The sequence below is a fragment of the Zootermopsis nevadensis genome, unplaced genomic scaffold, assembly GCF_977971745.1.
Source record: "Zootermopsis nevadensis isolate Lab colony 2312 unplaced genomic scaffold, Znev_1.0 Znev_ptg000020l, whole genome shotgun sequence".
NCBI lineage: Eukaryota > Metazoa > Arthropoda > Insecta > Blattodea > Termopsidae > Zootermopsis > Zootermopsis nevadensis.
Window position 1 is genome coordinate 12,206,553 of NW_028259152.1, and position 514,466 is coordinate 12,721,018.

At 37.8% G+C, this 514,466-nt stretch overlaps 8 protein-coding genes, 2 long non-coding RNA genes, 2 other non-coding genes and 3 pseudogenes across 32 annotated transcripts; 8 read left to right on the forward strand and 7 right to left on the reverse strand.

Annotated features, from left to right (window-relative positions):
- Positions 1–7,668: 7,668 nt before the first annotated feature.
- On the forward strand, positions 7,669–10,441 carry LOC147873306 (protein CFDP2-like). Its single transcript, XM_087351954.1, has 2 exons — positions 7,669–7,994; positions 8,776–10,441. The coding sequence occupies exon 2, from the start codon at positions 9,086–9,088 to the stop codon at positions 10,439–10,441; it is 1,356 nt and encodes a 451-aa protein (XP_087208080.1). The 5' UTR covers positions 7,669–7,994; positions 8,776–9,085.
- An 8,844-nt stretch (positions 10,442–19,285) lies between these two features.
- On the reverse strand, positions 19,286–19,447 carry LOC147873307 (U1 spliceosomal RNA). Its single transcript, XR_015536027.1, has one exon. It is a non-coding gene; the product is annotated as a U1 spliceosomal RNA (small nuclear RNA).
- A 3,993-nt stretch (positions 19,448–23,440) lies between these two features.
- LOC147873308 (U2 spliceosomal RNA) lies at positions 23,441–23,588 on the forward strand (annotated as a pseudogene).
- Positions 23,589–29,368: 5,780 nt separating this feature from the next.
- LOC110838591 (fizzy-related protein homolog) lies at positions 29,369–36,271 on the reverse strand (annotated as a pseudogene). Its single transcript, XR_015535965.1, has 8 exons — positions 36,235–36,271; positions 33,925–34,098; positions 33,447–33,622; positions 31,981–32,205; positions 31,164–31,288; positions 30,750–30,921; positions 29,688–29,888; positions 29,369–29,562 (listed from the first exon to the last, which is right to left on the reverse strand). The product of XR_015535965.1 is annotated as a fizzy-related protein homolog (transcript).
- Positions 35,970–36,162, reverse strand: LOC147873309 (U2 spliceosomal RNA). Its single transcript, XR_015536028.1, has one exon. It is a non-coding gene; the product is annotated as a U2 spliceosomal RNA (small nuclear RNA).
- Positions 36,272–39,947: 3,676 nt separating the features above from the next.
- On the reverse strand, positions 39,948–46,080 carry LOC110838592 (fizzy-related protein homolog; annotated as a pseudogene). Its single transcript, XR_015535966.1, has 8 exons — positions 45,966–46,080; positions 44,504–44,680; positions 44,026–44,201; positions 42,560–42,784; positions 41,743–41,867; positions 41,329–41,500; positions 40,267–40,467; positions 39,948–40,141 (listed from the first exon to the last, which is right to left on the reverse strand). The product of XR_015535966.1 is annotated as a fizzy-related protein homolog (transcript).
- Positions 46,081–50,904: 4,824 nt separating this feature from the next.
- LOC110838590 (uncharacterized) lies at positions 50,905–82,516 on the forward strand. 2 transcript variants are annotated; one of them, XM_087351781.1, is made up of 14 exons: positions 50,905–51,229; positions 64,363–64,411; positions 65,146–65,257; positions 66,252–66,390; positions 66,605–66,758; positions 68,984–69,171; positions 70,452–70,703; positions 72,033–72,312; positions 73,699–73,926; positions 74,784–74,953; positions 75,243–75,412; positions 76,308–76,466; positions 77,417–77,621; positions 79,122–82,516. In XM_087351781.1, the coding sequence occupies exons 1-14, from the start codon at positions 51,222–51,224 to the stop codon at positions 79,270–79,272; spliced, it is 2,265 nt and encodes a 754-aa protein (XP_087207907.1). In that variant the 5' UTR covers positions 50,905–51,221; the 3' UTR covers positions 79,273–82,516. The 2 variants fall into 2 exon arrangements, with proteins under 2 accessions (XP_087207907.1, XP_087207908.1); XM_087351782.1 differs by lacking the exon at positions 50,905–51,229 and adding an exon at positions 60,303–62,521.
- Positions 75,438–110,553, reverse strand: LOC110840186 (RCC1-like G exchanging factor-like protein). 4 transcript variants are annotated; one of them, XM_087351783.1, is made up of 11 exons: positions 110,416–110,540; positions 104,813–104,935; positions 104,495–104,673; positions 101,516–101,676; positions 98,053–98,155; positions 95,801–96,095; positions 86,952–87,124; positions 85,579–85,737; positions 84,124–84,383; positions 81,880–81,906; positions 75,438–75,805 (listed from the first exon to the last, which is right to left on the reverse strand). In XM_087351783.1, exons 2-11 carry the CDS (start codon positions 104,836–104,838, stop codon positions 75,704–75,706), a joined length of 1,485 nt encoding a protein of 494 aa, XP_087207909.1. In that variant the 5' UTR covers positions 104,839–104,935; positions 110,416–110,540; the 3' UTR covers positions 75,438–75,703. The 4 variants fall into 4 exon arrangements, with proteins under 4 accessions (XP_087207909.1, XP_087207910.1, XP_087207911.1 ...); XM_087351785.1 differs by lacking the exon at positions 75,438–75,805 and adding an exon at positions 79,065–79,205; XM_087351784.1 differs by lacking the exon at positions 104,813–104,935 and having other exon boundaries at positions 75,439–75,805; positions 110,416–110,553.
- Positions 110,554–110,595: 42 nt separating this feature from the next.
- Positions 110,596–124,133, forward strand: LOC110840188 (transcriptional regulator Simba2). Of its 4 annotated transcripts, XM_087351787.1 has the most exons (4): positions 110,686–110,821; positions 111,807–111,957; positions 121,954–122,073; positions 122,619–124,133. In XM_087351787.1, the coding sequence occupies exons 2-3, from the start codon at positions 111,814–111,816 to the stop codon at positions 122,026–122,028; spliced, it is 219 nt and encodes a 72-aa protein (XP_087207913.1). In that variant the 5' UTR covers positions 110,686–110,821; positions 111,807–111,813; the 3' UTR covers positions 122,029–122,073; positions 122,619–124,133. The 4 variants fall into 4 exon arrangements, with proteins under 4 accessions (XP_021940727.1, XP_087207913.1, XP_021940726.1 ...); XM_022085035.2 differs by lacking the exon at positions 121,954–122,073 and having other exon boundaries at positions 110,596–110,742; XM_022085034.2 differs by lacking the exon at positions 121,954–122,073 and having other exon boundaries at positions 110,687–110,821.
- A 4,954-nt stretch (positions 124,134–129,087) lies between these two features.
- On the reverse strand, positions 129,088–356,295 carry LOC110840185 (uncharacterized). 5 transcript variants are annotated; one of them, XM_087351778.1, is made up of 22 exons: positions 355,826–356,295; positions 232,449–232,626; positions 230,083–230,214; positions 223,552–223,654; positions 219,784–219,930; positions 215,783–215,859; positions 207,007–207,093; positions 196,971–201,377; positions 189,933–190,093; positions 187,463–187,683; positions 186,489–186,550; positions 178,971–180,173; positions 177,945–177,998; positions 170,555–170,650; positions 169,718–169,804; positions 165,835–165,941; positions 163,893–164,118; positions 152,456–152,585; positions 148,320–148,482; positions 146,371–146,515; positions 138,606–138,804; positions 129,088–133,396 (listed from the first exon to the last, which is right to left on the reverse strand). In XM_087351778.1, the coding sequence occupies exons 1-22, from the start codon at positions 355,890–355,892 to the stop codon at positions 133,232–133,234; spliced, it is 8,217 nt and encodes a 2,738-aa protein (XP_087207904.1). In that variant the 5' UTR covers positions 355,893–356,295; the 3' UTR covers positions 129,088–133,231. The 5 variants fall into 5 exon arrangements, with proteins under 5 accessions (XP_087207904.1, XP_087207903.1, XP_087207902.1 ...); XM_087351777.1 differs by lacking the exon at positions 163,893–164,118 and adding an exon at positions 160,770–160,995 and having other exon boundaries at positions 196,971–201,380; XM_087351776.1 differs by having other exon boundaries at positions 196,971–201,380.
- On the forward strand, positions 195,803–238,509 carry LOC147873310 (uncharacterized). Of its 7 annotated transcripts, none has more exons than XR_015535922.1 (4): positions 195,803–196,123; positions 207,456–207,685; positions 210,498–212,360; positions 218,880–219,243. XR_015535922.1 is itself a non-coding variant. In XM_087351786.1 (3 exons), the coding sequence occupies exons 1-2, from the start codon at positions 195,980–195,982 to the stop codon at positions 207,682–207,684; spliced, it is 306 nt and encodes a 101-aa protein (XP_087207912.1). In that variant the 5' UTR covers positions 195,804–195,979; the 3' UTR covers position 207,685; positions 218,921–219,243. The 7 variants fall into 7 exon arrangements, 1 of the variants encoding a protein (XP_087207912.1); XR_015535921.1 differs by having other exon boundaries at positions 195,807–196,056; XM_087351786.1 differs by lacking the exon at positions 210,498–212,360 and having other exon boundaries at positions 195,804–196,056; positions 218,921–219,243.
- LOC110838589 (uncharacterized) lies at positions 315,134–385,177 on the forward strand. Of its 2 annotated transcripts, none has more exons than XR_015535928.1 (4): positions 315,134–315,343; positions 321,694–321,958; positions 381,683–382,860; positions 383,591–385,177. It is a non-coding gene; the product is annotated as an uncharacterized LOC110838589 (long non-coding RNA). The 2 variants fall into 2 exon arrangements; XR_015535927.1 differs by lacking the exon at positions 315,134–315,343 and adding an exon at positions 319,992–320,664.
- On the reverse strand, positions 377,157–382,147 carry LOC147873311 (uncharacterized). Its single transcript, XR_015535929.1, has 2 exons — positions 382,081–382,147; positions 377,157–379,014 (listed from the first exon to the last, which is right to left on the reverse strand). It is a non-coding gene; the product is annotated as an uncharacterized LOC147873311 (long non-coding RNA).
- Positions 385,178–396,112: 10,935 nt separating the features above from the next.
- Positions 396,113–400,144, forward strand: LOC147873312 (uncharacterized). Its single transcript, XM_087351789.1, has 2 exons — positions 396,113–398,091; positions 399,439–400,144. The coding sequence occupies exon 1, from the start codon at positions 396,203–396,205 to the stop codon at positions 397,448–397,450; it is 1,248 nt and encodes a 415-aa protein (XP_087207915.1). The 5' UTR covers positions 396,113–396,202; the 3' UTR covers positions 397,451–398,091; positions 399,439–400,144.
- Positions 400,145–407,120: 6,976 nt separating this feature from the next.
- On the forward strand, positions 407,121–502,960 carry CAH1 (carbonic anhydrase 1). The gene is made up of 7 exons (XM_022081908.2): positions 407,121–407,419; positions 484,161–484,358; positions 485,905–486,023; positions 490,071–490,166; positions 492,322–492,436; positions 496,519–496,625; positions 499,843–502,960. The coding sequence occupies exons 1-7, from the start codon at positions 407,383–407,385 to the stop codon at positions 499,981–499,983; spliced, it is 813 nt and encodes a 270-aa protein (XP_021937600.1). The 5' UTR covers positions 407,121–407,382; the 3' UTR covers positions 499,984–502,960.
- Positions 502,961–514,466: the final 11,506 nt, after the last annotated feature.

The window sequence follows — 514,466 nt, forward strand, 5'->3', positions numbered from 1 at the left end:
ATCCCCCCGCTGTCCACCATTTGAGCCTTTACGTTTCCATAACTGTTGTGAAACCACCATCCACACGTCGTATTGTGTTCCAGATTTTAGGTTTCTGTCACACACACTACACAAAACTTGCAAAATGTTTTCAGCCTCCACACCAGGTCCAGGATTCTGCTCCACACCGCTGATTATCAACAGCACAGCTAAAGCCACTGCACACAGAATCGTATTCCCTAAGTAATTTCCACCATGTCCAAATCTGTCTCGTCCTTGTACAGTACTCCATGAAGTCCTCCCTGCCCAGGTACCCACGCCTGCTTGGTAGTCCTCCAGGTAGCAACCCATTATTAACAGCTCTTTCCCAAACACATCTGCTCACAACAACCCAACTGCAAAGTCTTCCTATTATCAGAAGAGTCTGCAGAAGTATTACTGCATACCCAGATTAAAGTAATTATTGTCCCATCATGAGTAAGACTTTCTGCTGTTGTTTTGTACTGGAATAGTATCCAGGATAGGAATAGTAATTGTGCATTTGAGGCAAAGGTCAGTCACGCTCTTATGTAATACAATGATGAGCATCTCTTGATGTATGACGTGAAGTTTCTCTGTGCCTAAATGCAACAAAATCTCGCTTCAAACAAGCAAAACAGTGGCAGTGACATCTTTTGGTATAACAATTTTATTCAGTTTATTACTTCCAAAACATTTTATAACTGTTTCATTGGTATGGAAAATGCTATTTAACTTTTAGATGTGTTAAGCATCTGTCATTGTTATTTTCAGTTGCACATTTTACTGATAGTTCAGATTAATCTTACTAATCATCAGGTTACTTGCAGGTCAAACAAGAGTGTAAGTTGCAATGGCTTTATTATAAATAGCCCACCTTCAGAATGCTGTGCTTGGAAATGTCACAATCAGATCTAAGTGACTGGCGTATGTGCATTCAGATGCAGAATTTTTTTTTTTTTGTCCAAGATATTTCCACATAGTGGCAGGTATATTTTTTGTTCTTCCCGTGTATATTACATTTGATGCTAGTCTAATCACTATTTGTTACCAAAGGATAATATACTAACCTTGTCCAAGAAACTTCAGATGATACATGCTAGGAATTTGTGAAGTATGTAAGTGTGTTTTGTTTCCAACAAGTGTCTTGGTTGAGTTTGAGGGCTTGAACGTAATCACTCACCCCCATGTAGTGCCAATAGTAAGAATGAATGGAACTACAGTTCCATTTAGTCATATTTGATGATAGGGTGATTGGTTAAAGCACACGGATATGTCCTCATACCTCAGTCACCAATAAAGTACATGAATAACTCCACCTTTTTTACCTTTTTCATGCACTGAGCCACGGGTGGGACTTCAAAGATACAGGTTGATTCTCACAGTTAGTAGGAAATGACAAATGCATGTAAGGTAAGTAATAAGTATTACAGTGCAGGCAGTGGCGGCCCATCCATAAGAGTTGCAGCACCCCATATAATTTTTTAAAATACAAAAAAATTGTTTTTTGTGTTTATATAATTTGTAACACTTTATTTCCTCTATATCGTTATTCTAATATTGCCCCTTACGTTGTCATTATCCACTAATCGGCTGAACTGACTTAAGTCCGCGGGCGAGGAGTGCGAAGCAGAACGGGGCTATCATCCGGCTGCAAGGATTTCAGCGCGGCTGCCCGGTCAAAAGTTGAGAGCGCTGTGTGAGGTGGAGTGAGGGGCAGTTCACTGGTACAGCGCATTTCGGGGCTGCAGTCCCCGCAGCCGGCTTATAGTAAACATGAATGCCCGTTACCACGCGTTTTAGCCTGGCTTCTGTATCGCAATCTGTTTCGTGGTTATTGTTAATGAGTGTTCAGTATTTCTGTGTGCTGACTATTTTTTGTTCTGATAATGACAATGAGCAAAGGAAGTGTATCATTTATACATGACATTACTTTTTCCAAATTCTTTGAGTGAAAAAAGTGATGTAAAAAACATGGCCGTCCTCTTCGGGACTTAGAATTATCTAAAACATCATCGTTTTCTCCTGATGTAAATTTACTTTTAATTTATTTATATTGTCATGTGTTGAAAACCTATTCTGAGTTTCCCCCTTGCGCAGAACTACCACTCCTCAGACTCACGAGCCGCCATTGGGTAGGCGAGCCAGGAAACTAACTTTATTTCGCATGGAAACAAAGCACCGGGTGATCCATAAGAACTGCCTACTATTCACGTGGATCTAATACAGGTATACTCTGTACAAAAATAAGTAGAAACACTACAATATGGCTGACATTTATCAAAAGGCCACGCTTCGCCACTGCATCCACGTACAATGGGAATTTAAGCCTGTTGGTGGAATACATTCAAACTGACACAAGGAAATGAAATGTACATCTTTGTAAAAATGTTTTGTGTTTATTTGCTCTCTGCTTAAATTCTAGTTACATACAGAAATTTGTATCATATTGGACTAAAGAAAGAAATCAGTAATGAGATACACTTAGCAAAGAAACTGTATTAATTATTTAGGATTTGAGGTTTTCACAGCAGTGAGTCTGAAGATTGCTGTCTTCTGGGTTGTTGCGCCGTGTAGTCTGGTAGATTTCCACCGACGTTTCAGAGGTCCTTGCTGCCTCCATCATCAGGGCTATGAATGTACACCGCTAGACCTGGCCAAAGCTCTCTTATTGGTCCCCACGCACTCCTGATTTGCTTTCATTGGCTAGGATCAAGCTACTCCGGTTACTGTCCAGTCCCTATAAACCTGGACCTTTCCGCTCGATTGGCACATTCATCGCCCTGATGACGGAGGCAGCAAGGACCTCTGAAACGTTGGTGGAAATCTACCAGACTACACGGCGCAACAACCCAGAGAGACAGCAATCTTCTGTGTTAATCATTTTTGCTAGAGCTTATAATATGTTGAAACGTAGAAGTTAGGCCGTTTGCAAGAGACGCATAGCAATTTATAGAAATTTTCAAAAGGAATTTACTTCCATGATTCACCTGAAGCGGATCTGGCGATAACCGTCCACGCCTACAGCTGATGTCCAAAGGTATGCTAGACAGTTATCATAAAATCTTATTGGTGTCAATCTTAACGGTGAGTGGAGTTCTATGTCAATATTCAGGTCCATGTTAGAGGATTCTGGAACATTAACTACGCCGTCAGGCGTATCAGTTTCGTTATGTGATGTAAAGAAATCCAGATTAAAAAAATCGAAAAGCTGAACGGTTGGAGATCTTTCCTTGTCGAAATTGAAGTCGCCTTTAGACCGTCTCATGCTTCCATAAAATAATAAATAGCCCTAATTCTGGTGAAACGGGTTGTAAAGAGAAGGTACAATGTATTTTAATGTTAACAAATCAGGTCCAGTTCTTTCTCGTGGTGAATATTCTCCAGGAAGAAATGGTTCCTGCCATCGATTAGTTGGCGCATGCACAGATATATCGATCTCGGCTCTTCGCTCCACTGATTAGGTTGAGCATGAGACGAAGGCAGGCAATTGAACCACGTTTAAGGCTTCCTGTAAAAATCATTGTGCCGTGTACAGTGCAGGGAATTGAACTGGGTGCAAGTTTAAAGCGACCTTGGGCTACGTCAAACGAAGGGGTCAAGGGGGACGAAGGAGCCATGTGCTCTTTTATCTTCCCTCCGACACCCGTACTCAGATTTCTGGATTCCAGAGAGATTTCTTTGTTTGTTTGTAACTGCAAAAGTCCCACAACAGTGGACAGTCGTTCATGGAGGTGGCGCTTTTACCGACATTCACGTGACAGTCAGCGAGGAAAATCTCGATCAAGAAAACCGTCTTCGCGTTGAGATTTGATATTTATTCTTGCTTACGCAAATTCACGCTCAACATCGAGCAAGGGGATTGGGAACAAACAGCAAGAATTGCTCGATCCAAGGAAGTGAACAGACGATGACGTGCGGCTGGGATAAACGTAGGTTTTGGTAATGTGCGTTTACGTAATTTGTGATCAAGCCTCCTTGCTAAGTTTCCGGATTACTTCTGACTAAACAAGTCGCCGTGACTGACGGCTTCAGTTTCAAGTTGAACAATAATTTATAGCAGGGCTAGAAAGACGCATTTTTACTGTAAAGCACTCAAGACTTCCTGTTTGTGCTTTCCTTCTGCTTGGAACACGGAAGATGGTATCCAGCATCCAAAAATATCGTAAATATAATTCAGATCTTGTTTAGGGGCTCCAGTTTTGTAGCGGAGCATTTTACAAGCGACTCCGAGTGAGTGGGTTCAGTATTCTGACTTCGCCATTGGACCTAGCACTGAAAATAGGCCTTCTCAAAAATGTTCTGCAAAATAATAACAAAATATAAAGTACAGTAAAACCCCTCTATATTGGACACTTTTAATTGGAACCGGCGAATATCCTATAATTTTACATGTCCACAATATCCTATACCTTGGACACCCCTTTATCCTGGAACTTGGTCACCCCTTTTGTTGTAAGTTGGACAGGTGCAAGCATGCACTTAGCTTCAATGCTTTTATGGGAAACGTTTACAGTTAGTATTTTGTTATTTTGAATTTCTGACTGATGAATGTCTTCTACCTGAGGATTTGCTTATGGCTGAGGGTGTGAGACTTTGAACACATCATTGGAATGCAGTACGTATTGATGGTACAGTCTAAACTTTGTCAGTACAGTACAATCCCACTATAACGCGGGTCGCGGGGGACAGGGGTAAACCCGCGTTATAGAGTAACCGCGTTATAACGGGAGTGCATCAAAAAAATCGGTACAAGTACTGGACGTACTGTACGGCACGTAAAGTATTGATAGACTATCGCCATATAAGAGTATACATACTTATTTGACTATATTACGATTGATTTTTACGGAAAAAGTAATAAATAATTAATTTGGCTTGCATTTTAATATAATTTTGAGTTATGTGTGAAGGGTAATTGATGATTTTTTTCTTCTTTTGTTTCACTATGGGGGACATGAGGTACCCGTGTTATATCTGGAACCGCGTTATAGAGGAGTTGTACTATACTGTGCTTGCAACTGAGTTAAACAGTGTTAACAGAAATTACAGTAGTTAGATTTTGTAAGTAAATAGATTACATTGTCGGTAAACGTAAAGTATTGGTGCCCGTCCCTTTGAGCTTATCCATGCAAGTTTAATTTAGTGAAAACAAAATTTGCAAAAATTTAATTTATTCTTTTGATTTTTCTTATAAATAATTTCCTTTTTGGGAAGGGCTCCATAATACTCAATAATTACCACATTGTCATTACACCACAATTTGAAAGGATGATTTTCCCCTTTCCCTCTATCCTGGACACCTCCGTAAGTTGGACACATTATCGTGGAACCGCAAGTGTCCAAGTTAGAGAGGTTTTACTGTATATGAATACAATCGGCAGCCACAGTGCGTTGGACCTATTTTGCTTTCAGGTCAGCCACACCATCGCTGCGCTCTCTGGAGACGGACAAACTAACTAACTCCCTGGTAGGAGAACCCGCAGGTCCAACGCCGACAACAGAGCCCGCCACCGGCCACGATCCTGCGCCAACTTCGTCCATTTGCCATCCTCACATCCCACCTCTCTTCGATCCATCTTGATATTATCCTCCCATCTCCTACCTGGTCTACTCAGTGGTCTTTTTTCAGAAGGATTCCCTGCCAAAATTCCGTATGCACCCCTTGTTTCCCACCTCCATGCGTGTCTGGAGACCGACAGTGTTGTTAATTCGCAGTAGAACCTGAACATGGCGAGGTGGCGTGTTCTTTATTGATAAAAGAATTTCCCTATCGTGCGGCCCTTCCTTACCTGTAATGAGCCTCGACGTGGCATTCCGTTCCATTGACTGTCACCGCCTGTTCATGTGGGGTCGTCCTGATGCGTCTGGACTTCAAGCGATGGCAAAGGTCAATAAGCTTTGCCCCAGAGATGGAATACTCCCGTTGGAAATTCTCTGTTCTTTTCTTCAAGTGGTTTATGAATTTCGAGCACTGAGCAGACAATTTAAAGACTGCGTTTCCGCTAGTTTTGTCAAGCATGATTAACCCCAAGAGGGTCGGCGAATGGTAGGCCACTCGCAGGGACCTGAGGAACTCGTCCAGCAAAGTGCCTACGTAGAAGCACGCCGGACCGAGCGCGCGATACAAATTCGTTGCGGGAGCAGTGTTTCATTTTCTGCTTCAAAGCAGCATTTACCTGGAAATATTCTGTAATCACTTCTAAAGTTGTAAAGGACATTAAGACCTAATGTAGACGCGCTGAAGTAGGATATACATTTCGCGGCTTTTGTTCAATGGGTTTTCAATTTGTAACGCTTCAGATTTGTGGGTGGATTTCCGAAATACGTCTGTGCGTATAATTGGACAGTCAGTATCACGAAAGAGACGACTGATGCATCCCTCCTCTTTACCGATTCACTGCTCTTCATTTTACTGGTATTACTCGTTCGAGACTACATGCCCTCAGAAGCGGATATTTTTAATGTCCTCCAGTGCATTAAATTTCTTTCATCGTACTTTCTCCAAATCCACTTAAAAGTAGAGATTATCTTTCCATTAAAGAAGTTCGAGCACCCCGCGTATTAATTAAAGTTAACTTTCTGCAGAAGATTCGCTTAATAGAAATGATATCTCCCGTTCAAGTTATTTTGTGCATTTTCTTATTATTATTTAGTTGGTGTTCACGATTTCTGCCGATCTTAACATTTATTTCATGCCAGTCCCTGAGCTTTTCAATGTAGTGGATAACATTATTCCTTTGTATATAGGAGGTTTGGCTTCGGATCCGACTTGGGTCTTACCTGAAATTGGCATAACTACTTCCATCCACGCCATTTTCAATTAATATTTCATCGCAATCTTTTATTTTGCTCTGTATATTGTAAGATGACGTTAGAGTTATGTCAGATGTATAAATATTTACGAAAACCACTGATGGAAAAATATAGACACTCCTTGTACTTGTTTTGTCAGAGTACGTGCAGTTCGTTGCGCATAAAGGACGTATTTTGTTTTTCTGTTGCAATTAGTGTTTGGCTTGCCTCGGTAATGTGTTGGATTTTCATAACAGAGATAATTTGCTCAGTTAAAACGTGTACTCAGCAGGTGAATAAAGCAGGTGACACTGCAGAATATGTTGGTTCCATAAGTATTCCCGTTATGATTAGACATAGCTAATGGCGGGTAATAAAAATGTCAATCTGGTCTGCTCGCATCAGACTGACGTAAGAACTTGTTAGCCGTCTGTCTGCGGCTTTCTGTCTGGTCTCTTAGGGGAAATAGTTCAAAATTAGTTTACAATTACAAATGATAGTTCAGTGCACTGACTGGTCACGGATTCCAGGTAGTCTGTACTGTCATTTGTTGAAGCACTTGTCTCAGAATGATATCAGATACTGGGGTTCAAAGTTTTAATTTCCATCAGAGAGGCCTTCCTTCAAACAAAACTTTTATAAAGAACCTGCAGTGTTATATTCTTTTGAAAGGTCACGAGGAAATTAATGATCAGCTCGCTTTCTCACTAAGGCGTACGTACATCCAACGTATGTAACTGCTACAGTTTACTGTGTGTTGTTTTTGCAATTATTTCGTGGTTAAATGATTTTGCAACGCTCGTGTTATTTCAGTGTTTATCATCTCACTGAAAAACCAAGTGTGCGCTATGTATTTTTCATTTCTATGCTGTGTTGGAGAGTGGTGTATATTATAACAAAGGAATCCATGTTAGACAAGAGGTTTTAGATATGTGGAAATGTATTTTGCTGAAACCCACAACCGCCATATTTACATGTGGTTCTCGTTTCCAGGACAAGGCTTATCCTCAAGTTGCGGATGTAGGAGAAGGCCGCCTCCAGACATCAGGGCAGCTCCGACTGTGTTTGCTCTAATTTATTAAGCTTTTTCACCGGCTGATATTTGTGCAGCGACCACAGACAACTGCCTAGCATAATACTGAAATTTACACAGGGCCATGCACTTGAGTGGCTAGCTCATGAAGTTACCTAAAAAACTTAAGGTAGGTGATGTGATTTCTTTTAGAGAGTGCGTTCTGTTGTGTATTAATGCTAATAAAAATGAATAAATGTTTACACATCTTTTATTCTACTATCTAATATATGTATCGACCTAAACAGGTCACTTTTAGGTGTAGATATTTGAATGTGAATGACCTGATGCATAGGTGTGTGTATATATACATATATATTTAAATGCGCTAATCGAAGCTAAGATAAATCCGTGAGTTTTGCAGGAAGTCTCGTTAGATCGGAGTTTAAATTGTGTAGAGAGTTTCGTAATAGTATATTTGAAAGTTGAGCATTAAAATGTAAAAATGTTAATGTAAGCTAGAGGTTTTATGTGTTTGAACAATGGCTAATTTTAAACTAAAGTTATTTATTGAAATTAAACATGATTATTAAAATTAAAATTAGGTATTATAGAGGTACCAATTGGACCTGTACTAATTGAATGCTACAACAAAGATCAAATATCCAACAGTGTCGTGTGGTACGTATTCTTGTACTGTACATGCTCTTGTAATTATCCCTTGAGCTAAACACGTGTCTGATTATTCCGAAGTCATAATTACTACTATTATATTACTTAGCTTTTTCTTGAAAAGAAAGTGCAGGACCAAAGCCATATTACCTCATGTATGTCAGTGCATGCAGCTGTTCAGCTTTGATACTATTTTCACAGTCCACCTAATTCCATACACATTGAAGGTGGCATCAAGACTTCTGATGAACATCTTATTACAAACTATAAATTGTTGTTTTTATTTATGTACTTTCTAGATATGGACTACATTTTATCTCAGATGAAGCATATGCACTGTCAATTTATGAATCCCAAACAACATTCCAAAGTGTGCTGAGCCAAACATGTCTTCCAGACCCACAGAATACTCATGTTATCAATCAAGATACGTAATTGCAGATCTTGATCACAGGGATTAAAATATTTACAATGTCTCATGACAGTGGAAGAAGTATGAACAAACTTACGGCACGTGGATGGCAGTTGCCGAAGTATTCCTGACACTAGTCAACCAAGCCTCGGATCAGGACGGACTCTTTGGCACGACCACGGCAATTGAAAAAGGACATGAGATTTGGTACTTGGAACATTAGGAGCCTCTATAGGGCTGGGGCACTGAAATCAGTGTGTAGGGAATTAGGGAATTATAAGTTAGACTTAGTGGCAGTGCAGGAAGTGCGATGGGAGGGGGAGGGCACGATCCCAGTGGACAATTTTACATTTTTCTATGGAAAGGGGAATGACAATCATCAGCTAGGGACGGGTTTTTTTGTTCATAGCAGAATTAGGGCAGCAGTTAAGAGAGTAGAATTTGTTAGTGACAGGTTGTCTTACGTAATTTTGGAAGGACGTTGGTGCGACATCATTGTCCTTAATGTTCATGCCCCAACGGAAGACAAAAGCGATGATATCAAGGATAGCTTTTATGAAGAATTGGAATCAGTATTTGATACATTTGGCAAGTATCACATGAAAATTCTGCTAGGAGAGTTCAATGCAAAAATTGGGAGGGAGGATATCTTCAAACCCACAATAGGCAGCGAGAGTCTCCATGCACTTAGTAATGATAACGGTGTTAGAACAGTAACCTTTGCTACGTCAAAAGATTTAATTGTAAAAAGTACAAAATTTCCACACCGTGATGTTCATAAATACACTTGGACTTCTCCAGATGGTAGCAAATTCAATCAGATATATCATGTTTTAGTAGATAAGAGAAGGCAGACAAATGTAATTGATGTGAGGTCATTCAGAGGAGCAGATTGCGACACTGATCATTATCTGGTGGTAGCAAAAGTGAGGGAGCGGCTTTCAGTAAGTAGACGAACTAAACAAAATTTTGACACAGAAAGATTTGATTTAAAAAAATTAAGTGAGGGAGAGGCAAAGGAACAATATCAAGTTGAAATTTCGAATAGGTCTCAAATTTTAGAGACAAATGAGGATAATGAAAGTGTGGACATCAACAGGGAGTGGGAAAATGTCAGCAACTGCATCAAAATTTCAGCAAAAGAGAAACTAGGATACTACAGGAGAAAGCAAAATAAACCGTGGTTTGATGAAGAATGTTCAAAATTAATAGATCGAAGGAAGCAAACAAAATTTCAATGGTTGCAGAACCCAAACAAAACAAATGCGGATAATCTATGTAACGTGAGACGTGAGGCTAGTAGAACCTTTAGGACTAAGAAAAGGGAATACCTGAAGGGCAAAATTGCTGAACTTGAGACAAATAATAAGGAAAAAAACATCAGAGACCTGTACAGAGGCATTAATAACTTTAAGAAAGGATATCAACCCCAGACCAATTTGGTAAAGGATGATAGTGGCAATTTGCTTGCAGATCCAATAGAAATTGTGAATAGGTGGAAAAATTTCTTTAGCGAGCTCTTAAATGTTCATGAGACTGGTGATATTAGATAGATTGAAATACATACAGCTGAACGTTTAGTTCCAGAACCTAGTTTAGATGAAGTGGAACTAGCCATTGGGAAGTTGAAAAGTTATAAATCTCCAGGAATTGATCAGATTCCGGCCGAATTAATTAAAGCAGATGGCAAAGGGTTGCATATGAGGATCCATAAGCTTATTCAGTTAATTTGGGATAAGGAAGAGATGCCACAACAATGGAAGGAATCCATAATTATTCCTATTCATAAGAAGGGGGACAAGACTGAGTGTGGTAATTACCGAGGAATATCGCTGCTATCAACCTCATACAAAATTCTATCCAACATTCTTTTGGCAAGATTAACCCCATATGCGAATGAAATTATTGGGGATCATCAGTGTGGGTTCAGACGAAACAGATCAACGATTGATCAGATCTTTTGCATTCGTCAGATACTAGAGAAAAAATGGGAGTTCGGTGGGACCGTACATCAGTTATTTATAGATTTCAAAAAAGCCTATGACTCTGTGAAGAGAGAAGTGCTATATAATATTCTTATTGAATTTGGTATACCAAAGAAGCTAGTGGGTCTAATAAAAATGTGCTTAAATGAAACCTGTAGCAAAATTGGAGTAGGTAAATATGTATCTGAGACATTCCTCATCAAGAACGGTCTAAAACAAGGAGATGCTCTGTCTCCCTTGCTCTTTAACTTTGCGCTAGAATACGCCATCAGGAAGGTCCAAGGTAGGCAGGAGGGTTTGCAATTGAATGGGACACATCAGCTATTGGCATATGCTGATGATGTTAATTTATTGGGAGACGATATAAATACAATAAAGAGTAACGCAGAAGTTTTACTAGAGGCTGGTAGACAGGTGGGGCTGGAAGTAAATTCAGAAAAAACTAAGTACATGTTAGTATCTCGTCATCAGAAGACAGGCGGGCAAAATTATCTTAGGGTGGCTAATAAATTCTTTGAAAGGGTTACAAAGTTCAAATATTTGGGAACAACAATAACAAATCAAAATGATACTTGTGAGGAAGTTAGGAGGAGACTAAATTCCGGAAATGCTTGCTACTTCTCAGTCCAAAATATTTTGTCTTCCCGTCTGATTTCTAAGAACCTGAAAATTAAAGTATACAAAACAATAATCTTGCCTGTTGTTTTGTATGGGTGCGAAACATGGTCTCTCACTCAGAGGGAGGAACACAGATTGCAGGTGTTTGAGAATCGGGTGTTGAGGAGGATATTTGGGCCTAAGAGGGAAGACGATGGGGCGTGGAGAAAACTGCACAATGACGAGCTTAAAAATCTGTACTGCTCCCCCAGTATTGTGAGGGTGATTAAGTCGAGAAGAGTGAGATGGGCGGGACATGTAGCGCGCATGGATGGGACAAGAGGTGTGCACCGGTTACTGTTTGGGAAACCTGAAGGGAAGAGACCGCTGTGGAGACCTAGACGTAGGTGGGAGGATAATCTCAGGCGGGATCTATGGGAGATAGGAGTTGAAGGAAACTGGATTTTGTTGGCCCAGGACAGGGTCCGGTGGAGGGCTTTGGTTAATTCGGTGATGAACCTTCGGGTTCGGTAAGCCATCTAGTTAGTTAGTTAGTTAGTTAGTCAGTCAGATGTACTTCGCAGCTGCCAAAGAGGAAAGTCGTAAACAACAGTGTTTTGGCATCCCTCGTGACCGTGTCGGTGTTTGTGCAGGTAAGTGACACGTAGGCTTAGGTTTCTGTGTTCATGAAAAGTTACATTGCATACATACCCATTCTGTTCCTGCAGTGCATCGCTTAATACAATTGGGGCTGACACTTTTGGTCTTGAAAGGAATGCCACGATCTGAAAGCCAGTTGCTATATCGCCGTTTCGAGATGAAGGAAATAACCGAATTGGTTCGTACATTATGGCAAGTTGTTCATAGTTCATAGTTATTAAAATAAATTGCGTGCCAATAATCTCCAGATATTGTCACCGATTTAAACATTAACAGAGCATTTGGAATGAAGCCATTTTCACTCCCAGCATGTACAAAAACGACTCGCTGTCTTTGGAGGCGGGTGCAAGTACACGCGTTCTTACCATGACTCCAGGCAAGATTTACTGTGTGTGTGTGTGTGGACTGAATGTAGATGATAGGTTGATCCTTGTTTCTGTAATGAAGGACCCGTATTTCTCAAATTTGCCATGCGAATACCATCCTTTTTGAATAGCGCTTTTCTATCATTTTCTTATTTCATCAACCTGAAGACTCTCTCACTAATTATTTTCCAAAGAGCCCACTTTCCCCACTGAATTTGAACTTCTTCTTGAGTGTAAGTAGCAACGATTGTAAATTAGGACACTCATCTCTTGCAGTTTAAAATCCTTAATTCCTTACATTCACCGTGTTCACAAGATCCTGTCCCGAGTAAGACGAAGCCATTCCTCAAATTGGCTCTTCCCTTCACGTGTTCTATGAAAATGTTACGTGTATGTACCTTTATATCTCCAATGGCTACTACATACTCCACTAATTCCCTTCATTTCTTAATTCTGACATAATACTGTGTAACAAGTACTAATTAGGCAGTGGTCTGTTTCCTTCTGGTCTGCCAACCAAAACCATGTATGCATTTCTCTTCTTTCCCATGCGGGCTACATGCCCTGCCCATCTCATCCTCTTTGCCTTGATCTGTCTAATTATATTTGTTGATGAGTACAATTTATGAAGCCCCTCATTATGCAACTTTCGCCAGCCTCTTAACAGTTCATCTCTCCTAGGTGCAGATATTCTCCTCAGCACCCTGTTAGTCGCCCGAGAAGAGATTATTTTATTAAACAGTCATCGATACTTAAGATACTCAAAATAAAAATGTAGTAGGTCTAATTTACATCCCTGTCTGACACACAGTGCTGGTAGACTAAAAATATTCAAATATGTGCTGACCTGTTGTTTCCAGTGCTTTAATCAAACACTAAACCTCATACTGTATGTAGCCTTTCTCTTTTTAGTGATTTATGCCCTTTATATATACTAAAAAAATACCATTGTGTAAATGTTCTTAATATGCTAGTTCTTTTATGGTGAGGAGTTATTAGCATCCCTCCTGATATCCAGCTTCTGCCCCATTCTGCATGCCTTCTCCTGGTACCCCAGGAAGTGCCATTGATAAAACATGACTTAATAAATTGGTATTGGTAATGTAAATTACATTGACCTAACACAGGATCATCTTCACTGACGGACTTTAATTTTCATGGACCTAGTCTACATTCTAAAACAAAGATACACTTTAATCATCATGACTTAATAAGACATACTTTCTTATCTTATACACAACATATTAGATAAGTTCAAGTACTTGCTAATTTGTGACTTTTGTTATTGGTATTGAAGGCTTGCTCTTACATAGCTCCAGTCCTGTTGCCTAATGTATCATACCGAATAAGAAATTCTCAGCAGTGCTGAAGTTTGGGATGTGATGAGTGATATTTTGGCTCCTTCAATGTATCAGATGTCATGCCTTTGGAATGCAACTGATAAGATTAACAGTTATTTCCATCTCATTCAATAAACGATATTTACTAATGAAACATACAAATGAATATAAACTGCTTCATATTTCACCATTTTTATAATTTTTAAGTTCTTCCAAAATATATTCTTATGGAATATGTTTTTATATCTGTCGCAGTATTATGCAGAAATGAAGACAATTATGTGACATTACTAGATACATGTAGGAAAACTAACGCAGTTAGAACTCCATTCTTCACAGGCTGCATCCATCGGACTAAGACACACAACATTCAGAAACAGATTCTTTACTATTTTCAGTCCACTCCAACTGTCGGCAAATAACTGTAGTTGAGGTAACATGCTTTATTTTCTATGGCACTGTGTTTTAACCTCAGGAATAGAACGAGAAAGGGTGGAAAAATTGAAACAAAACGAAAATGTTAAGGGGATCATTCTTTAGCAGGAAATGTTCCTGAAATATCATGGTATGAAGAATTGTCAAATGGGGAATAGTTGATCGATCATAAATAGCAAAGTGATGATGCTCAGAGGCAGACAAATGGTGAGTTGAATAACTGCAAAGAAACTGCATCTAACACACATAAGATGAATGCACAGTGAACACTTGTCGTAATGACGCTAGTGGAAGCAAATAGTGCTTGCTGACACAATACACACCATATACTTAATTAAGAGGGCAAAATTTCTAGTAATTTCTGTTCCTGACCACTCACTTGCTGGTCAGAATTACCATTCCGTCAGCAGATGACCTTGTATGTTACTTTTAAAAAGCTTTAAGTGAACAGGTAATTTTTATATTAATATTGATGTATAGTAAATATCTCTATGTATTCATTTTAAATTTACTTAAGTGTTACAATTTGATGTTTCTTAGAAGTTCTGGATGCAAGAACTTTATATGATGATGATGTGTTACACTTTGTTTCCTCTAGAAAGATCTGGACACTTGCTGGTCATTAGATACTAAAATGCAGTGGAATCTATGACTGATTTGCTGATGGTAATAATGAATGGACATTGCAAATGGCATCATAATGCTGCAATGTGTCTGCTGTTATAGCATAATTAAACGAAAAAAGTCTGCAGTCTCTTACAGCTAAGAGTTCTAACTCTGTGTTGCTGCTTTTTCAACGTGAACATGGCCTTTGCAGTTGTTCCCTCCTTGAGAGCCTTAAGTGCATCTTCGTACTGGCAACAAAGAGTTTGTCTTGATGCCAAGTTCTGCGTAGTCCAGATGCCTTCATACGTCAGGCGATGAAATTAATTAAGTGTCATGACACAATAATATGAAGAATAAATGCAGATTAATTACCTGACACCCCCTGCAATAGATAATATATAGGCTGCTGATTCTTAATTGCATGCATTTCGTTTAAAAATTGTAATCTACTCTTAAAATCAATCCAAGATGAATCTCCTATAAACAAATGGTCACAGGTGCCTTGTGAGAGGCTGCAGCAATGAAGCATCAGTTGAAAAGTAATATTTGGACAGAAATAACAGGTGATGTCTTCATATCACCTTATGAGTTAGTGTTTCAACTCTTAGAGCATCTTATTTACAACATAAAGGAGCTTCTGGACTCTCATCACACATGCTGATGGATGAGATGAACCAAATTGACTTTGCATCCTTTGTGGCCTGATTTTACATCTACCAACTCCTAACTGTGGGGACACCTGAAGGGCATAATTTACTTGGAAAGAGTCAACATGAAGGACTAGCTTTAGCATTTGTATCAGGGGCTGTGACAAATGTAAATTTTCAGTGTACAAGTGTCACAACTCAGTTACGCATTCAAAATAACAGACGACGTTTTCAGAAACTTTTGCCAATACTTTAAAAACATTAAAATCCTGTTAAGGTATCTTTAGGAACAAAGCTGAATGTGCTTCTAATAAGGTGTTTTACGTGTCTCATTTGATTTACTGATTCTTCCAGTTCTCACTAATGAAGAGGTTGCAACTGTATGTTTGTAGGAACTTTCTGGCTTTGTTTTAGGAATAGAACACAATCATGTTTGATGCATACAATTAAGAAGTCCCTACTATGTGTCTATTTGTAAATATCTGCATATATTATACAAAACGCTGATCTTGAAAACATCCTATTGTTATATTTCAGAAGAATTACGTAATTGCTTTCTGTTACAATTACGAATTAATTCATGTTATATATGCATTCACTTTTTCCTCCATTTGTATATTTTTACAGTACCTTTTTATGTACAAACTATCACATAAAGTACCCTCTATCACTTCCAAGTAGTAGGGTTATCTTGCATGAGGCATCTTTGCAGATTACACACTTTTAAAATAATACCTGTTAATATAGCCACTCAGCCAAGAAGTAGAGGAAATATGCTTTAAAACTGAAATCAATATCCTTCTTCTCCATTTGTGCAAACAATTAAAAAGCAAATTTCCCACATGCCTGTTTCCATCACATTTACATTGGGAGAATAATAGGGACATGACTGGAACCTGCAGCAAACATTCTAGGTGCAGCTTTTGTTCTTTTCCTAATCATATTGAAAAAGATGTTTACAGTAGGAAGAAACAATCAGCATTCTAATACACAGAATTTAAAACTGAGACTTTATGTCTCTCTATAACCTTAAAATAACATTTTGTACTGTGATGTTGCCTTTAGTACAATGAGAGCTCTAAAAACAAATTTGTAGAATCAAAACTCTATCCAAGAAGACATTCTAAAATGTTTTGTCTAAAACTTAAATACATGATGGGAGGAAGGAATGTAAATTTCTCCTTGCATAAGTATCATGGTTTGAGGTTGTCTGGAAGAAGGAATGTAACACTCCATCCACTCTGTCTCAGCAGTAGACGGAAGTGAGTGATCAGCTTCATGCTCCAGGTGATTTATCCTTTGAAGAGGAACTCCAGGACTGAGTAGGAGATTGGGTGGACTGCACAGCCGACCTGGATGTTGTTTTAAAAATTCCTGTTCTCTTCATGAATGGAATCCCAGTTATCCATCATGCCCATTCCATCCAGGCTCGTACATTGAGAAACGGGGGTTCATGCATGTAGTTGCATTACTGTCTTATTCAGCAGCTAAAATTGCAAGGAGCTTTATCACAACACCTTCAAAATGTGTTATATTGGTACACATATGTCTTTGTCATGCCCTCATCTTTTGTTCTGCTTCACACCTCATCATGCTTTCTTCTAATAAAAAATACAGGAGTAATTTATAATTTTATGTGTTTGTGATATGTTCAGTAAAGTGAATTAAAGATGACAGCCTTACTTCCTCATCAGTCGATTTGTTGTCCTGATTTTCCTTTCTCCTGGAAGTGCTGAAAAGTTTTGAACAGAGATGAGACTAATGTTCATGTTTGTTTCTTATTAGTAAGAGTTAAAATGTTAAGCAATTCTTGAGTTACCGTCAGGGTGAGAAATTGTTATACCAGAAGACTACACCATCCTTTTTAATTTGCATCTGTCAGTGCCTTGCTTGATGCTTCAGGAATGAAATTGCGGAGCGCGCGAGTAAATGATGAAATGAAGTCTGATAATGCAGTGAGTGTGAAGGTGGCTATCTTCTGGGTTGTAGCACCAATAGTTTTTTTTAGAAATTTACCGACTTAGTAGTTGCCAGATGTCTTGTGAGCTTGCACTCCATAGTACCTAGGCTGTACTGGATTTGGCACAGCCAGGAAAAGATTCAGAGCGGCTTGGAGCTGCGGTACTCATCTCTAAAACACTGACATGGATGGCCTGCTGTAATTATGTCTTTATCCCTACTATGAATACTACTATACTCTGTTGTATCCTCCTCGGTACACTTTACCTTCCAGTATTACTGCTACTCTTGAAGTTAAATCTTGGTACCATATGTAACTATAAGTGTGGAGGTAATGGAATTTCTTTCCACTTCCACGTTGATGTTTCCCTCTTAGCTGATCGCCCCATACTGACAGCTCACAAGATGTTGGCACCAAGTACCCATGAAATATTGGAAAACTTTTACCAGACTACATGGAGCTACAAACCAGAAGACAGCCATCTTCATATTTGTATCTGTCTGTATTAATTTATTGTATAAACCTAAGACATTGCATTTTAGAAACATTCAAAGAAATATGACATGGGAACAGTGAAGGATTCACTCTTAGGGGAATGATTATATTACAGAAATAAACTAAATGACTAATACACATAAGAAGAGTAATGTAATTGGAACTAGGCATGTGGTTTTTGATTGTGAAGCATGCCTGTCTTATGCAATGCATTTCCTCTCAAATGTAATACTCATACTGGTGTAAGAACAGGTATTTTCATGTGTGAGTTCCTACTTTCATATGTTCAGATCTGTGCATTATGGCTGAGACATTGTGATTCCATCTACTTTCACCCATAACTTTTACAAGTAAATTCTGTCAAAATGTTATTTATTGGTTTTTTAATTTGTACCTTATGCGTATGCTGACATTTTTAACTAAGTAACTTACTAGATGGCTTAGGGAACACGAAGGTTCATCAGCGAATTAACCATAGCCCTCTACTGGTCCCTGTCCTGGGCCAACAAAATCCAATCACCTTCAACTCCTATGTCCCACATTATCCTCCCATCTACGTCTAGGTCTCCCCACCGGTCTCTTCCCTTCAAGCTTCCCGACTAATACCCAGTGCACACCTCTTGCCCCATCCATGGGCACTACATGTCCCACAGATCTCATTCTTCTTGCCTTAATCACCATGATAATATTGGGGGAGGAGTACAAATTTTTAAGCTCATCATTATGGAGTTTTCTCCATGCCCCATCATGTTCTCTCCTAGGCCCAAATATCCTCCTCAACCCTGTTCTCAAACACCTGCATTCTATGTTTTGTACCAATACAATATAACAGGTAAACTTATTGTTTAGGTTCTTAGAAATCAGATGGGAAGACAGAATATTTTGAACTGAGAAATAGCAAGCATTTCCAGAATTGTCCTAATTTCCTTGTGAATATTATTTTGATTTGTTTTTGTTGTTCCCAAATATTTTAACTTTGTCACATTTTCAAGGAATTTATTAGCCACCCTAATATGATTTTGCCATCTATCTGCTGATGAGGTACTAACATGAACTTAGTTTTTTTTCAGCATTTATTTCTAGACCAACGTTTCTACTAGCAACTAGTAAAACTATTTATATCTTCACCCAATAAGTTATCGTAAGCACATGCTAATGGCTGTGTCCTCCATTCAACTGCAAACCCTCCTGCCTTGGACTTTCCTGATGCCCTATTACATAGCACAAGTAACGACCAAATGGAGCCAAGCATTCTTGTTGCTTGAATCTTAGAAATAATAAATAAAACAACATGAAAATAGAAATTAACGGGACGGCGCGAACGCAGTCCCGACTACCAAAAATTACGCGCCCGAGTTACCCACATTTGGGGCAATCGCAGGGGTCAACCCAACCGATGTGCAATGGAAGGGTCTCACCCTGGGGGAACCGCCTTCTGGATCACGGTAATCCCTACGCCAGGTAAGTATGCACTAACCGTGTTTCAGGCGCTATTTAAAACATCGCTACTACATTTGAGTCGCAGGACGTCTTATGAAATATCGTCCTAAAGAATTAATATAACCTATAATGAACCACATTTTATAAATTTCCAGTTGATATTATTTTTATCCACCGAAATAAAGCATAATGTTTGTTGAAAAAGCATAATATGATGACATTTCGTTAAATAAACGACTTGAAGCATATTGATAGAACTTACAAGAGAGAGAGAGAGAGAGAGAGATAATTCCTGAGAAGCACCAACATGGTGTACAGATGGTTAGGCGAAGAAAATATGCCTACTGAAATGATCAGAAACTTTTTCTGTGTATTTACTTCTTCATTATTTATAAGAACAGAGGACATCTGTTTGATCAGATGTAGTTTCCCTGTCTCCGTTCTTGCTGTGTTCCATTTTTATTTCATCAGATTTTGCTATTAGTTTACAATGTAGAATTCTTTTATCATTGGATTACTGTTCCTGGCCCCTGCCTCTGTGCATGTGTGTACATGCAGGATATTATTCCTTGTGCAATCTAGTTACCCTTTGCTGAAAGACTCTCGGGTTACAAGCCGTGTCAGGTTGCTGAATGGTTAATAAACCATATCTTCTGCCAACGTTTCGAGAGGAATCTCTGCTGTCATCCTCAGGGCTGCTGTGTAACAAACCTGGTCCTTTGTAGCATGCTACAATTAAAATGTTGTATTAGGTGGTGTATGAAGTTTAATTGTGAATTTTATCACTGTTTTTCTCTTTGTAACTAGATTTTGTACAATGTGGCATTGCTGAACTACAAATTCCTGTCTTACACAAGGAGCAACAGTATCTCGTATAGCGTAGCTGCATCCTAAGATGAGGTTCTGTAACTGTAATGGCGCTACAGATATTCAGTGAGTGTTATCGTAGTGAATAAATAAGCACTGCTTTGTTGTATGCAATTGCAGTATTTTACAGGAATAGCAGATGTGAATGGGATAGACAGAAAAGTGCTCCCACTATGCAGAAGCACTAAACTTAGTCCTGGGGAAAGTATGAATAGACGTCATTTGTCCAGTTTGTGTTTTAGACCCAACTCTGTCATAAATTCACTGAAAAATATTGAATCATGACACATAAAGGAAAATTTTTCCAGGTGTGTGTGATGCCTAGAAGCATAAGCTTCGTAGGTAATTTTTTGTAGAATATTCCATTCTTGCAGTCTAACCTGGAACCTCAAAGCTCAACCTGCTTTTTAAAATAAATCTCAGCTTTCTAAGGAGATAATTTTGTTATGTTTGTGAAATTAAGCAAGACATCATTGATGGAAAAGACTGAAAACCTAGATCCATAAACTTAAATTCTGCAGTTGGTTTGTTGTCAAAATCATCACTTGATATATGTAAATATATTTTTCTTGTTTTCTCTCCTTTCTAAATGTATCCTTTAGGGAGCTGAGGTATAGGTTAAATGGTAGGTAGCAGTTTTGAGTGTTGTGTAGAATGTTTGAGCTCTGAAGAAGAACGCACATAAGAACAGTAGAAATTGTCCTGCTCTCTCCGAACCACCACATCAGCAAGAAGCACTCATGAATATAATCCCTTTAGCCATCCCGTCAGTGGCTGGTCATATGAACTACAGTGTAGGTCTTCTGAATTTCTGTGTTTGTATGTAAATAAGAATGGTTTTCCTGTGGGTGAACGATAATATTAGGAGTAATTTGTGTTGTCAGTGTATAGAAATTATTTGCATATTAATAATGATTTAATATTTAATACAAGTTTTGCAGCATAGTGGAGAACTGTTCTCTGAAAGTGGGATAGGAGTCAATTGGCGTGAGACACTTAAAGAAGAGTGTGCAGGTGATTTACAGATACGCTGTATATTGTTCTTGAGTGTAGAACCTTTTGTGAGGAGACATTCAAAAATAGCTCTTACACAGTTTCAGTGACATGTTACATATTTGAAATGAAGTACATGTATTTTGTGGTTTATTCACTTTGATTCCAGAATTTCCTTTTGTATCTCGACTTCAGATGCTGTTGGTGAAAGCTGGAGGAGAGAATATTAGCATTACAAAGTCTCCTACTGTGGAAATCTATAGTGAGAACCGGAAAGAAAGTGCTGATGCTAGTTAAGAAATAAAGAATTACAGTTTCCACGTGTACATTTTCACTTGTAAAAATTAACTTCTGTAAGGAATAATACCATTACACTGAAAAATTTGTTTAATTTTTGTAACTACACAGTGTCTCATCAAGCACAGCGAAGGGCCTGTCAGTAGATGGAAAAACATACTGTCTCCATCTTCAGGGCTGAAGGTGGAGATTATGATTCTGGACCATGTGATGTACCATTATGAACCAGAAGACCAGCGACAATATCTCCACTGTCGAGGGAATCTCAGAGATTCTTTTTCCTCCTTACCTGCACAAATTATATTTGTGAGAGTTATAGGAAACCTAGGAGACTTTATCAAGGAGCACAAGATCTCATCAAACCAAATTAAACTACAGGTCAGATATTTTGCTTCTGTGTAAAACAATGTGAACATGCAGGTGTAGATGAAAAGAATGTATATGAAGTATGGTGCTGTAGATTACTTGATGTAGGGGTGGAAACATGAGCCTGATGAGGGGCCAAGCAATATAAACTTTTTAGGTTATGTTCATGTGATCTTGTGTGTTTCAATTGTTGCCTTCAGTAGAAGACAGCATGGAACTTATTTACGCCCACGAGACTTGAATAAATTTTACAGAAGCTCTTTATTCTGATGTTTAACATCTATATAATTAATGTAAGTGTGTGTTGGGTGCTACTTGGTTACATGGAATCATTTAACATTGGCCACATCAGTGTGTGTCACCAATATATATGAGATTGCTCATACAGTAAGTCTTCATTTTAAGTGTGTGTTACTGTTTTCCTATTGCAACTGTAATTGCAAATTGTAGGTAACTTTTGTTGAATCTTTCTATGCCATACTCCATCAAACTCCACATAACAGTTATGGTGCAGTGTATGAGGAGACACAGGCAAGCTGTTAGGCATATTGCTTTAACTGCGGGTAACAATTGATTCTGTAAATGTGGTCCAACAGCATGCATGCATGTATGTAAGTAAGACATGTTGGAGCAGTAATTTAACTAACAACAGATGGCAAACATACTACTGTTCTGTAAGATTTGAGGTTTTCACAGCGGTGAATATGAAGATTTCTGTCTTCTGTTTAGTCTGGTCGATGTTTACCAGCATTTCAGAGGTCATACTGCCTCCATCATCAGGGTATTGAATGTGCCACTTGGGTGGGTGGAGCTAGGTTTATAGGAGCCGGACCATGAATAGAGTAGCCTGCCCCCAGTAAATGATCACCCTGATGACGGAGGCAGTGTGACCTCTGAAACGTGGTTAACATCGACCAGACTACACAGCGTCCTGAACCACTGTAAGCCGGACTTCGCCGCCATCACCCGCCGTCACAACGCGGTCCTTGGTCGGCTTGTCAAGGCGCTCAAGCCACGGTCCTCGTCAACCAGACCGTGCCAGGCTTCAACGACGGTCTTCGGCCCGACCGCGGAGAAGACCGCCGCGATTATCGATGTGGCTACGCAGTTTGAGAATCGGTATGCCGCATTTGAAGCTGCACGGAATGATAAGAGGGTATAATATGACCACATTGCGAGCTACCTGCGTCAGCAGGGCTACGATGTGGTCGTAGATGCATTTCTCGTTGGGACGCTGGGTGGATGGGACCCGGCGAACGAGCGCCTCATTAGTCAGCTGCGCCTTGGGCGCCGCTACTGCAATCTGATGCTGCGCCTAATGTGCACGGACGCTATCCGCTGGAGTAGGGACATCTACGTCGAGCACATAACAGGGGTCAGACAGTAAACCGAAGGCCGAGTCGACCCTGACGGTGCGCACGATGTGGATGTGCACTTCTCTGTGTTTTGCCATGCTCCAACTATCAGTGCCAATGTAATGTGTGAAAATATGAGTCTTCAAAACTGTGTAGAGGGTTGAGAGGTGGTGATGTGCAGGACCAGAATATTAAACTGATTTTTGGAAAATGACGGAGTGCTAGGAGCTTGCTCCACCTTTGTCACGGGTTGGCCCGGTATTGCAGTACCTCCGGGATCGGCCCACCTTAAACTACTCATTAATAGCTTTATGCTTATCTGTCATTATCGTTTATCAACGGTTTGTGATCATTCTCGAAGTACTGTTACTGTACTTTTAGGGGAATCGTTTTTTCGCTAATTCCAGGTGTGCAGTATGGTAATCAAAAGAGCAAGTAATAGAGCCCTGTAACTCGTAATTAAACTCATTATCAGGATATTACAATTAGATATTACAACAGTTTTAACGTTTCGTGGTGTTCGTTTAAATATTTTCGGTCGCAGCGGTTACTTCTTCCCGATAAGCGGCGGAAGTTCCGGTACAATCAAGTGCACGCGTAATAGAGCCCTGCAACTCGTAATTAACCGCTGTAAGTGCTAGTGTGAGGTAGTTAATAACCAGAAAATATAACAGAGTAGTTTGTACGCTGGGTCCACTAATAGCAAGTAACAGAGAACGAAGCTTTGATGCCAGAGCTAGTCAATGCCAAAGACGACAAACAACATTTCTGTGCTATTTGAAAATAGGTGAGATGCACTCGCTGAAGAATATGAAAAGGTAATTTATTGTTTCCGGGATAGACTACAGTTGCCAGTTCGATTCCAGATCACAGGCAGAAGACACATCACAGTGGTAAGCAGGGTTAAGAAAGCAGCTGAAGGTAAGTTCTCGACTGTGACTGTACGAGGTGCGATCAGAAAGTTTCAAAACTGTGTCAATAGAGGGCGAACCGGATGTAGTACGAGCTTCTGCCGCTAAGGGGTTGGGCCTACATTCATAGTGAATCAGTGTGCCAGCCGGCATCATCGAATTAGCATTTGTTTCTTAGTTACTGGCGTTTTGGTAGTGCATTACACCGACCCTCCTGCGATTTCGGAATGGCGTGTGCATCAAATTTTGCCAAAGACTCGCCAAAACGGCTACGGAAACGTATGAAATGCTAAAGCAAGCATTTGGGGAGTCCGCAATGGGTCGTGCACAAACTTTTGTGTGCCATTCACGTTTTAAAAATGGCCGAACCTCTGTCGATGATGACGAGCGTTCTGGACGACCATCTTCGAGCACAACGCCCGAAAATGTTACAAAGATTCGGCAGGCCATTCACGAAGATCGACGTCGTACTATCAACGACTTGTGCGACATAGTTGGGATAGGCTATGGGACCTGTCAGCTGATTCTAAAGGAAGAACACCACATGCGACGCATCGCAGCCAAGTTTGTGCCAAGGCTCCTGTCTGAGGACCAGAAGCAGAATCGACTTCTCGTTTGTCAGGAGCTCAAAGATCTTGCAAGAACCGACCCCAACTTCCTTTCTAAGCTCCGTGTGACTTCTTCCTCTTCCCAAAGATGAAAATTCAGCTAAAGGGAAGGAGATTTGAGACGATAGAAAAGATTCAGGCAGAATCGCAGATGGTGCTTGACAGGCTGACAAAAAATAATTTCCAGGGATGCTACCAGGCTTGGCAGCGGCGCTGGGATCGTTGTGTTCACTCCCAGGGGAACTACTTCGAGGGTGATGGATGAATTTAATACCTGAGATAAGTGTACGGGGTTTTATAGGCGCAGTCTTGAAACTTTCTGATCGCACCTCGTACAGGGACATTGCGAAGCGTAATAAAGCAATGATCATCGACGTCACAGTGCCATTGGAGAATAGATAATACGCCGTAAAAGAATTTAAACAGAGGAACATAGAGCAATGTCAGGATCTAGCGAGGGCCCTGTGTGGGCGATTTCAAGAAGCTAAACCTGACGCATTCCTTCTCGGTTCGTCGGGATCCTGGGACCTCGAGAACGATAAGGTTATGAAGACTATGTGCTCGCGTATATACTTTAAATTATTTAAGAAACTGTGTGACATCCTGTTTTCAGTTCAATTCCGGAAAGGCTACCTGAGACGGTCACGAACTGGACTTTAAGTTGTAAATCCGGTTTTATGCTATGCGGACTGGTGTCTGCTTTTGACAATAGGAACGGCAGTGGCGGATGTGTAATCCTTACCCCAAGCCAGAGGTGCGTTGAGGTGGTACCTGGAACAGCAATGGTTAGAAAGGAAAGTAGCGGGTGTTTTTATGGAGGTGCGTCACAATAGCATCAACATGTAGCAAGGGATTTGGGCTTTCGGAAAGGTCCGGACCAGTCGTGTAGCTCGCGTTTTATTGAAATTTTAAAAGTTAGATGCTATAAGGTGGTTGTACTGTACCAAGTACCTCAGCAATTACAGACTTAGAACATTCTTGATCACTCACACCACGCAATTACACACACAAAAACAACAATCAGGTTGAAGTAATAAATACAATATCCTAATCAGCCTCTCTCGTGAACTTGTCAAGTCGCACTCATTCGGTTTTGCCTAACTTTGTCAGGAATTTCCTAAATAAGCCTGGCATCGGCTTATCGTGCATGAGCGCTTGTGGGACTGTACCCAGTGGAGTCTGATACCGAGCCGTTTAACCAATCTCCAATTTTACTCGGAAGCTCCGGCCATCTTTCGTGGTTTTGTTGGCAGTAGATGCGACAGAATTTACCGATCTCCTTCATACAACGCTCGCTGTGGTTTGCCTGCGGGTGTCGTACAGGTGAAAATCTGACATTCATACCTTTTTCGCCAAGTCGGTCTTCCAAAGTGAGTCCCATTGTCACTCAATACGCACTTAGGTTTTATGCCCTGTCAGTTTATTAAGGCGGGCACTCGTGGTTGCTGAGCGCAAAGGGTATAACTTTACTAATTTCGAAAACTCATCCAAAAGCACCAAAATTTATAGGACACCACTTTCAGCGGACCATACAAATCAGTAGCGCAGAGGTCACCGGGCAAGTGGCTCTGACACTCGGTCGCGTAGCTGCAGTTGGGGTGTTTGACCCTCTGACAGACATCAGAGCGGGATATCAGCTTCCGGACCTTCCATCCTAAACTTCGTGCATGAAAATTGTTGGCAATTTTTCTGTTCCTAAATGCTCCAAACTCATATGCATCACGACCCAGAAGAACAGCATCAACGTCTTCACCATAGTTAGAACTTTACATAAAATTTTGCTATTATAGTTAAGAGCTGAAAAATATGTTTTAAAATTATTGTCATCAATCTCAATTACTATAAGTATCTTTTGTTCAAAGGTTTGCGGCTTGAAGTGGTATCCAGACAAGCAGAGCCTGGCCTCCAGTGGCAATGACAATCGCCTCAATGTTTGGAATCTGCATTTGCTCTCACCTGTGCAGACTTACACTCAGTGAAAGGTATGAATCATTGTGTTTATCATATATAACTGATACAAGTTCATGGTTTCTCCAATATGGTGCTCATATTCTTTGGATGTCATTGATTTCACTGTTCTGCACAGCATTTGCAAAGTAAATTTCTTCACATTTCTCATCTCTGCCTCCTCCATTCTCTTTCTTTATTTTAATATTCTCTGCAGCATGATGTATCAAACTGATCATTTGGACACAATTCTTAATATACACAAATACATTTTATTTTACAGCTATTGCATGGTTCCCGCACCTTCATGGACTCTTGGCTAGTGGTGGAGGCGGAGCTGATCGGTGTATTCGTTTCTAGAACACGCTCACAGGACAACCAAAGCAGTTTGTGGACACTGGATTTCAAGTCCGTAATCTTGCTTGGCTTAAACATTCCTCTGAACTGGTAAGTTTCTTGCATGTCGATGTGCTCTGCAGTTTGTACTTGGAACGATCTCATTGATAGGGGAAGGAATTGTATTTTTAATTTGGTACAGGTAGTGAAGTGTTTGTAACCTATAAGATTAAATTGAAATTTATGTTGTGAATATTTTAACACCCCCAAACCTAATTTTGAAATTTCATTTGCTGCAGATATAATTTATAAAATTTCTACATTTGTACTTGGATGAAAAATGCAGTTAATGAAACCATAAAATTGTAACTGTGAAGCCGTCTCCACTCAGGGCAGTTCCTTACTTTACTCAATTTTGGCAGTATAAAATATGTTTTCTTTAGGTCAATACTTGTTGTTTATGGAGAAATAACAGAATTTTCATTCATCCACATTTCTCAGATTCTTCTCAGTAACTGAAGTCTTCACATTTTCCAAAAATAAAACCTTGGGAAAATGAAGTATACCAGGCCCCTTATTGTGGTTCAGAGCACACATTAAATTGTAGGGCCCCTCTTAATAAGCACACTTTTGGTTGGGGTAATGGAATCTGCTCTGCAGTTGCCCCCACCTGAATAGGAGAGTTTAGACTTACCCAAAGTTGCCATGCGCCTTGAAAGATCATCCCTGGAGACATTAATATGCTACGAGTTGTGAGGTAGCTGGATTAAGATCTACAGTGATGTCAATATCCCTAATTCTCTGCAGTAACTGATGATGTCATTACTTGTTGCGCTGTCATTGGCTGTGTCATCGTTTGCATAATTACCTGTTAAACGTGATTGGCTGACAAATTTTCATGGAATTTGGTGTGGATGTTATTCCAGATTGTTACTTTTCATTACATTTCCTATGGAAACACTTCATCTTCTTTCCTTGTTTCAGATCGTTGGTTAGCTGCATCAGTCTTCTTCCCAGTCCTCGCTTTCCTAGTCTCCTATATAACTATATATTTGAAAACACAACACAATTAAATATAAGTAACTAAACTAGCTACAATCCACAGATCAGGAGAAAATCCCTGCTAGGAATTTGATATACGCGCATGCACAAGATTTCGCGGACGACCCATCCTAAAAGCATTCGTTCCACAACCACTGAACGAACAACAGACGACAGGGCTTCATGTGTTCTAATGGGTACAGCTTTAAGATTACCTCACAGACGCACAGTCATTTAATCTAGAATATTATCATCATACCCACAGAACACATTAAAAGTGCACTCACTACACGCTACTCTTAACGGCTTGATGTTTTCAGTCTGTGTGTAGTAGCGTAAAACTCTGACGTATCACACTTCCCACCAATAGCAGCCCTCTAGTCCAGCTGATAAGTAACATTCCCCCCCCCCCCCCCCGCACCGCAACAGAAACGACTTCCCCCAGCAGGGTTTTACTCGTGATCTGTGGACAGTACATGGCTTAGGGAACCCGAAGGTTCATCACCGAATTAACCAAAGCCCTTCACCGGACCCTGTCCTGGACCGGCAAAATCCAGTCTCCTTCAACTCTTATCTCCCATAGATCCCGCCTGACACTATCCTCCCATCTACGTCTAGGTCTCCCCAGCGGTCTCTTTCCCTCAGGCCTCCCCACCAATACCAGGTGCACACATCTTGTCCCATCCATGCGCGCTACATGCCCAGCCCATCTCATTCTTCTCGACTTAATCACCCTGACAATACTGGGTGAGCAGTACAGATTTTTAAGCTCATCATTGTGCAGTTTTCTCCACACCCCATCGTCTTCCCTCTTAGGCCGAAATATCCTCCTCAACACCCTGTTCTCAAACACCTGCAATCTGTGTTCCTCCCTCTGAGTGAGAGACCATGTTTCGCACCCATACAAAACAACAGGCAAGATTATTGTTTTGTATACTTTAATTTTCAGGTTCTTAGAAATCAGACGGGAAGACAAAATATTTTGAACTGAGAAGTAGCAAGCATTTCAAGAATTTAATCTCCTCCTAACTTCCTCTTCAGTGTCATTTTGATTTGTTATTGTTGTTCCCAGATATTTGAACTTTGTGACACTTTCAAAGGATTTATTAGCTACCCTAAGATAATTCTGCCCTCCTGTCTGCTGACGATGAGATACTAACATGTTCTTAGTTTTTTCTGAATTTACTTCTAGCCCCACCTGTCTACTAGCCTCTAGTAAAACCTCTGCGTTCCTCTTATTGTATTTATATCGTCATCCAATATATTAACATCAAAAACAATTAATTACAATAATACAATTATATATAACAAAATAATTAGAACAAAAAAAATAAAATACAATAAAAACTGAACAATGCATCAAACAGCATCTGCAGATTCTTCACCGGATGCCAGCGAAAAGACTAAGGACTGATCTCTTCTCCTGAAACAAGAGATGAAAATTACATCAAACACTTGTTTTATAAATTTCTACAAATGTAACCTTAAAATTGTTAATATTACAAGATACATGTTTCCCTCCCACAATGAATGAGTTGAAAAACTTACTTTCTGTGAATGAGCTTTGCAGAAGACTTTCCAAAAGCAAAGAGTCTCATCCCCAGCGGCGGTTATGATGGTTTCTCCATCAGAAGACATCAACAGATACGGCACTCTGTTTGAATAATGGCCAGTGCGATTTGAAACGTGTGACAGGTTTGGATATTTCCAAATGCGTATCTGGTTTTGGGAGTTACCGTGGGTGCTACCCTACAACAAACAAATTTCCATAAGAAATGTAATGAAAAGTAACAATCTGGAATAACATCCACACCAAATTCCATGAAAATTTGTCAGCCAATCACGTTTAACAGGTAATTATGCAAACGATGTCACAGCCAATGACAGCGCAACAAGTAATGACATCATCAGTTACTGCAGAGAATTAGGGATATTGACATCACTGTAGATCTTAATCCAGCTACCTCACAACTCGTAGCATATTAATGTCTCCAGGGATGATCTTTCAAGGCGCATGGCAACTTTGGGTAAGTCTAAACTCTCCTATTCAGGTGGGGGCAACTGCAGAGCAGATTCCATTACCCCAACCAAAAGTGTGCTTATTAAGAGGGGCCCTACAATTTAATGTGTGCTCTGAACCACAATAAGGGGCCTGGTATACTTCATTTTCCCAAGGTTTTATTTTTGGAAAATGTGAAGACTTCAGTTACTGAGAAGAATCTGAGAAATGTGGATGAATGAAAATTCTGTTATTTCTCCATAAACAACAAGTATTGACCTAAAGAAAACATATTTTATACTGCCAAAATTGAGTAAAGTAAGGAACTGCCCTGAGTGGAGACGGCTTCACAGTTACAATTTTATGGTTTCATTAACTGCATTTTTCATCCAAGTACAAATGTAGAAATTTTATAAATTATATCTGCAGCAAATGAAATTTCAAAATTAGGTTTGGGGGTGTTAAAATATTCACAACATAAATTTCAATTTAATCTTATAGGTTACAAACACTTCACTACCTGTACCAAATTAAAAATACAATTCCTTCCCCTATCAATGAGATCGTTCCAAGTACAAACTGCAGAGCACATCGACATGCAAGAAACTTACCAGTTCAGAGGAATGTTTAAGCCAAGCAAGATTACGGATTTGAAATCCAGTGTCCACAAACTGCTTTGGTTGTCCTGTGAGCGTGTTCTAGAAACGAATACACCGATCAGCTCCGCCTCCACCACTAGCCAAGAGTCCATGAAGGTGCGGGAACCATGCAATAGCTGTAAAATAAAATGTATTTGTGTATATTAAGAATTGTGTCCAAATGATCAGTTTGATACATCATGCTGCAGAGAATATTAAAATAAAGAAAGAGAATGGAGGAGGCAGAGATGAGAAATGTGAAGAAATTTACTTTGCAAATTATAAATGCTGTGCAGAACAGTGAAATCAATGACATCCAAAGAATATGAGCACCATATTGGAGAAACCATGAACTTGTATCAGTTATATATGATAAACACAATGATTCATACCTTTCACTGAGTGTAAGTCTGCACAGGTGAGAGCAAATGCAGATTCCAAACATTGAGGCGATTGTCATTGCCACTGGAGGCCAGGCTCTGCTTGTCTGGATACCACTTCAAGCCGCAAACCTTTGAACAAAAGATACTTATAGTAATTGAGATTGATGACAATAACTTTAAAACACATTTTTCAGCTCTTAACTATAATAGCAAAATTTTATGTAAAGTTCTAACTATGGTGAAGACGTTGATGCTGTTCTTCAGGGTCGTGATGCAATGTGGAGATGAACTGTCTTTATCTTCAGAGCTGAAGATGGAGACTGCATGTACAGGTTTACACAAAAGAATAGTGCAACTGTGACTGGCGACTCATTTTTGGACATGTTGGAAAGCAGGTTGTTAACCCAACTGAATACCAATTATGATGATTACATTCTACAACTGGATGAAGCTCCCCCCCATTTTCACAGGAATGTATGAGTGCTTCTCAATCGTGTTTTTCCACAGCGCTGGATCGGATGAGTTTGATTAGCGTGTGGATGTGTGTCGTGTGACCCAGGTTGCAGACATTGAAGGATTGTAATTAACGCATGAGAAACTTGGACAATTGCCGCCGCTGACGGTGTATGTTGTGCCCGTGTAAGGTGAGAAATAAATTTTTTATTAACCTTTGAAACCGCACCATTCTTTTGTGTATGATCCTGTATTTCCAAAACTCTAGTATCTATGTGAGTCCACATGGTGTCACAATCCAGAAAAACAATGATAACTGTTTTGCAGTAATAACAAAATTATTAACACTTAAATGATTTTCTATTAACCTCTTGTTGATGGCCAACCAATCTTCTCTCTGTCACAAGACTAGGAGTTCTCACATCACATTGTAAGGTCAGTCCATCCTGACTGCCAGATGAAACAACATCACCATTCCAAGCAAGCGATTCAACTCTGTCTGGATGGGTCAGCAGCTCATTAACTTGGGAATTTACAGCAACATCCCAGATTTGCACGTAGCCATGATGTGTGCCAATTGCTACCAAATTTCCCTACAAATACAAAACACCAGGTCATAAATGTGTCCAATAATAAGAGTCAGTCCTAAATTATGTCAGAGGTGACTTGATGTGTTATCTGTTTGGTAACATTTCCTGGTCAGAATATGCAAATTCTTACCTATTATCTACAGCTGTTGCAGAATATGGCCATAATATTTCATTTATATAAAATTATGACATCATGGTACATCAGAATACATACAAATACATTTTTCTTTGCAAGTCTTCATGGATGGAGTAGCCTATATAAATAACTCCTTCGGAACAGGCCCCATCTCATACCCACCTTGAAAGTGTGTTACTGTAATGTTTGCAAACACTAAACACCCACAAGCCAAAGTTACACAGACAAATGCATGTATCCTGAAATAAATATGGCTAAATCTCTAAAATCTCTAAAAGACATACTACTAAAATTTTGGGCTTGGTCTCCCTCACTTGGCAGGCGGAGGACACAATTCTTCTCCACCTTCCTCCAGAAGGTTTGTAACAAGAAATCCAAATTCTCCAAACTTCTATTAATGCACAGAATGGATATAAAACATAAAATGAAAAGCAGAGAGAACCCACAGAAATGGGGGTAGCAGTTGACACTGATTCAAGATGGGTACAAGGAAGATTACTAGATGCAGAATTGCAGGAAAAACAAGAGGCCAAAATTGGGAAAAGTCAAAATGGGGACTTTAGCAACTTTCAGAATTCAGAACAGAAGTCCACAGACTTACTGGGCACAAAACAGGCCTGAGGAAAGTGAGATAATAAAGAGTCAAGTCTGACAAATAATATAGCCCTTTGCATTCCTGTGTTGCTCTATATGAAAGGGACCTTATTTTGCTTTAACTTCACATGCAAATTCTCAAGTCATATGTTAACTACAGTTCAATGAAACCTCCAATAATATGGTATAAAAAAGCACAGTATAGTACGGTGTTAAAGGGGAGGAGGCTATGAAAAGGCCATGAAATATTGACCACATTATAACAAAACCTGTTCGCCATTAAAAAAGTGTGTCATTTGTAAACCAACAATATGTCACATTGTAATGCAGTGACACATCAACAAAGGCTGAATCTACTTTATGCACTGCATGATAATTTTCCTATACAATTAATAATGCATTGATGCATAACTCATACTTTAAAGATTAACTATAAAAACAGCATTAATCAAATTCAAATTTAACAGAAATGCTTTTCAATTACCTAGGTAAAAATAATCTGTCCAATACTTACGTGCTCATTCCATGCAATTGAAGTTACAGAGGTGCCACCTCCAGATAAATCACACAAACTCCCAGCCGATTTGTGCTTGCAGACCAAGTTCCTAATCACACACTTAATACATTCACTGAAGACCAGTCAATAAGATTGAGGTAGAAGTCATCTCGGAGATAAGAGGCATCCAACATCTTCAACAGAAAAGACATAAAATTCAATAAATCGGGACAAATAATGAAGTACAGCACATGAAACTCCCAATGCTTCATATAAAGAAGAAGAATGTTATAACTATTTCATAATCAACACTCTCATTGTCTCATGGCTTGTGTTGGCAGAACAGCTGATCAGGAAATCAAAACAGCCTCATCAGCCAACTCAGATATTATCAGAGACCAGAAGAGAATCAGACACTGAGATGGGATGTGGAGTGAGCATAGGCATTTCATTTGTGGATTTTAAAACATTAAAACCAATACAAACTATGACTAACCTTGAAGGGTATTTGTTATATTTTCACTGTAACTCAGAATCTTGTGGCTCTTTGTCCCAAGTGGTGACAAAGAATAGGTCACAGAAGTGTCACCACTAAGCCCACTAACTCCACTGCAGTAGGAAGTATAGGAAACTAAGTTGTTCAGCTTTCTCGCGTCAAAGGGTTTTGATTCTTAAAATGTAGTGACCAACAGCTTTCCCATACAGGTTTACCAAGTGATATCACAGGTTCTCATGGCAGCGAGTATGAAGATGGCTGTCTTCAGGGTTGTTGCACTATGTAGTCTAGCATTTCCTATTCCATTTAACATCACAAAACACCCTTTACTCCCCTAATATTTGAATCAGCTTGGTTGTTTGACTGACTGGTTTAGAGTTGGTTCAATGCCAGATATTGTTTGGTACTATTAACACATCAAATTATATTTAAAAACAAAACTCAAAAAATGTAAACCTAACCTAAACTCTGTAACATAATGGTACATTTCCTATTAGAAAGTAATAGTTATATCACCAGAGTATTGCAGTGGACAAAGAGATGTGTCCTTCCCTTTATACCTTATTAATGAGATTTACAGTGAAAGAGCTTTGCCATGAATATCAAAGATGCCTCTTGTGTAGGTAATAGCCAACTCTTTCCTTCCTTCGCTTTCTGTCACTCACAGCTTGCGACCAATTCACCGGTTGGTAAGCAAGAGTATGAATGAAATATTAACAAATGTAACAGAGAGCATGAATGAGAATGTGAGTGAGAGGTTAACATCACACATGTCGGAGGTAGAAAGTAACACTAGGGACATAGTGGTTAGAGAACTTTCAAATTTTAAAGAAAGAGTTACTGAGGAGAACCTAAATTTCATGCAAGGGAGAGCAGACATACTTACTAGAAACAACGATGCAAAATTAGGTGAAATGTCGTCCCGACTTCAGAAGCTTCAAGAAAGAATAGATACAGCTAGTTGTAATCGAAATATTGGTCAGTCAGCTGTTAGAGAACCTATGGAACAAGGTGATTCGAGCAGGAGTTCAGTTCAGGTTTTCCTCAGTCTCGCAAGGCTAATGCCGGGATAATAGCTCAAGGCCACGGCGTATCTGCAAGCTACAAGACAAGGAAGCTACAAACTTCCATTGGACAATTGTGTTGAATGCTGAGTTCTTGCATGAAGTTTGTTCTCGCATGATACATTATGCATGTAAATTGTTAATATTTGATAAATAAAAGATCTGTTCTTATCAGCTTAATTTCTGATACGTCCTGCATCGCAGCACCAGAATATTAAACTTTATTTAATTTATTAATTGTTTTTATATACTTATTGTTTTTTATTGTTTTTCTATTACAAGTGAATCAATGTTATTCTTTGAGTTCCAGGTCCATGGCGGAAGAGCGACCGCTAAGACCACCGGTGGAGAGGCAGGGAGAGACGCTGATAGTTCGATTTCCGGTAGCTGACCGTTTTGAATGTACGGAGCAGGGCTACAGTTCGACCTTCAGAGCTGCATCCTGGACAGCAACAAGGAGATTGCTAGAGCGCCACCTAGAGAAGGACCATCTCACCTTTTTTCAAATAGCACAGAAATGTTGTTTGTCGTCTTTGGCATTGACTAGTTCTGGCATCAAAGCTTCGTTCTCTGTTACACGCTCTGTGCTATTGGTGGACCCAGCGTACAAACCACTGTTATATTTTCTGGTTGTGAACTACCTCACACTAGGCACTTACAGCGGTTAATTACGAGTTGCAGGGCTCTATTACGCTTGCACTTGATTGTACCGGAACTTCCGCCGCTTATCGGAAGAAGTAACCGCTGATACCGAAAATATTTAAACGAACACCACGAAACGTTAAAACTGTTGTAATATCCTGATAATGAGTTTAATTAGAGTTAAGGGCTCTATTACTTGCTCATTTGATTACCATACTGCCCACCTGGAATTAGCGAAAAAACGATTTCCAGGAAAATACAGTAACAGCAACTGGAGAATTATCACAAACCGTTGATAAACGATAATGACAGATAAGCATAAAGCTAATAATGAGTAGTTTAAGGTGGGCCGATCCCGGAGGTACTGCAATACCGGGCCAACCCGTGACAGAGGTGGAGCAAGCTCCTAGCACTCCGTCATTTTCCAAAAATCAGTTTAATATTCTGGTCCTGCGATGCAGGACGTATCAGATATTAAGCTGATAAGAACAGATACTACACTTTGATCTTAGCCAAAAGGCCGAGAAGCGATGCCCTTATCAGGCGTCGCGACGCTGAAATACATTATCTGACGCATGGCGTCCGCGGGTACTGCAATATATACTTGTAACTTCAAAAACATTTTTGCTGTCATCCGGCATTTTGACGCTACGGAACGCAAGGCAAGGGCCTACTGTACCGTTTGTCAGAGGGATACGACTCAATAATTTCTTATTTCTATAAATTATGTCAAGGTTCTTAATCCTAGTATACACTTTCACTCGATCTGCCATCTAGTAGGGATTCATGTACTTCTGTCTCTCTCTGTCGCACACCAGCTCCGCCGCGTGACAACAGAACTCCAAGGTTCAATAACAGATGGTACAACTAAAGCTGAAAGAAAGAGAAAACCTCATCCACACACTTATTACGCCAATACACGTACTTAACATCATTCTGCCATCGTCACCACAGTCATTTAGCAGGTCAGTACAGTGGTAATGGTCGGCACTTAGCCGATTCCAACCATCAGGCTATCATCACTCAGCTTTTCAGCGGTTTTCCTCAGTAACTACAAAGTGCCTCTCTACCTCGTCACCTGCTTCATCACCGAGCGTCTTTAATAATCTTATAACTAGTTTCGTATTTTCGAAGTTCCAGAAGGCTGCACATTTTTCTTGGTGCCCTTGTCGGAGGTGAATACCCATTCCATACTGCCTTGTTTTTTGTATATTGAGGGAGTTGTAAAAATGGCGAAATTCCCCGTTTCGTAATGCCCAACACTCTGTTGTCAATTTAATCTAATCATCTCATCTGTCTACAATAAATACCTAATCACGCAGCGGTAGATTGGGTAACATCATAGAAGGCATTGTTAAAAATAGTCACATTTAAGAAGTGTAGTGTAACAGTCCAAATTACATCTTCCGCTGATGTTGACTTAATCATACTGTTTAATTTATTATTATTCATTAACCTGAATTTATTTTAGTTTCCTTTTCAAAATTGTAACTTTGTGTGGTGTTTGGAGTGTTGTACTGGGATAGATACTACCATTTCATGGCATCTACCCAAGTGGTTAAGACACAGATGTGCGAGGAACTTCGAGGCTTGGAAGTTTTAGTTTTGACATTAATGGGTAATAATTTGCTGTGAATTGGGTGTAGCGCCATGTGTCACACTCTGACATTTATGGCTTCAGTATGCTGAAAGTCAGTCATTGATGGAACGTACTGTTGCACACATAATGGGATGTGACGTCCCACCATTGGCTAACGAAGGCAATCAAGGTCATTGTTCGAACACACTGCTGTACGATAATTATCTCCTATGTAGGATTTGAGCTTTTTGCAGCATTGAGTATGAAGATTTCTGTTTTCTGGGTTGTTGCGCTGTGTAGTCTGGTCGATGTTAACCAACGTTTCAGAGGGCATGCTGCCTCCGTCATCAGGGCGATGATGACAGAGGCGTATGACCTCTGAAACGACGGTGGAAATCTACCATACTACACAGCGCAACAACCCAGAAGACATCCACTTTCAATTATCTAGTAACTTACAAGTTCCAAGCAATTTTGAAATTTTGCATAAAAAGTTAAGATTTGTTTTGCAGTAATTAATGAACTGTTGGATCTAAAAAAGTGAACTTCACTATAGCAAGAAAATATAACAATAATGTTGACTTTCAGCATAAGAACACACACAAGGAAAACTCTCGTGTTGCCCAGACCACGGCCTTGCCCAACACAAGTTATAAATTCGGGCACCGCCGGGAATCGAACCCGGGACCCCCAGGATTACAAGGCCAGCGTTCTAACCGCTAGACCTCTAGCCTCTGCGTCCTGACCGGCTCTGGGGCCCACCCAGCCTCCTCTACAATGGGTACCGGGGTCCTTTCCCGGGGGTAAAGCCGGCCGGGGCGTGATGCTGATCACTCACCCCCACCTGGTGCCGAGGTCAAGAAAGAGTAGGAGCTATACCTCCTCTCCCCCCAAGCGCCTTTACAGCACGTAGCGGGACAAACTTTACTTTTTATTACTTTAAGTATGATTTTCAACATAATAGACAATATTACCCATTTTAATTTAATTTTTTCTAAGATCCAACACCTTATGTTTGTATTTAAATGTTCCATATCCCATGTCAAAATCCATCAGTATGTCGTCCTGGTTCCACTGGAGCCCTATTAAAAATATTCTACTGTACAGTAATCGTGATAGCAATCAGATATTTAATAGCACCCCTTCCTAGTTTATGCATCTGTGAAACAGATTCTTATTTCTTTTTCCTTCTTCAAACATAAATATACTAATAATTTTTTTTTTTTGGGGGGGGGGGGGAGGGGGATATAAAAGCTCAGTACCTGATACTTATCAAGAGATTTATGAACCATGTACTTCTGGGTACATGGCATTAAAAAGTAAACATGAGTCTCCTATTATTATTATTCAGTGTTCTGTCTTAACATTGCTCTGCCCAAAAAGAGCTCTCCAGTTTTCCCTATTCTCAGCTTCTCGTTTTAATTCATGGAACTTCATCTTCTTTCCTTGTTTCAGATCGTTGGTTAGCTGTATCAGTCTTCTTCCCAGTCCTCGCTTTCCTAGTCTCCCATATAACTATATATTTGAAAACACAACACAATTAAATATAAGTAACTAAACTAACTACAATCCACAGATCAGGAGAAAATCCCTGCTAGGAATTTGATATACGCGCATGCACAAGATTTCGCGGACGACCCATCCTAAAAGCATTCGTTCCACAACCACTGAACGAACAACAGACGACAGGGCTTCATGTGTTCTAATGGGTACAGCTTTAAGATTACCTCACAGACGCACAGTCATTTAATCTAGAATATTATCATCATACCCACAGAACACATTAAAAGTGCACTCACTACACGCTACTCTTAATGGCTTGATGTTTTCAGTCTGTGTGTAGTAGCGTAAAACTCTGACGTATCACACTTCCCACCAATAGCAGCCCTCTAGTCCAGCTGATAAGTAACATTCCCCCCCCCCCCCGCACCGCACCAGAAACGACTTCCCCCAGCAGGGTTTTACTCGTGATCTGTGGACAGTACATGGCTTAGGGAACCCGAAGGTTCATCACCGAATTAACCAAAGCCCTTCACCGGACCCTGTCCTGGACCGGCAAAATCCAGTCTCCTTCAACTCTTATCTCCCATAGATCCCGCCTGACACTATCCTCCCATCTACGTCTAGGTCTCCCCAGCGGTCTCTTTCCCTCAGGCCTCCCCACCAATACCAGGTGCACACATCTTGTCCCATCCATGCGCGCTACATGCCCAGCCCATCTCATTCTTCTCGACTTAATCACCCTGACAATACTGGGTGAGCAGTACAGATTTTTAAGCTCATCATTGTGCAGTTTTCTCCACACCCCATCGTCTTCCCTCTTAGGCCGAAATATCCTCCTCAACACCCTGTTCTCAAACACCTGCAATCTGTGTTCCTCCCTCTGAGTGAGAGACCATGTTTCGCACCCATACAAAACAACAGGCAAGATTATTGTTTTGTATACTTTAATTTTCAGGTTCTTAGAAATCAGACGGGAAGACAAAATATTTTGAACTGAGAAGTAGCAAGCATTTCAAGAATTTAATCTCCTCCTAACTTCCTCTTCAGTGTCATTTTGATTTGTTATTGTTGTTCCCAGATATTTGAACTTTGTGACACTTTCAAAGGATTTATTAGCTACCCTAAGATAATTCTGCCCTCCTGTCTGCTGACGATGAGATACTAACATGTTCTTAGTTTTTTCTGAATTTACTTCTAGCCCCACCTGTCTACTAGCCTCTAGTAAAACCTCTGCGTTCCTCTTATTGTATTTATATCGTCATCCAATATATTAACATCAAAAACAATTAATTACAATAATACAATTATATATAACAAAATAATTAGAACAAAAAAAATAAAATACAATAAAAACTGAACAATGCATCAAACAGCATCTGCAGATTCTTCACCGGATGCCAGCGAAAAGACTAAGGACTGATCTCTTCTCCTGAAACAAGAGATGAAAATTACATCAAACACTTGTTTTATAAATTTCTACAAATGTAACCTTAAAATTGTTAATATTACAAGATACATGTTTCCCTCCCACAATGAATGAGTTGAAAAACTTACTTTCTGTGAATGAGCTTTGCAGAAGACTTTCCAAAAGCAAAGAGTCTCATCCCCAGCGGCGGTTATGATGGTTTCTCCATCAGAAGACATCAACAGATACGGCACTCTGTTTGAATAATGGCCAGTGCGATTTGAAACGTGTGACAGGTTTGGATATTTCCAAATGCGTATCTGGTTTTGGGAGTTACCGTGGGTGCTACCCTACAACAAACAAATTTCCATAAGAAATGTAATGAAAAGTAACAATCTGGAATAACATCCACACCAAATTCCATGAAAATTTGTCAGCCAATCACGTTTAACAGGTAATTATGCAAACGATGTCACAGCCAATGACAGCGCAACAAGTAATGACATCATCAGTTACTGCAGAGAATTAGGGATATTGACATCACTGTAGATCTTAATCCAGCTACCTCACAACTCGTAGCATATTAATGTCTCCAGGGATGATCTTTCAAGGCGCATGGCAACTTTGGGTAAGTCTAAACTCTCCTATTCAGGTGGGGGCAACTGCAGAGCAGATTCCATTACCCCAACCAAAAGTGTGCTTATTAAGAGGGGCCCTACAATTTAATGTGTGCTCTGAACCACAATAAGGGGCCTGGTATACTTCATTTTCCCAAGGTTTTATTTTTGGAAAATGTGAAGACTTCAGTTACTGAGAAGAATCTGAGAAATGTGGATGAATGAAAATTCTGTTATTTCTCCATAAACAACAAGTATTGACCTAAAGAAAACATATTTTATACTGCCAAAATTGAGTAAAGTAAGGAACTGCCCTGAGTGGAGACGGCTTCACAGTTACAATTTTATGGTTTCATTAACTGCATTTTTCATCCAAGTACAAATGTAGAAATTTTATAAATTATATCTGCAGCAAATGAAATTTCAAAATTAGGTTTGGGGGTGTTAAAATATTCACAACATAAATTTCAATTTAATCTTATAGGTTACAAACACTTCACTACCTGTACCAAATTAAAAATACAATTCCTTCCCCTATCAATGAGATCGTTCCAAGTACAAACTGCAGAGCACATCGACATGCAAGAAACTTACCAGTTCAGAGGAATGTTTAAGCCAAGCAAGATTACGGATTTGAAATCCAGTGTCCACAAACTGCTTTGGTTGTCCTGTGAGCGTGTTCTAGAAACGAATACACCGATCAGCTCCGCCTCCACCACTAGCCAAGAGTCCATGAAGGTGTGGGAACCATGCAATAGCTGTAAAATAAAATGTATTTGTGTATATTAAGAATTGTGTCCAAATGATCAGTTTGATACATCATGCTGCAGAGAATATTAAAATAAAGAAAGAGAATGGAGGAGGCAGAGATGAGAAATGTGAAGAAATTTACTTTGCAAATTATAAATGCTGTGCAGAACAGTGAAATCAATGACATCCAAAGAATATGAGCACCATATTGGAGAAACCATGAACTTGTATCAGTTATATATGATAAACACAATGATTCATACCTTTCACTGAGTGTAAGTCTGCACAGGTGAGAGCAAATGCAGATTCCAAACATTGAGGCGATTGTCATTGCCACTGGAGGCCAGGCTCTGCTTGTCTGGATACCACTTCAAGCCGCAAACCTTTGAACAAAAGATACTTATAGTAATTGAGATTGATGACAATAACTTTAAAACACATTTTTCAGCTCTTAACTATAATAGCAAAATTTTATGTAAAGTTCTAACTATGGTGAAGACGTTGATGCTGTTCTTCAGGGTCGTGATGCAATGTGGAGATGAACTGTCTTTATCTTCAGAGCTGAAGATGGAGACTGCATGTACAGGTTTACACAAAAGAATAGTGCAACTGTGACTGGCGACTCATTTTTGGACATGTTGGAAAGCAGGTTGTTAACCCAACTGAATACCAATTATGATGATTACATTCTACAACTGGATGAAGCTCCCCCCCATTTTCACAGGAATGTATGAGTGCTTCTCAATCGTGTTTTTCCACAGCGCTGGATCGGATGAGTTTGATTAGCGTGTGGATGTGTGTCGTGTGACCCAGGTTGCAGACATTGAAGGATTGTAATTAACGCATGAGAAACTTGGACAATTGCCGCCGCTGACGGTGTATGTTGTGCCCGTGTAAGGTGAGAAATAAATTTTTTATTAACCTTTGAAACCGCACCATTCTTTTGTGTATGATCCTGTATTTCCAAAACTCTAGTATCTATGTGAGTCCACATGGTGTCACAATCCAGAAAAACAATGATAACTGTTTTGCAGTAATAACAAAATTATTAACACTTAAATGATTTTCTATTAACCTCTTGTTGATGGCCAACCAATCTTCTCTCTGTCACAAGACTAGGAGTTCTCACATCACATTGTAAGGTCAGTCCATCCTGACTGCCAGATGAAACAACATCACCATTCCAAGCAAGCGATTCAACTCTGTCTGGATGGGTCAGCAGCTCATTAACTTGGGAATTTACAGCAACATCCCAGATTTGCACGTAGCCATGATGTGTGCCAATTGCTACCAAATTTCCCTACAAATACAAAACACCAGGTCATAAATGTGTCCAATAATAAGAGTCAGTCCTAAATTATGTCAGAGGTGACTTGATGTGTTATCTGTTTGGTAACATTTCCTGGTCAGAATATGCAAATTCTTACCTATTATCTACAGCTGTTGCAGAATATGGCCATAATATTTCATTTATATAAAATTATGACATCATGGTACATCAGAATACATACAAATACATTTTTCTTTGCAAGTCTTCATGGATGGAGTAGCCTATATAAATAACTCCTTCGGAACAGGCCCCATCTCATACCCACCTTGAAAGTGTGTTACTGTAATGTTTGCAAACACTAAACACCCACAAGCCAAAGTTACACAGACAAATGCATGTATCCTGAAATAAATATGGCTAAATCTCTAAAATCTCTAAAAGACATACTACTAAAATTTTGGGCTTGGTCTCCCTCACTTGGCAGGCGGAGGACACAATTCTTCTCCACCTTCCTCCAGAAGGTTTGTAACAAGAAATCCAAATTCTCCAAACTTCTATTAATGCACAGAATGGATATAAAACATAAAATGAAAAGCAGAGAGAACCCACAGAAATGGGGGTAGCAGTTGACACTGATTCAAGATGGGTACAAGGAAGATTACTAGATGCAGAATTGCAGGAAAAACAAGAGGCCAAAATTGGGAAAAGTCAAAATGGGGACTTTAGCAACTTTCAGAATTCAGAACAGAAGTCCACAGACTTACTGGGCACAAAACAGGCCTGAGGAAAGTGAGATAATAAAGAGTCAAGTCTGACAAATAATATAGCCCTTTGCATTCCTGTGTTGCTCTATATGAAAGGGACCTTATTTTGCTTTAACTTCACATGCAAATTCTCAAGTCATATGTTAACTACAGTTCAATGAAACCTCCAATAATATGGTATAAAAAAGCACAGTATAGTACGGTGTTAAAGGGGAGGAGGCTATGAAAAGGCCATGAAATATTGACCACATTATAACAAAACCTGTTCGCCATTAAAAAAGTGTGTCATTTGTAAACCAACAATATGTCACATTGTAATGCAGTGACACATCAACAAAGGCTGAATCTACTTTATGCACTGCATGATAATTTTCCTATACAATTAATAATGCATTGATGCATAACTCATACTTTAAAGATTAACTATAAAAACAGCATTAATCAAATTCAAATTTAACAGAAATGCTTTTCAATTACCTAGGTAAAAATAATCTGTCCAATACTTACGTGCTCATTCCATGCAATTGAAGTTACAGAGGTGCCACCTCCAGATAAATCACACAAACTCCCAGCCGATTTGTGCTTGCAGACCAAGTTCCTAATCACACACTTAATACATTCACTGAAGACCAGTCAATAAGATTGAGGTAGAAGTCATCTCGGAGATAAGAGGCATCCAACATCTTCAACAGAAAAGACATAAAATTCAATAAATCGGGACAAATAATGAAGTACAGCACATGAAACTCCCAATGCTTCATATAAAGAAGAAGAATGTTATAACTATTTCATAATCAACACTCTCATTGTCTCATGGCTTGTGTTGGCAGAACAGCTGATCAGGAAATCAAAACAGCCTCATCAGCCAACTCAGATATTATCAGAGACCAGAAGAGAATCAGACACTGAGATGGGATGTGGAGTGAGCATAGGCATTTCATTTGTGGATTTTAAAACATTAAAACCAATACAAACTATGACTAACCTTGAAGGGTATTTGTTATATTTTCACTGTAACTCAGAATCTTGTGGCTCTTTGTCCCAAGTGGTGACAAAGAATAGGTCACAGAAGTGTCACCACTAAGCCCACTAACTCCACTGCAGTAGGAAGTATAGGAAACTAAGTTGTTCAGCTTTCTCGCGTCAAAGGGTTTTGATTCTTAAAATGTAATGACCAACAGCTTTCCCATACAGGTTTACCAAGTGATATCACAGGTTCTCATGGCAGCGAGTATGAAGATGGCTGTCTTCAGGGTTGTTGCACTATGTAGTCTAGCATTTCCTATTCCATTTAACATCACAAAACACCCTTTACTCCCCTAATATTTGAATCAGCTTGGTTGTTTGACTGACTGGTTTAGAGTTGGTTCAATGCCAGATATTGTTTGGTACTATTAACACATCAAATTATATTTAAAAACAAAACTCAAAAAATGTAAACCTAACCTAAACTCTGTAACATAATGGTACATTTCCTATTAGAAAGTAATAGTTATATCACCAGAGTATTGCAGTGGACAAAGAGATGTGTCCTTCCCTTTATACCTTATTAATGAGATTTACAGTGAAAGAGCTTTGCCATGAATATCAAAGATGCCTCTTGTGTAGGTAATAGCCAACTCTTTCCTTCCTTCGCTTTCTGTCACTCACAGCTTGCGACCAATTCACCGGTTGGTTTAATTTTCTACCCATGATTGCTATTGAATTTCTGACCCAAGGCAACCTGTAAATATCAAAAGATATGAAAGAAATATCATAAATAATTTTGCAATAAGTGACCACTTTTACCTGTTGGATGAATTTGAGGTTTAATTACATTTGCTAATTCCAAACTGGGTAACTCACCTAACCTGCACCGAACTTCGGATTCCACATACATTTTCTTATTATTAAAATAAACCATTATAACTTACCTCACGCAATTTGTCACCAGATTCTAAAGATGTATCCAGAATCGTTTCAAGCAATGGGAAGAACATGAGAGACTTTATAAAAATTAGGATGTTTTGAGTTTAACACTCCGCAACGCGTAACCTTGCTTATTTAAAAATACATCACATTTTGGTCAACAGGAGCGCTAATAAGGAAGGCAATATAACAGGGATACCAACTTAATGGGCAAATTATATTGAAACAATAAAATTTTGATATTAAAATATGATCATCATTCAGTATCACATAAATGTATATTTTATTGGAAGACTCAGCATGTTGAGATGTTAAGCACAAGTGAAGAGGAGGGCATGACAGACATAAATTTGTACCAATGCAACACGTTTAAAAGTTGCTGTGATGAAGCATCCCATAATCTGAGCTACTGAACAAGACAGTAGGGCAGCTTCATGCGCTGACCACGATATCTCCCTTGAACTGTGCCACAAGGTACCAGCCAGGATAGAATTGTGTTGTGCTTCAAGTACAACTGGAGCATAAAGCTGATTACTCACCTCCATCCAATGCTGAGAAAGGGTGGATGCCAGACACCTTCAAACCATGATTCTTATGCAAAGAGACAATTTTACATTCACCTTTACCTGAATGGAATGGGTCACCAATGTCCATTTAGGTAAAAAGAAAAATGTCATTTTCCCATCATGTATTGAAGTTTTGGACAACACAGATTAGAATATGTTCTTGTATAGGGTTTTGAGCTTACAAATTTATTTCCAGAGCTCGCATTGTACAGAAGAAAATATGACAGTAGAAATGTTATATTAAGGTTATTGAGGGACAGAAGAGTCTCAGAGTTTTAACTCTGTGTATTAGAATGCTGATTGTTTCTTCCTATTATAAACATCTTTTAGCAAAAATCAACATAATACAAAAACAACAAAAGGTTCACTGTTCATCACCTGGAATGTTTGCTGCAGGTTCCACTCATTTCCCTCTGTACATGTGACCATCCAGACCTAAGAAACATAAAACTGTAACACCTCAGTAAATTTAAAATTATATACTAATATTAATATTCAAAATACCTGGTGCATTACTTAGAAACAAAATGCTGTAAATTCAACTTAACACCTTGCAGGTTACTTTCTCTTGATTTCAGAATATCAGTTCATTTATCTGTTCAATGAGATCATTCAAGGTTCTGAACTCATCCTCATCCTTATTCAGGTATTGTACAATGCATCCACCGTGATCCCCTGAAAACTGAAGAGATGATCAATGTTACAATTGACAAGTGGAGTTAAAGCTATCTAAAGATGGCTGACATCAGCCAAAATATGCTGTAAACAATCATTATACTTGTAATATAAACAATGTATTATTAACAACAATGAATAATGTGTTGAGAACATCACACAGTGTTTGTAAGTTGCATGATGTTGATGGACCAAAATATTAGTGTTTAATAATAAACTACAACAGGATGATTCTTTACAATTTATATCTATGTGTTTATTCTTAAAAACTTTTATTTTCTACGCCAGACTTAAGCCTGTCAGCCATTAGTCTATTTACAAGGCGACAGGTGTCAGTCGTTTTTAGCGAACAGGGGGCACCACGAGTAGGTGACTGACTTCACCCCCTTTTTACAAACATCCATGCCTTGAGTGGGACTCAAACCCATGGTCATAGCAGCCAGGTGCACGAGGATCATGCCTCAGACTGCGTGGCTACTGCGGCCAGCATTCTTAAAAACTACCTAGCACCTAATTAGTTTTTAATTCCCACACACAAACCTAACTATAGAGGAAGTTGCTTATCCAACATGTGACAAAGGAACTGAACATCAGGAAGAAAAATACTCCAAATGCATCAACAAGAGACAGGACAGTTAGAATAATTGTACGTGATCAGCAAGAAGGGCACACATTCGATTTGCATATATTACTTCTAATTTTCTTAAAATAAATTGTCCTAGAATTTTATAATCAACACAACCAGGCAAAACCTCATAAAGCCACAATGCAACATACAATTTTATAAACTAGTGCACACATTATTCAAAATCCTTTTAGCTGAAGGTCATTTTTACAATAATGATTTCAAACAGAAATCACAAGGGCACCGTTTACTAATAATTTATTTAACAATGCCATATCAGAGTTATACAAAATCAAATGTGAACTCAGAACAATGGGGGAGGAGATCCATTTTACAGTTTCTGGATATGGAAATGCCAATTCAGAATTATTAAAGTGTTTTTAACATCAATTGCGTCAAAAGTTGAAATTTACTGTCATTATTGAAAAGAACTTATTGTTACACATACAGTCACAAATACGTTACAGCATATAATATTTTTCACCACAGAATTCACATTGATGTACTACAACCCAAATCAGTTATTAAGACCAGAAAACAATGTGCTTCATGAAAAGTTATGGACTATCATGCACTGTAATCAGGATATGGCACCTTTGCATCATGCATCTTATAAATCTCACTTCCCATGTGAATACAGAAATTATATGGGTTTAGAAAAGGAGTCAGGCAGAACAATGTCCATTTATGGTCTGCAATGGATATTGGAATATTCTATTGATTAAAAGAAAAATAACATCTGGCCTTCCAATGTAAAATTGTGTAATAATTTCAATTCCATGCAAGATAAACAAACCAACAACTATTAACACTATAAAAAAGACACTATTGCCATACGCGTTTCAACCTCAATTGGTCATTATCAGTGGCATCAGGGAAATTAATAGTTCAATTGTTTTCAGTTTAATGGTTTTTGTGTATTATATAGTTAAGAATATGACATAAAAATGTGTTCGTTAAATTGTTTTTAGTTACATAGTTAAAGTATTGGTTACATAGTTAAAGATTTCTTAGTTACATAGTTTTTAGTTAAACAGTCATATTATTTTTTGTTAAATAGTTAATTATGTATTTAATAAAGTAAAATAAAAAAATGTTCATAAACTTTCCTTTTGCTGTTTTGGCAAAGTAATATTTGAACTTGTCCCATTCAGTGGACTAGTGGTTAATGTGCTCAACACTTTTAAGGGGTGATAAAAATCTACAACACAACTTCCTTCAGAGAGGCACATAAAAGAACGAAACGAGCATAAACAACATTTTTGTAAGCAAAATTCGGCAGCCATTTCTCACCCGTGTATCTCCTGATTCTCTACTAGATGGCTTTAGCAGTCAAAGATCAGGACTGATTAGAAATTGTGCGGAGGCAGTGGGCTGGTCACTCACTACTGGCAAATGCACATGTCAAAAAGACCAGGAAAAGAGAATATTTTAACTTGGTATCGCAATACATGAGTACGTGTACTGAAACATTTGGCAATAATATTCTGGTGTGGGGGAACATATTTTATTTCAACATTATCAAGATAACAAATCATCGCTGATACTTATGCTACATGACTGAAACTTCGGCCTCTGAATACATGTTCTTGTAGGAGATCCAAAACAACCCAAAAGGCAAAGAATTTTAATCACTTTGTTATTAAGAGCAGCAGCACTGGCATCAGATCGTTCACGCTGCATCGATGGAATCATTTCCCATTGGTTGGACAATGGACTGTATCTTACAGCAGAACTCATTCTGCTTCTTCCATTGAAACCTCCCAGGAAACAGATTTTATCACCCAAAACATGAAGAATAAAATGTCACAGTCTTATCAACAGCAGTAATTTTATTTACGGTTTACTTAACGAGTCCTTTGATATTCCATACTTTTTAGTGCTGGATGTGACCTAATTTAAGGTACTGAGCAGCCTGAGTAAGATCATGACTTCAGGCAGACATTCAGTGATTTTAACTTACAACATCCCACTCTTTACAATAGGATTTGTGTAGGGAACAATTGCTGACAATTCATTGGAAGTCAATTGGAAACTAAGAAAGATATCTGTCACACCTACAAAGAGACATTTATGCAAAACAGATTCTTTGCTCTGTTAGGAAAAGTCATTATGTGGGTCACACTATAATCATAACATTGGGTCAAATTAAGCACTGTTGTATATTAGACCTATCAATTATTCTTTGCTTTTTATATATCATAGACTTTGTAATGTTAAATTATATCTTGTTGGAAGCCAAGATTTAGCTGTAGAACTCACAATAACAAATAGATCCAGAGAGAGAGAGAGATTTGTGTGTGTGTGTGTGTGTGTGTGTGTATGCATGTTTCAAAAGTAGCTTTACAACTTGAGGGCAAGATATTGGTGAACTGATAGGAGAAACATAAAATTTCAGAACATAGAAATGTAGTCAAACACTTCAAGTTTTATGTCCATCACATTTTTATGGTTCAATGTTACTTCCATTTGTTATGCGGCAGATGTCCCATCTGTAGTCAATATCTTGCCACAAGCGGTGTTGCATCTCTGGTGTCACTTCAGCAACTGCAGCGGTAATTCGAGTTCAGAGTTCGGCCACATTTGCAGGTAAGGGTGGCACGTACACTCGATCTTTAACAAATCCCCACAAGAAAGAAAAAATCTAAAGGTGTTAGATCCGGGGAACGAGGTGGCCAAGCTATTGGTGCGGCCCGACCAATCCACCGACCTGGGAAACGGTTGTTGAGGTACTCCTGCACTTCTCTGAGGTAATGAGGGGGTGAACCATCTTGCTGGAAGTGAATGCATCCTTCTTGGTCATCTTCATCAAGTTGAGCAAAGAGGAACTGCTGGAGCATGTCAAGGTACACAATGCCAGTAATGGTCTTCTCCATGAAAAAGAAGGGGCCGTACACTTTATCTTTGCTGAGGGCGCAAAACACATTAACTTTTGGACTGTCACGAACATGTTCCAGGAAGGCAAGTGGTTTTTCACTACACCAAATCCTGCAGTTGTGGGTGTTGACCTTACCAGTGACATGGAACATGCTTTCGTCACTGAAAATTACTGAGTCCAGAAATCCTTCGTCGTCTTCAACCCGCCGCAACATTTCCATACAAAATTCCTTACGAGCCAGTTTATCATCATCTGAAATGGCTTGCACCATGGATAATCTGTACGCTCTTAAGTGTAAACGTCATCATAACACTCGCCACACAGTCAATGTGGAATCCCACTTTCCTGAGATGCACGTCTCGCTGACTTACGTAGACTTCGAGCGAAGCTCTCCCTAATCTGTTCCACGGCATCTTCAGAAACACATGGCCTACCGGCTTTCTTGGTATGGCACATGAAACTTGATGTGTTTGGCTAAATTTGTGAATTTAAAAATATTGTGCATGTCTTTTAAATAAATTTATATTCTCCTGCGAATTTGTACAGCTACTTTTGAAACACGGTGTACATGTACGTACGAGGGTGAGTCAAATGAAAACCGTAAAACTGAGATCAAAATTCGAAATATCGCGCCATTGTCCTGTAAGTTGGCAGACATGTTACCAATGCTATAAAGAGTATCCTATAGGTGGTTGTATAATGCAGACAAACATAACGCCATCACAGTGCCAGTTTGAAGATGGCTGCTCCACTAGTTATACGGACGAAAGAAGAACAACGTTCTGTAATTCGTTTTTTGATCAGTGAAGAATCTTGAAGAATCATCTTCAACCTGCAGTCAGATCAAAGCGACGTGGACTTTTGACTAGAGGTGTCCTTTTGCAACATGACAATGCTCGGCCCCATACTGCCCGTGCAACAGTTGCAACAATCCAAGACTTGCAATTTGAGTGTCTTCCACATCCGCCATACTCATCAGACCTAGCCCCAAGTGACTACCACATGTTTGGGCCACTCAAAGAGGCGATGGGAGGAAAGAAGTTCAGTTCTGATGAAGAGGTAAGGCAGACGGTGCATGAGTGGTTGCGCAGACAACCACAAGAATTTTTGCTAGAGTAATATATACACTTCCCAAATTCTGGAGGGCCTGTATTGAACGAAATGGAGACTATGTAGAAAAATGATATGGTTGTGTACCGCTTTCACTCAATAAATTAAATTTAAATTTTTTTTACGGTTTTCATTTGACTCACCCTCGTAAACTACATCGTATATCAGATGTACACCAAATGCAATCAATTTATAATAGATCCTGGTCATATTTATTAAATGTTTTACAAACTAACGTTTAGGAAATTCTTAGTTCACACCATAAAAGCTGAATTTTCTAAGTTAGAGAAGTCTGTCATGAATATAAATGTTATATCCCATTCCTAGTCATCTTCTATGTTCATGAATATTACATAAGTTCAAACTGACTTGCCAAGACTGCAAACACCGACATTACCTTGGGGATGGTGCATGCAGGCATGCTCCTTCCATTCCCAAGTTACTGGGTTGTAGCGATGTACCGCTTTAAAATATTCCTTCCCATCGAAACTTCCAATCACGTATATGAGATTATCCAAGGCACTCAGGCCATGATAAGCTCGGGGTGCGGCATAAATATCATCAGAGAAGAACCATCATCTGTTTGCCCTAAAAACAAAGGTCAAATGACTAACATTAATAACAAAGTGTTTCTTATGGCCAAATTCACAATATGTGATATCAGTCTACAAAATATATAAAATCAGAGTTATCACACAGCACGAAAGCATTTGTTAGAGAGACAGCATTGGTCAGTCAGTACAGTGTCTGAATATGGACTCACAATCAGGGTTTGATACCTGGCAGAAGCAAATGACCTCTTCTAGCCTTGTGTGCAGATTGGTTCTTTGACTCACCCAACCTCCTATCCAGGGGTACACCCTGGTGACCACTGACCTCCATCTAGAGCAGAGGTCAAGAATGAGTTGCAGTTATACCTCTTCCCCCTGCCCCCAGCACCAACATGGTACATAGAATCACAGCTTTACTTTACCCACCTTGTGTCGAAAGTCTCCATTACATTCATGGACCGACCAAGACTGCAGCCACCAACAACAAAGAGGATTTCACAGGGCACATGAGGGCGAGTAAGAGGATTATTCAGATCCAGATCAAATTCTTCTCCAGGCTCCAGCTCAGTTAGGTAATTTTCTGAAGATTTCTGTCTTCTGGGTTGTTGCGCTGTGTAGTCTGGTCGATGTTAACCAACGTTTCAGACGTCATACTGCCTCCATCATCAGGGCAGAGGCAGTAAGACCTCTGAAACGTTGGTTAACATCGACCAGACTACACAGCGCAACAACCCAGAAGACAGAAATGTTCATACTCACCGCCCTGATGATGGAGGCAGTATGACCTCTGAAACGTTGGTAAACATTGACCAGACTACACAGCGCAACAACCCAGAAGACAGAAATGTACTTACTCACCGCTGTGAAAACTTCAAATCTTACATAATAATTTTCTACTTCAGTTGTCTAGAAATGGCATCATATGATTTCTGGTCATTACCAAACTACCTCTTCTGTGTACTGATGGCAGTGACATTGCAGTCTGTGGCATGGGTCTTGACCACATGGACACTGCGTTCAATGATTTTAATCCTACTGGAGGCATGGGTGTTTGTCCTGTAAACTGCTGGCCAACCACTCATCCAAGAAGTCCCGTCAAATTATGAGAAACGATTCTGAAACCTAACATAAGGTGGTGGCAAAGGTTCCTCAAGAAACAAGTACTATAGAAGTAATAAAAGATTGAAGATTCCTGTCTTCTGGGTTGTTGCGCTGTGTAGTCTGGTTGATGTTAGCCAACGTTTCAGAGGTCACACTGCCTCCATCATCAGGGCGATGAATGTGCCAGTGGGGTGTGTGGTTGGTGTAAAGACTTACAGATCTCTGGGTTTGCCCTCCTCTTTGCCCAGTTGTTACCATGGCACATAGCAGAACCCCTTGACTTAGTAATCTTTATTGGGTCAATACTGGTAATACATAAAACTGGAAATCATAATGGAATATTGTAGATACCAGTGAATAAAACTGCACCAACATAACTGCTATAAAATGGCTCTGATTAATCAGAGTTCAATTGGAGAGGGTATAATCACAAGTGACGACCCAAAAGTAGGGCACTTCATCCACATACACCAAAGAAATGTATCAATCAGCAACAAACAAACTTCGCCAAATTATCTTTATCAGATGAACAAGAAATTGCAGTAAGAATTAAAATTAACTTATAACCTATAATAATCTTACTTGCAGAAATTAATTTATAGCAAATATGAACTAAAACAAGGAAGGTTAAAAGAATCAGGCCAGTGACACACAAACAGTTAATTTAGGAGGGCATTTAAACACAAATTACTTACCTTATGCACATTTATGCAGCTGCTCTCATCTAAAACTTCTTAGCACATTACAGCAAACACCGGTCAATGACTGACAATAGAAGATGGATTACCAAACCACAGATCGTATATCAATTGTGAAGCGCTAATCTTTCCATCTATGAACAATGTAAAAATAACATAATGATGTATATATACCGGTAGATGGACGAGGTCTATGACAGACTCATCAAACCTAAAACTAAGGCATGCTGTTCGTGTTTCGTTCATATGGTTGTGCATAAAAAGCATTTCTTAGCTGTCTGTTAGTGACTATATTGTTTAATTGTTCACATGATTATGTGGGGGGGGGGGGGGGGCAATATTTTTTGGTTTTCATTACTGCTTGAAACATTACCATAAGATGTGAACTGCCAAGGAGAAAATGTTAGATAGACATGGTCCCACAAGTAAAAGAATAGGACTTCTTTCAAAAATGACTTTCACTATATTAGTTCCATAATTACACATGTTCATAATATTTAAATTGTGAACGCATGTGTAAAATGTAAGTCAACATTAGAATGGAAGACCAAATACAAAATTTCTCAGACTCCTGCAATCTATATTACTCCCTCAGAATGAGAGACCACATTTTGCACCCATACAGAGCAACGGGCAAAATTATTGTTTTGTATATATTAATCTTTAGTTTCTTAGAAACCAGAAGACAAAATATTTTGGACTAAAAAGTGTCATTCATTTCCAGAATATAGTCACCTCCTGATTTCCTCATAAGTATCATTTCGATTTATTATTGTTGCTCCCAAATATTTAAACTTTGTCACGCTTTTAAAGGAATGGAATCAAAGAGCAGAATAAAACCACTTCTTATATCTTTTTCTTTTACACTGACTGTGAAAATGCTCCTGTACTGTCTATAACATAATCTTGTGTCATTTGTTACATTTTGCCTCTCATTTATCTTTCCGGCATCAAAAGAAAACAATAAAATATGCAGGTCTGTTATTTCTTCTACCTCATTTAGGGATTTCCTTTTTGTTCCACTCTGTTCGTTTCTTTGTGCCACGAAAATGACAGGGATTTCTAAATTTACTTCCACTGATGGAACAATCTGAATGACACTAATATGTGAGAAGTATATATAAAACAAATCACAAAACAATTTCATACATACACGTCATGTAACAAGATATTAATAACCAGTAAAACTATTTTACATCTCACCTCAGCACTGGTTTTTGTCTACTAGAACGTCTAAGAATATAAGTTAATTTCAAGTCATGATGCTTTTCCATGTTCTTTGAGGTCTGGTCATTGAGAAACACTGAACAATAACACTTTCATAATTTACTACACATAACCAATAAAGAACCGGGTTCACTAGGAAGGCAGTCTAGCTAAGTATTAGTACTGAAATGGCAGCATGAATCACTGAACTTTCAGTACAAGAAGAACTGTAATGAGCGCTGTTCTATATTATCACTCAAGTACCCGTGCCAAAATCAAATGATGGAAGAAATTAACTCATAATGTCCTATAGTGAGCCTGACTTGTAAGCACATTGAAGTGAGGCAGCACTGACTTGGCCTCTTTCAAAAGTTTATGGTGATCACCGAAATTTGGTAGCCAGGAATTGCAAACATTAGTACACATGTGGTTAATGGTGTTATGATGGTGTATTTAGAATTGGACCTTCTGTGCTGAAAATTAATGACTGAGAATCTTCTTTAAAAGACTTGGCATTAAATTTTCTATATCAATTTGTTTAAAGTAACATCTACAGTGATGAAAACTCACACTTTTTTGTTGTACACAAAATTTAATAAAATTAATTTCTAAAATAATTTTTATTAATTCAGCATCTTCCTTGACAGTAGCATTTACAAGGATGGATTGACTTTAAAACATATCTACATTTAGACTCACTTTTAGAAAAAATACCTCTATAAACAAATAACAAAAAGAGCAGACAATATAAATGAAAAAATTTACAACATTTCAGTACTCTTCTCATTTTGACTCTACTTTAACAAATTTAATATTAGAAAAACAATATAAAGAGCCAAAATACTACAATCGCAATTGCAACAAATGGACAAATATAAAGCACAACAAATAAAGTGGGGGCTTTATTACACTTCACCCCACATGGATTAAATTTAACAAGTCAATAAAATAAACTAATTCAATTTTTTTCAAAATTGGTGCCACTGTCAAATGATATTTATCCATAAGGAATGAAAGACCGTTTTTCATAACTATTTTCAACAAAATATCTTCAACTTCATTTTCAAGCACGACAGTTTTATGGGCTTCTGTCATTGCATTTTTCAAGCCACCTTCCTTGATTCCAGTAAATTTAACCTTTTGAAAACCTCAAACATAAAACCATTGTATTAAAAATTCTGAAACGCAGTGCTACAAAATACACACTTCTATAGCATGCTGACCAGTCTTCAAGGACTCAAATGACTGTAAACTGAAGGCACTTATTAAAGTCCTACAACAGTAGATTGTAGCAAAATACAACATCCCTTGCTGCTGCATGTAACATACTAAAACATAATGCCAAGAAGAGAATTTTATTAATGCCAGGGTACAGTGGATTTATATAGAACAGCAAAGGGTTAATGTTTCAGAATTAGGCTTCATAAGACAATTCAACTTGCCTTATTAAAATGATGAACTGCATCTCAAAAAACAAGTTATTTTGTGCCAGAAGACATCGTCATCCACTGATATCTGACAGTGAAGTGAAATCATATTTTTCTCCTGCTTCCCACATTTAAATATTATGGAATGTGTATATTTTGCAATGTATCAATAACAAAGAAAGCAATATATGACATATTGTGATTAAAATGAGTACACCGCTGGGAATACCGTAGCAGTATGAATGCCACTGTTACAAACCAAGTTGGCAGCCCTTCAAAAGAGATGGCATAATCATGAACTTTTTCTACAGCAGTAAAATGAACTTCACACCAATAAAAATACTGCGTATTATTTTAGTCCACTGAACTCCACTGTTTTTGTAAAATAAAGAGATAGTGAATTCCCTGCAGTCTGCATTTTGTGTAAGCATGATTCGTAGGGACCCAAATTCTTAACTGGCATTCTAAGCGTTCGCAAAATAGAAGCTAACAGGGAAATGCGAAAGATAATAAAAATATATAGTCACTTCAATAATAATCTGTCACAGTTGCAAAGCTTTATTATAATGGAAACCATCGACACCTTAAAAATCTGTATTCTATTACAACATAAATCACTCTCAACAACACACTTCCAAACACGACCGCCATTCACAGTAAACCACAGAATATACTAACTTATCTCTGGAATCAACTGCAAAAGCTACCAACCCTTGCGAATTCAAGTTTCCCTTCATTATGACAGAGTGCTGCCACCATGCTGATTTTAGCCGTATCATGTCAAGCTCCTGTCACCCAAAGTGGGAAAATCTGGTAAAATGAATCCTCAGTGTCTGTAGCCAGTCCGATCTCTGTTGGGATATCAGCAAATGTAATGACTGATCACAAATCCTGCAGAATCTTTAAGCTGACTTCTGTAACATGTATATTGCATGAGTCTGGTGTCAAAGAACATGTCGGTACTCCTTATCCTCCACTTTTCAAGTGTGATACCACCTGGCCTTGGTTTCATGAACACCAGGTGAAGCTAATTCTTAATCATCTCCCTCTTTTCATTCACACATGGCTAAATCAGATCCAGGATGTTACAGTGTATGCAATAAAAGAAGTTGACAAATCAAATATCCATTTTAATAAATCTTTTAGATGCACCAAGGGCCCTTCTATACTCTTTACATGTAAACAAACAATATATTGTAACGTGGGACGGTATACGACCTTGATTGTCAACGCCTGTGCTGATGCGGTGGAGCACTCAGTCCGTTCGCCCATAACCATTGTTTTCTGTCACAAAGACATCCTGAAAGTCGAGGACCAATGCCTTCAACTCCCTGGCTTCCATTGTCGTCAGGTTCAGGATAGCATCGGCGACCATGCCCTGCAGTGGCTTGCACAGCTCTATTCTGCGACGGAGGTTCTGTATTGCCAGCCGGGCCCGCCCACGTGACCGGTTCACACAGGCCCAGGGTTGTGCCTTCCGCCAGCACTTGGTCGCCCTCCCCGACATTCACAATTCTCACAGGCACGCTGCGCCGGGTGCGGACTAGCGCCCTGGCTACGTATAGTCCTTCTCGTGGTAAAGGGTCCACACCAGGTTATATTATTCCGCTCGCCGTTCCCACGGGGTCGTTCATCCGTGCCATCACCACCCTCTCGCACCGCGCCGGTATTATTTCCTCGAATTCCACCTGACTGCACCTCAGGGAGCTTATTTCTTTCGAAAACTGTGCGCCTAGATTATCTTGTAGCTGTTTCTGGCTGGCATCCATCTTGTCTTCAAGATTGTCCTGAAGCTGTTGCTGGATGCACGTAAACTGGTCTCGTAGCTGTTTCTGGCTGGCATCCATCTTGTCTTCAAGATTGTCCTGCAGATGTTGCTGGTCGTTGCTCAGCCTCTGCAATCTTCCCAGTATTTCTTGCAGTGCACACTCCATTGTTGACCATCCCACTTCTGACACCAGTGTAACGTGGGACGGTATACGACCTTGATTGTCAACCCTTGATTTCTTCTGGGGTCTGCTACCTCAAATCCGATCCGATTGTAAACTTGGTTGGATTGTAAGAGACCACGATGTCCTCCAGCAATAATGAATTTAATCAAACTAAAACGTCTCTTACAGCACAAAATAATCTCGTCTACAACACACTTCACCTAAGAGCGATTCACACTTCAGCTCTCTTCGCACTCTCCTTCCACACTCTCACCTCCTACACTGCTCTCAAAGCCGATTGTCAATCGGCTTTTAAACAGACGCAACAATGTAAACACAACAATGCTAAACGCAACAATGTCTATAAACAAACAACAATGCCAATAAAGAGACACAACAATGCCTATAAACGAGTATAACAATGCCAACTGCAACACGTCACACTATTGCTAAAATTTCAGGAGCAATTTACTCAAGTAAAAACTATAACAGCACTAATTTTTTACATGAAAATGATAATGCTGTATATACTACAGAATGAAGAATTTGATCCTGATTAATCCATCACTCCTAATTGAGCTTAGTTATTAATGCATATCTGTCACTACACATATGCAACACACAGATAAATATGCTTTTGTTCTCTCTCATATATTACTGGACAGAGGACCCCCCCCTCCCCTCAGGATAATTCCAGACAATTAACTTAAAAAACAATCAGTGTACTATACGATATGAACAACATGAATGTAACATTGTGGACAGTTTTCGATCACCAGTAAAATAACAAACAAAATACTGGGCCATTATTGCAGTGTGCCAACTGAATAATGCCAATACTGTATGTGACTTTAAATGGGGCAGCAGTTTTTCACAAAACTTTACAGAATGAAAGTTGTAATTTAGCAAACAGAAAGTCCCTTGGAACATATCTGCAACTATTTTACAAAATAAATAAAGCATTCACTATTTTTAATAAGATCAAGATTTTGAACATCACAGAATTATGTTCAACAGAATATAATGCTGAGCAAAAGATGCAGAAAACCCCAAAAACGGAAAATATTTTGCAGCTGTGATATATACCATAACCTTTCTTTTGCATGTGATACTGCATTGGCCACTGACAGTAACTCCAAATAAGCAATCATAAAAAGAAAGAGTGCTATTATATTCCTTTGCAATATTCATGCTTGACTCACTGATGGATACAGATAAGCTCAAAGAATAAATACAACGTGTCACAGAAAAATCATAAGAACAGTCCTTGGTGTTCATGTTCCCCACAGAAACAGTTCTTAATCAAGAACTGACATTAGAGCAACAAAATGTCAGTATCAAGTATTAACTGAAGAAAAGAATGGCATTACCATTCACCTTGTAAAGCTCATATGGGTCTTGCAGAATAAAACAGGTGTATCAAAAAGGACCATGAAACCTGCTACAAGATCACTGAAACTACTTAGGGTTTGAGGTTTTCATGGCAGTGAGTCTGAAGATGGCTGTCTTCTGGGTTGTGATAAACCTCTATAAATTCCAAAATGAACTTTCGTTCGTCATCTTTCACTTTAGACGACATCATGTTCAGCGCGCACCGAAGTTCGCGCCACTACGTCTGGGACAGAACTGAACGATATTGCGCAATACTGCCTACAGATGATGCAACCTTTTCCACATTGTGCAATAAATATCAAACCATTTTTGATTGACACAATATATTGCACAACCTTTCAATTCGTAACATAGACGATCAATATTATTGTACAAAACTGAATATTGCACAATAATATTGACAGTGTAGGGGTCGCTTAATTCCTTATTTTTACAGTTCACGTGTAAACAAGAGACACACATTATTCTAACACTTGTTGAAAGTTATTTTACGCCTAGAATCACTGGTCCTATGATCTGGTAGGTTTCATTATAAATATAAGTAAAATAAACTTTCGACAGAACTTTTCTTAAAAAAAGTATCACAACAATAACACAAGTCAAATAACGTAGATGGTCATGTAAACTGCTACCGTGCATTAAAGTAGTTCTGTGTATATTTTAAACATTTGTTTACCATGTTAACACGTCTGAATACAAACCACTTAACCTTGATGATTGATTTCATTTCTATTTCTATTCTTTTTAATTTTGGATAAATTTAATATATATAAAATGTTTGTGTGCTACTGATGGTTGATTAAATTTTTAAAACATCCAGTATAAATTTTATTTGACATTAACATTTATTAGTCTCCTGATATCAGTTTTGAATTTTGGACATGATTCTCTGGTAGTATGTTCACTTCTAAATATGTTTGAACATCTCAACATTCTCCACATTCCTTTAAATTATATTACTACCCCCCCATCTTTCCCAACCCCTAGTTTATGTTTTATTTGCCCTCACATTTTATTACTGACCTTCCTGATTTCTCTTTAGACATCCTTAAATATTACCCGATCTTTTCAGTTTGTCAAATTCGTGATTTACTGCTATCCTCCCAATTCCTATTTAGGGCCCACATTGCAGTATGAGGCTCTAGCCTTTACTTTGTTACACATAGGATACATCCTGTGTTCCATATTCCCCTCGGCATCCTCAAATTTCCAGAAGATCACTTTCGATCATTTGCATGTCTTCTAGCCCCCTGAGTACATGCTTGTATGTATACTTTCTTTTCCCAACTACTCTGCAATTCATTGCAAAATACCAGTGACCTGTTCTCTTTCTTACTAGCTCCCACTTTCTGTCTCTCAATAAGCACATACTTTTTGTTTACACAAAACGTTACTTAAAATGTAATGTGGCCAGGCCATGGATTTACAAGATGAAATTCTTATATCCAATCCATGAAGATACAGCACTACAAATCTAAGCCAACACACAGATAAACTATTGACCTTATTATTTGGGAATAAGGGATTTGACCCCCCCCCCCAATACGACATGACTGTGGGCCAAGAATTGACTCTGGTGTTTAATAATTTAGTGGCACGCTACTCTGACACATGGATGGTTGGATCAAATATATTCCATAACACACGGCTGATGAAGGTTAATAATTCTTAATTAAGACACATACAGTGCTACTCCCCATCTTTGATTTATAGGATAGTTTGTTAGTTAGCATACAAGTTTGATATTCAAAGGTATTTTGGTATTCAAAGGGTTCGTGGTACAATCCTAATTGCTGCCACCAGTATCTAAAATGAGAACAATTCCCAGTCAACACAAGAAATGAGGAGGGAGCGGCGGCACTCTATCTCTCACTCACTCGCACGCACACACACACACACACACACACACAAATGCTTCTTCCCAGCGCCACCAAACCATCTGCATATGCGAGTATCTGACAGGTGTCCTCCAGGGTTTGTTTTGATTGCTCTAATGACCTTTTCTAGACAAATGTTAAATAGCTGTGTAGACAGAGAGTCGCCCTGTCATAAGCCCGCCACTGTTTTAAAGCTGTCAGAAACCCTACCTTGTATTTTCACCTTATTGCAAGTATCTGTCAGTGTCATTTTCACCAATCTTACTAACTTTGTAGGAAATCCAAATTCTCTCATTATTTCTATTAGTTGGTTTCTATCTATGCTATCGTAGGCCTGTTTGAAGTCAATATATAGTTGATGCACTTCGATGTTTCGTTCGCATGTCTTCTCCAGTGTAGTTCTAAGGCAGTGAATCTGATCAACTGTTGATCGGTTTTTCCTAAAACCACACTGGTAGTCTCCTAAACAATCTTCAACTTGAAGCTCCTGATAGAGAAATCATTTAATATTCATCATTCACTCTTTACATTTATGATTGAATGTAACCAAATTATAAGATCTTATCTTTGTATTTTTTCCAACTACCAACAATGTGTAAATATGGACCAACAATGGTCAGCTTTCATATGAACACCTGCGTGTATTACAATGCAAGAAAAAGCATTGGAATTTCCAACCCACGCCTGCAACAATCTTGGTTGAGCTTGCCATAAGGCTCTTTTATCGTTTATTATACACGCAGTATAATAGCCTGAATGAACCGTATTGCACTCCATTCCCCCTACCTAAGAAGCTAATTGTTACGTCATGTGTTCACTCCGCATTGTTGTATTGGTATATATTGCCGTCAACAATCCGCTTTCGTCATTGTGGAAAGAGCTCTGCTGTGAATCGGTTGTAGAAAAAGTGCCTCGTAGACTAGATAATTTTGTGCTGTTAAAAACGTTTTAGAATATCACAAGTACTTATCGTATATAAGAATTATTAAGCCTTCTACTCTCTCCATTGATAAGTGCTGGTGGACATCGTGGTCTCTTATTACTGAACAAAGTTTGAGGTAAGGGATTCCTATTTATTATTATTATTATTATTGCTGTTCATTACATTTACGTGTTTTCATCTGCATTTGTGAACTCGCGTAAGAGAATTAGGCTTGTCGTCTTTCTAACACAATTTCAAGTAATATTAGATTGACTTCTGTTTGTTCACGGCATCATTGCTAGTAAAAGAATATTCTAGTAGGCAATTATCATTTTAAAGGAATAATAAATGTTTCGTAGCCTAGAATCTTAATAAAAATATATGGATGTTATGAAGTGGGGTATATATTCTGAATAATAATTCCAACACTTTTCATTTCTTGATACATCGACATTATTAAAGCGTTTTAGGGAACTGTGAAGAATTTTATTTCAGTTTTACAAGCCTAATTATTGACGAATCTCCCTCTTATTATCTCTCTACAAAAGCATATTAAATCCGGGGAATGTTTGTTATTATTGAGTGCAAAGTATTTATGGGTGCAAAACGTGGTCTTTCACTTGATGGAGGAACATGGACTGAGGGTCTCTGAGAACAGAGTCTTGAGGAAGATATTTGGATCCAAAACGGGAGTGAGACAGATAATAGAGAAAATGTATGACGAGCACCGATGTTGTTAGGGTGAGGTGGGCAGGGGAGGGCTGTTTGCAAGTTATTGGTTGGGAGGCCTGAAGGAAGGAGACCTCTGGGAAGACCTCGGCGTAGGTGGGAGGATAACATTAAGATGGACCAAGAATCTGAAAATTAAAGTATACAAAACAATAATTTTGCCTGTTGTTTTGTATGGGTGCGAAACATGGCCTCTCACTTAGAGGGAGGAACACAGATTGCAGGTGTTTGAGAACAGGGTGTTGAGGGGGATATTTGGAACTAGGAGAGAAGACGACCGGGCATGGAGAAAACTGCATAATAATTTGTACTCATCCTCCCCCAGTATTGTCAGGGTGATTAAGTCGAGAAGAATGAGATGGGCTGGGCATGTAGCGCGCATGGATGGGACAAGAGGTGTGCACCGGGTATTGGTCAGGAAGCCTGAGGGGAAGAGTCCTCCGGGGAGACCTAGACGTAGATGGGAGGATAATCTCAGGCGGGATCTATGGGAGATAGGAGTTGAAGGCGATTGGATTTTGTTGGCCCAGGACAGGGTCCGGTGGAGGGCTTTGGTTAATTCGGTGATGAACCTTCGGGTTCGGTAACCCATTTAGTTAGTTAGTTAGTTAGATTGGCCCATAAGCCTGTGTCAGATTCCTCCATGAGGAATGCCTTTTTTATAATTATTATGTTTTGTGCCTTCCCACATTTCCAAGTTACTTACTTTCTATAAGGTGGTCCCAGATAAGTTCCATTCTGTATGTCAGCATTGGAGTAAGGCGTTATCTTTACCTTGTGCAGTCATGGCCGTTGCTTGTGATTGATGACACTCGTGGTTCTAATGGTAATACTGCTCTTGTTCACATGGATATTGAAAAATGTTTCCAGTGTCTGAGGATAAACACGAGTTCACTGTGTGGAGTTTTTCATTTTAACATGCCGCGTGGTCGTTTTTCATGAACCTGTCGTTCTTCTGATGGGGTTCTCCAGAAGACTTCAGAATTGTGTCCTGGGGTAAAGAGTGCTGGGAAGTGACATGAAATATGAAACTGACCAATTGTCTTCATGTAGTGTTTGGGGTTTAGAATTTATGCGCTATACATCAGTCATGGTTTTCCATCTCAAGAGTCAATCTTAATATGTCTTTTAATTTCGTGTTGCTGTCCTGCCATGTTTGATAACTACCAAGGTTTATTTTAGTAAGAAATACAACAGGCAATTTTACATGCTAATATAAATTAATTTTTGCTTTCTTTATATTTTTAGAACTTTCTCGCTTACTTGTGTTGGAATGGCAGAAGGAACTTCAACGCAGGTAACTTTTTTTTTTGATTATTAGGTAAAGGTTAAATAAAATTCAATATACACGTTTATGAATGGAGTGACTGTACTTCGAAATGACTTTCATTTAACATTAATGTGGAACCGGTTCATTCTGTAGTGCAGGGGTTTTCATGAGGAACTGGTGGCTACTTAGCTTAAAACATTCCCTATGCTTTGTGGAAATCGAAGGATTGGACCTTAGCTGAAGCCATTTTTGAGGCACTTGATGACCACTTTGTTATGAGCTTATTCCCAGCTGTCCTCACAACTTTATTTACAGTGCTACATGTAGCATGGAAAGGGTTAAATTAATTTTGTAGTGGAAGTACATTTAGCTAGTTCATCTGACCTTTCTTCTTTGTTTAGCTCCTAGATGACAAAATGATAATTGGATCAGAACTGTCTTTAAAAAGTTAATTATGCATAAGAGGATGTATTTGATTAATTGCTGACAAAAGGTATACTACCATTTTAACTACAAACCAACTTGGTTGGGTGTGGCTGTGTTGTAATTTTAATAGTGAAAGAACAAGAGTTTCAGCCATGTACTATTTTAACTGAACTACCAAGCCACATGTATATCTGATATGTTGATCTAACGCTGTAACAAAAGGGCATCATATGTATAACTCTTGTTTACCTAAAAAGATTGTCTCTCTTGTATGTTAATTCCTGTGAGTTTGGAAAATGTTTACCAGAGATTCTTTCTCTTTCTTTTTTCTGCAGAAAGCACGTAGGTGTGTAAGGGAGGCAAACCAGGAAGCCAAACAGAAAAACCATAAGGAGACAGTAAAACTGTATGAAGATGCTGCAGAAAGCTATGACCTTGAAGAGAAATGTATGTTGAGACAAATTTGCAATTTATTAATATAAAGTTTTGAGACAGTCTTAAAATGTACAAGTATTTTTAAGACCCAAAAGAAGTTTATGGGACCCAATGTAGATCAGAATTCTGAGATTGATCAGCAGTCAGATGTGAGAGTAGAAAAGTGTCTTGTACTTCCTGCACATTACGAGACTTCATATTGAGTCCACTGGATGGGATTAATGGTAGCGAACTGTAGGAATAGCATAAATAGAATAAATTCTGCACGTATCAAAGTCCTCCTCCCCTATACTTTTATGTTCTGCATATTTTATAGCCAGCTGAACTGGTTACTCATACTTTTTGGCCATAGTGATAGGTATAAAAAAATGTCGTGATTAATGGATGTTTTAACTTCGGCTGTTCACTATGGTTCTTCCGAATTCCATAATGTAATTTTTTGTGAATCTTGTAATCACAGTTCTTACATTCAGTTTTCATTATGCTAGATTCAGTTTGATTTTGTTATAATAGTATTATTGATGGATATGGTTTGTAAAAGCATCATTGTCTCTTCCTCTCACTTCTACTCAATGGTTCTTTTTATTTTCCTTTTCAGCACAGTTGGTTTATGTTTGAACTTTGGGTCACTTCATGTTACATTGTAAATACTTAATAATTTTTAATAAGACTATTGTGCAGGTTGATAACATTGCAGGCAGAGAATTGGCAGGGGCTGGAACTTTTTTCTCTCTCTCTCTAAATCTGCCCAAGTACCTGTCCATTGGATCCTGGAAGTAAAGTGGCTGCACCATAAAGCTGACTACTCACCACTGTTTACTGTTCAGGTCTAGAATATATGGAGCTCGACCTCCAAGGCCCTGTATGCTTGCACGACATGATCTTTATGCACAGAGGCAACTTTAACTGTACTGTGGCGTAGCGATAAGGGCTTAGGAGGACTTTAAGGCAAAACTCACAACTGATGCACACAATAATATAAAGGGGTCCTATGTAAATGTTGCAGATGAAGCTCAAAGGGCGAGACCAAACCAGGGCATCAGGACCAAGTTTAATGTTTATTGGGATAGAGCAAAGAAATGGAAGGCATACATAACAAAGGGTAAAGGGAAGAAACCACCGAAGACTGGAGAAAGTGGTTCAAAGTAGGTGAAAACTTTTGTTTTAATTATCAGTTTATTGATATTTCTGCATGCAAGACTGTAATATTTATGAATAAGATTTGTACTTGTGCGGGTATTTTGATTCTGGAACAGCCAGTCTAACCTGGTCAGCAGAACACAAGATCCTCTGTACAAGTGTTTGTCATAGAAAAAAAATGTTCTTTCTCTCTTACAACTTTATTGATTTTTTCTACAGGAATAATTACGAAAAGAAGTTAGAGACCGAGCTGGAGAAAGCCATAATGGTAGCAGATGTGGCTGGGCTGGAAGGAGCTAAGAAAGTTCCCATAAAGTTTCCACATGTGTTCACTGGAAAACAAAAACCTTGGAAAGGAATATTACTTTTTGGGGTAAGACTTTAAATACGCCGTCATGGCATAAGGACTTTGTTGTCACTTTTTTCACAACAAACCTCCCCCTGAATGAATACACAGAATCGTATGCAGGAGGTACATTTATGTAATTCTATCGTTGGGTTGATTTGCTATAATCCTATAACGTGATGGAGAGCATTGAACATACTCAAACAGTTGAACATCTCATCATGAAGAATTCATTACATACTCCACTCTTCACGAAGGACACTTTCTACAAACAGCAGTAGAGGGTTGTCCCTTAATGTCATGTTAGCAGTGTTTCCATGGCATGACATAATGTGTACACTTTATTAGGTAACACATTTAATGAAATGTGACCATCTACTACAAATTTTGATACAAACATGAGTCTACAATAAATGAACTTCACAGCCAGTTTTATATGAAAAATAGCAAAGAGAGCAATTGGAACATAAATGTTCTCCAGTATGGTAAACAGTATTTTTGGAATTATAGTTTGTTGGCTTTGCTACACATTCTGGCATATTTACATTGCAAAGTACCTGGTGGCGTTCTTTGTATAGTTTACAAATACTAGAAAGTTTGTGCAATCTGTCATGGCAAACTTTTATCACACTAATCTTTTTTCAGCCCCCAGGAACAGGAAAGTCTTAATTAAGATTAGCATGAACCAAAGCGTAATTTTGCCAGTTGTGACGTATGGGTGCAAAACTTGGTCTTTCACTTTCACGGAGGAACATAGAATGAGGGTCTCTGAGATTAGAGTGTTGAGGAAGATATTTGGACCCAAAACGGGAGTGAGACAGATAATAGAGAAAAGTGCATGATGAGCACCGATGTTGTTAGGGTGAGGTGAGCAGGGGAGGGCTGTTTGCAAGCTATTGGTTGGGAGGCCTGAAGGAAGGAGACCTCTGGGAAGACCTCGGCGTAGGTGGGAGGATAACATTAAGATGGACCTTAGGGAGATGGGACTCGATGGGGCGAACTGGATGCAACTTTCTCAGGATAGACCCCGGTGGCTGGCATTCTGAACACGATGATGAAGCTTCTGGTTCAGTAAAGAAAGTGGGCTATTTAAATTACATTTTGTGCTTGTAGTGTATATAAATGTGTAATTTAGGCAGGAAAGTCCTTAATCATGTAAGCTCTTAAGCACTTTTAGTTCTACAGAGAGAGAGAAGAACTCGAAATGTTTATGCGTATGAAAAGATGTAGCCTTCTTTTTACAAAAGTTATTTGTTAACTGTCTGGTTCTGCATCAAAGGTCACATAATTTCTATGGCATATTTTGTCGTATTTTTTTAAGATCGGTTCACCAGAGTAGAGGCATCTAAGTCTTTAGAGATTACATTGATATTTTATAAGTAATGTCTACGTAGTTTACATATAAGAAGATTTAACTTGATGCGAATAATGACAAACACGCGGCATCACTTAATATTGCCTTTATCAGTCACATCTTCAGGGTTATTAAGCCAAGAAGAGTGAGATGGGCGGGGCATGTGGCATGCATGGATGGGGCGAGAGGTGTGCACCGGGTATTTTTGGAAAGCCTGAGGAGAAGAGGCCGCTGAAAAACCTAGACGTAGATGGGAGGATAAACTCAGGCGGGATCTATCGGAGTTAGGAGTTGAAGGAGACTGGATTTTGTTGGCCCAGGGCAGGGTCTGGTGGAGGGCTTTTGTTAGTTCGGTGTTGGAACTTCGTGTTCCGTAAGCCGTCTAGGTAGTTAGTTGGTTAGATAGTTATATGTCACACTTACAGCTTTGTCATTTTGTGTTGAATCCCAACAGGTATTTCTCAAATGTCTCGCCTTTTATGAAACATGAAATTTCATGTTCATGTTTACAAGACCCCGCCTCTGTCCACATCCACAAGCAGATGCAGTCAATCTACACCTTCATTTCCCACCTTCCTAAGATCCATTTTAATATTATCCGAGCAACGCATAGGACTCTCAAGTGACCTTTTCTTTTCAGGTCTTCCGATTAAAAAGTCGCACTTCTTGTCTCTGCCATGTGAACTACATGCCCCGCCCATCTCATCACCCTTGATCTGACAGCCTACAATTTATTAATTAGTGAAGAGATCTATAAAGCTTCATATTACGCAAATTTCTCCATTCCCTTGTCAGTAACTCTCTCGCAGGACCAGATATTCTTCTCAGTCACTCTCAGTTGATGTGCACACGCGTCAGTATGAAGAAAATCCTGTAACAGCGATGGACTGTTTTTCAGGACAAGGAGTCAAACCAAAGTTGCAGCCGTTCTCAAGATGACGACAGGTACACGTGCACCGAAGCATCAGTCCCCCTGAAAGAGCTGAGAGAGGAGAACCTCTTGTGTGACGCGGTGTTGAGGTTGGAGGACGGCGGCGTCTTTCCAGTCCACAGAGTGATTCTGTCGATGCGCAGCGAATATTTCAGGTTTGCTTATTTGCTGACATGGTTGATTAACATGTGAATTAAGGACATAATGGACTTCAATTCATATGTAAAATGTTATACCCCTTCTGTTGCAGAAACCTGAATTTTATATGGCAATTTTCTTTTATTATTTTCTCATTTTCATGAAATATCACGGCGGTGAGGAAGAAGACTAATTAATGTCTTCTGGTCGTTGCGCCGTAGAAACTGAGTGACATTTCAGACGTACTTACTGCCTTCTTTCCTTGATGATGGAGGCAGTAAGAACCTCTGAAACGTCCGATAATTTCTACGAGACAACACGACGCAATTTCCCAGAAGACGTAGGTGGTATTTTGTTTTAATTTTTAAGTACGGTTGTACCAAGGTGACAGTCAATCAATCTGGAGGGAGAATTAGAATCCATTTCCAAAAGTCTTGGTTTTAATACATAAAGACGACCGACTAAGTCCAGAAGCAAGTTGGTAATGCAACTTTGTCACTCCATTGCCCGTAACATTGAAAGCTGCTCTGTCTGAAATATAATAAACTGTAACAAAGAACTTCGTGAGAAATGTTTCATTGGTAGGAGAGAATCGTTCGAGAATTTGTGCATACGTTAATCTGCTTGTGTATTAAATAAAGATGCTGTGCGTTCTTGAAATGAGAAATGAATTATAACCGTGAACCATTGTTTCTGTTTTCCAACAGACGTTTCTCATGTCTTGTTACAAGCTGTGCCCCTCTTTCAATTTTCCGACAATCAAATGTTGCACTGCAAAACACTTAATTTGTCATATAAAATTGTTTCCTGGTTGGTAATCGCTTTTTAAAGGCCATGTAGAAACATCGTCTTTTCTCTTAAGTTGTTTATTGTCGGGAGAATGTGTTAGCAGAACAAATAGATTTCATATTACGATTCAGTGGAATGTACAGCTCGTGATGTATGTTGAAATATTTGTCTTAATTTGCTGGTTGGCTTTAAAATTTCTGTAGTAGTTATTATAACCTCAGATATCTCTTGAAGGAGTCAAGGTTATATAAGAAACGAGGTGCTTGCTGTCCGATTTGTAAGTTATATTCTGTTAAGCCTACGCAAGCTCTTCACACCCTCGGAGTTAATCTGGTCCCATTAGTACACATTCTGGGAGTTTTTGAAGTATTCAAATTCATCCACAACATTGACGAAAGGATACTGTTATTTGGCTACGTGAGTTATAAAATCATAAAGTTTATCCGCATGACTTGTAATTTTCTGCTCGCCGTTTCTCCAAATCGACGACTGCTTCGTTACGTTTCAGGAACCTTTTCACGACAACGCTGCACGCCAGTGAGGAGACTGATACTATCCTCCACGGGGTCAGCTCAGACGTGATGACCCAAATACTGAATTACGTTTATTTTCGGGCGGTGGACATCCACTCCGATAACGCGTGTCAGCTGCTCGTGACGGCTGACTACTTGTGTATACCAGGCGTTAAAGAACTCTGCTGCGACTTCCTGAAGGACGCGATGGACGTCGGCAACTGTATCGACATCATGCACTTCGCAAGGTAATTAATGTTCATTTGTCATTTGCTGTGACGCCAGCCTTCGTCGCTGCGGCGAAGCAGCTTTGCACTAGAGAGCAGCCGACTGCCGGGTCGGAGATTAAACCCTCTGACTGAGGACTGGGCAAATTATAAAGCGTTGTAGGTCAGGGCTGTTATTAATGTCCTTGTAATTTAAATGTTCTGATTTACCTGTACATGTTTTGATCGTCGTTATGACCAGCAGATGACTAATTTCACCATGTAGAACGTTAATCACGACCTATTGCAGGGTCATAATTAAATCTGTCTTCCTCTCCAATTCCTTTTTTTCTTTCTTTCTTTATTTCTCTGCGGAATTCCTTGCTTCTTTCATAATCCTCACAATATGAAAGTGAACATTCAGCCCCATATTTTCTGCATACAGCAAAACCTCTTTTAACCGAGCCTCGATTATCCGATTCCCGCATTAAGCGACCGAATTTCAACCAGATCGGTTGTGATCGGTTTCTACCGACGAGAGTGTTTAAAGCGATGTCCACGCGATACAGTTCATTGATCTAACCTCACACCCAGATTTTGCTGATTATTATGAACTCTTGTGGACATTTAAAGAATTGGTTATTATCGGGCAAAGACGTAAAAGCTGAACCCCTAATTCTTCTTCACGACAACATAGCAAGAGAATCAACTTACATCGAGAGAAGCACAACGGAACCTCCACTTCATGCGATGGACAGAATTACAGATAAATTAACTGTTTTAATACAGGGACTCCCTCGAACAGCGCTCACGAGTGACTCTTTTGACGTCAACTTGTGCGTGCGAAATGCCCGCATCATCCGCCGCCAAGGAAAGTCTGTATTGAGTCTCTACTTATTTATTCCATATCCATGACCACGTTCCCCTTCCCCTCACTCATCCGACTTATCGGCTTATCCGATTCCCCCATATAGGTCGGTTACACTGGATTAACACACTCAGTTAACACAATGTCGTTTCGCCAGAATTCAAAATTCTACACTTCTCATCTCATTGCCTTCTTCACTTGCGTACGCCATGCCCTTGTTTCAACCTATAACTTTATCACGAGGACGAGCGAGCTTTGCCTGGGAACCTCCAGAGCCGAAAATTTTCTATTTTGCGCCGGTAAAATGGAACGTCCCTCATCGTTGCCTATCCACGTGTCTGCTCTCAGTGTCACTTATTCGGGATTCACACGGCTAAGGTAAAACCTTGGGGCGAAATACTGTGGTGTGCAAATGCTTGAGAATCCAGTTCTTGCTGCAGTTTCAATGTGTCAGAGTTCGAAGGAGATCGATTCTGAGTCGGCTCTTACCCTCGCTGTCGTAGGTCTCACTTCTGCGTCGACCTCGAGACTCGCGCTTTCCGCTTCGTTCTGCGCCACTTCGTGGAAGTGTCTCAGCAGAACGAAGAACTGATGGAACTGTCTGCAGAGGATCTGCATGCGATAATCGGGTCCAGGGAGCTGAACGTGAAGGACGAGAGAGTTGTGTGGGAGTGCGTTCTCCAGTGGATCAACCACGACCCCAACAACAGGAAAGGTCACATCGCGGGATTTTTGAAGGGTGTCAGATTGGGACTACTTGACGCAAAGTTTTTCAAGGAGAAGGTCAGTATGCCCCCAAAATCGAGGATATTTTTGGAAAGTGAAGCCCGCATTTTAAATTACATATTCACACATGTTCGTAACTAATTAATGCAAATCGTGAGTCTTTTTCTTCGTCACGCGTAAGCCCGTCTGTCTGTCCGCAGTTCCAGCTCGAGAACGTCTAACCAGATGTTCATTAGATTTAATACTGATGAGCTTTAACAGAATCTGTTGGCGTATTCCAATTCTGGTTAAAATCTTACATTTACAATTTGAAAAGTATAGAATGATTTTAATGTCTTATACCGTGCAAAATTTGCTGCGTAAGAAATCCCCAGATTCCCTTAGTTACCATGGTTACAATAACTACCTTAGGGATGCCGCTGGTAACACGCTCGCAAATGTTTGCGTATTTTCAAAACGAATATTCGATTCGTCCTTTATGCAGATATGTGGTTGGAGTTAACAATCGTCTTTTATTCATTGTCTGTAAGTTTTACAGTCCGTCTGCGCTATAATCTTTTATTACAGTCTCAGCCTTTATTAAGATCCATTACGTGTTTCAGTTCAACTACAGCATCCCACCGTTAACTACATTCAAACATCCACTCAGCTTGAAAAGGAAAATCCTCCAAAATAAGAAGCTTGTCTTAGCTGCTATAATAATTTCACGCATCACTTAGCATGATAATCTTCAGCTGATTGACCAGATAGGGACAACAGATATCCGAAATGTGCAGCAAGATAGCTCTCGTTCTACATCAAAGAGTAAATTACCTGAGGGACTTCAAAATCATACACAGCGTGAACATTCTAATATTTTAACCGTCATCTCACGAAGCAGCCATACAACTTATGATATTTCTTGGTCCATTTCATCACGCGCTTTAACTCCAGAGAAAATATGTTTCTACTCTAGGTCAAATGCCCTGTGCTTTCAGCCACTCACCTCTTACGAATACGTGTGAAACAATCAAACGGATTCATGAAAATGTTATCAGCTTCAAATGTCTTTACAATTTAGAATTCCTATCTACTAGTTTCGAACAATTAAGGAGAACCACCTGATGATGACCAATTAAGGTCGAAACATGCAATGGCTCTTAATAGACATCGAGCCCATAATCACACGCTCTTGTGTTGCCGGGCCTTCAACACAATCATCAACATGCAGCAGTTTGCTACATTTCTCTATGATCGATTCATCCTTGATTTCGCTTCTCTCCACAACCTGTGCATTTGTTAAGAGCGTCGTTACACAAACCAAAAAACATATTTACCTGTATATACCATAGTCTATTTCGGTGAGTTCCCAACCAAATTATGTGTGAATTTCTTATCTCCTCTGCAATGGAACATGGCATCCCTTCCTAATGTTTATAAGGTCCACATTGAACTGTTCAACAGGTATCAAATAACCCGTACGTGACGGAAAATATGGCGTGCTTACCCATCATCTCGGAGGCGCTCTCGTTTCTGCACTTCTCAGAAATGATGACGAAGGAATTTGTGACACCAAAGTTCGCCTACCCGCGAATCCCACAGGACATTTTGTTTGCTGTTGGTGGGTATGCTGACGATGACCCGACAGATGTGATCGAAGCGTACGACGCACGAGCAGACCGGTGGAGTGTGGTGAGTTGCACGCATTTCTACTCTTACCGTGCCTCGTTAAATGACGCCTCCGAGAAAAACTACTTTTCCTCCTTTTTGCTTAATTTTACTAAGTAATTGTTTATTTAAGTTTAATCACGAGCACCTCGTTGCCTCTTTATTTCGTGTTCGTTTATTTCCATTGCAGTGAACCCTTTTTTGAAAGAACCTCCAAAGACTGAATTAAAAAGAATAAATACATAAATTACACACATGCTGAGTCTCATGTACAATGTGAGTTCTAATAGGAATCGACGAAGGATGTGAAGTTTGCCTTATATACCATTTACAATAAGCGTCCTGAATCAACTGTCATGGAAACCTGTCTGCTGATTTTAGGCATGAAATGAAGTCATCGTTAATCGTCAACGTAATAAATGAAGTAGCGAATAATATCGATGTTGGCCATCTGCGTGGTAACACCCCGTGAATTAGAAAGCTGACACACTGTTTGGGGTGCGGTGGGGGACGTACTGCCTCCAGCTTTGCGTCGATGAAACCCAAAACACCAACATCTGTCTTTAATATCGTACGAACATGAAATGTCAGCTGTTGTTCAGAAATCTTACATTTGTCTGTCGTACTTGACGAGAGCACTGGTAATCTTTGAGCTTCTCTTCGCGTCTTCCTGATTCCCCCGTCTCTCATAATTCCACCATTGCTCCAAGTTAATTTCTCACGGTCTTTGTCGAGTGCCACCCGCCACGGTGTAGCAATTTCGGTCCACTGTTGGAGGTTGCACCTCTGCTCCGGTGGTCGGTCGCTTGGACTCTAACGTAAGGACTTCACTTTAATAGGCCAAATGACCCAAATAAACATAAAGCCTCTCGTTCCTGCAGGTGGAGGGGGTTGACTCGATCGGCCCGAGATCATACCATGGCACGGCAGTAGTCGGTTTCGACATTTACGTCGTCGGTGGTGCCGACGGCGTGGAAGAGTTAAGCTCATGTAGCTGCTTCGACGCAGTCACGAAGACATGCCGCGAGGTGGCGCCTATGCATGACCGCAGGTAAGATGCAGCTTGGTAACTAAGGAACTCCTTGGAACAAAGTCCTTCTTAAAAAGCTGATAGTCGCTCCGTTAGTCAAGATATAAATGTGGGCAGGGGATGAAAAATTGTACCACTCACATACAGGAGGACTTTTGCGACAATGTTGGTTTTAAGAATACTATTTGCTTGTTAATTCATTTGGATTGTGATTTAACAATGACGAGCGAACAACTGCGTTCTGCGAGAGGAAATGCATCTCCATCAGCAATAAGTGAGCATAGCGGAGCGTGTACTTTTTTCGTTTCAGAGGCAGTTTAGTGGTGGCTGTTCTGCGAGGTGCAGTGTACGCCATGGGCGGCTTCGACGGTCGTCGGTGTCTCAGAAAGGCGGAAAGATACGACTGCAAAACGAACCAGTGGTCAAGGATCGCTCCCATGAAAAAAAGACGACTCGGTGCAAGTGCGGCTGTGCTGAATGGTTCGTAAAAGCTGTGAAACAGAAATGTGTGAATTAGTGCAGAAGTCGAGGCGTCTGTCTGTCTGTCTTTACGCGTGTAAGAACGCAAGAGCGGTTGAAGGAATCGCAAGATTTGAGTCCTCGCGGTGCCGAGTACGAAGATGGCTGTCGTTTGATTTCTGCCGACGTTTCAGGCGAACTTTATGCCTTCGTCATTGAGGCATTCCTCTTCGTTCTTGATGTTAGATTCCCTCACTCCATTGTCCCATATCCTTCTATTATCTCTTTCTTTTATCCGTGCTACATACTACGTTATTTCACAGACTGCAACTGCTTGAAGTTCTGAGTGCGTGATGGTTTCTTCTGCCCTTGTAAGCTGCCCCTGGGCATCGTCTTCTGTCTTTGTAGTGTACACTAGGAGTGAATGCAAACAACAATCAAACTATCAAACTGGCTCTCATTTAATACAGATGTAATATGATTTTGAGACAGTTAATAATCTCATGTTAATAGCACATTATATTATAAATGTAGAGCACCGCTTGGCAGCTCATGCCTTACATCTGTGACACCAAATTTAATAAAATTCGTTAGGCAGAAGATGTAACTTACCATCATTTCCGTTATGCATTAATTATGCACTTTATACTGTTTATATTAAATTTTATCAGTTAAACTCGTTTCCTTTGACACGCTGATTGTCTGCATTCGAAAAAAAGAAACAGGTGAGCAGAGGCAGCCGTGTCTGTGTTGTTTCTGTGACACGAAGGGGGACATTTAATACAATATCATTAATAGATTTACAAATTTAAGTACGGATTGTCCCAGGTTTGTGCCTTGCATGGACCACTTTAGTGCCTCTGCGTACACCAAATATGTGTACAGTTTGTGTCATATAGCTAATTTGTTTTTACAGATAAAATATACGTCGCTGGTGGATATAATGAAAACAATAATCTAAAATCGGTGGAAGTTTACGACCCGGACACCGACCAGTGGACGTTCGTTGCACCAATGCATTCTGGGCGTTCCGATTTTTCTTGCGTCGCGTTCAACGGCTGTCTGTACGCCCTAGGTGAGAACTCTGGACATTCTGAGTGATGCTCCTCTATCTTTCTTACAGAACTTGCTATTGTGAAATGTTTTCCTGGTTTGCTTTGAGTGACTTAGATTTTATGAACAGCATTTTTCTCCTATCATTACAGTATTATCAGTAATTTTAACCCCGATTCGTGGTTTCGATTACATTCTTCAAAAAGAACACTTAACTAACTAACTAACAACAGATAATCTCTTGTGGTATCTCAAGTAACGTACTCCCCATTTGTCACACAGTCCCAGTTTCAAAGGCAAATATTTTGTTCTTGTAGCAAGGAAATATCACTTTGCCGTGCAGTTATCCCCAAAAAGCCGATGGTTTAAAGCAGTCCCTTCGCAGACTTTTTTTTCGTCACTTGTTTGTGTAACGCCGTTTTGAACAGTGCATCTTCTGTCAATTCTTGGACGCTATTTTTGCACACAGTTTCATGAAGCAGAAAACAGATGTCAGGCGCAAATAATATTGTAGCTATTTCATCCTTAATTTCGTTCCTCCTACTAATATTAACACTGCAAAAGGGAATGAATTTTCTTCCTTGCATGTAATTCATTCCTTCCGTTTACGAAAAATTTTAAGAGCGTAAAGTCCGTTGGATAAGACGGATGGAGTGTGAAGCATTGAAATTACGAGAAATACAAACATCTAGAAAGTTATAATTGGTAATGTTGAAGATAAGATACCACTTGTGATACATAGCCTTAAAAGGAAGGATAATATTAAAATGTTTTAAGGATCTAGAGTATGTGAGAAGGGTTCAACTACCGTCTTTTGTGAATAAGGTAATGAATCTTGTGGCTGCATGAAGTTCAAACATTTTGTGGCCAGGTGACAGAGTAATAAATATCAAGAAGGGCCCCGCTGAATGGGGTTAGAATAAGTTCCTGTGACCTGTTACGGAATGTATGATTGTGTGTGTGTGTGTGCAGGAGGAGACGACGAGACATCAGACGAGCTCAGTGCCGAAAAGTATGACCCTGCAAAAGACACGTGGACCATGATCGCTGGCATGAACTTCTATGCAGATTACTGCAACGCAGAAGTGATCGACGACACGATCTTTGTCATCGGTGGAGGTTGCAAGGGGGAAGCCGACTTCTGTGTCAAATGTTACAATGACAAGGAAGATAAATGGTTTGTTTGTTTCTTTGTTTGATTGTTCAGGACTGTATAATCACAAACTGTTACTTTCGAAAAGCACTAGGAAGTGAATCATTTCGGGTCGAGGTATCCGCGATTTTGCGGATGCTACACCGTGTAGTGTCGTAGAAACTGACCGAGGTCATTACTGCTTACTCAGGGCCTTGAATACAACGAGCGAAAAATGGGTGAGAGGAAGGGGGTAGAATGAAAGCAGGCAGGGCGATGTTACGGTCAAGCTGTGTCGTTAAAGCAGAGGGCGAATGACTAGGCAATGCTAATCAGACGTAAAGTGTAACTGCATTAATAAGAAGCTCTTTGACTAAGTTTCTTTGATCAGTGGCACTCTCTTGGGCAGGAAGTTTCTGGAGTGCAGCACATCAGCATCGCCATAACCTTCGGCTTTCATGTAAATGTTAGGCCAGTTTCAGGTTTAACGACGCCTGCCGTCTCATGTTCCCATTCTTGATGGAAGTTTATTTTAAAATGACTGTCTCTTGGCGTGTTTGACCATGCAGTCTCCTGCCATCTGTCGATGGAGTTGGTAAGGAGCTCCAAAAACATCCCAGAAGACAGATTTCTTCATACTCGACTGTTCAAGAGCCAGAAATCCCAAAGAAATTCATTTGATTTTGGTTTGTCTGTTTTACGTCAAGCAGAACCTCTCCAGAACTATTTTTGGTGGGACAAAAACTTTCCTGAAAATGTATTGCTAAAAGAGGGAAATATTGTCATGGGCGCATGTCTCAAACAAGACACGCTTATCTCTCCAAAGAAAGTGTGTGATTAAATTTATTATTTAGACCGAAGGTAATGGCTTAATGTAGGGTAGCAAACGTAGCTATCGCAGAACAGTCATTTGACAGCGTTTTAAAATAGTCATAACTTCTCCCTCCACTTTGATGTATTACGTTATAAGAGGGCGTTGGCCGGGGTTCTACGTGCATGAGTGAAAGAAAGATCACGTGGGAACTGTTCTGAAATATGATGTGGCAATCGTGCATTGAATTCCGATTGGGTGAATTTTTGTTAAGTTTGTCTGGAAACAAATTATAAGCAACGACATTTCGGTGCAAACCTGGGCCCTTAGCTTCAAGCAGTTTTCCATTCTACCCAAAGACAGAGCCAGCCCATCAGACGGATATTTTTAGGTCAACACATTTTACGACTCACAGAGATAATTCTTTTATACTTATTCTACACCTAAAAGTATACATACATACATACATATATATATATATATATATATTAAAAAAATGGTTAATTTCTTTACATAAATGCACCGACATTCAAATTACATTTCTATTAAATTTATATTAAATAAATTATTTATGGTAGAAGAGGCATTCCTTCGTGAGTTACATCATCTCATGCAGAGCTACATATTTTCTGTAACTGTGTCAGTGAAATGTGATAAAAATTGTCTTGAGTGTAGATAATACTGATGGATGATGAAAGAGGGTTTGTTTTCACTTTTAATATTTAAAATTGCAGGTACCTGGCAGCAGACATGAATTTTTATAGATTCCGAATGTCGACTTGTGTCATCAAGAACCTGCCAAATGCAAGCGATTACGCCTACAAACAAAAAGACAAATTAATGGAGGAGAGACGTAAAAAAACGTTGAATTGGGAAAATCAGTAGTTTGCAGTTGATTACAACCATGACAAACACATTAATTTTAATTACTTTCCTTACTAAAATAATGTAGAAATCTGGGAATTGATGTTGGAGCTACAGAAAAAAATAAAGGAGAATATTGTTTGCAGCAAAGAAGGACAAATGATTTCTCCTCGTTATTTCCTGCTCAAGAAGTCCTATTGAAATTAATTATTTTACAGACGTTTAATTTTATCTAAAATATTACCATCCATCAACACACAGCAGTTTCTCTTTGCGTCTTGTGTTAAATAAATCCACTTGTGACGACATGTTTCGAGTTATGAAACCGTCTTCATGGTATTAGGGGAAGATTAAATGTTTTGCTTCATGAACTTCATTTACAAAAACGTCATTATGAAGGCAGCACACTGAGAATTTTATATTGATTTCTGATCTGTATCATCGATTACTTCAGTAAAGTACCTGTTCAAATATGCTTTTAAAGGTGGTGATTTGACAAACTATACAATCATCGAAGGAGACGAGCTTTACTACGACAAGATCACCAACTACCAAGACAGTCGCATGATCACTGCTCCAGAAGCAGAACATCGCATTCTTGAAAATGAAATGCACAGACGCAGTCATGCAATCATACGTCTGCCTGTGCATTTGCCGAACGAACAAACCGTCGAAGCAACATACGAAGTCATTCGAAAAGCAATTGACGGTTCAACAATGCTCCTTGAATATTTCGAATTGAACAAACGCGATCCAAACGCACGAAAGTATTATTATTTCGAAATTCCAAAGCACTATACGTGGAGAGCAGAAATGATGATGAAGAAAAAGGAACGTCCACTGTTGAATACGAACAAAAGACGAACTTCAAGAAACAGAAGTCATGGTTTCCACGAAGAGATGGTAAACACACAATCAGACGCCAAACAATGACGTCATCAAACAAATGACGCTTCACAACGACGAGATTACCAACTACCAAGACAGTCGCATAATCACTGCTCCAGAAGCAGCACATCGCCTCCGAACAGAACTATTTAAGAAATGAAGAAAAGTGAAGGAAGACGTTACCAACACCAACAAGGTAATCTGATACTAATAATAATACTCATTCAAGTCATAATACTCATTCGATATATTATGATTCCAAAAACTGACTTTATGATCGATTTTAAGACGAAGATTTGTAAGGGTTTAGTTGGACGTAGAAAGTTGACTGACCAAGAACAGTTGGCCTCTGAACAGCGACGTAAAGAACTACTACAAAGAAATTGGGCTATTCTTTGACAAGCCAAAAGTATAAAATCGACTTTTCAAAGAATTTCCTTCCCATGGAGTGAGTATTCAAAACTATAGAAATGCATTTTATCAAATAAGCACTATAATTTTATTGAAATTAATTCGATTATGCCCCATTGAAGAATCACCTTAAACATCTGAACAATTTATTTTGAGCAGGTACTTTACGGCATTACAGCAGCTGCATTACACTGAAATTCAGCTGTAGTGAAATATTTTTCCACAAAAGAATGAGGTACTTTGATACAGAATGAACAATATTTCCACTACTCAGAAAATAACGAAGAACATTTCATGTATATTAGAAAGTCTGTGTATTTAGTGTGTTTCTGGCCATTTATTCATGCACTGCAATGTATCTTCCATTATTTTTTGCAAGGGATATACTCTAATTAAGTTTTTAAATATTCTGAAGCCTGCCCTTTTTTTTCCCTGCTTAAGAAGTTTGTATTTCATAATCCCTTGCAAACCTACTTGTGAGGAATCCATTGTATCTAAAACATAATCTACTCACACCTATGCCTGAATGGCATGGTGCTTACTTAAGCAGAGGGAAAACTTTAACTTGCAGGTGCTCTTATACTGATATAGCATCATTGATTTATGTAATTAATTAATTCTTTCATGAAATTGGAATTGTGATGTCAACACGAATGTTTACACAACTGGATACTGGTGAAGAGTGCTTCATATTTTGGAGGTCCTGGTTTGTTTCTCAGTATGGCAGCCAGCTACACTGACTTGAGAGGTTTGGTAGGTAAATACTGGGACAGTATCTTAAAATACTCCATGATCAGTTCGTTTCAAAGAATGTTTCTCCAAAACATTTGTGTCCACCTACAAGTCCAAGGGACATTCCAGCCCAGAAGACCAACATCATTGTAGTTGAAAAAGCATCCTTAAATAACCAATGAATCAGTCATGAACTTTCAGAAAGACTTTGGGCTTGCAATACAGAACATGTTTTATTTGTCTATTTAAAGGAGATTTATCACAATATGAAGCAACCTACAACAAAATTTCTGCTCTATATTCAATATGTGCATCAGCAATCATAACTTTGTAACATCACATTTATCTATGCATCCATTTGCTGTACGATGGAAACAACTCTTGAAACTAAAGTAGGGATATTTAGCATTGCTATGATCACCATCAATAGCTACCCTAACAGGATTTTCTGTGTTCTGATAGAGATTAATAATTATTAATTATAATTGGATATTTTTGAAGTGTTCACTGTGATAACTGTTTACATAAAATTCATTCTAGTAAACTTTAGATAAATGGCAGACAAAGTGCTACAGAGTGATCCACACCACAACTTACTTTCTTCACCATAGCTCCAACTGCAACCTGAAAACAATACAGAACTTATTTTCAGTTTTTAAATTATTTCAAAACAGAGTTTCATATAAGCATTAACATACACATTTTAAGAGAGCACAGCAGATAAACCCTTTTCAATTAGAGTGTTAAAAAATTAAAATACAGCTAATGGACAGGTTCAAAACTTAATATTGTATAAGAGAGAGAGAAGGCCTACTACCCTCACCAGTCTGTCTGTCTGCATGTAACAACTTGAGAAGTGTTGGATTGGAAATGTTACAAAAATTTGTTCACATCCTAATTTTGGCAGAAATAAGACAGCAACAACAGGCACTACATAAAGACCTATATGTGCTTTTGCACGTGAATATTAATGGATGTGCAATTCCCAGCCATGCAATGTAGGGGAACCTTTGCAATGTCATCACTGCATCATCCAACCTGCCGACACACATGTAATTGACCCAGCCAACTGTGATGTCACTGACACCAATTTCAAACATCAACAGTCAAATTCTGCCAAACATATCAAAATCAAGTACCCATATACAGTGAAACCTCGATGCATCGTTTTCGGCGGGGGTGGGAAATAAAAACGATGAATGCGGGAAAACGATAGATGCGGGAAAGCATTAAATTTTTTTAAAAAAACAATGTTTCTCTTTCAAAGTTACTTCTTTTTACCAAAAAAGTCTTTAATGGACAACTGGTTTGTCGAAACTTTACGTTTTAGACCAAACAGAGCACTTTCCACGTTCAAAATGTTTTCCTCGTCACGTTCACTAATATTAAGCGCATAAAAGAACGACTTCACTTTCGCCAATGCAGTGTGTGCTTAGGCAAAACTCGGCAAAGCTTCGGGCTCGCATTCGTCGTCTTCGTCTTCCTCACCACTCCAACCCCCTTTGCGGACAATAACAGGAAGAATGGAAATACTATTACTGCCGAACTCAACGAAACATAGCTGTAGAAGACCCTGAACCGCTGGAAACAAGATGAACCAGAAGAATGAAAAGTGCCGCCAGCCTTTCCTTTGTACTTGTAATAAAAGCATTTGTGAAGAAATTCACACTGCACATGCCATCTGGCATCGCTGGAACGAAATATGAGTGCACCCTAATTAAAATCGTAAAATTTCTGACAATGAGCACCGCCATTCACTCCAACTATCACCCCTGCACCGCTGACCCTCATTCCAAAAGAATGTGCTGGTTGGGCGACATAACAGGTTACCACTACTGTGTATTCCAAAAACATTGTGCGTCTTTCGGTATTAATTTATCTCAAAACCCAGCATTTTAAATTCTCAGAAACGATCATTGCGGGAAAATTGTGGGCCGGGACTAAGATTTTTGAACGATCGATGCGATAAAACGATAGTTCGAGGAACGATAGAAGCGGGAAAATGTAACATTATTTTATATGGGATGTATTCGGGACCGAACAAAACGGACGATGCATCCGGGAAAACGATAGTTCCGGGAACGATGGATAGAGGTTTCACTGTATTTTATAACTTATAACATGTTCATTTATCACCAAAACAAATAGTGAGAAGAATTCACTGACAGGCCTGTGTGTTGGATGATTGGTCGTACAACATGCCAGAAAGAAAATTTCGGCATTTCTGGAACTTACCCATAGTAACATTGTGGGCACTCTGCTAAGTGAGTGTGAGTGCATGTGTGCATGCTTGCACCTCTTAAGAGATAGACCAATTTTCCCCACAGTAAGCACGAGGGTGACTTCTCTCATAATTAAGCATGACAGAGAACAAACTATGCTTTATACTAGAAGTCATTGAGATACACTAACCACTGGCCTAGCTGATGATGTAGATTTGTGGTAAAAACACAAATACCATAAACAAGAACAGAGAAACTCTACTACATGTTAGTAAGGTGGTTGTTGCTAAAATAAATACAGAAAAAAAAGTATTGTTCATATCTGATTATCAGAACACAAAAGAAAGTTGTATAAATACAAAATTTTAGTCTGAAAATCTGAAGGGAAGAGATCGCTTTAGACATAGTATCCTCCCACCCATGTGTACATAGGTGGGAGGATATTATGAATATCAGCATATCTTAAAATAGGATGCAGCAGTGGGCTTTTATGAAGACGGTAAAGAATCTTCTTGTTACATTAAGCCTGAGTGACTATCAGCTTCTAAACGACTATGCTCCATGAGTTAATTTTCTAAAAGTCTTGGTTGGAAATTAAATACAATTAAATCACCTTTACCTTCAAAGGGAAGAATTGGTCTTTTACATTTCCAAGTCCCAAACACCCTCTTCTGTTGTGACCCCACATGTAGAGGTCACCATTATTGCTGACAGCAGCAAAATGGCCAATGCCTGCACTCACAGCAATAATCTGCAAGTCAGGTTGGAATTCATTCCGACCAAACAGCGTAGTTGGTATCTGTGTAGGTTCTTTGGCATGATTAACTATGGGGCCTTTTCCCAGGATCCCATATCCCCATACAAACACATCTCCATTATCTGACAGGAACAGAAAGAACACTGATCAATGTGTAGCTCATTTTAACTTGAGTTGTGTTATTCATCTGGCTTAACCACTATAAGGTAGGTTGTTGAATTCACTACCTTGCATGAGAGCATAGGTAATACTAATAAGAGTTGAAAGTGTTTTTGTGATACCCTACTGGCCTTAATAATAATTTCTTGCAGATACAGGGTGGTGCAAGAAATGGTACCCGACTGAAAGTTTAAATAAAGGATTTAATATTCATATAATGGTACATATATATCAATGAACACAAAGAATAATTCATGGAGATTTATCCTTTATGGATTGCATGCTCAATATGACCACAATTCTGTCGTGCAACTTCCAAAACACTCTATGACTGCAAAGCCTACAACAATTATCACACTGCACAAAGCCAGAATTTATTTACTCATACTTCATAAAATATTCACCATATCAAAAATCATTACAAATAACAGTTTTAATGAAGTGTTTAACCTATGTCATGTACTGATTTTTGGATGATGAGCCATTTCTGAGATTGCTGTAATTATCTCTCTCCCCACTACTCCTAACTTGCATTAATTATAAGAGAGGTAGCATGCTGAACCAAGACAATGAGGAATAAAAATGGATACAAAATCACCTGAAGATGGTACTCAACACTGCTACATTAAGCACTGTGTAATAGTTGTAATCAAAGTTTAAAGTAATTAACACCACTGCAAAGTACATGACTGCCTGGTAACCCATCTACACAGACAAAACCTACCCATCGTTACATTGTGTCCTCTGTAAGATATTAATTAATCATCTCTTAATAATACATATGTAGCAGTAGAAAGCATTAGTTCAGGTAGCATTTATTTGCAACAAGAATCAGGTACGGATGACGCAACTACAGCTCGCCGCAAACCAGCTACGGCCACCGGACCACCAGATAAATAGCAAAGTGCAGAGTCTATTCCTATGAATAACAACATCTGGTGCAGTGTCGCTTAAAATACTTTTCGTCAAATGTCCTATTCATTATTTATTTTCTAAATCAAGTTTGAGCCATTTAATTAAATGAATTTATTTCCCTGATGCCACTGATGATGACCTCTTGAGGTTGAACTGCATATAGCAATAGTGTCTTTTTTATAGTGTTAATAGTTGTTTGTTTGCTTATTTATAATCAGATTTGAGTTTATAAATCAAACCTACCATTCACTGCAATGCAGAAAGATCCTCCTGCTGCTACATCAATAATTTTGCCAAGACCCTGGCATTTTTTCAAGTATCTGGCTGTATTTATCTGCTGTATTTCCTCATGAAGTAGCTGGCTGTATTCTGAGTTGCCCCAACCAAACACTTCACCCTTATCTGAAATTGTTATATGTTATGATTATGCATCATTATTTAAGACTTCAGCAAATGTAATGTATTAAAATGAATTGTGCTAAAATTAAAATGGTGAAAATAGGCACAAAATTTTGCAAATCAGAATCCATGTTAAACTGTAGGTCTCCTCTACCAACCATATTCTCATGATCACTCTACCACTGCAACTAAGAGAATTTACCCTATGGGTGCCTCTACATGAGACAAGACTTCTATGCCCCAGCCTAGGTGGCCAGAAACCAAGGTCATCACAAACAATAAATTGGGACTTGAGACACAAAGAAACATTTACCCATAATACCTGTATTTGATTATGAGCCGGGATAGCTCAGTCAGTATAGTGACTAGCTACGGGCTGGACGACCGGGGTTCAATCCCCGACGGGGGCAGAGGATTTTTCCTCTAGCCTCTGCGTCCAGACCGGCTCTGGGGCCCACCCAGCCTCCTCTACAATGGGTACCGGGGTCCTTTCCCGGGGGTAAAGCCGGCCGGGGCGTGATGCTGACCACTCACCCCCATCTAGTGCCGAGGTCAAGGAAGAGAGGAGCTATACCTCCTCTCACCCCAAACGCCTACATGGCGTATAGTGGGACAAACTTTACTTTACTTTTACCTGTATTTGATTATAATACATTCCATCAGTTTTTACTTCTAACAAGGCTGAAACACCATTTAGTACATTCTAAACACACTCTTTGCAATATTCTCATTAGTATTAATGTTTCTTTCCTACAAAGCTAATTATACTATACATATGCACATGCAGTCAGAAAATATTTTTCATTGTATTTCACTTAATATTTGACATGTGGAAAAATGTTTCAAATCATAGCTGTAGATGTTAATGAGATCTTTATTTTATATCACGTATCAATTTTTTGTATAACCTCTTTTTGAGAAAAATCATAAAAGATTTACTGCAGATTCATACAAAGTGGAAGTTGTATTTAACAAATATAGTCCAAAATTAAATTCACTCTGCTTTTAGTGCAGACCCTCCCCTCCTCCTATACCAAATGCCATTAAGATCAATTCAGAAATATGGAAGATGCATACACACTAAGCATTGTAACTCAGTTGCTACCTTACAGCACCTGATGTTTCACACAGCTTCTTCTATTCATGTGCACACAGCTTACATTCACCTGAAGTATCTATAAATGCTTTTGTGAAAATTACAATAAAGGAATACTCACCATTGATAGCAAGAACACAGTCGGCAGTGCTAGAAACCTTGACAATGTTCTCTCCCTCAATATCACCCAACACTCTGCATGGCTGCCACTCAGAAATGAAGTGACCCAGACCAGTCTGTCCATCAGCTCCACACCCACATGCATACACCTCTCCATTCTCGTTGACAAACAAACTGAACCAACAAAAGATAGAGAATATTTTTTTAGGTGATCATGCTTGTGCTTCTCAAACATCTCCCAAGTGAAGCAGCCAGTTTTCACAATACCTGATACAAAACCTAATTTAGCCTATTTTATTTTATGAGAAATGATGTGTTACCCCAGTAACATGTAAACCAAATGATACATTTTCAATAACCCTTAAAGTCTTGGCCAATTAAAAACCCCACTCTGCCTGTATGATAACCATTGGGCATTTAAATGTCTCTTGAACTTTTAAAAGTGTATGATTTCTGAAAAATAATTGTACTACCATCACTTTTTAAACTTCTGTGAGTAAACAAGAAGTGCGTGGAAGAGGATACATCATCCCACATATTCCCAAAAGTCCAAGCTTTTATTTAAATATGTTATGTATAAAACCAGTTAAACTTTAATTTTTTCCAGCAGGTTTTGGATGTCATCATCATCATCCATTGCTGTTTCCAGCCTGGGGCTGGGTCCACTTGGTAAAATCCCTCCATCTCTTCCTGTCCCTCCTGAGTCAACACAAGGAATAAAAATCAGCTTCATAGACCAATTTCCAACCTCTCATGTTTTCAGAAGAGTGCATATTATGCAGGGATCAAAATTTTCAACAGTCTACCATCAAATCTCTCAAGTCTTGTAAATAAAAAGTCACAATTTAAACCAGCATTAAAAAGATACTTAATTACACACTCCTTTTACTCTGTTGATGAATTTCTTATGTTTACAAGTAAGTCATAATTTATCTATTGTATATAATGGGTGGATTTATTTGTAACTTATCTCTACTTTATGTGAACCCTTTGTTTGTATTTTTGTGAAATTTATATAATAATATGACTTGTATTTGTATAACATCTATTGTATTATTAAGACTTATTCTACATCCTATTGTCATCTGACTAACTTACGGATCCATGGAATGTAATAAAGATGTATGTATGTATGTATGTATGTTTTATTGGTATTATTTGTGATAAAAATACTTCTGGTTTTTGAAAACAATGGCAATTATTGCAGAGTGGAAAGACAATAAAAGAAAGGTTTCACATGCTAAAAGCCAAGAGTAAAAGAATATAAAGGGCAAGGTTGTACATGAGAAGGTTAATATTGAAAATGAAGTGTTGCTTGTCAGAGTGGTACAAAAATACTAGAGCATGGATGGCTATATAAGCCAGACAGCTTACTTATTTGGACTAATTCAGGTTAGATAAAGACACATCTAGGCATACAATGAACCTACAGTACTATTTCAGGCATCCTACTGGTGGATCCGAAATAAGAATGTGCAAGACTGTATTCTGTAATATTTTTTGTACTTCTGCTAAATGTGTGAGACACAAGGTTAATGTAATCTGAAGACTTACAGACTTCTGGCTCTAATTATTCTGATGGGAATAATTCATAAACCCAGCACTGAAATGTACTGGTCAACATATTAAATACCACATCATTTTTCAGAAAACGTTTGACAAAATAAACAAGGTCCATCCAGTATACAATCACCTGATTACAAAATTTAGGGAAATGTTTCATCCTGGCAGCAGAGTAATTGTGGGTGAGTCTTATTCTTTCAAAAGGCTGGCTGGATTGAAAGCAATTCATCAGGACATAACAGGCCAGATTTGGCAACTACAATAGCAGTGTATATACAGGACAGGTAATGCACAATACTGGAAACACTGAACTAGGGCTTTCTGGATTCACACTGGTACATTTTATTATCAGATGAGAACAGAACTGTGTATCTGGACAGTTTGTACAGGTCCCCCAGACTGTACACTAAACTCCACAAGAAGAGCACAAATGTGTGTGGTACTGCCTGAGAAAATCACATAGTTCAACCAAAGGATATAGATAAAAAGGCCCAAAAAAGAGGAGAAATGGAAGTGTGGCAACTACCATCATTAACCTATGTCATATGGAATGACAAATGCCATGCCAAGGTGGACACAACTGACAGAGGGAAACAAGACACAAAGATAAAGCTGCAGATATTCAAAATGAACATTATTCATGAATACAAACAGTGCATGGTGGTGTTGATTCAGGTGACCAGGTTACACAAACACATCAATCTATGTGCAAAACCATGAAATAGTACAAAAACCTGTCCTTGCACATGCTAGACATTACCATATGTAGGACTTGCTAGGGTCCAGCCATGAGCACTGGAAAGGCAGGTATATACAACCATATCAGCCAGCCACATCAGAACCCTGATGATGGGGACAGAGGGTTCCTGAAACGTTGGATTTGTCTTTTAACCATCTGACATGGCTGATTGCCCGAGACGATTTTATTGAGTTACGTCGCCACGAAAGCTTCAAATCACATATGTAAAAGCCTTGTAATCTGGATAACCATGAATCCAGGTAAAAAAAGTACCCACCTGGACTTCAGACTTAAAATTAAGCACAGTTTAATCGAGAAGCATCATGGGCCATGTCCTTTATAATTTGGTGGTAAGAAAAAAACATCACCATCAACCGTCTGTTTGAAAGACTTTTGCGACCCACATCTGGCCAGCCCAGAAAAAAAGTATTCCTTCCATCAATGTATTGTGTGCAAGACCAATGGCATCTGAAAGGTAGTATATCAAATGTGTGCACCATGCAGAGATGTTCCAATGTGTTATGAGCCCTATTTCCAGATTAATTGCACACACCACAACTTCTAGAGGTTCAACAATATACAGTGAAACCTCTATCCATCGTTCCCGGAACTATCGTTTTCCCGGATGCATCGTCCGTTTTGTTCGGTCCCGAATACATCCCATATAAAATAATGTTACATTTTCCCGCTTCTATCGTTCCTCGAACTATCGTTTTATCGCATCGATCGTTCAAAAATCTTAGTCCCGGCCCACAATTTTCCCGCAATGATCGTTTCTGAGAATTTAAAATGTTGGGTTTAGAGATAAATTAATACCGAAAGACGCATAATGTTTTTGGAATACACAGTAGCGGTAACCTGTTATGTCGCCCAACCAGCACATTCTTTTGGAATGAGGGTCAGCAGTGCAGGGGTGATAGTTGGAGTGAATGGCGGTGCTCATTGTCAGAAATTTTACGATTTTAATTAGGGTGCACTCATATTTCGTTCCAGCGATGCCAGATGGCATGTGCAGTGTGAATTTCTTCACAAATGCTTTTATTACAAGTACAAAGGAAAGGCTGGCGGCACTTTTCATTCTTCTGGTTTATCTCGGTTCCAGCGGTTCAGGGTCTTCTACAGCTACGTTTCGTTGAGTTCGGCAGTAATAGTATTTCCATTCTTCCTGTTATTGTCCGCGAAGAGGGTGGGAGTGGTGAGGTAGAGGAAGACGACGAATGCGAGCCCGAAGCTTTGCCGAGTTTTGCCGAAGCACACCCTGCATTGGCAAAAGTGAAGTCGTTCTTTTATGCGCTTAATATTAGTGAACGTGACGAGGAAAACATTTTGAACGTGGAAAGTGCTCTGTTTGGTCTAAAACGTAAAGTTTCGACAAACCAGTTGTCCATTAAAGACGTTTTTGGTAAAAAGAAGTAACTTTGAAAGAGAAACATTGTTTTTTTTTAAATTTTTAATGCTTTCCCGCATCCATCGTTTTTATTTCCCACCCCCGCCGAAAACGATGCATCGAGGTTTCACTGTAGTCTAACATGTTACTAACAACTTCATAACAACAAAATTGCATTTAACCATTGGTAAATAAAATTATGTCGAGTACTGATCACAGAAATTCTCCACTCATAACCTACAGTGAAGACTTTCACATGGTGGAAATTCTCCATCCATAACCATGAAAGGGTTAAATTTCATAAAAACACCATGTCACTCCAACTTTGAACTTCTTAATTTCCTACCATCATACGTACTAACATTGTGGCCATTCAAATTTGTGAGGTGGGAACAATATTAATACCTTTAAAAAATATGAAACTTTTGTAAAAGCTATTTAATGCAGAATGTAAGTCAAAACTGTAGTGTGAAATCTAATTTATGTTTGGTCTGATAGTGATAAGGATTTTTCCTCTAGCCTCTGCATCCAGACCAACTCTGGGGCCCACCCAGCCTCCCATCCAATGGGTACCAGGGTCCTTCCCCAGGGGTAAAGCATGGCCAGGGCATGATGCTGACCATTCACCCTCATCTAGTGCTGAGGTCAAGAATGAGTAGGAAGCATACCTTCTCTCCCCCCAAGTTACCTATAGTACGCAACTGTAATCTTGAGACTTGCAAGGAATGCAGGAAGTCTGAAGCGTTAAAGGCTGACGCTATCTTTCCTCCTTCCTCCTTCACCCCACTTCCTCACCCCGCAAGTCTCAAGATTAGTCTTACACTGTAAATGGTGCATAATGGAATTGTTTCAATTTTTAATAATTACAAATGACTAATGGAGACCATGTAAGGAGACAGAGCATAAATGTACATACAAATCTACTTTGAGAAAAGTAGTGTGTTAACAATTGTAAAAATGGTGAAAGTGCAACACTTTTCAAATTCCTTCAACTAAATTTGATAATACTATTAAATATTATATACATTATATAAATGTATCACTAAATTGTAAGATCATTAATTTATAGTTCCTTCCAGCCCAACCATATATAGTGAAGCATGTCAAGGAGAGAAGTCATCATATGTCCATATGCTTAAGTCCTTACATTTGGTTTGGACAAGCAGCAATGCAAACCCTTTCTGCACAATACTAGGTCATTAATAGCACAGCTTTCAAACACATGAATTGTACAAAATGCACTGAATAATTTTTGAATATATAAACAGCTATCAGTGCACTAAATATAAAACAGAAATTTACTACTATTAATTTGGAGTGTTTACACATTGTTTCTCTTGACTAACATAGTCATGTATACAATTTCTTCACTGTTGCATACACATTTTTGGGAAGGAAATGAATTTCAATCAGACGTTCTAACCATAATTTTATCTGACACTGTCACAACATAAAATGAAACAAACCAATTTCAGTAATGATATCTGAAGTTATACCTTCCAGTAAAACTAAATGTGAACAATGCATTTTGATAAATACAGCATGCATAGCAAACTGAAAGTTTCAAACCAGAGATCATTCTCTTTTCCAATTACATTAATATGATGGTGGATCAAGGATTACCCAGACTTTTTTTATTTACATAAAACACATACACCAAACTATTAATCCATCACACTGTCCCTCTATACTGACATGTTTTTGCTATCACTGTGGCAAGGCAGCATAGAAGGAAGTACGCTGACTGTGTAATGAATTCAAGACACTGCACTTTAGTTTATAACCTGTCTTCAATTTCTGCTCTCCCAGATGCTCCTTCAATAGCCCAAACTACTGATAACAGGGTACAAATCTTTACTGTGAAGAGGGTAGTTCAAGACATCCCAGTCCAAGATTGCCAACGGTACCTTCGTCAAATTCGCCATACGTACATACGTAAATGATATTTGGAGGAACATTGAATCGACTATTAGACTTTTTGCAGATGACTGTATAATATATAGAAAAATTATAAATAGTAAAGATATAGAAAAGATGCAGATGGATCTAAACAGTCTGGGGGAGTGGCGGTTGAAAATGCTATGAAAATTAAACTAAGTAAAAGTAAAGCAGTTAGTTTCACGAGAAGTCGGGTGAAGGAACCACTAAACTATTCGTTACGAGACCAAGTAATTCCGGAAGTGAGCAGTTGTAAATACTTGGGAATACTCTTAAGCAGCGATTTAAGCTGGGCTGATCAAGTAAATTATACGGTGAAGAAAGCCTGGAAGGCACTTCATTTTACAATGCGTGTTCTCAAAAAGGTGAATAGTAACACTAAAAGTCTAGCCTACACTTCACTAGTGCGTCCGATTCTGGAATATGGGGCGGCGTGCTGGGATCCTTACAGGGAGGGACAGATAAATGCGTTAGAACGGGTGCAAAAGAAAGCATGTAAATTTGGATATCATAGGAGCGATTCGAACTGGGAAACCATGGCACAGCGTAGAAAGATAGCACGTATATGTGCTCTCTTCAAAGCGTACACGCGAGAACGGGCATGGAAGGCTATAGGTGACAGATTGCAAAGGCCATATTATCAGAGCAGTGTCGATCATATTCGGAAAATTAGGAGCCGAAAGCAAAGAACAGATATCGGGAAATATTCCTTTGTAAATAGGACCATCCAACTCTGGAACCAGCTACCTGCTGATGTTTTAGTTACTCTCTCCTGTAAACCAAGTACTTTTAGGAAGAAGGTTAGAAAAGTGATAAATGAGGTGAAGTGAAGGGAATAATGGGTGGGTGCAGTGAAGGGGGGTAAAGTGGGATGAGGATGGGAAGGCTTCAGAAGTGTAGTGAAGTGTAGAGAAGGTCCTGATGAAATGTGAGTGCATCAGTTCATGACGTATGTAATTTATTACTGTTACTGTCTTATGTCTAGTTGGTATTAATTTTTAAGTTATGTACTTTAGGTTATATGGTTTTCTAATCTTATGAGTTGTTTTATTTTGAGTGTGGTGTGTTGTTTTGTTGTGTCTCATTGTTTTGTTGTGTCTTATTGTTTTTGTTGTGTCTTATGATTTTTTGTGTCTTATTGTTTTGTTCTGGCTCATTGTTTCATTGTGTCTCATTGTTTTCTTGTGTCTTATGTTTTTTTGTGTCTTATTGTTTTGTTCTGGCTCATTGTTTTGTTTTATCTCATTGTTCTGTTGTGTCTTATTGTTTTTGTTGTGTCTTATGTTTTATTTGTGTCTTATTGTAGGACCACTGCCACCGGGTAAAAACCCATTTGCAGTCAAAATAAATAATAATAATAAATATCTGGATGTGTGTTGTCATGCAGTACGATAACTCCCCCTAACAGTTCCCCATGCCTTTTCCTGCAAGTGGCTGTGTACACATCAATGAGAAAAATACTGAGCATTAATTATTGTATGAGGTGGCAGAAAATCAATATGAATTACCCCTTCTAAATCCCAAAAGACATTTGTCATTACCATGCCAGCTGAAGGCTGTCTTCAATTTTTTTGGTGGTGGATATCCTTTGTGGCACCATCCCAAACTGGACTTCTTTGATTCTGGAGTAAAGCAGTGTACCCATGTCTCATCACAAGTCGCTATTCAGGATTTGAGGTTTTTACAGCGGTGAGTGAAGATGGCTGTTGTCTGGGTTGTTGCACCATGTAGTCTGGTAGAAGGGGGATGATGGAGGCTGCAAGGACCTCTGAAATGTCAGTAAACTTCTACCAGACTACATGGCACAACAACCCATAAGACAGCCATCTTAAGTCACTATTTGCTTCAGAAATGCATTTCCCTCCAGTTCAATCTGATTCAGATGGTCAGCAGACACACAAACACATTGTGCCTTCTGGTTGGCCATCAGCATCTTTGGAAACCATCGTGCATACACTATAAATGTCTCTATTCTCCCAACACTTATGCATACTTTTTTTCAGAATTACCTCCTTAATGCAACAAATGTTCACATTTGTGACAGCTGTCAGCTGCACATGACCATGCAGTAAGCTACATGTTCATGACCTTAGAAAATATGATGCACACTTACACAGGATAAGGTCTCTTCCCCATACTGTGCATTTAACCTGCAAAGAATTTCAGTTGGTTTCACTTTCTTATTCACCAGAAATTTGATGATACAGCACTGTTCTACACCAGGAGTTACAGAATCCGACACCATTTTGTACTGCTTTTAATGTGAAGGGTATGAGAGTGATAGCAGTGTCGCCACAATCTGTCACGAAGGGTATTTCGTCATTCTGGTGCAGACTTAGTTTTGTAAAAGCAAAAATTCCACATCAACCTTGAAACACCTTCAAAGCCCAGTTTCAATAAACAAATTTCCATTAGTTACATGATGTGAAACATGAGTGTAACACATTCATAATATTCAGAATATTGACTCTGTTAAAATAATTCCAAATCAAATAATGTCCACTCATGAAAATGAACTCTTCATTAAATGGATTCCATAATAAATTGTACTACAATAAAATGTTGAATGGGAAACGAAAAATACATTTTTCAGTTGAATATTGCATTAATTTCATTCTTAGAAGGATTAGAGGTTCTTCTTCGGTATTTAATTTCACACAAAATATATTTTAGGCCTTGTTTATCAATTACAAATGATACTTGTGAAAACTATTTCCCACATGGCAGAAAGGGTGCCATCCCCAGCCACATTTCATTGCACAGTTCATGCATACAGTTTACAAAAATCAACATTATCAGAACATCAGTTCTTGTATCATGATTTATGAAAACTGTCCATGGCAGTAAATTTCAATGTCTACATGATGTACTTGTAGGCCCTACACAAGGTTAACAGGTAACAAAATACAGGTTCTTTCCATGTATATGTTAACTCAGTACCACCTTCATCTGTATTTTGTGGGCAGCACTAGGTCATCACATTCATATGGTTACAAAGCCACAATGACTGATATCAATGGCAGAACAAATCATGCAGAACTATACCAAATACAATGTCTGCTTCCTTTAGGCAATGGGCATGGGATTATTTTAATTTCATAATTAAGGATAAGGATGCATGAATCACATGGTGTGAATTACTCACTTATATGTGACAACTTTCATTCTACTTGTCTTGTTTCAAATAAAAATACGAAATGATCAGAACATCAAAATGTATTACCTGTGGTCCTGACCGCATTCAATGCTCTTGATTTTGGTTCCATTTAAGTGTGGGATGTTATAAATAATGGGGCTTCCAGAATACTTTTCTTCCTCCACAATCTGCCTGCCACACTGGCCATATGCATTGTTGCCTAATGTGAAAACACCTTCTTTGTCAGTAAGCACAAGAAGGTGAGCTCGTCCTGCAGCTACATTTATTACTCTTGTGTTAGGTATGTCTGCCAGGGGTAGTTCAATTGGAGCTGGTGTCAGTATAAGCTGTAGTGGATGATTTTTTCGTGGTGCATGATAACCTGTTAATTTGTACATAAAATATCTTTGTTAAGATAGCTTTCTTTTGTGATGAAAAATACTATTTAGCCTGTTGGTATTTTACTTTATAAGGACAGATATGCTCATGGCATAAACTGTTTCCCTTTAATATGTGAATCAATAAAGAGATTTTCATGAACCTCAATTATGATCATGCCACTTGAAGTCGTTCCACCTTTGTAATTGTTAATTTCTACCCAGTGTCTTGGTGTCAAGCCTCTATTGAAAATCATAACCAGATTTGAAGTCTTGGGTCTGACTGTTACAGTATGTCATTTTTGCAGGTCTTGTCATTTATTATCTGTGTTTGTCCCATTTATATATATATTACACTGGAAATATACAGCCATTTTACTGTGTAAGTGATCATGCCACCAACAAACAAAAAACTCTAAGGGCAAAGTCATGCACAAGCAAAAGCACAAGATATCATCCCTTGGTAGGTTACACCATTCCTGCATACAAATTGCATTGTCAGAAATGGTAAACAGTGCCTTAAACCTACAATGAGAATATGCTTATGCTAACAGGATGTTTGTTGTGGCAGAAAACCTTGCCTATTAAAACTAGTGGCTATTGCTACCAATGGGTGATTATCCAATCAGGCAACTTGTCCTTTGTAAGAAGGATTTTGGTTATATGGCTCTCCGGGATTTGAAACCACAAATATTGGGATTACTTTGGCTGATGGCCTCTGTGACTTAGGAGGGTAGGCCATGCCCCTTTTGAATTACAGCCTGGCATTTGCATTACAACTGAGGAAAAACATGGCAGACCTCCATCAGGGTAGCCAAGCAGTTAGAAAACTCACTGCACTGATTTAATCATCTTTTCAGGGACAGCCTTAGCTGGCCTGTTGAGCATCAGCCATCTCAGTTGCCCATGAGTGACCTCAGTCAGCCCTTGGAGTGATGATGTTGGGAATGAAGAGGGATTCTATAGGGTGGAAGGAAGGAATGTCTGGAGGAATAGGCCAATCAAGAGGGAAGGACTGAGCCAAGCAGGTGTCAGAGAAGGTGGGGGTGATAGAAGGGGAGGGTAGGAGAGAAGAAGTCAGCCCTTTCTACGATCATAGGATGGTGGTGATTCCTTGGTGAGAGACTTTACATTCTTTCAGGTCATGAATGAGAGGCTTCCATATTTTATATAATATTATTTAATTACAGATACGGCATCAGTGTGAAAATTTGAGGATTTATCTGAAAAACTGAATGTAGAACATATGCACAAGAATTTATCAATAAATTGTATAATTTATAATTTCTCCTGTTCTCAATTTATATAATGAAGTACTTGAAGGGAATAAGGCTTTGTAATTTCTTCGATTATCAGTGCACTATTTTCTCTTACTATTGAGCTGGTAAGAGGCAAAACTATCCATGCTAAAATATGACACAATAACATGACATGACCATGAAAAATATGCAGGCAAGGCAATACAGCTCCACGCAATCTCAACCTTTGTTCTAGGTAGATGTAAATGGTTGGCTTCATGCTCCAGCTGCTTTACTCCCAGAGAAATAATTCCTAGTATATAACGAATAGGAGGATGGGTCGTTAGTTAACAAAAATGTATGAATGAAATATTTTGTGTAGCATGAAGTGAGATGTGACATGATTCACATTAATGTGAAGTCTATAATATAAAATGCATTTCTCCATCTCCTTCCAACCTTTCTGTCTGGTAATAACTGGAGGACCACATATGGTGAAGACAATTTCATATTTATCAAAAAAATACTCCTGGTTATGACATTTCTTTTTCTTAAATACTTAATATCATACCAGCACGGGGACATTATTTCAAGCATGTTTCTGGCTAGATCCAGAGATCAGCCAATACTTTCATAATCCATGTAACTCACTCACAGATCATTACAGGACATTTAAACAGTGTTCTGTCTTAGGATAAATAAGCCTTTTATCTACTGAACTCACCTATTTGAGAATCTGTATTGATGCCAAATCCAAAAACTTTAGCATTCTCTCTGGTATCAGCAGCAAGTGCTGTAAACCCATATCCACAGGCAATATCAACTATCTGAGGGGCAGAGAACATTATACTGATCAGCTACATTGAAATATTGACATAAAATTAATCATTTATGGCAATGCTATTACAAGATTCAAAGCTTCTGACATATCAGGTGTGGTCACTTCAAGTGGAGAAACCAATCACAGTGCTGCTGCATTGCCTAGTTACAAAATTCAAACTGTTAACTGTGAGAGGTATAATGTAAATGTCATTTGCACTCAAAGTTTCCATGAGTCAGACAAAATATTACATTCGATAAGAAGCCAAAGATTTCTAAATGTGTTGCAGCAAACTCCATGTTTATAGCCCTGTTATTGGTGGTATTGATGCTGGATAAAAAAGTATTGAATCTGCATGCTGTTTCTTCAGGAAGACATTTGTTCAAGGACCATGTTTATAGTATAACGTTTTTGTGTTCTGTGGTGTTTTGTGTGCCACACATTATCCATTTATATAATAAATTAGACATGAAACAAATAACCAAACAAATGTAAGGTTTGTTGTGTGTAGATTACAATAAAGAATCTAACTGGGATCCACAACATGATCCTAAAATAAAATTTGAAATACAACTTTTACCAATCTTTTGTTCAAACAATGCACAGAGTTGCATAGAAGAGGTTCCGAGCACTATATCTCTCACTGGCATGAGAGTTACTGTCTTCTGTAGTCTACATAACCGACTTACATTTTCAGTGATCAGTCCACAATCAGTACAATGAAGTTCTGCATGCATGTTAGGAGTGGCATGGTAGAAAATTTTAGTTTACAGTTTGGTATTCTTTTGTTGCAAAGGACTTGTGAACATGAATTTGCATTAGTTCAAAGAAAACTTTTACAGATACTTTATGTTGTGCACTCATCACTGTTTGCACACACTTCCTAAGTGTCTAAATAATAATACAGTAGGTCCATTCACACAAAGATATGAAATGGAAATATTTAAATGTAATTAAAAGATTCCAACTATCTGTGGATTAATAAAATTAAATAAGTAACATTTCTCCATGCATCCAACAGTAAACTGGTGCAACACTCCAGTATACAAAGAAGCAGAACTGATAGTTAACATAATCAAACCACAAAACTACTTTTCACATTTAACATAAAAAATTAAATTACTTTAATGGAAGAACCACACAATATAACTTTCCAGAAATAATATAAACAAACAAGTGGGTTCAGAATGGTGGTCCCACTTGAGCATCTGAATCTACACTGCAATGCTGCACTGCATAATTTTTACAGCTTCACACCATGTTAGTACATGGACATGTCCTAAAATAGACGCAGTACAAGTGGTATTGATGGTAATGGTGGCCACAGTTATGAAATACAGTGCAGTCAGGCTTGGAAAACAGTTTTTACAGTATGCAGTTTCTTGGAAAAGTATGCGTCAGAAGGTGAATAAAAGGGATTTAATTTCTCAGTGTTAAAACCTAACAGCCAAAGCATGTAGCATTCATAAATTAAGTGTTCATAGGGATAATGTTGTTCCCTTTGATTAAAACAAAAGAGAACATTATGTTTATAAGCTTATAAGCCATATTATATACATGGAGTTGTACTATGTATATTATACACATACCCTAAATGTTCTGCAAGATTTACATAGATTTCTGACTGCATTCCCCTCACATATATATAAATGTGAAGCATAAGCCAGCAATATCGCAGACATTACTCACTGGCTGCCATCTAACATAAGGAGCCATAAATCCAACCAAAGCTGACACTGATCAATGACACAGCTTGCCAGATAGTCTAGGTTAAGCAACATGGACTATGTGATGACTGACAGCCTGACTTTGCCCACTGTTCCTTACTAGTGTGCTCTCATACAAAGAAACCAGGCTCAAAGAGCAGGTAGTTGTGTCACTCATCACATTAACCCTGATACTGAAAGTAAAGACAGTCTGATACTCATGGCTGATCACATGAGAAAATTTCACTTCATTTAGTCACTGTGAATGCTTCATACCTTACATAACCAACTCTCTGGTAGCAGAACCTGCAGGTCTAACACTGACAACACCAAAGCCTGCCACCAGCCACAATCCTGAGTCAACGCCATCCATTTGCCATTCTCACAGCCCACTTCCCTAAGATCGATCTTGATGTTATCCTCCTATCTCCTTCTTGGTTTGCCAAGTGGTCATTTTCCAGAAGGATTCTGTACCAAAATTTTGTATGCAACCCTTTCCACCGGCCCCCACCATGCGTGCTACATGGCCAGCCCATCAGAGCCTCCTATATTTCACTATCCTCACTATACTAGGTGACCTGTACAATTCATGCAGCTCCTCATTATGCAATATTCTAATTTCCCCACTTATCTCATCTTTCCTAGGTCCAAACATCTTCATGAGCACCTTGTTTTCAAAACACTTGTAATTTACGTTCTTCCTTCAAGGTAAGAGACCACATTTCACAGTCAAAGACAACAGACAAAATTATTATTTTATATATCCTGATCTATAGTGTTTTGAATAGCAAGTGAAATGATAAAGAGTTTTTGAAGTAAATAAAAACAAGCATTTCCTGAATTGATTCTACTCTTAATTTCATCATGGACATTAGTTCAATTTGTTATTATTGTTCCCAGATACTTAAATTTTGAAACATTTTCATATAAAGTGTTATTTATAATTATGTTCCACCACTGTTGCTGACGTTGATCCTTTATTATGCCCATGTATTTAGTTTTGTCTACATTTATTTCTACACCTATTTCCTTGCTATCCTATAGGAGAGTTTCTGCATTCTTGGTTATGGTACCCACACCAACTAACTAAATAGATGGCTTACCAAATCCGAAGGTTCATCACCGAATTAACCAAAGCCCTCCACCGGGATAAATCTGTCAACAATGTAACTGGGTGACCAGGGTCCAATTCCCACTGACAAGTAGTTTTTTCCTTGTATGTTCAGAGTGACACTGAGATTCACCTAGTCTTATCCAATGTGTACAGCATCTGGGACTTGATGCTAATAACTTACCTTCATTTAGAGCTGAAATCTTGATGGCATGGTATAATGCTATAAGCAAAACTTTATTTATTTATTCAATGCTTCATGAGTATTCAGCAATTTAATTTTATACCATCTGATGACTGATTTTTAGATTATTTAATGATGCTGTTTGAACTGCAGTGGTGAGATGTGATGAAGGGCATAAATGGTGAGTAAGTAAGGATTTGGAGTGAAGTGATAAGGCCTATTCCAGGGCATTTACCTGGACAGAATGAGGAGTAAATATATAATATATTCTGGTAACCTGGCTGTGGCTCAAACCAAGTACCTCCTAAACACAAACTTTACTAATACCCCTCTGCTAACAGAATACTCGTGACATGAGATCATTACCTTATGTTGTTCTGCAAAATGTGTTCTGACAGGCTTTTGAAGATAGCTAATTGGCTCTCTGCTTTTCTTCAACTGAAGGTTAACGCCAAGAGCTCCATGTTCTGCCACGCCCCAAACATAGACCCGCCACTTTGGTTGGGTGCTGCTTGCATACTGGAAGACTATGTTAAAAAATAATATAACTGCATTATTGTCTGAACTGTGTCATTGAAACACTACCAGTTAAAATTTAACACCAGACATGAAGTATATTTCAGTGTAACTGCTCCACCATTAGAATGTTTCTAAAATTCTAGTTAACTATATACCATATGTATCACACCAGAGCCAGGAAAAATATATAATTTTACAACTAATGCCTTTTTCATCAATCTTTATTTCTTTACAGTAACTAAATAGCTACTACTTTTCCCACCTTTCCCTTCTAACTCATTTACTCATGTGACCAGCTAACTGGTGGACATGAGGACACATTTTGGAGTCAATTGCTGCATCTCTCAAAAATTGGGAGGTAGAGGTGTTAGAAATCCAAGATACTCGAAAATTAAAATTAATTTAAATTATTTCATATGCTCTACTGTACATTACCATATGTGAATGAACAGTCTGGGGAATTATGATCTTAAATTTTAATACCATGTAAATACACTGTTCTTTCATTTTACATATAATTATACATGCTAGCAATAATTAGAATTCTAAACTAGCATTGGTACTCGACGATGTAACATGATTAGTCAATGGACATTTAGGATTTTAGGTTCTCACGGTGTATGAAGATGGCTGTTGTCTGGGATGTACACTGTGAAGTCTGGTAGAAGTTTACCTTCTATGAAAGACATCTCTGGAAAACCTAACAGTGGGACAATCTGTGTTTTGCAAATTTGTACATTTATTTCACAAAACATATTCCATGAACTTTGAGTAAAAAACTGAAACTATTTGCACAAAATCTAATCCCAGCTTTGTTTATGATTGCAGCTATCACACTCAAATTATCTGAACATGCCATTTGTGAGCAGCTGGTTTTAAAACAAGTTAAGAAATGTGCCCACACCATAACAATTTTGGTGAGTATACTAGAATAATACCTCTGTAAATGCACAGATAATTCACTACCTTGTGATTCCCTATGCAGGAGTTCAACAACATTTGGTCTCTGTGAATGTTCAGCAAAATTCCCAACTGGAATTCTCCAAACTATAATTCCTTGGGTAGGGATTTCCCACCATGACTTCCACAGCCAAACAAAAACACACATAGGTCATCATGAAGTCAATTATTGATGTTCAATTTTAAACAAAACTGACAGCTTAACAATTTTTCATAAAAATCCCCAATTTCAAATTTTATAAAAATCCTTTTAATAATTTTCTAGCTGAGATTTCAGGAAATCATGCCATTGTGTATGAAGATAGCTGTTATCTAGGGTGTTGCTCATGTAGTCTGGTAGAAGTTCATTGATGTTTCAGAAGAACCTGCTGCCTCCATCATGAGGACAATAAGTAGACTTGGTAATGAAGGCAGTAAGCACCTCTAAAATGGCAGTAAACTGAGCATCTCTCATTCTTGAATGTGAATACAGGAAGAAAGATAACAAATGCAAAGACTTCAATGAAATATATGCCATTTTACAGCCTCCAAAGCCATTACAGATACGGTGAAATAGAAAGAACATACATGTAAACCTCAATTTGCGCCGGTTCAGAATAACGCCGCTTTTGAAACCAGCAAGTCAAAAAGTGAAAAAAATATATTTTACTATTATTTATAACGTTTTACAGTGTTTCTTGTATTGATTCTTATACTAAATCATAATTCTTACATCGCTGATTCTGAATAAAAATTATAAATACAGTCACCTCTGCACTTATTGCTAAGTAGTTGCGAGATAATCTCTAAAAATGTGCCAACATTGCGCAACAGTCAAGTGAGCATTGGTCACTCTTCACGGTGAGTCAATTGCGTTCAGCCTCATAAGGGAGTAAGGAAAAATGCGCTCAGTTCGCTTCTTGTTGACACATTGAATGTGCTGAAAACTGTGTGCTAAACGTGTTTGTGTTGTTGTTGTTCGACCACTATTCTGCAGTAGCAACTGTTTTATATTTATAAATTGTAGAAAAGCCACCATGTCTGGTAAGAGAAGTGAATGTGTTGTTAAAAAGTTGCGTAGGTCTATTGCGTTAAAAGATATGATAGACCTAATTCGTAGAATAGAAGGTGGTGATACCTGTAGTAATGTGTGCAAAAGTATGAAGTTGCCTCCTTCCACTGTGTCTACCATAATGAAATATTCCTATAAAATAAAACAGTCAATGCAACAGGCTACGAGAGTAAGTGCAACGCAAGTGAGTTATAGCAGAAGTAAACTTTTAGAAAGAATGGAGAAATTACTGTTGCTGTGGGTGGCTGACATGAATCAAAAAAACATTCCCTTGACTGAAACTGCTATCATGGATAAGGCAAAGTCAATTTTTGAAGAACTTAAGTCGTCAATATTTGGGTGCCGGGAATGCATGTCATTGACTTCCCATTGATTTACATTATAAAAAGAGTTTCAATTTACGCCGCATAAATTGAGGTTTTACCAGTACTTGGAAACCAAACTCAGGTCACCAGCACTATAGGCAAGCAGGCTAACAACTGAGTCATCATGGGAAGCTGATGTAGGTTCCTTTTAAAAGATTTACAAAATAACACGTAAAGAAAGTGGAAAATAAAACTGCAAATTACAAAGAAACATTTGAGCGTTCACAGCCAATATTTTGGCTAGGGAGTCAGAGAAAAGTGAACTGCCATAATGCAGACCTGGAGCAAAATTAAAGAGTGAAAATCTACAGAGACCCCTTTTCAGTAAATTCTGTGGATCAAGAGCTAGAGAAAGTTGTGCTACTGCTGCTTATCAAGTAATATAAGCAAAAAGATTACAACCACGATTCTCAAATATTACTTAGATTGTTCTGAACACACAAATATTACCGGGTAATTTCTCTGCTTCCTCTGGGTTTATGGGATATTTTCTTCTTACATAAAGCCGTACAGAGTTTTGAAGGCATGCCCATTGCTTGTTTGTGGCTTTGTTGAAACTATGCTTTCTGAACAACCATTTACTTTCACACCACGACAGGTTTAACTTCTTTATGGCATTCATCAGTGCTCTGGAAAGAAAACAATAACATAACGCAGCATTATTATCAGGGGAAAAAATTTGCAAGAATTCATCCTCAAGGCATTTATGTGTGATCATCTCAACTTTCAAAGGATTCACAAAATTTTGGATAACTGTCATTTGTTTACCTCCAGTGATGTATGGTATGTAGCATTGAGAATACTCATTGTACTTAAATCCAAGATACTTATTCACATTCCTTGATGGTGAAGACTGATTGAGTCATAAGTTATTCAATTACACTGATTCAACTGCAGATATTGTTATGGCATCAAGAGAGATAGGAACAGTAATAACAGGGTTATACAGTATCAAGTGAGAGATGAAGATGATCAAGCATGATAACTATAAATAATGTAAAGTTGTTCTTGGGTTTAATTAAGGACCACAGTATTAATACATATGTGAGAGTGGACATTAACCTTGGTACTTGATGGTGGTGAGTGGCTGGTTTTATATTTCGGCTACTTTATGCAACATATTATGCCAGCCTCCTAAAATGAGAACACCTTTGACAGGCTCCTTCTTACACTTCCTACAGATAGTACCAACTATTTTTATGGAATATGGTTCCATCTCCCTCTTTGACCTGACCACCTTCTGAAGGTACAGACAAAGTCAGAAATTTGAATTTGTTGGTCAGCACTTCTTGATTGAACTGATCTAGTGTAAATTAAGTTCATTTCAGACAAAATAGTTAATAAAATTAAATATTTCTCAAAGCAGATATGGAGAAGGTTACACACAAATCCCCCCCCCACAAAAAAAAAACATCAAAGGAAAGTAATCCACTTCATGACCAACCAGCAATAACATCCTCCCAAACACAGAAATCAGCAAAATGAATTAAACATAAGAAGGTACTCCTACATAAAGTGAAACAAAGATAATGGTAGCATCCTGTTCAAAAGTGGACATCTTATCACAAATACTGATACAAAATTATTTGTGAGATTCTAAGTCCAATTGAGGTAAGTATTCCTGCAAAATTTAATTCCTTTATGGCTACTAGATTTTGAAAGCAGACATCCAAAGCATCAAAAAATATGGGCACAAGTTACTGAAAAAAAGATCCATAACTTCTGCCATAATTGAGATATAAAGCTCATTTTATGTTCGTTTCAAACCTAATAAAACACCCTTTTTAATGACCTATTACACAATATAGTCAGCACAGTTATGTTTTAAAGTCTTCAAATCTGATCTTTGACCTTGAATTTCTCAAAATGAAGTACTTTTATTCTCAAAAGAAAAATACTGTGTGCATGTAGTTTTTGTTTAAACATCTGCAGATATCAAGTTGGAACTGCAGTGGCATTGGATGTTGTGAAGCAGTTTACTGTGAAGTCACTTCACTTGTATGAATGAGGCAACTTCAAGCAGCATTCGATGCTATACAGCTTGAGCTACTGAAAAAGCATCATTAAATAAACAAATAAATTCAAGCAACATGTTTCTTCTAAATTCTTTAGATTTATTAATTTAGGTCAATGTAATTTTTTTTACAATCACATGTCATGTCATTAAGATTACTAACTAACTAGATGGCTTACCAGACCCTGTCCCTGGCCAACAAAATCCAGTCTCCTTCAACTTCCATCTCCCATAGATCCCACCTGACATTATCCTCCCATCTACATCTAGGTCTCCCCAGCGGTCTCTTCTCCTCAGGCTTCCCAACCAATACCCGGTGAACACCTCTTGTCCCAACCATGCGCGCTACATGCCCAGCCCATCTCATTCTTCTCGACTTAATCACCCTGACAATACTGAGGGAGGAGTACAGATTTTTAAGCTCATCATTATGCAGTTTCCTTCATGTCCCATCGTCTTCTCTCCTAGCCCCAAATATCCTCCTCAACACCCTGTTCTCAAACACCTGCAATCTGTGTTCCTCCCTCTGAGTGAGTGACCATGTTTCGCAACCATACAAAACAACAAGTAAGATTATTGTTTTGTATACATTAATTTTCAGGTTCTTAGAAATCACTTGGGAAAACAAAATATTTTGAACTGAGAAGTAGCAAGAATTTCCAGAATTTAGTCTCCTCCTAACTTCCTCATGAGTATCATTTTGATTTGTTATTGTTGTTCCCAAATATTTGAACTTTGTAACCATTTCAAAGGACTTATTAGCCACCCTAAGATAATTCTGCCCGAATGTCTGCTGATGACGTACTCAGTTTTATTTCTGAATTTACTTCTAGCCCCACCTGTCTACTAGCCTCTAGTAAAACTTCTGCATTCCTCTTTATTGTATTTATACCGTCCCCCAATAAATTAATACATCAGCATATGCAATAGCTGATGTGTCCCATTCAATTGCAAACCCCCCTGCCTATCTTGAACATTCCTGATGGCATATTCTAGTGCAAAGTTAAAGAGCAAGGGAGACAAAGCATCTCCTTGTTTTAGACCGTTCTTGAAGAAGAATGACTCAGATACACATTTACCTACTCAAATTTTGCTAAAGATTTCATTTAAGCACATTTTTATTAGACTCACTAGCTTCTTTGGTATACCAAATTCAATGAGAATATTGTATAACATTTCTTGCTTTTTTAAATCTATAAACAATTGATGTAAAGTCCCACTGCAAAAGATCTGATCAATCGTTGATCTGTTTCGTCTGAACCCACACTGATGATCCCCAATAACTTCATTCGCATATGGGGTTAATCTTGTGGCATCTCTTCCTTATCCCAAATTAACTGAATAAGCTTATGGATCCTCATATGCAACCTTTTGCCACCCACTTTAATTAATTCTGCTGGAATCTGATCAATACCTGAAGATTTATAACTTTTCAACTTCCCAATGGCTAGTTCCACTTTATCTAAGCTAGGTTCTGGCACCAACAGTTCAGCTGTATGTATTTTAATCTGTCTAATATCACCAGTTTCATGAACATTTAAGAGCTGGCTAATAATATTTTTCCACCTATTCACAATTTTTATTGGATCTGCAAGCAAATTCCCATTATCATCCTTTACCAAATTAGTCTGAGGTTGATATCCTTTCTTAAAGTTATTAATGCTTCTGTACAGGTGTATGATATTTTTTCCTTATTATTTGTCTGAAGTTCAGTAATTTTGCCCTTCAATTATTCCCTTTTTTTATTCCTAAAGGTTCTACTAGCTTCACGTCTCATGTTACATAGATTATCCACATTTGTTTTGTTTGGGTCCTGCAACTATTAAAATTTTGTTTGATTCCTTTGATCTATTAATTTTGAACATTCTTCATCAAACCACGGTTTATTTTGCTTTTGCCTGTAGTATCCTAGTTTCTCTTTCGCTGAAATTTTGATGCAGTTTCTGACATTCTCCCAATCCCTGACGATGTCCACACTTTCATTATCTTCATTTGTCTCTAAAATTTGAAACCTATTCGAAATTTCAACTTGACATTGTTCCTTTGCCTCTCCCTCACTTAATTTTTTCCAATCAAATCTTTCTGTGTCAAAATTTTGCTTAGTTCGTCTACTTACTGCAAGCCGCTCCCTCTCTTTTGCTACCACCAGCTAATGATCAGTGTCACAATCTGCTCCTCTGAATGACCTCACATCAATTATATTTGTCTGCCTTCTATTATCTACTAAAACATGATCTACTTGATTGTGTATGCTACCACCTGGAGAATTCCGAGTGTATTTATGAATATGATGTGGAAATTTTGTACTGTTTACAATTAAATCTTTTGATGTAGGGAAGTTTATTGTTCTACCATTATCATTACTAAGTGCATGCAGACTCTTGCTGCCTATTGTGGGTTTGAAGATATCCTCCCTCCCAATTTTTGCATTGAAATCTCCCAACAGAATTTTCATGTGATACTTGCCAAATGTATCAAATACTGATTCTAATTCTTCATAAAAGCTATCCTTCATATTATGGCTTTTGTTCTCAGTTGGGGCATGAACATTAAGGACAATAATGTTGCATCAACGTCCTTCTACAATTATGTAAGACAATCTGTCACTACGAAATTCTGCTATAAAACAAAAACCCCTCTCCCTAACTACTGATCGTCATTGTCCTATCCATAGAAAAACGTGAAATTTTGCACATCTCCTCCCATTGCACCTCCTCCACTGACACCAAATCTAACTTGGTTACACAAGATTAATATTTAATTGCTCATCCACTATTATGTCATAAGTATCAAACCCAGCACTGCAATATTTCATATCCTAACAAAGGTAGACATGATTTATAATTAGAAATCTCAGAAGCTCCATTGTGCATAGCATATGCATGTACACACTGTGCGCCAGTGTTTATATTTCTTTAACAAAAAGGATGGTTTTGTTGTTATTTTGTTTTTAAACACTCTTCATGCGGTACCTCTTCTTTTGCAGTTTCAATAAGTCTTGTCATGGCGATAAGGACATGTCTAACAAATTATCAGGCAAATGAGGCTCTTGCCGAGAAAAGTCAATGAAGGCATATTATGTGATAATTGTAATTTGTGCTTCCATTGGAAATGTGACATCATCACTATTAGTGATGTAGATGTAACTGAGCCATAGTTTTGTTTGATGTCAATAGTTCATTTCCCCACAAGAATTCAAAATTATTCCAGTACTGCCATTGACAATATTTTTGCAGACAGTTCCAGGAATCTGATCATGATGCAGAACTTCTTACTTACTTAATTGCTCCATGGAGATAAATTCTTTCTGAGAAGCCAACAGTCGCTCACCCACTCAAGAAATTCCTAACATTTTACAGAACCCAAAGGTTCATTACCATGTTCACAACAGTTTGCGACTGGTCCCTAATCTGAGCTAGATGAATCCAGTTCATACCACCCCATCCTATTTCTCAAATATCCATTTTAATATTATCCTCCCACATACATCTAGGTATTCCTAGTGGTCTCTTTCCTTCTGGTTTGTCCACCAAAACTTCTAGTTACAAAATTCAATACATTATACCTAAAATGCTTTGCTATGAGAACTGTCACATCACTCATAAAAACAGACTTCTAAATTAGTCTACTTTGATTACCTCCATTTGATCATGCCATATGGAATTCTGGGAAAACTAAACAGACAGTAAAAACGTAATTTACACACAAAATAAAATCACTACAATAATGACAGGCACTACTAAATGGAGAGACAAATATTGGGAACTGTTCAAGAAATTTAATATTCTTCTACAAGGAAGTGAATTCTTGCTCTTGTTATCATTTGTTGTGGGAAACATAGAAAAAATTCAAACAAACTCAGATAACCACAACATAAGTACAGAATATGATATAACCTTCACATGCCAATTCTAAACTCAGTAAATATAAAAAAGGGGTTAAATACATCAGAATTAAGATATTCAACAATCTTCCCCACTATAAAGCGTCTCAATCACGATATAAAGAAGTTTAAGCCTGCACTAAAAGTATACCTCCTTTCCCTCCATAAAATTTGGTTCAATCAAAAATTCTCAGCTACTACAAATACATGCAAACAACTGTGGGTATGCTTTCTTGTGTAATTATTTTTTGCGGTAATACTGTAATTGACTGCAAATAACTGTCATAACTATGTAATTTATATTTGTATTAAAAACTAGTATTGTATTTGTGTGATATGACAAGGTGTACATCCTTGACTTGGGCCTATGAAGGATGTATGGAATGTAAATAAATTCTATTCTATTCTACTATTTGAAACGTGTAGAATTTAAAACTTGGTGAATTTTTTGATCCTGAGGATAGTATAACTCACATGAAGTTCCATCAAATTGCATGTGAAATAATTATGTATCGCAAAACACAAAAAGAATACAATCGACAATTGAAATCTAAACCAATATTGCTGAAGTCAAATGATAGACAAATCCACAGTATGCGACATACTTTGCTACCAACTATTGCATATGTTTTTATTTTTAAGAAATCTGAGTACTGCAATTTTATGAGAATATGTATAAAAATTATGTATACTGAACGTCCCACGGTGGCTTAAAATTTTTTCCACTGAATGAAAGTGACTTCCGAAAACGTCATATCCGAGACGGTTATTGCCTGTGCCTGGCAGTTGGCAGTACCTACGGTAAGGAGTGTTATAATGGTTGTTGTGCTCATAGTGAAGTGAAAAATTAAGGTTAATATAGAGTTAAGAAGTCTGAAAGGTGTGTAATTCTAATTCTTGAAGTTTAAAAATGTTCATTGTTTACGCACGGCTACATACAATATTTATTTGGTAGGATTCAGGGCATTGACATCAAACGAAATCAAGATGTTTGTGTTCTGCCTGCTAAACTGTCTTTAATGTAACGTACAGGAATATTTGCATATTTCTAATGGAGTTACAATAATAAACGTGTTAAATGCATTTATTTTTATATGAAATATATTACTGATTTATATAATGTTAATATTGTTTGGTTATGCTTGCTATCATTCAGTCCAAAATCTTTTGTCCTCCCGTCTCGTATAAAAAATAGGTTAAAATATACAGAAGTGTAATTTTGTCATTTGTGCTGTATGGGTGCGAAACTTGGTCTTTCACTTTCAGGCAAGAACATAGACTGAGGATTTTTTAGAACAGAGTATGGAAGATATTTGGACCTAAAAGGGAAGAAGATGGATAATGAGGAGCTTCACAGCCTGTACTCCAGACCTGATATTGTTAGGGTGATTAAATCGAGGAGGATGAGGTGGGAAGGACATGGTATACATGGGTGAGGGGAGGGGTGTTTACAGGGTACTGGTTGGGAGGCCTGAAGGGAGGAGATTGTTGGTTAGGAGGATAATGTTAAGGTGGACCTTCAGGAGATAGGAATCAATGGAGTAAGCAGGATGCAGCTAGCTCAGAACACAGTCAGGTGGTGGACTTTTGTGAACATGGTGATAAAACTTATGGTTCCATAAAGAAAATTGGTTATTCTTTGAGTAACAGTCGACTTTTCAAAGAATATCCTGCGCCATAGAGTGAGTGAGTGAAGATTTCCGTCTTCTGGGTTGTTGCGCTGTGTAGTCTGGTCACAGCGCAACAACCCAGAAGACGGAAATCTTCATACTCACCGCTGTGAGAACCTCAAGTCTTACATGAGTGAGTGAATGTTTGGCATGGATGCAAATGCTGTATATGATAAACTCATATCCATTATATAGGTAGAAAATGGCCAGAGGACAGCAGAAGCTTCAGTCACAAGCCAAAGCTGCAGAGAAACTGGCAAAACAGAAAAAGCAACAGGGCCATAATGCCAATCTCCAGAAAAAGGCAGCACAAGCAGCTCTTGTCCATGTCTGTTCAGTATGTAAGGTATGAGATACTACCAGAGAGTACGCCTACCTGTAGTAATGTTTATTATGCAATTGAGGAAATTGTGTACTGTTGAGGTGATTAATAAGAAGATCTTACAATTTTTTTAGTCTTTTTGGTTTGTTTTTATGAGACAAACTATCAGAAAGAGGGTATGGGCCAATGGATTGATATTAAAAATTTTATTACTTTGTTGTATGAACAGAAATGTGATAATTTCATAATATTCAGTATCCTATGAAAATGTGTTGAAATTTTAGGCCTGTTTGTATATAGAGTAACATCAGCAATCATTGTTCTTGTTCAACAGTGTAATTTAACATATGTCTTTTCTTACGCCTCAGCAAATGTGGACCAGTGGTCCTGGAGAAACTTCCATTTTTAGGCAGTGAAAAGGATTGTAATATGTAGGAGTTTATCTTTTTATACAAAATTTGAATGTTGATGTAGCTATAAAAGTAGATTACTTTGTAATTCCTAGCTGACATTGACATGGATCACAAAAAGTATGAAGCCCATATAATGCAAAAGGAATGTTGAGATGTGAATTAATTTTCAGTTAATGAAGATTGGTACAATGAAGTTGTGGTTTCATGTGTGAATTGTGGTTTGTGACATTTTCCTTCAAAACATTAGTAATTGCTACAGCATTATGCTGCATCATAATCCATATTTTCAACACCTTGGAAACATTAAATTTCATTACTTTTTGTGGTTGACTGTGAAATGATGATGGGCTTAGTTAAATCTGCCCTGTTGGAATAGTGGTAAGTACTGTAATGCCAGCTGGTACTGCAGGAAATATCCTGTCTCTATCCACCACTTGCACTGTTTCAAATAAGGGGGTGCAAAAGCCACCCCTAACCATCATGTATGATGTAGCACATTGCTGTGTTAGGTGTTGGACCCTTCTGCTGCTACAAATATTGTTGTAATATTGGAATAGTGTTGTGTTCTGTGTAGTTACCTCTTGGAACACTGCAGTAGCATTGCCACCACTGTCCAAGAATCCTGCCACTATAGTGCCCCACTGATAGGACCCTTAGGAGGAAAAAAATAATTTGGCTCAGCATGCTTTTCAGTAGTATGGGAAGGCTTCACCTACCTCCTCTAACCCCTTCAGGATGAGTATTGATTTGATGAACAAGATTAAGCATCTCTTCACTTTACAGTTTGAGTGTATAATTAAGTTGAAACTTATTCCATTCGTGTCTTCATAGCCTGCTCTGTATTGTCTGTACCCTTCACTATTCTCAGATTTAGGGTCATTATCCTCCTTATGTTGATTTCCTTAATCCAAGCACCATATTTCCTATCATAATGAATAATCAGACCTGGAAACATTCCCTAAACATGTCCTAAATTCTCACTGAATGCAGGCACAACTGGAGTACAACAGTTAGTGACCACTTGATACCAAGATGAAGATCTGCAAGATGCCACACTTCAACAGTAACCTCATCCTGTTGGTCTGTGTTGACAAGGGTAGGTAGGACAGACTCCATACAAGCAAAGCAGCTTTAGCATTGTATGCTGACAGCCCATAAATCAAATCAGATCTAGTCCTGGTTCTCTAATTTCAGGGTCCCAGCTGCTAATATTTTATGTCAAGTCAAATCTGACTTGGTGACATGTCATCAAATTCATTAAGTGTGGTGTTCTTACCAAGATATACCTTGCCTTCACAACAAACTTCTGCACTCTATCTACTCTATGAAGGTAGCTGACACTGTTCAGTCAGTGACTTAGTTTATTATGTCATTTAAATTCTTTTTTTCAGCATGCTTTCAGTACTCATGTGCCAGTTCTAAATTCAAACACACTAGGTTTATACTTCTTGCCCGATTGCGTAGGGGATTCATGAATGATGACATAAAAAACAAATAATATGTTTAATAAAAATTGCCTAATATGGTTTGTGATACTTTCTTAATCTGTTTGAACTGAATGTACAGTATATATATGCACAAATTATACCATAATGAATTTAAACCGTGTATGGGATCTTACAACCCTTCTATTTTTTACTTTTTAGACAGGCTTATGCCTAGTCCTGTTTGTTTGTTTTGAAACAAGTTTTAATACCTGCAGAATGTTTAACAAACAACAAACAATGTGTTACCTCTTGATGTTCTTACATTTATTAATATAATCTGCATGGCTTGTCTAGCTTGTCCATCATTTCCTCTTCAAAGTCCTCTTGACCAGACCTAATGGCACTGATGTTGGTGCTTATTTTATATTGAATGCCACTGATGCCACTTTGTTTTCTCTTTACTGGAACTTATACTGTTTACTATTTATCCTGGCCAGTGTTTGTTTCCCCCTCATTGTCATGTTTCATTGTCTCCTGGTTAGCACATACATAATACAGAGTATACACAAAAGAATGGTGCGGTTTCAAAAGTTAATAAAAAATTTATTTCTCACCTTACACGGGCACAACATACACCATCAGCAGCGTCAACTGTCCAAGTTTCTCATGCGTTAATTACAATCCTTCAATGTATGCACCCTGGGTTACACGACACACATCCACACGGTAATCAAACTCATACCAATCCAGCGCTGTGGAAAAACACGATTGAGAAGCACTCATACATTCCTGTGAAAATGGGGGGAGCTCCGTCCAGTTGTAGAATGTAATCGTCATAATTGGTATTCAGTTGGGGTAACAACCAGCTTTCAAACATGTCCAAAAATGAGTCGCCAGTCACAGTTGCACCATTCTTTTGTGTATACCCTGTATTTCATGAGGTCTTGGCTGGCACTTATTGTTTTACATTACCTCTTGGCTGGACTTTAGCTTATTTGATGGGCCCATAATGAAATATAGTCCTGGGTCTATTCTTACTTCTTTTGACACTAGTTATAATTTAACCAGTATTTATACAGTGGGCTCTTTATTTGAAAACACAAGATGGGTTTATTTCACACCATTACATTTTATTATTTCCTGAATTAATATCTTGATGAATCACAGAACAGTCTTGATTCTCTGAATACAAATGTTTTTTTCTACACTGTAGTACATTTCTTCCTGTCTCCTATAATTTCCTCCCTCCTGCTGTATTGTATTCATGGTAAGGTCTGCGCCAACATCACTTCCACTTGACAATTAACGTAAGACCTACCCTGCTCCCTCCTTTTTTGCAGTTTACATGTGCAAGATATGGTACTGGGACTCATTTCCAGAGTGATTAATTCTCGCTGAGATTTTTGTTGTATGGCATTGACAGATCATGCTCTTCCTTCACATTTGTAGACCAGCTGAGGAGCTTCCAGAAGCCAGCATCACAGCTGGGGGGGAGGGGAGATCTGGCATGTGATCTTAGCATGACATTCATAATGCAGACACTAAATAAGAAATTGGCTTCTAAACCTAATTCTTAAAAAGACAGACAACTCCTGACTCAAAAATCAGGGATTATGGAAGATATAAGAGACAACAGAATGGAGAACCAACTATTAGTTGTAGCCAAACATTCTGCAAGACATTAACTTTGACAAAACAGAAGTCATAGCCAATGCCAGAACCTACTTTTCCTGCATTATCAGAGTGGCAATTGGAATATCAAAACATCCATTTAGCTTTAACCATGTAGATGGCTACAGGCTAAGCAAAACCTGTTTTGACTTGTTTTCCTCCAAACCACTGACCCTACTGTGTGCCCTCAAAAGGGCTGGTCCATCATCATGTCTCCAAACCTCATCAGTGAACAGCTGCCACTCACTCCCTTCCACATAATTTTGCTGTAAATCCTTTCCCATCCAACATGGTCACAAGAACCTTCATAATCTCCTCTCAAAATTCCTCCTTTCTTCAGCCACATGTTACTGTCCCATTGGATAGCAATCTACTCCACTAATCTGCATCAAGTTATCTGATCACTCACTGCTTGCTCTATATAAGGCCTGCAAAACTGACCCCATCTCATACCCACCTTGAAAATGGCAATTGCAATGTTTGCCGAAACGTTGGTTGACACTAAATATTTGTCATGGCCCTCACCCAAAAGCCCAAGTTATACATTGAACTACAGCTGTAAAAACCTACAGACTAAAAAAGTCTGACATGCACTTCATAAATACAAGAAGGCATAAACATGATCTCCATCAGCCAAGTGCTAACATTACTAGTTATCAGAAAGATGCTTGTTATGTAGAGATAAAATTATTCAGTACTTTTCCAGATAGCATTAAAAGTTTAAATCATTGTGTAAAAGTGTTTAAGCCAGCATAGAAAGATTATCTTTTATCTCAGTCCTACTCTCAATTGAATTTTTTAAATACTGTAAATATTTCTGTAATTGCTGTAGTAAGTATGCAATTATAATTTTATTTTGGTATTTTGTTGTATTGAGTTTTCATATTCGTACTGTGACGTGTTCCACATTATTGGCGTATACTATGAAGGCACTATGGACAAATGAATGGTCAAGGTCAAATATACCAGTACAGCAGCATTTATTGTATAATTTTACAGCTTTCATGAGTCTGATAACAAAACTTTTTTCTTCTTCCAGCATCAAAGCAACATTAGCTTAAAACTTTTTTCCTCTTCCAGCATCAAAGCAACATTAGCTTTTGACTGAATGGTCATACTGCGCTGCTCATTCACAATTTTAATTTCAACCTCATCTCTCAGAATTGCAATTCACTTACAGAATACTGTATAATAAACAAACATTTTCCTGTAATTTATTTTAAGTTGTTCCTGTGTGACATTTTTTCAGTAATATACACTGTGTCCATAAAAAACCTTTACAACTTCAACACTAAATAAAAAATAATGATACAAGATAACTGGATGATATTTTTTGCATGTTAAACATCTCTCAAAGTTTTTAAGGGAATTTTGTTTAGTGTTAATAACATAACTTTTGTTAATTGAAGGTGTGCACGTCGACTGACATTTAACATTACAGGAAATGGCTACTCCACAGGAGAAGGCACAATGTGTATCCTGATTTATCGAGACAAGATCAGATACACAGGTGCAGCGCAAGTTCAGGACCTAATATGGAAGGGAACCGCCATCAAGACCCACAATTCGTGAGTGGCAGAGGAAATTTATGGAGACTGGCAGTGTTCTGCAGCAAAACGGCAGTGGCCGACCAAGCACAAGCGTAGCGGACATTGAACGTGTGCACGGTGCATTTGTCCGTAGCCCTGGAAAGCCCATTCGCACTGTCGCCAGACAATTGGAGTTGCCATGTTCGACCATCCACAAAGTGCTGCACAAGAATCTGAGACTGTACGCATACATAGTTTAGGTGGTGCAAGCTCTTGAGCCAGATGATGGGCCACGCTGCACAGCATTTGCTGTCGACATGTTGGCTCGAATTGACATCGAGGAAGGCTTCCTTGAGCGTGTTCTCTTTAGTGACGAGGCAACGTTCCATGTGTAGGGGTTACTGAACAGGCACAACGTAAGGATATGGGGATCTGAAAACCCCCATGCAGCCAGAGAATTTGTACGCGATAGCCTGAAATTTAACGTGTGGTGCGGACTCGTGTGACCGAATAATTGGGCCATTCTTCTTCGCCAAAAAAACAATCACAGCCAATGTGTATCTGGACATGCTGACAGAATTTGCTGTCCCACAATTGGAGGACATTCAACAACATGTCATCTTCCAGCAGGATAGAGCACCATGCCACTGGGGGTTGGCGGTTCGTGGCTACCTTAACGAACAGTTTCCTTATAGGTGGATAGGGAGAGATGGTCCAATACCGTGACCACCTCGTTCGCCCGACATAACCCCGCTGGATTTTTTCTTTGGGGTTATGTTAAGGATCTTGTGTACCGAACACAGGTTCCCAACATCGACGAAATGAAGTGAAGGATTGTGGAAGTCATTGCAACCATTAATGCAGAGATTCTTCAGCGAACGTGGAGGGAAATCGAGTATCGGCTTGATGTGCTATGTGCAACTAAGGGTTCACATGTAGAGGTTTACTGACCTATGTGCATAAAACTTTGAGAGACGCTGTTTAACAAGCAACAAACCCCATCCAGTTATCTTGACTCATTAATTTTTTATCAAGTCTTGAAATTGTAAAGGTTCTTTATGGACACCCTGTATGTTAAAAGTAAGGGTCCCCAGAAGTTCCTTAGCAATTTTACACTGTAAACTGCACAAGTACCTGCTGAAGGATACTAATAACATATTATGAAAGTCGGCAGTGAAGGTCTCATCACTTCCTCTTTTTACACAGAACTTCAAGACTTCACACCAAAGATGTGTCAATAAGCAGTCTGTGTGTGAAGCATGTATTGTATTTTATTGTGTACTAAATAGCAGAGAGAAGATAAGAATGTTAGGAATATAGATCATTCCCACCAGAGTTGGAGGTGTTCACATAGGTAAACCTGAACGATGCTAGATTGTTAATGACATAATGGAATATTTTTCCCGAATTGTGAACAATTTATTTTTTCTGATTACCAAGGCATAACAAAAAGCATTGCATGTGAGACTTTTTAGTAGCATATAATGTTTTATATTTTGTACAGGCATTATTGCACTGAAGTTGTTCTTTGCTAGTACAGGCATACCCCATGATACGACAGGGTTATGTTCATTGTGGATGGTTGTATCATGGAGTAAGTTTTCCCATAGACTTGTATGTTATAAATTCAGATACATTGCAGAGCTCATAGAAAATTAGTTTGGGATTGTTATAAATGCTATGTAATGATAAACATGTCTAAATAATCATTACATTTTAACAATGTTTAAATTTATTACAAATAATTTATTAATAAGAACCCTAGATATATAATAATCAAATCACTCAGAAAAATAAATAAACGAATTTATAATAAAATATGAACCCAGAGATACAAATTGTCTTTGTAAGAGGTTGCAGAAGTGTAAGCTTTTTTTTAAATCCCACTGTAGTGATGGTTTCCCAAGATTAGAGAAAAACGTTTCTAACTTTTGTTGTACAGCAGCCTTCATTCATGCAGCACCTCTGCGCACCTTTGAACTCTTTTCTGCATTATGGTCTTCTTGCTCAGTCATATTTATAAGCTCATTCTCCTACAAAACTGAAGCACAACTTTTCATTCTCATGACCTTTGCTGGTGGCTCAGAAACCATAACGTCTTCATCTGATTCGGCGTCTTGCAGTTGCACATTGGATTGCTGAAGTTGGTTGGGATATTCGTTGGACAATGATTCCTCAGAATGAGATCCAATTAATTCAACTTCTTTTGCGTCCATTTCTGAATTAAGTTGCCACTCAAGGTCAGTAACTGCGTTTGTGATTTGTTCAGCGTCTTGAATGTCTGTTACAAATTGTGGGCCAAGTTTCCTCCATTATCTCCGATGTTATAGACTAAATTCCATATGTTGTAGCCCTTTCAGAATTATTTAAGGGTTGTACCAGCTTCATTGTCCGTTGCAGCAGTTGTTTGGTTCATTCGTCACGCAGACCAAATAAAACATTGGTTATATAATGTCGGGGCCAGTCAGGCGTATTCATAGGGTACGGTATTAGGGTCATATCTGCAGGTTGGTCATATTATGGGATGGTCGAAACCCGGGGTACCCCTGTATAGTGTCTTACCTATAAATACAAAAAATGTTTCAAATAAAATGTATGCAATACACAGTATCCAATGGGGTAAACATTAAGCAGTAAAATATGAATTATGGAATTATTATTAATTTATCAATGTAACCTTTTTTAATGGAACTTGTTTATTTTTAAACTTGAATTATAGCCAGATTTGAGATTAGTTCACACATCACACTCGTTTTTTGTTAAACGTTACAGAGATTACACCGCCCAGAGTATGAGAAACAAATGCATCAGTATGCATTTACACTGAATATTGTAATGTTCGTGTAAAAGTTACTAATAACTGTACAAAATGGTGACCATTGGCATCAACACACTTACAAAAGCATTGAATTAAGAAACAATTCACAGACAATAATTTTTGAAGTGATACAACAGCACATACTGCAGTAATGCATTGTTGCATTTCTTCTGCTGTGGTTGGTGGTTCTTGATAAACTTTATCCTTTATTGTTCCCCAAAGAAAAAATAACAACAGAGTTAAGTCTGGTAAATGTGGTGGCCACCCCACACGTCTACATTGTCCGATACAGCAGTCAGGAAATTGTCCATGATGTATTTGTCTTGCTATGTGTGCATAATGTCAAATGTTTGTCTAGTTCTGAAACCCAAAATATCCTTGCCTCTTTTCATATATGTTTCCATAAATTTGATTCAAATTCAGCTGCTTAAAATTGTTTAATTTCCTTTAAATATTAACTTATACTGAGTGTTAGTAACTGAATATTTAATAATTTTTGTTGTGTAATGTAATTGCACAAGTCTTCAAGTCATATAAAAAGTGATCATTTCATGCTTGATATTTTTTATATCTTTTATTTATAGTATTTTTCACATGCTGTTAGTTACCAGCTATGTTATTAATTTTGTGCTTATAAATATTGAATTTTACAAGAATTCATAAATAATGCCTACTGTCCATGTCTTGGAAGAATTAGCCACATTATTGAAATAGATTTGTGATCTGTCCATGTAATATGAATCTACTTTCATTTCTGTGTACTTAAATCTGTTTGGTGTGGTGGCTCCAATAACGATTGTTAATTATATCATGTTGATTGAAAAGGTATAAAACTGAATAAAAGTTACAGTGCAAGATGGGGTATAAGGTGCTTACAATTCAGTGTACAGTAGACTCCTGGTTATCTGAGTTGGCTAGGAAATATATTTTCCTGGATAATTAAAATCCCAGATATATAAAAAAATGCAAATGTAACAAATATGTAAGTTTTAAAAAAGGATTCCAATTTATTCATATTAATGCACTTTAAAAAGTCTTTGTTCTATTTATTCCTTTCTTTTTAAACATTCTAACTTTTACAATAGATTTTCTAAATTACTTTGTAATTTTCATTTAAACCATATAGACCCCAGTTAATCCATCCCTGAATAATCTATTGTATCTTTGCATAACTGCCATATTTGTAACCTGGGTATCTCACAGGTGGTTTCAGCATTGGACCAAGATAAGGAAATATGAAGTATTCTTATGTGATTTCATTTTAACCTTTAATATCTTGTATTTACAATTCAAGCCACGGTGGTCTAGCGGTTAGAACGCTGGCCTTGCAATCCTGGGGTCTCGGGTTTGATTCCCGGCGGTGCCCGAATTTATAACTTGTGTTGGGCAAGGCCGTGGTCTAGGCAACACGGAGTTTTCCTCTGTGGCATCCCAACAATTACTCCATTCACACAGAAGAAGGCAATGGCAAACCACTTCTGGATCATCTGCCAAGAACGTATATGAACAGGTCCCAGTCCGAGAAAAGGATGGAAGGATCCTGTTCATATGGACCTGTCGTCAGACAGAACACTAAATAATAATAATAATAATAATTTACAATTCACTTGCAGGAAATCGTTGTCCTGCATAGCAGTTCAGTATTATTTTATGTGATGGAATGCTGTTTCCTCTCAATCTTCATAATAAGCAGACCTCTCAGAAAATATTTAAGTCATGTCTTCACTTCTGACATGAAAACTCCATTCATACGCCTGTGGCAAGTGAAAGAATTTCGATTAATTGTGATGCACATAAGTAGGTACTAAATCTGTCATTCAGTAAAAGGTCAGGGACATAAGAAATACTTCGTGCTTTTCTTCCTGTCTTCATGAATTAGGCAACTTAATGCCTGTACCAGCCTAAGTGTGAACCTAACATTTTTAGAATTTAGTTGGTTTCACATTCTCTTAGCCAACAATTTGATGTGCACACCATTTCACGTAGTTGCTGACTGTTATGAAAATCAGTCCACATTAACTTTGCGTGACCATTGTAACATAAATATTTTAACAAGTAATAATTGTAATATGTTAAGTATTTCAAACATTTGTAGCATACCTTTGTTCATATTTCAGTTCAACAGTTAAAGAAACTGTTTTATGGTGCTATATTAATTACAGTTTCCAGGACTAAACTACGTTTCGCCATGTCACCAGCGTATGGGTAGAAGGAAAACAAACACATATACTATGTAAACCAAAGATACTACCACTGTAGGAAATGAGACAGTAAGCTACAAGGTACTGCTACTGGGAAATATGTATTTTTTATTATATGGACAGTGTATGCTACCCTACTTGGTACCCCTACAAACCCCCAAAACCCCTCACCTTTTAATTCTGACAGACATGGAACGCACACTGTCATCAAAGCTACTGTATGTAAGTTATGCCATATTGTTGATCTTTATTATAAGAGGAATAATAGTGAAATGATCTAAAAGATGAGCGAAAGTCCACCAAACAATACACCACTATCTGTCATTATCATACATTGACATTTCTTTCAGGATCCTATGTCAAAGCCTTCTCCTTTCATATATATATATCCTCTGTTAAGTTCCACTCTTACTTGGCCTGTTTTGTATATCTTCCCTCACTAGACTAGTCTCCACAATGACTATTTGTTCAACAACTTCATCTGTTTATACTTTTGAAGGAATCCAATTTTGTCTCTTACATAATATTGCTATGCTTTTTCAAACCACAGATCCCATGTAAGATAGTACAATAATTGTATGGTAGTCATGCTGTGTGTATAATGCTTTGTCCATTTCTTTTTCCAGGCCCAAATGCCAGATCCAAAAACATACAAGCAACATTTTGAGAATAAACACCCAAAGAATGAGATGCCTGATGATCTGAAGGAAATAGCTCTATGATATCATTACATGTGGTACAACCATCTCAGACTTTTAAAACTTTTTGTGGGGAACATTACATTGTGGGGCACTTCGGACATGTACAACAATACTCATTTGTCTTGATAACATCTGCAAGTTACTGTGGTGAACATTTCTCAGTAAGGGGGATGAATTATGGTATTTCATTAACACTTCTTCCATTTAATTGAAATATAATTAGTTTGCTCTGAATGAAGTTGTTTTACACTGGTAACTTTTGTTTGTTAAGATGTTAGGAGAAAGATTTTGTTGTAAGCATAATAAATACATTTTTATTTTGACAAAATTTGAACTTTAAACATATTTTAATGCCTTAAAAATTCATAAAAAATTGGCTTGTGTAATCTGAAGCTATTGTATCTTTTTAAGTTGCCATTAAAAATGAAGAAATGTTGATGGGTGCTCTATATTTTTGTTTCCTGGATTCTTCAGGATATAGGAAGGGTCCATTACCCTTTGAAACTGAAGGATTTTATTTATTATGTGGTATGGTAGACTGTGTATACTTGTTTTCAGGTTGGATGAAAATGCCTTCTAAAACTTGGTTTTACTTTTGAACCCCAGTAACTGCTATAGTAGTAATAATTCAAGCAGTGTTTTGTTTGATGGTTTTGGATTTACAATTAGGTATGATTTGGATATATACATATATATACACACATGAAATTGTACATGTGAGACAATTGTTGCATTTGATGTGTGGTTTGCCAAGGTATCATGAGCTACCATTATACAAGAAAGCACAAATATAATGTTTAATAACCTTAGAAATGAAGTACAGTTGTTTCTTGATTTACATAGTGATTGTGTTTTTGAAAAATGCTACGTAAATGAAGTGGAAAAATAACATTTTAGTTAACCTTGGTGGTCTAGTGGTAGCATGCTTGCCGGTTGAAACCTGGCTGAGGTTGATGGATTTTTAAGGGGGTGATAAAAATCCATAGCATGACTTCCTTTAGAGGCGAAGTAAAGCCAGTGGTTCCATGTCGTAGATTTACGGCATGTAAAAGAACCTTATGGGCATGAACAAGATGTTCTGTAAGCAAAATTCAGCAGCCATTTCTCACCCATGTCTTTGGTAGAGGCTTTGTGATGGGCTGATCACTCTTCCAAGGAATCCTTATCAAATGTCTCAAATATATCAGAAACCTCCTAAAGGTGGCCCCGATGCTCCAAGTAGGAGGAGACAAGTGTATAAGAAGAAGAAAGCAACATTGTGTTCATCAGCATTGTTTGCCATGTTGCTCATTACTAATCATATTAAAATTAGAAATAAAATTATGTGAATTAAAAAGTGGTACGTGTTCTTTACTTTACATTAAGTGGAGAAATTACTATATGTAAATGTTTTGCTTATATTATTACTGTAGTAATTCCAATAAAGTTGATGATAATGAAGTGTCTGAAGCCCATGCCATATGTTTGTGAGAAGCAAGATGTTCCAGCACAAGTCAGCTGTGGGGATTTCCCATTTTTTACAGATATTCTTTCCATTTTCTCTGAGAGAATAATATTTAATGTCATCCTGAGTGTTACAACCTTGATAGGAGAGGAACCTTAAATGTTCATAATATGGCCATGGTTGTAATTTATAACACTTTTTTACAAAGTTTGTTGGTTTTATAAGACCATATCCATTGTAAGCAAGTTTGCTTGAGTGGTAATGTATTTGGGAGATGACCAAGTTGAATATCAGCCTCAATATACAGCTATCCTCCAGGCAGATGGGAGATAATACTTTAAAAAAGAACTGTGAACATTTACTAATCCTTTCAAGATTGCCACATGTGATCATCTAATGTCATTTGCCACTCAGTAACATATGATCCATACCTAGATGCAGTCACTCAACATGAAATTAAACATTAGATATGAAGTTTTTATGAGTACCATTATATGTTACAGTCTACATGAAAGTAATCTTAAAGATTCACGTAATAATGAAAATTCTCTTAACTGTGGCTTTACAGTGTGTTAATGTTGCACCCATCACAGGTGTTTGCACAGTTGCCATGTTTGTATTAATGGTACTATTGTACAGTGTGTCCACAGAGTCCCTTCGGGGTTTTGAAAAATTGTGGCGCACAAAGAAATTGAGCTAGCCACGTGCGGTTTGTGGAAAATTACAGTGAAACTCTGGAAGATTTTTACTGACCTCAGTAGACCTCAATGTGGGCTCCCTTGGTAGCATGGAGAACGTCCAGACAATATTCGAGGTCTTGCCATGTTCTGTGGAGCATGTCCGCTGGAATAGCCGAGATCGCATTCCTGATACAGGTCTTCAGGTCATCAAGTCCATTAACTGGTGTTCTGAACACATTGCTCTTGACATAACCCCACAGGAAAAGATCCAGTGGTGTTATGTCTGGTGAACGTGGAGGCCAATCTGCCGATCCATCTTCCTGGAAATGTCCTGTCTAGGTACGCGCGTACCTGCAGACCCCAATGAAGTGGAGCACTATCTTGTTGCAGAATGATGTGTGGCTCTAAGTCTCAATTTGTGGTACTGTGTACAGTTCCAGCATGTTTCCAGGAAGATGGTTTTGCAGAGACGGTCCATTTTTCCTGTGGTTATGTCAAGAGCAATGTGTTCCGAACACCAGTTAATGGACTTGATGACCGGAAGACCCATATCAGGAATGCGATCTCGACTATTCCAGTGGACATGCTCCACAGAACATGGCAAGAGCTCGAATATCGTCTGGACGTTCTCCGTGCTAGCAAGGGAGCCCACATCGAGGTCTACTGAGGTCAGCAAAAACCTTCCAGAGTTTCACTGTAATCTGCCGCAAACCGCACGTGGGTAGCTCAATTTGCGCTCCCCAATTTTTCAAAACTGTGAAGGGACTTTGTGGGGACACTGTATATGTAAATAAGGTTTGGTGCCACTCGGTGTCTGATGAATCTTAATGATAGTCATTTATCTCTGGGAGTATAGCTACAGGCAATGACATCATTATTTTTCCTCATAAATAAGAATGTAGTCTAATGAAACTTAATGAACAGGAAGAAATATACACAATTCAACTGAAACAGATTCAACATTATGATGTTAAATTTGAGGCTGGTTACAAACACATATACATTGATACTTTGATACTGCAGTAAATGTATAACCAAAGGTCATGTTTAATGGTTAGCATATGTGCTTTATATTTTGGAGGACCTAGCTAGCTTTCCTGACTTTTTTTCAAACAAATGTTGGGATTGTGCCTTTCTTTAAATAGCCCACAACAGATTCTTTCTCCATCTGTGTCAGTCCAGTATTCAATATCTGTTTATTTGATATGCCAAAGAAAAAGCATCACTAAATAAACTTAGAAGCAGGACTTAGTTGTTATCATTTTAATATGTACTTTTGTTGAATTGAATTTTGGAAATACTAGTAACAGTTATGGAAATTATGTTACAAAATAATTTTCAGTACAGAGTGCAAATGTTTTCTGTGTTGTAAGCAGGGCTGTGGAGTCGGTACTAAAATCTTCGGCTCCGACTCCTACCCCTTCATGAAAGCTCAATATGTATTAATATTGGTAATTGGTAAAATGGTAATTGGTACCACAAGCCATTTCATCACCACCACATTAATCATCAGGCTACTTTTTAGACTTATAACCTATATTTAAATATACGGGATCTGCAGTGGCCGTGCGATCTGAGGTGTGGGCCTTGTGCCGCTTGGTTGCTGGGACCATGAGTTTGAATCCCACTCAAGCCATGGATGTTTGTTTGCGTCTTTTTGTATTGTGCTGTCCTGTGTACAGGTAGAGGCCTTGCGACGGGCCGATCCCTCGTCCAATGAGTCCTACCGAATGTCTACTGATCAAGCCAACGAAAAGTTGGGACCCGCAGTGCTCAGGCACTTGAACAGGTCATTCTCAGTATCCCAGTATTTAAATATATGTCTAATGGTTATTGCAGAAATCTGTTGATTTGTAGACAGTTTGTATTCTTAAGGTACTGGAGCCAAAGTTACAAGGCATCCCACGCCATGTGGCTCAACGCGTTGTTGAATCTCCCTAAGCGTGAGGCCGCCAGTAGCCCACATGGTAGTGAAAGTGTTTTTAAGATTTTATGTCGGAGTCGGTACATTTTAACGACTCCGACTCCACCTAAAATTGCTTCTGACTCTGACTCCACAGCCCTGGTTGTAAGTCACTTTTAACATCCAGTTTACAGACTAAAGTATTTTCTTACACGTGTCTGTACTGTTTCATAATTAGAAATACAAGTGCGATGTCATAGTTAACTACTATACTAACATACTAGTTATTTCTGAACCTTTGAAGTACCTTTTTAAATCGCCGGTGTACAGTTCAGCATGGCCGAGTTTAATTTACTGGTATTTAATTGTTTACGCAAGCTTTTACAATAGAATTGATATCTCAGGAACTGTTGCACCAAAATCAACAGGATAAATACATTTCAAACCTTGTGGGGGGAATTAGTATTTTGTACACAAAATCTAAAATTGAATTGATTTATTATAACAGAAATATAAAATTGATGTTTTTACTCTCATCTGTTTAGAATATCACATTTATATCTTCATTGCTTCTGTTCTTCTATTATTCACAAATCAAGTTTTGTGTGGTAGTCTTGAAGCAGCAGTGCACACAGTCACACTCCACTCTTGACACAATTGTAATTTGATCTGTTCTCTCCATGTGCCAAACAAATACAGTATGTTGCCTTTCCCTGGCCAGGCTCTGGACCTCTTCCTGCATCAGTTCAAGGTGATCTAGTTTGTAGGTATGAGGCTGCCTCTACCTTGGGGCAATGAAGGCAACCCAGTTTTACTAACTCACTCACTCCCTGGTAGCAGAACCCGCAGGTTCAACACCGACAACACCAAAGCCTGCCACTGGTCTTGACCCTGAGGCAACTTTATCCATTTGCCATCCTCGCAGCCCACCTCCCTAAGATCCATCTTGATGGTATCCTCCCATCTCCTTGGTCTGCCCATTGGTCGTTTTCCAGGAGGATTCCCTATTCTGTATGCACCCCTTGCCTTCCACCCAATGCGAGCTACATGTCCAGCCCATCGGATCCACCTCGATTTCAGTATCCTCGCTATGCTAGGTGACCTGTACAATTCATGCAGTTCCTCGTTATACAATATTCTTAATTCCCCCCTTATTTTATCCCTCCTAGGTCCAAATATCTTCCTGAGCACCTTGTTTTCAAGCACTTGTAATTTAAGTTCTTCCTTCGAGGTAAGAGACAATGTTTCACAGCCATATAAAGTAACAGGCAAAATTATTGTTTTTTATATTCTGATCTTCATTTTTGTTATTCTTTGTATCTGACATTAGCTTTGCATATTACATTTATGACTTTATTAGCACTGAAGACCATGATTTTCTGATTCTTGTAGATGGTTACCAACATTTCAGAGGGGCATATCACCTCCATCTTTGGGGCAAATGTTCCTCTGAAACAGTGGTATCCACCTTCAGGTTATATGATGTCATAACTCAAAATACCATAATCCTAGTCTTCACAGCCCTGAGACATTCTACCCTCTATTAGCAGTGTTTATAAATAATTGTGTTCATTTTCCTTTGATTTTCCACTGCAGAGTAAAATCTGTCTGTAACTTATATGCTTATAACTCTGTAGAGCTCAAAAATCAGACACACATTTATATAACACTGTTGACTCAAAACTAGCTAATTTAAATGGAAGTTTGCTGTCTTCTGGGTTGGAGGCAGCAAGGACCTCTGAAATGTTGGTAAATGTCTACCAGACTATAAGAGCTACAACCCAGAAGACAGCCATCTTCATACTCACCCCCATGAAAACCTCAAATCCTACTTACCTAATCAATGATTTCCCACCACATTTCATGGAACTGTGTGTGTGTATGTGTACACACACACAATAAACATATCAGTTTCCATTTGATGATGATAAGTAAGAAACCACTGGATCTAAGTAGTGTCTGAAATTTCTTATGCAGGTAGATCATCATCATAAGTGTAGCTCCTATTAATTAATTCTTTTATGTGTTAGCAGTTACAAACATGGCAGTGTTTGCAGGAACTCAGGACATGGTGCAAGTTTAATGTAATCAGTTTATACTACGTGAAGTTATGCACAGAAATGGATCACTACATTTTTTAATCCTTGTTATCCTCTTCATATACACTAAAACATTTGAAGGAGAGAGGGCTTGAAGGGAAAGGAATGATGTAAATTCATTGAGGATCAACATATAGGTGGGGTGGGGTCTTAAGGTTGAAGACATGGTATATGGGGTGGCTTGATCTAGCTGAGAGTAGTTGTAAACAAGTTTTTGAGTTTGATGGTATTCAACTTGGGTTCCATAAGAACATAGGATTTGGATATATTAATTTCTCAGTAACTAGTAGTCTTTATTGTAACTGGGATTCCTCATTCTGGTAGGAAAATTAAATATGTCTGCTTCTTAAGTTACAGAAACTTTTAATTTTAATATTTGATTTGCATGGGTATCACAATACAAAAAAAATTAACCATGCAAAGATATCGCTGATTCTCAGTGAGATTTATATGCTTACTATAATTGCAATTGTTTATATGTGTGTATATATATTATAGTAGTGTTGTTTTTTGTATCAATCACATAACAATGCCATTAGACTTTCCAAGAAACTGTTGCTCCTTTCCCTCATATATAGTTTAATTTTAAGAAACTGATTGCTAGGGGATTTGATTAACAAATATAATTACTGCACTGCAGCCAAATTTTTACCATTCTGCATGTTAATCGAACTCATTATGTGGTTTGTTAAAGTCAGATATTCTTTGAAGGAAATGTTACTATTTTTCGCAGAAGAAAGAATTTCTTTTCATCAATTTCAGTACAGGGAGCCTGTAAACATTGTTTCGTGCATTCAAAATAGATCTTCATACTTTGTTAGGTAGGAAGCTCAGTGGGCCACAGTGATAAAGAGAAAAGTAATACCCTTTCCATTAATTAAACCTTAGTCCAATGAATAAGGTCATATATATTGGTATTTTAGTGCTAAAGTTAGATTTTGTCACATTGAAAGCCTTCCCCACCTTGAACAGGGCAGAGTGCACCTTGGTGATTTCTTCAGCACCAGAGCACTGGAGATATCAGTCATAGGCAGTGTAATGGAAGGGCAAGGTGTGTGTGAGCCCTCACAAATATAAGATGAAGTATGCTCTCGTAGAAGTTATTTGCTGTAGAATTAAAATTTCCTTAATTGTGCTATCCATTTTTCAGCTATTGTTCAATTCAACATTTGAAAGCATGAACTGTCATGAAGTAATAGTGGAAACAGCTCATTTCTTTCAAACTGGAACTGTGCCATACCACTCAGGTACTTTCAATTTAAGACTATGTATCAATCCAAAATGTTATTTTATTTATAAAAGAATTTAAAAAGAGACAAAAATCCATCTGTGTCCTTTAGGGGCTCTAATTAGGGAGTATGGATTAAATGGACTTTGCCTAAACTTCTATTCAAATAGTGAATATTGTCAAAATTCTGAGTGTTCTTGTAGTTGAAACCTATGGATAGATTGGCAAATGAGAACAATCTCACTATAGGTCAATTGTAACTTTATGTATTGTTTGTGCCTATAAACAAAAGGTAATTTTAAAGCTGGCTATCAGATATGCTATAGTGAATATGAGGGGTTTTACAAAAATTGAACACACTGACTAAGGAATGACCAATACATTTGTAAAAATTTGAAGCAGCACTGTTAGGGGAAGAAAAAACAGATCTGTAAACTGAATTATTAAAACTGGGTTCTTAGCCAACAAAAAATGTTCTTGTCTGAATTCCATTCAAACATATCAGTTGAAAACTTTGTAAGTGGTTTGGCAAGCAGATCATACTTTTTAAACATACTTTGTGTCTCCCTTTAGAAAGTGCATCACTTAAAATGTTCATCTTTTCTATAAGCAAATAATGTTTATGTACTTGTCATATTTTTATCAGCCATAGCAAATTTGAAGGGTCTTATGAGTTGGAGCAACAGATATGTCTTAAAAATACATATTTTTGAAATAAATTAAACATACAGCATTGTATTGTCTTACTTTTTTGCGGAAGTACTCAAGTGAAGCCAGTTTGTATTTTGTATTGTAATTTTTAATACCATTTTCATGTATGTTTGATTGTATGAAGTCTAGAGCCACTATAGTTTTTCAAGAATTATATAACCATTACTTGACTGTTCTTGTGCTTGTTCAAAATATGTTATAACAACCAACAGTTAATCATCATAATGGAAACTTTGATGTTCCTAAGTCAAGAAAGAATACTTCCTTACTAAAAGAAAAGAGAATTTTGAATACAACTGCTTGATTGTAGTAGCATTACAGTGCTTCTGTGTGTTAACCCAGTAGTTTAAATATTTATTGTAGAACTCATTCAGAACAAGGAATGGCAAAATATTGCTAAACACATGACAATGTAAATAGTATACTCTAGTGCACCAGTCTGAATTGGGTGTTTGCATCTCAAACACTGCTTGTTGCTTTTTCATTTTATACATTAATTTCTTCACAGTATCCAACAGTATGCATGATGACTATATCTTGGTGTGCTTTCAATTACATAGTCTAATGGCTCTGAGGAATTATTTTTATTTAATAAAACTTGTCAAGATGTGATTCCCTTGTTTCTAAGATTTTGATTTCAGGGTTAGTGTGTGCAAATGGCAGCAGAAGTTTAGTCCTGTTTCCATGGCTAATATACCTGATAAGCCACACATGCATAGTGCACTTGATGATTGCCTCCATTTTCAACATTTACATTTAAGTTAAACTACATGAGTATAATTAATGGCAAACAGGGTCAATAAATAATAATTATAATAAGCAACATCAATACTGTTATCAATCTGTCATTGGTATCAGGGCACACAACACATACATACACACAATCATACGCATACAGTAGAGACAACTAGGTACTGGAAGATTTAGCGTGAAAGCTTTGTTTCTGGGGCATACTGTATTAAGTTCATGAAGTCTGATTTGAAACAGTTGCAACATGCCTGCATATTTCCCTTAGCTAAGAAATAGTTGTTTACCCCAAAATCTATTTACTATATACATTAAATGTTTGGTGATATTTTAGTTGTCACATGTTTGGATTTAATTAAATCTACCAAATGATCTCTATTATAATTGAAATATTTAATAAGTTATATTTTTTAAAAGTTAATTGTTAACTTGAATATGTGTAGCTTGACTTTTGTGTACAAAATAAAACTAAACAATTTCACTGAACTTTAAAAGAAGTGGAATGTGCATCTTTCTTATGTATATAATTATTGATCGATAAATTCCAATGAGGGATCCCAGAACCTTTCACATTACTGTAGTGCTGTGTAAGTTATATTTTATCTTTTATAATGGTAATATAATCAGTTAAGCAGTATTCAGGGCACATATTTTCATTGTGTTCAAGAAGTCAGTTTTGTTCTGCAATGACCAAAAGGGCATCTTAGCTGTGCTTCAGATATGTTATAATTTATATTTCATATGTATTCTACTTTGTAAATGTATTTAGTATATCACATATAAATAATTCTTTTTCAGTTTATGTATGAAATGTGTATGGCATAATAAAAGACAGAAGCGCAGCTGTCATGCGTATATGCCCCATCAACAAAGGATTTTTGCAAGAAACATTATTAACCCAACCACCAATTCTTGATACCCCGAATTTCACTCCTTGTTCAAAGGTAGCTTTTTATCCTGTGGTTAAGGGCTTTAGTGAAGCATTTTTCTTGCTAATAACCAATGCAAAGAATATAAAAATGCTTCAATGGAGTCCTTATTATCAGAGTCTAAGCACCTTCAAATGGCATATATGTGTATGTACATAAAAGAATGTGCTGACTTGTTGAGCCATCTGATAATGTGCTTCACAGTAAAGAATAAAATTCTCATTAAAGTTTGTTCAGATTTCAAGTAACTACATTTCTGTAGTCACATCACTTTTTAATTTATATGTAGTTTACTGTCAAAAACTGCTTTTGAATATGGTGTGTTTCTCTTGTGTCTGTTCAGTTTAAACTCTTGCATAATCTTGTGTATTCCAATTGGAAATAATTTATGTGAGGCCAGTTTATCTTAACTACATTATTTCTTTAACATGAAACCCTTAGATGGATTATTTATAAACAATAAGTTTACATAGTGAGATTTGAGGTTCTCACAGCAGCAGGTATGAAGATGACCATCTTCTGGGTTGTGCCATTAGTTTAGTAGAATTTTATGGATGTTTTAGAAGTGCTTATGATGGAGGCAGCAAGCACTTCTGAAACATCAGTAAATTTCTACCAGATTACATGGTGCAACAACCCTGAAGACACTCATCTTCAAGAAATTTACAAAAGTCAGTTTTAAATAAATTCATGATTTTCTAAAATTTGGTTTGTGCATGTAATTAGGATTTCATTTCTTAAACAAGAATCAGTTGTTTACAAATGTCTGAATTCTGATGTGTTGTTTTCCTGTTGGTTTATGACTCTTCAGTAATTTCATTGTCAACTCTGCTGTTTCTGACGCCCGTCTTGCCAGTCCATGGGTAGACATCTGGGCAAGGCTGACAGGTCCGCATATATCGTACACCTGACTTGTGCCACAGGTTACATACTTTGGGGCTGTTACATCTCCTGGGTCGCTCCTGTTTATTAAGCAGGCAATTATCAGTGCACATTGTTCACTTCTTTATGAAACAAGGTCTATAAAATATAACAATTTTTCCTCTGTTATACAGCTTCAAGTATCCCGTCGCTGAAACTGCTATCATTGTATAGGCTATGGGAAGTACCCTGGTCCTCCAGGCTAACAACCTTTCACCCCCCAAAAAAAGCATTGTTATGAACACATGAACCAAGCCTCTGATCAGGATGGACTCTTTGGCACGACCATGGCAATTGAAAAAGGATATGAGATTTGGAACGTGGAACATTAGGAGTCTCTATAAGGCTGGGGCACTGAAATCAGTGAGTAGGGAATTAGAGAATTATAAGTTAGACTTAGTGGCAGTGCAGGAAGTGCGATGGGAGGGGGAGGGCACGATCCCTGTGGACAATTTCACATTTTTCTATGGAAAAGGGAATGAAAATCATCAGTTAGGGACGGGTTATTTTGTTCATATCAGAATTAGGGCAGCAGTTAAGAGAGTAGAATTTGTTACGTAATTTTGGAAGGATGTTGGTGCGAAATCATTGTCCTTGATGTTCATGCCCCAACTCAGGACAAAAGCGATGATATCAAGGACAGCTTTTATGAAGAATTGGAATCAGTATTTGATACATTTGGCAAGTATCACATGAAAATTCTGCTAGGAGATTTCAATGCAAAAATTGGGAGGGAGGATATCTTCAAACCCACAACAGGCAGCGAGTCTCCATGCACTTAGTAATGATAACAGTGTTAGAGCAGTAACCTTCGCTACGTCAAAAGATTTAATTGTAAAAAGTACAAAATTTCTACACCGTGATATTCATAAATACACTTGGACTTCTCCAGATGGTAGCAAATTCAATCAGATATATCATGTTTTAGTAGATAATAGAAGGCAGACAAATTTAATTGATGTGAGGTCTTTCAGAGGAGCAGATTGTGACACTGATCATTATCTGGTGGTAGCAAAAGTGAGGTAGTGGCTTTCTGTAAGTAGACGAACTAGGCAAAATTTCGACACAGAAAGATTTGATTTGAAAAAATTAAGTGAGGGAGAGGTGAAGGAGCAATATCAAGTTGAAATTTCGAATAGGTTTCAAATTTTAGAGACAGATGAAGATAATGAAAGTGTGGATATCAACAGGGAGTGGGAAAATGTCAGAAACTGCATCAAGATCTCAGCCACAGAGAAACTAGGATACTATAGGAGAAAGCAAAATAAACCATGGTTTGATGAAGAATGTTCAAAATTAATAAATCGAAGGAAGCAAACAAAATTTCAATGGTTGCAGGACCCAAACAAAACAAATGCGGATAATCTATGTAACGTGAGACGTGAAGCTAGTAGAACCTTTAGGAATAAGAAAGGGAATACCTGAAGGGCAAAATTGTTGAACTTGAGACAAATAATAAGGAGAAAAATATCAGACCTGTACAGAGGCATTAATAACTTTAAGAAAGGATATGAACCCCAGACCAATTTGGTAAAGGATGATAATGGGAATTTGCTTGCAGATCCAATAAAAATTGTGAATAGGTGGAAAAATATCATTAGCCAGCTCTTAAATGTTCATGAAACTGGTGATATTAGACAGATTAAAATACATAAAGCTGAACTGTTGGTGCCAGAACCTAGCTTAGATGAAGTGGAACTAGTCATTGGGAAGTTGAAAAGTTATAAATCTCCAGGTATTGATCAGATTCCAGCAGAATTAATTAAAGTGGGTGGCAAAGGGTTGCATATGAGGATCCATAAGCTTATTCGGTTAATTTGGGATAAGGAAGAGATGCTATCAACCTCATACAGAATTCTATCCAACATTCTTTTGGCAAGATTAACCCCATATGCGAACGAAATTATAGGGGATCATCAGTGTGTGTTCAGACGAAGCAGATCAACGATTGATCAGATCTTTTACATTCGTCAGATACTAGAGAAAAAATGGGAGTTCAGTGGGACGGTACATCAATTATTTATAGATTTCAAAAAAGCCTATGACTCTGTGAAGAGAAAAGTGCTATATAATATTCTTACTGAATTTGGTATACCAAAGAAGCTAGTGAGTCTAATAAAAATGTGCTTAAATGAAAGCTGTAGCAAAATTTGTGTAGGTAAATATGTATCTGAGACATTCCTCATCAAGAACGGTCTAAAACAAGGAGATGCTTTGTCTCCCTTGCTCTTTAACTTTGCGCTAGAATATGCTATCAGGAAGGTCCAAGATAGGCAGGAGGGTTTGCAATTGAATGGGACACATCAGCTATTGCATATGCTGATGATGTTAATTTATTGGGAGACGACATAAAAACAATAATGAGGAACACAGAAGTTTTACTAGAGGCTAGTAGACAGGTGGGGCTACAAGTTAATTCAGCAAAAACTAAGTACATGTTAGTATCTCGTCGTCAGTAGACAGGCGGGAAAAATTATCTTAGGGTGGCTAATAAATCTTTTTAAAGTGTTACAAAGTTAAAATATTTGGGAACAACAATAACAAATAAAAATGATACTCATGAGAAAGTTAGGAGGAGACTATATTCCGGAAATGCTTGCTACTTCTCAGTTCAAAATATTTTGTCTTCCCATCTGATTTCTAAGAGCCTGAAAATTAAAGTATACAAAACAATACTTTTGCCTGTTGTTTTGTATGGGTACGAAACATGGTCTCTCACATAGGAACATAGATTGCAGGTGTTTGAAAATAGGGTGTTGAGGAGGATATTTGGGCCTAGGAGAGAAGACGATGGGACATGGAGAAAACTGCATAATGACGAACTTAAAAATCTGTACTCCTCCTCCAGTATTTTCAGGGTGATTAAGTTAAGAAGAATGAGATGGGCTGGGCATGTAGCGCGCATGAATGGGGCAATAGGTTTGCACTGGGTATTGGTTGGGAAGCCTGATGGGAAGAGACCGCTGGGGAGACCTAGACATAAATGGGAGGATAATATCAGACGGGATCTATGGGAGATAGGAGTTGAAGGTGACTGGATTTTGTTGGCCCAGGACAGGGTCTGGTGGAGGGCTTTGGTTAATTCGGTGATGAACCTTCGGGTTCGGTAAGCCATCTAGTTAGTTAGTAATGGGAAGTATTATTTTATTTACAGTGCATTCTTCTCTCAGGTAGTATCAACTGTAACCACATCAAAATTTTGATCCTTAACAATTTCCATTCACCTCTTATCCTCGCTGCCCATATCCTTGCTCTTCAAAACTGATTTTTCAAAAGTATGCATCATCAAAATTCTGTATGCATTATTTGTGTTTCCAGCCTAGTTACACACCTTACAGTGGATGCAACACAATTCTGAGCCTGGATGACTGTTACATGTGGGAGGAAGAGGAAGATGGTGAAGCAATAGCTTATATGGAAAGATAAACCACTTCTTCCCTGTGTTCTATAAGGTGTGAAATAATTATGTTTAAGCTTAGAAGTAGCACATGAGGGAAAAAGTGTGTACCTACATTGCTTGTGTTCTGTAGTCATTTTGGTTCACAGAATTCAGTGTAGTGTTCAAGTCAGTGTATGAAAATGCTACCAATTATTAATAGGAGAAAAATATTTACATTATACATGCTCAGACAGACTCTTTGCCATCTTGCTCTCCCTGCCCTTTCCATCTCCCCTTCTCTCTTTCAATGACAGCTGAAGCTCAGAGTTATTCTGTGTCCACTGTACCCATCATAGCCATTTAATTTCACTACTGAGTGACTTGAATAATGGAATTCCTCATTTTATAGTGTTATAATAGTCCACTTCATCATTATTAGGTTGAAATGCTTTCCTGAGTGCTTCATTTTTAAACTCTTGTACTCATAATTTATGTTCTTTCTTTAGACATCCGACCGCATTTTGCATGCATAGAAAACAATTGGCACAGTTACTATTCTTTATATAAGCAGTTGTATACTTCAGTTTTTTAGATAGTATAATTATAAAGTTAGATAATGTGATGATAAAGTTTCTGAATTGAATACTAAGCCCCATTTAATATTTTAATGTTTCTTAAGTTAAAGTTTTTCTCATTTAGTTCCCTCTAAGGTCTAGACCTACTATCTGAACTTCAGTTCATTCAATTTAAGATTTTCTTTGATTTAGTATTAAAATTACTTATATTCCAGATAAAATAAACATTCCTTTGCCTAACACCATGCCATGAAGATAAAGATCCATTTATTCTACATGGAGGTCTTCCTGGTGTAGCTGCTTTATCTCATGAGGTGAGAGCACCCATTAACCGTTTTACAAGAGTCTGGGAGGGCCTTGTAGTTGTTATGGATGTGGTGGCAAATAAGAAATACCTGTCACAGCCATCCAGCCTGACTGAGTTTTCCAAGTACATTTTTCCCCTAGGGAGATGTTAAATGCAGAGTTTACTGTAACTGTAATTAATAGAGAATTAAATCTCTTTTTAATTTACTTGTAATAAATATAGTTTTTTGGCCAAACGTTTTCACCTTGAAGAAATTAGAGGAGTGAGACCTGAGTATATTCAGCACAACAAGCTGGTAATTCCACACATTGCTACACTATAAAATTATTTTTCATAATATGTACTCATCCACTATAAATATTTAAAAGTATACGCAACTACAAGATTACCTGTTTTGTAATAGCAGAAGATGAACATATTCAAAAACAAACTTCTGAGAAAAGTATTTGGATCTAAGAAAGCTGAAGTAACAAGGGAATGGAGAAAATCACATAATGAGGTTTTGTAACAGTTCTAGGTGAGAGTGATTAATCAAGGAAGCTGACATGGAGGAAACAAGAGCAAGCAATAGTCTGGATATAAAACTTTTTGGGGAGTGGCCAAGGTGTAAGTAGGGGGATAATATTAAAATGGATGTTACAGATACATATTATGAGTAGTGAAGTTGGATTAAACTGATTCAGATTATGCATCTTGGGCTGTATAGTAATAAATATTTTTTGTACTGATATGCTGAGCAAGAGTCTGTACTTGGAGTTCATCTAGAATATTAAATGTTCCATAGAGTGATTAGTACTTTGATGACAATGTACCTTGGCCTGGAGACCAGCTGTTATAATGTTTTTTTTTCTTCTTCAGACATTGTAGATAGTGTCCCAGGCCACAATGAACCAAATCCTGTTCCTCCCTATTCATGATTCACATATTGCACTATATAACCTGAGTAGTTAAAAGAATGTAATTAAATAATCCAAAAATTCTGATCTTACTGGGTAATTGCACTGAAATGGTGGGAAGTTGTTGATGCGAGACAGAGGTGTTGGGTCACGCACCCACTGAAGAGCCTGCCAGTTGGTTACCAGCCAGACATCCTGCATGTTGACAATGGTGTCAAGGAATGCAATGAAGCCTTCTTTATGATGTGGTTGGGTGAACCATGCAGCATGGTAGAACAAACCAAATGGTGCCCTGTGGAATACAACAGTTTCAATAATTTGCTTTATTTATCCACGCTAAAAACCAAAATATTTTATGAAGAGGCAAGAAAAACAATTTGCTTTCCCTATGTAAGTGAAGTGAGCAACTGAGTATTCTAAGGTGAATCTTGATTAAGAAAGTCATAAAAGAGCATGAGACTAGTTCAAGGGTCTGGAGAAATTCTTGTAACTGTATATCACCAGCCAAACCATTTAGACAAATATTAATTCATTTCAATATTACATTTAAGTTAGATTTTTGTGTTTGTTATATTAAAGCTTACTTGGACTTCATATTATTTTTAAAAGCAGGGTATTTCTTTTTCAGTTTCAAGGAAACTGAGAAATACAATGCTTGTTAAGCATTCTTTGCAAAAAGTGCATGAGGAAAATGCATTATGGGCTTGTCATATCTGTCTGTCCATTTTATTTAACTTGTAAACCACTGGATGAATTGGGATGAAATTTTGGTATGGTAATTGTACCATTCTGCGTGACCTCAAACCCATACTTCCGAATATGCTAGGAGTGTAGGGATAATTATATTACTGATGAAGAAAGTCATGAGGTGGACATTTGGACATAGAAGTGGTATGAGTTGGTGGCCAAAATGGGAACTGGTTTCTTTGTTAATGACTGTTGCCATATTTTTGCGTTCATTAAATGTTTACCATGGTCATTCTGGTGCCTAGATATATAAGTGGGAATCTGTGTATGTGTATCTGTGTGTGGTTTGTTTTTGTTTGAATATGATAAGTTAGAACATGTTAGGTTATGTTAAGTCAGGTCCATTTAGGTTAAGTTAGGATAAATGTTTAAATAAGATATTTGAATGTTGGAATTCCGATATAGAAATTATCCTTTTCTTATTTCTATTTTGAAATTTTGAAAACAATTTAAAATTGTAAGTGTGTACAAATTTTTAAAATTTAGACGATTTTGAACTTTAGAGATATTAAAATTATTTCAAATTTGGAATTTTGAGAGATTTGTTCAGTTTTATAAATGTTGAACTCATGAAAGTATAAAAATTATGGAAGTCCGACACTGTGGTAGGTTTATTTTAGGTTAGATTTTGAGGTTAAGTTAAGTGAGGTTAGAGGAGTTTAAGTTACATCCACCTACCACATACAATAAATAAATTCTATTGCCAATTTATATTAGATGAAGACAAGAAAATTTGAATTTGATGACTTATTTGTAAACATTAGAAATTCGTCAACAGGTAAGAGGAGTGTAATTAAGTATATTTTTATGCTACTTTAGATTGTTTTTTTTATTGTTTTTTGTGTGTGTGTGTTTTCAAGACTCATGAGACTTGATGGTAAAATCTTGAAAATGTTGATGCCTGCATACTTTTAAAACCATATGAGGTTGGCACTTAGTCTGTGAAGCTTATTCTTATTGTGTGTGTTGATAATGTTTAGTATGAAAGTGTTCTTAATTTTTGCAAGTAAGTGCATTAATGAAAATATGAATTCACATTGAAAACCTAAGATCTCTAATCTCTAATATAGACATCTACATGAACTTTTAGGTTTGACAACAGCCATTAGTCCAACAGCTTTCTTTGAAAAGTAAATATATTTTTGCTGTTAGATGAACTGCCCACACTTCATTATGGAGTGAAAATGTTTCTCATCAGTTTTAACTAAAACTGGATTGTGCTGACAAATTTTATGAAAATCCATTCAGTGGTTCGTGGTTTGTTACATATGGACAGACAAACATATAGACATGGTGAAAGTAATAAGCATACTTTTGCTACCTTTTATTGTAAAAGTATTAAAAATACAGCACTAGCAGCAGAGTAATATTGGCATGCACAATAAAGATTGTTCATATGAAAACTCAAGCTTTAACTGCAATTTCTTCAATGCAGTCTTCTTGGACATAACCTATATAAGAATGGAGTTGATTGCCAATGTTTTGGAGACTATCTCTACCATCATCATCAGTGAGATGAGAGATGAGATGGTGAGAGACACAAATGCCCATTGTATTCATGCAGTGTGTAGCCTGGGACTGCATCTTGTGTATATGTTGGAAAGCAAGAACCACTGAGATGAGTTTTAAGGAGCGTGGATGGCACATACGCCTATACTGAATGGACAAGTTGGTGGTGGCCAAATATAGCACTGAGGATGGGCATCATATAAATTTCAAGGTCACCATGGTATTGACTGGAATGGCAGCCTACATGGATTTCTTAATGGAAGAGGCCACTGAGATCTGGGTACATTCTGACAGTTTCAACAGACAATGGATTAACTTTAGCGAATGATGGTTCTTCCTACCAACATATTCCAACAAAGTAGGGCAATCAAAAAAACAATGGAAAGTAGGATCAATGACAGCTATTATCCCAGATTTCCCAGGTCAATCTTTAAAGGCCCAACATATATTTTAATACATGGTAGTGATATCCCAAGTTGGCTCACCGTAGACTATAGGGCACACTGTGAATCACATCATGTAACATGGCTTTGTGATAGTCATGTTGGGTTCTAATCAATGAAAACAATGTCAGTATACTCTAGAAAGATAACCATATAACCTTCATAAATATTCTTATCAAAAGGGCCTCTTTCCTTTCTTTTATATATATATTTTCACAGCCTCCCTTAACAACAAACAACTAACATTTTTAAGCAGGAATTACCCTCTTATTCTTGGTTATACTCTGCAACTTTCAAAAAAACACTGAACACAAGGCTGCAAAGATCAATAACTTTATGTGAACAGGCACAATTAAACTCCTGATTTCATACTGATAACTGGCCTAGAAACATTTATATATTTATTTTTATTTATGTGTAGGTTAATTATAACATTATTTTTACAGTGTAGTTCCAGGGACACAAAATGTGTCACTGGGACTACTTGTGCCCCATTTAGGGATTCTACACAACTAATATTTTTGGCCTTTGCCAAAGCAACAAATACTAGAATTCATGTCATTCGATGGTATGCTAATATGTGCCTGCTTTGATTTAGTGGATCATTTCACCATACTTTAATTATTGCCATGGTCTAGTGGTTTGTTGTTCACTGTGTATTTGCATTAGTTTTCTAATTTACATAACAAAATGGATTATCAGTAAATAAATGTTAGGTCCCTTGAAAGATATCTGTTGGAGTGAAGAAAATATGACATGAGGACAATATATAGATAATGATTCAGGAGAGAAATTTGTAGATAAGGAGCCATCTGTTTTGAATGTACATTTTTTATGATTCAAAAGATAAATGATCACAAGAGCTTGTAGATGATGGTATTTGGAGAGTAGAAGCAGTATTAGACAGAAGACTTTATTCAAAATGATTCCCTTGAACAACATGCTTCTAGTGTTCAAAGATGCACCAAGAATGGGGAATTATTAGAGACAGATGAAAGGAACTAATTTCAAGAAACAGGTCTACATTTTCAAAGTTGATGGGATACTGTGTTCATGTCTAGAAACTCCAGCTGCAGGACCGGGAGAAAGATATGATTGTTATTTCTTTTGGAGATCAAAGTGATAGGTGTTTTTCTAAGAGTAACATGTTAAGAGAAGAGAGACTAACCCTTTTCAATATTGTACTTGAATTTGGTGTACCTAAGAAGGTAGACTAATTAAAATGTGTTTAAGTAAAACCTCTAGCAAAATTCGTGAAGATAAGCATCTGTCTGATACATTTCCTATTCAGAATGGCCTGAAACAGGGAGAAGCTCTATCTAACTAACTAACCAGATGGCTTATGGAACCTGAAGGTTCATCACTGAACTGACCAAAGTCCTCCACAGGACCCTGTCCTGGGCCAACAAAATGCAGTGTCTATCACCACTGCTTTTCAATTTTTCCTTAGAATGTGCCATCAGAAAAATCCAAGAAAATCAGGGTGCTTTGTAATTGAATGGGATACATCAGCTTTTGGTCTATGCTGATTTTATTAATCTGTTGGACAATAATATAAATACTATAAAGGCAAACACAGAAACACTCTTAAGGGATTGCAGGGATGTTGGTCTAGAAATAACTGCGAAAAAGATAAAGTATATGATCATGTCTCAAAATCAGAATTCAGGACAGAACCATAATATAAGTATAGCTAATGAATCATTCAAAAATGTGACAAAATTCAAGTACTTGGGGATGACACTAACAAGTCAGAATGACATTCATGATGAAATCAAGTAAAAATTAAAGTTTGTCCCACTATACGCCATGTAGGCGTTTGGGGTGAGTGGAGGTATAGCTCCTCTCTTTCTTGACCTCGGCACTAGATGGGGGTGAGTGGTCAGCATCACGCCCCGGCCGGCTTTACCCCCGGGAAAGGACCCCGGTACCCATTGTAGAGGAGGCTGGGTGGGCCCCAGAGCCGGTCTGGACGCAGAGGCTAGAGGAAAAATCCTCTGCCCCCGTCGGGGATCGAACCCCGGTCGTCCAGCCCGTAGCTAGTCACTATACTGACTGAGCTATCCCGGCTCATATGATGAAATCAAGAGCAAATGAAATTCAGAGAATGCTTGCTATCATTCAGTCCAAAATCTTATGTCCTCCCATCTAATATATATAAAAAAACTGAAGATTAAAATATGCAAAAGTGTAATTTTTCCAGTTGTGCTGTATGGGTGTGATACTCGGTCTCGTACTTTGAGGGGAAAACAGATTAAGCGTCTTTCAGAACAGAGTGTTGAGGAAGATATTTGGACCTAAAAGGGAGGGAGATGGATCATGGAGAAAATTGCATAATGATGAGCTTTATGCTCTGTACTCCTCATCTGATATTGTTGGGTGATTAAATCAGGGAGGATGAGAGGGGTGGGACATGCAGCATGCGTGGGGAAGGGATGGTTGTTTACAGGGTATTGGTTTGGAGGTGTGAAGGGCAGAGACTGCTGCCAAGATCTAGGCACAGGTGAGATGATAACATTAAAATGGACCTTAAAGAGTATGGAATCAATGGAGTGAACTGGGTTTAACTAGCTAAGGATAGAGTCTAGTGACAGGTTTGTGGGAACATGGTGATGGACCTTTGCATTCCATAAAGAAAGTGGGTTATTCATTGACAAGCTGAGTATACAATTGACTTTTCCAAGAATATCCTGCACCATAAAGTAAGTCAGAGACAGATGTGAAGGTAGATCTAAGTCTGATGATGGCAAAAATAGAGAACTGGCTCAAATGCTGCCAATTGTGCCACCTGGCATCAGTTTTTCCATGTCAAACTGTTTATTTTTTTACACAAGTAGCTTCACTGTCATCAAACAAAGATGTCCACAGGGTTCAGGTCTCACAATCTTGCAGGTCATGATGCAGAACCATGACATTCAATCCATGTGCCAGGAAAATGTGTTTGAATGCTGTATGGTCCATACTCAAAATGGGTAGATGACCCACTGTGCCAAAACCACATTTCATGGTGAGCAGCCAGTGCCACATTGTCAGGTAGTACTGGTACAACTTCTCTCAGAAACACGCACTGCATGGAGGCATTAAGATTGTGGGGAAGTAGATATTGTTAATAATACTGGCACATACATAATGCCCAGAAAATTTGGTAGCTCCTCTCCTGTGTTACATGGGCACTGTCCTGTACCCACCAGTGGCTGTTGTGACTGTTAGAAACACTTTCATATGTGAATGCTGCTTTGTCCATCCAAAAAATCAGGATCACATTTTGTTCCCATACAAGCCTTTAACAGTATTGGTGAGGAGGAAACTGTCATGTGGCATGAGGCCTTAGAGCTGTATGTAATGCTATGACTACAAGTTATGGTCCTGGAGAGTTAAGTGGACAGTAAAATGGTCCAAACACAACTGTCAGGAAGTTCAACATGTACTATTGTATGCAACCTGTGCTCTTTTATTCAGAACAATCTCTTCTAGTGCTGGTGTCCAGAGAGTGAGTCACCGACCTCTAGCCATCAGTGGCACTGGTAGTATATTACCCCTCATCCTCATTCTCTGGTCCAGCTGATGAAACAAGGAAGGCAGCATGCCATGCAGTTCTCTGCATTTAGTCCCCAGCTGCAATGTTAACCCTGTTACAACTCACACCAAGCATTAGGTATATTTTGTAATATTTATTCAGGGTGTAGTCTGTTTGATTTCTCCTTTGTTGTTGGTGGAATACTGTCACGTACAATCGTACAGCTAACACTGCACATTGCTATGGTTAGTGTGTGACATTCACCTTTAATGTTGGAATCTTGGTTCTGACACAGCATGACTACATGCTTATCCATTTTATAGTATTTTATGGCTCAGTATCTCAGTGACAACTTACAGGGGACTTTTTCCGCAGCTTTTTCTTTTGTATCTTGGTACTCTACACATCCCTGTTTTTCGTATTCACCATTTTTCCCAAATTCTGTATATTATATCAATTTCGGATCTTTCATTATGAGTTACGTTTCTATTTGGTAACACCTGATATAAGCTAAAGGAAAATAGTATGTCAACTCTGCAAACACAGCAAATACAGTAGAGAGCAACAGCAAAAGTAACATATAGCCACAATAACAGATATAACAAGTAACGGTTATAACAATCACTTTTCCTCAGTCCCTTGGATCTCGTTATAACTGAGTTTGACTGTACTTTCTATCTGTATATTATACAAATTTCTTTATATTTTTTGAAGGTGTTCCAACACAACCTACCCTACAATTTCCGCATTCTTTGAGCAGTTTTAGACCTAGGACATGATTAGTAACTGTGGCCATTCCTTTCTTGATCTTTTCTGTATATTTTCCCTTATTTGATCCCTTTTCCTATTACTTTATCTCCTTAATGTAAGATTATTTGATATCTTCTTTTTTGATGCCCATATTAAGGCAGCAAGCACCTCTGGAAAGCCATGAAACATTAGTAAACTTCTACTATACTGAACAATGCAACACCCCAGAAGAGAGTCATCTTCTTATCATCCTTGTATAATACATGTCAGTACCACTGTATCCTTAATTTCTACTCTCAGATTTAGCCTGGTTTTCTGATACTGAATTTTATCCATGCTTGTTCATTCTTAATAAAAGCAGTGAAGCTATCCCGCTATGTGCCATGTAGGTACTCTGGGGTACAGGAGGTATAACTCCTTCTCATTCTCAACCTCAGCACTATATGGTGTGAAAGGGCAGCATCACACCCTGACCATGCTTTACTCTGAGGAAAGATCCCATGGTACCCATTGGATATGAGGTTGGGTGGGCCCTGGAACTGGTCAGGACACAGAGGGATCAAACTTCAATTGTCCAGCCCATAGTGAGTCATTATGTTAACTGAGTTACCCAGCTCTTTATTCATTCTTAATAATCAATAAAACCTTCATCCCTACAGTTTTAAGCTGTTATTATGCCTTTCTAGTCCATCTTGTTGTACCACATGTCAAGATAAGCAAAGTTAGTTGTGTAATGTAAAATAATGTTAACCTTTCATGGAACATTTTCAATTCCAAATTATATACCTCTACAGTCTGGTTAACTTCAGCTGCACAATATGCAGCCAAGTAGCTGTGCCTATATAAATGATTCAATTCTTATGTGTGAAGATTACAATAAATTTATTTTTACCTGTTGGTTGTGTAATGGCGTTCAAAATTCTTTATGAGCACCTTATATACTCCATCAGCTGTAGGTGGATTGCTACATGCATCACCCATGGAGCATCGCCCACCATTCAGGTCCTGCCACATCACCATAGGAACCTCCCATACACCTGTTCAGGTAGGAATAAAGTTCAGTGAAAAGCAATATAAAAATAAATAATCAGCTCTCATGCTTTATTTAAGCCTTTAAACTCTTTAAATGACAGAAAGTCATGAAATAAATTAAAGCCCATTCACAGATTTTTAATGAAATGTAGGCCATGAGGGATGAATCAATTTTACCCACATCAGAAATTTAAAATAATCAGTCAGGGATCAAACTCTGATTGCCCAGCCTGTAGCCAGTCATTATACTGACTGATCTACCTAGCTCACACAAACAGCCCTCTAAATAGTATGAAAGTTCTGTGATAAGACAGACTTTTCTATCAACCCAAACATAATGGTGGTGATATCCTTTACAAAAAGAGAAATATTATAGGACTCAAGGAACCAACTCCTTCCAGTAAAACAGTGCAGCTATCCACAGCAGTAAAACACCATGGATTAACACTGAATAAGAGATTTACATGGAAGGCACAGGTGGACAAATTTATGATTAGAACCTACAGGGCATTCTGGACCTGCAGAGGCACTTTGAAAAAAAAACATGGGTACTGCAACTGAAGGTGCTATATTGGATATATACTGTAGTAATAAGACCCATAATCACCTATGCCGCCATAGTACGTTGTCTTAGAATTAAACATAAAACCAGTATGGTGAAACTTGACAAACTACAAATGCTGGCCTGTCTGAGGATAAATAGAGCTGTGAGGACAGCTCATGCAGACAGGACCATATACTCACTCAATGAACACCAAGAATACTAGCAGTTCACACCTTAACATAAACATGCAAAGCATTTCCTTCAAGAATCATCTGTGAAATGAACTAGGGAACTGTTAAAATTAAATAGGAACCAGTTGAAACAAGTGACAAGATTATTAACAGGACTCTGTCACTGAACAGGATATTTGTTCAAATTGGGACTGGTATGTATAAGATATAATAAAGAAGAAACAGCCTCACATATTCTATGAGACTGTGAGGTCTTGAATGAATTAAGATTTTGTCACCTACAATTACACTTTATGAAACCAAGTAACTACTACAATGCCCTGCTGTGCAAAGTTTTGCACTTTATATACGCTACAAGATTTCTAGAGAGCCAGAAACAGAGGGGAATGCACAATAGACTGCAGACAGTTGCAGTGAAAGTGCAGTTAACTGCCCATTCCCATTTATTCATTCAACATGGAGGGACAATCACAGGACCTTTGACAACACCTCTGATGATCACTGAATAAGTTACAGATTATCTTGAAATCAGTGAGAACTGGATAAACATTTTATAAGATATAACACATATTTAAAGAGACCAAAAACTCTGACTCATTACATTTTTTCTAAGATGAAAGTTCAGCAAGTATGGGTGAACATATGCAGAGGTCCATTAGAAAACTTGGCCTGAAAATGAATTAAAGTAAATGAACTCATACATGATAATATTCAATAATAAAAGTGCTGCATTTCCAATTCCATCAAAAGCTGTGAAGTGTCTCAAAAGACATTCGCAAAAATTAATTTAGGTCATTAAGTAAGGTAATTCTTCCACTGAACCAAAATCAAGAGACATCACAAAATTTAGGTAAACTGACCATACTACATTTAAGAAAATTGGTCCAGTAGTTTTGGTACTTTTACACACAGACAGGCACAACAAACCAATAGCTGCTCTATGAAGTGTTTATAAAATGACTATGCTCTTCTTTCTTCACCAATGCTATGCTGCTGCTCTAAGAATTGTTTTTCATTGTAGCTGAAGAATGCTTTTGTAAAAATATATTTATGTTTATGTAATGTAGATCTCACCTGGATAGGAACGTGTAGGACAAGGTGGAATCATGCAGTCATGGAAGATTTTGTAGTCCAATGTGTAAGGCCAACTTGGAGGTCGGTTCTCATAAACAGGCATTGATGAGTCATAGGTGAAGTTTGAATCATACAGCATCTTGAACATTTTGTTGCCTCCGATCTATGATGAAACAGCATTGCATAAATGTTTCAACTTCATATATCTTAACAGTTTATCCATGGTTGTATAGTTGGTGTTACCTTTACTAACTTTTTAGAGGAAACCATCACCTCCATTTTCTACCTAAAAAGTGTTTATGTCCTCCAAAACATTGGTAATCACCTTCAAGGCATTATAATCCAGATCACAATCCATATTTTATACATCATGGAAGCCTCACTTTCATACAAATGTGGTTTTGGTATCATTCCAACATGATAAATACTTTATAAGAGACTGATATTGACTTAATTAATCTTCCAAAGAAAAAATTGTCACATAAAGAATAGAAATTTCTAAAATCTGCAGTTTTTACTTCAATCATTTATAGCCTACTTTCCTTTCTTAAGGAATGATGTATACTTTTAAGACCAGCAAGCTGTCTGTGTGTCTGCCTCCTTTTAAGGTTTGTGCCAATCCAGATAACTGATTTTCAAAAACTTTGTCTAAACATTATGCCAATGGAGGCCATCATAATTTCTGATTTATTCAGTGACAACAACATGGTTGAAGATTTCTGTCTTCTGGGTTATTGCGCTGTGTAGTCTGGTCGATGTTAACCAACGTTTCAGAGGTCATACTGCCTCCGTCATCAGGGCAGGTCATCGCCCTGATGACGGAGGCAGTATGACCTCTGAAACGTTGGTTAACATCGACCAGACTACACAGCGCAATAACCCAGAAGACAGAAATCTTCATATTCACCGCTGTGAGAACCTCAAGTCTTACAACAACATGGTTGATTCACAAACATGTATGATGGGAGCAGCACTAGCACCACTTAGTATGAGGCTGATAAATGATATATAATATATCTCTGAGAAGATCATTTGTATGTAGAATGTAAAATGGCATCAAATGTCCTTATGTAGTAATTAAAAATGTTTTGACATACAACAGGCTAAATCTATATAATAATGCATTCAATATAAATAACTTGCTAAACCTTACCCATGAAATTGAAAACTTAAATATACAATATTTCATATATATTGTTAATTTTATATTATGTATATGTATACAAATATCCCAAAGCAAGATACTATATATAATGAAAGATATCTTACAAAACAAATATCATCTCCCTAATCTATATATGCAAGAAATAATAGGAATATTAACCATAATACTAGATCAAGATTTCTTTCAGTTTAATAAGACAGATCAATAAAAAGATGGACTAACCATTGGAACCCTCTTTTCACCATTACTTACTGGAACATATATACAAAACATAAAAAATGGTATTATTGCTAATATATTACAAAATCATAAAGTTCTTGGGTGCTACAGATATGTGGACAATTTACTATTAGTTTATAATAAGAAAATTACTGAAATTAACAATACCCTCAAATAATTCAATGAAAGAAATCTGAAATTACAGTTCACAATTGAAAAATAAATATAAGACTTGAAGCTTTTGCGACAACTAAATGCACTAAAATCTTCTGGGGCACTTGGCCATGTCATAATTAGTTAAAGAAAATGTTGGTTGCTTCGTGGAACTAATTGCAGTGACTGACTGCATGAGAACATTTTTTTTTTAAAAAAATAAGTAGGCTGTGTTTTAGACTTCACAATCATTAGGAAATCCAACAACATACAACATACCTACAACTACAGACAACATTATTCACATCACTTCATGTCATCAATAGAATGAATACATATCCCATACAGAAAAAAACTGGCAAAGAAAATATAGTAAATCACACCATGACCAAAAATCAATACTCTGAACAAACTCTTAATAACATGAATAACAAAAACCATAAGATAAGGAACTATAACGTGCAAAATAATGGCAAAATCACCACAGAAAATGGGTCACCTTTACTTTTATATATGAAAAGAGACTAGCAGTATAACCAAAGTATTTAAAACTGCTAATCTAAAAACAGCCATTTAAACCACCAATACCCCACAAAATCACTTCACATTTAAAGTTGCATTCAATAAAAATATAAACATTATAAAACCTAATAAATTAATTTCCACATGCATCCAACACACTTTAGATAATAAATATTCTTATGGGACTATACACAATACCATGGATATTATGCACAACTAAGAATGGGCAATACAAGATTATGATAGAAAGATATAGAAAAACCTACGGTAACATGCTAAATGATAAATATACTGAAACCAAAAACACTTGCAAAATGATTCACAACTATACAAAGTAAAAGATGGCAGCACTTACACACATATACACCCACTCTTCCTGCACACTTTCCATAAACAGTTTACCTCAAGATTTCCACACATAAACACCATACTTAAGTAAGTAATTTCCATTCCAACCTACTTAAGTACAAGCATACAAAAAACACACACTTATTTAAATTATAATTCCACATTCCCCATTCTGGCTCACCTTAATTTCATCTCTGAGATTCAATCATCAAACATTCCACAGGAAGCATAACATAAAATAACATAACAAACCTACATTGCCTATGCAACCTACAGCATATTCCAGATAATTTTCCTTATGTAAGAGATTGGCCTATTTCACAATTTTATTTTATTTTAATTCTTGTTACTTTTAACTTTATTACAAATTTGTGTTAATTTTTAACTATAATTTTAAGCACTTTTTAGCATCCATTACAATTCTAACCTTGGTTCAATTTTAATTCTGTTTTGACCTGTATTTGGTATAACATACAAAGATTGGACTGACGATGATATAATTGTACCAAAACATGTTACAATAATAAAAGAACATAAACTTTAGAATATCAAACATGTTAAAGGTTTTCAATTACTACATAACATCCAGTATCACACTGAAATGCTTACATATAAGACCAAATGTGATTAGCTTTCCTGCTTCTTATTCTGTCCCAGTTTTAAGTTCTGGACCAAAGACCAGGTATTATAACCGAAGTTCTTTTTATGGATTTCCTTAGTCCCTTCAGGCAAAATTACATAATTTAACAATGTTTTGGCTATGCAGATATTTTCTTCATCCTTCAGTTTGACACTGATAACTTAATGAATTATCAGAGTTAGACATATTGACATACCTAAAATTATGTATGAAATATTGTTTATAAATCAATATGACAAATGGTGTGAATCTTTGAGATTATATCCAATGAATTTAATGCAGATAAAATTTGTATTTGTGTAATAAATTCTTCCCAAAAGCAGAATAAAATAGTATTAATATGCATTACTTAAATATAACATTAACAACACATCATTTTCAGGACTATTTATTTGGCCAATATGAAAGCAGGCTTCTGAGTTTTACCTAGAAATCCTAGTTTTTGTAGTGAATATTTAACAGTATATAAGGAAATTTAATTTTGGACTCTCTGCAGAATATGTCAAGAACACGTGAGTAACATGTTTTACTTCTTACTCATTTCATTTTACCCTAAAAACTGAAGGGTCTCTCCACTTTACACATTATTTTCTCATCCCTAGAATTTTGTGGTCATACAATCATTTAAATACAATATTTAGAATTCCATATTTGTAAAACTTAAATCTATAATCAAACTTCAAGTTTGTAGTAATGTGGTTCAGTGAGTTCACTTTGTAGGACTGCACTAGATTTTTTTTTGGTTATCAATCCTAGGATTGGTTTGCAACCCCATTTCGGGGTTGTTTCTTGTGAAAGTACCACGGTGGTTTCGCCTTGCCTTCCGTGGCCAGTCTTTATCCATCAGACTGGAAGAGAAAGGACGCAGACAAACATCTATGCCTTGAGTGGGACTCGAACCTATGGTTCCAGCGGCCAGGCGCACAAGGTCCATGCCTCAGACTGCATGGCAACTGTGGCCGGCTGCACTAGATTATGACAAAAGTAATTCAAAGTGCCAGTATTTATCCATGATATTCCAAGTTCTGCAGTATAGGAGCCCCAGTATACTTACTTAGAGATTATAAATTAATCTAAACAGCTACTTACAGCCAAGAATGGAGCTCTCATGCCCCTGATGTCTTCTAAATGCACACCACCATAAGCAGCAAGGATTTCTCGTTGACCAGCTATCTCTTTAGTCCATTTCTTCTGAGAAAACTGTTCCCCAAAACTGTGCCTATCAAAAGAATCAGAACATGACAGATCTTAATAAAGTAATCAGTTCAGTCATATCTGGTGGTTCAAATATATTAATATGGCCAAAAATACTTGCAAGTTTTTCAAATTATGATTTGAATGTCTATGCTGAAATATGTTGTATGTCCAAATTATTCTACCTTAACTTCTATGTATCATAAAATCTAAGTAAATGGTTATAATACATTAACACATTTAATGCCAGCCCAAGAAATGTTTAGTCTAGATTAACAATATGCATGAGTAAGTACTTGATTACATAAGATTTATTGTGTCTGGGACAAAATGCAGAGAAGAATTTGTGTAGTAAAAGTTGAAAATGGCTTGTACTATCGAACTGAATATGTACCACATGTCAATGCATAATTTATATACATGTTTTCCAAACTTTTCTGGTAGAAAACATGGGTTCATAATTTAAATGTGGATTTATGAAAGTTATTCATCCAGTCCATAAAAGTAAAACATTTTCTCTTGCTGCTCAGTTTCCTGGTATCATCTTAATCAAAGTATATTTAATTGCAATCGGATGTAAGAAATAAAACGTTAATATGCATAAGATAATAATTTGATAATAATATGAAAATGACTGCAGGAAGCAATATGGTATCCACAGAAACACTAGCAGAATGCACAGACCATATTTAAATTTCTCTCTATTTTCTAAACTAAGATAATGATAGTAATTATAACACACAGAAAGCAATCATGTAATAATAACAACAATTAAAAGTTATATTTCAAGAAACTGACAATACCAAAGAAAGGTGGTGTTTTAGAATAATTTTACCTTTAATGGCCGAAAAGAATATACAATAACTAGCCACAAAAGCAGAGCCCTTGATAAGAAGGCAAATCTCTAAGCTAGACAAGAAATTCTTGACAACTTATGGAACCTCAAGAATCCTTTGCGTTCATAAAAGCTAACCCGTAGTCCCTATTCTGAGCAAATTGATTACATTCCACATCCTCATATCTTAATCCCAATAAATCCACTTTAGTGTTATCCTCTTATCTACATCTAGGTCTTCTGAATGGTATCTTCCTTCAAGCTTTCCAATAGAATTTTGCACACATTTTTCATCTCCCTATGCATTCTACATGCACTGCCCATTTCACCCTCCATAATTTGATCATCCTGATACATGGTGAAGAGTGTAAAGCATAAAGTGTCAAATCATGTAATTTTCTCCAGTATGTTGTTACTTCCTTCCACTTAGGCCCAAGTATTATCCTCAGCACTTTGTTTTCAATTGCCCTTTACATGTTTTCTTTGCATATGGCTAAAAACAAAGATCCACACTCATATAAAGCCAACATGTAAAATGATGGTTTTGCACACTTTAACCTCTATGCTTAGCAGAAATGCAGACAAAAGATTCTGAACCAGATAGTAGCAAACATTACCCATATCTTATCTCTTAATTTATTTATAAATACAAATTTATTTGTTACTGTTGTCTCCAAATATTTTAACTTTGCCACTCCTGTTAAATAGGAATTATCCTAAGTTATTACATGTTATTTAGTACATTATGATTTTATCCTGTATTTTGGTAAGTAGACATGAACATACACCTAATTTCATCTGCATTTACTTCTGTTTTTAATGTATGGTAATTATGTTTTCACCCAATAAACAAATATAATCAGTATAAAGTGAAGCTTTCATGGCAACTGAAGTTGATGAAAGACTCTCCGCCAACAAGCCGCATCAGGTGGCTTAATGGTGAATGAAACATTTCTTCTGCGAACAACTTCAATAGGGATGATGGTTTAGTCCTGAGCCGGGCCTGGTATCCTGTGACAAAACTGTTGTTTGCCTGGAAGGCCGAGCCAGCAAGAGTGAGCACTTGACCTCATCTGCCAGTTCCTATTGGTCAGTGTGAAACAAAGCAACAGACGGGCCACCGGCAACACAATGATACTACCTGCTGATCACCGCCAGTTCCCATCGGCGAGCATGCTACATAGGACCAGCTTCGTTTCACAGTTGCCCTGAGGATGAGAGCAGAGATGGCTCTTGAAATGTTGGCGAAAGAAATGGTTCATTCACCATTCTTCCACCTGACGTGGCTTGTTGCCTGAGAGTCTTTCATCAAACGTAATCAGTATAGACTCAAAGCTGATGCAAGCAGTTCCAGTTCCATTCCAACCCCCCTCCCCCCCTGGTTTCCTTAGACCTTTGTAATGGTGTACTCTAAAGCAAAGTTGAAAAGCAACAGTAATAAAGCATCTCCTTGTTTCAGGCCATTTTATTCAAGAAATGCATCACACAAATATTTACTGATACAGATGTTACTATACACTATACTGTACCATGTAGGTTTAATTTAAATACTGTATACTTCATTTAAATACTATAGGCCCATACTCGAATAAATAGGTAAAGATATGTCAGTGTAAAGCCATCAGAACTTTGAGGAATAAGATGAGGGAGTATCTCAAATATCAGATAGGGGAGCTGGAAACTAACAGCAAAAATAAAAATTTCAGAGAGTTGTATAGAAGCATAAGTGAATTCAAGAAGGGGAACAAATCTAGAACAAATTTGATCAAGGACGAGAACAGGGATATGCTCACAGACTCACATGGCATTGTAGACAGATCAAAAGATTACTTTAGTAAGTTACTAAACGTTTGCGTAGCTGATCAATTGAGCCTGAAGTACATACAGCAGAGCCCTCATCCTGATACTGAGCCTTAATGAAGTTGGAATTGCTCTTGGGAAATTAAAATGTTATAAATCTCCAGGCATCGACTCAATTCTAGCGGAACTAATCCATGCAGGTGGTAGGACACTGCACTCATAGATACATGAGCTTATAGTCCCGTTTTGGAACCAAAAGGTACTACCACAACAGTTGAAAGAATAAATTGTTGTTCTTATCCATAAAACAGGAACAAAACTGAGTGCAGTAACTTCCAAGGTATGTCTCTATTGTCAACGTCATACAAAATTTTATTGAATATTCTTCTGGCATGGTCAACGCCATTTATGAATGAAACTATTGCGGATGATAAATGTGGATTCTGCCATAATAGGTCAACTATTGATCGATATTTTGCATTTGACAAATAGTAGAGAAAAAGTGAGAGTATAATGGGTCAGTTCACAAACTATTTGTGAACTTTAGGAAGGCATGTGACAGTTAGAAGAGAGGTACTGTATGGTATTTTGATTGAGTTTGGAATACCAAAGAAACTTGAGGTTAATTAAGACGTGTATGGAAGGGGTATCCAGTAGAGTTCATATAGGTAGCCTTCTGTCGGATCCTTCTCCAGTGCACAATGGCCTCTAACAGGGGAATGCTTTGTTCCCAATGACTTTTAATTTTGCTGTAGAACATTTCATCAGGAAGGGCTCAAATTGAATTGTGTGTACCAGGTACTTGCCTGAATGTATGGGTCACTTAGCATAGTGAGGATAGTGATATCTAGGAGGCTCCGATGAGCTGGACATGTAGCATGGATGAGAGAGGCAAGGGATTCACACAGAATTTTGGCAGGGAATCCTTCTGGAAAATGACCACTGGGAAGACCAAAAAGGATATGTGAGGATAACATCAAGATGGCTCTTAGGGTGGTGAGCAGTGAGTATGGCAAATGGATGTAGTTGGTTCAGGATCATGGCCGGTGGCAGGCTTTGGTGTTGTTGGTATTGCACCTGCGGGTTCTGCTACCAGTGAGTTAGTTAGGTTTAATTTAAATATCCCAACTACATTTATACAGAATTCAGTAAAAATGTGGAATACTTCTTTTGTAACTGAATCATATGTATTTCTTAAATCTACAAATAGCTGATTTATTGTCCTATTGTTCTCCATTTTCCTCCAATATCTGATGAATGTGGAATATCTTATTTCTTATTTGGAAATTTATGCTCATGATCTCTAATAATTTCATCTGTGTATGGAATTTACACTGGGTGAAGCGTGTTAATAAGATTCGGTATATAGTTGATAACAGAAATATTCTCTGAAAATCACTAGTGAGTTTGATTGTTCTGAAAATGCAGATAGTATGTTTTTTGAAATTTTATCTATGATGGATGTTCAATAAAGATTGAGAATGTTTTTCTTCCTAACATATCTCATTTATTCTGAATAATTACAAGTAAATTCCTTTTCAAAATAGGCTCCCCTGAACTCAATAAACGTATCCAACCATTTTTTCCATTCATTAAAGATATATTTGAAGCTATTTTTGGACATTTTCGTTAAAACTGCATCTGCAGTGTTGACTGCAGAATCTGTGGTCTGGAAGTGCTGTACCCAAAGCTGCCTTTTTAGTGTAGGAAACAAAAAGAAAGTCAAACAGCACTAGATCTCTGCTGCAGGAATGGTGGGGGATATACTGAACAAATTTATTTGTCACAATTTCAAGGAAATGTTTGCAACATGATGCCATGATGAAACATCCAGTGCCCAGAAAGGTCCTGTCATATTTTTCTGGTGTGGTCCATGATAGTTTTTGGAACTGAACAGTAGGATTTGAGGTTTTCATGGCAGTAAGTATGAAGATGGCTGTCTTCTGGGTTGTTGCGCCATGTATTCTGGTCAAAGTTTACCAACGTTTCAGAGGTCTTTTCTGCCTCCATCATCACTCTGGTGATGGAGACAGCAAGGACCTCTGAAACATTGGTAAAATTCGAGCTGAATACATGGTACAACAACCCAGAAGACAGCCATCTTCAACTGAACTGTAGTAAGCAACAATGACAGTTGTTTAGGTGGTACTATATGCATGCAAATCCTTCCAGAACAATCAAATCACACTGTTGCCATAACTTTAACTCCTGATTAAGAGATTTTTTGGTCTTAGTGAGCTTGAAGAGACCCACTGGGTGCTTCGGTGCTTACTCTCTGGACTATATAGCCTACTCCATATTTTATCAGCTGTTACAAGTCAGCTTTTATAATCATTCATATCCCTGTTCTGCAACGTGGTGAACTGTTCTGCTTTGACATCCATTATGATGGCTGCGTGACTTTGAAAATAAGATAGGCATAGTTTGTAATCAAGGACACAGTACAAGCACAACTACAAACACAACAACCTATAACTGCAGATGCTGACTCACACCTGTCAGTACTACTGACAACTATAAACACAGGTTCCTTCAAGACTTCCAAACATTTTGCAAAAAATCGTTCTCAATGTTTATTGAACAGCCCTTATTCCTATGAGTTTAGATGATGTCACAAACCCAGAATAACATCATCATCTTTACCATGGTAAGAACCTGAAATCTCATATATGTACTTCTACTACTATAGCAGTTCATACTTAATACAAATAGAATTAATAAGTTTGGATCTCATAATGCAATCATTTACTGCCTATTTCAATCAGTTATGCCAGAATTTGATCTAAACTTGGTAATTCATACCATTTAAACTTTTCAGTAGAAATCTTGGCATTAAGAGGACTATGCTAAGCTGTATGTATTTCAGTCTAACATCATTAACCACATGTACACCCAGTAGCTGATAGCTTTTCAGCCCTTCAAAATATTATAGGAATTTGGTAGTAAGCACCATTCTCATTTTTTATCAAGCTACCAGTATTTCAAGGCAGATTGTTAAATCCATTCAGTGATATTTAACCTGCTTCCTTTGATCTAATAATTTTTAACATTCTTTGACATATTATTGTTTATGCTGATTTAACTCATAATAATGTAAACTCTGGATGAAGTTTTGATAGCATACTCTGTGGGAGGTGTGTTTTGTTCCCCAGTTTTTATGGAGAGTGAGAAATAAAAGATAAATGGTGGAAGCCATATAAAGGAGTTCTATGAAAAAGATTCTACATCTGAAAGCTGATTCTTCTCAGCAGGAAGCCAGCAGATCTGGTATACCACCTAGGGGAGCTGACAGTATAAGCCAACCTGGGGAAGCTGAGTAGACAACTGGGGGCAGGGCTCACTTATTGTGATAAACCTGGTTGCTATTTATAGAGATTCTCTGGTAGCCAGTAGCTCTTGTATACCATCACAAGGAGCTAGCAGTTATAGCAAACCTGTAGGTCGGAGTGGGAATTAGTAGCTGTGACATGCAACAACAGGAGGCTGGCTAGTGGTTCCAGCAAACCTGTAGACTTCAAGGTAGGGAAAAGCCATATAAAGGGGTTCTCTAATATGAAATTGTTGTTCAACATAATCATGCCATAATGCTTTTGAGCTTGTCCTTGATGTTAGAATCTCAGATATGGAACAGTCTGGACTGAAAATAGCAAAATTATATAGATACAATGTCATGCTGTGCAGAATGTAATACATAAGTTTTAAGCAAAGCAATGACAGAAGTGCAAGCAAAGAGTTCATTATTGTGCAAAGAAATCGGTTATGTAGTGGCATGATTCATGAAATGGTGGATGACATGTGAATCACTTGCAATGTAGCTGAAACTATTAATTCTTTGTGTTTGATATTTTAAATGTTTAGTCATATTATAAAAGAGTAATTTTTGTATAAGTTTTCTAGAAATTTGTAAGATAAGTGACAAATACAGATTAATGAAATAAAAAGATAAAATGTTTAACAAAAGAATGTTTAATAGACGTATAAGTTCTCAGTTTAACTAACTGCTTTGAAAAAACAGAAGGTTGGCAGTTTTTGTGTGAGAGCAAAGATATTCACAGAATTTAAAATTACCATTTCAGTTTTGTCAGTTTGTGTGCATAAAAGTGTCTAGAATATTATATTACTGTGTTGTGAATTAACTGTGGCGTCATGAACCATAATCTCTTCAGTTACCCTGTGAAGCAATCCCTGTAACTGATGGCAGTAGAAAAAATCAAAATGTGTACTGTAGTGGAGTAAGACCACATGCTCTCTTAGTTACTCTGCATGCCTCATTGACTTTGATGTTCATTAACTGCAGATAAAAATCTAATGGTGCGAAGTTAATCCTACTGCAGATACCACATTGAACAGGCACAAATTATATTTCCTTTATTTTGTTAAGCATTTGCCATATAAAAAACTGAAACAAAGGCTGTAGATCTCTTGAAAAGATCATGAGTCAGTTTTTGAGAAAATTAAGGATTATATTGGACCAATATGAATCAAAATTAAAGTTATATAATAAAATTTAATATACATTTCCAATAAAAAGCTGTCCTACTCTATGCCATATAGGCACTTGGGGGGAGAGGTGGTATAGCTCCTACTCATTCTTAACCTCGGCACTAGATGTGGGTGAGTGTTTAGCATCACACCCTGGCCATGCTTTACCCCTGGGAAAAGACCACAGTACCCATTGGAAAGGAGGCTGGGTGGGCCTCAGAACCAGTCTTGACGCAGAGACTAGAGATAAAATCCTCTTCCCCAATCAGGGATTGAACACCGGTCATCCAGTCTGTAAGCCAGTCACTATACTAACTGAGCTACCCTGGCTCCTTACACTTCCAATACTGAATTCAATAAAAATTCATTCACAATTTTCAGAGATGAATCTAGCATAGACAGACAAGATTTAGTTTTTAATGGAATAATTAATGAATCAATGGAACTAAACATATGAAATCTGATACAGAGACAGCTAATAAATATGACAAAAAATTCACTATGAAAGTCAACAAATACAAACATAGTGATGATGTAAATCTTTGACATTATGTATATCTGTAAAAAAGTAACAAGTTTTGCCCGAAAATATTAAAATGGTACTGGACCCTAACAGTAGTAAAAATATAGCCTAGTGATAGTAATAACATTTGGTAACATATTTACACTTGCAAGAAATTATAACAAAATGTGACCTGAGTGGAATTAAAGTGCATGGCCAATTGCACACGAAACCAGAGCATTAATGTGTGATCCATTCTACTTTATAAACTTACATTATTTAAATATAACATTAAAAATGCAAGATATGTATAACTATAAACCAGTCTAATGAGTGACCAGAATTTTAATGATCACCTTGGTTTTCTTTACTTTGACTCTAAAAGTGAGAAGAACAATTTTTTCAAATGAAATTAGATCATGTATTTGAAAAATATCTATCTGCCTGTATGTGTGAAATTTCAAATTCAACATTGATTGTGCAAAGGTGATATGCATATGTTCAAAGTGGTATGTCTCTAATAGTGTTAACACTGACTTTTGTGTAATCTTTTCCTCTAATCACAACTTTGTAATGCAACTGAAACTTACGAGATGGAATGTGATGCAATTTCATGACCAGATGCATACAGGTTCTGGACATGACTATAATCTGTCCACTCATGAGATACGTAGAAAGTAGCTGCTATAGGACAGCCATTAGGGTTTGTGCGGCCATTTTCAAACAGGTCTGTATACAGCCCCTTGTTGAGATCATTTGCTGAGTCATCAAATGTTAGCAGAACAAGCTGTGGAATCTCCTCTGCTGCAAAACCACCTGTCATTGGCCAGGAAGAAGGAGTGAGCAGATATGTGAAAATGGGAGTGTGGAGGTTATTGATGTAATATTATTGTAATTGTTGAATTTAAATAGGTAATGTATTAATGCAATAATTTTCTCAGGTATGAAGGAAAATAATTTTTATGTGACATTATGATTTCGATAATTTATTTTTATTGGATGATGGATTAATCCAAGTTGCAGTTGAATATTGGCACATGTCAAAAAAAAACAATCACAGATTGTGAAGTGTTGATGGTTTAGTAACAGTGTTAATGGTGAAATTTTTGTTGTTCAGACCAATCAATAAATATATTTAAATTATAATTTTGGCAGGAGCAAGACATAGTCAATAGTGCAGAAAACATTTGTAATGAGAATGCATGAGAAATTAAGAAAGTATGAAAAATTACTTGAAGTATGTTTGAATATGAAATATGCAACCATTTTAACATTGCGTATAGTGAACGTGACATAGACACACAGAAAGTTTGATAGTGTGACAGCATATTGAAGTTTAAATAATTTGGATACAAAGCATTATAGTCATCATTATGATAAATCACAGATTTAAGTTGTGAAAATTAGTGATTGGTAATATACACAATAACATTATGAAAAATGGCATAGGATTATGATGTGTTTGATGGAATGGTTTCAGGAAAAGAGAAAAGATGTAAAGCATGTTACTAGCATGATCATGAAGCACTGTTTAGTCAGCAAAAAGCAATGAAGGTGTGCAATCTTCCTGGCAGCATCCATTGAAGTTCCAGCACCTGTTTACAGTCAGTATAGCTCTGTCTCTCGCTGGGCAGGGCAGTTAAATTAACTGATATTCCAATGTTGTTAAGCTGTGTAAATAAATGATATAGGCAGGGCTACAAATTATCTGTATGCAACATAAACAATTAAGAAAATCTGATACATACTTGATGTCTCTACTAAGTATTTCACCATATGTTCGATTTGTCAGAATCTTATGGAAGACTTACTGGTGACCTAAACTCTAACTTCTCATTTTACAAAATGAATGTGGTCACTGAAAGTTATGAAGAGAGATACAGTGACCCGAGACAATACATGTGGTTGGATTGTAAGCAAAACTGACTAAAATATACAGATTGGCATGTTTTCTTCTTCTTCTTCTTCAAGTGCCTATTCATTCTGGATGATGGCGATCAGCATAGCAATTTGAGCTTTACTGGCTGCTACTTGAAACAGCCCTCCAGTGGACATCGAGAACCAAGTTTTTAGGTTCTGAAACCAGGAGATTCTTGGCCTGCCAAGTCCCCTCCTTCTGAATACTTTTCCCTGGATTATCAGCTGAAGCAGCCCGTATCTATCACTATTTCTCATGATATGACCGAAATATTCCAACGTTCTCTTTTTTTATGGTGTTAACAAGGCATGTTTTCATTGCAGCAAAATTTTATTGTGCATTTAAATGCACTATATTAAAAATTTGTTCATAAAATGTTTATAATTTGTTAAAGTCATGTTCATAAATTTTTAGTTTAATGGCCAATTAGGATGGAATTTCACTTACCTGAAATTAACTTCATATTTTTAATATATGCTAATTTTTTAAAAAAATAGACATTAATAAAGAAAGCATTTTATGCCACTTTTCTTCTCTGTAAATTGGGCCTTTTTTATAGACTTAACAAGCTTTTATTTTAGGGTGTCAAATGCCTTTTTATGTTTATTTCCAACTAATGCCCATTTCTAACTTCTCTAGGAATGAGGACAAAGATAGGTGCAAGATTCCTCTTGCAGGACAGTGGTCGGCAGTGATGCCATAGACTGCCTCCTGCATCAAGCAAACTAGGCTAGTTCTCTGTCAGGCACCACGTTAACTGCATTATTTACACTTCAATAAATCTGTGATTAACCTATAAATATACATAACCCAATATGCTGTGCGAGAGAGAGCTATACTTTGTGTTTAAATTAGATAAATACTGAATATAAAAATCACCCATTTAAAGGAATGACAATTAAATGATTGGACTGACATGTTTGTGTAACAGCTAATAACACTGTTGAGCTGGTGCATGTCAAATCACATGAGTACATGATTCAGCAGTTTTGTGTCACATAAACACTAGAATTGAATTTGTTTTTTGGTTGTAATGTCTTATTGGTGCAGTAATTTGTTTGTCCAATAGTAAGAAGAAAAGAAATTTGCTCATTCCATTCACAAAGATTCTTGCAAAAACCTGAATTCTTGGAAAAATGTAGTAATGGGTAAGGAGACTTGGGTCCCCTATATAAATTTGGAACAAAGAGCAAAAGTCTCCAATGGAAAAGTCCAGAATCTGTTAGTCCTAATAAAGTGTGAATTTTAAGATCAAAGCAATGATCTGCTTTTTTTCTACTTCTCCATATTGAATAGTTAGAGAATCATTTAATGTTCAAGTATCAGATTGTATATGGCAGCACGTTTGCCATGAATTGACCAAATCTTTGACCACATATGTGGAGTTTGCAACATCACATTTCACATTCCCTCACATAAATTTTGGTAAGTGATTTCTGAAGCAAGGAACATATACAGTTCAGGAACATCCACCATACTTGTGACAGTTCTCTGACTAAGACTAAAAATGCCCTTGAAAGGGTCTGCTTTTAAATTCTCTTTTAGACATTCAGGGCCGTATAATAACAACAATGAGAGGACATCTTTAAATGATTTCAAGGGATGTTTCATGACACTGAAGAAATTAAGAAATGTATAAAGTAAGATGATAAAAAATTTTCATTCTCATTAATGTTGGTGATATATATCCCACACAAACAGTCCAGTTATTTAATTCTCAGACCTTGTATATTTCTAAAATGTAGAAAAGAAAACAATTCTTGGTGGCAGCAGTTGGGCAAGTACACAGACTTACGAGACGGAGTGTGATGCCATCTCATGACCATCTGCATAGAGGTTCTGTGCCTGGCTGTAGTCAGTCCATTCATGTGACACATAGAATGTGGCCGTAATGGGACATCCATTTGGATTAGTGCGACCCTTCTCAAATATATCTTGATACAGCCCTTTGTTGAGATCATTGATAGCATCATCAAAAGTAAGCAGCACTATCTGAGGAACTTCTTCAGCTGGCAGGTCGCCTGAATCATGATGCACATATTATGCATGCATATTTATTGGTAAATTGCAGTAAATCTGATGTACTGCTGTGTATTGGGAGAGCTAAATAAAACTTTGTGTCACATGTGAAGGTCACCTGGAAAACTGGAATGTTTTATAGTTGCTAAACAAGAATAACATGGTAATGCACTTGATTAGTATAATAAAAATCATGAAAGGCATAAATAAATAAGGCTGTATATCCCTGAACCACTATCTTAGATTTTAACAAATAAATTAATGAAGTCCACAGAACAAAATCCATCTTAAGAATTAGACAGTTGCTCACCTAGTCAAGAAATTCCTGCCCTTTATGGAACCCAAAGTTTCATTGCCATGTTTTCAAAAGACCACCAATGGACCCTTTTCTGAGCCATTTCATTCCTGTTTACACCTTCATACATCAGTTTTTAAGTTCATCTATGCTTATGTCTTTAAAGTTGTCTTTACCAATCAGGTTTTCCAACTACAATTTTGTATGCATTTCTCATCACTTCACATCACATCACATGGAATGAGAATGGATAATTTTACAGGAATATGGTAAACCCTCCTGCAATGCAGATTCATGAAAATAAATTAAATGTGAACAATTATTTGCAGAATGCAGAAATTTCAATCATACACAGGTTGCTGAACATGATACAGTAGCATATAAAAAATACCTCTGCTATTTAAAATGCTAAAGATGGTTTAGGTTCTGTGTAAGTATTTAAAAACAAGCTTGGTCCATTTTATTTAGCATATGTAAGAGTGTAAACATTCAGCTCAATTGTCATCCCATGATTTAAACCTTCTGTGTCTTTCATCCCCTCTTCATCTGACAAATTACATGTAACCTGTAGTCTCAGTCTTGCTTTTGCTGTCATCATGTTAACCTGTGTTGCATTCTTATCCTATGCTTCAAAGTTTATGGTATTGCTCTTGAACAGCATTATGGAATCACAGCATAAATGTAGAAGTGGTAATGAAGCAAAGAAAATTGATAAGGTTATGACACTAAATAAGAAAACAGATTCTAGATAAGTTGTGTGATAGTATGAGTGCAGCAGCCGTTAGCCTTACATTTTTTTATTTTATTCTAAAATTTAACTTTCTGTTGATATTTTATTTAAATGCTTAACTTTCTGATGATACTTCAAATATATTAAAGTTTTTTTCAGAAATAAATATCATTGCAATATATTTATGACTTTGCTTTGAATTTCTATGGCCATGTTCCCGTATGCCCATTAATCCCATATCCCACATGCTGGATTAGGGTATACTGTAATTTAGAACATTAATATTCATAATTATGACGTCTGGTAGTGGATTCTGAATTGCTTGAAAGTTAAAGAGCAGCAAATATTAAGTTTTGTGTTCAGAGTTATGTCATCCTTACATTACATTTAGTTTATCATAAATTTCACTTGATGTGCTGTTTTCAAAGTGTAACAGAGCATTTCAAAGAATGTATCCTTCAATATTAAATCAAAGAGTCAGTCACTCTTTGTAAATAAAGTGTGAAAAGCAATATATCTGAACTGCACTGGAAGGAGAGTTTCACCCATCAAAGTTTCCATATAGGAAAGTTTATTTGCCAGGGCTCCATTTGCCTTGTATGTTCGGAGTCCAAAAAAGAGTTTTTCAGTAAAGGCATTATTGTTGCCAAAGTACTGTTCTTATTTCAAACTTAAAAGACGTCAGCACTGTACCTGGTATATCTTTGCCTCCACAGTAACAGTCAGGGAGAAGACACACATCTTTACGACACTTGGCAGCTGTCTTGTCCACCTGTGGTGTTGGGTAGACAGGATCAGGCCTGCCAAAACAAATTCATTATAGGCATTTCTAAACCATTCCTCCATTTCTGACAGATTTCCAACTCAATTACAGTTTGATTCATAATCAGTAAATTTTATTAATTTGTTATTGACATTCCCAATTAAATCTGGAATTTTAAACAGTGCAATAAACTTTCCCTTTTCACAAATACACAAAATGATCCCAGTTTCAATACACATATTCCCATGGCTCTTCTCTTCAAAACAGTTTTTCCTCACCAGCTACTGTTTTTTTTTTCATGTAAGACCCAAGCATTTCTATCTATACAAACTAATCATTAAGCCATATAAATCTGTTTTCTGTTTTAAAAGTTAATAATACAAAGCAAGCCATCAGCATGGTAGTTCATACCATACACTGGGTTTGCTTACATTTGAAGAATTTTGAATGATATATGGTATGACATGGTGGACCTAGCTGTTGATTTCCTCACAGTTTTCTGTTCATACACTGCATGGATTTTTATAGCGTAAACACTAGAGATGGAATTCACTCCTTCATGTATCCTGCCCCCTAAAGACAGCTGCAACTCTACCATACCACAAAAGTGGAGTTTGCTGCACATTCCACTGTTTTTATGCAAAGTTCATGTTATTTTCTGAAGTGTTAAACCTAAGATGACTTTGAAAACAATGTTTTAAAAACAAAATACATACAATAGAAACCACTGACAAATAATGGTAATATACTCTGAATATTATGAAAAGTCAAATAACATCGAAAAAATATCTGTTCTTCTCAATAGACTTGTGATAAGCATTTGCTGGGAAAAATTATTATTAGGCAGATGTTCCAATGGGGACTCAGATTTTCTTTCAGTGAATGATTTTATTATTATTTATTTGACTGCAAATGGGTTTTTACCCGGTGGCAGTGGTCCTACAATAAGACACAACAAAACATAAGACAACAAAAACAATAAGAAACAGAACAATGAGACAGAACAAAACAATAAGACACAAAAAAACATAAGACAACAAAAACAATAACAACAGAACAATGAAACAGAACAAAACAATAACACAAAAAACATAAGACAACACAAACAATAACAATAAGAAACAACAGAACAATGAGACACAACAAAACAGTAAGACAAAAAGACATAAGACACAACAAAAACAATAAGACAACAAAACAATGAGACACAAAAAACATAAGGCACAACAAGAACAATAAGACACAACAAAGCAATGAGACACAACAATACAGTAAGACAAAAAGACATGACACAACAAAAACAATGAGACACAAAAAAACATAAGGCACAACAAGAACAATAAGACACAACAAAACAACACACCACACTCAAAATAAAACAACTCATAATATTACAAAACCGTATAACCTAAAGTACATAACTTAAAAATTAATACCAACTAGACATAAGTCAGTAACAGTAATGAATCACACGTTTCATCAGGACCTTCTCTTCACTTCACTACACTTATGAAGCCTTCCCATCCTCACCCCAATTTACCCCCCTTCACTGCACCCACCCATCTATTCCCTTTACTTCACCTCATTTATCACTTTCCTAACCTTCTTCCTAAACGTACTTGGTTTACAGGAGATAGTCCCTAAAACCTCAGCAGGTAGCTGGTTCCAGAGTTGGATGGTCCTATTTACAAAGGAATACTTTCCGATATCTGTTCTTTGTTTTCTGCTCCTAACTTTCCGAATATGATCGACTCTGCTCAGGTAGTATGGCCTTTGCAATCTGTCACCTATAGCTTTCCATGCTCGATCTCCCGTGTACGCCTTGAAGAGAGCACATATTCGTGCTATCTTTCTACGCTGTGCCAGGGTTTCCCAGTTCGAATCGCTCCTGTGATATGCAAATTTACATGCTTTCCTTTGCACCCGTTCTAACGCATTTATCTGCCCCTCCCTGTAAGGATCCCAGCACGCCGCCCCATATTCCAGAATCGGACGCACTAGTGATGTGTAGGCTAGACTTTTAGTGTTACTATTCCCCTTTTTGAGAACACGCATTGTAAAATGAAGTGCCTTCCAGGCTTTTTTCACCGTATAATTTACTTGCTCAGCCCAGCTTAAATCGCTGCTTAAGATAATTCCCAAGTATTTACAACTGCTCACTTCCGGAATTATTTGGTCCCGTAACGAATAGTTTAGTGGTTCCTTCACCCGACTTCTCGTGAAACTAACTGCTTTACTTTTACTTGGGTTAATTTTCATATCATTTTCAACCGCCCACTCCCCCAGACTGTTTAGATCCATCTGCATCTTTTCTATATCTTTACTATTTATAATTTTCCTATATATTATACAGTCATCTGCAAAAAGTCTAATAGTCGATTCAATGTTCCTCCAAATATCATTTACGTACGCGAGGAATAGAAGTGGACCCAATACACTCCCTTGCGGTACTCCTGATGTTACTCTGACTTCCTCTGATAATTGCCCTCCTACTCTAACTCTCTGCGTTCGGCCTAAAAGAAATTCTCTTATCCATACGACTATCCTCGAGTCCACGCCCGATGCCGCGATTTTCATAAGCAGCCGATCGTGAGGAACTAAATCGAAGGCCTTCGAAAAATCGATTATAATCGCGTCTAACCTTCCTCCGTTATCCAGTGTGTCTGCAATGTCCTGACAAACCGTGATTACTTGACTTTCACATGAATATCCCGGCCTGAACCCATGTTGACCCTCGAATAACCAATTCTTTTCCTCCCAGTTTTTCCTCAGGTACGATGCTATAACGTGTTCCATTTGTTTGCAGACCACCGATGTTAAACTGACCGGTCTGTAATTTGTGACCAATGATCGATCACCTCCTTTGTAAATAGGAACCACTATGGCTTTTTTCCAGTCCCTTGGTATAGTGGCATTATTAATTGTTACGTCCAATAATCGCGCCAGGTATGGAATCATGGCTTCCCCACCCAGTTTTAGAATTTCCCCAGAAATGCTGTCAGGCCCTACTGATTTGCTTTTTCCCATCCCTGCTAGCCTTTTTCTAATGATTTTAGTACTAATGGCGAAGGGTTCGCCTGAGTTAGCGCATTGTATCTGCGGGATGCTACGCTCGCAGCTAAATACCGAAGAATAATAGAAATTAAGGGAGTTGGCCTTTTCTATCGAGTCAGTAATGAGCCGTCCATTACCATCCTTGATCGCCGGAATATTTTCCCTGTTTCCTTTACGTCGTTTTACATACTTGTAGAAATCGGTCCAGCATTTACCTTCATTTCTTAATATTGTCCGTAAAAATGTTTCCTGCGCATTTTGTTTAGCTAATAGCAACTGCTTTGATAGACGTTTCAGTTCCTCTTGGTGCTGTTGTCCTAATTTTCTGCTGTTATATGCTTTTCTCACCCTTGACTTTAATCGTTTCACCTCCTTATTGTAGTATTCAGGGTCCGAATTTTTTCTCAGTATTTTATGTGGCACAAAACGTTGGATACTCTGGAATATTATATTCTTGAAATTATCCCATATCTCTTCCACGCTACTACCATTTTAACTGGTATGAGGTAAATAATATGATTTATCTCTAATAGAATCCAGTTATTTGTTATAATAAAACTTCCAATAATAGTAGCATTAATACACAATACAGTATTTTCACACAGTCAAAATATATAAACAAAATAATATCAAAAATGAGAATATTGTAATTTATGCAAATATGTTTCTTCAAAACAGTCAGAGACTGTCGAGTACTGCTAGTAACATAAATGTTTGAAGACTAGCCACTCCTGGTTTAATCATTCAGACTTCACCTACCTTCTTGCTGGATATTGGTATATATCCACAAATTCCTGAGCTTTGGACACAATAGCAGTAGACGGTTTTAGAGTGGGGCGGGAACGACTGAAATAAAATGAATTTATTAATTCCATTGTATGTTATTATACAATAATTTTTATTTAATTAAAGTAATGATTAATTTTATAAAATTATATGCAACATAATCAAATAAAACTTTTTCATCCGGCATTGCATATTAACACAGGTTATAGCGTTAGTTTTAGATAAAATAATATACATGTTAGAATTCAATGCAGATCCTAAATAATCAACACTGATTAACTAGAATGTGGAAATTATGATTACATATATTTTTTTTTAGATTTAAGGTCTGTATCAATTATGAAGCAATTCCATCTAATTGTTATATAGTACAAGATATTTTTAAATCTTTCTTATATTGTAATGTTTATTTATTTTTATTCCTCTTCAGCTGATATATATTAGGCATTTTGGCCTGCTCCATTTCAAAAAGTACTCCTGAAAATATGAATCCATTTAGACTATCTGTGAGAATCCTTGAATGGGTGATCACTCTGACACAAGGTCTCTTCCTACCTACATAGGACAACCCAACAGATAAATGTGCACAAACATTCACACTTTAAATGTAATTCTAATTCATGATTCCTGCATTCAAGCTATCAGTATATATTTGTCTTAATCACGTTTATATTCTACTGATTTCAGAAACATTTTTGGGTTTTTTAAGTTATTTATTCCATTCATAAGTTTGTAAGGTTTGTATTCAGATTATTTCACTTATACAGCTTGTAGCTGTAACATAATAAATTATTTAAATAATCATTTCACCTGACAGTGGCTGGTGTACCACGGTTGACAGTTGGTTCAGCCCCACTACCTGTAGTATATGAACCATCTCCACGAGGCCTTCCAGCATTGTTGCCTCTGCAGATAATCCAGTAATACACAAAATAATAAGATAAGAGGTAATAAATATCCAGGATCTTAATTATATATATTCTGACACCGTACATGTTCGCTCTTCTGAACTTTTTTATTGCATCAAAATTTATTTGCAATGCAATATTTAATTTTCCACAGTTCTTATTGATAAAAAATGTAGTTTCATCCCACAAATACAAACTGTTATATCCATAAATTTTAGATCTGAAATATCCAAAGACATCACATATCGGACATTTTTCACCTTTCATTTATTGTTTAAGAGGTTAAAAATATGTCTTGTTTAGTATAAATTTATGTGAAAAGCTGTGATTTTTTACCTAATTTTCCAAAGAGAATTTACATCCTCTTTCAACTTTTCAGGGTTGTCAATTATATTACATGATTTGGTAATATGATCTTTTATGTGCAAGAATGCAATAAAAGGACATTTATTGCGACAATAAATAAATCAAAATCCATGTATTACAGAACAACAGTGAACATTGTTTATTGAACACAAAAAAATGTCTAATATCTTTCTTCTGCTTCAATATGTTCATGGATAAGCTCTCTTTTCTCGTATATTCACAAAAATTTTATTTAGAGAATCTTTCATTTTAATAAGTTGATAGTATGTAAGGTTATATTTACTTGTAACTTGCACAGAATTTTCTACTATACCCTTTACTGTTTTCTTATTACCATTAACATTACTTCAACTTACACCACTTTCATTCCAAATATCAATCCATGTTACTGCATCAGATTTTGTTAATGATTTACATGAAACAAATTTATTTTATTTTTGGTCTGAGTTTATAATTGAAAATATAATAACTACACAAGTACACAAAAAATATGTTAATAAATGAAAATGTATGGAGGAATTTATCATAGAAAAGAATACTGATTTGCTAGAATCAATTTGCATGCAAATAACATGTCTTTGAAGTAACAACAGAAATCTGTTTATTCTAATTTCACCTTTTTTATTAATCCTGTTGTAAAAATATCTAAATTTCTAAAAATAAATCACAATAATGAAGATAAGGGGCATGATGTGGTTTCCATGAATGCTCTATTATAATGCAGTAAAAATAAAAAGCATTTACAAATATTACCATGCAGCATAATTTTATACAAAAATTATATGTGCTTATAATACCTATATTCCTACCACCAAGCTTGGCAAATATTAAACATGCAAAATTGTGCAGAAGATTACATATTTGTATATTTGCATATTTCAAATGCCAACACATTCTTCACTGTTGATGTTCACTGATGTCACAGTAATTAAATTATAAAAATTGAAGTAAGTAATGACTTTGCACTAGAAGTTTAAGGAGTGCTAAGAAACTCAGGATGAATGTTTCTGCAATTTTCTAATAATTACTCTGTGAGAAAGAGTTACTGAAAAGATCAATTGCATAAAATGATTCTTGGAAGACAAATTAGTATAAGCATAATACTGCCTTTCAAAGATTAACTTCTTGTTTGAATGATTCTTGATTTAATTTTTAATTCAATATTAATTACATTAGTGAAGCAGCAGTTTTATCACAATTTTTGTACATTGAGATCTGATGACAGAAAATTTCAGGAACCTAGTTTATCATTATTTCAACAGGAAACTACTTAATACTTCTGTATTCCAGATTTATTTACATAGGCATTGTGTATGCATATACATGAAGCAAGGATTAAATAATGCCAGTTGCCAGAACTCATTATCAGATTCTAGTGACAGAGAAATCCTTATCAAAAATTACAAATTTAACCAGATATTTATCGTATTACAGATATTCAGAAACTGTCTAAAAAATTAATTAATTATAGATACTTAAGGAAAACTGGCAAACTCTTTTTGGGCAGAACAATGGACCTGTCGTCAGACAGAACACTAAATAATAATAATAACTTAAGTGAAATAAATTTCATATTATGTTTACATAAATGTTGAGGTAGCTCAGTCAATATAGTGACTGGCTACGGACTCGACGACTGGGGTTCGATCCCAGACTGAGACAAAGGATTTTTTTTAGCCTTTGCATCCAGACTGGCTGCGGGTCTCACCCAGCCTCTTGTCCAATGGGTACTGCGGTCCATTGGAGAAAAACAGTGGCCGGGGCGTGACACTGACCACTCACCCCATCTAGTACTGAAGTTAAGAATGAATAGGAGCTATACCACCTCTCCCGCTAAGCGTCTATATGGCATATACAGGGACAGCTTACTTTACTCTTTTATTCACACTTAATGAAATTTGTATCTGTTATTGCTTGAAGATATGTTTGAAACCCCAAACAATTTCAGCAGATGCAGTAGCCTAGGAAACAGAAAATAGAATGCTTCAAGATGAAATCACACACAGAACTGCTTATCATCACAAGCTCAACCACTTATACAGAAGGCCTGTTGGCTACACTATGACTTACTCTTCAATATCAGACTCTAAATAGCTGAGAAAAAAATCAATCCTCAGATAGAATTCCGTGTATTAGAATAACAGTAATTAATTTTAAAAATAATGTAGAATATATCTAAAATTTGTCATTTTAAAGATTTGTTTGACATAGGAATTGCAGCATATAGACATAAATTTTGATTTGCTATATTTTTCATCCCCTAGATTTAAATTTATGATATTTTACAAGTATCAAATAAATAGAGAATTTAGAACAGTATACGTTTCAACGTCGGTAAACATCTACCAGACTACATGGCCCAACAATCCAGAAGACAGAAATCTTCAGACTCACCACCATGAAAACCTCAAATCCTACATTATACTTGGGAATGACAGTAGAACAGTAATATGAAAATGGTGAAATATAAAGTTATGCATAATCATTGAAACATGTATAAACTTCTGCATATATCTGCAAGGTTATTGTGTTGTAAATGCTAAGCATTCATTCAGTAGTGACATCTTCATACTATAAAGCTTCATGCTTTATATATGAAGTGCTGATTCTGAAACCTGTTTAGCAGATTCGTGTGACAGCAGGTAGCAGTATCTGATAACTGTGGAGTATCACATGCTTTGAGGGAGTAATTCTCATGCATACCTACATAAACTCTCAGAGTTCAATGTATTGTATATTCTACATTACACCTTATTCTGTTTCAAGATAGCCCAATGTTCTGGAGTTCACAGGTACGGACGACGAAACTACAGCTTGCCGCAGGCCAGCTACGGCCACCAGACCACCAGATAAATAGCTAAGTGCAGAGTCTATTCCTATGAATAACAACATTTGGTGCAGTGTCGCTTAAAATACTTTTCGTCAAATGTATCATTCATTATTTATTTTCTAAATCAAGTTTGAGCCATTTAATTAAATGAATTGATTTCCCTGATGCCACTGATGACCTTTTAAGGTTGAAAAGCGTATGGCAATAGTGTCTTCTTTATAGTGTTAATAGTTGTTTGTGTGCTTATTTATATTCTCATAAGAGAGGCTTAGATCAATAAAACTGCATTTGATTTAACCCATTATTAATGAGCATCAAAGATAATTCTCCATTTCTTATCTGTATTGCAGTATCTTTCACCATTTATGTTTCAATTGAAAATAATCTTTATATAAGATGTGAAGTTTCACATCAATTACATTATTCACTTTTTAACACTTCAAGCATTTTCAGAAATTTTCCTTAAATTTCCATCTGCATCACATCACATTGCTTGAACACTAATGGCAGAAACAGAATGATTCTCTAAAGGATTGTAGGTCTAACAATAATTGACTCATTACATCACAATCATGTTGGTCATTAGCCATTATCTGATGTATATTTGATATACAAAGCATTTCATATGTTGGCTCTACTCCTGACTTATGGTGATAGGTTATCATTGTGCTGCTTACTGAGACCTCATATTATTCTTGACACATACTATTTTCCTTATATCGGCATAAAAATTGTTGTCGTGGTCAGTGTTACAGTACTGGATTTCTTGTCCAGAAAGCCTGGCAACTAAAGATTTTCAGATTTTAGGATTTCCTGGACTTTGTATTTCTATGCAGAGGAATTTTATTACAGACAAAATAAGTACTAAAAATACATGTTGAGGTATGCTTTATCTGCAATTGACAATTTGTTTATCATGATAAATAGAAAAACCTCTAAAGTCTGGGATGGTGTGATTTTCATCAACATGCATAAAAGCCCACAACTTCTGCCATCCACTGACTAGACAAGTTGGCTTCTCCATTTCAAATTGTAAAGCTTTATTACTAGCCTCCATACATGTATAAACCTCAGTTTCATCACATAGAGTCAGCTTCTACACTATTTAAATGGGTGCCATCACTGAAGGGTAAAAGTACACAACCCTATACAGATTTTAGTATTTCGGTTATTATATCATTAGGCCACTAACCTGATGCATAACCCTTGAAAATGGAGGGCTGAGCCATTGTCTCATTTGCCAGTGTTTAAGGTTCCTGATTGGCAAATACTGCAGCCCAAAGTTTCTAACTTGTGAGAGGTTTCAGTTCAGCTGATAAGATATGAAATTATTATACTGGAACTCAACTAAAAGTTAAACACTTAAATAAAATGTTTGGAAAACACAGAGAGAAATGGTGTCCACAAGAGAAAGAATGGAGTACATTAGTAACTGAATATGAGACTTGCAGCAGAGGAAGATTGGGGTGACCAAGGAAGTGATGGAGAAATTAATTGGAGGTGTAACAGGCTCTTTAGCACAATACATGAAGAATAAGACATACGCTCAACCTCTAATGATACAAGTGAACACATTATTTTGAAGTTTAATCTATGTATATGTAGAAATTTTAACTGCAGATCATGAAACAGACTGAGAAGAATATCAGCACTGCACAGTATTTATCACTCACTAGCACATGCATATATATGTTATTGTTAATGTTATAACTTTATGATACTGTACCAGGAAGGTGTGACTTAATTGCTTCAGTATTCTGAGAGGAAGGGGACTATCATCAGACATGTGACCATTATGTTTGGAACTGCTTCAAAGGATTATTTCTGCTTATAATTGCCACTTTGCAGTTGATTGTTGTCACTTTATTTATAATAGTGTATTCATTAAGAAAACATTGGGTTATCAACAATGGAATATAAAATTTGAAAGGAACAATGCTAAATTATATTCTTCGTTTCTGATTGGAAATATAATAAATATTCAGAGTGATGGCAAAAGATTCTGTTGCTTTTAAATTAAATCTGTGCTGTTGCATTTGGTATTAGCTCATAATGTACAGAAGTGGTCAGTCTTATGAACTTAGACACATGAAGGGCTATAATACTGTCCACAGAATAGAAGTATGAAAATTTCTGGAACTGAAGCCAGTATACTGCCAGTAGAGGCACAAAGATAGTTAATAATGTGCCCTTGGGCTGCTGAAAATTTACAGTATATCAAAACATATATTAACTTTTAATGTTGTCCTTGTTACATTACTTGCCTGCCTGCTTGTGTTTCGTAAATTTAAATAACTGAATTTGACTGAACCATTTATATTAAGAGTTAATTTCTATATGAAGAACATGTTTTCAGTTTAAATAAGTTATCATTGTCCATTCACATTACCACCAGAGTGGCCTTCTCCACCCTTCTCTGTCTTTCCAAAACCACTCCTCTTGCATCTGTGTCCACAATTTCCCTGCTCTCTTAACTTCCCTCACCACCTTTCCACCTTGTCCATGGTCTCCCCAATGGTTCTTATTCAACACACCACATTTACTTTCTGCTCTCAACAGAACTATATACCTGTAAATGACGACCAACTTTTCTTGCAAAAGTTCTGCTTCTGGGCATTCTTAATTTCCTGGTTATGCATTTTATTCCTTCTTATTCATTTGTAATTTAAGCAACTTGTCAGGCATATCATGGTTCACATTTGAATGTATATTCTGAATCATACTGGGAACTTGGTATCAGCTTTGGTATGGATAAAAGCTGTATACATAGATTGGGCAGGTCACCCTCAGTGGACTAGTGGTTAGTGTGCTTGCCACTGAACCCAAGGTTCATGGGGTTCAAACCTGGCCAAGGTCAATGGATTTTTAGGGGTGATAAAAATCCGTAGCACTACTTCCTTTGGAGAGGAAGTAAAGTTGGCGACCCCATATCATAGATTTACAGCATGTAAAAGAAACTTTCAAGCATGAAACGAGATGTTTCACATGCAAAATTCAATGGCCATTTCTCACCCAACTTTCTCTTGATTCACTACTAGATGGCTCTAGTAGACAAATTAGGATTGAGAAGAAATTGTGCAGAGGCAGTGGGCTTGTCACTCACTACTCATAAATGCACACTTCAAAGACAAAGAAACCTCCCACATGGGAGGAGGCCAAGGCTCGACTTTGGGCTGTTGCACCATAGACGGGAAGAAAAGATTTGGCAGGGGTTGGAATTATACAGCTCTCAAAACAAGAGTGTTGTGTCATATCCTGAAACCAATAGGCTCCCTTGTTCTTCCTCTTCCTAAGATAATTTAACTTTAAAAGTGTCATCTGACAAGCAAGTCTCTTCATCATTGTTTTCCCACAACACTTCCTTAGGCTCTTCCCACGGTATTCCTCCCCTGTATATAATATCTTCCCTAACCTGTTGTTCCCATTTTCATTAATTCCTAAAACATGCCCATATCATCTAATTCTGTTATTTGCTAGTTTATCTTCTGAAGTATTTAACTTTAGATTCTCTTTAATCTTTGAATTGATAAATATACTTCACAATATCACATTTACTTAGGTATGGTGGTATCGGCTACCCACACTGCAGAAGATTATGATGCTACAGGACACAAAAAAGAATAAATGCAACACGACTGGCTTGAGTAAGACACTTTTTCCTGATAAAGTTTAGAGCAAAATGTATATTTAGTGATATATTGATATGAACAAGAACATTAGAAGAGGTGATTGAATTAATTATTATAGTTATGATTGTTGCCTGTTTGCTACAATGAGAGAAGTTTTAAAGGGACATGCGTTTGAAGTTATGAGATGGTAGTGTCTAAACATATTTTGTACATACATGAGAACTACATACTAGGTCATGCAAATAGCAACATTTGTGAACATGACTACTGTTACCAGTTATTATTTGTATTCAATGCAATGTATAAATACTGCCATGCACTGAAATTTGTGCTTACTTTTTTAACATTCAACAGGCAAACAAGCAAAGACAAGCAACATTAAGTGAGAATATGTCCCTACCCTTCCTGACCCAAGGGCCATTCAAAAAGCATTGTTGAAGCATACCGACTTTGCAACAATGTCATACCTGGCAGGAGCAGGGGTCGACTGATTGTCAAGGGAAGCTGTTGTAGGTCTTAATCTGCCAGGAGAAAGAAGTACAGAAGCACAGAATAACTCACATGTAAACTAAAAGAGTACTACATTGGTTCACATCATTTACAAACTTTTTAGAAAGTTGAATACTATTTTTAATAGAATGTATAATTCTACATTTCAGACTGATGTTTGAAGAATTTTGGCTGTAGTGAGAAGAAAGATTATTTATGTGTGGAAAAAACATTATTTTTATTCTTTTTCACATAATTTATAACCATTGGTTTCAACCTGGTTGCATAAATAAACATTTCACATTGTGCTGGTATAAATTTTTAGTGTGTTTTTAAGTATCTGAATAACAACAGTGCACTTATGTAGAAAACTAATTTCTTTTAATTTTGGTTGAACCTTCCCTAATGAGACTGGGATTGTGGCAAAATTGTTGTCTATACAATTTAAGTACAAAAAATGGCAATAAGATGTAACTGATTAATTGTTTTAATTAATTCTGCTTCAAGCTTCAACATTCAGTCAATGACAATGCTATTCTGACACTTAGAGTCCTTACAGTTAGCCAACTTTTAGATAAAAGCAGCAACTCAAAGTTTGAATCATTTTGAAGATTCTGTTACTTATATTGAAACTATTTTGGAACTTTCAAGTAACCATTAGGATGAGTTTATCACAAATAATTTTTCTGAAGAAAATAAATTTAAAAGCTATTAAGAATCACTTATGAATTTATTGAACAAATCTGGCTATGTGAAAGTCAGTGTATCTACTAAAGAGGGACCTGGCAGGCTCACTTTTATGACACAGGTTGAAGTATGAGGTAACAATAAAGTAGGGAATTGCTTGAATATTAATTATTACTTTATAGATTATGAGTTTTTCCATAGTAATTAGAAATTAAGATATTTAAAATAAATGTCTCACAGTCACCAAAATCACTTTAATTCTGTCCTGAATCTTTATGAAGTTACTTTGTCTGTTAGAAGTATTACAGAATTTGTACCTAATTTGTGGTTTTTTGCTGCAGCCTGCATTTGAGTTGGCATCTACAGCATCGGCACAAGAAGTAGTTTTCCTTTGGCCACTGCCTCTTGACCTTGCTCTATTGTTGGTTGAAACATCTGATTGTTGGACAACTGAATTACGTGATAGCCCATAGTGCATATCATCTGAATCAACTAGGCTAGAATGATAAGAGGACCTCAAGGCAGAAGGTGAGGGTGTTGGTGGACTGGGTTCATTTTGAGTCTCATTTCGTTTTGAGAATGTAGATCTTTGGGTAAAAGAAGATGAAACAGTTTCAGTGCCAGAAGTTTTTGATACGGAGCGTGAAGTGACAGTTTCAGTTGTGGAATGAAATGCCAAAGATTCAAGTTGTCTGGACTGAGGAGTACTAAACGAGACTGCGGAATTTTGAGATTCATGTGACTCACTAGATGGAGGCATTGTAGACCCTGGCACAAGCCTTATTCTTTGTGCTACCTCTGTGACACCTATTTTGTTCTGATTTTGGTATTTTGTTGATGTTATTGTATCAGTTCTGGAAGAACCAGAACCACGTTCTTTACCACGTCTGTGACCATCATTGTTCTGTGTGAAATAATTTTCAACAGGACTAATTTCAGCATCTTGTGAGAAAGTTTCTGAAATGGAATTGATGTTGTCTATAACTGTAAAGGATTTGGTAGAAATATGTCGAGCATTACTATCCTGACTCCTTGATGAAGCAGCACTCAGACTACCTGATGTAGAAGTACCTGACAATGGAGTACTGAGTGTGACTACCTCTGAAATTTGTCTCCCAACTGCTGGTTCTGTAGAAGACTCTAGAGAAATTCGACGGAAAGTACCTCTTGACCTGGATGATTGAGTTGGTTTGGGTGCTGCAGTATAGAAAGATTCAGTGAGAGAGGAAACTGAAGTCGGTGTTATTCTGTGAGAATTAAGCATTTGAGAATTGCTTTTCCAAGAGTTTATATCAGTTACAGAATAATTTGCTTGCCTCGATTTTGATTCAGCTTTGGAATCCTGTGGTGTGATTAGATGAGGTGTGTTAGTATCTGGAATATTTGGGAAGTGGGTGATGGTTGTCCGTATTGGTGTTGCCTGATCTTCAGGTGACGAAGTGGCTATAGCAGCTAACACAGCTTTGTGCTTGTTGTTGCTCAAGGTGGCTGTAGTATTCACCCTGAGCCTCGTCTGTTGTCTGCAGAGGGATACATGAGAAAATAGATTCTATAGCCATGACCCAGAATTATACTGCTATGTAATGCCTCATCACTCAGTAACCAATGAGTGTCAAGCTAACCTTTCCTCATCATAGATTTAATAAGCTCTAAGCTGAATTTCAACTTTTAAATAATAAATTGTTGAGGATTCTTTATGTGAAGATAAAAAAGTCTTGAATAGAGATCCTTCTCATGTGTCAGTTCCTGAATGTGGATCAATTGTGCTCTTGATAAATAGATAGATTTTAATGAAAATTTATGTTGTGAATTCTCATTATAAAATAAGGATAAATGAATGCCTTTGATAAGGTATCCCATTTCACTTGAAAACTTAAATAACTTTTAAGTTTGTTTTTTATAATTAGTTAACACCAAAAACTGTTTTAGATACAAAGTACAGGCTTTGATACAATAATTTTCTTTTTTAATCCAAACAGTATGTGAGAAATTCAATATAATACCTTTATAGTTGCAAGGCTACATGTTAAACCTAGCTGTTATTTTAAAATTTCAGCTTTCAAGGATGAGCCCCCATCTCTAAGTTTATAGATTTACAAATATTTTAGCAAACATTTGCACTTTCCTTCTTCAGGGTAAATGTGTATTGCATGTTTTAGGAAGCTTTGTACAGAGCGGGCACTTGGTGAGTGGTCTCTGAATGACCTGACTGACAGAGCAGACTAGTAGGCTGCTATCAAATCGGTAACAAGTATGTGACCGAAGAAAATAGGTGATGAAAAAAGTTGTTCTGTGTCACATGGTATGGAGATAAGGTGATGAAAGAAGTTCTGTTGATCAGTTCTGTTGACCATGTAGCTGAGAGACGTGAGAGAAAAAGTTCTAGAAACTTCATTATTAGGAAAAAAGGTGATAAAGAGATGAAAGAAATGTTGATGACCATTTGATTGGGAAAGGAGTGATGACATGTATTGCCAAGTGGTTTGGAGAAGAAGTTACAGAAAAATGTTTTAGTGATCACATGGTTATGAGAATATGTTAAGAAAAAAAGTTTTTGTTGAGTATATGGGTAGATCAGGTGGAAGGACTCAGTTGTTGTTTAGTGAGAGAGGTGGTTATGTAGATGTTTTGGGGGGAAATGGTAAAGCCAGACTGTGCTTAATCTGTACACACCTCCATAGTTAAGTTGGTTATATAAATTTCTTCTCTGGTCATGCAGGGAAGATAGGTCCTGACTTCTGTTCTCTCTTTCACATCCCACTTGCCACCTAATGCCTGCTCTGTATAAGACTACTGAAAACCCTGAATACACACTTACCCTAAAGATTACAACTGCATTATTTTCCAAAACATTTGAAAATTACAATATTTGACACAGCTCATTCCTGGAAGCCATAGTTATACACTGAACTGCAGCTGACAAAACCTAAGGACAAGAACTGGATTTTAGTATAGGCCACAAAACAGAGAAACAGAAGGAAAGAATAATACTATTTCCAAATATTTAATGCAGTATTAAATATGGAATAGACAGCAGCAGGATATAAACTGCAGTGATGAGAACCATGTGAACCTAGAATTTAGTTCTAAAGTGAACTATGCCTGTTACTAAACTGTTTGTAGTTATATACAGTATTTGCTGTAATCATTTTTGATGTGTTATTAGCCAAGAATGGTAACTTATTCATGGAACAAATTACATTTTAAGCCACGTACATTGCTTTGTTCATCTAATAATGGCCGTCAGACTTTATTTGGGTGTGATGTCTTTTATTGAGTGATGGAGCATTAATAGCTGTTTTAAAAGTACATTTATATAACATTTTTACAACTAAAAGTGAAATCTAAAAAAATCATAAATCCCCTATGTATGTATATATAATGCTCACTAGCTATAATCTATAAATACCAATACAGCATGCAATCATGTCCACAGTTGACCTATAGGCCTTGTCACTACTGATGAAGCCAGAGACAGTCTCTGAAACACTGTATATGAACTCAATGCTCACACAGCTGATTGTCTGAGGAGACTTCATTGTAACACTTATATATTATATATTTCATAGTACATGCCTTTACAAGATTTGATTAGAGCAGATTGAGAGAAAATTAAGCAAGCAAGCAAGAAAACAAAGAACCTAACCTTACTTTTCTCATAATCCTTAAACCTTACATTATACCTATTTGTTATTCATTGGCATCTTCATGAAGAGAACTCTTCAACTGGCTTGAGCTGGCCATACATGCATTGGACTTCTGCATGGATGTACTAAACTATAATAAATGCAGGTTGCCTTGTTGCCTTCCTGAAGGTATAAGAATTAATAGCAACCATGTTTTTACAGTGCTGATGGTTGAAAGCACTGTAGATATAAAGCAGCTACAATCTCATGTATCATATTTGTAATTTATGGAGACAGAACAATACTAAAGCAACCTTTCTCAGCAGAGGGACTGTTTTAAATTTAAACAAAAATGTTGCCAAATCTGTCATTTCATGCTATGATAAGTAAAAATATTAAATGAGAAGAAGTCCATAAATAGTAAGATAACAGAAGTTTCTGCTGATTCTTATGGAACTTAACACCACTGTTCTCACAAAGGATATAACTAATTGTTTGATGTTTGGAATATCCTTAATTTGCTGAACTTTAAATAAATTTTTACTTGCTCATATTTCTGAGCAATACCTTTCAGGAGCTACTGTGGTAGTAGTGATGATGTTGGAGGTGGTGGTGGTGATATCAGTACCTGATTGTGCTGTGGTACTTCGTGCTATTATGGTGGTGGTGGTAGGAGGAATGATTGTTGAAGTTGTAATTGGTTATTGTGGAGAAAAATTCAACACTTTCCTGTTATTGCTGTATATGAGAAAATCGTTCCCAGATGATAATCCAATTTGATCACATTAATGTTAATAAACAATGTAATATTCATCTTTAAGGGCTCTTGTAGGAATGAGAATCACTGAGGGAAGATAAAAGAGAGTACACTTGATTTAGATATACAGAATTTCAATCAAAAGCTTCCGGTTTTCCAAATGTTCCCATTTATTTTTACAGCAGAAATTAATTTTTACTTTCATAACATGTCCCAAATCAGACTTTCCAGCCTTCTTACCTGATCTCACGGAAGACCAGTAGCAAACTTTGATTTTATGTCTTTAATAAAAGAAAAACATAGATGATTCTTTCATGACCCACTCAGTAGACTCACTGCACAGAAATGCATGATGTAACAAATTCTTTGGTTATGACGGTTGTCTTCTGGGTTGTGACATCATTTTAGAAAAACACTTGTATTCACCACCATGAAAACCTTAAATTTCAAATTATTTTATTACTTACGTGGTTTTCTGAATACAGTTCAGAATAATGCAGTATCTTAAAACATCTCTTTAGATAAATGGAATAAAGTAAATTACACATATTTGCAGGAGAATAATGCAGCACACATTACAGAAAATTCTGTGAGACTAGGTGGCATATATCTGATAAGCAGATGACCAACAGACTCCTTATAATTGAATGCACATAATTTCATCTGTGGATGTCCTTTGTAGTTCTTATGAAACAAAACATGATGTATCCTTCTGGACTTCTATTGCTGGAATGCATCTTGTACTTTATGGAATGATAGTTCTAAGCATGAAGTAAGACCAATTTAAGATATATTAACTAGCTACCAATATGATATTTGCAGATGTATTTCCTACTAATTTTAAGAAATTAATATGTTGCATAATATTATATTTTATTAGATTGAAAATATGACATATACTAAAGAGGATTCAAAATTCTCATGGTAGTGAATATAAAGATGGCTGCCTTCTGGGTTGTAGCACCGTGTAGTCTGGTAGAAGTTTATCATTGTTTCAGAGGTCCTTGCTGCCTCCAGGGTGACTGGTTCCATGACCCATCGCCCTGATGATGGAGGCAGAAAATACCTCTGAAATGCTGATAAACTACTACCAGACTACATGGCACTACAACTTAGAAGTCAGCCATTTTCATGCTATATACTATGTAAAAATACATAAATAAGTAAACAAACAAAAACAAATAATTAAAAAGGAAGCTTTAAAATAATGTCATCCAATTCTTACAGTATACAGAACCCTTAAAGTTACACAAATTTAACATTTTCACGACCATGGAGGACTCTGCTGTCTACTGGAGACTCCTTGGTTTGCTGCAATGAAGGATCTCATTTTGTTGTCTGATATCATTTTTTTAATCCAATGTGACATACTCCTTCAGTAGATGAACTAACTAACTAACTAAATAACTAGATGTCTTACTGAACCCGAATGTTCATCAACGAATTAACCAAAACCCTCCACCAGTCCCTTTCCTGGGCCAACAAAATCCAGTCTCCCTCAACTCCTATCTCCCATAGATCCCGCCTGAGATTATCCTCCCATCTACGTCTAGGTCTCCCCAGCGGTCTCTTCCCCTCAGGATTCTCAACCAATACCTGGTGCACACCTCTTATCCCATCCATGCATGCTATATGACCTACCCTTCTCATTCTTCTTGACTTAATCACCCTGACAATACTGGGAGAGGTGTACAAATTTTTAAGTTCATTATGTAGTTTTCTCCAGACCCCATCCTAGGTCCAAATATTCTCCTCAACACTCTATTCTCAAACACCTGCAATTCAATAGATGAGCACTATTGCTTTATAAATCCAACCAGACATGTGATGATGGAGGAGAGGGATGCAAAATAAATCATAGCATCTACCATGATTATGAGCTTGTAAAGTAATGACTGAGTAAGAGGACACAATACTGTAACTTCCAAATTTCTCATTACAGTATCCCAGTGTCATATTTTCTCATAAGCAACCAAACATTACAGATATTAAAAAATTTAGCATACAAATGACTTGTTACATGATGGAAGATGTATAATTAATCTTTTTAATTCATTACAGTAGTTCCAACTGTTTCAAAATGGTTTGTGTTTTGACACACATCCAATCAGTAAAAAGTTCCTTTAACAATTTAATTAGGGTATCACCTTCTATTTTCTATACAGTATCTATGAATTTTTGTTCTAATTTTCATACTGTAGCTGGAAATGAGGATTGAATGACATACATGATCTGTTATGAAAAAACACAGACAAATGTTCACTGATTTAAAAATTTCACAATTATTGTGGTTATGCAACCAGATCCCCATGTCCCATCCCACTTCCTAATTGTTGTTCATACAGTGACACATATAATTCAGGTAATGGTGCAAAGCTCCACCATGTTGTTAGAATTCTATTCAGAACTGTAGAAATTGCCGTTATTGGAACGTTTCCAAGTAAACAGTTTCTATCACACTTCTTTGACCTCTTTCTCTGATAATGCACAAAAATCCTTAGATATACTTGAGACAGTTTTTAGAGAGGTACATGGATTTGCAATTCTTTATATCTATAATCACACTCTGCAAATTCACACAGCCACAGAGGTGAATGTAGCCTCATTCCTGAATGATCTACAATTGAATTCTCTATCCGTTAATTATTCACCATCTCCTGCAGCATGTGGCAACATAATTGATAATGTTGTTTTTTGTCATCCATTGCAGACACCTGGAATAACTGTTGTCTTAGAGGATCCATCTTTAATCACCCATTATAAATAATATAGACTATTCTTTGCAACACTTTCAGCTTTGAACTGGCATGTCTGGCTGTCTCATTGATTTCCTTTTAATGAAAATAAATGTTTGCCTCACATATTCCACAACAGTTTTTCCTGAACTTGGATGACCTCTGCCTTTGACTTAACATAAGCAACTTCTCTCAGTAAACTTTCATACTTTTGTTCATCTATGGTCCATACCACTGATAAATGTACTAAGGAATTGCTTTCCACAAGCTGTGTGAAACGTTCTTTGCACAACTGACAGAATGATATTACACATTTTGCTTTTACTACCACTGATGTAACTTTGTTACTATATTTATGTGAGCACATCATAAATAAACTCTATGAGTTTCATGTCATGTCAAAACTGTACTATTAATATTAAATAATTTTTTATGTAGGGTGCTTCTGAAATTCTTTATATTATTATCACTTTGTGTATATTTGTGTAGATGGAATTTTTAAATTGATATTATGTATTCTAATAAACTAGACTTAATCTCAACCTAATTTTGGTCTCTACATATTATTTAGTGTTAAAAGTTTTTAACAGCAGTGGTAATTTTATCTGAATATTTGTAATCATAAATATTCATGCTGTTACAATATGAAAACAAAAATGAACATTATATATGGATTCTCCTTGGACATGCAGATAATACAGAGCTTAGAACACTCACCGGGATGGTGACTTGTTAGGTTGATGGGCTCCAGACTGCTGGTTGTATTGTCCTTCATCAGTCTTTAGTATGCAGAAAAATAAAAATAAACCATAAGCTATAGTAAAAGTATTATAATTTCAGTCTAAAAGAAACATAATATTAAAACGCTCAATAACCATTATATATGACATCATTTAATGCTACAATGCTATCTTCAGGCAATTTTCAACTGTTCAATATTATTGCTACACATCAATATTTGGTTAAAGAGCACCTGGTAGGTTGAAAAGTCATTACATTTTTAATTGTTAGGTTCTATGTGGCATTAATGTCTAGAATTCTAACTTTAAATGAAGCAACATTTATGCATTTATCATGCTTCAAAATATAAAGAATGAGTAAAGTATCAGAAGATGAGAAATGAGTTTGAAACATGTTGTCCAGCAGTAAAATAGAATGGGTGTATGAACTTGTATAAGGTGTACAACTTCTTCTTTTCTGAAGGCAGACAACATAATATTTTATTCTTATATAAAATCATTTATGCAGTTCTCATGGTGGTGAAGATTTAAGCCCTCAAGATGGAGAGAGTATGTTTCTCTGAAAAGTTGGTATCTACCTTCAGGTCCACATGTCACCAATCAGAAGACCAACAATGACATATCAAAGCGTTTTTTAAAAGGTTCTGTATAGCATAGTTTTACCCCACATCACTTTCTTGGATATTATTATTTTTAACAAACTGTATAAATGTGGGATTTACACTGTGTGAAGAAAATTTTGATGTGTGGCAAATCTGCACAAACAATAATCTGGTTCGTTTATCTGTAGTGTGGATGAAGATGTGTTTGTGAAGTTACACATATGTGGGAAATATAATAAGCTTCCAAAATATTTGTATCTGCCTACAAATCAACATGGTATTATAACCCAAATGATTAACACTGGCATCCAGCATGAGAACCTGAAATCAGACATTATTTTCCACTCACCGCTGTATTGTAGTTTTCATTATATTCTTGTGGATTGGTATTCTGCACATACACATCCTGCTGACTGTTATAGTTGGGCTGTGCATAGGCTACATTCCTCTGAGTATCTTGTGGTGGTGCTTGAGGTGGTTGTTTGTAGGGGCTCTGACCTCGATATGGTGGCTGCTGGTTGTTTGTGTTAGTTTGCTTGCCTCCCTGGTTGCTGGGAAATTGGCTGTAGTCTGTTGCAAACGACATATAACCAATTTTCTGCAAATTATTTTAATCCATTTGGCAAGAAATAGGATTATTGTAATTTCATATAGGCTAGTTGAACTATAAGGCCTGGAGACCACCTAGGGTCTAATACATGTAGATGCCACACATGTGTGAATTTCTTATATATTTTTTAAAATTTATTTATCTGTCTATGCATTAGGCAATTAGCTGTTTTTGTCTGCTCCTTTCATAAAAATATATGCGTATGTTTCTGTGCCCCTTAATAACTTTTAAATCAAGTGACTAATTTATGGGGAGTTGGTATGGATATTATTCCATTCAAAGCAAACCCTTTTATATAACTTTAATTTCCTACCAGCAGCAAGTCCAACATGGTAGCCATAAAATACTCTGACGTGAGGAAGAAACTAATGCTGCTTCAATGGATTTCTGAAATTGTATGCAGAAGCATGCCTATTTGCTGAAGTAATATTTCGTAGAATGTGAACCAACACAGTAGCTATAAGATGTCTATATTAGCTCACTTTCTGATAGTAGTAAATAGTTAACAATTGCTGCTAGGTATGCAAAATTTGTTGTGGAGACAGATCATAAAGTGACCTATAGATTTTGTATAAAATATGTTTATTTTACAGAGTTTTAAAGTTATATGTGATTAATTTTGTGGATATCGTATAATGACTTCAGCATTTGAATAAAAGAAGAATAACATGTTCTTCCCAGAACTTCTTTGCATAAGTGTATTGTTGTTTACCATTGTACTTTCTCAGCAAAATAAAATAATTTTACTGCTGGCTTCTTCATTCAACAGTTAGGATTCTTTTCTCTTACTATAGTTGCATATATATTTTAAGATTATAATAATAATAATAATAATGCCATAAAATAAAATTATATAGTACATGTGGCACTTGCTAAAAACAATATGGATCCCGGAAATGGCTCAGCCAATGTGCTCATTAATTCAGAATTGTTATAACAAAATAACAAGGGCCACACACACACACTCTATACGGATATCTGAAATGTCAAGTTCATTGTGGCCATTAATCCATGTTTCAAGACTTTACTATAAGGTTTTGGGAACTATTATTCATTCCACTTCAATATTTTCTTTTATGTAGGCTTACTGTCAAGAAACTGGAATCCAAAATCTTTAATTAATGCAACCAGATTTGGGTCATAATTATGTGTGAAAAACAGTAAAATGTTAAATGGGTGGGAGTGGAATTCCAAATTTTTACTGCCATTGTAGATTTGTGAAGAAGATACAGTTTTAACAATTTGTTGACATTCACCATATTATACTATGGCAATATGATTTTCTAGTTTATATTTGAATTAATATTGTGATTTTAGTCTTCATTCTGAAAACATAACTTTATTAAATAATTTGGCCTTGCATTTTGAGACCAAGAAACATACATTACTGTAAAAAAACACTCACTCTGATACTGGCTACAGTTTATGTTGTAATACTGAAATCATCTTTTCTAGAAGATCTTTAACCTTTAAAAACCTCTGGAGAAGACAGAAATATTTATGCCTTTGGTGGAATTAAAGTGTGTCATCTACTGCAGTGTTCCACAACTGGTATGCCATGGCACACTGATGTGCTACCACAAGGTTACAGGTGTGCCACAAATTTTTAAAAGAAATTGTATATTAACTTGTTATAGTTAGAAAAAGGCAATGTCTTAACTTCTATAATTATAATACATAATGCACACACACATCAATGGTTTTATTCAGCATGTGTTAATGTTTTGTTTCATTATATAAATCATTATAAAGCGAGGGTTTATATGAATAGTTTTATATCTTTCCATCATGAGGTAAAATTTTGTAGTGTACCACAGTGGAAAAAGCGTTTATGGAACACAGACCTAGTGCACAGACAACATGCTGTAACAAAGATGGCCGTCTTCTGGGTTGTTGTGCTGTATAGTCTGGCAGACGTTTACAGATGTTTCAGAGATCCTTGCTGCGTCCATCATTAGACTACATGGCACAACAACCATGATGACAGCCATCTTCAGATTCACCACCATGAAAACTTCAAATTCTACAACATGCTGTATTCCTTTCCATTTTAACAACTTATAGTTTCTGAACAATAAAAATAATGTGCTCATGAAAATCTGCTGCTTTTTTTTTGAAACAGGGATGAAAATTGTTCATGTCATAACTTGATGTCATTACAAGGTTTGAAATTCCAAATATCACATTTCATAAGTATCTGTCCACTTACCAACATCTCTGTAGATCTCCACATCTTCATCATAAACATTGTAGTATGGCTCATACTGAATAGGGTTGTATTGCTGAGAGTTGTTGTACACATTTGGACTCACAGATGCTTGCACTGCTGGCTGATGAATGTATGTTACTGGAGTAACACTGGGTTCCACTCTGCAGGAAAATAATTCTATATTAATTAAGCTTCTTCTGTACAAACAATTTTCATTTTTTTTTTCAGTTTCTGCACACATGAAATATGCCTAAACTTGCTTTGTGATTTATTTATTTCACTTCTGTTCTAAACTCAAGAATTTTTCTTTCATGTCTACAAAATAAGAAAGTGGTAGAAACTTTTTATTTCTTAAGCACATAATGCCCAGTGACACATTTTGTATCTACCAGTGTACATGTATTAAATATTGATATTTTAATGGCAGTTGCGAATGCAGAGTATAACACAAATATTTATATTTTTTACATGTATTTCCATAAGGTCTAATTTAGTTTCTTATGGTTATTATCCTTAAATCCATTGTAATATGAAATGTTCACTGCAGTAATAAGTTAGAAACAAATGCATTCTACTAGTTCAGTTTTATTAACTGTTTTTTTAACACATAATCTTGTATAAAGACACAACATACACAAATTCTTTTCCACTCAGATTAGTACACGTCTGATACTTTTTTCAGACTGTCTAACACACTGCCATGCTCTGAATAGCTCTGCCTTTCGTCCCACAAACTGGGCCATTGGTAATGCATTACAAAAGAACAAAATAAACTCTGAGATAAACTTACTAGTTCAGACAAGTTGTTGAAAATGTTCCCCTTGTGATCATAAACATGCATTGCAGCATGAGAACATGTTTTGATGGACATATTGCAGCTCTGATCAGAAAATCCAGGATATTTCTTCCCAAATATTTTGTAAAGTTCACACAATGTTTGAGGATTACTTTTATACATTTTATCTTTCAAACTACCCCACATATAAAAATTAAATGGCAGGAGGTCTGAAGAATGAGCTGCCACAAGCCTTTGCTTACAACTCTAGCACCAAGCACATCATTTATTGCAGCTATGAAGTTATTGGCTGTGTACACTATTGTTGAATCCTCTCTTCCTCTGTTAATTCTGGGAAAACCTGTTCAATGTCAATTAATATAATATGCCTTTCTTGGTTAAGTGTATTAATAAGAAAACAGTGCCAATTATTCAGCTTTCACTAATTCCACATAAACACCAACTTTCAGAAAATGAAGTGGCACTTCACAAAGAATTCTAGGGTTTTTCAAGGATCAGTATTGGTTATTATGCATGTTCATACATCAATTTAAATGAAATCAGATTTCATCAAAAAAAGAATAATTGTGAGTCAAGTGTACCTTCATTCACTGATCGGATAAACCAGTTACAAAAATATATCCTTGTAGATTAGTCTCTTGGCAGTGAATGCACATGTTATTTTTTACAGAAAAAGTTTCAGTAATTTTGTAATTTCTTGCTGATAAGACTGAAATGTTGGCTCGCTGAGCTAGTTCTTCCAGTGATTTTATTAGTTAATGCTCCAATCTTACACCAGCATCATCAATATAAGATTTGAGGTTTTCACAGTGGTGAGTATGAAGATTTCTGTCTTCTGGGTTGTTGCGCTTTGTAGACTAGTCGATGTTAACCAACGTTTCAGAGGTCATACTCTCTGATGACGGAGGCAGTATGACCTCTAAAACGTTGGTTAACATCGACCAGTCTACACAGCGCAACAACCCAGAAGACAGAAATCTTCAGTATCATCAAGTTTTTCTTCAGTCAATATATGATGCACTCTTTTCATTTTCTTAACAAGTACTGAACCCAGAGTTTTAAATTTATTAATAAAACAATGAATGGCAGATCTTGCAGAAATATCAACACCAGGGATTTTTTTAATTATCTGTTACTGTGTACCATCTTGAGCACTAACCTACACTCAGCCTAGACATTTGAGTCACTGATAAAAGAGTAGCCACTGGCCCACATCCTAAAAGGTATGTTGTCGTCAGCAGCATTGCATTATGTGGTCCAAATACAAAATGAGAACCATGTATTAAGCAAGATTTGATTAGTAGTAAAGTTGTATTCTGTACTGTCCACTGAGGACTATACAACCACATTCTTAATTGAATTTTAGTCTGGGCTAAAATACAAATTTATTACTGGAGTAGGACTATTTTACATGCATAACTGAATACAGAGGTTAATAGCATGTAAGGTTTGATGTTGTCACAGCAGTGAAGATATTGATTTTAGCATCATGTGTAGACTTGTATGTAATTACCAACATTTCATAGAAACATAGTGCCTCCATCTTCAGGGTATAATCATCTACAAGAATACATAATGCCACAAAATAAAAGACCAAAATCAATAGCTTAAAAATAGTTCTGTTATCTCTGAAATGCAATGAATTCATAAACAGCTGCGTTAAGCACTTTTTTGTCTAAATATATAATTCCACTAAACAAAATCCAATTCTGGCTTTAATGGACAATAAAGATTTCACTGTAGCTGATAACTTAAAAGCATTACAAAATACCCACTAGTTCAAAGGAGTGTTTTAATGAAAGTTATAAACACTAATAAAATCTTGTATCATATATATCTTTATAATGCTATTTTTAGGAACTTCTGAACTAAGCTAATAAAATTTAACTATCAAAATAAACATAAATTATGAAAATCAGTCACTATGCAATTCCAAAATTTGTTTATAACAAATCAAACAGACTATAACATTAAATAAATAACACAGCACCAGTTCTTTTCAGAATGACTTGGAACATATTTGGTAGCCTCTGATACCTGATTGTGAATGTATGTAAAATACTAAGTGTGAAATAAATCATTCAATTCTGGAAGCAACATACTTGTGGATTTAAAACATAAATCTCATTTAAGGATAATAAAAGGTAGTTACATTCGGCTCTGAAACCAAAACTAAGGCCCTCAATGTATGTATAAATTTCAAGGAATTATATTTAGTGTTTTTAAAGCTATGAATTTGTTTATCTATCACCATCAAACACAAAGTTATGCACTCTTTGCACAGAGTACACAAAATGAATGCATATAGGACTGATCATGACTGACTATCTTTCGTTTGCATGTTACAGTTTGAGAACTACTGGATAGATTTTGATGAAATATGTAACAAATATTATAACAACGGAGGCCACTATAAACTTTCACCTATTCATTTTCTGTGGCAGGGAATAACTCATAAATACATAAACTTGTCGAGTGAAAGTGACACTAACTAACTAGCTGGCACCAAATTGACCAAAGCCCTGTCCCTGTCCTGGGCCAACAAAATCGAATCACCTTCAAATCCTATCTTCTATAGATCCAGCTTGATGTTACCCTCCCATCTATGTCTACATCTCCCCAGCAGTCTCTTCCCTTCTATCTTCCTGACCAATGCCCTGTGCACACTTCTCACCCCATCCACACACGCCGCATGCCCCGCCATCTCCTTCTTCATGACTTAATCACCCTGAAAATATTGGGGGAGGAGTACAGATTTTTAAGCTCATCATTATGCAGTTTTCTCCATGCCCCATCCTCTTCTGTTCTGGGACCAAATATCCTCATCAACACCCCAATCTCAAACACCTGCAATCTGTGTTCCTCCCTCTGAGTGACAGACCATGTTTCGCACCCATACAAAACAACAGGCAAAATTTTAATCTTTAGGTTCTTTGTAATCAGATGAAAAGACAAAATATTTTAAACTGAAAAGTAGCAAGCATTTCCGGAATTTATTCTCCTCCTAATTTCCTGCTGAATATAATTTTGATTTTTTATTGCTGAAAGGCAAAATTATTGAGCTTGAAACAAATAGTGAGCATAAAAATATCAGACATCTGTACAGAAGCATTGATTTTAAGAAAGGATATTAACCTCAGACTAATTTGGTAAAGGATAATAATGGCAATTTACTTGCAGATCCAATCAAAACTCTTAAATGTTCATGGTACTGATGATGTTTGAGAGATTAAAATACATACGGCTGAACTGTTAGTGCCAGAACCTAGTTTAGATGAAGTAGAACTAGCCATTGGGAAGTTGAAAAGTTACAAATCTCCGGGTATTGATCATATTCCAGCAGAATTATTTAAAGCAGGTGGAAAAAAGTTGCATAAGCTTATTCAGTTAATTTGGGATAAGGAAGAGATGCCACAACAATGGATGGAATCCATAATTATTACTATTCATAAGAAGGCGGGATAAGACTATCAAACATTATTCTGGTGAGATTAACTTCATATGTGATTGAAATTATTAGGGATCATCAGTGTGGGTTCAGACATAACAGATCAACAACTGATCAGATCTTCTGCATTTGTCAAATACTAGAGAAGCGTTTATCAACCTATGGTATGCGTACCACTGGTGGTACACGAGGCAGTGTTGAATGGTACATGAATTAAGTAAGAAAATCAAAAGGTAATATTAACATAAATAAATTTTCCTGAATGCATTTAGTGGTTAGTGGTACATTTAATGTGTTAAATTAGAATTAGTGGTACGCCAGAGAAAAAGGGTGAGAACCCCTGTACTAGAGAAAAAATTGGTGTATAGTAGGACCGTACATCAAGTGTTTATAGATTTCAAAAAAGTGAGAAATGTTATACAACATTCTCATTGAATTTGGTATACCAAAGAAGCTAATAAAAATGTGCTTAAATGAAACCTGTAGCAAAATTCGTATAGGTAAATATTTATCTGATTCATTTTCCATCAAGAACAGTCTGAAACAAGGAGATGCTTTGTCTCCATTGCTCTTTAACTTTTTGTTAGAATACACCATTTGCAAAGTCCGAGATAGGCAGGAGGATTTGCAATTAAATGGGACACATCAGCTATTGCCATATGTTAATTTATTGAGTGACGATACAAAAACAGTATAGCCCATTCCATCATAAATAGCTGTGATCCCCTCTTAACATTCATATGCTCACGCGAGTCTGAGGGTGTACGGTATTTATATAATATTTCAGGCAGCAAAGAGAGCAGCAAATGACCTCGAACTTGACTTTGACATCAGTTCAGTTAGACGGCGAAGACAGTTGTCCTTCTTAACGCTAACGTCAGATCAATTCAATGGCACTATTAAGAAGGCTGAGCAAACTTTGTTGCTCAAACAACATACAGATAAAAACATGCATGGAACCTTCTTTGATAACGCCAAAAAAAAAGGCTTGTCCAAAGATGTGACGTTCGCCTTTCTAAGGTCGGCTGGACTGAAGTCTGAAACCGAGGGTTTCATCTTAGCATGTCAAGATAGTGTTGTAAACACACTTGTGTACCACCGAATGGTGAAGGGTGTGTGTGGGGGGGGGGGGGGGGGGGGTTTGCGGATACTGTCTGCATGGCATGTCGAATGCAACCAGACGCTGATGCATCTTTTGTCGGCATGTAAACACTATGCCTGCATTCATCGACATAACGCTGCTTTACGTGTACTCTATTATTACCCGAGACACTTTTATGGCATTAGTAAGACTCCCGTTTTGCCGTACGCCCCTGGGGACATTGAGTCCGTTGTTGAGAATGATAAATTTAAAATTCATTGAACTATTCGTTATCCACTACCTGGCAGTCAACAGCTACCAAGCCTGATATCGTTCTAATCGATGTCTCTGAACGCACTATGCATACCATTGAGTTTTCGGCCCCGGCTGAAACAAACATAGTTGTGAAGGAGACTGAAAAACGGACCAAGTATCAAGAACTTGTGTGTTTGAACTAAGACAGCTGTATCTTGGATTTACTGTCAAATTAGTAGTAGTCGTAATCGGAGTTCTTGGAGAAGTCGAGCCGTCACTGCTGTCTAACATTAAGTTTTTCCCGGCATGCTTGTGTAGCGCTGAAGCATTACTCAGCCGCATGCAAAAGGCCGTGCTTCTTGGGTCGCTCCGACTACTGCGTGCGCACGATCTCAACACACTGTAGCCGCCCATCTCGTGGTTCGAGCCTTTGCTACAGTTTCACCTGTTCTGCAAGCAGTCGAGTTATGATGGCCAGCAGGCCGAAGTTTTTGGCTGTTTGTGGACCAACCAAACAATTGATTCACAACAACACAAAAAAACTGTGAGCAATAAAAGAATTCCCACTCAACCAGGATTGGATTATACTATCTTCTGCAGCATGCGAGCCCGTGAGCTGAACTGCATTTCATTATACCCACTATGATGTCACCAACACATTTGTAATGATACATTTGAAAGTGGTTCATCTAATTAAGATAAGAAATATTCCGATTTATAAATATCGTTCTCTAAAGTTACAATGTTAAGAAATATCTTACCATATTGGTATATTTTATAATTTCTATGTGTTGAACAGTTTATAATCTACAATCATAAAGTCAAGACCCTATTTGAAACCATGTTTTTCTCTCAACTCTCTTCACATCATGATTATGTGGTTGGGAAGCCTGCCTCATATTTTGGAGGACCTGAGTTCAAATCTTGGACCAGAGACCAGCTATTCTATCTGATTTTTTCTGTAGTTTTCCTCAGCCCTTCCAGACAAATGTCAGGATAGTACTTTAGATTATGTCATGCTTTTTTTAACACCCTTTCCAATTTATTATTCACCAATCATCCTCTCAGCTCTCTCTGAGTTGCTGACAACATTGTAAAAACAAATTCTCAGCAGTCAGTTTCTGATAGAGCAGACACACTAAAATTAACAAGTAAAATTATGTATAGGTTTCTTTATTGACAGCAACAGAAGAAATTATGTAAACTGAATTGAAATGCACTCCACTGTTTTGTAAATAATCCAAATAATCTACACTATAGTGAGCAACTATGGGCATTCACAACACCAAGGTGCAAAGAATGCATGTGGTAACAGTAGGGATTGTACCTTTCCAATCCTGTAACATATATCAATTATGTATTTTGTGCCATAATGAATGAGACATCTTCATGTCTATGTCTTTATAAAACAAATCTCTACCCTGTAACTGCTTTATAACTCACTACTTGCTACTGTACCTTTGTGATGGAGCAGTCATGGTGCTTCCCTGTGGTTTCTTGTTCAGTCTGTTGACATCTTGTAGTGGTCTTTCAAATGATTCACTCTTGTCACTGTCTGCGTACACTTTAGTTGAAGTCATGTCGACTCTGGTCTTGGTTGGACGTCTAAGCCGTCGTGGTGTTACTGGTGATTGGCTGCGTGTGCGTGAGGGAGACTTTATCCCAGTACTTAATGTGGTGTCTGTGTCATTGGAAGGCAATGCAGTGGTAATGACATTTGCAATAGTACTCTGAAGGGACATTGTCTGGGGTCTATGGATTCTGTGCCTTACAGGTAAACTAGGATGGTCGTTGGAAGGTCTGTGCCTTATGGTGTACGTTTCAGGTATTGTATGATAAGTGCTGGATGTAGTATACTTAGTAACATTATTTATGATGGTAGGAGGTCTAGAAATTTTCTTTACTGGGCGCCAGTACCTTGATTTTAGACTAGTGGTACTGGGGACTGTGGTTGTAGCAATGTTTGGATGTGGAAGGACTAACTCTGTAAATGAATCCTGATTAGCACTCAGAGAACTGGGCTCAAAGTCTACATTTTCATTTACAGTATCATACTGTGGCTTAAACATCGTGTTTGCTATGTCATATATTGACTCTAAGAGCTCATTTGTTGGTCTTGTGCTCATCTGAATGCCAGAGTATGTTACAGGTGTACTTGTGCTGTGTGGGTCTGGTATGTTAGTGAGTTTAACAGTTGTGTACTCTGCAAGAGTGGGAGTGGTATAGTCCAATTCTGAATTTAACCTGCTTCCAGAAATTTTATCTGTTACTTTATGTTTTGGCTGTGTGGGAACTGTAAGTTCAAAATAGGAAACTTCTTTCTGATATGGAGTTGTGCCTTGCCAGCTGTTATAAGTTTCCCAACCATTGTTCTGTGTTGTGCTGCTTGTGGAAAGGTACTCAGTTGTTTCTGTTGTTGAAGTGTAGAAATCAGTGATGACTGGTTTATGTCTTTGTTTTATCCTTCCATTCTTTACATCTCTCAGTGGCTTAGTGGTGTCATCTTCTACTGCTACCTGAGTGTGTGAATGGTCCATTTGCTTTTGTTTAGTATCACGTTGTGTTAAGCTGGAAACTTGTCTGACTGGTGTAAATTCTGTGGATGACATGTCAGCTTCTTGATACTGGTATTTGTTTCCCCTGGAAGCAGTTGCAGTGAAGGGATGTGACAGAGTGTCACTATAATAGGTGTGAGTTCCAGTGTTGTCCTTAGATTTATGAGTCCCCATGGTTTGATCCACATAGACACGCAAAGAATCACGTTGCCTGTTTCTTACAGCCCCTCGTCGTGGAGGCTTTGAACCTGGTGAAGGATTTGTAACAACCTGTAAAACTGAATGCAATGGATTTGCATTGTCTTCCGCCATTGGGAATGGAGTTGTTTCACTCGAATCATATGGCCCATGATTTCTGGCATTACCCTTGGAATTTATGTAGCCACTGTGAGGCTGAATATATGACTCTGAAGTGCTGATTATGTGGGGGACATTTTCTGTTGCCTGAGTTACATCAGAGACGTCATCCTGTACAGAGTATCTGTAATATGCACCTGTTGGTGACTGGATATCTCCTGATCCTTCAGCATCATTTGCCTGTTGCTGTTGAGTCTGAATGTGGCCAGGACTGGCATAAAAGTTGCCATCTTCTCCAGGATAAAATGGTACTGTCAGTGGATTAGGGTTCGTGTGATGATTGAGTGTTGCCATTCCAGGGTGTTCGGTATGTGTTATGTTTACATAATCCTTTTGGTAAATACTGTCCTGCACTATTTTTATGCCAGGATTTGTTGGTCTCTGTTTGTGAGTATGGCTTTGATTCTTAGCTTCTTCACTATGGGCCCCTATGTCATCATTATTAACATGTTTGACACTGTGTGGTGGGTAGTATTCTTTTATGTATTCAGTTTTGTGCTCCTGACTTGGTCTGTTGCTGGAAGACTTGATATGTGCAGTTTCTATAGGTCTTGGATGTTGTTCTATTATTGGCTTTCCTGTGGTTGTGGCTGAAACCACATTTTGTTGTGTGATGTATGTATTATTGTCACCATCAGTTTCATAATAAGTTACTTCTGTAGGTTCTTTATTTTTTATCTCCTGCTGCTGACTAGCTTGGCTTGGATTTCCTCGTAGTGTATCCAGATATGCATCAAAATCAAAGTCAAAGCTTGCAAATGGATTCTCAATGTCTTTGTACTTATTGAACTCCTCATAGAACTCTGGTGGTGGATATGGAAATCTGTCTTCAGTCGTTGTTTCTGCATCAGGGGTAGTTATTGTTTGGTCACTGTCACTTTCAAATGTTTCTGTGTTATACGACTCAGATTGATTTGATAATGGAAACTCTTCTCTCTGAGGCAGTTTTTGGCTATCATGGCTACCATCATAGGTTTTTTCTGATTGCTGTTGTCTGTCAGGCTGTCTAATTTGATTCTGAGGCAATTTTTTATTAATGTGCTCTGTCCTGTAACGTGGCTGTTTTCTACCATCCTTGGACTTTGCTTCAACTTGAGTATGTGCTCTGATATGATGAGAAGAATCAGAACTTGTATCTGATTCCACTGCTGGATCTGTTTTTTCCAGTCTAGGGTGTTCATTTTTTGGAACCACTTCATCATCATAATATGACTTTTCATCATAATCCATTGGTTTCCTGTCATTGTAGACATCATCCTTGTAGTCATTAGCCTCTGATTTATCATTGCTGGCTTGCACTGGGAACCTCATACTCTCATATTCATCATATGGGGTGGAAGTTGTATCACTGTAGAGTACCACATCATGAGTCCCAACAGCATGCAACTGATTTCCATTACTTTTTGCAGGAAAATGATTTTGAGTGTTGGGTGGTGGATAGAGAGCAGGTGCACTGTTGTTAGGTCTCTGTGTATGTCTTTGTAGTTTTTCTGTGAGGTTCTTGTTAGGGAAACTTGGCTGCTGCCTTGACCTGTGGCTTGTGGGAGGAGTAGTTGGGGGTCTCAAGTAGTCATCACTTGCATACTGACTGTTAAAGCTTGGGACATCTGTAGAAGGCAGACTTGTATATAAATTGGAGACTTCACTGCCATTATCATTATAAACAACATCCACAGACCTTCCACTATCACCATATGGACTTGTGTTTGGCCTGAAAGGACCATCTGTCTGTGACTGCTGCTGTCTTGAACCTTGATTTCCAAAGTTGTATGATTGTGCATAGTCTGAAAATGGATCTTGTTTGTGCTTGTTATAGGCTGGGGAAAGTGTTTCTATGGGTTGAGGCACTGGTGACCAATCATCTTGCTGCTGCTGTTCTCTAAGAAGCTTCTGCCATGTTTCTTGTATTTGTTGCTGCTTTCTGTCATACTGTGGTGCTTTTGTCTGCTGTAGTGGTGGAGGAAGTGGTACACGATGCTGCCTAGTTTCACGCTGTTCATGTTTATGTCCTTTATCAGATGATAATGTATTATGTGGAAGTCCTAACAAGTTCTGTCCAGCTGGAAGGGTTCGGATTGTTGTAACATAATTTTGAAATGAAGGTTGCTGGATTGAATTTGAAGTCTCTGTGGTAGATGGTGCATATTGGACTGCAGGCACAGCTGTGTTAGGATGCTCAGTAAAAAAATGTGGGTAATTGTGTGGTGTTTTCTGATAGTGGTAATTAATTCCAGAGATAGAAGGGTCCCTGGGTACTACCTGGTTTTGACTATGTATGTCCTGATGATATGTGGAGCCCAGAAATGTAGCAGGATTTGATGGGTTAGGAAAAATATCTGAGTTCTGCTGGAAATTAATAAATGAGGTAGGGCCAGACTGTTGTACAGAATATGTGGGATTTAGGTACTGAACATTCTGGTTGAGGTTTGGAAGAAGAGAACTGGCATTGTTTTGCTGCTGAACTTTTATGTTAGGTGCAGCTAGAGGTTGAGTTTGCTCTTGTAAGTCTCTGCTGAGAGGAAATATTGATGCCTGATTTGGCTGTAGTTTTATAGTTGGTGGATTTGAATATTGCCTCAGATTATGGACAGAAGCAGCAGAGTTGGTTGTCTGAGGTGGCCTTGGTTTAAAATTATTATTAAGCTGCATGAATTGTATGTTAGGTGGTGGTCTTTGTCCTGAAGTGAGATAATTCTCTGGACTTCGGAAGTGTCTGTTGTCGGGGTTTGGGATGTTGTTATTAGGGATCAGCCTGTGACTATTATCGGATTGTGGAGGAAGAACAGGATTGGATAGCCTGGGAGCTGAAGGCAGGACTGGAACTGTAGCTTGAGGCCCAAAAGTTTCATAACTATTGTAGCTGGCTCCATTGCTGAGCACTGGCACAGTTAGCGATAATATATTCAGCTCTGGTTGGGCTAATTGCAACACAGGACCACCTTGGCCTGGGAACCTACTGGCAATTAACCAGAAATGAGAGAAAATAAAACTCTATCAGTTCCCTCTTCTTAATAATTTAATGTTATTTCATATGATAATTTGATTTAAAAGCAATTATAGAAGTATAATTTTATAGTCAAATATTATGAATGTTGGACAGTCAGATGTCTTCAGAAATCATAACAGACTATAAATAATTAAAAGTGTCCATAGCTGAGGTCTGTATGGCAAAAGAATATTTAGTAAACTGTATTAAACTAGAATTGATATTTTTATGACTGTCAAAGCTCTGTTACTGATTAACATTTCATCTTATTCATGAAACTACTACAAAAAAACATATATAGCTTAATTTTAATACTATCAATTAATAACAAAAAGAATTAACAAAGATGTATGTAATGAGATGAGGTATTATTGCCGTGGGGAGAGAAACAAGTTTGTGTCAATTATAGATGCAGTGAAGAATGAATTATTTAGATTAATGCTATGAGTTTAATAGAGCATATGGTTACTAAATAACCTCCATTACTGAATTTGAAATTTATTATAGGCTCTTTCACTTTTAATCAGTTGCTATATTTATTCAGATCCATTCTCATACTGAGAGTAATGATTTTATGCGTGATATTTTATTTTACAGCTGTGGGTTCAGCTAATACTGTAATTAAATAAAAGTGTGGTAGCACACTTCCAATGGCCAACACCTTGTTTTCTTTGGTTGTTAAAAGTTTGTAGTTTTTCCTTATTGGTATTAAGTAGGATTTAATATTTACAATTGTGCTAGTTTACTTTTATATTAGAATGAATTCATTAGACACGATGGATGTGAGTGTTGTTATTTATATAAATGTGTGTGTATCTTTTATAAGATATGAGACAGTACTTTATATGTTACACTTACATTTTGGTAGTACTTTATTTCTTGAATATTGTTTTCAAAAATATTTCATTGAATTACTCAATAATTTTGCTTATAATTAGTTCTGTGTGATGTGTGATGCACTGATTTCATGTCCTTAAGGCTGACTTTCAATGAAACAGTAACAAAATGTATGTAATTAATAACTGTGATGTACTAGTAAATGTGGAGCAAATATATAGTGAGTGTTTGCCAGACTGTGTACTCCAACAGGAAATTAAGTATATGCCTGACAATGTAAATTGTTATTTTATATAAAATTATAATTATGGCTGTGTAAGACTAAACATTGTGGCAGAGCAATGAAAAGATTGTTACCAGGGGGCTGAGTGGTTCTATTTTTAAGTAAGTATGAACTGGACAATTTTGTGAGAGAAAGTCAGTAATTGAAAGAGACATAAAAGTAGCCATAAATTACTCTTAATACATTTTCAATTTAAAAGAAATTTCATTAGATTTTATCATACTTTGTTGTACGTATGGTAATGTAAGCAGTAAATTTGTGTGTTGAGAAATCAAAGCTTGAATTTCTGCCAAAATCTAGAATATTATCTGTTTTATTTTATTTATTTTCTTTTTGGATTTACATTACTTTCTACAAACTATGCATGAAATGGCTGCCATAATGTATTAATATCATCATAGGCCAGACTGGATTTGTTATGGGTTGCTTCTGGATTGAGAGAATCATGCAAAATAGACTGCACTACATAGGTTAAAAAGTAGTGTCATACAATTATTAATTGAAATACATTTAATTTTTAGTTACCAAATGACTGTTGCAAACTAAAAAAGGAAACTGTTTCCTGCATAATGTTAAATAATTAAATAACATGTTGATCATTTTAAAATATTGAATACTGTGACATAAACTGAGAAATGTTTAAAACCTATCCTTCATTGATTTATGCATATTAAAAGCTTAAAATGTCTTTTTTGTGGTTTAATGGTACTCCATACCCTGAAATACAGAACAGATCAGAAGAATGCTGTTAGTCAGCTGCAGTTGTCATCTAATTGCTGCCTAGAGCTTGCTAATGATGCATTTTATCTGATCAGTTTTGCTGTGTTCCAATATATGGAGTACCACTGCATCATGACAGCAAGACTTTTAACATTTTGTTTTTTTAAAATATTAGCTGAGCATAAATAACTAACATAGCTAATGTGAACACTCTGCCCCTGAATGTAGGTATTGTGTTTTGAATAACATACCCAATAATATTTCACACAAATTATTCTCCAAAACTCTGTGAAACATTTACTGCATTAAAGCTGTTTATCATGATTAAGTGTTAATATATAATGTACTTATTCTACTATCCAATGTGAAAATTAAAGAAACGAAAAGCAGATCAACTTTAATGTTGTGTACAAATCAGTTGGTGAATTAAATTTTACTTTTTTAAAAAACTATTTATAATATAAACACATGCAGAGTTTTTAAATAGTTCATAAATAATATATGTATTCATTAACAGTCTCTTGTAAAAGGTTATTTAGCAATCCATTGTAGGAATTTCACAATAGTTGTGGCTAACATGTCTATAGAATAGAGTTTACTAAATTTCTGGATATTTGTTAGGATGCAGCCAGTCAATTTTCAGGCCAGGCAATACACTGTTAGATTTCCATGTTATTAATTTATGGTGATCTGAGTTAGTTTTTCAAGCATACATGTGAGATGGGTGTAATTAGTAAAGGGGGTTGTTTTGTGCAAGATCCCAAAACATCTTCAACTATTAATATGCAGTTCACTACAGAATATGTTGCAAACTTTGACAGTCAAGAGAAATGTTTCTACAGATATAAACAAGAAGTTCAAATATATGTTTTTAACAGAGTAAGTGAGTAAAGTAAACACAGAGGAAGAAAGTATTTACAATAGCCAAAGCTTCTAAATAAACAAATAAAAGTAATCAGTTATCTCATCTCATTGAGAGCACAAAGTACAGCTATACTTGTGTGTAAGCATTATGGAATGAATGCAATGTATAGGGTCATGGATAGATGCTCCATGCATTCTCAGCTTTGGTACTAGGTGGAGACAAATGATCAGTGATTCTATACAGGTTTTGTAACAATGATTAATTACACCAGAATTAGGTTGGACATTGTCCACTGTCCCAGGTATACTTCATATACATGCCATTTAAGGTACTGGTTGTTCCGTCCTTATGTGACTGATTGTCATTATGTTTACGTATGATTTCACATGAGCCGTCACAGGGATCGTGGGTTCGAATCCCACTCAAGGTGTAGATGTTTGTCCACGTCTTTCTGTGTTGTATTGTCCTGTGTACAGGTAGAGGCCTTGAGATGGGCCGATCACTCATCCAAGGAGTCCTACCAATTGTCTGTAGATCAAAGCCAACGAAAAGTTGGGACCCGCAGATGCTCAGGCACTGAAGAATGGGTCATATAAAATAAGTGATAAATAATAATGATTTCACATTTTACAATACTGGCAGTTGTGAGGATGAAACCCAGAACTCTTTAAATGCCAACCACTATAAAACAAGGGGAACTTGTTCATAATGTCACCAGGGGTCGGCTCTGACCCAATGGTACTGAAAAAAAGTATTAAAAGGATTATAGGTTTGATACTGACCACTGCCATTTTTAAAATAAAAATCAATACAATATTTATCATTATTATGACAGCCAAAACACTTGAAAATAGGAGCAGAGTCAATTCCTGAAGTGTCATGTATATCAAATATACTTCGAATAATGGAAATATCCAACATATGTGTTGAAACTGTCAGTACCTTAGTACAGCCACCTTCAGGTCATAATGGAAATTGAATTAGAATCAGGATGCACTCTGGAGTCAGTCTGTGCATGGTGGCAATAAAAAATAAAATCCTTCAATTTGTTACCACTTTCTTCACTAACTGTGTTATTTCAGAGTCATACTGGAAACATCACATCATTTCAATTATCTTGCTTTTTGCCTACTGTGAATATTTTTTGTTTATCTACATATTTATTTCACTCCTCACCTTCCTAGTATTTCATCATAAAGGTATAGATATGATTTGAAAATAAATAAATAGATATGCTTAGTCCAGCATCATATACATAGGGTAAGGGACAGTTCTTGATGAAGAACATAAAAATATTCTGGTATCATCATGATGAAACTTTCTACTTAATTGCTGACTTACTTATTTTCAACTCGACATACACATCAAGCGGGTGACAAAGAAACCTCCAGCTATCACCGCCAAATGACCAAAAAAAGGGAAGATGTATGCTTTCAAAGGGGAAAGTATTTTCCATGCATTATAAATAAGATCTATCACTTAGCACTTTACACAATACAGAAATGATCACAATTAATAATATTGTGAAGAAGCCAAAATCTGTTCTGGACTGCAATAAAATAACAAAAGGAATTTATAGAACTTGATATACTACACAATTACAGAATTATTCTGAAAATAAAAGAAGGGGCAAAAGAACATTTATTTTTTAAATGAAAAATGTATTGATGATACAATAGTCAAGTCAGATTGTAAATAAAGAGGGCTTCATTTGGGCTGAAATAAAAGAAAGATGGTCTTGGGTATATGTAACATAGAAGATAAACTTCAAGCTCATCTGGCAGGGCTTGGCAGAATTCTAAAATATTGCTCTTGCAAGCCTCTACCAGAACTTGATTCATGGACTGTCAGCCATTAATCTATAAAATAATCAATTGCCCTCATAATAGAGTGAAATAAATTCATCTTGTGTTTTTAAACAAAGAACCCACTGCATACTCACTAATTACACTACAATATTACTAGTACCTAGTAAGGTACTGAAGCTCCTGCAAACAAATGCACTTGTCTTCATGCACTGCAGGAAGTCAGCTAACAGACATATCAGAAAATCCAAAGGCCTTCTGTGAATTCCTTGGGAATTTTTGAAGCCTAAGTCCTTACAATTGCTGATACATTGATAAAGAATACCCTGCTGCACAGTACTGACATGTTAGAGAGTATAGTATAAGAAATTCAAGAATAAATATTTTAATAAACATGACTCTTACGCTGGACATTATCCCTCATTTTGGATTTTCCCAAACATGATTTGGGAACTGATCTGTTTCCACCCTCAGATTCCTAGTCAGTTGGGCCCCTTTGAACAAGCTAGTCTTGATCACTGGACCTGAAGACAAAAACAGATCCAATGTCCAAAATAACAGTCATGTTTACTGTAAGTCATCATTGTAAAAAACCTTTAGATTGATCATAAATCTGTTTCCATTACCAAAGCAGAGTTTGTTGGGAGAATGAGGTTAAAATATTATTATAATATTTCTCCTTTAATACATAAAGAATACTTTCTAAGATTCATTTGTCAATAAAATCTGGACCATAGTATGCTTCATGAATGTGAACTCCTAATCATAGGCCTCTCCAATATTGTGGGGTTCTGGGGCCTATCAGTATGTCAATTGGTCAGCTTTCAAAGCTTGGCCATTTTACCTCCATTAAAAGAACCCTCAGTACCCACTAAATTGGAGGTTAGGTGGGCCCCAGAGCCAGTCAGGAAATACAGAAATATGTGGGATATCCAAATGTTTATATTTTAATAAGTAGAGTTTCTCTAGCTTTGGGATTCAGGAAAGTTAGGTTTGAAGATAGAATACAACAGGCTGACTATGAGAATATCTAGGAAAGTTGAAAATGAAGAGTCATGAATGTCTGGGCTATGAACAGTGGTTTACCTGTATCTTACTTGCCGCTTCTCTCTTCTGCCATGATGTGTCTCATTGGTCAGGAGGAAGTTGTTGTCCAGAGTCACCTCGTCAAAACTAAGCAGCAGTTGGTTCAGAAAATTACCAATAAACCATAAGAATCAAGGTTAAAGGAAGTGACCTTTGAATACACTGGGTATTTTCCCATTACATATTTACATATTTTGACATGGGCACACATCAGCATAGCAAGGAGAGTAGTATTCAGACTTTCATACAAAACCTTCATGTTCTTCACAATTTGTATGAAAAAGAAATTAGTTTCATTTGTAAGGAACTGTCCATGTATTTGAATTGATTTACCTTTACAACCTGCATGAAAGGATCTACAGCATATAATTAGTGTAATTTCACATCTTTTGTAACATTTCATGTAAATAAGTAAAAAAAATAAAGCTATCCTGTTATGTGTCATTTAGGCACTCAGGAGGTAAGAAGGTACAGCACCTGCTGATTCTCAACTTCGGCACTAGATTAGGTGAGTGGTCAACATCACTACCCAGCCCTGCTTTACCCCAGTACCCATTGGACAGGAGGCTGGAGGGCTCCAGAGCTGGTCTGGTTGCAGAGACAAGAAGAAAATCTTCTGCCCCTGTCAGGGATCAAACCATGACCATCCAGCCCACAGTCAGCCACTATACTGATTGAGGTACCCAGCTATTAACCTTTCATGTTCTCAGTAAAATTATGCTTGTATGTCAATGAATCTTCCATCTAGAATTAATTTTAATGCTGTTACAAAAGGGATTTGTAAAAGTTAGTGGGTAATACAATAAAACCAATTCTGTTAATAATAATAATTTTCCTGCACACTTCCAAGTTTCCACATTCTAATTGATTTATAAGACTGCATTTTAAACATAACTTTCTAATACTTAAATATATATTTCAGTTCAGCCATGGCTCTGAATAACTGTTTACTCAACTATTAATAATTATAATTCAGTTATTTGTATATAATCTGCACTGAACACTGATACAATACTGTGTTAATCTTGTTAATCTACTTAATACCTTAAAAGTAAGCATTAATTGAATTCTGAAGTTCTCAGAATTTATAGTTACTTACTGAACGGAGGTTCTGTCAGTGCATTTGTATAGTTAAGGAAGTTACTGTTTCAGTTCTTTGTATGCAAATTGAAATTATCCTAGTTATATCAAACTGTTCAAAAGAAAAGTGTGGCAGATATTGATATTTCCACACTTCTTAGATGAATACACATTTTTGTGTGCATACTCATATGTACTGATTTTACAGCTTATTCGGAGAGAAATACAACAATATTAAGCATTATATCTACCTGTACTTGGGTTTCTTGAAATGCAAAAAATTAAATTTAAAATTAAAATTTGTATATGACAGGCTGTAGATATTATGCTACTAATTAAAATATATTCACCAGCCACACTGATTTGTATCTGCTTTAAATAAAATTTTAATAATATTTTAATTCTCATAAGGTCTTTGTCAAAAAACTGAACCAGTACTTTGTGGGAATTTTTTTAATTGTGGAGCTTTATTTATTTTTAGTTTATTTAAAAATCCTTTTTAGTAGCTCAGAGTATAAAGCATAAAATGAGTGGATTAAGTGAATAATAAATTAGAAGGGACATAGAAGGAAGCAGTCATGGTCTAATTTAAGGTACTATCCTGGTATTCTCCAGGAGAGACTGAGGAAAAAAATAAAAAAAACCTAGTCATGATAGCTGGTCTCTGGACTGAAACTTGAGCCCAGGACATTCCAAATATGAAGCAGGCGTCATAATCAGTTTAAAATGACATTTGATCACTGTAGAGATGTACTGGAACTGTTTACTCATTCACCTGCCATAGGACTGTGATTTCCAGTTCCATTTCTTAACTCTCACCAATATGAACACAGAATTTCTAATTCAAGCAAATGCTCTCTGTGGGTTATAGAGAAGAGGGTTTTAAACATACCACACATTTACGAGTGACAATCAACTTTAACCTTAATCATCAATGATAGACTACACAACTATCATTGACAGTGAAACACATCAACCTTATGAGAAATTGACACAAAAGCTACAATACAATTTCTGAACAGCATTTTCCCATTATATCCCTAGTATAGAACACAACTTTTCATAAATGTATCAAATCACAAATTTTTGTGCAATTAAAGTTAAAAACCACTAGTATAAGCAATCATTAATGTATAACAAACCTCTGTTTGCCTTCCCTCTAAATGATAATACTAGATTAATATTGTTGGAACTATTAATATGTTTCAAGAAACACCATGTTGCTGATGTATACAACACAATATGAACATAAATTCTTTAATCTCAAGCACATATGGCTCTTAGAGTAAAATCTTGAACTTTGTTACTAAATACTACACTGTAGTGATGCTTTTCTTCAGTCTATTTCAGGCATAAATATCATAATATCTTAAAATAGACAGACAACCCACATAAAGTGGAAATGTCTTAGGAAGATGAAGGCCTTAAAATAGACCATGGCTGCTTCCTTGCACTATACATTTAGAACAGTAATATTTATTATAACTGAACACAAAAAATAAATTAAAGGTAAATGACCCTGAGAACAAGACAGGACAGTACAAAAATAATTATATTGCATTTCTTGGTGAACCAAGATGGATATAAAATTAATTGTTTTTTGGTTGTATGGAAGAAGCTATAGTTGTGAATGGTAATGTGAGAAAATTTGGAATAAAAGTAACAGGATTTTATAGGATAATTATATTTAGAGTATCATTATCTGTTGTGAGAATTCTTTGCAAAATATATGTACAACATTGTCCCAACACCAATACAGAGACAATACAAAAAGATGCCCAATGAACTTTTAACTATATACACTACTCTTGTTGATGTTCACCTTCATATTATGCTTTGCTATTATTAATAAAATAATTTTACTTATAGCAGTCTAACTGTAGCCAAAATAGTCAAAAACTTTGTAACATCTCTCAAGTCTCCCTTGTGCTGAATGTTATTAATAGATTGAAGTAGCACACATACAGTGGATGGGTGAACTATAGCATGGGCGCATATGGAAAATGATATGTTCAGAGTGGAGCAGCATTTATTCATTTTGATTTTCATAGTACTTTGGCAGACCTGGGAGAAGGATAAACTAAGTGCAATGTAGTATTTAGATGCCATTTTAGTAAACGTGGATCATTAGTCAGCTGTGCACTATGCATTTGCTGTAGAGATGTTTTTAAAAAAATAATGACTCTGTGATAGAAACACAATGCATATTCAGATACAATTTTAACACTGAGAGAAATGGAAACGTTTATGATCACAACACCATCAGAAAGTGGGTTGAAAAGCTTTGAACCACAGCTTCTGTGACAAACAATAAACCTGAAGGCAGTGTCAGAACTGTGTGGACACTGAAACATATTGAAAGGGTACTAGCTGCTATTGGTTGCATATGGTGAAAGAGTTCTTGTTTTCAGAGTTATGACATCGTGACATGAATTTTGCTACTGTTTGGTTCAACAAGATGAAGAAGTAGCACATACTGCTAGGCAGTTGATGAACACTTGAAGGGCTGTGTTTGACAACTGAATAATCTCCCGCTATGGCAACATTTCTTGGCCAGCTCATTTACCTGATCTGTCAGCTTGTGATTTATTTTTATAGGGCTACTTTAAAAGCAAAGTGCTTCATACACATCTGGCAGTCTAAAGTAATCTCAAACAGAGAATTTCTGAAGAAAGTAATGCCATACCATTGGCCATGTTACTGCACATAATGGAAAGTGTTGTGAATCAGTGCATCAATCTTGATGGCATCTGATAGCTGTTATTTTTTTGAAGTAACTTTGTTATAATGTTCCTCAATAATGGCAAACACTTTTCTTTCAATTCACATTACTCTGAATAAACTGTAGTTGATTAGTGTATCTTTGAAAATGGTGAATGGTCACTGTCCCATTCTGTATAAGTTATTGGTTCAGAAGAGAAAGAACACTTTACACATTCTTATAAATGGTGATAATAAAAGAACCCCAAACAAGAGTGGAAAGATGTTCTTCAATAAAGCACATATAAATTTGTGCATTGCTGTTTTGTATATTTTATATGTTGCTCTAAAGCTAATCACTATCACAATCAAAGCAGTGAGACATTATTTTCCTTGTACTTTGATAAACAACAATTTTCCATAAAAGTTGCAGCCGTAAATGAGATCTATGTCACATTCCAACTTCTTTTCGACAATTTTTTAGAGTAATTCATGTTGTTTTATATCAGTTCAATATGAACTAGGAACTACAGAGATCAATATGAATAAAAAAATTCCGTTTCTAACCAATTTATCTCTACAGTTCACTATACCAAATTTAATCAAAATCCATTTAGAGAGGGACTGGTGGACAACTTCTAGGTATATACTTATAGCTCATGCACTTTGTGCAAAGACTGCATAAAATTGTGCAAGCTATAATTATTCATATTCATAATATGAGCTTTTCTTATAAGCTGAGCTTTATATAACATTGATTGTTTCTACTACACTAAATTATAGAAATGTTTTTTGATATGCTAAATCACTCTCGTTATCTTTTACAATAAACAAGTGGTTACTGTTTTTATGGATGGTTCATTTATGTATTCTAATTTAAAACAAATATCCTGAGATGAATGCAGTACCACTTGCTATGATTTTTATTGTCAGTAATAGTGACATTCTTAATAGGGTATCCAATATCTAGCCAATTTCTTTGGGAAATATCTGAAAACAATACAGAAATATTACATAATCTAGTGGTGCTATTTATATAAGAGCTTGGAAAATTTAGTTTCTAGTAGGTATGGAAGATATTCTGGGTAAGAAATATATTCATTCAGTTTGATTTTAAAAACTTTCTTTCATTGAGTCTGTAGCAACACTATGTTGTGTAGCATTTCAGCTCATTTTGGTTATGTTCTATTACAATGCTTTTGCACAAAGTATATGTGTAATCGACGAAGTAAAATGCACATGGCTAGCAGGCAGTTATCATGAATTACCCGATACTTTATTTACAGTTAGAATAAAGTTACTTTCTGCAAGGGAAGGAAAATAGTAGCTTGTAGGTTATGTCTACCTGACCAGGCACGTTTCGTTTTACGTTCCATAGATGCTAGGTTTCATAAGAAATGCAACTTCGCATTTTCCATAGATAGAACACGGCCGCTTAAAATGTTTCAAATAGTCTTCATTTGACATAAGTAAGAGGGCAAGTCAGTCCATTCTCGACATCCATACTGGTGGATGTAGGACACCACTACTGTGTTCGTGATGACTGAGCATAATTTGTTGGATGTTGTTACAAGGTAAGCCTTGAAACATCGGCATATACCTAGAAATTACTAAAACGGGATTTCCGAAAGTGATTTAGGTTATTCGTAGAATCTAAAAAATGTTCGCCTCCTTTCATGGGGAGAAGGCACTTTGAAAACCTTTACAATTAAGAAAGTCGGCACAGTTATAGGCCAGAGCACTGTATGCCCATACATAATCTTTATAGGGCGTAAACCTCCAGACATATTAAACAACTTTTTATGTATCTTCTTTTGTAAATATTAAAGCACAGTTTGATAGTTAATAAATGTGTGTTTGATGCAACTGTGCCCTATACTATCAGCGATAAGGACCGAAAAAGTGAGCGTAGGATTTGGACAACAAACTACGGCGATCCCGTAAAGCAATTATGCTTAAGGAAATGATTCCTTGCAATGACTTAGGGTACAGTTTCACTGCCCTTCCAATTACCTAGACTCTACCCCAGATCATTACAGTTTTAAGTTCATATCAGAGTATATTTTGTTATGCAGAACAATAGATCTATACATGCAATAAATAAACATAAAGGGCAAATTTGATTTGTGGGTGATATTTATAAATTTACCATCAGCAGAGTTGCTATGTTCTGCAGATTTAACATATTTTTAATCACCATCGTGCATCATGCTTTATAGTGACATGAACACACTGAACAGTTTTGGTGTAGAGATACAACACCTGATTTTGTCCTAAAGGTATGGGCTTTAAATCTTGGTTGTGCAAAACATCTTAACAGATTTTTAGTTTCCTTTAATGTGTCCATATATGTCATTTCCTTACTGGCTGAACACTCTTCATATCTTCCTGCTTACTGTTGTGTTTGCTAAATATGGATTACAGAGGGCACACATACAACTGTGTCCTGATTTTGGCTCTAGTATCATAGGATAAATGGAAAGATAGACAGCCTTATTCTCTATCATAGATTTGTCTGCGCCTACCAAGCACTCTATTCCCTTGTGGTTTAAACATTATTGTATGCAAAAAGGGGATCTAAACCTCTGGGCTAAGAGGGTGCAGGCTGAATTTTAGCTGTGGGACTTAAAAGGTTTAGCAGCATGCTACTGCAACACCTGGCCAAGCATGGCCCATCTGTATTGTGTGTAAGCAGCGACACAGTCAATAAAAGTTAAGGTAATGGTAAAGTTCTCCCTGATGCTTAATTAAAAACCATGCAATAAAAACATAAGGAAAAGTAGAAGTATATCTTCATATGTTCTTATCCTTGGCACTAGATGTTGGTGAGCAGTTCGCTTAACACACCAGGCACTTTACCTCCATGAAAAGAGTCCACAGTCCCCACTGGAGATAAGGCTGAGTGGGCACTAGAGCTGGTACAGATATTATGGCAAGTGGAGAAACATATGGTCTTGCCAGGAATGAAATCAAATACTATCCCTAGTACATTCATTATAGGGTCTTTCCATGTCAAGTCAGTATATGGATGTGACATCACTGTGACAGAATTTAATTGCACTTGTCAATCTTAATGTGTGACACCTTATGAAGTAGTGCACAAACCTGATATCAGCATTTCACAGATAATTAAAATTTTTAGGAAGAATACACAAAAAAGTCACAATGCTGTTTTCAAAATGGAAACATTGATTAGATTCACACCATTTTACACTAAAAACATAGACCTACAAAAGTAATTATAGGAGCCTGGTCAGCTCAGTCAATATAGTAACTGACTACAAACTGAGCGATTAGGGTTCAATCCCTGACAGAGAATTTTTCATCTAGCCTTGCATCCAGATTGGCTCTCTAGCCCACCTAGCCTCCTGTCCATTGTGTATCGAGTTCCTTTCCCAGGGATAAAGTGCAGCCAGGATGTTTGGAATTAGATAGAAGATAATATCCAGTATGTTTTAGTTTCCTGTAAACTTTGGTTATTATGGATGTTCCATATCTGTACACCAGAACATCAAGAACAGGAAGTGAGTTTCCTATTTCTGTTCCTATAGTGAACTATATGATAGATCTGAGGCTGTTTCTCTGTGCCATTCACATATCTGAGCCACATGGCAGGTCTGTGGGGCATTGAATTCAGGGCTATTTGTTCAAAATATTTAATAAAGATGTTCCTGATAATTGGAGAAAGAGAACTTCCCATTGCCATTCTGCTCTTGTGTTGATAGGGTCATCTTCCATCTAGAAATACCATGTAGTTCTTACTCAAAACTCTAACAACTCCATATCCTATGTAAGACTTGAGGTTCTCACAGCGGTGAGTATGAAGATATCCGTCTTCTGGGTTATTGCGCTGTGTAGTCTGGTCGATGTTAACCAACGTTTCAGAGGTCATACTGCCTCCGTCATCGCCCTGATGACGGAGGCAGTATGACCTCTGAAACGTTGGTTAACATCGACCAGACTACACAGCGCAATAACCCAGAAGACGGATATCTCCATATCCTAAGTTTGCAGGGATGACCAGTTAGGAAGAAAATCATGAAGACTAAGTTTATTTCCATTGACTTGTAATGCTTTATTTACGGGGATACTGGTAAACTGGCTAACTACATCAAAACTAACTACAATATCTGTTCTTTGCACCTTAAATTTATTCAGTATTTTAGTAAAATATTTTGGATTCCTGACAAAGAATGCTGTGTGATCAGCCAGAGTATTCAAAATCTTGTGGCGGAAGCTGTCTAGTGCATATCAAGGGGAGTCAATGGAGCTCACTATTGGTCTCAGTAAATGGGTTATTAAAATGGAAATTTTTTGCAAGACAAATCTTATTTAATCTTAGTTATCTGAAGAATGCCTGTAGCTGCAACTTCATATTAAGACTCTTCAGATTCCTCCTTTAGGTGGTAATGTGTACAGAGTTTCATTCTTGCATCTGTTAAGATATGTGACATAAATCTCAATTTATGGCTAGCTTAAAAAAACCATGAAATTATTTGGTAAGTTTTGACATGAGATATGCCATCAAATTGGCTCCCAAGAGCAATAAGGTAAATGTGCCATAAAGGTAACCTTATTGACCTACAATCTGAGAGAAATCCATGTAAATATAGCTTCTAGAGTCATTGTTGTCTCAACCTTGGAAAAAATTACATACTTGCTGTTTCTGTACAACACACTGTTATAAGGAAATTAGTATAACTTCAAAGATAATTTACAGAACACTCTAAAAATGCACACACTAATTTTATTTAAATTTGTTGAATTGATATAGAATGACCTTATACTGACTGAAGTATCCTTTCTCCTTCCCTTAATGTTTCTGAATGCTACATGTCTTATATCTTTCTTAATTTAGTCATCCTGTTCAGAATGTAGTAATGTTAAAACATATACATATAAAATGAATCATTAACTTTGTTTTTGTTTGGGGAGAGGCATTTGAGTAATGTGCCCAAGAAGCAGAAGAAGCATAGCAATTTGATTGTAGACAGACCTGTATTGTTGCTGTTGCTGAGATCCAAATGAAATTACACCAATCTTCTCTCCACTTGCAACCCTGCCAGAAGGAACCTGCAAACATACCATACCACATTCATTATCTTGTTCAACTACACATCATTTGTTCATTTCATTTTAACATTTGTGAGTAACATATGACATTTCACATCCACCAGATAATTGCAAAAATACTGAGCAAATAATTAATTAAAGGTGATGATTAATTGATTATTCATAACAGCTCTTCTTATTTTCTAATTGTAATTTCACTCATCAGACCAAAACACAAAATGTACCTATCTGCGATTTGTGACATGTAGCCTTGTACATGACATTCAAACACATATTTTTTGTATAAGAATAAAATATTATGCTGGCCATACTCAAACAGAAAAAAAGTTTACAACCTTTATAAATTCATACACTTACTTCATTTTGCACTGCTGGATGACATGTTTCAAAATTATTGGTTTATCTTCTTTATTACACAAACTACACTCTGTGGTGCAGGAAATTCTTTGAAAAGTCAATCATATACTTGGCTTGTCAAAGAAAAGCCCACTTTCTTTATGATACCAAAAGGTTCATCACAAAAACTCACTATTGGACTCTATCTTGAGCAAACTGCATCCAGTTTGCTCCATCGATTCCTATCTCCCTAAAGTCCATCTCAATGTTTTCCTATTACATATACCTAGGTCTTCCCAGCAGTCTCCTCCCTTCTGGTCTCCCAACCAATAACTTGTAAACACCCTTTCCCTCTCCACAAACTATATTATTACAGCAATCAATGTAGTTAATTATATGATTTTATTAAACTTACTTAGTAAAATTATTGAAGTATTAAAATATGAGAAAATATTACCTGCATTTATCTTATATATTCTTGGATTGTAGTCATATGTTGCATGTACTCCAATGTACATATTTTAAAGTATAAACAGCAAAAGTTTCATCACACTTAACAGTTCTTTATACTTCATTATGAAATGAGTGTGTTTCTAGAGCAACATAAAATTGTAAGCAGATTTTACACAAAACACAATATGGTTAAAATTATCTATTTATGTAATCAAATTATCTTAAAAATATTCTTATCATACAGATTAAAATAAGTGTAAAATATAGATACATAAAATGAGATAACATTATATTCCTTCCTTTACAGTTTTTGATTTTTATATCATGCATGCTGCTTAGGGTAGTTATAGAAAGGGGTAGGGCTGCGTCAAGTGAATAAGTTATGGTATTGTCATTCCTTTGCTTAGAGTATCAATCAGCTGCAATTTTATATGCTCTTATGGTGATCAACACACGCAGGACAACAGATATACATTATTGTGGATGACACTGGGGGCCATGAGAGACTAGACATCTTGTGGATACATTCTAGAATAAAAACTCTGCATATGTAGGCTGTTTATCATATATCAAATTCATATAATATTTACATTTGTTTCAAACATCAAAAATAGGTTTATGGAAATCTGTTTGTTAGTTGTTTAACTGGAGATCTTGTTTTTCAGTCTTCTGTATGTGGTACTTCTCTAGACTATTATATATTGCCTTTTCAGCAGTTTTTATTATTGTCTTCATGACATCAGTATTGCCACAGATGTGACCTGTACGGAGGTTGTGCTGTGAGAATCCAGTATTACTTCTATACTACGTATATCTTTTTTTTAAGTATATCTAGTGAAAAAAGTTCTTCCTCTCTGTCCTATGTGTTTTACAGAGCGTCTGACATTGTAGTTGATCAATTTCAATACTGTAGTATATGATGGGTTTGGGTTGTGTGTTTAATATTACTTGTTCTGAATACTATGTTTACAATGGAATATTTCAGAAGTTTTATTATCTTAACCTTTGTATGGGAATACAGGAGTATGAGTATACTGTACTTCATTGTTCCATGAAGGGAGGTATTTGTTCGGAGGTTGTAGGTAGACTGTTCACCTATAACCTACCGGTCAACAAAAGACACAAAACATTCTGACAAATCCACCAAGTTCCCAAGCAAAATATTCTTCTTGAACAAACTATCCAAAATCTACCCTCAACAGAGCAGTGAAGAGCAGCATATCTATGTTGTAATACACAACACAACTATGACATAGAATTACAATCCAATAATATACAAGACCAGGGTGACCAGATGTCCCATTTTTGAGGGAATTTCCCAATAAGGATAAAACAGGATGCCAAATAGTCCCATTTTTCAACAGTGCTGTTTCGTTTATAATTGATACAGATTTTGGAGCTTAGATGCTTACATTAAAAATCACTTTCCTAACAAACAAATTGCATGTATTGTGGTCGACTTTACTTTGATTTATGAAATTAAATCTGAGCAATAACAGAGTGTTTTGTTTGTCAACTGTCAAAGAACGCCTGCAACTAGATGTAATTACATTATTCAATTTGAATGTATCAGAGTTGAGTAACAAATAAGGTTAAAAAGTGAGATCATTTCAGCAGAAGCATCAAAATTAAAGTGTCAACACAAAAACTGCATAAATAAAGCGAAATATGATCTAAACTTGTGTTTTACACCATATTATATTATTATGGTATATGGTATCTTTGTTCAAATTATGATTTGAATTCCATATTTTGGATATTACGGACAATGCTATTCACGAATCAGGTTACTGACATCTTTCACTTTTTGGGAGTAAACTTGCACTTGTACTTGATACAAAATTTGTATTTTAGTATGTGATGTGCTATTGGGTGGTTCAGTTGTGATGTGTGAGAACAAGAATGTTTAAATGCATATGTATTGTTAGGAGTCCCTATTTTTAGTTTTTAAAATCTGGTCTACAAGACCACACTCTGAGAATATTTTACTCATACTTTGTGTGTAATCAAAACATGTAACTGACTATAGAAATATTAAATGTAGTTCATGTAACAATGCAGGGCAGAGTATGAATAAATAATTTAGAAACAAGTTATCCAGCAATGTGAAAGGAAATGAGTTGTAAACTTGTAAAGATACAACTTCCTCTTGTGTGGAGGTATTTTTTTCTTAGTGTTCTGTCTGACGACAGGTCCATATATTATGAACAGAATCCTTCCATCCTCTTCAGGTTGTCAGGGCCCAGCTCATACATATATACGTTCTTGGCAGATGATCAGAAGTGGTTTGCCATTGCCTTCTTCTGTGTGTGAATGGAGTAATTGTTGGGATGCCACGGAGAAACCGGGGAAGCCCCGGAGGAAAACTCCGTGTTGCCTAGACCACGGCCTTGCCCATCACAAATTATAAATCTGAGCACCACCGGGAATTGAACCCGGGATCCCAGGATTACAAGGCTAGTGTTCTGATTCTCAAATATTAAATTCTTGCATGTTCTTTCTACGATGTGAATAAAATTACTGATAATGAAGAGGTTGTGTCTCTATCTGAATGTATCATCCCCAAAACTACTGAATAAAAAAGATGAAATTTTCTATTGGGTGTCTTTACTACACGTTATTGAGCAAATTTAATTTTAGTTTGAATGGGCCCTATGAAATCCTATTTCGTGACGTATATGTACACATTATTTTCATTATGATTGCATTAATATTACAAAACCTACAACGATTATTTAATGCCTACTTACTTCCCACCCACTCTGTATAATTTGTACACAGCTCAAATCATAGTAATGGAATTTCGCCACAAAACATTGTACAAAATTGTATAGATCTCATGAAGATTTTCATCTTTTATTTGAAACATTGTTCAGTAGGTGAAAATTTAATTCACTTCAAGGAAAACTAGTGTACTATCTGTTTTACAACAATATATTTATATGTGCAATAGATGAAAGCAAAGACATGTCACAAATAACATATCTCCACCCATCTTAACAACTGGCCAAGATGCAACACTGATAAGGATGCTTCATAAATTACTGCTGATTTTGAGATTTTCCTCTTACGCATTTCTGACATCCACCATGTTTTTGAGTATGATTCTGTCAGTACTGTTTTCTCTGTACTTACCGGAATTGCGTTGGTGACCTGGTGCCGGAGTCCATCCCTGTCTCGTGCAACTTGCCCAACAGTTGATGGCTGACCTCTGTACACTCTCTGTTGCCGGTCACTCTCCACTTCCTCAGCAGGACCCAAGTCATCAGCATATAACTGGTGCTGTAATAAAAGATTGATTTTATTCAAGAAATGAATATTCTACAAGAATATCACTTACACACTCATAACAGAGACCTCCATACATTAGTTTATTTTCTGTGGCTTTACAACCCCCGTGGACCTTGACCTCTTCCCATGTGGGAGGCTACTTCATCTATTTAGACATTTTGTAGGACTCCTTGGACAAGTGATCAGCTCATCGCAAGGCCTCTATCTGTACACAGGACAGCACAACACAGAAACACGTGGATAAACATCCACTGTTTCATTTTTGCAATGAATTAATGTCTTAAAATGTTTTGTTATTACATACATATTTAATAGAAGTATAGTAAAAATATTTAAAAATTTTCAGTTTCTTATGTTTCAAAAGTGTATTTATTGCAACCAAGTGATGCTGCTACAAGGATGCATCTTTGCAACTAGTTTGTCCAACCAGTGAATAAATGTACACTTGACTCATAATTATTGTTTTTACTGACAAAGCATGGTTTCATTTAAATGTACATGTAAACATAACTGAGACTGGTCCTCAGAAAACCCTAGAATGAAGTGCCACTTCATAATCCAAAAGTTGGTGTTTGGTGAGGAATCGGTGTAAAGTAAATAATTGACACTACTTGTTATTACACAGAGTGGCTCACAAAATGTTTACCCATTTGTTTTTAATTTCAAAATTATGAGGTATGAAAACAAATTTCAAACTCTGGAGGCAAATGCAGTCGTTCTTGAGAAATGCTGTAGTTGGAAGCAGAACACTCTATGACCAGCGATACAGCTGCAGCATTCTGTAAGATAGCAGACAACGGTAGGATGACTGCCGAACAGAAAGCAAAAGTTATGTTGTTTTTGCGGAAACGAAGAGTGTTACTGTAACACAGAGACGTTTTCGTTCGCATTTCGGCACCAGGTGGGTTCCTGCTAAACAACCGATACACAGACTCAAGACGCAGTTAGAGTGGCGATGCAGCGAAGCCCGAGTAAATCTACGAGAACAGCATCAGCGGAACTACGGATTTCACAGCGTTCAGTTCAGCGAAATCTGCTCTCAGATCTGCACATTTCCATGCTAGATTACTGTGATACATTAGCTTGCTGACCGTGACAAAGAACAGAGACTGCATTTTGCCACTTGGGAAACACGAAGAGGGTATTCTCCACAACATTTGGTTCTCCGGTGAGGCTCATTTTCATTTGGATGGATCTGTTAACAAGCAAAATGTTCGATTCTGGGCTAAGGAACATCTTCACGAGTGAGACAATTATGGCGACAAAATTACTGTGTGGGTTGCCATATCAAGCCACGGAATAATCGGGCCATTCTTTTTCGATTACACGTTGAACCTTGATCATTACCTGGCCAAGTTGCGTAACAAATTTCTGCCGTAACTTATTGCAACAGGATGCCGATCAAAACCCAGTGGATTATGTAAGATGGAGCCAGGCCACACGACTAATGTGATATAAAAATCAGCATACAAACAAACTGTTTACACTACAAATGACACTAGTGCCAAACTCGTTTCGACCTCAAGAGGTCATCATCAGGGTAATTAATTCATATGATCTCGAAATATGATGGTGAGTTCTTTACAAAACCATATTATTTTGAGATTATATGAATTAATTACCCTTTTGCCACTGATGATGACCTCTTGAGGTCGAAACGCTTTTGACATTAGTGTCATTTATAGTGTAAACAGTTTGTATGCTTATTTTTATATTCTAATAAACCACACGGTATGCAAAGTTTTAAGGCTAATGTTATCCTTGATTTTCTGTATGAAAGCTTTGATCCCAGAGTGATTTATTATTGTTTTCCTGGGTGCCATGATTTTTGACAGGTTTGCCACCCTACAGCCATGTGATTTCTTTCGGTGTTACTTCATGAAGGACAAATTGTACTCAAGGAAACCTGATTCATTCATGGAACTCAGAGCCATGATCATCCACCTGTGTTACACACTTTCAGAATACTTTTGCCGTAAGGTGATCAAAAACGTACAAGTTCATCTAGAAGAGGTGATGAGGCAGAATGGGGGTCATATTGAACATGTTCTGCGCTAAAAACAACTTTCCATGCTTGTGTACTTTAGTGTGTGATATGCAACACTTTTTTAAGAAATATAGATTTTGTGCAGGGTAAACATTTCACGCACCAGTCTGTAGATATACTTAACTTAGAAAGGCATATAAATTTGTTTTTGAACAGGTTCTTCCCAGGGTTAACAGAGGAAGAAGGACTGTACAGTTAATTTTCACAGGATCTGGCAATGATGCACACAGCTGATAACTCCAGGGCTGCAATAAGGGATATACTGATGACAGAGTTATTACTGATGTCTTACGACTAACTCATTCCCCAGACCTCATGCTTAGTAACCATTCTGTGGATTAGCTTGAAAGACAAAGCATGCAAAAGAAATATCCACATGTTGCATGTAGTTGAAGAAAATATTCAAGAAGTAATATCTATATCTAGGATTTTCCCAGCAGAGCTGCGGCATGTAGACCAGAGCATGTTCCCACACTGTAATGCATGTTTGAAAGCTCATATGGAACAATTTCAACACCTCTTCTGAAGTTATTTTATTTTCTTGTACCACGTTTGGAATGGCCCAGTCTGTATAAAGAGAGCCAGAGCTGCTCAGGACATGGTAATATGCTAGATAGTAGAACCCAGTACCATCTAATGTATTATATCTTGAACCTCTGAAAAAATATGTTGGCTTCTGAGTTCACTCATCACAGTAAATATGTTAATTAGAGAAAGTAGGTTAGAAAATCACCAAAATTTTTTGGATGTTCTGCATGACTTCCTACACAAAACAGCATAAGTTAGAGTATATAAATATGTTGAAAATATTGATTTATTTACTGTTTATTTAATGACACTTTCAGTATGTAGACTATATAGTGTTGGATGTTGATAGATATGTGGAAGTATGAGGTATATCAAATTAAATGGCATGCTATTCTAAATAATATTTCTCATTCACATAATTTTTTCAGTATTTTTAAGAAAATGAAATTAGAGATTTGCTTTCAAAGATTCTGTTGTATGTAAATAAATGAAGTATATAGTTTTCCTAGGAAAGCTTCAAGGCGATTTCACTGTACAGTGTGTTTCCACTTATCTGACAAATTATTTTCCTTGGACCCAGTGAAAGGCAAACAGTGGCAGAATGTCCACAGAAATTACCCACAGATGGCAGTGTCATAAGTGACACAGGCTTTCTAATGTATCATGTAAAACAATGTTTTCATAAGAGCTATATTAACACTATCATGTTTCCTTTTGCCTAAGAAGGGCTAAAACCATTTAAACTGCTTCAAAATCACTGCCAAGTTTCTTTTATTTCAAATTGACTGCTACTGATTTGAACATGTGTGTTATCAAAGGTGGATATGTGAGGGGGGGGGGATATGGTAAAATAATGGTTTAAATGATAGACCAGTCATGTCAGCAGAGCAATGAAAAGCAGGAATGGGACAACCTATACTTGAAATGTTATAAGTCACACACCATAATTAAAGAATAAACAAAAAAATTCTGTCTTTCAGTACATATAAATCTGATCATCATCTACATCTGCAGTTGTATTAAGAAGACCTCCTCACCTTTGCAATCTCTTCTTGCTGCTGGCGTTGTTGTTGTTGTTCTCGTCGTTGTTGCTGTTGTTGTTCTTGTTGCTGTTGCTGTCCTCTGGAGACTGGCAAAGTCCTATAAACAAAGGAACAGATTTGTCATAATATATCGCTACTAAATGTAAGGCAGACATGCTACAATTCTCCTTGAATTTAATTTGATGGTTTTTGTAAATCTAGTTTTAAGTGAGAAGACTGTCTAGTTTCAACATGATTCATGAAACTGGGTACCTAAAAACTGTCCTGTTTTGTTTCTTTCTTCATATGAAGTGCACAAAATGAATGCATATAGAGCTTATCTTTCCATCTGCATTTTTCCACTCATGAACCACTAGACAGAGTTTTATTGTGAACACTATGGCATTGAAGGCCTCCCAAAATTTGTACTTTTTAAGTTGCATGGCAGATGCATAATCTTGTGACTTGAGAGTGACACTATCAACAAGTTTTACTGGGTCCTGTTATGATATATGGTGACAGATCTTCAAAAAATACAAAACAGTTTGTTTAGGTAACCCTTCTGTAGAATACAAAACAACATGATTGCTACATGAAATCTGTATTTATCTTTTTGTTGCAGTTTTAAACATGGGAAAAGTGTGAATTTTTAAAATTATGCCCAACAAATTTAACATAAAAAAATCCATACTTCACAAATGAGTTCTTCCCAGGAAGAAAGTAAGTAGGCCCATTATAAACACACAGTCAAGTCCTTCTGTTTGAAACTAAACTCTCCTCTCAACATTTAATTTATGGTAAGCAAATGAGAAAGTAGAGCAGAGCAACACATTATCATTTAAAATTTATGTTGCTGTTCTTTGTAATGGCAGTTATAACAGAAATTAAGTAAAGTCAATGGCAATGTTGTCCAGGCTCTTCCTTCCCTCCTGTTTACAAGATGTTAACATCGTCATTAAAAAAATATGGAATGTCTGTAAGCATTCAGAACACCAAGAAGGCCTGTGGAAACTTTAATGTACTCAAGTACCAATTACACCTCTCAGATATTGTTTATTATGATGATATAATTTATTTAGAAAAGAAATGGTACCTTTTCACAGAAGTTTGCAAATATTTTATATGTGATGTCTATTTATGAACTTTGCTGATGCAGCATTCAGATTTGCAGAGGAAATACTCTAGTTTGCTGTCATAATATTTATTTATTATTACTGTAATTGGCAGTAACTGTTAAAGGGTCATAATGGAATGGGCACACACTTAACATTGTGTTAGAATTGTGTTCCTGACTCACTAACTACCGATTAATTTTTTGTTTGCTGATTTTCATGTAACAGAACCTGATGGCAAACAAAGACTGACAGTACACAAGAATCTGAGGCATGTGAATCCTTACAGCCGATCTTTGCAAGATCCATAGTAACTTTCCCTCTCATTCTTGATATCCCAAATGGCAGGTTTCCATGAGATAACAAAATTCTGTATGCATTTCTTGTATGTTATGTCTGAATGATGTGTTCGTTTACTTCAACAACCTAACAATGCAAGCTAATCTCTACAAATCACAAAATTCCTTATTCTCTAATACTGTCTATTAGAAAATGACATAACCTTTACATTCACATATTTATCTTCTTCCCAAATACTTGTAGTTCAGTGCATGAAAATTAAAAAGGCACATGGTCCATGAACTTATTTGGAAACAGCACATACCATGTTTATATCTGGCCTGTTAATATCAGTCATTGTCTCAGAAGGTTACATGTGCCATTTTCATAACTGCAGTTGTATTCTAGTAGTAGAATCCTCAACAACTAATATAAGCTAGAAACCACAAAATCTGCTGCTCCCACAAATACCTGTGCAAGACATGTTTTGATTAATTAACCTACAAACAATAACATTTTTTATATTTTTCATGAAAGGCAAGCTAAAAGAGGACCCAAAGTAATACATAACTTATTATTGGATTACATCACTATTTGAAACTATCGACAACTGCAATTTTTTTCTAGTACCTGCCCGGGCCAAAACAGAAACCATACTGCTGTCAAATTTCTTGCAATTTTAGCTACTAATAGAAGATTTAACAAAATCTTAACAATATTCCACTCTCAGAGGGCCCTGTGACTGGGACATTGGACTTATTAAAAACGTTTTGTGCAGAACAAATAGAGTATATATGCCACAAGAGTATCATTGATGAATTGAGCAGAAAAGGGAAATTTTCAGTAACCATGTGCAACAACAATTTCAGCACACAGTATAAACAGCTGCGGCCAAAATAAAAACAAATCAATTAACTAACTAGTTGGCTTAGGGAACCCGAAGGTTCATCACCAAATTAACCAAGGCCCTCCATCAGACCCTGTCCTGGGCCAACAAAATCCAATCGCCTTCGACTTCTATCGCCCACAGATCCAGCTTGATATTATCCTCCCATCTACGTCTAGGTCTCCCCAGCGGTCTTCTCCCCTGAAGTTTCCCAACCAGTACCCGGTGCACACATCTTGTCCCATCCATGCGTGCTACATGCCCAGCCCATCTCATTCTTCTCGACTTAATCACCCTGACAATATTGGGGGAGATGTACAAATTTTTAAGCTGATCATTATGCAGTTTTCTCCATGTCCCATCGTCTTCTCTCCTAGGCCCAAATATCCTCCTCAATACCCTATTCTTAAACAACTGTAATCTATGCTCCTCCCTGAGAGTGAGAGACCATGTTTCGCACCCACACAAAACAACAGGAAAGATTATTGTTCTGTATATTTTAATCTTTAGGTTCTTAGAAATCAAATGGGTAGACAAAATATTTTGAACTGAGAAGTAGCAAGCATTTCCAGAATTTAGTCTCCTCCTAATTTTGTCATGAATATAATTTTGATTTGTTATTGCTGTTCCCAGATATTTGAATGTTTTCACACTTTCAAAATATTTATTAACCACCCTAATATGATTTTACCCACCTGTCTTCTGACAGGATACTAACATGTACTTAGTTCTTTCTAAATGTACTTCTACTAGGTTCCAGTAAAACTTTTATGTTCCTCTTTACTGTATTTATATCATCACCCAATAAGTTAACATTATCACCATTTGCCAATAGCTGATGTGTCCCATTAAATTGCAAACCCTCCTGCCTAACTTGGACTTTCATGATGGCGTATTCTAGCGCAAAGTTAAAGAGAAATGGAGACAAAGCATCTCCTTGTTTCAGATCGTTCCATGATGGAAAATGAGTCAGATAAATATTTACCTATACAAATTTTTCTACCAGTTTCATTTAAGCACTCTAGCTTCTTTGTGGATGGCATTGGTGAATTCTGTGATGAAACTTCGGGTTCTGTAAGTGATTTAGTTAGTTAGTTTCTTTCTTTGGTATACCAAATTCAATGAGAAAATTGTATAACACTTAACTCTTAACAAAATTATAGGCTTTTTTAAATCTATAAACAATTGATGTACCGTCCCACTGTACTCCCATTTTTTCTCTAGTATCTGATGAATGCAGATCTTATCAATTGCTGATCTGTTATGTCTGAATCCACACTGATAATCCCCAATAATTTCATTCACATATGAAGTTAATCTTTCCAGAAGAATGTTTGATAGAATTTTGAATGAGGATAACAGTAGAGAAATTCCTTGATAATTACCACACTCAGTCTTGTCCCCCTTCTTATGAATAGGAATAATTATGGATTCCTTCCTTATTCCAAATTAACTGAATAAGCCTATGGATTTTCATATGCAACCTTTTGCCACCTGCTTTAATTAATTCTGTTGGAATTTTGTCAATACCTGGAGATTTATAACTTTTCAACTTTCCAATGACTAGTTCAACTTCATCTAAACTAGGTTCTGGCACAAACAGTTAAGCTGTGTGTATTTTTAACATCATCATCAAAAAATTTTACTAACATAAAATGTTACAGGTAGTTTTTGGATGGGGAGTGTTGACTAAACACAGGTTCTTGTGTAAGCTAATAAATTCAGGAATAGAGGTTGTTCCAAAGGAAGAACTCCATGTCAATTCAGTCCTACAGTACAGTTTTTCCTAGGGCCCAGAAAATAAATATTTCCATTTCAGTGAATACATCTCTCAGGGACAAGGGGATGTCATCACAACAGATTTCAATGATGGTTTCATTACAAAAAACTTCATGCTTCTTTCTGTCCCAAATAAAACAGCAATCCTTCCAAATAGATAAACCTTTTGTAATGGCATGTGCCCAACAGATGTCAAAAAGATGGACAATATTAATCATATCATGAAGTATACTGTTCACAATCACCAAGATTTTAGGTCATCTATTTTAGAATGGGAGGCAACCAGCAAAGAGGATCAGTATTAATAAAATATTGGGATAAACACAAAAATTTTGTGTAAAATGTAAATTTAAAAATTAACAGTAATTTTGGTAAATAATATAAAATATTATTAAATAATCATGGTCTATTCTTCCATCTAAATGACTATGTCACTAGAAAGTCAGAGTTACTGAATTTTTTCATCTCTGAAACACTGTAAATCATTTTTGTGATATAGGCCATTTTCATTCCCACGCATTCAATTTTATATATGTCCTTCCTTCAGAGTCAGACACCACAAGTTATATCTTCATAAAATCATTTTTTAATATATATTCTGGGAATGGACAGAATGATAACAGTTCTGAGTTTTTCATTCCAACTTTATTCTTGTTCACTCATATCACACCAAACATCAAGCCAAGTGGTTAGCACTCTAGGTTCACATTCACCAGGTCCTGGTTTTGAATTTCAGCCCAAAGACCAGCTATTCGAGTTTTACATTGTTTTACTCTGTCCCTGTAGAGCAAACACTGGGATAGTACTTTAAATTATGCCACAACCGCGTTCTTCCATAAACCTTCAAATTTATGATTTATTAATAATTCTGTTACTTCATGCTATGGAGTCTGATCTACTGCCAGCATTGTTAAATAAATTTAATAACTCATATGATTTTTATATTATATAATGTGATAACTGCAAAGTATATGCATACATAAAGATTAGGCATAATTTGATTTTATTAAATGACACTTTTAACTACATAACTAACTCACTCCATTAAACAAATGTCATTCTTGCAAAGGTGATTGTCACTCAAGAAATTCCCTATCTTTTATAGTAGTATTCCTCAGCTAGGGTCCAGACCTTTGGGGTCAGCAAATTATACCTAAGGGTTTTGCAAACTAAGTAGATTATTTCCTTTCTTTTGATACTGCCTTGCTGTAACTTTCAAGCCTTTCTTCGTCACATTTTTTCTTCCTTTTCTAAAAACCCCATTTGTCTGTATTCTACTTAAAGAGCTGGGGTAGCTCAGTCAGTTTAGTAACTGACCATGGAATGGACAACCAGGGTTTAATCCCTGACAGGGGTAAAGGATTTTTCATCTATTCTGTGCATCCAGACTGGCTCTAGGACCCTCCAAGCCACCTGTCCAATGGGTACCAGGGTCCTTTCCCAGGGGTAAAGCATGCCTGGGGCATGATGCTGATCACTCATCCCAATCTAGTGCCTATGTTAAGAATGAGTAGGAGCTATACCACCTCTCCCCACAAGCACCTAGTGTGGTGTGTATCGGGACAGCTTTACTTTTGTGTGTTCTATTTAATTAAACTGCATGAAATAATTTTGGGATGGGATCTGCAATGCCATAAAGGTTGAGAGGGGACTGGGCCATGGCACTAGAAAAGCTGTGAAACTTTGTTTTATAGAACCTAAATGTTCATATATAACAGGCCATGCCATAACACAAGTAGTTGGCCAGAAGCCTCAATGTTCACCTGAGTTGGCTCCCAGGACAATTCATGTGGGATTTGTGGTTGATAGAGTGGCACTGGGAGAGGTTCTTCTCTGAGTTACACATTTTATCCCTGTCAATATAATTTCACTAATGCTACATAACCTCTTATATATCATCTGAGAGATGGATAACTGGCCCATTAGCCATTGCAGTCCCATAGAGCCCCACTTAATGGTACCTGCACCGTGTCGTGGTGGTGGGGTTTGAGTACCTCAGTGACCCCAAGAGCGATGCTGGCGGTAGCATAGCTACTGGTAGGGCCTCCCTAGCCAGATTGGTTGAGGGGGGAGAGGTCAGACTAAGACAGGTACCCTGGTCCTCCAGGTTGGGGGTTGGTCGCAAGGCTAACAACCTTGCACCGTAAAAAGAAAGATGTTTTGAAACCTCAATCAAAGCCTCAGACAGGCGGACCTAACAGAAGACAGGATAGGACCGAATGGAAGAGGAGAATTGAGGAGGCCATGGACCAAATACAGACCGGAGTGCCATAGAAGAAGAAGTCCCATAGAGAAAAAGATTCACCCCATCATACTGATAAAAATGTTTTTAAAAATATTCATGTGAGACTGCTATTAGTCCTTATCTTTAACGAGATAAATCTAATCCGCATCCTCAACTCCATTTTAGTTTTAATTAAATATAAATATAATTAGACAAAGGAAAAACATCCCTAACTAAGACAACATAGCACCAAGGCAAATTCTTACCTCGATGATGACCCTGTGGGAGTGGTGTGTCTGGTCCTGGGATCAGTTACCCTAACTGTGCTGATTGTTGCACTTTCTCCCTCAGCTCCACATCCAACATTGCGTGGCCAGTCACATGTCTGAAGCTCATGGCTGCAAAAAGAAAATTATAATATATAAAATTTTGGTTACATGACCAACCTTCTAAATATAAAGTACTTCATTCTCCAACTCTTTATTTCATTCTGTATGCCTGGTGGATGCTAGGACACCATACAAGCTTAATAAAAACCCTTCTAAAAATATGACACTATAGTTGTAAATAACAGAAAATGTGTGCTTTTAAATTATAGAATTTGAATGTAATTATAAGTAATTCAGTGGATTTCTTTCTTTTTTGTACTTTCAAGTGTCAGTTGTGTTGGTTGAGGTTAGTGCCCTGTTATTTTAAATGTTGTATATGAAGTTTGTTACAGATGCACAAAGAAGATTAATCAACATACTTGTAGTTACAAGCATCAATTATAAAGATTTGTGATAAAACGTCCTTTATTTCAGTACACGTTTTACCAGATAAATGTCAAAGAACAGACACTTTAGCTGCCTCAGTTATTATTATAACACTCAGTTGCATAAAACATGGCATGTGGGGCTTTGCTTACCCATTTGAATAGGTGTCATCAATAGAACACAGTATGAAAATTGCTGCTGATTCATCTAATATAGTAATAGTAAGTGTGGAAACTGGAGTATACAATACAATTTTTTTTTATGCATTGTGGAATTTCAGATTGTGGACTACTTTGTTATGTCACAGTTCACCTTGCAGATGGTTACCAGTGTTTTGTAGGAATGTACTGCCTGCATATTCACTATAGATGGAAGGTAGCATGTCCCTCTGAAATGTTGATAACTGCCTACAAGGCATAAACTGTCATAATTCAGAAGACCATATACTGGAGATTTTTTTTGTGTGATTTTGCCTGCCTTACTGGTCTTCATGTGTAATAAAGAGATAACAACTTCAATACAAATCAAATTGCACTGCAGTTGCACTATGTTCCCTTGTACGTCACTGCATGTAAAAATATTTATGATAAATGTAGTGTGAGGTATGTATTTTATGTACTGTGCTGAACCACATTTTAAAAATGGATGAGATTTATTTTGAGCTTCATATAAAGCAGGGGTTACATTGGACTGATTAAAACCATTTTGTGAATGATAGGACAGAATGGAAAAAAAAACTCGTCGAACAAGCTAAGACCCACATAGGGTTATAACGCTACAAGAAAAGGAAGAAGATTAAAACCATTACATATTTAGTTCAAATTCCCAGTATTGCAAATTAATTGAAGTACATCAAGTGTTTTCAGAGTTAAAAGACGTCAATGGACATAATATCACCCATGTACGAGGTGCGATCGGAAAGTTTCAAGACTGTGTCAATAGCGGGCGAACCGGATGTAGTACGAGCTTCTGCCTTTAGGGAGTGCGGCCTACATTCATAGTGAATCAGTGTGCCAGCCGGCATCATCGAATTAGCATTTGTTTCTTAGTTACGGGCGTTTTGGTAGTGCATTACACCGACCCTCCTGCGATTTCGGAATGGCGTGTGCATCAAATTTTGCCAAAGACTCGCCAAAACGGCTACGGAAACCTATGAAATGCTAAAGCAAGCATTTGGGGAGTCCGCAAATGGGCCGTGCACAAACTTTTGTGTGGCATTCACGTTTTAAAAATGGCCGAACCTCTGTCGATGATGACGAGCGTTCTGGACGACCATCTTCGAGCACAACGCCCGAAAATGTTACGAAGATTCGGCAGGCTATTCACGAAGATCGACGTCGTACCATCAACGACTTGTGCGACATTGTTGGGATAGGCTATGGGACCTGTCAGCTGATTCTAAAGGAAGAACTCTACATGCTACGCATCATGACAACGCGCCAGCGCACACCGCCCTCAAAGTTCGGCAGTTTTTGGCCTCAAACACCATGGCCGTCATCCCGCACCCTCCTTATTCGCCGGATTTAGCTCCGTGTGACTTATTCCTCTTCCCAAAGATGAAAATTCAGCTTAAGGGAAGGAGATTTGAGACGATAGAAGAGATTCAGGCAGAATCGCAGATGGTGCTTGACAGGCTGACAAAGAAAGATTTCCAGGGATGCTTCCAGGCTTGGCAGCGGCGCTGGGATCGTTGTGTTCACTCCCAGGGGAACTACTTCGAGGGTGATGGATGAATTTAATACCTGAGATAAGTGTACGGGTTTTTATAGGCGCAGTCTAGAAACTTTCCGATCGCACCTCGTACATTGACATATTGCTCAAAGAACACCTAATAACTCATCTATTCAGTAGATAGAAAATTATAGATAAAACCTCACCTGTACATAAGTCCCCCAGTACAAGATTCGAGCAGTGGACCACCAAACACACAGACATAATACTGCGTGCAGTCACTAGGGTGTGGGTAATAGCCAAATTCTTCCGGGCAGTCAAAGTCCACAGCTGGATGGCCACTTACACTAACACGGGCTCTTTTCTGCTGGCCCTCACATGGTTCTGCAACAGAAATAAATGTTAATGATGATGTTGACAACAGCAAACTATTAATAATATAAGCCCTACAATAATAAGATTAACAATAATTAAACAGTAACTGCAACATTCATAATTAATTTAAATTACTTGTGTGCTTGACAACAGCAAACAAAGACAATTCCTGGCAAACACGGAGAATAAAACAACAATAAAACAAATGAAAATAATTTCGTAAAATGAAATTTTGATTGTTCTCACATCAAGTTACACTTTTTGCTCAAAATATCTTAAAAGAAACATACACACTTTGCAGCAATAGACACGGATCATGTTGAAGATGAAAAGTATTTAATCTTTCTTTTTAGGGACCTGAATACCAGCACTCGCCATAAAGGAATGGTAATTTAGTTTGTCTTTGAAAATAACGATAAGAAACACAACTTATAAAGAAAACTTGATATATGCTTCAGTAACAATTATTATTAAACCAGCAAAACAAAGAAAAATTAAAGGAATAAAGATTCCTGGAACATTAGTATGCAGTGGTTATATGAGGGTCAACATGGGTTTAGACCAGGGTACTCATGCGAAAGTCAAGTAGTCACGGTTTGTCAAGATGTTGCTGATTCATTGGACGAGGGAATCAGGACTGATGCGGTTATAATAGATTTCTCAAAGGCATTCGATTTAGTCCCACACGATAGGCTGATTACAAAAATTGCTGCAACCGGTGTGGACTTGAGGGTAGTGTTATGGGTAAAGGAATTTCTCTTAGGACGTTCGCAAAGAGTAAGAGTGGAAGGACAGCTATCTCATGAAGTCAGGGTAACGTCAGGAGTGCCGCAAGGGAGCGTATTAGGTCCCTTGCTATTCCTAGCTTATGTTAATGATATTTGGAAAAACATTGATTCAAATATACGGCTTTTCGCTGATGATTGTATAGTATACAGGAAAATAATGGATAGTAGTGACATTGATAAGTTACAGACAGATATGAATAGATTATGGGAATGGGCGGTAGAAAATGAAATGAAGATAAATCCAGGTAAAAGTAAAGCAGTCAGCTTCAATAGAGCTAGGGTGAAGGATAAGCTGAGTTACTTTTTTGGGGATCAATTAATTCCAGAGGCAAATAGCTTTAAGTACTTAGGAATACTTATTCGCAGTGATCTGAGCTGGGCAGATCATGTGAATTATACACTAATTAAAGCATGGAAGGCTCTCCATTTCGTAATGCGTATACTAAAAAAGGGAAATAACAATACGAAACGTTTAGCTTATACGTCGCTAGTGAGACCGATACTTGAATATGGAGCTGTATGTTGGGACCCTTACAGGGAAGGACAGGTAAGAGCCCTAAATCGGGTGCAGAAGAGAGCGGCTAAATTTGCAAATTTCACGAACGAATCTGGTTGGGAAACATTGGCACAGCGTAGATTGATAGCCCGAATGTGCGCCCTTTTCAAAGCATACACGGGGGGCCGGGCTTGGAAAATGATAGAGGATAGATTATTAAAGCCATGCTACCTGGGCAGGGACGATCATACTCGGAAAATTAGGACTAGGAAACAAAGAACGGATGTAGGCAAATATTCCTTTGTAAATAGGACCATAAGAAGCTGGAACCAATTACCTCCAGGCGTGCTAGAGTCTTTCCCCTGTAAATTAGGCACCTTTAGAAAAAGGGTCGGAAAAGTAGTTACAAGCTAAGGGTTATTAAGTTGGGAATAAATGGTGATAAGTGAAGTGAAGTGTCTTAGTCTCCAAGTGATGAAGGGCTGTAGTTCTTTGGGATAAAATTTTCATGTACTGAGAGCGGACTTTATATTCTACTCTTAAGTATTGTGATTAATTAGTGGATGTGTGTTTTTTATTGTGTGTCAGATGTTTTATTTTGAGTGTGGTATGTTGTATTGTTGTGTGAGTGCATCAGTTCATGACGTTTGTAATGCATTACAGTTATTGTCTTATGTCTAGGTGGTATTAAGTTCTTTTTTTTAAGTTAAGTACTTGAGGTTGGATGGTTTTGTAATTTATGAGTTGGTTGATTTTGAGTGGGATGTGTTGTTTTTGTTGTGTCCTTTTTTATTGTTTTGTTCTGTCTCTGTGTTGATGTATCTCATTGTTTGTTGTGTCTTATTGTTTTTGTTGTGTCCTTTGTTTATTGTTTTGTTGTGTCTCATTGTGTTGATGTATCTCATTGTTTGTGTGTCATATTGTTTTTGTTGTGTCTTTTTTTTTTATTGTTTTGTTCTGTCTCTGTGTTGATGTATCTCATTGTTTATTGTGTCTTATTGTTTTTGTTGTGTCCTTTTGTTTATTGTTTTGTTCTGTCTCATTGTGTTGATGTATCGCATTGTTTGTGTGCCATATTGTTTTTGTTGTGTCCTTTTTTATTGTTTTGTTCTGTCTCTGTGTTGATGTATCTCATTGTTTATTGTGTCTTATTGTTTTTGTTGTGTCCTTTTGTTTATTGTTTTGTTCTGTCTCATTGTGTTGATGTATCTCATTGTTCTGTTCTGTCTCATTGTCTTGTATGTTATTGTAGGACACTGCCACCGGGTATAAACCCATTTGCAGTCAATAATAAATAATAATAATAATAATAATAAAAAGATAAGTAACTGGAGAATAGATCTGCATTTAAAAACTATAGAAACCACTTCATTCTTTTTAAAAACTCATAACTGGTAGTGTCCCAGAAGTGGTCAAATACAAACTTACCAGCATAATAAAGGAAGATCGTAAGCAAATGCCTGACTGTTTGACCACGGTAATAACAGATCTACTTCCTTAATCAGACAATACTAAGGAACCAAAAACTTATCAACCTATTACCTGTTTATCAACTATGTATGAAACGTTTACAGGAATAATTGCTAGAAAAATCTCTGTGCATTTGAAAGAACATAACCAAAAAAGTATGTCATTCAGGAATCAGCTGTTGATATCAAAAGCGATATTGAAGTACTGTAAAAGAAGAAGAAAGAATCTAAACATAACATGGGTTGTTATCAAAAGGCATTTGATAGAAAAGTCAATAGAGCTGATAGGAGTAAACAGTAAAATTGTTAAACTCTGCAGTTATCTATAGAGAAATGAAGATCAAAACTACAGCTGAAAACAAACCAGAAATTGACACAATCAAGACCCATGAATAGAGAAATATTTCAGGGCGACTCATTGTTGTCACTCCTTTTCTGCATAGTGATTATTCCCTTAACTCATGAATTAAAATAGATCTAAACGCGGATGTCAATTATATGAAACTGTAATGAAGATAAACCATTTGCTTTACATGGATGACCGGAAGCTGATAGACAAAAATGAGAAACCAAAATTGTAAAGCCGTTTAGCAAACACATGAGAATGAAATTTAGTTTAGAAAAATGTGCCAAAGTCTATTCAAAAATAGCACAGTTTATAGAAAACGGCACAAAGATAAAACAATGGAAAATGAAATTAACGAATTGAAACAAGTTAAAGCATATAAATATTTGGATGTAGAAGAGAGCCATAATATAGAACATAAAAAGAGTAAGAAAATTATAGATTCAATACAATAATATATACCATATACCTTTCATCCGTCGCGAGTGTCTTCATTAATGGGGTTTAAGCAGCTTCTTTTCTAAAATCGCTCACTAAAAAGACTACACCAATTCCTCATTTTAGAAAAGTAATGCTTTCCTTGAAAATTCGTTAAACAAAATTCAATTTCCCTTAAATATAACAGTAAAAATTGTAAGACGCATCCTTGATTTAGTAACAGGTTTTCCGAAAAAATGGCGATATATCGATTCTCAGATTTCATCACATATAAGATGCAAACCGATTTCAGAAATTCTGAAATGTGAAAAAATGTTTCTAAAATAGAAGAAATGCTGCAAAAGCTTACATACACGTGTGTCTATAAGTGATTGTAATTGCGGCAATTTGTTTCTGTTCTCAACTGAGAACCTCTGCATGAATAAGTGTGGTGGAGTGGAGGTATTGCTCCCTTCATTCCCAACCTCGGCAACGGATGGAAGTGCGCGAACAGCCTCCCTTCAGGACAGCTTTAGCCCTGGATACAGAGTTTATGGTAATCAACGGACAGGAGGCTGGGTAAGCCGCAGAGCCGGTCTGGATGCGGTGGCGATAAGAAAAATCTCTGGGCCTGCCTTCACAATCGACCCCCGACATTCCAGCTAGAAGCTGGTATCGATAAGCCTACTGACTGATCTACTCCGGTCCCATAAATAAACCAAAAAGTAAAGTAATGTAAATTTCCAGCGCACTTATCTAACGCAGATGGCAAGACTGATATTATACTAGATCATTTAAAAGATCCCACTTCATGGAACCCAAAAGTTCATTACCATGTTCACAAAAGCGTGCCACTTGAGCCTATCCATGGCCAAGGAAAGGGTCAAAGAACGAGAGTTAGGAAATCAAGACAGATTCGATAATATTAAAAGTGGAAAATGCTGATAGAATAATATACCATAAACAGCACGGTACAAAGGTGGCAGTGGATACGCTAGGGAAGGAGAGCTTTTGGTATGCACTCTGGCGGTAGCGAAAAGTGTTACAACAATTCTTAACTGAGGGTTCTTTAAAAAATATTCACCATCTTATTGTAACAGTGGCAAGTCCTGGTCTAGAAGTCAGGTCGTGCGGAAATCTATTATTATTAGACCCTCCCTACAAATGCACCACAGTGCTGAGGCGTCTTAATAATCCAACTCAGTTACTTAAGCAAACAGTTAGCAGATTTAAGAAATCCTTTCAAGGTGAAGCAAAGCAAATGAAAATAGTTCAGAACATAAGAGGAAAATGGGAAGAAGGAAGGAAGCATTGTCAGTTTGCACGTATCTTCGATGAAAAATTGTGGATACAGGACGGTCGTACCGATGGCTGAAGTTCGGAGACATTAAGGGACAAACAGAAAGTACAATTACAGCTGCCCAGGATCAGGCAGTGAGCACAACTACTTTAAGGGAAACAATTTTAAATAAGAAATTGAAAGCTTCTGTCGACCACGTACGAATACGAAGAAATTACTGACCATCTAACAACGGGGTGTCCCGTTCTGACAAAGAATAGATACACAATAAGACATGATAAAGTGTTCACATATCTAAACTACTTAACATGCAAATCATTAGGCGCTAAAACAACTGAAAACTGCTACTAACACACATGTAAGTAAGCCTGTATGTGCACATGGAGACGCTACGTAAACAAGAAACAATGAGAGTTCTGGAAAATAGAATGACATAGTAATTAAAAATAAGGAAGATATAATTTTCTTACTGGCAGACGTAGCAATACCATCGGACAGGATTGTAATGTCGGAAAAGAGATTAATATACAAAAATTAAATATATAAATTCAGCGAATTTGGAACATTACATTTTTAACAAAGCGGTAAAGATTGGAGCCACAGAGATTTCAATTAAAGAACTAAAGAAATGCTTGGAAACAATGATAGGGAAGCATGGAATAGATTCTATGAAAACAGCCATATTAGGAACATCACACTTTACAAGGAATACATCTGATAACTGTGAGTGTCAGGACTGTTCTGTTATTTCCTTTCACTATTTTTACCTTCCGTAATTAAAGCCTTAGTCTTAGGTTTCACTGCTGAATTTGCAAGACTCAAATTCCTTTTCAGGGCTGGCCTTAAGGAAGCAAATTCAGGGTGCAACACCTCTTCTTCCACAGCGTCAATAACTCGTATGTTCAGTGATGGCTTTTGATGTGCAGAATAGCACAACTCCACATAAAACTTCATCCGAATCCGTCCACTGGTTCGCGAGGTGAATCGATTGGTCAGAGGGACAGACGGACACGTGCAACAATTAAATTATAATACTGCCTAACCTTAAGACATTTGAACTGTATAAATACTGTTTTTAAAGAAAATTTTAAAAGTACGTAAGCATAAAGTCAATTTCATCAACTGGCAGTTTAGTTTTTGAACATTCCCATAATTTTATGCTCACTACTTCGGTACGCGTTACATACTTTTGGAAACATTGTTTTAGAGCATGGCATTTAACATTTTCAGAGTGACTGGACAGATTTATTTAAATCACCACCTATTCGATTATTAGTGGTAAACACTTGTCTTTGGGATATCCCAACATAAAATAGGTTTAAATCTGGTGACAACGGTGGCTTGTCGTGGCTACAAAGTACCTGATAGTTACAACTGAATTTTAAGAACCGCAGTAACACGTTTGGCTTTACTCCACTTTTACGTGAACATATTCCACCTTGACGACCTTGCTGAGAATTGGAACAGACTGATACAGGTTTGTCCAAAACTGACGATATGACTGTTCATGTATGTTGGTTCATGCCCAAGTAAACTTTGTGCGTTTAAAGAAGGAGTGAGGGTAGAACATGAGAAAAGCACTGGCGAGTATCCAAACACAGGACTTTTTTTCCACATCATATGCAAGCACAAGCTGCAATGAAAGATAAGTTGTTGTTTTTTAATTTGTAAACCTCCAACGCATTTCGACTTTAATAGGCATCATGGCGCAAGGGGTGACAATGTCCCTCTTTTCTGCCTCGTTGACGTCACCGCACTCAGATCTGCATCTTCATAATTCACCCTTCTTCAGAAGTTAAACGTCCTGATTTTTATGGAACCCGAAAATTCATTACCGAGTTCACAAGAGATCTGTCCCTTATTGTTATTCGACTAAAATGGTGTGTGAATTTCTCGTCACAGGCATGTTCCGATCACGAGGATGCAGGTTAAGAACCTGCGCTTTTGGCAACGGTAAACACAGTTTTGGCAGCCCTGTTTCTGGCAGCAGGGCTGAGCTAAATCCCGTTACGGGCGTGTTCTGCCTGTGTCTGTCCTTGACTAGTCATCTGATGCTATTGCTCTGGTAACAGGCCAACCATGTCTCCGACCTTGCCTTATTATTTTTTTTATCTTGTTGCAAGTTATAATCCTGTTTTGCATACAGCCCAGCACTAACGCTCGTAATTTGAAGCAGAATTTTCATTTCACAGTACTGTGTTAATACAGCTGTAAGAAACAAGAAGTCATAAAATCTGATTTAATTAAAGACTTCATTACAAACAACATGAGGCTTCTTTCTGTTCCAAATAAAATGCCCAATCTATCGAACAGAAAAGCCTCCCGTAAAATAAATATCAAAAATGAGCAATTTTAAACACGAAGATTATATCTCCCATGCTGGAAGTCCGATAATTATAATTATTGGACTTCCAGCTTGGGAGGTAACCAACAACGAGGATCAGTACGAATAAAATGTTGGGATAAACACAAAAATAGTAGTGTGAAATAAAGTTGAAAACTTATTTGCAATAATCGTAATAAATAGTATAAAATATTCTAATGGTATATCAGTCACGAAATATTTAACTCCATTTTTTAAGTCTCTGTGACATTATAAACAGTTGTTTATACTTTGCCAGAAATTTGGTTTTTGCGACATAAACATTATTCGTTGCCCTTTTTCATTGAAAAACATATTTGTCGATAAGTTCTATTATGAATATAACGAAAGAAAGAACAAAACGTAGCAGAGTTTTTAAATTTTTGAAACAGTTTACTTTAAATCACCTCGTATCAAAGTAATTTCCAAACGGCCGTAATCAAACTACTTTGCCATTTTAATTATTCTGGTCCTTGCTGTTGCTATCTGTGACTGGTTATTGCCCATGAGGAACCAGGACACGAATAAAACAAAGGATGAAACACACGAAAGAGTGCCAGCCAGTTTGATGAACATCCGGACAGCTACAGTTTTCATGAGTAACGAAGTCGTTGCTAGTGTTACAATTTGATTTGTCTTAAAAATAGGGACGTGTGTGTCTGGTAGTTGTAAGCACGATAATGAAACGTTTTTCTGTCATTTATATACCTGGTTTCATGTTGATTTACTTCTGTAAATACTTAACAACACCTTCAGAAATTTTCCACACAGCAGATACAGTTCTAAACTAGAAGCAAAGCAACTGGTGCTTACAATTCTTCCAGTTTTTTTCAGATTAAAAAAGTTTAACTGGCTGATTAATGTTCGAAATTTTTCTTCTATACATGTTACGGTGCGAAGAGGATGTTGAAAGTAAAACGTAAGTCACTCAACTACTTTGTGTGTGTTTTAGTAGTTTTCTGTAGTCAGTATCTATAGTTAATAGGATCACGCAATTTTTTAAGGTTTCACACCGACTGACTGCAGTGTATCTTCTCGTGCGATCAGCCGCGTGAGAATGACGCTGCAATCAGCGTTTTTGACGTTGCATCTGCCTTTGTCTCTGGAAGGAAGAAACAAACTCCGACAGGCTGATGTGCAGCGCCATTTACACAAGGTTGATCACCAGAAAAGACTTTGTTGTGTAGGAACTATGTTAAATTCAAGATAATTGTAGGATGATACGGGTTGTACCACGAATCCTCCAAACGTTGGTACGTTACTGAGGATACGATGGCATAATGCACCATTTGGTTCTAAATTTCCGGCAGCATATATCGATATAAAGGCTCGATCCAGAGATGTGGAAATGGTATACGTACACATAAAAGTTTTATTCCTTTGTCTGTGCGTGGTGGAGTAGGGACGTATACGATGGCTGCTTGACTCAAGAAGCTTTACAGTTACATTTCGATGCAAGACAAATCATTGTTTAAATTAATACGTTTTATCTGTGCCACATACAACTCGATAGAGGCAATAAGCAAACAATATTGCGTTCGTTGCTTATGTCGGTAAAGGCTTAGAATAGAGCCCAGTGATGGGCCCTGTTGAATGATTCATATCAAATATTTGTTTGCTAACAGAGCGCGTAACTATCGTAATTTAATAGTTTTAATTTGGATTTATATTCGAATTATGACAATCGAGTGATAGTATCGATTGATGGTAATTGAATTAATGACGAATGACTGACGGAATCAAGTATTCGAACGAAGGAAAATAGTTAATGAACACCTCATATGAAATCTGTTTTCAATGTATTATATACTACATTCATCAGTTCTGCTGATAAAAACACGTGTTTTTGCATAAACTGATAGAGACCTATATAAGTAAGTACACATTACACACAAATAAAACGTGTAAACTCGGAATATTAAATTTTTTAACATAATAAAATGGCATTCCACAGGAAAACGTTGCCCACACCTAGTATAGTCGATACTTGCATTAATGGCAGGCAATAAAGTTATACTTTCAGTACTCGAACGCTACCTCTGCACTTGTCTCAGACTCAGCGAAGCTTACCCAGTGCGGTGCCAGATGTTGATGTCGATTACTTACCCAGATAAAGGCTTCGGATATCGGCAGTTTGGTTTCTGGGTAGCTGGGATATACGCCATGTCGTACTTTGAATAAGAGACACCACATCGCTAACGACCAGCACAATTAACGATGGTTTATTTGATGAATTGAAGCTGGGAATAAGGATCATGGGATACACCTATACTTATTATTACTGGTGTGGACTTGTTCGCTGATCTTTAATACCAGGTGATTCAAAAAGGACTTTACAACTTTGAAAGTGTATAGAAATTTATTCAGAAGGCCTATAGAATCGGTTGAGGTGTCATTTTGTAGCAAAACAAATCAAGTTTGACTCACGTTTTGCTGTAGTACCGAATTCCGTCACCGCGAGCGCAAGCGGCAGTGCATTTAAAAATGGCTCGAAAATTTTCTCATACCACAGTTAGACGAAGATGACCAAAAAGGACTCATTCACTTCCAGCAAGACGGCGCACCACCTCACCACCTCACAGAAGTCCGGGATTTCCTCAATAACCGTTTCCCAGGTCGGTGGATTGGTCGAACAGGGTCGATAGCATGGCCACCTCGTTCTCCAGATTTGACACCTCTCAATTTTTTCTTATGGGGTTTCATTAATATCGTGTGTTTGTTCCACCCTTACCTGCCAATCTCAAAGCTCGAATCACCGCCGCAGTTGCAGAAGTGACACCGGATATGCTGGATCGTATTTGGCAAGAAATTGATTTCAGGTGGGATGTCTGCCGTATCACCAATGGCAATCACATCGAACCAAAATGACTGTTTGAGGTAAAACGTGATTTGGTTTGCTACAAAATAACACCTCAACCGATTCTGTAAGCCTTCTGAATAAATTTCTATACACTTTCAAAGTTGTAAAATCCTTTTTGAATCACTCTGTATATCGTTTACGTTTTGAGGGTTGAAGTTAAAATCCAAAATGGGAGTATGCTCATTCAGGTGCCGCGCTAAACCCACGGTCCCTTAATCTTTCAGCTAGAGAAATTGCCACCACGATTTCTTGGCAATGATTGACTAGAAGAATTATAAGAAATTTTGCCATTAGCCGAACTGTGGAATGGAGATTACAGTTTAATCTCGATTCATAACACTTACTGACACGGTCAGTGATGTGACATTAATTTGTTCAGAAATTCTCTGTTGAGATCATTTAAGTGTGCCGGACGTGTGCTTTTCAAGTAGCCCAACAAAAAGAAATTATGAGCTACCGACATTTCGGCCGGGAGAGCAAGAAACACTCTGAAGAATTTATTTCCATATCACTGGCCTTGTTACTGTGCGAAATGGAATTGAGTGGAAGGCACGTGACAGGTGTTATTTTTAAAATGTAACATTGTTATGATGTTCCTCAATAATGGAAAATGTCTTTCAGTTCACGTTATTTTGAAGAAATGTAAACGAACTATGGTCGACTAGCTTATCATTAACAATTATTAATGAACGCTGTCCCATCCTGCATTCCTTCCAAAGGTATTAATTAACAAGTTTATTTTTGTAATTGTAACGCGGTGCGGAAGTGAGTGAATGTTTTGGGTGCCATTACAATGTTAGTTCGTCTGCGAGTAGGAGAGTAGGAGAGAAACAGGGGCATAAGTCCTAGAGGTATCAAGTAATTGATGTTTTTAATGGTGACGCGTTGTCTTGATAATTATAATTAATGGGTACACAGTTATAAAGATTATTATGGGGACAATTATTGTGATGATGGTTATGATATTATAGCATTGTAAATACATCTGTAAATGTCTTTCTGAACTAAATCACATGTGAAAACATCTTCACGTTGGCTGCAGCCAGGTTTCTGATAAACACGCCAATACAAAAACGACCGCCTCATTCCAGATTCTGCACTCCCGACACACACAGATACAGCTAGAAAGCATCACAGGCACTCCCATGGTCTCATTTGCATTTCTTGCTACAAGAGACTTCACCGTCAGAATTTAATTTCAGTTTCACACACAAGCAAAATACTCGGGGAAATTATAGGAATTGGCGTCGTAGTATTATGAAAAAGTGAACCTCTCTATTAAATCAATATTAACGAGATTTGTGGGTAACTGACATTTGTTTAAGAAATAGCAGAGTTTCAGCAATGCTACTGCTGAAAAATTCGACAAATTCTCACCTTATCAAACTACAGGGTGTGGGAAGAATGGCGCATGATAACAACGGGAACGGATAGAAAACCTCTCAACAAAACGAAAATGCAGAAAGAAGAATTCTTTAAAATTGGTTGTTCCCGAGATACAATGGTTAGAAGGAATCGTTATCTGCCGTAAGAGTTGCGTCGAACAAAGAAATTAGTGTTGAATACGTAAAAGTACAGGTGTGAGGCACGCAAAGTCACTTCAGGCGCGAGGTCCTGGGCCGTCGCCCACTGTCTTCGTGGACACTGTTTAAATTCAAATAGAGTCTGCATGTGTGTGTGTGGCTGAAACAGTGTACTTACTTCTGAGTCACGCTGTAACTGAAACTAAACAGCTTCTGAAGCGCAGAAATATCGTCAAATATGTTTGAGTATCGAGAGAATGCTAATTTTAAGGTGGTTTGTTGTGAAATCACTTGCTGTATCTTACCTAGAAAAGCATAAAGATCATGACTCTTCTATTCACTGTAAAATAAATTACTAAATCCGGTGGTTATTTGGATAAAGGTACTCTATGCGGATTATCACTTTTAACTCGAATGTATTCGGTACGAAGCGGTTGTGGCCTATTTAAGGCCTGCATCGAATGAGAAAATCAACGAAGATCCTCCAACAAGAAAGTCGCTGTTCCGGCCGAGATTTCAATCGGACAACTCCCTGACACAAATCGAAAGCGGCACTACTTAAGTTGACGTCCTCGGTTTGTGTAGATGGTGGTCTTTTGTATAGCTGCACCATGCAGACTTTTGAATGTGTACGAATGTTTTGGAATAACGTACTAAACAAGGAGATGCTTTGTCTCCCTTGCTCTTTAACTTTGCGTTAGAATATGCTATCAGGAAAGTCCAAGATATGCAGGAGTGTTTGCAATAGAATGGGACACATCAGCTATTGGCATATGCTGATGATGTTAATTTATTGGGGGACGATATGAATACAATAAGGAGGAACGCAGAAGTTTTACTAGAGGCTAGTAGACAAGTGGGTCTAGAAGTAAATTCAGAAAAAACTAAGTACATGTTAGTATCTCGTCATCAGAAGACAGGCGGGCAAAATTATCTTAGGGTGGCTAATAAATCCTTTGAAAGGGTTACAAAGTTCAAATATCTGGGAACAACAATAACAAATCAAAATGATACTCATGAGGAAGTTAGGAGGAGACTAAATTCCGGAAATGCTTGCTACTTCTCAGTCCAAAATATTTTGTCTTCCCGTCTGATTTCTAAGAACCTGAAAATTAAAGTATACAAAACAATAATCTTGCCTGTTGTTTTGTATGGGTGCGAAACATGGACTCTCACTCAGAGGGAGGAACATAGATTGCAGGTGTTTGAGAACAGGGTGTTGAGGAGGATATTTGGGCCTAAGACAGAAGACGATGGGGTCTGGAGAAAACTGCATAATGATGAGCTTAAAAATCTGTACTCCTCCCCCAATATTGTCAGGGTGATTAAGTCGAGAAGAATGAGATGGGCTGGGCATGTAGCACGCATGGATGGGACAAGATGTGTGCACCGGGTACTGGTTGGGAAACTTCAGGGGAGAAGACCGCTGGGGAGACCTAGACGTAGATGGGAGGATAGTGTCAGGCGGGATCTATGGGAGATAAGAGTTGAAGGAGACTGGATTTTGCTGGTCCAGGATAGGGTCCGGTGGAGGGCTTTGGTTAATTCGGTGATGAACCTTCGGGTTTGGTAAGCCATCTAGTTAGTTAGTTAGTACTGCCTGTATCATCAGGGCGCGGACCGTAGAGTTATACCGCACGTTTGTATGTTTGTAGCACAGCACAAGTACCGCGCAGTACTGTGGATTGTTGGAAATTCTTTACTGAGTACTTTTGAATGTAATGCGTTAATTTTCTTCATTTGTAGCTGGTGAAGTTTAGTGAAAAGTACACAAGACCGGTCCTGTAGGAATAATGACAAACTGATTCACATTATTATCGTAATTAGTATTTCCTTTGGAGTGAAGGGTTGAGGGGAGGGATAAAGAAAGCTAAGGGGAAAAGCAAATCCTTGCTTTCAACTACTTTCAAGGCCTGCCACTATCTGGAAACCACAAAGTTCAAGGCTTTAGTATCGCTCCGGTTTTCCTACGGACCCGCCCATGCAGTTGTTTATTGTTCGCTGTGGTGTGAGTCCTGAACACTGAGATCTCAGACGGAACTATTGTTTCGTCAATGAGAAAGTGACGGGAGTTAGGTCTGGCGTCAGTTTTGCAGAGGCGGAACTACTAAGGAAAGAATATGGCAGCTGCTAGGAGCGCATTCAACAGTCAGGACATTAAAGTCACTGTGAAAAGGACTACGAATTACAAACGAAGCGACCTGTGTGCTTGTTACTTGACTAGAAATTTCCCATACCATTCCGTGACACAAGTTTTCAAAAATATTTCACAACGTATGGCTGTCGTTTGTGTGGTTTATTTAGGGACCTTTACTAGCAGCTTAAGAGTTTCGTTTCTTTGTTCTTAAATGGAGAAGGGGAGAATGTATGTCTGAACTTCTCTGGATAACCCTGTTTGAACAAAGCTAAGTATAACATTGAAACATTCTATGTAGTGCTTGCCCATTTTAGACAATGTATAAAATATACATACGAGGGTCACTCCAAAAGTAATGCACCATACTTTATTAAAAATTCAGTTTTTATTTCACAACTTTACTATTCACACAGTGGATATGAACAGACATTAGGATCAGCGCTTTGGGCCATTTTTTCACAGATGCCACAAGGAACTCATCGTCCTCAAACTTTGTCCCACGAATGATCTTTCAGTTTACTGAACAGGTGATAGTCTGACGGTGCCGGATCAGGACTGTATGGTGGGTGTGGCAACACTGTCCACCTAAATTTTGTGATCGCTTCCGTGGTTCTCAGACTGACGTGCGGCCGGGCCGCGAGACCAACCTCGCACAGACCTTCGAAAATGCCGACTGTTCCAATATTCTGCACACACTGGCTTCTACAAAGTCCAGTCGGAGTGAAAATTGTTTCACAGTAATGCGTCTGTCCGCCATGATCATGTTGTTCACCCTCTCAACATCGGCGTCCGTCCGCGCTGACTGTGGCCTGCCGCTGAGCGGCAAATCGCGAATGTTCGCCATGTCCACCTTTGCCTGATGTTCTTTGTGGTGCGATAGACAGAATCCTCCCCGTACACCTTCTGCAATCGCTTATGGATGTTTCCCATCGTCTCGTCCTCACACACCAGGAACTCGATAACAGCATGTTCTTTCTAACGAACATCGACAGGAGCAATGTTTAACGAATAATACACATGTGCCACTTGCGGGAGAAGGATGAACTAAGTTTTAATAGAAGTGTCCTGTGTGAATAGCAACACTGTAGAATAAAAGGGGATTTTTTAAAATATGGTGCATTGCTTTTGGATTACTAAAAATTAAACTATCATCACCAGAACTGAGTTCCAGAATAAACACAGTTTGTAACTTTTATTGCTATTATTAATAGCTAAATTGAAATTAATTAATTAATGAAAGTACTTATTAATGTGATAATTGATTAAGTAAGTTTTCAAAATAACCTTGCCGGAATCATGCTCGGCATTGTGTCCATAAGCAATGCAGTCCTGAGGCAACAAACCTTCAGTACTTCCCATGTGTTCCGAGGCATTCACACATAACAACCGGATTTAACCGCCTAGAAACGAGCAGTTTTTGTGTTTGTGAAAATAACAAATTTTACCTCGACGCCTATCTGTTGTCATACTTAGTTTCCGAGCTACAGAAACTATTTTCGTCAGGACTCGAAACCAGGACAGTTTTCCGGAATTGTGACCTTTATTCCTGTAATCTTCTCTTCGAAAGAAACAGTTTCGGTCTTGGTGTTCTTCTATCGTGCTTAAGTTTCCGAGCTATTGGAACCGCCCTCGCCGGGAATCGAACTCAGTACACTTTTCCGGACTTTTGATCCTATGTTCCTTTCCTGGTCCTAAGCAATAAACATGCCAAGTTTGGTGTAAGTCGGTTCATTTTTTGTCGAGCTACAAGCTAACATACAAGCATACAAAAACACTGCCCCTAACAACTTACGAACCAATTTACAGAATCTTGAATTACCAACACTGAACGCCACTCCAGTTTCTTACAGTCCGTAATACCAAGCTGGAAATCACTCGAATTTCTGAGATGGGAGCGACGCTGGCGCCAGTTGATGTATGCTCCTAGATCTTTGGGTCCATGGTCTCTTTCAAGGTATTGTCCCACCATTTGACATAAGGGACAGTGGAAAATCGCGAAAGAGTCTGTCGGGATAGCCGCTTACCGGACCAAAAATCGAACTCTGGATTCCAGAATATAAATCAGACGAAGTAAATACTAGACCCTGACGCATCTCCAATGAATACAAGGGATTCAGTTTTTTTAATTGAATGAGCTGGACCCATATATATATATATGCTATACAGCATGGGTCGACAAACTTAATTACCGCGGAGTGCACTAACTATTCATGTATTTTTCGAGGGCCATGTAAAAATGGATGTTGAAAAATAATCGAAAGTGTAGGCTAGTTCTGAAACACAAAGATTATAGCTGCTATTCACTTGGAAACAATACTTGCATTTCTCCATACGACTAAGTTTATTGTAAGGACGTTGTTTGTTAGCTTCCAAACTCTTCTGAATTCAAATCACTGTTAATTTTACGAAACTTAATTATTACTACCAGAGTAATTTGCATATTGTTTTGTTAAATTTCATATTGTTTTTGTATCTTATATGCGTCATGTTTGTGTTTGATTAAATATATTTATTTTGTACAGTCTATACACAAACGTTTGTGTATAGACTGTACAAAATAAATATATTCATATTGTTTGTACAACGAAATAATAATCATTTGCGCAATAACGTGATTTTAACGTTAGAGGCCGTACGAAATGTTTATTTGTTCCACTAAAAATATTTTTTACTATTGTTTGCCCTTACGTTTAGATTATATATATATACCGTATAAAAAGGTTGGAATGGTCACTGTCCATGGCCCACGGATCGCACATTACTACTTCTGATATAGAGCATTCCTTGAACCGTTGATTCGTTTACAGCTGACCACGTACGCACCCCTGGTTGAAAACCCGTACAGGAATGTCATAACAATACATACACTTGGTTTAGACGAGAAATAAGAAAAGTTATTTACCGTGTTCAATCTTTATAAAAGCACTACGCCATGACGACGTATGGGGAAATGCAGGTCTATCTCCACGCATTCTAAATCTTGGTTCTAGATATTGAGTGGTAAATTCTACGCTCACAGAGGCGTTGGATGTGATGCATTCTAGGAGTTATCGTTCGACTGAGTTATCCCAGCTTCACCCAACCTGTTCTGTATCTTACCTTACTATGATATATGAACGTGGTCAAAGCGTTTCGCAATACCGGTTCTTACTGTGCATTATAAATTAGATCATACAGTTTCTGACAACCCAAATGAGACTGCATTTATCACATGTAATAATAACGTATTTTTATGCAATACACGTATAGATTACAAAATAACCTTACAACATTTCGTGCACCCCAACAGCTTAACTTTGAGTTAATAGTACCTGCGAAATTTAGGAGAGGAAAAACGTAAAATTGCTAATTGTAAGGGGTTGTCCGAAAGAACTGGCCGTACGTCATATATTGTACCATTTAGTTTTTGGTTGCAGTGAATATGAATTTTGGTTCACACTATGTGACAGGACACGCTTAAGTCATTTTACACCAAATATAAAAATTGTTCTTTCAGTAGAAATCCTGTGAGGAGAGCAGAGAGTATTCACACTGCGAGGAAAGGTCCCAGGCAGATGTAGGGCAGACATCTTGTGTCTCTCACGGTGGCAACTTTGTCCCATGTCCCAAGCCTCTAGGTCGTGATCGACATTCCCAATTACAGCCGAAGTCACATCGGCGGCACGGAAACCGAAGACAACTTGACTTTGTGACTGAATCTTTTCTTTCATAATTAGGATTTGTAATATTCATGCACACGCACAGACAACTTCATCGTCGGTAGTTTTATTCAACAAGTGTTATGTTTTGTTTTCATATGCCTGCATTTACCACGGTGGTCTAGCGGTTAGAACGCTGGCCTTGTAATCCTGGGGTTTCGGGTTCGATTCCCGACGGTGCCCGAATTTATAACTTGTGTTGGGCAATGCCGTGGTCTAGGCAACACGGAGTTTTCCTCCGGGGGCTTCCCCGGTTTCTCCGTGGCATCCCAACAATTACTCCATTCACACACAGAAGAAGGCAAAGGCAATGGCAAACTACTTCTGGATCATCTGCTAAGAACGTATATGAACAGGTCCCAGTCCGAGAAAAGGATGGAAGGATCCTGTTCATATGGACCTGTCGCCATACAGAACACTAAATAAATAAAATAATAAATGCCTGCATTCATACGGGGCAGGGATTCATACGTAGATACATTTCTGGCCATATATAGTTTCGTTCCCCCCTTTTGTCATGCAACATTTTGTGGTGTGCTGCCACGTGTCTCTGTCAAATTAAGGTGTGCCATGATTGGAAAGGGTGGCGGAACACTGAAATAGTGTATGTAATTCACTCTCGATGCACCTTAATGCAATTATTTAGCCCATCGACATTCTCTCCTTTTTATTCATTATCTTCTTCTCAAATTCTTTACAAACTGCTGCCAAAACAAACACTTCCACATCTGAACTGCCGGACATCCTTGTGCCGCTCAAACTACATCGTATTAGTGTTTGTGTCCTGCCCCATAGCGTGAGGCAGCCTTAATCTGGTCATGGTAACGGCTCAGTGCAGTTCGCCAGTTGTGAGTGGGCGTATTACAATGTAAAGTATTACGTAGCATAAATTCCTTACAGGGCCGAACAGTAGAAACAGTTTCGTGACAGTCAGCCTTAAAGCCAAGGACAGACCAAGACCCGTTGACCAGTCGTTCAATTACGCAATTAATTATTACATAATAATACCGACTTGCGCGCAAATTGGCTGTCACGTGATGAAATGTTTCATATTTTATGCATTCAACCTCTGCGCACTGAGTTTATGAAGGAAGATATATATATATATATATATATATATATATATATATATATATATATATATATGTGGTTCGATGATTCCTATAAAATATTTGAGTACTATGTTTACATACATTTTAATAAAATGCTTTCTTTTTCATAAATAACTAAATAAACAACAAACACAGTGCAGTAGATTGCTTCCTGATAAGATGATAGTCGCTCAGCCGAACAAGAAATTTCCCGTCTTTATTAGACCGGAAGGTTCGTACGAACCTTACAGGGACTCCTATTCATTTTAGAGACTGTTGAATCCAGCTCTAGGCTCAGAAGCCATCTCTGTTTTAAAGATTTATTTTGATACTGTGTTACCGTTGGTATCTACGTCCTTCTCTTTTAAAAAAGTTATTATGTTCAAAGCTTTCGAAAGTAAGGAAAAAGTCGTGTAGAGGAAAACGAAAGGCAATGAGCCAAAGGTTTAAACTACAGCAAAACAGAAGTAAGGCGGAGTCAGCTTGTGTAGTTACGAGGATGTGATTTGAGCTAGATTATCTCATCTTCGTGGTGTAGGCTTAGTGGCCTGCTTCGACTTCAAGTTTATCTAATTCGAATCGGTCCTTCCATCTTTTGATCGGTAGGCCCGCATTTTTTCTACCTGCGTGGCAGTAATGCATAGTATGTAGGGGATGCTCTTCATTCTTTACTTGTATCAGGGTTACACAACTTTTCTACAGATATAAAGCTACATTCGCCCTTTCTTATAGACTCGTTGGCCGCTGGCTTACAGATGAGGGCAATTTCTTGAAACCTATTTAACAGTTTATTAAAAATTCTACTAACATATTATTGCAAACAGGTTCATGCAAGAGTTTTTATAATTTTCTTTAACAAAACTAGTCATTACTGAGACATTTTGACACGTGATTAATCTTTCAACATCCAGTTCATTTCTGTCGCTGTGATTCACATGTACTCTGCAAGTGTTCATCAATTAACACGCGTCACGCGTCATACTTTTTGATTTAACGTTCTTCGCTGAGGTCAATGACGGTTTCCGTGATTTTTCTTGGTCCCACAAGGCATATTCTATTATTTTAAGCCCAGCTTAAAGTGATCCACGATCCCTCTTCTGCATTATTCTCAAGGTCATTAATCATGGTCATCATCCAATTTGACGCCTTGCAGTATCTGTTGTAGATAAAGCGTCATCGAATAAACTAACAAACGAATAAACACAATCAAATGCTGTTAATACGATCCGTGTTTTCGTATGTTTTATTCATGATCAAAGATTAACTAATTTTAACTTTTATTAACGCTTAGAACCATGACCGGTCGCCGTTTTTTAGAATACCACGCCTTGTAGGTTAAGGTAAAGCTCCGCGGATTATACACCTCGGGGAATGGCTGGGGGTCGGCAGAGAGTGTCAGGCTCCCGTCGGTACCCACCGGCTGCTGTATCTGGTACGTAACATTGTGTAGAAATCGCAAGTCTAGCACAAATCAGGTCAGTCGTGAGCCACTGCAGTTCTTTGTTTTGTTGCGTTGTACGTGATCGGTGTTCGTGTAGGCAGCAGAACTTGGGCGTGTCACTTTTCCTGTTTGCTTTTATATCAAAGCATCCTTTTAGATTGCTGCTGTAACTGTTGAAAGGAACAGTGCACAAAGATTGATTTTAGATAACAATATCTAAACATGTCCATACCATAGTATTGTCAAGACTTGAATTCTACCATCAAATGCAATTTATGTTCTGAAATTATATTTTATTTACTTCACACCTATGTTTGGTCTGTCCGTTACAGACATCTTCAGGGGTTCATATGACAATTTTCATAACTGGACAACCGTCTTTATCACTCTAAACCATGTCTTCAGTTGGTTGGTTTGTACGTAAACTAAAAGTTTTAATCAAAACATTTTAAATTTTTAAAATAGTCCACGTGATTGCACGTTCACTTCTCTTTCTCTTTCGATATTAGCAATGTTTTTATTAGGTTTGGTGATAGAATGGATTAAATGCCAATGATTAATCCCATAAATAAAAAAGTCATATTTATCGAAGGTCGAAGATGGGTCATGACGATACAACTATCGATTCTGTTCTGGAAAAAAAAATATTTTCAGGTAACAAAGTCACTGCTGTGTAAAGATTGCATGTTGTGTGAAGAAAAAACACTTCCAGATTAGAGACTCTCACTTTGAAGATAAAGCTCATTTTAACAATATTTAAAAATTCAGAACATATCTCAATGAAAATACCATAAGGGATGAACTGGATAATGCAGTTTGGGGAAATTATCATCGTTTGTTCTGAAAACAATCTAAATCCATAAGTTCATTCCGTGGTTAAAATGCAGAACTGCTAATGGTGATACAGTACCTACGACTATGAACGCAAAATGAATTCCTAGCTGCACAGTGGTCGATAAACCCGTTGTCATCAAATGTTCTTAAATAAAGACCCGTCCTAGAATGAAGATGCTCCCTTCTGGATTGTTGCATCGTGTAGTCTGGCAGACGTTTACCGACATTTCGGCGGTACTTGGTGCCTCCATCATCAGAGTGCTTGTTCTTATGAGGGAGGTAGAAAGAATCATCGATAAACATCTGCCATATTACACGACGCAACAACACAGGAGACAGATATCTTTATACTCCGCCATGAGAACCTGGAATCTCGTTCCTGTTGTAGCACTTCGTTAAGACATAGGAAATGGCAGGAATAGAGTTCATGGAAGGATTTGTGGGAAAGTGAAGTGAGACTCGTGTGGCACCGGCAAACTGTGTCCTTGGGGCACGCCCATAGTCGCAGGGTCACTTACTGGCCTTCAGTAACTTAGTGTCAGTTCCGTTTATTCTTCCATTGTGATACAAAATCTGAGGTGAACGTCAATTTGTGTGTGCTTCATACTTTGTCAGGCTACTTTCCCACGTCACCTTCACTCTGTATGTGCGACTCTGGATTAAAAACTACAACAGTGTATCTCATTTCATATGGGTCTCCGAGAAAAACACGGATTCAAGGTGACTTAGATCCGAGTGTTAAGGAGAATATTTGCACCTAAAAGAGTGAAAGTAACAGAACGGAAACAAAAACGGGCTCCATAATTTGGAGGCTAATCTTTACAAAAAATCATTAACGTGAAATAATCAATAAGATAGTCTTTATAACCAAAGTAGTGCGGGTGGGAGATGAGAAATGCACGAAGAATAGTGGTCGGAAATGCCGAACGGGAAAGACCACTTGGGAGACAGGCGTAGATAGGAAAATATTAAAATTAATCCTACAGGAGTAGAATGTGAAAGGTGTAAACTGTATTCAGCTGGCTCAGGATAGGGCCCAGTGGTGGAATCTTGTGAAAACAGTAATGAAACTTTGACTTCCATAAAAGGTGATCATTGAAATTGATTTGACTTGTGATCTAAATTTTCGAAAGATAAGAAACTGGCTATTACTTGCATCTAAAGCACTGACATTGTTTTCTTTGGTCTTACGAATCAAACAGTCGGCTAAGGTTTAGGATTTCACCGTGGACGTCATTGTGTATATTTGCTTTTAGCTCACGGTTTCCAGGCCATCTACAGGTGTCGCTGTCCTATCCTCAAATGTCAACATCTTCACACTCAAGAATAACTCTGTGTGGTACTTAGAATTGCACATGAGTAATTGGAAAAGGTTTATTTCATTTTGGCTTAAATTATTGTTACTTACGAGCGTGATTGTTTAATTTGTGTTTTTATACAATTGTTAATTAATTAAAATTCACATTAAGGTTTTTTATATTTCTGATCTGGAGTGGCCTATGTGCTGCGGTATAAGAAGTCAGTATATACCAGACAATACCTCAGAACCATCCATCTTCTTTTTTTCGTCGTCGTGATAACCCGAAATCAGTCTCCCTTGAAAAGTTGACTCACTCGGTCAGTCAAGAAATTCCACTCCTTTTATGGAATCCAAAGATTTATCACCATTTTTACAAAAGATTATCATCTGTCCATATCCTAAGCCAGATTAATTAGGTCCTTAAATGAACTAAGGGACAATCTGAAAGTTACATATGGAGAGTAAATCCAGGCTCTGGACTACCCGTTTCCGCAATTAGTCTGGCGTGAAGGAGGACGACATTCTACCACTCGGTTCTTGCCAGGACATGTGCTACTATATGTGGTTTATTTAATGTGATTCTTTCGTGTCAGATCAGTCCTTTTTAAGCGTTTCGTAAACGATGTCCTTAAATTGAATCCTTAGGGGTTGTGGTTCTCAGTCTGGTTAATCCCGAAACTCCTGAACAAATTTCGATAAAATTTCGTATTAGAAATCTTCCAGATTCACTTAATATTGATTGGTGTCTGTTTTTACTCAACATTAAGCTCAAGGCGTAGGCTTCTTTGTCGATCCTCTTACAAAAGAACAGTCGCACACGAAACTGATGCTATGTAGAAATTTTATTTCAACATTATCCGACATGACATAGGCCAGCGTGATCCAACTGGCGGCCCGCGGGCCGGATTCGGCCAGAGAAAGTATTTGTTATTTTTTACTAGTTAGTACAACCAATTTATTAAAAATAAATGTTGCAGAACACATTTAAAATAATATATAACTCTGTAGTAGTTTGTGCACATTTAAATTAAACGTATATTTCAGCATATGCAATGGTAATTTGTCGTTTCTGAATAAGTATTATTAAAGATAAAGCCAATGCAAAAATATTGACATTAGGTGTTTCTTAGCTCTTGGGTTCAACAGGAAAACTATTCTGGCTCGAGAGAAAAAAAAATTGGACCACCCTGACATAGGCTATGCTTAATCAAGCACGACATAAATAGTTCTTGGTCACGCCTAGCTGTAATTGTAGTTAGAATAAATTAGTATTTGCAGTAAACGAATGTTAAGTTGTCACTTCTTATCGGTTTCCCTCAGTAGGTCCTTTTTCGTCTGTGACAGTGATCGCTTATTTGTTCGTGATTATTGCAAACCGCATACAAGCTTTATGTTAATCTGCTAACTGACCTCTACATGATATGGAAATTTGAGATTCGATTTATTTCCTGTTATATTTTGCATATTTAGAGAACCACCGAATTTCATCGCCATCTGGATATTGGGGAAATTGATTGTTTTTCATCGCAACAGAAACATGCTAATTCTCAGTGATAGCTCAGAGACTCACTTGTTTCGTAACAGAGGGGTAAGATTTATTGTAGAGTTAGCGTAATTTACTGTTCGCGGCCCGTATGAAGTTCTGTTACCAGTACCAGATAAACATTTGTTTTATTCCCAAACTAGCCTAATTTAACATAAACCTTTTTGGATTCCTCTAGTATTTTAACACTAATGGAGCCTTTTGACATTCTAGTCATGTGTGAGTTGTAGTACAGTCCTAACTGTGTAATCATTTTCTCGGCATTTTTATACATCGTATTCCAATATAATCTTGGTGGTCCGATTTAGTAAAAACAGCAATGGTATTTAAATATTTAATCTGTGCTACTTCCAAACGTTTGAATGTTTCTCTTATCCAAAACTCTGCTGGGTCCTGAGTTTAGGCTTCACAAAACGACAAACTGTTAAAGAAGTAGGTATGTTAATCGTTACTTCAATAAAATAAAATTTTCAATTTGTCCCACGCCATGAAAAACCAAGAGGGAGTGGAGGCACAGTTCTGTGCATTCTTAACCTTGACAAGAAATGGTGGCTAGTAGTTACATTCACGCTCCGACTGCTTTATCCTCCAGAAATACCCTCCGGTAAACCAGTGAATAGGAACGTGGGCGGATCGAAGAGCCCGAATGGACGCGGCGTGGTGGCGAAGAGGAAACTCCAGCCCCAGACTGTCACGTTACCCAGTAACTGCTCGCGGTAAATTTTGTTTTATTTGTGTGAAATTATTGCAAACCTATGTAGGCGTAAATGGAAGAGGGGAAGATAAAGTTTAAATAATTAGGCTGTGTGGGTGTGCAATGGGCAAGATACTTTTGCACATTGCTGGTAAAGTCGAAAATGTATAGCTGGTGGTAATCAGATTTAAATCATGGCGTCGTCAATAAACTTGCTACAGAAAGACGAATCTAAAATGAAATGAAATGTTAGAAAAAAATATGTTTTTGTATACTGATGAAAAGCGTGACTAACAGGCCAGTTACTTTTAAAAAATTGTGTGGCTTATATACTGATCTACAAAAGAATTTATTACAACAGTAATTTTAGATTTTATTTTTATGAAAATATAATTTACCCACAAGAAGGAACACCGAGTAGCTTGATGTTTGCATGTACATAGTTTCCTAATTTGACACACACTTGTGAGGTCGTTTCCCTCTTTTCGCATGTTTCATGTTGAAAAGAACTGCCGCGATATAGATCAAGTTTGGAATTGATTAATCTGCAGTAAACGTTTTCTGACGAGTCTAATTTCGATTTGTGCCGGTGCAGTACAGACCATAAAAAAGAGAAAGTTGGAATATTTCGGTCATATCATGAGAAATAGTGATAGATATTGGGTGCTTCAGCTGATAATCCAGGGAAAAGTATTCGGAAGGAGGGGACCTGGCAGGCAAAGAATCTCCTGGCTTCAGAACCTAAAAACTTGGTTCTCGATGTCCACTCGAGGGCTGTTTCAAGTATCAGCCAGTAAAGCTCAAATTGCTATGCTGATCGCCAACATCCGGAACTGATAGGCACTTTAAGAAGTACAACCGAGCTTTCTCAGTCTCCTGCAAAAGACTCATAACACAAAATATTAATAGCCTGATTACTATGTGGTGTTATTAGGTTTATAACACTAGATTTATATCTGAAATAAATCAATATAAACGCGAATGAGATATTAAAATTTGCAAAGTAAGACATCGAGTATAGGTTTCCATATTTGTGTCAAGTCTGCGAGTTAGGCTGTTTCCACAATAATAAATTGCATCCAACTTGTATGAAATTGTACCTCTGTTACTAGCAAATCGTGTTTTGGCATTCTACTGCTTAACCGAGCTAAGAATTCAGCTCAGTAAGCAGCTTTGTTCCTCAGATCACCATAATTTTGTTGTCAACACCAAAGTATTAGCGTACCCCATTTTTCGCTTGCATTTTGTAAAGCGAAATGAATGAAAGCTTAACTAATTCTGAGAATTTATAGCACGCTTTGTCGATTCTCGTGGAGTCAAATAGGCGCGGGTTACACTTAACTTTTACCTTTTGCGTCTGGAATATTCCAATTGACGCCGATCGTAGTGGCAACGCGATCCAAGAAGTTAGTGGATTATGTGTCGAGTGGAAGACCAATTGTTTCTGTATCTCTCTCTCTCTCTCTAGATATAAGTTGACTACATCTAGGGAAATGTGCATTTAGTGATTTCCACAACGAGAAAATCTGGTCTGTATTATGACGGCTTTAGAATTCTACAAAAGTCTTCCAAGTGTATGACGAAGATTTATTTTATTAACGAGCTTTTTTCTGGGCACACAAACAGGATTTGATGCGGTGTACATTCTGTTATATCCAGAAACTGTTGTTTATTACCAAACGTTTACATAATTGGAATACAATTTCCAAAATTTCTCCTTGCACACGTTATTTTGCCGTCACTCGTCAGCCCTCGAACTTATTCTGTAAAGTTTGGACATTGTCTTTGCTGCGCGATGTACAGTAAAAAATTCAGAACTTATCTGCATTCAAACTTCTTTCTCCAGTAAATCTGTATTTGATGTACGAGACCCTCTGCAACTAGGAGAAACCTCCAACACTTACCTTGTTAACAACCACTGCTTGTCCGAATTCGGTCGACTCTAATTTTCCAAGCGAGAGTTTATGATGACATTTTACAAATCTCTGCGCCCAATCCCGATATGCAACAAATTTAGTTTTAGTGAATTGACTAATAACAAAGTATTGCTCTCTTGTAGTACTCATAGAAAAACGGAAAAGTATGTGCCTCATTTCCTTGCATTGCTGTACCAACTAAAGGCCTTATTTATATTTATCCACAAGCGAAAAACGCTGTGAAAAATTTAAAAATTTCTCGGTGTTTTGGTACATAACTTTGTTTGGCCGTATGTTTCTCTTCTTTTATGGCGAAGTGCTACTTGTTCAAAGTGTTAACCAAATCTCGAGACAGCGGGCAGTGAAAATTGGCAACTGAATACGCCTATGTACATCGTAATTCATCTTCCACGTCATAACACGGCACAAAGGTTACGCAAATAAAGTCGCCAGAAATCGGTTTTCGGTGTGTTAGCAGATCTAACACGTTTAACGTTGCGGTCCTGTTAACATGTTAATATTCTGTAAGTATTGCGCGGATTGATTCCCAGGTTTGTTAGTGTAAAGGTACGAGATTGTACATGTTCCGTCATTCCGTATGTTATATCCTCGCACTCACCAGACTAAACATATAAGTTAGTGAGTGTTTTTCACGATTGGCCAGACTAGTTAAGCTTGTTACCACAAGCTAACAAGCTTGAAAAGGCGCTCAGCTCTATATTATTGCAAGTGTAAAGCTAATCCTAAAATGTTATGCATCTCTTTCACCGCGTTTTCAGAGCTCTAGTGGCATAAAGAGAAACTAATTTCACGGAACAAGGATCACAAAGAGTTTCAGTTCCACACAGACATCTCATCTCATTGCAGCAGTAACTTAACTCCATGGAGCAGAGTCCTCGGGAAGCTGACATTGCGCTCAGCTAATTAACAAATTCCTAGCCTTTTCTGGAAACCTAGGTTCATTTCCGTGCTAACAAGACACCACCAGCGGTTTATGCCATAAGCCAATCCTATTTCTCTAAGATTCATTTTAATATTATTCTTCCCTTAGGCCTTTAAAATGGTCTCATGCGTTCAGGCTCTGTAACCAAAATTTTGTATAAATTTCTCGTCTCCCTTATTTACACTAATGCCCCATCCATCTCAGCCTCCTTAATTTGATTATCCTAATAATATTTATCGAACAGTACAAATTATGGAGCATAACATTAAACAGTTTTCACCAATATCCTGTCAATCTATCCCTGTTGGGTCCAAATATTCTCTTAAGCACATTGTTCTCAATCATCCTCAATCTGTGTTCTTAACTTAATATGGGAGGCCAAGTTTAACACCCATACAACACGACGGAAAAAATAATATTTAATCCTTATATGTTTTGATAACAGACGGACAAATAAAAGATTCTGAATTGAATTATAGCAAGCATTATCCGAATTTAGTCTGCTCTTAATTTCCTTGTGAATGCAACTTTGATTTGTTACCATCGTTTCCAAATATTTTAACTCTTCCACACTGTTAAAGGATTCGTCAAGTACTTTTATGTAATAATTCTTTCTTGTAGCCTGGCGATGAGAGATGACCATATTAGTTTTCTCTACGCTTGTGTCTGTACAAATTGTCAGAATATTCTACGAGTGACCTATTTGTTTGCAGAAAAAGGCGAAGCAGCATAAACGTCCTCCAAAATATAATTTTTTGCAATGTAAGTACAGACAACAGAACTCAGTGTTTGAGAAATTAAATTTAAAATGAGAATGATGATTATGAAAGTAGTATTACGACGATAAAAAAATACTGCATGTGGATAAGTGAACGGCGTTTACTAGAAGAGAGATCTTTGTTAAATTCATTTTTATTACGATTTTCTACGTAACTGTGCAATTCGTAAATATCGCGTGTAACAGCTAAGTTTACTAAGTTTAAAATTCTGAGGTAGGGGAGAGCAGATTCCGAGAGCGTCTTGAATATTCGTCTGCGCACTGTTTACCGCTTAGTGTAAAGTAAAGTAAAGCTGTCCCACTATGCGCCATGTAGGCGCCTGGGGGGAGAGAAGTTATAGCTCCTACTCCTTCTTGACCTCGGCACCAGATGGGGGTGAGTGGGGTCAGTATCACGCCCAGGCCGTGCTTTACCCCCGGGAAACGACCCCGGTACCCACTGTATAGGAGGCTGGATGGCAGAGTCTAGAGGAAAAATCCTCTGCCCCCGTCGGGGATCGAACCCCGATCGTCCAGTCCGTAGCCAGTCACTATACTGACTGAGCTACGCCGGCTAACCTCTTAGTGTGCGTAGGGAAACCTTGAGATTTTGCCCGAGTTTTTATCTACCGGACAAGTAAGAGACGATTTTCCAAACAATATCTAAGAATTTATTGTTGATGTAATGCAATTATAGCCTACGATGCTGCCGAATGTCTATGGAAAGTATAGTATCAAGACAGAACAGAAAAAGATTTTGTCAAGTCATGTGCAATGAATGTCATGGTGCTTAAAACTGCGAAATCCCGGCGTTTGCAATTAAAATTTGGTAAATTAGCGTGTGTAGACCCTTTAACAACAACAAATATTTGTGGAGTACATGAATATGAGACCATAAAAAATTCCTATATGATATCAAACCTAAAACCATGTTCGGTGTTTACGTCGGATCCAATGATTTACGACCACTGGTAATGTTGACTGACTGCGTTACAAAAATGTAATTGTAAGTTTCTTTATAACGATTGTAAAGCAGTATCTGGAAGGTTATGGAGAAGTAAAGCGTGAAACGAGATTTCTTTGATAGGGAACCATTACAACCTCGTGCCGATCTCCTTGGCCGGCCACTTCCTTTCACTCCCTCATTCATGGCTGCGTCAAACTCCGACCATTACGACATGATCGCTGCATCAATTCACTGCGTCACTGGAATTTCACCAAGCATTCTATAACTTTCGTCGAATACGCTTTTAGATTGTCCGATAGATACGTCACGAATAATTATGTTTGACCAAAGCAGCCTCGAAGCATAAGCTTTCGCCGGGAAATTTTAATTGAAACCAATCTTATAATATACTTCAGAGTGTCTATCCACTGATCTCTTTTGTGCCGAAATGTCGTAGGCGAGAAACAAAAAAGTTATCTCGTGTCCCAGGGGATTTCGAACATGCACACTCACCACTCCCTCTAAACCCGTATCATCGTTTTTATTCTATTCTCATGTCCTCACCTGGCGTTTGAATCCTTTAATTAACAAACGAGCTGGTATTTGGTGTACTTCAACATTAATTTCTACCATAAACGGAAGTGGGGAAGGATGACGAAGAGAAGAAAACATAAGAAGGAGGGAAACAGGAGAAGTTCACGTTTTCCTGATTCTTGAACCCACCAAATCGCTGTGCCTTGCGAAACTCCAAGAACCGTCAGCTGCTGGTGTGCAGAAATGAGGTTATCAGCCAGTTCTTGCGAGATACTCCAGCTAGCCTGCCTCACCGAGTTGCGACAGTGGGTGGAGCATTGCGCAATCACTTCACGGCACAAAGGGTTCCAGATTATCACTGCACTGCTGGTTGAGGGAGGAAAGGGAGGTGTGCTAACCATGCTGAACGGATCTCCGAACTAGGGATTGCGAAGACGTGTTCACTGATCGAAAGCAGCGCACGAGTCGTTTTCAACTGACACTTGTAGTGCCAGAACTGAAAATGTCGACTGTAAAAAAAAATTAAGAAAATGACTGAAACTCAGTACGCAACATGTCAGCCATCTTGTAGTGCCACACACAACTGCCCCGTAGTGGTAGAGATGTGAAATATTGATTATGATTTACTCATTACACACATTTAACAATGTATAGTGTCGGTGGCGGAAATGTAACGTTTTGTATTCGGACAATTACAGTTCATTGAGTTATACACATACAAAATTGTAAACAAGTCAGTAGCAAGTTCTCCACACATCTGGTTTTTCAGGCTGGCACTGAAAGGTAAATTAAAATATGAAACCGATCATTGAGACAGAAGCAACGAAAAATCTTTCATTTCTATTGTCTGTTACGCAGGAGACAGCTTTGACCTTGGCAGTGTGGACCCACGCGGAAATCCGACAGCAATATATCCATGTAGCAATCGATGTATTCCGGTTGAGAAACGATTATGCGTAGTTAAACCTACAATTTTCATGAGATCCATGTGGTTCTCCCACAACATTCATCCGCATTGTCAAAGTTAACGCTTTTCTCCTGAGTAACGCAGTAAGTTGGCGTGATACCAAGCGAATAAGTGATGTGTAGTCACATTTTCCTAACATTGAATCATGTTTCCACGAACGTGTCACCAAACATCACGGCCGAGTGCGTAAGCTCTCCTGCTTCGTGTTCGAGAGGTCTCTGGTTCAAGTATCGGTTCGAAGACCGGACATACTTAACTATGCTTGTCGTGGACTTCGTTAGTGTAGCCAGGCAAATTTTGGGAGCACTTTAAATTAGGCCACGATCACTTCTTTCTACATCCTTATCATCGACTCTGTAGGCTGTAGTATGAGCTACTGACAGCGCTGTTAAATAAACTGAATATAGAAAAAACACAAAGCGACAGAACATATCATTAGCGAAAGAGTTTTGTCGGTCTGGTGCGTAGAAAAAACAGCGTACGAGGCCTCTTCAGTGCATCGTTTTAAGCTGTTAACCAAGATTCCCTCTGATTTTGTTTTGTGTCTCGAAGAACCGAATTATTTCAGTATTTAGCAGAAGACTGCTGTAATCTAATAAGTTACCTCTAACGCTATGGGCTGCCGAGGAAGTTGAAAATGGACAGTCGGGCGTTAAGAGTACACTGTTACAACATCAGTGGTTTCATGCGCTTGTCATGTAAATGCTTTGATCTATGAAATCATACTTTGTTTCATAAAGATATAATGTGGACTGACCACGTGTGTCGAGAGAGAAAACGTGGCAACATGGGAGAAGCTGTACGTTTAACACTACAATATTATGCACTAAATATAAGTACTACAAATAGCCCATTGTGCAAAAACAGAAAACAATTTGTACATCCACCACAATTAATGAAAAATACGTACTGCTCAAGGCGAATTTACGTCATTTTACCTAATACAGGGTGATTCATATGTAACCGTGTTTATTTTGCAGAAGCCTGCATAAATATCACCCGGAAGATGTTACTGGAAGATAAACAGATTGTCAACGACGTTCAGCAGTTATGTGAGGATTTGCATCTGACCATTTGTTGATATTATAAACTTAATCGTGGATACACTGAATCTCATTGGCAAATAAATTCACCGGTGTACATAAAATCTGACCTTCTGATCAAAGTCCTCAGGTTCAGTACTCGAATGTTAAATTGGGTGTGATACGAATACAGACCCATCACTAGACTGAAATACGAAGGCGCCTGGAAATTCATCCGGTACTTCCATTTGACTTCTATTATGTCATTTGAATAACATTTTCCTTCGCAATAACTTTTCGTCTCCGAAGGAAGATGTGCCACAAATTTTTACCACCCTTAAAAATTCATCGACCTCGGCCGAGTTTGAACCCGCGAACCCTGAGCACACTAACCACTAGTCTACCGAGGGCGACACGGAATATTAACACTTATCAATCTCCGTGTGTTAAGTTTACGAAGGGAACCCAGTGTGGTCTGCACTTAGCAGATGGTAATGCAGTATTTTTTCCTATGAATCAGCTATGCAAAATGGCGAAGGATCGATTGAGTTTCGAACAAAGCAAAATAATTTTGAAGTGGCATTGTAAATTCGAGTATGTGCTTGAAGAACAAAAACGGTGGACCCATGAATTTGAAACCACTCCAACAACACAACTATCAATTACAAGACCGAGATAAATTTGAGACACAGAGTACTATGAAGGATATGTATAAGAAACTATCTGGCAGGGAGACTGTGCAGATCAATGAGTAAGGACACTTCTGCTATGGTGTTACAGCAGTTCATACGATCGTCCAAGAATTCTTTACTGCGATGTACCAGTGAGATAGGGATTTCTGTGTCATTTGTACACTGAATTCTCAAAACAGCTGTGCTTTGTGTCAAGGTTACTACTCGTACATGCAACGACTGAAGACGATCTTCACCGTAGACGAGTTTTATTAATGGATTCAGATGAAGTTGGGTGCGGAAGCACAGTTTCTGGACATGATTGTTTGGACTGACAAGGCGACATTTACGCTAAACGGCACAGTGAACCGGCATAAATGTACACTGATCTTCTGAATGTCCGAACAACCATGTCAATAAAGCAGTGAATTTACTAGGACTTTCAGTCTGGTGTGGTGTGTCATCTAGGGATGTTGTTGGATGGGTGGTGACTGATGCTACGTACCTCAACATGCTTCAAGTATTCATTGTTCGTGACATATATGGAGACGAGGACACGTGGTATCAACAAGACGGGGCACTTCCATGTTACTATTGTAATGTCAGTATCTATCTTGACAGCACTTTTCTCGACTGATGGTTAGGACGTACATGATCTGTTGAGTTCCCACTCCCCGGTCCCATACTATTGCCATATTTAAACCCACCTGACTTTATTCTTGTGGGGTTACTTAAAGGACGCGTATACAGCCAACAACACTTCAAGAGACCCGGCAAGAAACTGAACTGTCTTATACCACCGTCCTAATAGCACCCTTGATGGCGGCCGCTAATCAGTCAGCTGTTCACCGCTGTCAAATGTGCCACGAAGCTCATGGTGGTCAATTTTAACACCTACACTAGATTCACTAATTCACTAAGTGCCAATGCTTACTTATGTAATGGTCAGTTTATAACAATTCCTTTATTTCATAAAATGAATTGGGTGTTTACATAAATGTTTGGATCTGTATTTCAGATAAGAGCTTCTTACGGCAATGAAAATATGTTGTGGTTTTCGGCGTTGCGACGTCACGTAGTCTTACCACCGTTTCAGAGGAGAGTATCGGCTCCTTCTACGCTGAAGAAGTACATATTCGCATATTCTTTGTTTAAAAAATGTATAAAGCATGTTCACATGATCTTTAATTTAAATTTCAAGTAATTTTGATACAAGACATAAGCACAAAATATGAACCGTTGCATTGTACAAATTTTCTTTATGCTTGGATAGTTGACAGTGTAGTAAAGATTATCTTGTGCCTATGTGAAGTTAGGTTACGAGCCACATTAAATATAGTCCGTGCATAATTTTGTTATGCAAAGTTACAGTTCGAGTGTGCATCTTACTTTCGGAAACCGAAATGTCAGTGACACTTCTATTATTTTAACTGCTTCCTGAAACAATTCTTCAAATTTCTTTGTATCTAATATGATTTAAGTTTACTTTGCAATCATGTTCGACGCTGGTTGCGGTTGAAACTTTTTCGACGTTTCGCAAGTCGACTCTATTCTCGTCTTCTGAAGTCTGACAGTGTATAAGGTCACTTGTGAATGGCATGCAATTTTAGTTTTCAAATGGTTCCATGTTTGAGTCCCAACGTTGTTACTAGTATGGGACACAAGTAACCATAACATATAGCTGCCAGAATGTCAACTGATTACATGTAGAAGAGGGTATAGCCAATTTCCGAAACGTTGGGTATTACAAATGCTTCACATGAATTACCAAGGTCCAACTTAATTTCGATGTAAATTAGCAATTACTACCAAAAGACTTCTGATAATAATTCTGTAAAATGTTCAAATCATACTACAAAATCTGTTCACAATGTTTGGTAGTAACAAATTTATAACTACATGTGTAAAATTCATCTTGAAATAATGATAGTCGCTCAGGTCGTCAAGAAATTTGTCGCCTTTTCACGAAATCTATGGCTTGTGAGTGTTCACAAGAGCCCGTCATCGGTCTGTGTCTTGAGTCACTGAATTTTGTCTACACCTTCTCATCCTTCTTATTCGACATTCATATTAAAATACCCCCCCCCCCCCCCCCACCATCTACGCTTGGCTCTTCATACGTCCAGGTTTTCGCTTCCCATTGACAATTTTGTAAGAATTTCTTATATCGTCGTCCTTGATCTGACGACCCTAAGTAATAGGCGTAAGAGCCTATTGGTCAGTAATAGGCCTACAGGTTATGGAGCACTTTATTAAACAACTTTCTGGTACCTCCTCTCATTTCTAGTCTCTTAGGTCAAAATATGGTTCTCAACATCCTGTTCTCAAACACCCTCAACCAACGTGCTTTCCTTAATGTATCAATCAGTTGTTCTTTCCTTAATGTAAGAAGCCAAATTTCTCTTGTATGCAAAACAATAGCTATAATTGTAGTTCTGTATATTTTAATCTTTACGTTTATAAATAGTATAAGAAAGACAAAAGGCTATAGTTACAGGGTAGCAGGCATTCCACAAATTTAATATGGTCTTCGGGGTAGAAAACATTCCCTAATTTAATATGCTCTTAATTTCTTCAAGAATGAAATTTTGATTAATTCCCAGATATTTGAACACGTATATAGGCTACGCAAGGAGATACAAATGAAAGGGTAGGCGTTGCTCCCAGAATACTGTTTCGTGTTAAGAAAACTCGTATAGCTTAGTCACAAAAGTTGCTGGATGCCGAGATTAGATTTCATACGGGGGCAGGGATTTGACACCACTGTGTCCATACCCGTTCTGGGTCCACCCAGTCTCATACCCAGTGCTTGCAGCAGGAGCTTTTCCTTCATTGCCAAATACTTTTTATGAAGAAGGACTTAATGAAGCCCGCGGAGAACCTACTTTTGAACGAGAAAGAAGATTCTTTTGCCAGAACATGTGGTTTAAATTCTACTATAAATGGGATAGAGTTGTGAATTCAGTTTGATCTCCGAGAAAGGAAGATGACTTCTCTTCTAGCCTCTGCGTCCAGACCGGATCTGGGGCCCACCCAGCCTCTTGTCCAATGAGTATCGTAGTCCTTTCGCCGTGGGTAAAACACGGCCGGGTCGTGACTCTGACCACTCACTCCTAGCTAATGCCGAAATTACCAATGAATCCTAAGCGCCTACGTGGCGTTTTATGGGACATAGTTATAATTTAATTAATTTCTTTCGTTGTTGCTGTCTGAATTCCTAAAGCCATTACAGAATTATTGCAGAACTTAGAAGGCAGATAGTGAAGTTTCTCTCTGTTTGTTAATGGGATAATAACACTTTCGCTTGTTTCTTTACACGGCGAACAAGCACTGCATCGTGCCTCGCTGCGGCTTGCCCCAGAAAATTGGATGCGGCATGTTGCAAGACTAACCAAGTCAAGTGAGAAACTAATGGATTTTGGAAACAAACTATAACAATAAACAAACTAGAGATCTGTTGACTCGGTTCTAATAATTTGCACAGAACGACGTAGAAGAATTGGAATCGATCCATTATTCATACATTTCAGAACAGAATGAGTAAAAAATAACATCGGTGAAACACTGGTTGAAGGAACACGTAATATACAGTAGAATAGGAAGGAAACTACATCATGGGTGGATTGTTCCACTTATGGCGAACACGTACGAAGTGAAATCAGAATTTTAAACCCACACTTTAAACCATTGGTCAACAATCATGTTTGGTGCAGCAATGGAACAAGTACCTCCTTGCAATTCAGAGCACTACAAAGGAACTTCCTTGTTGTCGGTATGTTTATAAAGAAAAATGATCCTAATCAGTTAAATGATACAAATCTGTGTTACCATTAATATTCTTAATCGAAAATTTTACCCCTGGCATCTGTGATAAGAGCAGAATTGCGTCAGACGTGTAAGAGACTTGAAGGTTCAGCTAATCTCTACGCAGTCATTTCTCCCTTCCCCCTAACGATTTAGAGTAAACATCATAATTTGTATCCTTTTGTCACCATCCATTGTAAAACGAACAATTATTTTCTTTACTTTCTGTAATATTTGAATTTTTCAATTAATGTTCTGCAAACATCATGAACAATCAAAGACATTTTTTGACTGGATGCTTTTAAATAATATGGTCCTTGGCGCGTCCTCAGGTTGTGAATGGAGGACAGTGCCTTCAAATATGGAGGGTAGCTGCGAGTAGACTATATTGAATAAACAGCCAACAAGGGGTTGTCGAGCTTGGGATTTGAACTGGGGGCTAATAACGTTCCACCATAAAAACAGCTTGTTACGAAATAGTAGGATTTGAAGTTTTCTCGGCGGTGAGTCTAAATATGGCTATCTTCTGGACTGTTCGCCTTGTAGTCTGGTAGAAGTTTAACTCCACCATCAGAGCGATGATCGCCCTAATGACGGAGGCAGCAAATACCTCTAAAACGTCGGAAAATTTCTATCAGACTACACTACAACCTAGAACACAGCCATCTTGTTACGAAAAGTTACACAGGATAGGGATCGGTGTGGAACTTGCGAACACCGTATCTAATCTGATGGTTGCTTAAAAGACGGGAGTTTTTTATTAGCTGAGCTTACTGTTAGTTTTTGGAGAAAGACTCTTATTTTAATTGGTTATGTAAATTAATTAATTGTATGAATTTCTGGTGGCTATGAACCGTGCCGTAGCCAGTCTAGTGGTTGCTAGAAAATTTTCGTTACAGTTTCTAAGCTGTTTTTTACGTAATCGGCGACAGAAATTGCAGCATACAAATTAATTAGATTCTCACATCCTGGTGAAGCAACCAGCATATCAAGTTCATTCTATAAAAATACATTCCTGTGTTTGTTCCCAAAGCGAGAAATTTGCCTTATGCGCCACCTCGTGTCCATTTCAGGCGCGTCGCAGCTTCACGGCTGCTATAATAGTTTAATCATTGCTTTCATAGTTTTAGCATACCAGAGAGTGTTGCGGTCCTCCTGGACCCCGTATGCATTTGTGTATGTGAAGTTCATTTCAATTTTTTATTATTATGTTTATTTTGACTGTGCAATGTTGCTGAGTGTTGTGTGGTGTTTTTCCGATGCAATTAATCGTGGCTGTTCAACTGAACAGTCCTTTATTTGAATGTAATAATATCTAATATATGGATTTAAACGTTACCTTTGTACCATCATGTACTTCCGTGCCTTTCCTTTGTATCACCCTGTTCTAACCTTTCCTTTTACCTTCAGAGTGCGCCCTGGTCGTCATCTTTTTCGCTACGTTTTCCGGGACGAGTGCGAGCCAGTCTCTGCCCGGTGACTAGTCTGTATCTTTATATATACATATGTTTGGTTTGGATTTTGTGAATAAATAATAGTCTTATAAACAGGGTGAGCCTGTGTGCGTTTTAGGATAGTACCACGGTTATTATAGAATACGATTAAGGGAAACAAATAAATCAAAGTACCTGCAGATATCGTAGTAGCTGATGCGCATCTAGGACAGTTTTAAACTGAAGGGCTAAAATTGAAAATAGAAAAGTCTCTCAGATACCGAGTAGGAATTCGAATACCAACAGCTTCCAGAAGGGAAGGGCAGTATTTCAAAGTACGATGAACTTGAATAAGGAACAGTGCACAAATTCAATATCTCCTTTTACGTATGATTTGGAGTTTTACGTGTTGTGATGCGTTAGCATAGCTGCAATAGACGTATGGGAGGAAACGATTATAGCAAAGGGCAGAAAACTTCTGCTGGATATATTCCAGTTTAGTTTGTTGGCATCAGTATTCGTAACAGAACTCCAAACGACTTAGGCGTACTCAATCTTAAAGGTTAAAGTGCGAACAAGACGCGTGAAAACACGTAGTGAACAAGGTTGTGGAATTGAAGTTTGGATAGAGTCAGTAAATAGTACCAGGTTTTTAATTCGACGAGGAGAATTTTTCCCGGAGATTTAAATGAAACGTGTTTTATGTTACCTAAAAGTTGTAGTGGTTTTACGTGCGCTACCTAGAAGAGAAAGGAGTATGTTGCCAAGGTAACGTAACGGCCTCGCTGGCTGCATTCTGTTAACAACTGTTGCACCTCAACGAAAGGAATCCTGGGAGTAGGTGAAGGTTGTGTGGGTCATGTTGTCTGGAAGTTCACTCTTTAGGTACGCACAAATTTCATGAAGTTGGCGAAAAATGAAATTGTGTCCTTTCGTCTGTCCACATTCTTTATGACAAACACTACTAAACGAGTAGATTGTTTCTTGGTTTATTTAAAGACACTTTTTAAATACCTAAGTCAGCGCTTTTCAAAACGTTTACTGCCGCGAAAATCCTTTGTCGACGTTCCACAGAATATTCACATCACTTGTGGGGCAGAGTTCGATAATCTACGACTCTAAAAATAATACACTCGACTATTTATCAATAATTCTTACAGCAACTACGTATATTAAAATTCATTTAAACTCTTTATATTTCCATATGAAATGAAAATAATTAGCATGTTTTATATATCAGTGAGATCATAATGGAAAAGTTAGTTTACTTACACAAGACTTATTGTCTTATTGTATGTTATTAACTCGCAAAAATTAAATAAAACAAAAATAAATAAGTACAGACGAGGCTGGTTAAAATATGTTTCTGGTACAAACTATACAAACATAATTGTCATTCTCCTGAAAGTATTACCTGAAAATATTGCAAAAGATATAAACCTCTTCCTTGAAACTGTGCCAACAGCTGGTGTATGGCACGTATCAGGAGATGCATGTATACGACAACAGATTTAGCGAAGAACAAAGTATATTATTGATATCTCTCTCAAAAGCATATTTATTGTCGTTTATCTTGTTTCCCCATTGTTTTCATTTGATCACTTAGTCACCGTACGATTAGACGCTTGTAATCTGTTCCGCTCAAAAATCGTCTTTAAATAAAGTAAGAATCAATTAAACATCGCGGCTGAGGTTGGGCCTGGTTCTTACTTGATTTATTTTATTTATTTCTGAGCGTCAAGATGACAACGTGGTTACGAAGGCATTGCTTGGTGGTTCAGCACAGGAGAATTTTTTGAAACTGAATATACAGTGTTCCACGCTGCTCTTACCCTTTCACTGTAGACCTAAATGGCCTCCCGCGCATTGAAAATGCTTTTCTGTGGTTTGATTGTAGCCCATAACAAATACTTACTCTCACTCAAGTCAGACATTCTGTAGCGTAGTTCTTTTAAAGTAAAACAATTTAAATTACCGGAAAGCATTCACTCACGACAGGCGGTAACTTGCTTTCGTGTGTGACGCAACAAGCGTCTCTCGACAGCCGGGGACAGGGGAATAATTTAATAGGCCATTTTAAAAACCACAGAATTCCATAAACTCACTTTCAAGAAAACTAACTCAAGCATACCAGCAAACACACTACTTATTTCCCGCATGATTTATTCTACCCAAGAATAATTAGAAATGTCTAATTTCATGGCCGTCGCCAAATTGCATTCTTCAAGGTCATATCTTAATCGTCAGCCGTTGTAAGAAGAACAAACGAACTCAGGCGAATGAAGACAGCTCAGAACCCACTGCGTAGCAAAGCAAACAACGCTGTACTGTTGAATTCGAGGCGTGCGGTAAGGGAGGAAGAAATCCTTCCGTGGGCTTTAAGTAAGCAATTTGGTGACAGCTGTTTTAATATGTTTTGCGTCTAGAGGTATAAGATAAATTTATTTCTGGACTCGTGCTGTTTTTACAAGTACCCACATTATATAGAAGGAAGAATGCATGCATCAAGTAGTTATGTGTCTTTTTCACTGCGGGAGTGAGTCGTTAAAGTCGCTGTGTCTTTCAGTGGTTTCTATTATGATCGAGTTAGCAGAGTTCATTCAGGAAAAAAACCTGGTTCCAGGACTCTTGTTATTTTAACGGAAGACAGACGATACATTAGGCTACCCACGCACAGTAAAAGCTTGGACTTATGTGATTCAAACGGAATAAGATAAATTTACTCCTTGTGACTGCCATAGTAGCAATAGGTCAGTTTTCTAAAAGAACAGGCTCAAGTAATTTATGCAGATACAATTATAAATTCTCTGTTAATTCTTTTTCTTAATACTCTTACGAATAAAACCCATGTAGCCTGTTCGAATTGAGAATTATTTCTAAAATCGTGAATTAATATTGACATTTGGCAGTACTCCTTGGACGAGTGATCAACCTGTTACGGTCTCTATAAGTAGAAGAATTACGACGGGATGATTCTACACAGGACAACATAACACATCCATGCCTTTCGTGGGATGCGAACCCACGGTCACAGTGTCCAATTGAACAAGGCCCAAGCTTTACGCTGCCACTGTGACCGGTTACTACGGGAATTATGTAACACAAAATCCAGCATAAATAGGGATGACTAAATATATATATTTATTTGTAGCTTATTTAACGACACTTTTCAGTAGTTCAGACTATACACAGTCGAATAAGAGGATGATAGTGCATTGGAGAGAATGTGGAAGGAAACGGTAGTGGCCTAATTTAAGGTGCATCCCGCCATTTGCCTGGAAGTCTGAGGAAAACTACGAAAACCCCACTCAGGATAGCCGGTCTCCGGACCGAGATCTGAACCCAGACCTCCCGAACGGGAGTGTTAACCACTCGACTATAACGTTCGGCAAGCGGAATACAATTCAGACAGGTCACAGCTCTTTGAAATGACACCAACTCATGATGGAAATAGAAAAAGGTAGCTGAGGAAAAGAATGTTACACTTCAGTTCGAATTCAGCTACACTGTCCTATCCTTAAAAGAAAAGGAATTACCAATTTATAACAGCTAAATATGCCCATTCTTTCTTTATGAACGCGAAACTTGATCTCTTGTTCTGAGAAAATATTCAGGCACACGAAACTCATATTGTTCGTATCCAAAATTATTATATCCATGAAGCAGAGTAATACTTAACAAGCTGTTATTCACTCAGCCGGCCCGGGTTTATTACGAAACCCGAAAAATCCATTACCTTATTTGAAGATCTCGCTACTCAACGCTATCCTAATCCAGATGAATCCAAGCGAAACCTTCATGTCCTAGACCCATTTTGATATTACCTTCCCACCTACGCCAAGGTGGTATCGTCTCTTCAGAATTTCCGACTAGAACCCTGTATTTCTTTCTAGTCTGTCATTCTCCTTTATTTCATCAGCCTAGAAGTATTTGGCCATGTTAAGTGGGTCCCTCGTCATCACAGCATGGCGCGTCCTCAGGTTGTGGATGGAGAAAGCTACGAACCGTGATGTAGCCAGTCCAGTGAATTCTAGAAAACTGTCGTTACAGTTTCTAATCTGTTTTTTACGTAATCAGCGCCATAAGTTGCAGCATTCAAATGAATTAGATCTCTCACAACCTGGTGAGAAATATTTGGAGAAGAATTCAAGTTATGAACCTCCTCGTTGTGCATTTTTCTTCAGGCTCTCCTCATACTTCCTCCGAGATTAAAAAATATCCTCGGGTGGGGATTGTGTAACGGAACTCCAGCTATATCTAGTCAGCCCGGTGTCCGTTACTTGACTACAGGTTAGAACGCAGCTTTGAATGACCTTGCTATCTCAGGCGTGACTCAAGGTTGCAGCGAACACGGGCGCTAAGTTTGCTAGCGATATGGTTGGAATCTGATCTTAAGCAGATACCTAGAAAATGTGAGTCTTTTACCTATTCAAGAAGTTCTCCACCTTTTATGGAACCCGAAATTTAATTACTGTGTTCACCGAAGTCCTCCACTGGATATTATCCAGAGCCGCATGTGTCCCGTCTATATCCACACACACAGTGTCTAAAATTATTTTCAAACGAGTTACTCACCTTAATTTTTACATTTGGTTAACAGTTCAGAATTACGAAAATCTTTATGCAAGTTTCTCCAACCTCCTGTGACTACCTATAGTCTGAGGGTTGGGCGGGTGGCGGACTCATTGTAAAATAGACATAAAAAGGAACAGCAGGTAGCAAATGTTGCACGGGGCTTCGAAATTGGACGGGATCGTCTGACCCGACGGAAGACTGGAATCTTCAACCATAAACAGCGAATGATAATACCATGAATATAGCATACATATAATGTTGCCCGTTTGTTTTCATATTAGTAAGAAACGTGGTCTCCCACTCCAAAGCAGAAAAATATGATATTTGTTCTTAAAGATCAGATTAGACTATTTCGAATTCACCTCAAGCCAGGAAGCTTCACGAGAAAAATTTTGTTTGTAGCCTTTTTATTATAAACACGGCTTGAACATATTTTCAATTCTAATAATTTATTACAAATGTTACATCAATAACCAGTGGTTAATAATTGACTCGGACAAGATGGTCTAAACTCTAAATCGTGTTGTCAACGTGTTAAGACAAGCGTTAAACCGAATCTGGAGTCGGACCAATTTGATTTATCGGAACGTAACTGTAGATAATGCGGGTTCTTGTGGACACTGTAATGAAACAAAGTATATTTCTTGATTCGGTTATCAGTTTATGAATGTTGAATGGTGGACAGAATACAAATTTAACTTTCAAAGCTTTGACCTCCACCACGGTCGACAATCAATATGTAAGAACGAGAATACGTCCAAATCCTGGAACATCGTCTTTATGTTATACCTTACTATTCACAACGTCCAAAAAGCAAGACTGATACAGTTGTACTGTTAAATAAGATATGTAACAGTAAAACTGATTATAACAGCAACTTATACTTTGTTCACGATGAGTGTGGAGTGGACGTGAAGTAGCGACAGACGCGGTCTCTTTGTCTACCACAAGCGCGGTTAACGCGAGACATTCAGGACATTACTAAAGTAACAAGTGTCCAGTGATCCTTTCGCGTTGTTCGAGGTCGCTTCTTGCGGGTGAGGCTATCCGAGTCACACATCCGGTCCCGAACGCCATTCAGTCTAAAACGATAGTTTTCGTACTGGTATACTTTAATAAATCACTGACATTATGAAACCAAGTAGTGCTCGGGACCCCACCCAAACCCACAACTTAGACTTCTGCTAATACAATTGCATGTAATGACCAGCAGATAAGGAAACGCGCTCGACCTTGGATTGCAGATATTAATCTTTCTCTTCTAGTCACATTGGGTACACCACCTACAGTTTCAACACTTTATGTTGAGTTGTAAAACTGATGTATGCAACAACGCCAAGATGGCGTCACAGTGGCCATGATACCATTTGCTCACTCAAGAAATGGCTCAGTTCGACGTAAAGGCCTTCAAAGGCTGGCAAGGAAACCAGGCCAAAAACTGATACCGGAAAAGGCAAATGATTTATTTTGGAGTATTTAACGACATTTTAAAAATGAATATATATTGCATATGGTAGCGTAGTTGTGAGTGCAAATCCTGCGCGATATGTGGAATAGTACCGACGCCGCTTTCGGGGGTTCGTACTAGAGGAAGGTCGTATAGTACCGGGCACCTAAGGATTTCGGGGCGAGGGGAGGAATGTGTAATGTGAAATTAAACAATCTTAATTTTCACAAATTTGAACTTTTTCCTTCATGAAACGTATTTTAAATAAAACATATTGTCAAAAAAGTAAAGAAAATGTGTTTAAAAATTATTTACATTTTCAACATTACAAAAATTGGCGTCTAGTATCGGACACTACTGTACATATAATCTGTTTCTCAGTTTTGATGAATCTTAACGTCTTTTTCAAGAATCGCATTTGTAATACTACATATTTCCCTCAGTATCGGCGCACTTCTCATGCGCCCAACCACCACAAGGAAGACATTGTATCCAGTCCTCGTCGAAAATTTCTGAACATATGGTGCGTGCTGTTTCACCTGATTCTGCTGAAAACTTTCCCACCTGCTTCTTTACTTTGACCGATAAAACCTTCAGCACATTTTCATGAACTGCAGAGCCCCCAGTTTCGTCCGCATTGAATATTCCACCAAGGAGAAATGAATGCTTCTTTTGAAGTTCGTCCAGCTTATCAAAAAATTGGTCCACTTGTGATATATTAAAGCCAGCAACCCTTTTCAAACTAGTTGACTCATTAGTTCTCAATGATAGTTCTGAGTTTCTTCCCATAAATTCGTAATAGAACTGTTTACCAGCACACTTTTTTCTATATTGAAACGGCGAGGAATTTTTAAAATTTCAACTAATTTGTATGTCAAAATGCAGAATTCATTTTTAGTTAGGGGCATAAATCGTCTGTCTAGGTGTTTTATATGGCTGACTAGTTCTTCCTCTAACTCATCGGTGAAAGTTCTCCGAAACCAACCAATGTTGGGTGTTATTTGCAATGTTGTTAGTCTATCTCCAAGAGAACTTTTGGGGACTGCAAAAGTGTCTGCTGCTTCCATTACCAACATCTCCTTATTACTAACCTTATCTATAGCAAGTTTTGTCCCCGTTTCGTTTTTGCATTGGGCTTTCTGTTGTTCATTCTAATAGCAAATCTAATTGTAATGCCTGAAACAAAATAAAGAAACACCAAAACCAGTTACCTCTCAATAGTAAAGAGAACAGAGTATATATTCATCAGCGGTAAAAAAAAAGCCAACTAAATTGTATTTGCTCTTAAATTATATTTTAGAGAATCGTTTGTCCGGTACTACCAGAAACCACGATGTCCGATATGAGACGACAGACATGTAAAGAGAAAATGGCTGCTGTATACTCAGTGTTTACTGTTGGAACAAAATAATTCCACACATATAGTCTGTAGTTGATACGAGGTGCGATCGGAAAGTTTCAAGACTGTGTCAATAGAGGGCGAACTGGGTGTAGTACGAGCTTCTGCCGCTAGGGGGTGCGGCCTACATTCATAGTGAATCAGTGTGCCAGCCGGCATCATCGAATTAGCATTTGTTTCTTAGTTACGGGCGTTTTGGTAGTGCATTACACCGACCCTCCTGCGATTTCGGAATGGCGTGTGCATCAAATTTTGCCAAAGACTCGCCAAAACGGCTACGGAAACCTATGAAATGCTAAAGCAAGCATTTGGGGAGTCCGCAATGGGTCGTGCACAAACTTTTGTGTGGCATTCTCGTTTTAAAAATGGCCGAACCTCTGTCGATGATGACGAGCGTTCTGGACGACCATCTTCGAGCACAACGCCCGAAAATGTTACGAATATTCGGCAGGCCATTGACGAAGATCGACGTCGTACCATCAACGACTTGTGCGACATTGTTGGGATAGGCTATGGGACCTGTCAGCTGATTCTAAAGGAAGAACTCCACATGCGACGCATCCTGTCTGAGGACCAGAAGCAGAATCGACTTCTCGTTTGTCAGGAGCTCAAAGATCTTGCAAGAACCGACCCCAACTTCCTTTCTAAGGTTTCCTCTTCCCAAAGATGAAAATTCAGCTAAAGGGAAGGAGATTTGAGACGATAGAAGAGATTCAGGCAGAATCGCAGATGGTGCTTGACAGGCTGACAAAGAAAGATTTCCAGGGATGCTTCCAGGCTTGGCAGCGGCGCTGGGATCGTTGTGTTCACTCCCAGGGGAACTACTTCGAGGGTGATGGATGAATTTAATACCTGAGATAAGTGTACGGGTTTTTATACGCGCAGTATTGAAACTTTCCGATCGCACCTCGTACATCAGTCAAATAAATTGAATAATTATTTCACTTACCAGAATTAGTTGATGAAGTCTTCCAAAAATAAACAACGTAGCTCAAAATTGGTAAAAACTGAAAGATTCACTCACAGCGGTTGCCCGGCTCAACGGATTTACTCCAACTAAAGACTGTCGTCTGTGACGAACGGAGGCAAGATTCCGATACTTGACAAGTGGCACTAAATAGCGACGTTTCGGAAAACTAAGCACTGTTCGATAATGGACGCTGTCAGGTACTATACAACCTTCCCCTAAATGTCTAAAAAGGTTCATACTTTCAGGAGTTGGAAAAGATCAGAGAGCATAATCCATAAAAGATAAACAATAAAGCATATGGAATGTAGTGAATGTGGTCTCCTCAAAGGAACTACTATGCAGAAGATGATTGTATTTTTGAGGTAATCTGGTAAAAGTTTATCGACGTTTCAGAGGTACTTGCAGTTTATGCGAATTTAAATTTTTAAGCAGAGCAAGTTGCAATATCGAAATTAATTACTGAAAAATAACTTTTGCTTTCGGGATCACTTGCAAATGTATTTCTAAATAGGAATTTTTGGTTCTACAGTTATCTGAGGTTATGGTTTCTGACCTATTTCATTTCAGAGTAATTTTGAATTATAAATTATGCAACAGACTTTTGTAGAACTCTACAGATGGTCCATCACAAGGCCTGTACCACCCTACAAATACAACACAGAGAAACAGGGTCATGTTAGTTCCCTAAGTGGGAGTTGAATCTGCGTCAAAGATTCATCCCAGAGAATACTTCCCCGCAATTTAGAATTTCAAAGCCATTTGGGGCAGTGACGGTCTTGCACGTACCGAGTGTTTCATGTTGTTAAGGACATTCTCGTAATCTTATTGTTTGCCTCGCTTTGGCTTCGTTAAGCTTTGACTGGAAACGATTCTTTTCGGAATGAGAATTTCACATTAGCAATAATTTACAGTTATCAGCGATTCGTTTTTCACTTACCACAAGAGAAACACAAAGTCTCTGAACACAAAAGTGACACTCAGATGTAATTTTGCTATCTTACACGATATTGTATTACATAAGAATCTTAAGCATACATTTGATACAGCGTATTTTAATAAACGCAAGTCACTACAGTAGACCTATACCTGACCATTTGCTTTCCCCACGTCAGAAGCTTGTTCTACCGGCTAACAGATTAGGAACCTGCAGTTTCATACAAGTCTGACAGACTGCATGTACGCGAAATCTTAAACTGCATGTTTTGGGACGACTAAAAATTGAAAGCTGACTCATTTTAAAGATGCCTTCGTCCCAAGACAATAACGTACGGTTTAGTGCATAAAAGATGCATGATGTCGTATCATTTAATTTTAGGAACCTGAATGTAATGAATAGGAATAATTCAGCATTCACTTTCATTGCACTAAAATTATTAAATATAAACGTAGAAGATTAATTTGACATATATTTTCCTACATTAAATCAGGGTCTGTTACAGATTTGTGATACAAGAAACAAGACTGGAAAGTGTGACCCGTACCGGAATATACACACGCATTCTCTGTAAATTCTGAATTATTTATAAAATATTAAGCCAGTTATTAAGTGATACAAATTAATATCGCAACGTCATAAGGCGCGTGTTGGCTTTATGTAGCATACTGTGCTCGTGCAAATGGAGATAATAGGATTGAATCCTGATCAAGTTAAGAACTTCTTTCATTTTCATGCAGCCGCCATGTTGCTATCTTTCATCATACAAAGAACTGCTTTCACGAAGTTGTATATTTTCAGAAACTCTATAACCATGCATCATTATTTGGCCCCAGTGCTACAGGTGCTAGAGTCGGTCTCACCTCACTAGTTTCCTTGTCCGCCATGTAAGAATTTGTAAAGTACGCTTTTACGTTAGCCCCAATGGCATGACGTCCATACCAAATTCATCCATAACTTTCCAGTGGTTCTCGAGTTGAACCGTGTGAACAGGCAGACATAAGAAGCCCTATATGCGTTTATTTTGTGCACACGGTACAAAGAACGTATAATAAGCAATATTTCAGCTGACTGAAAATAATGGGTAAAAGATGGATCTTGGTCTTAGCAAATTCATAAACTACGCTGAAGACAAAAAACACTAAAAATGTTGATTAAATTGGAACTTTGCTTTAAGATCTATCTTTATAGCCTATATATCGGGCTCCATACACACTGATACCAGATTACGATACAAATAATGCAACATGATATTTGTAATTTACTGCTTAGTGTTCTGTCTGACGACAGGTCCATATGAACAGGATCATTCCATCCTTTTCTCGGACTGGGACCTGTTCATATACGTTCTTGGCAGATGATCCAGAAGTGGTTTGCCATTGCCTTCTTCTGTGTGTGAATGGAGTAATTGTTGGGATGCCACGGAGAAACCGGGGAAGCCCCCGGAGGAAAACTCCGTGTTGCCTAGACCACGGCCTTGCCTTGCCCAACACAAGTTATAAATTCGGGCACCGCCGGGAATCGAAACCGAGACCCCAGGATTACAAGGCCAGCGTTCTGACCGCTAGACCACCGTGGCACGTTGATACCAGCTGATGATACAAATAGTGCATCCTGTTAATTTCAATTTGGCTTGAACCAATAGTAAGAAAGTATACTTGTAAGAAGGGTATCGGTACCCAATTAACGTGCAAGTTTTTGTATCACTTTGATTTACTTTAAGTAAATGTTTAAAAATAAAAATAAAATTAAAAAAGGAAAAATTCGGCTGACCGAGAGAAGTATACCGTTTCTGAATTATTAAAACAGTCTGAAACCAGTGGACCACAAGATTTACGCAACTGTTTACATATGAATAACGAGTTATTTCAAAATCTGCTCACTTTAATACGACCATGTATCGAGAAAAATTCGTGAGAGATGCTGTTCCAATATACCGGTACTCCACCCGGGCGTGATACCGCAATCTGATAGCACACCTACTGCGACTGCAACTTAATCCGTAATGCCTGACACTTCCCCACGCACATTTCAATTTGCATCACGATACTCGATTGCGCTACTTGTATGGCAACTTCTAGCAACGTATGGGGTCTTTCACACATACACATGAAGAAAACATTATGGAACCGAATTAGACACACTTCGAACACCCATCTACGCCGTTAGATGTTGCCACGTAACATAAGTTCTTTGGGATCATTTAAGCAAATGCAAAACTGTTGTAAATTTATCTGAATTTCCGTAGCTAATGTATTTAAAGTGGCACGAAAGACCGTGGGAAAAGCAACTTTTTCACCCACAATTCGGTTTGTGAAAGTGACAATATGACGAAGTGGTTTCACAACATTGTGATGAACCATGGCGTGTCCGGACTTTACCAGAGGACAATATTTCCAGGTACTGGGAAAATGTCGCACTTGTTTCAGATAGCCTGGCTAACTCAAAAGAATGAAAAGGTGCAATTGTGGTAGGGGCCCGGAACAAAGTTATACGATGACAGCTATTATTATTACAGACGAACTGACTTCATAGAAGTTATAAACTTTTTGTTCAACCCTGATGTTCACTGTCGTGCTCATAAAAGATTGGCACTGGACACCTGCCTGGGGTAACTGGATCCAATCAGTGTTCTCAGATCTTATTTAATACACATTTTAATATTGCTGTCTCGTCTACGCCCAGGTGAGCCACATATTTTTTTCCCTTAGGAATTTTGACAAAAATTTTGTACGCGTTTCTCACCTCTTTCATGTCCGACCTTCGCATCATCCTTAATATTTGTCACTATACAAATATTTAGTGAAGATAAAAGTTGCAGACTACTACTCTTCATTAGTTACTTTGCAGTTTCCTTAGTTCGCGATTTCATTGGTTGCTTTAGTTCGTGTCTGTCTGGTGTATGAAGCCCATTTATTTCTTAGGAGTTTCGCAAAACTTACGAAATAAAATATTCTGCTTATCTTCTAAGGTTTTTCTTCTTTGACGTATTGCGAGAAAATGATAATTTTAGTAGCAGATCTTGTATGAATTTTACTTTATTTTTAAATACGAAGAAACGTAAAAATATAAGAGTAATTTTATTACAAGTTTTGACAAAATGATCACGCAGTAATCAGACATGAACTAGCTTATTTTTTTATGTGAATGCCCGAGTTTTAATTCATCTTTTTTACAAAAGCCCACAAGTTTCTGAATCCAATTGAATAAGATATATTTGGTTCGGTCTTAAGTTCGTCTCTCCATGACAAGTGCTCATTTCAGGTGCAGTTTTATCAAATATGATTTTTACTAATCTCAACAGACGCTTTAATTAATGGTTGCCCAGAGCATGCATAACACAGAACCGTCCGCCTTTGAATCTTTTCACCCATCCTCAGTCACACAGACCTAGAGTTGTATGATTTGAGGTTTTCACAGCGGTGAGTATGAAGATTTTTGTCTTCTGAGTTGTTGCGCTGTGTAGTCTGGTCGATGTTTAACAACGTTTCAGAGGTCATACTGCCTCCGTCATCAGGGCGATGAGTATGAAGATTTATGTCTTCTGGGTTGTTGCGCTGTGTAGTCAGGTAGATGTTTACCAACGTTTCAGAGGTCATACTGCCTCCATCATCAGGGCGATGAGTATGAAGATTTCTGTCTTCTGGGTTGTTGCGCTGTGTAGTCTGGTCGATGTTTACCAACATTTCAGAGGTCATACTGCCTCTGTCATCAGGGCGGTGAGTATGAAGATTTTTGTCTTCTGGGTTGTTGCGCTGTTTAGTCTGGTAGATGTTTACCAACGTTTCAGAGGTCATACTGCCTCCATCATCAGGGCGATGAGTATGAAGATTTCTGTCTTGTGGGTTGTTGCGCTGTGTAGTCTGGTCGATGTTTGCCAACGTTTCAGAGGTCATATTGCCTCCGTCATCAGAGTATGAAGATTTCTGTCTTCTGGGTTGTTGCGCTGTGTAGTCTGGTCGATTTTTACCAACGTTTCAGATGAATCGCCCTGACGACGGAGGCAGTATGACCTCTGAAACGTTGGGAAACATCGACCATACTACACAGCGCAACAACCCAGAAGACAGAAATCTTCAGGCCTAGAGTTTTCAGAATACAGAACTATCGTCATTACATAAAATGAATCAGGTTTCGCAATCTCCGATGATCACAAAAGTGATAAACAGTGTTATTATATTTAGCCATTTGACAGCCATTCGACGTCGATACGATGTGTTGTTCAGACATCTCTCAGTTACATGGAGCGCCATGAAAACCAAATGGCTCAATCAAGATTCGACTCGTCCCCGCACAAAATTTCATTGGTGTAACTACATACACCCGTGCTTTATCGTATTGATCAAGTTTCTTTTCATTCAATATGGACCTGATAGGTCTAATTACGTAATAGTAAGTCCCTTTAATTGACTGTAAGCGCGACCCGTGCCGAATGAATTGCCGACACAGTGAAAGTTTCTGGCTTTGCACGTTTAACGCATTCAGTTAAGGTCGGCTGACTGAAAGGTTGGTAAGGGGTGCTTCTACTGAAAATTAATTAGGGGGCTCTTAGATTCTAGTGAGCGTTATATTATACACCTACATATTTTATACTATGAGCCGGGATAGCTGTCAGTATAGTGACTGGCTACGGGCTGGACGACCGGGGTTCGATCCCCGACGGGGGCAGAGGATTTTTCCTCTAGCATCTGCGTCCAGACCGGCTCTGGGGCCCACCCAGCCTCCTCTACAATGGGTACCGGGGACCTTTCCCGGGGGTAAAGCCGGCCGGGGCGTGATGCCGACCACTCACCCCCATCTAGTGTCGAGGTCAAGGAAGAGAGGAGCTATACCTCCACTCCCCCCAAGCGCCTACACGGCGTATAGCGGGACAAACTTTACTTTACTTTTTACATATTTTATACTATAGGTAAAAATTATTTTACAACTAGCAACTTCCTTCGTTTCTCATTTGTTTTTAACAACCGTATGGTTTATGTTCGAAATTACTGTTCTTTCGTAGACGTCTCATTAAGCAAGTCGACTCTGACTATATATCTATCCGTTTTACAGAACATAAATTTATGATAAATTATGTAATATGGTTTGTTTGTTGTAAATAAACACGTATAGACGTGGTATTTCTAGTGCAACTACAGAGCAATCCAAGAAAATGGTATATATGTTACTCTGAGTTGAGAAAAGTGGAAAGGTGTCATACCACAAATATCGCTATTTGACACACCGCAATGGTCTTAATGCTATTTCAGATAATAACCACGTCTTTGCGAATGTAATCACAATGCACAATCACAAGTCATTGATCCTTGTGTTTCGTTATTATACAGCATATGAAGAAAATATTCCAATCAAAATTTTTAATTTTTTATTAAAATTCGCCGTCTGTGGTGTGAAAATGTTTTGTATGACGGGCCGTTTCTGATAAAAGCTATCAATTTAAAATTAGTTTCATGCAAAATATGTCACAGACAACGAAAAAATAAATAAATTTACGTAATAGGCCCAACATTTTGCGTGGAATTTTCATATAATATTTAGTCTAAATCCTTCAAATACTGTCGGAGATTAAGCATCTGGATGGACAGACAGACGCGCTTGCCCCATTATTTACTATATTCGTGTACTGTTTATAAACGCATGGCAACTGTAAGCGTCAAGTATTGCCTCCATTCTAAATGATTATCATCTTTTTGTTGCATATGTTATGAAAACCTATACTTCCTCTTACCTATTAAAACAATTAATGTATTTTACTTCACAGTACAGTTCTGATAGGCAATTGAAAAACAGAGAACCAGACGTCGAAGCCCAGTGGTTGGCACTCTTGCTTCGTATTCGGGAAATCGTGAAGGAAACTCAGAAATATTTTATCTTTTAAATCGCTATATTGTGGTAGTAATGGAAAATAACAAAATGTTCAGACGATATTTGCTGTTATATTGTTCAGGAAACTACTGAATTCATGAACGCATTTTTGAAAAGTGCGCAATGGAGCAGCACTCCGGCTCTTCCTATCTGAGCGTCTCACCCCTTTCCGTAACAAGTTCCGAAAGTTTATTCCGTACCGCAATACAAATAACATCCTCATCGTTCAGTCGATTAAACTCGAGAATCACTGAACAAATTTGGACTAAATATTATGAGAAGATTGTGTTGTTTTGCACGACCTAAAAATCCTACGAATATTCTACGATCGGTGATGACGGGTGAGGAAGTTTGTCAGATGGACATTGAGATGCTGCAATCTGGTGGCCAAAGTGGGAACTATTGAGCAAGACGAATTTAATACCACAAAATGCACACTGAAAAGAACGCGTGAGTATATTATGTGTATTGTGATATTGAATAATGGTTCCGATCTCTTTGATGCTTTAGTGAAACAACCACAATCCATAATGAACACAGTTCAGTTCAAACACGGCAATACTTCTAGACAGATGTAACTCCTCTACAACTTTCATTTCTGGTATGTTTCAAAATTATGTTTCATTATTTCAATATATTGTTTTATTTTCTATTTTATTAATATTCATTTAGTCTTTATATTATTTACATTACAGGCTGATACAAAAACAACAAAAACGTTCACCCACACTAAAGTCATATTGAGCGTGATGTACATATACAGAACAACATCGTATATGTTATTAAAATGGAATAAAATCTGGAAAAGAACATCGTTTGATATCTGATAAAAATGTACGCTAAAATAATATATAGAAATTGTATTTAAGTTATTGATTTGAATCTTTATATAATTATATACACCTGAAGATAGTTCTTTTAGGAACTGAAACATGTCGTGAAAAATGATGGTCTAATGTAAATCGAATATTCCGATAAAGAACATCATTTAATATTTTAAATATTTTAAATGTTAATTATTGTAATATTTTAATATTAAATAAGAATTTATTGTGATTAGACGGACAAGATTTAAATAATATAGCTTTAGTGAAAATTTGTATTCCAATAATAAAATGCATTTCATTAGCTCGTTGGTAGATTGTACGATCGGAATCCGCTCCGATTAGAATTCTGAAAGAACTGTATAATATTATTGTTATTATTATTTTTATGAATAACTTATTAAGTAGGCTGTATATTACGCCTATGTTAAATTTGTCGGATATAATCTCAAAGTTTCGCACCGTCGCCATGTTTGCTATCGTTGGCTTGTAAACAACATTCCATACGTACGTTTACGTGAAGGAATGATACTTCTAGCTCCAATGGTTCATTCATTAGTCATTCCTACCAAACCGAAAACTAAATAGAATTTTTCACATTCCGCCATAGTGTTTTAAATTCTTGTTTAATAATAATAACAAGAAGACGCAGTAGTTTCCTGTGGCTTTTCAAAGCAGGTGGAAGGCGTTCTTTAGTCCAACAAACCAGTTCCAATGGGGACATGGTACAGGTGCGCAGTTTGCACTGAATGAATAGTTGGCACTATTCCGTGTCGCCTCGCACCACCCAGATCAAGATAAGTTTAAAGCAAATACCGCTTCTTGTCCATCTGCGATCACTTACTCCTGTCATTGGTATGTAAGAGCTGTCTCGCTTGTGTTTGGGTTTATTAGGTGTTTGAACAGCTCTTTCCGCCGTCAGAGCAGCAAACTGTTTTCGGATGACTGGGATGTTTTTCTTCATTTACCGAGCAATGGTAGACTTTGATATGTAATGAAAATTAGTGGCAACAATGAAACTTTTAGTGATCATTATCGAGTATTAATCGATTGCAATACTGGTGTCAAATATTGTATTGTATTGTGTTTGTAGTTACAGAATACATGCTTGTCTACGCCTTTATTGTGGAATGTGTTCATAAGACGAATATTAAACGACGATGTATCAACTACAGGCGCAACTTAATGGAATCGAATGGCGTACATCGCGAATACAAATTAGTCTCCTTACAACATGAACTAACGTAAGATGGTGAAGAGTCAATTGAATAAAAATTTCCTTGGATATTATCCATCGTCTAGTGGGTCCGGAGATAGGGATTAGCTCTATCTAGTGGGCCCAACTGTGTAGGAACCTGAAGACGGAGATAGAGTCCCATCTCCGAAACGTCGTTTCTACGTTTTATATTTACTAGACGATGGATAATATCCAAGAAAATTTATATTCAATTAACGTAAGATGACTGTGTTCTGGGTTGTGGCGCCGTGTATTCTGGTAGATGTTAACCAACGTTTCAGAGGTCCTTGCTGCCTCCATCATCATTGCACTGAAATGCAGTCAGCAACGTTCGACCAGACTACACGACCCCACAACCCAGAAGACAGCCATCCTCGGACTCACATCCATGAGTAACTCAAATCTTACGTAACCCAACATGGTTGGCATAGTATGTTCCAGTAGAATGTATTATTCGGTGTAGTGTCATTTCACAGCGTATCCATATTGACTCATGTATCATCCAGGTCCTACATTCTATTGTATGGAAAATTGGTCCATTAGTGTTATAATTCCACAGAGGCATTGTCTCACAGCATCGTAACAAGACTGGAAATGTGTATTTCTTACCTGAACACTTAATATGCGTTCTCTGAAAATTCTAAATTACTAATAAATTATTACGCCAGTTATCTACCATAGACAACTTCAGTTTCAAAATGCACAAATTACTTGGTATTAAAGTCTTTTAAGTACCGTAAATTAATAAAATTAAGAACAAACAGTTTGCCTCCTTGGAGGAAACAGCCGAAGGCTGAATGTGCCGTGACGCTTTAATAAAATAAAATTATATAATACATGTGGCACTTGCTAAACACAATATGTATCCCGGAAATAGCTGCTGCCCTATGTACCTCAGGGACAAGGTCTGTCTCGGGTAAAAAGTAAAGTAAAGTTTGTCCCGCTATACGCCATATAGGCGTTTGGGGTGAGTGGAGGTATAGCTCCTCTCTTCCTTGACCCCGGCACTAGATGGGGGTGAGTGGTCAGCATCACGCCCCGGCCGGCTTTACCCCCGGGAAAGGGCCCCGGTACCCATTGTAGAGGAGGCTGGGTGGGCCCCAGAGCCGGTCTGGACGCAGAGGCTAGAGGAAAAATCCTCTGCCCCCGTCGGGGATCGAACCCCGGTCGTCCAGCCCGTAGCTAGTCACTATACTGACTGAGCTATCCCAGCAATATGGATCCCGGAAATAGCTGTTGCCCTATGTACCTTAGGGACAAGGTCTGTCTCGGGTACATGGACGTACATACCCCATTAAGTGGTGAATAGGTGGGATGATAATAATAATAATAAGAACAACATCATCATTCGAAAGACGCTATTAAACCGTGATTTTTAATTCTACCAAGCCAAGAAGGTTCGTTTGGCGAGTGTAAGTTTTTTTATAAAAATAAGTGTAACTGGGCCGTGTCCAAAGGCATATCCAAACTGGAAGACGCAGCACCGCGCAGAGAAAATGAAAGTAGGTACTTTGCGGTGCCAAAATCTCCGAGCGTACCGCGCTCCGGGTTACCGTCACAGCTGCTGGACTACTTTCACGATACGGTGTCACTTTCACTTTCTTCCTCATATCCAAAAACCTGACAGGTAATATCAATTTCTCCGCCCACTTGTGTGTAAATAAAACCAAATGTGATTAAAAGATAAACATGACATCGTAACCGCAAACAAAACGGAAATGTATGAATTCTCATATTTTATTTGTTATACACGTGGTAATCGGATAATAAGTTTTTAAAAACGAAGTTGTGACGCCGCGTGGCCTTGTGACACGCTGTCAGTGCTTTACAGGAATTAATCGTCTCCACCTTCACCTTGATGACCACAATCAACACCTTCATCGCCGTCCGAAAACCAAATCTGTGATACTAGAAATCTGCCCGTCAAGAAAGAGAGGGAATCTAAAGTAGCACTTAAACACATTTTATCCCAACACAGCGGCATATAAAAATGAAAATTTTCCTTATTTTTACTTAATAACCAACTTACTAATTCCGTGGTAGCAGAACCGACAACACGAAAGCACGCCACCGGAACCTACCTACTACATCCATTTACCATACTCACAGCCCACCTTCCAATGATCCATCTCGATTTTATACTCTGCATTCTTGGTTATGGTACCTACACCATCACCCAGTAAACTGACATCATCAGCATAAGCAAGTACATGGTGCAGACCACTCAATTCGATCCCTTCCTGATTCCCTCTGACCTTCTTTGTGACACGTTTAAGAGAAAATTTAAAAAGCATTGGGAATAAAGCCTCCCCGTTTTAGGTCACTGTGCACTCGGAACGGATCCGACAGCAGATTACCTATACGAACTCTATTAGATACCCCATCGATACATATCAACCTAACAAGTCTTTGGTATTCCAAACTCAAAATGCTATACAGTACCTCTCTTGTAACTGAGTCATATGCCTTCATAAAGTCCACAAATAGTTGGTGTACCGACCCATTTTGCTCACAGTTTTTCTCCATTATTTGTCGAATGCAAAAGATGTGACCAATAGTTGACCTACTACGGCGGAATCCACATTTATCATCCCCAAGAGTTTCATACATAAATGACGTTAACCGTACCAGAAGAATATTCGATAAAATTTTGTATGACGTTGACAAAAGATAGATACCTCGCAAGTTATTGCACTCAGTTTATCCCATGTTTTATGGATAGGGATGACTGATTCTTTCCACTGCTGTGGTAGTAATTCCTGATATTTGCTTAATTAAAGGGTATAATGTGATTTTAATATTTGGAAAATAGAGATCTTAGAAATGATCATCAGCCAACCAACACATATATTTCAACATTTATCCTTTTTGCTCTTTGTAATAGAGTTAAGACCTTATAAATCAATGCTGCCCTGTCAACAATTAGCTTCGGCAAACAATTGACTCAGTAGGGAAACAAAACCAGCTTCAAAACGTATGTTCATGTATTTCGGTGAAACTTATGAAAAACATACAATTATATTATCTTGCAGTCTGCTCGTTTATTTTGTTAGTAATAATATTAAGAAGAAAATAAGTAGGTGTGATGTTATGTTAAAGAAATACGCATATGTTTTTATACAGCATGCAGTCTAATAGTGATTTTAAAAAATTAGAACCAACCAAAACGTGTCTATTATATAGATATAATACAATTGAAGTAATTCACCTAATCTGTTATAAGGAGAAACAGTACCATTGTAATTATCATCGTGAAACTCAAAGTAGGTCGCTCAGCTGCTCAAGAAATGCCTTGCCTTTTATATAACCCGAAATTAATTACCTCTTCCAAGTGGTCGCTACCATTCAGGTTTACATATATCTGCAGGTCTTTTTTTAATTCCCCGTTTGCGCTCCATGTCCTGAACCTCTAACCTGTTTCTGCCCTGTTTACCTAAAAATATACGCTGAGGAGTACAAATTATGCGCCTTATATTACGAGGTGCGATCGGAAAGTTTCAAGATTGTGTCAATAGAGGGCGAACCGGATGTAGTACGAGCTTCTGCCGCTAGGGGGTGCGGCCTACATTCATAGTGAATCAGTGTGCCAGCCGGCATCATCGAATTAGCATTTGTTTCTTAGTTACGGGCGTTTTGGTAGAACATTACACCGACCCTCCTGCGATTTCGGAATGGCGTGTGCATCAAATTTTGCCAAAGACTCGCCAAAACGGCTACGGAAACCTATGAAATGCTAAAGCAAGCATTTGGGGAGTCCGCAATGGGTCGTGCACAAACTTTTGTGTGGCATTCACGTTTTAAAAATGGCCGAACCTCTGTCGATGATGACGAGCGTTCTGGACGACCATCTTCGAGCACAACGCCCGAAAATGTTACGAAGATTCGGCAGGCCATTCACGAAGATCGACGTCGTACCATCAACGACTTGTGCGACATTGTTGGGATAGGCTATGGGACCTGTCAGCTGATTCTAAAGGAAGATGTGAGACGGAAGCGGCACCTCGTATGTTACGTATATCCCTTGTGTAGGTATTTTGTCGATTTACAAGTAATGAAGCTCTTCATTATGAAGAAGTTTTTATTCTTCTTCCGCTTAGATGTAAATATTTTCCACAACGCCCTCTTCTTAAGCATCATTATCTATAAAGCTGACTGTTCTCTGGAATGTTCGGCTGTGTCGTCAGATAGAAGTTTACCGACGGTTTATAGGCGCTTGATGCCTTCATCATCAGGGCGATTGTGGCCCTGATGATGGAGGCAGCAAGCGCATCTGAAACATCAGCAGACTTACACAAGACTACACGGCGCAACATCCAGAAGACAGCCATCTTCACACTTTCCCCCGTGAGACACTTCTTCAAACAGGATGAAAGGTAAAGTACAAATACCTGGAAACGTAAAAGTTTCTTCAAGATTGCAGATGGCAGTATAAAAGATTTTGAACTGCATGGTGACAGTATATTCCCGAATTTAATCTGCTCCTAACTTTGTGAATGTGATTTTAATTTGTCACCGTTGTTTTAAAACATTTTAACTTTACAACATTTTCAAAGGGCTTAGTTGCTTCATATTTATTACGATTTTGTCCTGCAGTCTGGTGATGACACACGAAACATCACCATTGTACGACTCAAAAGTTATTTTCATGCACAGTCCTCATGAAATCACAGACACTGACCGTGCTTAGTCGTTACATCCCCTGACCACAGAAGCCACGAATAAGATCCGGGGTCTTCCCGGTGTGCACAAACAGTGTGGACTGCTGATGAGAAGACCATTTTCTGCGTTTTCTCTTACCTGAAACAAGGGAAAATTTAATACAATATAGTACCACACTTTCATAAAATCATTTAATAGGTACAAAGTAAGATGGTTCTGTATTGATAGAAATTTAGTGGATATATTGGCCTTTATTTCGGGATACCAAAATTTAGGGAAAGACTCTTGGTCCGATAACAGGCGAGGCAGATATACAGGATTAAGAAATTCAACGTCAAAAGACTGAGCGATGTATAAACTAAGCAAGAGTATCAGGTAAAAATTTTCAAATAGGTTTGCAATCCTAGAGACGTTGAACAGAATACACAGCATGGGAATTAGACGTCAATAAGACCTGGGAAAATATACGTGAAAACATGAAAATTTCAGCTGAGGAGAGTGGAGGACGGAGGAAGCACGTAAGATTTCACTGACTGCAGGCCAGCACGCGAATAAATAGGAACAGGTAGCCAGTGTAAGGCGCGAAACTTTGAGGAATAAGATCGGACAGGGGAGCTGGAAACTAACAGCAACAATAAAAATTTCAGAGAGTTGTATAGAAGCATAAGTGAATTCAAGAAGGGGTACAAACCTAGGACACATTTAACCGAGGACTGGAATGGGATCTGCACGTGGACTCACATGGCATTATAGACAGATGGAAAGATTACTTTAGTAAGTTATTAAACGTTCATGTAGCTGATCAATTTAAGGAGCCTGAAGTATATAAATTGGAGCCCTTCATCCCAGAACTGAGCCTTAATGAAGATGAAATTTTCACTGGAAAATTAAAACGTTATAAATCTCCAGGCATCGACTCAATTCCAGCGGAACTAATCTATGCAGGTGGCAGGACACTGCACTCATAGATACATGAGCTTGTAGTCTCGATCTAGTACCAGGAAGTACTACCACAACAGTTGAAAGAATAAATTGTTGTCCCTATCCATAAAACAGGGGACAAAACTGAGTGTATTAACTTCCGAGGTATCTCTCTTTTATCAACGTCATACAAAATTTTATCGAATATTTTTCTGGCACAGTTAACGCCATTTATGAATGAAACTATTGGGGCCAATCAATGTGGATTTTGCCATAATAGGTCAACTATTGATCAGATCTTTTGCATTCGACAATTATTAGAGAAAAAGTGGGATTATAACGGGTCAGTACACCAACTATTTTTGGACTTTAGGGAGCATGACTCGGTTAGAAGACAGGTATTTTGATTGAGTGTGGAATACCAAAGAGACATATTAGGGATATCTAGAAGACTTCGTGTAGGTAATCTTCTGTCGGATCCGTTCCCAGTGCACAACGGCCTAAAAGGATTTTTTTTAAAATTTTGCTCTAGAACATGTCATCAGGAAGGTCAGAGGTTATCAGGAAGGGCTCGAATTGAATGGTCTGCACCGGGTACATGCCTATGCTGATGATGAAAATTTAATGGGGGAGGGTGTGAGTGCCATGTCCAAAAATGCAGAAAGTTTCCTACAGGCTAGCAGAGAAATGGGCCTAGAAATAAATGCAGACAAAACTAATTAATACACGGGTGTAATACGAGATCAAAAAGATTATAATACATTTAGGAAACGCTTGTTTTCATTGAATTCAAAAACTGTTATCTCGTTTGCTATCCAAAACCATAAAGATCAGGATATATAAAATAATAATTTTGTCTGTTACCTTATATGGCTGTGAAACTTTGTCTCTTACCTCGAAGGAAGAACTTAGATTACAAGTGCTTGAAAACAATTTGCATACGAAGATATTTGAATGAAATGCTTTTGCAATTTATATTATTACATAACGAGGAGCTGTGTGACTCGCACAAGTTGCCTTGCATAGTGAGGATGGCTAGGAGGCTCTGATTGGCTCGACATGTAGTACGCATGGAGGAGTCAAGGGATGCATACAGAAGTTTGGTGGGAAATCCTTCTGGAAAACGCCACTGGACAGACCAAGAAGAAGATGGGAGGTTAATATCAAAATGGAACTTAGGGAGGCGGGATATTATGATGAAATGGAGTTGGCTCAGGATCGTAGCCGGTGGCGGGCTTTGGTGTTGTCGGTGTTGCACCTGTGAGTTCTGCTTCCAGGGAGTTAGTTACGTTGAGAGTTATTATTTTCCCTTTAGCCTCTGCGTCCAGATCAGTTCTGTGGCCCGCACAGCCTCCAATAAAGTTTGTTTCGGGGGACCTTTCCCAGGGGTAAAGCGGGGCTGAGCGTGACGCTGACCACTTACACCGACCTAGTGCAGAGGTTACAAACGAGTAGGTTCTATACAAGCTCTCCCCCAAGCGCCACCGTGGCGTATAGCGGGACAGCTTTACGTATTTTATTTTTTAGCGAATAGAGTTAACATCACAGGATTCCTCAAATTCTCAGCTACAGTATGGAAATTTTAGAAACTGTCGAAATTGAGTTTAGTTATTTTCCTGAGTTTCCTTATTGTAATGAATTTTACCTCTTTATTTCTACTGACACTGGAGTGAGTGTAGCTGAGCGAACTGCGCATGCGTGGGGACATAACGTTCCAAGAAGGGAAAACCACGTAAGGGAATAATCAGAGTGCGCTTAACTGCAGGCTATGTGATGTGTATCTGCGGGCAACTGACGCCAATGATAAAATTAAGACAAGCAGAGAAGAAAAAGAAAGTGTGTGAACAAGGCTGAATCTAACCTTTACATCACGCGCACAGTTACGTAGACCGAGAAATGAATAGGTCAGACAAACGAAACCTGCGTTTCATCAGTTACTATATACCACTATATTAATTTCACAGAGGAAGAACTTTTGGTCTTTTGAACTTCTTCACACATGTTTTGTGCCTTGTAGAGGAAGATACCGCCACACTTTCCACTTGTTAATGACTGTGATGCAAACCTATTCTTCTGACACGATTCTGCAAGTCTGTTGCATGCCAGAGGTTATTTAATCTTCGTGAAACTCGCAGGCTTCCGACCTCAGCGTCCGCGCATTATAACAAGCAACCTGTGGTCGAATTCTGCGATACGTGCGATGGGACAGATTCCGCGGAAGTCATGATGGCTGTCCACGCTGTCGCAACCTAGATTTCCCAGGTGGCGTTTTTAAACTACAATGTTTGTATAACTTATGATTTCAAATATTTATATTTTCCTTGTCCATTTAAAAGAAAGTGTTTACGTGGAGCTTAAATCTACTTCACTCCCTAATCCTATTGTTAGTACAGTAATGGCGGAACTGGCACTCGCACATTCGATTATGTTACACCGTGGCAGTGGAAATTCGGTTCTATATTTTAATTTATAGCAACTTCACATTTGGGAGGGATAGGCATAGGACTACGTGGATAGAATGACCGAGACTTCAGGTTTTAATGGCGGAGCGTACAAAGAGAGCTGTCTTCTGGGGTTTTTAGTCGTGAAGTCTGGTAGACGTTTGCCGACTTTTCAGAGGTACCTGATGCCTCCATCATCAGGACGATGATACTCATAAGACAGCAATCTTATGTCTGTGTGTCTGTCTGGATGTCGATTGAATATAAGTTGCTCAGAGCAGTGTCTTGTCGTGGGCTATTGTCAATAAGATAATTAACCTTTTTTCGTAAAAGTTTGGGATTAGAATGAAAAGCTTACCAACTACCAGATTCTAAGGTAGGCCGCACACCGGCATGCGTCAAGACATGTAACAGTCAAGACACGATGTCTGCGACATGACGCAAAGAAAGGAGCACAGTTGAAACGAATGAGATTATGAAAACCGCCGCACACCGGCCTGAGTCATGATGCTGACGTCAGCTTCATACTGCAGACACGTGCAGCGAGACTCGGCATGTTCCTTTTCTGTGCGTCAAGACTGAGACATCAGTACTCAAGGAACAGCACCAGTGTACGTTATCGACATGAGTGAAGAGTAAACAAATATTAAGATAGTGAAATTCCCGGTAATATACGATTATTCGACCCCGGGCCACTCAAACAAGGAGGAGGTTGATAAAGCTTGGCATGCAGTTTCAAAAGAAGTAAACATAGATGGTAAGTTAATGTTATAAGTAGCCGTTCATCAGCACTAATAGCTTTCCTATAGTTTGTATCCTGCTTCCTCAACAGTGGCGAAACTCTCTGAAGAAGTTCCTTATAGGATTCTGGGGACATTCGATAATAAGACTGGAATTTCACCGGTTCGTTTAACAAGTCGCGCGCTAAAACGTACGCACCATGTTGAGCACACGACTCATTAAAGTCATGAATCCACTTCCTTTTCCTTCTTTTACGTAATTTAAGCCACATGTACATTAAAATATCTTCCTCACTAGACGACGTCATGTCATCAACTAGAGAAGATGTGATAAGACGCAGACACGTCCTGCTTCGGTGTGCGGACTCGAGTCTGAATCAAGAATGAAGCAAGAATGCGTCTTTTGTCTCATGTCTTGATGCTTGTCTTGACGCAGTTGGTGTGCGGCCGCCCTTAAGGTTGTGTTCTTGTAACCAGTTATTTTAACAAGTACGAAAACATTTATTTTGTATTAAATTGTTCTCTTAGGCTTTATACATTGTCTGGATGTCGTTAAAAACTACGACGTTTAGGAAGTTGGTTATACTTCCATCATCAGCTGAAAGAAGGAGAAAATACTCAATCCGCCGGATTCCCTAGTCGAGCTAGTTTCAAGGCTCCAAAAGAATGAATTAACACACTGAATCACACCGTTGTCAGAAAGTTTCAAGCGTCGAATATTTATTTTGCTTTATTGCCAGGGGATGAAGAGAAAATGTTAACGTTACGATTGTGATTACGCTATCTGTTTATTTTATTTATTTAGTGTTCTGTCTGACGACAGGTCCATATGAACAGGATCCTTCCATCCTTTTCTCGGACTGGGACCTGTTCATATACGTTCTTGGCAGATGATCCAGAAGTGGTTTGCCATTGCCTTCTTCTGTGTGTGAATGGAGTAATTGTTGGGATGCCACGGAGAAACCGGGGAAGCCCCCGGAGGAAAACTCCGTGTTGCCTAGACCACGGCCTTGCCCAACACAAGTAATAAATTCGGGCACCGCCGGGAATCGAACCCGAGACCCCAGGATTACAAGGCCAGCGTTCTAACCGCTAGACCACCGTGGCTATCCTATCTGTTTATACAACAGAAAAGTTTTAGTTGATTTGTAACAATTTTTTTAATCATTATTAGATACATGCAGTACTGTATGGCATTTTGATTGAGCTTGGAATATCAAAGAAACTTGTTTCGTTCGTTGCGATGTGTGTGACTTCTTCGTGCATAAGGTAACCATATCAGCAGTTAAAAGTGTGAAGTTTGTTAGTGACAGGATGTCGTTGCTGTGATATTAATTGTTCTGAATGTGCGTGTTCCATCTTAGGTTAAAATTCATGGTGTCCATGAGAAACAATACAGCAGGTATTACATCAATTCGTAAGTACCCCGTGCAACTTTGTAAGGAGATATCAATGAAAGACGAGAGATACGGACGATAATTTAAAGCCAATAATCGGGAACCAAGGTTTTTTGTGTGGAATTACTACTAATAAAGGCGTTAGAGAAGTAAATTTTGTATGTCATAAAAATCTGTTTGTCAGTAGTACAACACAGAAACCTGAAAGGAAGATACCGCTGGGGAATACTTTTGTAAATGGATGATAATATTAAAATTAATCTTCGAAATAATTATGATGTAGATAGGGTATATAACGTTGAAGTATTCTCGTATACATATGAAGTGTGTTCAGTCAGATTAAATAATTTACAGATAATTAAATAGTTTTCTCGCGAGGTTCCCCAATGTTCTACACAAATGATCTAGAGGCGTGTAGCTCGTTTGTCAGAGTGGCAGTGATAATTTCAACATGAGGTGTCTTCTGTACACTCTTCTTCAGCGGATTCATGGGACGTGGCGTGTGGGAGCGTTCACATCCCTGCTTTCACTTTTTATACAGTTACAAGATTCACGTCTCTGAAAAAATCTGGTTCTGTTGTTGACTAAAACTTTGTAAATCATCGACTACGTTGATACAGCGGCAGGGCAGCTGGCTTTAATCTGGGATACAGACTACCTGGTTCGGATTCCAGAGTAGTGCATCGATGTGTAAGGTTACACCTATGGCATATGCAGCCCGTGCGACTAAACAGTAGCGCATGTTGTCAGTTTAATGTTCAGGGGCCGTGGTGGCCCGCTTTGTAATTGCATTCTGTTACAACACAGCGAGCAATTCTCTGATATCGCTAGTAATGAGCCTCCACAAACTAGGCAATGTCCTACGTGAGCGATAAGAAGCGAGCTGTGCGAGCTGCATAAGCAGAATGGGGTGTCATAAGGGAATCGCTTGTTGTGTCCTTCGTGAGAGACCGTAATAGAAGCACACGGTCTTTCTGCGCATGCGCCTTACTGGCCAGCGCAGCGACCTGCGCGAAAATATCAAAATATTTGATCTCGACTTTGGCCGCTGACCGCTTCGCTGTAACACAGGACACATGGTCCTAAAAAGATCTTGCATCTCTTCCTTCCCTAGTTACGTGGTTCCTACAAATTTTAGCGCACCATCCTCCTTTACTAGAAAAATCATGTCAGTAATTTTGTACTGAACTTCCACTGCCAGATATTCCCCGAAAGTCTAAACTGTTTTTTATAAACTTTCATTAGCGAACCGTCCTTTTAAATACACTCGATCACAAGAAATTCTATCCCTGAGCAATCTACTGTTGAAATAACATGACAAAGTTGAAAGAATTAACTGTATGAACAGGATTCTCCTCAAGGAGCTGAGAGCCGCTAAAATAAACATTAGGCTGTATTTTCCAGGTACTATAGAACCCGAAAGCTTACTACTGTATTTATGTAAGAATTCATCGCCCTGATGATGGAGGCAGTATGACCTCTGAAACGTTGGTTAACATCGACCAGACTACACAGCGCAACAACCCAGAAGACAGTAATCTTCATATTCGTCGCCCTGATGACGGAGGCAGTATGACCTCCGAAACGTTGGTAAACATCGACCAGACTACACAGCGCAACAACCCAGAAGACAGTAATCTTCATACTCATCGCCCTGATGACGGAGGCAGTATGACCTCTGAAACGTCGGTAAACATCGACCAGACTACACAGCGCAACAACCCAGAAGACAGAAATCTTCTTGCTACTGTATTATCAAGAGTCCGCCACTCTACCCTGTCACAAGTCAGTTGAACTCAGTCCGTAACCTCACACCTTGTTTCTGTAAGGTTTATTTTAATGTTATTCTCCCATCTATTCTAACTTCTGATTGTCCTTCGTGATTTATTATCTTCTTGGTTTCTGCGTAAAAGTTCATATAATTACTAATCTCTCTTATGCGGGCTGCATGTCCGCCCACTCCAGCTACCTTTACTTTAAAGAGAAAAAATGTTGTACTCAGTTTTTCTAGACGTTTATAAACACTTTGATGAGGCGGCATGTGAATGATGGAAGTCGTTACACATTTTTCACGTTACCTTTGACTGAAAAAGAAAATATTTGCCTCTTATGTAAACACAGTTTTATTTGATTGTTACATGTTATTTCTTGGCCGCTAACCTAGTGACAAATAGAAATTAATCTTCAGCATCATGTTTTTATATCTTAGTGAAAACATGAGGATAGGAGAAACCAATTAATCGAGTATTGGCTTCAATAGACCTAGCGGTTTTTGTATTCTCTGTTAATAATACAGTCGTAAAGTGATCCCCGCGTAGGCAGACAATTAGTGCAAGTAAAATGTGTAATTGGGGGAAAGGGAGTTTGCAAAGAAAATAAGAAATCTGGTACGGATTACACTCTTCCCGGGATACCGGGATACTGGGATACTGGGAACGACCCGTTCTTCAAGTGCCTGAGCACTGCGGGTCCCAACTTTTCTTTGGCTCGATCTATAGACATTCGGTAGGACTCCTGGGACGAGGGATCGGCCCGTCGCAAGGCCTCTACCTGTACACAGGACAGAACAACACAGAAAGACGCGGACAAACATCCATGGCTTGAGTGGGATTCGAACCCACGGTCCAAGTGTCCGAACGGCACAAGGCCCACGCCTCAGACCGCGCGGCCGCTGTGACCCCTACACTCTTCCAGTCTTATTAATAAATAGCAGTAACAGAAACAACGATATTTGGCCTGGTAGAGATAAATTATGCAAGATTTGCTACTCGGAAGCTAGGACGGTACATGAGAAGAAATGAATGTTTCATGATGTCGATGCGCGGGGCTTCCAGGGGCCGCTCCTCTAGGGACGATTCTGGTAACAGCGAGGTGTTAACACCCAGCCCCACCTCGGAGTACGCCACTGAGGCGGAAAGACACAGAAGTGGACAGACAGACATACACAGATTGTTAGGAAGGTAGGCAGACAGAAATACAGGCAGGTGTGACTTGTTCTTACGCCTTTGGAGACATTGTTTCAAACGCAGTATTCTTTTTCTCACGATACTATTTAACATTATTCACATGTGGACTGTGTAAAACAAACAGAGTAGATGGTCAGAGATTTGAGGTTCTCACGGCGGTGAACATGTCTCCTGTGTTCTGGGTTATGACACAGTGTGGTCTTGTAAGTGGTTAACACCTTTTTGAGGAATGTATCACCTTTATACTTACACTGGCCACACAGCTTCACAACGCAAAAGACTGCAATCGACAGAGAGAAACATATCTGCATAATTTGCTATTCTGAACAGGAAAGGATCTGGAAAGAACAGACCGTAGCTTATGTATATCTCAGTATTTTCGTGCAGGGACTGAGGGAAACCAAAGGAGCGTGGGAATAACCGGTTTGCAGACTACAATTCGAATCCGGAACCGCTCGAATACGAAGCAGGAATGGCTACTACACAATAACTTAGAATGCTGACTGGATAATTTCATAAGTGACAGCATGGATGGGAAAACGGGAAGCCTATGAATTATCTGAAGACACCAAAGTTTTGAAGGAGCTTGTATATTTATGGCAGTTCAGTTGATAATGTCAAGGAAAGAATATAATAAATGTTGATGCCAAATTAAAGATGAGCTAATGTATGAAATGAAACTCATGAGCGGGAGGGGATGGGTGAGGACATTCGAAAGTTATGGGATGACACAAATCATGTTCTATCTTCTTGAAGGTGAAGGCATTACGTCAGAGCCCGACTCTGTGTCAAAGGTTGAGAGGCTTGTTCAGTTATGTGATTTCATAATCACACTCTCAAGTAGCATGTGCGATTCTGTCTCTCGGAAGGGAACCGTGAGAAATGCAGTTTATTCTATCTCGAATCGAACGTAGCTCAGTCGTGGGTCGTAAGAATTGCAAACAACGTGCCTCTTTCGGTCGATAAGTCTGTCGGGGAAATTATGAGTATCCAGAAATTTAGTAACATCCTGTTTATTATGGAGTCTGTCGTGTTCAATAATTTCAATGGAAAAGGTTACACGGCTTTCCTAATGAACGCCATGTCTATCTACTGGTTCTCTGAACAGCTGAACCTTACTTCTTTGTGAAACTGTAAATGACCGATATATGCATTAGAAAATCGGACAGTCGTTGAGCTAGTTAAATCTCCCCCACTGTGGGCCTAAATTTTATTAACGTGTTCACAAGAACCCACCAATAGACCCTGTTCTAAGAAAGATTATTCCATTCCACATCTTCACATCCTATTCAGTTTTCTTTATTCTCAATGGCTCGTTCTGCCTTAAATTGAATTAAACTTTCCATCTGAACTTCAGTTTCATGTCACAGTCCCCTACCGGCCTGGGAATATGTTTTCGCCCACTCGTAAAATGTGTTCATACTAATTTCTCTTTTAGTTTTCTGTTTTCTTGTTTGGATTGTGTTCATTTCAGTGGTTGTGCATTTTTCGCAGCCTTGTAATCCTGGGGTCTCGGGTTCGATTCCCGGCGGTGCCCGAATTTATAACTTGTGTTGGGCAAGGCCGTGGTCTAGGCAACACGGAGTTTTCCTCCGGGGGCTTCCCCGGTTTCTCCGTGGCATCCCAACAATTACTCCATTCACACACAGAAGAAGGCAATGGCAAACCACTTCTGGATCATCTGCCAAGAACGTATATGAACAGGTCCCAGTCCGAGAAAAGGATGGAAGGATCCTGTTCATATGGACCTGTCGTCAGACAGAACACTAAATAAAAAAAACTCTAAATGAACTTGGCCATCACATATAAAACGTTGTGTTCTTTTTTATATTCTTCTTGTTTTAGCATTTTCCTCTCTGTTTCACACACATCTATCTTCATTATTACAATAAGGTGTTTTGTAGCCTAAATAATTAAAATTAGAAATGTTTTTAATTATTTTATTATTCACCATCATTCTTCATATAGCGTTGATTCTTCCTCCAAAATGCTCATTGTTCTGGTAATAATATTAACATTTTTAAATGAATTTCTTTCGTTACATCTTCAAGGTGGTAATTTGTAGGATGTTCTCAGGTTTATCATCTGCCTTAATCGTTACTGAATAAAACTGTTATTGCATTTTATGTTAATTTATAATTCGATTATATTATTTTGCTACTGAGTAATTACAGTTTAAATGTAACCTATATAGTAACCAGTGTATCAGGCAAGGGGTATTTTTATTTTATACTTTATATGTTATCATTGCCATTTTTATAATCTTTTCACATAATAATTTTTGTATTTTGTAGATACTTTGAAATATTTTTACCAAGTGATCAGGAAATATTTTTTTTCCAAACGGAAAAATACCTAACCATTCACCAGAGTCGGTGGTCGGGGAATTCCCAGCCGAGAAATACTCCGTCCATTCACAGAGATTCAAGGTCTAATTCTGGCGAAATCACCCGACTTGTTACACCATGCATGCTTCTTATTGTTTAAAATTATTTTGAAACTCGTGTTATCAGAACTTCGTCTGGAATATCACCATACTAACATCATAATTTACAATCGCTTAGTCACAATATAGGAAGTAAACATAAAATGCAGATCATTTTACTGAAATATTTCTTAAGGACTATAAGGCAAAATAATTAAAACTAAACGCATTTTAGCAGGTTATATGGTCAAGTTTTTGTGACCTATCTTTTACAGATGTTAAATGTGGGTACCGTGAGTAGCCCAGCAGATATCATGCCTGTATTAAATTTCAGTCCACCTGTTAAACAAGTCGAGGGTAACTGTAGCCACTGAATCTCTTATCCCCCCAACTTGTTCCGGCAAAGTGGTAGACAAACGTGGCACGTACCCCCCCCCCCCCCCCACAAGAAAAAAAATAGGGGAGTAAGGTCAGGAGAACGAGGTGACAGATTAATAAGCTTGCCCCTGCCAGTCCATTTCTGTGGAAACTTTTTATTTACGAGGACCGTCATTTTCTTGTCTTGTTGGAACACCATGTCATCGGGATCTTCTTCTTCTTCTTCCAAAATACACGTGAGGAATTCATTTCCTTGAGATGCCATTTCAGGCGGAAAGATTTGAAAACTCAAGTTGTACGAGTTATAAACATGATTACACGACCTACTCAAATACATTCTTTCGGTTCGTGAGTAGTATTGCACTATATGTAAGCACACATTTCTGAATTACACTGTATCACCTAAAATATTTACATATTTAAAAAGTATTTTCACCACATATTTCTTGGGAAGTTCACAGGTCCATCAATATTACTGCATGTTCCTGACTTTATGATTACTATAGGCTGTTCTTAAAATATTAATTTACGTTTTTTGCCATCAGTACGTGCAAAAGTGAATTCCTGATAGTGATGGAAAAATCATAACAGACTAACGGATTTCTTAGCGGAGTGGTGGGCAGTTGAAACAGATTTCACTTTTAGTTATTTTTCTTACTGGTTACTTATTTTCAAACTGACATAACCGAACACTGTAAAATATGGATCACATTAGCAATATATATTTTAGGTACATTGCCTGGATTAGTTCTAAATCTGCTGCTGATGGTAAAACAACTCTGCTTGATGAACAGGAAGAAGCCTGCCCACCACCACAAAATAAACGGAGACCCCCTACATGTAAATCCTTACAGTCCCTATTCATATTTACATTTCACATCTGCAGTCGTTTAAGAACCTCCCTACTGTTCATTAATTCCGAACTTTTTCATAATAGCGTCCATAAAATTCTGTCAATATATCCTAACCTGAGTGAAGTCAATCCATTTTCTAAGATCTATATTAATGTAATTCTTCCATCTTCGCCCGCGTCTCCAAAGTGGCTTCTTCTCTCGTGACTTGCCAGAATGTATTAATTTCGTTTCCCCAAAAATTCGCAACATTTTTCCTCTCATATCGACGTTGCTGGGCATGTAAGAAACACGAATTGTGATATTATCAATTTACACAAAGCAGTCAAAATTACCTCAGGGAAGGGAAAGCTTGGGTTACCTAGTGTAATATTAAAACGTATGACAGAAATAAGATTTCATGGCATAGACTGGGTTCACCTGGATCGTGATAAGGCCCAGTGGCAGGATTTAGTTAACGCTGTAATGGAAATTCTAGTTGCATAGCGTATTTCTTCCAAATATTAATCAAAGTGTACGAATTATGAACTTCCACACTGTACAGAATGTGAGACGGTTACCCCAGTCAGTATAGTGACTGGCTACAGGCTGGTCGATCGTAGTTCGGTCCCCGAAAAAGGAAGAGGATTTTCTTGTAGCCTCTGTGTCCAGGTCGGCTCTGGGGTCCACCTAGCCTCCCGTCCACTGGGTAGTGGAGTCCTTTTCCGGGGGTAAAGAGCGGCCGGGGCTTGACGCTGACCACTCACCCTTTTTCCAGTGCTGAGGTTAAGAAAGAGCAGGAAATTTACCTACTCTCCCCGAAGTGCCAACATTGGCATGTAAGGAGATTGCTTTACTTTTACATTGTACCGGATGCCCCGGTAGTGAGTGTATAAACTGAAGGAGGTTATAAACCAACTTATTGTTAATATTAACACGTGTCCAATTCGGAACGATTACAAAGTTGTGGGTGCTCAAAGTGTGTAAAAGTTAATGAAGCAAAATATGCTCGGGGTTATTCATGTAAGAAATTTTTTGTTGTCTTCATATTATATCATAACGTACTTTTAGAAGAAATGTGTACAGAAAATTATGTGCCCGATGTAAGCCTATTACAACTGCCCTCCGCCATCCAATGCAGCGCTAGTATCAGCACTGCAATATGTTGCGCGCGCAGGCACTATACATTACAGTTGCTTTGCGTGTGTCGTGTGAAAGGTAAAAGTGGTAACGTTTTTTCTTATATATCCCGCATCTAAAACTAGTGTACGTAGCTTGCAAAATGTAGCTGTACTGTACGGATTGTGAATAATGACATTTGTACTGTGAACAGACGAGGAATATGGTACACGTGTCACAAAATTATTTCTGCAATTGGAACGCAGCAAGTGGAGTTGTAGGATATCGAAGGTGGTTCCCAGGTCGGAGGGTTCCTACTAAACAAACTTTCATGGCATTTGGTACATGCGGAAAACTGGAACATTTATATCCACATTTCCATTGGAACATGACTTTCAAGACGGGTAGAATATTGTTGGAATGGTTAAACGTATTTCGCACCAGAAAACTGGAAGGATTCCATCACAGGTTGGAGTTCCTCTCATGTCAGTCTCTGGTGGGCGTTAAAATTTGGTTTTCTTCAGGTGGTACAGCAACGTAAGACACAAACCAAACAAATCTAATGAAACTCCAGCTCATTCTCTAAACCCGGAGCAGCAGTGGTAAAAAATTACCGCAGTAGTCAAGGGAACTGCACTCTCACTTCCACCTGAGTGGCCATATGTTACATCACCGTCACTACGATTCGGTAGAAAAGGGTACATCCTCCTGATTGCTTCTTCTTCTTTGTGGGTCAAGATGTATACCTTAACTTGCAGACCGTTTTGAGTACCCCGTGTTGTTTGCGTACAATGAAGCTCTGTTTGAAGTTATAGTTGAGAGAAGCTAATTTTGCAATTCAGACCTAAGCACGTTTCACTCATCAGTTGTTTGTGCGAATGTAATTATTTACACAGATTACTGTATGTGGAGGTCGTGCATGTCCCCATGTTTCATCTCCGATGCTATAAGTTACTAACATAATTTACAGAATGAAACTTACAAACCGTGGCGTTTACCGCAATTCTTAATGGTCTTGCTGCAATGATTAAACTGGCGTCACATAAAACAGTCAAAATATGACGAACATGACAAGTGACATGTTTTATACTTGCATTTAAGTCTCCAAACTATGTGCAAAACTTTCGTACCCCGCAGAGTATTTCTTCCTATAAAGTAATTCTTTTCCAAAGTGAAGACTCGAATTTACATCATGGTACCAGCACTTTAAGAAGCTGACGTACCTTAGTCAGTGTATTGACTGGCTACTGACTGGACGACCGGGGTTCGATCCCCGTCAGGGGCAGGATTTTTCCTCTAGCCTCTGCGTCCAGAGCGCGGCCGAGGCGTGATGCTAACCATTCACCCCCATCTAGTGCCGAGGTCAAGAATGAGCAGGAGCTTTATACCTCTTCCCCCAAGCGCCTACATGGCGTATAGTGGGACAGCTTTACTTTAATTTAACCGGTACTTTAAAGATAACAGTTTTTATAAGATATCCAGATATAGGAATTTCCATACGTCTTTCTCTTATACTTTTCATTCGAGTAACACTAAACACTTACACTACTGTATAAAATATTTCTTCTTCTTACTTTATTTAGCGACTCCTAATAGTGCTGGCTGGTAGAATTGAAAAATGATGAAACTAGGAAGATATGATGTATTTGTACTTGTCATTCAAGAATTTTGGCCTAATTAACTAAAGGGCAAAAAATAAGTTAAGTTTCCAAGGGCTGTTGGCCTCCGGGCAAAGAATCTAATCTGGAACGTAAGCAAGTTTCTAACGACTCACGCGTTACGTTCGATTTTTTATTTTGAAAAGAAAGTATTACAAAGTAATATAAGCTTATTTTTCATGCAAATTTGCATTCGTGAATATTGTGTGAATCTGTTATAGATCTTAAACTAGTATAACTGCAAGCAATATCGAGAGCTCTGACTTTGCTCTTTACTGAACATGTCTATTGACTTCTTTAAAACATGAGCGTATGGGAACAATTTCCTAGGAGTATTCAACAAAAAATATAACACGACGTTTATAAATTCCGCCTTCAGTACTGCAGAAAAAACGAATGTTCCAATTTAGAATAAATTATGTTACTTACGAACAAATTACGATACTGTAACCAACTAACATATACATGAATTTACATCTCTCTACGTTATATAAAGCTTCTGCTATTCTTGGGTATATTTATTTCCGTTTTCTGTAGACTGAATTTACAAAAAAAAATGTTTGTTTCAGAACTGCTGAAAATTACAATAGATTACCGATTATCAGGGAGTAAATTATTCGAATTTCGGATTAACCGGGGTTTAAAAAGAAATTAAAAATCAATTTATATAATCTGTTGTAAACGTTTGGAAGTTTAAAAAGAAAGGAATAAATGTAATGACATTATTCAACTTATTAACATAAATCGTTGCTAAAACTGAAGTTGATGACAATAGAAAATTATTGCTATCCGTTGGAATACTTTTGGAGAAATATATTTTGTATGGGCTATATTAAATTTTGTGTAAAATTCTTTCTTTTATTAGTAAATCTTTAAGAATTAAAATGGCCTACGTCTGTAAATAAACTTACGCATTTCTTACATTTGCGTGTTTTTCTTTCAATTTTTTGTGGATTATTCGGGGTTTCGGTTATCCGCAGAAATATATTTTCCAACCAACTCGAATAATCCGGACTCTACTGTTTTGCTAATATACCATGTGTCGTGTCGTAAGAGATCTGGCGTAACAGAGAGCATTCGATATGCGAAATAAGTTTGTACTACTTGAACTATATTATTAACACAATATATGCATGCAGTTATGAAGCCTATTGTTAAAGTATAGACATGTGAATACGTATCATGGCCATGGTGAGCTTGGGCGCGTTTAGCATAGTACGAGCAACTATAAAATTCAGGTTTTTACAGTTGCCCGGTTTCGATAAGCGACGAGTATCCGAACACCTAAAGGCTTCCTTTTATCGCGTTACCTTGAACAATTCTTTTTAAAAGATTTCAATCAAACGTCGAGAGTTGCTGTGGAGTTTCAATTACCTTTACTTTCCCATGCTAGTTGTATGAAGAAAGTTTCATCATCGCATTCTCGAGGTACCCTGCTAAAAAGTTGGTTAAGAAAATACGTTGGTCTCAACTCATAATTCACCTGAATGAGTTAGCAGATTATCTGTACATTATAAACTTGAGTATCCATGTCATGTACAGGCGTTTCACGAATATGATATTTAGCAACGTTAAATTAAAATGTATATAATTTAACCAGAAGAACAAAATAAAAAAAAATTATTTGGCTTAGTTCGTATATGAAGAACATTTTTCAAAATATTATATTTATAGAAAGTACAAAGGATTTGTGTAATTTAGTTCGCTACTTCTATCTCATTGTACATTAGTATCTCATTCTCACTCTGAACACATCATGGAAAGCTACTATCCACACAAGACGCACTCTTAACAGACGTTAATGAAGTTTGAATGAGAAAATAAATTCCTAAAATTTAATACAATTATAATATATTAGATCGTGTCATAGTGTCATTCTGTCAGGATACAAATTATCTGCGGAATAGTTTGGGCCAAACTATTTGTGACGATTATATATTTGCTTCATTGAACCAGATTTTACAAAGACAGGAATTTACTGACAAAGTTTTACACTAGTATACTTTTTCCCCAAAACACAGTTTCTTCTTGAAGCATTATGACCCCGTCAGAAAGGCACTGGAGTCTCTCTGATAGAAAAGTCATGACTCTTGAGTTGTCCTCAATTCCTGAAGCTACTTTACATGTGGAGAGGTTCTGACTGAAAGGGCTGGATGATGTAAATTAATGTTACAGATAAATATCATTATGCTATAAACAACGTACTGCTTGAATGAATTTGACTTTGGTGGACTCAAAAAGTAATTCCCAGGAAGAAGAAACTCAGGTCTCAAAATGCGATGTCATGTAGGAGCCTCCGCTGTCTGATGCATTAAGAGGAACCCAGTGGAGAAGTTTCAGAAGAAAGTAAATGGAGATAGGAAGATGGGAAAAAGGAGAGGTGGCTGAGAAGTTTACGAAGGAGAAGGCGGTATTTATAGAGAATGAGGATGAGAATTGAGGGTACGAGGACTAAAGATTAGGAAGCGTGGAAGATGCAGTAAAAGAAGATGGGAATAAAACAACAAGACACAGTCACCAAAGCATCCTGCCATGGCTCCAGGAAGCGACCAGAAACCCGCTGGTTCACAGTGACCTTTATACAACCTCACTGCATAGTTCTGCTAGGTCATCTGCCTTCTGGGTGTGCGGGTGTTGTGCAACAGTTACGTAATCGAAAGATGACACATCGTAACAACAGCAACTGAGATGTACGAGACGTTTTCCAATATTTATAATACACGCGGTGTTAAAATTCATAACATTGTGTTTTTGTAATCTTGTAGGCATGGGATAGCTGTACCATATAACACTTCAGATTCATGGAATGCCAGGGAAATGGATTTTAACATTTCGAATCATGTGTTTGTCCATGTGACAACTCGTCTGACTTATATCCGGGAGGTAGAAGTCAAAGCTTTTGGCCAGACAACTGGCTTTACTAACATAAATCTTTCGTGCGATTACTGAGTTTCTCCTTCCAAATTTTAGGACAATACGCTTCAGTTACTTCCTGCCATATCCTTCCCAACCGATACCCATGTGACTGTTAATAATAGATAATATATTACGTAATATATGACCAGTTTCTATGACTTCTGCAGTGTCTGCAGGAGAAACACATTAACTCCGATGAATTTTCTAGTTCAGTTTAGCTATACTATCTTATCCCACACTAGCCACACGACGTCCTTTTACAGCAACTGAATAATTACAATCATAGGCCTATTATAAACCATTTAAGAAGATCTAATATTCTGATTATGAAACTTAATACCTTTACAAGACTCACAGTTCGCGTGTAGACTTGCAATTAAATGTTACTTTCGGCGTCTGCCGTCAGATATTCTGCCTGCATGTTCTTTAAACGTATTGCGAATTAGTACTATAAAATATGCCACGACAATCTCATTCCAGATATTTACTTACTCACAGTTACTGCCATAATAATCTATTTGGAACGTTCAGAGCCGAATCTCGAATCGGTTCATCATGCCACTTACCCCCAATGTTGAGGTGCACAATCGCCACATATTACTTACTTGTATTAATCTTTCATTAAGAACGCTCGTTTTGTCAAATAGGAGATGTTTTTTTACTTGCATAAAAATATGTTTATAGATGTTAAGTCAAGAATGAGATGACTGAACTTGTAGTATGCATTAAAACATGAGCGAACCGTACAAAATTTCGTAAGAAAAACTGAAAAGAAAGACTCCTTAAGAAGTATGCTCTGATGGTGTGGACCAGCTCAGGCTAGAATCTAGTGACGGTCTCTTGGAAACACGGTAATTAACAGTGTTTTTTTTAAATGTTGGGAAATATCATTCCTTCCAGTGTGACTATCAGCTTATCAATAAGAACTCCGATGCATGGAGTTAGTTATGGAGGGGTAATATGATTCATTTTTATGGTACCGTGGTCAGAATATTTTTTCTAGATTTTAATTCCACGTAATGTCTTTTCATTGTTTCGAGGCGTCAAACTTAACACCTTAGAAATATTACACTAATTTGTTTTCGCTCCTGGCTAATTAATAAACTGGGTGAACTGAAAAGTAGCAATTAGCAATGCATTCCTTAAAGGCAATAGCAATTTCACTTCCCGTGCTCAGAAGCTGCTGAGACGGTACCGCGAAGTTGCGCGGTCCATGTGTTAGTCTGTCCTGCGGAATAAGTCGGAAATTTGAATTAAACAACTCTACTCTTTTTATATTATGCGTTCTTTGTTCTAAATTAATTAATAAACTCATAATGTGGCGGTCTGTTCCCATATTTCATCTCCGAAACTACGGAACAGATTTATTTTAAATTTAGTATTGGAGAATGAACAACAAAAGTTGCAGGGTACATTAAATTCTTTTCGTGTTGGTCAGAATAATCCTGCTCCACGTGAAGCCTAAATCGAACTTACCAAAACCTGTTCATGACATAAAATATAGATTCTATTAGATAATTACATAAAATAATTTTCGGTTTTTTTTATTAATCCTGGATCATCGGATTTGTACGTACCGAGAATGAACATCGAGACCAGTGTTGTAGCTATACAAATTCGCAAAGGGCGCACTTGAGAAATGTATATTCTTCATAGCGTACCCCTCGGTTTTTGTTTTCAGGCAGAGTGCCAGATGCAATGACATCCAGCCTCTGTAGCTGAATGAAGAAAATAAGTTTTAAGTACCTTTATCAACACTTCACAGTGAGTACATAATCGTCAAACATGGTAATAAAGAACAGTAAAAAATGGTTATTAGATCCAGTAAGTGCCAATTAATGGGTTGTCTCATCATTCGGATGAAAAACCTGTTGGCTGTAAATCCCTGGATTAAGAGAAACTCAGGAGAAATCTTCTGAAGAGGAGAAAGACTTAAACAACGGATAGAAAAAAAGAGGGGAAGGATAAAGTTTAAAGGAAGGAGAGACAGAAAGAACAAACGATATTTGTAATGTTTCCGTTCACTTTCTGTCTGATTTCTTAAATGTTTTGACTAGTACAATCATGCAAATTAAGTGACAGGAAGCCAATTAAAATGTTTCAACCAGTCGTAAACCTAATAATAACACTACTGTTGCTCATTGCAGTGGATGCGTTAGAAACAGCACTACGGTCGTCCATAATCGTAGTTCTTCATTTTCATTACAGTATTTGTAACTGCCAACTCTGGCTACTGTCGCTTTCTAATGTAAACTGCAGCAACACACTTTTGAAGTAAAACAGCACAGGTACTGTAATTTCTTCATAATAACACGGGTAAAATCTCAGTAATCCAGGTCGTTCTCGAGATAAAATCCCCGAAACTGTGTGCTCTTTTGAATCAGTTGGGTCGAATCTACACCCTGATACTTTATTAAAATTACAAATACGAAACTTTTATATTATGCAACCAATTTCATGAAACTCGTTATGAACATCATCCCATTGGATCCCTCCACTTCCTGACATAATCTAAATTTCTGTGATATGCCAATATGGGCAGCATACGAACGCTTATTGTTTGAGTAATAATAGAAAATATTGGATCCAGCGTCTGTAGACTGCCAGTTTGTCTACAGATCGCGCGTGAGCTATTTGTCACTTCTAGGATGACAGATGAATCGCTGTATTGTTCGTGACAATAACTGTATGGTCATATTGTAATGTGTAGCCATCTAAGTCTTAAACCCAGACCCCAAATGCAAATTGACAACAGCGGCCGAGATTAATACTTAATTGCGTAATTTTAATAATATTCTCCCATTTCCTCCTCGTTATTTGAGTGTCGGTTTTTCAAGACGTTGCCCCACTAATATTATGTATGCATGCCTTCAGTTCCCATCCTAGCCACGTGTGCAGCTCATCGTAAACTCCTCGATTTCACTTTCTTAACAATACTGGCTGGTGTGTATAAATCACAAAGCTCGTCTTATGCAATGTGCTATATTGATCACGAACAACGTCCTTCTTTGACCCAATCTGAAGTCCAGTAATATCTACTGTTCAGGGAGTCTGTCAGGTCCAATCATTTGCACTTAGCAAAGACAAGGATATAGACTCGACTTGTAGAGGCAGTGAAATACTATTTGTCCCTATACTTTACATAGGCTATTGTTGGATTTCAATACCCGATCTCACTCATTTACGTGTAAAAATAATAATATGGTAACCAGTTAACATATTTTTAATTTAGAAGAATTTCATGAAAAATGCCTTATTTGAGCATAGCTATTAGTCTGGGAATACATAGATAATAACTACTCATTAAGCAGTTTTTGGTTTCTGGTGTCAGTTTGATAGCTGAGTTATTTGCTGTTCAGATGCCCACAAAGAACACTTACTGGACAGTTTATACACCCTTCTAGCATTTTAATGTCCGTCTTATTTCACTAAGAAGCAAACTTATTCCGCATAGGGCAAGTGCTGATAATATTAAAAAGCATCAACTGAAGCAGGTAATATGTAATGCACACAACAGATATATAACGTTAGTTCTCGATAGGGAGGGCGTCATCAAAAATCAATTTGCATTGGCTTAAGTCTTTCTTACTGAGCACCAAAGATATATAATTAAACTTTAGTCATCTAGGCATATATCTCGGTTAGAATAATAATAACTGCATGCAGAATTTAGTGGTGAAATCTCTTTGAAGGTCATGCATTAATAATACGGAAACTAATTATGGGAAATAATACGAAAAATTTACTTAAGGTATGATTTAGTTGCAATAAATTGTCTGAGAACAGGCCGATGACGACTGTTTGGGGGGGGGGGGGGGGTTGATATTTTGCATACCAGAGAGTCGGATAATTGCAAACAGGCCTATGATCTTTGATTTCTACAAATTTTGCTGCGACATGTCTTTCTGAATCACAGCAAATCTTAAGATATTTTCATAATACAGTTCTGACGAATGCTTAAACTGTAATCTCGTGAATACTATCATTATATTATCACGAGGAAAAATTAAATTACCCAGTCAAATTTTAATGTAGACTCCCAGTTCCAGATGTAATCTAAATATGTCTATTAATTTATAAAATACTGGTTGAATAAAAAAATTCATACGCTCGAATCGTGTTTTACCCAGTGTAACATATGACGATCAATACCTCCCCATAACACATTCAGCTGTGCAAAGGAGCATAATGATTTAACAGAAATAGAATATTGTAAATATTATTTTGCAACTCTTGTCATGCGTCCTTTCACCAACTTGTACCAGTCTGCCTTCACATTAATTTACCTTACTGCAATTCTCTATAGAAAATGAACAATTCGAAGGCTATCTATCCTTCGTAATTGTTTTGGTTCTTGCTTGCACATTATCGTGCTTCGGTGATATTAAATGTCAACGTTGCCAGCGACCTTCTAGGCACACCAGCCGAATGCGGATATTACGAACAAATAGTCTGTTACTTTCCCACAGCAGCTATTACATACATGGTTAATATTTACTTTAATAATTTCACTATTCAAATGTGAAAGTGGTAATTTTCTAATGAAATTTATTCATTTTGAGTGATATTTGACTCACTAATTGAAACGAGAATTAAAAGAGAAATGTTTCAATTCAATCTGTATTATCTTACATATATTTACGTAAATAAACAACGTGACTGTTCACTAAATTCCTTGTACTAAGTTAAATAAATGTGTAATAGGGAGGTATTCTTGTCTACTTGTATGGTCGACCATTCTGCTGCATGTTTTGCCTCTGTAACTATTCAGTACGTCCCTCTTATGTGAGATATGAGGATCTCAAGGCGGTGAAAATATCGATGTCGTTATTCTGTGTTATGATACCGTGTGGACTCAAAGGTAAAAACCAACTTTTCGATAAACATACCGTCTCCATCTTCAGCCCTGAGAGATGAAGGTACCAAACTCTTCTGAAACGTCGGTCGATTTATACCAGACTACAAGCCGCGGCATTCCAGAAGACAGCTTTATGCTTGTCGCCTTGAGAACCTAAACTCTATCATTCTTTAAAACGACAACAAAGTTTTTGACAGGCCAATAACTGAATAGGAGAAAAGGCCGGCACAAGATACAGTGACAAAAACTAAAGAGAAACTGTGGACAGAAGTCTGCAAAGCTCTACTGCCGAACTCGGGCCAACTTTACAAAAAAATAAAGTTTCTGAATAATTTCTTTGGATACATACGCATGTCTTCATATATCTTGTAAAACTGGGCTTTCAACAATCTTTGACTTACAAGTCGAGGGAACCAAAATTTATTTCTACTCTTTGCCCTTGCTTTTAGCAACAGTCTTAACAAAATCCAGTCTAGAGCATACATCAACCTTCGCCACAAAATCAAGCTCGCAACTGAGAAGAAAACGCAAACATTGGTGTTTATTTCGCCGTCAGTGCGCAAAGCAACTGCATCGATTGGTTTCTCCGTAACTGGAAGTCACCCACAAGAATTTACTGCACCATTAACTAAAAGATCACAATGCAGATAAATTGTCTGGGACCAAAACTCTGCAAATTTTAGGTTTTACGACGGTGAAAATGTCGATGTTGGGCTTCTAGGTTGTACCGCCGTGTGGACTTGTTTGCAGATACCAACGTTTCTTAGACGAAGATGGAGTATGTTTTTCCGAAAGGTGATGTCTGCCACGACACGACAGCACAGCCCAGAAGCCCACCTTCAAAACTATGTGGAGAATATTTAATCACATTAAAGGTGAGGTAACTTTGTAGTGCATCACATTACGTAATAATATATCGCAGGTTATACACTGTGACCTCTTGTCATATCAGTAAATCAGATAGGTTTCAGCGGAAAACATGAGTGGAACAAAATATGAACGTATCGAAATGGTTAGGCGGAATAACTCAGTTTCACATAACACACGTACATTTCGCACCAGAACAAAATTAGGTAAAAGTTCATCTCATTCTGGTAGCAGTCATTTGACAAGATCCAGAAACAGTTTCCAACCTTCTGTCGGCATTGTTTTTCCTCGGTCAATCTGTTTAAATATTTAGATTTTGGTGTCCTAAAGATAGCAGATAACCTGCAGTAATCAAGAAGTCTTTAGTTCGATATGTGATAAATTGCGTACTGTGCCTATTTTATCCTCCATATTTTAAATAATTTTCTATAATTTATCATAACGTGTAGCTACAGCTACCAACTATCTTGTATTATACTTCGTCAGCAATATTCACACATAAATTGCTTGACTAGACAGCATGGTAACTGATGATCTGTTAAGGACTAAAACAAGTTACGTTTCCTTGACAAGTTATAATAAAAGCAAATTGGTTAACTCGTGACTGTATTATGAATATGTCAGTTACTTTTGTATCTTCTGGTGTGTATTGTTTTGGAATATTTGTCATTTACGTCTCTGTTACGAAAAAAATTACGAACTCAAAATTATATTTCCTTATATAGGATTTTCATTTGATAGTTTTGGGAAGTGGGACTTTATCAAAATAGCGTTCACATTTGGGGTTTCTGTGTATAAAAGTAGATTTTGTGTCCACGGTAAATATTTAACGTGCGATTCTAATGTACTCTGAAGTTATTCACTGACGCGGTGACGTAACGGATGCTGGACGAAGCATGTAAAGAGAATATTCCACCGGCTGTCTACCTGGCTGTTACTTCCTCCTTCACACGTACAACAATGTTCTCACATAAGACAAGTCAGAGTTATGTAACATCATACAAATAGTGTGCAAGTGAAAGGAGGCTTGTTTCTCACTTACAGCTAATTTTGTGCCTTCCAAGCGCAGCCCAATTACTCCACGAAGCAGAGTCGCTGACAGTCGCACACCTGATTAATAAGTTCTTTTTTCTTTATATAATCCAAACGTTTATTAAATTTTTCACCAGAGCCCGCTACTGGCCAAAATTCAATCAGTCCTTAACTTACTTCATACAGTTTCTATTTCTTTAAGATTCGTTTTAATATTATTCTCCAAACTATGCCTAAGTATCTTAAGTGCTCTCTTCCCATATATTAAATGGACTTGATCTTCCTGAAGTTTGCAGTGAAATAAATCCTCCTCTAAAGTTTTTCAACAGTCTTTTTCGTGGGAAGAAGATATTCCTGTTCATTACGACAATGAAATCGACTTTAGAAGAAATGTAGCAATACCTCGTTGACCAAGAGGGTTAACTTCCCGAAAAATACAATGGTTGAAAAGACCACGACCTTTTGGAAAATACGAGCCAGGCGTGTGACGTGATAGAAAATAAATATGCCTACATATTCTATATGAAAACTTTTAGGCAACAACAACGAACACGGTGACATAACACTGTGTAAAAATTAAATATATTTATCACATTTACAACTGAAAGTTTTCTTGGCTACCGTTCGATGCGCACTAAGTATATTCAGGTATTGTAGATGTGTGAACAAATAATAAATACAATTCAACTAATGGGTTGTCTATGAGCTAAATTGCATTTTATTATTATATTATAAATTTACAGTACTTGAATAAGCCATTAACCACACAAGTCAGTCAAGTTAGTCATAACCATGATCAGCTTCTTTCATAGTGGCCTGTTGTGGTCTCACGTCACAAGACTTCTTGAAGTAGAAATCTGTGCTGTAGGAAAATGGGCTTTATGAGTTATGACCGGAAGTCATTGTTTTCGTTACTTCTATTTAGGTGCTGTCATACAGTTCTTTCATATTGATATTTGTTTTAAACAATTGGTTAACAACAATCTAGGTCTGTATAGCTTTTTTAGAAGCTGGCAAATTTAAAGCCTTAAAAAAGTATGCTAATTCCTGGTATTTAAAAATCTCAGCGCTACTGGAACAACGATCCGTTCTAAGTTCTAAAATAGCTCCACTGCGCTGTTACATCTGAATTGTCTTCACTCGCCTGCACTCCGCTGTTGGTGTTGCAATCCTGTAAGATTCTGCTGTGACACTAAAGCATGTAATTTGGTTACGGCTATTATAATCATTCAGACAATTTCAGGGTTTCACTGCTGTTCAGTCTTGAATCTAATCTCGTCGATTGTGGCCTTCTTTATGTTGTCTTGTAGACGGCTACCAAAGTTTCGTGGAACACATATTTCCCACAGCTTCAGGGTTCTGCGTCCGTTCCTTCCAAATATTAGTGACGTTTACCTTTGTAAAATAACGCGTGAATTTGTGTGCACAGAAGTTGAGAATGCGTTCTGCTAGTATGTCGGACATTGTAGCTGAGTACGCTATTTTAGTAATAGTAATCCAGAATCACAAAACGAATAAATCTCATACGCTAATCATTATAAAATCAATCAATAAATAATTACCATAATTATTCTCCAGTTATGGATTAAATTAATATGAAATTAACTAAAAATATGTCGATCTGTCATATTTGACCGGCTATAGACGGATTGATACTGAAAGTGATAATGGCAGTGATGGTGGTAGCGTATGTAATTATGACGATACTGATTAAAATAATGAAATTCAATTCATTTATTAAAGTGTATGCTAACAGCGAGAAGCCAATGACAGACAAAAACTGACATAAAATAATAATAATAATAATAAAATTAAAAATATTACAAATACAAAAAACAAACAAAATAAACTAAATATATAAATGAACCATATTAAGTATAACAGCCAATTACAGGGAAACAGAAATAAAAAAACAAAATATGATACAAAAAAGAAAAACAAATTAGACGACATAGTACAAGTAAAATGGCTAGATAATATGAATAAGCGAAATACACTCCTTGTTAAAGATATCGATGCTCTGACAGACTGCATTGGCAGCAGAAACACATGTGGCAGAGGGACTGACCTTGAAACTACGATGAACTGAAAACGTGCAGTAGTCTCTAATGGATATAGAGGGAACACGCAAGCAAACTGAATCCAAAACGGATGGGCAGCACATTTTGCCTTTGAACGTATTAATGAGAAAGAGAGCATCAAGATGCCTCCTCCTCAGGTGGAGTCTTCATATTTATAGTTAGTACATAGGCCATTAAAGAATCTGGCGTAACATAAAGGTACAAATTTCCTTTGAATTCTTTCAAGTTTAGTAGAATCAGTGGAAGTAATGGAATTCCAGGCAACAGATCCATATTCAAGTTTGGACCGAACAAGATTATTGTACAGAACCAAAAGGCTACCCAGAGTGGAAAAGGAAGAGGTGATATACCGGATCGAACCTACCACTCTTAGGGCCTGTGAACATAAGTAATCAACATGCTGGTGTAAATACAGCTTGCAGTACAATAGTACACGCTGAGAACGTGATATCAAATAGTTAGAGTTTCTAATTAAAATATTTACTGTTTGTTTTACGAGTAAAAGATATAATCGTACTTTTACCTAAATTAAGTTTCACACCATTGTCAAGGCACCAATTTTGCACTGAATGAATATCATGTTGCAAGATTTTACAATGAACAAGGTTTCTAATATTACGATATATCTTTAAATCGTCAGAAAACAAAAGGTACTTGGAATTGTGAAGACTGTCGCAAATATCATTAATAAATATATTAAAAATAAGGGGCCTAAGGTGGAACCTTGAGGCACTCCAGACTTGACAAGATAAGAAAACGAAAGCGTTCCAGAAATGCGTACGAAGGAAAGTCTGTTGCTAAGATAGCTGTGAATCCAATCAACAAAACTGGAAGAGAGTCCAAAATTACTTAGCTTGTGAAGAAGAATATGAGGGAGGGACAATCTTAAGAGCATTACTTAAGTCAAAGTGTACAGAATCAATTTGACCTTGTGTGCTAACAATTGGCATAATGGAGTTCAAATAAGTAACCGGATTACTTGATATGGAATTTAATTTTCGAATCCCATTTTGGGCAGGATTAAGTCTGTGTTTAAAAGAAATAAGATAAGTGGTCGTAAATAACAAATTCAAACATTTTGGAAGAATTGTTAAGAATAGAAATGGGTCTATAATTACTAACATTTGTAATGTTCCCTTTATTTAAATACAGGAACAACAGTATAGTGTTTCCACAAGGATGGAAATGTAGCAGAAGATACACGTAGATTAAAAATATGTGTTAATAAAGGAATATGTTTCTTTTTTAAAATAATAAAAAAACGCGGTGTCGTAAGTTTAATAGTGTCGAATGCGAAGTATAGAACAGACGGTGGAAACTCAGTAAATGCTGAAATCGGACGTCCTTCCTTGAAGTTCCTTTCCTCACATTTGTCGGACTCCAATGCTTGATAATATTGGTATTACCTGTGACACTCACAGTCACTGCATGCCAAGCAGCCCTAACGAAACTCTGGTACTATTCGGGTAGTTTAATTCCTCCCAATTTCGTTAACAGAAAAATATGTATTTAATCACACGGTTCTCTTTTAAAATGTATATTTTATTTTAGTCATACTGGTTTCAGGATGTATTACAAAGTAATTTAAACTATCAAATCTGTTATTATTTGTGCTCTTTTATATTTTTATGTGAATTCGTAATTTCTATAAAATTTTGCACATGAGCAAATTTAAAAATTTTCTCAATTGGCAGTCCTGATATTTTCGGCGCACTGAACTCACTCTTCCTTAGTGTTAAGATTTCATCCTCATCCATTTAGCATTTCTTAAAAGTATTTTTAAGCGTGTTAGAATCCTTACACTTTCCCTTTCTTCTAGACATGATGTCACCACTTGTATAATAAATTATCTTTTTTCCTTCAGACCTAACTATTTCGATGATCATAGTAATATAATTAATATTGTTACTGGATTTGGAACATCGGTATAGTAACAAAATTTGTGATAAAACTGGAAGCCACCAACTGGGTAACCGAAGTTCGAGTCCTGACACGGACGTGAAATCCTTTCTTCCAGACTGGCTTTTGGACCAGCCGAAAGCAACTGGAGTCTGAAGCCATCAGTCATCTACATCGAGCAATTTCACGTACAGCTTTGCTCTACCTTCATTTCCATACGTTGTCTTGGCGTGGTGGTTAGGAAGAAGAAAATTTCTAGCTTTGCCTTCTTAAGACTTGGAGTTTAAACATCAGTGTGCGCGCGCCCGCGCTCGTGTGTGAGTTCCATAATTTATGGTCTTCTGGGTTGAGACATCATATAGTCTTGTAGGTGGCTACCAACGTTTCGGGAAAACATGTTGCCTCTATCCATATATCAAAGCTGAATGTGGAGGCACCACGTTCTTCTAAAACGTTCGTAACATACATGACTGCCGTACAAATTTGTAAGATTGCAGCAGTGTACCAACCATGTACGTAAAATTTTGTGACCCCGTTTCGTCAGGTGACATTTTTGTGCTGTGTCATGCTTCTTTGAAATATTAGACTACGGAGGATTAGAATATGCTGTCAATGCTTGCACAGAATGAACGTAATGGTCGGTTACTTGAGTTCTAAGTTTGAAAGTAGATCGAATCATCGCTTAGAACAAGTGAATGCTTTCTGCTATCTGGTTATTTTGTGTTGTACTGTGCAGTGGTCTGTCATACCAACTCCGAAGTAATAAAACTAATAACTAATGTGAAAGGAAACGGTCATGTCCTGTTTATAGACATTGTGACAGCTTTCAAATATAAAGGAAATTATGAATACCACGAAAATCCTTGGTGATATATCCCAGTCCCGAAATATTAATCATAATATACTATGGAATCAGAGAATACATTGCTTTGCATTTCGTTATACGTATATTCACTATACAAAATGTATTGAGTGATGATATACATCTTAAAATGAGATATGTAGATTATTTCATATTCTCATTCGTGTAGGATTTGAGGTTTTCACGGCGGTGAGTCTGAAGATGACTGTCTTCTGGGTTTTTGCGCCGTGTAGTCTGGTAGGAATTTACTGATGTTTCAGAGGTCCTTGCTGCCTTCATGGTCAGGGTGATGATGGAGGCAGCAAGGACCTCTGAAACTTTGGTAAACTTCTACCAGACTACTCAGCGCAACAACTCAGAAGACAACCATCTTCACCTAATCTAGTTTAGTTTCGTGAGCAGATGGAGTCAGTCAGTAGGTAAGTTCCTACTTACTGCTACTTTTCTTATTGTGGTTACTACAGGAATCTTTCCTTCCTCACAGGCATGACTATCGGATTGTACCGTAACTCAGGCGGTTAGTCGCCGACTACTCGCTGTGGAGGACCGGGTTCGCACCAGTTCAGTTGATGTGGGATTCTTTGTGGACAAAGTACCAGCGACACAGTTTTCTCTTCGAGTCCTTTGGTTTACCTGTCAATATAATTCTGATGCTGCGCTGCATTCATCCATGTACCATGTGGGAGATGACCGAACTCTACAGAGACGTAATCTCATCCCATTGCAACAATAAAATTGGATATTGTAAAGTAAGTGCCTATGCTTACCAATTCATGTGATATAATTATCTTCGTACTCATTATCTTATCATCCCATTGTTCTCATTATTGTTTTGCATAAAGTAATCTCGTCTTAATAATACATTATAACTTGCGTCTCCAACCATCATCATATGACAGGTCAATGTTGTAGTATCATGTGAAGACTGGCACAGATCTGAAAATTGGTTTCAAATGCGGGCTTTTATTATTACGATTTTCAATATTTGTGTTCCGTCGGCAGGGAGTATTTTGATGACGTCAGTTAGTATATAAACTATGAATTAGGACATGTAATGTTGAATGGAACTGTATGATTAGGTTTCTTAATGATTTTCTTCATGACATTATAACTGTCCTAAAGCTAAACGACTTAAACAGACACAAGGATCTGAACAACATTGTAAATCTGTATCAGACCCCATCTAGACCAGCTTTATACTGGGGAGTTTTCAAATCAAATGCGCCACACCAGATGTTTGGGAGAAGGTTGTTTGTACAGCTGAATTATTAATTCTTCCTTAATGTGAAGTGGAGACCTAGAATAAATTTACACAACTTAACTTTACGCCTGTGTCACAACTTGTTTCTTCCCATTTATTACGTTGCAACATTAAGGCCTACAAAGCTCTTTTCTTGTTTCGGAAATCATTTTTCTCGAACAGCACCATTTTCTCTTCTGCATCGAATTCAGTTGGCACCATAAGTATGATGGGTTAGCCAAGTAGCTGAAATTTTGGAAAAAAAACAGCCACAGTGTCCGTGTAATCTGCCAATGAAATGTTAAGGAGAGAACGCAGTAGATTCAAAATTAAGGTTATTAAAGTAGATTGATGGATTGAATTATACAATATATCAGACTTTTATCGTCTGTGTAAAACACGTGGTTCTGTTAACTCAGCAGGCAGTAAATTTTGTGTAGTACTGTGATACCACCGAATAAATAAAAAATAATTAAAATGTAGAAATTGGCATCGAGCTGATCCCGGTAAGTGGGCAATGAAACTGGTGGTGCTGAGAGACGCTTTCGTTTGTAGACAGAAAATTTAGAAAGGAAGAGGTCAGAACGTACAAGGGACATTCTGTAGCGCCAGGTATAAGATGAAGAAACAAAAGAAACGGAAGGAAAGAATGAAATGGGTGGGGAGGGTGTACATGTTCCGGATAAAGCGGTCAGATTATCGATGTTCCGTTGAAAGTAGAACTTGTCCTGCATGAAGAAACATTAGTTTCCCACTTGCAGCTTTAACTTTTCCTTTCATTATACTCCGTGAAACTTTCATAACCTAAATGTTTTATAAATCCAAGAATTAAATATTTTATTTTCACTGTCGGTTTATTTCCACGTGTTAAGCTGGAACACGTTCCTCGTCAGACAACATGAAAAGGAATTTGACAAATGAACTACCTCCATGCTGGGTTAACTTAGACCTATCATTCGAATGCCATATTATGTTACTGCATTACACTAACTCCCTGGTAGTATAACCCGCATGTTCGACACTGACAATACCAAAGCCCGCCACCGGATACGATTCTGCGCTAACTCCATCCATTTTCCATCCTCACAGCCTACCTTCCTAAGATTCATCTTGATATTATCTTCCCATCTCCTTCTTGGTCTGCCCAGTGGTCGTTTTCTACGGTAGCTTTTAATTTCTGTTGTTAAAAACTGTTCATTATTGGTTTTCTTGTCTGGACATGGCAGGACACTTTGCATTCACTTATCTTAGCTACCCACTCCAGTTGGTCAGAGAAGAATCAACGGTCCTGCTTCACTAAATGTCTCGGTTTGAGGATGGAAAGACCCGAGTCTTGGGTGTCCGTGCGTCCTCGATAACTTTAGGAGGTGGAAAATTTGCATCAAACGCACAATTAATTCTTTCCTGCGTTATGTTATGTTACTTCCAATCATGTCATGTTTTGCGTTTGTTTCCAAACACTACGCTGTATTGAAAATATATTTCTTCAGAAAGAAGGATACGAAAACAGCTCACAGTTAGAACGAAATTTAAATGTTATTTGTTGCTTGTCTTGGCTGGACTTTTGCGGTTATGGTCTTGCGTCGTGCTACATTTGTCTTGGTAGAGCAGCGTTACAGCTGATCTCTCCGTCACTGAAGTAGATTTTCTTAATGTTACGCTTTTCTTCATCGTTTTATAACCAACTAAATTATTTCATAAAAGTCTGATGGAAACGTTCTCCAAAAGTTCTTGAAATGTTAGTTGTGCAATCTTAGAACAGTGAAGAAATCATTCGACTGTATTTATTTAAACGTTTGAACTACCAGTGACGGTTCCTTATATCTTTCTTCATTTACAACAAACTGCCCACTCATATTTCAGCACAAACAGGGCGATAAAGAACAACCCCACAGGCTTACTGATGGGTAATTAATTTTGGAATCTTTCCAAAGGACGACGTTAATAATGCGTGTATCTTTACTTCCACAGTCGTTATACCTCTTCACGGTGCCTTTCAAATTTTCAGGGGTAACTTTATTGTTCCGCATATCTATGACTGTGAATTAATTGTAGAGCTTGATCCTATCCCAGCAATTGGTTGAATATCTGGACACTCAGCGCGCCTGCGCGTTTCAGGGCTGTGGCTGGTTGCAAGGTCCACATGTGGCCTGTCGTATTATTTGGGAATTAACCAATGCGATAAGGGCAAACATTTTATGCTTCTGGAGAGAAAAATAATATATATATTTGTACATTATCTAAGCTAAGACTAAACTTTCGCAAATATTAAAAGTATGAATTTTTTTAAAATTAACAATGACTTGAAATCAAAACTCTTTGAAGGCTAATAACCACTAATTTACAATAAACTCGCTGTTATGCTGTTAACCGTTTTCAAATGAATACTAGTTTTATTAGATAAAGAAACTCAGTTTCCCTTATTGTCTATGACATTAATTCTTTTCTGAGGCCCTCGATAAAGATATAAATAGCCAAAACTGTCAGAGGTAATGAAACGGTTGACAAGTCTAAGGTAACGCGATCTTCACAGCTCGAACCCTAGGATTGTGGGTTTGAATCTTACTCGAAATTTATATTCTGCCCAAGTTTTTGTATTGTATTGTGCTGTGTAGATAGAGGCCTTGCGTGGGGCTGATTACTGGCCCAAAGGGTCTGCAAAGGATTCACGCTTTCAGAAGTTACTTCTGAGCTGGAATAGGTCAGAAGGCATAACACGTATATATATATATATATATATATATATATATATATATATAAAACATAGAAATGCTTGCATCTTATGACTTCAGATTCCTCACTTCGTTCAGGGACACCGGCTCTCATAGGGCTTGAAGCGGTCAAGGCTCGAAGTGAGTGTCTGTCTTCAGGCCACGTGCGCAGCAGATAACAGTTTCCAACGAAAGTGATCAAGTTAGCTGAGGACGAGGGCCAAGAACTCTCAGTGTTCATTTTCGGTCGGACATAGGAAAACAAATATTATTGTGGTGCCGGGTTTTACTATAATTTACTTGAGCAATAAAATTAAACCCGTGAAACATTTATGTGATTAAAGCAGAGACGTCAGTGCCAAAATCGAGCTCGTGAAACTTCTCCGGTTCTGTCTTCTGAGTTGATGCGCCGAGTAGTCTGGTAGAAGTCTGCCGACATTCAGAGGTCATTAGGGCGCCTGGCAGAAGTTTAAGTTCACCGACGCTAGTAAACTATCAAACTACACAGCCCAGAAAGTAACTATCTTCATACTCGACGCCATAAGAACCCGAAATCTCACTTTCCATTATCATGTTTTGCTCTGTCCTGCGCAGTGAACCAAAACTTACACGAGTAAGTTTTAACGTAAACTGCGCAGATAAATTTTTAGTTCCTAACATATTTCTTTCCCCCTCCCTTCTTGCAGACAAGATGCGTGTGTCGTTACGTCACCAAACTTACATATTTCACATAGTTGCAATGTCGTAATTTCTCTTTGCTTAAAAAAATTAGTACTAATGAATGCTTAAAATGTTAACATGTTACATGGTGAATGGCGTTATTGTCACTTCCAATTCTAACCCTGGCACCGTTAAAAAGATTTACTGATGTTGTCACTTAGTTGTTTACCATACATGTGCTTCCGAAACACAAAGTTGGAAAGAACTTTGAACATTCAGATATTATATTTATATATATACTTTTTTGATGTAAATACGTCTATAAGGAAGGGTCATTCGGCAAAAATGTGTAACGAAAAAGGGAAACGAAAAAGGGAACGAAAAAGGGAAACGAAAAAGGGAACGAAAAAGGGAAACGAAAAAGTTACAGGAAAATCTGTAAGATCCGATAACAATGGTTACCTAGGGAACGTAGTGTTTACTCGGCATTGTTGTTACCTATAAAACATTTCATTACATTACATTACATTCAGCTACCACAGACCCATTTTAAGCGTAACTAATTCAAGTTAAATAAGCAATGTCTTAATCAAACTTTACGCAATTGTAAAACATGTATAAAGGAAATATTTAGAATAAAGCCAATATATAAACTTCCTTTCCGTATAGACGTATTTACGTCAAATTCTCCGGAACCGTGGTTCCACTGACAACTTTTTACTCTTGCGTTTGCTAAGGCATGGATGAGTACGTTTTACTATGTAGGCCTGAAGAGAAACCTTGAGTCAGCGAACCATTTATGGATGGGAGATATTATTAAAACGTATACAACTAAATAGGGTGTGAAAGTGTGGTCTGGATTAATGTGGCTCAGTATATGGTCCAATAGAGGAATGTTATGAACCTTTGGGTTCCACAAACGACCTAGAACTTCTCGACCAACAGACCGACTATCGGCTTCTCAAGACTGACTCTGCCCTATCGATCTGCACATGTAACTCGAGTGCAGAAGACAAATAATCCAGGCTTAATTTTGGTGCAGAAACGTCTTGGAAAGCGGATCTTTACAAAACGGGGCCGACATAGGCGGAGAATTCTTGACTAACTTCACAAGAAGGACGCAAGTCCATTGAATTAATTATCTTAATTAAAGAGGTCCTGTTGAGTGCTGAACTTGGTGTTAGTATGTTGTACTTTCGGTAAGATATGCTACAAAGTTCGTATCCTCAATATAGATAGATAGATAGATAGATAGATAGATAGGGAGAGAGAGAGAGAGGGAGAGGGGGGAATGTTTAAACTCATTTTTCGATTTAGTGAATATATATCAGGATGGTTTCGATTCCCGAATTGATCACTGGCCTTTTATCTTTTCTTGAGCACCAAAACCATAACAGCCTCCTATCCGAGAACGCAGTGCAAAGTGAGAAGCCGACCACCCAGTTCAGTGGGGATTTACTTTCATTATACAAAAAGTAAATTTATTTCTAATACAACCTTAATACGTTCAAAAGTAGGTAACGAGGAAAATATTTTTTTATGAGACGAAACGATAAACAAAGTTTACATCTACGTTTTTCTGTAATGATAGGCCTTTCTTGTTGTTCAAAAAGTGCTGGAGACAAATTTGCAGGAATTGAATTCAGCATGTTACATAATCCGATCCTATCTAGTGTCGATCCCTTACATGTTATGTCCTACGACTTTTTTGGACACGTTCTTGTTCATTTCTTTGTTCGTCCCTTCTTTATCGTCTTCACGGTTTAAGTTCTGTTCAGTTTTCACAACTTTTTAGTTCTTATTTCAATGAAATTTTATTAACATCTTCAACGCTGTGAACGACATAAATCGCTTAGAGAATTAATCTCTTCTGATACAAGCGCTTTGAGATATTCATGGCGTCGGTAGAAACTAATTTATTTTAACAATTCATCCTGTTAGGTATAGTTTTCTTCACACCAAGAAAACGTTAAAAAAGACTAATAGTAATTCAGCATGGAAAGAGTTAATGAATTCTTCACTTCCTCCTGCATTCTGGTTTTAACCTGTAGTCCAATTATACAGGTGATCAAAAAGTCATGCAACACATATTAAGATTTTTGTTGGTGGTTGCAATTAAATACAATTCCAGTGAATTAGTAAACACAGCGTTGTTGTGATCACACAAGAACCCACGGAGAGAAAGTGATGTTGAAACCCGCTCGCACCAGTCCGTCAGCTGTCTTCAAACAGTCAAATTGCAGCCGAAGCGGCCCCATCCTCTCTGGGTTCAATCCCCAGAGAACCAACTAACCAAATCCTTTTGGACAGGTTGCCTGACGGGATAACCTTCCATCAGCAGCAACAGACCGTAGTTTGAATGGTCGAGGCTCCCGCCAATACAGAACCCCGTTAGCGTAAGCAAATTCCCGTTTTAGTTAAAAGGCTCTGGTTACCATTTCCAGCAATGCGTCTGGTGCGCAGGAATGGTGTGTTACCTAGAGTGGGACGATGTCTTGCGCTTGCGTAGAACTCCGCCCTTAGTTAGCTTTTTGGTTGAATGGTTAGTAGTTGGATGTACGATGTACGTATGTTTCACAAGTGCAACGATGTTCAATGTCGAACACTACCTGGCATCTCGTTCTTTCTTAAGGTACAATTTGGCTGCACGCGACAGAGACAAGCGACCGAGACAGGCGACAGAGACGGGAGACGGACACATCGCAGCTTGTCGCAACACACTTTTGAGGTGACGACCGAGACATGCGGCAAAGTGTTTGTTTTCTTTGTTTTGTTGAGACATACGTGCACATATTCTGTGAAAAATGAGTACAAAAATGCTTCTAAAAAGGTTAATCGAAGAAGAAGAAGAAGATGATGTGTTGTTGTGTTATTTGTTGCGAAAGAAACAAAGAAAACCTATGAGTTCAATATTCAAAACCAGACGCGAAGAAGGATCTTTCTGTCGGTGGTCAGTGGTCGGTTTTCTGCTACTAATTCTACCAATTGCTCATCTTGGTCACCAGTAAATTTAATTTCTGCCATTATTTTACTCAACAACACACGTGCTGCCTGAGCCCGTCGCGAGACACTACTGGTCCGAGAGCGGTCTCCTGTGCTTTGTCTCTGTCGCCTGTCTTTGTCTCGCGCTAGTAATTGTACTTCATACGATTGTACAGAGAGCAGACAGGAAGCGACCAGTCTCGGTCTCGTAACTCTGTCGCCTGCCTCGGTCGCTTGTCTCTGTCGCGTGCAGCCAAATTGTACCTTTACCTTTCCAGAATGAGTTTATTGATACATTTGTCGATTCTCCTGTCTCAAATAAATCTACAATACCTCGTCTGGTGAACCGCGACACAGGAAGCATTCAGGACAGAAACAATTCCGGTCGACCGTCGATGTTAATAGAAGATAGTTTGAACGATATCCGTCAAGTTTGTTACGCTCTCCACGAAAGTCACTAAGAAAACTTTCTCTTTAGAGTAAATTATCCTACGGAAGTGTACTATAAGGCTGCAAAGACTTAAAACTTCGTCCAGTCGTGTAACTGTCATGCACGAACAAAAAGGAAGAACTGGTTCAGTACTGCAGGTGGTTTACACATTTCATTCGAGGTGGTAGAGAAATTTTATATGAAGTTTTCTATGGCGACGAATCATGGTTCCACCTGAGTGGACACGTTAATAGCCAAAAGATCCGAATACGTATTGCTGAAAATCAGCACACCTTCCATGAAAGACGGTTACACTCTCTTAATTTCGGGATATGGTGTGCTGTCTTTCGGCGGAGGAAAAATAGTCCCATTTTCTTCGATCAAACGATCACAGCAGTCGTTGTCAGAAACTGATTACGAATTTAATTTTCCTCTTGAAATACGACTACGACTACGACTCATAAAGCAAATTCAGCAATGTTGAGCGAATTCTTTGGAGGTCACAATATTTCTCTAAAAGTGTGCCCCCCCCCCCCCCGATCACCGAATCTATCCATCTTCGGTGGTTTCTAAATGAGAACATGTACATAAACAATCCGCACACATCGGACGAATTGAAACAAAATTCTAAGCTGTGGATTATTTCTTTGCTGACGGGCAGGAAGGGCTCAAGTCAATTTGTATTGGCATACGCCCTCTTACCGATCTCAAGAGATTTATTCCTTAGCACTTAAGTGTTAGAAGAATAACACAATAAGGAAAACATTTCTTAAGATTTTCATATACCGAATACGAGTCTTAAAGATACACGTAACACAGCACGTTGCCACGGTCACTGCAAAAGCCACGACTCACTTCGCTGTTTGACCAACTTTCTATCAGGTCAGAGCGTTCTTAGTGGCGGTGCAAACAGTTTTGGGCTTGTTTGATACTCGAATCACGAGTTTGTATCCCGCCTGGGGCCTGGATGTGTGTCCCAGTTGTAGTCTGTAGATAGGTAGAGGCCTAGTAGACCCAGGGAATGTCTGATTTAATGTAAGCCGGAGGTCATAATCCGGGTCGCCGAAGAAGCAGTTTTATTCGTGGGCTGTCTTAAAAAATTTTGATACTGGCCTCTTCTTTGCGTATTATTATAAGATAGAGTAAACACGAGAATGTAGAAAATTACGTAACGAAGAGATTCCTTTACAGACCAAAAAACCTTAAATTTGCAGGAGATGTAGGACGCATAGTGAAGTTTAATTATTTCAAAATTTTTGACGGAAAATCCTGAAAAGAGCACTCGAGAGGCCAATGAATAGTTGAGAGAATAATATTAATGTTTCTTAGTAGGGAAGTAGACGTAACTGGCCTGTTTATAACTAGTTCCAGTGATATCTTGTGAGCACAGTGACTGACCTTCGGTTTTCGTGAAACAGAGTTTGGTGACAAGATTAATAACTGTAAATTTAAAGGCAAATCTTACAACTTGGCTTTATTCGGTCAGTGAGTCACTAAGTTAGAAAGTTATTTTTATTGTTACGATGGGTTACGACTGTATCTATGGAATTGGGCCGCCAACTGAACAATTATCCATATCCCTCATGAAACAGGAGTGAATATGTTGCTTCGGTGGATTTATATGGACAGAGAGAAACCGAAGGACTCGGAAGAAACCTGTCCCAGTGCTTCCTTGTCCACCACATGGACTGCCCTGGGCGTGAACCCAGGCCTCCTCTGTGAGAAACCAGCGACTCACCAGCCCAGTCATTTTACTTCCCCAAGTTACTTAGTTATAGATATATAATTTGTGCGTTTCAATAAATTATAGGTTACAGCATGCTGTACGTTCCTCTCTGTGTACGCCTGTGTTTATGTATTTATTTTTCTAGGCTATGCGTTTTCGTATCTTAGTGAGACACCATTTTATTACGAGCAGCTGTGTGATTGAATTAGTCTCAAATTATTGTCGCGACCTACATACAACTATCAGTTTTATATCTGGTGCTACATTTAAGCCTTGCTTCAATTTTTTTTTCTATATTTTACAGTATAAATTATCCTTTCACATCCGAGTAAAAATTCGTCATGTTTTTGCGTGGACATGGGAGTGATCTCATTTCGGTGGTTTCCTTTACGGAGAACTGCTACCCCGAAAACTGGTATGGACAAAAACGTACTTTGGCATACCAGTTCAATATCACTACAGTGAAACTTGTCTACAGCCGAACCTTGATTAAGCGGAAACCTGTCATCGGGAAACGTCTTCAGTCCTGGGAACGGAGAAATGTTCAGATCGCTTGGAGACGTATTACAGACGGGGTTTAGTGCAAATTCATATCAAAGTATCAAATTATGCTCACACGGTTAGAACGTTGGCCTTGTAATCCTGGGGTCTCGGGTTCGATTCCCGGCGGTGCCCGAATTTATAACTTGTGTTGGGCAAGGCCGTGGTCTAGGCAACACGGAGTTTTCCTCCGGGGGCTTCCCCGGTTTCTCCGTGGCATCCCAACAATTACTCCATTCACACACAGAAGAAGGCAATGGCAAACCACTTCTGGATCATCTGCCAAGAACGTATATGAACAGGTCCCAGTCCGAGAAAAGGATGGAAGGATCCTGTTCATATTGACCTGTCGTCAGACAGAACACTAAATAAAAATAAAATAAATATATACAACAGTCAAATGAGCATTACCTAAGGACGTAAAAACAGTTTGCAGCTTCGAAGCACATTTATAAACATCTAACAAGTACAAGATGTTTGTTTATTTGGATCTTCAACGATCCTTTTTTTAAATGTACATGTTATGCAATGTGACTGATGAACTTGGAAGCATGTAACACTTAAAGAATTTAATGAAGAAACTGTAAAATCACAAAGCCAGAGACAGAAGACCTGACATTTGTGTTGAAAATCGAATCCCAGACCTATAGAATGCGACGTAGGAGTGTTAGCAACTAGGCTTCGACATTCTAATTCTGCATATTTCTTATATTGCACTTTCTGATCAATAAATTTCGAAATGATTCCTGTTAGGTCTCATGAGGCCTGAGTTCCTCTTCTAGGGTGAACTTCTGTACAGCCTACGGTAATGTGTTACGTTCGGTTTCCGGGGATTAGTCACGTAAAATGTTGAGAATTATCCAACGTTTCTGCAAACACTATATTTTACATCTTCAGGGTGACTATGCAGTGGTATGTGGAGTTCTTAAAAGCTTTATTATACAATTTGTAGTTTAGATGCGTCATGTTTGTATTGAAATAAATATATATTAGTTTTAAAAATGAAAATAACAATAAAAAACCTGAGGATGATGCAATAGCATCGAAACATGTCGTAAAATAAGCGCTGAAATGTAACATCGTAATAACGATGAAAAGCGCTAAATTTTAATTTTAACTTTAATTTTAACAACAACATTTAAAAAATTAAAATTAAGTTTGTGTATAGACTGAAATAATAAATAAATATATACTTTATTATACAGAATACGCAGTAGGTAACAGTGGCCTCCTATTTATCTGTTTGATGGAATTATAACATGACTGATTTGTACCAAGCCAAGTTTGTGATTTCAGTTCTTAGCATCCTACGTATATCAGATATGCTGATCTCAGTGGTCACTGCGTTGTGTGTTGTACTACGAACGGGGATGCTGAGAATTCTGGACAATATTTTGAACATGAATATATGAACAGGGAGTTTCAGGGAACTCATTCAGTGGCTGAATTTATTAGCGATTTCGAAATTTATAGTAAGTTAGTTTGTTGAATCACCAATATTAGACGAATTCTACGCCAAAAGTGGACTTCAATGAAAGCAAAGTGTAACACGAACAAACAAGAGAATTTAAGAAAGGAGAGATAAGTTCGTATTTGTTCATTTCTATGTCAACAACATACGACAAGTTTTCTTTCAGGCAGAGATTTGTTTCCATAGCAATGGGACCTGCTCAACTGCAAACAGAAGAATTGTAGGCTACTGTAAGCATACTGTGTAGTAGTTTCTCTGTGAAAGCTGGACATTCAAGTCCTGTTGATTCGCTCGTCCTTCATCAATCACGTGTGGATCTGCTGATTCTTTTGAGACCTACTTCCTGCAGCATCGGGGTTAAACAGAGAGACCACTTTTTATGAATGCCCTTCATGTAAAAAACTAGAGTAATCTCACATTAGAACGTCACTTTTTAGAGCTAAAATCTTTATTTTTGACCAGGAACTGAACAGAATTTTCATACTGTTTCATTTTTTGCATGAAGCAAACACGTGCTGTCTGTCTGCGTGCTTCCTCGAATTAATGTATTACTCTAAGTTGTTCAGTCCCTTGAATGCATAAGCGGTCTTCAGTTTTCCCTGCTCTTGAGGAACGTCTAATACACGCTAACACAATCCACATATAACTGTGTTATAATTTCTACAAATAGTGCAGAATTAGATTTTATTATTCTCCCGTAGTTCTCATATACAAAGAGTATCCCAAAAAATGCATGCACATATCAATAAATTAAATAAATACATTCTAATAAACTAAACCAATACAAAATGAGCCGGGATAGCTCAGTCAGTATAGTGACTAGCTACGGGCTGGACGACCGGGGTTCGATCCCCGACGGGGGCAGAGGATTTTTCCTCTAGACTCTGCGTCCAGACCGGCTCTGGGGCCCACCCAGCCTCCTCTACAATGGGTACCGGGGGTCCTTTCCAAGGGGTAAAGCCGGCCGGGGCGTGATGTTGACCACTCACCCCCCTCTAGTGCCGAGGTCAAGGAAGAGAGGAGCTATACCTCCACTCTCCCAAACGCCTACATGGCGTATAGTGGGACAAACTTTACTTTACTTTAAACCAATACAAACGCCAGTATTGGCACTTAGTGAATTAAAAGATCTAGATTACGTGTTCAAAATGACCACCGTTAACTTGTTGGTACACATGACAGCAGTGAACAAGTAACTGACTAATGATCACCAAAGTTCGAGGTGTGTAAACACCTTTTGAGACATTCTGTATATTCTTACGTAGTACTGATTTATGGTATTGTTCGTGTTTAATTGCTGTTCTCTGTTTGTGACTACGTTATTGTCTGGAACTCTAAATTAGAATGTTTGTGTGGCAGGCCTTTTCTAAGTTCCGGTTTTGTATAGGTGGACACCCAGTGCTGAATGCTGGTTCATTAGTAAATGATTTTGATTACGCAGTGTATATGCACAATACATTAATTAATATTTCCTTTATGGAGCCGGGGGAGAGGGCATCAGAATATTCTCTGATGTGAACATCCACTTAATATATCCTAAAAAATGTTCCTGGTGTGTGATTATAGAGGCCTACCATTTTAATGTTAACGTATATAGTTATTATTAATATTATTGGCTCTGGCCTATATACCTTTTCTATAAAGTATGTATTTTAACGGAAAATATAACACTGTTTCATACAAAGATGCAGGTATAGGATTAACACGCATTGTATTACAGAATAAAATCTCATGTTTTGCAAAACAATACGATTGACACAGTGATTATAAAATTGCTTAAGACATCAAAAATTAATACTGTATTATTCCAGTGTATTTAGAACATCCATCACAGAACGTATTATAGTGCAGATTTCATAAGTGGAGAGTCTAATAAGAGGTGGTTTTATTGAACGATGGTTCATGATCTGTAACTAACTCTAAAGCATAAAGTACAGTAAAACGTATCCTTTTTCATGAAAAGTTTAATGCTGAGTAATGCTCATATTCTGTTAGTCGAAAGTTCTATTTGCCTTCGGCGTATCGCAGTGATGATGAAGGATCTGTTCGTGTGGTTGGGATCCACAAATTCTCTGAATGAATCTATGCAGTTTTGCGTACTACATGGCTTTGATGTATGTTTCTTACAGATAAATAAGTTGGCATTACTGATTTCGTATTTCTTTCACTTCTTTTGATAGGCATCATATGGAAATTAGTGACAAACAATAATTGTGGATTGTAAAGAGATCTATATCGTGTACCATTTAACCTAATTAAATTAATTTAAAAACAGGCTTGTGGAACTTTCACATTTTTGTGTCCGTCTGTATATTTGTCCCGCTAATACGTTCAGAACCGGCTGATGGCCGAAAAATGTGCTTATTTACGGAGTTCTATTACAGACCGTAAAATAACACTTAAGCCGTAATTCGTGAACATCTAAAACAATGCAAGTAAAAAACTGGCATAAAGAGAAATCATAAGCGCACATACAAATTATGTGTAAAGCATTCTTTCACATGATGTTAATTAGGCTACAAACACTGCAAAGTTTCGGTGCGAAATTCTAAGGTTGTATTTAACAGATATTAAGTTTGTAACGTAGTCGGAATCTGCACTAAGAAACGTTATTGAAATAAATAAATAACTATGTAAAATATAGATGCCAGTGGTATCAGTCATCGAAGTCTAAAGAACAAAGTGTCCTAACAAATTGAATTTATTTACTTAAAAACATATTTATAAAAATCCGATTACATAATTTCGACAAGAACATAAGGCTTAGGTGCTAGTTTTAATAAATTATAATAAATGTAAAATATAGATCTTAAAGAATGAACCATATCGAGTCTTAATTTTTGAATTTGTACTCCTTTACCCTGGTACCGGATAATCCTAATTTATCGCTTCTGTCCAAATACAATTAAGCCCTTGAAGGAAAATATGTGTCGTAAATGCTCATAATTTCTTGTTTCTGCACGAGTTGTTTATAAAGAAGTATAAACACTGCACTGCTCATAGGTCTGATACCATCCGTCTCCTGTGTTAAACAGCGTTCCATTGGATGTGAATTCATGTGACTGCTGGTCCCGCGAATTCGTACAGTTTTCGATACACGCATTCGTGTGACCGGATTGTTCAAATTGAATTCTACCGAATGCATAAAGTTTCACGGAAACAGTGAACTGTAACAATCATGAATGACTTGGATTTCTACCTCATGGAAAAGAGTGTTATTAAATTCTTTCTTACTCAAGATGGCAAAGAATTCTCTTTCATGAATCGTTTTTCGAATACTTCCGAATGAAATATGGGACATTAAAATATATATTAAGAAACATTACTCTATTTTTTACAAAAGCACAGAATGTATTTGTTAAACAGCAACTTTTCTTCGTAACTTCTGGTTAGATATCACGGTTGTAATGTACTTTTCATATATTTCTTATGCGGTCTTTGAACGAAGTGAATGGGGAGAACACATTATGGGCTAGTCGTGTCTGTCTGTCCGGTTAATTTAGCTCGAGAACCACTAAACGGATTGGGATAAAATTTGATATGGAGTTTGTGCCATTCGGCGCTACTTTAATATCAAAATTCTGAATATCTTCCAACCTGTGATAACAAAATTACTGGCGAGGAAATTCATGAGGTGAACATAGAGTAGGTCAGTAAAGTGGTGCGATTTGGTAGTTAAAGTGTGAACTATTGAAATCCAAACGGTTCTTTATAATGATTACCACTGTTGTTTTCTTTGAATGTGTACAGTGGTTACCATCGTATTTCGTGTTGATGTACGTGGAGAATCAGCCGAAATTTTCCTCTATGTTAAGATTGTTTGATTTCGTTGGGTCAGGTTAGGTTGGAGCAGCTTGTTAGTTTAGGTCAAGTGAGGTTCGGTTAAGTTAGGTTTGTTTAGGTTAGTCCAGGTTAGGACATGTTAGGTTAGATTCGGTTTGTTTAGTTTCTGTCAAGGAAGTTCAGGTTAAGACAATATTTAAATATGAATTTTGAGTGTTGGAATTACGAATACAGGAATTGTGATTGTTTTAATTTTAAATTTTGAAATTTGAGTAGTTGTGAAATGTTTAAAATTGTGGTATTTTAAACAATTAGGTTAGTACAGGTTAATCTAACTTATTTTAATTTAGGTTAGGCTAAGTTCGTTTTGTTTAGGTTTGGAAAGTTAAGTTCGATTAAGTGAAATATGTTTAGGTAATTTTTAGGCTGCTTGGGCAGATTAGATTTACTTGAGGTTAGACGTTAGGTTAGATAAAGTTTCGTTAGTCTAGATGAAGTTACAATTGCTTCGTATAGGAAGATTAGGTTATCAGGTTAGGACAGGTTAGTTTTTTATTTTACGTTATGTTTATTAGGTTAGGTGTGGTGTGGTTTGGTTATTTTAGTTTCGGTTAAGAAATCCTTGTTATTGTTTTTTTGTGTTACGTTGCGTTAGGTTAGATGTGGTTAGGTTTCGTTGGTTTAATATTAGTTAAGAAATGTCATGTTATGATAAATGTTGAAATTTGAAGTTGAATATTGGCATTTCGAATAATAAATTGTGATTCTTGGATTTTGGGATTTTGAACATTAGACAATTTTAAAATCCGCGATATATCTATTTCAAGGGACAAGGTGGATTTAATACTTCTAAATGCGCGCTGCAAAAACACATTAGGATATTCTGAATGTTTTGAAAGACATTTTTGGTCATACGGATTCGTGCGGGATCGTTAGAAGTCGCCGTAAGCAATGATATAATTATCATTACATTCATATTAGCATGAAACCGCACGTAACATACAAGTCATTATAAAACACACGTCTTATATTTATGGTTTCCATAACGACGCTATCAGTATCTCAGACTATAGATGTATATCTGGCAGTCTGTTTAGACTTTGGAAGTGAGTTCTGCACAGTAATAAAGTTCATCTGAGCATGGGTTTGCAAAAGTTTCATTTTTTACTTACAGCACCGAAAGGGTTATAAAAGCTTTCAGTTCTCTGATACATTTACAAGTGATGCCAGACACAGAAATTCAAGGACTCAAGTCAGGTGAGCGTGGGGGACACTGTGTATAAAATGCTGTCCCTTATATGTAGCCAAGCAACCGATTACAACAGACCAGTACCAATGGAGAGGTGAGTTACTATTATCATCAGCTCCTATCAACTTGTACGTGTCGAAAGAGTTGAAAGTAAATAGCGACGGATCATTCACAAAATGAACAAAAATAACCGGCAAATTGTACGTACTTCGCTCTAATTTTATTTTCTAAATCTGGACGTTTAAACTCGCCAATGTTGCATTAACGAAGCTCCTCAAACCTACGCTAGTTATAAATTTACAGTTCGAAATCTGAAAAATGGGAGACAAATCAAAAAAAAATTTTACTCCTTGACCTTGATCCGTTTCTTGTCAGTGATGTGCAGCGTGTTTTATGATTCCTGAATACAAACACTATGTTGTGAAGCCTATGCGAGGACCTATATATTGTATTGCAACAGTCATGTTTGGTATAAATTGTGGTCAGTGCTCATTTCCATTTGCCCAGTGTGAGCTGCATGTATATCAGCCTTTATCTCTTCTACCCAGTCACAGGGGAAAATATAAACCACGAAATTTCTTATAACATAATTTTCTGCATTCGTCCCTTTTAACAATATTGGATTAAAATATTTTCTACGTAGCAGATTTCTGTAATGGTAATATTCTAGATGCATCCGATTTGAATTTTGCTGAATAATTGGCTTCATGAAGCTTTTCCATGGGTTTCCTCCATCCCTTCACGTGAATCCTTGAAACAAGCCACAGCGGCCCCCTTAAAATTCTTGACAACTCACATTTTGTTTTAATTTTCGTACCGAATACGAAATTACATAATCTCTCGATCGATACAGCTTTGTTAAATATTCTAAGAGACTATTAAAAATTACTAATACGTCCCTTAGTACTCTGTCTGCGACTGCTTTCAACGTCTCTTTTAGAGCAGGGACAAACTGTAAACTGTCGAACTGCCCTTCTGTCTCTACGCAAAGAAAACTACATAAAGACATACAAACATTCATGCCTCGTGCAGAAACGTTAACTGATGTGTTGCGTCATTGGTAATTAACAAAGTTTAGCCTTCAAAGGGCGCATCTTCCCTCCGGCCATATTGCCGCATAGTATCTCAGCTTGAGACGTTTTTACGTTGCATGCCGGATATGAAGATTTGTGTGCTGACAACAGAAATAACTTCTAATCCACGTACTGAGCAACAGGTAGCTGAGTTTGTCATACGAGATCAAGATATAAAAAATAAGAGTGTTTATAGTTGTTCTGTATTAGGCTGCCTCTTGTTAACGGTAATGAGTAATCAGGTTTCATAAAAGTTGGGGAATTTGATGGTCTGTACATCTCATGAAAACTTTGCCCTGTGGAGTTAGTTTTGTACTAGTGTTAAACGGTGTTTACTGTTCCGAGAGAGAAATACAATTTAAAGGGCTTTGAAAACGAACATATTTAAACCAGAGAAGCAAAAAGTTTAAGATCATTAGGTAACGAACACATCCCTCTTAACAATTTCCTGTATGAATAGTGAAATTCAAAAAGTTAAGATGGACTGAGCATAATGGTTGATCGGTGGGCCTTGTTGCTAGGTGTTTGAATTTTGGGGTTTACTGTAAGGGAAGCAGAGTCATATAAGGTGAAACTGCATTCTATTCATTACTGGAATAATCGACCTGATAATTAATCACTTCTAAATTTATATTTGGCTCGTGTTAACTACACACGATGACGTTAAATAATCTTATGCATGAGGTGCTTTCGTGGACCACTTTCTTGTATCATCACAGATTAAGTTACCACCGTGTCACATTTTTCTCACTAAGAGTCCAGAATACAAGCTTTGATGTTGTTGTTGTTGTAATGGGTGAGATTATGTTTCCTCATATATCTAATAAGTTTATGGATATCGTAATGCAATGTTTCGATCAGTTCTTGCTGGAATTTGATCAGCATCTAACGGATTAATCTTTTAAATCTTTAATGGCAATTTTAACACCAAAATAACTGCCATATTCTAATGGTTCATATGTATTATATATTTCGATATTTCTGCTGAATCTCATAATATGTCATTCCAACTGAATTTATGAAGATAACAATGCGGGAAGGTAATGACTAATAGTTGTGTTGTTGGCGTAGGAAAGTTAACTATTTTAATTTCATTATCATTAGACATACTAATTTCATGTGAACTCAGTTTTAAGATAACATTTGAGGTCCTCACGGCGATGAGTACGAAAATGGCTTCTGGGTTGTAGCGTCGTGTAGTCTGGTAGAAGTTTACCAGTCGCCCTGATGATGAAACCAGCAAGCACCTCCGAAACGTATGTAGACTTCTGCCAGACTACAAGGTGTTGCAACCCCGGAGACAGCCATCTCAATTTGAATATACCACATCTCTTTCCTTTCGCACCATAATGGCGTAACACAATTTTCATGTGAAATGTGACTTACATTTAGTGTTACGTGCATTCATTTTCTTCCATGGGCTCTGAGCTCCATGTAAGTAACAGCTGTATTGAAACGATCAAGGCCTAAACCAGGATTAAATTCGCGTGATAAATTTTGATTTAGATTTTGAACTTTTTGAAAATCCCTCTTCGGCAACAACATTTAATAGCATTATTTATATTCTTGTCATGGTCTGGATTGAAATCGTAGTCATCGTTCCAACACGCGCAACCCCTTTACCCAAGTAAGACGCTGTAACAAGTACCGTTGCTGACTTCCCGGTATGCGTATGTCGGTCACCATGCACTTTCCTCTGCCAGCAACATTCGGCCACACTTCGATAGGAACCAGGAACATACTCATACACTATCTGTATTCGAACTCTGAAGCTTCCGAACACGATGCAAGTGTTTTCCAGTTCACTGCGATATTCGGTCTTTTGTCCTGAATTTTGTAGCCCGTGTACGCACAAGCTTTGAAATCTGACACTATTTCACTTGCGAGGTTGCATACCTAGCTGTAAGTAAGGAGTCAGCCGTGGTCTATTTCAAAGATAATATAGTGGCGATACCAGGTAACCCTACGAGATTCGAAATGTGTACCATCCACTAAGAAGTCGAGTAAATGTTGTATAGATTTAGATTTAAGTACAGTTTTGTGATGGATCTTATAGATTGAATTATTATGAATATTTCTTAAGATATTTAATTACAGTCCTTCACACGAAGAGGTTCTGTAGCATCGACTGAGTTGCGGAGTTGATTTTTAATTGTAACAAGATAATTTAAAGGAGAACGCCGTGTCCTGTTTCCAGGTAGATTGCTATCGAGAAGATGAGGAGGACCACTACAAACCTTAAGGAGGATAGCAGGTGCTGAGCCTTGCCGGGTTACCGTTACCAAACCACAATTTTAAGTCAGTATTCTTAACTGTAATCGAACTGGGAAGGAAGGAGGGAAGGAAGGATGACAATATTCGATACTTTTTCGTGATTGTTATAATTAATATATATGCAAAAAGTATTAATCCAACGCCGTTGTACGCACACTCATTGACAAGCTAACGCAGTAATATTTTAAAAATACGAAAAAAATCATTATTAATCTGCGAAATTAGGCTATTAATTTACCCTTGGATTCATGTAACTTAGAACCAAGAAACATATGTATATACTTGTATGAGATCGGCGTATTCACATCCGTCAAAACTTCAAATCTCACACAAGAGAAATCGCACTCTCTAGAGCCTATCACACTTAACAAGCAGAATTTTTGACAGTTGTAGTACAATAAATTAGCAGAATTCTAACAGCAATAGTACACAAAACATGAAGAATTCTGGACAACCATATTAGGATTTGCATAAAACAAGTAACATTTTGGACAACCGTAGTACACAAGTGACATTCTTGGCATCTGGTGACTGATAATATACATTCCTGTAACTGCAGACATTTTAAAAGGGCAATAAACGTAATGTTTTGCATCTAAAAGGCATTAAAAATCATATTGATTATAAATTTTAAATTGCTGTTCTCTCGTTTTAAGATTTTTGTCAGATCGCAAAGAAAACGTCTTTCGGAACATGTACTCTGAACGAAGGTTCTGCACGCGCCACAGTTAGAAGCTCGTTTTTATTTTGTTTTCTGAGTACAGTAGTGAAGCTGGAGTGTGGGTTTGCAGTAGAAACAACAACCGACCTGAATGCTTAAATGTACATTAATAAATCTGTTGCAACTTTCAAAATCACAAGAACTCCTGATTTCAACATAGAGGCCACATACATCACGCTCGACCCACAATATTATGACACAGTTGGTTTAGAAACCACTTTAATTATTAAACTCATAGGCCTATACTGACCGACAGCAAAGTAAAATATGAGCAAACACATTCTTTGTTTTCGTAATTTGAAAGAAAATTTTTCTTCGTTCTGCGAACTAAAACTTATAAAATAAATGTTGAATGGGGAGGTTTTATCCGTCCTTCCGTTGGTCCACATGTTTCACTCCGGATCGGATTTCGACGAATCTTGTATATGCCTTCTTTTTGCTCTAAAAATGATGATCGAATTTAATTTTGGTTCGTATCGGCCAATTGTGACACTCACTTTGATGAAACTTATATTGATTTCATTAGAAGCATGTCTTCCTAAAAATACTATATATAACACAAAACATGGGTTTTACAGCTTTATTGTTTCGATACGGTGGATATTTAAATAAATAGCTTAAAAGAAAATAATATTTCCGACTACATTGCATGAATATTTGTATCTGAAAAATGGCGGAAGTCACTCTGGTACTGCTGTTCCCTTGATTCTGTTGTTAAAGACTGTCCCCCTACAATATTTGCATCAGAAATAAGTGAACGTTGGTTCAACAAGTTATGCATGTAGATACAAATGAAAGGAAACCATATGGAATATATAATGCTCCTGCTTTGTATTCGAGAGGTCACAGACCGGCTGTCCTGGCTGAGGATTTTCGAGGATGGCGTTAGTCTCTAAAGTAAAGCCTTGGGATACCTTAAAATAGGTCACGATCCCTTCCTTATATATCCCCTTTATTCCATCAACTATTAATCATCTTATCAACCGAAGTGATTATATTGTGATCTACTTATAGCCTCGTTAAATAAATAAATATACTCCAAACTGGGATAAAAATTTACATTCAGTCCAATAGTAGGTCCCGTTGGTAAGGAGTGGTTATGATCAAGGAAACGTTCACGACAAATATGAATAGGAACAAGCATGCGCAGAATACACGACATTAGATCATGAACAAAAATGTATTGTAATTGTAGACATTATTAATATCTTTGAGAAAATTTCTATCTGATTGCTACAACCGTGATGTATGTTTTCAGTGGTAGTAAACAACATCGTTCTTTACTTAGTTCAGGAGAAACTTTGTTAAGGATAATAATCTGAGAGTGAAGAACGTTTATTTTACCAACCAGCCGTCCATGTCAAGTAATGCTAATGGCCTTTCTGTCTGATAGAACTTTTCTGTTCAGGATGTCGAAAGCTATCTATTTGAACGAGTTACGGTTTCACAATTACGTATGTATGAAATGAATGGCTGGAGGAGAAACGTATTTCTATTAAAACTGGGATTGCGTAAGACACGATTTATTTCTTGCGAGCTAGTACTCAGAAGTTATGGTTCCGAATCCCACCCAGATAATAATTTACTACTAGAATTGCTGTGTTGAGCTAAATACGAATAGCTCTTACGCTATAGGCCGAGTCCAATTATGTCTGTATTAGACGTTTCTCAAAAGTTTGTAATTATTTGTCATTGTGGATTGGTATAATACCTAATTTGTACCATTGTGTAGTAAACCAAGTTTCTATGTGGATTTAGCGGTATGAACGGTAGAAAAACACATTTTTCCAGTAGCCATACGATGTTGTGTTTACGTTAATGAGTTAACACGTTTTGTCTGCATATTGATGAGAATACTTCATGTAGGCCCAAGAACAACATAATGACCGTACATTTCAATGCACATGCGAGAGATAAGCGAGATGTCAAAAGGACTATAGAGGCCCCTCACGGAGGGAAGAAGACATCGATAATAATTCTAAATGGGAAAGTCCTTGGAAAACTGCCTCTTTGAATACATGGACGGAAAAGAGCCCATATATCGAATTTCCTTTAAGTGAAATGGTCTTCATTGGACAAAACTCGCTATAGAGTGCTTAAAATTATCCCCCGATCTTCTGCGAATTTTCCTATACTCTCTCTTTCCTTCAGGTTTTCAGACTACAATTTTGTTTCAGTTCTGTACCTGTCACCTGCGTTCCATGTGTCTTGGCCATCACATTCTCCTTGAATTTGTTAACCCGACAACAGATTATGATTACAATGAAGATTTTCATTATAAAGTCCGTCCTCCTTTTAATTCCCCTTTATTATACCAAATATTATTACATAACGTGAAATGTAGATGCAAAATCTAAACATTTCACTGGGTAGGCGTTTAATGTGTTAAGTTTCATAGCAAGCATCCAGAACGCATATATTTTTATTACCGTGTTCCTTCATACTCTCGCGAAGTGTTAAATCAGTAGAAGACTCCATTCAAAACCTTACTTAACCACAATTCTCATCGTATAATATCTGCAGTTAAAATTGAATTCAGTAACTTGAGAGTTAATTTACATAAGAGTGGGAATGAAATTGTGCGTAGACATCGACGGACACCTCTCCCTGCGAGGAGAAACTGTAACCCCTCACCTAATAAATTGCAGAACGAGATGAAGGGTTTTGCGACCTGGTCGTCAGGATTATCTGCAAATCATACATATATATTGAAATCAGTAGCAAGGGAATTTGGAAAATGTAGCCAGACTCGCATTTTATGCTTACTTAGGATACTTTGAGGACCCGTTTTTCAAGTGCCTGAGCACTACGGGTCCCAACTTTTCATTGGCTTGCTCTATAGACATTCGGTAGGACTCCTTGGACGAGGGATCGGCCCGTCGCAAGGCCTCTACCTGTACACAGGACAGAACAACACAGAAAAACGCGGACAGACATCCATGGCTTGAGTGGGATTCGAACCCACGGTCCCAGAGACCAAGCGGCACAAGGCCCACGTCTCAGACCGCGCGGCCACTGTGACGGCTCGCATTTATATAAAAACATAAATAGAAAATTTGTTGGTCAGCCCACTGTTGCTGCCAGGTCTTCAATTATAGATATTTATGCAACGAAGTATAGAAAATTATAATGCTGCCTGTTCCCTTACATGACTGTGAAATTGGTCTTTTGCCCTAAAGGAAGAACGTACACTAAGGACGATTCAGAACGGTGTTGAGAATTGCTGGACTTAAAAGGGATGGAGCGACAGGAGGCTGAGGAAAGTTGGATAATGAGGAGTTTCATGATTTGTATTGTTCACGAATTGTTATTAGGATAGTTACAACAAGGATAAGTTGGTCTTGTCATTTAGAAAATACACAAAAGATAAATATGTACAATATTTTGGTTGAAAATTATGAAGAGATGATATTACTTGTGAAATGCAGGCATAGGTAGAAGAGTAATACTGTGTTACAATCGACCTTAAGGCCATAAGGAATTCTGAACGATTTGACTGGCTGAGAATCCGGCCCAGTACTAAAGCATCGAGTTCTTTAAAAGATAGAGTAATTCTTTACTATGTGAGTGTCGTTCGGCTTCTCAAGGACTGCTCAGATGAAAATTATGCATGAAATAATGTTGTAAGACAATAATTACAGAAAGGGCAACAGTTAGAAACTTAAGGTTATTCGGAAACAAATTTAACGTATGTATGATTTGAAGTTTTCACAGCGGTGAGTATGAAGATTTATGTCTCTTGGGTTGTTGCGCCGTGTAGTGTGGTCGATGTCAACCAACGTTTCAGAGGTCATACTGCCTCCGTCATCAGGGCGATGAGTATGAAGATTTCTGTCTTCTGGGTTGTTGCACTGTGTAGTCTGGTCGACGTTTACCAACAGAAATCTTCAAATTTAACGTAGATAAAATCCGGTCCCAAGTAATAACGTCTTTCAAAAAACAAAGTAGTACATTCCGTAAAACATTTAAGTTTATTGTAAAAAATAAAATAAATGTGACTGAAGCAGAATAAGGACCGTATGTATGGCCGTCTGCACACGAGCCCTGCACGGCCACTTTCTCAAGAAAATGACCTTGTGACGTGTCTATAAAATTACAACCGACAGGAAGGAAGAATGGAGGTTAGCATTACCATACAATAGGACCCGCTGCCCTAACGTTTAGTGAGAGTGATCCTTCCGATGACATACTGAACTCTAGCACTTATCATCTAGGATTTTGATCAAATCTGATAAGGCGTATAGGCTATTTGTTCGGTATGTTGAGTTCAATTATTATCTACTTTTATGATTAAACCAAACTGACACATTTTGTCTTCCGTTTACATTTTGTTAAAACCATTTTTGTAGGCTTAAGAATATTCCTTTAACATTGTGGACCATAATTAAAACCGTTTTGTGGGAAAGATTTGCTTAAATTCATTCAAAATGTTCATAAAACATAGTCTAAAATTCTCTGTGTATTATTATGAATCTACAATTCCTTTCACTCGTATTTTGATCTTGGATCGTAACTTCTGCTTCTGTTCTCTGAAAGTTGTTACTACTAATCACCCACAAGCCACAGACTCCTCAATGACAGGCCGGTTACCTATCTTTCTTGCCAAGGAAATAGCGATTTTAATTTCCTATATTTAATAGCCTGCATTTCACTAATATTTCTTTAGGGTACACCCACTGCCGTGTTTAATTAGCCCACGGCCATTTTCCATTCCTAACAGTTATAACTTGTCTTACAAGAAATAAAAGCAAAATAGCAATGAGATATTGCATTAGAAAGCTAATGCGAATGTGAATGTGCTTACGTAATGATAATAACAGACAGCAGTTTAAGTCAAATATTAGTTCTGGAATTTAATGATAGGGTTTTCTTTTCTCTGAAGTTTTAAAACGTTAAGAATTTTTTTATTTATAAGACCAATATCTTTGTTAAATTATTAAAACCATTTTATTTTCATGTAATTTCTGTGTACAGCACAGAAAATATTTGTCTGATATCGGAGTATTTGGAAACATGGAGAATCTGAATCACCTTGCTTTCCATACTCGAAGGAAACTACATTAGGAAGACCCAATAATGTCAGCAGGGAAAAGAACCCAGCTAGGCGTTGGCTTGTGCTGTATACTGGCGATGTTTAGTTACTAGAATAAATTAGAAATAATATTAAAACGCATAAACGTACTAGATAATAGGAAGTGTGGCCTAAAATAAAAGCAACGAAAGCCAAATACAGGTTACAACCTATTCACGTCTCGTCACCAGATTCATAATGCGAAGGTAGCCAATAAATCTTTAAAACATGTGGCAAACTTCAAATGTTCTGGGACAATAGTAAGAAATCGAAATTATATTAATGAATACGTTAAGAGCAGAATTAAATTAGGGAAATACTTGTTACCATTCAGTCTTCCGTTTTTTATCCATAAATCCATATATTACATTTTACCTGTTATTTTGTTTAGTATCATAAATAGCAGGATTTTGTAGTTGTCTTCTGAACTCACTTATTATCACAGTCAAGGCCTCCCTATTGACATTTAGGAACTTGGCTAATGCCATTTGTCCCTGGTACCATATTCCCCTGGTGCTGCCTTGGCTCTCCCTGATTTTAAGCTTCCGTCTGGCATTTCTAGACACTTGGTCTAAGCTAGATGAAGCCTGCCAACATCGAAGACTACCATCGTCCTCAGTTTAGTTGGAACCGCCACCTCTTGTTGGTTGTGAAACCAGAAGTGGTAGCTCCTTGTTGTGATATGACAGAGCCAGTGGATCCCAGAGTTGACGACCTCTTACTTTGTGCACAATAGCTGACCATTTTATGATTATTTTCTAGAAGTTTTTGGTTTATAAGAATGTCTTGTAGTTTAGCTTACTTTGCTATCTTCGCGTTTTCACAGCGACATACACGTAGCTGTCAAATGTATTGCAGTGAATTTGACATAATTAGGCATTTTTTTTAATTCTATCCGTCAGACGTGTTTTGTTTCCAGTAATACTTGGAACCCTGTCTGTAATCACCCCCTAAACTTAATTTTGTCCGGGGCAGCTCAAGTTCCTTCACACACTGGTTTTACACACACAAAAGCAAATAATCCCATGCTATTATGACGTGCAAACCTTTAAGAGAAGTTCGTTCTTAAACCACTTCAGAAGATTTGATCATTATGCCTGGAATGACTATTATAACTGAACAGTATCGCTTATACAATTATTAATGCAGTCTCAATAAAAGATTTTAAATACTTTTGTTGCGTTTCTGAGTTGATTATGTAAGTAACTGATAAAATCTTACCGGGCTATAAGTCGTTGGTTAATATCATCGAAGTTTCAGGGACCATCCCTGTCCCCATAATCAGTGCTCTGATCACAGCGAACTAACTGACACGGCATATAGCCCGAGAAAGATTTACACCATATATCAACTCATGGGATTCTTGCACGAGACAAACTTACAGCATGAAAAGAGTTTCTAGGTCCGGACGAATCTTTTGGACTATACTTCAAAAATGTTCTTGCTAATTCCCCATCGGATTACTTTCTTTAGCCAATAAGTGATCAACACGATAATTTTTCCACAATGCCGAGGAACTACCGTTGGATTGCTTTCTAAGTACATCCTGTTGTGACTCAAGGCACCTTTTTAAATCTTCTCAGAGCACCGACATATTTTTTGTATTTTCCTTTGTGCTTCAAATTGTAATTTCTAGCAAAGTTACATTCTTTCAAAACAAAATAACTTTCACTAAAGATTCAACAAAATCTTCCCGATTCATAGAAACACACTTGATCGTTTGAAAATTCTATATTCAGAGTCCATTTTAAGTTTCTTTACATAAAGACATAATAAGGTGTTTTTTGTCTAATTTTGCCAAATTTCCTTCAATTATGGATAACCCAGAGAAACTAATATTAGAAAAAGACACTCGCTACTTGCACCAAAGAGCAGAACTCGTACAGGCTTTTCTGGAATATTTCTGACAAGAAGCTGTCGTTATTCTTCCCAAAAGAAAACTAAAGTAAATCCATAAAATCTTCTCGGACGATCAGCCGGGTCAACTGGTTAAAAACAGAAACCGACGTTTCATGGGCCAGTCAAGAAATCCCCCGAAATTTATGGGACTCGTAGGTTTGCAACTCTTTTCACAAGAATCCGCCATTGGACCCTATTGAGACGCAGTCTAATCCAGCCTATACCTTACTTATTTAAGAACCTATTATCCTCCATCTTGGCCGACACCAGGTCCACCAACTGGTATTTCCCCTTCAAGATTTTTATATCCATCTTATTTATCCTGTGCTTGCTACATAACCCAGCTATCTTATAATCCATATTTATCTGAAAGCCGGTATCGCGGATTCTAACCCCACATTAATCATTCACTATTCTGTGCTTCCGTGTATAAGTGGAGATAGAGGGTAAATCCTGCCACTGCCTGAATGCAGCCCGCCGAACACACACTGCTGCTTCCCTTTCTTACAGGAAATGGGCGAAAGACAGCATCGTTAAAGGCAATACTTTTCATATATGGGACTATAATATTAAAATGAACCTTAAAGAAATAACGCTAGAAGAAATGAAATATATTTTCGAATGATGGGATCGAATGTTGGATTCTGTTCTCGTCTACATTCTTTAAAGGAGATATTTTCTGTCATAGTCGGGCGACTTTCAGTTTATACCTGACCCTGCACTATGGGGTTAGTGTAATGTGATCTTCTGTTACCTTCGTGACACAAGCTTCATATTTAGACTTTGTGGATAGAATTAGTGGCTTAATACACACTACCAGAGACAATGGTGCTAACTGTTTCGAATGTCTGAGTTCATATTTACTTCTAAAACAATACGAGCCAGATTCACAATGTGATGGTTGCTGAAACAAGGCCGCATGACTGATCTACTTGATTTTGTAATATATGCTTCCTATTTGTGATTACAAAAATTGATGGATTAGGTTATTTATAAACGCCGTTCCACTTATAAAGGTTATATCAACAAATGACTTGGAAAGATTATCGTGAGACCAGCAGAGAAATATTTGAAAGGAAGCGATATTTTGCCTATTGAGGCTAATTTGCCATTAATGAGTGATGAAACACGATAAGTTTTAGGCGTACTAATATAACTACACCAGCATCCTATCAGTATCCACAGAGAGCTATTGAAAGGAATTGAAACAAACATTACAGCAATACAGTAATGAAATTACTAATACAAGACACACCTATATTTGCAACGATGCTGTTTCAGCTGCATCAGTTGCAGTCAAATAGGGTGATTGTAAATTATATAGGGAGAAGGGGTTGTGATTTATTTTCGGTAACATTCCAGTATTTATGTTTGGGCTGAGGAAGGACATGAAATAACATCTTAGTACAACTAGTCTCCATGCCATACTCCAGTAGTCCAGTCGTGTACTCTCCTTGTGCCACCTACACACACTGAAGCTATTAGCATTCAGCGTCTGTTTCTTCAATAACGAACTCATGTGGTAGAGTCCTTGAGAAGCTCAACTAGCCAAGAAATTCTTTGCCTTTCATGGAATTAGAAGGTTCATTACCGTATTCCCAAGAACTCGCTTGCTTATTCAATAACAGATGTTAAATTTATAAACCAAATTGATGTGATATCATGTAGTTTTAAAAATCCCCGCAACAAAATTTTTAACTTTCTGTAACAGGAGTTCTGGTCGTGCGGACGGTGGAATCAATAGTTGTGATGCTCTATGTATGGTCTTTATACGGTGACAATCTGTTTTTAAATCATTTATCGATACCTTTTGAACCTCCCAGGCCATACAGCGAAGAATAAAGTGTAAATGTATATGTGAAATTTATATTCTGAAAATATGGCGAAATAATAATTATGCCTTAATTTTTTAGGAGCCCTTGTTTAAAACAATTTAATATCACTGCGTTATTTGTATAGAATTATTTTGTATTTTAATTGTATTCTCTTTTAAAATCAGTAACAACGTGATTTAATTTTTAAAGCACAAATAAATAAAGGAAATATTTTCAAGTATGTTGTTTTTTCCTTGTAATATATCTTACATAACTTTTTAACTTTCTTTCATCAAGTCATGTACATTCCTTTACTTTTTAAAGACAAGCAGTTTTACGCCAGAAGCTCATTGAGGTTATTATTATTAACTGGTTATATGGATAAATAAAGCTATTGTCCTTTTCGAGTGTATAACAGTTACAATGTTAAATCATCCAACTTACCACTATTGTTTGCGTTTGTGCCAGCATCTCAGTAGAAAATGTATTCTGTTTATTTTTATGTTATTAGATGTTTTTATGCTCTACCGTGGGCACAGAACACTATATGAGTCCGTCCATGTCAGTCTGTCTGTCTGTACGTCGCAATATTCGCCAGGGTACTCAACCTGCATCATCGGGAGGGTATTTTTCGTACGGTGTACTCAACCTACATGACAGTTTGTCATTTTTCGTACTGGAATACACATCCTCCGTGACTGGGTGTCATTATTCCTAGGATGTACTCAACCTGCAATACCAGAGTCCTCTGTTTCTACGGGGGTTCATATTCTGCATGAGTCAGGATGACAGATCAATAATTACGTAAGAAGTAACAGATTAATTAAGTGAAACAACGACTTAGGTATATGGCTTGAAAGCATTTTTATTCGGAACAATACATCTTTCCGATATTATTATTAGTGTTATTAGTGTTGCGTTTTATATTTCACCGTTCATAGTGTGGCCACTATGAAGGAGATTACGGCCGGGCGCAAACGGAGCCACTAGCCACAGCCACTTGTGGCCGCCACAAGCTGCGGACTGTATTTTGTATGGAGTTTTAATAAACTCAGCGCAGACACGGCGTTCGTAGTGGCCCGACCGGGCCACTCGCTGGGGTAGTGGCCGTGTCTCGCTACATGTGGCTGCCTCCGACCACTGTTTACCCTGCGCAAACGTAGCCACTAGCGTCCGCCATAAAAACCCTAGCTCCCCACCCACTACCCTCAACACAGCTGGCAGGGCAGTCAGGTCAGTTGCTGTTCTGTAAGTCTTTCTGCAGGAGGTATGCTTTCTCTCATGATGGTATCTTGGCGTTTTAAACGATCTTGTAACAAGGACAATAATTCATTGAATGTTGTCAAACTCATTCGAAAATACTTAAAAAATTTATCTTCGTGCCTCGTTAGCTCCTCAAAAAGCGTAGCAAAATGGCCGTATTCCCTGCGAGTTCGCAATATTGGATGTATCCAAAAACGGCGCTGTCTTTGTCGTCGTTTACGTCGGCGTTGTCGTATTATTAGTATTGCGACCAATGCTTCCATATCGGAGTCCATTGTGCTACTGACGCGCGGTTGGGGAAAATGTCTGCATAAAGTGGCGACCACTAGTGGTCGTATTTAGCCACAAGTGGCGGCCACCGGTGGCGGTCACTAGTGGTCGTGTTTAGCCACTAGTGGCTCCGTTTGCGCCCGGCCAACTTCCGGACAGACAGCGGCTGTGCCTCAATGTCATTCGCATTTTACAGTACTGACCTTCAAGCGTGTGTCTATTGAAGATTTTACCTTCTTAAAACTGTAATGGGATTTCTGAGAAATTTATGCTAATTTCAACACATCTGTCACCCAAACAAGACAATAACCGTCAGTAAATAAAATAGGTATTTTCCGTAGTGGTTTCTTTTCGCTGATGGAAGGAACTTCCTGTGGAGACATGCTTGAGCTCTTGTACTGAGAAACCGCCTTCTCTTTTAGATTCATTTCGAGAACCTTGCATATTTACTGATGTGCTAGAAACTGGTTAGCTTGTTTAATGAGATCAGTATAAGTTTTTATACGTAGTTCTCAAGCCAGATTTTCTAACTACCTTTAAAAGTAATTATCATTAAAGGACATCGACCGAAATTATCTTCATTAAACGTTCTTCATAAATACCTGAGTGTGACTACATCCACTGTACCTGTTTGTTAGTTGATGAAACATGTTATTAATATATTTCTTTGATATTTTTACTCTGTTGCGAACCGGTTTATATACTGCACCGGGTTCTTTTGAAACATATCCCCGCCACTTGAAATTCGTTTACAAGAAAGTTACAAAAACATCATTATCCTTTAAAGAGAAGCACATTCTTTCGGAATAATCAAGCAACCTGAGTTTAGGATAACTTTGGTTATGCTAGTTAATGATAATAGTCTATACACTTAACTAGCATTAAGATAATATATTTTTAACTAGCATAACGGAAGGTATCCTAACCCTAGGGAGTGGGGCTTTCGTTCCATCTTTCCACCTTACTGGAGTAAATAAATATAAAGGAGATATAACACAATGCCAATTAAGAACATTTTCTTTGGCGGAACGAACACCAATGCATAAGTACTGTGTATTCTTATCCCTTGTCCTAGTAACTGCATAGATTCACAAAACATTTCTGTTTCACGTTCAGCCATGTTACCGCAAAATAGTCGTATTCTAAATGTCACTGAAACTTCAAACAATCAGTAATGTTCCGTGCCTACTTCTGCATTCACCAAAACCTCTGGCGCGTACGCAACGGAAAGTTGCAAGCAGTTGTACTGTTAGCTTCGCCATGTCTGTTTGTCAGCATTCCATAACATTTTACATCAGGTACGTTTAACCTACTGAAACTTGGCGATAATTTAAAATCTTGATTAAAATAGAACTTGTCGTGAAGACCTAATGTGTTATGTTCGCTTGTCAAGTGTTACTGGCTAAACATTAATCGAAATACATTTCGTACAAAAGTTGTAGAAATTAATTAAACACTTTTTATGTCCATTACATTTTTTAACAAATCTTCCGGTTTTCAAGAGAACTACATAAAACTGGCATGTTATATAACTCGAGATTGTTGGACTGATATTGATCAACATTTGTATTGAAGTCTATCGTCCGCTCCATTTGTTTTACGCTAGGCGTAATAGAGCGTTAGAGCTGAAATTCATGAATTAAAATTGTAAAGGCAACACGAGAACGCAGGTGCCAGAATTGTTGCCCTTTATTTCATTTCTGAACTTGCTAATTATGTCTTCAATTTAAAGACCTTCATATTTTATGCAAAGTGTTAGTTGCGTGCGTGTATCTATTTTGATAAACTTTCACAAACAAGTTACTGTAGTTTTCTATTAACTGAGTGTAGATCATACTGTTATACGTTGTACATGTGTTACGTCTAACTGTTTCATACGACTGTCATGGATTAGGCTTTAAAATTCAGAAATATCTCCTCTAACAACAAATTCTTTAAGAAATTTTGTCGGTTTATTTCGAATGCTGAGCGGACCATTGAAGTCTTAAGCTTATGGAAAATAACCGATAATAAAATAAATATAAATTAATGCCCCTAATGGGATTCGAAATGGTGTCCCCAGTGTTTGGGTGTGACAAGTCAGTCTCGCCTAAGAACGTGGTCATTGTGATCGGATCTTCTTGAGATGTAGACTACTGGAGTCTCTAACACGTTTCTTGATTGGAAGCCAGTTGTGAATCGTACATTCTTAGAACTGCTTTGTAGAGATTTTGTAAAACGTGCTGATGTAATTAATCCTCTTCCTTTCGCGAATCAAACTCGAACCTGTTCCGACCTTACAGTCGTCTACTGGCTGTCCACTCGACACCTTGTCGAATTGTAACGTGGTGCAGGTTATGTGATCTGAAGCTGTAGTGCAGGTTGTCCATTGCACCCAACTGGTGCGACTAGTTTTGCCTGTATACCTGTCCTTTTCCATGGATAATTATGTTCGTGTTAATGGTTCTAATCCAGCAACCCTACGTCACTTGGCAATTTAATTTTCTCTGGCTAAATGAAACCAAAATTTTTTATTCCTTCTTAACTTAAGCTTGTGTCATGGCAATATAGATAAATCCCATTACCACGTCCTCTGTGGTAGCGTTTGTCGTGAGACCGAAGTTTATACGACTTCGTTTGTTAGATTCAGTGTTTTATTAACTTGCCTGCGTTACAACGTGACTGAATGGCTTCTATGGAAAACCTCCAACACCAAAAAGTGTAATGGCGAAAACACATTTTCGCGTTACTTATAAGCAGTAATAACAGTAAAACTTTCTGAGTCGGTTGCAGAACGGATACCTTCAGAACAAATGTAAGATTTTAAAGTCCTATTCCAGTTTAGACAAAACATGGCTAAAGTAATTTGAAATACTGCATAACGAAGGACGTCGTGTGTGCACAGCTAATCTATTATCTTCAGTTGGAGAGGTTACGAAGAATTCAACTTGAAGCTCTATCATGGGGCAGACTACAGTCTTGGCGGAGCTAACGTCTTTGAAACCCGAGAAGTAGACGCAAGGCCAGAAATGAGATGAAATTAGGTTGTGAGGACGGTTATGTGTTTACCGTGTAAAATGGTGGACTTCCGTACTTGACTTTCTGGAACATTCCGGTTGTTTTCACAGTCATTTATTTTTCTAATGAAAATCCGACATGCCCAAGTGGTAAAGGAACTGTCAATGTGCCCAAGCCCCACGCCATAAAACCCTATGGAGGAGAGGAATTAAAGACTAACACAGCTCTTATTTCGGTACTAGAACACAAATATAAATCCATCAGTTAATTCTTTTTACCTCTCATTCAGAACAATAGAATAGCGAGTTGATTAAGAGAAGGTGAGGTAGGGAGTGAGCCCTTCAGAGTTTTAACATACTCATATACTCTCATGGCGTCCGTGAAATTGTAACGGGCTTTGCGACTTGCAAAAGGAAATAATTGGAATGAAATTATTACTCACCGTAATGCAGGACTAGAAGTGCGGCGGCTGCTACCAACACAAACGTTTGCAAGTTTCTGGATCCCATTTCATAGACGTTTTGAAAGTGAGATATCAGCCCATAAAAAAATCAGCGACCCCTTAAATAACGTCCCCTTAAAATGTCACCACTCAGCCAGAAGATATCAATTCACAAAACACCGACAGCCGATTCCGTCGTAATTTGTTCCCACTGAAATAACACTTTAATCCGATTTAAGCGATTTTGCAAAATGTTTAAATACTTGTTATATCATGATTTGTAACACTGACGTCGAATTATATACGTCTTTTTAACAACGACAACAATAACAGAAATGGTAATAATACGGAATTGCTGGCGTGTGTAAGTAGAAGAGAAAGTCTTCACGGCCGCTAGCCTCGCCAGATCCAGCAGCTGTCAACCGACCCGGTCACCTGCAGCACTGGTCACAGACTGAAAGGAAATGGGAACAGCTTTCTTTACAGTTTCTCCTCCTACTTTCAGTCGTTAGTGGGGAGATACATGTCTTGCACAAGCCTCGACCTATTATTACCTTACTTCGACAGCTGATCGCGCTCTGCATTCTCGTAATCCAGGCACGAACACACTTCCAGTTCTGAGCCGCTTGGGAGACTCACATGCATGTAATGGAGTCAACCCTGATGATGGAGGAGAGACAGTATCCGAAACGTTGTATTTCAACGCCATTCTCACACAGCTGATGGCCCGAGAAAACTTCATTGACTGGCGTTTTGTTTGCCCGAAAAACATGCCAAAGCTACACAACCAAATAAAATAAGTAAATTATTTGGTTTATTGAAGCAGCTAAAGTATGCAGTTGAAAGTAGAACAATTTTTGTCATTTTTGATCGGATCTAAAACGCGGTTTCCCGCTTTGAGAGATGAGCCTAAATTGCTTGTATTTGAAGACGAAATCTGCAGTTCAACATATTACGTAACGGAGAACTTCGTGATTATACACGTCACCTAATGTTGTTAGGATAGTGAAATCTATGACATTACGATGTTTTCTCGGATTGAAGAGGAGAGCTCACGAAACTTACAGGAACTTGGACAACTTAGAAGTCAGAAAAGGAAATTGAAGAAAAAAAGGTGTTCGTAGGTAGATCGATGGTTGATGAAACTAGCTGGCTCATGATCGTGTCCAATGGCACGGTTTTCATAAGAGTAATTGCGGCCTCGGGTTATTCTGTCTCAGTTTGTAGGCAATCAGATTGAAACCCTGACGGGGGCATCATATTCCTCTGAAACGTTGGCACACAGCCAGAATACTACACTGCGCAAAAATCCAGAAGATGTCGATCTTGGTCTTCTGGATTTGTAGGCAGTTATCAAATTTAGTGAAGAATATACTGCCTCGATCTTCAGGATCCCTGAATATCGAGGCTGTATGTTCCTGCGAAACGTAAGAATATCTATTTACAGGCCCACACGGCTTTACAACCCCGGAAGGCCAAAATCGACATCTTCATCACCTTGACAACCTTAAATATTAATCAGAAAATTATCTTTGAATATTTCAAATTTACGTAACCGGAGTTTCGTTTATGAATGTCTTCAGATAAAATTGCACAGTAAGATTTGAGGTTTTCACAGCGGTGAGTACGACGATTTCTGTCTTCTGGGTTGTTGCACTGTGTAGTCTGGTCGATGAATATCATCGCCCTGATGACGGAGGTAGTATGACCTCTGAAACGTTGGTAAATATCTGCCAGACTACACAGCGCAACAACCCAGAAGACAGAAATCTTCATACTCATCGCCCTGATGATGGAGGCTGTATGACCTCAGAAACGTTGTTAAACATCGACCAGACTACACGGCGCAACAACCCAGAAGACAGAAATCTTCATACTCATCGCCCTGATGATGGAGGCTGTATGACCTCAGAAACGTTGGTAAACATCGACCAGACTACACGGCGCAACAACCCAGAAGACAGAAATCTTCATACTCATCGCCCTGATGACGGAGGCAGTATGACCTCAGAAACGTTGGCAAACATCGACCAGACTACACAGCGCAACAACCCAGATGACAGAAATCTTCAAAATCACACAGCACAGCGAGCAGTCTACCAAGTATTTTTCAGTAAATTTTGTACGCTGTCTGTGTCTTGTTAGACATAAACGCTGAAAGTTGTTACATTGAATATCAGGAATATTCAAAATTGTGACTATCACGTTCATGTTCCGGGGACTCAGGCCTCTCTCAGCCCATGCCAAATATTCACTTGGTCACAGAAGTTATAACCACTTTCCTTTTCTCGTGTTCTTTTGTGCGTTAAAAGAATAATGTAGATAACATGAACTCATAAGCGAGAGGTCATGGATAACTCTCCATCCGAATATGTCGTCTCTGCATGGAACACTTAACCGCAGAAGGAATATTTTTTATTATTATTATTAGTGTTCTCTCTGACGACAGGTCCATATGAACAGGATCCTTCCAGCCTTTTCTCGGACTGGGACCTGTTCATATACGTTCTTGGCAGATGATCCAGAAGTGGTTTGCCATTGCCTTCTTCTGTGTGTGTGTGTGTGTGAGTGGAGTAATTGTTGGGATGCCACGGAGAAACCGGGGAAGCCCCCGAAGGAAAACTCCGTGATGCCTAGACCACGACTTTGTCCAACACAAATTATAAATCTGAGCACCACAGGGAATTGAACCCGGGACCCCAGGATTACAAGGCTAGTGTTCTGACCGCTAGACCACCGTGGCGGCCAGATGGAATATTATAAAAATATTTTGTTCATAAATAAATTGTTAGAGAATTTCGTTTCAGTTACTGTAATTCTGGGCTTGTCCTCTGATTTCATTGTATAGTTTTCATTTCCACAAAAACTACTATTTTCAAAGTGTTGATTAAACTGGGGTTTAACCTAAAAACATTTCCAATAGTGTATTGTTATGAACGTAGCTTTTATAAATTTATAAATTAGGTTATATATATTTATTCTTTATCAGATGATATCAGGTAGATCACTGTAATAAAGCATATCTTAGGCAAGCCTGACTCATTGCTGAAATCACATTAGCAGCTCAGACAACTGCTACTTCTTTCCCAAGATGGGAAGGAATTCGGCTACGGGACAGAAAATACAAATAAACAACAGGAAAGTTGAAGTGGGAGATTCGTGATCTCGTACAAGGATTGCTCAATGAAGAGTCTGACTATTGAGAGGGGTTTTGTTATTGTTAGATACCTTGAACATCTGATTCGATTCTTGCTGGTGGCACGAATGTTTGCGCTTTTGTTAGTTCGTTGCCCAAGAGCTGTTCAGCCACATGTTTTATCACGATGGGATTCGATTTTGCAATGGCTGGTGTAAGTGGATGTATTGCGAACGTTTGATCCGTCATCAGAGTGATCCTACCGCTTGTCTTAACGGATATTTAGAACAGTCTGAAACAGCTACTCTACAAAAGGCTAAATCAGACCTCGGTATCATAGGAGGGTCAGTATCTTCATTACTGTTTAGTAATATGTTTCCGATAAAACTTTTGGAAACTATATTCTGTTCTTTTGAATAAAAATTTTCTTGGATATTATCCATCGTCTAATAAATAAAACATAAAACGTAAAACGACGTTTCGGAGATGGGGCTCTATCTCAGTACTGAGTAGGAACCTGAAGACGGAGATAGAGCCCCGTCTCCGAAACGTCGTTTTACGTTTTATATTTTATTTACTAGACGATGGATAATATAAAAGAAAATTTTTATTCAAATAACTCATCACCATCGTCAAGAACTTTTTGATTTGATATATTCTGTTCGCTCCCTTTTGTCTGTTGAAATGGACCAGTTTCGTCTGCTCGTTACACTTTTATCTCGTGACCTGATCGTATAATTTTATAACAACGGGCGTTTCCTTGCACTATGCGGGACATGTTTTCTAGGGTCGTTACGTTCTCCATATGTTGTATGGCTGAGATACATTACGTCACAGTCCTTGTAAAATTAATTAAGACAGTGTTAAAGTTCCCTCGGTTTTGCTTCCCCTACGCCACTTACCAACTCCTGTTGGCACTTATTGTAGCGAATGTGCTGCAATATTCAAGTAATGCCGACTCGTGTTTCAAGGCACTAGCTGACATACTGATTTATCATTATTTCCGGTTCTTTTCCTTTCATTTTCGTTTAAAAATACATGTCGCTTAACGGTTTAAGTCGGCTTTCTATATCCGACATATCTCAAGGTGTTTTGTTGCCAATGCCTGTGGCAGAATTTATTGTTGTTGCTGTGTGTCTGAGATGAAAGGCAGCTTTTTTTTGTGCTCTCGTTAAGAAAGGCGAGCAGTTCGCTTACATAAAGCTAGCGACGTCAGTTTTTACCGGTCGAGTGACGTCATGATATAATTCACATCCTACATAGCGGTGTAGCAGAGATTTAAACGATTTTATGGGACGAAATAGTAATGCAGTAATAAGGTTGTTAGCAGTTAAACTAAATTAGTTTGTTTAAGAGCTTGATAATTGCAGAAGTAAACTACAGGCAAGGACTTAAGAGAAGATTAGATATAGACCTAAGTTACGAAATACAAATAGTACATTTCAATGTAAGAATTACAAATAACAGAAACCAGATGCAAAACATTACGTAAAACTAAAGAGTCTGGATAGAAACGACTTCAGCCATTGTTTATTAATTAATGAGATACTTTATATTATTTCGTGTTCTGTCTGACGACAGGTCCATATGAACAGGATCCTTCCATCCTTTTTTCGGACTGGGACCTGTTCATATACGTTCTTGGCAGATGATCCAGAAGTGGTTTGCCATTGCCTTCTTCTGTGTGTGAATGGAGTAATTGTTGGGATGCCACGGAGGAAAACTCCGTGTTGCCTAGACCACGGCCTTGCCCAACACAAGTTATAAATTCGGGCACCGCCGGGAATCGAAACCGAGACCCCTGGATTACAAGGCCAGCGTTCTAACCGCTAGACCACCGTGGCTCTCTAATGAGATACTTAAAGATTAAAAATTTCAGGAAGTAATTTATAATGCATGTTGATGATGTAATTGTCCCTTCACATTACATTAGCAACAGAATCAGAACTGGCTTCTCCGATAAGTTATATGTACGTTAAAAGTAGAGATAAACTAAAATTATTCTTGTAGGTATTCGTAAATCAACAGAATCAGAGAATCATTTGAATGCAGTGTCGGAAGATTCAGCCCAGCTAATAAGTATGCCAATTAAATTTTTGCCACATAAATCAATATCAAGTCTGATATAGTATTAGCATAGTCTTACATTTCTTGAACTCTTTCAAGCTTGCATAGATATTAAGCTGTAATGGTAATACAGGCAATAGATTCATAGTCTATGTAAAACATAAATGCTGCCAGTATTGGAAAAAGAGACGTAATAAGAGATTTGAGGTTCTCATGGTCACATGAAGGAAGATGGCTGACTTATGGGATGCAACACTGTAGTCTGGTAGATATTAACCAACGTCTCAGCAAGGATCTCTGGAATGCTGGTCGGTGTCTACCAGACTACAGCTATCTTAAAGATGTGTTGCGTATAACCATACGAGGTGCGATCGGAAAGTTTCAAGACTGCGCGTATAAAAACCCGTACACTCATCTCAGGTATTAAATTCATCCATCACCCTCGAAGTAGATCACCTGGGAGTGAACACAACGATCCCAGCGCCGCCGCCAAGCCTGGAAGCATCCCTGGAAATCTTTCTTTGTCAGCCTGTAGTATTTGATGGAGAGCCACGGTGGTCTAGCCGTTAGAACGCTGGCCTTGTAATCCTGGGGGTCTCGGGTTCGATTCCCGGCGGCGCCCGAATTTATAACGTGTGTTGGGCAAGGCCGTTGTCTAGGCAACACGGAGTTTCCCCAGTTTCTCCGTGGCATCCCAACAATTACTCCATTCACACACAGAAGAAGGCAATGGCAAACCACTTCTGGATCATCTGCCAAGAACGTATATGAACAGGTCCCAGTCCGAGAAAAGGATGGAAGGATCCTGTTCATATGGACCTGTCGTCAGACAGAACACGAAATAATATAAAGTATTTCATTAATTAATAAACAATGGCTGAAGTCGTTTCAATCCAGACTCTTTAGTTTTACGTAATGTTTTGCATCTGGTTTCTGTTATTTGTAATTCTTACATTGAAATGTACTATTTGTATTTCGTAACTTAGGTCTATATCTAATCTCATCTTAAGTCCTTGCCTGTAGTTTACTTCTGTAATTATCAAGCTCTTAAACAAACGGCAGGCCATTCACGAAGATCGACGTCGTACCATCAACGACTTGTGCGACATTGTTGAGATAGGCTATGGGACCTGTCAGCTGATTCTAAAGGAAGAACTCCACATGCGACGCATCCTGTCTGAGGACCAGAAGCAGAATCGACTTCTTGTTTGTCAGGAGCTCAAAGATCTTGCAAGAACCGACCCCAACATCCTTTCTAAGCTCCGTGTGACTTCTTCCTCTTCCCAAAGATGAAAATTCAGCTAAAGGGAAGGAGATTTGAGACGATAGAAGAGATTCAGGCAGAATCGCAGATGGTGCTTGACAGGCTGACAAAGAAAGATTTCCAGGGATGCTTCCAGGCTTGGCAGCGGCGCTGGGATCGTTGTGTTCACTCCCAGGGGAACTACTTCGAGGGTGATGGATGAATTTAATACCTGAGATAAGTGTACGGGTTTTTATACGCGCAGTCTTGAAACTTTCCGATCGCAAGTCGTATAACCAAATATTTTTAAACTCTGAGAAAATTGGTCAAGGTGATGATAAAAACGAGCTTACAGCATAAAACATAATTAAAATCAGAGGTGCTTAAGTAAATTGCTGTGAAGCGTCAAACTTAACAAATGAAAGGGTTTTATAAATACAAACCTGTCTGTATTGGTCAATCGCACATAAAATTAATTTTATTGTTATAATAAGAAGAAATTCAAAGTTAGAAAGCTTACTAATAAGCAGATTATAGGGAGCTGTGTGAGAAGCGTGACTTAAGTCAATTTAAACAGAATCAGTTTGTCCTCGTGTAACCACCGAAGATGTGACATTATTGAGTTTGGTGACCAAACTGGCTAAGATAAGAAGAATTAAATCTGTACCAAAAATTAATAGGCTATAGTATAAATAGTCACAGCTAATAAAGTATTTATTTTTAATATTGCAGCAATAGTCTTTGTTCACAATGATATGGTGTTATTACATGTTGCTGTTAATTTAAAAGCTTTTGTTAAAAGTGGGTTTCAAATGTAAGAATGCATCTTAATATTATGAATTATAGAATATCATCTAAGTAAATAACACACTTGGATTGTTTAACACGGTTTATAAGCCACCTGACATTCGTAGTGTCGTAGGTAAAAAGTTTGATGTGACACTGAAGAAGACAAACAATCCGACAAAGTGTGTTAAAATGGAAATGATTCGCAGACGTGTCATCGATAATTTTACGCTTTGTTATAAACTGTAAAATACTTTAATTTATACCATCTTTCTCTTTAAAATTAGAAACACATTTCCAAATCTGCTTAGATTAAGTTTTGAGACTGTAACCACTGCGTATCCGATTAATTAGTCATGTTTACAAGTTTAATAAAATAAAAAGCACAGTATGTAGCCTGTCAGGTTTATTTTTTAACAAAGAAAGTATTGAAAGTTTTTTTAATGTGATATTTAAAATGCTGCTAAACCGGCATTCAAACTGGAGAACGTGTAACAAAGAGCTGATTTAAAGAATCAGTTTATTAATAGCAGAGTCTGCACAGAACTGCTTGTGCAAAAAGACCAATCATTTGAAAGTAGAATGTCTTAGAGTACAGAACAACCTCCACCAACAGAGTGTCGGAACAAAGAACAAGGACATTTTAAAGGTCGCTTCAAATAGGATATATTGAAATCGATAAAAAACAATTAAATTCAGTTCCATATTTTATTTCGGCGTAGTAACTACATTTATATAAGCCACTTAGAGTCAGTATGAGAAAACTGAATACAATGTAAATAAACAAAGGAGTGAAATGATAAAGTTACGTCATATTGTGATAAATATATATTTGTTTAAATCTTGTCAGTCTAATCACAATAAAATTCCTATTAAATATTAAAATATTACTATAATTAACATTTAAATATTTAATATTTAAATGTTCGAACATTTCGATAGAGAACATCAGTTAATATATTTTAAATATTTAAATGTTAATTGTAGTAATATTTTAATATTTAATAGGAATTTTATTGTGATTAGACTGACAAGATTTAAACAAATATTAAACAAAGGAGTGAAGTTAACACAGTAATACATTCTAGTGCACAGTGCATAATAACACTAAAGGTAGAAAAATGTTAATTACCGATTAATCGATTTTAAAAAAGGATTCGTGTCAAACGTTTATTGTTAAACTTGTTAACATTGAGCCTATTACGAATCGTATTGGCATCTAAGACGCAACCGAAGGAAATTGTTGCATGAAAACGAAGTGTGGAAAGTATCAAAGTCTCCTAAGTTTTTATTTAGGTAATAATAATAATAATAACAAAAATCTACGACAACCTATATCACTGCGACGACCCAGTTTTGCGTTAACATTCTTTGAGGTCTCATTTGCTGAACGTATGGCAACTTATACGGAGTTTGAACTCTTTCTTACAGGTTAAAACTTCTCAGTTCACTTCACATTCAATTGTTATGTAAACTGTTATAGTGGCTCTGTCGAAAAATAATGTCATGTATTTCATTTTGACTGCTTAGATTTTTCTTTGTTAACTCCAGTTTGTTTTATATCCACGTACTAATACGAGAAATGTTGAACTGTGCGTTCCTATTGCTTTCTTTATTGGTATACTTTAATCCTAACGTTGAATATGGAAACCTTAGAGGTTGCCTGCCCTGCAGTCTGATAGAAGTTTACCAACGTTTCAGAGGAGCCTACTGCCTCTATCATCAGGGCATCGACGCCGTGAGAACTTAAAATCAATCCTAACTTTGACCGCCACTCTCTTATTCCAGCACGTATATGAAATTCATGTAATGTATTAAGAGGATTCTAATCTTAGCCGTTATCACACATCAAAACCAAATAAGCCTGCCACCTTTTCCGTGTTAATGTTATTTTTCATTTACATGTTACTTTAGTATTGGCTAACAGACAATTACTGTCAATTTTATATGTGAATTTATTAATTATATACATGTACTTAAAATAAATAATTTGTAGACCGATGTGTACTTATAATGTCATTTGCAAATTAAATAGCAAGTGTATTTGTAAATTAATGATTTCGTGTGCTGTCATCCCGTGACATTTATAAGATCAGTGTAATAATTACGAGCAACCTTAACAGATATTTGTAAATTATCTTCCACGTGTGCCAGTAGGATTGCGCTCATTTGCAAATTAATTAACAACAACTTAATAATAATGAGATGATAATAATGACAAATATAAAAGTAATATTTAAGGTTATAAAGCTATCCGTATTCATAAAACTCGGGGCCATGAAAGTGTGTACTGGGTCTGGAGGGCGAAAGACTCACAGAACCAATCGCTAAAGGAAAGTAGGACAGCAGAACTTGTCAGCACAATAGCTACCATGTCTGTTAGTATCCGAGACGGACTCAGTCGGGGTTCGAATCGGAGGACTGCCTATCTTAAAAGAATTTCCTCACTCCTTTCAGAACGTACTACCATGCTTTTCCAAATTTACCATCGCTCTCACCACAATTTATTTCTTACCTTACCTAGTACTAAGTCCATGAAGCAGAGTCCTTATTAAGAAGCTGATAGTCGCTAGAGTTGTGAAGCGGTTTCCCATACTTTACGGAACCCAATGATTCCTTACTACGATGGGGCATGGAGAAAACTGCACAATGACGAGCTTAAAAATCTGTACTGCTCCCCCAGTATTGTCAGGGTGATTAAGTCGAGAAGATTGAGATGGGCTGGGCATGTCGCGCGCATGGATGGGACAAGAGGTGTGCACCGGGTACTGGTTGGGAAATCTGAAGGGAAGAGACCGCTGGGGAGACCTAGACGTAGATGGGAGGATAATCTCAGGCGGGATCTATGGGAGATAGGAGTTGAAGGAAACTGGATTTTGTTGGCCCAGGACAGGGTCCGGTGGAGGGCTTTGGTTAATTCGGTGATGAACCTTCGGGTTCGGTAAGCCATCTAGTTAGTTAGTTAATGATTCCTTACTTTTTTCATAACAGTTTACTAATTTAATCCAGTCACATCCTCCGGTCTTAATTATTTAAGATTCTCCTTTTAATATCTCCCCTCAACTCGGCTCTTCTATGCGTAGAACCCGAAAAGATCTCTTCTATTTAGGTTTCTTCGACTAAAATTGTGCATACATTTCTCGTTTGCCCATTCGTTACACATATCTGTCTGTTTTTCCTTTCATTTTATTGTCCTAATAATATGTCTCTTACTGAAATGTGAAAATTATTTAAAACCATCAGAAATTGGGAAATAATTTCCTCCGCCGTACTGATCGTCCTCCAAGTCCATGTCACAATCAGAAACTTGAATAACAACCCCTTGTTACCTGTCTCCGTCTGTTTGGTGAGCGTATTCGAGGTTGACCTTCTTGTAGCTGCAGCTGGTACAATGCCAATGCAATGCTCACAGATTGTAATCGAATATTGTATGAACGTTTCGGGAACTGTGATCTATTTCCCTCACCTCTGAAGTTCGTACTTAACACTCTTCGTTGTTGTATCCTACAGTAGTCTATTTTTTTCTGTGCCAAGACTCCATTTTATGCATATCAATTGAATAAATTTGATGCGTTTTGAGCAGTAGATTTCTAGTTGAAAAATACGTTGTTTTTTTAAATTTAATCTTGATTTCACGCCTACATATTAATTTTAACTTTGCCTAAACCGCATGAAACAGAAGTCTCGATTCACTGTTTACAATAGGGGTTCAGTTACTGAGCTGATCGTAAACATGTTTATCGTGATCATTTTGAATGTTACACATCTTAATAATACGAATAGTGCATTTTAAGGTAATGTAAGAAGTCCTTATGCCCAAGCATTTTGACAAGAAAATACAGACAGAGACGAGCGATCAGTTTCTTTCTCTGGTCTCTGTGCCCACGCCGTAAGAACACCTGTATCCATCCAGGTCCTAAAGCAGGCTTTACACTCTAAAATAGAAACAAGTTCTTATTTATAATTCTGGTATCTAGACATGCTCGGGACGACACTAATTGAATAATTTGGCGTCATGTGGAAGTTTACTGGTAAAGGCTGTAACCCCTTAATTTTATGAGGTTCAAATGAATTGAACTACTTATTCAAATCTATCACCTTTCTCCTTTTGGGAGTGAATATTTTAAGAGACGAATAAACCGCGTTTATTTGGGTACGCTGCGCGCATATAGAATATTAAACTGAAGACTGACAGATCGGAATATACCTCGACTTTGTCAGTGTCTCTGGCCGACTTTGTGGTGCCAGTGACTGCAGTAATTTCCTCATTTTTCATTGGATCCAGAAAGAATATTTGGCGCATCCTTGATCTGCATCATTTCTGATACGCCTGTGCTGGTTTTCTTGCCTAAACATAATTCAAACCGTTTCTTTGAATTACGTCTAAATTTTGCACCAGGTACCATAGACCGACGGCAGACTTTATGTCTCGGAAACAGCGATCCTTTGTAGTGGTTGTGAGTATATTTACCGGATCAAAAGTCCTTGTTATTCGGGAACAAATGAGTTCGAACCTCGACCCGGAGACCGGCTATACTGACTGACATTTTTCGTCTTTTTCCAGTAAGCCCTACACACACAAATGCTAGGATAGTTAAATAAAATCCTCCTCCTAGACAACACTATGCAACATATGGAGTTCAGAAGGCGTCGTCAAATGAAGGATTAATTAAAATTGGCTCTTTCTATATAGCTTCAAAGAAATAATACTGTCGTGTAATGCTGTATTAAGGTTAAGCAAGAAATGTCTTATTATCTCGCAGTTTCCTTTTCTTTACGTAAAACTGACGGACGTCCACTCTGTAGGCTATTTAGAAGATACCCCAGCCTTCGCAATGTCTTGTGTCTTGCGAATTGCAGAAGGTTCATTACCTGTTTACAACATCCCGCTACTGGCCTCCATCCTTAGTCAGCTGAATGCAGTCTGTACTCACACACTTTATTTATTTTCTTGCTGTCTACTCCTTCAGTGCTCAATGTAAGATTTTCTGCCAGAAGGTAAAGAAAACTTCTAGTTTTAATCTGTGAAAGCAAGTCGACTGGTGCAGAACGTAGGAAGCAGTAACTGCAGCTAGAAAGGATAATATGTTAATATTAAATCGACTTGGCGCCTTATACGTAGTTGCAGCTGTAATGCAGTCAACCCATTGATACAATCCTTATATTGCTGACAATCCTGCAAAATACACTAGCCTGTCTGGCGGGCGTCAGATATACATAATTGTTATATCAAGTACCTTTTCATTTTGAGCGTATTTGACGAAATGTGTCAGGATTCTCTACAGGTAAGGTTCATTAAATATGTAGCAAGACATTGAGCCAATGTAAGTTTGATTTAACCCTCTGATTACGAAGCTCATCTAAACAAGTGAAGAAATGTGTAATCCATACCGGAATACGTTCATGCGCTCATTGTTGACTGATTGTAAATAAAACATTACGTCAGTTACTTTCCAACTAACGATTTATGTGGTGTTAATGTCATCTTAATGTAATATAAATTATAGTATTGTGTTAGCATATGGGTCTTGTACGCATGACGTCGCAGGATCGAGTTTTGGTTAAGTCTAATTTTATTTTCTCATACACCCACCATGTTTAGTTTCGTATTTTCGAAAACCTTTATACATTCATCATTGTATGTTCCTATTGTAATTAGCGCTACTGGCAAATCAACCTCACATGTCTGTTTTCCCTCCATGTTGGTATTACCGATTGCAGGAAATTATTAAATATGATTTTAGGGTAATATCCAATTACATAACGTCCATACCAAATTACATTCAAATCCGCCCAGCGGTTCTAGAGGTGGATCATGCGAATATGTACAGACATATGACCAGTCCTATGTGCATTAATTTCATGCCCGAATTTATAACTTGTGTTGGGCAAGGCCGAGGTCTAGGCAACACGGAGTTTTCCTCCGGGGCTTCCCCGGTTTCTCCGTGGCATCCCAACAATTACTCCATTCACACACAGAAGAAGGCAATGGCAAACCACTTCTGGATCATCTGCCAAGAACGTATATGAACAGGTCCCAGTCCGAGAAAAGGATGGAATGATCCTGTTCATATGGACCTGTCGTCAGACAGGAAAAAAAAAGTTTCGTTTCGTATTTTCGAAAACCTTTATACATTCATCATTGTATGTTCCTATTGCAATTAGAGCTACTGTCAAACCAACCTCACATGTCTGTTTTCCCTCCATGTTGGTATTACCGATTGCAGGAAATTATGAAATATGATTTTAGGGTAATATCCAATTACATAACGTCCATACCAAATTTCATCCAAATCCGCCCAGCGGTTCTCGAGTTGGATCATGCGAATATGTACAGACATATGACCAGTCGTATGTGCGTTAATTTCATGCACATAGTGCGAAGAACGCATAATAATACATACGAGGTGCGATCGGAAAGTTTCAAGACTGTGTCAATAGAGGGCGAACCGGATGTAGTACGAGCTTCTGCCGCTAGGGGGTGCGGCCTACATTCATAGTGAATCAGTGTGCCAGCCAGCATCATCGAATTAGCATTTGTTTCTTAGTTACGGGCGTTTTGGTAGTGCATTACACCGACCCTCCTGCGATTTCGGAATGGCGTGTGCATCAAATTTTGCCAAAGACTCGCCAAAACGGCTACGGAAACCTATGAAATGCTAAAGCAAGCATTTGGGGAGTCCGCAATGGGTCGTGCACAAACTTTTGTGTGGCATTCACGTTTTAAAAATGGCCGAACCTCTGTCGATGATGACGAGCGTTCTGGACGACCATCTTCGAGCACAACGCCCGAAAATGTTACGAAGATTCGGCAGGCCATTCAAGAAGATCGACGTAGTACCATCAACAACTTGTGCGACATTGTTGGGATAGGCTATGGGACCTGTCAGCTGATTCTAAAGGAAGAACTCCACGTGCGACGCATCATGACAACGCGCCAGCGCACACCGCCCTCAAAGTTTGGCAGTTTTTGGCATCAAACACCATGGCCGTCATCCCGCACCCTCCTTATTCGCCGGATTTAGCTCTGTGTGACTTCTTCCTCTTCCCAAAGATGAAAATTCAGCTAAAGGGAAGGAGATTTGAGACGATAGAAGAGATTCAGGCAGAATCGCAGATGGTGCTTGACAGGCTGACAAAGAAAGATTTCCAGGGATGCTTCCAGGCTTGGCAGCGGCGCTGGGATCGTTGTGTTCACTCCCAGGGGAACTACTTCGAGGGTGATGGATGAATTTAATACCTGAGATAAGTGTACGGGTTTTTATAGGCGCAGTCTATAAACTTTCCGATCGCACCTCGTACGAATTCAATCCGTCCCTCAAAGAAAATACAACTCATCTCAATTACAACGATCAGTTAGTTAATGCTGTTGAATTAAATGACAAAGCACAGTTTATTCTGGGAATCGTACGAAATTTATGAATAAACTGTAGGAATAAAATGCAAAAACACTGATTTACGTACAGGTACCACTCAGTTTTAAAGGTTTAGGTGTAGTGTAGCAGGTCAGATGGGACTAGTGTGACAGTAGACTGGCAGACATCTATATATTTTTCTGTGAAAATGAGAATGCTGATCATCACTTAGGGTTAAACCTTCTGTATACGAGAGATTCATATTGCCTGTTAAGAGGGTAAAATTTGTTACCAACAAGATTAAGTACTTTTCCTGGAGGAAAAAGAACAGATCATATTGATCAAATCTTGATAGGCAGACAACGTCAATCAAGTATGTAAGTGATGTCCGATCTTCTGAAGGAACTGGCTACTATTCGGTAGTTGCAATACTTACGTAGACGCTGCTGGTAAGTATTAATAGAATAAACGATTTGGATGTTATGAAACAGCATTAGGCCAAAATTTTACGTTTGCAGCTTTGCAAAACTTGCATGATAATGAGATATCAATATTGCTTGGTTAAGTATTAGGGAGATTATAAAACGTTTGGTCAAGAGAATCTAGATCATTAAGTGCTATAGTAGAATAAAGATTTTTTTAGACAAAATAAAGCAGGCTGAACGACAGTCTTTGCACAATTGAAGAGAAATTAATGAAGATAATTTGATCAATGAAAGATGTCAAGATAGTGGATATTTGAGGAACATAAATATTAGGAACTGTACTCATGTAACAATTGTGGCGCGTTCTCCGAAAATTGTCCCTTTACAACGGCTGAGGATATTCTCGGCTTGGGATTCCGCAATCGGTAATTACTCACTCTTTTACCTTGGAGCGTAGAAACGCACAGCCTATTGGTTTTCATGTAAAATTCCCATTTTTTTTTTTCGATTGTGAGGAAAACTGGAATGTATCGATAAATTTTAACAAAATTCTGCAATAATAATTAAAATATTTTTAGCCATTCTCGAATTCTTCCACATCTTTTCCACGGACGTATGGACTCTAAGAAGGATTTTAATGGGCGAGTACGTCTAAAATATGGAATATCTGAAAGAAAATTAATCAACTTAAATGTAAGAACAGGAATTTAAGAGTCTGTACAGAAGCATAAATAATATTAAGGAAGATTTACACAACCTAGAAATAACTTGATAAAAGACGAGATTCCAACAATATTTTGATTAGTTGGAGGATTTACTTTTATCAGGAATATAATATATATGATAACCTTGTTGGGCAGACTGAAATACGCTCAGATCACTATTACTAACTTATTCCTAGTTTAGTTTTGAGCTTGAGACTGATATTGACAAGTTCAACAGACATAAATGACGAGATATTGATCAAATTCTAGCAGAATTGATCCAAGCAGGAAGCAAAGTATTGTGTTCTGAAATTCATAAACTTGTTAATTCAGTTTTTGATAAGAAAGAATTGTCACAGGAGTGGAAGCTGTCTAATATTGTTCATCTGTATATGAAAGGCGATAAAACTTATAATAATAATTATCAACTGCATTAATTTACTTACTCCATGGAGCCGAGTCCTTCCTGAGAATCCAAAAGTCGCTCAGCCTCTCAAGAAATTCCAAACATTTTATGGGTCCCGAAAGTTCATTGCCGTGTTCACAAGAGCCCACCACTGGTCGCTCTCCTGAGCTAGTTGAATCCAGTTAATACCACCTATCCCATTTCTCTAAGATCTTTGTTATCAACTATATATAAAATTTTATCCAGAATATCTCTGCCATTGTTAGCTCCATATATAGAAGAAATTATTGAGATCATCTGTGTGGATTTAGGCATAATCGATTATCTATAAATCACGTGTTCAGCATTCGTCCGAAAATTCGAATAAAATGAGAGTGTACATCAGGTATTTACAGATTTCAAGAGAGTATATGTTTCATTTAGAAGTGACGTATTATACAACACACTCTTGGCACACGCTAATGGCCTATGAAACGTTGGTAAACTTCTACACGAATTTACTTTGCTACAACCCAGAAGACAGCCATCTTCTTAACATTCTCATGCAATTAGTTAGGCTAATTAAAATATGCTGAAATGACACTTACAGTGGGGGCAGTGTGGGTAAATATTTGTCGGATGCTTTTTCTGTTGTAATGGTCTGAATAAAGGAAATTCTTTCTTGAAGTTATTTTTAAACGTTATTCTGAAACACGCCACTAGGGAGGTTTGAGGAAACAGGGAGGGATTGAAAGTGAGTGGGAAACATCAGCTTCTTATTTGCTCTGATGATGATGAGCGAAAAAATAAATTCAGTACCACAATTAAGTAAATCTTTATATACCCCAGCATTAATTTGGGTCGCATCAGTAGATTCAGAAAATATAATTAATCCTTTATGTTCAAGTACGGAATGAAATATTTAGGAACGACTTTGTCAAATAAAAGTTGCTCTCCAGAATAAATTTACAGTGGATTAAATTCTATGATTTTTGCTCCTATGCAGTTCATAATGTTTCGTCTTTCCACCTTCCTCGTAGAAATATGTACATTAAATTTTATAAAACCAAAAATTTCCTTAGTGTTTTGTACAAGTCTGAATTTTTATCCATTCAATGCAGTGATGGACATTGTTATTATCTGAAACTGGGGTACTAAGGTGAATATTTGGGCCTAAGAGTGGTTAAGTGAGAGAGAGTTACACAATTAGAAGCTTCAAACTGTGTAGCCTACTCTGAACTAAATATTGTTAAGATGGTAAAATCAAAACCAATGTGATGGACGAAGTCTGTAGCTCGCTTGCGGAAGACAAGAAGTACATACAAAAGTATGGTCTTAAGTCTTGCGGAAAATAAGCTGCTTAGAAGATCTAAGCTTAAATGAGAGGAGTTAATAGGGATGCTGATGAATTAATATGAGGATGTGGACTAGATCCGTTTGGTTCATTATAAGGACAGCCGGTGGGCTCTTGTGAACATGACAATGAAATTCGAGTTTCACAAAGGTTAGAGATTTGAGTAGCTGAACTTTTGGCCTATCGAGAAGGCTGCCCTCCTCGAAATCAGTTGCTTTTTTTAAAGAGACATAAAGAACAGTTTTACATTTTCATAGGAAAGCATATAGTTTTTACAAGAATAGTATAAAACACTGAACAAGGTTCACAGGTCTTAGGGTAAGCGAAATCTGTATTTTCTAAAATCTATTGATATCTCGTCTGATTTTGGAAACAAAACAGTGTCACTGCATTTCCACAGAGTAATGATTATATGCACTTTGTTTAAAATACTTAACAGTTCTTCTCTTTGCTTCCGGTATTGACCTGAAAAAACTGGTACTGTACTACTTAAATTTTAACTTTCGTTCTTGTTTGTTTGTTCGCGCGTGTCAGTACGGTCGGCTCTCTCTCATTGCGGAAGGTGAAATAAGTCTTTGTGGTTTGTATAACAACAATGGAAAGCCAGCTGAGTCAATCCGTAAATATTACTCAGCGCTGTGTAATGAAAGGCCTGAAATTTAAGTAACATGACTGATTATATAAGAGAGCTGTACTGACACTAATCATTAGCGCCTTCTCAATTTACGCCTATAGTCCATACTATCTACCATGCCTGAAAAAATATGGAAACGATTTCTCCAAAATCCCTTTTAGTATATTAATCATATTCCTATGTATTCAAGTGATTCAAAATGAGACAATTGCAAGGAGGTAGTTCGTTTTGGGAACTCGGAAAAGTCACACGGAACCAAATTAGGTGAACACAGTGAATGATCCAAGACTAATATAGGCTATATTTTTTATTGCATAAAACGCATTATCGAAATTGTTGTGTGGGAAAGCGTATTATGATGTTGCAATATTAGCTCGTTCGGCTAAAGATATTGTCCTTAAAGTGAACGAGCTATAGTAAACATTTCGATGTTTCAAGTTATATCTGGTTGACTGTTCTGGAGGAACAATTTCCTAATAGACAATTTCTTAAAAATAACAACAGCAGATCATCACCGTTTTACTCGGATACGCTTAAAGCTCCAGTTTGAGATTTACGCGTTTTATTTTAGTGTATGCTGAATTAGTCAAGTCTTGTCGCTCTATTTCTTTCGCGTTAACTTATTCTTGTTTAAATTTAAGAATAAATGTCTGTCCTCCTTATTATTACACAAAATATTGCGCCAGTAAGACACTTACTGGAAGCACAGGATAAACCGAACACCGGCGAAGTTTTAAGTTCTCACGGCAGCGAGTATGAAGGTGGCTGTCTTCTGAGATGTTGCGTCGTATAACCTGGTAGAAGTTTACCGACGTTTCAGAGGTACTTGTTGTTTCTGTCAGTGAGTATGCCGTACGATCAACCAACCAAACTCTACAGGCAATAACCACCCTTCAAAAGTCGCTAAAAGTCTACCAGACTACACGGCGCAACATCCCAGAAGACCCTCTTCAAACTGAATTACAGATACCATTAGATGCTTAGCTGGTTGTTAAATCATGTAGTCCCGTGCTCCTATATGCCTTAACCCTTCCCAGTGGCTGGAAAGAAGTAACAGTCCGGTTATTTAATTATCACTCTTTGGGAAACTTTTTACAAGAGAAGTGTAGGGTTTTCTCAGCCTTTAATGATCTTTCAGACAGATACCATAACACGGAGCAGGCAAGATTATGTAACGGTAACACGGGAGTCTGTCTTAGCCATTCTTAGTTTTCTCCTTCAAACACGCCAGGACCCAATCCTTCCAAATATTTTCCAACCCACAGTTCATGATTGTTTTCTCATTTAGAAGATGGCTGTCTTCTGGATTATTGCGCCGTGTAGTCTGGTGGAAGTTTACCGACGTTTCTGAAGTCCTTTCTGCCTCCATCATCAGGAGCAACAATACAGAAGACAGCCATCTTCAGATTCACCGCCGTATAAAACCTCAAATCCTACTGAAATTTAAATAACTCGATAGTTTTTAGTTTTTGCTTTTTAACTCACTTGAAAATTCGTTCCATTCAGCCGTTCGCGATTTGTCACTTCCGTACAGATGGAATGAGCGATTTAATTAGGAGGTCCGAAGGTTAACGAAAGCGCCTAAAAATATGAAGGACTGGGATTCAATTTCATGGCCATCTGCACATGAACCCACAATGCTAACACATGAGTAACATTACGGTTCGTTACACGATTATTAATGTTAAATTACCTAAATACTCAATAAAATCTCGCGCGATCAGCTGCGTCAACTGGTTAAAAGAAGAGACCGGCGTTTTAGGGGACCATCTCTGTCCCCATCATCAGGGTTCTGATATCAGATGGGGTAGAGATGGTCCCTGAAACGTCGGTTTCTTCTTTGGCGGGTTAACGCTGCTGTCGCCCGAGAAGATTTTATTGAGTTATATCGCCACGAAAGCTTCAAATCATATACCTAAATACTGTATGACCTACCATTATCACAAGATATAAACGACTAGAAATCTGCGAAAGAGGAAAGTGTACTTGCGAGTTATAAACTAAAGTCTGTTCCTTATGCGCTCTTTGCTGTTTTAAATACTTCACAAGCTTTGATTTTCATTTATAGTATAGGTCTATACAGATCTACTCTTACAGAATTGCATTACACAGAATCAGACTTATGTCTTATTTCGCTAAATATTCGCCATATTGCAGTTCGTTTAAAATATGAAAACCATAGATCTTAATTAGATGTGGGCCTAGTTCTGCGTACGATATTACAATAGTTTAAATCATATGGCCTGTGGAGTGTCACAACCTACTTTTTCCAGTTCTGCCAACCATTGACTATCAAAAAATAATTTCCACACATATTTCCTTTCATCCTTACATACAACCATTGAATTATCCATCATACCATCCGCCCGATTATTCTTCTACCTGTAATTCCATCGAACCATCGTTCGATTTATCCATCCATCTTTTCTTCAAACCTCCTGACCATCCATCTGTAACTTCAATGGTGCAACCATCGAGTTATTTGTCTGTTCACCCATTATTCTAATAATAAGCTATTAGATGGAAAAAATGGGGTTCTTGATCTATTAGGTCTGTGATCAGACCGATAGTGTTTGCTTCGATAGAGGCTCAAATCTGGCTGTCTGAAATATCTCTACTACTCTAGCAAAATTCCGGAATATTGTTTGAAAATAGGCCACGATGACGTCTTCAGAAACATAGTAAAAATTTTAGTTTATCTTACTATCTCCTGCCTTTAAACAAGACTTTTCTATTGCCAGCTGAACAAAGAACAATGAAATGATAGAAGTTTTATGTTTTTGATTTATGATAAACCGGATGTTTTGTCCAAGGTTGACCACGCACTTAAGGTCAAACAATCCGACCAAATAATAGAACACCGCTTCCTTTCGACACGGATTCGCTTAAGGGACCACATAAATTTATTTAAATTTCTGCATCTTAATGTCAACAGATATTTCAAAGACAGACACTTGTTACAAGATGAAGAGTTCTCGACCCGAATCCCATTGTTTGATAACTTGTCTTGCACAAAGCGTGCAACGGTTGCTTCGAACGTCTTACGCAAAGCCGAAAGTTGAAGAGCTAATGGAACGTTGCGTAGTCAGTGTTTTCATATTTAAGTATCGTGTTATTTTGTTACTCCTCGTAACTTTTGGTTAGGATTAGTAAGGAAGTTACTTTTCTTATGAGAAGAGAATTTTTATTTGGAAATTGTTACAGCATTCAAGGCATTAATTTGGATATATATAAAATACGCATCTTAGGAAAGTATTTTATTACACATAAATTAAAAGGTCGTATTACATTAAATGAGTTCAAATAAATACTGCGCTACAAATGCAATATACGCACGCACAAGCACACACACACACACACACAGAAACACAATTCGATGGTGCAAATGTAAATATTACAGGCAAGCCCTATTTACCTGGCAGAGAAATTTATTGTTTTTAAGGAACCCTAAAAATCATAATCGCCCACTAGCCTGAGCTAGTTGAAACCTTGAAATCTGATATGTCTCAGATCAGTTTTAATATAATATTTTCAAGGGTACTTGACGCCCTGGGCGAATCATTCAGTCTTTGGCCGAACAATTAACTTCCTAAAATTAATATTCTTCATTGGTATAAATAAAATGTATACATTTATAGTTTCCGGTCTGGTCTGCATGACACAAAAGAATAATATGATACTGGATGTACATTGTCATTAGTCTACACTTTGCTTAAAATGTGTAGTGTTACAACCTAAGGGTGGGTATCAAGGTGTATCCCGGTAGGGACAAAGATTTCCGGTAGGGACTTATTGCCTCCACACTCCTACTCCTGTAATTAAGTCACAAAATCTAACTACTTTAATAATATAGTGAACAAAAATAAAAGTTACATTGAAGCTGCAATTCCCATTTATACAATATGGTTTCAAAATGTAGGTTATGAACTATAATATTAATGTCAAGTAATATACAATATAATGAAATATCAAATACATAAACAAATTAAATAGGTATACTCTGAGGTCACAACACTCTCCTCACCTTTAATGAAAATTTGGATCATAAACACATTTTCTTAATTAATTAAGTTACAGATTAGGAAACACATTCGTTTCCTTTGGTTTCTTTCTCGTTCCTGCTTTTATGTATATCAACATTATTTGTTTTAATTTTATTATTGCTTTTAGTTTGTTTCCTTGTATGTTTCAGTATTTTTTAGTGTTTTACATTTATATTAGTGTATACATTGGTAGTTTATTTGTTTTTGTATTTAATTTGTATTTTTTCTTGTACCTTTGTCTTAGTGTTTGCCTGTCATAGGCTCTTTGCTGTTGACAAACACTCTAATAAAGAAATTGAATTATGAGTTACTGATAAATAAGGTTGATCATTTAATTCGCGGAAAGAACTAAAAAATTTAATCTTCATCTGACAAATCATCTGACATTTTTTCCTTTTCAAAATGCTCTCGTTTGAAATGTATGCACTTTTTCCATCGTCTTATCCATGTCTCGTAAGCTTCATGGAACCCGTTGTTTGCTATGCAGTGCTGCCGATGTGGCTGTTTGGAGTTCTTCATCGAATTCAAAACGGTTCCCTTTAAGAACTTTTTTGAGTCGCGGAAACAAGAAAAATTCACAAGATACGGAGGATGTGGCAAGACCTCTGCTCCAATTTTTTTCAATCACAGACTGCACAAGGTGGACTGTGTGGGGCCTTGCATTATCGTGATGAAGAAGCCACGTTCCTTCCCGAAGTCCACTCACTCGATTGTTGTTTCGTCTCGGGATCATTATGATACACCCACGTCTCATCCCCACTGACTATGCGGTTCAAAAAGGCTTGACCCTCCCTCTCATATTATTGTAGATTCTTCTTTGACAGATCAACACGTTTCTGTTTCTGTCCCGGGGTCAGATTGTGTGGAATCCAGCGGGCACAGATACGTGACATTCCCAGATACTATGTGACAAGCTTGTATGCACTTCCGTAGGAAATGTTCATTCTCGCGGCCAGCTGTCTAAGTGTAATTCGTCTGTCGTGATCAAAGATTTCATGTGGTCGTAAAAATTTTCTCAGGTGTTGTGGAAGATGTTGGCTGTACGGTCTTGGATCATCTGCAACAGATTCTCATCCTTCTTTGAATCATTTATGCCACTTACATATTGCAGTTTTCTTTAAACACTTATCACCATAAGCTTCACTCATTTCCTTAAGTGTTTCTGAAGCACTTAAACCACGCCTAATTCAGTAACGAATGACTTAAACCTCTACCTCAAATACTACTAATAATCCGTTTAAACTTTCGTACTTATATATCTTATACGATGGAGCCTGAAATCCTATAGGAAGACCCAAAAATCCTATTTCTAATCGCGAGTCTGTTTCCAGAGGCTCTACTAATGCAGGGTTAATATGCGTATACTTTTGAAAGAACCTTTCTACAAGCTGTCTACCAAACACACTAGAACCTTCTAAAGCTAAGGGGTGAGAGACATTTAAAACTTGTCCAAACAACACTGTAAACTCATGACTCTTTTTGGATAACAACAACAAGCCATCTAGCACTTACCTCCGTGTTACTTCCGAATAAAAAATGTATTAAAGATTTCAAGACAAAATTGCAATAGCACTAGTAATTATTATCAAAATGGCAAAAATAATAATAGAATATAACACAAATTCATACCAATAACATTTCTGACAATATTCCATTGTTTTGTTCTCTAACTTCAATCATTGTTCACTTCGAAAGCTTGAATTCTTTAGAATCCTACTGAATTCTAATCGGGACACAGCCACCAAATCTGTTATGACCTAAGTGTTAGGGTATCAAGGTTTATCCCGGTAGGGACCTATTACCTCCACACTCCTAATCCTATAATTAAGTCACAAAATCTATCTTAACTATTTTAAGAATATATATTGAACAAAAATAAAAGTTACGCTGAAGTTATAATTTCCACCTACAAATATGGGTTGAAATTGGTCGGTTATTACATAAACTTAAAAAGTGTTACAAAGTAAATTGACTATTGACTCATAACAATCTATAACAACTAATGGCCCAAAGGATTAGTAAGTTCTCTACTCACAGAAGAACCAGAACCATGATAGTTCTATTCTCCTGATGCCAACAGTTGTGCATTCAAGTGCGAGACTAGCGCAGGCCTCCCCTACGAAGATCACGGAGTTGTCTCCAGTAGTTACTGAGGATCAGAGAACTATCTCATCACTTGGTACGTTTATAAAGGATTCCTTAGCCCATGACTCGGAATTTCGTATAATGCAATATTTAATACAAATATTTCTATTGAATGATCACACCCTTAAACCGAAAGACTCATTTGTAACGTGACAGAGGACTGGTGTCCTACTCATCTTCTCATGACTTGTTATATCCTAGGAACGTCCTATCTGGCATTCAGAAGACGTCAGTCCTTGTGGCTGTTTTGAGGTTATTAGCTTTCTTGAGGAAGAATATTGTGGTTGTCTTACAGTTGAAGTTTGTTTGTGGTCAGCCATTCTTTCCTATGTGACCAATTAGTACAAACACATCTTGTGTTTGTTATCTACTTAAAATCAATCAATGAACTATAATATTAATCTAAAGTAATATAGAATATAATCAAATATCAAATACATAAACAAGTTAAACAGGTATACGATGAGGTCACAACAAACGCTCATCAAGGAGAAGCAAGGACTATAGAGTTAATTGAAAGTAAACAGTGGTTTGAAACTCTTAGGAAGGATGTAATAGAATACATTCGATCATTTGATGCCTGTGCCAAAAGAAAGTCAGATCAAAAACAGTTTGCAACATTAGAAGATGCATTAGAAACTAGAGAATTTCTAGGCGTTGTTTCGTTAGATGTCGTAGGACCATTGCCTGTTACAGAAAACGGGAACAGCTATTTGTTGACTTTTATAGATCACTTCACTAGATTTTGTGAAGCCGGACCCATTCCAAATCAGGAAACAGAGACGATTGCTAAGGAATTTGTTATACGGATCATTACACAAATTGGAGTACCAAAAGTATTACTCACTGATAAAGAAACATCTTTTACTTCCGCTTTGATGCGAGAAACATGTTAAGTTGTTGAAAATACATAAGATACAGACTAGTAGTTCCAATGCTCAGGTGAACGGAATTTGTGGGACATTGCATAAACTTCGCATTTTGTAAACAAAGTTGCTAGAAATTTGGATATATACGTTCCATATGCACGGGAATTAATAAGTTTATAATGATTAATGAACCATGATCTTATTTAGCTGTGGCCGAGGATAGACAGTTCTTTACAAAGTTAAGCCCTTAAGCCTTGTCACGATGTACAAAGAATTATTATACAGTCTGCCCTTCAGATTTTGTGTTAAGAAAGCCCGGACACCACGATTGTCTAATTACTTTATTTTTCGGGAAGACTGAAACTGCTATTAATGAATGCAAAAGGATAGTAATTCAAAATGATTTTTAGCCGATTTGGATAAGATCGCCAGATTCGAAATTTTGGGTTTACAGTCTTAGCCCACCAACACGTGTCACTTTGAAGTGCCGAACAACAGAACCTCCCCAGGATTAAGAAGCAATTCAAGAAAGAGTTTTAGTAGGAACTGGAATCTTACCAGATTCGTCAGACTGTTATATATATATACTCCGAAATCTTTAAACTATTACCTCACTCGTTGGGAAAGACCACGATTAGGCTGAATAAAGAACGTATTGTATTACCAAGTGTTGAAAACATACTAAACGAGGATGAACGAACCTTGTTCCAGAATCACTCCGCTGAGTTGGGAGAATTGAAAGCAGTGGAAGCCATCATTCAGCACTCCGAAACAATGAGTTCCAGGCCGGGAATAAATGTGGCCAGCATTTCACATAACTTACGTCGAAGGTTGCAAGTAGAAGGGACATCCATAATTGAATGGATTGTTGGAATATTGATTCCATTTTCAATTTGTTTATTAATATACATAAAGTTCACTCATAGAAATAATGAGGGATGTTGGACAACTTGGAAACGTTCACCCTCAGGAACTCAGTTATTTAGGTCGAATCAATTACATTCAAATTGTAATACACCGACTACCTTACTTCTGCAGACATTGAATAGCACCTGTATAGCAGGAACAGACGAAGCAGAAGCCAACCAGAAAAGCGATCGGATACCTACACCGTACGCACGGCGGGGATGGCTTCCGGTGGAATAGTGATGCGTCACAGCCCACGGCGACGACGGTACTGATCCAGATTGCATCGAGGCACAAGAATTGTCCCAACATGCTCCCTCGTCAGAACTATGCTTGCTTTCCGCCATTTAGAATGCTACTAATTAATTTTAGTTGTGCTTATATTATTTATCATTAACTCATAATGTTGATATACATAAAGGAAGAAAAGAGAAAGAAACTAAATGAAACGGATGTGTTTCCTAATCTGTAACTTAATTAATTAAAAAAGTGATTGTAAGTAGCTGACAAGGAGTTAGTTGAAAACACAGGATATGTATGTACTAATTGGACACAGGAAAGAATGGTTGACCACAAATAAACCTCAAATGTAAAGCAACCACAATATTCTTCCTAAAGAAAGCTAGTAACCTCAAAACAGCCACAAGGACTGACGTCTTCTGAATGCCAGATAGGACGTTCCTAGGATGTAACAAGTCATAAGAAGATGAGTTGGACACCAATCCTCTGTCATTTTACAAATGAGTCTTTCGGTTTAAGGGTGTGATCATTCAATAGAAATCTTTGTATTAAATATTGCATTATACGAAATTCCGAGTACGTACCAAGTGATGGGATAGTTCTCTGATCCTCAGTAACTACTGGAGACAATTCCGTGATCTTCGTAGGGGAGGCCTGCGCTAGTCTCGCACTTGAGTGCTCAACTGTTGCGATGAAGCTTGAAGTCTGCGGGAGAATGGAACTATGATGGCTCTGGTACTTATGTGAGTACAGAACTTACTAATCCTTTGGGCCATAAGTTGTTATAGATTGTTATAAGTTAGTAGTCAATATACGTTGAAATAGTTTTTAGGATTATGTAATAACCTACCAATTTGAACCCATATTCAGTAGATGTGAATTGTAACTTCAATGTAACTTTTATTTTTGTTCAGTATATATTCTTAAAATAGTTAAGATAGATTTTGTGACTTAATTATAGGATTAGGAGTGTGGAGGTAATAGGTCCCTACCGGGATAAACCTTGATACCCTAACCCTTAGGTCATAATAGTAGGTTCACTGAAAGCAAAACAAATTACAATTTAGAATTTTATTATCCACACCGTCAGTTTAGCAATTGTAGAAACAAATTCAATTCACTTCAGTGTAATTTCATGTTCTGTTTTCAACGTTGATAGACCCACGATGTGCTTCCAATTCTTTGCAACAGAAACCTTTCATTTTAATAATCCATTTTAAAGTCACTCCTCTAAAGAATACAAGTACAAACAGAACAAAATCCCTAACAAAAGCGAAACAGAACATCTATTGTGCAACCGATGTTGACAACTGAACGTGTCCATCAAAAAATTCTGTCAGGAAATGTTCCACCAGGTCACGTGGTCATCTGTTTGTATAAGACACCAACTATTGTTGACGTCATATTACAAAGCCGCGAGACCCAACATACGCTTATTGTTTAATACGTTTTTTTATATTTATATATTTGTAGCCGCTGTGGAAACCTAGACGTAGATGGGAGGACAATATGAAGTGGAATCTATGGGAGATAGGAGTTGAAGGCGACTGGATTTTGTTAGCCCAGGAGTGGAACCGGTCGAGGGCGTTTGTTAACTCGGTGATAAACCTTCGGGTTCCGCAAATCATCTAGTTAGTTAATAGGTTATATTTATTATTCTCTTTTGAGTAATTTCTTTCTTTTATTGTTCATTCTTCTGTCCCCCCACCCTTCACTACCCTAGGAGGCCACAAGTTTTGCCTAGTGTTTAAACAGGCAGTGTACAGGCATACCTCGGAAACATTGCGGGTTCGGTTCCAGGCCACCGCAATAAAGCGAGTCACACGAATCTTTTGGTTTCCCAGTGCATATAAAAGTTATGTTTAATCTGTACTGTAGTCTATTAAGTGTGCAATAGCATTATGTCTAGAAAAAACATTGCGAGAATTATCAAAATGTGACACAGAGCACATGCTGTTGGTAAAATGGCGCCGATGGACTTGCTCGACGCAGGGTTGCCACAAAGCTTCAATTTGTAAAAATCTGCGAAGCACAATAAAGCGAAGCGCAATAAAACGAGGTATGCCTTATATGGTGGGTGTGTGTATATATGTATGTATTTCTGAGATGATAATGTTGCGTCATATTGTGATGATTATAATTGTTTAATTTTAACCGTCTAATCACAATAAAATATTTTATTAAATATTAAAATATTATTATTACAATTAACATTTAATATTTAAAATATTTAAAATATATTAAAATATATTAAAATGATGCTCTTTCTATCGAAATGTTCGATTTACAATTAGAGCATCATCTTTTTCACGACATGTTTCGGTTTTCAATGAACCATCTTCAGGTGTATAATCAATATAAATTTAAATGTAATATTCTAAATGCAATCCTTCGTCAGATGTCCATTAAATATCGAAAAGTTATCCTCTTCTAGATCAATTGTACTTTGTTATCACATTCAATGTTGTTTCGTAAATGTATGTCGCGTATAGTGTGATCTTGCGTGGGTGAAATGTTTGTAGTGGTTTTTTATAATCGGCCTGTAAATTAAATGTTAATTGTAATAATAATATTTTAATATTTAATAAAATATTTTATTGTGATTAGACGGTTAAAATTAAACAACAATGTATGTATTTGTATGTACATATAACCCTTCCATCGCATGAGTTTGTTTTCTCCGCTAATGAACTTCTATCTGGTCTATAATCTGTGAAATGTAGCATGCCAGTATTTCTTGTAAAGAATTCATGAGTAATGAAATAAACTCTCACTACGCTGCGTCATAGCGGTAAATAAAGCAAAAGATACGTTACGTTACATCGTTCCGTTTTAGAACATGAATTTAATCACTAGCTGGTGTGACTGATAGAAAAGATGCACCTATCATATGACGCTACGTAGTCTGTGCTACTAAAAATAGTAAATAAATGAGAAATAATAATATGAATGATATTACACAGTTTCATTTTAAATATTTTAATTAAATGGAAATTAAATATAACTTATTGCTTCTTTCTTGTATTGCTCTAATTAAATGAATGCTACGAGAGACTGAAAGAGTTTCATAATTTTAATAGAGTACAAGCCTATATAATAAAATATATTCGGCGAAGAATTGGTACTTCCGCTATTATGTAGATGTGTAAATTTATGTGTAAAGTACCAAGTACGCAAACATATTTCTGTTGTACGTGAGAATGTATTTTATAGTAATTCTCAACGAAATTAATTTATACTAACACATAATGTCGACTCAGATTCTCATACATGGGAAGCAATGAAGCTTTGACTTTTTTACATGGCCTCAACCAAATCATTACATTTCAGTGAAACACTACTGGAAAGCTTAAACTGTTCCGGAATACACACAGTTTCCACACGCGTTCTATGCTAATTTTTACTCCTAAATTCGTGTAGCCGTAAGAAATATCTTTGTCGAAAGCGTCAACTGTTTTCAAGTATGCCCTCAACGTTACATAATTACCCTATCTTAATTACCCTTATCTCATCCAACCTAATCAGACACAACCAAACCCACAGAGGGTTCATCACACCCGTTAGCCTCCGCTCCACAAAGCAAACACCATCGCTGTTTAGGGCCACGCCTTAGAAACCGGACACTACCCCATCCATTGCAGCATTCCATATGGGGGTCTCAACGGTGCACCCTATCACCAGAACCCGAAACCCACCACACCGGATCCCCAATGGGTGCACACTCCAGAGGCCACACAACGGCACGGCGTCCCACCGGGGTAAATAAAGCAATTTAAAATTATCTAACCTACTGTAACCTAACCTAACCTAACCTAACCTAACCTAACCTAACTTACTAGAACTCAATCAAAACAAATTACAATGTTACCTACGTCAAGGAAACTAAACTCACCATAACCTGACAACACAGCCTCTCCTAATTAAAATAAATCTAGCCCAGTCCAGTGTAATTTATCTAAAACAACCAAAGTAACCTAATATAGAAGGGGTGGCACCCCCTCGACCGGGTGGCTGCGTCCCAGAAGTCGTCTGCGCCATTACAAACATGATAGTAACGGTAAAGAAAGCAATCATGCTAACGGATAAACGGATAATAACCGGCATATCTCGGAGATATTGCGGATTCGGTTCCAGACCACCGCAATAAAGCGAGTCACGCTAATTTTTTGGTTTCCCAGTGCACATAAAAGTTATGTTTACACTATACTGTAGTCTATTAAGTGTCTAAAATACATTGCGAGAATTACCAAAATGTGATACAGAGATACGAAGTGAGCACATGCTGTTGGAAAAATGGCGCCGATAGACTTGCTCGAAGCAGGTTTGCCACAAAGCTTCAATTTGTAAAAAAAACGCAATATCTGCGAAGCGCAATAAAACGAGGTATGCCTGTATACACTTTAATGAGGACAGACACTTCCAGCAATAACATTTCAGAGACTGTTCACTTGTATTTGTGTGTCATGTACTGAGGCCGACTGCACCACTTAAGGTAATTTCCAGTAATGTAGGAAGTCACTTTGTATCCTTTCAATTCTTTTAGGAAAGCGATATCCATTTTACTTTTGAAGGTGACTGTCTTCTGGGTTGTTGTGCCGTGTAGTCTGGTACTAGTTTACAGACGTTTCAGAGGTGATTGCTGTTTTCTTCATTAGGGCGATGTGTAAGCCGCTCGCTGCAAGCGCCTTCGAAAGGTCGGAAAACCAGACTATACGTCATAATAGCCCAGAAGACAGATAACTTCATACTCACCGCCTTGAGAACCCCCATCCCTTTTTCTTAATACTGGGATTCACCGTAATGTGCTTCACTTTGGTTTAATAAACTTCGACATTTTCCTTAAGTTATCGTTCTTTCAGCCTGACCTCCGCACGCATCTTATATTTCATGATTTGTTTGAGCGCACATGGTAAAGGAAGCTGGATGCTAGAGTCGTTCCAGTGCAGCAGGGAAATACTTGAGACACTGATAATTGCTCACGTACTTCAAAAGGATCATTGCCGTTTATGGCTTCGAAGTTTTGTTGTCATATTCACAAAAATGTACCCTATACTTACGCTGAGTCAACTGACTTTATTTCATAAAATTACAAATGATAGTTTTAAAAACAATTTTAATATTATTATCCCATTTCCATCTAAGTTTGCCTCGTCCATTCAGGTTCTTCGAATAGAATTGCCCCTTTTGAAATCAGACCAAGTTTTTACGCCCATGTAATTATAAAAGCACGTGCAGCGAACTTATATCTTAGATATTTAGACAAAAGCAAAAGATTCTGTCCTGAATGTTGGCAACCATTTTCTGCGTTAAGTTGACGAGTCACAAACGTACTACCACTAAGCGTACCATCTCTCCTCTGTGTCTGTTCCGACTGACTTCGTGAGTAAAGTCCAGTAGAATCTTGTGTTTTTTGACAATTATTTTCGCCAGTAGATTAACTTCATGAGCACAGATGATATGTGGTGTGTTCTGTTCCATTCTGATTTTAATAGACCTCGTAATGGCATATGGAAAACTTCAAAACTTAATTCGTTTATTATGTCTATTATTTGTGGTTTATCTATGGTTGCTGCCACTATCTTAGATTATATAGCGTCGAATGAGCAGATGACTAAAAAATAAATTTAAAAGGATAAGAAAGGAAACGGTCGTGGCCTGATTTCAGGTGTCACCCAGGCATTTTCCTGGACAGACTAAGGAGAATCACAAACATTCCAGACATGACAGCATGTCTCCGGGCCTAGATTCGAACCCGGGATTTTCCGAATACGAAATAGGAGTGTTAAATACCTGGCCCAAACTTTGGGTACAATTATTTTTGTGTTCAGTTTACTGGTGTTTCCCTTTATTTTATGAATTATGAACTGCATTTTAGATTCGTATTGCACTTTATTTTATTTTGATAGTAGCTAAAACGCTGTTATTCTTCACACCTACTCGCGTGTGTGTGTGTATGTATATATATATATATATTTATTTATTTAGTGTTTTGTCTGACGACAGGTCCATATGAACAGGATCCTTCCATCCTTTTCTCGGACTGGGACCTGTTCATACACGTTCTTGGCAGATGATCCAGAAGTGGTTTGCCATTGCCTTCTTCTGTGTGTGAGTGGAGTAATTGTTGGGATGCCACGGAGAAACCGGGGAAGCCCCCGGAGGAAAACTTCGTGCTGCCTAGACCACGGCCTTGCCCATCACAAGTTATAAATTCGGGCACCGCCGGGAATCGAACCCGAGACCCCAGGATTACAAGGCCAACGTTCTAACCGCTAGACCACCGTGGCTGTTATTTATTTATATATATATATATATATATATATATATATATATATACACATACAGGGCGATTCAAAAGGTTAGGGCCAAACTGAAGGAGAGTATAGAGGGACTCAGAGAGAACACCTTTCGAATAGGAATCCATGTCCTCCGAAGTTACCCTGATTCAGGCGAGGCCATTGAAGGTAGGGAAGTCTGATAACATACAGCTCAAATAATCGTACTTTGCTATTCTCTTAGTAGCTTAATTTTGTTTTTTTTATTAATGTAAAGGATTACATTAGCAATCTTACAAACGAAATTTACAACAGGTTTTCAAAGTGGCGTCCTCCACATTCAATGCAGGCATTGCATCGGCCAACGAAACTCTGGCGCACCCTTTCAAATATCCCAGGAGTCTCACGGACCACGTCAGATGCAGCAAGTATTTTGGCCAAAAGTTGTTCTGGGTCGTACACCGGTGTCTCGTAAACGAGGCTCTTGCAAAGTACAATTATTTCAGCGGTATGTTATCAGACTTCCCTACCTTCAATGGCCTCGACTGACTCAGGATAACTTCGGAGGACATGGATTCCTATTCGAAAGTTGTCCTCTCTGAGTCCCTCTATACGCTCCTTCAGTTTGGACCTAACGTTTTGAAACACCTTGTATAATTGAAACTGCAAACACGAAAATCGTGCGGATTCGTTAAGTCCCCTATATTTCACCTCTTATAGATTATAATTAAGAATATGAGGCTTCCTCATTATACGTGCACTTACTGAGAAATAATAGTCAGTAACTGGCAGTAAAATTTTCAAACAATTTTTAAAACCGTTGAAATAACTCTACAAATTAGCTACAAATTATATTTGCCTTGAAGTGTTCCACTGGGTTTCTAGTCGTTTAAGAGGAAAGCAGAAATCGTGTCCGTCGAAATTTTAGAGTTCGAGAATGATCTCGCGATTTCTCGGAAACTGTTGCATGCGACACTACACGTTCTACAGGGGTACACGACTTACACTCCACTGTCCACACACTTTGGTATGCTGCATGTTATCTTATTACAAACTTGAAAGCACTACAGAAAATGCATGGTAACCAATATTTTTTCCGTATTCGTTCATGTATGAGCATATTGCAAACGATTTCAAATAGCATAGGAAGTATGAGAAACATAATGGATCACATTGAGATCCCATGTACTTTCTTTGTGCCTTGGCAATTTGAACTCACTCAGTTATTACAACCTCGTGTACTTACGAACAAACTTAGAGCGCAGTGCAATCATATTTAGGTAGAAAGTTTATACGTTAATTTTCTACCTCGTCTCTTGTTTTTCATTTGTTGACATGATAGCATAGTTTAAAGCAGAGGACCCTGACTTGTCTTTCCATATTATAGGGTATTCAATAAATGTAATATTTATGATGAGATTTTAATTATATGAAACTTATACATAAAACATTTATTATCATAATTCGATAAATAACTTTAAATTTAACTGTATAAATCGTGTGCTGTTAATGCCATATTTAAGTAACGTAAATATATAACCCTTGAAATTGGACTTATGCGCCGAAGGTCATACAGTCAAATCCTGGTCGAGTCGGAATTCTTTCCAGGGTTTTGTCCCAATCCATCGGGTTTATCCTGTTCATATTATTCCATCATTGTTCCATACTTTCTTATGTATCATCTGGAGGATGAACACAGGGACAGTTAGAGGTCCGGTACCACAGAGACGTAGTCTCACCCCATCGCAACAACAAAACAAAATGTAATTCGACTATTTGGGTTACTTTTGGTACAGCCCTCGTACTTCTCTCTCTCTCTTCTATTCCTGTTTTATCTTTCCTTTTTTCTTATTGTCCCTTATTTTTGTATCTCGTAGGTTGTTGTGAATTGCTGGCTTTGATTTACAGAGAAAATGATGAAAATTAACAATTTATGGTTGAAGATATCCGTCTTCTGGGTTATTGCGCTGTGTAGTCTGGTCGATGTTAACCAAAGTTTCAGAGGTCATACTGCCTCCGTCATCAGGGCGATCATCGCCCTGATGACGGAGGCAGTATGACCTCTGAAACGTTGGTTAACATCGACCAGACTACACAGCGCAATAACCCAGAAGACGGATATCTTCATACTCACCGCTGTGAGAACCTCAAGTCTTATAATTTATGGTTGCTTTTTTATAGTATAATTTGAAGCACCGGCCTAAAGGCTTGTTCACACACAGCCAGTAATTTAGTCGAGTAGCGAGTAGTTTAGTTACTTACCATGTGCGGACATTAAAATGTAGTCGAGTAGATTCATTTCATTATATTTTCTTGGTCGAGTAGGCTTCCCCTCACCCCTGTACAACTGAGCTCGGGACATGTCTGAACACGTTTGTTTAGTCAAGTTCATTAGTAGCCAAAATGACGCGCTGGAATGAAGACATGACAATTCACTTTATTACTGAATATTTAAATCATGAATCGCTGTGGAATGTGAAAAGTGAACTGTATAAAAACAGACAAACAAAACAAGCTGCGTACTTGAGTTTGGAGAAAACTATGAATATACCTGGATTTACAGAAAAGGAGATAAAGTTGAAAATCAAGAACGTCAGGTCAACCTATTCGCAGGAATTAAAGAAAATTAAAGATTCCAAGAAATCTGGAGCTGGGGTTGATGCAGTTTATGTTCCAACAGTAAAATGGTTCCACTTATTGGATGAGTCATTAAGAAATGAAATTTCTTCTTCAATTTCCTCTAATAAATAATTTGCAAGGTTTCTGATACCATTATTTATAACTGCACGGTGTCGTCTGTCCATCTTGCGTGAATTCGAACGCTCAACTGTACTAGTCCGGACACATTAAAAGCGACTACTCGCTACTCGACTAAATTACTGGCTGTGTGTGAACAAGCCTTAAGGGAGTAAAGCCAAGTCAAACGTCCTTGCCTGTCCATTTTAAAACGTTTCTCCGTCACACTGGACAATGCATTTTTCATAAAAGTGGAACTGACATGAGAAAGCACGTTCGTCAATTGAAACGTGGTTTGTGCGAAGCGTGTTTTAACCTGTGTGAAGTCAGTGCTTACTAATTTCAAAATAAGACCTGTGTATGCAGAAAAAGTGTAACAATTTCTTTGGTAAAACTCTAGCAATTATCGTTGTGCAAAAAAGAACAGACAGTGAATTTGATCTGCTTTTGCGTTTCTGTTTTTATTTCGAATTCTGAGAAATTCGACCAGTTGCTTTGAAACGAGAACAAAACGTTTCTTACTCAGTGGAAGGATGTTCCATTGGCTCCTTGCTGTCTTTACAACCTAGTTGTGTCTGTTGGAGACGCCATTGCTTGTTCTCATTCTTATAAATGTCTAATAAACTAACGCCCTAGTAGCATAAGCCGCAGGTCCAATACCGACAACACCATAGACCGCCACCGGACACGATCCTGAACCAATTCCATCCATTTACCATTAAATTAAACTGAAAAATCCATAATGAACTGCATCCTTTCCAGATGTTAAATTGTATACTTCTGCCCTTAACAGTTTTGACAGTGTGCTTATTTCCTTGAAAATAGTGAGCTTGCATGTTGAGTTGCCAGGTAACTTGAAAATGAATACGTCTTGTCAAACGTCAAAACGTTACAAAAACGTATCAGTGTGAGATCTGCTGCTTCTTTCTGTCAGAAGTCTCGTCAACATTTTTAAGTGAGCTACGCGTAAATCAAGGTCATCTCTCAGTTTGTGCCTCGCTGTGATTTCATCATAAATAAGCAGATACAAAGGGAACTGCAATCTTCCCCTTTACCATTACTTTTAGGAGATAATTCTTATATGTGTTTTGGCTAAAGTTATAAATGTTATTATTTTTCTCTGAACACAATGGCACGGTCCAAAAAATTGTATCCGGATACAAATCCGTGAATGTGTTCTTATGATCGTCAAAAGATGGCAGTATGCCACAGTGCTAACATGCTGCCATCTGCAGTTGGTTGTCTCAAACTTTTGTAACTTCTAATAGACTGAGAATAGGGAAAACTGGAGAGCTCTTTTTGGGCAGAGCAATGGACCTGTCGTAAGACAGAACACTGAATAATAATAATAATAATAATAATAATAATAATAATAACGATCCTGCTCTATACTTTTGGAGCAATGAAGTGGACAGTTAACGAGTTGAAAAACCTGGACAGGGCCACCAGAAAAATGATGACCATGCACCGAAGTCTTCACCCTAAATCTTCTGTCCAACGCATATACCTCCCGCGTCATCTTGGAGGTAGAGGTCTCTTGGGTCTGGAGAATCTTCACAACAGGATAGTTCTGGGTACAGCTCATTCCATCATTAATAGCTCTGACCCCCTTTTGACATTCGTATGTTCGCATGAGTCTGCGGGTGTAGGGGCGTTTATATTTCAGGCGGCAAAGAGAGCAGCAAATGACCTCGGACTTGACTTCGACACCAGCTCAGTTGTACAGCGAAGACAGTTGCCCCTCTTGACACTGACGTCAGATCAATTCAAGGGCATTGTTAAGAAGGCTGAGCAAACTTTGTTGCTCAAACAACATGCAGATAAACCCATGCATGGGGCCTTCTTCAAAAATGTAGAAAAAATTGGCTTGTCAAAAGACCTGACGTTCGCCTTTCTACGGTCGGCTGGACTAAAGTCTGAAACCGAGGGTTTCATCTTAGCGTGCCAAGATGGTGTTGTAAACACACTTGTGTACCGCCGAATGGTGATGGGTGTGGGGGTAGTGGATACTGTCTGCAGGGCATGCCGAATGCAACCAGAGACGTTGATGCATCTTTTGTCGGCATGTAAACATTATGCCAGCTGCGCCTACATTCATCGACATAACGCTGCTTTACGTATATTCTACTACCACCTGAGACACTTTTACGGCATAGATAAGACACCCGTTTTGCCGTACGCTCCTGGGGACATTGAGTCCGTCGTTGAGAACGACAAATGTAAGATTTATTGGAACTATTCGTTCCCCACTACCAGGCAGTTAACAGCCACTAAACCTGACATCGTTCTCATCGATACCTCTGGATGCACCATGTATGTCATCGAGTTTTCGGCCCCGGCTGAAACCAACATAGTTGTGAAGGAGGCTGAAAAACGGACCAAGTATCAAGACCTTGTGTTTGAGCTAAGACAGCTGTACCCAGGATTCACTGTCAAATTAATCGTCCTCATAATCGGAGTTCTTGGAGGAGTCAAGTCGTCACTGCTGGCTAACATCAAGCTCATTCCGGCATGCCAGCGTAACGCTGAAGCATTACTCAGCCGGATGCAAAAGGCCGTGCTTCTTGGGTCGCTCCGACTACTACGTGCGCACGACCCCAACTCACTGTAGCCGCCCATCTCGTGGTTCGAGCCGTGACTACAGTTTCATCTGGGCTGCAAGCATCGGAGTTATGACGGCAACACGCCTGAAGTTTTTGGCTGCTTGTGGACCAATTAAACAATTCATAATAATAATAATAATAATAATAATAACAATAATAATAATAATAATAAGGGGCACAAATCGGATCAGCAGCCTCCTCGTGGCGTGCCCTGGACAGTCTTTGTACTGACAGATGCTGCCGTCTGTGTGTCGGGCCAACCACCCGGCACGCAGTCTAAACTGGTTCCCAAAAAGAATCATAGTAAAGCCACTTCCAGCCGGCCTGTTTCGGATGTGGGCCCTAGAGGCGCTGGGAGTAGCACAAACCGTGGGGCCGTTCGCATGGTGTGGACGGACGATCTACGGCGTGGCCTTCTTGCGTGTCACGCCACCAGTGATCCTTCGCGGAGAGGATACATGGCACGGATGCATTCCCTTTGGTGCGAGATGCATCCTGAGCACTCCAGTCTCTCGCAACAAAACCTGCGAGACTATGTGTACCATCTGCGAAGGAAAGGCTTTGACTTCAAGCCGCAAGATCCAGTTGCAGCTACGCCGCATAAAGCGGAAGAAATTAAAAATATCGCACCATGTCCCCCAGCTGCGACTGTTGATATCGACATTAAAACGCGGTTCTACCAATTGTTGAACTCCTGTGAATATCTGAAGGACAGGCAGCGAACAGTTCACCACAAGATATCGCTGCGGGCCAAACATCTGGCCGAAATGAACGAAATCTTAGATGAATTCCTAAAAGATGATTCTGATCTTCTTACTATCAATCGCGCCGTTTACGCTGCAGCCAGGTTATTAGTAACCCCAGCCCCGTTTAGGGTGGCAGAAAAATCTGAGCAGCAAACAAAACGTCTGGACGCGAAGTTAAAGTTGGAAAGGCAACTGGTATCCAGAATTCACTGCGTGATTGAGTATGTAAACTCTGGTCGGAGATTTACCACCAAGCTGAGGCTTATCGCCCGCTCTCTCAAGGCCAAGTATCACACACTGAACAAGAATACGCTGCTGACCATCAAGCAGCACTCTCTGGACAAAATACGGGCACTAACCGCGGACAGGAAGAAGTCAGTGAAACGTTATAGGGCCGTAAAGGAGAACACCATCTTTCGTGTATGCCCTTCCCGTCTCTTCAGCAAGAACACTCCAGTCGTTCATACCCCACCAACAGCAACGCAGGTCGAGTCATTCTGGAAGAGACTCTATGAAACTAGATTTCCGTTGAACATAGATTCTCCGGCCATTGGCCTCTTTAGGCAGTTCTGCGATCGCCATTTAGAGGATGATGATGTGCCCCTAGTGATCACCGAACAAGATGTGAAACGTGCCTTTACTGGCAAAAAGAATTTTTCTGCTCCTGGAATAGATGCCATCAATAATTTTTGGTGGAAAACTTTCACGAGCACACACAAACATTTATCTCGTATCTTTACATCTTTTTTGTGTGGTACAGAGCCCATTCCACCTTGGTTAACAGAAGGGCGCACCGTTCTTATTCCGAAGAAAGGAGATTTGTCTAATCCGGAAAACTACCGACCTATTACCTGTCTTAATACTGTATACAAGGCGTTCACCTCCATCTTGAACGAACGCATACTGCACCATATTGATCCTATCTGGAAAGAGGTATATGAGCAGCGGGGTTCGAAACGTGGCATTGCAGGTTGCAAGGACAATCTGTTGATTGACAGATGCATCTGTCAAGATGCGGTCCATTATAAGCGCAACCTGTCAATGGCCTGGGTGGACTACAAAAAAGCTTTTGACACAACTTCTCATGAGCTAATTGTCATCTTGCTCAAAGTGCTGAAAGTCCAACCTGACATAGTGAAATGCATTGAAAATCTACTACCGCTCTGGAAAACGCGCTTCATTCTAACATCTGGGAAACGTGTAGTGTCAACCGAGTTGGTATGCTACCACCGTGGAGTGTTTCAAGGTGACAGCTTGAGCCCTCTTCTTTTCTGCATCACGCTACTTCCTCTTTCCGTTGTGCTAAGACGTGAACGTGGCTACATGTGCGGTGCACCGTCCATTCGTAGCCACAAAGTCACACACCTTTTTTATATGGATGACTTAAAACTTTATGCTGCCAGTGATAGTGGCATTCAAAGTGCACTGAACACCGTGCAAGTATACACTCAGGATATCGGCATGGAATTTGGATTGGACAAGTGTGCAGTTCTGCATTTGAAAAGGGGAAGAAATAGGGATTTCGGCGAAGACGTGCAACTCGTGGACGGAAGCATCATACACCATCTTGATGCCGAACAGTCCTATACATATCTTGGTGTGAGTGAGAGTCACGTCCAGGATGTCTCCAAGGTTAAAGAGGCTCTGTGCAGCAAGTATAGACACACCCTACGACAGATTTGGAGTTCCGAACTCTCTGGTAGAAACAAAGTCACTGCCACCAACATGCTTGCTGTTCCGATCCTGCTCTATACTTTTGGAGCAATGAAGTGGACAGTTAACGAGTTGAAAAACCTGGACAGGGCCACCAGAAAAATGATGACCATGCACCGAAGTCTTCACCCTAAATCTTCTGTCCAACGCATATACCTCCCGCGTCATCTTGGAGGTAGAGGTCTCTTGGGTCTGGAGAATCTTCACAACAGGATAGTTCTGGGCACAGCTCATTCCATCATTAATAGCTCTGACCCCCTTTTGACATTCGTATGTTCGCATGAGTCTGCGGGTGTAGGGGCGTTTATATTTCAGGCGGCAAAGAGAGCAGCAAATGACCTCGGACTTGACTTCGACACCAGCTCAGTTGTACAGCGAAGACAGTTGCCCCTCTTGACACTGACGTCAGATCAATTCAAGGGCACTGTTAAGAAGGCTGAGCAAACTTTGTTGCTCAAACAACATGCAGATAAACCCATGCATGGGGCCTTCTTCAAAAATGTAGAAAAAATGGGCTTGTCAAAAGACCTGACGTTCGCCTTTCTACGGTCGGCTGGACTAAAGTCTGAAACCGAGGGTTTCATCTTAGCGTGCCAAGATGGTGTGGTAAACACACTTGTGTACCGCCGAATGGTGATGGGTGTGGGGGTAGTGGATACTGTCTGCAGGGCATGCCGAATGCAACCAGAGACGTTGATGCATCTTTTGTCGGCATGTAAACATTATGCCAGCTGCGCCTACATTCATCGACATAACGCTGCTTTACGTATACTCTACTACCACCTGAGACACTTTTACGGCATAGATAAGACACCCGTTTTGCCGTACGCTCCTGGGGACATTGAGTCCGTCGTTGAGAACGACAAATGTAAAATTTATTGGAACTATTCGTTCCCCACTACCAGGCAGTTAACAGCCACTAAACCTGACATCGTTCTCATCGATACCTCTGGATGCACCATGTATGTCATCGAGTTTTCGGCCCCGGCTGAAACCAACATAGTTGTGAAGGAGGCTGAAAAACGGACCAAGTATCAAGACCTTGTGTTTGAGCTAAGACAGCTGTACCCAGGATTCACTGTCAAATTAATCGTCCTCATAATCGGAGTTCTTGGAGGAGTCAAGTCGTCACTGTTGGCTAACATCAAGCTCATTCCGGCATGCCAGCGTAACGCTGAAGCACTACTCAGCCGGATGCAAAAGGCCGTGCTTCTTGTGTCGCTCCGACTACTACGGGCGCACGACCCCAACTCACTGTAGCCGCCCATCTCGTGGTTCGAGCCGTGACTACAGTTTCATCTGGGCTGCAAGCATCGGAGTTATGACGGCAACACGCCTGAAGTTTTTGGCTGCTTGTGGACCAATTAAACAATTCATAATAATAATAATAATAATAATAGACACATGAAACGACAAAAAAGCAGGCAGCCATCTTCAGAATCACCGCCGTCAAAGCCATAATCCTACTCATGCTGCCATCTATTGACGACGCATAACACCAGGAGGGAGATTCTAGCATTCACATCTATAAGGGCCAGCGCACACGTAAGACTTAACCGTCGACTGACTGTTCTGTCGTTGTCTGCTGAAGCATACGATCGATAAACGACACGACAGTTCAGTCCACGAGCAAGCGCACACGTACGTCTAAACAGTCGTTCTCTTGTTCTCTTTTGTTCCACGTTCTTCGCTCTATCCTCGCCGAGTACAGAAGTCAGGAATGTTGCAAGAAGATAATATCGAACACTTAATTGAAGAGGTCGAAAGACGCCCTGCTCTTTATGACAAAAAATTGAAAGATTATGCAAACATCAATGTTAAAAGAGAACTTTGGCAAGAGATTTGTTCAGTTGTGGTACCAGGTTGGAGCGAATTGTCACCCGAAAAAAAGACTGAAACAGGTTAGTTTATTTGTTTTTTATTTAATTTCAACAATTACATTTTAACAATTTAAATTTTTACTTATAGTGTAGACCGATTTGCTTGATAATTTTTATTTTATTCCAAATTAAATGTTGTTTCATCTTATATGGCACCAAATCTGTCATTCTTGGTAAAATGTTTATTGTCTTCACACGACCTGCCTATTACATTTTTTCGTATTGCTTTGGTATTGATCCTTGAAGTGAAATGAAAAACTTCGACAAGAAACTCCTAACATCGGTTCCGCAATTTCGTATGTTATCAACAACAGTACTTTCGAGAGGACACTCATATACAGGGTATACACAAAAGAATCGCGCGGTTTCAAAAGTTAATAAAAAATTTATTTCTCACCTTACACGGGCACAACATACACCGTCAGGTGAGAAATAATTTTTTTTATTTACTTTTGAAACCGCACCATTATTTGTGTATATCCTGTACAGTATCAACAAAACGTGTGCCGTCCTTACAGCGAACAAAATTATGAAGTACACAACATGCCTTAATTATGCCGTCGCAGAAGCCGATGCTGACATCTAATGGTCTGTGCAAAACCCTCCATTTGTTAGCTAAAATGCCAAATGTGCACTCCACCATTCGGCGAGCCTTTGTATGTCGATAATTATATATTCTTTTGAGCATTGTCAACTTTTTCTTTCCATATGGCCTCAGGACGTGTTTTGATAACCCAAAAGCTTCGTCCGCCACAACAGAGAACGGCAACGATCGGTCGTCTTCATAAGCAGGCAAAGGCATTCAGTTCCAACATTCTCCCCATTTTCGAATTCTTAAAAATGGTTGAGTCACTTGAAGATCCGTATGATCCGACATCTATAAATATAAATTTGTAATCTGCATCATCCATGCCAGTAACACCTGTGAAAAATACTTTTTATAATTGTAAAAAGTTGATCCACTTGCAGGAGGTTTGATAATGCGAATATGCTTTCCATCAATGACACCTATTACATTGGGAAACTTGGTTCTTTGGTAGAATTGATCAGCTATTTTGATCCAATCTTCTTCTTTTATGTTTCCTGGTATATAGATCGGTTGTAAAATACTCCAAATGTTGGCGCAGGTGCATTTTATTATCAACCTTAACGTTGAAGGTGCAATTAAGAACTCAAAGGACAGCGAATTGAAGCTTGCGCCGGTCGTCAAATATCTGAAAAAAATGGGACACGTCTAGAATATGGTCATAATACAATACAAATACTATCACATCACAGAACATAATAGACCTACACGTACAACATAGCATATAATAGTAGGGTCGTATTATAAACTTGTATTATATAAAATATTGTCACTATTTCTAGGTCGAGACATACAAAAGAAGTGGCAGAATTTAAGATCATGTTTTAGCAGAGAGCTTCGCGCCCAGAAACAGACCAAGTCCGGCCAATCAGCATCGAAGAGGAGGAAATATATATATTTTGAAAAATTGTTATTTTTACTTCCCACAACGGAAACAAATGTAATATCAGATGACGATGACGATAAAGAAGAGGGAATCGACCACGTAAACGAGGCTGAAAACAGAGCACAATCTTCCAGGGAAGAAAAAAGAAACAAGCAGCAGCCTTTCGAGGAATCTTTACTCAACAATTTGAGTTCAAGAAATACCGACGACGAAGATGTCCACTTCGCACTTTCCTTAGTTCCTTCGCTCAAAAAGCTAGGCGAAGAGAAAAAATTAGAGGCGAAGATAAGAATTTTGAGCGTGATTAAAAACTTAAGAGCAGAATAATCCCCCCTTTCACGTGGAATGCAGCCGGGCCATCTGGGTTAAAGGAATGCCTTTATTTGGACGCAAGCTGCTGCAACAACCTCAGTCAACTACGAATAAATACAACGACGTTGCTCATCTACTCCAGTGCATCCTGATTTCAGTTCTCCAAATTCAAATGACACAGTCCAAACATATTATTCCAATTTCTCTTGTAATTCTTACATATTAGACCTTTAGATACTAGGCTGTCTGGCTAGGTTATTTGTCTACAGCAAGGCATAACTTCACATTGTATCTAAGTTTCTTTCTTTAACAATAAGGAAAATAAGAATAATAAAAATAATTAATGTAAAGTTGATTTTATTTATTCACTTACCTTAGTGTCACTGCCAGTCTTTCTTCAGGTGAAATAGCGAGACGCATATCCGTAACTTGATAGGTTATACTCGGTCTCAGCAATAATAGAAGTTCATCAAAACTTTGTGTACTCATGCGAAAATATGAAAAGAATTTTGCATGATAATTCCGTAATGTTTCATACATAGTATGGAATTTTCCTTTCAACAGTCTCTCACTGTATAATGGATGCACCCAGTAATTCCTTTTCCTCCTTTCCTTGAGGCGAATCACAAGTGCACATACTATAGCAGTTTCAACAACATCCATGTTTGACAATCGTCTACTGTCTGCAAATGCTCCCACGAAATGAAAGGCAGAACGACTGAAAGGTCGTTCGTCTGCGCGCTTTCATATAATTCGAAGGGCCAACGACAGTTGGTAGACAGAAAAGTCCGGGGTTGTCGGTAGAGGTAACCGACTGCCAGTCGTGTCGCTGTCGTGTCGTAACAGTGTGCGCATCTCTATATGTTCTTAAGGGCTTTGTGCGAACGACGAAACAGTCGTCTGACAAACAGGAGGAAAAGGAATTACTGGGTGCATCCATTATACAGTGAGAGACTGTTGAAAGGAAAATTCCATACTATGTATGAAACATTACGGAATTATCATGCAAAATTCTTTTCATATTTTCGCATGAGTACACAAAGTTTTGATGAACTTCTATTATTGCTGAGACCGAGTATAACCTATCAAGATACGGATATGCGTCTCGCTATTTCACCTAAAGAAAGACTGGCACAACTGTACAAATCTCTTGCCACTCTTTTAACATTGATGTTTGCATAACCTTTTATTTTTTTTTCAATTAATTGTTCCATATTCTCTTCTTGTAACATTCCTGACTTCTGTACTAAGTACATAGCATAGAGCATAGAGCGAAGAATGTGGAACAAAAGAGAGCAAAAGAACGACTGTTTAGTCATACGTGTGCGCATGCTCATGAACTGAACTGTCGTGTCGTTTATGGGTCGTACGCTTCAGCCGACAACGACAGAACAGTCAGTCGACGGTTAAGTCTTACGTGTGCGCTGGCCCAAAGTCTTGCAATACGTCCTAAGCTCAATTTTGCAAATGCGAAAAATGTGTTATCTCAGGTCTACCTCAACACCCAAAGGCTAGATCTATCATTTTAGCTGTATGAGTTTTGAGATTTTCACAGCGGTAAAAATTTCGATTCTGGTTGTTACTTGAGTAGAAGGCTACGTGGCATCTCAACCCAGCAGACCAGAATCGACATGTAATGTTTGTTTACCTTTTGTTTTATATGGATACAAAATTTGATCCATTTCGCTTCGGGAAAAACAAAAACCAAATAGCAGGATACTATAGAAAATAAAAATAGAGTAAGTGAAGGTAATATGACGTGTTAAATGTCTCTTAAATTTTATCATACCGTGAAAAGAAACTTATTATTTGCGTACATACGTTATGAAATGTGTTTTTACGATATGCGCCATAAGGAACAGAGTACATTCCTGAAAGGTCTGATTTGGAACGAGAGTTTTCACGAAATCAGTAATGATAATGGAGTTAGAGTAGTAAACTTTGCCAAATGCAAAAACCTAATTTTCAAGAGTAAAATGTTTCTACGTCATAGCATTTATAAATTCACATTGACGTTTCCTGATGGAAAGACAAAATAAGATTGGCCACATTTTGATATATAAGAGACGTCATTCATGTGTACTAATCTATGATACCGATGATGATACTTGGTGGTTGCAAAATTATGGGAGAGACTAGCAGTAAGTAAACGAGCATATTAAAAGTCTGAGATGGAGAGATTCAATCTCAAGGAAATAAACGAGGTAGAGAGTGAAAAATAGTACCACGTCAAAATCTCAAACAAAATTGAAGCTGTGTGAAACTTAGATGATGATGCGAGTATCAATGGATCTTGGGAAATCATTAGAGAGAGTATAAAAATATCAGCCAAGGAGAGTCTAGGTTATTACGTATTGAAGCAGCATAAGCCATGGTTTGACGAAGAATGTTTAAAACTATTAGATCAAAAGAAATAAGCCAAATTGCAATGGTTACAGGATCCGAGCCAAATAAATGGAGATAATCTGAGCAATTTACGAACAATAATACAGAATATCTGAAACACAAAATTAAGGAGCTTGCAACACACAGTGAGAACAATAAATCTAGAGACTCACACAGAACTATAAATAAATTTAAGACCGGTTATCAACCTAGAAGTAACTTGGAAAAAGATGAGAATGGCGTTGCAGATTCCCACAACATTGTGGACAGGTGGAACAATTACTTCTGTCAGCTACTGAATGTATATAGGGTTAGTGATGTCGATCAGACGTAAATATATACACCTGAGCCATTAGTACGTGAGGTTGAATTTTTTCTATTGCAAAGTTTGAAAAGGTATAAATCGCCATGTAGTGATTAAAATTCCGGCAGAACTGATTCAACTGAGGTAAAACATTACGTTCTGAGATCCATAAACTCTTAATTCTATTTGGAATATGGAAGAATTGCCTTAACAGTGGAAGGAGTGCAGTAGTAGCGTTATTGAAAGCAGGAACATTAAATATTCCAATCTTCAAAAGGTTTGTGTGCGCTTGGTCATATTTGCTGTCTAATATCTGTACTGCTTGGAGGACGAGCTGAACATTTCTGGAGAGAATGATACGTGGATATTAGAAGGCGAGAAGGAAGAAATTACAGTTTTCGTCTATATCAAGGTGTAAAGACGCAATGCCGCTTTAATCACTAGGCAAACCAAACGGTCGCTCAGGGTTGCAAAGAACTGAATACACAAAAAGTATAGAAAGTAGCTTAAAATAGATCTCAAAATTTAGATAAAATACAAAGAAAGACAATTGAATAAAAATTTTCTTGGATATTATCCATCGTCTAGTAAATATAAAACGTAAAACGACGTTTCGGAGATGGGGATTAGCTCTATCTAGTGGGCCCAACTGTGTAGGAACCTGAAGACGGAGATAGGGTCCCATCTCCGAAACGTCGTTTTACGTTTTATATTTACTAGACGATGGATAATATCCAAGAAAATTTTTATTCAATTGACTCTTCACCATCGTCAAGAAGTTTTAGATTTGATACAAAGAAAGAATAAATGTGTGTCTTGGTCGCGTTCTTGTAATATAATGCCAGCTGTCACAAAATGTTAATGTGTCTGTAGTGATGTCGAGTTTGTGACTAGTCGACATATTTCCTGATAGACTGCCTTGACAATTGCCTCACATTTAGTCGTCACATGATAAAAGTAAAAAGTAAGAAAAACTGTCCCGCTACACGCCATATAGGCGCTTGGGAGGGATTTTTAGCTCCTACTCATTCTTAACCTCGGCACTAGATAGAGGTGAGTCATCACAGTCACGCCTCGGCCGCCCCGGTATCTGTGGGGCTGGAGGCTGGTATGTACGTCCTTGCTGCTCGAACTTCGGTCATACAGTCATGTCTCAGCTACTCCGGGTCCCTGATAGATGTACTAACATGTCCTGTATCGTTTCTGTTGAGTTCTTTTTAACTTTTTTTTTTGGAGGTCACAGCTACAAACAGTAATTGTTTAGAAACTTTTTGTTTAATATATTATTAAGTTTTCTGTTACAAAGAATAGGAAGTGTGTGCATTACTTTATACATTGATCTGTGGACACAGTGTGACCAAGTTTTAAAAAAAAACTGCATTGTAACATTCTGAAAATGTACAAAATTAATTTTCGAAAGTTAATTAGCGGTGGGAGGGGTGTGGGGCACAAGCCTGAATGTTACTTTGTGGTTCCAAATACCTTTGCGTCATTCCTGCATAGTCGCACACGCAGAGTTAGTGTAGCCTTTCCTTTCACTGAGACGATACTGTAATAATCATTAAAAGTTGTGATCATGGAAAACTTACCATCTTTGACTGAGAATATTGTTATCTGTGTAGACAGGCAGTGATCAACAATGCAGATAACCATGACGGAATGCACCGAAACCTACTGGTTTCGTCGGTAGATGGCAGTGTACCGTCGCTAAGCTGTGCCATCTATGAACAATTCTAACAACACCGAAAGAATGACGGACATGGATGTCGCTACACGGATTAAGGATAATGCAAGAAATAAAATAATATTATAAATATTCTTCCATATTGACTATGTTTGCTGTAAATGAAGTGGCCCTACCGTTTACAGAGATCCTGAATGTTTCGTCCAAAACCTGCAGTATATTGAGAAAAGTGAATAACAAAACTTTATATGTTAGAAACATAAAGAAGAACTTTTTAAGTTTAATTCTTTTTACGAAAATAAACATGCCGGCATGACTTATCTTTGCACACAACCATAGAAAGTCCTTGTAGATGTGTGTGTATATTTAGAACATGAACGATGTTGTCCATACTTTATTGATTGTTTTATAGGCTATTAAACGGCGCTTTTAAGTGCAGAGGTTTAGACCTGCAGAGGCATATTTTATAGCAGATAAACGGTGAGCTGGAAATGATTTGGTAGGTTTCGGTATAGCCTATAATAGAGTACTTTCACGGTATTTGCCTGCAGAGAGTGAGGATACCAAACAGCACAGTCAAGACAGTCAGAAATCGATGCGCGTACAAATTTATAGCATTACCACTGCTGCCACCTACTGATTCGTTAGTCAGTTGTTTTGATCTTAGGTTTAGCGACTGTTTCTTCCATTGTTATTTATTCAGCTGTAATGGTGGTCTAGCGGTTAGAACGCTGGCCTTGTAATCCTGGGGTCTCGGGTTCGATTCCCGGCGGTGCCCGAATTTATAACTTGTGTTGGGCAAGGCCGTGGTCTAGGCAACACGGAGTTTTCCTCCGGGGGCTTCCCCGGTTTCTCCTTGGCATCCCAACAATTACTCCATTCACACACAGAAGAAGGCAATGGCAAACCACTTCTGGATCATCTGCCAAGAACGTATATGAACAGGTCCCAGTCCGAGAAAAGGATGGAAGGATCCTGTTCATATGGACCTGTCGTCAGACAGAACACTAATAATAATAATGTGTAAAAATATGTTGTTGTTTTGTTTGTTGTAACCTTACACATTGCACCTTGAACACAAAAAAATATGCATTTCCAAACCGACCTCACAGAATTGAATGACTTTTTGTGAGATTGTAGTTCCAATGTAGATATGTATTCTTTCCACATTTTGTAGCTTTATGTATTTTACTTTTTTTGAGCGCAGACATCCAAATTTGTTAAAGGACCCAATCCAATTTTAAATAATATTTCCATGCCCCCATATATATTTTTAAAAATACTGCATTTTGAGAAATATGAAGTCAGAGCTCAAATTTTAAGACCTTGAAAAAGTAACTGTGCTGAATATGTTGGTGTCATTGGAAATTACATTTAAATAGCTTTAAAATGAGCTTAGAATAAGATTTGTCTCAATTAGTGCAGACGTTATGCTAATTGTTCTAAGACAACTTTGTCTGTCTTCTGTCAAAAATTTAAATCTGTGTTTATTTGACATGGAATGACAATTTCTCATAACCGGCATCTGCCTGAAGGGATTGTGGACAGTTGGCTCCTGACCGGGATTCGAATAGTGTACGTCTGGAACGGAAGTCAGTCGCGTTGCCTCAGTGCACTGGCTGAGCACGCGACTGATTAATTGCAGTGTAGCCGCCAGAGTAGGAAATTTGAAACGAACTGACTTAATGGTTCGCTGTAGTATTCTGTGTCGTAACATCCAGCTGAGATCGAGGTAAGTTAGGGAAGATGGAATTCTCTCTAAGTTTTGCGGATGGTTACCTAATCATCAACAGCATCCAGTGTCATCGAGTTACAAATTTCTTCTGTGTTTCTGAACACCTTAACATCTGTAGGAAAGTCTTCTACAATTCCCGGACCGTTGCATGGGAAAATATCACCTGAGGCCCTTTTTTGGTCGCAGAATGAACATTCTAAGAAATTTATTTCTGGAAGACGAATATTATACACATATTAAGCACCTTTTGTTCGTAGCTTATTCAACGACACTGCCTCAGATTCATAGAAAAGAGCATTGGCGGAAGGATGATTCTGAGTGATGAAGTGAACAGATCGTAGGTTATTTAACTACCCTTTATCAGCTGTAGATTTTATTTTGTGTCGAATGATTACGCAAGTTGGACTTCTAAGGATTGGATCCTAATCGGCCGTAGTTTTTTTTAGACTACTAGAACTGAGGAGAACCATGAAACATGTTAGGATAGTCATTTATATCGAAAGCTCTCAAATATGGATGTTAAATAACAAGAAGAACATGATTGGACGAAAGTAAGTATGATTGATTTGTGTTTATGGATGACTGAAAACTCGCCCGTACAGTTTAGTTGTAACAGTCACGAAATTAGCGAACTATCAATCAGTCTGTCGAAAGAGAGAGAAACAGACAGAAGTACAGATCAAAATATGCAGTGCGCGTTGTAAGGAAAGTGCGTAAAATTGTAGATGAAAACCCGGAATCGTGAGACCAGTTCGATGAAGTGGAAGGAGAGTATCTTTCATTGTGTATGAAGGTCCAACTGCAGTGTATTTTGTACACAACCTTTGGGTTTCGTAAAAGACTTGATAGACTATTAGTTTCTTAAGGAGTGGTACATTGGTACGCAGCTCTGTGGAGTTTGTTCTGCCATCAAAATCTTCTGTTATTTGGGGGACGACGGACAATATACCAACATGTATTTGTACTGTCGTATAACTGAACGGACAATTCTTTTTCTCTGCATAGTAGCGGCTCCTGGTGGTAAAGTAGTGAATACAGTTCTTTGGCCCATACCAAGGAACGCTAGTGCGCGCGCATGCGCAATTCAATTATTTCTCGTTTCATCCGGCTATTGTCAGGAATACTACAGCAGTAACGTGATGAGTCTGTGTGTGCATGTGGTCGAGGCGCACATGTCTTGTTCATCCACAGGTGGTTTCTTCATGAATTGGGGAGGGGCGAATTTTCTTGCTTTGAATTTGGGGAAATTAGGGGGATAGCACTTGACAGTTTGTGACGTCTCAGGTCACGTGTGAGTACCACCTATCTATTATACATGACAGATGTATATAAAAGGGACGGACTGACGGCACTACTACAACTTGCCTGTTCGGCGTAGCACGTGGTTGTGACTGTTGTGCGCGCGCATCCGTCCGAAAGTATGAGCGCTGTGGAGTGGGGCTACAACGAGAGCAATGGTGAGTGAGAATGTTGCCTGGGCTCCTTAACCACCCTTCACTTGTCACTGAATTTTGGCTTTCAGTGACCCGTAATAAAAAGTTTTTTATTGACACGTTGCTTATTAAAAAGCGCTGTTTCAACTGCTGAGACTTTTTACCGTCAAATGAAATCACGAGTCAGAAAACCACGGAATACATTCAGCATTAGCTGAGACTGGAACCGGTTTGCATTCGTCTGAAACGTTACTGGTACATCTTCAATTCCAACTTCTTGCATCTGACACTAATAATTCCAACCTATATAAACGAATTTCTCTCACTTCACATAACACAGAACAATCTGTCCCATATAATAATTGTCCTATGGCTCTACACGTAACGCAGTTCTACGCCACCTGATCTTAAATCTGTCACTACAACCAACAGATACCATTCCAGTTTTTATAAACTTCATCCCGTCACTATACCAAACATAAATACCTGTATCGTTTTGACCAGATTGGTCGCTGTATTTATGGTATATTAGAGGGTCCGGTGTATTGTGAGTTGGAATACATTTAGAATCTTTAAAATTTAAAATATTGGTACTCTTCTGCTGGATGCTCATCACTTTATTTTCTTAATAATTTGCTGTAATTTATCTTTAGTAGAATTAGCTGTGCTATGAATTAAAATATGGTGGATGTTAGTACCTTATAGCTACCAGTGTCCATAGGACGAAGGATATTTTAATGGTTGGTCTTCTAAATTTATTTTCTGAATGACTTAACGTCGAAATTTAGAATTTAATTTGCTTTGCTGAATTGTTTTTAAATATAATTTTTAACCCTTTAAAGCCCAATGGTAACTTCATGTGCCACCTGGCGAACTCTTAATTTTGTATTTACGAGTTTCATATGATTCTCGCTATAAACAACGATAATTTCCTTAACATGAACCAGACTATCTTTGCAATGGTGGAGTATGTTTTCTTTGCGGTACAGACTGAATTCTTAAATATTATTTAGACGAGCTTTGACTTCAAAGGATTAATACCCCCAAAACAACACTTTGCGTTTCAAATAGAAATTGTGTGCTACTGTCTATTGCCAAGAAATTAGGTTTTTGATTTCTATTCAAGTCCGGTTGTAACGCGTTCCATGAAAAAGACACATTGGTCTCTCATTGAGATTCTGCTTTGATTAATTAAACTGAATCATTATATATTGCACTTTTAATAAGAATATAGCAGTTTTATATTATTTTCAGTAAATTACGTTTTGTTCCTCATACTTGTATAATATAACAAAGCATTGATATCTAGATATTAACCGTCCTCCGGTCACTAAATTGGGACGGAAAACTCATATGTTTTATTTGTTTAAATCTTGTCAGTCTAATCACAATAAAATTCCTATTAAATATTAAAATATTACTATAATTAACATTTAAATATTTAAAATATATTAAATGATGTTCTCTATCGAAATGTTCGATTAACATTATATCATCACTTTTTTTACACGACATGTTTCAGTTCTAAAAGAACCATCTTCAGGTGTATAAAATTATATAAACTTAAATATAATTTCTTAAATGCAACTTTTAGTCAGATGTTTATCGGATTTCAAATGATGTTTTCTTCCAGATTTTATTGTATTTTTAATATCGTATTCGAAGTTGTTCTGTATATGTACGTCGTGCTTAACATGATTTTGTGTGAGTGAACGTTTTGTTGTATCATCCTGTAAAGTAAATAATATAAAGACTAAATGAATATTAATAAATTAGAAATAGAAAATAATATTTTAATATTTAATAGGAATTTTATTGTGATTAGACTAACAAGATTTAAGCAAATATATATTTATCACAATATGACGCAACTTTATCATCTCATAAGTTTTAATTTACACTGCGAGGTAGAAGTTAAACCCCGTCGATCCTCCCACAGATCCGTCAGCCGTCATAGTTCAAGTTTCTTTTCGTCGGCGCTAGTAGTCGCGGTTTTCTGATGTTTTCGGTGAAGTCTGACTTGCAGAAGTAGACGCCGAGGAGTATCCAACTCAACGGAGCATATTTCTTCTCAGGCGCTAAGCTTTCAAGAAATTTCCCGCCTTTTACGGAACCAAAATGTTCATTACAATGCCTAAAGAGCCTGCCACTGGACGCTGTGACAAACCAAAGTAATCTGTTACGCATTCACTAACCAGTCGAGATCATTGGAATGAATGAGTATTTTCTGTGGTTTAGTTGTTTCAGTAAGTTCCATTTTCAATCCATATTTTTAATATTATTGTGGCCTTGCAGTTTGCGCTTGGGATTTATAAGATCTCCCGAATTCCTACCTAATTAATATTTGGAATCTGTCAGTATAATAGCAACCAGGCACTTGAAGACGAAAGCACACACAACTAACGAGATATAAAGTAGGCCTAGGCTCTAAATCAAATATAAAATAGGCAGTATCGAAGGTAAGAGTGGAATAATAAATAAACAGTAGTCACACGCCTTTATAGAATGATCTGTTTCAAAGCTTGTCTGTCCACAAGATAAGGAGTTTAACGTTCTTTACGTTTGCAATAAAGTAAACTTGATACGGAAAGTGAACATGGCAAATATTTTGTAGAGGATATTATTTTTGACGTAAATACGTCTATAAGGAAGGGTCATTCGGCAAAAAAGTGTAATAAAAAAGGGAAACGAAAAAGTGTAACAAGTGTACCTAGGGAACGTCGTGTTTACTCGGAATTGTTGTTACCTAGGAAACGTTACATTACATTTCATTACATTACATTCATCTACCACAGACCCATCTTAAGCGTAACTAATTCAAGTTAAGCATTCAAGCATTTTTGTTACTCAGGAAACGTCATGTCTTTACTCGGCATTGTTGTTACCTATAAAATATTACATTATATTACCTTACCTTACCTTACCTTACATTACATTTCATTACATTCAGCTACCACAGACCCATCTTAAGCGTAACTAATTCAAGTTAAATAAGCAAAGTCTTAATCAAACTTCACTCAATTGTAAAGCATGTATAAAGGAAATAATTAGAATAAAGCCAATATATAAACTTCCTTTCCATATAGACGTATTTACGTCAAATTCTCCGGAACCGTGGTTCCACTGACAAATTTTTCCTTATATAACACTTTGTTGATAACCAATGGATTTTATACATATATATATATATATATATATATATATATATATATATATATATGTTTGTAGAGTGTTAATATTCTTATTGGTGTAATATAACAATGCTTTATAATTACACAGAATTGTTAATGCATAATACGAACGACCTGTGAACTTGTTTCATCTTCGAAACTCTTAAATTGATATCTTTAAAATTTAGTAATGGTATTTCTACACTAAACTTTCTGAGGTAATTTGATTTTGGTTCTATCTTATATAACCTGCATTTTACAAGTCGGCATTATAAGAAGCATATATAGGTCTTTGTTGTTAATAAGAACAGGCTTTAAACTCTGAGGCGCGAAATACTTTTAGCTCCATTACAATTTGAACTATGAAGTTGTATGTGTATCGTCCATGCGTTTTAAATAATGTTTATATTTACGAAAATAGTTATATAGCTACACTGAAAGATACAAGATCCCATGAATAATTGTAATTCGTATGGTGGCATGCCTCAATACCAAAGAGACAGATGCTTTTAACACTGTGCGATACTTTAGTTTCGGGGAGGGTTATTCTAAAAATCAACAAAGTCCAGGTACGTGCTGTTTAAATGACAAGTTTTTATCCAAGTGAATACAGATTTGTAATCCTAGATTATTTTAAGTGTTTTTGACGTAAATACGTCTATATTTTAGGGTCAGTGTCATTCGGCAAAAATGTAACGAAAAAGTGTAACTTCATTGTTATGTTACCTTGGAAACGTCAATTGTTTACTCGGCATTATTGTTACCTAGGACACTTCATCTGTTTACTCGGCATTGTTGTTACCTATAAAACATTTCATTACCTTACATTACATTCAGCTACCACAGACCCATAAATAAGCAAAGTCTTAATCAAACTTATCTCAATTGTAAAGCATGTATAAAGGAAATATTTAGAATAAAGCCAATATATAAACTTCCTTTCCGTATAAACGTATTTACGTCAAATTCTCCGGAACCGTGGTTCCACTGACAACTTTTTTACCATAACCATGTTTATAATTGTTGACATACATAAAGGATCGTGTTAAAAGATTTGTGAAACCGTTTGATAATTCCCCATACTAAATTCCGTATCCTTGTAAGACTTGAGGTTCTTTGATAGCTGTCACTGTAAAATTTCCTAGAATTCGCGCTGTTGGCATCTTACACAGAAACTTCACCTTCTTCAAAGTTTTGTCATTTCATACGACCCTCGTGTTGCTCTTTGTGGATGGTATGGAATTAAAAATTAAGGCCGAGCACGGGGAAGGATGCCGGCAGTCATTGTGCAACGCCCCCGAACAGCTGTGACCTTGTATAATCCTCGCTGGGTTTGGATCTGCGGACTAATTGAGAGCAATCAGACAATAGGAAGGATTCACACCACAGCAAGTATCAACAAGTAAGAGGCAACAAGTTATAGGCGGCGCGCGATGTTTGGCTCAACGTTCACACCTGGGATATCAGGTTCAGTAATCGGGAATAGAATAGTCATTATTTTCCTACAATTTGCTCGAAATTGATATTTCACTGTTCGTCCAGTGTCATGTGCGTGAATAGCCTCTAACCACACTACTATATGATGCGCTGTTTGATATGCACGGTGTCAGTTAGCCCCTACAGACAAATCTCCTATACCAGAGTTTCCCAAAGTGTGGGGCGAGCCCCCCTTGGGGGGCCTGTTGTTTGTATAAAAAACTTTTCTTAACGAAATATGGAGAGAAACATGATTGAGGCAGTTCAGCAGTGGCAGCCATCAAAACAAAGTATCGTTCTACGATGAACCTGGAAAACGACCTTAGAGCGGTCATTTCAAAACTCCACCCTCGGTATGATAAGTTATTTTCACAAAAGCAACCACATCGATCCCACTAATCCAGGAATGAAGCGTATATTTTATTACAGTTTTTAAAATTAAATGCATTGAATAATATATATTAAATTATAAAAAATGTATACTCATAGCTAAATTTTATGTCAAATCTGTTTGCTTGCCCGTATTCTGGAAGGGGGGCGCAAGGTATAAAAGTTTGGGAATCTCTGTCATATACCAAATCATTCACATTCCAGGCAACGATAAGCGATTTACAACAAGCTGATAAGGTCGCTTTCGACATGTGTCGTATCATCATGCGATAATTTTAAATGAGACATCATTCCAATGTAAAATGTTCGCATTGGAAATGAATGTCTGATAAATTCCGCCATTACCGTGCATCTGCTCCAGAGTTTGTGTTTTTTTTACATGTCGCCATTTATCGGTGTTCAGATGACAGACTTATCAAATTCTAGTTTCAAGTCAAGGTTATGTAACCCTTGTGTTAGAAGTTTTCAAGTACATTCATTAATCGATGTTAGTGATTGGAGTATGCCAATTATATTTCCTTAACAGGCTACGATGGAAAATTACAAAACTTCAAGGTTCAGGAATAATTTGTAGCCTTTGCGTTCTTTGCACTCTTAGCATAATGTGACCTCATGATGGTTAGGTAATGCCAGTCTGACCGTTCTTCTGAATCTTCAGTATGCAGAATATCTTAAAGTACAAGGTTCCACAATTTTTTTAATTTCCCGAAAGAGTTACGTGTGTGCTACTATTTAAAAAGCTATTAATTTTCTCTCTTGACAGAAGTAACATTCGGACAGATAATTTTTTCCATTGATTTGAAATCACTCTCGTAAACGGTATTAAGAAATATGGAATGAAGTTAAAATTTGTTTAGCTGCTCCAATTTTTTTCGTGTAGGGTCCAGCACCTCACATTGAAATGGAACATTTCACAGAAATGAATCCAAGTTTGTGTTCCCATATATGATTATATATGTACTGACGTTTTATTTGACAAGGTAGATAACTTCCAGTGTTAGTGCCATAGTTGGCTATTTCAGGTACTGTGATACCGATATGTATTATTTATATTTTGCTTTTGGGACACCACGCGTTGGAACGTGTTTGGTTCTTAGGTTGTCATCGACTGTGTATTAGTTACTAACTGTATGAAGTAGGCAAAATGATTGTGGAAAACTGTAATATGTTGTAAAGTAATATAATAATTTCACGGGGATTCGCTGTCTGAGGCTCGTACAGTCTTAGACGGATCGAACACGGGGCTCTCGGGTGGAAATCCCGTTCTAATCTTGAGTGCAGGCTATATTCATGTTTTCCTCTGTCGTGTTGTCCTGTGTAACTACTGTGCTGGCGATGGACCGGGGTCCTGCCAAATGTTAAAAATGTTCGTACTTTAAAAATGAATTCTGAATCGGAACAAGCCACAATGTTCACTTTTTGATGTCTGGCGACGAACGGTTTAGTAAATAAAATAAAGGTTTACTAAACAATTCACTAAACGGTAGAAGCATTTCCAATCATACTTTTCGAGAAAATGATTGATGAATTCTTAATGACCTTCATTTTAAATTGCTGTGTAAATGCCGCAGAATGGAAACTATTTTAAGATCATGTTAAATGTAGCATGAATCACGTTTTAAATTCCAATGTTTATTTTCAGAGGGATCATTTCGAAAATTAGCCACGACTTCAATAACGCCCCTTTGCAGTGTGCCCCAAATAAGTAAATACATATTTTCCTCAGTAAGTGGATTTTCCTTTGTGAATCCCCTCGAAAGATATGAATATGTAAAGAATTCTTAAAAATTCTCTGTTTGTAGCAATTCAAGGGCTATTTATGAAAACAAAGAACAATAAGAGAATAGCAAATCAGATCATATTAGGAATTATCGCTTAATTTTCCTAATACGAGGTTTCGATTTTGAAATATAGATAAGTCTTGTCCATCGACACTATTATTTTCATTCAAATAGCCCTGCCCTTCATCACGTATGCACACTTTGTTCACAGATAAAAACAGTTCGTTTAGAAAGATTGATAAACTGTATGGCTTGTTCCACTTTTAATGGATTCTTTGCACATAAGGACAGGAGTTTTACTCAGCCACCATTTTCTTTCTCCCTCGGGAAATAAGAATTAAGTCTTTCGGTGGCTCACATAATCATTTGCTACTAACCGTCATTCGATACACTACTTTAAATTTAATTAATTTATATTTATTCAGATATGCTTCTTTAAATAGTATGCGTTTTTTTCCGTCATCAAACCCTTTAGGTATTAAAAATAATGGTCGTACGGATGCAGTGTCTTATACTTTTCTGCGTTTATTACACGCAGTTCTTAATATTAACACATTATAGGGCAGGTGTATCTGTCCGTTGACACATCTCTCTTTTAAACTTTTATTTCAGTTCGTATAGGTCCGGTAGGAAACTTAATCAATTTGTCAATTTGCCCATCGTGTCTACAAAGAACGACACTCGACAATCATAGAGGTATTAAATATGTAACCTTTATCTAAAACATTTTCCGATGTTATGTATGTTTTATGAAATATAAAAAGTGGGGTTTAAGGTTCTCATGGCGGCGAGTTTGAAGATGTCTGTCTTCTGGGTTGAGCCATCACCATGCTGATGGAGGCAGCAAGTACCCCTGAAATACTGGTAAACTTTTACCGGAGTACACCACACTACAAACCATAAGACAGCCAACTTCATACAAAAAAAAAATTGGTTTGTGATTCAGTATTGTGCTGATTTGCGTCTTCTGGGTTGTTGCGCTGTGTAATCTGGTCGATGTTAACCAACGTTTCAGAGGTCATACTGCCTCCGTCATCAGGGCGATGAATAGAGACGTTTGGCTTTCTTGATCCGAAGAGCCTCGAATCTCCGGATGAAGCGATGAGTATCCTCCCCATAGAGGTTTACTATGTAAGACTTGAGGTTCTCACAGCGGTGAGTATGAAGATTTCCGTCTTCTGGGTTGTTGCGCTGTGTTGTGCTGTTGGTTAGTTTTCCAGAAATTGTAGGTGCAACAGATGAATCTTCAAGGCCAATATTGCGAAGAACGTGTTAGGAAAATAGCCTTTTCACGTTTATATTCTCAACAGTTTCATTTTATTGCAAGAAAATCTATATTCTAGGAGTTTCCTTTTGATTATTACTTAGTGTTAACTACTATATAACAAGCAGAAATATGAAGTACAGTTTAAAACGCTGTGTTCTTAAAATAAGTCTGCGAGGAACTTAAATGTTTTCCCCCCCAAAATAGGACATGATTCCTACAATTTCGTATCAGTACATCTAGATGTTATACGTAGCCCATCAGCATACTAGAGTAATCAGAATAATTTGTAAACATAAAATGAATGTATCGGAATTATCACACAACTTTTGTGTTTGTATGTTACATCTCTGGCCCGGAAAGGTTAAAAGTGTGTAATTCCCGGAAATTTTTAATAGTTGAAAAGAACAGGAACTGAACGAAGAAATGGGGAAAAACAAATATCTGATTTCCAGAAATAAAGAAAGTTGATATTACCTACTTGAATAACTCAAGGACGTAAGACTTTGAAATTGTAATAGTATTATTATATTATTTCTAAATTTGAGTAATTTTCATGGCATACACAGTCTAGGTCTTGTTTAGATTTCATATAACGGATGGACATGCCACAGCCTTCAAAGTACATATGTGGATCCAGGCGTATAAACAGTTCTAATGAAGTTACTAGAATGTTCTTATCTTCTTTCTCTAATCCAGGATTAAGTTAAGTACTGTAATAAAATTAATCTAAAAACTTTTCGCATGTTTATCTGAAATAGTAGACCAACCCACAATGCTCCTACATCCATTTTGAAACGAGGAAAAACAAAAACAGGTGATTTTATGGAGATTTGACCTACTCTTGGCGGTGGCTATGCAGATGTGTGTCTTCTGGCTTGTTGCGATGGACAATGACTCTTCACCATGGTGATGAGAGGCTGCAAGGATCTCTGAAACTTCTGTCAGACCACATGTCGCAACAATCCAGAAGATAGCCATCTTCAAGGCAATTTTAGCTTCCCTTAAAACGACGTGAGACTGGAAAAGTTGGAGTCTGCAAGAATGAAAGTTTACTTGGTTTTAGTTGTATTTTGAGTAGTGATATTGCTGTGACACATTTACCATGGCTGCTGCTTCGATAAAGTGAACCGAAGATATTTGTCGTCAGATGATGTGAAATTAGTGTCTATACGGAAGAATGGAGACTGTATGAAATATTGTGTATGGAAGTTCGAGGACGGTGGAAGGATTCGGACAAGAGCTGACAAGTCTGCATGATGATACACGTTTTGAGCGACTGTTGACATGTTGAGGTTTAAGAGCAGATCGATCGATCAGCATATCTGGGACAACCGAATAATTAGCCTTGCTCAAATTGCATCTGAAATGGACATCAGTCTTGGAAATAAGCTGTACTACACATGGCTTGAAGCCAAGCTGGAATCACCATTCTGACGGAATTAGGGAATCTGTGGACCGTTTAATAAAATGCATTAAAACGAAGGAAAACAAGATATATAACCTACAAGTACCGCGTGATTAGTTTGTCGGAAATTTTGAGTATCCTTGTCATTCACCGACGTAAGAAATTTGGTGCCTTGCTTCATTAAATAGAAGATTACGATTATGGACTGCATGTCTCAGGAAGAAAATTGAAACACGTAGCGGATTTCTTATGAGGCATAAAAAGACCCCCATTGTCACTTTCTGATGTGGAGGAAAAGTCACTTGTCAAATATTTTATCTATTTGTCCGTCTCCAAATGTGTTTGTGTAGGCCGCTTTAATCTTGACAAGGTTTCATAGATATATTATTCACTTTGAAGTCTCGTGACTTGTAAATCTGCGTCTTGAATATAGTCAGGAAACATTTTACAGAGACTCTTTCTTCATTTTAAATGTTTACCGGTATTTTCCTAACTCAGATAAAAGGAGGAAATATAATAATGCAAGTTCACTGTTTTATGACGCTACAAATGTACCAGACTTATAATCCAGGTATACATACTTTGGTCTTGTGGACAAGTAGATGTGATGTTTGACACGAGGTTGCGGAATTTTTGTAATATTCCTGAAAACCAGAATGGTATTCAGATATTATCAATGGCTTCCATGTGCTAGTAGGCACTCTATAGCACTTTTCTCTGCATTAACGATGTTGTTTTGTTGGTGAAACTGTATTGCATACTGTTCTTTTTATGTTCCGATGCCATTTATTATATTTTTCTTCTTTTGTAATTCGGGTATAATATATTTAATATAAAAATGAAAATAAGTGAAGAAACCCATAACGGTTACTAATGCTTTATTAATAATATAGTTTAAAAATACGTTTTCTGAGGCAGGAAGTTTGCGTGGAGAATTAGATGAGCAGATGTGGACTCAAACCGTCTGTTCAGCAGTGCTGCTCTAAAGAAAACAGTTTTCCTTGCATGTTCTATTTTTGTAGTTATATAAAATCTAGCATACATTTTAAAAATGTATTCTAACGTATTCACACATATCCTATGAATTATTCACTGTGAATATGATGGGAAAGAGGAAAGCATTTTTTCGCAATCTTTCGATACTTCTTAGAATTATTCTTAGAAGTATTATTTTGATGACGCTGCCCCTATGTGTCTCTGTTGAAATTATTTGAACATTACTGAGAAAAATGTCGTTGTGTGTTGAAACCTATGCTTAGTACTCCACTTGAATAAAATATAAGGTTCGGATATCGTCCAGTGGCAGAGTATTATTTAAATAGGATCATTAGTTTAATTGGTGAATATTTCTCCTTAGTTCTTTGCGCGATTTCGATTCGCTATCGATTGTCTACACCAAATTTTTTTAGGCAATTTAAAAATTTTCCTAATCGGTCCAGTATAACTCCAAATTAGTTCAATCAAGTTTCTTATAATGTATAATAAAACAATCTCATGTAGGCTTTTCAAACATTTTAAATGTGATAAATATTTAATTAATGACGCTAGTAGCAATATTACCTGTAAAGCGATTAGCATAACAACAAATGCACTTCGATGGACCTGAAATTAAAATAAAACACTCCACTTTTGATGTACACGCTTTACTCGGGGGAGTAGAAGAAATCGTTATTTTAAGGCTCCTGTGGTGGCTGAGAGAAACTTCGAATTTTCTTTTGGTCAAAATACGGAGCATAATTGCTAATGCCACAAACAGAATGAGGAATTATTGTAGCTTGACAGTAGCATTTTGCCTCTTACGTGTGGTGTATACAATACAATTAAAAATGTCCCTCCGACTACCATATTGAGTGACAGCTGTTGAGCATTTAGGTTGAGAGTTATGGCTAAAACCACGAGCCTTATAAAATGCATTTATTTAAATACCATCTTTTGTTTTTAATATAAATTAAGAAAATGATTGCAAGAATTTATTACGTTTGAGGTTTTACACGGTGAACGCTCACTTTTCTTAATACCAAGGGACTGCATTGAGCAGAATCATTTTTAAGAATCCGATAGTCATTCAGCTAGCGAAGAAATTCCCCATTCTTTATTGAGACTTTAGGCTCATTACTGAGACCCTCCTGCCACCGTTCGCTACCACGAGCCTCACTCCCTCCCACACTGTTTTCTCATGTTGCATCCGAATTGAAAACGGTATTTTATCCCATTCAATTTCATTCGGTTTTTATCGTAAGATACAGTTAGTAACAGTAAATTATTAAAATCGTCCGTTTAGACATTTGGTAAGATTCATTGGACGAGTGATGATCCCGTTGCGAAATCTCTACGTACACAGGACTGAATAAAACAGAATAAATCTGAGAAAAATTAATGTTTGGATTGTGAGTTGAACTCAGTATCCCGCAATTGAAGCTGCCAAACCGCAGACCTTGGATCTCTTGGCCCTTGTGATTGGTGCATGTGATAAGACCATTTAGAAGGCCTAACAATGGACACCGTGGCCAATCAGCAGTGTTATCGAGCGATACCTAAGTATACCTATATTTTTGGTAGACCCAATTCTTTACAGGTTTTAAGATTTCCAGGCCATTGTAACCTTTGGTTCTTCCCACGTTTCTCATCTTCTTCCGACTATAGCACAGACCATAATCGACAAAGTAATTGGAACTAAACTAAGTGAGCCTTTATTATTTCAATAAGTCTGTTATCAAATAAAAAATGAGCTCTAAACAAGGGCATTTTGATTAAACGCCACAAAATATGTCAGCCGTACAAAAGTTACGACGTTCAGACAGACGTAGCACATATCTTAACATCGTTCAGTTTGTATATACGCCATTTCTGTGTTTGTTTCAACAGGAACTGTTTTGCGTTTTCCCCCTTGTCTTTTAAAGCTTGTCGAGATGAAGAAACACTTTAGTTTCTATGACGTAAGCAATGCATAGCTTAAATGGAATATATTATTTATTCATGTCATTCATAAAAGGATAGCAAATGCACGCGACTGTTTCATGTCTTTAAAGCTGCTGTCATTCAGTGAATGCATCTGGATTTCGAATGATGCTTTTGTTTGGTACAGAAATCAGAATGACGTCATGATATATGTATTTAGTACATCTATCTTTAAATTACGCTGTTCCCTTCTTAACTGAGGCCCATTTAACGATGGTGTTTCAGCTAAAGTTACTGGGTTTAAGACGTATGTTTCCAGATTTGTCCGTTCGTCAGGATGTGAGGATAGAATTTGGGCCTGAACTTTCTGAATAAGAAGCAGAGGTGGTACAAGGGGCAGTTTCGCCTTATGGAGCACTCTGAAAAGATTCAGAACAGAGATCGCGAACCTGTTCTGTATAAAGAACTTGAAGGAGCTTATAATTTACAGAGGGAACCGTGAGAAATGCGATTTGGAATAATTTGATTACTCTTGTGTAATCTCGTCTGCTGTACCAACTGGTTTAAAAGAAAATGTCGCGAGAGTGTAACAGATAAGCGTACAATTAACATATAAATTGTTTAAATTTGTGAATATTCTAAAATTCTCGCGAGCATTTTGTAACTCTTCCGAGATGTGGCGCATTGTGTAAAACTGTTTCTTTTTATTCATTTATTTATTTTTATTCATCATCTAAATGTACTGAAAACCACAATGTTTCGGAAGTTGGTTCTACTTCCGTGTTATGTAACAAGAGGACAGAAGTCTACTTGGGCCTCCTGGTCGAACTAGTCTCAGACCTACATCAGGATGAGACTAAACTTCACGTAGGGCCCTATAATTAGGATTTTGTCCTGTGTCCTGAAGACGGAAGTAGAATCAACTTCAACAATATTGTGGTTTTCTTAATCGACGGTTGGAGTTTAAAAAAAAGAACGTTACACAGAGGTGAGCGACGTTTTTGTAACTGTTGGTTGGGAAGGGAGCATATTTCTGTCCAAATAAGGCAATTGCTTCTTTGGCTGTTTATAAGATAGAACTGTCTCCCCTGATCGTTATTGTGGTCTGTTCACTAAAGCCTCAATCCACCAACTTCTGAAATTTAAAGGTTAACCAAATTGTTATACATTACGTTATTAGAACACTTTTCATAGGCTTGATGCCATTTTTATTAGCATTAAATACTTATCAATGTTTTTAATGTAGACATAATACGGAAATAGCCGTCAGTACACAATGAAGTGTATTTTTAATCTGTCATTTATTCCACCAATGATTTGCATAGTACTGTTAGTAAAATGATAAAACCGGATAAATATGAGTTTGTTTATTTTAGTATTAGGAGCTTGCTACTGTAATTTACCTTTATTGCTCAATGTGATTTTAATAACATTTATCAGTAAATGTATTAGAATTCTCATTCTTGAAAATACATTACGTATGCAAAATAAGATTATTGCGAGTGACGGATTCCATACTAGAAAGGGACCTACGTGAAACATTTATCCAGGGCCGTCTTAAGAGACTATCCATTCAACACGTTGCAGAAATTACGAAAACAAATTGGTTTGTCCCACCTGAGTTGGATATACACAAAATGCTGGAAACAGTACGATTTCGAATAGTACAAAAGTTTTAGAGAATAACCAGTTGCAGGAATATTATGCAATTTCTGGTAATTACGTAGGCAATTATACAAGTGAACTGCACTAATAGAATGTGCAATGGTGAAGTCTAGTAACCTTGGTTTTGTGTTAAGTAGGAACAGACTACCTAATAATTTTGTTACGTTCTTTCATTCTATTTTTCGCCTTTATTATCTTCCAGTATGTATATTCTCAGGTTTATCGGTGTATTCTTGACTGTAGAATTATTTAACGACACCTTTTCAGCTGCTTAACTTGTGTAGCGTCGAATAACTTTATGAAGAAATGTCAAACTTGCGACCGCCTTCGATATTCTCTGCGGTCCGACTCATTTACCAAATGATACGGAATATACGGCTCCAAGAAATCCAACTTTAATACGTTTTTTATTTTTCAGTTAAATTAAGTGAAAATGTATTTCAATGAAGTTCGCATTTGTGTATGCTTGTGGGAAAACATGGGGGCGAAAAATAGACCTGTATCATAAGATTATGTTAGTTATGATTATCCCCTGAAAAGGCATTTCTTTATTAAACGGCCTGTACTAGACAATGAGTTTCACATCCATGATGTAGACGTTAAAGGTCTTAGCTTAGTTAAGATGATAATCCAGCATTTGATCACTGAGACTGAGGTTATGTAAAATCTCAGACACTATAGTCGGTCTTTCGGCTAAGATCCGAACCCAAGACCATTCGAATAAGAAGGAGGATTGCTCAAGACTCCTGATCTAATATCGTTCACATCGAATCATCGTCGGTGTGAATTTTCTGGTTCTTCTTGTAGCCCGAATGATTTAAGATTTAAAATGTTTTATTCTAATTCCGTCTGTTATAGTGTTCTGTATTTTTCAGAATTAACTTATTTCTGTTGGGAACAGCCATCACAGTGGCCGCTTGGTCACTGGGACCGTGGGTTCGAATCCCACTCAAGCCATGGATGTTGTCCTGTGTACAGGTAGAGGCCTCGCGCCGGGCCGATCCCTCGTCCAAGGAGTCCTACCAGCTGTCTAATAGATCAAAGCCAACGAAAATTTGGGACCCGCAGATGCTCAAGGCACTGAAGAACGGGTCGCTTAAGTATCGTAATTAAGTATCCTGTTGGGAACAGTACGTTTCAGTACACATACGTTGCTAATCGAGGAATAAACCAACAGCTTCGTTCGCTCAATTTAATTTTTTCGTAGCAAGCATTCACGTATCATGCCCTGTTATTGGGACTGAGAATGCACACAAGAGACAACAGAACCTTCTTGGCGTCGCTTATATCCTCCTACTATTTCGTTGTTGCGTTTAAATAATGAATTATATCACTTGATTACATTTCCTTGTGACTCGATGTCGATTCGTTCCTATCTGCAATCATTTAATTTTCTTTCATATTGCTGTTAATGTTTGTTTTATCCACCTGACTTAATCGTACTGCAGATTTTATAGTCGAATTGTTCAATATTATCACGTACGTGCTGCAGCTGATTTCTTGATTTTCCCAATTGAATGTTTAGGTTCTTTCTTTACAGCTTTCAACAACTGTTCTTTGTTGATGTTATGAATGAAAAGTCTTGACTCTCAGCCTACAAATTTAAAACCTTGGAGGTCGGAAAACATATGATTCTGAATGTAATATTTTTTAACAAAATAGCTTGATTTCTACCGTGCTTTAATACTGGAACATGTGTAATGTTGGAACATGTTAGGATGTAGGCATAGTTAGAATTTGTAGAAGTACTCAGTTTTCTCAAAATGTTCACTCATGAGTTTCTTATTCGGGACTCAAAACTATTTCTTAAATGACGACTAGGTTGCCAAGCCAGCGTACAATAGTCAGAATTAAGTTGAAATGTAGTAGGTCTACATTTTTTAAATAAAATCAGACAGCAGTACTGTAGGATTTATAAATTATAAATATTAATAAAATAATGAGGAAACTATCACACTGAGCAAGTTGTTTTACTTGGATGCATTTATTACTGAAAGTGGTGTTTTTGAGGACGACCTGATTCATATGGGAGCTTAAGGTGCATTATCAAGACTTATACAGGTTGGTAGCACTGGTTCCTTTGGGGCACTAAAACACTCCAACACCTCTAGTCTGGCAATTGTGATTTTGCCATGAGCCAAGAAGACGCCTCTGTGGAACTGGGCCTCTGATGGGCGCTTTAATCTCGTAGTAACCTTGAGCGGCGACTAGTTCGCACATATGAATTGGCTTTCTGTGGTATATTGAAATCAGCTTCGTTTGCACGTATGGGCGTTCGTAACTGTAGACTTGTTTCTGGACAGAGGCTGTGTATTCTTCTGTACTGGTATGACCAAATTACGAGCTGATTCTCGAATTAACTCCCAGGTTTTGCGTAGGAGAGTCTAGTTCATATGCACTGTTATCTTCAGACAGCGATGAGGCTACACTCATTTTCCGCCCTAATGATTTTGCCTTCAGACTCATAATCGCGGTCATCAAATACGCACGATACGTACTTCCGTAGCTCTGAGAGGCCAGCAGCTTCGGGAATTACGATAGCTTCGCGCTTCTACAAGTCGCCCGTGTAATTGACTTTTAAGATAAATAAAGGTCGTAGGGTTTGTTGCTCAACATTTTACGTAACCGCTTCAGTTTCTGTAACATTAAAGGAAGGGTTCAGTGGCGGCTGCTTCTAGCAGAGTATAATGATTTCCATTACTTTATGGTATGACAGAATCTTGCAGCAGAGAAGGTAGCGATGATGGTATTTTGGTTGTGAGGCCGAGTGGACCTCAGAGTAGGTACCATCGTTTTGGAAAAAGATACTGCCTGCATTGTACTTGGTGAGTAGAACGTAAAGCTGTCCTTGGTGGTTAACTAAGCACCATGTCATGCAGACTTGTTAGAGAGAGGAGGAGCTTCATGCATTTTCGACCTTGAAACCATAAAAGAGCTGGAAGTGAGTAATTACCTCACGTCCCGGCCGCTTTACTCCCTACGAAAAAAAAAATTTTCCTATTGAATAGGTTACTACGTGGCCCCAGAGTTGGCCTGAACGTTGTGGCGAACAGAAAATTCCTGGCTTGTCGGGAATGGAACCTCTGTTTTCCAGTCCATAGTTAACCGCATCTTTGGAATGCACAGTACATTTGAAGCGAAGTCAAGTGCAGTTTAAATTTAATTTCGATTTCGCATTATTTACTTCAAACGTCCATCTACGAGGTGCGATCGGAAGGTTTCAAGACTGCGCGTATAAAAACCCGTACACTTATCTCAGGTATTAAATTCATCCATCACCCTCGAAGTAGTTCCCCTGGGAGTGAACACAACGATCCCAGCGCCGCTGCCAAGCCTGGAAGCATCCCTGGAAATCTTTCTTTGTCAGCCTGTCAAGCACCATCTGCGATTCTGCCTGAATCTCTTCTATCGTCTCAAATCTCCTTCCCTTTAGCTGAATTTTCATCTTTGGGAAGAGGAAGAAGGCTGACAAAGAAAGATTTCCAGGGATGCTTCCAGGCTTTGCAGCGGCGCTGGGATCGTTGTGTTCACTCCCAGGGGAACTACGTCGAGGGTGATGGATGAATTTAATACCTGAGATAAGTGTACGGGGTTTTTATAGGCGCAGTCTGGAAACTTTCCGATCGCACCTCGTATTTCAACAACTGATCAGTAGCGTTTAGTTGCTTGTCTACATCGCGTCGTTTTAGCCTTCGTGTGATAGTTTAAATATACTGTAAAAAACACCAAAGAGATCGCAGTTAGATTTACTGTTACAATTAACAGTCATGCCTGATGGCTATTGTATTCATAATGAGCGTATGCATGTTGTTTATCATCATTAAATACTGGTGAACTTAATGTTATAGCATTAACATATTCCCCTTATAAAGTCATAGTTTGAAGGACAGCGCTTTAATCAGACTTCCGCCAGAAGATTTGTGCTCCCACGGAAGTAAATGGAAAGATTATTTTAAAACGCTTCGAACGATGAATTTTAGCTGTTGAAATGTACGCCGGTTTAAACCGAGAGTTTGTTTGTTTATTTCTTTTGCATGCAATGCGATCATTCGATGTTTTATGTCAATTTCTTTATGATAGAGTAGTTTTATAGCGTCTAGTATTATATTTCAAATTAAATATGGATGAATCTGTGGCTAAATGAAGGAATTTCAAGGCGGAGAAACTTAAATATGTAATAAAACTTCTGTTGAAACAAACAAGCAAATTATCAGGACACTTGAAAGAACGAGTGGACAGTCACATTTGGTTGTGTATCTTCCTGATTTGGAAATGAAGTTGCTACTGTTATTACTGGCTTGGTAATTATGCTGCAGAATATATAAAACAGTTATCCGGCATTTAGATACAAATGACCCAGAATAGAAATATAAATACGCGAATGTTTTAAGCTAAATCTTCACACATAACGAAATTCAAACACTTGATGATAAAAATCGGTAGAATAGAACGAAAATGCTACAAAGGATCTTATAGGATACGTTAAACCTACTGTTAGCACTCGTTAAAGAAACAAACAGAATAACTGATGAAGATATTGCGCTGTGTTGTTTGCTAGCTTATCGACGTTTCAGAGGTTCTTTCTGCCTTAATCATCAGGGCGATGAGCGCTTGATGATGAAGGCAGCAATCACAACTGAAACATCGGTAACATTCTACACGGCGCAACAACCCAGAAGACAGCCATCTTCATTCTGGAGGCCGTTAGAACCTCACATGTCACGCTTATCACCGTCTGTGTGAAATAAATTTTTAGGTGCGTGGGTATAGTGAAAAGAAGAACCAGTGTCGTTATCAGACGCATATTCAGGATGCTGCAGCTGATGTTGAATTTGAAAAAAGATAACGTTTTTCTATTGCAGCTTTGTGATTCTTGTTTATTTCAGTTAGATTAATCCCCTGACGTGTAGAGACTTGTGATGCTGTTGGTAATTTCCGTTTTGCGTTTGATAAATCTATAGAAGAGGACCTGTTTTCTTGTGAATGTTTGCAAAACTTGCGAAGAAATGTTCATTTGAACCAACAGCCTTTTAAGAAGACATGAAACAGTTAGGGACAATGTGTTAATGAGAGCAGTGATGGTGCGAAGGCTATGGTAAGGGAAATGGCAGGAGGTGAGACAAAAATCCACTGTGTTGTCCACAGGTCTTGCTTATTTCTGTTAAAATATACTGGGCGAGGTAGTATAAATCAGTGGTATTAAACCTGGGATACGCGTACCCCCGGGGGTACGCGAAGACATCTTAGGGGGTACGTGAAATTTAAAAATTATATATATTATTTTATGATAAACACTGAACAATCAGTAATGTAATTTATTTAATTTATTTTAGATGTAGATTATATACTATGTACTACTTGAATTATACACCAAGAACTTTCGGGGTACAAAGTTGAAGAGAAATTATATCTGGGGGTACGCAAACAAAAAAGGTTGAATACCACTGGTATAAATTGACTACATAAGAAATCTACTACTAAAACCCAACTGTTCAAAGACATTTTGCGATGAAACTGGCAGTCAAAACACATCCCTACTTTTGCATGAGGTGAGGTGACTGTCTCGAAAAATGGTGCTTAACAGCTGTTTTGAATTTCGTTGTGTATCCTTAATGTTGATGGATCAGAAATTTTGAATGTCTGTATGATAAAATCCTAGTGATTACTGAGACTTGCATAAGACATCTATGACAGATATATTTACAAAACTGAATGAACTGAATCTGTCACTAAAGGGAAAGAATGAAACTATTTTAATGCAGTAGACAATTTCGTCTTTAAGATCCCGCACCAGTCATTGTCATGAGCCAAATAAATCGAATCAACACTCCAAACTCGGTTTCCCTGATACCCATTATACCCTTTGCGTCTAGTCTACCTTGTGGTCTCCTTACTTCAGAATTCCCAACCAAATTTTGTCTGCATTTCTTATGCCCCAACCATCCCGAAGTACCAGCAACAGGTTAGAAGCCGTATCTAACATGAAATTCCAACATCGCTCCAAATGTTTTCCGGATTTCTGAAGAAAATAATTTAAGAAACTGGTCTTCTTAAACGTTTTAAAACTCATCTCAGATAACTTTTATTGCTTCCTTATTTTTATCAGTATTCTCGTTTAGACACATTTATAAAAAAATATGTCAGTCCTTATTTTTATAAAATATACGAAACTATTAATTGTTAAAGCTCTGACATATTCAGTATCCAATTTGTAAGGGGGAAATAAACAATTTCAAGAATTCAGCCGGTAGTTCAGTAACCCAATAGCGTTCCGTGGTCAAATTAATTTGTGAAAGTGCCGTAGGCATCTGAGATTTTAGTTTCTGGGTTGTGATCCCGTGTGGTCATGTAGGTGATTAGTCAGGGAACCTATGTACAAGGCTACGCGGCGTTGAAACCTAGAGAGTGTTTCATATTAAAACCACACGATAAACCATATTATTCAGCACGAGGGAGCTCCACAGCTGAGCTATGGTTCACCTCACGCTGCATTGAGCCATGCTAGTGAGGTGCGACATCTAGACGCCTATGCACCTCAAACTGTAAATACGTATGAGCGTCGCGGGCGAGTGGTTAGTGCTCATACTCTCGTTATTTATGTTAGCCGTTCTATGCATATTCTCCAATAGCGCCGTAAATGTAGGCAACACTCATTCCCATCCACATATTTTCCAACTCTTTATTTGTAAATGTGATTTCAGCTACCAGAGGAATTTTTCGCCTTTCATGGACCCGATGCTTTATCACAGATTTCACTAGGGCAGGCCACTGGTCCCTAACCTCAGTCAGTAAATCGTGTACATACTCATAGACCATATTTTAAGACCCATCTGAATTGCTCTCCAAACTGCACCTAAATATTTCCTTTAGGTTTGTGGAACAAAATTATGTGTTCATTTCTCGTCTTTACCATGTGCGTTACACGCTCCACCCATCTCTACCTCCTTGATTTGATCAAACTAACAACATATAATGAAGAGTACAAATTCTTGTACTTAACTATTGAATACAAACAAGTTGTAGTTTTTAGGATAAAAGGGGTTTAGTTTAAAGGAAAAACAACATCTGAAGACATAATTTTAAAACGATTTATTGACTTTAAGTGTTTTAGCGTTGTTTTGACACACTCCGCATCGCACCATATATTTGCCTTGTTAGTCTCTCCGTTGAATAAATTTTATGTTGGAAGTTGTCCATTTCTTGAGTTTACTCCATGGTTACTCCCCAGATCAGGTCTGATAGCGACGACGAAGCCAAAACAAATTCTTCCCTTGGAGGAAATCGAATTCCGCTACATTCATATACCCGGCGTTTCGGTAGTTTTTGGTCCTACTCCAATCTTCGGGTAAGTAGTTGTTGTCATTAGAAGAGGCTTATTAACAGTCCTTATTGGTTGCTATAAGATTAGTGGCGACTGCTGGAATTTATTCCGGGGTTTTGGAGAATCATCGGTTTGTCTGTTGTAATGGGTCCTACCAATTTAATGCTAAAAGTTGTTAATTTACTGATTAATTTTAATCTTATAGAAATTTGATAATATGGACTACCAGTTTGTCTTAAGGTCTGAATTAATTTCTCTATATTATTTTAATAAATATCAAATACATAACATTTCTCACGGTAATGTGCTCGCTGTTGATGTAAATTAGCGTTACAGGTGAACTTAATGGCACAGTTGGGTAGTTTAGTCGTTGATAAGATTAATAACAGGCTGGACTGCCGGAATTTGATTCCCATAACTATTAGAATTAGTCTAGGGCCCATTCAGTGGTCATCGGGGCTCGTCCCGGTCGTGAAGCTGAATATTTACCACGAAAAGTTGCAAAAATATTCCTGCCAGCTTCACCATCTGTTTGCTTGTCAATCCAAATGTTACAACGCCGAGAAAACTGAACGGATTCACATTAAATTTGATACTTGGTGGTTTCACTAAAATTTATCCGCAAATTCCACATTTGCTAAAAATCGGACGGCAGTAATTGATGCTTTGCGCTAGGATCTACGCCAGTCTTGAGCCTAACCGGTAAATCCATAACGCGGAACGTTGTAATTTCCTACAGTTGTTATGTTTCTGCTAGGAGCTTTTGGAATGCAACGGTGCAAAGAATGCATGTGGAAACTTCATATATTCCAGTACGGATTTCGGATTTTCTTGAGGAAAAAAAGTAGGACAAATATCATTCTGCATTCTTCTTACTTTTGCATAACAATACTTGGGTTCGTACCAGCAACAACGATTAGTTGAACAAAGACACAAATATACGTGAGAGCAGCGGATGTCACGTGCTTTTCTGGTGTCCGACCTCCGTGTTGCGTAATCGTGTCAGGATGAGACAGCCTTCGAGTACGTTGTTCTGCTGTAGGAAGTGACGTTCTTAACAGCTGAGTCAGTGTGCTGATGAGAACAATTTTCTCCGTCCTCCTAACTGTTACGTCGAATGGGAGACACCGACATTAATTTGCGGACTCGGATGAAATATTAGACGATGGATCTGCACAAATACAATACATTAGCGCAAACTTTATTTATAGATTTTCTGAAAAAAAACATCTCAGATTATAAAAGATTTCATGATGTAAGCGTTAGTACTGAATCTATAACTTACGATATTAATGTTTACACCCTATAAATTTACACTGTCAACAGACTGAAAACCAAAGCTCATGTGTCCAAGACAACAAAGAGGGATGGAAACTGAATTGGACAGATAAATCACAAAACAAAGTGATATTAGACGCTAGTGAGGAAGAAGCAATTTTTCCTCAGTCCCTCCAGGAAATTTCCGTGATAGTCACAACAGTAGTATTTCATATCCTTTCCAATTCAGCAATTACCGTATGACGCTAAAAAATGTACTCAGTTGAAGGAAATCATCTTTTAATATACAATGAAGGAAAAATTAATTATCACCCATCTGTGTTGTATACCTTTTAAAGAAGTTTTATAGAATTTCAGGACCTGCATAAATAAAGCCGCGGTCCACGAATCAAACGCCGCCATCGGTTTCGTGTTCTAGTCGGTGTACATTCTAGCTGATTTGCGGTGTATCTCTGTCACCTCTACATTGTATCGACGTGGAAATTGCTTTTATTTTTGTGTTTCTAGATTCAGAATAGATTAGGGCACAACCCACTCGACATTTAGTAAATATTCCTTTAAGTTTTCCGCGGCGTAACTTATTTGTGAATGCGTATCGTGTTCTTGTTTCTGGTTTGAAGTTGCCACTTTAAATATATAGAGCCTAAATCCTGGAAGATTAGAGATTTTACTATTTTCGGCATATATTTCATAATAATTAATATTTTCCTATGGAAATCTTACTTGTGCTAGAATAAGAACTGTGGCTTACGGCTACTTAATACGAGACTCTTTTCTTTTTGTAATTCAATTTATTTATTGAAATGTTTGACAACAGCCAAAAAGGCCAGTAACAGCCAAGCACTAACAACAATACGAACATTACAATGCAAAAGCAAACAAAGAATGAACTGAATATATAAATGTACAATATTAATTTATTGCAAAATAATTAATAAGTAAATGAGCTAAATGTTATGGATAAGTAAAATAATAATTAAATTAAAATCAGTTCAATTTTGGACAAACTACATACAAAATAAAATGTTGTACTAAATAAACAATAAAAACAATGATTATTGTTTAAAAAGCTGACTGACATCAGTAAGCGAAATACACTCCTTGTTCAAGATGTCGATGCTCCTACAGACTGCATTGGCAGCAGAAACACATGTGGCAGAGGGACTGGCCTTGAAATTACGTTGTACCGTAAAGGTAGAGTAGTTTCTGATATACCTAGTGGGTATGCAGAGACCAACTAACTAACTAACTAGATGGCTTACCGAACCCGAAGGTTCATCACCGAATTAACCAAAGCCCTCCACCGGACCCTGTCCTGGGCCAACAAAATCCAGTTTCCTTCAACTCCTATCTCCCATAGATCCCGCCTGAGATTATCCTCCCATCTACGTCTAGGTCTCCCCAGCGGTCTCTTCCCTTCAGGTTTCCCAACCAGTACCCGGTGCACACCTCTTGTCCCATCCATGCGCGCTACATGTCCCGCCCATCTCACTCTTCTCGACTTAATCACCCTCACAATACTGGGGGAGCAGTACAGATTTTTAAGCTCGTCATTGTGCAGTTTTCTCCACGCCCCATCGTCTTCCCTCTTAGGCCCAAATATCCTCCTCAACACCCGATTCTCAAACACCTGCAATCTGTGTTCCTCCCTCTGAGTGAGAGACCATGTTTCGCACCCATACAAAACAACAGGCAAGATTATTGTTTTGTATACTTTAATTTTCAGGTTCTTAGAAATCAGACGGGAAGACAAAATATTTTGGACTGAGAAGTAGCAAGCATTTCCGGAATTTAGTCTCCTCCTAACTTCCTCACAAGTATCATTTTGATTTGTTATTGTTGTTCCCAAATATTTGAACTTTGTAACCCTTTCAAAGGATTTATTAGCTACCCTAAGATAATTTTGCCCGCCTGTCTTCTGATGACGAGATACTAACATGTACTTAGTTTTTTCTGAATTTACTTCCAGCCCCACTTGTCTACCAGCCTCTAGTAAAACTTCTGCGTTCCTCTTTATTGTATTTATATCGTCCCCCAATAAATTAACATCATCAGCATATGCCAATAGCTGATGTGTCCCGTTCAATTGCAAACCCTCCTGCCTACCTTGGACCTTCCTGATGGCGTATTCTAGCGCAAAGTTAAAGAGCAAGGGAGACAAAGCATCTCCTTGTTTTAGACCGTTCTTGATGAGGAATGTCTCAGATACATATTTACCTACTCGAATTTTGCTGCAGGTTTCATTTAAGCACATTTTTATTAGACCCACTAGCTTCTTTGGTATACCAAATTCAATAAGAATATTATATAGCACTTCTCTCTTCACAGAGTCATAGGCTTTTTTGAAATCTATAAATAACTGATGTACAGTCCCACCGAACTCCCATTTTTTCTCTAGTATCTGACGAATGCAAAAGATCTGATCAATCGTTGATCTGTTTCGTCTGAACCCACACTGATGATCCCCAATAGTTTCATTCGCATATGGGGTTAATCTTGCCAAAAGAATGTTGGATAGAATTTTGTATGAGGTTGATAGCAGCGATATTCCTCGGTAATTACCACACTCAGTCTTGTCCCCCTTCTTATAAATAGGAATAATTATGGATTCCTTCCATTGATGTGGCATCTCTTCCTTATCCCAAATTAACTGAATAAGCTTATGGATCCTCATATGCAACCCTTTGCCACCTGCTTTAATTAATTCGGCCGGAATCTGATCAATTCCTGGAGATTTATAACTTTTCAACTTCCCAATGGCTAGTTCCACTTCAATTAAGCTAGGTTCTGGCACCAACAGTTCAGCTGTATGCATTTTAATCTGTCTAATATCACCAGTATTATGAACATTTAAGAGCTCGCTAAAGAAATTTTTCCACCTATTCACAATTTTTATTGGATCTGCAAGCAAATTGCCACTATCATCCTTTACCAAATTAGTCTGGGGTTGATATCCTTTCTTAAAGTTATTAATGCCTCTGTACAGGTCTCTGATGTTTTTTTCCTTATTATTTGTCTCAAGTTCAGCAATTTTGCCCTTCAGGTATTCCCTTTTCTTAGTCCTAAAGGTTCTACTAGCCTCACGTCTCACGTTACATAGATTATCCGCATTTGTTTTGTTTGGGTTCTGCAACCATTGAAATTTTGTTTGCTTCCTTCGATCTATTAATTTTGAACATTCTTCATCAAACCACGGTTTATTTTGCTTTCTCCTGTAGTATCCTAGTTTCTCTTTTGCTGAAATTTTGATGCAGTTTCTGACATTTTCCCACTCCCTGTTGATGTCCACACTTTCATTATCCTCATTTGTCTCTAAAATTTGAAACCTATTCGAAATTTCAACTTGATATTGTTCCTTTGCCTCTCCCTCACTTAATTTTTTCAAATCAAATCTTTCTGTGTCAAAATTTTGTTTAGTTCGTCTACTTACTGAAAGCCGCTCCCTCACTTTTGCTACCACCAGATAATGATCAGTGTCGCAATCTGCTCCTCTGAATGATCTCACATCAATTACATTTGTCTGCCTTCTCTTATCTACTAAAACATGATCTATTTGATTGTGTGTTCTGCCATCTGGGGAAGTCCAAGTGTATTTATGAACATCACGGTGTGGAAATTTTGTACTTTTTACAATTAAATCTTTTGACGTAGCGAAGGTCACTGCTCTGACGCCATTATCATTACTAAGTGCATGGAGACTCTCGCTGCCTATTGTGGGTTTGAAGACATCCTCCCTCCCAATTTTTGCATTGAAATCTCCTAGCAGAATTTTCATGTGATACTTGCCAAATGTATCAAATACTGATTCCAATTCTTCATAAAAGCTATCCTTGATATCATCGCTTTTGTCTTCAGTTGGGGCATGAACATTAAGGACAATGATGTCGCACCAACGTCCTTCCAAAATTACGTAAGACAACCTGTCACTAACAAATTCTACTCTCTTAACTGCTGCCCTAATTCTGCTATGAACAAAAAAACCCGTCCCTAGCTGATGATTGTCATTCCCCTTTCCATAGAAAAATGTAAAATTGTCCACTGGGATCGTGCCCTCCCCCTCCCATCGCACTTCCTGCACTGCCACTAAGTCTAACTTATAATTCCCTAATTCCCTACACACTGATTTCAGTGCCCCAGCCCTATAGAGGCTCCTAATGTTCCAGGTACCAAATCTCATGTCCTTTTTCAATTGCCGTGGTCGTGCCAAAGAGTCCGTCCTGATCCGAGGCTTGGTTGATTTTTTCGTAACACATATTTTTTTTTTAAAGGTGAAAGGTTGTTAGCCCTACACCCAACCCCCAACCTGGAGGACCAGGGTATCACTCTTAGTCTAGCGCATCTCCTTAGACCTGTCCGGCTTGGGTGACCCTACCATGAGCCGAAGCTCAGGCCGGCATAGCCCTAAGGGTCATTTGAGCACGCAAGCCTCCTCACCCGGCAGATTGCCTTCGACAAGGTGGTGATACCTTCGAGAAGGATGCAGAGACCAACTGTATCAAAAACAGATAAGCAACTAATTTTGCCTTTAAAAACATTAACGGGGTAATAATAATACTAATAATAATTTAAGGCAATGATTAGAGATATTGACAAATAATTACACAATAATTTAGTCTGACATATGTTAGGTTTCATTTCATCAGCCGCTCCATAAATATCGTGATTCCATTAGAATAAAGTATTTTGCTTAGGGAATTACAGCATTTTAGGCACCGTATTTCACCAACAACCGGTTCTCATTTCAGGTTCAGGTATATTGAAGCTGATTTTTCGATTTTCCCGGATACATTGATTGATCTACTCAGCCTCAACACGTGCTACTAAATGATCACCCAGATGCCTATCAGCAAAAACACTCGAACATTTATGTCTTCTCATCTATTCGTATAATTCTCTCTGAGAGCAATTAGGAGCTGAGATTCTCCCGTCTTTACGCCCTCTGATCACAACACTCGGAATATAGATACTTGTCTTTTGTGCATCTTATCCATGGGGCAGCAGTGTCGACCGTGTCACGGTATAATTACCAGGCCTACTCAGATGAAAGTAAAAATAAACTAAATGTCAGTGTTTACTGTTTATATTCATCTTCTTCAGTATTGTTCTGGAAACATAACTTACAGGGAAATGACTGTTTACTCTCGCATTCTTCTTATGACTCATGAAGTTTTGAGATAAGACGTATGGGATTCAAAGTAAATATTTGCAAAACATTTTGATTGGGAAACATCAGGAAAACTGAAGATCCATATGATAATATACCTCTTGTAAAAGTATTTGAAACCCTGTAGAAAACAGATTGAAACCAAAGTATTATTGAAGCAATACAGAACGTGTATGAACATTCATACTTCAAAAATTGAAAGTGAAATGTAAGTGTCGAAAGTATTTCTAGTAACAAAAGAATTTTTCCATTTAAAATACATTTGGAAGCTGTTGGGGAATTCAGGAAAATGTGAGCATCTATAGTTTTTCTTGTGTCTGTGTCGTAGTGGACCTCTAAGGAGCAGCACTCATGTTGTTGCTGGCTCGGATAAAGTGTGGAATGAGAGCTGCTGGTTTTCCTGCTTTGCATTCTTAGAAATCTAAACGTGCTTGTAAATGCGAGCTTTATTTTTTATTCACTCTTAGAACGTAAACGTTGTGCTATTAGTATGTAAGACTGATATGGACACCAAGTTTATTGCTGAGTTTAACTCAATCTAGCAGTGTCACTGCACTTTGAAATGAATTTAATTGTTCCGGGTAATATTACCTTGTGAGAAGTTAATATGAACAGAGTTTAACGTAGGGGTAACATTTCTTATGATTGTAATAAGTGTAATAAATGAATCGCTGTTATCATGATTTATTATATTTAGTAGATTATGTGCTATTTAAAGGGGGAGAATAATATTTGGAGTAAAGAAATTTTGTAAAATATCAAAAAAGAAAAGACGTAAACGAAAATTATAAAACATGTTAGGTTGTTTTATGGGTTGTCTTTAATTGTTTTATAAGTTAATAAAGCACCCTTCCTTTGTACTTTATTGCAATTGTTGCATATGTCTAGCAATTGTTTTTTATCGTGAAATACAAGCTCAGAAATGTGTAATTTTTTTACTGATAATATAGCTTATCTGTGGAGTATATTATTATGTCACTCTTGAGATAATTGGAACAATTACATACTTTAACAGAAATTACACACTAGATGGCCATGTTTTATGCAACCGATTATTAATCATTATGACACAATCCGCTGGATCTGTGTATCACAGTCTATTAATCCTTTGGAATCAATAATGCATTTGAAGCAGACAAAAATATTGGCCTTTTTTTATTTCCCGGAACAATATTCATAAAACCACTTGTCGCAAGACACGCACGGACCATGTTCTCCTCTGATGTCTCCTCGTACATTTCACACAACCGAGATTCGTCTTAAATAATTCGTGGTTCTGTTGATCTTTTATTGCTATTTCGCTTTTAAGTTTCCATGACGAATTGAAGATTCTCGTTTATTTATAGCTTTTATAAACGCATATCTGAAAGGAGAGGAAGTCAGTTCAACAGCCTTCTGAGACACTTTGGTCCTGTGGTACAAAATAATTCTTCCCGCTCAAATGTCTTTTCAAGGTAGCTTTCGGAACAGAGTATTCACGAAACTTTGCATTTGAACCAACGTCACTATACCATATGTTCACGGTTCCACCTTCTGTATTTCACACCCTGTAATTCAAGTTAAAAATAAAATCCGTAATAGACGTAAATGACAAGATTTTCACGTAAGATTCCCTAAATACTGCAGTAGAACCAATAACATTGTAATAAATGCCAGACGTAATTGTACATAATTGGCGTTCTGTCAATAGACCACATAAAATGTCGGTTCATTTATGGAACCACTTGGAGGTCCGTCGATAACACTTCCGTAGTTTTTTGTTACTGAAGCTTTGAAGCTTTACGAAAGCTAACAATGAAGAAAGCCACTATAGTAAATTACACAGTAAAGAACACACTTTTACCTAGTGTATAACAAACGACAATTGCTTACTTTTTGCGATGATAAATGAATGCAGAGCGGTAAGCTAAAATAAGAACAAAGATGTCGAAAATCTCCCTACGCCTTTCTCTTTCACTTATCACAGTAAAATAAGTGAACAAGATGGTACGTCACTGGCCGCTGCTCCAATTACCCAGAACGCCCATGCACTATATATACTTTACTTTGTGACGACCCGTTCTTCAAGTGCCTGAGCACTGCGGGTACCAACTTTTCGTTGACTCGATCTATGGACATTTTGGTAGGACTCCTTGGACGAGGGATCGGCCCGTCCCAAGGCCTCTACCTGTATATAGGACAGCACAGAACAGAAAAACGCGGACAAACATTCATGGCTTGAGTGGGATTCGAACCCACGGTCCCAGCGACCAAGCGGCACAAGGCCCAAGCCTCAAGCCGCGCGACCACTGAGACGATATAGGGCCGTTTCACACTGTCGACGGCGACCCAGTCGCTGAACGACCAAAACCATCAGCGAGGAGACCAGCAGGGCGACCAGCGCAGACAGAGGCGTCAGCCTCAGTACTTTGGAAGCAGTCAAGCAGTATGGACGTCGAGGAGATCACTATAATGATAAAAATTCGTCAAACAATTCCACAACCTCTTCCCACTGACTTTTTTCCAACTCCCTGTTTGCATAATCGGGACTTGCAAGGTCCAAAATCGCTCTTCGTGACTCTACAGCCGAAATAAATCTTTCAGTATCAAAACTCATGATATACTGATCACTTGAGTGACATGAACAAGACGGGAGAAAACAAGAAACAATGGACATGTCACCTCTCTGAGCTCTGGTCGCTGATTGAGTCGCCCGCAATGTGAACACGTGATTGCCATCTATGTATCTCGTGGTCGTTGGTCTCCTGTGCGTCGCTCACTGCTTGTTGGTCGACGGCGGCCATTGGTCGCGGTCGCCCTCGTGTGTAAGCTCGTACTTAGCTTTTCTACCTAGTGGTCGCCGGCGACCGGTCGACAGTGTGAAACGGGCCATATATATATATATATATATATATATATATATATATATATATATATATATGTGTGTGTGTGTGTGTGTGTGTGTAGAGAGAGAGAAGATTGTTTAAACACATTTTTCGATTTAGTTAATATATATCAGGATGGTTTCGATTCCCGAAGTGAAGTTTAGAACGACTGAGCTGGCACAATAGGGTAAATTTTTTGTACGCCTCATATTCAAAAGTCTCCATGTTGATGGTTCAAATTAGAAGACATGAATATTTACAGTCTCTGCTAGTATGACGTGCATATTAAAGGAAAGACGGTCTTACGCATGAACGTTTCGAAGGGTTGGAAAGAGACTATGAACTAAGGTGTGATGGAAGGATACTGAAAGCACTGGTCTTTGGTTGTTTCATTGTACTATCACAGAATTCCTTTATTTGCTCGAAACTCTTAAGGAAGGCCACGACGGGCACCTAATCAGCTACCTGCCGAATATAAGACAGACGGATTAAATTCGACAATATTTTTCCTTCAGGTTTCGATAATTTAACATTGGTATTTCAGGTAAGATGGACTTACGAGAGTGTTTTTCAACCGGGGGTCCGCGGATCACAAGTTTTGCCTAAGGGGTCTGCGATTTGAATAGATCATTCTCTTTTAATTTCTGTGCCATATTGATGCAAGTTTTAAGCTTCCTTCAGAACATTAAAACCTCTGAATTGGAGTAAAAACATGACAAAAACTAACTTTCGATCTGTATTTTAGTTAGTATTTATTCTGATTAATGAAAATGGAATAGTTCTGGGAGGGGAGCGTGGTACAAGAAAGGTTGGGAAACAGTGGTCCACGAGACACTTCTGTACACCACCGAACAACAGTTTCTTCTCCCCCCTCCCCCCATGGCAAATGAAAATGCACGCTGTTTTAGTCTTTCGATTGTTTTCAAAAGCGACTGTAGGTTCTGAATAAGTTTTATACGTCGTTGAAAATACTTAGAAGAAGATCAAATTTTCTTTTCATGCTAGCGTAATGCAATGAGGCCAGTTCAAGAAATAGGATTGTTAAATACTGTGAAGGAAAGAGAATCAGTTGTATATTCGTAATAGACTACTATTGTTATTCTTGCGAAGGGGGGCGGGGACTCTGTGTCTGTATTGACCTATGACCGCTAGTTGGACCAGCGTGAATGTAGAGCAGTGGTATGAAGACATTGATGGGGGAATACTGAAGAAATGGTAGAAAAGCCTTCCTAATGAGCTGCTAATTACATTCTGATAAATAATAATAATAATAATAATAATGAGTGTGACAAAGTGAACAACAATAACAAATCAAAATGACACTCATGAGGAAGTTAGGAGGAGATTAAATTATGGAAATGCTTGCTACTTCTCAGTTCAAAATATTTTGTCTTCCGTCTGATTTCTAAGAACCTGAAAATTAAAGTATACAAAACATTAATTTTGCCTGTTGTTTTGTATGGGTGCGAAACATGGTCTCTCACTCAGATGGAGGAACACAGATTGCAGGTGTTTGAGAACAGGGTGTTGAGGAGGATATTTGGGCCTAAGAGGGAAGACGATGGGGCGTGGAGAAAACTGCATAATGTCGAGCTTAAAAATCTGTACTCCTCCCCCAGTATTGTCAGAGTGATTAAGTCAAGAAGAATGAGATGGGCTGGGCATGTAGCGCGCATGGATGGAATAAGAGTTGTGCACCGGGTATTGGTTGGGAAGCCTGAGAGGAAGAGACCGCTGGGGAGACCTAGACGTAGAAGGCAGGATAATGTCAGGAGGTATCTGTGGGACATACGAGTTGAAGGAGACTGGATTTTGTTGGCCCAGGACAGGGTCCGGTGGAGGGCTTTGGTTAATTCGGTGATGAACCTACGTGTTCCCTAAGCCATCTAGTTACTAGTTATAGTAGTAATAATAATAGCGTGTTTTGCTCAAAATAAACAGAATAACTGTAGGATCTATTATTTTATTTCATGAGAAATGTCGCGTCAGAAAATTTATAAACGTTATCTTCATGGTTATGAAGAAACAGATTTCTAAATAATTCAAAAAGCCCTCCGCTACACAAAGGTGAGTTGTTTATTCAGTAACAATATTGAATATGCCAAGGTTGTGTAGCATCAAATGTTGGGATAAATATGTGCAGTGTGACGAACTGGAAAGACATGGAAGGAAGAAGCAGCCCGTTTTGAAGGTTCTACACCTGAAACAGAAGAGCCGGTTCGGCACCTGGGCCTGGAGCGCTGAATACGTCAACTACGACATTTAATTCTTTTACTCAGACTAGTTATTTCGTACTAGAACACTGAAAAACTATAGAGGACACCCTTGCCAGACACAGACGTACATGGGTCTTAAAGGCTTATATCATGAAAATGTTAACTAAATTCGGCTGGAGGGATTGTGTTATGACAGTAATGATGATTTGGAGGAATGTTTCGATCGGTCGAATGGGTTAAGTGTTCAAGAAATTCACCGAACCATACGGTTAGTTGGTTGGTCCCTTAGTTTATTTGGATTGATTTCTGTCTTCTGGGTTGTTGCGCCGTGTAGTCTGGTAGATGTTTACCAACGTTTCGGAGGTCATACTGCCTCCATCATCAGGGCGATGAGTATGAAGATTTCTGTCTTCTGGGTTGTTGCGCTGTGTAGTCTGGTAGATGTTAACCAACGTTTCAGAGGTCATACTACCTCCGTCATCAGGGCGATGAATCGCCCTGGTGACGGAGGCCAGACTACAAAGCGCACCAACCCAGAAGACAGAAATCTTCATACTCACCGCTGTGAAAACCTCAAATCATACATTATTTGAATTGCTCTGCTACATTTGGTCAGACTTCATAAGCTGTTTTTTCTCTTTTCCAGGTAAGTGGACTTAGCGCTCACTCTGCGATCGTAAGAACGTACGTCTTACATACGTAAGTACAACAAACAATAAGGATAATAATTTGTGGCTCTGGCGAAGGAAACAAATGAACACGTTTGGTTTATATGCGCGTATAATTACGTGCAGTAAATTTGTATGTAACAAGCTTTGGTGGGTGGGGGAAATTCATTAATTTTTGTCAACGTATTAATTACTCAGTTTTAGAAAGCAACATTTGTAAGGTGTGTGAAAGAATACAGTGGATTTAGAACCAATCAGTGGTCTTCGAATTGATGTTAAGAAAATAAGTTTTGTAAAGAGGCCTGGTTAATTATACTTTCTCTTCGTTCGTGTTGCATTTGTATTCGGTATTTGTTGGCCGCTTAATGCTGGAATAATGCAGTTCTTTGCGTTAAAAATTATTTCATGGATTATCACTAATGTTATTTACTTCTGGTCCACACCGAGAGCTGTTCATAACATTTAATTTTCGATCTAATTTTGTTAAGTGATCCATTGTCGGTATAATATGACGGATGGATCAGACCTCCTCAAGATGTGGAGGGTATCTGCAAGTAGACTTCTAGAAAGGCCTCTGAACTTGACGGATTTTTCGGAACTACTCGGAGATGTTTTCTAAGAATCGTTACAGGAGTGTTACGTGTCCGACTTTTGTGTTTTCCATTTCCAAAACAGTTTCGTTCCAGAGATTTATAAAAACGTCCCTGTTATGAAATATCTTAAATTAGCCGGTGACAATGCGATCAAGCTTAGAGAGGCGAATGAAAGAGACTTGGTCAGGATAGCAGGTAATCGGGACAAGATTCGAACCTGATACAGCAACCAAAACCTGACTGCACGGAACAGGGTCCTAAAGAAGCTACTAATGTTTTGGCTGGTTAAGAAATTCCTCGTCTTTTATGTAATCATAATGTTCATTGTCGCATTTACAAGAGCCCGCCACAGGATCCTATCCTGAGCCATCTGAATCCATTCAACACCCTCACACCGTGTTTTAATCCATTTTGTTATTACTCTACCAACTATGTTGTGTCTTCCCTTCAAGTTTCTTCGACTAAACTTTTGTATGGATTCTTAACTCCTCAACACATATTATATGCCCCCCTCCCAATCTCCTTTTCCATAATTTGATCACATGATTAGTATTTAGTCCGTCTAGTCAGAGGATACATTACGTGGGAGACGTGAAGAAGCCAGAGAAGTAGCTTGGATTATATGAAAGCCGTGCAGTGCATTTGTGTTGACAGTGTTTGGAGCAATCTATAGGATAAGTATAAAGTATGTTCTTCTTTTATCTTCTACCCAGGTTCTGACAGGCCGATTAACTTCACACGTCGATGAAGAGGACACTTTTTGCCATTCAGTTAAACAAGGTTTTGCCTGCCGTGATTATAGCAATAAATTGCTTTATTTCATTCCTTTTCACACTGTTGACGTTGTTGGATATATATTATATAAGAGGCGGATTACTACTCTTCAAAAGTTTTAAACAGTTAGACGAATTTGCATGAAATTTGATATGAGGATCGTGTCACTATAGGATGCCATCCATGCATGTTTTAATTTTCATCGATAAAAGCCGATATTCGTAGGATATAAAATATATGGTAGGAGCACGAAATATGTATCTACCTTTTGTATTTATGGTGAAAATTAGATATTCAAAAAAGGCTTTTGGAATTTGGTATTTATTTATGTATTTGTGGTTTATTTAACGACGCTTTCAATTGCCCCGACTGTAATATAATGTTATTATTTTTTAATAACGAATTGAAAAGAATATATGCGGAAGCCGTCATTTTCTAGTTTAATATACTATCCTGTTATTGACCTAATGGGACATGGTACATAGGACAATCAAAAGCATCTCAGGATACCCTCTCTCCCTGTTTAAAATGAGAAGTGAATTTTGTTCGGCGATATAACATACACAGCGTATGTAGATTGTGTATGAAATAATGTTTACATGTGAACAGTTGATTACAAGCATGGCGAAGATTCAGAAAATTTAAGGATGTCAGAATCGTATTAGTGACGATAGTATATTACTGATATGTACTGCATAATAGCTACTTTTGGCCTGTTCGGTTAAGACACATGAACTTTGAACATAAACCACAAGAAACCATGTTTAAGATTTAATAATACCTCAGAAGATTTCATAATTTCTCTACGAATAGTTCAGGCTGGATAGAGGTTTGATGACCGGGGTCTTATTCGATACTTTCATATTAGAATACGCAATGTTAAATGTTTCGCGAACAGCAGAAAACAATTTCGATGCGAAGTAATATTTGACAATGAAAGCATGTACTTCTCGTGAATACGCCGTGTTTGCACCTGCACAGACTTGCGCAACTGGCTTGAGCAACGGCCTAGCAAACAGAGCAAACATTGTCTCCACTTTCATGTGGAATGCTGCTGTTACACAGAGATGGACCTGCCACTGATTCATCTTTGTACCATAGTACTTGACTGTAGTTGGGTTCAACTTTAAATAATACGTCCTTCAGTATGAATATGCCTCTATAATTCGTAGCCGAAAGTGATGTAACTTTCTCAGAGACTGTCACGTGATGATGCTGTACTCGTAAAGTATATCTGCTGTCATTTGGGATTGAACATTCGAAACGAATTAGGCTATTTAGATGGGCTAGACACTATTTGAAAGATTCCTAATTCTGAGCTGTTATATCGACGACATTATCGGTACTTGGCACTTCTTGTCTTCACCGAAGACGACAGACGTCATTCACGAATCGTGAAGTGACGCTTTGCGACTGGCGATCTGCCATTTTCTCACAGAGACGTGCCTACCCAAGGCCTCGTGTCTATTCTTACAACACAAAACCATGAAACTCGTCAAAATCAAAGCAGTACAAATGACTCTGCTCGGGAGGCAATAGGGCTGCTAACCGCATGTCAGTTGCATTTCTTTTCAATGTGTGTAATCATCGGTTGACTCGGATATTACCCAGCAACGGGTACAATTTTTACTTTCCATGTAGTCAGGATGGTGGTAGGTGCCAGATATATCGGCCTCCTTCTTTGCTTGTCCTGAGATTTGTCCAGACATTTTCGAGAAGCAGGCTGAAGAGGAGTGAATCATTTGAAATTGAAATCAACAAAAGAATATTCTCGGTTTTTATTATTTATTCAGTGTTCTGTCTGACGACAGGTCCATATGAACAGGATCCTTCCATCCTTATCTCGGACTGGGACCTGTTCATATACGTTCTTGGCAGATGATCCAGAAGTGGTTTGCCATTGCCTTCTTCTGTGTGTGAGTGGAGTAATTGTTGGAATGCCACGGAGAAACCGGGGAAGCCCCCGGAGGAAAACTCCGTATTGCCTAGACCACGGCCTTGCCCAACACAAGTTATAAATTCGGGTACCGCCGGGAATCGAACCCGAGACCCCAGGATTACAAGGCCAGCAAATACAGAGGAGCTTGACTGCTATGACCGGATATAGCAGGTCTCTGTCTGATGAACTCAAAAACTACAGACTATATTTTGATAACATTTGGTTACACTAAAATGTTGTTCGTATAACCTCTTTTTTAAGTGAATCACGGTTCGAACGTCATCCGTTTGCTGTAGAACAACCTACCCTACAAGAATTTGCAATTGCATGAAACATTTTCAGAATTTTCAAATATGTATCCAAATTCAAGTTAAGATAATTTGTGATTCTAGACAATGATAACTTTCGTACAAGTGGACTAAGCTGACCTGCAAGTGAAAGGGGTTTGTCAAATTAGAGGTAACCCCCAGGTTATATTTTTAACTCCTGTTTTCAGTAAGAAGTTGCGTTGTTTGCGAAATGGGGGGGGGGGGGGCCTGCTTATGACGAAAGTCTACAAATATCAATGTGATTTTTTTTAAAAAATCAGACCGTGACTGTATAAAGTAAGCATCTTTAATTTGTTTTGGTGGATGACTGGAAAATTATCTGTACTGTTTGATTAAAACTTTTATTTTGGTCACCGTTGAGATAGTATGGGAGTGATACTAGCCATTTTGTCAGTAATGTAAAATAATAAACTGGCGATTTTATGAACTGCTATAACTAAGAATAGAGATTTTAAACGATCTAAAAGAAGCAGTATTGAAGAGTATCAACACGATTATGTTTCATATAAAATGGAAAGTAGCCTAAGAAGTTTGATCTTTTTAGGACCGTGGTCTCGAGGGCCAAAACGATTATATTCAGTAAGCAGTCGGTGACAGCCTTCAACTACCTGTCTATAACGAAAATAACACCATGTTATATCATAATAGGATTTGGACGGATTCTTTGGAAAGGAATAAATATTAAAATGAAATTTGTATGCATCTGGTGTGGACTAGATTAAACTGGCTAGGGGTATTGTTGAGTTGCTGGCTTTTGTGAACACGGTAATGAGTTTTCGGCTTTCGTAAATTTATTAAGCAACTAAGAGCCTTTTACAGGAAGTGCTTTGAACCGCAGAGATCGTTGGTTGCGTTTGAGTGTTGTACAGGACGGCTCAGCCTACATCTAAAGAATATGGCGTGGACGCGAAGTGAAAGCTACTTGCAATTGAATGCCACACTGAACTCAGATATAAAACCTCATTTCAATTAACGAAGAAGAATGTAGTATAACTTAGTCTTCGGGGGCGGGACCACCTGCAAAAGCAATTGGTTTTTAAACGCGGTACTTAGGTTCGCTCACTGTGTTAAAACTTCGGCTATTCTTAACTTTTCGTACAACTGCGTATGATTCGTTTCGTCGCTTTACTACTTTTAATTTGAAACAAAAACATTGATTGGAGTTATACATCATAACGCTGAATACCATAGAAACGTTCAAGATCCTACACAAACCGATTCACTGGAGTGACTGTTTCCGAATGTCGTGGTCTAGTGCAGTGGTATTCAACCTTTTTTGCTCGCGTGCCCCCAGATATAATTTCTCTTCAACTTTGTACCCCCAAAGTTGTTGGTTTATAATTCAAGTTATACATAGTATATAATCTACATCTAAAATAAATTAAATAAATTACATGATTATTGTTTTTATCATAAAATAATATATATTTTTTAAATTTCACGTACCCTTTAAGATGTCTTCGCGTACCCCCGGGGGGTCTCTCTTTGTTCTTAGTATGTTTCTCATGCTTATTAATTTTATCTTTCATCTCTTCCATCTTTTCATCCCAGAAAGTTTTACTACTTTTAAACCTTATTTTGCTCGCATTATCTCCATTCATTTGGCTTCCATTGTACAGCCATTGCAATTTCACCTGCCTTTTATTTAATAATTTAACATTTTTTCTTCAAACCACGGGTTATGCTGCTGTAATTCAGAATAAGGTACTATCTTTGGCTGAAATGCTGATATTTTCCTGGATCCTGTTGATGTCCACAGGAAGTTCCAACTTCTATTAAGCTGCAAAACTCTTTCAGATTCCTCAACTTCTCTCCATATCCTACTTCTCGTTTCTCCATAACTTTTTCAATCACTTAATAGTAGTTGTTATTTTAGTTGGTTTCTCTAAAAATCGGACATAAAGTTTACTTGTCACTTTCTATCAAGACGCTATCACCCTTAATCTGTTTTTCCACTAGACCACGTGTATTTAAGAATATGAAGATGTGAGAGCATTGCATTCCTCACAATTAAATGTTTTGATGCTGCAAAATTTATTAGTCTAGCCGTATTATTATTTCTCGTTGAATGTAAAATATTTGTTCTAAATTTTCGATTTGAAAATAGTTTCTCTTCCTACCGTGGCATTAAAATATCCCAACTAAATGTTCGCGTGTCACTTTCTTAGTGTTGTAATGTATAACATCCTATCGCTAACAAACTCTGCCCTCGCAACTGGTGATATGTCTCCCTTATGTACTACAGAGTCTGTCTCTGAATGATGATAAGCAGTCCTACTTTCACAAAAAGAAATTGTCTTCTGGTTCAGTGTCACCCTTCTCCCATCTAACCTGTTTTCTTTGCTAATTCTTTTGATGGTGTTTTCAGTTAATCTGGCCGTAGACCCTGACATACCAATATCAAAATCTCATATCTATTTTACATTGCTTGGAGTGCTTCAATGTAACCGTGCATGTCTGAGGCCCTGTGTAAGATATTGGTAGTTGATGGTGTATGATAGGGAGTTGTTAGACCCCCAAGCTAGAGGACTATCCAATTTCGGTTGTCCATGACTGTTTATTCACTATATTTTCAGTTAGCCTCCACATGTGGAGGCTCTTTCCATCTGTAATCTGTGGATGTGCCGTGTAGTGGTGGCAATGGACCCACTTAACATTAAACAAAATGTATCTATTATTATTTTTTCAAATACCGTTATATCCAGCACGTAAGTATTTAACGAGCTATTTTAAAAATATTATGAAAGTCGATTTGATTGTGAATCGCTGACGGAGACGATAGGCCAACATATGATTTTCTGCTCACTGAGAAGTTTCTATACTTCGTATTTTCTCCTATAATTTTGTTATTTGCCGACGATCCTTTGCATTTCTGCTCAGATAAGTTACAGGAAGTAGGGCTAAGATGTGGAACAATAATACGACAGAAAAATCTAGATATCGAAGTAGACTCTCTTTTGCTTTTCATTTCTACGTTAAAGAGCTTGAGTTTTTATGTAATTTTATATTCTGTATTCTTTAGGTTTAAGCACTTCTTCAATAGTATCTGGTTTCCGCTTAATATAGTTTCCATTTTAGACAGCTTTTGCTGTTATATCTTTTCTTGGCATCTAACAAAATACTCTGGCCCATCCATCTATCACGATTTTCCTAAAAAAAATTCGTCATTCGTATTTAATCGTCACTTATACCTTATGGAAAATATCTCCGTTAACTAAATGTTATTTACCAGCTGGGAATATTACAAGTTTCATAGTGAACAAGCGATCGCCTTAAATTGGGTGAGAAGGGTCTTACGTAACCCACATAGTGGCCAGTGCTTTAGGTTATGTCGTTCAACTGTTTTAATGATATACATCCGCTGCTCAAAACAAAACACGTACTAGATCTCAACAACGTGACTGTCATTAGAAGGGGCAGAGCACCTTATATGTATATATTCCCTGCACACAGTCCATGTTAAATTTATTCACGATTTAACCCTTTCCATGCTTTTAACCTCTTATTTGATGTGGTTATCCACTCAGGAATATTCACATACGATTTGTTGGTTTAAAATTCCCAAATATGGCAGCAGAATACTTCTCTAATTTAATTGTTTCTGATTCTAGCATTTATTGTAATTTGTTTTAAAAGCCAACATCGTTAATAATGGGCTAGAGTTTCGAAAAGATTCTTTGCTTATTAATTTTTTTAACGACTCGTGTGTTATAGGCCTTTCGCGCCAGGAAATTAGTGAAATGTGAAGGTGGTCATAGCGTGCTATCCCAAAGATTTAAATTAACCGTCACAACATTTTAAGGTCACTATGAGGGCACTTTAAGAGTAGTGTCCCAGCATTTAAAGTTTACATTTCTAGAGTTTTAATTTACTGCCCAGAGATTCTAAGGTTACTGTACCACCATTCTGTGTTCGTTGTCCCAGAATTTTAAAGTTACTGTCCTAGCATGTTAAGGTTACTATCTAAATATTTTAAAGTTAATGTCCGGGCATCTTAAGGTTACTTCCCCCAAAGTGTTAAGGTTCCTGTCCCAGAATTTCAAGTTTAATATCCTCACATATTAATTTTACTTCCCAGCATTTGAATATTATTGTCCCATAATCTTAAGGTATTATTCCAGTATTTAAGGTAACTGTGCAAAGATTTTAATTTTTATTCCGATCATTTTAAAGATCATTCTAATTTTCCCAGCATGCTAAGGAGCTATCCCAACATTTTACGGTATTATCCCAGAATTTTAAGGCTGTCTTCGAATTTTAAGGAATTGCACAACATTTTACTAGCCCTGAATGAAACCTAAGATAGTATCGTATACGAAGCATGAGTGTTAACCACTAAAACGCGACATTCGGTCTCTGCTGTTGAGGTAGTGTCGTTAATAGACGAGACTTAATCATTACGTAATTGAAACACAGAAATCTTACAATTCTAAGCAGATGGCTGGACCAATTTTTCTCTCATGTTGGGCTTTGTTTCTCCAGTACAGAACGCCTTAATGTGTTCGAAAAGTAACATATTTGCAGAAAAAATATACCCACAAATCAATCTCATGAATGAGGACGTATAATTCATCAATATTAATTCCAAATCATGATCAGTTTACTTCTTCATTTATTATGCCATTTTCCATAAATTTCCTGTAAGACAAAACAATGTCTCTGTAGTTCGCGTGCAACATTTTTTTCTCCCCGGGAACTATATTTATAATTATCTTTGTGTATGATTTTTGTTAAATCCTTTCATCATTTAATTTCTGTACTTGAAACTCTATCTGTGAATTGTGTTATTAATTCCTGTCTAATAATATCTCGCCCAGATCTTAGCAGGTTCATTCCCCCCCCCCCCCCTCGTACCATCAAACCTTTTGATCCATATCCAAGAACTAGTATCGCCGTTGCCTTACACAATTACATTTCATGACCACTAATAACTTTATTTTAATGTATTTTGTTGTTTATTAAAGTTTACTCGGTAGGATTGTTCTAATTTAAACATTTTACCATTATGTTGTAAATTAAAAATTAGAAGTGCGTTATTGAACAAATTCTGCGTCTTCTACTCGCCTCGTTCTGAAAAATAAGCTGTCGCCTTATAACAGGTTAATACGGTAATTTCAAGTGCAATTCAGCGTGTTCATCGTGGGTCCGGTCCGAAGGGCCGCCTGAAATCAGCAAAGAGGACGTTGACCTTTGGCACATTTAAACACACAAGATAGAAACAAGTGAAACCGGCTTCGCTAGAGGGCGTGCAGACAGGAGGCCAGCCACTCTGCTGCATTGTTGCACTAATGTAGAATACTTATGCAGTGGCTTAGGTGAGATAACAGCCTTTCGAAGACATTACACAGTCAAATAGTTGTGAATTTCGAAATTCGATTTCTCTGTGATAAAATACAAATTACAATGGGAAGAGAGCAAATGTTGAAACTGCATAATGAGCAATTTCAGCTTTGTATTCGACAGAAGGATGCTGGTGGAGAATATTTGTACCAAGGAAAGATGAAATGAGACGAGGCTGAACAAAACTGTACAGTGAAGAGATCCATAAATTGTGCTCTTCGCTGTGTATATTAGGACAAGTCAAGGAGTATGAGGTGGCTCGGGAGATGTGAAATTGTATACAATTTTAATTGAAAACCAAACTCGGTGCTTAGGCGTAGGAGAGATTATAATATTAAAATGTATCTTAGGGAAATAAAATGGAAGGATTGGATACATGTGGCTCAGGATATGGACCAGTTAGTGTTATTGTGAATACGATAATGAACATTCGGGTTCTATAAAAGGCAGGATATTTATTGACTATCTGAGTTCAATTATATTCCCATATTCGAAAATTCCATCATTCAAAGTCAATATTTGAACATTTATGCTACAATAATCCTAACCCGAACATAATTAACTGAAATCAAACTAATTTCAGCTATCCTACATGTGCTAACCTGACCTAGCCTAACCTAACCGAAATGAACCTGACTTAACCTAACCTAACCTAATGTGTTCCAACCTTATCTAACTTCACCTGTCCCAACAGAAACAATCTTAACATACATGAACACCGGCTGATTCTACACTTATATTAATCCGAACCGCGATTACCATGACCACGGTTATTATTCAAATAACTCATAACAAAAGTCGGGAATGGTTACCGTGATAACCATTGACAAAAATATCTCACAAAATTGTCATGGATTTTCTCAGCCCCTTCGGGCAAATGCCAATAGTACCTTAAAATAGATCGTTATCGTATCGTTTCTAGTTAATCGTTTACAAACCATGCTGCCACTCAAAGCTACATTCATGACTTTCATATTAAAAAAAGTGTAGTTACGTAAAACAACATTCAGGTTAACAAATACTGAATTTTGAGTCTGTAAATATCTTCATTGGTACATTATCACATTGTGTAAATGTTATGCCTTAGTTTTATGACACTGGAATTTAATGAACACTTTGTTTGAGGGAAAGAAATTATTTTGCATAAATGTCACGCGTGTGAAGATTGTTTAAATTCATGAAGTGCTTAATTACAGTAAAGATTTGACCCAAGAACTGCAGCATAATTTTACAGGTTAGCATTGAACAGTCCGTAGTCTAAATGTGTTATGCGTGATTAAAAATAAAATTTGTGAGTAAGAAACAACCGAAACAAACAGAAAACAACGAAATTAGTAGGAAACTCTGTACAAAAAGAAGCTATACTTGAAACAAGACACAGTATGTTTAATTTACGAGTGACGCAGTATGGAATTAAATTAAGATTTTCGTTTATCGAAGGATGAAACTGGGGTATTAATTCATTTTCAAGCTATAGTTATTGCTCCTTGTGTAACTGTAACAGAAATCAGTATGATAAGGTTTCCCATGGTTTGTCATTGCTGTCAGCAAACGACATATCTGTTACAAAAAAACACGTGTTTATTCTGTGTTTTGATACGGTAACTGCGACTTGTCTATCAATGCGTAAAAGTCTGTGATTTCTGTGAATGTTAAATGCCCCTTTGTCCAAAAATGAAGAAAAAATTATTTTTTATATAAATTGCCGACGAAAGTAGGTTTTCTTGTTTCTGAGACATGGATTGTTTCAACAACTTGTTTATGAATGGCGGTCATGTTGCACCTATATATCAAAATAAAAAGTAAAATTAACCGATTAATTAAGTGTTTATTATTATTATTCCACGGTGGTCTAGCGGTTAGAACGCTGGCCTTGTAATCCTGGGGTCTCGGGTTCGATTCCCGGCGGTGCCCGAATTTACAACTTGTGTTGGGCAAGGCCGTGGTCTAGGCAACACAGAGTTTTCCTCCGGGGGCTTCCCCGGTTTCTTCGTGGCATCCCAACAATTACTCCATTCACACACAGAAGAAGGCAATGGCAAACCACTTCTGGATCATCTGCCAAGAACGTATATGAACAGGTCCCAGTCCGAGAAAAGGATGGAAGGATCCTGTTCATATGGACCTGTCGTCAGATAGAACACTAAATAAAATATTATTATTATTATTATTTAGTGTTCTGTCTGACGACAGGTCCATTGTTCTGCCCAAAAAGAGTTCGCCAGTTTTCCCTATTCTCAGCTTCTCGTTTTAACTCCCGGTTATTTTAAGCTATGCAATGCATATTTCCACACGCCATTAACCTTCTCGTGGGTTGTAGGTTGACTGCTTGGTTAGAATCAATAGTCATTTAATTGCTAACGTTTGTTACTTGAAAAACTGAGTTATAAGTTTGCTTGGAACGACAGTATTGAAACTATAATCAGATTACAGGGCAAATCATAACAAGTTATAAACACCAGCCTACCAGCTTAAAACCTTAGAAAATGTGGAACAAAGGTATATATTGAATCTTTAGAAAATACGTGCAAAATGTTTGCTGGGAAGCCAGAAAATAAGAGGTCACTCGGAAGACCTAAGCGTAGACGGGGGAGATCTTATGAAATTAGGGTTAGGGAGTGTGGACTGGATTATCTGGTTCAGTATACGGACCTGTTGCTGGTTCTTGTGAACACGGTTATGAAACTTCAGGTTCAATAAAAAACAATAAATTTCTTGACTGACGAAGTATACTATCAGATTCCTAATAAGGTCTCTGCTCCATGGAGTTTGTTACAAAATGTAGTACATTTTAAATATATTTGGATTTTTTTTAGATAAAATCAAAATTGTATTCACGAAGAAGATAAATTTGGGGAATTCTCGCTGCTATGCAGTTCAGCACATGCCGGGGCTCTATAAATTGAAATGCAGAATTGAAATGTCCCTGGAGATGGCTGCCTTCCTGGTTATAGCTCTGCGCTTCATATTTGAGATCTTCTTGGTCTCAGATCTTGCTTATAAATTTCCCTGTTGTTTTATATGTGTGAAACAGGAATTCTGACCTTGTGAAAATGATATCTGAGGGCCAAGTTTTAACAATATCTGTACATAAACGACAAAATATTGCATAATTATATGTTTAAAAATTCTTCCTCATGACCAAGTATTATTATACATTACTATATGTTATTATTACGGCGAAGATATCGAGGAATTGTCACGTATGGGAGAGATGAGATGAGTTGTTTTGTATAGAAGCCTCATGGGAGGAGACCGTTTGGAATGTTATCAAATTATGTTTTAACTTTCAGATGTTGTCTGCAGAAGAAACACATTCTCAAAGCTATGTGCGAGGAAGTTTACACTTTGGAACAGGTGTACACATCTTGCGTAAATTATCCTAATTTAACGTTTATTCAGTTTTTAAATGGTTTTGACAGATATGTCAGTTTCAGGAAATGATTCCCCGTTCATCGTTTCTGACGACTCGCTGTTAAAACATTTGTCTGTATATCCGCCTCGAAAGTAATGGAATTAAATTACGTCCAGGACGTCTCATAACAATGAACTACGCCGCTTCGAGAAAGTGAATGATGTTTGTTCCTTCATGTTAAGTGGCTTACTACAGTATGTATGACCATCGTTCCATTGCCGATAGAGGGAAGTTCGAAGGGGAACTCCCCAACACAGTGCTCTGACCGGTTCGAGGCCACCCCATGAACAGATTCTGTGTCTCCGTATCCATGCCACATGTGTTCTGTAGCGGTGTGCAGAACATTCTTCGTTGTGTCTGTTAGCGGTATAACGACTGTTTTTTTCTGTTTCGCATTTGCAAGATTTTCATCTGGCTGTTTTTGTTCATAACAAGATGTAAACTCTAAAACTTATTTCTTATTTGTTATGGACAATGTTGTGACATATCATCGGATTAAAAAAGAGCGTAAAATTGGGATCAGGTCTGGGGTTGTAGGATTTGAGTTTTTCACAGCGGTGAGTCTGAAGATTGCTGTCTTCTGGGTTATTGCGCTGTGTAGTCTGGTCGATGTTTACCAACGTTTCAGAGGTCATACTGCCTCCGTCATCAGGGCGATGAGTATGAAGATTTCTGTCTTCTGGGTTATTGCGCCGTGTAGTCTGGTACCAGACTACTCGGCATAGTAACTCAGAAGACAGCAATCTTTAGGTTTGGGGTTAGTTTCCTGTGGAACAATACTGGACTAGGGCCCAGTCTCTGTGCTGTGCGCCGGAAATAGAGGCTGTACACACATTAATCTCCAACTAAACAGACGTAATAGACTGCTTGTTTTGAAGTCGGATGGTAATGTGACTGGCCTGCGTAATGAATAACCCGCAGATGTGGTCGAACTACCACAGCGCAGTGTTCAGCTTGTGGATCTGTAGTTCGCCTCCGATAATGACTGAGGAGTATTTAGAATCGTTAGGCCGAAATGATTTATCTCCTTCAAATCCCAACACTGTCACGGACGTTCAGTAATGGTACAGCACCTCAAACTGGTGCAGAGTGGAGCTACCCACCCTGTGTGAATTACAGAATAATACGCTATAAACAGTGCCTGTGCGTTGATAAAATTAGCTCAATAGCCTTTACATATAACATAGATCCAGACCGGCTCTGGGGCCCATCCAATGGGTACCGGATTCCTTTCCCCGGGGGTAAAGCGAGGCTGACCACTCAACCCCATCTAGTGTCGAGGTTAAGAATGAGCAGGATCTGTACTGTCCCCCCCCCCCCCCCCAATAGCCTACATGAGTGGTATTCAACCTTTTTTGTTTGCGTACCCCCAGATATAATTTCTCTTCAACTTTGTACCCCCCTCCCCAAAGTTGTTGGTGTATAATTCAAATTATACATAGTATATAATCTACAACTAAAATAAATTAAATAAATTACATTACTGATTATTCAGTGTTGATCATAAAATAATGTATATATTTTTAAATTTCACGTACCCCCTAAGAAGTCTTTGCGTACCCCCGGGGGTACGCGTACTCCAGGTTGGATACCGCTGGCCTACATGGCATGTAGCGGGAAATGAGTATTTTCGATTCAAACTTTGTTTTACGAGACGTTTTATGCAGTCAAGTGCAGACAACCCTTCCAAACGCCGAACTGAGTGGATGTTGAATGAACCACGTGGTCTTCAGACCCTGAAAATTGGATATCGAACAGTGAGGAGATGAAGAGTGGACAGGAAGCAAAAATGGCAAAGAAGATCCACGAGGAACGGAAGTAGATAACAAATAAAATTATCTTTTTATGTCCTCTTTTCCCCTGTAATATTCAACGATACCGACACCAGTACTTGGGTCTGGCGGAGATATAGCTCCTAACTACAAACCTTCATCTGCATGTTTCAGCTCCAAACCTTTCGATGAAAATTTATGTAACGGATCGCATTGAAATATTATCCGTAAGATTTAACTTTGGCTATTTCTTACCGCTATTCTTTCGTATTTCAAAGAAAGCGGTTTATTTACACGAAATTAATACAGGTTTAAATAATAATCGAAAATTTTTAGGAGTAGTAAACATTTAAGAAAATACCTGAAAAATGACAGATACCTTCATTTGGGCACCTTGTAATGTGTGATTGGTTTTTTGTCTGCATTAAATGCACACCAAGGCCCGTGAGGAATGCAAAAGAGCAACGAGCTCATTTTGGACGTGTATGTAGCCCAGCAATATTGCAGTAGTTTATGAAGTTAGAACACACAACTGAAATTCATTTTCTTCTCTTGTTGTTACGAGGAACTTGCTGCGCGACTTTCTCTCTATGCAACGTGTCAGCTGAGATCTTAGCTGCCTGGTTGCTGGGTATATTGGTTCGAATTCCGCTTTGGACATGGTTGCTTCTCATTGTCTTACGTTGTCCTGTACGTATTCAGAGCGATTGAAAAAGACGTATAAATGTGATGGGGGTGTAAAAAAAGAAAAGAAAAAGTGGCTACCACTCCTGCTTCGTATTTTGGAAGTCCACCGTTCAAATCTCTGCCCAGAGACTGGCTTTACTGAGAGTTTCATAGTTTTTCCCAGTTTCTGTCCATGACTCACACAATACTGCCTCAAATAAGGATACATCCGCTTCCTTCCTTATCTTCACTCGTCATTTACCAATCAAGTAATCATCGTATCATTCGACACTGCATAATCTGACATATTGTTGGCGTCGTTATATAAACCTTAATAAAAACAGTCACATTTTTCTACCACATTTCTGCATTTTTCATGGTATAAAAGTAAATACTTTACCTAAATTATGGCAGCGAAGCAATTGACATATCTGTAGTACACAACCAGCTCATCACTTACCTACCAATAAATATTTACTTCAGCGGCTGATCGATTATGCAGCCATCATTAGAGCAATCGTCCTGATGATGGGGGCAACAAGCAGGTGTGAAATGTCGGTAAACTTCTACCAGACCATACGGCGAGGCAACCTAGAAGACAGGCATTGTCATAATTGATTATTGATCATTTAAAGGTGAATTTAAATTATAGTTTGTTACGCAGGTCAAATATTGCGATTATTATCGAGTAATTGCATTAACTGTGGAAGGAAGCGGTTGGCGTATTTGATATGCCATACCAGCATTTGCCTCAAGAGTGACGTGACGTTTATACAATATACGAGGAAACAGTAATATCGTCATGCCACAGAATGTGTATCTCCACTAACTGATCACCTATAAAATAGTTGAAATTGAAGTATACACGTCTTTTTCAAAATTCTTAGTTGCTTTGTGTTTCTTTAAATAAAATTTGTCGCACTCAATGAGATTTAACTCATGCCACGGATATTTTGACGATGAGAAACATTATGAATGTAGTTTTAAACTACGTACAAAGCGCGACATTAGATTCCCCCTTTCCCAACCCGACAAATATTATTTTGAACCCCCATTGTAAATTTTCAACGAAATTCGTTCAGTTGAATTGTGTAAGAAAGATATGAACAGTTGGAAGACATGACCACGTAACCGAATGTCCTGGGGGGGGGGGTCGTGATTTTCCTCAGTCCCTTTAGTGAATGTCGATTTAGTCTTTGCTACTTGATTGTCATTTTTCCATAATTCGAATATCCTCCTATATTATTAGAAATATATAGTTGAACGTGGTTTATTAGGTTTTCCTTTCTTCTCTCCTCTTGGTGGTATCCAATCCAGCACCTGTTCGGGTCATCTGTTGTTTACCATTCTATGGACGTGCCCCGATTATATAAAATCCTATTCCATTTTGAATGTCTCTCCTCGAATTTCTTGCCAACCGTCTCCAAAAATCCATTTCACCTGAATACTTCTTCTCTTTGCCACACTTTTGAACCATATAAAACAGTATCTGTTCCGTTGACTTGTAAGTATTTTGGTTAGTTTTCCTTCTTAATTTGTTTATCGCATATATACCATTGGTCGTCGAAATTGGGCATCGTGTATCCGTCTTTAGATAAACTTTGCTGGAAGAAACTGGTTGTGTCCACCTATAAATAAATACTGTATACACTGTCCTTGCTTTGTAATTTTCACATCTCGAACGTTTACATAAATTACTACGATCCATTTTCTATGTTGTATTTTCTAGTCGTAAATTGTTAGTGTCTACTCGGTATAGTAACAAATATTAAATGTAATTCATAATCATGTCTCATAACCAAGTTAGTTTCATTTGTTAGCGGCCTGCTTCGGTCTCAAAGTTCTGTCGGGTTGTATTTGACTACTGTTTCACGGTCTTAATGTCCAAATGTCACAGAGACGAAGGAGTTAATGTTTTGAATAGTTTTAGTACTGAGATTCTTTGAATTAGACCTCAGGTTTCAGAGATTTGTTTAAAAGTCCCATTTGAAATGAATCTGCGCCTTAGAAATGGCGTGCACATGAATAATAACAAAGTTTGTTTTCTAAGGTTGCCACCTCCTGGAAGCACGGAAAGCATATGTCAGCACTAACTTCGTAAAAATAGAACTGGCTAGACGATGTAGGCTACATGACTCTCCTTCTAAATCTCTCAGCTGCGCAGCAAAATTCCCTTGTTTTATGGAACCCTGAAGATCATCACAAAACCGTCTTATTTAAGATTTTTCTTAGTACAATTCTTCCATTTTAGTCTAGCTATCGGAAGTTGTTTCTTCGCTGGAAATGTTCCGACCAAGGTTATATATATATATATATATATATATATATGTATTTATCATTTCGTGCATGCGTGCTACACGTCCTTCCAATCTCGTGTACTTCGATTTAATGGGCGTACGTTCAGTAATATCGGGTGAAGAGTTCAATTTATGAAGCTCTTCAATTTCTGTTTATTTTTGGCTGTATGTTACTGCTCATAATTGTATTTATTTCCGATAAAATACAGCTAATATAATTTCATTTAGGACGAACATTCATAACAAATACGAATTCTGATGTGAATGCATTACAAATAATCGAAAGGTTACCGCAGCTAAGCACATCGTCATGTGTGTGTGTGCAGAGGGAATTGGTATTTAACTCCATGGATTGTTATCCTCACACTTCAGAAACTTAACTGCGTGGTAAGAGATTTCTGTAGCAGGCGACTAATATGGGAAATTCTAACCCTTGTCGCCCATCCCGAGCTGCAATGCAGTCAATAGCAGAACAGGCTGAAACTTCTGATCTTGTAAGGCGACCAAGCCTTACGTTTAAAATTTTGTTTCTCTGTTTGAGTTTTATCGTCTCTTCCAGAAAATCCAAGAAAACTGTAACGGTTCAGATTACATGTTTTGCTGAGATTAAATTAATCATACGATTTATTTTGTTATTATTTTATTCATTTGAACTTATTTTAGTTTATTTTCATAATTGGGATAGACAAAGTAGAAGAAGTGAAGGAATTTTGTTATTTAGGAAACAAAATCACAAAAGATGGACGAAGCAAGGAAGACAATAAAAGCAGATTAGCACAAGCGAAAAGAATCTTCTTCAAAAAGGGAAGTTTACTAGTGTCAAACATTGACCTGGAATTAAGAATGATTTTGCTATAGAAGGATATAGAAAATTAAGTGGATTGATAAAGTACGAAATGAGCTGGTCTTAGACAGGTTAGGCGAAGGAAGAAGTCAATGGAAAAATCTTACGAGAATAAGAGATAGGATGGTAGGACACATTCTGAGGCACCCAGGATTGGTTAATTTGGTAATGGAAGGAACAGCTGAAGGGAAGAATTGTAGGGGGAGACAAAGATTGGAATATGTGACACAGATTTTTGAGTATGTGGGCTGCAAAATATATGTGGAAATGAAGAGACTGGCGCAAGATAGGCGAAAATGGAGGACCGCATCAAACAAGTCGGAAGACTGATGACGAAAAGAGAGAGACATGCCGTCAACACCCCGAGAAGAATCAAGTGCCTACCTATGAGCGAAGTTTCTGTCACTGAGCGGCTATAGTGCGGAACATAATTTAGTCGAGTGGTATGATATTCATGATGGAAACGGGCGTCGAGCTGAGTGGGATAAGGTGGTAATTTTTTGCAAGAGACTGGATGGCGTTTAGTCCAGTTACGACACTCACTGGTTTATAAAAGACAGCCCGTGTAATGTATTGACTCTATAGAAAGTTACATAACCTGGGTGGGAGTGGATTTGCAGTGCGACTGCAGAAAGATCCGAAACTGTTGTCAAATCGTAAAGGCCTTCAGGTGACGTAGATAAAAAACTTCTTTGAATACAATGGACTTTATTAAAGTAGGAATTTCATGTTATGTAACACCTCACATTACGTAAATCTCCATCCATTTTGTAATCTTTTAAAATTGTAATTTTACAAATTGCTTACTACATTACAAAATTATACTCTTCGCTTTTATTGTAGGATTGAATGGATGAATGTAAATCCCAAGCATATTCCCAGGTCTCATTTATCCTTCGCCTTTCTGACTTGTAGGTTTGTCCTGTAATTTTACTCGTGGTTCAGGACGTAGCTCTATGTTAATGCTATTTCAGAATATATTTATCTTATGAATTAAGTAAAACATGAAGTAAGTAAACCTAATATAAAGTTTTCTGGAGTCGAGGATTCGAAGGTGGTATTAAAATGTGTTGGGAAGATGTAAATCCGATTAAAGTGATATTATGTAAGATTTGAGGTTTTCACAGCGGTGAGTATGAAGATTTCTGTCTTCTGGGTTGTTGCGCTGTGTAGTCTGGTCGATGTTAACCAACGTTTCAGAGGTCATACTGCCTCCGTCATCAGGACGATGAGTATGAAGATTTCTGTCTTCTGGGTTGTTGCGCTGTATAGTCTGGTATATGTTAACCAACGTTTCAGAGGTCATACTGCCTCCATCATCAGGGCGATGAATATGAAGATTTCTGTCTTCTGGGTTGTTGCGCTGTTTAGTCTGGTCGATGTTTACCAACGTTTCAGAGGTCATACTGCCTCCGTCATCAGGGCGATCGATCAAGTATATCAAAGTCCCTGCAGAAAACATTAATAACTGATGCACATCTAGCGGAAGGACACTTTTAATTGAAGGGCTGTCACTGAACATAGAAAAGTCCCCCAGATTCCGAGCAGGAATTCGGAAACCGAGAGATTTCAGAAGAGTAGGGCAGTATTTCAGACCAGGTGAATTTGAATAAGGAACAGTTTACCAATGCAGTACCTCCTTTTACATGCGGTTTGGAGTTTAAATGATGTAAAACGTTAGCAAAAATGTAATGCACGTGGGGAGAGAAAAGGGTTATACCAAATAACTGCAAATTTCTGCTGGTTGCATTCAAGTTTGTTGGCAGCAGTGTTCGTAATAGAATTCCAAGCGACTGAGGCGTACACAAGCTTTGATCTAACTAAAGTAAAATATAACATATACAGGCAGTCCTGAGAAGAGAATAAAAAGGTTAACAAGACGCGTGTAAATGCGTAGTCAACATGTTTGTGGAATCTTTATAGGTCTTTAATATTGTCAGTACGTATTACATAGGACTGAAAAATTTTATAATCGCGGATCAATGTATTAGTTGTTATTGAGAAGGAGATTCCTCTAGCTTTACTAATACAACCTTATACAGAATCAATATAAGATTGGATATAATTGCAGTTATTAGGAAATTTAATGACACGGAGGATTCTTATGTCGTCGGGGGGAAGAAGACATCTGATTAATTACATTGCAGAAGTCATTAATGAAGAGGTTGAAAAGCATAGGCCCCGAAACAGATCCCTGTGAAATACCAGAGAGCACTACAAAAGGCGATGAGACACTTCCAGAATCACGTCTTTTGGTTAAGTTTACACAAACACCAGAAAGTCCCAAATCGCTGAGCTTTTGGAGTAGCAAGGTATGAAGGACGTGTTCAAAAGCACTTCTAAGATCAAAATATAAGGCATTAGCTTGAGCCTAGGAGCCGATTATTGGGGTAATAAACTCTAGATAAGTTATCAGATTGGTTATGATAGATGTAGATTTTTTAAAACCATGCTGACAAGGATTTTATTTAGATTTTAAGTAATATGAAATATCGTGAATAACAAGTCTGCAAAACAGTATTAAGTATAGATATGGGTCGGTTGTTACTAAAAGACGCAGAGTTGCCTGTTTCCATACAATAGGAAGACAATGCCGTGTTAGACTTAGACTAAAGATATGCTTGAGAACAGGAACTAAGAACTCAGAACAACTCTTTATAACAAAGCTAGTGATGTCATCAAGTCCGAGAGATTTAGATAGTCTTAGACGTCTAAGGGCTTTACAAATCCCCATTTCAGAGATAGGGGATAATGATAAGAATTCAGAAGACTGCACAAGGGAGGGGAATACTCCTAAACAAGGCAATGACATATTTCCAAAATTGCTTGGTTTGCGGCACTAAATTGTATCAGTAGAATTCATCCATCTAAGCCTGTGAAGCTTTAATACTAGCTTTTACTAGCTTACGATAGAAGGAAGTTTTACTACAAAAGTAGCCAGATTTTTATTTTTAAAACGTCTGTAATAATAATTATTTTTCTAAAGCGCTCTAAAACCAATAAGGGAAATATGACGACGTTCTGGTAAGCCCATGGGGAATTGCTTGGTCAATGTCGATTATGACATTAACGTTCAGTGATATTGTACATAAAAGACCAGTCATAAGTCGAGAGAGTTATATAACAAGGTGTAATCCCCAGATGCAAATTTGCGGTAAGAATTCTCACAATTACGAGCTCTGCTTTCATAGGGCAGGAAGACATCAATAACAAAATGAAAACGGAAAGCATTAGGCTTTATAAAACTAGAGTCAATAAAATTAATACGTAACTCACTACAGTTTGTAAATACTAAGTTGCAAACAGAATATATTTGTTTTCTGAGGCCGAGAAAACACGTAGTGGTGCAGACGGCATCTCCCTTGAATTTGGAATAATAATGGCAGTTGGCCTGAGAGAGACAGCCCTTCCAGTCAAAAGGAGGGGTGTTGAAATCACCCAAGAGAATAACTCGAAAATTTTGTGTATCCAAATTGTTTTCTAAAAACTGAAAGTAACTAGTAGTAGCTTCAGGTTAAGTATCAGGAGGAAAGTAATGACTGCCAATGAGTAAATTTAGACCGTCATAAGTGGGGATTTTAAACCATACACATTAGTCGAAAGATTCTAAATCGTGACTGCGTTTACAGGAACGTACTCTGTGGGATAACACTATTTAACACTCCACCTCCGCGCGTCTTATTAGTACATACTCTTTCAGAACGGAACACTAAGTAACCGCCAGGAAGTAAATTGTGATGGTAACAAAATTCGATATACCATGTCTCAGTTAAGCATATTATATTGTGGTCCGTGGACCAAACGTTATCACATAGTTGAAATTGGTCCTCAGCAAGGACCTCTGAAACGTTGGTAACCTCCTACAAGACTACACGGCGCTATAACCCAGAAGACATCCATCGTCCATCTTTGGACTCACAGCCGTGAAAACTTCAGATCCTGCCACCTGTGTTTACAACATAGATATTAACCATTAACTAAGTGCAGCTGCCCCATCCTCCATCAAATTTTGTAGATCCACCTAGTTGGCCTAATGTTGAAACCCCTGAACCAAGGGAAGAGTGAGATGAAAGAGACGTAGCAGGATAAATTTAATCGGGATTAAGTCGTCCAAAATATGGGACGATTGAAAATCCACTGGGCCAAAGACCGATATTATTTGTAAGATGAAAGTCATTCTCTGTAACTGAGATATGAAATGAAGCATATTAATTAAATTTTGTTTTAACCTAATGCTTTATTTGCCCTTTCAAGGGTTTTTCAATGTCTGCAATAGCAAAATCATAAGAGAAACGCGAGACAAAGTGACTTGGTTTTCACTCATTTGCCTATAACGCAGACCAAAGAAGAGCGCCTAAAGTACAATGATTGCGATTCTTGCAAGAGTTAATAGCCGAGCCAGGTAGTTCAACCCTCCTCTTCCTAGCAACAGCGACAAAGCTGTCATCAGTAGACTCAAGCCGCAGACTGAAAGTAACGGAATGCCCAGGTCCCGCTCTCAGCTGAGAATGCGTTCCATTTATGGCGGTCTTGGACTTCAGTGTGGCAGGAGAAACAGAAACAGACGCGGCTGTGGGCCCTTAAACAAGACCAGATGACAGTGCATCCTTGTAGGTTTTCGGTACGTTGTCCTTGAGAGCTGCGGATGACGTCACGTTCCGCCTTAGCAACAAAGCTTGCACACATGAAATATTAAGTCGTGCCACCGTATAAATGTTTTTAATTTCCATAAAGTCGTTTTCTCGACGTAGCTGGTCGACTTTCTCCGATGGTTCGAGAAAAATTCTCGATCATGTTAACACCATTTAATCGAATAGCCTCAAGCTTTCAGTTGAGGAGCAATATCCCTGGCAGGGGACGACATTTTTCAACCAATTTCATTCAGAAGCCGTTGCAGATCTGCGAGAACGGACAGGCGTGTTTTCAGACCCCACTGCCCGTAACTTCTTCACAGAAGTCTCACACTTGTTCGCTTGTACGTGGACTTGCCGTTTGGATCACTACTCTTTGGAAGTAAAGACGAAATCGCAGATCAAGGTTCTCTGCAACGTAGAAAATTTTGTTTCCCGTAGAATATCTGCTTACAAATATCACAGATACCCTTACTGGCAGTTATGCCAGCAAATCAAAGCCGCTGTTACTGTTACAGGGGTTTATTTATTTATTTAGTGTTCTGTCTGACGACAGGTCCATATGAACAGGATCCTTCCATCCTTTTCTCGGACTGGGACCTGTTCATATACGTTCTTGGCAGATGATCCAGAAGTGATTTGCCATTGCCTTCTTCTGTGTGTGAATGGAGTAATTGTTGGGATGCCACGGAGAAACCGGGGAAGCCCCCGGAGAAGGGGTACAACATCCAAACTCGTGCATAGACGATCCAGTCAACACTCAGTAAACCACACCACAGCACAACACGCGGCAGAGCACGGAACAATACGTCTGCTCTCCAAGAAGGCAGAGAGCCCAATTTTAATAATAAAAGCAACAAAATAATATTAGTAATCAAACTGGAGTCGTGTCAGTGAATGAAATGTTTCCAAAATGACTCGTCCTGCATTTGAATATACTTCATACACTGCAACTTATCAGACACCTGCTGCAGAAGAACGCAGTTTCAGAAACTCCCTAAATGATACCTTCTTCTCGTGTTTCTGTGTAAAATATTTTGTTTAAGGAAATACAAACCCAGCTACAAGAGAAATATAGTACTCTGATACATATGATGGTAATAAATGTTGATGAAGATGGTGATTTCAATAACAAAAACATTAATAATTCGTCTGCAAAAGACGGCCATACCCGGTACATCACACATTTTGAGGAAGATCTTGGTACTTCAGTAATTTCAAATGTGAACATGGCTGATCACCCTAATGATGGAGGCAGAAAGCACCTCTGAAACGTCGGTAAACGTCTACCAGACAACATGGCACTGCAACCCAGAAGACAATCATCTTCATATTCACTGCTGAGAGAACCTCAAATCTCAATTTAAAATGTCCTTTCCAGAAACTATTACTTTGCCTCGCATTCAAGGTTTTAACCCGTGTTCATAGACGGATACCCTGTAATTTGTCGCGAAAAAAAGGAATGTGGTCAGTACCATTCAGTGAAATGCTTTAACCTCACAGCACCAAGTGTTGTCATAACAAAAGGTTGCGTAGCCTTGACTGAATTATCAAGTGAAGCAGAACTGTTATAATGAACTCTGAAAGTAAAGTTGTAGTTTTCTGTAGCCTGTTTGGGACCAATAAACAAGGTATGTTGTTTGATTTATCATCTTCAATAAACGTAAATACTGCCCTGTATACAAACGGTACCAATACGAAGTAACAATCCTGAACTTGTGCGATGCTGATAATTGTCGTAAACTGACTAATATATCGAGAATAGACTTTTCTTCATCTTTGATTCTTATTTTGTCAGAATTCGGATTTGGAAGGGGTACTTGATAACCAAAGAGGCAGTGGTCAGTGGTATTGCTCAGGCACATTGCATTTAAAATAATTATTTCCATCGTCTTCACATCTGTGGTTCCATAATACACAACTAAGTGGTGGTACAATGACGCTACACCGGTTGCATAGATAACTTAGCATTGACTCGTAAATTCTACCTCTAGAATACAGCGATGAGCTAACCTGCACGGTTATTGGAGTCAACAGATATTTCTTTATACATAAAGAACGTTCGTCGGTCACATAGACATGAAAAAGTGTCGTGACAGATGGTCAGCTGGTAAAGTTTACCAAATTTCGTGGAGCTCGAACGTTCATTCGCCTGTCCACAACAGACTACCATTGGACCCTATCTTGAGTCTACTGATTCCAGTCCTCACCCTCCAGGCCTATTTTCAAAATCCATTTTAATATTGTCCTCCCACGTACGCTTAGTTCTCCCAAAACTTCTGTTCCCATTAAGTTTTATTTTAAAAGTTTAAAATGATTTCTCACCTTCTCTACGCCTCGTTCTTGATCTGATCACTTTAATAATTTTTAGTCTGTAGGGTTAAACGTATAAATTTGAATTCTTTTTGCGATGCCAGTTTAAATCAGTCTTAAATCAGCGTCTACTTAGCCTGGAGAGTCTAGTGGAGACTCCGAAATAGCAAATCTCTGTGCCGAGATTCGAACCCAGGACCTCCTAAAGAGGACTTGGCAGTGCTCGTCGGACGCGCAACTGAACCTTTATTTGACGTAAAACAGCCGGTCAGCACGCGGCTTAAAAAAACATCCGGGGTCTATTTTGTACTCCTAGCTTATAAATAAACTGAAAACTTTTGCACGTTAAGAACCTTTCCTGTTGATCCTGCTCTAAAGTCTCTGCGCCACACACAGTAAAAAGTGAACTAAAAATTTCTTTGGTGTAGTCCGGGGCGTTTGTCTTGGTACCCTTTATTGAAATTTCAAATATATTATTGCGTGTTGTATACAAATCGAATGCTGTTAAGTTAATAATGCTGTAGACACTTACAAATTATTTGTATTTGTGCAACTAACTCCATGGACCAGAGTCCTTGAAAATCATATATAATACCCTCACATGGTCAAGAAATTCCCCGTCTTTTATGGAAGATATTTTTTTTATTATTGTGTTCACAATGGCCCGTCACCGGTCCCTATCTTATCCAATCCACACCCTTCCACCTTTTTTGCATAAGATCCATTTTAATATGATATATTCCTCCCATATAGGCCCGGGTCCTCCAAGTCGCCTCTTCTCTTCAGGCTGTCCAACCAAATTTTTATACGCTTATATTTTCTCCTTTACGTGCGAAATATATCCCGCCATCGCATCCTTCTGATTTGATCCTAATAATATTTCGTGAACAGAAAAATTACAAATTATGGAGCTCCTCACTGTGAAATTTGTTCCATCTTCCTATCAATTAATTTGTCTTAGGTCCAAATATTCTCCTCGGTGCCCTGTTATAAAACACTCAATCTGCGTTTTGTCCTTAATTTGAGATGCCAAGTTTTACAACTATATAAAACAACAGGTAAACTTAGAGAGAAGTTGAATGTTTAATGATTTATGTTGATTATAAAGAAGTACGTGGTGCTTAAATGTACATGTATTTTTAACTGAAACATCTTTTATGAGTGAACCAAATGTATAATGTATTGCCATTAATGATGACTTCATGAGGCCGAGACGCTTTTGACAAGTAAAAAAATAAATAAGGAATAATGACGATAATAGTAGCTCATTTATTCATATTTTGTCCCTTAATAGTACACGGTATAAAGAGATGAAAAGATAAACTTATAGTTTTGCATGTTTTTCTTTGCATTGCGTTAATATTCACCACACATAAAACTTCTGAAATAATAATTATGAGGCCATGGGACCTTATTTCGACATATAGTCTATTATTTGTTTATTACATGAGCATGTTCTAAAATATTAAAATCTGTTTAAGCTGATATAAAATAACAGTTACACTAGAACCTTGTGATCCAAAATCAAATACGCCCAAATGTGTCGAAATTCATAGTTTTGCGCATGAGACGTACAGACGGACACCATCTTTGCATGACTCATTTATTTCGTTCAAAGATTACATTTTAAATTTTAACGATTATTTAACTTTTATGTAGTAATGCAGCGTTTATGGGTATTAATAGAATTATTCGAAGGTCAGGGTTGAATTAGAGACGATGAAGTCTTGTCAGGTTGGTAGCAATTCAAGGAATGCTAATGAGTTTTCTAAATAGACCTAATACCTTCTCTATGCGTTAAGTTAATGAAAGTTTCACCTTGGCTCCCGATTTTACAGAATGCATTAAGACTAGCATGTTAAACTGTTACGTGTGAAGTTGGTAACTGTACAAATTGAATTAAAAAACCTCATTGAAGAGTCACATATAAGCGATGATTTGTTGATTCACAGTTGTATTAACTTTCGAGATTGAGAATGGATGCCTTCCTATGCCACCAGTCCCGGAACCAGATAAAAAGGCATGCATCGCAGATTGATAGCACGTTGTAACTTGATCCCTGGTTCGATTTTTGGCTTTCCTGGCTGAGGCTTTAATGGATATCTTCAATTCTTTCGAATATTAACTGAAGGAAATAATTGCACGGAGCAAATTCCTTCAGAAGCTGACAGGTGTATAGCTGGTGAAGAATATGGAGCCCGAAGGTTCATCGTTTGTTCACCACAGCCCTCAACTAGTCCCCCAGAACCAGATAACTCCACTCCACATTTACACATCCTAACTCTTAAAGAAATACTTTAATGGTATCTTTCCATCTACGTTAATGTCTTGAAAGTTGGCTTTTCCAGGCCAAATTCTTGTATGAGAAAACTCCTCTGCTCACTGTGTTCTTTCTTTAATGCGAGAAGCGAAGTTATGACGTAGCAACAGTACCTTAAAATAAGCTTCCAACGACTCCGTTCACATTCTATATATCATTTGACGCTATAGAACCTACGCAGTTGATAAAGCGTAGTTAAATAACTAAAAAATGAATGCGACATTTAATTCAGATACTTCTCAGAGTAATGGAGTTTCTCTAGTCTTTTCACTGATTTGTAGGCTTGTGGGCTTTAACGCCGTTTAGTCTTCCAGATATGTACCAACGTTTAGGAGGAATTTATACCTTCCACCTTCTGGATAGACTCCCAAAAAAGGCTAGTTTCTCAAATCTGGTTGTATCGTTAGAAAATGAAAAGAAGAACAAAGTAACTTAAATCTAGCCACACTAAACACAATGGAACAACACACCGGTACTGCTTGCAGTTTTAGTGTCTTAGTCAGCCTAATAAAACAAAATAATTTAATTTTCACCTTTTCCGTCATGTTCGCCAGAACGACATGGGCACAGCGTCACCAGTTATCGACGTTGGCTTTCTGGGTTATAGCGTCTTGTGGACTTGCCGGTACAAGCAGCTCGTTTCCCCTTAACGTTGGTACTGTCCGTGTTAAAACAAGCATTCGGTCGCTTTTAAGATACCTCCTATTCAAATAGAAACACATCGGTGCAGTGAAAACGTCTTGTAGTGGTGTTGTTAGAGCTACACGAAAGTGCTATAAAAATACAGAGTTGTTTTCTGCGTGTATCGAGGATTGGGCACGTACGGCAGATGTTTTTCATCAGACTAGTAGTTGCGGACCAGCATGCTGCAGTGAAGTACGTTGCTTCTGAGAAAGTTCCCCCACTACTTCCCCCTACATTCCCCTAATACGCAGACCAGAGGCCAGGAAGAATAATACAGACTATACATGGCTACAAGTCCACACGGTGTTACAACCGAAATGACAGTTGTTTATTGCAGCTTACTTTACGACGTTGTCAGTATTGTAATCGGCAAACAACTTGGCTTGTATGTGACGTCACAACTCTAGGGAATTTATGGCGATTCTACGAGAAATGGATTAGACTACAAGCCTTGAACTGCTACTCAGAAGTGAAATCTGAGATAAACGGAAAGGATTTGAAGTTCTCGTGGCAGGGAGAATGAAGATTTTATTTTGGGTGTTACAGCCATGTGGTTTGACACATGTTCATCGACGTTTCAGATGTAGGTGTTGGAGGAAGCAATTTTCTACTACAGTGTGCTACAAACTAGAAGACAGCCATCTTTTGAGATAATTTTTTTCAGAATGGCGTGACCAAGACTTGCACTGCCAGTAACATTCAGATAGTTCTGATTTAGCGTCGGATGATACGATGATCAATGAATAATGAACTGGGAAATATTTGGAAGGAAGCAGTCATAGCCTGATTTAAGCTATTATTTCTGAATTTGTGTCGAGGGACTGAGGAAGACCACAAAAACTCTAAGTCAGGATAAACGGTCTCCGTTCCGAGATTTGAACCGGAGACCTCCAGAAAACGAAGCTGAAATACTAATCACTCAGCTACGACGTTAGGTAACCATGAAGGCCAAGATGATCAATATCGACGTCTTTATTGCCATGTGACCACATCTGATTTACTCCGTGGTGTTATTTTTGTACGCTATGAAGTAACATGTTGGACGAAAATGCGGCTATACACGAAGCCGGTCTGATCATAGCTTTACATAACAGGCCTTATATTGACAAATTAAAAATGTGGGTGAAGACATTCAGGAATCAATCCAGTGCAAAATTTATTTGAAATTATTACTGTTCTCAAAAATGTGAGAACTGTTAAAACAATTATAACAATAGAACTGCAAATGAGTAGCCACTGTTTTCGTCATCTTAACATAATTCTGTGTCATTACTTTCGTCTCTGGAAAACCTTTGTCCCGAACTATTTCTTTTCTCTAAGTAGCTGCATGTCGGACACGTGAAATCCAGTTGGCTTCACAGCGTCTCTGACATTTCTTCTTCGTTCGTGAGTCTCACAATGATTGTATAGTAGAGAAGTGTTGTTGAGTTCTGCTACCCATTTGTCTAGGGTGACAATGACAAGGCGGTAATCTGATTACATGTTAATCCATTTCAATTGCCATCAGCTGCTTCACGTGCCTTTCTTAGACTTTTATGTGTAGCAACACGCGCATGGATTCCATGCGGTTTCAACACAGTTCTTTCGCAACCATTCATGAATTCCATTTCTACGAGACCCCGAAATGTCTGTTCACACAAGAAATGCCATCGTTATCTATAGGAACCTGCCTTATCTGTTCGACCTCAGTTTCAGTGACAGAGAAATACAGATTGATTCAATATTACCTTTCGTAAATTTGAGGATGACCATAGAAAGTAAAAAAAATGTAGATAAACATTGGTCCGTAAACGTCAGTCGTCTAAAATTTATACGTGTTGCAAATTTCTTGGATCGTGCAGACCCCTAAATAAGTAAACATGTCCACTTTTCACGAAGTTGTCTCCCTTAAGCCAGTAGTTGAGGGAAGTTTTTCGTTTAGTTGCGAATGCTCTGGGTTATTCCAGTATGCGAAGAATGTGATTCCGACATAACCATCGTTTTTGTACTCTAGAAACTGGATTCATTAAAACTATAACAATTAATTACTACTACAGCGTCAGAACTCCGTTCTTAAATCGTTTATCATGTAACATCTTCGTTTTTCTAGTAGATGTCCTTGGTATTTCAAGAACACATTAGGCCTGTTACACATAGTGAAATATGAAGAATACAATTTGTGTCTTGGTTTTTCTTGTTCGTCGCTTTTTACGCACTCAGTTTACAGTCCAGCCGTTTAATCGGGGTAGTGAATGTTAGATGGCGTCGAGGAGTCAGTGAATCATCGCCGATTCACTCAGTAACGAACACGTGCTTATTCAGACAGTGTAGCAATAAGCAGCGAGACTTCGCTCGGTGTGGTTTTAAGCATCCAGGCTTGGAGATGCCAGAAACGACCGGTAGTGAAAATGACGCCATTTTGGAAATGCAACACGTCAGAAACTACGAAAAGTTTGCATGCATCGACAATAGTCTTCAATGTTACTAAGAAAATGAAGATTTTTGGGACGCAATTGTTGAACAAATTGTAGCAAAACACCAAAAGACATCAGAAGACCAAGAAGGTTTTGTTTTAAACCTTCTTAACACTTTACGTGGAAGTTCGCATAATTGGGCCAAAGTGTTCTAGTCCTGATGTGTCCCAATTAACCGGAATCCACTGTATTTCAAAACAGAGACGTTTCCGGACCAATGTTTGTTTACATTTTTTTATATGTTTATGAACAACAACAAATCTTAAAATTATAAAAGGCAATATTGAATTAGCCTGCATACTTCAGACAAACACAACAGACCCTCTTGAATCTGTTTTGAGAACAGATCACATTGTTTGTAACAAGGAAAACAAATTTGGAGCAAGGCAAAGCCTTTTTATAAAATTTCTGTCTTTTCTCGAAACGAAGCCCCCTTTTCCGCTTGGTATATAGCGAAATAATGTGTTCGTAGATCTTTACTGTGAACAATGATGGCTGAAATGTAAATCCTTTTTGCAAGTCGCGAGAGACGCAGAAGAAATGGCAAGTACATTAACGTTTCTGCTTCTATTCTGGTGCAGTTCTCATTCGCATTGGACGAAGGCTGTGATGTAAACGATAATGCATAACTGCCTTGTCATATTTTGATGTGGTTCATGTGTCAAATTTAAACGACGAACGTGCTGACACATTTCGCTGAGTTGAAAAATCAAATAGATTGTTCATGTCATTGGGATGGAACTCAGTCCCCATTATTTAATTATTGCGTCCTATATCTTCAGAACATTTTGGATTGATATTTGGCGGTGAAATTAAAACTGTCAAAACATTATAAAATTTATAGGGACATCTGCACACTGTGTATTTTAAAGGGCGTCTTCGTGACTGGTGGTACCACTGCTCGTTTAGCTTTTCCTTTCAAGTATGTTTGAGACAAAATGGGAAACTAATAAGTCTTGCAATATGGGTACCCCATTTTACGCCCTGCAACTCGGTAAGTGGTTGAGCTCTATAGTTCGTGCACACAGTGCTGTCACACAAGCAGAAGAATAAATTCAACATGAAACATAACATGGCGTTGTAGCCCATATTTGCATGTTGTTACATGACATCAGCGTTTAAACCCCTACATTACCGGCTTTGTTTTCTTATATACTATTACCTAAGGAAGTTATTGCCAGCTTTGTGCCCGCGTTCACATGTTTTACAAATTATGAATCCATGAACTAACTTTAACCAAGCTCGGTTCTGAGCGAAACTCTAAAACATTCATTCATTCAGAAAATTTTTGCTCAAGGAAAGGTGAAATTGGTTATTTACAGGGCAGGAAACTACTATGTGAAACAGACGACATAGAGATACTAGCAAAGAAAGGAAAAATAGCCCTAGGATTGGTTGTGCAGATTCTACCGGGCAGAAGACCTACTTTTCCACAAAGTAGCAAAAATGATCTCAAACAATAAACTGTTCTTATGGGACAGTGTTCATGATCATACGAGTTCGTGAACTTGCTTTCCAAATCGCTGGGAAAAGGGGAATTTAACATAACCTTAAAAAAATTAGAAACGTGTTGGTAAAGTTTCTTTTTAGAAACCCTGAATTTTCCTTCCGAACTTTAGAATCAACATCACTGGCAAGGGCTTTTAGTTTCAACGAAATAAAATGTGGAAATATGTTTCGATATTTTAGAGGCAGGAATTGAGAAGCACAAATTTCCACCAGGAAGGATCTTCAATGCATATGAAATAGTTCTGTTCAGTAGGATTTGAGCTTTTCACTGCGGTGAGTACGAAAACGGGTCTCTTCTGGGTTGCAGTGCCGTGTAGTCTGTTAGAAGTTTACCAACATTTCAGAGGTCCGTGCTACAAATCAGTTGAAATAATAGCGACAAAAGGCATTGTCATCTGCCGAACGAGGAAAAAATATATCACTGAGTAAAATCTTGACGTCATCGACTTGGCGAAAAAGACATTGTGTATCAATCATGCCTGCCACTACATATCACACATCACATACAACCACTTGATGTTTCCTTCATGAAATCTCTGACAGTGTACTATGAGGTTTAAACCTGGCTTACCAGAACCCGACGGTAACGGTAAAACATTACCAGATGTGATGGTTATTTGATGCATCGTATTTTAGAGCTACTGGCATTGCAACAGCCTCAGCCTTGCCGTCCTATGGCCACAATGGGTGCATCGAACCCGGGCGGCATCATATGAGGGGCGGCAACTTGCTATGGGGGCACAGAATTTAGAAACGTTGCATTGGAGTGCCGAAAATCAGGGGCGGCGTTAGAGGGGAACAACGTATGCAATTTCCTACGAGAACCATGGTTGAAGGGGGCTAAAAAGAACTGAAATCCATCCATAATTAAACTTGGTAATTAAAAAACCAGAAAAGTTTAGTATTTCTACGTAGAGGCGGTAAAATGTGATTGCACCCGGGCGGCAGATACGCCCGGCGCGGGCCTGGAAACAGCTGTAAATGGTAGCATTTATCGAGTAATTCGCAACATCTTTGTGGATAATTCATTTGTAGCAACTGCATCTCCACTACCTGTTTGGTCGCAAATGAATGAACAAGCTGGCAAGAACAGAAATTTTCAGAAGCACCGAAAGATCTGTGTGTAATTTAACAAATGACACGCCGAACTAGGAAACCACATCCACTTCCTGGAATATTAATTCCTCTTCGTATTTTTATAGTGTCCAGGGATACCCCTTTAATCCAAAGTCAAAGTGCCAGAAATAAGCTCGTTGACGTACAATTTGAGGTTTTTACGGCGGTGAGTCTGAAGATTTCTGTCTTCTGGGTTGTTGCGCTGTGTAGTCTGGTCGGTGTTAACCAACGTTTCAGAGGTCATACTGCCTCCGTCATCAGGGCGATGAGTATGAAGATTTCTGTCTTCTGGGTTGTTACGCCGTGTAGTATGGTCGGTGTTAACCAACGTTTCAGAGGTCATACTGCCTCCGTCATCAGGGCGATGAGTATGAAGATTTCTGTCTTCTGGGTTGTTACGCCGTGTAGTCTGGTCGGTGTTAACCAACGTTTCAGAGGTCATACTGCCTCCGTCATCAGGGCGATGAGTATGAAGATTTCTGTCTTCTGGGTTGTTGCGCTGTGTAGTCTGGTCGAAGTTAACCAAAGTTTCAGAGGTCATACTGCCTCCGTCATCAGGGCGATGAGTATGAAGATTTCTGTCTTCTGGGTTGTTGCGCCGTGTAGTCTGGTAGAAGTTTACCGACGTTTCAGAAACAAACTTCTACCACACTACATGGCGTAACAACCCAGAAGCTTGTTGGTAATCAGCACGAAGAAGTGTGAAAAGAAATGAGAAAAGAAGCCACGTTGTGAGAGGATTGGTTGTCCTTTCCAGTGGGTGTTCTAACAAGAGATAATTAACAATGACAAAAGAAACCAAGTGCAACCAAAGAGGATCCGTCGAACATAAAGGCTGACGACAGACATAACTCCTTGCATGTATAGCGCAGGACTGTTCTGTGACGGTATTTCAGGGGAAACACGGGTAAGGTACAGAAAGTGCAGCGGAAGATGACACTTTAACCCTCCCGAGGAGGAGATTGCCAGATTACGTTACTGAGGCCACGATCGTCCCAGGCCGGGAGGTGGTACGGCTTGGGGAGGGTAAAGCGGTGAAAAGTCAAAAGAAACTACGTCGAATAATCGAAGTATATTATTTAATGAAAAATATTTAAATATAGGATAAAAAGAATCAAGACACCTTTCAGGGCTCAAACTCCGGCTGGGTATCCAACCCCAGATGCCCAACTCAACCCCCACAAACCCTGACTTGCCTTCCGACTTTCTCCTCGAGTCGTTCTCTCTCCGGCGGACACACACAGACCGCCTTTCTGCCCTGCTGTCTCATCAGGGTCTCGAAGCCGCCGACTCCAAAGAACTTAGATATGGGAGATAAGCCACTTCGAGCCATGAGGCATGGCTCACACTTTTGTGTAAAAATCAATGCTAATCATTTAAGATTTGATACGATTTTTACCTCAGATTTTGCACTTCTTAATTACAAAGTTAATGAAAGGTAACTGATATAGTTTACACACTGTAATGATGGTTGTTGACAAGATGGAACAGATTGTGAAGTATAGGAATCACAACTTGTCTCATTTGGTCAATACCTCATATTACCCACAACAGCAATTCTTACTAACCTGCTCTGAAGGTAATATGGAGTAGGAAGTACTTTTGAAAAGATTATAGCATTTCAACAATTTAACAGCGATCGTATTTATACGGAACTGGAAATATCTGCTTAAAAGAAAGTACATCATAATATCCCACATCCCCCTTTTATTATTATTATTATTATTATTATTCATTTATGGTTATTTGTTTTTATTTGTTTAATGTCACCATAATGTATAACACGATGGCCGCCACAAAAATTAAACCATTTTACGGGCCCAACAACAAAAGAGGTTGGCACCCCTGTATTAGATAATCGTTGCAAAGTGAAAGCTGGAGGTCATTCCCTGTGTCTTTTAGCCGTGCTCCATTACTTTTAAAAAATTTGCACATTTTTGAGCCAATTAGCAGAAGTTATTGAGCATTCGCTAATGATTATGTCAGTCTATTTAGAACGAAGTATTTTTAGATTTCAGTGCATGCAACAGAACTATTGTGTTTTATTTTTATAACAGACTTATTTCAATGATGAAGATCATACCAACGCCGATTCGAAATTTCAGTTTCATTATATTTGCTAGTGTAAATTTTAAGTTGTGCCTTTCCTGTTCTACGCTCTGGATGAACGGCATTGAATGAATCCAAGCTACAATTCGTTAAGACGCTTTAGGTTAAAACCAGTTTAAGAACATGAACTGGGACATTTAGGCGTATTTTATGTAGCCTATGGTTTATTTAAGGCGCTTTCAGCTGCTTAGACTGCATTGCATCGAATGATTAGAGGATAATGAATTGGAAGGATTGTGGAGCGATTCGATCGTATCTCGACATTTACCTTAAGGCAGTGAGGAAAAACCACTAAAAGTGTCAGTCAGGATAACCAATCTGCGGGTCGAGACTTTGAACTCGAATGTCCTGAATACAAGGATGGAGTGCGAACCACTTGATCGCCATGTTCGATATCGATAAGATGATAACATAAAAGGAATTTAAATAAAGTATGTGGTGTTGACTAGAATAAACATGTTCAGGATGAGTCCAGTGGTAGGTTCTTCGTTTCTGAACAGCTGAACGACAATCAGTTTTCCAATAATTACTCGGCTTCGTATACTTTGAAGATGAACTATATTTTATAATAAGACTAACTTCGTTTTAAGATATTATGTTTAAATAACTTGTAATAGGGCAGAAAAATGTTGCAGACAAATGTGATAAACACTTATTTAATGTGATTTATGTTGTGAACTTCACTTCAGGTATCTGACTTTATAAATGCAGGACGCCCAGATATTTTCTCCACGCTCATCTCTGTTATTGTCATCCATCTAGTCAATTTCTCCATCATCTGTGAGCCCACAGGAGCATTATTGTATTCACCTTATTATATCCTGAGTTAGGAGAGTACAATGCACACCTTCCCGATATTTTACTTTGACAAGAATTTTAATATTATTCTCGTTGCCTTTATTTTCCACAGGGTTTGTTTGTGGTTGTTCGACTAAAGGTGTATTTTCTCATCTGTAATGCGTGTTACATGTCTCGCCAAACTCGCCTTACTTTATCTGACCACCCTAATAGTATTTTCTGAAGAGTAGGTGTACACATCAGCTATTGGCATATGCTGATGATGTTAATTTATTGGGGGACGATATAAATACAATAAAGAGGAACGCAGAAGTTTTACTAGAGGCTGGTAGACAAGTGGGGCTGGAAGTAAATTCAGAAAAAACTAAGTACATGTTAGTATCTCGTCATCAGAAGACAGGCGGGCAAAATTATCTTAGGGTAGCTAATAAATCCTTTGAAAGGGTTACAAAGTTCAAATATTTGGGAACAACAATAACAAATCAAAATGATACTTGTGAGGAAGTTAGGAGGAGACTAAATTCCGGAAATGCTTGCTACTTCTCAGTCCAAAATATTTTGTCTTCCCGTCTGATTTCTAAGAACCTGAAAATTAAAGTATACAAAACAATAATCTTGCCTGTTGTTTTGTATGGGTGCGAAACATGGTCTCTCACTCAGAGGGAGGAACACAGATTGCAGGTGTTTGAGAATCGGGTGTTGAGGAGGATATTTGGGCCTAGGAGGGAAGACGATGGGGCGTGGAGAAAACTGCACAATGACGAGCTTAAAAATCTGTACTGCTCCCCCAGTATTGTGAGGGTGATTAAGTCGAGAAGGGTGAGATGGGCGGGACATGTAGCGCGCATGGATGGGACAAGAGGTGTGCACCGGGTACTGGTTGGGAAACCTGAAGGGAAGAGACCGCTGGGGAGACCTAGACGTAGATGGGAGGATAATCTCAGGCGGGATCTATGGGAGATAGGAGTTGAAGGAAACTGGATTTTGTTGGCCCAGGACAGGGTCCGGTGGAGGGCTTTGGTTAATTCGGTGATGAACCTTCGGGTTCGGTAAGCCATCTAGTTAGTTAGTTAGTTAGGTGTACAAATTATAAAGCTCCTGAAGATTTCTGTCTTCTGGGTATTTGCGCCGTGTAGTCTGGTAGATGTTTACCAACGTTTCGGTGGCAGTATGACCCCTGAAACGTTGGTAAACAACTACCGTAATACACGGCACAACAACCCAGAAGACAGAAATCTTCATACTAAGAATCGCCCTGATGATGGAGGCAGTATGACCTCTGAAACGTTGGTAAACATCTACAAGACTACACAGCGCAACAACCCAGAAGACAGAAATCTTCACACTCCGCTGTGAAAACCTCAAATCTTACTTATAAAGCTCCTCATTATGAAGTTTTATCCAGCATCCAGTTACTTCCTTTCTCTGACTAAGTTTCACAATCATACAAAATATCAGGTAACTTATTGTTTTTGTGATGGTGACTTTCAGATAGAATTCTGAAAATTACTTGTGTTTTACGTACAACTCATGTGGTACCTATTAAAATCTGCCCAAGGATTCAAAACATATAGCCTAAGTATAAAAATATGTGTTGAAGATTACTGTCTTCTGGGTTGGTGCCCTGTGTAGTCTGGTAGATGTTAACCAACGTTTCAGATGTATGTTCTTGCTTCATCCGTCATCAGAGCGATGGTGGAGGCAACAGTCGTCTCTAAAACGTCGGTAAACTACACGAATACACGGCCCAACAACCTAAAATACTCGAAGCCGTGAGAACCTCATTTCTCACTTCATACATATTTTATGTCGTAATGTAACCATTACCATGACCTGAAGTTAACCATGACAACAAAATGTAGAAATCGGTCAGATAGCGCGTACGCAGATGATTTTATATTTCATTTTGAAATTAAACCACAGGCTTGTTCATATATCAAATCGACTAACAGTGGTGACAGCTTCCTAAAAATTTATTTCTCCTTTAAATACGTATTTGCCTACGAAGGCGTCTGGAAAACGGGCATCATAATATGTTTCAGTACTTTCTGTATTATTCTATATGTGTACTGGATTCAGGGGATTTTTCATCTAGCCTCTGCGTCCATACCGGCTCAGGGGCACACCGAGCCTCCTGTCCAATGGGTAGCGGGGTCCTTTCCACGAGGATAAAGCTGACAACTCACCCTTATCTACTGCCGAGGTTAAGAATGAGTAGGAGCTGTACCACCTCTCTTCCTAAGCGCCTACATGGCGTGTAGCGGGACAGCTTTACTCTACTTTACTGAATTCAGATGAGTTCAGTCACACATCCTAACCTAACTGGATCACTTAGAGGATTTGTGTTTTTTCTGTATGGCAGTCTAATTGTGGTTTTATCCAAGAGATTGAAGTAAACAGTATATAAAAATATGATGTATCCTACTCAATTACAGTACTTCTCTGTTTTCTTGAAATTTTCTAATTGCGATTTGTAAATCAAATTTGAGACGCGATGGTGATAAATCATATACATATTTAAGGCAATTGTGAATAGCAAATGCATGATGCAGTTATTTATCTGTACCGGCTTTTTTTTTATAGTTTTTGATTAAACATGTAATTAGCGTAACTGTTTTCATGGGGATACCAAATTTAATAGACATGTTACATGGCCCGTCCCTTCCAACTGAATCAAAGGCTTTCTTGAAGTATTTTAATAGCTGATGTTCTGAACATTGTAATCCCATGTTGTTTTATCCCCCCCAAGCGCCTACATGGCGCATGGTGGGACAGCTTTATCTTTTTATCTTTTAATGTAATATTGAAGCGAATCGTACTGCTCGTGTTTGACAGGAATAAATATTCTTCTGATTAAGTTAAGCAAGCTCTCAGACTGATAATGTCTGACTTTAAAATTGACGCATGAAACTGCTGATTGAGGTCTTCGCTGACAGCGTTTGTCTTTGTAGACTCAAAGCAGCATCAAAAGTGAACAAAGAACGATATAATAGTATATTCGTGCATGTTGCGTGTAATTCGTGCCAAACAAATGTTTCCGTCTGTGGAATTTCAGGTCCGCAAATGTGCAGAACTATGTGGTGTTACAATTGACCAGTGCTCCATCTAAAATAAACACTAAAAAACACTCTACATGACGAATATTAGTATGGAAGTGTAGCATAGAGGGAAAGATGTTAATTACATTTCAAATACCGTCAGGTATTTCTGGCACATTCTGTATAAACTCGTACTTTGTTGTTACTACTCCATCCTTGCTCATTTGGCTCGCCGATCCCGCAGTGACTCCTAATCCTCAATTTTTCTCTGTTTTATACTCCATTTTTGGGATTTAGGAACGAAAAATAGGGCATGGGCAGACAAAATACATTTACGGAACAGTTGGTGTGCTTATTTTCATTTTAAGCCTTACATTCAATAATGAACTTCACTGTTGACATTATTTTCAAATTACTATTCAGTGTCTTCATTTTAAGTATACCTTCACGCTTTAGCGTAAGAGAAGAACACCTTATGGAAACGTTCTGTCCGTCTGTCTGTCGCGTCTTTTATCTAAGTCGTGGTCGTACGAATGGATTTTCATTAAATATGGTATGGGCGTTATTCAATTGGATGCTACTCCAGTATAGTATTTTCTAACTTCCTACAGCCGGTAATACCAACATGACTTATGCTCAAAATCGTGAAGTGTGAGGATAATCTTCCACGAAGACTCCATTACCGTGACCCTCTGTGATGACAGTCTCCGCACAAGATGACGTCATTATTCGTAATTGCATCATTGTCCGTTCACTATAGAATTGGTGGACAGATCGTGATAAAATTTTATATGGATGTTATGTCATTGGAGTCTAGTCCAAACTCGTACATTTTAGTTCCCTGCAATAAGTAATACCAACGTGATAAATCTTCAAAGTCAGATCCTCCGCGATGACAGCTGATGATGTCATCGTCTGTAATGTCGAAACGTCGCATCAAACAATGGCCGTCTGTATGTAGTTTAAGCTGATCTGCAACGGTTATGGTCGTAGGACGCGCGTTGCTTGTGTAGAAGGCGTTTCAACAGTCCAATGTTTCAACTCCCCTTCTCATCGGAAGAAATATCACCTGCCTTCCTACCTGTATTATTAAGAGTGGTTCTCAGGATTTCTGCACCGAGATTTCAAAAGCTTTTAAGAGCATAAAGGCAATTCTTGAGCCATAATTTCCGAATTTTGTCTACATTGGACAACTGTTTTCACATACTTGTATGTTGGCGAGTTTGATCTCAGGAACTTTCAAAATTTAAGTTTTTCGTTGTCATTGGTAAGGGGTTACATTATTCAAATCTTCTAGGGCTATTATCCGTGTCAGTTGGTTATAAATCATTGGCGTTTCAGGGACTACCTCCCCATCATCAGGTCTGTGGTGTAACTATGTTTGCAGACCGTACTGTCGGTGTCTAACAAAGAATTATTTACAATATTATCCATGGTTACTACGCCATAAACGAGTGAAATAAGTATAAAGTTAAAGTGAACGCATTTTTAACCTCGAAATTACATAGAGGCTGATTGTCAATCTTCACGGCTTGTGTTATTAGGTGTGTAAGTTTTGTTTGATTTTAACTGAACAGATAACGAGACGTCGGTAAACATGCTGAGACACAACTTATCGTATAGACTTTAAATGTCATAATAATCTACAGTATTAAATAAATATTGATAAAATAATAAACAACTATACTTGGTTCAAATAAAAATTTTAACTAAAATAGATTATAAGAAAGTTACTAGAAAATTTTTGAAAATTATCAAAATTCATATTCTTATATTATTCTGAGATGGATCTTATGAAAACATAGTGGCGGCCTGTGGGTTCGTTAATTAATTAGTAAGATGAATCTTATGGAAGTTGGTTGTGAGGATGGGAGGTGCATGGAGCCGGTTCTAAACGTTTTTTTTCCAGAGATGAGCTTTGGTATTAGCGGGGTCCAATCTTCGGAGTTATGTTACCAAGGAGTTGGTTCAATAATTAGTTACTTTAGCACAGTTCTTGGTTCGAAATTACTTTTCTTCTTGGATGATAATTTTGCTATAAATGTGATATGTGATTTTTAAGCCACTAAACTTCAAGGCCAAGTTAATACAAATGTCATGTGCGTTGCCAACAGAATTGACATTCAGCGTTTAAATGGAAGGAGAGGCATTACAATACGTTCCAAATCTGTCTTATAAATACATTTCATGTTGAAGTGCCTGTCACTAGCCATCTTATGTAAGTTTGGGCTTCAGAGCGATAGCGATATTTTGATCTCGGACTGTTTAAATAGATCGTTGGATTTCTTCAGCTACCTAGGCAGCCTGCTCGAAGCTGTCGTTCTAGATAAGTAGTGGTGACGGATGTTGTGTGTGAAAATATTTAGCCTAAATTTAGGCAGGCGATAAGCGATAAGCAAAAAACGATAGGCTATTGACATCGCTCATGGAAATGGCATGCCTTTCAGTGCGAACAATTCACGCATGAACGACATTGACACGCTTTTAAAAGTGTCTGTCAGTGTCGAAATACCTTCCAGCGATACATAACCCTTATCACTGTGGTGGGGGTTTGCTTGTAGTGGCTTATTGCATCATAAAATTAATCATCTTGCTTGCAGCTGTAATTATGGTTTCCAGCAACTTAATAACAATGACGTACTCCAGAAACAAATTAAATCACAAGCAGTTTTACCCGCGTGTAATAGACACTCCCAAATCTCCAGCGTAACACTTGAATCAAGGTCATCTTCGTTGTTAGGCTGCTGTTCACGCCACTTGTGCAAAAACTGTGGAGATACGAACACGGTGTACACATGTGTTCATGCTCAAACATTACTTCGTATCGAAATTATGTTCATCTGTTCGTACAGCATTTAGCAAAGCGTATCCAGACGCTGAAGTATCGAATAAGGTAACAGAAAACCACCGTACCGAATTCAAGCCGTACATCAGCTGTGACAACGGGATACGTCTACATGAATGCAATATTGTCATTGGTTTGGTCGTTTCGTGCATGAAGGTGTTGAGGATGAATTCGTTTCAAGTAAAATATCTTGTAGTATGATTTGTGAATGATAGATTGGGAATTTAATTAGAAGGAATCGGCTGTGAACTGTTTATTCTTCCAATGTAGCCGCAAGACACTTCAAAATAAAGGCAATAACTCGCTGTTCTTAAACGCAAGCTGTGAGCGGTTACAAACGAATTAATCATTCATTCAATCAATCCATGTTTTTCTATTATTAATGATTCAGTTATCCTCCGCTCGATGCTCTATAGCTTATGCATAATTAAATAAACTGGGTAAAATGTAATAGAAGAATAAAGATTTGCGTTTGGAACCAGTAAAACCTGTTCCTTTCCTTCTTCGGTTCAAATGGCGAAACTAAGTCTCTTCTATTAGAGGACGCAAATTTCATAAGTTTGCACACAGAACATCAAAAGTGCGGTAATAAAATATTCCTAATTAGTTGGAGATATTACGAGTTGAGAAAGGTGATACAGTTTGCAGATTCCCACGATACTTTGGACAGGTGCAAGAACTACTTCTGCCAACAGAAATTCTTACAACCTGCACGGAAAGACACGAGGACTGTTGGCTCATCTTCAAGACTGCCCGTGTTGAACTGTAAACAGCGCATAGGTAGAAGAGGTTGTAAACGTCTTCCCGTCTTTCGTCATCACAATCTTCCCCCTGATGCATCTTAATCTTGTCCTAATATAATAATAATATATAACGACTGACGCGAAATCTGTTTAATGCATGTAACACGTATTAAAAGTTACAGTGTAACCAAGGTTCCGGAGAATTTGACGTAAATACGTCTCTACGGAAAGGAAGTTTATATATTGGATTTATTCTAAATATTTCCTTTATACATGCTTTACAATTGAGATAAGTTTGATTAAGACTTTGCTTATTCAACTAGAATTAGTTACGCTTAACATGGGTCAGTGGTAGCTGAATGTAATGTAATGAAATGTAATGTATTTTAATTTAATGTAATGAAATGTAATGCCACGTTTCCTAGGTAACAACAATTCCGAGTAAACACGACGTTCCCTAGGTACACTTGTTACACTTTTTCGTTTCCCTTTTTCATTACACTTTTTTGCCGAATGGTCCTTCCTTATAGACGTATTTACGTCAAAAAACAAAATGTATTTCGGAAATAGCTTCTGCACTATGTACCTCAGGGGCAAGGTTTGTCTCTGGTACATAGAAGTAAATACCCTATAAAGTGGTGAATAGATGGAATAATAATAATGTAATTTTTCAGGGCCGTCCACATGGGTTAAGAATTTCCCAACGGCTGCAGGGAGTCGTCAGTCACCTGTAGACATTGTGACGTCATTGGCTACATCTGACACTTCCCTGACGTCGAAGCCTCTCAATTGGAAATACGTCCCAGAAAACACTCGCGAGATTATCAACACTGGTCATGGCTGGCGGGTCGACGTCAAAGGCGAAGGCTCCGGTAAGAACATCTAGTCTGACGGTAGCTACGTAATTTGTATCTTGGTGTTTATTTGCTGCAGATATTAGTAGATGCCTAAGGATGGAACAAGCTAGCAAAGCTTCATGAGCAATTTAGAACGCTGGCCTTGTAATCCTGGGGTCTCGGGTTCGATTCCCGGCGGTGCCCGGATTTATAACTTGTGTTGGGCAAGGCCGTGGTCTAGGCAACACGGAGTTTTCCTCCGGGGGATTCCCCGGTTTCTCCGTGGCATCCCAACAATTACTCCATTCACACACAGAAGAAGGCAATGGCAAACCACTTCTGGATCATCTGCCAAGAACGTATATGAACAGGTCCCAGTCCGAGAAAAGGATGGAAGGATCCTGTTCATATGGACCTGTCGTCAGACAGAACACTAAATAAATAAAACTCAGGAGTAACTTACAGTTGTGTATAAGCTGTAAGTAGAGAAATATCAGATTGTTGAAAAGCAAGTAATTGTCCAATTTTTCCGAAGACATTTTAACGAGTATTCGGCAAAGAGGAATTAAAAGGTGTGCTCCATTGGGGTATATATATTTTGCAAATGGCTATTTGCGATTTAGCATAAGTCATTCGTCTTGGTGCGTATTTGTTGAAAATATAGATATTTTGTTTAAGAAGCGAATCACACTAAACATCTCGGTCAGAAATAGTTGTCCTTGTATTTCGTATCGAGAAATGCCTGATATAAAACTTGTGGATCTTACTGCAGCCGGTGTTAGATAATGTGGGTCGTTTCTGATAAAGTGTATGTTTGACCTGGTTTCACGTGTGAACTAGAACGAACCAAAGTTAAAGTCGTCTGAATCTCGAATACAGAATTGTGCAGATCCTTTGCGTTAAGTGTGTAACATGCAGACATTCAGACACCACATCACCATGCATTTATTTTATGTACTTTTTGCAAAGTAGCCACAAAATGCTATCAGTTGTTATTTCTGCCTTCAGGAGAAGAATAGGGCGAGTTTAAAACTCTGAACTTGAGTGTAGCTGCTGATGGAACTGTTGGTCCTTGTGATGTCTCACATCCTATCGCGTTATCATTGACAGGATGCATTCAGTTAGAAGTTCGGATTAAGATAGGATACGTGTAATCTCGGATACTTGCCCTCTTATGACAGTTACGTAGTCGAAGAATATGATCATTGTCAATCGGGCAGATCCCAGAACAACGAAAGTTCATGTGCTTTCGAACTTCAGGGAAGGTTGCTTTCTGAAAGAGATAGAAACCTATACCTTGCATGATTTGTGAGATGAAATATGATACGTCGAGGTATTTTATTAAGAATATAGTTATCATCTGATCTCTGTATTTGAATCCTTGCTTTATTTTTTCCTTTTGAAGTTGGAGCTATAAGGGTTACAATTTGCGTGCTTTCAGTCTTAGTTACATCTGATTATATGAGGGGATAGCTTGATGTCATAAAGTACCGATCAGATGTGTTCCAAGGACTGTCTGAATTCGGGACTGAATGTGTATTCATTTTAATATACATGTGTTAAGCAATGGATTATATTGCAGAACTAATCGGTGGTCCTCTCGAGGATTCCTATAGGCTGCAACAGTTTCACTGTCACTGGGGTTTCCAGAGCGACAAGGGGTCGGAACATACGGTCGACGGCCAGCCCTTTGCTGGCGAGGTAAGTTTAGTTCAGGTGTACCCTCAAGGGTGCGTTCGAATACTGGCATACTCCAGCTTTCGCGAGAAAGCTTACAGTTATTGTTTAGTGCACAGAGGAGACGGCAATGCACTGATTCACTGACTTTCTGTAGCAGTGACCTCGCGGAAGTGCACGAGTTATACTTGTGTCAGTCATAATTAGACAAGCTGCTACAGCCAGGGATAGGAGTTACGGCTACACACACAGGCGGACTGCCCAGAACAAAGAGACGCCTAGGCGAACTTCAAAAGTCCACAGAAAGGGATTGGGTTCTAACTAGGCCCAAGTACTATTTAGTATCCATTACTTCATATTTTCACATCGTGCAGTAAGAGCAAATTAAAGAGACAAACACAAATATTTACACGGGAGTTTCAGACTTACAAGTTTGATAACTACTTGGGGTAAATTCTAAGATATTCTGCGAAGTCTGTAACTTCATAATGATGCTACGAAGGTTCAGTGTGAAGGTAAAATTAAAATAGAAGTGCAAGAAGACATGAAATAGATACTTTATTGGAATCAGAACACGAGGCCTGAACTCCGTCTTTAACGTCGGGAGAACCAAACGGGTCTCAAGAGAACTGTTCTCAGGAACTCGCAGCATTTGTAAAGAAGCGACCTCAAAGTTCTGTTGTTAACATTTCTCAGTGTGATGGAAAATGTGAGCTGGCTCACATGTGATGGTTGTAAACAACAGCTTCACATTTGTAACTCACGTCATAGCGCTGTTGCACATGCAATATGCAGATGAATTGTTGAGATAAAATACTTTTGTCAGCAAATGTGATTTACTTAAGGCGATATAAACTGAAACTTCGCTTTCAGAAGATTCTTCAGTGGAAATCTATACATAGAATTCCGCCAGGATGAGACACATCTGGGAATTTACTTTAAGGGGGGGGGGGGGGGGGAACATCCCACATCAGTTCACAGAATTTTTGGGTAATGAAAGACGTTCTGTAAAATATAAAAACATTCGGTTCGAATCAAGCAATTCGAGCAATTCTTCCACATTGACGTGAATGAAAATTATTTTGAGAATGGACACTGTCTTTAGAAGAGTTCTGAATTTTCCAATGTTGGTGTCAGAAACATAAGGAATTGCGTGCATTGCATGTGTTCAGCTGCCTACACAGCGGTAACAGGGTAGCAACATGTGTTTTGGTGGATGTAGAAAATGTGAATGGAAACATCACACTGTTTACATCCGGATGAAAGTAAGCTTCGAGACAGGGCTACATATAGAACGGTAGGAGCTCACAACTCACCTCATCCCACGACGGACACGTTGGTCAGTAGTGAGGACAGGATGCAAATTTACGTCAGAGATAATAGACATGTACGCCACTTAAAATTGATCTTTATATTACGTTCAACTTTCAACGGCCACGATATCAAGAGCAAACTGTAAGAATTTTACTCGACAGCGGATCTAAGAGCAGTGCGGTGAAGGATTGGTACGATTATGAGACCTAGAACGGCACTGGGAGAACTTTGATATTCAGGGAATCAATAATGGCCCAACATAATAATATTTGTTGAAGTGAAACTCCAGTCAAGTGTTAATTAATTCAAGACAAGAATCACGTGTTCAGCGCTGCGAAATACGACAGAGGATTTGCTATCAATTTACTTTTGTTCATAAAGAACATTGGAGTTGTAAGATTTGAGGAATTAGCAGGTGATATTAAGCTGGATGATCTTGAATTTAAATAGATTTATATGTTAATAAGAAATAATGGTTTCGCTTGTTCCTTCATCCTGGAAAAGCGAGTAGTAGAGGAACCACCACTCTTTAGAACATGAAATTAAAGGTGAGTAGTGACAGAAAATGTCAGAGGCCTTTTCGAGAAGTTATCCAATGGCGCTTACATCGGTTTTCCAAAGCACACAGAATTCGTTACGTAACGACTATGTACGTTCTGAGAAATCCAAGAATATCACATTTTTTCCTAGGACACAAGAAGAAAGGAAACAAAGTTCAAGCAATAAACCGTCAGAAACCAGTGGGGACGGTTTCTGGTTCCAAGGAAATGAGACTACTGTGTTTATGAATTCTAACATGAGACTCCCGCATATGGAAAAACAGTTGATCTTCGCCTGGAGCACAACAAATTCCTAGAAGAATTTTAGATTCCAGAACATGTGAGGAAAATAGACGAAGACTGCATTGGGAACGGCAAAGGACTCAATTATATACCACTATATGCAGTCTTCAAACACAAACGTGAACACCAAAACACTAATGGTGTTCAACGGATCTGTTAAAATGACAAATGGTTCATCAATGAAGATACTATGATCATAAAAACATATAAAAAAAGGTCTCTGCTTCATCGGTGTGTGATTTCGAACCGATCCATTAGTTTTACAGCAAATGTGAAGAATATATGAGGGGAAGTTGATTGTCCATTAAGACGATTCTATGGAATGGACCACTGAGGTAACCGCTGATATCAGCCAAGTATTGTGATATACGACATTTTCAGCACCTTTCCCAGCAAAATACTGTCAACCAGTTCGCCGAGTCGGGGTCTTTCAAGAATCCCGTTGCGTCACCAGCCTTACAGCAGGACTTCAATGTAGACGGAAACTAATTCATTGTAAATGCAGCGATTTGACTGACTCTTCAACTAAAGAAAGCGCTTATCGAACTACTCAGCAGTATGGGTTTTCACTTATGTAAATACAAAGAAAAACAAACCCTTGTGGTACTCTATTTTCTTGAGGATATCACATAGATAAAACCTCGCTGAGACGGGCATATAAATAACCGTCCTGGATGGCGTTCGAAAGGAACAGATGGCCGTCCTGAGCATAACCATGGAGTGCTACGCCTTGTCCAGTTTGAAGGAGGCAGCTGCAATATGTTGGCGTAGGACATAGGAGTTTTGTATTTTGAGTTCCACGCCCACCAGGTGCTCATGTGGATCTATGGCTCCGAAATCCGCACTTTGTACTTGATCATCTCATCTCTGACTACAACCCAATGTGGGTCCTGGCCGCCTCTTTAGACATTTGGTAGGACTGCTTGGACGCGTGATCAGCCCATCGCAAGGCCTCTACACAAGACAGCACAATACAGAAACATGCGGACAAACATCCACGGTCCCAGTGTCCAAGCGTACAATGACCACGCCTCAGATCGCACGGCCACTGTAATGGGCCTGTGCACGTGGTAGAAGGTAAATTCTCCAGGACCAAGACGAGACAACGATTTTGAGGTTGGCAGCCCGCTAATTAGTTTCAAGCGAGAGATCGTTACTAGGTTGCGAAAGCAGAACTTCCTCGTCTGTCAGCAGGTAACAGCATTTGACAGGGAAGTCGCCGGAGAAAGGAGGCGTGTTGTGGCAGAGTACTAATGCTGCTAGGAGCTCATCCACAAGTTTCGGCGGCTGGAGAAGAAAATTTTACCGTAAGTGGATAATCACAATTCTCTTAACCGCATCTGGAAAGATTAAAAGGGCAACGCACCTTAAAACCAGCTGCATTTATCTGTGACAGAACAGGCCTTCAGAACCCTACACTCCAAGCCAGTCCGACACCATTCATACCAACAGTCTCGCGTACGCTATGACACAAAGTAACCTCAGTATCTTCCAACAGCTTAGAACAACAAACCAGACACAAATTATCTATCTCAGCGAGCAATACCCAAGCGATATGGGAACTAAGTTCGCGAATGCCCAATTACCAAATTAACATAACGAGGAAAAAGTGCAGACGCAATTAGTACGACACCAGGAATCAAAGCGCAGCTGGAGCTGGGCAAACCGGCGAGAAACAGTAACAAAGATCCGAAAAGTGTGGTTATATAGTCGTAACAGGAAAATCGTTGATTCAGTGTGGTTGAAATTGTATTCTCTGTGCTAATTTAATAAACTTTCAATGAAAGCCCAGAAGAATATAAGTAGAACATAATTTACCTTCTGCGTTAATGTGGAAATCAGAATAATTCTTAATGCTGAAAATTATTTTGAGCAGGTACTGGTGTGTGATGTTTTGTTTATTTTTTTATTTCAGCTTCACTTGGTGCACTGGAACAAGAACAAGTACGCCAACTGTGGTGAGGCAGCTGCTTTTGCTGATGGTCTTGCTGTTTTGGGTGTCCTTCTTAAGGTATGTCTTATGATATTATTAATCGAAATGGAAACTATGTTTGTTCAGCAAGTATCTCACATTGCTAAGCAAGGGGGAAGTGACAAAGCTCAAGCAAAATTTCTACTGGAAAATCATAAAGGGAAGAATTAAAACGTGGGAGACCTAAGTGTAGAATGTTTAAAATGAAACCTAACCTTTAAAAAATGTGATTTATCTGTCTAGGGACAGAGTCAGCAGCAGAAAATGGTTTTGAAACATCAGATACCATAAGTGTAGAAATTTTTGTGATCTGCTGAATAAAAGTTTTTTGATGAAGATTTCAGTTAGTACTCAGCCAATGAACACACAAAACCGGACATATATTTCATACAATTTTTAGGAAATTGTAGTGTCTGAGAAAGAATTCTGTGAATAATGTGGGTTCCATTAACACTGAGATGATCTGAGCTGAAGCTTATATCATTAATGCATATGTCACGGTTACTATGCTGCTGAGTTTCTGTGCCAAAATCCTGCAAATTGTCAACTTATTTGGCATACACAGTATAATTTATGCAACCACAAAGCATAAAGTCAAGCAACATTAAGTCACTGCACCAGAATTGTAGAATGTGGCTGGAAGACAAACAGCATCACATTGCTGCTCATGCATGTGCATTGTATTGCATTGCTGAAGGCAATAAAACTGTGCACATTTTGCCATTCATGGTTTCTGTCTGTGATGTTTTCTTTTCTTATTTCTACATTTTGTTTTGAAGACATATCTTTTTTCTTTTTGTTTGTTAATTATAAGACAGATGGACACTACTTTAAGCACTCCACTTCCTAACCTATTTATAACTTCACATTATTTCAAAATGAAGCTAGTGGCCTAAACAAAAGAGCTAGAAATTGTAGCATTTCAATTGCAAAAGCACCTTCGTCATTGATGTAATTTGTAAATACAGACCATGGCAGCAAGGTTTCTAAAAGAGAAAGGTTAGAAATTTGGGGATCCTGTTTGGCATTATTACTCATAAATCTAATCTAACATGGGAATTAGACAATTTTGTAAATAATGTTTGAAAATTGAACTTTCACAAGGAAGTTCTCAGCATGCTACAGCAGTTCAATCCAGTTACTGTAATCAAGTTAACAAGCTTGGTGACACTTTGGAATGTCTATAGAAAATATTCGGAATGGGTGTTACTGAGTGAATCATGTAACTTCCTGTGCCACTCTGCTATCATTTCGGTTCATGTGACATGAGATCAAGAGTTTTATGGTTCAAGTTCGTAGTTTGAAATATCAGAGTTTCCTTATTAAATTTTTCCTTCAGGAAAATTCCAAAATATTGATTGTCAGTGGTTAGAAAATGCATAAAATCAGATTGATCCACCATAGCTTACATGTCCGCCACTTTGTATTGCAACATGCAACTGTCTCCTGGTGATAGATAAAAACAACAACCAAGGCAGTAATCTTTTATTCCTGGACAATTAAATTTAAGACACTGAATCTGAAAGAAAACTAGACTAATCTAAAGAATACATTTAAAGATCTCACAGAGGTGATGCAAACATTCCAGAAACAGTATTTTTCTCTGAAACATTGGTATCTACCTACATGTCATTACAACCCAAAAGACAAATACAGAAGATGCCGGTTGATTGGGCCATCGGTTGATCGGGGCAGCCGTTTATTCAGGACAAATCTTAAAGAACAAACTTTTTTTAACTCTTTACATAATTGGGGCAGCCCCTTATAGGGCCAAAGTGTTCTAGTCCTGATGTGTCCCAATTAACCGGAATCCACTGTATTGACAAAAGATTAATTTAATTTATTTTATTTTATTATGATAATTTCTTCTTTCTTTTGGATATATTTATGTTTTATAATTAACAATTCTGATTTCAAAATTCAGTAGGAGTTTCTGCATAATATTTTGGATAGAGACAGAGAGGCTGGCATTAAAATGACATTATAGTGCTTCTGTGTATTTAATTAGGCCCTTTGCTCTGACCTTCTGTCCTTGGTACTCAGTGACTGTTCTGCTCTAGAATTAAATTTTATATCTACTGTTAACTGGTATGCAACCTTCTAGATATCTATTTCTGAATCATACATGACATTACTAGGCAATTTTGTCTTATAACCCTTTAAGTTCAGAACTGAGGTATTTCTTAACTTTCAGGTTGGAAAAGAGAACCCAGAGCTTCAGAAGATTGTTGAACATATTCCAAGCATCTATCATCGTGGACAAAAGACGGCTATAAAGGAACCAATTGATCCAGCCAAGTTGCTCCCAGGTAGGCTATGTTGTAGGCATTAGTAACAAGAGGAGCGTTGCGTTTTCTTCCGTGGACAGAGAGTTTTCAAACATAATCTCTTTGATTTTACATGTATTTTTGTACAAAATTTCATTAATTTGTTTTTTCCTGTATTATGAAAAAGTAAACAACATTATTTTCAATTTAAGATATAAAAAAGTACATCATATTTACGTCTACAACCTTCAATCACTTCCATCGAGGATTTGCTCCACTCACTCATCACAACACAGATGGTTGGTGCTTTCAGGTACATGCAAGGAAGATTAAATAGTTATATATATATATATATATATATATATATATATATATATATATATAAGCACGTGCACACATACACTTTTTTAAATTCTGTTACTATGGTATATGAGGTGGCCACGGTGGTCTAGCGGTTAGAACACTGGCCTTGTAATTCTGGGGTCTCGGGTTCGATTCCCGGCGGTGCCCGAATTTATAACTTGTGTTGGGCAAGGTCGTGGTCTAGGCAACACGGAGTTTCCCCGGTTTCTCCGTGGCATCCCAACAATTACTCCATTCACACACAGAAGAAGGCAATGGCAAACCACTTCTGGATCATCTGCCAAGAACGTATATGAACAGGTCCCAGTCCGAGAAAAGGATGGAAGGATCCTGTTAATATGGACCTGTCGTCAGACAGAACACTAAATAAATAAAATAACTATGGTGTATATATATCTATTAATAGTCTGACAACATAATTTGTATTTCTGACATGCATTCTTTTCACACATTTTGTTTAGAGGGAAGAAAAGTCAATTATTATTTTTAAAAGAATCATTTCTAGTTGTCTCTCATAGTAAATTTCAAAAATCTTGGTGATCATGGTCAGTATACTTCATGACTTCTGTAATCTTATTATTATTATTATTTTGACTTTTTTTTGGGGCATGTGACATCAGGGAAGGATTTTTTTTATTTTACTCATCATGCATTTTATTTGGGACAGAAATAACCCTGAAGTTGTTTATGATGGAAGCCATCAATGAAATCTGTGTTGATGAATTCTCCTGCTGACTTTGAGAGGTGTTATCATACATGTAGTACCATTAAATAGAAAACATTAACTTTCTAGACCCTAGAAACAGAAATACCGTAGCTGTTTACAGATTGTGTTCTTTTGTAACATTTTGGCCATAAGTCCAAAGTCCCTGTCACAGGGCACAAAGGAATTTCCTCTGACAGGTTAATATTGTAACATTTGTTTTGGTTAGGATAGATATCAGAAGAAAATATGCACTTCCTAGGCAGTGTCAGATTGTGGTTATTGATTTAATTCAATAAATAGGAATATATTCTTCTGGGTTGTCTCATAGCTTGCCTTTTTCAATATGGATATAATGTGGCGTTATATTTAGGTTATTTACGCCAAACACATGTACGCAAAACTTGTGAAATTAGGAAGCCACGTGCACAGGTATGTGTGGGTTTAGTAGAGTTTGATTTCAAGTTAACAGTAGTTCAATATTCTGCCACTGTAGTTATAAAAAACACATGTCAGTGACATGTGACATTTTCATACAATTTGTGAAACAGTGATGAACTGCAGCAAGCTAGATTTGTATGGGATATATGCAAGTTTCATACAAGTTCATGGTTATACCCGTAAAGAATGATATTCCATAAAACTACCATTTTTCTAAAATACTGATATCTGCCCTTTTCATTCCCATCTAATGCAATTCTAAATATGATACCATAACTAACTAACTACCTGGTAACAGAACCTGCAGGTCCAACACTGACAACACCAAAGTCCGCCATGAGCCATGATCTTGAGTCAACTCCATCCATTTACCATCCTCGGAGCCTACTTCCCTAAGACCCATCTTGATATTATCCTCCCGTCTCTTTCTTGGTCTGCCCAGTCTTTTTCCAGAAGGATTCCCTTCCAAAATTCTGTATGCACCCCTTGCCTCCTCCATGCATGCTACATGGCCAGTCCATTGGAGCCTCCTAGATTTCACTATCCTCACTATGCTAGGTAACCCGTACAATTCACACAGCTCCTTGTTATGCAGTATTCTAAATTCCCCACTTATTTCATCCTTTCTAGGTCTAAATATCCTCCTGAGCACCTTGTTTTCAAACACTTGTAATCTACGTTAATCCTTTAAAGTAAGAGGCCATGTTTCACAATCATAAAAGACAACAGACAAAATTATTTTTTATATATCCTGATCTTCAGTGTTTTGGATAGTAAAAGAGATAACAGTTTCTTAATGGAATAAAAACAAGCATTCCCCAAATGTATTACACTCATAATTTCATCATGGACCTCATTTATATGTGTTATTGTGGTTCCCAGATACTTAAATTTTCAAAACATTTTCAAATGATGTGTTACTTATAATTATGTTCCACCATTTTTTCTGATGTTGATCCTGTATTATGCTTATGTATTTAGGTTTGTATACAATTACTTCTATGCCTATGTCCTTGCTAGCCTGTAGGAAACTTTCTGCATTTTTGGACATGGCACTCACACCCTCCCCCATTAAATTTTCATCATTAGCATAGGCAAGTACCTGGTGCAGACTATTCATTTCGAGTCCTTCTAGATTCTCTCTTACCTTCTTGATGACATGTTCTAGAGTAAAATTAAAAAGCATTAGGGACAAAGCATCTTAGGCCATTGTGCACTGGGACTGGATGAAACAGATGGTACCTATATGAACTCTACTAGATACCTCATTTGTACATATCTTAATATCTTGTTATTCCAAACTTGATCAAAATGTCATATAGTACCTTTCTTCTAATTGAGTCATATGCCTTTTGAAAGTCCACATATGGTTGGTGTACTGACCCATTATACTCCACCTTTTCTCTACTATTTGTCAAATGCGAAAGATTTGATCAGTAGTTGACCTATTATGGCAAAATCCACATTGATTGTCCCCAATAGTTTCATTCATAAATGGCGTTAACTGTGCCAGAAGAATATTCGATAAAATTTTGTATGACATTGATAAAAGAGAGATACCTCGGAAGTTAATGCATTCAGTTTTGTCCCCCCTTTTATGGACAGAGACAACAATTGATTCTTTCCACTGTTGTGGTAATACTTCCTGGTACTACATCAAGACTACAAGCTTATGTATCTCTGAGTGCAGTGTCCTGCCACCTGCATGAATTAATTCTGCTGGAATTGAGTCAATACCTTATAACTTTTTAATTTAACAATGTCAATTTCAACTTTATTAGGGCTCGGTTCCGGGATGAAGGGCTCTACTTTATGTACTTCAGACTCATTAAATTGATCAGCTACATGATCGTTTAGTACCTTACTAAAGTAATCTTTCCATCTGTCTGTAATGCCATGTGAGTCCACAAGCAGACCCCCATTCTCGTCCTTGATCAAATTTGTCCTAGGTTTGTACCCCTTCTTAAATTCACTTATGCCTCTATACAACTCTCTGATGTTTTTATTTTTGCTGTTGGTTTCCAACTCACCTATCTCATCTTTCAGATACTCTCTCTTATTCATCAAAGTTCTGCTGGTTTCATGCCTTGCGCTGACATCTTTCCCTGTTTATTCGAGTACGGGCCTGCAGCCATTGCAATCTAACCTGCTTCTTCCATCCTACCAAAATAGAGCATTCTTCATCAAACTATGCTTTATTTTGCAAAATTTTATGATAACCCACACTCTGCTCAGCTGAAATTTTTTCATGTTATCCTGTATATTTTCCCAGGCAGACCATACATAATAATAATTGTTACAGTTTTATTTCACATTTTCTGTAAATATGTTACTATATATAATTTCAGGACCCAGTATTAAGTGTCATTAGTTTTATTCCCACATCACAAGTTCATATCTGCCATGTAGTTATAACTGATTGTGGGTATGATATTCAAATATTTGAAAAGTTGAAAGGAGGGATGCAAAGGCAGTATGGTGACCTTTCCTTAAGAAGAGAAAGTGAACTACAAAGGAACTCCATCTGTGTCACTGTAGAGAGTGCAAAAGAAACAGTTATAAGTACATTTTCAAAAAAAGGAATTGTGTAAAGTTATGTTTCTTCTGTCTTTTTCAGGAACATTCTCTTATTGGACATACCTAGGCTCCCTGACTACACCCCCCTGCTCTGAAAGTGTTACCTGGATACTCTTCAAGGAACCTATTGAAGTTTCTGAGGAGCAGGTATGTAACATGTGGTACATAACATATTGAATTTACAATGGAACAGATTTATGGCACAAAACTTCCACATACTACATCATTTTGAGCTTCCTGAGGACCATTATTCAGCAGCTGTGAAAATTTCTTAAGTTGGATCAATTTGAAGTTTCTGAGGAGCAGGCATGAGATGCTTTTATGTAGGTTAATTTGCATTGTGGGGAAAATGATGGACACATGCAACAGGAATATGTAGAACACAAAAAGAGAAGCCAAATCCCCTGGAAGTCATGACCATTGAGATACAGGCACCAGGAATCCAGTGACTAAATGTAAAAATTACATACTATTGATTCCATAGTCACCAGTGACCAACACTGCAGCAATGAGCAACATTTGCTGTGAAATTGTACCTGCACACAAAAAGAATTATGAAGGTCTATCAGGAGGGATGGATGTGCAACACACCTATTTTGTCATAGTCATTGAGAAGTGTGGGTTGAAATATACTAAATATACTTGAACTGGTAGTAGCTAAGCACCAGACACATGACAGCAAAACAGAAAATGTGTAATTATGATGTGTCAGGCATGTACAGAAGAGAATGGATGGTCAATACAGCAATGTCAGCCTGTAAACCAGGAAGTTCCTCTGGAACGAGGGCACATTGCTCCACATCAGAATTGGAAATAAACCCCAAGATGCACACCTCACTGTTAATTGAGTAAATATGCACAGAAATTCAAGAACTTATCCAAGTAGCAATCTGACAGTTGTGAGATGTACTCAATCCACCTGCTGCCTCTGGGTGCTTACCAGTGCCAGAACACTGCCCCCAGTGGTTACATCATTGGACGATCCAGAGGCTCTTGTATGGGAGTATGGGCCAACTTCTTGGATGGCATTCAGCTCAGACCAGTATTAACGCCCGATGCACAGACTCCACAACTCAGCACGAGAACTGAAATGCGTAGCCACCCTTATGACGGCCAGATGAGACCTGCATGATATGCATCATTACTCAATAGCCAAATTTTATTGACCAAGCTAGATGATACACTGCTCATTGAATGCGCTTGTTGTATATCATCATCACCAAAGAATGTCAGGCTGCCTTATATTACAATCAACAGGGCACCAATGAGTTTCTCAGTGTTTGACCTGACTTTTGGAGTGGATTCCAGCCACAAGCCAGAACAGCCTTGCAGGGTTTCCATAACTGGGAAAGTCCAAGAAAGTGACTGGACACATGGCAAGACCAAGTAATGAGGTATGGACGCCTATGAGCAACAACATCAGATGGACACATTATCAACATACAGCAGATCTTCAGAGGAATCCCATGACATAGCATCACCACCGAGCATTAACTTTCCTGACTTCGATGCAGTCATGACCCAGTACTGTGTACCAATTCAATTACATACATTTTATATCTTTTGTCATTTATAAAATATATTATCATTTATGTATTAATGGTTAAACAAAGGTACACAGGCTCAGGCTGTACTTGCCATTCTCTTACAGAGGGTCATCCCAAACTGTGAAAGGGGTGGTACCTTGGGGAACTTGTCAGTTGTCAGTGGTTAGGGGATGAAAATGTGTGCATGCACACACACACACACACACACACACACGTGGGAAAGGACTGGGAGGTGAGAACATATAATTTCATTCCCTTCATTCTGCTATTAGAAGGCAAATAAGAGACAGCACCACAGATTTACAAGCAATGCTATAAGATGATATGGGATACATTTTTCAATAATTGTTTATTAGATAAGAAAATTCCCACCATTCATTGTGCTCTGAAACTTTGTGCCATTATAAACTGTCTCTTGTGGACAAAGAAATTAAATACAGCGACAGGAATTTTTTATCACCAGCTGTTGTTAATGTAATGGCTTGAACCATCCAGAACTTCTAAAAGAGTGTCTTCGTACTAAGACACAGAACTGCACACATATTGACAAATGCCCGAAGACAAGTCGTGTAGGAAAACAAACCATAACTGTCGCAGTTACGGATGCCATATCTGTGACCAGTGGTGGACTTGTGACAATGTACTAGGCATGAAAAATGCTGGAAGTTGGTGGTGTGAAAAACTTTAAGAATTTTGGATCAAAAAGCTGTTGTCCAGCAGTAAACTCAAGTCATGTGAGGAATTTAAATTGGGAAGGAAGAAGAAGGGAGACTATGATGGCACAGCAGGACTAGGAGAATGAAGCATAAGATTTGTATAGCTATGGGTAATGTTATAAAAAGACGCTGCCACAGGTACACTGGTCTCGTTATATGTGATTTTCTTTAACTTGCACTGCACTCGTATCTATGTATCTGTCTTCATATGTTCAGAATTTATTGATTAGAATTATGTGGTCTGCGATCAGAACATATAAAAATTAAACATTTTAAAATATTTGAATAATAAAAACTAATTTTGCATAAAAGAGGGTTAAACTCACAGATGATATACAAATACAGTCATTAATAGTCATTTATTCATGTAAAATGTTTATATAGTTGTCTCTAATGTTATGTTAACATTCAAAGGGACATCATGTCCATCATTCATCATTAGTGCCCTGTTGTTATCTGTGATATTGCTCTTACTTACTGTATAACTACATTAAAATTATATAAGAAAATGTGGCACACAGGTAAATTCTTCAACCGTTTTAAATCAAAAATGCAGAATGGAAAAATGACTGTAGTATTTGTTTATGTCTCTCCATCAGAATGCAGGTAACGATCATGATGTGATAGCCAGTGAAACATTTGGTAATGAAACTGTTCAAATACTTTGGCAACAACAATAACAAACAGACGTTATTTTCAACTATGGAAACGCTTGCTAGTATTGTGTTCAAAATTTTTAATTTACTTTCAGCTATATAAATGCCTAAAGATGAAAATATACAAAACTATAATTGCATCATGAAGTTAGAAATGCATATATAGTTTTTGTTAGGAAACCTCAGTGCAGATGGGAGGATAATACCAAAATGGTTTTTTGAAAAATGGTTTGTGGAAGGGTAGGCTTGAATGAAATGGATCATGATAGGATCTGGTGACAGGCTTCTGCAAACTTGGTAATGTACCTGTGGCTCCTTGATCAGTTGAGTGCCTATCAATTTTTCAAGACAGCTGACTTTAGATTTACAGTACGCATGATTACAATTGCATAATGAAATTCATATTAACTAAGTTTGTTGAAAAATTGGCACTTCTCATTTACAGTTATCCGCATTCCGAAGTCTACGATGCTACAAACCTGAAGAAGCCTGTCCTTGTGATGAACTAGAGGGACTCGTAATCAACAACTATCGTCCACCTCTGCCTCTTGGCAACCGAGAGCTGCGAGAATGTGGCTCTGTTTAAGTAAGTGTGACATGATGGCACATTTCTGTTTGCACCATGCTTCACATAATATGTAAAATTTCAGTGAACAAGTTTTTTTTCACTTACTAAACAGATAGTTATATTCTGCACTCCTAAATTCATGTGGCAGTGTTTACAGTCACGCAGGTGGGCTGTTACAACTACATTAATGTAGTTGAATATATGTAAATCAGTATTTTAAAAAGTAAATTATTTTGCACTATGGGATTTTACATCCTTTTGCTAATATTATTCAATGATCCCCACAGTTGGGCGTAGTATGTATCAATAATGAGTGCAATAGAAATGTGATATCTTTCAGTGTGATTAATATGGCCAATGTTAACTGCTTCAGTAACTCTGAACAACATTTGCAAATAACATTTAGGTCACCTGAAAATAATTTAAATATTAATTACGTAAAGAGTTACTATGTTGTCCAGTGAGAGGAAAAGAAGTCCAGAATATTGAGGCTTCTGATGATGCTTTTTGTCTGGTAAACTCTTTGTATTTCAGAAGAATTTTATCTTTAAATTCTTCTGAACTGTTTATAAGTTGGATATTATAGGTCACATCTTGAGATTCTATAAATATCAATAACCAGTTTGCAAGAATGTTCATTGTATACTGAGGCCGATGTGTGTAGACCACCTGTATGGCACATCACATTTTTAAACTATAAAATTAATCCATTGTGGCTTATACTAGCAAAATAGTATAATTACTATGATTAAGGTACTAATAAAGGGATCAATAAAAACTGCTGAAATTTAGTATAAGTATATAGACAGTACATTTTGCTTACTAGCTATAGGAGTAGAGTGCATGAAAAATAATTAGAATATGACGTCTGGAGGAAATGGATAAATCTATATGTAATAAATTCTTATGCAATATTAATTGTCTAGTCTTTGAATATAAATATTGTTTTATTATGAGCAGTTTTTGGCTGGCTTGAATACAATTACATGATTCTTGTCATATTTCCTGAAATAAGAGTATGAGAATATGAGATATAAAATGAACCATATGCTAATGGATAAGTGATTTATATAAAAAGCAGCTTAAACCTTTGTAAAATAAATTGAAAGCTTTATATGCTCCCACATCACTGATAGTATTAATATGTATGCCATGTGATTTAGTTCTGATTTGCATTTCCCTTAGCAGAAAGCAACACTGTCACTTTTGTGTCATTTCATAAAAGTATATATAATAAAGTTTTAGATTTCTTGTACAAAAGTTTTGTTAGTAGGAATTAATATTTATTAGTTTGTATTATCTTTTATTTACTTTCCCTGCATTATCCAAGTGGACTTCTGCACAGTCTACGTTTTATTTGTAGACTTGTATCAGTTTTAATAAAACAATTTAAGCAAGAATACTTGACAATGATAATAACAGATTGAAGAACATGTGTTTAGGTTTTATCTTGTGTGATGTTTTTATTTCAGGAAATAAAAGAAAACAACTGTCAGTGACGTACTAATTAAGCAATAGACTGTTGTAATCATATTGTTGTTAGTTACCTGGTAGATAAACAAGTAGAGCATCATGCCTTATAGTAAGAAACACAGATGTAAGCACAAACGTGTTCATGCATATATGATACTAAAGATATAAAGCTTACTCATCAAGTAGAAAGTGTGCAATTAAAAAAATTTGTTTCACAATTACTATAGATGAACTACGATGTGAGATCAATTTTTTTCCATCGTGCTAAATAGGATAAGTCCTTTTAATTTCTGTGTTCTTAATTTCAAGTATCACTGTCCATGTCAGTGCTAATAAGTAATTATTGATTGTAAATTCAGATGTTTTATCAGCATTGTAATATATTTGATTATATTTCAAATTTAAAAGCCACTGCTTTGCTATAATAATGTTTTATGAAAACTCAAACCCAAACATATTGTAATGTCAGGACAGAATCAAGTTTCATGTTTAGACTGGATTCATATGGTGAACACAGGATTTTTATTTATATGTGGACCTTAAATTATTATAATATTCAATTTAAATATGTAAGAGAAACTAACTGTGATTGTTACTTGAAAGCATAGTGGCTATGCCTTTATTATATGTGCATTGAAAATTATTAACAACTCAGGAGGATAAAATGAATATTTATATTATATTATACTGTTTCAATCTTTACTGAAAACTCAAGAGGGAGTATGTTGGGAATGTACTAAATACATGGTGATTCATTTAGTAATTAAGAACCAAGTGGTCCGTACCTGAATATATTGTATAGATATGCCTCAGAACAAAGTTGGTCTATATTTGTGTACGTACTTTTGTAACTGGATAAATCTCAACAAAAGTGGTACATTATGTCTTTGCCAGTTCACCTGTGAGGCAGCCTGCATATTTCTGCCCTCCAAAGTAATGAAATTCAGTTTTGTTGCATTTTGGGTAAATTTCATTCATACGGAGATCACTAATTGGACAACATACTGATTATATTTGTAAAATTTCATTACATTGTTATGTACAATGTACTTGTGTTACCATTAGCGCATTAGATGACATGAATTGTATACAAATGGAGCACTGTAATCTATAGATAGAAGGTCTGTATGCTTCTAACCAAATATCATAGAAGGTAGCAGGTGAGTGGCAGTTTATGTAGGATTTGAGGTTTTCACAGTGGTGAGCCTGAAGATTTGCTGTCTTCTGGGTTATTGTGCCATGTAATATGGTAGATTTCCACCAACATTTCAGAGGTCATACTGCCTCCATCATCAGGGTGATGATTCATCAATCTACCAGACTACATGGCACAATAACCCAGAAGACAGCAATCTTTGAGTGGGAGTTTGTTGCACAAAGACATTTGCAAGGTTGTGATGTTGTGAAATACTTTCCCTCAATTTATTGCATTTTTTAGTGAAACACCATGTGAACCAGCAGCGCATTTTGGTTAACTTTCTGCTTCATGCATAAAATAAACATATGTGCCTTGAAATTTAAATTGCTAGTTTGTCTATGTAAAACTATATCACTTTTGTCCATTACTTATTCCTAAACTTTACAATTAATCCCCCACTTGTAAAACTGTGGGAAATACTACCTTTAGGTTAACATTCACTGCATGACAATCCTTCCTAGCACACAACCAACAAACATCTGGCTTTTTGTGTGAAACCTAACTAACTAGATGGCTTACCGAACATGAAGGTTCATGACTGAATTAACCAAAGCCCTCCACCGGACCCTGTCCTGGGCCAACAAAATACCAGTCTCCTTCAACTCTTATCTCCCATAGATCCCGCCTGACATTATCCTCCCATCTACGTCTAGGTCTCCCCAGTGGTCTCTTCCCCTCAGGCTTCCCAACCAATACCCGGTGCACACCTCTTGCCCCATCCATGTGCGCTACATGCCCTGCCCATCTCATTCTTCTTGACTTAATCACCCTGTAAATACTGCGGGAGGAGTACAAATTTTTAAGCTCGTCATTATGCAGTTTTCTCCATGTCCCATCGTCTTCTCTCTTAGGCCCAAATATCCTTTGTGTGAAACCTAGTGTAGTAATATGCAGTAAACTGTGTCACAGACCAACAAAATATATACAGAAAATTATGTCTATGTACTATTATAATTCCTGTATCATTATTTAAATGTTATTCCTCATATCTTGTGTTTCCCAAGTTTATATTTTCCATGGTTATATTTACAATTTAAAATTGCCTTCCACAGGGAATATGGGTATATAAAAGTATTGAGATCACAGTCATTTGAGAGTAGCAAATATTATTCAGCCTAATGTTCATATTTTTCACATGGGTCACTTGACATGCCTGGGAATACAAAATGCAAAATTGTCGAGTCGGGATGAGCGCCGCTCAAGTGGTTTGACCAGGATAATGTCACAACTATTTCTAGTTCACAGATGACCTGCATAAAAATATGCAACACAGCATCCTGTCAGCTCTGAATCACATGTGCAAGCACAATGGAAATATCAGTAGTGGGAGTTGGTAAGAATGTTAATATTCAACCTTCCCAATTTCAACTATACTCTTCCTTCTCCCATCTAAGGGCACTTGTGAATAATTTTGAAACTCTGATACTGCAAGGATCTAACTCTATATTTTAAAAGTAAATATATGTGAACTTGCTTAATTAATGGCAAAAATTTTCTACTTCTCATTTTTCTCAGTCTTCCATTCAACCCGGAATTACCCAGTTCCATCTGTGGCATTTGTGTTTTTACTCCCAACAGGCAGACGTTTCTATAAGAAACTGATATTTCATCACAATTCAATGATTATCTCTAAACAGAAGCTTCACAATAATTTGTTTCCCAGGTGACAGATTGATACAGTTGGTACAACATTACAGAGTAAGTTTTATTGTCAGCTATATGTACATATTCTATACCATTCATAGAGCTGACACTGTTAGTTCAACAACATGCATTTATGGGCATATAAGTGCATGCTAATCTTTTTATATGGTGGCATTAGTGTTAGGTTTTAATTATGTACTAAGTATGGTAGGAGTGGAGCATTAGATAATGGAAAGAAGACTGTTGACGCATTCTGAACTGGATCTGGCTGATCTCATTCCCAGGACATTTGGCAAACATGTTCAATGCCTTTAACCTAGGCCACAAGTTCTCTGTAAATTTACCCACTCATTGTGACAATTAAAGATAAAGTGCTGAATAAGGATCACGCCATGAAGAAGTATGGGTGTGCAGGTACTGCTTTACACATTCTTTACCTAAGAACTAGCTGGAGTCTACAGGACTGGGCTGGCTGCAGTGGTAAAGAGGAAATCTGCTCCCATGCTGAATAGAATTGTACCCCGGTTGCTTAGTCCAAGTTTATTCATTGTACTGAGTTACTCTTGTAAAGTGCTTCAGGTCAAACACAGATTTTAAATAGAATTTATTTTCCTGTATTTGCTACATTTATGCCTTACCAAGACTAGATTAAACAGAAAACTGTTTCAAGAGAATTGGTAATGAGGACCATTTGTCTTTAACTCATGTGGACTAACTATTAAAACAAGCTGGCATTTCAGAACTCATTAAGTAATACTCATACCTGAATTACTTTGCCTTCTGTAGTCATTTGTCATGGTTTATGTAACCTACATCTTGCTGTGTATTGCAGGTGCATATCTCCTTAAACCACGAGTGTGAATGGCAGCCTCTAGCATGGCATTTAAATCCTATATCCTTGTACAATAAAGGTTAATGTCTGAAGTATATAAAAATATCTAGATAACATTCTAACACTATTTATATTTACACCAACAAACTCATGTTAGGACTGTTATTAAAATAACCTCACTTCTCTTCAAACCCTTATATTTTGTAGATTCTTTCTAAATTAAAACCTTGTCATTAATTCAGTTATCACTGATGACTCTCAACTGTTGTTACTATCATAATTACACTGTATTTACATTCAGGTCTGCAAGTAAAGTACCAGAATGATGTGGTCAAAAACTGATCCTTTATCCCAGCCTCTTAAATCATGTGGGGTGTATGCACATTACAGGTAATTACACAGGTATTGACAGTACACAGATATTGTTATCATTCAGAGAACTTATCTGACACCTGTTGAGTCAGCTACCATTCTAGTGATGCTTCATTTTGAATCAGAACAAATATGAATCTTTTTTGTGATTTAGTCGATACAGCTTCATTAGACACAATACATGTAAGCCAGTAAGTTATTTCAAGTTCGTCTATGTGCAGTCGTCTGTCATCCTTGTGTTCAACAATCCATGGAGAACAGCAAAACATATGTATCATGCTTGCCACATGACTGGCTCCCACGGAACTGTGTTCATCTGCATATTATTACTGTGAGCAATGACACCAATTTGTCCATGTGTGCTCCTAATTGCCCTGTTCAGAGAGTCACATGAGTTGCCATTCTTCACCTCTAGTTACTATGAGCTAACTCCATACAGCAGCAAAATCCCTTCAATTTTGTGGTCTCTTTATGCAACCTACATTCCTTAATGATGTTTTCTTTCTTGATTCAGTTGTCCAAATAATATTTCCACCATTCTCCTGTTACATTCTCTTTGTTTCATATATTTTTTTTAGCACTTCATTCTCAAATGCATTCAACAATCTATATTCTTCTGTATGGATGAGAAAGAAAGTTACACTTTTGAAGTTTATTGTGACAGATGCATTCTGTTCTTTCAGTATTCCATGTCTAGTGAAGTATATTATCATATCCTTTCCATAATTCCTTATTTACTTACTAACCAGAATACTTATTTTATAAGACCATGCTTGATCCACATTTTGGCAATTAGATACTGGTTTATCATTGCAGAAGCCCAGGTTCAATCCCTGAGTGGTATTTGTGGTGTAAAAATGTGGCAATGGGCTAGATTTCCCTCAGAGTGCTTAGGTTTACCCCTATAAGTTATCATTCTACAGAGTTTGATACATTCAGCTTTATCATTGCCCCTGCAGCGTGCAGTAGGATTGACTAGTTGGCAGTACATCACAGTCTCAGCCCTTAGTTTTGGAATTTTACTATTAAGAGGTCAAATATTCATGAAGAATAAATTTTGGATAAGCTTGTATATACTCTTTTACTCATTTAAAAACTGATGTCATGTCTTAAAATAAATTTTCTTGGGCAGTAGCCATCATCCTAATTTAATTAAAACAAGCTGTTTCGTAGATTGGAGTCTGTGTCCGTCCTCAAGTACAAACTACTCTCTTCGAAGATGCCTGTCTTCTGGGTTGTTACACCCTGTAGTCTGGCAGAAGTATGATGACATTTCAGACATGCTTGCTGCCTCCTTTATCATCAGGGTGAAGAATTATAATCAAGTACATAGTACAACAACCCAGAAGACAGGTATCTTCATACTTGCCACCATAAGAAACTGAAATCTCACTTACTTGGGATGATGTATAATGTCCAAGAAGTTTTTGGTCTTATAATATACCATTGTTTGAAGTTATTCTGAAACATAATTTGGAAGTGTCTGAAAACCAGGTACTTACAGAAATATTTGGACATAGGAGAGATTATGGGTGGAACCTATAGTATACGCTCCCCACTATGTATACGGTGATGTATCTTCAATCTACCTCTACTGCTGAATGACTTATTACACACATTACAGGAATATGGATGGTCCCTATTGTGAATGTGTTGATGATTCTTCAGTGTACTTCGAAGATTGAATGATTTATGACACATATCACAGGAATACAGATGCTCACCATCATGTAACAAATTCTGTTCACTTGCAGGAAACTAGCAAACAAATTGGAAAAAATATTAGGAAAAATCTTATTAGGTAGAAGAATGAAACTGAAAATAAGATATAAGTAAGCTCAATAAATATTGCATTACAAAAGTTATGTTCTTTTCAGAAAAGATTTATTTTCTCAGCGGAATAGCATTATATTTCCTATTTCATTTAGTTCCTGGCTACCTGAGACAAATAGGTTAAGTCACTTGCCAAGACAGTAATTTTATACATAGCAAACAAACTCTTTACTGACAGCATGCAGAAATGCATAAGAGTTACATATTCAAACTACATGTTGATACTGCATAACATGATGTCCAAGTTCAAGTTTGCTTCACCCAACCAGATATGTTGTTAGAAAAACCTACTTGTAATGCTTAGCCAGAAGAGGAGAGAAAAAAGACAGGTTAACCAATCTATTTATTGATATCTAAAGCATCAAAAAGCAAAGATACAGAGATGTAGTTATAATGGTGACATACAATTTTATGCATTATAGTGAATCTTCTGATAAAAATCTTTCAAGCAATATAGTTAACCATTAACTGGGTTCAATCTACAGTACATATAAGAGTGAAAGGAGAGCTAAAATAATTAAACATGAAGTTCACTCATATCCAAGTAAATTAATTATGATTTTAGTTGGATATGAGTGTACTTGCATCATATGCTTATTAACCTGTAATAATCCATGCATCTCTTTATCTGGAGAACAGAATTTCATAAACGCTGAACAAGTCGGCTTGGCAAACCAAAGAAACAAAACAAACACAAATGACAAGTGTGCCAAATGCAACCATTCAAACACATTCACAGCAATTTGGCCTTTGTGAATGATGCCAGGGACATCAGGGGTGTTTTGGGCAAGTGACCTTAGCTTGAGTAGGGTGCCTGGCCTCTGTTTGGATGGTTGATGATGTCAATATGAAGAATGACAACTTTGATTTGCTCAGTGTGGTTGCATAGCTAGCTGGTGATTCTCCACCACTACAAAGTCACTTTCACAAGCAAAAGCACATGTAGGCATTAATGTAAAGTACCAAATGTTGCCATCATGACATGAATGAAACTGAAATGTCTCTTCAAATAGAAAAATTCCCTAACATGAAACATCTTGAAAATCCAATTAGCTGTTTGTTCTCAAGTTCTTACATTCAAGTACCAAACATAGTTATTATCTAAATTAATTATCAAAAACCTAGTTTTTCTTATTATATTCTTACATAGCTTGGAAGAAGTGGAGGATGTTGGTCACAAACTGTACATGGATAATTAAGATACTTTAAATATTTTTTAAAACAAGAAAATTTCTTACTGTGACAATGTTTGGCACAACATATGGAAAAGAAGGAAATGGGATGTTAGTAGAAGGTATATCAGTATCACAGAATTGTGCTGGAAAGAAAATAGAGGGCGGCACATCACACCCATTTACAGGTAAAGTGGATTTTTTGTATGAACTATGGAATGTTCTGAAACCCCATGTAGTTAAAATTACATCACCTACAAACGAAACTGATACAGGTGACAGGATGGCTAAAAGTTATAGCATAAGTCAGAGAACAGTGAACAAAAGTCTTTTTTGGAAATAAATTATTTTCTGATATAGAAGTTTTATGGACTAAATTGACCTACTCACAAACTAAGGAACAACTTATTTGTGACCTTGTTCATGCGGCGAAGACTTGGCTGTAAATAGAAAGTTAATACGAGGACAACAAAGCCCAACACATCCTCGTTGCCTTGCCTGAAGATGAAGCACAGGAAACACTAAACAATGACTGTACTGAAGATTTCCGTCTTCTGGGTTGTTGCGCTGTGTAGTCTGGTTGATGTTAACCAACGTTTCAGAGGTCATACTGCCTCCGTCATCAGGACTGTACTGTTGTGAGGCCCATGGTGATGGACTGTGCATTTCTGTATGTTGGAAATTTTACAAAGCAAGAGACTCTCAAATGGCAGATTATTTTATGGGGGAGAAAAGTTGGTTAAAAATGTAGGAGTAAGGGGAAGGGTGGCATATGGTAAATATTGAAAACAGTGGTCTGAAAGAAACTAAGAAAGGCAGTTATTTAGAGCAGTCTCAGGACAACTATCAAGGAACGCCACTACATGGATCACCAGCAGATGGATGAAATGAAGTGTTATGTGAGTACTTGCTTTTATTCCTTCAAGGCATGAATATGAAGTTTCCATAACTTGCTAAGGGATAAGCCATTCTTTTTTTTCAAGTAGTTGAGATGGAGCTTGAACTCAGTCACTTCCCTGATGATCCAGTCCATGCATTTGGATTTTTGGCTAACCTCACTTCAGAAGGGGGCAATATGTTGCTATAAAATCTAGGTACCCACAAAAACACTGTGCTACTACCCAGAATTTCAGCATACACAGATCTATAAGATGTCTGTCTTCTGGGTTGTATCACTGTTTAGTCTGGTAGAAAGTTTGCCATTTCAGAGACACTACAACCCAGAAGACAGCCATCTTTGAACTTACTGCTGTGAAAACCTTAAATGCCTATTACATACACATTTAGTTTGTGTAGGTTATTATTGGAAACATACCTTGTAACAAGTGACAATCACATAATAAAATATATAATACTTATATTTTCTATCACTTATATTTCACAGAATACTAGTAGCCGAACCAGCAGATGTCATGCGTTCTCGTGTGTTCACACGATTTATACTTCTGCTTTTTGGGCCAGCTGAGAACTGTATTCCACTCTGTACAACATCAGACTGCAAGATAAGATGATCTCAACTTATTTAAGATTTATTTAATATTAAATAAATGTCTGTATTTGTTGAATTGTCGAGATTAAGATGAACTTCCCTATATGGCTTGTGTCCTTGGTATATGTTAACACATTTAGTGCCAGGCATGGGCAAAATTAGATACACATATAAAGTTTTGATCAGAAGATCTATAAAGAAGAGACCACATAGAAGACCTAAGCATAGCTGGGAGGTAAAATAAATATTAATCTTCAAGAATCAAGGTGTGAAAGTGAGGACATGATTGGGCAGACAGAGGACAGGACCAAAGGAAGATTCTATAAACACTGAAATGAACTTCTGGCTTCCTTGAAAGCAGGAATATCATTTTTGGAACATCTGAGTAACTGTCAGCTCTTCAAGAAATACCCTGCACCATAAATGTTGGTTAATTATCCTGGAACTCTGTACATTGGCTCTGCAAGAAATGCCAGGGGACGTTTGACAAATTACCATTCAAAATATATAGGCCTTTGCAATATTTGTTACATTTTAGATGTCAATTTTCGTTATAAATGCATCATAAACTGTACTGTCAGAGTACCACGTTTTGCACAAAGTATGCACAAATTTTAGTCACTGGACTCTAATCATTTGTTTAGTCACACTGTGGTGTTATGGAGTAACACGGAAAGTGGAGGAAGTGAGCAACACTGCCATTTTGTGCTGTATTCACTCAGTGTTGAAACTGTGAGTTCACAAACACGTGACACATTTGTTTATTGGACGATGGCATTGTGTCACAATATGGTCAATATTTCATTAGATCTTTACAATCTCTACCCCTATACCACTGTACTACACTACACCAAACAAAGAGAGAGATAATGTACAGTCTGAGTTACTGAAAAAGTGTCATTAATAAACTTATTGTAGCATGTGCATGGGAAACTGGAAACAATTTAAAAAGGAAAGATTATGTAAGAAAGATACTGCCACTGATAACAACAGCACAGTGGAAATATGACTCCATGTAATAACTCAGTTTCTGAAAGACTTGCGCAGACTTACAGCATGATCACCAATGTCATCAATCCTGATTGATGAAGGTACTGAATATTCAGCTGCTGATTTGCGCACCTTGATGTTGGCAGTTGAAGGTTGGGGATGTTCTTCCTGGAACTGCTCAGTTACATCTGTGTAAGGCAACTCAGCAGGGACCACTTCATCCACAATCAGATAAGAAACCTGAAACATAAACTACCTGATATCATACCATTGTTCTTTCTACTAATTTTATTTTATCCTGTACCAAGCTTCTCAATTCTTGTGCACAGTTTCTCACAGCTGGAGTTCAACGTGCTATTCGGCTTTCAGGTTTGAGCTGCATCGAATGTTTGGTGTTAACCAACGTTTTGGCAAACGCTGCAGTTTCCATTTTCAAGGTACATATGTTCCAGAGGCCTTATAAAGGGCAGGAAGTGAGTGGAGGGATAGAGTTGATGCTGCTGATTGTTGCAGTGTTGGAGTGGGCTGCTGTCCAATGGAAGAGAAGCTTGTGGTTGAGGAAATGAGGTGACAGAATTTTGAGAGGATGTGACAAAGGAGGTACTGATGACCATGTTAGACAGGGAAGGATTTGCAGCAGTTATGCAGAAAGGAGTGGTGACTGTTCATCCACCACAAGGTTTGGAGAAGTGGTGGTGAACCAGGTCCTTTGAGGCCTGGTAAGGTCAGCAGTGATACCACAATGGAAGATTTCATTAAGGACATTTGGCATGCTACTCATGCCAAATTTCATGACAATCTGTTCAGCCCTTCTTGAGATGTACAGCTGAATGGACAAAATTAACTTATAAGGATGCTGTGAACACACATAAAAAAGTAAAAAACAATATTTTTAACTTTATGTTTACTCCAAAGTACAATGCATTTCCTGGGTTTAGTTTTATCTTAAATGAATAATTTTTATTGCCATAATTTTCAGTTGCTTAAACCTTGACATTTTCAAAAGGTTTTTTAATATATTCTTATATTTTGAGTTTGTCCTTTATTCTAATTTCACAACAAAACACTTGTTTAGTTCTCTCTATGTTTGTGGACCTTCATTCTTAGTGACTCCTAAGATAACTTCTATGTTTAACTTTATAATACTTTTGTTTTTTGCTACTGAATTAACCTCATCAGCCATGTTCCATTCAGATCTAGTTCATTCTAATTCTCTTGAACCTCACAAACTGCACATTCTGGAGGATTAAACATGCAATACTAATCTTAATAAATAATAGCCAATGTCTGTCATGCTTGTGCTTAAATAGTTACAACTACAGCCATGAAAACACTTTTATGGGATTCTCAGTCTTATGAATTACTTTACTGACCATAAAACCGTATTTATTACATTGGGCTAACAATTATCATGACTCACAGTTGCCCACTAATGTGAAAAGCTCTTGACAGTTATCACCAAATGTGGAAATTTATTTATTCTCTTGAGCTGAATGAGTCAGGAAAATTATTGTGGATGGCAAGTAAGGGTATGTCAGGAAACTGTCACTGCCTAAATCACAAAAACTTCAGTCATGACAGTTCCTGAATTCAAGTCCCAATGAAGATGGTTTCTGTAGCTCAAAAATTAAACATCATAAAAGAACAGCACAAAGACCAAAATGGTTTGTTTTGCCAAGGAGAAGATGGGAACAAAGGTCACAATCCTGAAAAATGTGTCCTGGTTTGAGCCCTGGCTGAGATGGTTTCTACAGCTTAACAAGTTTAGTACTAGCTAATTAAACAAGACAGAAGAGTTGTGTTAAGAATTTGTAGACTTGTAAACATTCATTGAATTTCGCTGCAGTAACAGTGCTAGTATATAAGATAATTATAAATTAAAGAATATCATGTTCTGGGGCAAGGAATGAGACAGTAATTAAAACAGAACAGATAAATGATTACTTTCCAGGTCTTGGACATCTCTCTCTCTCTCATCTGCATTCTCACTTACCTGTAGGTTCCTGTCTACCAGCCAGTTTACTTCAGAATCGTCATCTTCTCCAAATGGATTAATTAAAGTCTCTGCCACTTTGAGCCATCCCATGTAGAAGAGGATCTAAACAAAGTGCAAAATAGACTTTGACATATTATTTCACATGTAAATATTTCATTATAACAACAGAAACCACAACAAATAATTTTAATTTACAGATACTTAACAAAATAATATATTTTAAATTTTTAATGATACTGCTCAAACCACTATTTACTTTTGTCAGAGGGATTCTTGGTAAAGTGTGAAACAGAAACATGGAGGTCGCATGAAACAGCAACCATCTGCACAAGTTCAAATCAATACCACAGAGCTCTTATGCATTTACATAACTTAAACTTTATTAGCCCAGTGTATCCAGGTAAGGAAAATGAACTGCACATCCAGAAGGTATTTAGTGTGATGTAGCAGCATGCTGAACTATACTTTTATTAATGAAGACCCCAAATTTAACGTGGCTACGAACACAGGAACGACTCGGCTCCACGAAGTAAGTGAAGGTCTACAGCAAAGATTTAAGTCTGATATGACAATCAATTTAAATCTACTAGAACTGTTTCTGGAGATACAAATTATACAACTTGTGCCAAGTAAAGTGGGTAAGCTCTTTTCTGTAATATTTGCCACAGCTTATTGCAGCTGTCCTGGTAAAATGGTTTTTCATAATCAATATGAGTTTCTAAGTTAAATTCCATTTTATATTACTTATTACTGTTATTTATTTATTATTTTGGTAAATATTATATTCTCCTTTCATTTATTGAGAATTACAGTACATAATTAAAATGAATCATTCACAAAAGAGCATTGCAGATGATAACCATACATGAAAAATGATGATCTTCCCAGAGACATTTCACTTTTACAGGTCATATAAACACACAGAAACTAGTTTACTGATATTTGGATATTCATTAACTCCAAGGTAAGAGTTACATGACTTCAGGGTATGATACTTTCATAAACTAAACCTTGTAGATCTATGGTGTTATCTGCATTCGAATATGGAGTACATTTTTATTCAGAATACTTCTTGCTTGTAATGCTGTGAACATAGGGAAGTACTTAATGAATTTTTCATCTCCTCCGTCTACCCACTGTCTTCCCATGATGCATGCTACAAAATATGAGTAAACTGCCAATGTCACCACCTGGTAAACAAACAGTGGGGAGCTACAATGGGTAGCGTAATCCAGTCAGGAAAGCTAGCAATGGCTGGGGGTTCGTCGTGCTGACCACACGTCACTCTATATCTGGTTGGATGATCGTTCACCTCTGCAGCAGCCAGCCAGTCGGCTTTGGCTCTCAAAGAGCTGTTACTCCACGGATTATTATTATTATTATTGGCTTAGCTTTCGAGGTGTACGGACGTGTGTGTGTTTTGCTCCTGTATTTGTTGTTTCATCGTGATTCTAGCTACGAGTTGACGGGAGTCCAGTAACTTCCGTGGCCACCATGCCTGC

What these genes read in the sequence shown, in the direction of transcription:
- LOC147873312 (XM_087351789.1), top strand. Translation starts at nt 396,203, where the DNA reads ATGCTTGCTGTTCCGATCCTGCTCTATACTTTTGGAGCAATGAAGTGG.
- LOC110840186 (XM_087351783.1), bottom strand. Translation starts at nt 104,838, where the DNA reads ATGCTACATACCATACATCACTGGAG. An exon ending in GAATGCGGTCAGGACCACAG is followed by an intron (nt 87,125 to 95,800) that starts GTAATACATTTT and finishes TTGTTGGTTCAG; the next exon opens with TTTGTTTGTCAACGAGAATG. An exon ending in TTGGAGCTATGGTGAAGAAA is followed by an intron (nt 75,806 to 81,879) that starts GTAAGTTGTGGT and finishes ATTCACTCCTAG; the next exon opens with TGTACACTACAAAGACAGAA.
- CAH1 (XM_022081908.2), top strand. Translation starts at nt 407,383, where the DNA reads ATGAGCGCTGTGGAGTGGGGCTACAACGAGAGCAATG. An exon ending in GGGCTACAACGAGAGCAATG is followed by an intron (nt 407,420 to 484,160) that starts GTGAGTGAGAAT and finishes GTAATTTTTCAG; the next exon opens with GGCCGTCCACATGGGTTAAG. An exon ending in CGTCAAAGGCGAAGGCTCCG is followed by an intron (nt 484,359 to 485,904) that starts GTAAGAACATCT and finishes ATTATATTGCAG; the next exon opens with AACTAATCGGTGGTCCTCTC.
- LOC110840185 (XM_087351777.1), bottom strand. Translation starts at nt 355,892, where the DNA reads ATGGGATCCAGAAACTTGCAAACGTTTGTGTTGGTAGCAGCCGCCGCA. An exon ending in CAGCAACAGCAACAATACAG is followed by an intron (nt 207,094 to 215,782) that starts GTCTGTCTACAA and finishes ACTGCTGCTTAG; the next exon opens with TTTTGACGAGGTGACTCTGG. An exon ending in GGAGATCTACAGAGATGTTG is followed by an intron (nt 187,684 to 189,932) that starts GTAAGTGGACAG and finishes CGTTTGCAACAG; the next exon opens with ACTACAGCCAATTTCCCAGC.
- LOC110838590 (XM_087351781.1), top strand. An exon ending in CAAAGTTTTTCAAGGAGAAG is followed by an intron (nt 72,313 to 73,698) that starts GTCAGTATGCCC and finishes ACTGTTCAACAG; the next exon opens with GTATCAAATAACCCGTACGT. An exon ending in GCGCCTATGCATGACCGCAG is followed by an intron (nt 74,954 to 75,242) that starts GTAAGATGCAGC and finishes TTTTCGTTTCAG; the next exon opens with AGGCAGTTTAGTGGTGGCTG.
- LOC110840188 (XM_022085035.2), top strand. Translation starts at nt 111,814, where the DNA reads ATGGCCAGAGGACAGCAGAAGCTTCAGTCACAAGCCAAAGCTGCAGAG. An exon ending in ATGTCTGTTCAGTATGTAAG is followed by an intron (nt 111,958 to 122,618) that starts GTATGAGATACT and finishes TTCTTTTTCCAG; the next exon opens with GCCCAAATGCCAGATCCAAA.
- LOC147873306 (XM_087351954.1), top strand. Translation starts at nt 9,086, where the DNA reads ATGAGATTTGGTACTTGGAACATTAGGAGCCTCTATAGGGCTGGGGCA.
- LOC147873310 (XM_087351786.1), top strand. Translation starts at nt 195,980, where the DNA reads ATGATGGCCAGCAGGCCGAAGTTTTTGGCTGTTTGTGGACCAACCAAA. An exon ending in CACAACAACACAAAAAAACT is followed by an intron (nt 196,057 to 207,455) that starts GTGAGCAATAAA and finishes TGTGTCATTTAG; the next exon opens with GCACTCAGGAGGTAAGAAGG.